The 544,462-nt window shown below is 64.9% G+C and overlaps 21 protein-coding genes, 1 long non-coding RNA gene, 1 other non-coding gene and 1 pseudogene across 35 annotated transcripts in view; 15 read left to right on the top strand and 9 right to left on the bottom strand.

Annotated features, from left to right (window-relative positions):
- GRK1 (G protein-coupled receptor kinase 1) overlaps positions 1–8,451 on the top strand; it is a 10,878-nt gene extending 2,427 nt beyond the window's left edge. Inside the window, exons 2-7 of the mRNA XM_039500023.1 lie at positions 11–138; positions 2,037–2,194; positions 2,397–2,480; positions 4,487–4,611; positions 6,030–6,231; positions 8,076–8,451. Coding sequence (XP_039355957.1) covers positions 11–138; positions 2,037–2,194; positions 2,397–2,480; positions 4,487–4,611; positions 6,030–6,231; positions 8,076–8,371 — 993 coding nt within the window. The 3' untranslated portion in view covers positions 8,372–8,451. The remainder of the gene's footprint in view (positions 1–10; positions 139–2,036; positions 2,195–2,396; positions 2,481–4,486; positions 4,612–6,029; positions 6,232–8,075) is intronic.
- Positions 8,452–12,472: 4,021 nt separating this feature from the next.
- On the bottom strand, positions 12,473–23,511 carry SHBG (sex hormone binding globulin). Of its 2 annotated transcripts, XM_039500026.1 has the most exons (8): positions 23,341–23,511; positions 19,562–19,677; positions 18,538–18,727; positions 16,438–16,599; positions 15,797–15,962; positions 14,627–14,772; positions 13,010–13,229; positions 12,473–12,816 (listed from the first exon to the last, which is right to left on the bottom strand). In XM_039500026.1, exons 1-8 carry the CDS (start codon positions 23,422–23,424, stop codon positions 12,647–12,649), a joined length of 1,254 nt encoding a protein of 417 aa, XP_039355960.1. In that variant the 5' UTR covers positions 23,425–23,511; the 3' UTR covers positions 12,473–12,646. The 2 variants fall into 2 exon arrangements, with proteins under 2 accessions (XP_039355960.1, XP_039355961.1); XM_039500027.1 differs by lacking the exon at positions 13,010–13,229.
- A 4,937-nt stretch (positions 23,512–28,448) lies between these two features.
- Positions 28,449–54,809, bottom strand: ZBTB4 (zinc finger and BTB domain containing 4). Its single transcript, XM_039499685.1, has 5 exons — positions 54,680–54,809; positions 41,873–41,949; positions 37,587–37,663; positions 30,439–32,020; positions 28,449–30,406 (listed from the first exon to the last, which is right to left on the bottom strand). The coding sequence occupies exons 4-5, from the start codon at positions 32,003–32,005 to the stop codon at positions 28,449–28,451; spliced, it is 3,525 nt and encodes a 1,174-aa protein (XP_039355619.1). The 5' UTR covers positions 32,006–32,020; positions 37,587–37,663; positions 41,873–41,949; positions 54,680–54,809.
- Positions 54,810–59,855: 5,046 nt separating this feature from the next.
- On the top strand, positions 59,856–61,324 carry LOC120381507 (collagen alpha-1(II) chain-like). The gene is made up of 3 exons (XM_039499684.1): positions 59,856–59,861; positions 59,972–60,424; positions 60,506–61,324. The coding sequence occupies exons 1-3, from the start codon at positions 59,856–59,858 to the stop codon at positions 61,322–61,324; spliced, it is 1,278 nt and encodes a 425-aa protein (XP_039355618.1).
- Positions 61,325–61,750: 426 nt separating this feature from the next.
- Positions 61,751–62,700, top strand: SLC35G6 (solute carrier family 35 member G6). The gene has a single exon (XM_039500053.1). The coding sequence runs from the start codon at positions 61,777–61,779 to the stop codon at positions 62,683–62,685; it is 909 nt and encodes a 302-aa protein (XP_039355987.1). The 5' UTR covers positions 61,751–61,776; the 3' UTR covers positions 62,686–62,700.
- A 4,602-nt stretch (positions 62,701–67,302) lies between these two features.
- POLR2A (RNA polymerase II subunit A) lies at positions 67,303–92,708 on the top strand. The gene is made up of 29 exons (XM_039500003.1): positions 67,303–67,487; positions 71,581–71,713; positions 71,954–72,090; positions 72,696–72,869; positions 74,822–75,103; positions 75,636–75,797; positions 76,335–76,555; positions 76,648–76,780; positions 77,688–77,812; positions 78,021–78,231; positions 78,318–78,527; positions 79,546–79,714; positions 80,644–80,738; positions 81,713–81,916; positions 83,238–83,460; positions 83,891–84,074; positions 84,576–84,747; positions 85,154–85,259; positions 85,980–86,185; positions 86,428–86,652; positions 86,737–86,983; positions 87,342–87,442; positions 87,532–87,636; positions 88,854–89,036; positions 89,777–89,980; positions 90,428–90,614; positions 90,950–91,063; positions 91,197–91,346; positions 91,436–92,708. The coding sequence occupies exons 1-29, from the start codon at positions 67,398–67,400 to the stop codon at positions 92,590–92,592; spliced, it is 5,910 nt and encodes a 1,969-aa protein (XP_039355937.1). The 5' UTR covers positions 67,303–67,397; the 3' UTR covers positions 92,593–92,708.
- Positions 92,709–95,152: 2,444 nt separating this feature from the next.
- On the top strand, positions 95,153–95,234 carry TRNAL-UAG. Its single transcript has one exon. It is a non-coding gene; the product is annotated as a tRNA-Leu (tRNA).
- A 2,997-nt stretch (positions 95,235–98,231) lies between these two features.
- TNFSF12 (TNF superfamily member 12) lies at positions 98,232–106,179 on the top strand. The gene is made up of 6 exons (XM_039499683.1): positions 98,232–98,354; positions 102,281–102,316; positions 103,986–104,070; positions 104,513–104,566; positions 104,883–104,974; positions 105,928–106,179. The coding sequence occupies exons 1-6, from the start codon at positions 98,232–98,234 to the stop codon at positions 106,177–106,179; spliced, it is 642 nt and encodes a 213-aa protein (XP_039355617.1).
- A 1,850-nt stretch (positions 106,180–108,029) lies between these two features.
- Positions 108,030–111,901, bottom strand: LOC120381916. The gene is made up of 2 exons (XR_005588180.1): positions 111,601–111,901; positions 108,030–108,605 (listed from the first exon to the last, which is right to left on the bottom strand). It is a non-coding gene; the product is annotated as an uncharacterized LOC120381916 (long non-coding RNA).
- On the top strand, positions 111,084–114,962 carry LOC120381908 (tumor necrosis factor ligand superfamily member 13-like). The gene is made up of 6 exons (XM_039500072.1): positions 111,084–111,304; positions 112,108–112,225; positions 112,898–112,945; positions 113,562–113,680; positions 114,049–114,190; positions 114,381–114,962. Exons 1-6 carry the CDS (start codon positions 111,125–111,127, stop codon positions 114,488–114,490), a joined length of 717 nt encoding a protein of 238 aa, XP_039356006.1. The 5' UTR covers positions 111,084–111,124; the 3' UTR covers positions 114,491–114,962.
- A 2,567-nt stretch (positions 114,963–117,529) lies between these two features.
- WRAP53 (WD repeat containing antisense to TP53) lies at positions 117,530–125,845 on the top strand. The gene is made up of 11 exons (XM_039500070.1): positions 117,530–117,871; positions 119,059–119,424; positions 120,153–120,251; positions 120,848–120,956; positions 121,598–121,686; positions 122,071–122,161; positions 122,913–123,045; positions 124,064–124,272; positions 124,368–124,471; positions 124,957–125,100; positions 125,618–125,845. Exons 2-11 carry the CDS (start codon positions 119,177–119,179, stop codon positions 125,799–125,801), a joined length of 1,410 nt encoding a protein of 469 aa, XP_039356004.1. The 5' UTR covers positions 117,530–117,871; positions 119,059–119,176; the 3' UTR covers positions 125,802–125,845.
- A 5,214-nt stretch (positions 125,846–131,059) lies between these two features.
- On the top strand, positions 131,060–147,786 carry EFNB3 (ephrin B3). The gene is given in 6 exon segments (XM_039500071.1): positions 131,060–131,676; positions 135,812–136,085; positions 136,087–136,105; positions 142,477–142,569; positions 144,134–144,238; positions 146,053–147,786. Coding segments are annotated over 6 exon segments (1,011 nt in total). The 5' UTR covers positions 131,060–131,557; the 3' UTR covers positions 146,454–147,786.
- An 8,339-nt stretch (positions 147,787–156,125) lies between these two features.
- On the bottom strand, positions 156,126–158,499 carry LOC120381915 (annotated as a pseudogene).
- Positions 158,500–164,540: 6,041 nt separating this feature from the next.
- Positions 164,541–279,840, top strand: DNAH2 (dynein axonemal heavy chain 2). Of its 2 annotated transcripts, XM_039500056.1 has the most exons (88): positions 164,541–164,606; positions 166,297–166,432; positions 172,394–172,485; positions 173,671–173,841; positions 174,471–174,699; positions 175,426–175,536; positions 186,642–186,880; positions 187,255–187,446; positions 187,976–188,133; positions 189,213–189,300; positions 190,493–190,698; positions 191,124–191,253; positions 191,655–191,837; positions 193,612–193,826; positions 193,913–194,059; positions 196,121–196,277; positions 196,499–196,738; positions 197,999–198,187; positions 198,701–198,848; positions 199,329–199,521; positions 204,498–204,698; positions 205,109–205,265; positions 206,037–206,211; positions 207,506–207,669; positions 207,899–208,060; positions 208,185–208,288; positions 210,650–210,806; positions 211,374–211,456; positions 212,805–212,985; positions 213,094–213,232; positions 215,116–215,333; positions 215,787–215,885; positions 216,179–216,304; positions 217,242–217,352; positions 217,481–217,669; positions 221,328–221,431; positions 221,943–222,132; positions 222,345–222,525; positions 222,759–222,886; positions 223,489–223,641; positions 223,742–223,867; positions 224,763–224,981; positions 225,113–225,230; positions 229,307–229,443; positions 229,533–229,670; positions 230,083–230,241; positions 231,749–231,901; positions 232,181–232,272; positions 233,665–233,863; positions 235,903–236,127; positions 236,688–236,792; positions 237,320–237,508; positions 238,612–238,697; positions 239,343–239,473; positions 240,379–240,528; positions 240,842–241,007; positions 241,087–241,249; positions 242,010–242,149; positions 242,493–242,625; positions 243,815–243,954; positions 245,674–245,884; positions 247,034–247,150; positions 247,252–247,393; positions 248,263–248,432; positions 249,770–249,886; positions 249,964–250,128; positions 253,057–253,182; positions 253,315–253,463; positions 254,590–254,656; positions 255,429–255,579; positions 256,285–256,433; positions 256,533–256,666; positions 258,150–258,294; positions 258,504–258,703; positions 265,132–265,258; positions 266,236–266,422; positions 267,456–267,604; positions 268,528–268,711; positions 269,674–269,864; positions 269,944–270,135; positions 274,128–274,312; positions 274,911–275,139; positions 275,574–275,725; positions 275,972–276,086; positions 276,426–276,602; positions 277,205–277,279; positions 279,148–279,298; positions 279,669–279,840. In XM_039500056.1, the coding sequence occupies exons 2-88, from the start codon at positions 166,312–166,314 to the stop codon at positions 279,821–279,823; spliced, it is 13,512 nt and encodes a 4,503-aa protein (XP_039355990.1). In that variant the 5' UTR covers positions 164,541–164,606; positions 166,297–166,311; the 3' UTR covers positions 279,824–279,840. The 2 variants fall into 2 exon arrangements, with proteins under 2 accessions (XP_039355990.1, XP_039355991.1); XM_039500057.1 differs by lacking the exon at positions 276,426–276,602.
- Positions 279,841–281,602: 1,762 nt separating this feature from the next.
- Positions 281,603–347,230, top strand: KDM6B (lysine demethylase 6B). The gene is made up of 23 exons (XM_039499682.1): positions 281,603–281,804; positions 303,933–304,068; positions 317,468–317,557; positions 319,846–319,976; positions 320,518–320,644; positions 320,914–321,012; positions 321,569–321,797; positions 325,455–325,547; positions 325,779–325,949; positions 327,113–327,356; positions 328,490–329,651; positions 330,928–331,051; positions 331,609–331,714; positions 332,268–332,473; positions 333,163–333,227; positions 333,692–333,763; positions 334,010–334,158; positions 334,933–335,047; positions 336,678–336,865; positions 339,131–339,272; positions 339,551–339,677; positions 342,469–342,639; positions 345,379–347,230. Exons 5-23 carry the CDS (start codon positions 320,523–320,525, stop codon positions 345,400–345,402), a joined length of 3,609 nt encoding a protein of 1,202 aa, XP_039355616.1. The 5' UTR covers positions 281,603–281,804; positions 303,933–304,068; positions 317,468–317,557; positions 319,846–319,976; positions 320,518–320,522; the 3' UTR covers positions 345,403–347,230.
- A 3,011-nt stretch (positions 347,231–350,241) lies between these two features.
- TMEM88 (transmembrane protein 88) lies at positions 350,242–352,601 on the top strand. Its single transcript, XM_039500075.1, has 2 exons — positions 350,242–350,526; positions 352,213–352,601. Exons 1-2 carry the CDS (start codon positions 350,242–350,244, stop codon positions 352,483–352,485), a joined length of 558 nt encoding a protein of 185 aa, XP_039356009.1. The 3' UTR covers positions 352,486–352,601.
- A 2,969-nt stretch (positions 352,602–355,570) lies between these two features.
- NAA38 (N-alpha-acetyltransferase 38, NatC auxiliary subunit) lies at positions 355,571–358,022 on the bottom strand. The gene is made up of 3 exons (XM_039499681.1): positions 357,786–358,022; positions 356,310–356,493; positions 355,571–355,798 (listed from the first exon to the last, which is right to left on the bottom strand). Exons 1-3 carry the CDS (start codon positions 358,020–358,022, stop codon positions 355,686–355,688), a joined length of 534 nt encoding a protein of 177 aa, XP_039355615.1. The 3' UTR covers positions 355,571–355,685.
- LOC120381909 (cytochrome b5 domain-containing protein 1) lies at positions 357,966–362,504 on the top strand. Its single transcript, XM_039500074.1, has 5 exons — positions 357,966–358,182; positions 359,567–359,643; positions 360,447–360,665; positions 361,192–361,422; positions 362,331–362,504. The coding sequence occupies exons 1-4, from the start codon at positions 358,056–358,058 to the stop codon at positions 361,420–361,422; spliced, it is 654 nt and encodes a 217-aa protein (XP_039356008.1). The 5' UTR covers positions 357,966–358,055; the 3' UTR covers positions 362,331–362,504.
- Positions 362,505–380,956: 18,452 nt separating this feature from the next.
- Positions 380,957–444,356, top strand: CHD3 (chromodomain helicase DNA binding protein 3). Of its 7 annotated transcripts, XM_039500063.1 has the most exons (42): positions 380,958–381,253; positions 396,668–396,786; positions 397,421–397,594; positions 400,051–400,175; positions 407,463–407,583; positions 407,650–407,701; positions 408,641–408,771; positions 409,496–409,643; positions 410,458–410,520; positions 411,721–411,896; positions 413,187–413,420; positions 414,157–414,360; positions 415,488–415,699; positions 416,239–416,370; positions 416,637–416,736; positions 418,158–418,349; positions 418,877–419,077; positions 419,921–420,058; positions 421,170–421,291; positions 421,670–421,843; positions 422,321–422,462; positions 423,872–424,003; positions 425,161–425,278; positions 425,682–425,806; positions 427,773–428,004; positions 428,756–428,922; positions 429,004–429,179; positions 432,605–432,672; positions 433,294–433,379; positions 434,114–434,247; positions 434,782–434,926; positions 435,101–435,266; positions 435,993–436,108; positions 436,533–436,674; positions 436,976–437,080; positions 437,305–437,445; positions 437,615–437,723; positions 439,653–439,785; positions 440,612–440,807; positions 442,433–442,596; positions 442,747–442,864; positions 443,791–444,356. In XM_039500063.1, exons 1-42 carry the CDS (start codon positions 381,049–381,051, stop codon positions 443,892–443,894), a joined length of 6,042 nt encoding a protein of 2,013 aa, XP_039355997.1. In that variant the 5' UTR covers positions 380,958–381,048; the 3' UTR covers positions 443,895–444,356. The 7 variants fall into 7 exon arrangements, with proteins under 7 accessions (XP_039355998.1, XP_039355997.1, XP_039355996.1 ...); XM_039500062.1 differs by having other exon boundaries at positions 397,421–397,564; positions 400,054–400,175; positions 407,463–407,701; XM_039500061.1 differs by having other exon boundaries at positions 397,421–397,564; positions 407,463–407,701.
- A 1,941-nt stretch (positions 444,357–446,297) lies between these two features.
- On the bottom strand, positions 446,298–458,651 carry LOC120381904 (protein mono-ADP-ribosyltransferase TIPARP-like). The gene is made up of 6 exons (XM_039500069.1): positions 458,288–458,651; positions 453,618–454,184; positions 451,766–451,928; positions 450,361–450,548; positions 450,043–450,288; positions 446,298–447,525 (listed from the first exon to the last, which is right to left on the bottom strand). Exons 2-6 carry the CDS (start codon positions 454,145–454,147, stop codon positions 447,075–447,077), a joined length of 1,578 nt encoding a protein of 525 aa, XP_039356003.1. The 5' UTR covers positions 454,148–454,184; positions 458,288–458,651; the 3' UTR covers positions 446,298–447,074.
- A 19,962-nt stretch (positions 458,652–478,613) lies between these two features.
- Positions 478,614–481,617, bottom strand: RNF227 (ring finger protein 227). Its single transcript, XM_039500076.1, has 2 exons — positions 481,065–481,617; positions 478,614–479,616 (listed from the first exon to the last, which is right to left on the bottom strand). Exons 1-2 carry the CDS (start codon positions 481,540–481,542, stop codon positions 479,564–479,566), a joined length of 531 nt encoding a protein of 176 aa, XP_039356010.1. The 5' UTR covers positions 481,543–481,617; the 3' UTR covers positions 478,614–479,563.
- Positions 481,618–490,241: 8,624 nt separating this feature from the next.
- KCNAB3 (potassium voltage-gated channel subfamily A regulatory beta subunit 3) lies at positions 490,242–502,604 on the bottom strand. Its single transcript, XM_039500080.1, has 14 exons — positions 502,206–502,604; positions 500,114–500,157; positions 499,907–499,944; positions 499,705–499,784; positions 498,854–498,898; positions 498,682–498,726; positions 497,910–497,953; positions 497,485–497,571; positions 494,643–494,728; positions 494,321–494,445; positions 492,699–492,792; positions 491,867–491,987; positions 491,307–491,395; positions 490,242–490,729 (listed from the first exon to the last, which is right to left on the bottom strand). The coding sequence occupies exons 1-14, from the start codon at positions 502,445–502,447 to the stop codon at positions 490,640–490,642; spliced, it is 1,230 nt and encodes a 409-aa protein (XP_039356014.1). The 5' UTR covers positions 502,448–502,604; the 3' UTR covers positions 490,242–490,639.
- Positions 502,605–513,285: 10,681 nt separating this feature from the next.
- TRAPPC1 (trafficking protein particle complex subunit 1) lies at positions 513,286–517,078 on the bottom strand. 2 transcript variants are annotated; one of them, XM_039500078.1, is made up of 5 exons: positions 517,033–517,078; positions 516,170–516,268; positions 515,892–515,962; positions 514,219–514,294; positions 513,286–513,630 (listed from the first exon to the last, which is right to left on the bottom strand). In XM_039500078.1, exons 2-5 carry the CDS (start codon positions 516,266–516,268, stop codon positions 513,502–513,504), a joined length of 375 nt encoding a protein of 124 aa, XP_039356012.1. In that variant the 5' UTR covers positions 517,033–517,078; the 3' UTR covers positions 513,286–513,501. The 2 variants fall into 2 exon arrangements, with proteins under 2 accessions (XP_039356012.1, XP_039356011.1); XM_039500077.1 differs by having other exon boundaries at positions 513,502–513,630; positions 514,219–514,357.
- Positions 517,079–518,323: 1,245 nt separating this feature from the next.
- Positions 518,324–537,243, top strand: CNTROB (centrobin, centriole duplication and spindle assembly protein). 4 transcript variants are annotated; one of them, XM_039500068.1, is made up of 19 exons: positions 518,324–518,531; positions 519,172–519,501; positions 519,589–519,680; positions 521,971–522,184; positions 525,372–525,488; positions 525,625–525,741; positions 525,828–525,926; positions 526,832–527,047; positions 528,466–528,612; positions 529,686–529,819; positions 529,941–530,066; positions 530,681–530,858; positions 531,879–532,224; positions 533,413–533,555; positions 533,696–533,795; positions 534,090–534,257; positions 535,158–535,293; positions 536,585–536,672; positions 536,870–537,243. In XM_039500068.1, the coding sequence occupies exons 2-19, from the start codon at positions 519,229–519,231 to the stop codon at positions 536,996–536,998; spliced, it is 2,823 nt and encodes a 940-aa protein (XP_039356002.1). In that variant the 5' UTR covers positions 518,324–518,531; positions 519,172–519,228; the 3' UTR covers positions 536,999–537,243. The 4 variants fall into 4 exon arrangements, with proteins under 4 accessions (XP_039356002.1, XP_039355999.1, XP_039356000.1 ...); XM_039500065.1 differs by lacking the exons at positions 518,324–518,531; positions 519,172–519,501; positions 519,589–519,680 and having other exon boundaries at positions 522,052–522,184; positions 526,835–527,047; XM_039500066.1 differs by lacking the exons at positions 518,324–518,531; positions 519,172–519,501; positions 519,589–519,680 and having other exon boundaries at positions 522,052–522,184; positions 531,930–532,224.
- The last annotated feature ends 7,219 nt before the right edge of the window (positions 537,244–544,462 follow it).

Raw genomic sequence — 544,462 nt, 5'->3', positions numbered from 1 at the left:
TCCCCGCCAGGGGGCCATCGTGGAGAAGCGGATCCTGGCCAAGGTTCACAGCCGGTTCATCGTCACGCTGGCCTACGCCTTCCAGACCAAGCTGGACCTGTGTCTGGTGATGACGCTCATGAACGGCGGCGACCTCAGGTGAGGGGGGGGCGGGGTGTGGGGGGGGGCCCTCTGCGCCCCACCCTGCGTGGGGGCTGTAACATGGGGCTCGGGACAATCCCTTTCTGGGTCCGCCCCCCCTCCTCCCTCTCCATCCGTCCGTCTATCCCCCCCCCCATCATGCATCATGTCCCCCGTCTTCTCCCTGGCAGGACTACATCTCCCATGATGCACCCTGGCCAGGCGCTCCCATGGGGCACTGCCTCCCCTCGCTGTGAGGGGAGCGTGCGGCGCCTCAAGGGAGTTGTGGGTCAATCGCGTTAGGTCCCTGTTCTCCTCTCCACGCCAGGCCCCACCCCAGCCAGACTACATCTCCCATGATGCACTGCCATGCCCGGGCCCGGGCTGTGATGCATCATGGGAGATGTAGTCCCGCAGTGGCACCCCCCGGCCAGAGAAGAGAAGGGGGTTCGAGGCACCTTAACTACCACTCCCATGAGCCACCGAGGCGAACGCTGACTCTCAGGGTGCAGGGTCCCCTGAGCGCAGCTCCCGTGTCCTGGCCACACGCCCCCATCCTCGGGATCCACCTAACCCCCACCCCTGGGATCCTCTGTGTCACCTCCCCCTCCGCCCACCCCAGGTACCGCGTCTCCGCCTCACCTCCCGCCCCAGGTACCGCGTCTCCGTGTCACGTCCCCCTCCGCCCGCCCCAGGTACCGCGTCTCCGCCTCACCTCCCCCTCCGCCCGCCCCAGGTACCGCGTCTCCGCCTCACCTCCCCCTCCGCCCGCCCCACGTACCGCGTCTCTGTCTCACCTCCCCCTCCGCCCGCCCCAGGTACCGCGTCTCCGCCTCACCTCCCCCCCCGCCCGCCCCACGTACCGCGTCTCCCGCCCCTCGGCCCGCCCCAGGTACCGCGTCTCCGCGTCACCTCCCCCACCCCCCACCCCCGGCTCCGCGTCTCCGCCCCCTCCGCCCGCCCCAGGTACCGCGTCTCCGCCTCACCTCCCCCTCCGCCCACCCCCGGTACCGCGTCTCCGTGTCACCTCCCCCTCCGCCCGCCCCAGGTACCACATCTCCGGCCCCTCCGCCCACCCCAGAGACCGTGTCTCCACCTCATCTCCCCCTCCGCCCACCACTGGTACCACGTCTCCGCCCCTCCGCCCGCCCCAGGTAGCGCGTCTCCGTGTCACCTCCCCTCCGCCCACCCCAGGTACCGCGTCTCCGCGTCACCTCCCCCCTCCGCCCACCCCGGGTACCGCGTCTCCAGTGTCACCTCCCCCTCCGCCCGCCCCGGGTACCGCGTCTCCGCTCCCTCCACCCGCCCCAGGTACCGCGTCTCTGCCTCACCTCCCCCTCCGCCCGCCCCAGGTACCACGTCTCCGCCTCACCTCCCGCTCCGCCCGCCCCGGGTACCGTGTCTCCGGGTCTCCGGCCCCTCCGCCCGCCCCCGGTACCGTGTCTCCACCTCACCTCCCCTCCGCCCGCCCAGGTACCGCGTCTCCGCCCCCTCCGCCCGCCCGGTACCGCGTCTCCGCCACCTCCCCTCCGCCGCCCCAGGTACCGCGTCTCTGGCCCCTCCGCCCGCCCAGGTACCGTCTCGGCCCTCCGCCCGCCCGGGTACTGCGTCTCCGCCCCCTCCGCCCACCCCACGTACCGCGTCTCTGGCCCCTCCGCCCCCCCCGGGTACCGCGTCTCCACCTCACCTCCCCCTCTGCCCACCCCAGGTACTGCGTCTCCCCCTCACCTCCCTCTCCGCCCGCCCCAGGTACCACATCTCCACGTCACCTCTACCTCCGCCCACCCCAGGCACCGTGTCTCCATGTCATCCCCCCTCCACCCATCCCAGGTACCACGTCTCCGTGTCATCCCTCTCCACCCGCCCCGGGTACCACGTCTCTGTCTCACCGTCCCGCGCCCCCCCCCGGCCCCCAGGTACCACGTCTACAACATGGACGAGAAGAACCCGGGTTTCCCGGAGCCTCGGGCCGTTTTCTACACGGCCCAGATCATCTGCGGCCTGGAGCACCTGCACCAGAACCGCATCATCTACCGGGACCTGAAGCCGGAGAACGTGCTGCTGGACGACGCGGGTGAGGGGCGCGGCCGGGGGGGCAGCCGGCCGGGGGGGGGTAAAGGCCTGAGGGCGGGGAGGGGAGGTGGGGCTGGGGGGGCAGTGAGGGGAATGGCAGAGATGGGGGGCTGGGACCAAGGGGGGTCTGTGTGGGGAGGGTCTCGTGGGGAGTGGGGGGGGTCCTGTCCCAGCCCGTCTGACCCCGGTTCCGGTCTCCCCAGGGCACGTCCGGCTGTCGGACCTCGGGCTGGCGGTGGAGCTGCCGGAGGGGAAGGACAAGACCAAGGGGTACGCGGGGACCCCAGGTGAGCGCGGGGGGTGGGTGGGGTGCGGCTCCCTCAAAATGGGGGGTCCCTCTGCTCCTCTCACCTCGGGGCTCCTCTGTTCCCCCTCCAGGGTCCCCCATCCCAGATCCCCCCTCGCCTCCCGGCCCCCAGCCCCCCAACCCAGCCCCCTCTCCTCCCCTCCCATCCTCCAATCTCCAGCCCCCCCAGCCCCATCTCATCCCCACCCTCCAGCCCTGCCCCCATCCCAGCTCCCCTCACCGCCCAGCCCCCAGCCCCCCCACCCAGCCCCCTCTCCTCCCCACCCAACCTCCAATCTCCAGCCCCCTCGCCCCCCTTCCAGCGTCCCCCATCCCAGATCCCCCCTCACATCCCAGCCCCCAGCCCCCCAACCCAGCCCCTCCTCCTCCTCCCATCCTCCAATCTCCAGCCCCCCAGCCCCATCTCATCCCCACCCCTCCAGCCCTGCCCCCATCCCAGCTCCCCCTCACCTCCCAGCCCCCAGCCCCCAACCCAGCCCCCTCTCCTCCCATCCCATCCCATCCTCCAATCTCCAGCCCCTCGCCCCTTCCAGGGTCCCCATCCCAGATCCCCTCACCTCCCAGCCCCAGCCCCCAACCCAGCCCCTCCTCCTCCCATCCTCCAATCTCCAGCCCCAGCCCCATCTCATCCCCACCCCTCCAGCCCTGCCCCCCATCCCAGCTCCCCTCACCTCCCAGCCCCCAGCCCCCAACCCAGCCCCTCCTCCTCCTCCCATCCTCCAATCTCAGCCCCTCGCCCTCTCCAGGGTCCCCATCCCAGATCCCCTCGCCTCCCAGCCCCAGCCCCCAACCCAGCCCCCTCCTCCTCCCCTCCTCCAATCTCCAGCCCCCTGCCCCTTCCAGGGTCCCCATCCCAGATCCCCTCACATCCCAGCCCCAGCCCCCAACCCAGCCCCCTCCTCCCATCCTCCAATCTCCAGCCCCCAGCCCCATCTCATCCCCACCCCTCCAGCCCTGCCCCCATCCCAGCTCCCCTCACCTCCCAGCCCCAGCCCCCAACCCAGCCCCTCTCCTCCTCCCATCCTCCAATCTCCAGCCCCTCGCCCCCTCCAGGGTCCCCATCCCAGATCCCCTCGCCTCCCAGCCCCCAGCCCCCAACCCAGCCCCTCCCCTCCCCTCCCCTCCTCCAATCTCCAGCCCCTCGCCCCCTTCCAGGGTCCCCATCCCAGATCCCCTCACATCCCAGCCCCCAGCCCCCAACCCAGCCCCCTCCTCCCATCCTCCAATCTCCAGCCCCAGCCCCATCTCATCCCCACCCCTCCAGCCCTGCCCCCCATCCCAGCTCCCCTCACCTCCCAGCCCCAGCCCCCAACCCAGCCCCTCTCCTCCCCTCCCATCCTCCAATCTCCAGCCCCTCGCCCCCTTCCAGGGTCCCCATCCCAGATCCCCTCACATCCCAGCCCCAGCCCCCAACCCAGCCCCTCTCCTCCTCCCATCCTCCAATCTCCAGCCCCCAGCCCCATCTCATCCCCACCCCTCCAGCCCTGCCCCCATCCCAGCTCCCCTCACCTCCCAGCCCCCAGCCCCCAACCCAGCCCCTCCTCCCCTCCCATCCTCCAATCTCCAGCCCCCAGCCCCATCTCATCCCCACCCCTCCAGCCCTGCCCCCATCCCAGCTCCCCCTCACCTCCCAGCCCCCAGCCCCCAACACAGCCCCTCTCCTCCCATCCCATCCCATCCTCCAATCTCCAGCCCCCAGCCCCATCTCATCCCCACCCCTCCAGCCCTGCCCCCATCCCAGATCCCCTCGCCTCCCGGCCCCCAGCCCCCACCCAGCCCCTCTCCTCCCATCCCATCCTCCAATCTCCAGCCCCAGCCCCCAACACAGCTCCCAGCCCCTCTCCTCCCTTCCCGTCCCCTACCCCTCCAGCCCTGCCCCCATCCCAGATCCCCTCGCCTCCCAGCCCCAACCCCTCTAGCCCTGCCCCCATCTCCAGCCCACCCCAGCCCCCATGCTGGGGTCCCTCACCCCGTCTGTCCCCCCAGGGTTCATGGCCCCCGAGCTGCTGAAGAACGAGGAATACGACTGGAGTGTGGATTATTTCACACTGGGGGTGACCCTCTATGAGATGATCGAAGCCAAGGGCCCCTTTCGCTGCCGGGGGGAGAAGGTAAATGGGGACCCTCCCCCGCCCCCCACCATGGGGACCCCCTGCTACCTCTCAAGGGCACCCCAGGCCCCTCCCCGAGCCAGGGATGAAGGGGATCCCCCAAATCATCCCCCCCAGACAAGGCCCAAGGGGTCTCCCTGACCCACCCCTCTCAGCGCCCCCAACCCAGCACCAGGGGTCCCCCAACCCATGGGGATGGGGGATGGAGGAGAGGGGGCTGGAGGAGGGAAATGGGATCCTGGGGGCTGGGAGGGGGGGCTCTGTTTGGGGGGGCTGGCGGGGAGTGAGGGGGCCCCAGGAAGGGGGCAGGGAGGGCGGAGAGGGGGGTTCTGATTGGGGGGGCTGGCGGGAGAGGGGGCCCCAGGAAGGGGGCAGGGAGGCGGAGAGGGGTTCTGATTGGGGGCTGGCGGGAGAGGGGGTATCAGGAAGGGGGCAGGGAGGGCGGAGAGGGGGCTCTGACCGGGGGCTGGCGGAGAGGGGGTCTCAGGAAGGGGCAGGAGGGTGGAGAGGGGGCTCTGACCGGGGACAGGGAGGGCGGAGAGGGGCTCTGACCGGGGCTGGGGGAGGGGGTCTCAGGAAGGGGGCAGGGAGGGCGGAGAGGGGGCTCTGACCGGGGCTGGTGGGAGAGGGAGGTCTCAGGAAGGGGGCAGGGAGGGGCGGAGAGGGGGCTCTGACCGGGGGCTGGGGGGAGGGGGTCTCAGGAAGGGGGCAGGAGGGCGGAGAGGGGGCTCTGACCGGGGCTGGCGGGGAGAGGGGGCCCGGGAAGGGGGCAGGGAGGCGGAGAGGGGGCTCTGACCGGGGCTGGCGGGAGAGGGGGTCTCAGGAAGGGGGCAGGGAGGGCAGAGAGGGGGCTCTGACCGGGGGCTGGTGGGGAGAGGGGGTCTCAGGAAGGGGGCAGGGAGGGTGGAGAGGGGGCTCTGACCGGGGACAGGGAGGGCGGAGGGGGCTCTGACCGGGGCTGGCGGGGAGAGGGGGTCTCAGGAAGGGGGCAGGAGGCCGGAGAGGGGGCTCTGACCGGGGCTGGTGGGGAGAGGGGGGTATCAGGAAGGGGGCAGGGAGGGCGGAGAGGGGGCTCTGACTGGGGGCTGGCGGGGAGAGGGGGTCTCAGGAAGGGGCAGGGAGGGCAGAGAGGGGGCTCTGATCGGGGCTGGTGGGGAGAGGGGGTCTCAGGAAGGGGCAGGGAGGGCGGAGAGGGGGCTCTGACCGGGGGGCTGGCGGGGAGAGGGGGGGCCCCGGGAAGGGGGCAGGGAGGGCGGAGAGGGGGGCTCTGACCGGGGGGCTGGCGGGGAGAGGGGGGGTCTCAGGAAGGGGGCAGGGAGGGCAGAGAGGGGGGATCTGACGGGGGGCTGGCGGGGAGAGGGGGGGCCCCAGGAAGGGGGCGCCCACCCGTCCGTCCCTCCGCCCGCCCGCCCGCGCAGGTGGAGAACAAGGAGGTGACCCGGCGCATCCTGCACGACCCGGTGAAATACTCGGAGAAGTTCAGCGCCGCCTGCCGGGCCGCCTGCGAGGGACTCATGGCCAAGGAGCCCGCCGGCCGCCTGGGCTTCCGGGACAACCAGTGCGCCCAGCTCAAGGGCCATCCGCTCTTCCAGAAGGTGAACTGGGGCCGGCTGGAGGCAGGTAACACGCCCCCCCTCCTCGTCCCGGGGTGACCCCCCCCACCCGTCTCCCCTGGAGCTCCTCCCAGGTCCCCTCAAAGTTCTCCCCAAGTCCCACAACCCCCAGGATGAGGGGTCCCCCCAACCCATCACCCCAGCTCCTCCATTGTTTAGACAATGGGTCCCCCTGACCCGTCCCCCTAGAGCAGCCCCCATCCTCCAGGGCTGAGAGATCCCCCCCAGGCCCATCCCAACTGCTAGAATGAGGGGTACCCCTTAGCCGTCCCCCGAACCCCCCACAGAACTGGGACGAGGAATCCCCCCAACCCATCCCCAGGGCTGAGGCGTCCGCAGGGTTGGGTTGTGCGTGCAGCGGTTGCGGTGGGGAACTGGGTGGGTAGTGTCCGTAGAGTTGGGTTGTGCGTGTGGTGGTTGTGGTGGGGAACGGGGCAGTGTTTTCCCCAGGGTGGGTTGTGCGTGCGGTGGTTGCGGTGGGGAACGGGGCGGTGGTGTCTCCGGGGTTGGGTTGTGCGTGCGGTGCATGCGGTGGTTGCGGTGGGGAATGGTGCAGTGTTTTCCCTGCTGTTGGGTTGTGCGTGTGGTGGTTGCGGTGGGGAACTGGGTGGGTAGTGTCCATAGGGTTGGGTTGTGCATGTGGTGGTTGCAGTGGGGTTGTGCGTGCAGTGGTTGTGGTGGAGTTGTGCATGCAGTGGGACACTGGGTGGGTGGTGTCCATAGGGTTGGGTTGTGCGTGTGCTGGTCGCGGTGAGGAACAGGGCGGTGGTGTCCCTGGGGTTGGGTTGTGCATGCGCTGGTTGCAGTAGGGTTGTGCGTGTGCTGGTTGCGGTGGGGAACAGGGGCGGTGGTGTCCCCGGGTTGGGTTGTGCGTGCAGTGGTCGCGGTGGAGAACGGGGCAGTGTTTTCCCCAGCGTTGGGTTGTGCGTGCGGTGGTTGCAGTGGGGGTGTGTGTGCGGTGGTTGCGGCAGGGAATGCGGCAATGGTGTCCCCAGGTTGGGTTGTGCGTGCAGTGGTTGCGGTGGAGAACGGGACGGTGTTTTCCCCGGGGTTGGGTTGTGCGTGTGATGGTTGCAGTGGGGAACGGGGCGGTGTTGTCCCTGGCGTTGGGTTGTGCGTGCGATTGCGGTGGGAAATGGGGCGGTGGTGTCCCTGGGGTTGGGTTGTGCGTGCGCTGGTTGCAGTAGGGTTGTGCGTGTGCTGGTTGCGGTGGGGAACAGGGGCGGTGGTGTCCCCGGGTTGGGTTGTGTGTGCGGTGGGGAACTGGGCGGTGTTTTCCCCAGCATTGGGTTGTGCGTGCGGTGGTTGCAGTGGGGGTGTGCGTGCGGTGGTTGCGGCAGGGAATGCGGCAATGGTGTCCCCAGGTTGGGTTGTGCGTGCAGTGGTCGCGGTGGAGAATGGGGTGGTGTTTTCCCCGGGGTTGGGTTGTGCGTGTGGTGGTTGCAGTGGGGAATGGGGCGGTGTTGTCCCTGGCGTTGGGTTGTGCATGCAGCGATTGTGGTGGGAAATAGGGTGGTGTTTTCCCCGGGGTTGGGTTGTGCATGCGGTGGTTGCAGTGGAGCTGTGTATGCAGTGGTTGCGGTGCGGAACGGGGCGTGTTTTCCACGGCGTTGGGTTGTGCGTGCGGTGGTTGCAGCGTGGTTGTGCGTGCGGTGGTTGCGGCAGGGAACGCGGCAGTGGTGTCCCCGGGTTGGGTTGTGCGTGCCGTGGTCGCGGTGGAGAACGGGGCGGTGGTGTCCCCGGCGTTGGGCTGTGCACTCCGGGTCGCGTTCTGCACTGGGGCTGTCACCCCACGCCCTACCACCGCCCCAGCCCGGTTTCCACGCGCCCCCCCCGCTCTGACCCCCCCAGGCCTGGTGGAGCCGCCCTTCGTGCCCGACCCCAAGACGGTCTACGCCAAGGACATCGGCGAGGTGGGCGCCTTCTCCACGGTGAAGGGCGTGGTGCTGGACGAGCAGGACCGGGCTTTCTACGACGACTTCTCCTCCGGCAACATCCCCATCCCCTGGCAGGAGGAGATGGTGGAAACCGGCGTCTTCGGGGAACTGAACGTGTGGGGGGCCAAGGGCACCGTCCCCAGGGACCTCGACCCCAACGCGCCTGCCGACAGCGTCAGCAGCAAATCGGGGACGTGCCTCCTGCTGTGAAGGGGGGAGGGGAACACGCCTCCCCCCTCCTTGGTGTCTCCCCCCCTGCTCCCAGCCCACTCGGGACTTGGTGACCCCAACAGCCACCGTCTCAGAGCTGCATGACATGAGGAGAGAACCCAGGAGTCCTGGCTCCCAGCCCCCCCTGCTCTAACCCACCAGCCCCCGCTCCCCTCCCAGAGCCAGGGAAGAACCCAGGTGTCCTGGCTCCCAGCCCCCCTGCTCTAACGCACCAGCCCCCACTCCCCTCCCAGCACCAGGGAGAGAACCCAGGAGTCCTGGCTCCCAGCCCCCCCTGCTCTAACCCACCAGCCCCCACTCCCCTCCCAGAGCCGGGGAGAGAACCCAGGAGCCTGGCTCCCAACCCCCATTCCCTTAACCGAGCTGGGGGAGGGAGTGGGGTCTGAAGGATTAGAGCCGGGGGGCGGAGCTAGGAGCCAGGACTCCTGGTTTCTCTCCCCGGCTCTGGGAGGGGAGTGGGGGCTGGTGGTTAGAGCAGGTGGGGCTGGGAGCCAGGATGCTGGGTTCTATCCCCGGCTTGGTACTTAGAGCAGGGGGAGGTGGGAATCCGGACTCCTGGGTTCCATTCCTGGGGTAGGGACTTCAGGGAAAAATTATAACCCTTGCTAATAAGCAGTGTAACATTTCAATAGCGCGTTACCCCCATTAAGTAATTCCCCTTCCCATCCCCCACTGCCAGGATGCTCCCCAATTTCACACACTGCTGGGGGGGGGACAGGAAGGAGGCCACCGGGGGGGCTTATGGTCCATCAGGGAGGGGATCGGAACCCAGGCGTCCTGGCCAGTCAGCCCATCCTGTCTCTGGCCCGGAGGGGTGGGGGTGGGGTCGATTCAAAGTCCCTTCCGTAGTTACCTAGAGCCGGTCACCGGGACCCGGCCCGTGGCCCGCAGTCCGGTTCGGGGCACGTTCTCCCGCCGTTCGGCAGGAGCCGTGGTAGCCTTGTCGTCAGCCGCTTAGTAGCCAATTTTGTATATAATAATAAATTGGGTTGTGGTCGCTGTGTCGCCTGTGTCTGGGTGTTAGCCCCGGGCATCCCTGGGGGGGAGGCACCTGTTCTGTGTGTTGTGGCTGAGTGTAGACGCAGGGAACACACCCAGCAGGGTTTCAAGCTCACGCAAATGGCGGACACGGGGGTACAGTCTCCTAAGACACCCCTTACAGTCGCTCACAGATGCGCGTTCACAGCCGGACAGACAATCTCTTAGTCACATGGCCAGCTACAGTCATTCAGAGATACAACCACAACCACACAATCTGTCACACTTTCTCTCTCTCTCTCTCTCTCTCACACACACACACACGCCAGTTGTAGGTGTACAGTCACAGTCGCACACACATCTACAGTCATTCGGTCATAAGCTCTTAACTACACCTCCCTACACATCATTACAGTCGGTCACAATTACAGTCACAACCGGCACAGTCGCCTAGTCTCTCTCTTCATAGTCTCTCTCTTATGACACAGTCTCCCAGTCATAGTCTCTTCATCACCCCGCCAAGCTACAGTCGTTCGCAGTTACAGCCGTCAAGTCTTAGTCACGCGGACAGCTACAGTCATTCAGAGACGCAGAGTCTCAGCCGTGCAGATGCTTAATCTCATACACAACTCCAGTCACACATGACACCGTCATAATCTCTTAGTTATGCACCCCCCACACACACACAACTACAGCCGTTCACAATTACACTGTGTCGGTTGTGCATGGCTGCACAGGTAAGAGATTACGATGGAGTCACTGTAGTTGTGTGAGAGATTAGGAGACGGTGGCTGAGCTTGTGTGTCTATGAATGACTGTAGCTGTATGTGTGACTAAATCTTGATGGCTGTAACTGTGAATGACTGTAGTTTAGGGTATGAAAGAGCCGAGGAGACTGTACTGTTGTGACTGTAATCATGAAGGGCTGTAGTTGCGGATGGTGTAGTTAAGAGCCCATGACTGTGTGACTAAGACTGTACAGCTACGACCACAGTGTGTGTGTGTGTGTGTGACTATGAGATTGTACGGCTGTATCTGTATCTGTGCATGACTGTTGGTGGGTGTGTGGTTATGAGACTGTATGGCTCTGGGTGTGTGTAATTAAGAAACCGCAGTCGTCCACAATTACACAGTCACACACACACACCAGTCACAGCTTTACAATCTCTTAGCTACACACACAAACTACTTCAATCAGCAAAGAAAGGAAGGTAGCTAACTTGGTGCAGCCCGGAGTTGTTAGGCTCAGTACAGGCGGCCTGGGTGACATACTCCAGTCCGTGCTAGACAGGAGGATCAGACTTGAGGTCTCAAGCTCCTTTCTGGCCTGAACATCGATCAACTCTATGACTACACCGCCACACACAGTCGTCGAGCCTTTGGATTACACCCGTGCAAACGACAGTCATTCACCGTTACACAGGCTCAGGTGTGGGCATAGAGCTGAGTCTTCACAGACTGTACGTGGAGAAGAAGCGTATGCATGTGCACACACAGATACACAATATCAGACAGTCACCCGCAATCACAGTCACCTCGACAAAACACAGGGAGCATGACAAAAATTAGCCCCTCGGACACACGCACACAGTCAGCCTCGTGCTCACAATGACAGTCACACAACCGCTTGGGATGAGCTTGACACACACACACAGTCACTGTTGCACACTCACAGTGCAAGACACAGATGCCCAGAAACAAACCCCCACAGGGGCGACGGTCACACAGTCTTGCACAGGAGCAGCTCACATTCCTGCACGAGCACCATCACACAAACACCCCCCCTCGCTGCTGCAAAACCAGTCATGGGGCTACAAAACAATCCCACGCACAAGCGCAACCTTTCACAACCACGGTCACAACTAGTCAACCACAGCCAATCTCAGCTGCTCACAATCACCCTGTCGTGCACAGCTGCACAGACACGGCAACGCAGAGACCATCCCAACCGCACAACAGCTCCCAAACATGACCCGACACTGTCACAAGTACTCATAATTACACAGCCCTACACTGTCACAACTGCCTCACCACCACCCCAGTGTCAACATGCCACCAGCACAGCCACACACCTCCTGCTCCACAGCCGGACACCACCACAGACGCATGCCCACACCGTCACAACCACTCCCAGGCCCGGCCTTGCACCGTCACAGCTGCGCCTCGACACGACGGACATCGCCACCGACCCACAGCCGGTCACAGGCGGACACCGTCACAGCTGCGCCTCGGCACGACGGACATCGCCACCGACCCACAACCGCTCCCAGCCAGTCACAGGCGGACACCGTCACAGCTGCGCCTCGGCACGACGGACATCGCCACCGACCCACAACCGCTCCCAGCCAGTCACAGGCGGACACCGTCACAGCTGCGCCTCGGCACGACGGACATCGCCACCGACCCACAACCGCTCCCAGCCGGTCACAGGCGGACACCGTCACAGCTGCGCCTCGGCACGACGGACATCGCCACCGACCCACAACCGCTCCCAGCCGGTCACAGGCGGACACCGTCACAGCTGCGCCTCGGCACGACGGACATCGCCACCGACCCACAACCGCTCCCAGCCGGTCACAGGCGGCCACCGTCACAGCTGCTCCAAGTCACAGCCCGACACTGGTCACGGACAACCGCTCCCAGACACATCACGGTCGCACCCCCAGTCACCCCCAATTCCTGTGACGCTCAGCCACCCAGTAACACAGAAGGTTTATTAGCTGACAGGAACACAGTCCAACACAGAGCTTGTAGGTACAGACAACAGGACCCCTCAGTCAGGTTCATCTTGTGGGGGTTGGGAGCCCTCCCTCAGTTTCCCCAGCCAGCGCCAAACTGAAACTCCCCCCAGCCCCTCCTCTGGCCTTTGTCTCTGTCCCGGGCCAGGAGGTCACCTGATCTCTTTGTTCACCAGCACCTTCAGTTGGCACCTTTGCAGGCGAGGGGCCCAGGCCATCAGCAGACAGGACGTCGGCCATTCTCTGTGCAGACTCCATCACACTGGCCCTCTGGGGCTCTGCAACAATCACACACCCTTATCCCACCACCTAGAGACTTGAGAACTGCCTAGGGGAAACTGAGGCAGCCACACAGTCTTCAGAGAAAACATTAAGAACAGTCCCACTTCGTCACACAGCCGCACCCGCGCTCCCAGCCACAACCTCCCCGCCCTCCCCCCAGTCACAGCCCCACACCAGCACATGGCACCACCGCTCCTACCCCCCCCAGCCGCACACACCCTCCCACCACCGGTGGTGGCGTCCGTCGCCCCCCGGCTCAGCTCCCCCCTCCCGCCCGCTCGTGGCCGCCGGGGCAGCTGTGGGCCCATATGGTGTCGCTCCTGAACAGGGCGGAGTCCAGGTCCAGCTGGTGGCCTTGCACCCGGATCCCGCGCAGGCAGCCCCGGAAGGCCCCCCACTCCTGGGGGCTGGGGGTCTCGACCCCCTCTGCAAGGGAGATATCATGTCAGAAGGTGGGGAGAGAGGGGACCCCCCCCGGCACCCACACAGCCACCCTTTCTTGGGGAAGGGTCTCCCGTCAAGGCCGCCCCGGCTAAGCTGGGATGGGGGCACAGTCAAGGCCGTCCCGGGTGTGGGGGAAGCAGTCAAACAGGACCCAGGGGTGGGGGGGGGAACGAACCTGGCAGCCCGCCAATGAAGAGCCGCCCCTCCTGGCCCAGCCAGGCCTCCTGCAGCCACTGGAAGTCGGGGGGCTGCCCGGGAAGGGTGTCCCCGTGGTCACCCAGCCGCAGGGCCAGCTGGGTAGGGGAGACCTGCAGGCGCAGGGGGGCATCCAGGCAGGGCCCCTCTGGCAGAGGCAGCCGCAGCTCGGTCCGGTTACCCAGGCACACCGCCAGGGCCTGCGGGAGAGGGAGGGGGAGGCTCAGGGGGTGATGGAGACGGGTCCCCCCTGGCTCCCCAAACCTGCCCCCAGGCTACACGCAAGTGGCGATCCCCCCTCCCCGATGGTGCCCCCGGTGAGCAGATCCCTGGCACCACACCCCTCCCCCCCGCAGCGACCAGATCTGTGGCACTGTCCCCGCAGTGTGCAAATCCCCCCAGCACTATGCCCCCCGGTGAGCGGATCCCTGTCAAAACATCCTCCTGGAGAGAGGATCCCTGGCAGTGAGCAAATGCCCCATGGTGAGCAGATCCCCCGCACTGCACACACCCCCTGTGTGCAGATCCCAGCCCCTCCCCTGGCGAATGGATCCCTGGCACCACGCCCCTCCCCAGTGACCAGATCTGTGGCACCATCCCCCCGGTGAGCAAATCCCCCCCAGCACTATGCCCCCTGGTGAGCAGATCCCCTGCACTGCACCCCCCCAGTGAGCAGATCCCACCAGCACCACGCCCCATGGTGAGCAGATCCCCTGCACTGCACACACCCCCAGTGAGCAGATCCCACCAGCACCACGCCCCATGGTGAGCAGATCCCCTGCACTGCACACACCCCCAGTGAGCAGATCCCCAGCCCCTCCCCTGGTGAATGGATCCTGGCACCACACACCCCCAGCAACCAGATCTGTGGCACCATCCCCGGTGAGCAAATCCCCCAGCACTATGCCCCCTGGTGAGCAGATCCCCTGCACTGCACACACCCCCAATGAGCAGATCCCGCCAGCACCATGCCTCATGGTGAGCAGATCCCCTACACTGCAAATCCCGCATGAGCTGATCCCCAGCCCCTCCTCCTGGTGAGCAGATCCCTGGCACACACACCCCCAGTGAGTGGGTCCTTGGCACTGTGCCCATCCAAGTGAGCAGATCTCTGGCACCGACCCCCACGGTGAGTGGATCTCCTGCACCACACACTCCCAGTGAGTGGATCCCTGGCACCACACCTCCGGTGAGTGGATCCTTGGCACCTGCCCCTGGTGAATGGATCCCTGGCACTGTGCCTCCCAGTGAGTGGGTCCCTGTCACTGCACACACACCCCCAGGTGAGCAGATCCCTGGCACCACATCCCCCCAGTGAGTGGGTCCCTGGCACTACTCCCATCCAAGTGAGCAGATTCCTTGCACCACCACCCCCGTGAGTGGATCCCCGGCACCTTCCCCTGGTGAACGGATCCTTGGCACCTTCCCCTGGTGAATGAATCCCTGGCCCCGTGCCCCCCAGTGAGTGGGTCCCTGGCACCGCACACACACCCCCAGTGACTGGATCCCAGGCACCTCCCCCTGGTGAGCAGATCCCTGGCACCGCACCCCCTGGTGAGTGGATTCCCCCCACACCATCCCCCCCCCCGGGACTCACCGTGGGCTGCAGGACCAGGCTCAGCGCCAGGCTCCCATCTGGGGCCCCCACTGCCAGCACCAGCCCCATCTGCCGGGGGGCCCGGAGCCCCAGCTCCACCTCCAGCCCCCAGCTCCCGTTGGGGGGCGCAGCGCCGCCGGCCAGGTCTGGGGGGGCAAACACCGGGGGCAGGTTAACCCGGGGGGGGCTGGACCCTCCCCCAGCAGATGCTGCCATGGGGGGGAGTTGGGGAGAAGGAGGGAGTGGGGGGGGGTCACTGTTGGGGGGGCAGGAGGAGGGATTCCTGCGGGGGCGGGGGTCACAGTTGGGAGGTCTGGGGAGGGGGGCCAGGGGCTGTCACCATAGAGGCTGGGGTCCCCAGACAGAGAGGCAGGAGGGGTCCCCATGGGGATGGTGCTGGGTGAGGGGACAGGATGGAGGGTCCCCATGCAGGAGGGGGCTGGCAAGGGGGCAGGGTGGAGGGTCCCCAGGGGGCAGGTGCTGGGCAGGGGCGGGATGGGGTTCCCATTGGAGGAGGGGACAGGCTGGAGGACGGGATAGGGGTCCCCATGTAGGAGGGGGCAGACCGGGGCAGGGTGGAGGATCCCCATGAGAGGAGGGGGCAGGCTGGGGTGCGAGATGGGGTCCCCATGGGAGAAGGGGGCAGGATGGGGGCAGGATGGAGGGTCCCCATGGAGGAAGGTGCTGGGCAGGGGCAGGATGGGGTCCCCACGGGAGGAGGGCAGGCCGGGGTGGGATGGGAGATCCCCATGGGAGAAGGGGGCAGGATGGGGGTCCCCATGTAGGAGGGGGCAGGCTGGGGGACAGGATGGGGTCCTCATGGAGGAAGGTGCTGGGCAGGGGTGGGATGGGGGATCCCCACAGGAGGAGGGGGCAGGCCGGGGGGTGGGCTGGGGGATCCCCACAGGAGGAGGGGGCAGGCCGGGGTGGGATGGGGATCCCCATGGGAGAAGGTGGCAGGATGGGGGCAGGATGGGGGGTCCCCATGTAGGAGGGGGCAGGCTGGGGGGCAGGATGGGGGGGTCCTCATGGAGGAAGGTGCTGGGCAGGGGGTGGGATGGGGGGTCCCCACAGGAGGAGGGGGCAGGCCGGGGGATCCCCATGGCAGCAGACGCCGTGGCGGGAAGGAAGGCGGGGCCAGGCCCCCCAGACGCCGGGGTCCCCGGGTACCTGCCGGGCGGAAGCTGGCCAGCCCCGCCCCGGGGAAGAAGCTGCCGGGCAGCAGGGCGCTGAAGCAGGGCTTGGCCTTCGCCTGCAGGGCGGCGCCCTCCCGCCAGGTCGTGCTCTGGTTCAGCCACCGCCAGCGCCGCAGGCAGCCGTCCATGGGGGTGTTCATCTGCAACGCCGGGCGGGGGGCTGAGCGAGCCGGGCCCCCCCAAACCACAGCTCCCCTCCCGGAGCCGGGGAGAGAACCCAGGCGTCCTGGCTCCCAGCCCCCCCTGCTCTGACCCACCAGCCCCCACTCCCCTCCCAGAGCCGGGAGAGAACCCAGGAGTCCTGGCTCCCAGCCCCCCCTGCTCTAACCACCAGCCCCCACTCCCCTCCCAGAGCCGGGGAGAGAACCCAGGAGTCCTGGCTCCCAGCCCCCCCTGCTCTAACCCACCAGCCCCCACTCCCCTCCCAGAGCCGGGGAGAGAACCCAGGAGTCCTGGCTCCCAGCCCCCCCTGCTCTAACCACCAGCCCCCACTCCCCTCCCAGAGCCGGGGAGAGAACCCAGGAGTCCTGGCTCCCAGCCCCCCCTGCTCTAACCCACCAGCCCCCACTCCCCTCCCAGAGCCGGGGAGCGAACCCAGGCGTCCGGGCTGCTCACCGGGGCCAGCAGGTAGGAGGCCGGGAGCAGCAGCCCCCCCACGGCCAGGCGCATGGCGGACGCCGGGCGCTCGATGATGGGGTACGAGACGTGGCCCAGGGTCAGCAGCTCATCGCCGTCCACCTCCAGCCGCACGCTGTCCCCCTCGTTCATCACCATCATCTGGGGGGGCCGGGGCAGCACTCGGTGACTGTGGCCCAACGGGGCCCCAACCCCCACCCCTCCACCCCAGGGGGACCCCCAGACTTACCCCAGCCCCCCTCCAGCCACTGCATCCCCAGGGTCCCCCAAACCCCCAGACCTCCCCTCTGCCCTGAGAGAACCCCCAACCCCTGTCCATCTGCCCTCACAGCCAGGGTTCCCCATAATCCACCCAGCCCCCTCCTCCCTGAGAGAACCTCCACAAACCCCCCAACCCCTGTCCACCTGCCCTCAGGCCCAGGATCTCCCCAAACCCACCCAGCCCCCTCCTCCTGAGAGAACCCCCAAACCCACCCAACCCCTCTGCCCTGAGAGAACCCCACAACCCCTGTCCATCTGCCCTCAGGCCCAGGATCTCCCCAAACCCACCCAGCCGCCCTCCTCCTGAGAGAACCCCCAAACCCACCCAACCCCTCTGCCCTGAGAGAACCCCCCACCCAACCCCTGTCCATCTGCCCTCAGGCCCAGGATCTCCCCAAACCCACCCAGCCCCCTCCTCCTGAGAGAACCCCCAAACCCAACCCCCTCTGCCCTGAGAGAACCCCACAACCCCTGTCCATCTGCCCTCAGGCCCAGGATCTCCCCAAACCCACCCAGCCCCCTCCTCCCTGAGAGAACCCCCAAACCCACCCAACCCCCTCTGCCCTGAGAGAACCCCACAAACCCCCAATCCCTGTCCATCTGCCCTCAGGCCCAGGATCTCCCCAAACCCACCCAGCCCCCTCCTCCCTGAGAGAACCCCCAAACCCCCAAACCCCACTGCCCTGAGAGAACCCCCAAAAACAGCCCCCTCTGCCCTGAGAGAACCCCCAACCCCTGTCCATCTGCCCTCACAGCCAAGGTCCCCATAATCCACCCAGCCCCCTCCTCCTGAGAGCCCCCAAACCCACTGTCCAGCTGCCCTCAGGCACAGGATCCCCACACACACACCCAGCCCCCATCTCCTGCAAGAATCCCCAACCCCCAAAAACCCAGCCCCCTCTGCCCTGAGAGAACCCCCAAACCCACTCTGCCCCTGTCAATTTCTGCCCTCACAGCCAAGGTCCCCATAGTCCACCCAGCCCCTCCCTCCTGAGAGAATCCCCCAAACCCACCCAGCTCCTCCCCTGAGAGAACCCCAAAACCCACCCAACCCCTGTCCACCTGCCCTCAGGCCCAGGATCTCCCAACCCACCCAGCTCCCTGAGAGAACCCCAAAACCCACCCAACCCCTGTCCACCTGCCCTCAGGCCCAGCATCCCCCAAACCCACCCTGAGAGAACCCCCAGCCCCTGTCCATCTGCCCTCATAGCCAAGGTCCCCATAATCCACCCAGCCCCCTCTGCCCTGAGAGAACCCCAAACCCGCTGTCCGTCTGCCCTCAGGCCCAGGATCCCCAAACCCACCCAGCCCCCTCCACCCTGAGAGAACCCCCAAAACCCACCAGCCCCCTCCACCCTGAGAGAACCCCAAATCCCACCCATCCCCTCCACCCTGAGAGAACCCCCAAACTCACCCAACCCCTGTCCACCTGCCCTCAGGCCCAGCATCCCCCAAACCCTCCTGAGAGAACCCCAACCCTCCCAGCCCCTGTCCATCTGCCCTCACACCCAAGGTCCCCATAATCCACCCAGCCCCCTCTGCCCTGAGAGAACCCCCAACCCCTGTCCGTCTGCCCTCAGGCCCAGCATCCCCAAACCACCCAGCCCCCTCCTGAGAGAACCCCCAACCCCTGTCCATCTGCCCTCAGGCCCAGCATCCCCCCAAACCCACCCAGCCCCCTCCAGCCGCCCCACCCCTTGGGCCCCCAAGCCACACAGCTCCCCACTCCAAGGGCCCCTAAAACACACCCACCTCCCAGTTACCGCTTCCCAAGGGGAGCCCCAATGCCCCCAGCCCCGAGTCCCCTGCCCCCCATACTCGGTGCCACTGGCCATCGTCCAGCCGCCGGCCGCCTCGCACGCTGATGTTGGTCATGACGCTGCTGATCTGCATCTCCGCCCGGCCCCGCCGCAGCCCCAGCACGAACCAGTCGCTCTGGTCCCCCATGTCCCCGAAAAAGATCACCCCCTCGGGGTCCAGCGTGCGGAAGTCGAAGAACGAGGCGGCGCTGGGGAGAAGGGGGCCCACATCGTCTAAAGGGAACCCAGGCGTCCTGGCGCCCAGCCCCCCCCCCCCGCTCTAACCACTAGGCCCCACTCCCCTCCCAGAGCCAGGGAGAGAACCCAGGAGTCCTGGCTCCCAGCCCCCCCTGCTCTAACCACTAGACCCCACTCCCCTCTCAGAGCCAGGGAGAGAACCCAGAAGTCCTGGCTCCCAGCCCCCCTGCTCTAGCCCACCAGCCCCACTCCTCCCAGCGCCGGGGAGAGAACCAGGAGTCCTGGCTCCCAGCTCCCCTGCTCTAACCACTAGACCCCACTCCTCCCAGAGCCAGGAGAGAACCCAGGAGTCCTAGCCCCACTCCTCCCAGAGCCAGGAGAGAACCCAGGAGTCCTGGCTCCCAGCCCCCTTGCTCTAACCCACCAGCCCCACTCCTCCCAGAACCGGAGAGAACCCAGGAGTCCTGGCTCCCAGCCCCGCTGCTCTAACCCACCAGCCTCCTCCTCCCAGAGCCGGGAGAGAACCCAGGAGTCCTGGCTCCCAGCCCCTGCTCTAACCACCAGCCCCACTCCTCCCAGAGCCGGGAGAGAACCCAGGAGTCCTGGCTCCCAGCCCCCTGCTCTAACCACTAGCCCCACTCCTCCCAGAGCCGGGAGAGAACCCAGGAGTCCTGGCTCCCAGCCCCCCTGCTCCACAGCCACTCCCCTCCCAGAGCCGGGGAGAGAACCCAGGAGTCCTGGCTCCCAGCCCCCCCTGCTCTAACCACTAGCCCCCACTCCCCTCCCAGAGCCGGGGAGAGAACCCAGGAGTCCTGGCTCCAAGCCCCCCCCCCCCCGGATTGTACCTGGTCACCGTGCTCAGGTCGATGAAGATGGTGGCTGCCGGGGTGGCGCCCCCCCAGTGCCGGCCGATATTCAGGGCCCCCTCCTCGCCTGGGAGCACCTGGAAGCAGTGACCGTCCTGGGGCGGGGGGGCGGCAGACAAGCAGTGGGTTACTCGTAGGGCCCAGTGCAGCCCCCTCGCCGGCCATTGGGAGGCACTGCCGATGCGCGGGGGGCAGATGCACCCCGGGCGTTACCCGCAGGGGTCTGGTTGCCAGCAGTTCCGCAGGCTAACGGGGGTGGGGGAGGATCCGGTCCCTTTAAATCGCCGTGTTACCCCAGCTGGCCACCAGGTGTCAGAGCTGCGCCGTGATAGGAGAGACACACTGTGGGGCGTGGGGGCTGGGGGGTCAGAGCTGGGAGCCAGGACTCCTGGGTTCTGTCCTCGGCTCTGGGAGGGCTGTGGGGGCTGGTGGGTTAGAGCGGGGGGGCCGGGAGCCAGGACGCCTGGGTTCTCTCCCCGGCTCCGGGAGGGGAGTGGGGGTTGGTGGGTTAGAGCAGGGGGGGCTGGGAGCCAGGACTCCTGGGTTCTGTCCCCGGCTCTGGGAGGGGAGTGGGGGCTGGTGGTTGGAGCAGGGGGGGCTGGGAGCCAGGACTCCTGGGTTCTGTACCCGGCTCTGGGAGGGGAGCGGGGGCTGGTGGTTGGAGCAGGGGGGCTGGGAGCCAGGACTCCTGGGTTCTCTCCCTGGTTCTGGGAGGGGAGTGGGGGCTGGTGGTTAGAGCAGGGGGGGCTGGGAGCCAGGACTCCTGGGTTCTCTCATTGCCTCTGGGAGGAGAGAGGGGCAGGTGGTTGGAGCAGGGGGTGCTGGGAGCCAGGACTCCTGGGTTCTCTGCCCAGCTCCAGGAGAGGAGGGGGGGGGTGTCTCTCTTTTTCACTGGCTCCTGCCTCTCAGCGCCGGCCTCGGATTATAGGGGGAGAAAGCGGGAGTTCGCTAGCAGTGGGCCCACAGCGTCCGGCCCCACCCTGTTGTCAGCTACTGGGGCAGCTGACCTCCCCACCCATCACAAAAAAGCATGTCTAGGGCTGCTTTTCCCCCCTGGCTCCCCCCACACTGGAGCAACCCAGCCTCAGTTTCCCCTTCGAGCCAACCACCATGTAGCCCCGTGCCTGGCAGTCCCTCATTATACCTCCAGCCAGCTCGTTAATCATCTGTCCCCACTCAGGGCGATAACGAAGCCGGTGAGTGAGGAGGGAAGGGCCTTTTGGGGGGTCGTTTGCTTCGTGGCTGGAGCCACCCTGCCCATCCTGGCTCATAGCCATTGCTAGACCCGTCCTCCATGAATTAATCTGGTTCTTTGTTGACCCCTGTTACGGTCTCGGCCTTCACAACATCCAGCGGCGAGGAGTTCCCCAGCTCGACGGCGCCTTGTGGGAAGAAATCCGTCCTTTGGTTTGTTTTAAACCTGCCGCCTGTTGGTTTCATCGGGTGACCCTTCGTTCTTGTGTTGTGAGAAGGAATAAATAACGCTTCCTCCTTGACGTTCTCCGCACCGGTCACGATTTTATACCCCCTCTTTCCCGAGCTGAAACGTTCCCGTCTTATTAATCTCGCCTCGTACGGCAGCCGGGCCAGCCCCCAGCATCATGTTTGTTGCCCGGTTCCGATCCTTTTCGAGACGGGGCGACCCCATCCGCCCGCCGGCTTCAAGTATTCAGTCCGTTCCTACGGCCGTGACGAACCGCGGCTTGGCTCGCTGCCCCAGATGTTCTTGGCAACAGCTGGATCCGAAAGCCCTGGGGCTTGTCCGCCAGGTAAACTGAGGTACGGGAAAAGTCCCCCCCCCAACCGCATTACGGGGCGTTAACTTTGGGGCGCGGGGGAAGGGGGAATCGCTATCGGCTCAGCGGGATTCTCCATCGCCGACCCCGGGGTGCTTTTTGGAGAGATCTGCTCTGGGCATTAGTTCGGGGCAGGGCTCCGGCCCGGGCGCCACGGCGCCGGCAGCTTTTGCGATATTTTTTTTTGACGAAGCCCAGCCCTGCCTCGGTTTCCCCCTTAGGCTTTCCAGGGCTGCTCCATGGGGCAAGGGGGGGAATCAGGGGGACGTCTGCGCTCGGGGCGTGGTGCTGAGGGGTCTGAGATTGAACGGGTCACGGACAAGGACCGGCCCAGGCTGACCCATAGCAGTGGAAAATCGGGGGCCGGGCCGGATGATCCCCATGGTGCAAGCCACCCCTCTTGTTTCACAGACTCACAGCCCCCCCCAGCTACCCGTCCCCCGCCGCAGCTCCGTCAACCCCACTCACGGCTGGGACAGCCGGGCGGCCCGTACGCCCCCGTGCGACGGCCCGCTTCTGCCAGCGTGCAAACTCACCGGCCAGGGGGACGAGCCTCAGTTTCCCCACCTTGCCCTACCTCCTGGGAGTGGGGGCTGTGAGAAGACATGCAGGAAAGAGACCACAATGACGGACACCCCGTCCATGCCACAGACAGAGGATCCCTCATAACCATGCCCTTGACTCTGTACGTAACGCCGCCTCCGGACCGGATGAGCGGCGGAGAGCCAACGTGCCGCTGATTATTTTTTTTTTAAAAAGGCTCCAGAGGTGATCCCGGCAATGCCAGGCCGGCGAGTCTAACGTCCGTGCCAGGCACACGGGTTGAAACTCAAGAACCGAACGATCAGACGCGGCGACAAAGACGATGCGTCGGGACACAGTCAAGGTGGTTTTGGTCAAGGAAAAAATCACGCCACGCCAATCTACTAGAAGTCTGTGAGGGGGTCGACAAGCCTGTGGACCAAGGGGGATCCGGTGGATCTAGTGCACTTAGATTTTCAGAAAGCCTGTGACAAGGTCCCTCAGCGAAGGCTCTTAAGCAAACTCAGTTGTGGTGGGATAAGAGGGAAGGTTTTCTCCGGGGTCGGTAGTAAACCACCTCAGCGTCCCGTGCCCCTCGGCCGTGGAGGCCGGCGGTCGCGCCGAAACCGCCGTACCGCAGCCAACGGTGACGCCCCCCCCCGCCCGCGGCCCGCGCGCAGCAGCGGCGGGAGGAAAACGTTCGAATGAAACCAGCCCGGAAGCCGTTTCCTATCCTTGGCACCCATTTCCGTGCCCTGTGGTTTGTTAGGACAGTAGCTTATGGTTAACGTGGGGCTGTACGGTCCGTGCCTTTTTTTCCCCGGTTGGTTGGTTCGGTTTTTGGGGCTCGGTGCCGGCCGAGGGGTGCGGGGCTGCCCGGTCTGTAACGCGGGGGGGTCCGTCAATCGGCTGGAGTACGCGGCGGGTTTCAAAGGGCCACCCCGGGCGCCGTCGACCTGCGGAACTCCTCGCCGGAGGGACGGCGGGACGGCGAAACGCACGGGACGAGGTCCCGGAGGATCGCCCCCCCCCTTGTTGGTTTTTAAGGCCCGGCTTGACAAAGCCCTGGCTGGGAGGATGGAGTTGGGGGTTGGTCCTGCTTGGAGCCGACCCAACGGCTGAAGCAGTTGACACGCCGGCCCCCGGTTTCTTCCCCCCGACTGGGCCCAGCTTCCCAGACCCGGCTCCTTCCTGTCCCCTGGGTGTATCCCCCCCATCACCGGGGGCACCAGAAACCCCCCCAGCTCGGGGCTAGCCAGACCTTTCGCTTCCCACACGGAATCGTCCCTTTGCTCTCCCCAGAGGGAAACTGAGGCAGGGCGCGACTAGCGGGAGCAGAGACGGAAGGGGGGGGCGGTTACACCATTTTGCCACCCTGCCAATGAGCTCGGGCACCGGCGGATCGGCCTCCCTCCCCGCCCGCCCCCCCGCCAGCCTCACCTGGGCCGAGTCCCCGCGGGTTATCGGCGGGTACAGCAGGGCCACGACGGAGATCAGCGCCAGGAGCCCGGCTGGGAAGCCCATGGTGCCCGGAGAAGGGATCCAGCCGCGGGCCGCCCGCTGCGAGCCCCCTTTGCCCGAGCGGCGGGGAAACGGGCTGACGCCAGCGGGTTGGCGTCAGAGCCGGCTCAAGGGTCAGGGCTGGCCGGCCGGGGGGAAGAGATGAGAGGGCGTTGGCCCCGGCACGCGGAGGCGGGCGGCAGAGCACGGCCGGGTTGGTTGGCTCGCACGGGGGGTGGGAAACTGAGGCACGGGGGGGTGGAACCTGGTGCCGAGGGATGGGGGGGGAGTAGTGAGGAGGGGGGTAAACGCTCCAGCAGCGGGGAGCCCCCCCATGGGCACAGGCACCCCCAATGGACTGGGGTCCCCTTTCTCAGCCCCGCAGTAACCCCCCATCCCCCAGCAACCCCATCGGCCTCCCCACGGGCAGCGGCTGTTTCCTCGGCCACGATCCCAGACAGGATGGCAGCCGGGGGGGGGGGGGAATATCCCCCGGCAACACCTCCTGCTGGCCAAGCCCAGCCCCGGGTAGCCCCCAGTCAGTCAGTGCTGGCCCCAGCCCAGGGGGCACCTCAGAGGTAGCCGCATCTCAGCGCCGGGCGAGGGGTCCCTGGGTCACCGTCCGCCCTGCCCCAGAGGTGGCTGCATCTCAGCACCTAGCAAGGGGTCCCTGGGTCACCGGCCGCCCCGCCCCAGAGGTGGGCGCATCTCAGCACCTAGCAAGGGGTCCCTGGGTCACCGGCCGCCCCGCCCCAGAGGTGGCCGCATCTCAGCGCCTGGCGAGGGGTCCCTGGGTCACCAGCCGCTTCGCCCCAGAGGTGGCTGCATCTCAGTACTGGGCGAGGGGTCCCTGGGTCACCCGTTGCCCCCACCCCAGAGGTGGCCACATCTTCGCACCAGGCATCCTTGGCTAACCAGCTGCCCACCCCAGAGGTGGTCACATCTCAGCACCAGGCGAGGGTTCCCTGGGTAACCAGCCACCCCGCCCCAGAGGTGGCTGCATCTCAGCACCAGGCGAGGGGTCCCTGGGTAACCGGCCGCCCCGCCCCAGAGGTGGCCGCATCTCAGCCCCAGGCGAGGGGTCCCTGGGTAACCGGCCGCCCCGCCCCAGAGGTGGCTGCATCTCAGCCCCAGGCGAGGGGTCCCTGGGTAACCGGCCGCCCCGCCCCAGAGGTGGCTGCATCCCGGCGCCAGACCGAGCGTTCGGGTTGAGCGTATAGTCGTCTTTTTTTATTTCGGAGAAGTTATTATAGTTACACACAGAGATGCAGAAAGATAAATATTGGCTTGTTCTCTACGGGTCTTCCACACAGTCACGGTCGGAACAGAGAGACCGGGGTCGAAGCGGCTGGAAGGTGGGTTTTTGGAAACGTTTTACCGGGTGGGTGGTTTTTTTTTTTTTTTGCTTTCGCTCGTTTGTTTCTTTGATTGGTGGAGGGGGGGGGGAGGGGGGTTTCAAACCGGTTCGTTAGAGCTCTAAAGTGCCGTAAAACTAACGAGAGGTGCAACCTAGAACAGAAAGACGAAGGTACATTCGGTAGCGATGCTCGACGCTCACTGAGGCCTCAGTGACGAAAGTGCAAAAGAGGTCGCGGAGACGGACAGCTATGTACAGGTCAGTGACTGCCCTCCCCTGCCCCCCATATCCCCTGCGACCCCCCCCCGGCCCCCCACTGCAGCTGGGGGGGGGGGGAACAGGTGCCCAGAATGCCTTTGATGCGCTCTGCTAATCCCCGCGAGCAGAGGGGGGGAAGGTCATTGCGATGCAGCGGACGCAGGTGTGTGCAATTCTGCCTGCCAGCCAGAAGAGGTGGCTGGGGCAGGCGTGTGGGGAGGGGGGGTTGCAATGGTCCTTGCCCTGCAGTGGGGGGGGGGCGCAGGGTGGAATGCAGCACGAGGCAGCGGCTGGGGTGGGGCTGGAATGTGCACCGCGCTGCACCGCGCGGGGGGGGGATGCTCGTTTTTATTGCAGGAAGGGGGAGCGGCGGGGAGCTGCAGGCCGATGCAAGGCTTGCGCCGCAGCAGAGAGCGCTGGAAATGGCAGGGACGGGCTGCAGCAGAGCAGGGTGCATTTCCCATCGCAATGCACCCCCAGGCTGCAGTGGAGCAGGTTGCAATGCATCGCTCGGCTGCAGCAGAGCAGGGTGCATTTCCCGTCGAAATGCATCGCGGGGCTGCAGCAGAGCAGGCTGCAATGCTCATCGCAATGCATCACCAGGCTGCAGCAGAGCAGGGTGCAATGCATCACCGCACTGCAGTGGAGCAGGGTGCATTTCTTGTCACAATGCATCGCCGTGCTGCAGCGGAGCAGGGCACAATGCATCACCAGACTGCAGTGGAGCAGGGTGCAGTTCCAGTTGCAATGCATCGCCAGGCTGCAGCAGAGCAGGTTGTAATGCCCCGCCACGCTGCAGCAGAGCAGGGTGCAATGCCCGGCACAATGCATCACCACGCTGCAGCAGAGCAGGGTGCAATGCCAGCTGTAATGCATCGCCACGCTGCAGCAGAGCAGGTCCCAATGCCCGTTGCAATGCATCGCCGTGCTGCGGCAGAGCAGGGCGCATTTCCCATCACAATGCATCACCACGCTGCAGCAGAGCAGGGTGCATTTCTCATAGCAATGCACTGCCGTGCTGCAGTGGAGCAGGCTGCAATGCCCGTTGCAATGCATCATCGCGCCGCAGCAGAGCGCAATGCATCATCAAGCTGCAGTGGAGCAGAGGGCATTTCCCATCGCAATGCATCACCACGCTGCGGCAGAGCTGGGTGCAATGCCCGTCGCAATGTATTGCCAGGCTGCAGCGGAGCAGGTTATAATGCATCGCTGGGCTACAGCAGAGCAGGGTGAAATGCCAGTTGCAATGCATCACTGCGCCGCAGCAGAGCAGGGTGCAATGCCCGTCAAAATGCATCGCCACGCTGCGGCAGAGCGGGGTGCATTTTCCATCGCAATGCATCACCGCGCCGCGGCAGAGCAGGGTGCAATGCCCGTCACAATGCATCGCTGCGCTGCGGCAGAGCGGGGTGCATTTTCTGTCGCAATGCATCACTGCGCTGCGGCAGAGCCGGGTGCATTTTCCTGCAGCCCCGCAGCACATCCATTACTGCAGGGGGTATCCGCCGGCTTGGGAAGGCCCCCCCGGGAGATCAAAGCTCCATGCCCAGCAGCGCCCTGCTGGCTGGAAAACTAGGGTGGGTGGGGGTGAGAGGCCCCCCCCGCATCCTTGGAATTGGGGCAGGGGTCCCCTCCCCAGCCCAATGGTCCATGGGGGTCATGGACCAGTTGGGGGGGGGGTTTAGAGGTTGGTTTGGGGGAAAAGGGGGGGCTGTCTGAATTTGGAGGGACCAATTTTCTCCCTCCCATTTCCTCCTTAGCCCCTCCCCACAGGTTGAGCCAGGGAGATCATCCCCCTCCCAGCTATGGGGCCAAACCCCAGCTTCTCACCCCCTCCACCCCCCCCAGGGAAATCCACACACCCCTAGGCTCCCCCAAATCTGACCCGCTCTCCTCCTAGGGCAACAAAGGATTCTGGGAGTGGCCCAATCCCCCCGCACAGCACAGATGTCGGGGATCAACGGGGTGCAGACCCCACTCCCCATGGGGTGCATGGGGCACAGGGGAATGGGGGGTGCATGGGGTCCCCCCCAAAAGAGGAGGAGGGGAAGCTGGCACTTGGAGGGGGTAAGATCTGCAGAATAAAGGGGTGACAGGTCCCCCCCCCAAAGATCTGTAATGTGACCCCCTACCCAGAGACTGGATGGTTTAAAATGTGCTGGTTTGGGGGGGCCAGATGGATTGGAGTGACGGTGCAGCTGGAGAGCAGAGGGGCAGGATTTGGGGGGCACTGGCAGGGGGGGCAGAGGAGTGGATTTTAGGGGGAGTGATCGTGGGGGGCTGGGGGCTCACCGCACAGCCCCCCACTTTTGGAGTCGTTTGAACCAGTCATTAGGGGTCTCTTTTTTGTGGGGGATACCCCCACTTTTTCCTATACCCCCCCGCCTTGCCATCTGTGGGGGGGGGTGAACCGGCACCCCAGAGCCAGCTCCGGGGTCCCAGTTCCTACAAGGGGGTGGGGTCCGGTCCCAGAGGTGAAGGAAGGGGGGGATGGAGAAAGAGGGGGGGGCTGTGATCGGGGGAGGGGGTCAGTGGCCCAAAATGGAAAAACGACTAGTGCAAATGGGAAACCCCCCCCCCCGCCATCTCGCCCCAGGGAAGATCTGGGGGGGGGGTTGTCAAGGGACAGCACCCCCTGCTGGGAGGGGCACCCCTCCCCCAGGGCCCAGGGAAGTTTCTGGAAGGGCCGGAGCCGGGTTCCTGGCCCGAAAGGAAAAAGTGACTCAGTCGGTCGCGGCTCCAAAAACGCAGCGTCACCCGCCGAGCCGGGCGCCCCGCCAGGGCTGGGAGCGGCGGGGGGGGGGCTGGGGAGGAGGATGGGCGTGGGGGGGGGGGGATGGGGGGAAGGGGTGCCCGGGGCAGGGGCATTGGGGTGCCCGGGGCAGGAAGCTGAAGACAGCGTGGGGTGCCTGGGCAGGTCCTGTCGGAGCCAGGAGGGGGATTGCAGTGCATTCTGGGGGCGGGCCTGCAGTGCCTCCCCTCACAGCTGGGCTGCCCCACCCCTAAACCACCTTCTCACTCTTTTGGGGGGGCATATAGGGCTCCCCCCTCTCCCACAGATTGGTCCCTCTCTATAGCCCCTCCCTTGGGGTACCCACCCGCCTCCCCTCCAGATGTGCCAGCTGCACGGCCTGGCCTCTGGCGCCCCTCGGGGTCGGAGCTGCGGGGAAGGGTCCTGAGGATGGGGGGTCCCAGGAGTCACTGATGGGGACTGAGTTGGGGCTGCTCCGTCTGGAGTGACAGCTCACAGCCCAGCTCCAGGACACCCCCCCAGGTCCTTATGTCACACTTCCGGGGGGGGGGGGGGGTGTCACGGCTCCAACGCCCCTTGGCTCCGGGTGCCTCCCCTGCTGGGCCTCGCCCCCCCCATATCGTGCCCCCCCCACCCTGCCTCCAGCATCCCAGCTCGGGCGCCCGCCCCCCGCTTCGCCGCTCACAGGAAATTTCCCTTCTTCAGGCGCTCGGGGGCCGGGGGCTCCCCCCGGAGCACCCCCCCCCGGGGCAGGCCGGCCCCGCCCCCCGCCCCGCTGCCGGCCCCGTGGGCCCCGGCCCCGTCCTGGGCCTCGCTCCGGCAGGGGTTGACGGAGTAGCCGAAGACGCTGGGCAGGAAGGGCAGGGGCTGGCCCTTGTCGTCCGGCAGGACCACGTTGAGCGCCACGGGGAGGGCGGCCAGGTTGGTGAAGTTGTAAGGGTAGGCGGCCAGCAGCTGGTGCCCGTACATGAGCGGGTAGGGGTCCGGGTAGAAGCTCACCTTGCCGTCCCCATCGCCGGCCTTGCCCACGGCGCCGAAAGGGAGGGGGCCGGGGTAGGCCAGGAAGGGGGGCTTGTCGTCCGCCTCTTTGCGGGTCCGGCAGCCCCCCGGCGCCAGCAGGGGCAGCGGGTATTCCTGCACCGGGTACCTCTCCGGGAAGCCGCCCGCCGCCTCCTCCTCCTCGGGCGGGGCCGGGCTGGTGTGCGAGATGACGGGGTCTTGCAAGGAGAGGGCGGCCCGGGGGGCGGGCGGCGCCGGGGCCAGCTCGGCCCGGCTGGTGGTGGCGGCTTCGGCGACCGGCGCGGCCGCCTCCAGGGGCCCGCCCGTCTCCGGCGGCATCACCTCTTCCTCCCGGGGCGGCGCTGCCCCCTGGCTCTCCGGCGTGGCCGGCTGGCCGGCGGCACGGCCCCGGCTGGCCTCCGCCGCCGGCGGCTCCCCGCTGGACGACGAGACCTGCATCTCCTGCGTGATTTCCTCCTTGACGGCCGCCAGCGCCGGCTCCGGCTCCTCCGGCTTTTTGGAATAGGCGATGACGGTGGTCAGGGCGGGCGGGCCGGGCTCCCGGCTTTCCCCCTCGTGCCGCTTCATGTGCCGGCTCAGGGCCGCCGCCGTCTTGCAGACCTTGGCGCAGTGGGCGCAGGTGAACTTCACCGAGGGCTTGCGGCCCACCCGGTGCGCCGGAGCCGGCGCCAGGTCGTCCTTGCCCGGCCGCCCGTGCACCCGCTCGTGTTTCCGCAGCTTCTTCAGCGCCGAGAAGAGCTTCCCGCAGGCGCCGCACTCGTGTTTCCATTCGGCGCTGCCGCGCCCGGCCTTGTGCGCCGGCTCGGGCGCCGGGGCGTCGGAGCCGCCGGGACTGGGCGAGGCGCGGGCGGGCGCCGGGCTGGGCTCCTCCCTTTCCTCCTCCTCCTCCTCCCCCCGCTTCATCCAGCGCAGGGAGCGCAGCTTGCGGCGCCACCGGGAAGACCGCTTCACCTTGGGGACGCCGGAGCCGGCCCCGCCGGAGCCGCCGGCCTTCCGCTTGGGCTTGTAGGTGTAGTACGGACGCCAGAGCTGGTCTTCGGCGTCCCGGTCGCTCTCCTCCTCGCCGCTCTCGTTGTGGGCGTAGGAGCCGCCGGCCCGTTTGCCGGGAGCCGCCTTCTCGGCCGGCCCGAAATCGAAGCGCTTGGGGCCTCGCGGGCTTTTGTCCAGCATCAGGTCGGTCTCGGAGATGCGTCGCTTGACGATGGCTTCTTCGCCGATGCGCACCGTGATCTGGCACAGCGGGGCGCTGCGGCTCTCCGAGGCGGCGCCCACGTAGGCCGGCTTGGCCATGTAAGTCATGGTGCGGCCGGGCCGCAGGCTGCGGGGTTTCGGCAGCTCCCCGCCGCCCGCCTCCTCCGGGGCCTGCTCGGCCGCCGCCTTCTGGGCCTGGATGTATTCCTTCAGCACTTGTTTTTTGAGGGGCTCGGCCGGGGCGGGGCGGGGGGCGGCCGGCGCGCTGTTGTAGGTGATGACCGAGGAGGCCTGGCCGCCCCCGCCTCCCGCCGGCGCCACCGAGGTGCTGTGCACGATGACCGAGGCGGCCGGGTGGCCGTAGGCGATGACCGACGGGGCCTCGCCGTCCGCCCGCCGCGCCTCCTCCGCTGGAACGGGCGGCCCGGCTCGGCCGGCGGGAACCGCTCGGCCTCGGCGCCTCCGGCGTCGGCGCCGCAGCCGGGCCCCGCCTCCCCGCCGGGGCCGGCCGCGGGGTCCCCCTCGCCCAGCGCCACTGGGAGGGGCTGCGGGGGCGGCGGCAGCAGCAGCCCCTCCGGCAGCAGCCCCGGGCTGTACGTTTTGTAGGGCCGCTTCTGGGAGCGCATGGGCAGGAGGCGGTAAAGCTTGAGGGCGTTGAGCCGCGGCTTGTAGCCGCCGTTGGGCGTCTTCTCGGAGGAGATGAGCCCCGGGTTGATGCCGTGGAAGGCCTTCTGGTGAGTCTTCAGGTTGTAGTAGGTGACGAAGGTCTCCCAGCAGAAGATGCACTGGTAGCGGCGCTCGCCGGTGTGCCACACCTCGTGCTTGGTGCGGTACTCGGCCAGGGCGAAGACTTTGTCGCAGTAGCGGCAGGGGTACTTGCGCCGCCAGGAGTGGACGTTGGAGTGGCGCTTGAGGCTGGAGAGGGTCATGTAGGAGCGCTCGCAGACGGTGCAGAAGTAGATGACGTGGCCGTCCACCACCTTGACGAAGTGGTCCTGCTCCGGGATGTACTCCAGCCGCTGCAGGGCCCGGTGGCGGAAGAGCAGGCCTTTCTTGGAAGACGCCGGTTTCGGCGGCGCCGGCGCGGCGGGCGGAAGGGGAGCCGCCGGGGCCGGGGCCGGCGCCTCCGAGCCGCCCGCCGCCGCCTCCTCCTCCTCCTCCGCCTCCTTGCAGAGCACCTCGTGCGTCTGCAGCCGCTTCACGTGGATGAAGCTCTTGCCGCAGTGGCGGCAGGAGAGGGAGCGCCGGCTCCGGTGCAGTTGCAGGTGCAGGCTCAGGGCGGCCGGCGTGGCGAAGGAGCGGCTGCAGAGCCCGCAGCGGAAGGCGCCGCCCGCCGGCGAGGAAGACGACGGCGCCGGCTCGCCCTCGGCGGCGGCGGCGGGCGGTTCCGCGGCGCCGCGCTCCCGCTCCCAGTCCGGGGCGCCCGGCTCGGCGGGCGCCGTGCTCAGGGCGTAGAGGATCTTCGCTGTCTCCGTTTCGTTATCCGCCTCCCGCTGCGGGCTGGGCGGCCGGGCCGGCTCCTGGAGGCAGACGGGGCTGGCGGCCGGCCGCGACGGGCAGGTCAGGTCCACGGGGGAGCCGCAGGATCTCGGGGAGGAGGCCGAGGTGTCCCCGGCCGCCTCGGGGCTCCAGGGCTCACTCATCTCCTTGGCTTGAGCGGCGGGGTCCAGGTTCTCCAGCCAGGAGATGCCCAGGCGGCGGCCGGCGGCTCCGATCTGCCGGGCGGCGGCCGGGCTGGGCACCGAGAGGCGAGACCGGTAGATGAAGTTGAGGATGTCCGAGAAGACCCCGGCTTGGATGTCGGGCAGCTCCAGCACCTGGGCCGGCTGGCGGCCGGCCGGCTCCTCCGACAGCACCTCCTTGAAGTACGGGCTCGACGCCGCCAGCACGTTCTTGTGGGCCGGGAACTTGGTGTCTTCGGCGATGATGGTGACGTCGCAGAACTGGCCCCGCAGCCGCTGCTCATTCAGCTCCACCAGCAGGCAGTGGGAGTGGGCGGCGTCCGAGAGCTCCAGCACCGGAGCCATGGCGGGGCCACAGAGCTGGGGAGACAGAGACAGGCGTGAGGGGAGCAGGGGCTAGTGGTTAGAGGGGTGGGGGATGGGAGCCAGGACTCCTGGGTTCACCCCCCGGCTCTGGGAGGGGAGTGGGGGCTGGGGGGTCAGAGCAAGGGGGGGTTGGGAGCCACCACTCCTGGATTCTCTCACCAGCGCAGGGAGGGGAGTGGGGACTGGGGGGGTAGGGGAGTGGGGGCTGGAGCCAGGACTCCTGGGTTCTCTCCCTGGCTCTGGGCGGGGAGTGGGGGCTGGTGGGTTAGAGCAGGGGGGGCTGGGAGCCAGGACTCCTGGGTTCTCTCCCCGGTGCCGGGAGGGGAGTGGGGACTGGTGGGTTAGAGCGGCGGGGGGCTGGGAGCCAGGACTCCTGGGTTCTCTCCCCGGCTCTGGGAGGGGAGTGGGGGCTGGTGGTTAGAGTCGCAGGGCTCAGTGCCGTGGGTGAGGCCGAGATGTGGGCTAGGGGTCGACATCGGTGAGGCTGGGGCGTGGGCCAGAGGTCGGCATGGGTCAGGCTGGGTCGCAGGCCGGTGTGGATGGAGAAGGGGGCTGGGGGGGGCGGGGGTCAGGCCACAGGGCAGGATTGGCGGTAGTGGGGCCAGGCTGGCGCCGGTTGGCGTTGGTCATGGGTCAGGCCGGGCTCGGGGCGGGCGGCGCCGGGCGGGCCAGGCCGCGGTTGGCGTCAGTCAGGCCGAGCTAGGGGTGCGGTTTGGAGTCTGTGGGGCCGGGCCGGGCGCTGGGGTTGGCGTCTGTGGGGCCGGGCCAGGGGTGCCGGTGCCCGTCGGTGGGGCCGGGCCAGGCTGGGGGAGGCCGGGGGCCCGTGCCCGCTGGCTGAGGGCCACTCCTCCCTCCGGGCGGGAGCCATTTTGCACAGGGATTCCCAGCTGGCAGCTAAAATGGCTGAGGGAAGCGGGGGCCGGTGCCAGCTGCGATTAGCAAAGGAGCTGGCCCGGCCCCACCGCCGGCTCGGCCGCTTCCCGCCCCGCCCCCGGGCACCCGACCAGCCCCGGGGCCACCTGCTCCGGACGGGCACCGGCCGTGCCCAGCCCCACCTCCCGGGCAGGGGCAGCTGGGGACGGGGACGGGTCAGGAAAAGGGCAGGGCAGGCCCGGGCCTGGGAGTGAGTGAGTCAGTCAGTCTGTCAGCCGGCAACTGCCTGCCTGGCCCAGAGCCGCCTCGTCCCCTCAGCCGCCTCGTCCCCTCAGCCGCCTCGTCCCTCCTTCTGCTTCTCCTCATCCCTCCTTCCCTCCTCATCCCTCCTTCCTCTGCCTGTCCTCACCTCCTCATCCCTCCTTCCCTCCTCCTCATCCCTCCTTCCTCTGCCTGTCCTCACCTCCTCATCCCTCCTTCCCTCCTCCTCATCCCTCCTTCCCTCCTTCCGCTCCTCCTCCTCCCTCCTTCCCTTCTCATCCCTCCTTCCCTCCTTCCGCTCCTCCTCATCGCTCCTTCCTCTGCCATCCCCTCAGCCTCCTCGTCCCTCCTTCCGCTCCTCCTCCTCCTCATCCCTCCTTCCTCTGCCGTCCCCTCAGCGTCCTCATCCCTCCTTCCCTCCTCCTCCTCATCCCTCCTTCCTCTGCCATCCCCTCAGCCACCTCGTCCCTCCTTCAGCTTCTACTCCTCATCCCTCCATCCGCCTCCCCTCAGCCTCCTCATCCTCCTTCCTCCTCCTCATCCCTCCTTCCTCTCCCGTCCCCTCAGCCTCCTCATCCCTCCTTCCTCTCCCGTCCCCTCAGCCTCCTCATCCCTCCTCCTCCTCATCCCTCCTTCCTCTGCCGTCCCCTCAGCCTCGTCCCTCCTCCTCCTCCTCATCCCTCCTTCCTCTGCTGTCCCCTCAGCCTCCTCGTCCCTCCTTCTGCTTCTCCTCATCCCTCCTCCCTCCGCCGTCCCCTCAGCCTCCTCGTCCCTCCTCCTCATCCCTCTTCCCTCCTCCTCCTCATCCCTCCTTCCTCTGCCGTCCCCTCAGCCTCGTCCCTCCTTCAGCTTCTCCTCCTCATCCCTCCTTCCGCTCCCGTCCCCTCAGCCTCCTCATCCCTCCTTCCCTCCTCCTCATCCCTCCTTCCTCTGCCGTCCCCTCAGCCGCCTCTCCTCCTCATCCCTCCTTCCCCCTCCTCGTCCCTCCTTTTGCTCCTCCTCCTCATCCCTCCTTCCTCTGCCTGTCCTCACCTCCTCATCCCTCCTTCCCTCCTCCTCATCCCTCCTTCCTCTGCCGTCCCCTCAGCCGCCTCGTCCCTCCTTCTGCTTCTCCTCATCCCTCCTTCCCTCCTCCTCCTCCTCATCCCTCCTTCCTCTGCCGTCCCCTCAGCCTCCTCGTCCCTCCTTCCGCTCCTCCTCCTCATCCCTCCTTCCTCTGCCGTCCCCTCAGCCTCCTCGTCCCTCCTTCAGCTTCTCCTCCTCATCCCTCCTTCCCTCATCCCTCCTTCCGCTCCTCCTCCTCATCTCTCCTTCCTCTGCCAGCCCCTCAGCCTCCTCGTCCCCCCTCCTCCTCCTCCTCCTCCTCATCCCTCCTTCCTCTGCCGTCCCCTCAGCCGCCTCGTCCCTCCTTCTGCTTCTCCTCATCCCTCCTTCCTCTGCCGGCCCCTCAGCCTCCTCGTCCCTCCTTCTGCTTCTCCTCATCCCTCCTTCCGCTCCTCCTCCTCCTCCTCATCCCTCCTTCCTCTGCTGTCCCCTCAGCCTCCTCGTCCCTCCTTCTGCTTCTCCTCGTCCCTCCTTCCCTCCTCCTCCCTCCTCCCTCCGCCGTCCCCTCAGCCTCCTCGTCCCTCCTCCTCATCCCTCTTCCCTCCTCCTCCTCATCCCTCCTACCTCTCCCGTCCCCTCAGCCTCCTCATCCCTCCCCCTCCTCATCCCTCCTTCCTCTGCCGGCCCCTCAGCCTCCTCGTCCCTCCTTCCTGTCCTCCTCGTCCCTCCTTCCTCTGCCGGCCCCTCAGCCTCCTCTCCTCCTCCTCAGCCTCCTCGTCCCTCCTTCCCCCTCCTCATCCCTCCCTCCTTCCTCTGCCAGCCCCTCAGCCTCCTCATCCCTCCTTCCCGTCCTCATCCCTCCTTCCTTCCTCTGCCTGTCCTCACCGCCTCATCCCCTCCTCATCTCTCCTTCCTCTGCCAGCCCCTCAGCCTCCTGATCCCTCCTTCCCGTCCTCATCCCTCCTTCCTTCCTCTGCCTGTCCTCACCGCCTCATCCCCTCCTCATCTCTCCTTCCTCTGCCAGCCCCTCAGCCTCCTGATCCCTCCTTCCCGTCCTCATCCCTCCTTCCTTCCTCTGCCTGTCCTCACCTCCTCATCCCTCCTTCCCGCCTCCTCATGCCTTCCTCTGCCATCCCCTCAGCCTCCTGATCCCTCCTTCTGCTTCTCCTCGTCCCTCCTCATCCCTCCTTCCTCTGCCAGCCCCTCAGCCTCCTCATCCCTCCTTCCCCCCATCCCTCCGTCTGCTCCTCCTCCTCAGCCTCCTCGTCTCTCCTTCCCATCCTCGTCCCCCCTTCCTGTGCCTGTCCTCACCTTCTCATCCCTCCTTCCCGTCCTCCTCGTCCCTCCTTCCTCAGCCGTCCCCTCAGCCTCCTCATCCCTCTTTCTGCTTCTCCTCATCCCTCCGTCTTCTGCCATCCCCTCAACCGCCTCGTCCCTCCCTCTGCTTCTCCTCATCCCTCCTTCCCTCCTCATCCCTCCTTCCGCTCCTCCTCCTCCTCATCCTCTGCCGACCCCTCAGCCTCCTCGTCCCTCCTTCTGCTTCTCCTCGTCCCTCCTTCCTCTGCCGGCCCCTCAGCCTCCTCTCCTCCTCCTCAGCCTCCTCGTCCCTCCTTCCCCCTCCTCATCCCTCCCTCCTTCCTCTGCCAGCCCCTCAGCCTCCTCATCCCTCCTTCCATCCTCATCCCTTCTTCTCCTCCTCCTCATCCCTCCTTCCTTCCTCTGCCTGTCCTCACCGCCTCATCCCCTCCTCATCTCTCCTTCCTCTGCCGTCCCCTCAGCCGCCTCATCCCTCCTTCTGCTTCTCCTCATCCCTCCTTCTCTCCTCCTCCTCATCTCTCCTTCCTCTGCCAGCCCCTCAGCCTCCTGATCCCTCCTTCCTGTCCTCCTCGTCCCTCCTTCCTCTGCCAGCCCCTCAGCCTCCTGATCCCTCCTTCCTGTCCTCATCCCTCCTTCCTCTGCCGGCCCCTCAGCCTCCTCTCCTCCTCCTCAGCCTCCTCATCCCTCCTTCCGGTCCTCCTCATCATCCCTCCTCCTCCTCCTCCTCCTTCCTCTACCCATCCTCTCATCCCTCCACTCATCGCTTCAGCCTCCTTATCCCTCCTTTTCATCTCTCCTTCCCGTCCTTCTCCTCCTCATCTATCCTTCCTCTGCCGTCCCCTCCTCCTCATCCCTCCTTCTGCTCCTCCTAATCCTCTCCTCCTCATCCCTCCTTCCCATCCTTGTTGTCCTCCCTCCTTCCTTTGCCATCCCCTCATCCTCCTCATCCCTCCTTCCTCTGCTGTCCCCTCATCCCTCCTTCTGCTCCTCCTCATCCCTCCTTCCCGTCCTCGTCCTCCTCCTCTTCTGCCCGTCCTGTCATCCCTCCACCCATCCCCTCAGCCTCATCTCTCCTTCCTCTGCCTGTCCTCACCTCATCCCTCCCTCCTCTGCCGTCCCCTCAGCCTCCTCATCCCTCCTTGCCGTCCTCCTCCTCATCCCTCCTTCCCTCCTCATCCCTCCTTCCTCTGCCATCCCCTCAGCCTCCTCTCCTCCCCGTCCTCCTCCTCCTCAGCCCTCCTTCCTCTGCTGTCCCCTCATCCCTCCTTCTGCTCTTCCTCATCCCTCCTTCCCATCCTCCTCTTCTGCCCGTCCTCTCATCCCTCCGCCCGTCCCCTCAGCCTCATCCCTCCTTCCCGTCCTCCTCCTCATCCCTCCTTCCTCTGCCGTCCCCTCAGCCTCCTCATCCCTCCTTCCCCCCCAGCCCTCCTTCTGCTCCTCCTCCTCAGCCTCCTCGTCTCTCCTTCCCATCCTCGTCCCTCCTTCCTCTGCCGGCCCCTCAGCCTCCTCTCCTCCTCCTCAGCCTCCTCGTCCCTCCTTCCCGTCCTCCTCCTCATCCCTCCTTCCTCTGCCGTCCCCTCAGCCTCCTGATCCCTCCTTCCCGTCCTCCTCGTCCCTCCTTCCCATCCTCATCTTCCTCTTCATCCCTCCTTCTCATCCTCCTCTTCTGCCCGTCCTCTCAGCCTCCTCCTCATCCCTTCTTCCCCTGCCCGTCCCCTCAGCCTCCTCTCCTCCTCCCTCCGCCCATCCCCTCATCCCTCCTTCCTCAGCCAGTCCCCGCCCTGGGGCCGGGTGGGAGCCGGCGCCCCCCAGAGGGGACAGGCCCCTGCCCCATTCCCAGCCCCCCTGAGCCAGCCAGTCCCCGCCCTGGGGCCGGGTGGGAGCCGGCGCCCCCTAGAGGGGACAGGCCCCTGCCCCATTCCCCGCCCCCCTGAGCCAGCCAGTCCCTCCACTGGGGCCGGGTGGGAGCCGGCGCCCCCCAGAGGGGACAGGCCCCTGCCCCATTCCCCGCCCCCCTGAGCCAGCCAGTCCCCGCCCTGGGGCCAGATGGTGAATTGCCCCTTACCTGTGGGAGGTGCCCTCATCGACTACGGCTTCCTGCCCCACGACTCCTCGGCTCTGCCTCTCCCCGGACAGGATCCGCTGTGGGGAGATGCCAAGGGTTAGGTGCTGAGACCCACAGCAGGAGCGGGAGGCTGGGAGCCAGGACTCCTGGGTTCTCTCCCCGGCTCTGGGAGGGGAGTGGCGGCTGGTGGGTTAGAGCAGGGGGGGCTGGGAGCCAGGACTCCTGGGTTCTCTCCCCGGCTCTGGGAGGGGAGTGGGGTCTAGTGGTGAGAGTGGGGGGGAGGTGGGGCTGGACACCAGGACTCCTGGGTTCCATTCCCGACTCACTGTTTGCCCCTGGGTAAGTCCCAGCCCCCCCCTGTGCCTCAGTTTCCCCTCTCTGTAAACCAGGGTAGCCGTGTGATTGCGCCACGGAGTGGGGGGTAACAGACACCCGTCACTCTCACTGCATCCTGCTCTGGGGGTGTCCGATGCAGCGAGTCTGGGCCCGGCAACGGGGGGCAGAGACCCCATCAGATGGTTTTCATTTTCATTAAGCCCCAGCTCCTGGAGTCATGGGATTAAAGCTTTCATCCCTGGGAGAGAAAACGCTGGGGAAAGGGACCCAGATCCCAGAAAAAAAAATTATACACCAAGGACCATGTTTACAATCCCTCAATTACGGAGCTAATTTGAGGGGTTTAAACACTCAAGATTGAGCACGAGGGTGAAGCAGGATCAGGGTTTCCCAGATAAGAGGGGCCTGGATTTGACGCGCCGTCTCCTCCTAGCCCAAACCTCCCAAGTTGCCCCACCCGGGCAAAGTGTTTTTGACAGTGAATTTCCCCCTTAATCCTTCCGAAAAAATACAGAGAATACAGGTCGTCCAGAACCCAGCCCCGTGCTCTAACCACTAGGCCCCGCCGCCCGCCGGTTAAAACCCAGCTGCCTCCGTCTTTCACTGCCCTGCGGAGACTTCCCTGAGCTGACGACTCTGCGCATCTTCCGGCGGTTAAACGCTGGAAAGAGAGCGCCGTGTTAAGCAGGGGGAAACAGAGGCACGGCGCGGGGAAAGCGACTTGGCCAGCGGCAGGACTCCTGGGTTCTACCCCTGGCTCACGTGTCTAGTACCCAGGGCGCACGGCCTCCAAAACCGACTGATAATGAAATCATAAAATTATGAACAAATGGGCCCTTACGAAGGGGGAAGGGCCCTGATAGGGGCTCGGGTAATTGAGACTCTGGGAACATTTAATTAATTATGATTAACACTGTTCTTAATTATTGCCTTGGGGCAGCACCTGGGAGCCCCAGTCACCCGGCTCCCCTTTGCGCAAGGTGCTGTACATACAAAGGACAAAGGTGATCCCAGGCCCAGCGATCAGTGAATTACTCGGGTTTATTTATGGGGGGGGGGGACGCCTTCCTTCCGCTGGTCTCAGAGGGGAATTAATGAATGAAGCCCCCACATGGGGGGAGGAAGGACAGCCAGCCCAATATTACAGGTGGGGAAACTGAGGCACGGAGGGGAAGGAATTTTTCAGAGCACATCACTCAAAGAAGAACCCAGGAGTCCTGGCTCCCAGCCCCCCCTGCTCTAACCACCAGCCCCCACTCCTCTCCCGGAGCCAGGGAGAGAACCCAGGAGTCCTGACTCTCAGCCCCCCTGCTCTAACCACCAGCCCCCACTGCCCTCCCAGAGCCGGGGAGAGAACCCAGGAGTCCTGGCTCCCAGCCCCCCCGCGCTAACCCACCCGCCCCCAATCCCCTCCCATAGCCAGGGAGAGAACCCAGGAGTCCTGGCTCCCAGCCCCCCTGCTCTAACCCACCCGTCCCCAATCCCCTACCAGAGCCAGGGAGAGAACCCATGAGTACTGGCTCCCAGCCCCCTGCTCTAACCCATCAGCCCCCACTCCTCTCCCAGAGCTGGGGAGAGAACCCAGGAGTCCTGGCTCCCAGCCCCCCGGCTCTAACCCATCCGGCCCCCCGCCCCTCCCAGAGCTGGGAGAGAACCCAGGAGTTCTGGCTCCCAGCCCCCCCTGCTCTAACCACCAGCCCCCACTCCCCTCCCAGAGCCGGGGAGAGAACCCAGGCGTCCTGGCTCCGAGTCCCATACCAAGGTCACATGGTGGCTAACATGTTACTAATTAAGGGGCGGCTCCAGCTCCCGGCTGAATTCAAAGGGAGCCTCCCCCACACCCCTCCCGTGGGGCTCCCAACCCGTCCCACCGGCTAAGCAAACACTGCGGTGGTGGGGTGGGGGGGTGGGGAGATTAAAAACGATCCCCGCGTCTTTCCGGAGACAGCCTGGGATCTCGGCCGAGCAGCCGTCGCGTTACATTAACAACGCGGCCTGACGCTGGAGGGGCCCAGCGAGGCGGACAGACAAACACACACACACACAAAATCCCCAGCAGCCAAACAAAACCTTCCGCCACACCGTCATCGGCACCCGCAGGTTGCAACGAATCCAGGCAAACGGGTCACGGGCTGGCGGAGCGGCTGGATACGTGTTAGAAACCGGAGAGGCGGGTGCGTGTCAGTGGTACAGGCTGCGAGACCGGAGCGGGGGGGGGGAGGGGGAGCCCAGCTACACCGTGACGTAACTGGCGTGCGTGTCCCAGATACAGCCAGAGCTAATTGGAGACGGTGGGGAGCCGTATCGCAGGCTCTGTTCGGATTAAAATTCGGAAGGGGGTGGGTGGGTACAGTCGGATATAATCGGGGTTGAGGCGGGTGATGCGTCACTGCTACAATCTGATATAAATGTGGGGGGTGTCTCTCCCCCCAAGCTACAATCGGAGTTAATCAAGAGACGGTGGGGCGGTATATCACAGCTAGATGCTGATTAATATTGGGGGGGGGGGTTGTTTCCCTAGGTACAGTCAGAGGTAATCAAAAGTGGAAGAAAAGGTACACGCATTACAGTCGAAGCTAATCCGAGATGGGGAGGAGGTGTATCACACCTACAATCTGATGCAAAATGGTCTGTACGTTTGTCCCAGGGACCGTCAGAAGTACTTAGAGACGGGGAAGGTGTAACGGGGGGTGTGGGTCCCCAGGTGCAGGCTGATGAAGTTGGTGTGTGTCTCATTTGCCAGGAGGTAGGTCTGGGGGTAAGTTTTACGTACGGTGTGACTTTCCGGGATGCACGTCAGGTAGGGCGTGATGCGTGTGTGTGTGTGTGTGAGAGAGAGAGAGAGAGAATAACAAGGGATAGAAATGGAGGTACAACGTGCTTTAACTGGTGTGTGTGGGTGTGAGAGAGAGCGAGTGTGTGTGTCACAATACCATCACAAGTAATTGGGGTGTACACACTAACATAATGTAATTAGGGCGCAGGTGCCAGGTACAATCTGACATAACTGGGAGGTATGTGCCAGGTACAATCTCACGTAATTGGAGCGCATGGGTCAGGTACAATCTGATGACCGAGTTGTATGTGTCGAGTAAGTGTGATGTCACAGCTGTATACGTCAGGTACAGTCTGATGTAATCGGTCTGTGTCTCACAGGTACAGTGTGATGTAATGGGGTGTACGTTCAGGTACAGTCTGACATAACTGGGAGGGTATGTGCCAGGTACAATCTCACGCGCATGGGTCAGGTACAATCTGATGACCGAGTTGTATGTGTCGAGTAAGTGTGATGTCAAGGCTGTATACGTCAGGTACAGTCTGATGTAATCGGTCTGTGTCTCACAGGTACAGTGTGATGTAATAGGGGTGTATGTTCAGGTACAGTCAGACATAATTGGGGGGGGTCAGGTACAGAATGGTGTGACTGGGGGGTGTATGAGGAATACAGTCAGACATCGTCGGGGGCAGACACGAGGAACACACACTCAGGGCATCCCTGTCACAGCCATGCTGGAAATCTGGGGCCCTTAAATCCCTCCCGACCACGTCAACCCCTCACCGCAAAAACCAGCACTCAATCGAATGGACCCCTGAACAACACACCAAAAACTAGGCATTGCCATAGAAACCACAAACGGCTGTTTTTTACCTTACCCTCCCCGCCCCCGCCCCAGCGACTGACAAATCCGTTTCCTCCCTCACCTACCTGCCGGGACCCGAGAGCTGGGTCAGGCGGTCCCCATGGCAACAGCCTATGACGTCCCCAACAGCGGGAGGAGACCTGCTCTCCGGGGGAGGAGGAGGTCACCCGCTGTTGCTGTGGTAACGGCCCCAGAACCCAGGTCTTGGCAGGGGAAAAGACCTTTAACCTGGCCAGTACAGAATACTGACAGCCCCAACACCCGCATCACACACACCCCTGAGCCAATAGGAGGCAAGCGAGGGCTCACCTGGATACTCGTTGGCTGAACTGGCTGTGATGTCACCAGGACCCTTCCCATGTCAACCCCTGTGATTCAGCTGGGACCTGCGTTAAAGAAACAGGCCCTACAAAAATGTTCTCCAAGCAAAATGCCCCTTTAGAAGGAGGGGTGTGATCACACCCACACACACTGGACAAAGACACATGCACACACTGCATACACAACCTCCCATAAACACCACACTGGACAAACACAAACACACTGCAAATCTCCTCTCTCTCACACACACACACACACACACACCCAGCACAGACAACCCCTACACCGCATGCATACACACACACAGTACTGACAGACCCATACCAAGCACCACACCCACTGATGCTGTACACAACCGCACACCGAGATGTTGGCACAAACGTGTTGTCACACAAACATATGGGATACAGCATACCAAACGTGGACAATCGGACACAGTTCAGTTCACTCCTGCTGCATCACACGCAACAGATTCACCCGCTGCACGCATGCACCATGCACACCCTCGCCAACACACCCATGCACACACTAATTCACAAACACACACTTGTAGGCCCGTACCATACACAAGCTTCCCATACACACAGACACTCAACACCTCTACCCCATATTACCTCTACACTGCGTACAAACACACTCCAAATACACACACACTCATTCCTATGCTCTACACCTGCACATACACACACTTCACAAAACAACAACATACCAACGCTGTACATACCAACGCATCAGAACATACGTTCACAAGCATACATACCTGTCGTGTACACACCCAGACACCAGACACTGACAAACACACCCCCCTCCATCCATGGCAGGCACACGCAAATGTATTCATTGTACAGACACTCACAAACACACTCACCCTACTTGTGAGCATACCAAAAAGAATACACAAATGCACACTTATTCACACACACACACTGTACAAACACACATAGGTACACTCATTCACGCACGAACATTGTACATACACAAATACACTCACTGACAAATACACCCACTGTTACACAACTACACTCCTGTTTGCACACTCATTGTACAAACAAGGCCACACATTCGCCAACACACCCTTACATGGTACACACCCAAATACAGCCTCACTCACATGCACACCCATTCACCTGCACACTTATCCACAAGCACGCACACACTCAGGTGCACACTGTCAGCCACTCAAGCACACCCATGGGACACACACAAACACACCCACATTGTACACGCCCATGCTACACCCACAAACGCACACTCATTCACAAACCCACCCGTGGTACACGTGCAAATCCACACTCGTTCACAACCGCACTCCCGCTGTAGAAACACACACGCAAAGGCGCACCCGCGAACACACCCAAGCGCAGCCTGCACGCGCGTGCACACACGCACACTCCCTCCCAAAGGGAGACACGCACGACTGACGCAGACCAAGCACTCACTAGCCGACTGTGAACCGGTTTTGCACTAGGACACCCTGACACTGGGGTGAATTTCAAACATTGTTGCAAACAAAACCCATCTCTGCAAATCCCCAAGCCTTACATCTGGAATATCTTAAACTCCTCTCTTTTGGCCGCCCGCCGCCCCGGCCCTGGCCGGGGAGCCAGGCTGATCTCACCATTAATCAGCGAGCAGATGGATCACTAAGAGGATGGGAGACCCGGGGTGCTGCAGGGAGAGGGGTGGGGGGTTCAGCGGGGGGCACTCTCCCCCCAGCTGCAGCACCAGGCGAGAGGTCCCTATATTAACGGCCGCTCCGCCCCAGAGGTGGCCGCATCTCAGCACCGGGCGAGGGGTCCCTGGGTAACCGGCCGCCCCGCCCCAGAGGTGGTCGCATCTCAGCGCCGGGCGAGGGGTCCCCGGGTAACCGGCTGCCCCACCCCAGAGGTGGGCGCATCTCAGCGCCGGGCGAGGGGTCCCCGGGTAACCGGCCGCCCCGCCCCAGAGGTGGCCGCATTTCAGCGCCAGGCGAGGGGTTGTTTTTATCTACACTGGGGGCTTTTATCACATCCTTGCCGGTGGCCGATTTTTACAAGTCACCCCCATTCTCCGCTCTCCCAGAGTTCCTCGGTGGGGGCATCGTCCCAGGCTTTTTAACGCCGGCCCTTCCCGCTCCTCCCGAAACGAAGGCCGGGCATCGAGGGCGGATCGTGGCGGGTCTCTCGGCCGCGGGAGCTGGGCCGCGCGGCGGGGCGGGGGGGGAGAATCTGGACGGCGACGGGGCCCCGTGGAGAAGTGACCTTTTCCCTCCAGGAAACGCAGGAGGCCTGAGTCATAGCGACCGAGGCGAGTGGGGGGGGATGGAGGGAGAGAGGCGAGATCAAAGGGGCGGAAAGGCCCCCCCCCCCCCCCGGATCAGCCGCCAGCGGCCCAGAGCCGGGGCCGTGCCTGGACCGGGGTTGGACGAGAGGGGTGCTGGGGAAGCGACACCCCCCGCCCCCATCGTCCACACAACACCCCACCTGTCCTCAGAAGAATCCCCCCCCTCACACACAGAGCGGGGAGCACACTGGGGGGGGGGCAAGTGGAGTCATACAGGCCCAAACATCCCCCCCCTCACACACACACCAGTCCCATACGCCACCCCCACCAGACCGGTCCCATATGACCCCCCCTCCCCACTTGTTCTTCAATCCCGCACCCCCAATGCGGCTCCTGGCCCCCTCTGACCCTTCCCCACCCACCCAGAGCAGGCCCTGGTCCATCCCCCGGTCCTGGGCCTTGTCCGCACCCCAGACCCGGACCCCCTCCACGTCCTGCTTCCTGGACACGAGGTCCCAGAGCGCAGCGCGCACAAACACAATCACAACCAGCACTGCACAAACTCGCACCCTCCATTGCCCCCCCCACACAGACGCACAAACACAATCACACCCAGCACTGCACAAACTCGCACCCTCCATTGCCCCCCACACACACACAGATGCACAAACACAGTCACAACCAGCACTGCACAAACTCGCACCCTCCATTGCCCCCCCCAGACACACACAGACGCACAAACACAATCACAACCAGCACTGCACAAACTCGCACCCTCCATTGCCCCCCCCACACAGACGCACAAACACAATCACACCCAGCACTGCACAAACTCGCACCCTCCATTGCCCCCCCCACACAGACGCACAAACACAATCACAACCAGCACTGCACAAACTCGCACCTCCATTGCCCCCACACACAGACGCACAAACACAATCACAACCAGCACTGCACAAACTTGCACCCTTCATTGCCCCCCCACACGCATGCACAAGCACAATCACAACCAGCACTGCACAAACTCGCACCCTCCATTGCCCCCCACACACACACGCACACACACAATCACACCCAGCACTGCACAAACTCGCACCTCCATTGCCCCCCACACACACACAGACGCACAAACACAATCACAACCAGCACTGCACAATCTCGCACCTCCATTGCCCCCACACAGACGCACAAACACAATCACACCCAGCACTGCACAAACTCGCACCCTCCATTGCCCCCCCCCACACACAGACGCACAAACACAATCACAACCAGCACTGCACAAACTCGCACCCTCCATTGCCCCCCCCACACAGACGCACAAACACAATCACAACCAGCACTGCACAAACTTGCACCCTTCATTGCCCCCCCACACGCACGCACAAGCACAATCACACCCAGCACTGCACAAACTCGCACCCTCCATTGCCCCCCACACACACACAGACGCACAAACACAATCACACCCAGCACTGCACAAACTCGCACCCTCCATTGCCCCCCACACACACACAGACGCACAAACACAATCACAACCAGCACTGCACAAACTCGCACCCTCCATTGCCCCCCCCACACACAGACGCACAAACACAATCACAACCAGCACTGCACACTCGCACCCTCCATTGCCCCCCCCCCACACAGATGCACAAACACAATCACACCCAGCACTGCACAAACTCGCACCCTCCATTGCCCCCCCAGACACACAAACACAGTCACAACCTCGCACCCTCCATTGCCCCCCCGCGCACACACAACCAGCACCCCACAGACACACAAGCACACAGCACCACACGCGGCACTGCATACACTCAATCACACTTGGCACCCCCCCAGGCGCGCACACACCAGCACCGCAGACACACAAGCACGCAGCACCTCACACACACAAACAGCACAGACCCACAAGCACGTCACACACGCACACACAGCACCGCACAGACCTACAAGCACAATCACACACACACACCGCACAAGCACCCAGCTGTACACACACACAGCACTGTGTACACAATCACACAGAGCACCACAGACACACAGCCCTGCCCAGACCCACAAGCACCACACACACACACGCAGCACTGCACAGACACACAGCACCACACACACACGCAGAGAGACACAGCACCGCACATACACACAAACACTACACACACAACCCCACGCACAGGCTCACCCTCGGCACCGAACCAGCATACCCGTCCATGGTACCACCCAGACACACGCAGCACCGCACACACACATGGCAGTGTGTCATACATACAACCAGCAACGCACAAACACACGGCAACGCTCTTTCTCACACACACACGCAGTCGCAAGGGCCCGTCATTAAATTAATTTCTAAGACCCCCCCACAACACCAGGCCCTGGCTTGAGCTGCCCCCCCGCCCCCTGCCCTCGAGCAGCAGCGCAGTGTGCACGGAGGGGAGGGGTGTAACAGGCCATGGGGTGTGTGTGAGGGGAGTGGGCTGACAGGGGTGTGTGTGCGCGATGGCTGTGTTTGTGTTGGAGGGGCGTGAATCAGGGCAATAGGGAGGGCCGGGGGGGGGAGGGCAGTGAGGGGCCTTCGTAAGGGAGTGAAGGGGGCATGGGAGGGGTGTAGGGTGGTGAGGGGTGTGTATGAGGTGAAGGGGGTGTGAGGGTGTAGGGTGGTGAGCAGTGAGGGTAACGGTTGTGTGTGAGGGGTGAAAGGTGTGGGGGTGAAGGATGTGTGTATGGGGAAGGGGGTGTGTATGGGGGGGCATAGGGCGGTGAGGGATGTGAGTGGTTAGGGTAAGAGGGGTGAGGGCTGAGGGTACAGGGTATGAGGAGGGTGTAGGGGGGTGAGGGTTGAGGGACAGGGTGTGTGGAGGGTGTATGGGGATGAGGGTTGAGGGTACAGGGTGTGTGTGTGACGTGTAGGATGGTGAGGGTTGTGGATATGGGGAGGGTGTAGGAGGATGAGAGTTGAGGGTAGAGGGAGTGAGGGCTGTGGGTACAGGGTGTAGGACAGTGAGGGCTGTGGGTATGGGGAGGGCGTAGGGGGGTGAGGGGGTGAGGGTGTAGGGGGTGAGGGGAATAAGGGTGTAGGGGGTTGAGGGTTGTGGGTACAGGGTGGAGGACGGTGAGGGCTGGGGGTATGGGGAGGCGTAGGGGTGAGGGGAATAAGGGTGTAGGGGGTTGAGGGTTGTGGGTACAGGGTAGCGTGAGGGTGTAGGGCGGTGAGGGTTGTGGGTACAGGGTAGCGTGAGGGTGTAGGGCGGTGAGGGCTGTGGTTATGGGGAGGGTGTAGGGGGGTGAGGGTTGAGGGGGATAAGGGTGTAGGGCGGTGAGGGTTGTGGGTATGGGGAGGGTGTAGGGGTTGAGGGGGTAAGGGTTGTGGGTACAGGCTGTGTGTGAGGGTGTAGGGCGGTGAGGGTTGTGGGTATGGGGAGGGTATAGGGTGTAGGGGTTGAGGGGGTAAGGGTTGTGGGTACAGGCTGTGTGTGAGGGTGCAGGGCGGTGAGGGTTGTGGGTACAGGGTAGCGTGTGAGGGTGTAGGGCGGTGAGGGCTGTGGGTATGGGGAGGGTGTAGGGGGGGTGAGGGCTGAGGGGGTAAGGGTTGTGGGTACAGGCTGTGTGTGAGGGTGTAGGGCGGTGAGGGTTGTGCGTATGGGGAGGGTGTAGGGGGGGTGGGCTGAGGGGGTAAGGGTTGTGGGTACAGGCTGTGTGTGAGGGTGTAGGGCGGTGAGGGCTGTGGGTATGGGGAGGGTGTAGTGGGTGAGGGGGTAAGGGTTGTGGGTACAGCCTGTGTGTGAGGGTGCAGGGCGGTGAGGGTTGTGGGTACAGGATAGCGTGTGAGGGTGTAGGACGGTGAAGGCTGTGGTTATGGCGTGTGACGGTAGGACGGTGAAGGCTGTGGTTATGTCCCGGGTGTGCCATGTGGGGAAGGGCCACGAGGGGGCAAAGGGGGTGTGAGGGAGGGGGTTGTAGGGCACGGCCATGGCACCAGGTCTGTGCATTGGGGATTAGGACGGGGAGAAGATGGTGCAAAAGTGAGAGGGTCTGTGAGGGTGTGGGAGCGTATGGGGGCACAGTAGAGGTGGGGCGCAGGGGTACAGTCGGGTGGGGTACAAGGGAGGGGTTGTAGCAGGGTGTGGGGCGCAGGGGTACAGTCGGGTGGGGGTACAAAGAGAGGTTGTAGCAGGCTGTTGGGGACCAGGGGGTACAGTCGGGTGGGGGTACAAGGGAGAGGTTGTAGCAGGGTGTGGGGGCGCAGGGGGTACAGTCGGGTGGGGGTACAAGGGAGGGGTTGTAGCAGGCTGCGGGGGCACAGGGGGTACAGTCGGGTGACGGTACAAGGGAGGGGTTGTAGCAGGCTGTTGGGGCACAGGGGGTACAGTCGGGCGGGGGTACAAGGGAGGGGTTGTAGCAGGCAGCGGGGGCGCAGGGGGTACAGTCAGGCGGGGGTACAAGGGAGGGGTTGTAGCAGGCTGCGGGGGCACAGGGGGTACAGTCGGGTGCGGGTACAAGGGAGGGGTTGTAGCAGGCTGTGGGGGCACAGTCAGGTGGGGGTATAAGGGAGTGGTTGTAGCAGGGTGTGGGGGAGCAGGGGGTACAGTCGGGTTGGGGTACAAAGAGGGGTTGTAGCAGGCTGTTGGGGCGCAGGGGGTACAGTCAGGTGGGGGTACAAGGGAGGGGTTGTAGCAGGCAGTGGGGGCGCAGGGGTACAGTTGGGTGGGGGTATAAGGGAGGGGTTGTAGCAGGCTGTGGGGGCGCAGGGGGTACAGTCGGGTGGGGGTACAAGGGAAGGGTTGTAGCAGGCAGTGGGGCGCAGGGGTACAGTCAGGTGGGGTACAAGGGAGGGGTTGTAGCAGGCAGTGGGGCGCAGGGGTACAGTCGGGTGGGGTACAAGGGAAGGGTTGTAGCAGGCAGTGGGGGTGCAGGGGTACAGTCGGGTGGGGTACAAGGGAGGGGTTGTAGCAGGCTGTGGGGCGCAAGGGGTACAGTCGGGCGGGGTACAGGGAGGGGTTGTAGCAGGTGTGGGGGTGCAGGGGTACAGTCGGGTGGGGGTACAAGGGAGGGGTTGTAGCAGGGTGTGGGGTGTAGGGGTACAGTCGGGTAGGGGTACAAGGGAGGGGTTGTAGCAGGCTGCGGGGGCGCAGGGGGTACAGTCTGGTTGGGGGTACAAGGGAGGGGTTGTAGCAGGCTGCGGGGGCACAGGGGGTACAGTCGGGTGACGGTACGAGGGTGGGGTTGTAGCTGGCTGTGGGGGCGCAGGGGGTACAGTCGGGCAGGGGTACAAAGAGGGGTTGTAGCAGGCTGTTGGGGTGCAGGGGTACAGTCGGGTGGGGAACAAGGGAGGGGTTGTAGCAGGCAGTGGGGTGCAGGGGTACAGTCAGGTGGGGTACAAGGGAGGGGTTGTAGCAGGCAGTGGGGGCGCAGGGGGTACAGTCGGGTGGGGAACAAGGGAGGGGTTGTAGCAGGCTGCGGGGTGCAGGGGTACAGTCGGGTGGGGGTACGAGGAGGGGCTGTAGCAGGGTGTGGGGGCGCAGGGGGTACAGTCGGGTGGGGGTACAAGGGAGGGGCTGTAGCAGGGTGCGGGGGCGCAGGGGTACAGTCGGGCGGGGGTACGAGGGAGGGGTTGTAGCAGGCAGCGGGGCACAGGGGTACAGTCGGGCGGGGTACAGGGAGGGTTGTAGCAGGCAGTGGGGCGCAGGGGTACAGTCAGGCGGGGGTACAAGGGAGGGGTTGTAGCAGGGTGTGGGGCGCAGGGGTACAGTCGGGCGGGGTACAGGGGAGGTTGTAGCAGGGTGGGGGCAGGGGTACAGTCGGGCGGGGGTACAGGGGAGGGGTTGTAGCAGGGTGCGGGGCGCAGGGGATACAGTCGGGTGGGGGTACAAGGGAGGGTTGTAGCAGGGTGTGGGGCGCAGGGGTACAGTGGGGCGGGGTACAGGGGAGGGGTTGTAGCAGGCAGTGGGGGCGCAGGGGTACAGGGAGGGGTTGTAGCAGGCTGTGGGGCGCAGGGGTACATGGGAGAGGTGCAGTAGGGGTACAGGCAGGAGGCAGCGCACAACGGGGCGCATGAGAGGTCAGCAGGGCTGGGGAGGTATGTGGGAGAATCGGGAGCAGGGAGTTGGAAGGAGTGACAGTGAGTGGGGTCTGGGGGCTGCATTGGGGTTATGGGGGTGCAGGGGTGCAGTGGGGCATACAGGGGGCTGCATTGGGGGCACATGAGGGGTGGCGGGCGGAAACAAGGGGGCACTTTTAACCCTTTGACATCAGGAGGGGGAGGGCGCGGTGGGGGGCGTGACAGCAGGGGAGGGGATGGTAGCCGTGAAGGGGGTGTGACAGTGGGGGCAGAGGGGTGTGACAGCGAGCGGAGCAGCAGGGGGTGCAAGGGGGCAGCAGGGGGTGCACTGGTGGTGTGAGGGGGCACTGGCCTGGATCCTCCCCTCCGGGCGGTCTCCAGACACATCTCAGGTCCCCCGCAGGACCCTGCCTCCACAGCCCGGACGCCCCCTTACCCGTACCCGGGGATCCCCAATGCCCTGGCCAACCGCTCAGTACCCCCCACTTTCCCCACGGGGGGAGGAAGCTGGGAATGGCTCAGGGACCCCACACACACACGGGGGGCCAGAGGAGGGGTGCTGGGGAGACCCGGGGGTGACAGGGGGTGCTGGGGACAAGGGGCCATCCCAGGACGACCTGTGCTGGGAGGGGACCCAGGATATACAGGGGGTCCCACCTTGCTGCTCGCAGCCACTGGTGGGAGGCGGGGTCCCGGGAGGACTGGACAGGGCAGGGGGCTCCAGGGGTGAGGGGAACTGGGGGCTTACAGGAGCAGATGAGAGGGGCCCCAGGGGTGACAGGAGCGGGGGTGAAAGGGGGACACTGGGGAAGTGGGGTTTGCGAGGGGGCGGCAGGCACGGGAGGCCCCGGGGGTGACAGGAGCGGGGGCACGGGGGGACACTGGGGAGTGGGGTGTGCAGGGGCGGCAGGCACGGGGAGGCCCGGGGGTGACAGGAGCGGGGGCACGGGGGACACTGGGAGGGGTGTGCAGGGGCGGCAGGCGGGGAGGGCCCTGGGGTGACAGGAGCAGGGGCACAGGCGACACTGGGGAGCGGGTGTGCAGGGGGTGGCAGGTGCTGGGGTGACAGGGTACAGTCGGGTGGGGGTATGAGGGAGGATTGTAGCAGGTGCGGGGCGCAGGGGTACAGTGGGGCGGGGTACAGGGAGGGGTTGTAGCAGGCTGTGGGCGCAGGGGTACAGTGGGGCGGGGTACAGGAGGGGTTGTAGCAGGGGGCGGGCACAGGGGTACAGTCGGGTGGGGGTACAAAGGGAGGGGCTGTAGCAGGGTGCGGGCGCAGGGGGTACAGTCGGGTGGGGGTACAAGGGAGGGCTGTAGCAGGGTGCGGGCGCAGGGGTACAGTCGGTGGGGGTACAAGGAGGGGTTGTAGCAGGTGGGGCGCAGGGGTACAGTCGGGCGGGGTACAGGGAGGGTTGTAGCAGGGTGTGGGGCGCAGGGGTACAGTCGGGCGGTACAAAGGAGGGGTTGTAGCAGGCAGTGGGGCAGGGGTACAGTCGGGGGCAGGGTGTGGGGCGCAGGGGTACAGTTGGCGGGGGTACAGGGAGGGTTGTAGCAGGGTGTGGGGCGCAGGGGTACAGTGGGCGGGGTACAGGGGAGGTTGTAGCAGGGTGTGGGGCGCAGGGGTACAGTCGGGCGGGGGTACAGGGAGGGTTGTAGCAGGCTATGGGCGCAGGGGTACAGTCGGGTGGGGTACAAGGGAGGGCTGTAGCAGGGTGCGGGCGCAGGGGATACAGTCGGGTGGGGGTACAAGGGAGGGGTTGTAGCAGGCGGTGGGGGCGCAGGGGGTACATGGGAGAGGTGCAGTAGGGGGGTACAGGCAGGAGGCAGCGCACAACGGGGCGCATGAGAGGTCAGCAGGGCTGGGAGGTATGTGGGAGAATCGGGAGCAGGGAGTTGGAAGGGTGACGGTGGGGTCTGGGGGCTGCATTGGGGTTATGGGGTGCATTGGGGTGCAGTGGGGCATACAGGGGCTGCATTGGGGGCATATGAGGGTGGCGGCGGAAACAAGGTGGCACTTTTAACCCTTAGACATCAGGAGGGGGAGGGCGCGGAGGGGGGCGTGACAGCAGGGGAGTGGATGGTAGCCGTGAAGGGGGTGTGACAGTGGGGGCAGAGGTGTGACAGCAGCGGAGCAGCAGGGGGTGCAAGGGCAGCAGGGGTGCACTGGTGGTGTGAGGGGGCACTGGCCTGGATCCTCCCAGGCGGTCTCCAGACACACCCCAGGTCCCCCCCCCCCCGCAGGACCCGGCCCTCCACAGCCCAGACGCCCCCTTACCCATACCCGGGGATCCCCAATGCCCTGGCCAACCGCTCAGTACCCCCCACTTTCCCCACGGGGGGAGGAAGCTGGGAATGGCTCAGGGACCCCACACACACACGGGGGGCCAGAGGAGGGGTGCTGGGGAGACCCGGGGGTGACAGGGGGTGCTGGGGACAAGGGGCCATCCCAGGACGACCTGTGCTGGGAGGGACCCAGGATATACAGGGGGTCCCCTACCTTTGCTGCTCGCAGCCACTGGTGGGGGGGAGGCGGGGGTCCCGGGAGGGACTGGACAGGGCAGGGGGCTCCAGGGGTGAGGGGAACTGGGGGTTTACAGGAGCAGATGGGAGGGCCCCAGGGGTGACAGGAGCGGGGTGAAAGGGGACACTGGGGAAGTGGGGTTTGCGAGGGGGCGGCAGGCACGGGGAGGCCCCGGGGTGACAGGAGCGGGGGGCATGGGGACACTGGGAGTGGGGTGTGCGAGGCGGCAGGCGCGGGAGGGCCCGGGGTGACAGGAGCAGGGGCACAGGGGCGGACACTGGGGAGCGGGGTGTGCGAGGGTGGCAGGTGCTGGGGTGACAGGAGCAGGGGCACGGGGGACACTGCAGGGAGCAGGGTGTGCGAGGGGTGGCAGGTGCTGGGGTGGCAGGAGCAGGGGGGCTGGGGGACACTGGGAGCAGGGTGTGCGAGGGGGCGGCAGGTGGGGGCCCCAGAGGGTGACAGGAGCAGGGGGCATGGGAGGGACACTGAGGAGTGGGGTGTGCGAGGGGTGGCAGGTGCTGGGGTGACAGGAGCAGGGGCGCAGGGGCACAGGGGACACTGGGAGCGGGGTGTGCGAGGGGTGGCAGGCCCGGGGGCACTGGGGTGACAGGAGCGGGGAGCGCGGGGGGACACTGGGGGAGTGGGGTGTGCGAGGGGGGTGGCAGGTGCTGGGGGTGACAGGAGCAGGGGCACAGGGGACACTGGGGAGCGGGGTGTGCGAGGGGTGGCAGGTGCGGGGCCCGGGGTGTCAGGAGCAGGGGCACGGGGGCACACGGGGAGCAGGGTGTGCGAGGGGCAGCAGGTGCGAGGGGGCCCCGGGGGCAGAGAGGCAGGGTGGCACAGGGGGCGCAGGGGAGTGGCATGTGCAGAGGGGTCCTGGGGCTCCTGGAGCGCTGGGGGATTCCGGGGCGAGAGGCACGAGGGGTCCCGGGGCGGGGGTTCCAGGGGTCCCAGGGGCAGCGGGGAGAGGGGCGTGGGGTCGAGGGGGCTCCCGGGGGTGACCGGAGCGGGGGCACAGGGAGTGGGATGTGCAGGGGGCGGCGGGCGCGGGGTCGAGGGGTCCGGGGTGACAGGAGTGGGGGTGGTCACGGGGGCCGCAGGGGAGTGGCATGTGCAGGGGGGTCCTGGGGGGGCTCTTGGAGCGCTGGGGGGATTCCAGGGGGGCGAGAGGCGCAGAGAGGGCCGGGGGGGCCGCGGCGCGGGGTTCACTTGGGGAGAGGGCGCGGGGTGCGAGGGGGCTCGGGGGTCCGAGGGGGCGGCTCGGGGGAGAGGGGCGCGGGGTGCGAGGGGCTCCGAGGGGGCGGCGTGGGGGTGCGAGGGGGCTCCCAGGGGCGTCCGAGGGGCTGCCGGGGGCGTCGAGGGGCCCGCGCTCGGGGAGAGGCGCGGGGTGCGAGGGGCTCGCGGGGCGGCGGCGCGGGGTCCGAGGGGCCCGCGGCGCGGGGAGGGCGCAGGGGTCCGAGGGGCGCGCGGGGGCGGCGGCTCGGGGGAGAGGGGCGCGGGGGTCCGAGGCCCGCGGCGCCTGGGTGCGAGGGGCTCGCGGGGCGGCGGCGCGGGGAGAGGACGCGGGGTGCGAGGGGGCTCGCGGGGCGGCGGCGCGGGGAGAGGGCGCGGGGGTGCGAGGGCTCCAGGGGTCTGAGGGCCCGCGCGGCGGGGGTCGAGGGCCGCGGCGCGGGGAGGGGCGCAGGGGTCGAGGGGCTCCGAGGGGACGGCGGCGCGGGGAGAGGGCGCGGGGTGCGAGGGGGCTCCGAGGGGGCGGCGGCGCGGGGGAGAGGGCGCGGGAGGGTGCGAGGGCTCCAGGGGTCCGAGGGGCGGCGCGCGGGGGTCGAGGGGGCTCGAGGGGGCGGCGGCGCGGGGAAGGGGCGCGGGGGGGTCCGAGGGGGGCTCCCGGGGGGTCTGTGGGGTCCCGCGCCGCGGGGGGGTCCCGGGGGGGTGCGGGGGGGCCGGTCGGTACCTGGGCTCCCCGCGGCCGCTGCAGCCCAAGATGGAGGCGCCGCCCGGCCCGTCCCGCCCAGCGGCAGCCGCGGCGCTGGCGTGTGAAGGCTCCGCTCCGGCCCCGCCCCGCCCCGAGCCCGGCCTGCGTCACACACCCCGACACACAACCCGACCCACACACACACCGGCCTGCGTCACACAGACACACACCCCGACACACAACCCGACCCACACACACCGGCCTGCGTCACACCGACACACACACCCCGACACACAACCCGACCCACACACACACACCGGCCTGCGTCACACAGACACACACACACCCCGACACACAACCCGACCCACACACACACCGGCCTGAGTCACACAGACACACACCCCGACCCACACACACCGGCCTGCGTCACACCAGCCTGCGTCACACAGACACACACACACCCCGACACACAACCCGACCCACACACACACCGGCCTGCGTCACACAGACACACACACACCCCGACACACAACCCGACCCACACACACACCGGCCTGCGTCACACCGACACACACACACACCCCGACACACAACCCGACACACACACACACCGGCCTGCGTCACACAGACACACACACACCCCGACACACAACCCGACCCACACACACACCGGCCTGAGTCACACAGACACACACACACAACCCGACACACAACCCGACACACACACACACAGGCCTGCGTCACACAGACACACACACACCCCGACACACAACCCGACCCACACACACACCGGCCTGCGTCACACAGACACACACACACCCCGACACACAACCCGACCCACACACACACACACCGGCCTGCGTCACACAGACACACACACACCCCGACACACAACCCGACCCACACACACACACCGGCCTGCGTCACACAGACACAGACACACCCCGACACACAACCCGACCCACACACACACACACACACAGACACACACACACCTGACACAACCCGACCCACACACACACACACCGGCCTGCGTCACACACACACACCCCCCCCCACACACACACACACCGGCCTGCGTCACACAGACACACACACACCGACACACAACCCGACCCACACACACACCGGCCTGTGTCACACAGACACACACACACACCGATACACAACCCGACACACACCCACACCGGCCTGCGTCACACAGACACACACACAACCCGACACACACCCACACCGGCCTGCGTCACACAGACACACACACACCCCGACACACAACCCGACACACACACACACCGGCCTGCGTCACACAGACACACACACACCGACACACAACCTGACCCACACACACACCGGCCTGCGTCACACAGACTCACACACACCCCGACACACAACCCGACACACACCGGCCTGCGTCACACAGACACACACACCCTGACACACAACCCGACACACACACACACCGGCCTGCGTCACACAGACACACACAACCCGACACACACACACCGGCCTGCGTCACACAGACACACACACACTCACACACCCCGACCCACAGACCGGCCTGCGTCACACATACAGACCAACACACACACACACACACCAACACACAGACCGGCCTGCGTCACACATACAGACCAACACACACACACACACCAACACACACACACTGGCACACAAATACCGGCCTGCGTCACACACACACACACACAGACACGCACACCGGCCTGCGTCTCACACACACACACACCGACACACACACACACACACACAGACCCCAACACACACACTCCGGCCTGCGTCACACACACACACACCCCGACACACACACACAGACCCCAACACACACACTCCGGCCTGCATCACACACACACACACCCCGTCACACACACCGGCCCGCGTCACACACACACACATATATAGACCCCAACACACCCACACCAACACACACACACACCGACACCCCCCGCGTCTCACACACACCCCAACATACACCCCGACACACACCCTATGGCCTGCGACACACACAAACTGACACACACACACACACCGGCCTGCATCACACACACACACCGACACAAACACACACCGACACAAACACACACCGGCCTGCGTCACACACACCTACAACCTGACACACACACACCGATACACACACACACTGGCCTGCGTCACACATACACACACCAACACACACACACACCGGCCTGCGTCACACATACACACACCAACACACACACACACCGGCTTGCATCACACTCACACACACGCACCAGCCTGCATCACACACCCAGACACACACACACACACACACACAATGGCCTGTCAAACCCCCACACACAAACAGATACACTACAGCCTGTGTCACATACCCAGACACACACACAAACACCAGCCTGTCAGACACACACACACATATAGACACACGCCGGCCTGTGTCACACACTCACACACACACACACAACAGCCTGTCAGAGTCAGATATTACACACACTCGCATAGACACACCCCGGCCTGCGTCACACACCCAGACACACACACCATCCTGTCAGACACACACACACACGCACACATATAGACACACACCAGCCTCCCCGCGCTCATACCCACACAGACACCCCGGCCTGCGTCACACACCCAGAGACACACACAAGCCAGTCAGAAACACACATATACACAAACACATACAGACACACTCTGGCCTGCATCACACATGCAGAGACACACACACCAGCCTGTCACACACACACACACACACACACACACACCAGCCTGCATCAGACACCCAGAGACACACACATCAGCCTGTCAGACACACACACAGACACACACAAATACATACAGACACACACTGGCCTGCGTCACACACCCAGAGACACACATACACACATCAGCCAGACACGCACACACACACACCGGCCTGTCAGGCAGACACACACAGACACAGCCCTGCACCACACCACACAGACACACACAGACACTGACCTGCGTCACACAGAGCCACAGATTAATACACACACACACACAAAGACACACACATACACAAACCTGTGTCACGCGCACACACCCTGAAACACACAGACACGAGCCTGCATCTCACACAGACACACTCTCACACACACACACAGGCCTGCATCACCCAGAGACATAGACACATACCCAGAGACCTGCCCAGCGCCTGGTGCACACTCACACTGACACACTTGCAGGCCTGCGTCACGTGCACACACAAGCAGACCCACACCCCAACATACACACAGACACACACAGATGGGCCTATGTCGTGCACACACACTCACAGGCCTGCAATGCACACACACACACAGACTCCTGGATCACACACATACACACACAGAGAGGCCTGGATCACGTGGGTGTACACACACACACACACACACAGGCCTGGATTGCGTGTGTGTGTGTGTGCACACCGACACACGTGGCCCTGGATTACACATGCATACAAACACACACTAGGCTGGATTGTGTGCACACATCCTCAGACACACCCAAAGGCCTGCATCTCACAAACACACACACACACACACACATCTGCCTGGATTGCACACAGACACATACAGAGGGCTGGATCACAGACGCACACACACCGTGGCCTGGATCACAGACGCACACACACAGCGGCCTGGATCACACGCGTGCACACACAACACCCTGGATCCCATGCGTGCACACACAGCAGCCTGGATCACACACACACACACACAGAGGCCTCCTTGTGTGTGTTGGTATGTATGTGAGCTAAACACACACATCCGAAGGGGGCTAGATCTTACACAGAGGCCTTCTTCTGTCTCACATGCACAGGCCTAGATCACACATACAACCACCCCCCCCCTGCCAATCTCACACACACACAGGCCTCGATATCAGACACACACAAAGGTCCAGGCCCAGCTCACACTCACACACACACACACACAGCCTAAATCCTACACACAGAGATCTCTCTCACACACACACACACAGACGCCTAGATCACACATGCTCAGAGGCCTAGATCTCTCTCTCTCTCTCTCTCTCTCACACACACACACACACACACCCCCTCTCCAGCAGGGACCATCTCTCTCTCTCTCTCTCTCTCTCTCTCTCTCTCTCTCTCTCACACACACACACGCCTAGATATCTCACTCACAGACACACAAAGGCCTAGATATCAAATACACACACACACAGAGGCACAGAAAGGCCTAGATCACACAGAAGCCTAGAACTCTGTGTGTGTGTGTGTCTCTCTCTCACACACACACACACCCCTCAATTTTTTCTCACAGGCCTAAATATGGCACATCAGAAACACAAGGGCCTAGACAAACACAGAGGCCTAGATCACACACACACACACACACAGGCCTAGATATCTCACTCACAGACACACAAAGGCCTAGATATCAGATACACACACACACTAGATCTCACACCCACACGTGCTTATCTTTCTTTCTCACACACAACCCTAAATAGCTCACCCCTGCACAGACAGAGGCCGAGGTATTGGAAACACAAAAGTCTAGACAAAGACACAGGCCTAGATCACACACACACACACACACAGGAAGGCCTAGATCTCTCTCTCACATACACACCCACAGCTAAATCACACCCACCAAGTCCATCATATATACGACACTTCGCTCTCTGTCTGTCTCTCTCACACACACGCACTCCCCCAAATCTCTGTGGCACGCACCCAGAGGCCTGGATCAGTATCTCACACGCGTGTGTGCACACACACACCTGGCTCCATCTCTCACACGCATGTGCACACACACAAACACCCAGAGGCCTGGATCAGTATCTCACACGCATGTGCGCGCGCACACACACCTAGCTCCATCTCTCACACGTGTGCGCACACACACACGTGCCCAGCGGCCTGGATGTGTGTCTCAAACGCGTGTGCACACGCACACACACACATATCTCACACGTACACGCAGACCCAAATCACCCAGCAACACTAGAGGCCTCGACACCCCCTAGAGACACCCCCTGGATCTCCCACAGGCCCAGATTGCACACTCACAACACACTGGCCCACATCTCTCTCACACACAGACACACACCAGGTTGCACGTGTGTACACACACACCCCCCCCGCCTACCTCCTGTCATGGCCCAGTCAGTGCCTCCAAATCCCAGCCCCCATAGCAATGAGCCCAGCCGGGGGGTGGGGAGGGCGGTGCTGACATCATCTACGATGGAGGTGATGTCATAGAGCCGCGTGGGAGACATCACAATTCCCCGGGAAGCTGACCTGCCTGAGTCCTGCCCGTGGGGGATTCGCACACGAGTCAGGCCCCACCCCGACCCCAGACCGAGGCCAAAGGTGAGGACCGCGGGCGGCCGGACGGGCAGACGGAGGCGGGGCCGCGGACGGGACCGGACGGGAGGCGCGGGCGGCCGGGCAGGCAGACGGAGGCGGGCCGCGACGGACCGACGGAGGCGCGGGCGGCCGGGCGGGCAGACGGAGGCGGGCCGCGGACGGACCGGACGGGGCGCGGGCGCCGGGCGGGCAGACGGAGGCGGGCCGCGGACGGGACCGACGGGGGCGCGGGCGCCGGGCGGGCAGACGGAGGCGGGGCCGCGGACGGGACCGGACGGGCGGCGCGGGAGGCCGGGCGGGCAGACGGAGGCGGGGCCGCGGAGGGTACCGACGGGAGGCGCGGCGCCGGGCGGCAGACGGAGGCGGGCCGCGACGGGACCGACGGGGGGCGCGGGCGGCCGGGCGGGCAGACGGAGGCGGGGCCGCGGACGGGACCGTACGGGGTGCGCGGGCGGCCGGCCGGGCAGACGGAGTAGGGGCCGCGGACTGGACCGGACGGGGGGCGCGCGCGGCCGGGCGGGCAGACGGAGGCGGGGCCGCGGACGGGACCGACGGGGCGCGGGCGGCCGGGCGGGCAGACGGAGGCGGGCCGCGACGGACCGACGGGGCGCGGGCGGCCGGGCGGGCAGACGGAGGCGGGCCGCGACGGGACCGACGGGGCGCGGGCGCCGGGCGGGCAGACGGAGGCGGGCCGCGACGGGACCGACGGGGCGCGGGCGCCGGGCGGGCAGACGGAGGCGGGCCGCGGACGGGACCGACGGGGGCGCGGGCGCCGGACGGGAGACGGAGGCGGGCCGCGGACGGGACCGACGGGGGCGCGGGCGCCGGACGGGCAGACGGAGGCGGGCCGCGGACGGGACCGACGGGGCGCGGGCGGGCGGGCAGACGGAGGCGGGCCGCGACGGGACCGACGGGGCGCGGGCGGGCAGACGGAAGCGGGCCGCGGACGGGACCGACGGGGCGCGGGCGCCAGGCGGGCAGACGGAGGCGGGCCGCGGACGGGACCGACGGGAGGCGCGGGCGGCCGGACGGGCAGACGGAGGCGGGCCGCGACGGGACCGACGGGAGCGCGGGCGCCGGGCGGGCAGACGGAGGCGGGCCGCGACGGGACCGACGGGGGCGCGGGCGCCGGGCGGGCAGACGGAGGCGGGCCGCGGACGGGACCGGACGGGGGGCGCGGGCGGCCGGGCGGGCAGACGGAGGCGGGGCCGCGGACGGGACCGGACGGGGGGCGCGGGCGGCCGGGCGGGCAGACGGAGGCGGGGCCGCGGACGGGACCTGACGGGAGGCGCGGGCGGCTGGACGGACAGATGGAAATGGGGTGGGTGGATGGAGGTAGATAGGGCTGGACAGACAGACGGGTGGTGGATGGGATAGATGGGGATGGACGGACAGACAGACGGCGGGTGGATGGGAGTAGACGGGATGGACAGACAGACAGACAGACGGGGTTGATGGGGCTGGACAGACAGACAGACGGGGGTGGACGGGGCTGGACAGACAGACAGACGGGGGGTGGACAGGGGTAGATGGGGCTGGACAGACAGACGGGGGGTGGATGGGGGTAGACAGGGGTGGACAGACAGACAGACGGGGGGTGGATGGGGCTGGACAGACGGGGTAGATGCTCATGGGGGGGGCACGTTGGGCCGACGCCCCGTTCCCTCCCCCTCCCCTCCTCACTCCCCCAGGCTGCGGCCCGCCCCCCGCCCTCCATGCGGCCCCCAGCGCCCCCGCGCGCGCCGCCCGCCCGGCTCCCCGCGCCCCCTGGCGCCGGTACCGCCTCTCGGCCAGCATGAAGGGGCTGCTGGTGGCCCTGCTGGGGGGCGGGCTGCCGGCCGGCTTCGTGGCCCCCTTCGCCCGCATGGCCCACGAGGCCTCGGCCATCCCCTCGCTGGAGATCCTGCTGCTCCGCTGCCTCCTCCACCTGCCGTTCGCCTGCCGCCTCCGCTGCCGCCGGGCCCCGCTGCTCGGCCCCGGCCCGGCGCGGCGCCGCCTCCTCCTCCACGCCGCCGCCAACGTCCTCTCCGTGGCCTGCGCCTACAGCTCCTTCGTGGCCGTGCCCAGCGCCAACGCCGCCACCGTCCGCAAGGGCTGCTCCACCCTGGGCGCGGCGCTGCTGGGGCTCTGCCTGGAGAGCCGCCGGCTGAGCGGCTACGACTGGTTCGGCCTCCTCGGCAGCACCCTGGGGCTGCTCATCATGGTGGTGCCGGATCTGCTCAGCCTGGACCCCAGCACCCGCCTGGCCGACGCCTTCGGCTACGCCCTGGCCTGCCTGGGCGGCGTGGCCTTGGCCCTGGGCTTGGCTATTTTCCGGGCCTTGGATTTCCCGGCCAAGCTGCCCACGGCGGCGTTCGCCTTCGGGGCGCTGGGGGGGCTGGTGTGCGCCCCGGCCATGTTCCTGCTGCAGGAGCCGGTGCTGCCGGCCGAGCCGCTCACCTGGAGCTGCACGGTGGCCGTGGGGGTGCTGGCCCTGGCCTCCTTCCTGTGCGCCAGCCACGCCGTGACGCTGGCCCACCCGGCCCTGGTGTGCGCGGTGCTGCACTCCGAGGTGGTGGTGACGCTGGCCGTGCAGTACTACGTGCTGCGGGAGGCCGTGACCCCCTTCGACGTCATGGGGGCCGGCGTCATCCTGGGGAGCATCTCCATCATCGCCGCCCAGAACGTCAGCTGCCAGCCGCCGGACGAGGAGGAGGAGGGGTGAGGGGGGGGGCAGGCCGGGCTGGGGGCCTGGGCCCCATGGACACACCCGGAGACCCCCATGTACCAGGCCGGGCTGGGGCCCTGTGCCCCATGGACACAGCCGGAGACCCCCATGTACCAGGCCGGGCTGGGACCCTCCGCCCCATGGACGCACCCGGAGACCCCCAGGTACTGGGCCGGGCTGGGGCCCTGTGCCCCATGGACACAGCCGGAGACCCCCATGTACCAGGCCGGGCTGGGACCCTCCGTCCCATGGACACAGCTGGAGACCCCCAGGTACCGGGCCAAGCTGCGGCCCTGTGCCCCATGGACGAACCCGGAGGAGACTCCCATGTACCAGGCCAAGCTGGGACCCTCCGTCCCATGGACGCACCCGGAGACCCCCCAGGTACCAGGCCGAGCTGGGGCCCTGTGCCCCATGGACACAGCCGGAGACCCCCAGGTACCAGGCCAAGCTGGGGCCCTGTGCCCCATGGACGAACCCAGAGGAGACTCCCATGTACCAGGGCAAGCTGGGACCCTCCACCCCATTGACACAGCCGGAGACCCCCAGGTATCAGGCCAGGCTGGGACCCTCCGCCCCATGGACACAGCCGGAGACCCCCAGGTATCAGGCCAGGCTGGGACTCTCCGCCCCATGCACACAGCCGGCGACCCCCATGTACCAGGCCGAGCTGGGACACTCCGCCCCATGGACACACCCAGATACCAGGCCGGGCTGGGGCCCTCCGCCCCATGGACACACCTGGAGACCCCCATATACCCTCCGATGCTGAAACGAGGCCTGATCCCACAGGGCACCAGTGCCCAGCCCCCACCTCCTAGTGTGGACACGCCCGCCCGGTACAGACCCTTCCCGTGCCGCGTGGATGGGCGGGACCGGCCCCGCCCCGCCCCGGGGCCGGAGCCGAGCGTCAGAAATAAAACGTGTACGTCTGAGGATGGGCCTGTGGGGCAGCTCGACCCCGGTGTCCCCGGTGTCCCGGCGCCCTCGCTGGGCGGGGCCGTCTCCGCCACCCTAAAGGGCCCCGCGTGAAGTGGGGCCGAGAACCAGCCCGCCCCTTAGGTCCCTTCCTGACCCTTGGCCGCGACAGCCCTGAAGCATGAGGGTTAAAGTGGGACCGGGCTGAACGGGAGCAGGGGATGCCCGTGTGGGCTCCGGGGCGTTGGGGGGGGGAGTGGGGAGACCGAGGGGGGGCAATGGGGGTCACCCAGAGTCAAGCCCCGCTCGGAGCAGCTGCAGTTGGTTGAGGGCAGAAATTGATGCCTGGCGGCAGAACTGCCCAGTGGGCGTAGCAGGCCGACCCCCTGACTGGCCTCGTTCCGGGGGGGGCCGGGGAGGGGGGGGTCTGGGCAGTGCTCCTGCCGTGCTCATCATAAACGCTTCTCAGTTGGGGCGGGAGGGGGAACACGTCAGGACTCCTGGGTTCTCTCCTCAGCTCTGGGAGGGGGGTCTGGTGGTTAGATCAGGGTGGGGGTAGGAGCCAGGACTCCTGGGTTCTCTCCCCGGCTCTGGGAGGGGAGTGGGGGCTGGTGGTTAGAGCAGGGGGGGGCTGGGAGCCAGGACTCCTGGGTTCTCTCCCCAGCTCTGGGATGGGAGTGGGGGTTGGTGGGTCAGAGCAGGGGGGGCTGGGAGCCAGGACTCCTGGGTTCTCTCCCCAGCTCTGGGAGGGGCGTGGGGGCTGGTGGGTCAGAGCAGGGGGGGTGGGAGCCAGGACTCCTGGGTTCTCTCCCCAGCTCTGGGAGGGGCGTAGGGGCTGGTGGGTCGGGGGGGGGGCACAAAGACCAGGCGGACAAGGGAGGGTGGGTGATTGCGGCTTTATTTAATATCTGCTCACCAGGACACGTCTGTTCCAGTCCTTCGTTACCCCAGGTTTTTTCTGGGGGGGGGAGGTAATTAGGAGACCTTCAGCGCGACCCACTTCAGCGTGGGGCCTGGCTGGCTCAGGGGCGGGAATGGGGAATGGGGCAGGGGCCTGTCCCCTCTGGGGGCCCCGGCTCCCCCCCAGCCCCCGGGCGGGGACTGGCTGGCTCCGGGGGGCAGGGAATGGGGCAGGGGCCTGTCCCCTCTAGGGGGCGCCGGCTCCCACCCAGCCCCAGGGCAGGGACTGGCTGGCACAGGGGGGCGGGGAATCGGGCCGGGGCCTGTCCCCTCGAGGGGGCGCCGGCACCCCCCCGGCCCCCGGGCGGGACTGGCTGGCTCAGGGGCAGGGAATGGGGCAGGGCCTGTCCCCTCTAGGGGGGGCCGGCTCCCACCCAGCCCCAGGGCGGGGACTGGCGGGCTCAGGGGGGCAGGGAATGGGGCAGGGACTGGCTGGCTGGGGGCACAGGGGTTATGGGCCCCATCGGTGCTGGGTTTCAACACGGCGCTGGTGCCATCTAGCGGCCAGCGGCAGGAGCTGCAGTCCCAGCCCTGCTCTGAACCGACCCTCAAGGGGGTGGGCTCTTACTTGGGGGGCCTGAATCGGACCCGCCCCCTACTGGCCACGCCGGCTTGGGGGGAGGGGGGGACCCAGCTGGCACCTGCCCCCCCCCACACCGCTCGCTGGGCGGCCCCCGTGACCGGGCCCAATTCCGCGTGCTGGGGGGGGGGGATTTTCTCTCCCATTTCTCGGAGGCCCAGGCGTGCCTCAGTTTCCCCCGGCGAGAGGTCCCCTGGGTTCGGGTTCAAGGCGACCCAGATCTGCGCGGCAGCCAGCGAGGCCAGCACAGGGACGCCGAGCCCCCCCCCCCATCTCCCCCTCGGGGGAGGGGGGGGTCGGTCGCTGTAACCGTGTCCCGCGGGGGGGGGGGGATTTTCACACCCCTGGGGGCAGAGCGGTGCAGAGGGGAGAGCGCAGCTTTGGCCTGGGGGGGAAACGACCCCGCCAGGCACCTGCCTGCGTCCGGGGGGCGGGCGGATTCCTGGCATTTCGGTGGGGCGGTCGGATCCCATGTCAGGCCCGAGACACCGGAGCCTGGAACCCCCCCGGCCCCTAATCGGGGAGCGCCCCCCCCCGGATCCCCCTCTCCGGCCCCTGACCGGGCAGCGCCCCCCATCCCCCGGATCCCCCCTGCCCCTACCCGGGCACTGCCCCCGATCCCTCCCCGGCCCCTAACCAGGCAGCGCCCCCGACCCCTAACCGGGCAGCGCCCCCCGGATCCCCGGCCCCTAACCGGGCAGCGCCCCCTCCCGGATCCCCGGCCCCTAACCGGGCAGCGCCCCCTCCCCGGATCCCCCCGGCCCCTAACCGGGCAGCGCCCCGGATCCCCGGCCCCTAACCGGGCAGCGCCCCCGGATCCCCCCGGCCCCTAACCGGGCAGCGCCCCGATCCCTCCCCGGCCCCTAACCGGGCAGCGCCCCCGATCCCCGCCCTAACCGGGCAGCGCCCCCGGATCCCCGGCCCCTAACCGGGCAGCGCCCCCGGATCCCCGGCCCCTAACCGGGCAGCGCCCCCGGATCCTCCCCGACCCCTAACCGGGCAGCGCCCCCGGATCCCCGGCCCCTAACCGGGCAGCGCCCCCGGATCCCCCGGCCCCTAACCGGGCAGCGCCCCCGGATCCCCGGCCCCTAACCGGGCAGCGCCCCGGATCCCCGGCCCCTAACCGGGCAGCGCCCCCTCCCCGGATCCCCGGCCCCTAACCGGGCAGCGCCCCCGGATCCCTCCCGGGCCCCTAACCGGGCAGCGCCCCGGATCCCCGGCCCCTAACCGGGCAGCGCCCCGGATCCCCGCGGCCCCTAACCGGGCAGCGCCCCGGATCCCCGGCCCCTAACCCGGCAGCGGCCCTCCCAGCCCAGCTCCGCGCTCGGATTTAGCTCCGGGCGAAGGCCCGAGCCGCGGCCTTTCCCAGCCCGGGCGGCCGGGCCGCGGGGCGCCTCCCCGGCAGGCGCCTCACGCGAGGCCCCCGGCTCCGCCAGGCCGCGCCCGGAGCGTTCCGACCCCTCCCCCCACCGCCGCCGCACTCCGAGCCTCGACTTCGCTCCTCAGCTGGCTTCGCTCCCCGGCTGGCGCGACGCTCGGCTATCTCCGGCCCTTTCCGGCCGGCCCCGCCTTTTCCCCCTCATGCATATTCACCCACCCTCATGAATTATGCATAGAGGGGGACGAACGTTAGGGTTAATTATTCATGAGCGCGTACCATTACCACCGGAGAGGGTGGGAGATTTGTTGTTGGGGAAAGGCTGGTGGGGCATTCCGGCACGTACCAAGCCCTCCCTTGGCTGATAAAGGAGGGGGGAGGACAATCCCCTCCCCAAATTTCACATGGAGGGTCTCACACAACAGCGGGCTCCGCCCCCCCCCTCCCCGCCTTTGCACTTGGTTCCGCCCCCTCTCCCACCGCCCCTTCCTTCTCCCAGGCCTGACCACGCCCCCCCCTCCTCCCGTGCGTGCTCGCCCCTGCCGCCAGGCCCGGGCTATCCCCGCGGCAGGGGTGGGCGGGGCCAGCGTGGGGGCGAGGCTATATAAGGCGGCTCCCGGCCGTTCGCGGCTCAGTCGCGCTGAGGAGCGCGCCGGGGACGGATCGGAGGGAGGGGGCTCGGCGGCCGGGCGAGCTCGCGCGTCGGAGCCCGGGGGCGGCGGGGGTCGGGGGAAGGTTCCCCCCCCCGGTGAAGCGGGGAGCAGGCGGCCCCGGTGCCGGGAAGCGCGGGAAAGGAGTGGGGGAGGGGGGCGACGGTTGCTGCCCGCCGGAGGAGGCCGCCGCGGCGCGCGCGGCCGCGTCACGTGATCCGCCATGCACGGGGGGCCGCCCTCCGGGGACAGCGCGTGCCCGCTGCGCACCATCAAGCGCGTGCAGTTCGGCATCCTCAGCCCCGATGAGATGGTGGGTGCCCGGGGGGGGGGGGTGCATTGCATTGCATTGCACAGCTTCGCGCGCTGCGGGGGCGGGGGGGCTCTGCATTGCACCAGCGAATTCATTGGAGAGGGGGGCGTTGTGGGGGGGTGTGCATTGCACGGCTCCGTGCTGTCTGGGGGTGCCTGGGGGCTTGTGCATTGCACAGCTTGGTGCTATCTGGGGGGTTGTGCATTGCACAGCTTAGTGCTATCTGGGGGTGCTGGGGGGTTTGTGCATTGCACGGCTCCGTGCTATCTGGGGGTGCCTGGGGGCTTGTGCATTGCACAGCTTGGTGCTATCTGGGGGCTTGGAGGCTGTGCCATGGAGGAGACAGTGTATTCTCACTGAAGTGTCTGGGGCTACGTTGGGGGTCTCTGCATTCACTAGGGGGGTGCATTGCACGGCTTAGTGCTATCTGGGGGTGCGTTGGGGCTTGTGCATTGCACAGCTTGGTGCTATCTGGGGGCTTGTGCATTGCACAGCTTGGTGCTATCTGGGGGCTTGTGCATTGCACAGCTTGGTGCTATCTGGGGGCTTGTGCATTGCACAGCTTGGTGCTATCTGGGGGCTTGTGCATTGCACAGCTTGGTGCTATCTGGGGGCTTGTGCATTGCACAGCTTGGTGCTATCTGGGGGCTTGTGCATTGCACAGCTTGGTGCTATCTGGGGGCTTGTGCATTGCACAGCTTGGTGCTATCTGGGGGTGCCTGGGGGCTTGTGCATTGCACTAGAGAGTGGTATTTTGGGGGAGCTTGGAGGCTGTGCCATGGAGGAGACAGTGCATTCTCACTGAAGTGTCTGGGGATACGTTGGGGGTCTGTGCATTCACTAGGGGGTGCATTGCACGGCTTAGTGCTGTTTGAGGGTGCATTGGGGGGGGTCTGTGCATTGATTGCATTAGAGAGTGCATTGCGCAGCTTAGCGCTATCTGGGGGTGGGTTGGGGGTCTGTGCATGGATTGCATTAGAGAGTGCCTTGCACAGCTTAGTGCTATCTGGGGGTGCGTTGGGGCTTGTGCATTGCACTAGAGAGTGGTATTTTGGGGGTGCTTGGAGGCTGTGCCATGGAGGAGACTGTATTCTCACTGAAGTGTCTGGGGATACATTGGGAGTTGGGGGTCTGTGCATTCACTAGGGGGTGCATTGCATGGCTTAGTGCTATTTGAGGGTGCATTGGGGTTGTGGGGGTCTGTGCATTGATTGCATTAGAGAGCATTGCACAGCTTAGTGCTATCTGGGGGTGCGCTGGGGTTGGGGGTCTATGCATTGAGTGCATTAGAGTGCATTGCACAGCTTAGTGTTATCTGGGGGTGCCTTGGGTCTTTGCACTGCACTAGAGAGTGCCTTGCACAGTTGAGTGGTATTTGGGGCTGAATGGGAGGTTAGGGGCTGTGCATTGCCAAGGGGGGGGCCTTGCACAGTGGAGTGGTGTCCGGGGGTGCATTGGACGTTGGGGGGCTGTGCATGACGCTAGGGGGTGTTGCACAGCGTAGTGCAGGGATTCTCAAACTTTCGTATTGGTGACCCCTTTCCCATAGGAAGCCTCTGAGTGCCACCCCCCCTTATAAATTAAAAAAAACTTTTTATATATTTAACACCATTATAAATGGGGCAAAGCAGGATTTGGGGTGGAGGCCGACCGCTTGCGACCCCCATGTAATAACCCCGTGACCCCCTGAGGCATCCCGACCCCCAGTTCACTATAAGGTGTATTGTACAGCAAAGTGGTATCTGCGGGTACAATGGAGTGCAGGAAGCAGTGTATTGCACTAGAGGGTGCATTGCACAGTGTGATGGTGTGTGAGGGCTGTGCACAATGTAACATTTGGGGGTGCATTGGGGGATGCTGTGTGTTGCACTGGGGGTGCATTGCACAGCATAGTTGTATCTAGCGAACGTACTGGAATGTGGTGAAAAGTGGGGTACAGCGAGTGAGGTGCTGTGCAGTGAAATAGGGGTACATACCGCACTGTAGTGTTATCTGGGGGCCTGCATTGCCCAGTGATGCTATTGGGGGGATGCATTGAAGTGAGGGACCATTGTGGGGTACTATGCAGAGTGAGGGGGGTGTACAGAGACCCGAGGCCTCTTCGGTAGTGTCTGCATTATACACGGGGTGTAGGCAATACATTTGGGGTGATGTGGTTTAGGGGGGTGTGTGTGGGGGAGTTGGGGAGCGCATATACTGGTGTCGGGGTACATGGATCAGCTGAGGGGTATGACATAACTGGGGTATTGAGGACACTTGGAAGCGAAGGACTCTTGTGGCTACATAACCTAATTAAGGGTGTGGAAAAGTGAGACCAAGTTTTGGGGGTGCTTGCGACTGGGATCATGGGGGGACAGCTGTGGAATATGGGCGGGGACAGGCAGATGTACGACTCAGCGCGAAATCGGATGTTTTGGGCAGTTTGTTCCCGGACTCAGGGAGCAACCTCGATCTTCGTAACACTTTTCCAGTGGTGGTGTTGGGGGACCTTTCACCCCGATTGCGTTGGCGTGCAGAGTTTTAATACACCGGGGGTGGAACTGGAGACAGACAGGGAACCGTGGTGCAAATATTTCTGGCTTAATTCCTTCGAAACGTTTTTGGGCGCAATTTGCAGAGCGTCGGATGAAAAGGTTCAGAGAAGGGCAACTGAAATGATTAGGGGTTTGCAACGGGTCCCATGTGAGGAGAGATTAAAGAGGCTGGGACTTTTCAGCTTGGAAAAGAGGAGACTAAGGGGGGATATGATAGAGGTGTACAAAATCACGAGTGATGTGGAGAAAGTGGATAAGGAAAAGTTATTTATTTATTCATTCCCATAATACAAGAAATCGGGGCCACCAAATTAAATGAATGGGCAGCAGGTTTTAAACAAATAAAAGGAAGTTTTTCACGCAGCGCACTGTCAACTTGTGGAACTCCTCGCCAGAGGAGGTGGTGAAGGCCAGGGCTAGGACAGCGTTTAAAAGAGAACTGGATAAATTCATAGCGGTTAAATCCATGAATGGCTATTAGCCAGGATGGGTAAGAATGGTGTCCCCAGCCTCTGTTCGTCAGAGGATGGAGATGGATGGCAGGAGAGAGATCACGTGATCATGACCTGTTAGGTTCACTCCCTCTGGGGCACCTGGCATTGGCCACTGTCTGTAGACAGGACACTGGGCTAGATGGACCTTTGGTCTGAGCCGGTACGGCCGTTCTTATGCTCAGATCGATTTGAAAGTGACGCCGGCAATGCGATTTGAAAAAAAAATCAATTTCAAACCGTTTCAGGTGCAGGACCTCCGCTCGAATCCTGCCAAATTTTGTGATCTTCCAGCCACCGTTCAATGTTTTTTCCTCCGCGGGGGAAATTGGCCGTACGAAAAGCCAGCTGTGCTCAAATACCCGAAATGGTCTGAGCGCCCGTTGTCCTGGCGCGGTAATTTTGAAGCGCTGTTCGCGGCGAAGGCAGGTCGAAAAATCGTAACCGAAAAATCTAGTCGGAGGCGAGTGCTGGTATTGAAGGAGTTTTCAGAAAGTTTTTGACACAGGGTCACGCGTAGCAGCTCACAATATAATCAGTTAGCTCTTACAACGGCCAATCGGAAGAGGTTTTGGGATGGATCCTTAATTTTTCTTAGCCCTTGCTGCTAAAATGCGGTCGGTAAACAATGCAAAGTTACCAGCTCCTTGGCTTACTGGGAGCCGCTGATATAGCTTTCTGGAGATCCTGATCTGATTTAGTTGGAAAGCCCCGGCAGGTTAATTGTAGGTTGGTGCTGGGCGTGGGAGGCGTAGCCGATGCAAATTAACCTGTGGAACTCCATGCCACGTGAAGTGGAGGCAGTCGTTGCAAACGGCGAGGTGTTGACAGGAATCGTAGCCCGGGTTTCATAAGGGGTGAATTGTCGTGCTTTGGGGCGTTGCTGGAGACAGGATATTGGGATAGAGGTCGGAGCCACCATAATCCAGAAGATCTCCGGATGCAGTGTCACCCAGGCTGACAGCCCACCCTGTGCTGCCATGCCGGTGCCTGCCTCAGTTTCCCCTGGGCGTGGTGCCGCTTCCCGCCCCAGCCTGACCCTCCGTTTCCGTTTTGCCACCCTCCCAGAAACGGATGTCGGTGACGGAGGGGGGGATCAAGTACCCCGAGACGACGGAGGGGGGCCGCCCCAAGCTGGGGGGCTTGATGGACCCCCGGCAAGGAGTGATCGAGAAGACGGGCCGGTGCCAGACGTGTGCGGGTGAGACCGAAAGCCCTCGCTCCTGAGGGCAGTGTGGGGCGGGATCCTTGCCCCCCCGAGCCAGCCTGTCCCTACCCTGGGGCCGGATGGGAGCCGGCGCCCCCTAGAGATGACAGGCCCCATTCCCCGCCCCCCAAGACCCAAACATTCCCAGGCGGGCACCTGCCGGGTTGGCCACCTGCGTGGGTGTTTCTGGGGTGCCGTGGCCGCGGCGCTCACCGGGGGCCGCTCTCCCTGCAGGGAACATGACGGAGTGCCCGGGCCACTTCGGCCACATCGAGCTGGCCAAGCCCGTCTTCCACGTGGGCTTCTTGGGGAAGACCATGAAAGTGCTGCGTTGCGTCTGCTTCTTCTGCTCCAAGCTGCTGGTGGACTCGGTGAGCCGACCCCGCTCCCCGCGGGGGGGGGGCAGTACAATTGTCCCCCCCGGAACTCCATCCCCTCCCCACCCTGAGCCAAGTCCCTCCTCCGCTCCCACTTGCTCTGTAAGACCATAGATCAGTGGTCTCCAAATGTTTGAGGGTCACCCCCCTGTTAGCCCGGTCCACGCCTGGCGGGGAGCGAGGACGCAGATGGGTAAGGGGGCCGAGGCTGCAGCGGGGGGTGGATCTGGGACCGGGAGGCTCCAGGGTGGGGCTGGGACGTGAACAGGGCTGGGGGCAGAGGCGGAGCCTCTTAGGGGGCAGGGGCAGGGACGTGGCTCGGAGGTGGGGTGGGGGAATGGGGATGGGTAAGGGGGCTGAGATGTGGCTGGGGATGGGAGCGGAACAGAGCTGCGGGCAGGGAGGGGCTAGGTGGCGCTCCCTCCCCACCCTTGTGGGGGCTGGCCCGCCCCCCAGACGTTCCTCCATGCCCCCCACACTTTGGGGACCTCTGCCGTAGACCCATCCCCTGGGGGGGACCCATCACCACCCACCTCGCCCCGGCGATCTCGGGGTTCCCTGGGTCACCCCCCCGCCGTGTGTCTGCCCCCCTGCTGCAGAACAACCCGAAAATCAAGGACATCCTTGGCAAGTCGAAGGGGCAACCCAAGAAGCGCCTGACCCACGTGTACGACCTTTGCAAAGGCAAGAACATCTGCGAAGGCGGGGAGGAGATGGACAACAAGTTCGGGGTGGAGCAGCCGGACGGCGACGAGGACCTGACCAAGGAGAAGGTAGAGAGGGTGCCACGGGGTTGGGTCAGAGAACCCCCCCCCTTGGGAACTGCCCCCTGATGCGCTGAGGCGCCCTCTGAGCCCGTTTCCCTGCCAGCTTGGGACTCCAGAACCCTGCCTGGCTGTGCCAGACACGCCGGCCTGCTGCAACCCACACCCAGGCCTGAACCCAAAGCTTTGCTTGCTCTGGGTTAACGAATAAGCAAAAGGGATTTTTATCAAGCATAAAAAGGAGGATTTAAGAGGTTCCAGGTCATAACAGCTGGAACAAAGCAAGTCACCAAGCGAAATAAAACAAAACCCGCACGTCTAAGCCTAATACATTAAGAAACTGAATACAGGTAAATCTCGCCCTCAGAGATGTTCCAATCAGCTTCTTTTACAGACTAGACTCCTTCCTAGTCTGGGACCGATCCTTTCCCCTCGCACAGCCCTTGTTTCAGCTCAGGCGGTAGCCGGGGGGGGGTTTCTCGTGACTGCATCCCCCTGTGTTCTGTTCCACCCCCTTACATAGCTTTTGCACAAGGCGGGAATCCTCTTCCTAAACGGAAAAGCACCGGGTTAAAGATGGCGTCCAGACCCGGTGACGTGGTCACATGGCACTGTAAGATTTCATTACCCACTTGCCAGCATACAGGGAAACTGAGGCCTGGGCTACACTAGCTGGGGGGTGGCGGGGTTCGAACTAAGATACGCACCATCAGCTAGAAGTCGAAGTATCATAGCTCGACTTCCCTGGCCGTCCTCACGGCGGCGAGTCGACGGGCGCGGCTCCCCCGTCGCTGCCGCTTCCTCCTCCCGCCGAGGTGGAGTGCGGGCGTCGATTCGCGGATGGATGCGTCGCGTCCCGACGAGACGCGGTGCATCGATCCCCGATGCGTCGAACGCTGGCATAGACGTACCCTTGCAAGTAAACAGAGCCCCGTACAACCAATCGTCCTGGTGAACGGGAGCCGTCGAGATGCCAAGCCACCGTTAACGGCCCACACTTTGCATAATTACAGGGAGTTATATTTCATGTTCCTAGTTTCCGAGACAAGACTGATACATTCATACAAATCGGATGAGCACACTCAGCAGCAGGGCCGCCCAGAGGATTCCAGGAGCCTGGGGTCTTTGGCACCGGGGGGCCCCCTCTTGGCGGTAATTCGGTGCCGGAGGGGCCCCCTCTCGGCGGTAATTCGGTGCCGGAGGGGCCCCCGCTTCGGCGGTAATTCGGGGCACTTCGGCGGTAGGTCCCGGAACGGAAGGGCCCGCCGCCGTCGAATTACCGCCGAAGACCTGGCTGCATTTCGGTGGCGGGTCCCACTTCGGGGGTAATTCGCCGGCGGGGGGTCCTTCCGCCCCGGAGCGGAAGGACCCCCCGCCGGCGAAGACGGGGAGCGGAAGAAGCTCCGGGGGCCCGGCCCTGCAAGAGTTTTCCGGGCCCCCCAGAGCGAGTGAAGGACTCCGCTCCAGGGGCCCCGAAAAACTCTCGTGGGGGCCCCTGGGAAAGCATTGCATGCTGGGACGTTGTACCCCATGCGCTGTCAGCCCAATTTCGGAAAAGATGGAACATTGCCTGCTGGGATTTGTAGTTTTTTTTTAATTACGATGGACCACTGCCTGCTGGGATTTGTAGTTTTTTTATGATGAAGCACTGCATGCTGGGATTTGTGGTCTTTGTGGGCCTCTTGTGATGGTGCATTGTGTGCCAAATCCCAGCATGCAATACAGAGACGACAAATCCCAGCATGCAATGCTGCACTTGCCGCCCCCCCCCCCCCCGGCAGCCCTGCTCAGCAGATCATAAGCTTTGTAATCATCCCGTACAAGAGACGTTTTGCACGAAGCATATTCCACTTGCATCATATTCACACCTATTAGCGTATTTTCAGAACATCGTATCGGGTCACGGAGGGACCCCGCTGGGCCGGCCCTGACCCCGGGACTCCCTCCCTCCCCCTCCGCAGGGTCACGGCGGCTGTGGGCGGTACCAGCCCCGCATCCGGCGCACCGGGCTGGAGCTCTACGCCGAGTGGAAACACGTCAACGAGGACTCGCAGGAGAAGAAAATCCTGCTCAGCCCCGAGCGGGTGCACGAAATCTTCAAGCGCATCTCGGACGAGGAGTGTTTCATCCTGGGCATGGAGCCCAAGTACGCCCGGCCCGAGTGGATGATCTGCACCGTCCTGCCCGTGCCCCCGCTCTCCGTCCGGCCCGCCGTGGTCATGCAGGGCTCGGCCAGGAACCAGGTCGGCCCCGGGTGGCAGTCGGGACTCCTGGGTTCTCTGCCCGGCTCTGGGAGGGGAGTGGGGGCTGGTGGGTTAGAGCTGGGGGGCTGGGAGCCAGGACTCCTGGGTTCTCGGCCCGGCTCGGGGAGGGGTGTGGGGGCTGGTGGGTTCGTGCTGGGGGGGTGGGAGCCAGGACTCCTGGGTTCTCCCCCCGGCTCTGGGAGGGGAGTGGGGGCTGGTGGTTAGAGCAGGGGGGCTGGGAGCCAGGACTCCTGGGTTCTCCCCCCGGCTCTGGGAGGGGAGTGGGGGCTGGTGGGTCAGAGCAGGGGGGACTGGGAGCCAGGACACCTGGGTTCTCTCCCCGGCTCTGGGAGGGGAGTGGGGGCTGGTGGGTCAGAGCAGGGGGGGCTGGGAGCCAGGACACCTGGGTTCTCTCCCCGGCTCTGGGAGGGGAGTGGGGGCTGGTGGGTTAGAGCAGGGGGGGCTGGGAGCCAGGACTCCTGGGTTCTCTCCCAGGGCTGTTCCCTGACTCCTGCTGTCTCCCCTCTCTCAGGACGACCTGACCCACAAGCTGGCGGACGTGGTGAAGATCAACAACCAGCTGCGGCGCAACGAGCAGAACGGGGCGGCCGCCCACGTCATCGCCGAGGACGTCAAGTTGCTGCAGTTCCACGTGGCCACCATGGTGGACAACGAGCTGCCCGGCCTGCCCCGGGTGAGGCTGGCTCCCCTAGGGGGGTTGGGAGCCTGGCAGTGCTGTGCATGCTGGGATTTGTAGTTTTTTTTATTATGATGGACCACTGCATGCTGGGATTCGTAGTTTTTTTTAACCATGAAGCTTTGCATGCTGGGATTTGTGGTCTTTGTGGGCTGCTTGTGATGGTGCGCCAAATCCCAGCATGCAATACAGAGACGACAAATCCCAGCATGCAATGCTGCACTGGAAGCCAATCCAGAGACTATGTAGACCAGCATGTGCGGCCGAGTATTGCATGCTGGAACTTGTAGTTGGCTTGGCTTGTAATGGAGACTTGCATGTGGGGCGGTGTCCCTGCTGGGCCAATTGGCTCCGGTGCAGCATTGCATGCTGGGATTTGTAGTCTCCGGCTTGCCTTGGCTGCCCAGTGTGGCATGCTGGGACTTGTAGTCTTAATGATGAGGGTGGTTCCTGCATGCCCTGCTTTACCCAGGGTGGGGGTGCCCCCCCTTGCTCCGCTAATCTTAACCCCCTCCTTTCCCCCTCCCCCGGCAGGCTATGCAGAAATCAGGGCGTCCCCTCAAGTCCCTGAAGCAGCGGCTGAAGGGGAAAGAGGGGCGCGTGCGGGGGAACCTGATGGGGAAGCGGGTGGATTTCTCCGCCCGGACGGTCATCACCCCGGACCCCAACCTCTCCATCGATCAGGTGGGGGTGCCCCGCTCCATTGCCGCCAACATGACCTTCGCCGAGATCGTCACGCCCTTCAACATCGACAGGTGGGGCGGCCGGTGGGGCTAGGGGAGGGGAGGGCCCGGATCTCCCCCCTCCCCCACCCCAGCTAACGCCTCTGCCGCTCCCTCCACTGTAGGCTCCAGGAGCTGGTACGCAGGGGGAACAGCCAGTACCCGGGCGCCAAGTACATCATCCGAGACAACGGCGACCGCATCGACCTGCGCTTCCACCCCAAGCCCAGTGACCTCCACCTGCAAATCGGCTACAAGGTGGGCGTGGCCGGGGGGTGGGGGGCGGCTGCAGGCTGGGCCTGGGCCTGGCCCTGGGGAGTTGGAGCGCTCCCAGATGGGAGTCGGTGCCTGGCTTTCAGGGCAATAGGTTCCCCGATCTCCCAGAGAAACCTGCCCATCACCCCGGTGGGGGTTTCCATACCTTAAAAGGGGTGAGGGTTGTGTGGGGGGGGGTCTGATTGGGGAGGGGTGTATGGGGTCGGGCAGTTCGGGGTGGGATGGTGTGTGGTTCAGATTGGGGAGGGTATCGGGCGTGGTGGTTGGGGAAGGGTGTTGGGAGGTGGTCTCTGGGGAGGGTTGAGGATGGGGTCTCTGGAGTGGGAGGCTGTTGTGGGGAGGATGGGAGGGGAGATGGAGCGCCCCAGATGGGAGTCTGGGGTAGGAGGGTGTTGGGTGGATGAGGAGGGGTCTCAGGAGTTTGGCTGGGGAAGGGTGTGAGGGTGGGACAGGAGGCTTGGAAGGGGTGGGGATGGGATCTCGGGGTGGGAGCCTGGAGGAGAGGGGCAGGGTCTGTGGGGTGGGATCTTGGGGGTGGGAGGCTGGAGGAGAGGGGCGGGGTCTGTGGGGTGGGATCTCTGGGGTGGGAGGTTGGAGCAGGGGCGGGGTCTGGGCAGGGTGGGATCTCTGGGAGTGGGAGGCTGGAGATCTCTGGGGGTGGGAGGTTGGAGCAGGGGGGGTGGGGTCTGGGCAGGGTGGGATCTCTGGGAGTGGGAGGCTGGAGGAGAGGGGCTGGCTCTGGGCAGGGTGGGATCTCGGGGGGTGGGAGGCTGGAGCAGGGGGGCGGGGGCTGGGCAGGGTGGGATCTCTGGGGGTGGGAGCAGGGGGGTGGGGTGGGATTCCAGGAGGCCGGGGACCCGCCCCACTCACCCCCCCCGCCTCCCGCCAGGTGGAGCGACACATGTGCGACGGGGACATCGTGATCTTCAACCGGCAGCCCACGCTGCACAAGATGTCCATGATGGGGCACCGGGTGCGAATCCTGCCCTGGTCCACTTTCCGCCTCAACCTCAGGTGAGGGTCCCCTCCCCGCCCGGGTTCTCGATCCCCCCTCATCCGGGAGACCCCCCGTGTGGGTGGGAGCCCCCCAAGCTGTGGGCGGTGCCGGTGGAGCGAATGGGGCTCTGTTAACCCAGCCCCTGGCGCGACCCCGGCTTGCTCCCATGGGGGGGCTGATCTGCCAGGCACAGCCCCCCCTCACGGGCTCCCCTCTCCCCCCCAGCGTGACCACCCCCTACAACGCCGACTTCGACGGGGACGAGATGAACCTGCACCTGCCCCAGTCGCTGGAGACGCGGGCGGAGATCCAGGAGCTGGCCATGGTCCCCCGCATGATCGTCACCCCCCAGTCCAACCGGCCCGTCATGGGCATCGTGCAGGACACCCTCACGGCCGTCCGCAAGTTCACCAAGCGCGACGTCTTCCTGGAGCGGGTGAGCGGGCGCGAATCGCGGGGGGGTGGGGGCACGCTGGGCCGGGGGAGGTCTCCCCCTCCTTGACGCTGCCCCCTTCTCGCCAGGGTGAGGTGATGAACCTGCTGATGTTCCTATCCACGTGGGACGGCAAGGTGCCCCAGCCGGCCATCCTCAAACCCCGCCCGCTCTGGACGGGCAAACAGATCTTCTCCCTCATCATCCCGGGCCACATCAACTGCATCCGCACCCACAGCACCCACCCCGACGACGAGGACAGCGGGCCCTACAAGCACATCTCGCCCGGCGACACCAAGGTACCTGCCCGGGCCGGGGTGCCGGCTTCCCCCCCGGGGGTGCCGCTGAGCTGCAGTGCCAGCTCACCCCGAATCAGTGTCTCCCCATCAGCTCTCTGTGGGAGGACTCCGCTAGGGGGATCCCCAGCGCTCCTGTGCGTGTGAACCCCGACTTATATTGGCTTGCGCTGTACGGAGCGATCTGCACCGCGCGAGCTCGGAAAACTCGCCCCCTCTCTCCTGTGGCGGGAGATGCCAACGGGGGGGTTGAAATGAACCAGAAATCAATGGATTTCACGCCGAGAGGTGGATTTGAATATAAACTGGCCATCAGGAAGTGTAGCCTTGAAATTAGACGAAGGTTTCTGACCATTAGAGGAGTCAAGTTCTGGAACAGGCTTCCGAGGGGAGCAAAAGACGTATCTGGCTTCCAGACGAAGCTTGATAAGTTTATGGAGGGGATGGGATGGCCTAATTTTGGCAATGAATTGATCTTTGATTATTAGCAGGTAAATAGGCCCAATGGCCTGTGATGGGATGTTAGATGGGGATGGAATCTGAGTTAATTCAGAGAATTCTTTCCTGGGTGTCTGGCTGTTGAATCTTGCCCGCATGCTCAGGGTTTAGCCGATCGCCATATTTGGGGTCGGGAAGGAATTTTCCTCCAGGGCAGATTGGCAGAGGCCCTGGGGGTTTTCCGCCTTCCTCTGCAGCATGGGGCAGGGGTCACTGGCTGGAGGATCCTCTGCACCTTGAGGTCTTCAAACCCCGATTTTGAGGACTTCAGTAACTCAGACAAAGGTTTTGATACAGGAGTGGGTGGGTGAGTCCAGGAGGTCAGACTAGGTGATCGTAATGGCCCCTTCTGACCTTCAAGTCTGTGATTCTATGATCCTATGAATTGATCATACGGGATCGCGAACAGATCAAGGCAGATCCCTTGAGTATAGCACCAGGGCGCAGGGTTATCTTGCGAGGTTCCTCCACCTCGCCACGCTTGGCGACATCCTACAGCCGATCCGACCGCCTCTCCCGCCAGGTGATCGTGGAGAACGGGGAGCTGATCATGGGCATCCTGTGTAAGAAATCGCTCGGCACCTCGGCCGGCTCCCTGGTCCACATCTCCTACTTGGAGATGGGGCATGACACCACCCGCCTCTTCTACAGCAACATCCAGACGGTCATTAACAACTGGCTGCTCATTGAGGGTGAGTCCGTGCGGGGAGCTTCCCGCCCCCGAGTGCCTGCTCCAGCGCCTTGCTGGCTGCTGCTACGTGCTATGGGGGTGACCGGGGGTCCCCCGTCGGCCTGGGCACAGCGCGAACTCGCCCCCCCGCCCCCGGGACAGAGATCGGGGTCCCGTCGGGCCGGGCACCTCACAGAGGGAGATAATCCGTGCACAGGACGCCTTCCGGTCTGAGACAAAGGGGGATCGCCCGATGTCAGGAAGGACCCTGATTCCCAGCCCCCACTCCCCGCCCAGAACGGGGGAGAGAATCCAGGCATCCTGGCTCCCAGCCCCCTCTGCTCTAACCACCAGCCCCTGCTCCCCTCCCAGAGCCGGGGAGAGAACCCAGGCGTCCTGGCTCCCAGCCCCCCTGCTCTAACCACCAGCCCCCACTTCCCTCCCAGAGCCGGGGAGAAAACCCAGGCGTCCTGGCTCCCAGCCCCCCTGCTCTAACCACCAGCCCCCACTTCCCTCCCAGAGCCAGGGAGAGAACCCAGGAGTCCTGGCTCCCAGCTCCCCCTGCTCTAACCACCAGCCCCACTTCCCTCCCAGAGCTGGGGAGAGAACCCAGGCGTCCTGGCTCCCAGCCCTCTCTGCTCTAACCACCAGCCCCCACTTCCCTTCCCAGAGCTGGGGAGAGAACCCAGGCATCCGGGCTCCCAGCCCCCCTGCTCTAACCCACCAGCCCCCACTCCCCTCCCAGAGCTGGGGAGAGAACCCAGGCGTCCGGGCTCCCAGCCCTAGCCTACACTGCTGCTTTTCTGGAGGTGGGACCCCAGGTCTGTCATGTGCCTTGGGAGTCCAGAAACCCTCCCTGCCCATTCCTCGTGGGTGGGTCCTGCTGGGGCCGGCCCGGGGCTCAGCAGGACGGGGTGGGGGGCCGGATCTGACTACACTGTCTCCCCCCAGGTCACACCATCGGCATTGGGGACTCCATCGCTGACGCAAAGACCTACCAGGACATTCAGAACACCATCAAGAAAGCCAAGCAGGACGTCATAGAGGTGCCAGGGATGTGGGGGGCGGGATCAGGGGACACAGTGGGGGACGGGGGAGCTGGCCTGGCCCCTTTGTGCCGGGGTTTGGGAGGGCAGTGGGCATCTGCGTTTTGGGGCTTGAGGGGGGTGTTGATGGGTTTGGGGGGACAGTGGGGTCGGGGGGCTGTGGGGGTCTGCGATTTGGAGAGCAGTGGGGCTGGCGTTTGGGGAGCTGTTGAGGACTGAGGAAGGTGGGTTTGGGGGCAGTGGGGGCTGGGTTTGGGGGCAGTGGAGGTGTGGAGGCTGGGTTTTGAGGGGCTGGATTGAGGGCATGGAGGTGGGGGTTTGGGGGCAGTGGGGGCTGGGTTTTGGGGACTATGCAGGGGTTGGGTTGTGGGGTCAAGGAGGCTGGGTTTCAGGGGGCTGTGGGGGTCTGCGATTTGGAGAGCAGTGGGGCTGGCGTTTGGGGAGCTGTGGAGGACTGAGGAAGGTGGGTTTGGGGCTGTGGGGGTCTGCGCTTTGGCGAGCTGTGGGGCTGGCGTTTGGGGCGCTGTGGAGGACTGAGGCAGGTGGGTTTGGGGGCAGTGGAGGGGTGTGGAGGCTGGGTTTTGAGGGGCTGGATTGAGGGCATGGAGGTGGGGGTTTGGGGCGGTGGGGCTGGGTTTTGGGGACTATGCAGGGGTTGGGTTGTGGGGGCAAGGAGGCTGGGTTTCAGGGGCCATGGGGGCTGGCTCTGGGGGCAGTGGAGGGCTGGATGTGAAGGGGTGTGGAGGCTGGGTTGTGGGGGGCTGGGTTTGGGGGCAATGGAGGGGTGTGGGGGCTGGGTTTTGGGTTGGGGGCTGAGTCTGGGGGAAGTGGAAGCTGGCTTTGGAGTGGGGGCAGAGTCTGGGGGAAGTGGGGGCTGGGTTTCAGGGGACCTCGTGGGGTGGCGGGGGGGGGGGGCCTGGAAGCGGGCTCTGGGGACCCCGCGCCCCCCGGCGCTCACCCCGCCCCCCCCCCAGGTGATCGAGAAGGCTCACAATAACGAGCTGGAGCCCACGCCGGGCAACACGCTGCGGCAGACCTTCGAGAACCAGGTCAACCGCATCCTGAACGACGCCCGCGACAAGACCGGCTCCTCCGCCCAGAAGTCCCTGTCCGAGTACAACAACTTCAAATCCATGGTGGTGTCGGGCGCCAAGGGCTCCAAGATCAACATCTCCCAGGTGGGCGCTGCCGGCCGAGCTGGGGCTAGAACCTGTGGACAGGCTGCTGCCTCGGTGCCTTGCTGCTGGGAGTGGGTGGGGCCTTCCCTGAGCCCCTCCCCCTGGGTTGGGAAGGTGGGCGGGGCCTTCTCTGAACCCCTCCCCCTGGGTTGGGAAGGTGGGAGGGGCCTTGTCCCAGCACCACCCGCTGGGTTGGGAAGGTGGGAGTGGGCGGGGCCTTCCCTGAGCCCCTCCCCCTGGGTTAGGAAGGTGGGAGGGGCCTTCTCTGAATCCCTCCCCCTGTGTTGGGGAGGTGGGAGGGGCCTTCTCTGAGCCCCTCCCCCTGGGTTGGGAAGGTGGAAAGGGCCCTGGGTGGGGAAGGTGGGAGTGGGAGGGGCCTTCTCTGAGCCCCACTCCCTAAGGTAGGAGGGGCCTTCTCTGAGCCCCTCCCCCTGGGTTGGGAAGGTGGAAAGGGCCCTGGGTGGGGAAGGTGGGAGTGGGCGGGGCCTTCCCTGAGCCCCTCCCCCTGGGTTGAGATGGTGGGAGGGGCCTTCCCTGAGCCCCTCCCCCTGGGCTGGGAAGGTGGGAGGAGCCTTCTCTGAGCCCCACTCCCTAAGGTAGGAGGGGCCTTCTCTGAGCCCCTCCCCCTGGGTTGGGAAGGTGGAAAGGGCCCTGGGTGGGGAAGGTGGGAGTGGGCGGGGCCTTCTCTGCTGAGCCCCTCCCCCTGGGTTGGGAAGGTGGGAGGGGCCTTGTCCCAGCACCACCCCCTGGGTTGGGAAGGTGGGAGGGGCCTTCTCTGCTGAGCCCCTCCCCCTGGGTTGGGGAGGTGGGAGGGGCCTTCTCTGAGCCCCACCCTCTGGGTTGAGGTGGTGGGAGGGGCCTTCTCCCAGCCCCACCCCTTGGTTGGGGGAGGGGCTCTCTTCCAGTCCCGCCCACCCAGTGTTAGTTTATCCCCTTGCCCCCAGCCTCCCTGTAGGATCTGTGGGGCTGGGGGTGGGGAGGGAAGCAGCATGCCCCCCCCCACAGACAGATTTGGGGAACCGCGTGCGCGGAGCCGGGAGCTGGGGCCGCCCCTCCGTCGGGCCCCTGGGGAACCCCCAGCATGGGAATCAAGCCGGCCCCTCGGTCCCAGGTGCGGATCACGGTCGGTAGAGGGGCTGTGAAGTCCCCCGTCACAATGGGGGGGCTGATCTCAGTCTGTGGGGCTCCATCCCGGGGGCCAATGGGCGAGAGCTGAGACGGGTGGGGGGCTGGGTGAAAAGGGGGAGACCCAGTCCCGGCTTGGGGCTGGGACGGGGGTCGGCACCGGGGTGACTCTCCCCCCCTTTCTCCCCCCCCCCAGGTCATTGCCGTGGTGGGGCAGCAGAACGTGGAGGGGAAGCGCATCCCGTTCGGGTTCAAGCACCGCACCCTGCCCCACTTCATCAAGGACGACTACGGGCCGGAGAGCCGGGGCTTCGTGGAGAACTCCTACCTGGCCGGCCTGACGCCCACCGAGTTCTTCTTCCACGCCATGGGCGGGCGCGAGGGCCTCATCGACACGGCTGTCAAGACGGCCGAGACCGGTGAGCCGCGGCCCCCGGTGGGGGGGGCACTGTGGGGCGGGGCAGGGGGCGCCCTCGCACTGGGATGCCGCGGCAAGCTGCAAACCCCTCCAGGTCCTGCGCTCACGCAGACGTTCGCGCCCAGCTGAGCTTCCCTGATGGTGCCTGTGCAAGAAAAAGCCCCCCCAAAAAATCGGGACATCTCCAGGCGGGACCCCCGCTTCAGTCCTGGTTCCCCAGGCAGGTGTCGAGTTGTGGGGGGGCGTCCCCCTTTTTTGAGTGTTTTTTCCAGCTTGCTGGAAAGATCCTTCGCCCGAGTCAGTGTCGCTTGTGTACTGAGAACTCGTGGGGGGTGAATATGGGGGTGCCAGGGTGCTGCTTGGGGGTATCTACCGGGCAGTGCCCAAGATGTTTGCCCCCCCAGCTGACACCCCAACTTCCCCCTCCCCAGGGTACATCCAGCGGCGGCTGATCAAATCCATGGAGTCGGTGATGGTGAAATATGACGCCACCGTGCGGAACTCCATCAACCAGGTGGTGCAGCTGCGCTACGGCGAGGACGGGCTGGCCGGGGAGAGCGTGGAGTTCCAGAACCTGGCCACCCTCAAGCCCTCGAACAAGGCCTTCGAGAAGAAGTGAGCGAACCTCGCCCTGGGCGTGTGGGGCGCTGTTTCCCCCCCGCCCCAGAGGTGGCCGCATCTCGGCGCCGGGCAAGGGGTCCCTGGGTAACCGGCCGCCCCGCCCCAGAGGTGGCTGCATCTTGGCACCGGGCGAGGGGTCCCCGGGTAACCGGCCGCCCCGCCCCAGAGGTGGCTGCATCTTGGCACCGGGCGAGGGGTCCCCGGGTAACCGGCCGCCCCGCCCCAGAGGTGGCTGCATCTCAGCGCCGGGCGAGGGGTCCCCCGGTAACCAGCCACCCCGCCCCAGAGGTGGCTGCATCTCAGCGCCGGGCGAGGGGTCCCCGGGTAACTGGCCGCCCCGCCCCAGAGGTGGCTGCATTTTGGGGCAGAAGCTGTGCATTTGGGAGTACGGGTGGGGAAAGGTTTCAGAGGGAGGGGTGTGAGGGAGCAGCTCCCATGGGTGGGTGTGTGGGGACCCCCCCCCCAGCTCTCACCCCTGGCCCTTCGCCCCCCCAGGTTCAAGTTTGACTACACCAACGAGCGGGCGCTGCGGCGCACCCTGCAGGAGGAGATGGTGAAGGACATCCTGAGCAACGCGCACATCCAGAACGAGCTGGAGAGGGAGTTCGAGAAGATGCGCGAGGACCGCGAGGTGCTGAGGGTCATCTTCCCGACCGGCGACAGCAAGGTGAGCGGGACCCAGGAGTCCTAGCCCCCCCGCTCTCACCCACTCCCCTCCTAGAGCCGGGGAGAGAACCCAGGAGTCCTGGCTCCCAGCACCCCTGCTCTAACCACCAGCCCCCACTCCCCTCCCAGAGCCAGGGAGAGAACCCAGGAGTCCTGGCTCCCAGCCCCCCTGCTCTAACCCACCACCCCCACTCCCCTCCCAGAGCCGGGGAGAGAACCCAGGTGTCCTGGCTCCCAGCCTCCTCAACCACAGCCCCCTCTCCCAGAGCCGGGGAGAGAACCCAGGTGTCCGGGCTCCCAGCCCCCTGCTCTTGACTCTAAACCTCAGGACCCGGCGGTGTGGGGGGAGGCTCTGGGTTGTTCCATGTGCTGAGCCCCCGTTTCCCCCCCACACCCCCCCCCCCCAGGTGGTCTTGCCCTGCAACTTGCTTCGCATGATCTGGAACGCCCAGAAGATCTTCCACATCAACGCCCGGCTGCCCTCCGACCTGCACCCCATCAAGGTGGTGGAAGGTGGGTCCCGCCCCACGGCATGCTGGGACAGCCAGCCCCACGGCATGCTGGGACAGCCGGGGGGGAGGGGTGCGTTTCTGTGCAGGGACCCTGGAACTGACCTGGGGATGCCAGTCTGGGGCGGGGCGGAGGGGTACCATCCCTGGAGGAGTCCTGGTCCGATCCAGTGCTGGGGTGGGGGTGACTGGACTGGAAGGGGCCCATGGACTGGTTTCATCGGGAGGGGAGGATATTGGCTCCAGGGGCCTGTGGGTCGATCCGGGGGTGGGGGGGGTGCCAGTCTGGAGGGGCCCAGATCTGATCTGGGGGGTGCTGACCTGTGGGCGGGGGGTGCTGGCCTGGAGGGGCCACGGTCTGATTCAGGTCCAATTTGGCGCGGTCCGGGGTCCAATTCGGGGGGTGGGGAGTGGGTACTGGCCTGTGGGGGTCTGATCTTGTCTGAACTGGTTGGGGGGGGGGGGTGGGAATGGGCAAATATGGGGAAGGGAAGTGTCCCAGCTTGGGGGAGGGGCAGGGCCAGGGGGAAAAGTGTCCTGGCCTGGGGAGGGTGCGGATCTGGGGGTGGGGGAGTGTCCGAGCTCAGGGTGTGGGGGCGGATCCAGGGGCCAGGGGGAGTGTCTTGGCCTGAGGGGGGGCACATCTGGGGGTAGGGGGAACCCCGGGTGGCTCTGTGGGCGCTGGGGTGACCCCTGGGGCGCGTCTCACGCTGTGTCCTCCCAGGCGTGAAGGAGCTGAGCAAGAAGCTGGTGATCGTGAACGGGGACGACCCGCTGAGCCGGCAGGCCCAGGAGAACGCCACCCTCCTCTTCAACATCCACCTGCGCTCCACGCTCTGCAGCCGGCGCATGGTGGAGGAGTTCCGGCTCAGCGGCGAGGCCTTCGACTGGCTGCTGGGCGAGATCGAATCCAAGTTCAACCAGGCCATCGTAAGCGCCGGGGGGCTGGTGTCGGGTGGGGGGCAGCTGGCCTAATGCAGGACAGGAGGGGGGGACATGATGGGCCCGTCCAGGCGGGACGCCGGGGTAGATGGGCCCGTCCAGGCGGGACGCCGGGGTAGATGGGCCCGTCCAGGCGGGACGCCGGGGTAGATGGGCCCGTCCAGGCGGGACGCCGGGGTAGATGGGCCCGTCCGGGCGGCTCTGACGCCGTCTCCCGCCCCCTCCTGCAGGCTCACCCGGGCGAGATGGTGGGCGCCCTGGCGGCCCAGTCGCTGGGCGAACCCGCCACCCAGATGACCCTGAACACCTTCCACTACGCCGGCGTCTCGGCCAAGAACGTCACGCTGGGCGTGCCCCGGCTCAAGGAGCTGATCAACATCTCCAAGAAACCCAAGACGCCCTCCCTCACCGTCTTCCTGCTGGGGCAGTCGGCCCGGGACGCCGAGCGGGCCAAGGTAAGGCCGGGGGGCTCCGGTGTCGCACGGGGGGACGGGACGCTGCGTGGGGTCCCCCTCACCCCGTCTGTCCCCCACCCCCAGGATATCCTGTGCCGGCTGGAGCACACCACCCTACGCAAGGTGACAGCCAACACCGCCATCTACTACGACCCCAACCCGCAGAGCACGGTGGTGGCCGAGGACCAGGAGTGGGTCAACGTCTACTACGAGATGCCCGACTTCGACGTGAGCCGCATCTCGCCCTGGCTGCTGCGGGTCGAGCTCGACCGCAAGCACATGACCGACCGCAAGCTCACCATGGAGCAGATCGCGGAGAAGATCAACGCCGGTGAGGGGACATAGGGGGCCGGTCTCCCCCCCCCCACCACCTCCAAAGTGGCAGGAGCCTTCATGCCATCCCAGCCAGGGGGGGCAGAGATGTGTTCCTCACCCCCCCCGCCCCCCAATAGCTCTGCTTTGAAGCAGATTCCAATCCTCTCTCATGCTTCAGGGCTCCGGCCTACAGGGGTCAGGAAGCATTAATGCAAAATTAGACACACGTGGGGGTTCCCCCCCCCTTCCTCTGAACCTCACCCCACAGTGTGAGATGGGTTATGGGGCCGGGCGGCTCTCTGGGGAGAGGGGGGAGCGCAGGGGCATGGGGGTCTGACCCACGGCGCCGCTGACGGCTCCCCTCCCCGCCGCAGGCTTCGGGGACGACTTGAACTGTATCTTCAATGACGACAACGCGGAGAAGTTGGTGCTGCGGATCCGCATCATGAACAGCGACGAGAACAAGATGCAGGAGGTGGGTGCCTGGGTTGGGGGGCGGGGGGAGATGGGGGGCGGGGAGGCGTTGCCTGTCGCTAACCCAGCCCCTCTCCCCGCGCGGCGCAGGAGGAGGAGGTGGTGGACAAGATGGACGACGACGTTTTCCTTCGCTGCATCGAGTCGAACATGCTGACGGACATGACCCTGCAGGGCATCGAGCAGATCAGCAAGGTGAGGGGGCTCCGCAGGCCGGGGTGACAGGCCGGCCCCCGGGCATCCTGGGGAACTTGGCTAGAGCCCGGCTGGGCCGGCCCCAGGGCACCCTGGGTAACTTGGCTAGAGCCGCGGGGGGGGGGGGGGTGACAGAGCCAGGCTGGGCCGGCCCCAGGGCACTCTGGGTAACTTGGCTAGAGCCAGGGGAGTGGGGGGGGTTGACAGGGCTGGGCCTGCCCCAGGGCACCCTGGGTAACTTGGCTAGAGCCTGGCTGGGCCTGCCCCAGGGCACCCTGGGTAACTTGGCTAGGCCGGGGTGGGCCTGCTCCAGGGCACTCTGGGTAACTTGGCTAGAGCTGGTTGGGGGGTGATGACAGGGCTGGGCCGGCCCCAGGGCACCTTGGGTAACTTGGCTAGAGCCGGGGGTGGGGGGTGACAGGGCTGGGCCTGCCCCAGGGCACGCTGGGTAACTTGGCTAGAGCGGGTTGGGGGGTGATGACAGGGCTGGGCCGGCCCCAGGGCACCTTGGGTAACTTGGCTAGAGCTGGGTGGGGGGGGTGATGACAGGGCTGGGCCTGCCCCAGGGCACCCTGGGTAATTTGGCTAGGCCGGGGTGGGCCTGCCCCAGGGCACTCTGGGTAACTTGGCTAGAGCTGGTTGGGGGGTGATGACAGGGCTGGGCCTGCCCCAGGGCCCCCTGGGTAACTTGGCTAGAGCCGGGGGGAGGGGGGGGAGGTGGGGTGATGGGCTGGGCCTGTCCCAGGGCACTCTGGGTAACTTGGCTAGAGCCAGTTGGGGGGTGATGACAGGGCTGGGCCGGCCCCAGGGCACTCTGGGTAGCTGGGGGCGCTGTGCTGCAGGAGCCGGGTGAAGGGCTCAGTAGGGGGCGCTCTCCCCTCACTGCCCACCACCACCACGGATGTGAAACCAGGGTCCTCATCCGTGAAGGCCATCTCAGGGGGGAGGGAGATCCCGTTGGGTCACTCCCTGTCCTCCCCCTGTAGCTTCAGTCACGCCACGTCCGTCACTTCCTGTCCTAAACGGCCGGTACGAGGGCTGTGCAGCTGTTCAACCCCTCCCACGCCCCACCCCAGCACCAGCTGCATTTCCCCAAAGGGAGCCCCGGATTAACAGAGGTGGCTGCATCTCAGCGCTGGGCGAGGGGGCCCCGGCCGGCCCCCCGGGACGCAGCGTTGACCTGCCCTGTGTCTCCCCCCCCCCCCTCCGCCCCCCAGGTGTACATGCACCTGCCCCAGACAGACAACAAGAAGAAGATCATTATCACGGAGGACGGGGAGTTCAAGGCCCTGCAGGAGTGGATCCTGGAGACGGACGGGGTCAGCCTCATGCGGGTGCTGAGCGAGAAGGACGTGGACCCCGTGCGCACCACCTCCAACGACATCGTGGAGATCTTCACCGTGAGTCCGGACGCCTGGGTTCCCTCCCCGGCTCTGGGTGGGGAGGGGGGGCTGGGAGCCAGGACTCCTGGGTTCTCTCCCCTGCTCTGGGAGGGGAGTGGGGGCTGGTGGGTTAGAGCAGGGGGGTCTGGGAGCCAGGACTCCTGGGTTCTCCCCCCGGCTCTGGGAGGGGAGTGGGGGCTGGTGGTTAGAGCAGGGGGGTCTGGGAGCCAGGACTCCTGGGTTCTCCTCCCGGCTCTGGGAGGGGAGTGGGGCCTGGTGGTTAGAGCAGGGGGAGCTGGGAGCCAGGACTCCTGGGTTCTCCTCCCGGCTCTGGGAGGGGAGTGGGGTCTGGTGGTTAGAGCAGGGGGGCTGGGAGCCAGGACTCCTGGGTTCTCTCCCCGGCTCTGGGAGGGGAGTGGGGCCTGGTGGTTAGAGCAGGGGGAGCTGGGAGCCAGGACTCCTGGGTTCTCTCCCGGGTTCTGGGAGGGGAGTGGGGCCTGGTGGTTAGAGCAGGGGGAGCTGGGAGCCAGGACTCCTGGGTTCTCCTCCCGGCTCTGGGAGGGGAGTGGGGGCTGGTGGGTTAGAGCAGGGGGGCTGGGAGCCAGGACTCCTGGGTTCTCTCCCCGGCTCTGGGAGGGGAGTGGGGGCTGGTGGTTAGGGCAGGGGAGGTTGCGGGGAGACCCTGCAGTATCTGGGCCCGTTGCCCACCCCAGCCGAGGGGGCCCCATGCTAAGGGGGCTCCGGTGACCCCCCCCCAGGTGCTGGGCATCGAGGCAGTGCGCAAGGCCCTGGAGCGGGAGCTCTACCATGTCATCTCCTTCGACGGCTCCTACGTCAACTACCGGCACCTGGCGCTGCTCTGCGACACCATGACCTGCCGCGGGCACCTCATGGCCATCACCCGGCACGGGGTCAACCGCCAGGACACCGGCCCCCTCATGAAGTGCTCCTTCGAGGAGACGGTGAGCCGGGGCCCTCGGGCAGGGGGGGCGGGGTGGGGCGGCTCGAGGGGAGCTCCTGGCTTCTCCAGTCCTAACCCCTCCCAGCAGGGGGCGCTGGGGGGGCCGGCTCGGGGGGAGCTCCTGGCTTCTCCAGTCCTAACCCCTCCCAGCTGGGGGGAGCGGGGCAGCGGGGCTGGCTCGGGGGGAGCTCCTGGCTCCTCCAGTCCTAACCCCTCCCAGCTGGGGGGAGCGGGGCAGCGGGGCTGGCTCGGGGGGAGCTCCTGGCTCCTCCAGTCCTAGCCCCTCCCAGCAGGGGGCACTGTGGGGGCAGGACACGGGGGCTGACTATTTGGGGGGGCACCTGGGTACCCCAGTCCCAGCCCCTGCCAGCAGGGGGTGCTGTGGGGGGCTCCCGGCCCCTGCGTTCCCCGCCAGGAACAGCCCCTGACCCCCGGCTCCCCCCTGCAGGTGGACGTGCTGATGGAGGCGGCGGCCCACGGGGAGAGCGACCCCATGAAGGGGGTGTCGGAGAACATCATGCTGGGGCAGCTGGCGCCCGCCGGCACCGGCTGCTTCGACCTGCTGCTGGACGCCGAGAAGTGCAAATACGGCATGGAGATCCCCACCAACATCCCCGGGCTGGGCGTGGGCGTCCGTGAGTACCGCCCCCGGACGCCTGGGTTCCCGCCCCGGCTCGGGGGGCTGGGAGCCAGGACGCCTGGGTTCTCTCCCCGGCTCTGGGAGGGGAGTGGGGGCTGGTGGGTTAGAGCAGGGGGGGGCTGGGAGCCAGGACTCCTGGGTTCTCTCCCCGGCTCTGGGAGGGGAGCGGGGGCTGGTGGGTTAGAGCAGGTCGGGCTGGGAGCCAGGATGGCTTTGGTGGGGGGGGGGGGGTGGCTTCTTGCCCAGCCAGGGTGGGGGGGTTGATGTCACCTCTCCCCCTCCGTCACCCTGCTCCTCTCGGCTCTAATGTTCCGCTCTCCTTCCCCACAGCCACCGGCATGTTCTTCGGCTCGGCCCCCAGCCCCATGGGGGGGATGTCGCCCGCCATGACCCCCTGGAACCAGGGGGCCACCCCGGCCTACGGAGCCTGGTCCCCGAGTGTTGGTGCGTATGGGGGTGTGTGTGTGGGGCGGGGGGGGAGTTTATCCTTTGGCGGGCAGTGGATGGGTTCTGCTGTCCCCCCCTTACTCCCAGTCGGGGGTGAAATTAACCCACCCCTCTTTGTCGCCCCCCACAGGCAGCGGCATGACCCCCGGCGCCGCCGGCTTCTCCCCCAGCGCCGCCTCCGATGCCAGCGGCTTCAGCCCGGGTTATTCCCCGGCGTGGTCCCCCACCCCCGGCTCGCCCGGCTCCCCGGGCCCCTCCAGCCCCTACGTCCCATCGCCAGGTGAGTCTCGGGGCTTGGCCCGTGTCCCCCGCCCCCCGCCGCGCTCCCCCACCTCTAACAACCCCCTTTCCTCTTCCTCCGCCCTACAGGTGGGGCCATGTCTCCCAGCTACTCGCCGACGTCGCCGGCGTACGAGCCCCGCTCGCCCGGAGGGTACACGCCCCAGAGCCCCAGCTACAGCCCGACCTCCCCCTCGTACAGCCCCACGTCCCCCTCCTACTCTCCCACCAGCCCCAACTACAGCCCGACTAGTCCGAGCTACAGCCCGACGTCGCCTAGCTACAGTCCCACCAGTCCGAGCTACAGCCCGACGTCGCCCAGCTACAGTCCCACCAGCCCCAGCTACAGCCCGACGTCGCCTAGCTACAGTCCCACCAGTCCTAGCTACAGCCCGACATCGCCCAGCTACAGTCCGACCAGTCCTAGCTACAGCCCGACATCGCCCAGCTACAGTCCCACCAGTCCCAGCTACAGCCCAACATCGCCTAGTTACAGCCCCACTAGCCCAAGCTACAGCCCGACCTCACCCAGCTACAGTCCCACCTCGCCCAGCTACAGCCCAACCAGCCCCAATTACAGCCCGACTTCCCCCAACTACACCCCCACCAGCCCCAGCTACAGCCCGACGTCGCCCAGCTACAGCCCCACCAGCCCCAACTACACCCCGACCTCGCCAAACTACAGCCCCACCTCTCCCAGCTACAGCCCGACGAGTCCCAGCTACAGCCCGACGTCTCCGAGCTACTCGCCCTCCAGCCCCCGCTACACCCCGCAGTCGCCAACCTACACCCCCAGTTCGCCCAGCTACAGCCCCAGCAGCCCCAGCTACAGCCCGACCAGCCCCAAGTACACCCCGACCAGCCCCTCCTACAGCCCCAGCTCGCCCGAGTACACCCCGACCTCCCCCAAGTACAGCCCTACTTCTCCCAAGTACAGCCCGACCTCCCCCAAGTACAGCCCCACCTCGCCGACCTACAGCCCCACGACCCCCAAGTACAGCCCCACCTCGCCGACTTACTCCCCGACCTCCCCCGTCTACACCCCGACCTCCCCCAAGTACTACCCGAACACCCCCACCTACAGCCCCACCTCCCCCAAGTACAGCCCCACCTCCCCCACCTACAGCCCCACCTCGCCCAAGGGCTCGACCTACTCCCCGACCTCGCCCGGCTACAGCCCCACCTCGCCCACCTACAGCCTCACCAGCCCGGCCATCAGCCCCGACGACAGCGACGAAGACAACTGAGGGGGCGCAGTGCCTGGGTCCTTGCAGCTCAGGGGGTGAGAGCCATTTAAGGGAGGGGTGGGGGGTGGGCCAGGAGACCACCTGTTGCAATCAGGAGTGTCTGATTTTTTTTTGTGGGGGGGGTCACCCCAGGAAATCCCGGGGGCCCGGAGTGTCTGATCTCCATGGGGGTAGGATTGGGGGGCTGACCCCCCCCTTTAATTCCTTACTGGGCAATCCAAGGGGGGCAGGAACATGGGGGGGACATGGTTCATGACCCCCAAAAAACAGGGCCCCCATTTTAATTCTTTGTAGATACATTTAGACTACCTAGCTGGGGGGGGGGGCACATTGCTGCCATTGCCCCACCCCCCCACCCCCCCGGCATGATACAGCCAGGACTGCGAGCGGCCTTTCCATACCTTAGTTGAAGCCTTTTTCTGCCGGCGCTCGGAGCTGTTCGTTCTGTTAGGTGGCAGTTGACACTCCCCCACCCGGCGATGTGAGAGCAGATTTTAAGCAGCGTAGAAAATCTCTCGGGGGGGGGGGGTGGAAGGTTATAGGGGACGCCTGATTGCTCGGGGCTTTTAATGAAACTTCCTTTAGCGCTGTTTGACCGGGGGGGGAAGCCTCGGTCGCAACCCGGTTCCACCCACCAACGCCAGGGGGCGAATGACCGATTGTAAATACCCCCCCCCCCCGATTGTTTTTTTTGTGTGTCTCTCAAGCTTGACTTCCCTGCGTGGAGGGAGAAAGAACTGTACCTTTGTGAAGGGAAATAAAGGTTTTAGTAATTTTGATCGACGTGTGTTTGTGTCGGCGAGAATCGAGCAGGGGGTGTGGGGTGGGCAAACGCAAGTGGGTGCGAGAACCCAGGAGTCCTGGCTCCCAGCCCCCCTGTTCTAACCACGAGCCCCCACTCCCCTCCCAGAGCTGGGGAGAGAACCCAGGAGTCCTGGCTCCCATGCTCTAACCACTAGACCACACTCCCCTCCCCCAGCTGGAGAACCCAGGAGTCCTGGCTCTCAGCGACCCCCCTGCGTGTGTCAGGAATGAGTTCTGTGCCTATAGCCCCTCACGCCTGCACTCCCTGCCTCAGTTTCCCCAGGGGTAACCGCAGAAGCCTCCCCCCCCACACCACCCTTCTGCAGCGGGAGCTGAAAGGGGCCTTGGCCCTTCAAAAGAAAAGGACTCGCCCAGCTGCATGGGCCAGGAATCGAACCCGGGACAAGGGCTTCGGGGGCAGCTCTGCTCACGGCTGGCAGGCGGTGGGCACCGGTGTGGCCTGGGGCCGAAAACTGGATCCCTGGGGGGGCCAAGCCGGCTCCCCCTGTCCCTGGAGAGATGGGGGAGCTGCGCCTTAAACTGCTCAGTGTGGCTCCTGTGGGGGCTGGCTTGAGAGCAGGGGGATGTGTGGGGCTGAGAGATTGGGGGGCAGGGGAAAAGTGGGGGAGGGTCTTTCCTGACACCAAAAAAAAAAAAAAAATCAGGACTCCTGGGTTCTGTCCCTGGCTCTGGGAGGGGAGTGGGGGCTGGTGGGTTAGAGCAGGGGGGCTGGGAGCCAGGACTCCTGGGTTCTTTCCCTGGCTCTGGGAGGGGAGTGGGGGCTGGTGGGTTAGAGCAGGGGGGGCTGGGAGCCAGGACTCCTGGGTTCTCTCCCCGGTTCTGGGAGGGGAGTGGGTTGGAACTGGGCCTCCTGGGTTTCGTGCCTAACATGGAGGCTTTGGGGGAAGTGCCTTTGTTGGGTTGTGCCTCGGTTTCCCCACCTGGAAACTGAGGCGGAGGCAGAGTTCAGGCAGGGCCTGGCACAGGCAGGGCCCGGTTGTGGACGAGCCCTCGGGGTCCCACCCATCCTTGAACCGTCTGCGAGGGAAGGAAGAGAGAATCCCCTGCGGATTTCACGCCAACACCCGCCGAGGTGGCTGCGTCTCAGCGCCGGGCGAGGGGTCCCTGGGTCACCGGCCGCCCTGCCCAAGAGGTGGCCGCATCTCAGCGCCAGGTGAGGGGTCCCTGGGTCACTGGCTGCCCTGCCCCAGAGGTGGCCGCATCTCAGCGCTGGGCGAGGGGTCCCTGGGTAACCGGCCGCCCTGCCCCAGAGGTGGGCGCATCTCAGCGCCGGGCGAGGGGTCCCCGGGTAACCGGCCGCCCCGCCCCAGAGGTGGCCGCATGTTAGCTTCATGCAGCTATAGCCGAAAGCGGCGGTGAGCTGGGTTTATACCAGTGGGGGTACGTGTGCCCCTGGGGTACACCGAGGTCTTCCGGGGGGTCACCCAACGCCTAATTTACACTGCTCCAGCTCCTTCCCCCCCAAGTGTCTGGCCACAAGCTGTAGCGCATGGGTGTTGTTTCATACACGGGGGGGTTACGATGGGTTTGGTTGGACATTGCCGGGGGCACAGAAGCCACATCAGCTTCCCGAGGAGGGGACAGCAGCCCTGCTGGTTGGAGCGGTGCCAGTTTACATGGGCCGGGAATCCGGATTGGCTCCAGATCCGGCTTGGCACCTTTGGAGCCGGCTGGAGGCTTTTTGTGCCTCTTCCTGACCCATGGGCAGCCCCCGGCGGCAGAGGCAGGCGCCGGTGGTAGCGTGGCCGAGCGGTCTAAGGCGCTGGATTTAGGCTCCAGTCTCTCCGGGGACGTGGGTTCGAATCCCACCGCTGCCACGAGGGAGCTCGTGTTTTGGGGGCGCGTTTTAGCGCCGTCACTGGCAGGAAGCGGCGGGGGAGGGGGGACCCGGTGGCTCCTCCCAGGGAGAGGAGCGGGCGCTGAGCCGGTGGCGGAGCCGGGAGCGGCGCTGCCTGCGGAGTAGGAGACTCCGGTTCGGTTCCCGCCCAGGCCAAGTTGGGGTTTTTACAGATTATTTTAACCCCTTCGCCACTATAGGATCCTTCCCCCCCCATGGCTCGATCCCGACCCCCTGCCGCCCCCCAGCTCTGCTGGTGCCCCTCCCGACCCATAGCCCCTCCCCCCCAGCTCTGCCGGTGCCCCTCACTCCCGACCCACAGCCCCTGCCAGCCCAGCCCTGCCCCCCCCAGCTCTGCCAGTGCCCCTCACTCCCGACCCATAACCCCTGCCCCTCCAGCTCTGCCAGTGCCCCTCCCTCTGACCCATAGCCCCTGCCTCCGAGCTTTGCCAGTGCCCCTCACTCCTGACCCATAGCCCCTGCCCTCCCCGCTCTGCCAGTGCCCCTCACTCCCGACCCGCAGCCCCCTGCCCCCCCCCAGCTCTGCCGGTGCCCCTCACTCCCAACCCACAGCCCCTGCCAGCCCAGCCCCCAGCTCTGCCAGTGCCCCTCACTTGCGACCCGCAGCCCCCTGCCTCCGAGCTTTGCCAGTGCCCCTCACTCCTGACCCATAACCCCTGCACCCCCAGCTCTGCCGGTGCCCCTCCCTCTGACCCATAACCCCTGCCCCCCAGCTCGGCCCGTGCCCCTCACTCCTGACCCATAACCCCTGCCCCCCCCAGCTCTGCCGGTGCCCCTCCCTCTGACCCATAGCCCCTGCCCCCCCAGCTCTGCCGGTGCCCCTCACTCCCGACCCACAGCCCCCTGCCCCCCCCAGCTCTGCCGGTGCCCCTCACTCCCGACCCGCAGCCCCCTGCCCCCCCCAGCCCTGCCGGTGCCCCTCACTCCCGACCCGCAGCCCCCTGGATGTGGGGACTGAGGCCAGTGTGGGGCGCTTCTTGCCGTCAGGGGCCAAATTCTAGGTGGTCTCTGGCCGGAGGCATCCGGAGCGACTGGCTCACAGGCCTCCCCCGGGGGCCGCCTGGCCAGAGGCCCTGCGACGCCAGATGTTGCGGGGGAGGGAAGTGGGCAGATGCACAAGTCTCTGGGGGGGGGCTTGGCATGTGGGGGTCAGGGAGGGGGCGGGGAGGGGTCAACCAGCTGCTCAGCTGGGGCCGGATCTGGGGCCTGGAGCTGTTCCACACACCGGCCACCAGGGGGCAACAGAGACCCGCTGGTGGGGTAGTGGGGGAGGGGGCTGGGAGCTCGGACTCCTGGGTTCTCTCCCCAGCTCTGGGAGGGGAGTGGGGGCTGGTGGTTAGAGCAGGGGGGCTGGGAGCCAGGACTCCTGGGTTCTCTCCCCGGCTCTGGGAGGGGAGTGGGGGGTGGTGGGTCAGAGCAGGGGGCTCAGGCCAGGACTCCTGGGTTCTCTCCCTGGCTCTGGGAGGGGCGTGGGGGCTGGTGGTTAGAGCAGGGGGGGGGCGTTGGGAGCCCGGACTCCGGGGTTCCCTCCCCGGCTCTGGGAGGGGAGTGGGGGCTGGTGGGTTAGAGCAGGGGGGGGGGCTGGGAGCCCGGACTCCTGGGTTCCCTCCCCGGCTCTGGGAGGGGAGTGGGGGGCTGGGTTGGGGGTTGCCAACCCCCTGCCACTCGCAGGATTTGGTTGTTGGGGCCAGGCCGGCGCGGGAGCTGCTGTGTGTGTGTCGGGGGCAGAGCGACCCCCCCTGGGCCGGCTCCTCTGTCTGCTTCTCACACACACTGATGCCTGGCTTGCACACCCAGAGCCGGCTTGCACACACACTCACACATGCATCCATTGATACACTCACACACACAGTGCTACACTGACAGTGCTAGAGACACACTGACACACACACCCTGCTCTCTCTCACACACATTCACGCAGACACTGACTGACACTCTGTCCCTGACGCACTCACACAGAGACTCACACACTCTGTCTCTCTCACACACACACACACACAGGCTGACACACACACACTGACTGACACACAATGACACACACACAGAGAGACAGAGAAACTGACTGACACCCACAGACACACACACCGAGACTGACTGACAGTGACACACACACTTACACACACACTGAGACTGACTGACACACACACAGAGACTAATACACACAGAGAGACTGGCTGACACACAGAGACTGACACAGTCTCTCACACACACCCACACCAACACTGACTGACACTGACAGAAACACACACTGACTGACTGACACACACACAGACTCACACACAGACTGAAACACACAGACTGAAACACAGACGGACACACTTATACAGACTCACACACACAGACTGAAACACACACGGACACACACTGACACACACACACTCACACACACACTGACTGACACACACACACTGACACACAGACTCACACACACACACTGACACACAGACTCACACACACAGAGACTGACTGACACACACACACTCACACACACACAGAGACTGACTCACACTCTCACACACTGACTGACACACACAGACTCTCACACACACACACTGACGGACACACTCACACACACTGACTGACACACACTCACACACACAGAGACTGACTGACACACACACACTCACACACACACAGAGACTGACTCACACTCACACACTGACTGACACACACACACACACACACAGAGACTGACTCACACAAACACACACTGACTGACACACAGACACACAGACTGACTGACTGACACACACACACACACACACACAGACTGACACACAAACACACACTGACTGACACACACACTCACACACACACTCACACACACACACACGGTCTCGCTCGCTCGCTCGCTCCCCCCCCCCCGCCTGTTTCCTGTCCCGGCCCCCGCCCGGCCCCGCACGGACCCGCCCCGATGCCCCGGCCCGGCCCGGGCGGAGCGAGGGGCGGCGGGTCCATGGGGCGCAGGCGGCGGCGGGCGCGGGCCGGGCGGGCGCTGGGGCTGGCGGGGGCCGCCGTGGGGCTGGCCGGGCTGGGGCTGGTGCTGGCGGCCTGGGCCTGGGCCCGGAGCCCCCCGAGGGTGAGTGAGCGGGACCCCTGCGGCCCCCGCGGCCCCCTTGCAGCCCCGCGGCCCGCGCCCCCTTGCAGCCCCGCGGCCCCCAGCGCGCCCCTTGCAGCCCCCAGCCTCGGACCCCGCTGCCCCCAGCGCGCCCCCTTGCAGCCCCCAGCGAGGCCCCGCGGCCCCCGCGCGCCCCGCGGCCCCCAGCGCGCCCCTTGCAGCCCCCAGCGCCCCTGCAGCCCCCAGCGCGCCCCCGCGGCCCCCAGCGCGCCCCCTTGCAGCGCCCCGCGCCCCCAGCGCCCCCTTGCAGCCCCCTTGCAGCCCCCAGCCTCGGACCCCTCTGCCCCCAGCGCGCCCCCTTGCAGCCCCCAGCGCGCCCCAGCCTGGGACCCCCCACGAGCGTGGGACCCCCCCGCGATCCCCTAGCGCCCCCAGCCTGGGACCCCCCCCACGGCCTCCCTGGGACCTCTGCGCGCCCCCCGTCCCTCAGCCTGGGACCCCCGCGGCCTCCCAGCCAGGGAAGCCCCCAGCGGCCCCAGCGGCTCCTCCGCCCCCAACTCCTCCCTCCCCGCGCCCTCAGCGGCCCCAGCCTGGGACCCCCAGCCGCTCCTCACGCCCCCAGCCTGGTGCCCCCGGCCCCAGCCTCCTCCTGCCCCCGCACCGTCAGCCAGGGACCCCCAGCTCCTCTCCTCCGCCCCAGGCCTGGGACCCCCGGACCCCGCGTTCGCCCCCGCAGGCACAGGGGGGCGGGGCCGGCCCCCGGGCGCGGGCGACGGGAGGACGTGGTGGGGGAGGGGAAACCCACACGGTTCCACAACCCCTCCCCAGCTACACACACACACCGCCACACAACCTGCCCCCAGCCACACACACCCACACACACACCCCGCCACACAACCTGCCCCCCAGCTACACACACACACAACCTGCCCCCCAGCTACACACACACACACACACATCCTGCCACCCCAGCTACACACACACACAACCTGCCCCCCAGCTACACACACACACACACACACCACACAACCTGCCCCCAGCTACACACACACACACACCACACAACCTGCCCCCAGCTACACACACACACACACCGCACCACCACACTACCTGCCCCCCCAGCGACACACACACACACACACCGCACCGCCACACAACCTGCCCCCCAGCTACACACACACACACACACACCGCACCGCCACACCACCTGCCCCCCCAGCTACACACACACACACCCCGCCACACAACCTGCCCCCCAGCTACACACACACACACATCCACACACCACACAACCTGCCCCCAGCTAAACACACACACAACCTGCCCCCCAGCTACACAGACACACACACACCGCACCGCCACACAACCTGCCCCCCAGCTACACACACACACACACACCGCATCGCCACACAACCAGCCCCTCCAGCTACACACACACACACACACTGCACCGCCACACAACCTGCCCCCCAGCGACACACACACACACCCACACACCACACAACCTGCCCCAGCTACACACACACACACCGCACTGCCAAACAACCTGCCCCCAGCTACACACACACACAACCTGCCCCCAGCTACACACACACACCGCACCGCCACACAACCTGCCCCCCCAGCTACACACACACACAACCTGCCCCCCCAGCTACACACACACACACACACAACCTGCCCCCCAGCTACACACACACACACACCACACAACCTGCCCCCAGCTACACACACACACACACACCACACAACCTGCCCCCAGCTACACACACACACACAACACACAACCTGCCCCCAGCTACACACACACACACAGCCTGCCCCAGCTACACACACACACACACTGCACCGCCACACAACCTGCCCCCCAGCTACACACACACACAACCTGCCCCCCAGCTACACACACACACACACCACACAACCTGCCCCCAGCTACACACACACACACACCACACAACCTGCCCCCAGCTACACACACACACACACAGCACAAGAAACATACACACACACACTATACACACATTTCCTGTTGTGCAAACACACACCGCCCTATACACACACCCCGCTTCACACACACAGGCACACATTGCTCTGAAAACACACAACCTGCTTATGTACACACAGACAGTGCACTACACACACAGTGCTCTGCAAACACACACCCTGCTACAAACACACACACTGCTCTGCAAACACACACACACACACACTCTACTGTGCAAACACACATACCACCACATACACACACTGCTCTACACACACCCACAACACACACAGATACTGCTCTGCAAACACCCCCCACTACACACACAGCCCACTCTGCAAACGCACACACACACTGCTCTACAAACTACACCCCCCCACTACACTCACACACCTACTACACACACCCACACAACTCTAAACCACACACACATACAACTGTGCAAACACAGATACCACCCACTGCTCTACAAACACACTCCTGCTATACATACAGCTACACACAGCCCACCCCACACACCTACACACCCCCACCCACACCGCTGCACACGCAGCCCCCACCACTAAGCACAAAGCCCCCCCCACACTGCTACACACACTGCTACACACAAACACACCCACACTGCTCTGCAATCACACACCCTGCTACCCCCCCCACACACTGCTCTGCCAACACACCCCACTATACACACCCACCCACACTTATTCTGCAAGCACATAACACTCTAACATACAACACTGTCCAAGCACACCCACACAAACCCACAATAACACCCCCACACCCGCTTCTGTGCCTTGATCTGATCTGTGATCTCCCCACCCCACCCACTGGCTGCACCCATGGGTGCTCTGTCCTCCAGGACGGAAGGGTCTGTGTGTGGCCCCCCCCCGTGCCTCAGTTTCCCCATGTGTTGGGTGTGGGGAGGCTGTTGCCTTTCTGGCCATGGGAACAGGGTGGGGCGGCAGCGGGTCCAGACCCTGAGATGCCCAGGGGACACCGGCCTGAATCCGGGCTGGGTTATAGGGCAATGGGACCAGCCCTGCTCCCTGCCCCACAGCGCCCCCTAGTGCCACCCTGGGGCCAGCCCCGCCTGCCAGGGGAGAGCGCCCCCTGCTGAGCCCCCCAACCTGCTCCCTGCCCCACAGCGCCCCCTAGCGCCGCCCTGGGGCCAGCCCCGCCTGCCAGGGGAGAGCGCCCCCTGCTGAGCCCCCCGCCCCGCTCCCTGCCCCACAGCGCCCCCTAGTGCCGCCCTGGGGCCAGCCCTGCCTGCCAGGGGAGAGCACCCCCTGCTGCCCCCGCCCTGCTCCCTGCCCCACAGCGCCCCCTAGTGCCGCCCTGGGGCCAGCCCCACCTGCCAGGGGAGAGCGCCCCCTGCTGAGGCCCCCAACCTGCTCCCTGCCCCACAGCGCACCCGAGAGCCGCCCTGGGGCCAGCCCTGCCTGCCGAGAGCGCCCCTGCTGCCCCCGCCCTGCTCCCTGCCCCACAGCGCCCCCTAGTGCCGCCCTGGGGCCAGCCCTGCCTGCCAGGGGAGAGCGCCCCCTGCTGAGCCCCCCAACCTGCTCCCTGCCCCACAGCGCCCCCTAGTGCCGCCCTGGGGCCAGCCCTGCCTGCCAGGGGAGAGCGCCCCCGCTGAGCCCCCCTGCCCCACAGCGCCCCCTAGCGCCGCCCTGGGGCCAGCCCTGCCTGCCGGGGGAGAGCGCCCCCTGCTGAGCCCCCGCCCCGCTCCCTGCCCCACAGCGCTCCCTAGTGCCGCCCTGGGGCCAGCCCTGCCTGCCAGGGGAGAGCGCCCCCTGCTGAGCGCCCTGCCCCGCTCCCTGCCCCACAGCGCCCCCTAGTGCCGCCCTGGGGCCAGCCCTGCCTGCCAGGGGAGAGCGCCCCCTGCTGAGCGCCCTGCCCCGCTCCCTGCCCCACAGCGCCCCCTAGCATTGGTCTGACTCCATCTGTCTCTCTGTGTCGCCAGGAGCTGCCGGAGGAGATGCCGGGCGCGCTGGAGCTGGTATGTCTGGGGTGCCGGTTCCCCCCACACCGGCTCCCCGGCCCCCGCCCCACACCGGCTCCCTTCCCTCGGGGGTGGGTTTCCTCCTTTCTTCTTTCCCTGACGTTCTCAGTCGTTTTCTTTCCTTTTGCTTTTTCCTTCCGTCCGTCTTCTCCTCCTCTCGCTCCGCTTCTCCCGCTCGCTTCCTTTCAGCCTCGACTTTCTCGTTCCCTCTTTTCTTTCCGGTTTCCCTCATTCCTCCCTTCGTCTCACATTCGGCCTGCTGCCCTCTCCCTCCGCTTCGCCTTTTCTTCCCCTCTCCTTTCTCCATTGCTGCCTTTTCTCTTTCGCCCGTCACCCTTTTCCTGCCGTTTTCCTTCCTTTCCTTCTCATTCCTCCCTTTCTTTCTTTCTTTCTCATCCATCCCCTTTTCTTTCTTTCTTTCTTTCTTATTCGTCCCCTTTTCTCTTTCTTTCTTTTTCTTTCTCATTCATCCCCTTTTCTTTCTTTCTTTCTTTCTTTCTTATTCATCCCCTTTTCTCTTTCTTTCTTTCTTTCTTTCTCTCTCACCCCTTTTCTTTCTTTCTTTCTTTCTTTCTTTCTTTCTCATTCGTCCCCTTTTTTCTTTTTCTTTCTTTCTTTCTTATTCATCCCCTTTTCTCTTTCTTTCTTTCTTTCTTTCTTTCTCTCTCACCCCTTTTCTTTGTTTCCTTCTTTCTTTCTTATTCATCCCCTTTTCTCGTTCTTTCTTTTTCTTTCTCATTCATCCCCTTTTCTTTCTTTCTTTCTTTCTTTCTTTCTTTCTTTCTTTTTCTTTCTCATTCATCCCCTTTTCTTTCTTTCTTTCTTTCTTTCTTTCTTTCTTTTTTTCTCATTCATCCCCTTTTCTTTCTTTCTTTCTTTTTTCTTTCTCATTCATCCCCTTTTCTTTCTTTCTTTCTTTCTTTCTTTCATTCTCATTCGTCCCCTTTTCTTTCTTTCTTTCTTTTTTCTTTCTCATTCATCCCCTTTTCTTTCTTTCTTTCTTTCTTTCTTTCTTTCTCATTCGTCCCCTTTTCTTTCTTTCTTTCTTTCTTTCTTTCTTTCTTTCTTTCTCATTCGTCCCCTTTTCTTTCTTTCTTTCTTTCTTTCTTTCTCATTCGTCCCCTTTTCTTTCTTTCTTTCTTTCTCATTCGTCCCCTTTTCTTTCTTTCTTTCTTTCTTTCTTTCTTTCTTTCTTTCTTTCTTTCTTTCTTTCTTTCTTTCTTTCTCATTCGTCCCCTTTTCTTTCTTTCTTTCTTTCTTTCTTTCTTTCTTTCCCACTCACCCCTTTTATCTTTTTCTTTTTCACCCCTTTTCTTTCTTTCTTTCTTTCTTTCTTTCTTATTCATCAACTTTTCTTTCTTTCTTTCTTTCCTCATGGACTTTTTCACTCTTTCCATCTCTCTTTCACTCATTCTCTGGAGGGGGCCCAGGACCCCGGCGGGAGACTGGGTCGTCCCCCCGCCCCAAGGGATCAGGGCCATGAACAGAGATGGGGTAACTCCCCGCCCCCCCGCCGCCCCCCCTTCCTGGTCTGGCTCCCATCCCCCAAGCCAGTGTATTATTTAGGAGGGGTGGGCTCCTGCGATACAGAGATTGTGGGGGGCTGTGTCTGTGTCACTTAGACCCCCCCATTAACCGTTTCCTCACTGAACTGTCCCCCACCCAGCTGGCGCCTGCTATTGGACGCAGCCCCCAGGGCTGGTTCCAGCACCACCTGGACCAAGGGGCAGCGCCGCGTGAGAGGAGATCGGGTGAGTGAACCCCCAGCATCGTCCCCAACCCGGCACAGGGGGGCTGGGAGCCAGGACTCCTGGGTTCTCTCCCTGGCTCTGGGAGGGGAGTGGGGGCTGGTGGGTTAGAGCGGGGGGGGCTGGTGGTTAGAGCAGGGGGGCTGGGAGCCAGGACTCCTGGGTTCTCTCCCTGGCTCTGGGAGGGCGGTGGGGACTGGTGGGTTAGAGCAGGGGGGCTGGGAGCCAGGACTCCTGGGTTCTCTCCCCGGCTCTGGGAGAGAAGGGGGACTGGTGGGTCAGAGCAAGGGCGGGTCAGAGCAAGGGCGGGTGGATTCTGCGGTTGTCTGCGTATGTATCTCCATGTAATGCTGCCCCCTAGCAGCAGCTCACCATATAGCACCTGTGTGTGTCATGAGACCTGTATGGCATAAAGATAAGTGTGATTCTCCCTGCTTGTATTCAGCAGCGTCCAAGGGGAAGAAGCCTTGCAAGAAACCTGTTGCTGCGCACTATAAAGGTGAGAGACACCTGGCAGGCATCTGGTCAATTTGGGATCGGGAAGTCGTGGATTTAAAAAAATATATAAATATACATACTTGGAGATGGCTTGTTGCTGATTAAGTCATTCTGGTTTTGAGCCCCCATCCGGCTCTAACCACTAGCCCCCACTCCCCTCCCAGAGCCGGGAAGAGAACCCAGGAGTCCTGGCTCCCAGCCCCCCCTGCTCTAACCCACCAGCCCCCACCCCCCTCCCAGAGCCGGGGAGAGAACCCAGGAGTCCGGCTCCCAGCACCCCCCAGTGTAGTAACGGCTCATGTTGGTCTCTGTTTCAGTGCAATTGCCAAAGGACCCAGCTGGGATCAACTCAGGTAATTCTAGGAGGGGCTGTGTGAAGCCAGTGACTCCACCTGCGGGCCGGGAGGGGGCTGGGAGCCAGGACTCCTGGGTTCTCTCCCCGGCTCTGGGAGGGGAGTGGGGGCTGGTGGGTTAGAGCAGGGGGGGCTGGGAGCCAGGACTCCTGGGTTCTCTCCCCAGCTCTGGGAGGGGAGTGGGGCTGGTGGGTTAGAGCAGGGGGGGCTGGGAGCCAGGACGCCTGGGTTCTCTCCCGGCTCTGGGAGGGGAGTGGGGGCTGGTGGGTTAGAGCAGGGGGGCTGGGAGCCAGGACTCCTGGGTTCTCTCCCGGCTCTGGGAGGGGAGTGGGGGCTGGTGGGTTAGAGCAGGGGGGGCTGGGAGCCAGGACTCCTGGGTTCTCTCCCAGCTCTGGGAGGGGAGTGGGGGCTGGTGGGTTAGAGCAGGGGGGCTGGGAGCCAGGACTCCTGGGTTCTCTCCCGGCGCTGGGAGGAGTGTCCTCCAGAAGGGGCTGTACTGGGTTAGAGCAGGGGGCTGGGAGCCAGGACTCCTGGGTTCCGTCCCCAGCTCTGGGAGGGGTGTGGCTGGTGGGTTAGGGCAGGGGGGCTGGGAGCCCGGACTCCTGGGTTCTCCCCCTTGCTCTGGGAGGGGAGTGGGGGCTGGTGGGTTAGAGCAGGGGAGGCTGGGAGCCAGGACTCCTGGGTTCTCTCCCCGGCTCTGGGAGGGGAGTGGGGGCTGGTGGTTAGAGCAGGGGGGGCTGGGAGCCAGGACTCCTGGGTTCTCTCCCTGGCTCTGGGAGGGGAGTGGGGGCTGGTGGGTTAGAGCAGGGGGGCTGGGAGCCAGGACTCCTGGGTTCTCTCCCCGGCTCTGAGAGGGGAGTGGGGGCTGGTGGTTAGAGCAGGGGGGGCTGGGAGCCAGGACTCCTGGGTTCTCTCCCCAGCTCTGGGAGGGCAGGGAGGGCTGGTGGTTAGAGCAGGGGGTTTGGGGCCCGGACTCCTGGGTTCTATTGACCCCCTCTGCCCCCGGCAGGTGCATTTCAACGAGGGGCGGACGGTGTACATCAAGCTGGACGTGCTGGTGGACGGGGTGCTGGCCCTGCGGTGCCTGGAGCAGTTCCCCCCGACCAGCGCCGGCCCGCAGGACCCCGAGCTGCACGTGTGCCAGGTCTCTGGGCTCCTGCTCCTCCAGAAACAATCCGTCCTGCGCCTCCGCACCCTCCGCGACGTGCGGCTCAAGGCCGAGCCATATCTCACCTTCTTCGGGCTCTTCCAGGTGCACTGAGCCCGGGGCGGCGGGGCAGGACTCCTGGGTTCCCCGGGAGAGCAGCGGTGTTGAGTGGCCAGAGCAGGAGGGGGCTGGGAGCCAGGACTCCTGGGTTCTATCCCCAGCTCTGGGACGAGAGTGGAGTCTAGTGGTTAGAGCAGGTCGGGGCTGGGAGTCAGGACTCCTGGGTTCTCTCCCCAGCTCTGCAAGGAGAGTGGGGGCTGGTGGTTAGAGCAGGGGGGGCTGGGAGCCAGGACTCCTGGGTTCTCTCCCCGGCTCTGGGAGAGGAGTGGGGGCTGGTGGGTTAGAGCCGGGGGCGCTGGGAGCCAGGACTCCTGGGTTCTCTGCCCGGCTCTGGGAGGGGAGTGGGGGCCGTGGGGTTAGAGCAGGGGAAGCTGGGAGCCAGGACTCCTGGGCCTGAGTGGGGGGCTGGTGGGTTAGAGCAGGGGCCGCTGGGAGCCAGGACTCCTGGGTTCTCTCCCCGGCTCTGGGAAGGAAGCAGGCTCCAGTGTTCTGGATCACACCCATGGGGCCACCAGTTGTGCTCCCCGTTCTTCGGATCGGATCCCGGTGGACCGCGCCCTCCTGCCCGCCCCGTCCCCTCGGCTTCTCCCGGACCCCAGTGTCTGGGGGTGGGGTCACACCCTACGCAGCGTTGTGTGGGTGCGGTTCTGACCCACGCGACTCCCCGCCACTGGATGATGGCCTCTGGCTCCCCCTAAATCCAGCGACCCAGAGAACCCTGGCGAGATCCTTCCCGTCCAGCTGGGGACCCCCCCCCCCCGAATTCCTTTACTGCCGCTTCAGTGGGGGGGTTATTAACATCTGAGGAGCCCGGACGCCTGGGTTCTCTCCCTGGCTCCGGGAGGGGAGTGGGGGCTGACGGGTCAGAGCAGGGGGGGCTGGGGTCCAGGACTCCTGGGTTCTCTCCCCGGCTCTGGGAGGGGAGTGGGGCCTGGTGGTTAGAGCAGGGGGGCTGGGAGCCAGGACTCCTGGGTTCTCTCCCCGGCTCTGGGAGGGGAGTGGGGCCTGGTGGTTAGAGCAGGGGGGCTGGGAGCCAGGACTCCTGGGTTCTCTCCCCGGCTCTGGGAGGGGAGTGGGGCCTGGTGGTTAGAGCGGGGGGGCTGGGAGCCAGGACTCCTGGGTTCTCTTCCTGGCTCTTCCTGTCCCCAACACTCAGGGCAGGGATAAAACACCAAGTCCAGCCAAACCCCTCCCCCCACAGCAGGGGAAAGTGGCACATGGGGGTCACAGTACCCGTTGCAGCCACCAGGGGGCGCACGAACATACCCACCTCCTGGCTGGGGGGGGGGGCGCAGTGCCGCTTGCAGCCACCAGGGGGCGCACGAACATACCCACCCCCTGGCTGGGGGGGGCGCAGTGCCGCTTGCAGCCACCAGGGGGCGCACGAACATACCCACCCCCTGGCTGGGGGGCGCAGTGCCCCTTTCTGCCACCAGGGGGCACATGGACGCCCTCGGCCCTCCGCTCGACAGCACTGGCGGCCAATAGGACACCGGGCCCCCCGGTGCCTGATAGGCTGAGGCGTGGGTGGGTGGGGCCTTGCAGCGAACCAATAAACACCCGCCCCCTCCGGGGGCGGGGCACACACACGCACACACAATTGGTGCCCGTGGGAGGCGGGAGGCGGGACACAGACGATTTTATCGCAGAAACGATTATTAAAAGGACAATTAAAACGCTGGGGCCTTGTCTGTGGCGAATGGTTTGACCTGGGTTCTCTGGGAGGGGAGTGGGGGCTAGTGGTTAGAGCGGGGGGGGGGCTTGGAGCCAGGACGCCTGGGTTCTCTCCCCGGACCTGTATGCGGGCAGGGGTGTTTCGCCTAGGACGGTCCCACTGAGGTTTGTTCTTTGGCGCCAACCCGTTTATTTTACCATGAACGGCCAACACCGGCCCGCCTCCCTGGCCGCGGCAGAGACCGACAGCCGCAGCTGGCTTCCTGGCGCAGAAATTCCCCGGCCCGCTTCTCCGGCCGGTCCTGTGCCCCAAGGAGCTCCGTCTCGTGACTTCCTCTCCGGGTGACCCGCACCCCGCCTGCCTCTCTGGCTTTCTGTGCCTCCATCGCTCTCTGTGCCTCACACACAGCGGCGACCCGTCGATCCCTCAGCCCATGCCCTTAAGCATCGGTCCCAGGGAAACCCCTCCAGCCGCAGGGCTTAGCACCTTGGGCGGTGGCTTTCCGCGGTGTCATCTCTCGCTGCACACGTGGTGCACTTAGTTGCTCCTTCCATTGAGCCGGATCGGTCCGCGCCGCCGGGGCCATCTGTCGAGCAAAACAGCCGTGACCCGGTTTGTCACAGGGTGCGAGAAGGGGAGCAGAGTCCCGGGCAGCTTAGAAAGGCAGAGCTGGCTGCCGGCAGACGGCGCCTGGAGGGAGGCCAAATTCCAGGCGGCAGGTGCTGGCAGAACAGGAAGCGTGGGGCTGAGGGAGGGGAAACAGGTGTGAGTTTTCTTTGGAAAGGCTTTGTGCAGGCCTTAATAGACCAGAGGCCAGAGAGGGGGGTGGATGTTGTGTTGGGGAAACTGAGGCAGGCCTCAATAGACCCACGCTGAGCCAGCAGCAGGTGCTATGGTGTATCCGTCTACCCGACCTTGAGCCAGCCGGCCCTCCCCACGGCACCCTCCATCCATCCACCCCGGGACACAGACCGCCTCAGCTCCCCGCCCCCTGTCTGTCCTGACCCACGGCCCCCGCTAGCCCAGCCCCGCCAGGGCCCCTCGATTCTGCCCCCTGGGGTGAAGGCCGCTAGGATCGATCGCTTTCCCGGAGCCCGCGGCCGCGTGGGTGGCTGGGCCGGGCCTGCGGGACCTTATCTGGTGTTCGCACTCACCAGAACAAACTGATGATCACACATTTCAGTTCCCGAGAAAGCCTGAACCTGGGTTATCTCAACTGCCGCCACGCCACGCCCTGCCCCAGAGGTGGCCGCATCTCAGCGCCGGGCGAGGGGTCCCTGGGTAACCAGCCGCCCCGCCCCAGAGGTGGCCGCTTCTCAGCGCCGGGTGAGGGGTCCCTGGGTCACCGGCCGCCCCGCCCCAGAGGTGGCTGCATCTCAGCGCCGGGCGAGGGGTCCCTGGGTAACCGGCCGCCCCGCCCCAGAGGTGGCCGCATCTCAGCGCCGGGCGAGGGGTCCCTGGATAACCAGCCGCCCCGCCCCAGAGGTGGCTGCATCTCAGCGCCGGGTGAGGGGTCCCTGGGTAACCAGCCGCCCTGCCCCAGAGGTGGCCGCATCTCAGCGCCGGGCGAGGGGTCCCTGGATCACCGGCCGCCCCGCCCCAGAGGTGGCCGCATCTCAGCGCCGGGCGAGGGGTCCCTGGGTAACTGGCCGCCCCGCCCCAGAGGTGGCTGCATCTCAGTGCCGGGCGAGGGGTCCCTGGGTCACCAGCCGCCCCGCCCCAGACGTTGACACATCTCAGCGAAAGGCGAGGGGTTAGACAAGGGGCGGGGGCTAGGAGCCAGGACTCCTGGGTTCTCTCCCTGGCTCTGGGAGAGGAGTGGGGGTGCTGGTTAGAGCAGGGCGGGCTGGGAGCCAGGACTCCTGGGTTCTCTCCCTGGCTCTGGGAGAGGAGTGGGGGCTGGTGGTTAGAGCAGGGGGGCTGGGATCCAGGACTCCTGGGTTCTCTCCCTGGCTCTGGAAGGGGAGTGGGGGCTGGTGGTTAGAGCAGGGGGGGGCTGGGAGCCAGGACTCCTGGGTTCTAGTCTATTGGGGGGGCAGGGAAGTTTCCCAGCTGTTCTAACACCCCGGGACCGAAGTGCATTCATCCTTCCTACGCAGATATGAATGAATCCAAGTATTTTTGGGGGGGAGATAGAAATCAGGGGATGACTGGAGTTCTGGAGGCCTGAGGCAAGAAGGGGGAGCCGGATATTTGGGGATGAATTCAGGGGGTCCCTGGAAAATTCAGGGTGAGCTCAGAGACATGGGGGTGACCTCCCCAGAGGGGTAAAGGTTGGGGCAGAGATTTTTGGGGACACCTCAAGAGAGGGATTTTGCAGGAGGGGGGGAGGTTCTCGGGGGCACCCACAGAGATCTGAAGTGGGGGGACCCCCCCACCCATTCGCCGCTGGGGCGGGGGTAACGGTCCCTGCCAGCTGGCAGACGGATACAGCTGGCTAGGCCGCGGGCACTGGGTGGTTTCCTCCCCCCCCCACGCCCTCTTCCCCCCCCCCCGTCCCCTTGCGCAAGACCCAGACGCCAGCGCCCGCCACTCGCCGGCCGCAGCCCGGGACTCGCCGGCCACCCCCCGGAACCTGCAAAGGGGCCCCCCGGCCGGGGCGCTGGCAGCACCCCCAGATCCCAGCTGCACCCCCTGGGCTAACCCAGGCCTCACTGGGCTCCGGAGAGGTGTGGGGGGGTGAGCAGGGGGATTTTCGGGGGCTTTAAGAACAGGCCGGGGAGATTTTGGAGGGTCCGGGCAGGAATTTGGGGCACAGCTAGGAGGGGAGGGGGCTCTGGGTGTGAGATTTTTGGGGTGTCAAGGAGGGATTTGGGGGCACAGCTAGGGGCTCAGGAAGGGATTTGGGGATATCTGGGTGGGGATTTGGGGTGCAGTTAGGGGCTCAGGAAGGAGGATTTGGGGTATCTGATCAGGATTTGTGGGTGCAGCTAGGAGGGTGGGGGCTCAGGAAGGGGATTTGGGGGTATCTGGTCAGGGATTTGTGGGTGCAGCTAGGGAGGGGTGGGGGGCTCTGGAAGGGGGATTTGGGGGTATCTGGGCAGGGATTTGTGGGTGCAGCTAGGGAGGGTGGGGGCTCTGGAAGGGGATTTGGGGGTATCTGGGCAGGGATTTGGGGGAGCAGTTAGGGGACTCAGGAAGGGGGATTTGGGGGTATCTGGTCAGGGATTTGGGGGAGCACCTAGCGAGGGGGTGGTCCGGGACTGGGTTTGGGGGGATCAGGTGGGGGGGAAGCCAGGGGGGAGGTGACTCTCCCCAGCTCTCATGGCCGGGGCCCCGGGGTGCCAGGCTCTGGGGGGGCTGTGGCTGGGGGGAGCCGCGGCCCTGGGGGTGCTGGCCTGTCTCATCGCCCTCATGGCCCAGCAGGCCCACCTGGGAGCCCTGCGGGGGGAACTGACCCAGCTCCGGGGGGAGCTGGTGGCCGCCAGGAGGGGAGAGAATCAGGTGAGAGGCTCCCCCCACCCAGGGATCCACATGGGAGGGCAGCGGGGGCTGGTGGTTAGAGCAGGGGGGGCTGGCAGCCCGGACTCCTGGGTTCTCTCCCCGGCTCTGGGAGGGGAGTGGGGGCTGGTGGTTAGAGCAGGGGGGGCTGGGAGCCAGGACTCCTGGGTTCTCTCCCTGGCTCTGGGAGGGGAGTGGGGGCTGGTGGGTTGGAGCAGGGGGGGCTGGGAGCCAGGACTCCTGGGTTCTCTCCCAGCTCTGGGAGGGGAAGGGGCTCCAGAGGGGCGGGTGAAACTTACCGGGGAAGGTCCGAGCTGCTGCTTCGCTCTCGCCTCCCCCTTGTCCTCCACGGGGCAGCAGCCGGGAGGGGGGAGACCCCTGAAGGGTTAAAGATGAACCCCCCCCCCCCGCATCGGGCCGCGGGGAGCCGCAAACGCAAACCTGGCACCGACTCTTACCGCTGGGCGAGGAGGCGGAAAGAACCCGCCCCCCTGGGAAAACCCCACATGGCGGAGAGGAATGTACAGAGCGACCCACTTACTGCCGGCTCGGGAGGCGGGGCGGGAGCCCGGACTCCTGGGTTCTTTCCCGGCTCTGGGAGGGGAGTGGGGGCTGGTGGGTTAGGGCAGGGGGGGCTGGGAGCCCGGACTCCTGGGTTCTCTCCCCGGCTCTGGGAGGGGAGTGGGGGCTGGTGGTTAGAGCGGGGGGGGGCTGGGAGCCAGGACTCCTGGGTTCTCTCTCTGGCTCTGGGAGGGCAGTGGGGGTTGGCGGCAGGGTTAACCCTCTCCTGTCTGCTCTTGGTTCAGGGGCCCGGGGAGCTGGAGTCCCCCCTGGCTGCGGGGGTCCAGCCCCCCCTGGTTTGGCGAAGGGGGAAACGGGGCTCCGAGGGGATCTCAAGGCAGCAGGATCAGCGGCAGCAGCACAGTGAGTGGCTGGGGATGAAGTGAAAGTGGCAAGTGACCCACCCTTGGGTGGGGGTGGGGAACGGGGACTGTCCCCTCTAGGGGGCGCCGGCTCCCATCCAACCCCAGGGCGGGGACTGGCTGTGGTCTGCAGGGGAACAGGATATTGAGAAATGAAAGTAGAAAGTGACAAACTCAGCAGGGGAACGGCCGGATGCGGCTGTCAGCTGCCTCCCGGGGTGAATCCGGAGTCACTCCTGATTGCAGTGCGGTCAGGCCTGGATTCCTTTTCCAGTTTTTGCCTCCCAGGTCAGTTTCTGGTAAGAGGTGTTGCCCCAGCGCCCGCCGCAGTGGATCACCCAGTTGAGCTGGTGTCAGCAGTGGGATCGATCGCGGATTAGCTCCATTAACCCCCATGTCTTTTGCGGTGCGGGGTGCGATCCTCCGGGGTTGGCCTCTGGGGTGGAGACGTTGGGCTCAGACCCACGGTGCAGGCAGTGGTGCTGGGGAGCTCACGCAAGCCCTGAGGTTCACAGCGCTTGGTGGCAGCAGTGGGATCCCAGTGGTAGGACTGTTAAAGGCCCCAGCGGCTCTGAGCTCACTGGGAGATCCGGGCTCCGGCAGCCGTGGGGCAAAGGGGGGAGGGGAGGGGAACGGGGGAGTCACTGTCTCTGTCTCTCCACCTGACTCCTAGGGAAACGCTCGGTTCTGCACCTGGCCCCCAGCCATCGCTCCACCAACAGTGAGTCGTCCCCCCCCACTCCCCACCCCAGCATCCCCCTTCCCTGGGTGACCCACGCTGACCATCAGGACTCCTGGGTTCTCTCTCTGGCACTGGGAGGGGAGCGGGGACTGGGGGGTTAGAGCAGGGGGGGGGCTCGGAGCCAGGACTCCTGGGTTCTCTCCCCGGCTCTGGGCGGGGAGTAGGGGCTGGTGGTTGGAGCAGGGGGGGCTGGGAGCCAGGACTCCTGGGTTCTGGGAGGGGAGTGGGGGCTGGTGGGTTAGAGCAGAGGGGGCTGGGAGCCAGGACTCCTGGGTTCTCTTCCCGGCTCTGGGAGGGGAGTGGGTGCTGGTGGGTTAGAGCGGGGGCTGGGAGCCAGGACTCCTGGGTTCTCTCCCCTGCTCTGGGAGGAGTGGGGGCTGGTGGGTTAGAGCAGGGGGGCTGGGAGCCAGGACTCCTGGGTTCTCTCTCCGGCTCTGGGAGGGGAGTGGGGGCTGGTAGGTTAGAGCAGGGGGTGCTGGGAGCCAGGACTCCTGGGTTCTCTCCCCTGCTCTGGGAGGGGAGTAGGGGCTGGGGGGTTAGAGCGGGGGGGGGCAGGGAGCCAGGGGGTGCTAACAGCCCCCCATCGCCCCCACAGATGAGGGGGACATGACTGAGATCTGGTGGCAGCCGTTCCTGCAGCAGGGCCGGGCGCTGGAAGTGAGCGGCCCGGACGTGACCGTGAAGCAGACGGGATTGTACCTCGTCTACAGCCAGGTAAGGGCCATTTTCCACCCCGGGGCCGGGGGGGAGCCGGCGCCCCCCAGAGGGGACAGGCCTCTGCCCCATTCCCCGCCCCCCTGAGCCAGCCAGTCCCCGCCCTGGGGCCGGGTGGGAGCCGGCGCCCCCCAGAGGGGACAGGCCCCTGCCCCATTCCCCGCCCCCCTGAGCCAGCCAGTCCCCGCCCTGGGGCCGGGTGGGAGCCGGCGCCCCCCAGAGGGGACAGGCCCCTGCCCCATTCCCTGCCCCCCTGAGCCAGCCAGTCCCCGCCCTGGGGCTGGGTGGGAGCCGGCGCCCCCTAGAGGGGACAGGCCCCGGGACCCCCCACTCCAACCCTCAGCCCCTCTCCCCTGCCGCCCCCCCAGGTGCTGTTCCACGACCCCACGTTCACCATGGGGCAGGTGCTGTGGCGGGCGTCGGCCGGGGGGCCGGGGCAGATCTTGCTGCGCTGTGTGCAGAGCATGCCCCGCGAGCCGGAGCAGGCTTACAACAGCTGCTACAGCGGAGGTGAGCGGCGGGCGGGGGGGGATCCAGGCATGGGGGGGTGTGTTATAGCTACAGGGGGGGGACCACCCCGGGGGAGGGGAATTTGCAGCCACTGGGGGGCAGTTAGAGGGAACGGGGCGGCTGTCCGGCAGCAGGTGGGGGATGGGCTCTCTGGACCCCCCCCATGATAATGTGTGTTCCCCCCCCCCAGGCGTTTTCCAGCTGCACCGTGGGGACCAGCTGAGTCTCCGTGTGCCCCGGGCCAACGCGTCCCTGGACCTCAGCCCGCACGGGACCTTCCTGGGCCTGGTCCGTCTGTAGGGGGCCGGCCACCCCCCCCTCCCCGCCCCCAGGAGAGTGAGGGACCCAGGCGTCCGGGGAGCTGCAGAGGCACTCGGCCAGACGGAACCCAGGCATCCGGGGAGCTGCAGAGGGAATCGGCCAGATGGAACCCAGGCATCCGGGGAGCTGCAGAGGGAATTGTCTGGGAGGGACCCAGGCATCCGGGGAGCTGCAGAGAGACTCGTCCAGAAAAGGGACCCAGGCATCCGAGGAGCTACAGAGGGAATTGTCTGGGAGGGACCCAGGCATCCGGGGAGCTGCAGAAGGACTCGGCCAGGAAAGGGACCCAGGTGTCCGGGAAGCTGCAGAACGACTCGGCCACTCAGGCATCCAGGGAGCTGCAGAGGGAATCGTCTGGAAGGGACCCAGGCGTCCGGGGAGCTGCAGAGAGACTTGGCCAGAAAGGGGACCCAGGCGTCCAGGGAGCTGCAGAGGGACCGGGCCAGAAGGGACCCAGGCGTCCGGGGAGCTGCAGAGAGACTTGGCCAGAAAGGGGACCCAGGCGTCCAGGGAGCTGCAGAGGGACCGGGCCAGAAGGGACCCAGGCGTCCGGAGCAATCCCAGGGCTGTGATTTTGGGGTACATCCCGGAAGGGTCTCATCCCTGGGGCGGGCGCAGGACTCCGCCCCGCCCACCAGGGGGCGCCTCCCCCCCCCGGGCAGCCTGAACCAAACCAACCCCCCCCCCGAACAAACTCAGGAAATTCCACCCAAAAAACGTTGTGACTGTCGCGAGTGGGGCCCGGGGGAGGGGCGGCTGGGAGCCCGGACTCCTGGGTTCTCTCTCCAGCTCTGAGGGGGGTCTAGTGGCTTGGGACAGGGGCGGGGGAGGAGCCAGGACTCCTGGGTTCTTGTCTGGCTTTGTAAGACGCCCGGCAGGGACAGGGATACAGAGCAAAGGGCCCCCGGCCCGGCCGAGGGGAAGGGACCCAGGTGTCCGGGGAGTCCCAGGTGAGAGCGGGGGGGGCAGGGGGGGCCGGGGTCGCCCGGGGGCTCTGCCCGGGCTTTGTTACCTGCTAATAAAAAACTATTCCACTTGCCAAACCCCCCCCCTGTGTCCCCCTCCGCCCGGGAGCTCAGCGACGGGGGGGGGGCTCACGGGGCTCCCCCCACCCCAGCGGGTCCGTCACAGACGCCTTCCGGCTTTGTCCTTACGGAGACCGGGCTGGCCCCCCCCAGCCCCCTTGTCCCATTCCCTGCCCCCAGCCAGGCTCCTCCCCTGGTTCCGCCTGCCCCACTCAACCCCTCCTCCAGCCAATTTCCCCTCCCCACCTGCCGCCCTCCAGCCAGTCTCCCCTCCCCAGCTCCACCTGCCCCCCACTCAACCCCTCCTCCAGCCAGCCTCCCTCCCCCGGCTCCACCTGCCCCCTCCAGCCAGCCCCCCCAGCTCCACCTGCCCCCCAGCTCCTCCAGCCTCCCCTCCCCACCTCCCCTCCAGCCAGCCCCTCCCCCAGCTCCACCTGCCCCCACTCAACCCCTCCTCCAGCCAGCCTCCCCTCCTGGCCCCCTCCCCAGTTCCACCTGCCTCTACTCAACCCCCTCCAGCCAACTTCCCCTCCCCAGCTCCACCTGCCCCCACTCAACCCCTCCTCCAGCCAATTTCCCCTCCCCACCTGCCCCCTCCAGCCAGTCTCCCTCCCCAGCTCCACCTGCCCCTCCAGCCAGTCTCCTCTCCTACACCACCTGCCCCCACTCAACACCCCTCCAGCCAACTTCCTCCCCCAGCTCCACCTGCCCCCTCCAGCCAACTTCCCTCCCCAGCTCCACCTGCCCCACCCCAGCCAGCCTCCTGCCCCAGCTGGGCCCTCTCAGCTCCACCTACCCCTCTCACCTGCTTCCCCTCCCAGGTGGGTCCCCACCTCGATAGACCCCTGCGACTCCTGTCCCATCTCCAGCTAAGGCCTCCCCCTTGCCCCATCAGACCAGCCCCCTTCCCATCTCGGCCTCCCCCTGACTACAGCCGGGCCTGCCCCCCCCGACTGGGCCCCGCCCTCAGGCTGCAGCCAGCCCCCCCCCAGCTGCTCCCCTCCAGGCCCCCCCAGCAGAGGTCCCGGTCATCCCTGGGGGGGGGGAAGGCGCCCAATAGGTTCCAATCCCCCACAATGGGGGGCACATCGGTCTGTGCATGGAAGCTGGGGACCGGGGGGCGGATTGGGGGAGGGGAGGCCCATGACAGGGGCACGTGGGGGCCGCTGGCGCAACCAGGGTGCGAACGGTTCCTGCCCCCGGCCCCAGAAAGGCCCTTCAGTGTCACCAGCAAACGCAAACCACAGAGTTATGAAAAACAGGAAACGGGAGGGGGGGGGGCAGGGCTGGGCTGGCAGGGGCTGCGGGTCGGGAGTGAGGGGCACCGGCAGAGCCGGGGGGGCAGGGGCTGCGGGTCGGGAGTGAGGGGCACCGGCAGAGCCGGGGGCAGGGCTGCGGGTCGGGAGTGAGGGGCACCGGCAGAGCTGGGGGCAGGGCTGGGCTGGCAGGGGCTGTGGGTCAGGACTGAGGGGCACTGGCAGAGCTGGGGGCAGGGCTGGGCTGGCAGGGGCTGCGGGTCGGGAGGGAGGGGCACCGGCAGCGCGGGGGGGGCGGGGGCTGCGGGTGGGGAGGGAGGGGCACTGGCAGAGCTGGGGGCAGGGCTGGGCTGGCAGGGGCTGCGGGTCGGGGAGGGGGGCCGGCAGAGCCGGGGGCTGGGGCCGTGGGTCGGGAGTGTGGGGCACCGGCTGAGGGGAGGGGGGCAGGGCCGGGCGGGCAGGGGCTGCGGGTCGGGAGTGAGGGGCACCGGCAGGGCTGGGGGGGCAGGGGGCTGCGGGTCGGGAGTGAGGGGCACAGGCAGAGCTGTGGGCAGGGCTGGGCTGGCAGGGGCTGCGGGTCGGGAGTGCGGGGCACCGGCAGGGCTGGGGGCAGGGCTGGGCTGGCAGGGGCTGCGGGTCGAGAGTGAGGGGCACCGGCAGGGCTGGGCTGGCAGGGGCTGCGGGTCGGGAGTGAGGGGCACCGGCAGAGCTGGGGGGGATTTGGGGGAGTATGGCCCAGGGGCTGAGATCACGCGGGATTTGCGGAGGAGTGTGGCCAAGGCCCGAGATCACGCGGGATTTGCGGAGGAGTGTGGCCAAGGCCCGAGATCACGCGGGATTTGCGGAGGAGTGTGGCCAAGGCCCGAGATCACGCGGGATTTGCGGAGGAGAGTGGCCAAGGTCCGAGATCACGCGGGATTTGGGGCGAGCCGTGGGGGAGGGGCGACGCGAGAGCCCGCGCTTCAGGAATCGCGGAGTTTCCGGGCAGGTCTCGCGAGATCTCCCCGAGGGGGTGGAGCCCGGGGCTGTCATGGGCGCCTCCACCGCTTGAGCGGCTCGTGCTCTCGGAACCTTGGGAGGTAACGGGGCCCGTCCAGTCCCCCCGCCCCCCGCCCCGGGAGAGTGGTCCCGTCCAGCCCCCCACGGGAGAGCGTGGTCCCGTCCATTCCCCCCCCGCCCCGGGAGAGTGGTCCCGTCCCGCCCCCCACGGGACCGAGTGGGCCCGTCCCGTTCCCCCCCGCCCGGGCGACTGGTCCCGTCCACCCCCGCCCGGGAGAGTGGTCCCGTCCACCCCCCCCCGGGAGAGCGTGGTCCCGTCCCTTCCCCCCCCCGCCCCCGGGGCGTGGTCCCGTCCCCCCCCCCACGGGAGAGCGGGGTCCCGTCCCTTCCCCGCCCGGGAGAGTGGTCCCGTCCATATAACGCCCCCAGACAGTGGTCTCGTCCATCCACCCCAACACCCTCCTTGTTCCCCCGCTACCCGGGGTAAGAGCCCAGATTCCAGCGGGGACACGTGGTCTGGGGGCGGGGCTGGGAGCCAGGACTCCTGGGTTCTCTCCCCGGCTCTGGGAGGGGAGTGGGGGCTGGTGGGTCAGAGCAGGGGGGGCTGGGAGCCAGGACTCCTGGTTCATCTCCCCGGTTCTGGCAGGGGAGGGGGGGCTGGTGGGTTAGAGCAGGGGGGGCTGGGAGCCAGGACTCCTGGGTTCTCTCCCCAGCTCTGGGAGGGGAGTGGGGGCTGGTGGTTAGAGCAGGGGGGCTGGGAGCCAGGACTCCTGGGTTCTCTCCCCAGCTCTGGGAGGGGAGTGGGGGCTGGTGGGTTAGAGCAGGGGGGGCTGGGAGCCAGGACTCCTGGGTTCTCTCCCCGGCTCTGGGAGGGGAGTGGGGGCTGGTGGGTTAGAGCAGGGGGGCTGGGAGCCCGGACTCCGGGGTTCTCACCCCGGCTCGGGGAGGGGAGTAGGGGCTGGTGGGTCAGAGCAGGGGGGGCTGGGAGCCAGGACTCCTGGGTTCTCTCCCCAGCTCTGGGAGGGGAGTGGGGGCTGGGGGGTGAGCGCAGGGGGGGCGGGGAGCCAGGACTCCTGGGTTCTCTCCCCGGCTCTGGGAGGGGAGTGGGGGCTGGTGGTTAGAGCAGGGGGGCTGGGAGCCAGGACTCCTGGGTTCTCTCCCCAGCTCTGGGAGGGGAGTGGGGTCTAGTGGTCAGAGCAGGGTGGGCTGGGAGCCAGGACTCCTGGGTTCTCTCCCGCCATTAACCCTTTGTCTCCTGCCTTGCCAGGCACCCACGCTCCGGGGATGCCCGCGTCACCGGGGCGCGTCGGCCGCTGCAGCACCCGCCGGAGCAGACCCGTCCCCGGCCGCGCTCCCCGCCGCCCGCCCAGCTGAGCGCCCGGGCGATGGAGGCAGAGACACTCGCTGACGCTGCCGGTGTGGCCGATCCAGGCGGGGGAGCCGCTGGGTCCCCGGAGCCGCCCCCCAAGCTGGCCCGGCAGAACGGCTCCCCCGGGGGCGAGGCGCCGGGGGCGGGATCCGCGCCGCAGGAGGACGCGGGTGGGGAGCCGGCTGCTGGAGAGGGGCTGGCGGAAGCAGGGACCGAAGTGGCGGAGGACGGGGGACAGGAACCCGAGTGGGAGGACGAGTACTAGTGAGCACCGGAGGTCACCCCTCCAGGGGGGCAGGACTCCTGGGTTCTCTCCCGAGCTCTGGGAGGGGAGTTGGGGCTGGTGGTTAGAGCAGGGGGGCTGGGAGCCAGGACTCCTGGGTTCTCTCCCTGGCTCTGGTAGGGGAGTGGGGGCTGGTGGGTTAGAGCAGGGGGCTGGGAGCCAGGACTCCTGGGTTCTCTCCCGGCTCTGGGAGGAGTGGGGGCTGGTGGGGTAGAGCAGGGGGGCTGGGAGCCAGGACTCCTGGGTTCTCTCCCCGGCTCTGGGAGGGGAGGGGGGGCTGGTGGTTAGCGCTGGGGGGCTGGGAGCCAGGACTCCGGGGTTCTCTCCCGGCTCTGGGAGGAGTGGGGCTGGTGGTTAGCGCGGGGGCGGGGAGCCCGGCCCCCGGGGTTCTCCCCCGGCTCTGGGAGGGGAGTGGGGGCTGGGGGGTTAGAGCAGGGGGGCTGGGAGCCAGGACTCCTGGGTTCTCTCCCCGGCTCTGGGAGGGGAGTGGGGGCTGGTGGTTAGCGCAGGGGGGCTGGGAGCCAGGACTCCTGGGTTCTATCCCCAGCTCTGGGAGGGGAGTGGGGGCTGGTGGGTTAGAGCAGGGGGGGCTGGGAGCCAGGACTCCTGGGTTCTCTCCCCGGCTCTGGGAGGGGAGTGGGGTCCGGTGGTTAGCGCAGGGGGGCTGGGTAACCTCTGTACCAGTGTCTCCCCCTCTCTCCCCCCCCAGCCTGCCGGGCTACGAGTTCCTGGGGCCCCCCAAACTGCTGACGGGCGCCTGGGGCGAGTACGGGCGCCTGCCGGAGAACTTCCTCAAGGGCTGCAAGTGGTAGGATGCTGGGCCGGGCCCTCGGAGGGGGGTGGGGTGTAGATATTTGGGGTCACGTCCCGGGACTCCCCCCCTTCCCCCCCGGGGTGCTGGGTGTCACACAGAGCCCCCTTGAGGAGCTCGGATACACCCCCCCCCCCCGGCTGGACAACGGGATCAGGTACTGGGGGTGGGGGTGGGGCTGGGAGCCCGGACACCTGGGTTCTCTCTCCAGCCCCAGGCCAGGACACGCTTCATAGTCGGTGCTGCATGGACATTGCTGCCCGGGATTAAGGGGACCCCAAGTTGGAAGGGGGGGGGCTCCCCACAATGGGGTGGGTGCTCAGGGCAGTTCTTTCCCCACAGGGCCTTCAGCCTCAATACGTGTGGGTAGGAGGGGAAACTGAGGCATGGGGGATTTTGTAGTTCCGGGGGGGGGGGGGAGTGGGGTCTAGTGGTTAGAGCAGGGGACGGCGGCAGGACGTCTGGGTTCCCTCCCCGGCTCTGGGAGGGGAGTGGGGACTGGTGGTTAAAGCGGGGGAGCAGGACGCCTGGGTTCTCTCCCCCAGGGCTGGGGGCATCCTGACGGCCTGGCTCTGCCCCCCCCGTCTCCGCAGGGCCCCCGACGGCTCCTGTCTCCTGACCAACAGCGCCGACAACACCCTGCGAATTTACAACCTGCCCCCCGAGCTGTACGGCCAGGAGTGGGGGGCCGTGGCCGAGATGGTAGGAGGGAAGGGGGGGAGGGGAAGTGCTCTTAAAGGGACAGTCACCTCCCACCCCCACCCCCCGTGTGGGGCGGAACTGTGCTGGTGCAGTGGGTGTGTGGGTGGGGGGCCGTTTTTCCCCCACTGCCCTCCCAGAGCCGGGGAGAGAACCCAGGAGTCCTGGCTCCCAGCGCCCCCTGCTTTAACCCACCAGCCCCCACTCCCCTCCCAGAGCCGGGGAGAGAACCCAGGAGTCCTGGCTCCCAGCCCCCTGCTCTAACCCACCAGCCCCACTCCTCCCAGAGCTGGGAGAGAACCCAGGAGTCCTGGCTCCCAGCGCCCCTGCTCTGACCCATTAGCCCCACTCCTCCCAGAGCCGGGGAGAGAACCCAGGAGTCCTGGCTCCCAGCCCCCCCTGCTCTAACCCACCAGCCCCCACTCCCCTCCCAGAGCCAGGGGAGAACCCAGGCGTCCTGGCTCCCAGCCCCCCTGCTCTAACCATTAGCCCCCACTCCCCTCCCAGAGCCGGGGAGAGAACCCAGGAGTCCTGGCTCCCAGCCCCCCTGCTCTAACCCACCAGCCCCCACTCCCCTCCCAGCGCCGGGGAGAGAACCCAGGAGTCCTGCCCCCCTGACCGTCCGTGGGTCTGTCTCCCCGCAGAGCCCCGTGCTGCGAATGGCCGAGGGAGACACAGTCTACGACTACTGCTGGTTCCCGCTGATGAGCTCCGCCGAGCCGCCCACCTGCTTGTAAATGCCGCGGCCCGCGAGGGCGCCCCCTGCTGGCCCACGGGGAGTGGGGTGGAGCCCTTTCCTACCTGGCCCCAGGGCGGGGACTGGCTGGCTCAGGGGGGCAGGGAATGGGGCAGGGGCCTGTCCCCTCTAGGGGGCGCCGGCTCCCACCCGGCCCCAGGGCAGGGACTGGCTGGCTCAGGGGGGCGGGGAATGGGGCAGGGGCCTGTCCCCTCTAGGGGGCGCCGGCTCCCACCCGGCCCCAGGACAGGGACTGGCTGGCTCAGGGGGGCGGGGAATGGGGCAGGGGCCTGTCCCCTCTCGGGGGCGCCGGCTCCCCCCTGTCCTGCACTCCCCCCTGACCCCGCCCTTCACATTTCGGCCCCTCTCGTGGTCCCACAGCTTTGCCAGCAGCAGCCGGGACAACCCCGTCCACGTGTGGGACGCTTTCTGCGGGGACCTGCGAGCCACCTTCCGTAGCTACAACCACCTGGTGCGTACAGAGCCTGGCGCCCGGCCCCGCCCACACCCAGAGCCGGGGAGAGAACCCAGGAGTCCTGGCTCCCAGCCCCCCCTGCTCTGACCCACCAGCCCCCACTCCCCTCCCAGAGCCGGGGAGAGAACCCAGGAGTCCTGGCTCCCAGCCCCCCCTGCTCTAACCACCAGCCCCCACTCCCCTCGCAGAGCCAGGGAGAGAACCCAGGAGTCCTGGCTCCCAGCCCCCCCTGCTCTAACCACCAGCCCCACTCCTGCCAGAGCCGGGAGAGAACCCAGGAGTCCTGGCTCCCAGCCCCCTGCTCTAACCACCAGCCCCCACTCCTGCCAGAGCCGGGAGAGAACCCAGGAGTCCTGGCTCCCAGCCCCTGCTCTAACCACCAGCCCCACTCCCTCCCCGAGCCGGGGAGAGAACCCAGGAGTCCTGGCTGGCAGCCCCCCTGCTCTGACCCCAGCCCCACTCCTCCCAGAGCCGGGAGAGAACCCAGGAGTCCTGGCTCCCAGCCCCCTGCTCTAACCCACCAGCCCCACTCCTCCCTCCCAGAGCCGGGGAGAGAACCCAGGAGTCCTGGCTCCCAGCCCCCCTGCTCTAACCCACCAGCCCCCACTCCCTTCCCAGAGCCGGGGAGAGAACCCAGGAGTCCTGGCTCCCAGCCCCCCTGCTCTAACCCACCAGCCCCCACTCCCCTCCCAGAGCCGGGGAGAGAACCCAGGCGTCCTGACGCCCCTCTCTGTGGGTCTGTCCCCAGGACGAGCTGACGGCTGCTCACTCCCTCTGCTTCACCCCCGACGGCTCCCAGCTGTTCTGCGGGTTTGATAAGACCGTGCGGGTGTTCGAGACGGAGCGCCCGGGCCGGGTATGCGAGAGCCGCCCCACCTTTGGTGAGCCCCCCCGCTCCCTGGCAGCACTGCGGCTGATGGCACCTCGGCCCTGGCTTTGTAAAAAAAATAAATAAATAAAAAACCCATTAGGTTTCAGAGTTAACGCTCCCATGGCAGGGAAAGGAGGGGCCCGTGGAGGTCAGGGGAGGCGGATTTGGGCTGATGCTTGGGCTCCTGGAGAGAAAGAGGGAATTATCTGCCGCCATTGTTAGGTTCCAGAGGGAATCTTTAGTAATCGGTCAGTTGGCCATCACTAGGTTCCAGAGTTAACGGACCACTGGGGTTTTTGTGTGTGTGTGTGTCAACCCCAGCTACTGCCCTTCTTCCAGTGAAACAGGCATCAGGCATCTCACTGCCATCATTGGGCTCCAGAGTTAACAAGCCACTGGGGTTTGTGTGGGGGTGGAGTGTGTGTGTGTGGACCCCATCTACTCCCCTTCTTCCAGTGAATCAGGCATCTCACTGCCATCATTGGGCTCCAGAGTTAACAAGCCACTGGGGTTTGTGTGGGGGTGGAGTGAGTGTGTGTGTCGACCCCAGCTACTCCCCTTCTTCCAGTGAAACAGGCATCAGGCATCTCACTGCCATCATTGGGCTCCAGAGTTAACATGCCCCCCAAGATTTGAAGTTACCCTTTCAGCTCACGGGAGGCTGTGGAGGAATGGCCCCTCCTGCTCTGTGCGGTGAAACGGAGCTGGCAGTTTACCATCATCATTAGGGTCCAGAGTTAACACCCTGGCCAGGTTTCGGGGGCGGGGAGGCAGGGTATGTGGAGGGAGTGCGTTGGGTCAAACCCACCCCAGGGAATTAGGTCTCGGGATGGGAGCGCGTTGGGTCAAACCCACCCCAGGGAATTAGGACTCAGTGCCGGGTCATTCACTCTGGAACCTAATGATTGCAGCCTGCTATCATTAGGTTCCAGAGTGAACGACCCGGCACTGAGTGGAGGGGATGGGAGGGCTGTTCCGGGGGGGGGTTGTTTGGGGGTTTTTAACATGTCCTCCCGCCCCCCATGCAGTGAAGAAACAGGGGCAGAGCGGCATCATCTCCTGCATCGCCTTCAGCCCGGCCCAGCCCCTCTACGCCTGCGCCTCCTACTCCCGGACGGTGGGGCTGTACTCGCGGGCCGAGGGCACGGCCCTGGCCATGCTGCAGGGCCACCGGGGCGGCGTCACCCACGCCCTCTTCTCCCCCGACGGCACCCGGCTCTTCACCGGCGGGCGCAAGGTGGGCAGGGCCTGAGAAGCGGCGGCTGGGGGGCCGGGGCTGGGGGGGGTTCTCCAGTGGGGGCTGCTGGGCTCACGGCATCTCCTGCCCCACAGGACCCCGAGATCCTGTGCTGGGACCTGCGGCAGCCGGGCCGGGTGCTGTTCTCCATGCGCCGCTCCGTAGCCACCAACCAGCGCCTCTACTTCGACCTCGAGCCGTGAGTGTCGTTCTCCCCCCCCCGTCCCTGCCCGGCGGGGGCTGGGGGCCCGGACTCCTGGGTTCTCTCCCCCAGCTCTGGCACACGCTCTCGGTACGAGAGCAGGCGACTCGCTTTGCGGTTGCCTGCCTCAGTTTCCCTGCCTGCCTCAGTTTCCCTATCTGGTAGAAGAGGGGTAAGGCTCCTTCAATTGCCCGGGGGGCGGGGGGCGGCGCTCACCGTGGGGCCGGGCGGCTCTCGGAGCGACGGGGCCACCCCCTCCTCGTCACACGGGAGGGGTCTCGCTGCTACCGTAACACCCCTAATAACGCGCCTTCAGATAAGTATCGGGGTCTGGGGATGGAACCCAGGCATCCTGGCACCCAGCTGCTGCCGGTGTGGGAGCCCAAGGACCCCTGGGAGCCATACCCCCCCCTCCCCCCCATGCTGCAGCCTCTAAGCGCCAGATGGGGGGGGTTGTGTCACCCCCCCCCGCCCCCCCCCAGGAGCGGCCGGTTCCTGCTGAGCGGTACCACGGAGGGGCTGCTCTCGGTGTGGGACACGGCTCAGCCCCCGACCGGAGACCCCGAGCCGGTGCTGGACCCCCTGCTGCAATTCCAGGCCCTGCGGGACTGCGTCAACGGGATCAGGTACTGGGGGGAGCCCGGACGCCTGGGTTCTCTCCCTGGCTCTGGGAGGGGAGTGGGGGCTGGTGGTTAGAGCAGGGGGGGCTGGGAGCCAGGACTCCTGGGTTCTCTCCCTGGCTCTGGGAGGGGAGTGGGGGCTGGTGGGTTAGACAGTGGGGGCTGGGAGCCAGGACTCCTGGGTTCTCTCCCTGGCTCTGGAAGGGGAGTGGGTCCTGGTGGTTAGAGCAGGGAGGCGGGGAGCCAGGCCTCCTGGGTTCTCTCCCGGCTCTGGGAGGAGTGGGGGCTGGTGGGTTAGAGGAGGGGGGGCTGGGGGCCAGGACTCCTGGGTTCTCCCCCTGGCTCTGGGAGGGGAGTGGGGGCTGATGGGTTAGAGCAGGGGGGGCTGGGAGCCAGGACTCCTGGGTTCTCTCCCTGGCTGTGGTCGGGGAGTGGGGCTCACTGGTTAGAGCGGGGGGGGGGGCGGCTGTGGGTCAGGGAGGAGCCGGTGGCCCCCTCTTGACCCTGTCTCCCCTCTGTCCAGCCTGCACCCCAGCCTGCCCTTGCTGGCCAGCGCCTCCGGCCAGCGCGAGTTCCCAGCGCCCTGGGACAGCGGCGAGGAGGACGAGGAAGGGGGGCCCGGGCCCCCCCCGCGCCCGGCCCGCGGCCAGAACTGCCTGCAGCTGTGGTGGTGTGGGGAGAGCGGGGGGCACCCCCCCGCCCCGTGACGCCGCTGCCCGCCCGAACTGGGTGGCCACCGGGGGGGGGGCTGGGCTGGAGATTTGGGAGTGGCTGAGGTTGGGGGGCGATGGGGGGGCACTGCTTGGCGGGGGGGATCTGTACATAACGCTCCCGGCTTTGTCTCTATTCACCGGCTCATTCAAAGCTATAAACTATTTTGTTTTTGTTTTTTTAATCTGTCCGTTTTTGGGGGGCGGGTGACGGACGGGGGCTGGGTCCGATACCCCGACCAGGGGCACTTCACCCCCATCCTGCTCTAACCACTAGCCCCTACGTCCCTCGCACGCCTGGACTCCGGGTTCCCTGGGTTTCATCCTATTGGTAGGCCCTACCATAACAACCAGCCAGGAGACCCTACGATAACAAACCGCCGGAAGGAAGCCGGTGTCATTGGGAATTGACCAAGTCCCGGAGGAAAAAGAAAAGGGCGACGGAGGAGGGGGCCCGATCTATCCCACCCCAGTCGTCCCAGTAACGGGGGGCAGGCACGTCTGCCCCCCCACCCCAGGCGTGTGAACCCCCCCCCCCCCGACACACAGATGCTGTCTGGGGTTGGTTTGCCTTGGCAGCGGCTGGCCAAACACAGCTGGCGACGGGTAAATAGCCCTCTCCCCGGGGGAGGGGAGGCTGGCAGGGGGCCGGGAGTTGGCACGAGTGTCCGTCGAAAGGTTACTGGGGCGGGGGGCTGAGAGTCGGGACTCTTGCGTGCGGGGGGTGGGCTCTGGGGGTCCAATGCGGGGAGGAGGGATCCTTGTGTAGACAGCTGACCCCCGCCCCAGAGGTGGCCGCATCTCGGCGCCGGGCGAGGGGTCCCTGGGTAACCGGCCGCCCCGCCCCAGAGGTGGCCGCATCTCGGCGCCGGGCGAGGGGTCCCTGGGTAACCGGCCGCCCCGCCCCAGAGGTGGCCGCATCTCAGCGCCGGGCGAGGGGTCCCTGGGTAACCGGCCGCCCCGCCCCAGAGGTGGCGGCATCTCCGCGCCGGGCGAGTCCCTGGGCCGCATCTCGGAGGGGTCCCTTAAGAGCTCACCGGCCGCCTCTCTCCCCACCTGAGTCTCCTATTTCCAGCGGCATCCAGTTGCCACAGCAACCTCCTGTGATGTCACAAAGACAGGATCAGGGGCAACAGGAGCTGCCCTGCCTCCTTAAAGGGACCCTGCCTCCCGGACTCCTGGGTTCCCTTTCCAGCCTGGGAGTCAGGACTCCTGGGTTCTGTCCTGGCTCTGGGAGGGGGCCCCCTTGGTCTAACCACCAGCCCCCACTCCCATCCCAGAGCCAGGGAGAGAACCCAGGAGTCCTGGCTCCAAGCCCCTCTGCTCTAACCCACCAGCCCCCACTCCCCTCCCAGAGCCAGGGAGAGAACCCAAGAGTCCTGGCTCCCAGCCCCCCTGCTCTAACCCACCAGCCCCCACTCCCCTCCCCTCCCAGAGCCGGGGAGAGAACCCAGGAGTCCTGGCTCCCAGCCCCCCCTGCTCTAACCACCAGCCCCCACTCCCCTCCCAGAGCCGGGGAGAGAACCCAGGAGTCCTGGCTCCCAGCCCCCCTCTGCTCTAACCACCAGCCCTCACTCCCCTCCCAGAGGCGTTGCGGGGAGGTGGGGGGAGAGACCTGGCCAGCCGGGCCCCTCAGCGTGATCTGGGCCAGCGGGGAGCAGGTGGGTACCGGCTTAGATTTGGCTGCTGGGTCTGATCCTGGCAGGGGCTGGGATGCTGGGGCTGCCCCTATGGGGGGGATGGGGGCGGCCACCTGTGCCGCTGGCAGACCCTACAATAACGAAGTCACATTTGGGCCCAGTGTTCCGAAAAGGCCCTACGATAACAAAGTGACAGCTGCTGCCGGTGCTCATAAGACCCTATGCAGGATGCTCAAAACATCTAATGATTTATTATTGTAGGGTCTCTGCCAACAGGTTCTGTTTTTTTTTTTCCCAGGGTGGGGGAGGGTGTTTGTTGATTGTGCTAGACTAATTAACATGGGGGTGTTGGGATGGGGCAGATCTCCGCATGGGGGGCTGGGGGATAGGCAGTGAGGAATCTCCCTGGTCTCTTAGCAGTATAGGGGCTATGACACACACTAGCCCGGGCTCTCACGTCCATAATGGGATTTAATTCCCCCTTTTTCCTCTGGCGCGCGGCATCTCTGTCCCGTTCCCTCCCGGCGCCGGTCGCTGCTTGTCTCAATATCACACCTTCCCCTGCCGGAGCCGGACGTGCCCGGCTGCCCCGGCAGGGGGTGGGTGGAGGTGGGGGGCGAAATGGCCTCTTCCCCGGCCAGTGGGTGATGAGAGCGGGGCGGGTGCGCTGCCCCCAGGTGGGGGTGGGGGAGCTCCTGGCTGCCAGCAGGGGGTGCTGTGGGGAGTGGGGGGGACGTGTGGGGGCAGCTCTGGGTACCCCAGTCCCAGCTGCTGGTGCAGACTCGCTGCAATAACGCGTTAGGCCACCCGAGGGTGCCAGCAGCCTCTGTTTGCATTGGGCAAATATCCCCCCCCCGACCCCTCTTGTGGGTCAACCCCCCCCACACCCAACCCCTGCCCTTTAGCGCCCCTCTGGGGCACTGGGGCCAGCCCCCTGCTGAGCCCCCCGCCCTGCTTCCTAGCGCCCCATGGGACCAGCCCTGCCTGCCAGGGGAGAGCGCCCCCTGCTGAGCCCCCGCCCCGCTCCCTGCCCCATAGCGCCCCCTAGCGCTGCCCTGCTCCCTGCCCCACAGCGCCCCCAGGCGAGTCCCCCGCCCCGCTCCCTGCCCCACAGCGCCCCCTGCTGCCCCTGCCCTGCTCCCTGCCCCACAGCGCCCCCTGGCGAGTCCCCCGCCCTGCTCCCTGCCCCACAGCGCCCCTGGCGCCCACTGCTGCCCCATCCTGCACCCTGCCCCACAGCGCCCCCTAGCCCCCCATGGGACTGGCCCTGCCTGCCAGGGGAGATCGCCCCCTGCTGCCCCTGCCCTGCTCCCTGCCCCACAGCGCCCCCTAGCGCCGCCCTGGGGCCAGCCTTGCCTGCCAGGGGAGAGCGCCCCCTGCTGAGCCCCGCCCGCTCCCTGCCCCACAGCGCCCCCTAGCGCCCACTGCTGCCCCCATCCTGCCCCCGGCCCCACCGCGCCCCCTAGCCCCCATGGGACTGGCCCTGCCTGCCAGGAGATCACCCCTGCTGCCCCTGCCCTGCTCCCTGCCCCACAGCGCCCCCTAGCGCCGCCCTGGGGCCAGCCTTGCCTGCCAGGGGAGAGCGCCCCCTGCTGAGCCCCCGCCCCGCTCCCTGCCCCACAGAGCCCCCTAGCGCCCCCTGCTGCCCCCATCCTGCACCCTGCCCCACAGCGCCCCCTAGCCCCCCATGGGACTGGCCCTGCCTGCCAGGGGAGAGCGCCCCCTGCTGGCCCTGCCCTGCTCCCTGCCCCACAGCGCCCCCTAGCGCCGCCCGGGGGCCAGCCTTGCCTGCCAGGGGAGAGCGCCCCCTGCTGAGCCCCCCAGCCCCGCTCCCTGCCCCACAGCACCCCTGCTGCCCCTGCCCTGCTCCCTGCCCCACAGCGCCCCCTAGCGTCCCATGGGACCAGCCCCGCCTGCCAGGGGAGAGCGCCCCCTGCTGAGCCCCCGCCCCGCTCCCTGCCCCACAGCGCCCCCGAGTGCCGCCCTGGGGCCAGCCCCCTGCCAGGAGAGCGCCCTGCTGAGCCCCCGCCCGCTCCCTGCCCCACAGCGCCCCCTGCTGCCCCTGCCCTGCTCCCTGCCCCACAGCGCCCCCTGGCGAGTCCCCCGCCCCCCGCCCAGCCCCCCAGTGCCCCCTGCTGCCCCCATCCTGCACTCTGCCCCACAGCGCCCCCTGGGGCCAGCCTTGCCTGCCAGGGGAGAGCGCCCCCTGCTGAGCCCCCCAGCCCCGCTCCCCGGTCTCCCCTCCAAATCCTGCCCCAGCCCAGCGCTGCTTCGCATGACATCAGTGGGGCCAGGACCTGTATTACCCATGAAGTCCCATCAGGCGGCTCCTGGCCCGTGGGGGGTGCTGGACGGCACAAGAGGGGGCAGGCGGCTTCATGCAGCTACCGGAGAGTCACATGCTGCCAAGATTTGCATCCAAATCACCCCCTCCCTGCTCCTGCCACCACAATCACACCCCCCGTTGCCCCAGGCCCGTCTGGGAACCCCCAAAACACCTGCTAAGCCTGGTTCACTCCCCGCCTCGGCCTCCGGATCCCGCCCGGCCCATTCGACCCCTCCCCACGAACATCGAAACCCTGGGAGCCCGACGGACCAAGCCAAAGATCCCAATCCGGGCAACTCCTGTCTTGAGAAAGACCCTCGGCCGCGAGGATCCGCCCGCGTGTAGGACCCTCCGCTGCCTTTCGCACGCGCGAACCCCGGAGATCCCGGCTTGGCTTTTTAATGACAGGGGTTCCCGGCCGGTGGGGCAGCCGCAAACGTTGGTCTCGGCGAGGGGACGTCCCCTTCTCTTCGACGGGAGCGGCGGCTCGGAAACGGCCTTCGAAGCCGCGCCGGGGTTGCGAAGGCCACTGGCTTCATCTCCGACCGGATTTGGCCACCGAGTGGGGTTCTCGTTTGGTTAATCGACCCCCCGCCCCCGATTCTCACGGAGAAATCCCACCTCCCAGGCCCCCAAACGTTCCCGGACTCTCCGGCCTAGGAGCCCCAACGAAAACCCATCCCGCCCGATCCGAAGGCCGAAATCCTACGATTTGTTTCTCGAGTCCCTTTCCGATCCCAACGCCACATCTGCCCCCCGCTCCCCCCAAAAAAACCCAGTCTCTCCCCACCGGATGAAAAGTGACTTTCTAACCCGAATCCACCTTGCCCTCCGCACAGGCACACGGAGAAGCCGGCTGGGGCATTTGAGGAATACGTCGAGGCCTGGCGACGGGTCTCCGTTTCGTCGCGGCGGCTCGGGAAAAGGACCCTGATGTCTCGCTCGTGTTTTTTTTGGTGGGTCAAGAAGCGACTGTGTCTCTGATTAGTCCTGACAGGGCCGAGCGAACTGAGCTGCGAAATATTCCTGTTATTCAAGCAACCTCGCTGGCTCTGCTGTTTTACTGGGAGACTTTTATACCTGGATCCGGACTCCACATCTTCCTTAAAGTCCAGACTCCAGATCCCAGTGTCTGTGTGTGTGTGTGTGTGTGTGTGTGTGTGTGTGTGTGTGTGTGTGTGTGTGTGTGTGTGTGTGTGTGTGAGAGAGCCCCTGCCTCTCTCTTTCCTCCAGTATTTCCCACTCACCACTTCTCCTCTGCTGCTCCTCCTCCTCTCTGCTCACTCCCATTCTCTGTCCTCATCTCTGGAGTTACTCAATGCCGAAGCTTCACACAAAAAAAAAGAGAGAGAGAAAAGAAGAAGAAGGAGGGGAAAAAAAAATCTCACCAAAGACAAGGACTCCAGGAGGGGCTTTCAAATGAATTCCTCCCCCCCCTCCCTCCTTTCCTTGTGTTTTACAACACTGTGTCTTCCCTGCTCAGGAGATCACACCAGAAAGCCACACACAGGAGAAGGGGAAGCGAATTTTCTCTGTGTCTAGATGTATTTTTCTCCCAGGCTGCAGATGGCATTAGGATCTTGAAGGAAAAAAAAACAACACACAAAACAACCAACTTTCCAGCCCTGGCATGAAAAATCCAGGCAGGGAGGGGGAAAAAATCCATACAACTTTTTCTAGCCTAGGGGGGCAAAGGCTCTGGGCGCCTCTTGATTTGTGTGTGTGAATCTCCAGGAGGAAAACACAGAGAAGGGGTGGAAAAAAAAAATCCCTTTTCCTTTGCAATCATGGCATTGAGGACTTCATTGCTTGCACTCTGTATGGGGTTACTGGTTTCCTGGCTGGAACTGTGGATTATATCAGCTGTTAGCCTGGAGCCAATATACTGGAACACAGCAAATAAAAAGTAAGTGGGGAAAGGGAGGGTTTCTTGCTGGGTTTTGGGCTATGAAAAGGGGAAGGGTTGGGGGGGGGGGAGAAGAGGGAAGGCACCCCCCAAGTTTTAAATCGCTGGCTGTGTTTGGGGTTCATTTGGGGGCTGCAAATCCCAGAGGAGAAGGGGGCGGGGAGGAAACGTGAAGGGAAAAAGAAATGGCAAGGTGGGGGGTTGGTTCATTTCCCCCAATCTAGTCAATTTCAAGTGTCACTGACTAGGATTTTACATTTCCCCCCAAATCTAGTCAATTTCAAGTGTCACTGACTAGGATTTTACATTTCCCCCAATCTAGTCAATTTCAAGTGTCACTGACTAGGATTTTACATTTCCCCCCCAATCTAGTCCATTTCAAGTGTAAACTGACTAGGATTTTATGAGGACCCGGGTGAGTTTCACCCTCAAAAGTCTGCCACTGAATCCTTGTCAAACTTTTCTTTCTTCCCCTTGATCCCTCTTCAGTCAACCCATTTCTTGGAAAGTGTGTTGGGAGTGGGACCTCCTCCCCCCCCTCCACAAAAATCAAGGGGGATGTTTTATTTAACAAAATCAGCCTCTGAAAGAGGGGGGGAAAGGGGGGATTGTTGTGTTTGCTCTTTATAATCATCATATTTTTTTTTTTTAATTCTGGACAAATCGGTGTTTTCAGTGCAAAGGTGAGAGGTTTTTAGGGGGCAGAAATATCTGATGGCCTTTTGACGCTGTCCAGCGCCGGAGAGCGACTGTGTGTGTGTATCGAACGGGGAGGGGAGATTCCCTTCAAATTAGTTATTGTGTTTGTGTTTCTTTAGCTATATACTGGCAGCTTCTTAAAGTTGTGTGTAGTTTGACATCCCCTTGAAACAACTGACTGTGTGTATCAGAAGATCAGGGCTGGAAGAGACCTCAGGAGATCATCTAGTCCAGACCTCTGGGGCTTGGCTTGCGTTGTGGAGATTTTAGTTTCGCACCCGGGCCTCTGTCTGCTGGCCTGCGCTTTATAGGGGTGCATAGGTCAAAGCAGGCGTTTCTCTCTGCCCGGGAAGATCTGGAAGCGACGTTTTTCTCCCCTCCTGGCTGCATCATTCCAGACCCGAGAGCCATCGAAACCACCCGCGTGTTGCATCTGCTCCGGGCTCAATCAAAACCCCACCCGGAGAAAAGGACAAAGTTTTAGGGGGGGGGTCCGACGGGCTGGCGAGGGACGGGCGCCCGGTGGCCAGAAATATGGAGCACTCGTCAACGCGCCAGTTCCTCCCATCCGCGTGTGTCAGCGCTTCCTAGCAACAAATACACGGTCGAGCTAACGGATCTATTTGTCGAAATCTTTTCCACCGGCCCCCAGGCCCGAAAAAGGGGTTCGCTGTCTCCCGGCGGCCTCTCCTTGCAGATCTAGGGAGAAAGGTGTTTTTCGGCAGCGTCCCGGGGTGGGTATTTCCCCTCCCGCTCCATCCCCAAAGGGGTGTGTGGATCTTAAAACGGCATAAAAAGAAAGGCCACTTTATTTAAAAAATGTATTTATTTCCCGGCGCAGAATGAACATATCGGACCAGATCAGCCGCGGGCGACACTGGGAGCTGGCAGTGTGTGTGTGTCTGGGAACACATCGTGTCATTTTTTCACACCACTTTCTTTTTAAAGCAAAGCATTGGTTTGGTTTTGGACACGGGCGCCAGCTTCGATCTCTGACACTCCTATACATAGATCCATAGACACCCCCCCAAATCGCCCGGCCGGCCCAAGGCTCGAAAATTGCTGACCGGCTTTAAAAAATCCCCGAACGCCGAGTCCCGTTTTCAAAGGTCACTCGGGCCCAGTGCAGAGCCCCGGCACTTCTACGTCAGTGGCGAATGTAAAAAAAAAAATCACTTCAGCTTCTTTTGTGACAAATTAAGCACTGCTTGGGGCCGTTCGGCTAAATCAATGGGAACAAGGTGCCTAAACCCCTTGGGGAAACTGGACCCTAGCGGCCTGAGACTCAGGGGAAGGCTTCTAAATCTCCTGGGCCCACAAGCTGTGTTTCTGTGTGTGCGTGGTAGGGGATTGGGACACTAGCGATCGGGCCGGTCCCGAGGTTGGAGGGAACGGGCTCCCCGCAACCCGGTTTCTCTCTTGCGTTTCCTTGGGCACCAGTTTTTTCTCCTCTCTTGTGCTCAGGCCTGGGAGTTTCCGCAGCCCAGCCAGAAACTATCCAATAGTCTCATTTTTTCCGGGGGGGATCCCATGAAGATTTTCGGCGTCCAATCCGGCGGGATCCATCGACCGATTTTTTGGAACGATCTTCAAACCGGACCTTTGCTAAAAGCGGAAAAATCTGGGCCTCCCTTTTCCCGGCCAGAGCTCAGATTTATCCCGCAAACCCCCTGCCCCCGAATCCTGGGATTGGAAGCCACTCGGACAATTTCGAGCGGAAGGACACAGGGGAGAGATTCGGGCGGCCCGTCTCGGTCACCGCCGTCGGGTTTTATGAAGCTGGCCAGAAGTTTGCCGCCGGCTTGTAACAGTCCCTCCAACGCCGGTGGAGTTATTCCGCACGAATGCCGTCGTTTGCTTAAAATTAAGAAGGCAAAATGCCACGCCCGACGGCCGGGCCGAGCTGCTGAAAATGAGTTTCAATATAGGCAGGGCCCATCTGAGTCGGCCTGATCGCGAACGAATATTTTAACATCCGGGTCGGACTTTAGCAGCCAGGAACCGACGCCGATCCGTGTGCCTTCTGCTGAAAACCTTTAACGCTCCCCTGCCGGGAGATGCAGCTGGCTCTGGGGCGGGGATGCAGCGACTGGGGCGGTTTCAAAGCGACCCCCGCCTGGGTTCGATCGGCCTCATAACAGCGCCAGCGTCCCTTCAAATCACTCGCCCTTACTCAAGGGAGAGGTGCCGGCGGGGCAGACGAAGGGTTCGCGCCCCCAGCTTGGCAGCCGACTGAAACACTCAGGGGCCTCTCGCGTCTTCGCACCCGGCCGAGGATTTACCCCCAGAGTCGAGAGGGGCCCCTGGGCCTCCGCGGGATTCGTGGGGGGGGGGCGAGAGATCAGAGGCCGCCGGGCGTGGCGGGGTATTTCCAGAGCTTGCTTTGCGGTGGCGGGGTGAGGGCGGGATCTGCTCCGGCCCGTACGGATATGTGCAGACTCCGGGGGCGGGGGGGGGGGCGTTACGGGGCTCGGACGGGGCCTCCGGAGCCCGGGCCGGCCGAGGAAACGCAGGGGAAATTCCCTGGAACCGCGAAATCAGGCCGCCGGCCCTGGAGAGAATAGGCAGTAGAGGCTCCTCTGCTACGCTCCAGAGGTTCGATCCCACCCCCCGGCGGCCAGGGGCTGTTGGCGTCAGGACGCCTGGGTTCTAACCCTGACTCTGGCATCGATAAGGAATAGAACCCAGGAGTCCTGGCTCCCAGCCCCCAACCTTCCCGCTCTAACTACTAGACTCCCCTCCCCTCCCAGAGCCAGGGAGAGAATTCAGGAGTCCTGGCTCCCAGCCCCCCTGCTCTGACCCCCCAGCCCCCACTCCCCTCCCAGAGCCAGGGAGAGAACCCAGGAGTCCTGGCTCCCAGCCCCTGATCTAACCCACCAGCCCCTACTCCTCCCAGAGCCGGGAGAGAACCCAGGAGTCCTGGCTCCCAGCCCCCTGCTCTAACCCCCAGCCCCTACTCCTCTCCCGGAGCCAGGAGAGAACCCAGGAGTCCTGGCTCCCAGCCCCCTGCTCTAACCCACCAGCCCCACTCCTCCCAGAGCCGGGAGAGAACCCAGGAGTCCTGGCTCCCAGCCCCCCTGCTCTAACCCACTAGCCCCCACTCCCCTCCCAGAGCCGGGGAGAGAACCCAGGAGTCCTGGCTCCCAGACCCCCTGCTCTGACCCACCAGCCCCCACTACCCTCCCAGAGCCGGGGAGAGAACCCAGGAGTCCTGGTTCCCAGGCCCGCACCCCCAACCCGTTAGAGTAGTAGCTGCGCCCCGCCCCAGAGGTGGCTGCATCTCCACGCCAGGTCCCTCGGGCACCAGAGGCAGCTGATTGGGGTCTTTCACCCAACTCTGGGCGGGGGTGGGTCTGGATGGCCGGGGACTGGCTGGCTCCGGGGGGGGGGGGGGGCGCGGGTTGGGGTCCCCTCTCTGACTCCCCGTCTCCGGCAGGTTCCAGGCGGCGGGCGGCTACGTCCTGTACCCGCAGATCGGCGACCGGCTGGACCTGATCTGCCCGCGGTCCCGGCCCCCGGGCCCCTTCTCGGCGGAGGAGTACGAGTATTACAAGCTGTACCTGGTGCCGGGCGATCAGGCCCGGGCGTGCGAGATCCTGCAGGCCCCCAACCTGCTGCTGACGTGCGACCGGCCCGAGCACGACGTGCGATTCACCATCAAGTTCCAGGAGTTCAGCCCCAACCTGTGGGGGAGACCCAAAGCAAACAACCCAGGACTACTACATCATCAGTGGTGCCCCGGACTGGGGTTCTCCCAGCGCGGGGCTGGGAGCCACGACTCCTGGATTGAGTCTGATACATTTCCCTGCTGCAGCTCGGCGCCGGGCGAGGGGTCCCTGGGTCACCGGCCGCCCCGCCCCAGAGGTGGCCGCATCTCAGCGCCGGGCGAGGGGTCCCTGGGTCACCGGCCGCCCCGCCCCAGAGGTGGCCGCATCTCAGCGCCGGGCGAGGGGTCCCCGGGTCACCGGCCGCCCCGCCCCAGAGGTGGCCGCATCGCAGCGCCGGGCGAGGTCCTGGGTCACCGGCCGCCCGCCCAGAGGTGGCCGCATCTCAGCGCCGGGCGAGGTCCCGGGTCACCGGCCGCCCGCCCCAGAGGTGGCCGCATCTCAGCGCCGGGCGAGGTCCCTGGGTCACCAGCCACCCCGCCCCAGAGGTGGCTGCATCTCAGCGCCGGGCGAGGGTCCCTGTGCAACCGGCCGCCCCGCCCCAGAGGTTGACGCCTCTCAGCGCCGGGCGAGTGGTCCCTGGGTAACCGGCCGCCCCTCCCCATAGGTGGCCGCATCTCCGCGCCGGGCGAGGGGTCCCTGGGTAACCGGCCGCCCCGCCCCAGAGGTGGCAGCATCTCAGCGCCGGGCGAGGGATCCCTGGGTAACCGGCCGCCCCGCCCCAGAGGTGGCTGCATCTCAGCGCCAGGTGAGGGGGCCCTGGGTAACCGGCCGCCCCGCCCCAGAGGTGGGCGCATCTTGGCACCGGGCGAGGGGTCCCTGGGTAACCGGCCGCCCCGCCCCAGAGGTGGCCGCATCTCCGCGCCGGGTGAGGGGTCCCTGGGTAACCGGCCACCCCGCCCCAGAGGTGGGCGCATCTCAGCGCCAGGCGAGGGGTCCCTGGGTAACCGGCCGCCCCGCCCCAGAGGTGGCCGCATCTCAGCGCCGGGCGAGGGGTCCCTGGGTAACCGGCCGGCCCGCTCCAGAGGTGGCTGCATCTCAGTGCTGGGTGAGGGGTCCCTGGGTAACCGGCCGCCCGCCCCAGAGGTGGCCGCATCTCAGCGCCGGGCGAGGTCCCGGGTCACCGGCCGCCCGCCCCAGAGGTGGCCGCAGCTCAGCGCTGGCGAGGTCCTGGGTAACCGGCCGCCCGCCCCAGAGGTGGGCGCATCTCAGCGCCGGGCGAGGGGTCCCCAGGTAACCGGCCGCCCCGCCCCAGAGGTGGCCGCATCTCAGTGCCGGGCGAGGGGTCCCTGGGTAACCGGCCGCCCTGCCCCAGAGGTGGCCGCATCTCAGCGCCGGGCGACAGATGTGGCCGGTGGGGGTCCGTGGCTGGGATCTGGGGGGCGGCTCCTGTCTCTTAGGCTCTGTGGTGTGAAATCCAGCTCCCCCCCCCCAACACAATCTGTCCGTCTGTCTGTCTCCTGCCCTCCTACGCTGTGTATTCCTGAGTCAGTCGCTCGCCGCCCACCAGCCGCTGGCATCTGTCGGCTTCTCCCCCCCCCACCTCACCCTCATCTCTGCCGGGGCCCCTCACTCCCGACCCGCAGCCCCCCCAGCTCTGCCGGTGCCCCTCACTCCCGACCCACAGCCCCTGCTGGCCCGGCTCTGGGCTCCCCTCCCCCGACTCCTAAGGCCGTGCCTGGGGTGACAGTGGCAGGCTCCCATCCGGGTCTGAGAAGTTGGGGGGCAGAGTTGGAGCCGTGGGGTGACCCCCCCCCCGAGTCCAGTGTTGTGTCCTAGGGGTGGGGGGTGGTTTGCATGGGACGGAGACTCTCAACAGGAAGCATTTGCACGTTGCGGGTGAGCGTGCGAGAGACCGAGGCAGCTTGCACGGGGGGGATGTGCACATGGACTGGTGTGAGTGTGGAACAGGGGTGGGCGTGCAAGGGGGTAGCTCCGTGCTGGCACACTCCGACTGTCCCCTCCCACCCCCCCCAAAATGGTCCTCATACACACAGACCCTCACGTGAATTTGCACACACACACCGTCCTTGCACGACCCTAATTCTTTGCACACTCACTTCCCTGCACACGCCCAGGGGACCTATCACCTTTGCGCGCCAACCCTCTGGGCACAGCCTCTGTCGCACACTCGTAGCCATTTGGTCCTTTGCACACCCATTTGCACACCCTGTGGCTCACCCCCCCCTCATACTAGGGCCTGCACACAACTCCTGGCCCGCTCGCTCAACCTGGCATGCACACGTACCCCGGTGTGGCCGTTTGGTTTCTTGCACATGTGGCCTGTTGCACACTCACACCGCTGCACCCTCCCTTTCTTGCACGTAGAGCTGTTCAGCCCCTCGCACGCTCGACTGGTCCCTTGCACACTCACTCCCTCTCTTGCACACACACGTGCAGCCTCTTGCACGCTCCCTTCCACGCACACTCACATGCCCAGGGCCCCGCCCCCTCCTCTGCCACCCACAGGCTCTCGCACGCCCGCTGGTCTGTGCACACTCACCCCCCCCCCCAGACGGCACAAGGCCTCATCCCCTGGCGGCTGCTGCACGTGCTTGTGCATGCGTGTGCGAGACAGAGCGTGTGCGAGACGGGGGGGGGCTGGCCTGAGCAGTCCACCCCCCCACAACCCGGAGCCTGGCGGCTGCTCCGGAATATTTTCCCTTTTGAAATCCAGGCGCTGACGCTTCCTGACAGCTGGGTCACGGGGCGGGGGCGGGGAGCAGCACGGAGGGGATAGGACGGGGAGGAAGGAAGAGGGGAGGGCCGGTTGAAGCAGCAGGGCCCCACGTGGGGGCAATCGTTGCCCCTGGGGGAGGAGGGCTGCACGTCCATTTCCGCCCCGTGGTTCCCATCACAGGCCCTGGTGGTCTTTCCCCCATCGCTATGGCAACTGCCTCCCGACAAACCAGGGCCTTCCGGGCATCCTGGCAACCACGCCACGGCAACCGCCCCCCCCCGACCCCACCCCAGAGAGGCTCCCCCCACACACCCGGGGGAAGGGGGGGCTCAGCGGGGGGGCAGGGTGTAACCTGGGGAAGGGACGGTCAAACCCTCAGGCCCCACCCCCATTCCCACCCCTCCCCCTCCTCGCTGCCCCTCCCCACCCCATTCCCACCCCTCCCCTCCTCGCTGCCCCTCCCCACCCCCATTCCCACCCCTCCCCTCCCTCGCTGCCCCTCCCCACCCCCATTCCCACCCCTCCCCTCCTCCTCGCTGCCCCTCCCACCCCCATTCCCACCCCTCCCCTCCCTCCCTGCCCTCCCTCCTCCCTTTGCTGCCCCAGCATCTTCTGGGGGTGTTGGGGTTTCCTGGGGTGGGTGTGGGGGAAGGTGCTTGGAAGGGATCCTGGGGTGGCCCTGGGGGGGAGAGAGGCCAGGAGAAGCAGGGAAGGGAGATGGTGGGGACATGGAGGGGAGGGGGCAGGAGCATGGGGGGGAGGAGCTGACCCAGATTCTTGTCAGATGATTGTTCTGCCCAACCAGACACGAGGCGGGGGAGGGGGGGGGGGGTCAGGTGCCAAGTAGGGCAGGAAGTGACAGAACCGGAAACACCCCCCAGTAAAAAATCCCCGGGTAACCGGCCGCTCCGCCCCAGAGGTGGCGGCATCTCAGCGCCGGGCGAGGGGTCCCTGGGTAACCAGCCGCCCCGCCCCAGAGGTGGCTGCATCTCAGCGCTGGGCGAGGGGTCCCTGGGTAACCGGCCGCCCCGCCCCAGATGTGGCTGCATCTCGGCGCCGGGCGAGGGGTCCCTGGGTAACCAACCGCCCCGCCCCAGAGGTGGCTGCATCTCAGCGCCGGGCGAGGGGTCCCTGGGTCACCGGCCGCCCCGCCCCAGAGGTGGCTGCATCTCAGCGCCGGGCGAGGGGTCCCTGGATCACCGGCCGCCCCGCCCCAGAGGTGACTGCATCTCAGCGCCGGGCGAGGGGTCCCTGGGTAACCACCCGCCCCGCCCCAGAGGTGGCTGCATCTCAGCGCCGGGCGAGGGGTCCCCGGGGAACCGGCCGCCCCTCCCCAGAGGTGGCCGCATCTCGGCACCGGGCGAGGGGTCCCTGGGTAACGGCCGCCCGCCCCAGAGGTGGCTGCATCTCAGCGCCGGGCGAGGGGTCCCTGGGTCACCGGCCGCCCCGCCCCAGAGGTGGCTGCATCTAATACACAAATGTTTGTTCCAGCTCTTTAAACGCACCAGGACTCCTGGGTCCAGAGCAGGGTGGTGGGGACAGACCAGACCAGGGCCAGTGGCTGGGGGCTGGTGGTTTTGAGGTGGGGCACGGAGCAGTGCGGGAAGTGGGGGGGGGTTGTTGGGCTGCGGCTCTGTGTGTGCCAGGAGCCGATGTGTTGGGGGGCTGAATGTGTGTGGGTGGGACAGGTGATGGGGGGCCTGTCTCTGCCCTGGGGGGAGCTGTGTAGGAGGGGCCTGGGGGCAGGGAGCCATGGAGGGGATGTGGGGGGGGCATGGGGAAGGCTGGCTGGGGGGGGGCTGGCCCGGGGAGCCGGCAGCTTTGAGCCCGGACCCCCCCATGTTGGGCGGTGAAAGGACCCGGCCATGCACAGCTAATGCGATGTGACAGCCCGGCCTGCCGGCACCCCCAGCACCTGCTGCCACCGCACGCATGCAAACCCCCCCGACACACACTGCTCCCTCGGGGACCCCGGCGTCCGGGCCACCCGCTCCCCCCCGCTCGGCTTCAGCACCGACCTCCCAATGGGCTCCCAGCCCCTCTGCTCTAACCCCCCAGCCCCCACTCCCCTCCCAGAGCCGGGGAGAGAACCCAGGAGTCCTGGCTCCCAGCCCCCCCTGCTCTAACCCCAAGCCCCACTGCCCTCCCAGAGCCGGGAGAGAACCCAGGAGTCCTGGCTCCCAGCCCCCTGCTCTAACCACCAGCCCCACTGCCCTCCCAGAGCCAGGAGAGAACCCAGGAGTCCTGGCTCCCAGCCCCTGCTCTGACCCATCAGCCCCACTCCTCCCAGAGCCAGGAGAGAACCCAGGAATCCTGGCTCCCAGCCCCCCTGCTCTAACCCCCCAGCCCCCACTGCCCTCCCAGAGCCGGTGAGAGAACCCAGGAGTCCTGGCTCCCAGCTCCCCCTGCTCTAACCCACCAGCCCCCACTCCCCTCCCAGAGCCGGGCAGAGAACCCAGGAGTCCTGGCTCCCAGCACCCCCTGCTCTGACCCACCAGCCCCCACTCCCCGCCGAGAGCCGGGCAGAGAACCCAGGAGTCCTGGCTCCCAGCTCCCCCTGCTCTAACCCACCAGCCCCCACTCCCCTCCCAGAGCCGGGGAGAGAACCCAGGAGTCCTGGCTCCCAGCCCCCCCTTCTGTAACCCACCAGCCCCCACTCCCCTCCCAGAGCCATGCCGGGAGCCCGGACTCCTGGGTCCAGAGGGGGATTTTCCAGGCTGGAGGCTGCACTGTCCCTGCGGGTCGAGAGGCAAATTGCTGAGAGCAGCACAATAGTGACCTAGTAACACAGCCCGGTGTGTGTGTGTGTGAGAGAGAGAGAGCTAGGCCTGTCTCTGTGTGTGTGTGTGTGTGTGTGTGTGTGTCTCACACAGCCTCCCCCCACACGCACCCAACACACGCCGCGGTCAGAGACCCACATGCACACGGCCGGCGCGACCGGGAGATCACACACACACGGCACCAGCCAACACACGTCACATACAGCGTCCGTCCGCAGAACCATCCTGCCCCCCAACCGCCCCTGCTGAGCCCCCCCACCCCGCTCCCTGCCCCACACTGCCCCCTAGCGCCAGCCCCCGCCCCGTTCCCTGCCCCACAACGCCCCACAGCGCCCCCTAGTGCCGCCCTGGGGCCAGCCCCCTGCCAGGGGAGAGCGCCCCCTGCTGAGCCCCCGCCCCGCTCCCTGCCCCACAGCGCCCCTAGTGCCGCCTGGGGCCAGCCCCTGCCAGGAGAGCGCCCCTGCTGAGCCCCGCCCTGCTCCCTGCCCCTGGCGCCCCTAATGCCACCTGGGGCCAGCCCCTGCCAGGAGAGCGCCCGCTGCTGAGCCCCCGCCCGCTCCCTGCCCCACAGCGCCCCTAGTGCTGCCTGGGGCCAGCCCTGCCTGCCAGGGAGAGCGCCCCTGCTGAGCCCCTGCCCCGCTCCCTGCCCCTGGCGCCCCTAGCGCCGCCTGGGGCCAGCCCCCTGCCAGGGGAGAGCGCCCCCTGCTGCCCCCGCCCCCTGCCCCACAGCGCCCCCTAGTGCTGCCCTGGGGCCAGCCCTGCCTGCCAGGGGAGAGCGCCCCCTGCTGAGCCCCTGCCCGCTCCTGCCCACAGCGCCCCTGCTGCCCCTGCCCCGCTCCCTGCCCCTGGCGCCCCTAGCGCGCCCTGGGGCCAGCCCCTGCCCACAGCGCCCCTAGCGCCGCCCTGGGGCCAGCCCCTGCCAGGGAGGCGCCCCTGCTGCCCCCGCCCGCTCTGATGTCCCTGTGTCTCCCCACAGCCACGTCGGACGGCACCAAGGAGGGGCTGGAGAACCTGAGGGGCGGCGCCTGCCTCTCGAAGGGGATGAAAGTCGTCTTGAAAGTGGGGCAGCGTAAGTCACCAACGTGCTGTGGGGGGGGGGGGAATTCAGTGTCGGGGGGGCAGCAGGGGGCGCTCTCCCCTGGCAGGCGGGGCTGGCCCCAGCGTGGCGCTAGGGGGCGCCGTGGGGCAGGGAGCATGAATTGGAGGACTGGGAGCCAGGACTCCTGGGTTCTCTCCCCGGCTCTGGGAGGGGAGTGGGGGCTGGTGTGTTAGAGAAGGGGGGGCTGGGAGCCAGGACTCCTGGGTTCTCTCCCCGGCTCTGGGAGGAGTGGGGGCTGGTGGGTTAGAGCAGGGGGCTGAGCCAGGACTCCTGGGTTCTCTCCTGGCTCTGGGAGGAGTGGGGGCTGGTGTGTTAGAGCAGGGGGCTGGGAGCCAGGACTCCTGGGTTCTCTCCTGGCTCTGGGAGGAGTGGGGGCTGGTGGGTTAGAGCAGGGGCTGGGAGCCAGGACTCCTGGGTTCTCCCCGGCTCTGGGAGCGGAGTGGGGGCTGGTGGGTTAGAGCAGGGGGTCCTGGGAGCCAGGACTCCTGGGTTCTCTCCCTGGCTCTGGGACGGGAGCAGGGGCTGGAGCGATACTGAAGGCGGGCACGGAGCCCGGACTCCTGGGTTCTCTCCCCGGCTCTGGGAGGAGTGGGGCTGGTGTGTTAGAGCAGGGGGCTGGGAGCCAGGAAACCTGGGTTCTCTCCCGGCTCTGGGAGGGGAGTGGGGTCTGGTGGGTTAGAGCAGGGGGCCTGGGAGCCAGGACTCCTGGGTTCTCTCCCCGGCTCTGGGAGGGGAGTGGGGGCTGGTGGGTTAGAGCAGGGGGGGCTGGGAGCCAGGACTCCTGGGTTCTCTCCCTGGCTCTGGGAGGGGAGTGGGGGCTGGTGGTTAGAGCAGGGGGGCTGGGAGCCAGGACTCCTGGGTTCTCTCCCCGGCTCTGGGAGGGGAGTGGGGGCCGGTGGGTCGGAGCAGGGGGCGCTGGGAGCCAGGACTCCTGGGCTGCCTTTCTCCCATCTGGGTTGATCTGGCTGATTGCCAGGGAGCCCCTCCAACGAGCTAATTAGCGCTGTGTGATTGCAGCGCGGGGTGGGAAGAGGAGGGGAAGTAGCGAGTGGGGGAGGGGAAAGGGGGAGGAGCTTTCTCTGTGATTGACAGCATCTAAAAGTGGCTCCAGCTCCCCGACCCCGAACTGGGGTGAATGACCCACACCCTCTGCTCAACTCCCTACCACCCCCACGCAAGGCAGAGCTGGGGGGGCAGGGCTGGGCTGGCAGGGGCTGCGGGTCGGGAGTGAGGGGCACCGGCAGTGCTGTGGGGGGCCAGGGCCGGGCTGGCAGGGGGCTGCGGGTCGGGAGTGAGGGGCACCGGCAGAGCTGGGGGGTGAGGGGGTTGGTCCTGTGTTCCAGAGACGCCAATGGTGAATGACGCCCCCTGCTGGCCAGGCCAGGTACTGCAGCACGCAGAGGGGAAGGGGGCTGGGGGAAGTGGGGTACTGGGGACACCTTGCACCCACCCAGGGGGAAGTGTGTGTTGGGGACCCTGGTCTGTGAGCCCCTGTCACTGCCCCCCGCCCACGTCTCTCTCTCTGCCCCCCCAGATCCCAGCACGGGCTCCAAGTCCCAGAAATCGAGGCCGGAGACGCCGCCCGAGAAGGAGCGCGGGACGCCGGGCGGGGCGGACGCTGGCCAGGAAAGCGCCGCAGGTACGGAGCTGCCCCCCCCTTCCTGTCCCGTTCCCCACCCAGCACTGGGGGTCCCTGCCCCTCCCCCAGCCTGCTCTGTCTGCCCCGTCAGCACCAGATCCCTGCCCTCGACTCCGCGTGTCCGGAGACTGGGGGTGGGGCGAGGTGGGGTGGGGTGTTTCCCCTTGAGGGGGCGTGGTTAGGTCAGGCCCCAGATTGGAGATAGGGTGGGGAGTGACTTGGAACAGAACCCAGGTGTCCTGGGTCCCCCCCCCCCAACCACCAGCCCCCACTTCCCTCCCAGCGCCGGGGAGAGAACCCAGGAGTCCTGGCTCCCAGCCCCCCCTGCTCTAACCCACCAGCCCCCACTGCCTTCCCGGAGCCGGGGAGAGAACCCAGGAGTCCTGGCTCCCAGCCCCCCCTGCTCTAACCCACCAGTCCCCGCTCCCCTCCCAGAGCCGGGGAGAGAACCCAGGAGTCCTGGCTCCCAGCCCCCTCTGCTCCGACCCACCAGCCCCCACTCCCCTCCCAGAGCCGGGGCGAGAACCCAGGCGTCCTGGCTCCCCGCCCCCGCTCTAACCCACCAGCCCCACTCCTCCCAGAGCCGGGGAGAGAACCCAGGAGTCCTGGCTCCCAGCCCCCCCCTGCTCTAACCCACCAGCCCCCACTGCCTTCCCGGAGCCGGGGAGAGAACCCAGGAGTCCTGGCTCCCGGCCCCCCCTGCTCTAACCCACCAGCCCCCACTGCCCTCCCGGAGCCGGGGAGAGAACCCAGGAGTCCTGGCTCCCGGCCCCCCCTGCTCTGACCCACCAGCCCCCACTCCCCTCCCAGAGCCGGGGCGGGAACCCAGGCGTCCTGGCTCGTGGTGGCAGCTGGCTGACTGGCTGAGCCCAGGGGGGTTGCTGAGCCCTTCCTGTCTGTCAACCCCGGTTAAGGAAGCTAATTGTCTCTGTGACGGGTCCCCCAGCCCAGGACACCTGGGTCCTCTACAGGCATCAGCATCCACCAGCCTCTCCCTCCCCCGCCGAGAGCGACAGGCCATTAACCCCTTCACACCCAGCAAGGGGGGGCGCGGGCTGGTGGGTTAGAGCAGAGGCGGGTGGGAGCCAGGACTCCTGGGTTCTCTCCCCGGCTCTGGGAGGGGAGTGGGGGCTGGTGGTTAGAGCAGCGGGGGCTGGGAGCCAGGACTCCTGGGTTCTCTCCCTGGCTCTGGGAGGGGAGTGGGGGCTGGTGGGTTAGAGCAGGGGGGGCTGGGAGCCCGGACTCCTGGGTTCTCTCCCCGGCTCTGGGAGGGGAGTGGGGGCTGGTGGTTAGAGCAGGGGGGGCTGGGAGCCAGGACTCCTGGGTTCTCTCCCCGGCTCTGGGAGGGGAGTGGGGGCTGGTGGGTTGGAGCAGGGGGGGCTGGGAGCCAGGACTCCTGGGTTCTCTCCCCGGCTCTGGGAGGGGAGTGGGGGCTGGTGGGTCAGAGCAGGGGGCGCGGGGAGCCAGGACTCCTGGGTTCTCTCCTGGCTCTGGGACGGAGTGGGGGCTGGTGGTTAGAGCTGAAGGGGGCTGGGAGCCAGGACTCCTGGGTTCTCTCCCTGGCTCTGGGAGGAGTGGGGGCTGGTGGGTTAGAGCAGGGGGCTGGGAGCCAGGACTCCTGGGTTCTCTCCCGGCTCTGGGAGGAGTGGGGCTGGTGGTTAGAGCAGGGGGCTGGGAGCCAGGACTCCTGGGTTCTCTGCCCTGCTCTGGGAGGGGAGCGGGGGCTGGTGGGTTAGAGCAGTGGGGGCGGGGAGCCCGGACTCCTGGGTTCTCTCCCCTGAGCCCTTTCTCTCTCTCTCTCCCCCCCCCCGCAGGCACTGGGAACGCCACTGGCCCGGCCGGGGGCGCGAACGGGCCCCTGCCCCAGCCCAACGTGCCCGCGGTGGCCGGGGCGGCCGGGGGCGCCGCCTTCGTGGCTTTGGTGGCGGCGGGCGTGACGGGGGCCGTGTGCTGGCGCCGGCGCCGGGCCAAGCAGAGCGACACCCACCTGCCGCCCCTCTCGCTCGGCGGCCTGGCGAGCCCCAAGCGGGGCGGGGCCGGCGGGGGGGGGAACAACAACGGGTCGGAGCCCAGCGACATCATCGTCCCGCTCCGGACGTCGGACGGGCCCTTCTGCCCCCACTACGAGAAAGTGAGCGGGGACTACGGGCACCCCGTCTACATCGTCCAGGAGATGCCCCCCCAGAGCCCCGCCAACATCTACTCCCCCGGGTGAGGGGCGGGAAGGGGGGCCCGGGCCCACCCCGGCACCGGCTACGGACTCGTGCCTCTCCCCCCCCCGAGACGGACGCCCCCTCCCGGCGCCGACGGGGTTCACGCGGAGCCAGGATGGAGACCCCCCAAATACAGACGCCCCCCCCGGTGCTGACGGGGTTCACGCGGAGCCAGGACGGTGACCCCCCCTGAGACGGACGCCCCCTCCCGGCGCTGAAGGGGTTCACGTGGAGCCAGGACGGCGACCCCCCCTAATACGGACGCCCCCCCCGGTGCTGACGGGGTTGACGCGGAGCCAGGACGGCGACCCCCCCTAATATGGACAGCGCCCCCCCAGCGCTGACGGAGACGGACGCCCCCCGCTCCTGATTCTTCCTCATGTGAACGGCCCCCGGCACGGACAGGATTAAAGCAGAGATGGGGGGGCCTTGTACTCTGGCACTGATGTGGGGGAGGGCTCAGAGCGGGTCCCTTCCCCAGACCCCCCCCCTCCAGCTCCGCTCCTCCCAGGCCAGATCCTCCCGCCCCCCCAGCTCCACCAGGGATGGGGGTCTTTGGGGCCGGGGGGAGGCCAGGAGCAGCTGTGTTATGTCTCGGGGTGGGGTGAGGGGAGATCAGCCCTGTTCAGGAGATTTTCCCCCCTGTCCTAAGCACTGGTGGGGGCAGTTTTAAACGCCCCCCCCAGTCCCCGTTCACGTGGAGTGGGGGTGGGATTCGAGGGGGAGGCGAAAGGTTTGGTCATTTCAACCATTGGGACCTTTTCCGTGTCTCCGTTTTGAAAATGTGACAACAAAAATGGCCGCCAGCCGCACGCGCCCCCCCCTTTATCAGAGAGACGTTTTCACCGGGGGGGGGGGGGCCAGGCATGGAGGTATGGGAGTGGGCTTGTCGTTTTTCACACACACCCGCCCCCCCCATCGCCATTCAGCAAGACGCGAACTTTAAGCCACAGGAAGTGACATTTCGCCCGCCGGGAAATGCGGCGGAGGAAGAGACTCGGGCGAGGGCGGGACTTCCTCTTTTGGGACGGGGCCTTCCTGTTTTGGGCGGGACTTCCTGTTTCGGGCGGGACTTCCTGCTTCGGGCCCGGAAATGACTTCAAGGGGGCGGGGTGGTGGGGCGGATCTTTGCAGGCTTCAACGACGTTTTTTGACCTGGGAATTTCTTAGCGTTTGTTGGTGGAATTTACTGTCCGATCACGTGCATTATAGACGTTCTTGTGCAGCCGTCTGGACGCCGTTGGTTATTTCCTACCCGTCTCTCCCCCGCCTCCTTTTCCCTCGTGAGTTCACGAGGGAGCCCCGGGGTGTGGGTGTTACACTTGTGATCCTGCTCCCTGGCCTTGGTGGGGGATGCGTGAGAGAGATTTCACCGGAGGCCTCGTCTCCTGGGAAAGCAGCGTGATTGGGGGGGGCTGGGTCCGGTTCTGGCGATACTTTGCATCAGGCCGGGCCGTCGCGGGACCGATCTGCTGCCGTCCAGCCGGGGTTAGATGAGATGGTGACGGGGGCCCGGCGGTGGATCTATTTTCTTAAGAGTTCAGGGCCGATCCCCCGGCGTGTCCCACCTCTGGCATCTCCCGGCAGGCTGCGGGAAGTTTCTGGGGTTCGGGGGGTCTATGTGAACGCATCCCGCCCCCCCCAACACACACTTAATTTTGCGGCCTCCCATGTCATGCCTTGGAGAGGGGATGGCGGAGGGTCCGGCCACGCCCTGGCTGACAGCGGTCGCGAGCCTGGCGGAGCTCCAGCTGGAAACTGAAGCCGGACGCGTTCACACTGGAAAACAGGCGCAACGTTTCGACGGCGAAGCGGTGGAACCACGGCCGGGCCGGCTCGAGGGGACGTTGGCTCCGGGGGGGAGGGCAGGTGGGATGAACTGGCCTCGCCAGGAGCCGGTCCCCGGGATAACGTAAGGGGCCCTGCTGGGCTCCGTCTGCACCTCCGGAGAAGCCAGCAGGGAATCGAGAGGCATCTGCTGCAGAGACCAGGCACGGGGCAGCCCGGGGCACTTGGGTGGGGGGCGTTGGGGGGGCGAAGACGTGTTATATCGATCGACCCTGCACATAACTCGCCTGGGACCTGCTAAGCCTGGAATTTCACTCCTGGGAAATATATAAAAATACGTCCCTCCTGCTCGGTTATCGCCGTGTCTGTCTGTCGGTCAATTCCCGTTCGCACGCTCTGCCTGTCTGTCGGTCAATTCCTGTTCGCACGCTCTGCCTGTCTGTCGGTCAATTCCCGTTCGCACCCTCTGCCTGTCTGTCGGTCAATTCCCGTTCGCACGCTCTGCCTGTCTGTCTGCCTGTCTGCCTGTCAATTCCCGTTCGCACGCTCTGCCTGTCTGTCTGTCTGTCTGTCCGTCTATTCCCGTTCGCACGCTCTGCCTGTCTGTCTGTCTGTCTGCCTGTCAATTCCCGTTCGCACGCTCTGCCTGTCTGTCTGTCTGTCTGCCTGTCAATTCCCGTTCGCACCCTCTGTCCGTCAATTCCTGTTCGCACGCTCTGCCTGTCTGTCTGTCTGTCTGCCTGTCAATTCCCGTTCGCACGCTCTGCCTGTCTGTCCGTCTATTCCCGTTCGCACGCTCTGCCTGTCTGCCTGTCAATTCCCGTTCGCACCCTCTGTCTGTCCGTCAATTCCCGTTCGCACGCTCTGCCTGTCTGTCTGTCTGTCCGTCAATTCCTGTTCGCACGCTCTGCCTGTCTGCCTGTCTGTCTGCCTGTCAATTCCTGTTCGCACGCTCTGCCTGTCTGTCTGTCTGTCTGCCTGTCAATTCCCGTTCGCACGCTCTGCCTGTCTGTCCGTCTGTCTGCCTGTCAATTCCCGTTCGCACGCTCTGCCTGTCTGTCTGTCTGTCTGCCTGTCAATTCCCGTTCGCACCCTCTACCTGTCTCTCCGTCTATTCCCGATCACACCCTGCCTGTCTGTCTGTCTGTCCGTCTATTCCCGTTCACACCCTCTACCTGTCTCTCCGTCTATTCCCGATCACACCCTGTCTGTCTGTCTGCCTGTCTATCTATTCCCGTTCATATTCTGTCTGTCTATTCCTATAAGCACCCTCTATCTGTCTCCCTATCTATTCCCATTGCTCTCTCTCTCGATCCCCACACACTCCCCCCTTTCTCTCAGCGTGGGGGGAATATTCACGGGGGATTCAGATCCCTAGTTTGGGGGGCACCTGGGGCCGGATCACTGCTGGTGCCCCCGAGGGAGAAAAGTTCTCATGTCCCATTCCCTGCCCCCCCGCCCCCAAGCCAGCCAGTCCTCGCCGTGGGGCCGGGGGGGAGCCGGCGCCCCCCAGAGGGGACAGGCCCCTGCCCCACTTCCCACCTCACTCTGCTTTTCTTGGTGCATTTTTCCTGGTGTCTCTCTCCCCCGAAATAACCTCCCATGTCCCTGTCCCTGCCTCACCCTGACAAGGGCCCTGGATGTGACAGAGGGCGGGGGCTGTCTCTGTTCCCAGCTGATCTAAGCCAGGCCGAGCAGCAGCCGAAATCCAGGCCTTTGCCAACACCAGAGGGGCTGCATGCGGGGTGGGGGTGGGGTGAGAAGCCTCATTAGATCCATGGTGCATGGGACAGACTCTGCCCTGGGGGGGGTAGGAGGGGTGGGGGGGCCGCGCCGGCTGCTGTCAGATCCGTTCACATAACGGCCTCACGCTACATGGTTAGCGGCAGAAGCGACGGTGGGGGTGGGGGGCCGGGCAGCTCGTGGGGGTGGGCTGGGGTGGGGTGTTTCCCCTTGAGGGGGCGTGGTTAAGATCAGGCCTCAGGTCGGGGCTGGGGGGGGGTGGGGAGTAACTTGGAACAGAACCCAGGTGTCCTGGCTCCTGCCCCCAATCACCAGGCCCCATTCACCACCCAGAGCTGGGGAGAGAACCCAGGAGTCCGGGCTCCCAGCCCCCCACCTGCTCTAACCCACCAGCCCCCACTCCCCTCCCAGAGCTGAGGAGAGAACCCAGGAGTCCTGGCTCCCAGCCCCCACCCCTACTCTAACCCACCAGCCCCCACTCCCCTTCCAGAGCCGGGGAGAGAACCCAGGAGTCCTGGCACTTAGCTGTCCCTCCACATGTTCCCGCCCACCCCCTGCCAACCCTCACAGGAGCGATGTGGGGGGCCCAGAGTGGGGTGTGTGTGCAGCTAACGAGGGACGGACGGGAGGGGCTATTAGCTCATCAAGCCCCAGGGCCGCACTGCCAGCTGGGGGTCGCCTGGGGTCAGTCCCCAATTAGGTCATGTTTGTCTACTGCCAAGTAAAGCGGCCTGTGGGCACCATCCCCCCCGCTCTGTGCAGAGAGCCCGGACTCCTGGGTTCTCTCCCCGGCTCTGGGAGGGGAGTGGGGGCTGGTGGGTTAGAGCAGCGGGGGCTGGGAGCCAGGACTCCTGGGTTCTCTCCCCGGCTCTGGGAGGGGAGTGGGGGCTGCGGGGTTAGAACAGGGGGGGCTGAGAGCCAGGATTCCTGGGTTCTCTCCCCGGCTCTGGGAGGGGAGTGGGGGCTGGTGGTTAGAGCAGGGGGGCTGGGAGCCAGGACTCCTGGGTTCTCTCCCCGGCTCTGGGAGGGGAGTGGGGGCTGGTGGTTAGAGCAGGGGGGCTGGGAGCCAGGACTCCTGGGTTCTCTCCCCGGCTCTGGGAGGGGAGTGGGGGCTGGTGGTTAGAGCCGGGGGGCTGGGAGCCAGGACTCCTGGGTTCTCTCCCCGGCTCTGGGAGGGGCGTGTGGGGCTGCCCTGGGGCTGGCACTCGCTGCCGGGGGACAGCACCCCCCTGCCACTGGAGCTCCCCAGTGATTGGCTGCACGCTGGGCAAGGGGCTGGCCCCACTGGGGGGCTGGGGCCGGTTGTGTCCCGATGCTCAGTGGGGTGCAGTGGGTGGGGGGGGCAGGAGTGAGCTGTGATCTGCTGTGGGGCCTGGGGGGCAGCCAGGTGGGGAGCAGCGGCCGAGCCCTCGGCGTGGCCTGGGGGGACTAGAACTCATGGAGGTGGGGGTGAGCTCTGGGCTGCCCCAGGTGGGGGCGGGGGGACGAGGGTCTCACACTGGGGATGGGGGGAGGGGGGGGGTTTGGGACAGGGTTGGGGGAGGGGCTCGGGATCAGGGTTGAGGGTCAGAGGTTAGGGGTCAGGGGTTGGGGCAGGGTTAGAGGTCAGGGGTTATGGTTGGGGTCAGAGGTCAGGGTTAGAAATTGGGGGTCGGGTTGTGGCCCCACAGGTGGGGGCTGAACCCCTGGGACCTGATGGTGAATCGCACGTCGTGCTCGGGCCGGTCGCACGTCTCGCACGCCCGGGCCTGATCGCCCGGCACCAGGTGCAGCTTGTAATACTCGTACCCCTCCGAGAAGGGGCCCGGGGGCCGGGGGGAGCCGGCGCCCCCCAGAGGGGACAGGCCCCTGCCCCATTCCCGCCCCTGAGCCAGCCAGTCCCGCCCGGGGGCCGGGTGGGAGCCGGCGCCCCCTAGAGGGGACAGGCTCCTGCCCCATTCCCCGCCCCCCTGAGCCAGCCAGTCCCTGCCCTGGGGACGGGTGGGAGCCGGCGCCCCTAGGGGACAGGCCCTGCCCCATTCCCGCCCCTGAGCCAGCCAGTCCCCGCCCTGGGGCCGGGTGGGAGCCGGCGCCCCCTAGAGGGGACAGGCTCCTGCCCCATTCCCCGCCCCCCTGAGCCAGCCAGTCCCCGCCCTGGGGCCGGGTGGGAGCCGGCGCCCCCTAGAGGGGACAGGCCCCATGTGGTCTCTGTATCGTCCCAGCTGCAGCCGGGGCCGGGAGAGGGGGGGCGGGGGGGGACATTGGCCCCAGCTGTGCTCTCAGCAAACAGGGCGAGAGACGCCAGGCCCGGCTCTGTCAGACGGTGGGGGGGGGTGGGGGGGTTCCCTAGAAACAGACATTTAATAGAGGAGAGAAAATATCGAGTTTTAATTAAAAATCCCCATCAATCACGCGTGGGGGGCGGCGGGGGCTGGCTGCAAATGTCCCCGGCTTCCCACACTCCCAGGCCAGCCCGGCACCAGGGCGGGGGGCTGGGAGAGACGGGGATGGGGGTAGGAGGGGGCTGCGGGTCGGGAGTGAGGGGCACCGGCAGAGCTGGGGCAGGGCTGCGGTCGGGCGTGCGGGGCACCGGCAGGGCTGGGCTGGCAGGGGCTGCGGGTCGGGAGTGAGGGGCACCGGCAGGGCTGGGGGTCAGGGCTGGGCGGGCAGGGGCTGCGGGTCGGGAGTGAGGGGCACCGGCAGGGCTGGGGGGCAGGGCCGGGCTGGCAGGGGCTGCGGGTCGGGAGTGAGGGCACCGGCAGGGCTGGGGCAGGGCTGGGCTGGCAGGGGCTGCGGGTCGGGAGTGAGGGCACCGGCAGGGCTGGGGGGCGGGGCTGGGCTATCAGGGGCTGCGGGTCGGGAGTGAGGGGCACCGGCAGAGCTGGGGAGCAGGGCTGGGCTAGCAGGGGCTGCGGGTCGGGAGTGAGGGGCACCGGCAGAGCTGGGGGGCAGGGCTGGGCTGGCAGGGGCTGCGGGTCGGGAGTGAGGGGCACCGGCAGAGCTGCGGGGCAGGACTGGGCTGGCAGGGCTGCGGGTCGGGAGTGAGGGGCACCGGCAGAGCTGGGGGCAGGGGCTGGGGGTCGGGAGTGAGGGGCACCGGCAGGGCTGGGGCACCGGCAGGGCTGGGGATCCCGGGGTAAGGGGAAGGGGTGACTGCGCAGGGAGGGGGCAGTGGCGAGGGGCTGACTGAGAAGATGAGGGGTGGGGATATGGGGGCAGCAGGGGGTGGGGACGGGAGCAGGTGGAGGCGGGGGGCTGGGGGGGTGTCTCGGAAGGCGTCAGGAGAGGTGTCACAACGCGATGCAGAACCCAGCGAGTGTGAACAAGAGGCAGCCGGAGGGGCCTGGGGGGGCTGGCGGAGGAGGGGGAGGTTGGAGGGGCCTGGAGGGGGCCTGGGGGGGTCGCTCCTTGACAGCCCCCCCCCGCCGCCCCCCATCACGGTGAGATCCCAGGCGACGGCTGGAATCCGGCTTCATTAACAAGGGGATAAATCAACTGGAAACCAGAGACCGGCCCAACCCGCCCCCGCTACTGGGCCTGCCTGCGCTGGGAGCCAGGACTCCTGGGTTCCCTCCGTGCTGGTGGGAAAGGAGTGAGAGACAGCACCTCCCCGCCCCCCCCCCCCCGGCCCCAAACAGCCCCACAGACAGGCCCCCTCCTGTGAGCCAGCCAGTTCCAGCCACCCCGATATGTCCCAGCCGATCCTGAGCTGAACTGTGGGGGAGAGACAGAGCCATTCGGGGAGCCCAGGGCTGGGCTAGCAGGGGGCTGCGGGTCGGGAGTGAGGGGCACCGGCAGAGCTGGGGGGGGCAGGGGCTGCGGGTCGGGAGTGAGGGGCACCAGCAGATCGGGGGGGGCAGGGTTGAGGTGCACGGGGGCTGCGGGTCGGGAGTGAGGGGCACCGGCAGGGCTGGGGGGCAGGGTTGTGGTGCAGGGGCTGCAGGTCGGGAGTGAGGGGCACCGGCAGGGCTCGGGGGGACAGGGTTGAGGTGCAAGGGGGCTGCGGGTCGGGAGTGAGGGGGACCGGCAGGGCTCGGGGGGGCAGGGTTGAGGTGCAAGGGGGCTGCGGGTCGGGAGTGAGGGGCACCGGCAGGGCTGGGGGCAGGGGCTGCGGGTCGGGAGTGAGGGGCACCAGCAGATCGGGGGGCAGGGTTGAGGTGCACGGGGGCTGCGGGTCGGGAGTGAGGGGCACCGGCAGAGCTCGGGGCAGGGCTTGAGGTGCAAGGGGCTGCGGGTCGGGAGTGAGGGGCACCGGCAGGGCTGGGGGCAGGGGCTGCGGGTCGGGAGTGAGGGGGACCGGCAGGGCTCGGGGGGGGCAGGGTTGAGGTGCAAGGGGGCTGCGGGTCGGGAGTGAGGGGCACCGGCAGCCATTGGCACTGACCCCAGTGTTCAGTCTCAGGCAAGATGTGGGAGATTCATGCCTTTGCTGCCCCCCCCGCTGAGCCCCCCCCCCCACTCCCCGAGGGGGCGGGGGGCTGGGATGGGCCCTGGGCTGGCACAGGCCGGCTCCCAGGGCCCCCCCATGGCGCGTAGCCGGGCAGGGCCACCCTGGCATCTGCCCCCACGGGGACCTGACCTTTCCCAGCCGTCAATGTTTAACTTCTGCGCCGGGCCCTTCCCGGCCCCCCGCCTTGGCCAGACCCAGCCTCCCCCCCAGCCCCCGGCGGCCCCCCCGGGCCGCGTTGTTATAGTTACGGTGCCGGCGCTGGGGAAGGGATTTGGGGCAGGATTGGTTTGGGCAGGAGGGGGGTATGGGGGGGGATGGGTGCGTGTGGGGATAGAGACGGGGTGTCACCGGCCCCCCCATACTTAGCTGCGGCGGGAGGGGGGCTGGGCCTAGGGGAGGTGTCATTAGCGCTGGTTTAAATGGAAATGCAATCAAGGGCACTTCTCCTGCCGGGGCTTAATTACGGCCCCTGGAGAATCTGCTCAGCCCCTCCTCTCCCACCCCCATCAGCCCCCCCAGGAGTAAAGTGTCCCCTCCCCATCGGGGTAGAATGTGGTGGGGGCTGGGAGCCAGGACTCCTGGGTTCTGTCCCTGGCTCTGGGAGGGGAGTGGGGGCTGGTGGGTTGGAGCAGGGGGGGCTGGGAGCCAGGACTCCTGGGTTCTCTCCCCGGTGCCGGGAGGGGAGTGGGGGCTGGTGGGTTAGAGCAGGGGGGGCTGGGAGCCAGGACTCCTGGGTTCTCGCCCCGGCTCTGGGAGGGGAGTGGAGGCTGGTGGTTAGAGCAGGGGGGGGCTGGGAGCCAGGACTCCTGGGTTCTCTCCCCGGCTCTGGGAGGGGAGTGGGGGCTGGTGGTTAGAGCAGGGGGGAGCTGGGAGCCAGGACTCCTGGGTTCTCTCCCCGGCCCTCTCTAGTACCCTTTCTGTGCCTCAGTTTCCCCGTCTCTGACATGGAGCGGGTTCTGCCATATGTGCAGCGGTGGGGTGGACAAGCCGTGCTGGAAGACGCGACGGGGGAGGGGGCTGGCACGGTAGCTTGGGGACGCTCGGGCTCTGGCCGTTGGGCCCGCGGTGGATGCCCGCGTGGAGATCCTGGCCCAGCGGCACGGCCCGGGTCGTTGGGCTCCTGCGCTGCCGGCAGGACCAGCCCGTCTGGTGGGGGCTGCGGGGAGGCCGAGTGGAGTCACTGGGTCTGGAAACTGGAGTGAGAACCAGGTCCCTGCGCAGACAGTGAGGGGAGAGCGACCCTACACCTAATGCAGCGCTGGGGGCGCTGGGGGGCAGGGAGCAGGGCAGGGGGGCTCAGCAGGGGGCGCTCTCCCCTGGCAGGGGGCTGGCCCCAGGGGGCGCTGTGGGGCAGGGAGCGGGGCTGAGGGCTCAGCAGGGGGCGCTCTCCCCTGGCAGGCGGGGCTGGCCCCAGGGGGGCGCTAGGGGGCGCCGTGGGGCAGGGAGCGGGGCAGGGGGCTCAGCAGGGGGCGCTCTCCCCTGGCAGGGGGCTGGCCCCAGGGGGCGCTGTGGGGCAGGGAGCGGGGCAGGGGACTCAGCAGGGGGCGCTCTCCCCTGGCAGGGGGCTGGCCCCAGGGCGGCACTAGGGGGCGCTGTGGGGCAGGGAGCGGGGCGGGGGGCTCAGCAGGGGGCGCTCTCCTCTGGAAGGTACCAGGGGGTCTGTGCAGCACCCGGCGCGACGGGGAGGGGGAGGGCAGGACTGAGGGCGGAGTCTGCGTAACGCGGTGAGCAGCTGTTTATTGGGGTGCCAACGGGCGGGGGGGGGCAGGGCCGGCGGGGGCCCGTGTCCATGTGGCCGCGGGTCGCCAGCGGCTCACTCCAGGGCGTCGGGTTCCAGGTCCCAGTTGGGGTTCTCCCCCCGGACCCTGGGCCCCCCGCTCTTCTTGGCCACCAGGATGTGGCTGACGCCCAGCAGGGTGGTAGCCGTGTGGGCCGCCAGGCGGAGGACCCGCTCCTTCACCAGCAGGGAGTCCAGCACCCCCTCCCGGGCGGCGTCCATGGTGGGAGCCCCCCCCTCGCCCGGCCGGACGCCGGCGCTGGCCGTCCCCAGCTGGTGCAGGGCCTCCAGCGCCGCCATGGTCTCGCTGACCGGCAGCCCGGCGTTCTCGGCCAGCGCCGCCGGCAGGGTCTTCAGCGCCTGGGCGAACTCCAGGACGCCGTAGTGCTCCAGGCCGGGGAGGTAGGTGCCGAGCGTGGCCAGCCGCACGGCCAGGGCCATCTCCGTGGCCCCTGCCCCGGGCAGCAGCCGGCGGTCGCTCACCAGGGCCTTGTAGGTGTTCAGCCCGTCCGTCACCGCCTCCTCCAGGCTGCAGAGCAGCTCGTCGGTGGCCCCCCGCAGCAGGACGGTGGCCACGGGGCAGGCGCCGCCGTCCTGGCGGAAAACCACCACGGCCGTGCCCCCGATCTCGCTCAGGTAGACGCGCCGGCAGTGCCCCATGGCGCCGGGCGGCGGAGGCTCCAGGCTGGCCAGCGGGACGGCGCCCACGGCCCGGCACAGGCGCTGCAGCTCCAGCCGGGAGCCGAGCCGCACCACCATCAGCCCCAGCTGGTCGGCGTACTGCAGGGCCAGCGGGTCCACCCGCCCGCCCACCACCACCACGCCGGCCCCGCCTCGGCGATGGCCCGGACGCGCTGCCCCAGCAGCTCCTCCTCGGCGTCGCCGTACGCCCGCAGCTCCGCCGCCCCCTGGAACAGCGCCGTGCCCTTGGCCTCGCCGCGGGCCAGGGCGAAGGGGCAGCGGTAGACGGCGATCCGGGCCTCGTGCGCCTGGTGGGCCCGGCTCTCGGCCTCCGTGCAGAAGACCATCCCCTCCAGCAGGCGGGAGTCGGTGACGCCGCCCCCCGGCACCTTGCAGAGGCGCACGTTGTCGGGCTCGAAGGCGCCGTCCGGGCTCAGCGCGGCCACGCAGCACCGGGCCACCAGCCCGGCCAGGAAATCCTGGTAGCCGAAGAGCTTGCTGCCCACGGCGGCACGCAGGGCCCAGGCCACCCCGTCCGGGTCCCGGAGATCCGCCGGCGCGGGGCAGGCCAGGCCGGGCAGCAGCCGCACGGCTTCCTTGCAGGCCGCGTGGTAGCCGTCCCGCACGGCGGCCACGGGCAGGCCGGCGCGCAGCAGCTGCTCGGCGTTCTCCAGCAGCGCCCCGGCCAGCAGCACCACGGCGTTGGCCCCGTCGCCCGTCTCCTCCTCCTGGGCCTGGCTGGCCGCGCCCAGCAGCCGGGCCACCGGGTTCTCCAGCTCCAGCGCCCGCAGGATGGTGCCGGCGTGGGCCGTGCACAGGGTCTTGCCCAGGGGGGTGATCACCAGTTTGGTGCGGCCCTGGGGCCCGTAGGAGGTGCGCAGGCAGAGGGCCAGGGCCCGGCAGGCCGTGATGTGGCTGAAGAGCGACTCCTGCAGGCCGGAGAAGCACCTGGTGCCGGCTTTGAGCAGCTGGGGCAGGCCAGGGGGCAGGGGCACGTGGGCGGCCATGGCCTGAGGAGAGAGAGAGACACCCAACGGCCACGTTACGACTGGCTGGGGCAGGGAATGGGGCAGGGAATGGGGCAGGGGCCTGGCCCCTATAGGGGGCGCCGGCTCCCACCCGGCCCCAGGGCAGGGACTGGCTGGCTCAGGGGGGCGGGGAATGGGGCAGGGGCCTGTCCCCTCTGGGGGGCACCGGCTCCCACCCGGCCCCAGGGCAGGGACTGGCTGGCTCAGGGGGGCGGGGAATGGGGCAGGGGCCTGTCCCCTCTGGGGGGCGCCGGCTCCCACCCGGCCCCAGGGCGGGGACTGGCTGGCTCAGGGGGGCGGGGAATGGGGCAGGGGCCTGTCCCCTCTGGGGGGCGCCGGCTCCCACCCGGCCCCAGGGCGGGGACTGGCTGGCTCAGGGGGGCAGGGAATGGGGCAGGGGCCCGTCCCCTCTGGGGGGCGCTGGATCTGGGGTGGTTTCCCCACCCGACAGCCCCTATCGCCAGGGTTACCCCCGGCCAGGAGCGCCCCGCCCCCGCCCCCCGGCTCTGCTCACGGTGCGAGCGGGAGGGAGGGACCCGGACGCCGGGATCCTGTCGCCGGCACCGGGGGGGGGCCGGTAACCGACTGCTGCAAACCGTACGTAAACGGGCGATGTCACAGTGGCGCCTTCCGCGCAGGAGCTGTTCTGCCGCCCCATTGGCTGGAATGGGAGTGAGGTCAGCACTGGGGGGGAAAGCGGGGGGGACAAGGGTGGGAGCAGGATCACTGGAGTTGGGAGGGGGAGGGAGCTGGGAGAATCCAGGATGGATGGATGGATGGATGGTGTGTACGGGGATGGATGGATGGATGGATGGATGGATGGATGGATGGATAGCTGTGTACGGGGACAGATGGGTGGATAGATGGATGGATGGATAGCTGTGTACGGGGATGGATGGATGGATGGATGGATGGATAGCTGTGTATGGGGATGGAGGGATGGATGGTGTGTACGGGGACGGATGGGTGGGTGGATATATGGCGTGTATGGGTATGGATGGATGGATGGATGGATGGATGGATAGCTGTGTATGGGGATGGATGGATGGATGGATAGCTGTGTATGGGGATGGAGGGATGGATGGATGGATAGCTGTGTATGGGGATGGAGGGATGGATGGATAGCTGTGTATGGGGATGGAGGGATGGACGGATGGATAGTGTGTACGGGGACGGATGGGTGGGTGGATATATGGCGTGTATGGGTATGGATGGATGGATGGATGGATGGATGGATAGCTGTGTACGGGGATGGATGGATGGACGGATGGATAGCTGTGTATGGGGATGGATGGATGGATGGATGGATGGATGGATGGATGGATGGCTAGCTGTGTATGGGGATGGATGGATGGACGGATGGATAGCTGTGTATGGGGATGGATGGATGGATGGATGGATAGCTGTGTATGGGGATGGATGGATGGATGGATGGATGGATAGCTGTGTATGGGGATGGATGGATGGATGGATGGATAGCTGTGTATGGGGATGGATGGATGGATGGATGGATGGATAGCTGTGTACGGGGATGGATGGATGGAAGGATGGATGGCTGGCTGGGTGGCTGGCTGGATGGATGGATGGATGGATGGATGGATGGATAGCTGTGTATGGGGATGGAGGGATGGATGGATGGATGGATGGCGTATACGGGGATGGAGGGATGGATGGATAGCTGTGTATGGGGATGGATGGATGGATGGATGGATGGATGGATGGATAGCTGTGTATGGGGATGGAGGGATGGATGGATGGATGGATAGCTGTGTACGGGGATGGATGGATGGATGGATGGATAGCTGTGTACGGGGATGGATGGATGGATGGATGGATGGATAGCTGTGTACGGGGATGGATGGATGGATGGATGGATGGATAGCTGTGTATGAGGATGGATGGATGGACGGATGGATAGCTGTGTATGGGGATGGAGGGATGGATGGTGTGTGATGGATGGATGGGTGGATGGATGGATAGTATGGATGGAGGGATGGATGGATGGATGGATAGCTGTGTATGGGGATGGAGGGATGGATGGATAGCTGTGTATGGGGATGGAGGGATGGATGGTGTGTACGGGGATGGATGGGTGGGTGGATATATGGCGTGTATGGGTATGGATGGATGGATGGATGGATGGATGGATGGATGGATGGATAGCTGTGTATGGGGATGGATGGATGGATGGATGGATAGCTGTGTATGGGGATGGATGGATAGCTGTGTATGGGGATGGATGGATGGATGGATGGATAGCTGTGTATGGGGATGGATGGATGGATGGATGGATAGCTGTGTATGGGGATGGAGGGATGGATGGATGGATAGCTGTGTATGGGGATGGAGGGATGGATGGATGGATAGCTGTGTATGGGGATGGAGGGATGGATGGTGTGTACGGGGATGGATGGGTGGGTGGATAGATGGCGTGTATGGGGATGGATGGATGGATGGATAGCTGTGTATGGGGATGGAGGGATGGATGGATGGAAATGGATGGCCGGACAGACGGATGGATGGCTGTGTATGGGGATGGAGGGATGGATGGATGGATAGTGTGTACAGGGATGAATGGGTGGATAGATGGCGTGTATGGGGACGGACGGATGGATGGATGGATAGCTGTGTATGGGGATGGGTGGGTGGATGGCGTGTACGGGGACAGATGGGTGGGTGGATAGATGGCGTGTATGGGGATGGAGGGATGGATGGATGGCGTATACGGGGATGGAGGGATGGATGGTTGGCGTGTATGGGGATGGAGGGATGGATGGATGGCGTATATGGGAATGGATGGGTGGATGGATGGCATGTATGGGGATGGATAGTTGTGTATGAGTGTGATAGAGTAGGAAGTACAGACTGTCTGTGCGGGGGAGGGGAGAGCCAGAGGTTTAGGTGAGTGTCAGGATGGATGGATAGCTGTGTATGGGGATGGGGGATGGAGGTGACACCTCTGGCCAGGGAGACAAAGGAAGGAGGCGGAGGATGGAGAGGAGGGATGGATGGATGGATGGGAGTCGAACGTGGGATGAAGAAGAGAGGAGCAGGATGGATGAGCTCTGATCCCGGGATGGAGGGATGGAGGCCCCAAGATGGACCTGGGGGATCTGGTTATCTGGGCCTGCAAGACCTGTGATGGACTGTGTTCCTGTCGTCTAAATAAACCTTCTGCTTTACTGGCTGGATGAGAGTCCTGGTGGATGTAGGATGGATGGATGGATGGTGTGTATGGGGATGGATGGATGGATGGATGGATGGATGGATGGATAGCTGTGTATGGGGGTGGATGGATGGATGGATGGATGGATAGCTGTGTATGGGGATGGATGGATGGATGGATGGCTGTGTATGAGGATGGATGGATAGCTGTGTATGGGGATGGATGGATGGATGGATGGATGGATAGCTGTGTATGGGGATGGATGGATGGATGGCGTATACGGGGATGGAGGGATGGATGATTGGCGTGTATGGGGATGGAGGGATGGATGGATGGCGTATACGGGGATGGATGGGTGGATAGATGGCATGTATGGGGATGGATAGCTGAGTATGAGGATGGATGGATGGATGGATGGATAGCTGTGTATGGGGATGGATGGATAGCTGTGTATGGGGATGGAGGGATGGATGGATGGATGGATGGATGTGTATGAGGATGGATGGATGGATGGATGGAGAGCTGTGTATGGGGATGGATGGATGGATGGATGGAGAGCTGTGTATGGGGATGGATGGATGGATGGATGGATAGCTGTGTATGGCGATGGATGGATGGTGTATACGGGTATGGAGGGAGGGATGGATGGTGTGTATGGGGATGGAGGGATGGATGGATGGATGGATGGATAGCTGTGTATGGCGATGGATGGATGGATGGCGTATACGGGGATGGAGGGATGGATGGTTGGTGTGTATGGGGATGGAGGGATGGATGGATGGCGTATACAGGGATGGATGGGTGGATGGATGGCGTGTACGGGGATGGAGGGATGGATGGTTGGCGTGTATGGGGATGGAGGGATGGATGGTTGGCGTGTATGGGGATGGAGGGATGGATGGATGGCGTATACAGGGATGGAGGGATGGATGGATGGCGTATACAGGGATGGATGGGTGGATGGATGGCGTGTACGGGGATGGTGTGACAAAGTGGGAATATTCTCAATGTTTTCTCTGAATACTGTGTGGGTGCCTCAGTTTCCCCTATGCAGTTCTTAGGTATCTAGGTGGTGGGATAAGGTGGTGTGATTGGTGCAGAGCCTTAGAGGGCCAGTGCAATTGTGTCTGCACAGAGAATGGCCAACGCCCTGTCTCCTGATGGCCTGGGCCCCTCCCCTGCAAGGTGCCAACTGAAGGTGTTGGAGAACAAAGAGATCAGGTGGCCTCCTGGCCTGGGAAAGAGACAAAGGCAGAGGAGGGGCTGGAGAGTTTCAGTTTGGAGCTGGCTGGGGAAATGGAGGGAGGGCAGAGGGTCTCTGGCCTCCGTGCCCCAAGATGGACCTGACTGAGGGGTCCTGTTGTCTGTACCTACAAGCTGTTTTAGACCATGCTCCTGTTGTCTAATAAACCTTCTGTTTTACCGGCTGGCTGAGAGTCACGTCTGGCTGCGGAGTTTGGGGGCAGGGACTCACTGCGAGAAGTGCATGGTGGGGCAGGGGATGCTGGATGCTCCGAGGTCAGACCCAGGAAGGTGGAAGCCGTTGAAGCTTCTTGCCCTGGTGACGTTATGCTGACAGAGAGGAGGCTCCCCCAGAGTCCTGCCTGGCTTCGTAGGGAGCAGTGCCAGAGCATCGCCCGGGGACTCCATGACAACTGGTGGCAGCGGTGGGATGTACTGCACCCCGTGAATGGCACTTCTTGCAGTAAGTGACTGGGGAGCAATAAAACAGAAGGGAAAGGCCCTTTATTCCCCCATCCTCCTGGCTCTGCTATCGTGGGACTTTTCCTCGTCCACTCCCACCAATCAGGCACGAGCGGGTGCCGTCGGCAGCCAGGGGAGGGGCTGGGGTTTCATACCAAGGCTTGTCGGGAACAGGACTGCCGTGGGCTCCCCAGGCTGACCAGAGAGCAGCAGACGTCAGCATGCCGGGAAAGGCACCGTCGTCCGCTGCGCACCTTGGAAGCCAGGGGTGTCGCCAGCTGGGCTCTGCTCCAGGACTGAAGAAGGTGACATCTCATAGGCCAAGCAGGTGCCGGCTAGTGTTCCTGGGGGGAGCCCACCAGCCTCCAGCAAGCACCATCCCCTTAGGAGGGTTTGCATCTGTCCGGGAGGAGGGTGGGGAGGCGGCTGTCCCACTGCCACCCCAGTCCCCCAGCTAGCTTCTGGCACAAAGAGCGTCTGACTCTGTGGGGTGGGGACCAGACACAGCTAGGGAACGAGTGATTGCTGGGGCTAGGTCCAATCGGGGAACCAGCTGGCTCCAGGATCTCGAGAAATGAGGAACATAAAGTGTTCTCATTCCATGGGTCTGCGGCTCGTAGGGTGTGCAGCAATGCATTCTGGGACCTTTGCTCTGGGTCTGCGGCTCGTAGGGTGTGCAGCAATGCATTCTGGGACCTTTGCTCCGGGTCTGCGGCTCGTAGGGTGTGCAGCAATGCATTCTGGGACCTTTGCTCCGGGTCTGCGGCTCGTAGGGTGTGGAGCAATGCATTCTGGGACCTTTGCTCCGGGTCTGCGGCTTGTAGGGTGTGCAGCAATGCATTCTGGGACCTCCGCTCAGGGCCTGCAGCTCATAGTGTGTGGAGCAATGAATTCTGGGACCTTTGCTCTGGGTCTGCGGCTTGTAGGGTGTGCAGCAATGCATTCTGGGACCTTTGCTCCGGGTCTGCGGCTCGTAGGGTGTGCAGCAATGCATTCTGGGACCTTTGCTCTGGGTCTGCGGCTCGTAGGGTGTGCAGCAATGCATTCTGGGACCTTTGCTCTGGGTCTGTGGCTCATAGTGTGTGTAGCAATGCATTCTGGGAGCTCCACTCCAGGCTGGCAGCTCATAGTGCGTGTGTAGCAATGCATTCTGGGAGCTCCGCTCCGGGCCTGTGGCTCATACTGGGTGGAGCAATGCATTCTGGGAGCTCCGCTCCAGGCCTATGGTTCATAGTGTGTGGAGCAATGCATTCTGGGAGCTCCGTTCAGGGCCTGCGGCTCATAGCGGGTGCAGCAATGCATTCTGGGACCTTTGCTCACATCGGGTACAGCTATGTACTGTGGGAGCTCTGCTCCTGTTTGGTCGGTGCAATGCATTCTGGGACTGATGCTAAGCTCTCATAGGCACCCCCCTCCCGCTGCATGATGGGAACTGTTATCCAGACCTTGCGGGGCCGCGGGGGGGAGGATTGAATTCCTCCTCAGGGAATTTGAGGGGGACACTCTCCTTCTTCCCACCCCTTTCCCGCCATCCTCCAATCAGCTTCCTCCCTGGGCAAGATTGACAGTTTTTCCTAGTCCCACCCATCCCTTCTGCTCCCGCCGGTTCTCCAATCAGGCGCCTCTCTCGGTAGGATTGACAGGGCGGCCTCCCATCCCAGCCGCTCCTCCTCCCCAACCGCCAGTCAAGCGGCGCGCGCTCCTCCCCCCAGGCCCTCTCCTGATTGGCTCCCGCCCCGGCTCGCGCTCCTCCCCGCAGCGTCCGTTGCTCGGTTGCCCGGGGAGACGCTGCGGGTGGGCGGGGCCGGAGGGGCGAGTTGGAGCAGCGCGTGCGGGGCAGGGGTGAGGTGGGGTAGGAGTCAGGTGTGGGGGCAGGAGGGGAGGGGAGGGGAAGTGAGTGGGGAGGGGCAGGTTGACGGAGGGGTTGCTGGGGAGGGGGCAGGTGAGGGGAGAGGCAGATGTGAAGGGGAGGGAAGTGTGTGGGGAGGGGCAGGAGCAGGGGAGGAGGGGCAGGTTGGAAGGAAGCTGTGGGGAGGGGCAGGAGGGGCAGATGTGAAGGGGAGGGGGAAGTGTGTGAGGGAGGGGCAGGTTGAAGGAGGGGGTAGCTGTGGGGAGGGGCAGGTGAGGTGAGGGGCAGATTTGAAGGGAGGGGAAGTGTGGGGAGGGGGCAGGTTGAAGGAGGGGATGGCTGTCGGGAGGGGCAGGTGAGGGGAGGGGAAGTGTGTGAGGAGGGGCAGGTTGAAGGAGGGGTAGCTGTGGGGAGGGGCAGGTGAGGGGAGGGCAGGTGGGAGGGGAAGCTGTGGGGACAGCTGTGAAGGGGTGGGAGAAGTGTGGGGAGTGAGGGGCAGAGGCAGGTTGGGGAGGGGCAGATGTGAAGAGGAGGGGAAGTGTGGGGGAGGGGGCAGGTTGAAGGAAGGGGCAGCTGGGGGAGGGATAGCTGTGGGGGAGAGGGCAGGTGAGGGCAGGAACTGATGTGAAGGGGTGGGGAGGCCTAGCGGAGGAGTGAGGGGAGGGGCAGGTTGAAGGAGGGGATAGCTGTGGGGAGGGGCAGGTGAGGAGGGGGACAGCTGTGAAGGGGTGGGAGAAGTGTGTGGGAGTGAGGGAGAGGAGGGGAAGTGTGTGGGGAGGGCAGGTTGAAGGAAGGGGCAGCTGGGGAGGGATCGCTGGGGGGGAGAGGGCAGGTGAGGGCAGGAACTGATGTGAAGGGGTGGGGAGGCCTAGCGGAGGAGTGAGGGGAGGGCAGGTTGAAGGAGGGCGTACCTGGAGGAGGGAGCAGGTGGGAGGGGAAGCTGTAGGGGAGGGGGCAAGTGAGGGAAGGGACAGATGTGAAAGGGTGGGAGAGGCATGGTGGAGGAGTGAGGGGAGGGGCAGGTTGAAGGAGGGGGTAGCTGGGGGAGAGGGCAGGGGAAGGAAGGGGCAGGTGGGAAGTGGGAGAGGTAGGTGTGAGGGAGAGGGCAAGTGAGGGGAGGCGGTAGGCTGCAGAGGGAGGGAGTAGGTGGGGGAAGGGACAGGTGGAAAGGGCAGCTGGGGGAGAGGTGGGCAGGTGAGGGGAGGGGCAGAGAAGTGGGAGGAGGCAGGTGGGAAGGGCAGCTGTGGGGGAGGGGAACCCCACTCCTCTCCTAGAATCAGGGAGAGAACCCAGGAGTCCTGGCTCCCAGCTCCCCCTGCTCTAACCCACCAGCCCCCACTCCCCTCCCAGAACCGGGGAGAGAACTCAGGAGTCCTGGCTCCCAGCTCCCCCTGCTCTAACCCACCAGCCCCCACTCCCCTCCCAGAACCGGGGAGAGAACCCAGGAGTCCTGGCTCCCAGCTCCCCCTGCTCTAACCCACCAGCCCCCACTCCCCTCCGAGAATCAGGGAGAGAACCCAGGAGTCCTGGCTCCCAGCCCCCCACCCCTGCTCTAACCCCCTAGATCCCACTCTCCTCCCAGAGCTGGGAATAGGACCTCGACTGTCCCACCTGCTCTGTGAGCCTGTTTTTCCTTCCGGTTGTGCGGTCGGTTTCCTAAATACAGGTTTGGTTTTTCCACAGAGCCGGTGGTGAACAATGAGTGCTCGCCGCCGCGGCACGCCCGGGGACAAAAAGCAGCGCAAAAGTGCTGCGCGGGGACCCTCCTCGGTATCGGATAGTGAAGTGGGTCTGCCGGCACCGCCCCCGGAGGAGACTGGTATTTCCCCAAACCCTTCGCTAGCGCTGCCTGCTGCGCACGTGATCCAACCCTCTGGGCGCCCCGCAGCTTCCTGGGGGTCACAAGTGCGCAGCACCTCGGCAAATCCGGCCACTAGCTCTGTACACCCTATTTTGGGCCAAACCCGGGTGCAAAGGCCATGTCAGTAACTAGCCATCTGGCCTCTTGGGCCTCGTCTACACTACTCTCTTAGGGCCTGGTTTTCAAGTGGTGAGAGCTGCAGGCCCTTCAAATTCCCCGCCGTTGTTTTGACTGTTGCAGCTCCACCATTGTACACAGGACTGACAAGGTCCTCCTGGGTCATGGAGTCCAGTCCCAGGTCACCCTGTCACAGCCCGTTTAAACGTATCAGCTTCAAACTACTTCTTGGCCCCACTATTCCTATTGCGGGGCTGGTCCAGAACCTCTCTCTAAACCTCCCGGCACCGTGAGAACCTCAGACCTGGGTTGGGCTAAGCCCAGGCGAGACCCCGCTAGGAGACAGATCTTTCCAGATGAGAAAACCACGGGAGGAAGGTCGGGTTAGAGTTAGAAACCTCATTTCCAGCCTAGATTTCTTTCTTGCTCCCTTTTATTCTTGTGCCAACATTGTCCTGGACACGGTTTGGGCATTTTAGTCACCATAAAATTCATCTAACCCAGTGGTTTTCAACCTGTGGTGCACGGATCCCGGGGGGTCCGCAGACTATATCTAAGGGGTCTGCGAAAGGTGGGTGTTCCCATAGAACAATGGTTTTCAACCTGTGGTGCACGGATCCCTGGGGGTCCGCAGACTATATCTAAGGGGTCTGCGAAAGGTGGGTGTTCCCATAGAACAATGGTTTTCAACCTGTGGTCCGTGGGGGGTCTGCAGACTGTCTCTCATTTCCAAAGGGGGCTGCACCTCCATACCAAAATGTTCAGGGGCCCACAAATGAAAAAAGGTGGCAAACGGCTGATCTGACCTGCTCTCAGCAAGTCTATTCTGATGCCAGTAGCACCTGCAGGGCTGCGTCGTACAAACACCCGGTGAGGGATAGTCTCTGTCGCAGCGCTCACAGTCTCGCTAGACAAAGGGTGAGAATGAAACACAGGCACGGGAGCTCGCCCGCGGCGATGCAGCGCATCTCGGGCAGAGCCAGGAATAGACGCCGGGTCTCGCGGGTCCTAGTGCAGGGGGGGTAACGACAGATCCACAGGGGATGCTGGCTAAACCCCAGGCAGCAATCTGGGTCCTGTCTCCACTGCTGGAGCTGTGAGGATGGGATGTTACACCGGACAGGAAAATGTCCGGCGTAGGCCTCACCTTGTTAAATCAAACCCCGTGTTACCTTCATGGCCTCCTGGTATAGGGAGTGAAGTGCAGCCCCACCCTTCACCCTATTCCAGATACAGGCGAGCTGAAGCCATCTGCTAGTCTTGTCATTATGGGCACCCTCAGGCCCCAGCTGCCATACAATAGTTTTAATATTTGGGGGTGGGGTTGGTAAAAAAGCCATCAACCTGGGGCTGGATTACAACTGCGGTTGTAGCCGTGGAAGGCTCTTCATCCCACTCCCGAAACCGACCGATCATCTCGGACGTGGTCCCAGATGCGGCCACTGCTCTAGAGGTGAAAGGCCCCGTGTCCCACTCCCTGCCTCCCAAGAGCCAGCCAGCGCTGCCCGTGTGGGGCTGGATCAGAACCAGTGGCCTAGAGGTGAAAGGCCCTCTATCCCATTCCTTGCCCCCCCAATCCAGCTGGTCCCCCCCCGTGAGAGACAATACTGGAACTGATGAGCCCTGTCTCTCAGTGTCGGACCCCCGATCTATGCTGTCTTTTCAATCATTCCCTTCTTCAGACTTATCATTTAAAAACTCCTAGCGGGAGATGTTTATCTTAACCAGGTCTGTGAGCCCCCCCCCCCCGCTCCCCCTCAAATTGTTTCCCTTCAGTGTGTTACCACAGTAACCCACCCGGATTTCCAGCAGCAGCTCTTCAGAGCTCACGCTAGCTCTTACGTTCCAGTGATCATCGCTGCCTAATGTAACGTGCACGAAGCCGGCTCCGCTCAGAGCTTCTGCCCCAATCCAGTCTGCCGCGACAGACAGTGAAATGACATCCCCTGTCAGGCAGCTGAACGCCGGCTGAATTGGGAAGCGCTTCCACGGGCGGGCTCCCTGGGAGATGAAGCCGCAGGAGGGTTTTAGTCAGCCGGTGCAGAGGGTTTGATTAGGGACAAGGGAGCGTGAAACAGAAGACAAGAGGAAAGGGAGCAAAGATTAGGTCTGTAACACCAGCACCCAGGCATGGCCTGACCGCCTGCTGGTCCCCCTTGACATACCCTGAGTCATCAGACCTCCCCTGTGGGCAGCTGTCTCCCCTGGCCTGTCTGTCTCCCTGGCCGTTTTTGTAGCCAGGTCTGTCCCCGGTCGCTCCCACCTACGGAAGTTGGTCCGGTATTGCCTCACCCACCTTGTCTAGTTAGCCGTTCACGGTAACAAATCCCTTTAGAGGTGGCCTCTCGGTTTTTTGGGTTCTTATATTGGAACACCCTGGGCCTGATTTTCCGAGCCGCAGAGCACCCCCAGCGCCCGCTGGTGCCGTTAGGAGCTGGGGATTCTCAGCCCCTCTGAAGATCGGGGTCCAATTTCTAAAATGGGAGCGCGAGTATTAGTGGCAGCCAGGCGGTCCTGCGCTGGGCACGGTGGTGGCTCAGAGCCGCACAGCAGAGGCAGCTCTGGAACTCGAGGTATTGTGTGCACAGCTGTCAGGAGGGGCGCTGGCGGCACGTGGTGGCATATCCAAGCTAGCTTTAGGTGAGCTGGCCTGCGAAGAGTAGCAGTGTAGTTGCAGCAGGATGGGCCAGCTGGCGGCGGACAATCCCGCCCTGGCTCATAGTTCCTCCTGCTCCAGACGCCGCAGTAGGAAGTCTCTCTGTCTCAGTCTCTCCTCCTGTGTCACTTCTCTCTAGCTTGGAACCGTGTCTCCCGGTTTCCACATTTAGTTTGTGGTCACCGATTCTGTATTTGGTGAGAACCAGCCTCAGCTTTGCACGTGTTACGGTAGTGAAGTATCTGCTAGTGTGTTAGTCTAACTCATTGTTTTGGCTCTCTCCAGGGGTGTTTTCAGGTTTCCTCTAGTCTTGGCTTTTTTCTGCGCTGGGTGGGGTAGTTATGCCCCTGGAAGTTGTTAATTAGCACTGGGAGTGATGATGTCTCGGTGTGGCTCTTGCTCCCCTCTGGATTTAATTTCACCCGTGAAATGCAGTCACTTAAGTAGAGCGCAGCAGAGAAGAGTGGGAGGAAAGGACGTTTTAGCTGAGGATACCAGAGCAAATCCTGACAAAAAGCACCCCACAGGCTCTTCCATGGGAAGCAAACAAGACCTTGCCTGGACTCAGAAATGTGGAAGGAGCAAACAGCATTCCTAGGATTTGTGTCTCTAGAGATTTCAGACCTGATATGTAGATGATTACAGGGAGGTTTGCTACAGGGACACCTGGTGTGGGGGTCTCCTAGACGAGACCTGAAATGCCCGAGTTTTGGGGTGCTCTATGCTGAACCTGGGCAAGATAAATTTCCATCTCTCCCTTCCCTGATTCTGTGACTAGGGCTCATGCTCTAGAAATGCAGAACCTCAGGTGGGTCTGTTTGAGTGAGCAGATTGCAACGTCGCTCGGTGAGATTCTAGCCTGCTGGTTGTTTAGCCGTGAATTCAGATTGAGAGAAATTCCAAAGCAGCTTTTAAACATGATCGCAGAATGCTAAAGGGTGGGGATCGCTAGCTCATGGCGGGACCGAGATGGAGATTGGTCTCTTCCACCTCTGGGTCACGGGTGTAGAACTGGCATGGGTCAGGAGTGGCTGCAATTCATACCCACCTGATGCCATTCGATTGCCACTTGTGAAATGAATTCAGGCCAGTTCCACATTACGATTATCACCACTGTCTGCTCCGGTGCTGGCAGCCTCGGCGGAGATGCAAAGGCCAAATGGGCTATAGGCACCGATTTTAAATCAGTGGGAGTTAGGCACCTAAATACCTTTAAAATCTAGCCCAGGTAGACTAAACTCTTGTCTTCCCCTACAAGGGATTCCCCCAGCTGCGGCATACTGATGTGGACAGTGTACGAACGGGGGTGGGGGGGGAGTTTACTCTGCTGGTGCCCAGCTGTACCCGCTTTGGTGATAAATGAAGGACTCCATGTCTGGGGAAGGCCAAGCTGGCACCTTTCACCAACCCATCAATTTGCTTGTTAACAGTTTCATATTAAGGAAAAGTATTTGTGGCCAGTCAGAAGGCGACTGTTCTTCAGTCCCTCGCTATGAGCTGAGGGTGCCTCACTCTGGATTCTGGTGTAATTGAAACACAAGTGATGGCTCGTTATGGGCAGTGGAGTGTCCCACTGCATTTGATTTGAGGAGCAAGGGGTGGGGGACAGGTAATTTAAAGAGTTGATATTAGAAAGTTTCTGTTTCAGCTTGACGGTTAATTTGTCACGCTTCGTGACAACATTGTAAGTGTCCCCGAGGTCCCTCTCTGCTGGGTTTACAGGGTGTTGCGTTTGTAGTGCCGACATTCAGGAACAGAAACATTTAGCTGTACGTCACGCTTCCGTAACCTAATGTGTTAGAAAGGCTCATGAGGCGGCCTTGTCACTCGGCTCGAGGGAGGCTCACGGTGCTTTAGGAACCTGCATCACTAAGTGCTCCAAAATCCATGAGCCTTCATCTCTTCTTACAGCCCCGTTTCCTTTTCCTCGGCTCTCTTTCCATGTGCCGCGACAATGGAATAGTCGGTTACTAATGAAGCTGTTTTGTTGTACTCAGGGTTTACTGTTCGCTCGAGGGTTTGGGGAATGGGATAATGGGGACTTTCATATCCAGTTCCAGTTTGGCTTCAGGTTGATGGGGACTGGCTGGCTGGCTCAGGGAATGGGACACTGGGCCTTTCGTATCGAGGGCACTGGGTCCAGTTTGGCCTCAGGTCAGGGCGGATGGGTTGCTTCACAAAATCGGGGAATAGGATATAGAGGCTTTCAGCTCAAAGGCACCACTTCCAAGGTGGCTCAGTGGTGACTGAATGCTCCTGTCTGGCAGCCATTCTGGATCTAGATCTGGATCTAGGCTGTTCTCAGTGGTACCAGATGACAGAACAAGAAGCAATGGTCTCAAGTTGCAGTCGGGGAGGTTTAGGTTGGATATTAGGAAAATCTTTTTCACGAGGAGGGTGGTGAAGCACTGGAATGGGTTATCTAGGGAGGTGGTGGAGTCAGCCAGGTAACGCTGTTGCAAAAAAAAAGCAAACCTCATTCTGGGCTGTATTAGCAGGAGTATTGTAAGCAAGGGGTGAGAAGTAATTCTGCCACGGCAGTCAGCACTGATAAGGCCTCAGCTGTAGTTCGGTGTCCAGACTTCGGGAAAGATGTGGACAGATTGGAGAAAGTCCAGAGGAGAGCAACAAAAATGATGAAAGGTCTAGAAAACATTACCTATGAGGAAAGAGTGAAAAAATTGGGTTTGTTTAGTCTGGAGAAGAGAAGACTGAGAGGGGTCTTCACCTACGTCAAGGGTGGTTATAAAGACGAGGGTGATAAATTGTTCTTATCCACTGAGGACAGGACAAGAAGTAATGGGCTTAAATTGTAGCAAGGGAAATTACCCTTCCAGCTAGGAAATTTTTCCTAATTAAGCACTGAAACAAATTGCCTAGGGAGGTTGTGGAATCTCTGTCACTGGAGGTTTTTAAGGACAGGTTAGACAACCACCTGTCAGGGTGGTCTAGAATAATGCACAGGACTGGACTTAGATGACCTACTGAGGTCTCTTCCAGTCCTACATTTCTATGATTCATTCTCCAGGGGCTGTCGAGCTGACACCTTCCACCCGTGCTAAACTCACTAGTCGTTAAAGGAGGGGGAAAATGTCAAGGCTCAGAGCCCCTTATTTTTTGTGTCTTTACATTTTGTCTTCTCCAAGGAGTCAGTCCTCTCGGACCTTGCGATGGCGAGGGAGAAGGTGAGGCAGACGTGGGTGCAGTCACCATCCCAGAGGAAAAAGAGGTGGATCTGGTAGGTCAGAGGGCCCCGATGTCCTTTGTGGGCCATTGTGTCACCCATGCTGTGCTTGAGGATATGACATTCCCTTTACGTAATATCACGAAAGGATGACACAGCCTCCATGACGAGGCTGGGGTGAGAAAGGACAGCCATCAAATACAAGACTTTCCTATACATGGAATGACTAATATGTTATCTCGATGTCCTGGCCAGCTTCCAGCTCGGATGATCCCATTTTACCTCTCTAAATTCCCCGCTGCCACTGCAGTTGGATGTGGAATCCACCTTCATTTTCTGTCTTAAACTCCCTGTGGAACGGTGAAATGGCTGCCTCGTTCCCCCTTCTGAGGGTTGCATTTCACGCTGCAAAGCACTTGCAGATTCGATGGCACTGTAAGTGATTCTGATGATGATTACTGGCAATGAACATTAATCCATCCTTCCCTCTCCGATCAGTCACACGGAGGGGATGGGATGCCGTGTCTGAACTGTGTTCTAACCTGCCATCAGGCGCCTCCTCGCTCAGAGCCTCGACCAGAAAGGAGAGAAGGAAGGAGGGTGCTTGCATGGCACAGTGTCAAGTTTTGTCACATTAATGCAGGTAACATCTGGCTCTAAACTTTATGCCAGACGTTACCTTAATTTGATCCTAATTCCCAGGTTTTCTTTAGACGCTCCTGAGAATGAGAAATGGAGACAAAGCTTAATGTCTGTTCTAAAAAACCCTTCCAAACCCAAACAGCTGCTCTGCCCAGCTCAGAATTTGCTTCTTTCATTCCTTACATTTCGTCTCTTTATCGTCTCTTACCTTCTCCTCCCCAACAGGGATCAGGTTGCCTAACAGCCTGGCCCAGAAAGCTATGGAAGCTTTGATTGTCTTTCAACTACTTTGACAAATTAGCCTCTCCTATACATTCCTGAGGGGCCTCGGGGACAGCGATTGGCTAACGAGGATTTGCAATGAGATCAGGAGGCTTTCACTTTCTGCTATCCAATCCCAGTGCAGTGCAGGTTGGTGCGGAGGAAAATCCACTCCCATTTGATGGCCATTCTCAGGCCCGCTCTGTGAAATGGGAAGGCCGTGCCTGTATGTTTCAGTCCAGTTCGGAGAGAAGCAGGTGTCCACCTCACAGAAACCACTGCCCCATCTCGCCTTGGCTTTGCTAAAGCTGTCACTGTCCTGTCCTCTTTCCCCAGAAACCCTGCCTCCGAAGCCGGGTGGTCCTGAGTGGCCTAAGGGATGACATGTGGACAGAAGAGCACGCTGCAACCCTGGATCTCTTTCTGAAGGACGTCAGCAAGCAATTGCTCGTCGTCTACATAGATGAGTTTGCCGGACTGAAGGTTGAGCAGACCATGCCACATCAGGTTTGTTTGGCAAGATCCTACAAAAGTTCCCGTGGCGGGGCTGCAGTCGTATCAGTTTGTGCTGCCATCCTATTGGCCTCGTGAGCTAACCAGGTTTGGGACTAGTTGGTGCTTGGGGACATTCTCCCCTATGAGTTATTGCTGATCCTAATGCCCCAGCACTAGGGGGCGCTGTGCTGCAGGGGATGTTGAGGGGGAAGGGACCCTGGTGGTTCAGCATGGTGCCTTCCATGGCAGGCTCATTACATTCATAAAATTAAGCACGCGCATAAATGTTTGCAGGCTCCGGGCCTTAGTTTCCTTAAAAGCCTTTTGGGACGGATTTTGCCTAAAGCTTTTTGAAATGCTAAATACATGATGTCAGCCCGTTCTCCTTTATTCACTCTTTGGCCGAGATGCTCAGGGAGTTCTAACCGGTAAGAGAGGTGCAGAAGCCAGGCCAGCTCATCCCGGTCGTATCTTGTTCATGACTATCATTTCGTTGTTCTGATTAAGTTTCACACGTGTGGCCCATTGCTTTAACTCTCGCGTGTTGGGTGTGGGGACAAGACACATTCCCCATAGATACAATGCGGGAGTAAAGCCCACTGCTAATTAACCTCCCCCCTGTCATTGGCGGTCCCTCGCAGGAGCAGAAACAGCTCGCGTACTTCATCCGCCATGAGAATGCCGAGATCACCGCTGAGAATTTCCAGAAGACAGTGCAGTTTGGCACCGTCCGGAGACCCTACATTGATTCCCTCACGCGAATTCTCAATAGCGTCTTCCTCCCCCGCCTCTTCCACAACACCAGTTGGCCCGAGAGCATCAAGAATGAATTCTTCTTGGAAATATACCACTTCATGACGTCTCTCACAGGTAGAGTGAGCGATGCCCTCTCCCTCTGAGCTGCCTCGCAGTGCTGCCCTCATCTGGTTCTCTCCACCAGGTACCTGGCCAGTTTCTTGTTACACACTCGTTGGCCTGCTCTGGGCTCTCCTATTCCGGAGACTCCGACGATGTCCCCAGTACAAAACGGGATGCGCGGCTGGATTTTGCGCAGCGCCATTAATGATTTAGTTGGGGATTGGTCTTGCTTTGAGCAGGGGGTTGGACTAGATACCTCCTGAGGTCCCTTCCAACTCTGATTCTGTGATTTCCGGCCTTCAGAGGAGAATGAGTTTGGCACCACTGTTGTTTGCAGGGTGTGTTGGTCCCAGCATAGGAGAGACAAAGGTGGGTGAAGTAATATCTTTTGTTGGGGAAAGAGAGAAGCCTTTGAGCTCCACAGAGCCGAAGGTACCACCTCACCCGCTTCGTCTTTGTCACCACTGACCGAGGGCCAGGGTGGAATTGGTCCTCAGTGGTGAAAGGCTTCGTATCCCAGTCACTGACTCTCTTTGGGCCAGCCAGTGTTCCCTGATTGGAGCTGGTCCCTAGAGGTGAAAGGCCCCGTGTGCCAGTCTCCGATTCCTCTGAGAAAATAAAACCAGGGAAAAAAGACGCCTCTTCTGCCCCCCAGCCCCAAAGCCAGTGCAGGAGAGAGGACCCGGAGAGAGGGTTTGATTGTGGCCCAGCAGCTCCATCTGTCTCTCCCTTCTCCAGATACACGTTCGAAAATGAAGGGCCGCACGGTTCTCTACATCCCCATCGAAGCCCTGAGCATGAAGCCGGAAGTGGTAGTGAAGGACAAAGCGCTGGTTCAGAGGCTGGAAAGTGAGTAACTCCAGAGCCTGGCTCTCGGGGGGCCGTCATGGGATAAACTCGACAGAGGAGCTGGTGAGAACCGCAGTGCGCGGAGTCTAAGTGAATTAACCTCCAGCAGCATATGAGCTGCATCCATCATTCCCAATCTCTGAGCGGCTTGGCGGAGCACAGAGGATCCTTTGGCAGGGTTATTGCTTTCACTTTAGATATCCTTCAAGGAGCCAGGCAGTAAAAACTTTGAAGCAGAGGCAAGACCAGCTGGGGCGGCTCAGTGGCGGGACTCTGCATTCCCCAGAACCTGGGGACAGACTCCCTGCACTGTCTGCGGGTGCCTCTCCGGGGGATCAGGGCCGTGATTTCATGACCTTGGAGGATGTGAGGCTGGGCAGGGTCAGTCCAGGCCCTGCCATGCGGGAGAGACGGGTTCCGAGCGGGAGGGGAAAGCGCTCTGTTTCTTCACAACCTGGGGGGTTAAAATAACTTTGCTGGTATTGACTTGTGGCAAAGGGATGCCTGCCTAGTCCCCAGCCAGAACTTTGTGGAGGGGAAGGGTTAGTAAAGCTAGAAAAATTGGGGAGCACTCAAAAGAGATCACCCAAAGAGAGCAGGAGACAGGCCATCAAATGCCTTTGCTCTCCCACCTTCTGGGCCCCCGCCGGCCTCGCTCTCTCCGCACAGCTTAGCAGTAGGCGCACGGGAGCCGAGCGTCCCCGTGGAGTGCCCAGCACCCGCTCACCGAACGCTCACCGAGCTCTCAGGTGTGCTACGCCTAAGACCAGTCTGGGAGATTCAACGTCGGATCGCCAACCGCTTCAGGTACCCCACGTCGATATGGTTCTAGTGAAAGCAAGAATGAGTTTACGATCAAAGAACAGAGATGCAAACGAGAGAAAGTAAGAATGCTGGAAACAAATGGTTACATATACAGCAAAGCCATAACACAGGTTTTAGTGCATACCTTTAACTCCCAAGATATTCCTGCCAAGAAGTGTGGGGGAGACAAGACCCTGCCCCCCGGCTTCCTGCGATTCACCAGGACTCTCAGCCAGCCAGTAAGGCAGAAGGTTTATTAGCTGACAGGAACACAGTCCAAACCAGAGCTTGCAGGTACAGACAACAGGACCCCTCGGTCAGGTCCATCTTGGGGACCAGGGGTCCCAGTCTGGGCTTCCCTCCCCTTCCCCAGCCAGCTCCAAACTGAAACTCTCCAGCCCCTCCTCTGCCTTGGTCTCTTTCCCGGGCCAGGAGGTCACCTGGTCTCTTTGTTCTCCAGCACCTTCAGTTGGCACCTTTGCAGAGGAGGGGCCCAGGCCAGCAGTGGCCAGGAGACAGGGTATCGGCCATTCTCTGTGCAGACACCATCACACTGGCCCTCTCGGGCTCTGAACAGAACCCCCCCCTTAGTCTCCTCTTTTCCAAGCTGAAAAGTCCCAGCCTCTTTAATCTCTCCTCACGTGGGACCCGTTCCAAACCCCTAATCATTTTAGTTGCCCTTCTGTGAACCTTTTCTAGGGCCAGTATATCTTTTTTGTGATGAGTATTCAAGATGTGGGTGTACCATCGATTTATATAAACAATCACACCCCCTTATCCCACCACCTAGATACTTAAGAACTGCATAGGGGAAACTGAGGGCTGGTCTACACTGAGGCGGGGGTATCGATCTAAGATACGCAACTTCAGCTATGTGAATAGCGTAGCTGAAGTCGAAGTATCTTAGATCGATTTACCTCGGGTCCTCACAGCGCGGGATTGACGTCCGCGGCTCCCCGTGTCGACTCCGCTACCGCTGCTCGCTCCGGTGGAGTTCCGGAGTCGACAGGAGCGTGTTCGGGGATCGGTATATCGCGTCTAGATGAGACGCGATATATCGATCCCCGCAAAATCGATCGCTTCCCGCCGATACGGCGGGTAGTCTGGACGTACCCTGAGGCACCCACATAGTATTCAGAGAGAACGTTAAGAACAGTCCCACTTTATCACAATTCCCGTGTTTCCTAGAGGGTGGCTTACCCCAAGCCCTCTTCCTAGGGAAATGACAGTCTAAGCCCCCAGTCCATGGGTGTTCAGTTTGACACGCGTCACTTCATTCACACGCATGGTCCATTTATTTAGTTCGGATATTTACTTCCCGTGTGAATACTTGCAGGCTCGAGTGCTGCACCCGACACAAAGAAAATACAGCAGCTGGGACAATGGAACCCTGATCCCCAGTGGGGGCCTGTAGGCACTACTCTAATTGAAATAATTAATAATAATTAATAACTTCAGGTTAATTAGAATGGTGCAGCTGCTGCATAAAGCGAGCACATCCACCCTCTATCCCACACAAAACCCGTTCTCTCTCAGCACTGGCTGCTCGACTGCGTATCCCACCAATGCAAACTGTAGAAAGCAGTTAAATGAGTCAGCTCCCCATCTGCGTGGCTCTCACCTCGCCCTGATCTCCCTCCCTCCCACAGCCCACGTCCCTCCACCCTTATCCCGAGCAACACGCATGACCCGTAACGCCAGCCAGGCTCGTTTATTCTATAGCTACGTGTGTTTTGATGCTCAATCTAGGGTGGGTGTAGCTTTCCTCAAGTACATCGTCTGTAGTGCTTTACCTGGCCTGTGTCACGTATCTGTAGCCTTGCGGCACTGTAGTGCTGAGGGACAAGACGTCCAGTGACACTGAGCAGTAACCCATTGGGCACTGGACGTCCACAACGTGTAATTCAACTGTGGAACTCACGGCCCCAGGCTCAAGCAACTCCTTATGGAGGCGGCCCTTAGCTCGGATCCTCTATCGGCCCGCCAAGTTCCAGCCCGGAGCGCGTCGGTGCGCAGTGCCCCGGCGGCGGCTTCAGGTACAGCACCGTGGGGAGACTCAGATAGAGGCCCGCGGCACCAGACCTCTCCAGCACCGTGTCCAGTGCAAGTGGCTCCAGGACAGAAGAGATTGTGCAAGCCGGAGGTGACTGTTTTGCAGCAACAGGCGCTGGCACCTCCTTTGCTAACCTCGGAGTTGTGTCCGGCACTGGAGCGACCGAGGGTACAAGCGCCGATATCGGCACTGTTGACTCCAGCACCGAGGGAGGAGCCATTGAGTCCAGTGCACACTGGCTCCCCGACCCGGACCATGGTTGAGCCCCGGCTTCCGTCGACACTGGAGACATTCACGACAGTGAGAGACCTCATTGCCGTCACAGAGCCGGCACCGGCACAGATTGTGGCACCGCCTCCAACTTCTGTTATGCAGTCTAGGAGCAAGCCTACCCTAATACGTTCACCATCTCCTAGCGTGGAGACACGGCACCACTCCCAATCCCGGTGCCGTTTGCAATCCCGACGCCGTTCCCTCTCACGGCGCCGGTCGTACTCGCGGCACTGGTGCACCTCTCGGCATGACTCCGGGCCGTGGTACCGTTTGGACTCCCGTCGCTCCTGGCACCGATCGCAGCACCGATCACCTTCCCGGAGTCAGTCCTGGCACCGCTCCCGCAGACGTTCATCGTCGCGATCCAGGTCTGGATCCTGGTACCGGGTCGGTCATCAACATTGATCTCGATCCCGGTACCGCTTCCTGACGCCTCGCCGGCACCACTCTCCAGTGACCTGGTACCGATTTGCACCGCGCCCCAGAGAGTCTACACAGACATGCTCCGCGCCGCCTTGGCCCTCGCGCTCCGCCTCGCGGTCATCGCAGTCTGAGGGTGCCTTGCGCTCGGCCTACCCAGCTTCAGGCCAGGGCGAAGGTAATGTGGGTCAATGGCATGACGAAGGCCAAGACCCTAATCAGGATCCTGCACAATGGTGCTTCTGGACACCGTGGGCGTACCACCAAGCCCAAGGGGTTCCGTCAGGGGCCTCCCGCTGAGCCCATTCAGAACCCTAGGTACCAGAAGCCATCATAAGTCGTGCCCCTCCGGGGGGTATGGAAGCGGCTGCACCTACCCCAACGCAGGCCCCAGGCCCTGGTGTAACGGATCCTGGGCAACAGGACTCCTCGCTACACGATCCACCACAGGACCCCCTGGATCCTGTGGCATCTTCGTCATCTTCTCCAGACGAGGCAGTGGCGGGGACAGCAGCCTCGGGTCCTCCCCCGATAGACCTTCGTGCCCACCAAGACCTTTTACGTAGGGTGGCACATAATATGGACCTCCAAACAGAGGAGGTAGTGGAGTTGGAGGACCCAGTGGTGGACATCTTTTTGGCGGAGGCCCCATCCCGATTAGCATTGCCCATCATCCGCACCATCCAGACCAATGCCAAGACAATATGGCAGACCCCTGCTTCTATCTCACCGACGGCCAGAGGAGTGGAGAGGAAATACTTTGTCCCCTCCAAGGAGTATGAGTACCTCACCCTCAGCCGTGTTCACTAGTGGTGTCCTCGGTGAACACAAGGGAATGGCACGGTCAACAGGCCCCGGCGCCCACATCAAAAGACGCCAGGCATCTAGATCTGTTTGGGCGCAAAATTTATTCAGCGGGAGGTCTTCAGCTCAGGGTCGCAAATCAACCGGCGCTCCTGAGCCGGTATTGCTATAACTCGTGGAACTCCATGGGGAAATTTCAGGAGTTAGGGGCCTTAGTGGAGGAGGGCAAAAAGGTGGCTAGGACCTCCTTACAGGCCTCCTTAGATGCAGCAGACTCTGCGGTTAGGACCCTGGCATCGGGCATAGCCATGCGACGCATCTCCTGGTTGCAGGTATCTAGCCTGCCACCAGAGCTGCAACAGACCCTGCAGGACCTGCCATTTGACAGGCAGGGCCTGTTCTCAGACAAGACGGACTCTAGATTACAGAGCCTGAAAGATTCCAGGGCTATCATGCGCTCCCTGGGTACTCACACCCCGGTGACATAAGAACCGAACATAAGAACGGCCATACCAGGTCAGACCAAAGGTCCATCTAGCGCAAGCCTTTTAAGCCGCAGCCTCAAAGGTTTTACCCTCCCCCTCGTCCGAGGCAGGACTTCTATAGAAGACGTGGACGAGGTGGTAGAAAGAAATCCAACGGCCACCAGCCTGGTCAGAACCAAGGCCCTCCCAAACCATCGGTGGGACCTAAGCAAAACGTTTGAAGGTGCGCCCGAGGACGGCGTATCGGTGGGACCTAAGCAAAACGTTTGAAGGTGCGCCCGAGGACGGCGTATCAGTCACCGCCCAGGATCCTTTCCCTCCATTTCAAGACCGTCTCTCCTGTATAACTTCAGACCGGTGGGTTCTTCGCACGGTGGAAAAGGGATATTCTCTCCAGTTTTTTTTCTCCCCTCCCTCCCATCCTCCCTCCCCGTCCCTCTTCAGGGACCCCTCTCACGAGTTACTCCTTATACAGGAAGTCCAAATGCTCCTGTCCGTGGGAGAGATCGAGGAGGTTCCCAGGGAGCTAAGGGGCAGGGGTTTTACTCCCGCTACTTCCTAATCCCCAAGGCCAAGGGTGGGCTTCGACCCACCCTAGATCTGCGCTGACTCAACAAATTCATGGTAAAGTTGGAAGTTCCGCATGGTTTCACAGGGGACCATTAGTCCTTCCCTGGATCCTGGGGACTGGTACGCCGTCCTCGACATGAAGGACGCGTACTTCCACATAGCGATTTACCCGCCGCACAGGCGCTTCCTTCGCTTTGTGGTCAATCACGAACACTACCAATTCGCTGTCCTTCCCTTCGGCCTGTCCGCGGCTCCCAGGGTGTTCACCAAGTGTATGGCTGTCGTGGCAGCCTACCTTCATCGTCAACGGATCCAGGTGTTTCCGTATCTCGACGACTGGCTCATTCGAGGGACCAAGTTCAATCCCATGTTCGATTTGCCCTAAGCACGTTCTGCTGGCTGGGTCTCCTGCTCAACAACGGGAAATCGACTCTGGAACCAACCCAGAGAATAGAGTTTATCGGGGCACTCCTGGACTCCAGACTCGCCCGCGCTCTCCTGCTGTACGCACGCTTTCAGTTGATGGCGAGCATCATCGGCAGCCTCCTAAACTTTCCGACTTCCACCGTAAAGATGTGCCTCAGCCTTCTGGGGCACATGGCTTCGTGCACGTACGTAACCTGGCATGCCAGACTTTGGCTTCACACGCTTCAGGCCTGGTTATCAACAGTATCGACCAGGTCGAGACAGCCTGAGCATGGTGGTCAGTGTCCTGGAATCAGTTTTGACTTCCCTCCATTTCACACCCCACAACCCTCCTTGTACCTGGTCACAGGCACATCATCTCTGGGATATGGGGTGCCCACCTCGGGGAGCTCCAAACAGAGGGCCTGTGGACCACGTCTGATCTGACTCTGCACGTCAATGTACAAGCACCGATGGCAGTACGCCTAGTATGTCAAGCATTTTGCGAGCACCTACATGGCCGTTGTGTGGCAGTCCTCACAGACAACACCGCGGCCATGTTCTACATCAACAAGCAAGGGGGAGTCCGATCGTCCCCCCTGTGCCAGGAGGCCATTCGCCTGTGGGAATTCTGCATAGTCCATTCGATACATCTGATGGCGTCGTTTCTCCCAGGAGTCCAGAACACGCTGGCAGACCGCCTCAGCCTCACGAGAGGTCCATTTGTCCAGATATCATCCACTCCATCTTCCTGAGGTGGGGGTTTCCCCAGGTCGACCTGTTCGCCTCGTGCATCAGTTGGAAGTGCCAAGTGTTCTGTTCTCTCTAGGGGCGCTCACAGGGTTCCCCATCAGACGCTTTCCTACTTCTGTGGAAAGACCAGCTGTTCTACGGCTTCCCTCCATCCCCGCTGGTCCACAGGGTTCTACTCAAGCTGCGCAGGGACAAGGCACGCATGATTCTGGTCGCTCCGGCATGGCCCAGGCAGCCCTGGTACACCACACTCCTGGAGTTCTCGGTAGAGCCTCGGCTCACGCGCCCACTGTGGCCGAACCTGATCTCACAGGACCATGGACGACTCTGTCACCCCGACCTGCAATCGCTCCACCTTACAGTGTGGATGCTGCACGGCTAACTCGGTCGGAGTTACTCTGCTCACAATCGGTGCAGCAGGAAACCCTCGACTCGAGCCATGTTCCTTGACTAAATGGAGGCGTTTCTCCTGTCGGTGCGAGCAGCATGACAGGCGTCAATACCTCTCATCTTAGACTATCTCCTGTCCCTAAAGCAGCAGGGCCTGGCGATATCTGTCAGGGCGCACCTGGCAGCCATCTCCGCTTTCCATCCAGGAGAACGTGCTTCCTCTGTCTTCTCCAACCCGATGGTCGTTAGATTTCCGAAGGGTTTAGATCGCCTCTGCCCACAAGTGCGACAACCGGTTCCGGCGTGGGACCTTAACCTAGTCCTTTCCAGGCTCACGGGGCCCTGTTCGAGCCAATGGCCGCCTGCTCACTCCTTTGCCTATCTTGGAAGACAGCCTTCCTTGTAGCCATCACTCCAGCGAGACGCGTATCTGAAATCGGAGCCCTCACGTTGGAGCCACCGTATACGGTTTTCCATAAAGACGAGGTGCAGCTTCACCCCACCCTGCCTTTCTCCCCAAGGTGGTATCAGCTTTTCATGTGAACCAGGACATTTTCCTCCCGGTCTTTCATCCGAAGCCACACGCTATGCAGCAGGATCAACGTATGCACTCTCTGGACGTTCGTAGGGCCCTCGTATTCTATGTTGAGCGTACGAAGCCATTTAGGAAAACGACCCAGCTCTTCGTTGCAGTGGCCGACCGGATGAAAGACCTGCCGGTCTCCTCGCAACGCATCTCCTCTTGGATCACGGCCCGTATCCGTGCTTGCTACGACTTGGCCGGTGTCCCGGCCCACGCCTCACCGCCCACTCCACGAGGGCTCAAGCCTCATTGGCCGCTTTCCTGGCCCAGGTTCCAGTTCACGAGATCGGTAGAGCTGCGGTTTGGTCATCGGTACATACCTTTGCCGCTCACCACGCGTTAGTTCAGCAGTCTAGAGACGATGCCGCATTTGGTTCAGCGGTTCTGCACTCAGCGATGTATCACCCCGACCCCACCGCCTACGTAAGGCTTGGGAGTCACCTAACTGGAATCGATACGAGCAAGCGCTCGCAGAAGAAAAAACGGTTGCTCACCTTTGTAACTGTTGTTCTTTGAGATGCGTTGTTTATATCCATTCCAAACCCGCCCTCCTTCCCCTCTGTTGGAGTAGCCGGCAAGAAGGAACTGAGCGGGCGCTGGGTCGGCTGGGGTATAGATCCAGCGCCATTAAGGCGCCACACAGCCGACCCACCGGGTGTTACTGGGGTAAAAATTCTCCGACGATCGTGCACGCGGCACTGGAATGGATATGAGCAACACATCTCGAAGGACAACAGTTACAGAGGTGAGCAACCGTTTTTTTCTGTGGCTAACGAGACCCTCTACAGTTACACTAAATAGCATAAAAAATGTAGAAGAGCTGTACAGTCTCCTGTTTCAGGACACCGAACCGTCCTCTGCGGGGAGATTATTCCATAATTGCCCATTTAGAGGGATTTTTGCACCTTCCTTTGCAGCGTCCGATCTTGGCCACTTGTCAGAGACAGGATACCGGGCTCGAGGGACTTGGTGTGATTCTTCGGTTACCGTATACGCAAATTCAGTTGACTGGATCGCTCAGGACAAGTAAAAAGCTGTAGATTGAATTATTTATGCAATATGTCTTGATAATAAGTAGCAAAGCGAAAACCATGCCAGGATTTGGCTCGTCAGTGGCTAAATTCCCCCATTGTTCCTAATGCGAGTGGTGCCAGTGACGTGAAAAAGGACTGCTTGTCTGGAGAGGGTGGGCCCCGTTTGCAGATACGTGCGCCCCGAGATACGCCGCGTGTTTCTTTCAGTCCAAAGAATTGAGTTCGGGGAGAGGGAGCCGGTTTCGCGTTGTTTCCATCTCAGTGCTGATGTTAGTAAACCCAAGAAAACGTTTGACCTGCGATTGTACAGAACCTTTCACAAGAGTTAAATATGTCCCTGAAAAGTGTCCCCTGCCCGTGTTGCTTTTCAACCATGAACAGACTCCCGCTGCTGAGGAGGCGCAGCGGGTGTGCGGTGGACATGAATGGCCCGTAACGAGAAGGACTGTGTGTGCCACAAAAACCCAGCGCTGTCCCCACTAAAATCCTTGCAGGGCCAGCGGTTATGCCTGGCAGTATGTGTCTGGGTGAAACATCCAATTGGACACCTTGGGGCGATTTCCATTATGACTGCGGCTTAGCTGTTCCCAAGCACTTAGGGATGCCTGGCTATTCTAATGGCCGGGCTGCACGATCGTCTTACCCCTATAATTTGGTGCCGAGATTGCTGCTCTCACGCTGGGCTCCTAACTCGTAGATTGGCGCGCTGGGACTATTAGCAGCTTCCACTCTGGAACGGGGGGGGGAGCCGCAAGCGTAGTTCATTGAGTTCAAATAAACGTTTTCCTTCTGCCGCCATCCGGTCAGTTACTTGGGTTACTTCCTAGTTCAGTGCACTCGGGTATCCGGCAAGTTGCGGCTCTGTGCCCGGGGTGCGGCGAGTCTCCTCTAGGGGTCCCCTCGTCTTTGCGATGGCCCGGACCACGCTTTGCCGTGATGTACTCGGGTAGTAACAGACGCAGGTAACAACGTCGTTAAAAAGCCAAAGTCTCCTTGGAAAGAGCAGGGATGGGGAGGCATCGAGGAGCCAGCAGAGCAGCACCTTACAAAGGGAAATTTGGGACCAACCGGAGTGCAAACCGCTCCGCTCAGCTTTCCGCAGCTGCACCAGGGGTGAAGAGGAGCTCGTCGGGGCAGCTTCTATCTGTCTTACAGTGTGTGTTTGATCACAACAGAGATACTAGAATAGCACCCCGTCCCCCCACCCCCCAGCTTTGCTCCCTGGGCTGGGAGCCAGGACTCCTGGGTTCTCTCCCCGGCTCTGGGAGGAGAGTGGGGGCTGGTGGGTTAGAGCAGGGGCGGCTGGGAGCCAGGACTCCTGGGTTCTCTCCCCGGCTCTGGGAGGGGAGTGGGGGCTGGTGGTTAGAGCAGGGGGGGCTGGGAGCCAGGACTCCTGGGTTCTCTCCCCGGCTCTGGGAGGGGAGTGGGGGCTGGTGGGTTAGAGCAAGGGGGGCTGGGAGCCAGGACTCCTGGGTTCTCTCCCGGCTCTGGGAGGAGTGGGGCTGGTGGTTAGAGCAGGGGCTGGGAGCCAGGACTCCTGGGTTCTCTCCCGGCTCTGGGAGGAGTGGGGCTGGTGGGTTAGAGCAAGGGGGCTGGGAGCCAGTAGAGCAGGGGGGCTGGAGCCAGGACTCCTGGTTCTCTCCCCAGCTCTGGGAGGAGGGGAGAGCAGGAGGGGCTGGGAGCCAGGACTCCTGGGTTCTCTCCCCAGCTCTGGGAGGGGAGTGGGGGCTGGTGGGTTAGAGCAGGGGGGCTGGGAGCCAGGACTCCTGGGTTCTATCCCCGGCTCTGAGAGGGGAGTGGGGGCTGGTGGGTTAGAGCAGGAGGGGCTGGGAGCCAGGACTCCTGGGTTCTATCCCCGGCTCTGAGAGGGGAGTGGAGGTTGGTGGGTTAGAGCAGGAGGGGCTGGGAGCCAGGACTCCTGGGTTCTATTCCCGGCTCTGGGAGGGAAGTGGGGGCTGGTGGGTTAGAGCAGGGGGGCTGGGAGCCAGGACTCCTGGGTTCTCTCCCCAGCTCTGGGAGGGGAGTTAGGTTTAGTGGTTAGAGCAGGGATGCGATAGAGCCCACCCTAGGGACGATTCTTAGTCTCATCTGGCTGAACTTTACCACATTCTTGACACTAATGGAAAATGTAGCTTCCCACCCCGCCTCTGAAGTAGGGCGATCTCAGCGCCTGCAGTTCGCAGAGCGGGAAGCAGGAGGCCGGAGAGCTGACGCGGATTAGAACGCAGTCGTCCTGAATTTTAGCCCCCGTTTCTAATCGCCAGGCCGCGTTCCCCTCCCAGACCCCGGCGTCCAGACGCCCCGTTCCTTTGCTCAAACCACATCCCACCGGGGTCCATTATTCAGCACCACAAGCTCTGCCGCGGAATGTCCCTGTCATGCCGGGGCAGCCGGTAACCTGAACGCTCCTCACACCCTGTCAGGCAGGACTGGGTGCCGAAGCCCAGAGCCTGGAAGGTATTTGGCGCCCATTAAAATCAGCGCCGTCTAAACCCCTAACGCCTTCGGCCTCGTCTGACTTTTTGTTGCAGCTTCCATGATCCACTGGACTCGGCAGATCAAGGAGGTGCTGAGAGCGCAGGAGGCGGTGGAGAGCAGGGAGAGCACGGGGCCGCTGGAGGAGATCGAGTTCTGGAGGAACCGCTGCACCGACCTGTCTGAGATCAGCAAACAGCTCTGCCGGCAGGGAGTGACCCACATCGAGTCCATCCTGATGCTCTCCAAGTCCTCCTACGTGGCCCCCTTCCAAAGGCTCGCCAGACAGATCCAGGTGGGTTTGGAGACGGGGAGGAGTGCACCAGAGCCGGGTCCCGCTTTGGCCACCTTGGTGTAGACCCATGTGCCAACCGTTGGCTCCTGAAAGGGAGGGGATCCCTACAGTACCCCAGTCTGTACATGCACCGCTACCGGTCCAGTCCAGGGCTCTGCGTGCGCACAGCTGGAGAGGCAATGCGGGTTTACTGCGGCGCAGGAGCCGAAAAGGCCTCGAGAGTCTGACCTGGGCCTTGGAGCCCTGCAGGCAGAGCGTCCTGCTTTCCCTCGGAGCCTACACGACCTTGGGCTAGAAACCCGGATGGGGTGAGCCCTTGGCTTTTCACTCTGGCCTCTGAGTTTTTCCTCTCCCCCCCGGTGATTGCTTTGCAGGACGGCTCTGAGCAAGCGCAGTCGAACCTCCGCTTCCTTTCCATCCTGAAAGAGCCGTTCCAGGAGCTGTCCGCGCTACGGCCCAGAGACATCCCCGACAAGCTTCCCCACCTCATCAGCCTCGTCCGCATCATATGGGTCAACTCCCCGTACTACAACACCAGAGAGAGAATCACCGCCCTCTTCCGAAAGGTGGGGGGCTAGTGGGTTAGAGCCGGGGGGGGCTGGGAGCCAGGACTCCTGGGTTCTCTCCCCAGCTCTGGGAGGGCAGTGGGGGCTGGTCGGTTAGAGCTGGGGGGCTGGGAGCCAGGACTCCTGGGTTCTCTCCCCGGCTCTGGGAGAGGAGTGGGGGCTGGTGGGTTAGAGCAGGGGGAGCTGGGAGCCAGGACTCCTGAGTTCTCTCCCCGGCTCTGGGAGGAGAGTGGGGTTTAGTGGTTAGAGCGGGGATGCGATAGATCCCACCTAGAGACTCTTCTTAGTCTCATCTGGCTTTGAACTTTACCAAGCTTCCTGCCTCGGTTCTATCTGGTGACAGCGCGTTCCTCAGGTTAATTATCCTCTGCCCCAAATCATTTCCTCCTGTCGCTCTGAGGTGTGTTGCCACTGAACTTCGTGGAGCGCTGGGCTCTTGGTTGCTGAGAGTTACTGCCCGGGAAGAGTCTTTGTTTACGCTAAGAGGCCGAGGCAGAGCTGTGCTGACCCTTGAATCGTTTCTCCTTAGATGAGCAATAAAATTATCCTGATGTGTTGCCAAGACATTTCCCTGGACCGGATTTTTGAGGGTTACGTGGTATCCAGCAGACAGTCGCTCCACGACTGTATCTCGTGTATGAACTCCTGGAAGGATTGTTACCTGTACGCAGCTCAGATGCACAACAGGTGGGCAGCGGGAGGATGGAAGGGGAATGCCGCAGCTGGTGAAAGAGCCCAGATTAGCTGCGCCTCTGGATGTCCCCCGAGCGGGGACGGCCTGGGCATTGGCAGGACGATCGTCCCCCTCCCCGCTGCAGCCCTGCTGTCAGACCCCTCTGTGTGGCCTGTGCAGTTCTTGGTACCTTGCCCAGGCTGCCAAAAGGTGGCCAGAGACATGCAGCCCACGAGGGACAAACTGAAACCCGCTGGGTGGCTGGGAGATGGGGATGAGCGGAACCAGCGAGCCGTGTCCCAGTCCCCAGCCTCCCTCCCCAGGTTCTCCTGAGCGGCAGAAACCAGAATCTATCATTATGATTAGAGATGTCGGGTTTAAGTGGGCGCCTGGCCCTTGACAATTAAATCTAAGCGTGACTGGTCGGCTTCAGCTTCGTCAAGCTGGATCAATTATTTTATAAGATCAAAGATGTTAACGACGAGCCAGGCAAATACAGCGGAGTGGGGATTAGGCACTTGAGCTTTGCTCTCGGGGGCTGTGATCTGGGTAGGATAATCCCCCTGGGTTTTCCTACAGCCCTGTCTGTGGGGAGAGATCCTGGGGCATCTCCATTCTTTCCTGGGGTGCTCTTGAGAGGGTCTGCTGGCTTGATGTGCCCTTGGGGGGTGGATTCTCCATTCAAATAAGATGCATTTCATAGACAATTAGGGTTGGAAGGGACCTCCTCTAGTCCAACCCCCTGCTCGAAGCAGGACCAGTCCCCCACCAAATCCCCAAATCGCCCCCTCAAGGACTGAACTCACCACCCTGGGTTTAGCAGGCCAATGCTCAAACCACTGAGCTATCTCCCCCCACCCCCCTTTGCAAAATCCTGCCCTGGGATTCGCATGCCAGGTCTGTGAGCGAGGAAACTCTTGGGTGCACGAGCGCCAACTTTCTCCGGCGCTGGTGGGTGCCTGCGCCCCCCACCCCAACTCCACCCTTTCCCCGCCCCCTTTCCAACCCCATCCCCAAAGGCCCCATCTCGGTGCCTGCCTCCGAGGCGGCCGTTGGGCACGACAAACCTTTTCTCCTTCCGCACTTCTAACAGGCTTTCCGGGAAAGGCTGGGTCCTGGACCAGACTAGCATCTTTGCCCAAGTGGACGCCTTCGTTCAGCGCTGCAAAGACCTCCTGGAGGTACGTGGCCGTGGCACGTGATTCCCCGCCCCCGCGGCGACAGGACTAGGGCCGTGGCCTGGCGTTGCCGTGCGGGATGAGAGTCTCACGGCAGCATTGGCACCCTGAGAGGCGTTGTGCATCTCAGCCTGACAATTACCGGGGTTCCATTTACTCGGAGCCAGCGGCTGCTCTCCGGTGCAGCAGGACAAACCCATCTGTTTCCATGACAGAGCAGTTTGGCGCTCAGCGTTTCGTACAGTGCCTGAGACAAGTAGCAGGTGCCGGGGAGTGATTGCTCTGGCATCAAGCACTCCCCACACCGAAAGCACAAGAGCATTCAGCCCGACGGGATGTGGGGAGCTGCGCGGGGGGTACCCAGCCATGTGTCACAGTGGGGAGCCCCACCCAGGAGGTAGCCAGCCCCGGGTGGTGGTGGGAACGCAGCCTTCTGCATCAGCTGGAGTTTGCAGAGTGTCCGATCCTCCCTGCCACTCCAGGTAGATTTCATGACAGTGAAGACGCTACCTATGCCGATGGGAAGGGTTCTCCAGTTGGTAGCTGGACTTCTGTCTACATGGGGGTTAGGTCGGTCTAATTCCGGTGCTCAGCGGTGTGGATTTTTCATTGCTTTGCCCCAGCCCCCCTGAATCCTCTGGGCGGTAGGACTGGAAGGGACCTGGAGAGGTCGTTTAGTCCGGTCCCCTGCACTCAAGGCGGGACTACATATAACTAGACCTTCTCTGGCAGATGTTTGGTTGATACCACGGACTCTGGGCATGGCAGATACGCGCCTTGCTTTGCACGGGTGTCGTTCGTAAAGTCACAATAGCTGGGACCTTAAAAACTGGGCGGGAGCAGCCGGCAACACCCGGTGATGGTTGAACCTGGTGATATTCTGAACCGAAGGAGCTCCCAAGCAGGCCTGTAGGTGTTTCCCTCCCTCCTCGCTGACTCAACAGACATTCAAGGCTCCAGAGTGACACACGGACGGGTGACAACCCTGGAGTCCTCGTCTATAGCTAACGATGATAACATCAGGGTGGGTGGCTGCCCTGCCAAGATGGGGTGGGGTTGGACTACATCTGCCAGCAGCCACTAGGTGCTCCCACTGCGTGGCAATGTGTCCAGCCGGTCAACGAGGGTGAGGGTGGGATTCCTGCCGAGCAATGGGACGGCAAACCCGATGACGCCGCGGCGCGCTTGCCGACAGGTGTGCGACTGCCAGCAGCACTTTGCCCGCTGGGAGGACGGGAAGCAGACCCCACTGCCCTGTTTCTTTGGGCACCGGGGTCCCCAGATGACCCGCAACCTGCTGGAGATAGAGGAGACCTTTCAGAAGCACCTGCACACCCTGCGGAACATGAAGGGTGGGATCCTGGACGTGAAGAACACCTTCTGGCACGAGGATTTTAACCGGTGAGAGGGGGCCCTCGGCTCGCAGTCTGACAGCTCTCGCAGCGGGTATGGGGGTCAGCCCAGCGTGCTCCCCTCCTCTGCCGAGCCTGCGTGGGTCAGGCCTGGGCTAAGAGCGCCGGCAGGGACCTGAGCTGGCAGGGAGGGATTGGCCCCATTCCCTACCCCCGTGGCCAGCAGTGGAAGAGCGGGGCCGTGCAGTGTCGGCTAGAGGAGGTTACCGACACAGAGCAAGGGATGGTGAACGAGTGGCGAGGTCGCCGACTCCTGGGTGGGGGCGAGCCGGTGAGTGGGAGGCATGCTGGGAAAAGCGGAGACGCGGCCCGTGGAGGCGGGGGTGTTGTCCCCGCGAGGTGGTGCTGAATGTGTGTCCTCTGTTTGCTGTGTCCCTTCCCGCTGCGGATCCCCCCCCCGCCCTGACACGCTAGGTTCCGCTCCGGCGTCAAAGACCTGGAGGTGATGACCCAAAACCTGATCACCTCGGCCTTCGAGACGGTGCGGGACGTGGAGCACGGCGTGGAGATCCAGGACATCTTCCACCACCTCTCCGCCCGAGAGGTACGGGGCCGGGGCCGGGGCGGCGGGGCGGGACCCTGGCAGAGCACTGTGTCCCGAAGACAAGGAACCTTTCCAGACGCAGAGGCCAGACTCCTAGGCAGCGGTTGACCGGCTAGCTGGGAAGTTTGGAAGCTCCTGGAATGGGGGAGATCGGGGTGTCCGTGGAGAACACCCTCTGGAGCTGGTGGTTCTGAGTGGGGGAGTTCTCAGACATGGCAGCCAGGGGGTGCCGGCTGTGGGAGGGCTGCTCCCAGACGGGAGTACGGGGGTATTGACAGGCGATGTCAACGAGAGCATCTTCCAGAGGAGGTGGGGGGACCAGCCCCCTGGATGGGGAGTGGGGTGCGGCATTGCGTGGGCTTCGGCCCGGTGCCTCACACCCCTCTGGGGCTCCATCGCAGGCCATCAAGCGCACCTTCGACAAGAAAGCCGTGGACGTCTACATGCTGTTCAACCGAGAGCTCGCCCTGGTCAACCGGGAGCTGAGCAAGAAGCTGCCGTTCCTGCCGCCGCACATGTGCCACTATTCGGGCCTGGCGCACTGGCTGCGGGCGCTGCGCCGGCGCATCGACAGACCCCTGAAGGTGAGTATCCCACGGCCATGGCCAGACCCCTGTTCCAGCGGCCGTCTCTCCCCGTCTCCTGCCCCCGTCACACCCCAATCACCCCAATTACAACCCAATCACACCCAGTCACCCCGATCACACCCCGTCACACCCCAATCACACCCTTTCACATCCCAATCACACCCTGTCACACCCCAATCACACCCTTTCACATCCCAATCACACCCCGTCACACCCCAATCACCCCCTGTCACATCCCAATCACATCCCTTCGCACCCCAATCACACCCAGTCACCCCAATCACACCCGAATCACACCCCGTCACAGCAGAATTACACCCCCATCACACCCCACACACTCCCCTGCCTTCACACAGCACCGACCCAGATGGATGGTTCATCTCGCCTGACATCCCTGCCTCCGATCGGGGCCAACCCCACTGCTTCCAGGTGTCCCATGCCACCCCGTTCCAGGCCAGGCAGCGTATGTATGTCTGAAGCCTCCTGCCGCTCAGCCGGGGACCCCCTTCCTCCCTGTATCTTGAAAGCTTGGAATTTCCGCCCAAGCCCTTGCCATGGCAGATGTTGTTTTTATTCATCGAACTACCTCATCTGTTTTTGACTATTTGCCTCAATAACATTCTCTGGCAGCGAGTTCCTTTGACAGGTTTAATTATACGTTGTGTAACAACGGAACCGCATTTCCAGCATCCGTCACAAACCCTCCGGTACGCGCAGGCTTGAGACGGCCAGATCTGGGTGTGAAAATCACCTCTGCCTCTCCTACCTGCCCAGCGCAGGGCTCGGCCTCGTGGGGCTCACCTCTCCTCTGTCTGGCAACCGCCTCGGGGCTCATGGTTCTCTGCGCGGCAGGAGGCGTTAGTCAGACAGTCGTGGGCTGCGTCAGCCCCGGAACTTAGCTCTCGTTGGAACGCAGGAGCCGATTGCCGAAATACCTCCTGCTCCTAGTTCTCAGCGTGAGGGATCTCAAAGCGCTTTGCGATCGCTTAACACGCCGTGGGGTGGAGCTTGGCAGGAGTTTGCCGGCCACCCGCCAGGGTTGCCCCGGGGTCGCTAACCCGGCCCTGAAATGCAGCTGCCTCTGGTGCGGGACACAGCTGCTGTTTAACAGGGTTGCTGCTCAGCGGTTCAAAACAGGACGCAAAGGAGAAGCCTGTGGCCGGCTGGAGGAGTCGCCCAAGTTGGCCAGGGCACCACTTTTCCACCCGGTGCCCTCTGCATATTCCCTAGTTATATAGGGGGTCATGGAGCCTCCACCTTCCTCAGTTTCTCCTGTTACCCCTTGAGAGTCCAGGGCTGGAGAGGGGGGCGGGCTGAGAGAGGGAGCGCGCCGGGAGGCTCGACGCAGCCTTGCCGCTCGCTCGTCAGTGGCTCTAACGCCGTTGGCAGGACCGCGCGGCTCCGTGCGCGCGCGCGTTGGTTTCTTTATCGCGCTGAACGTCCGGTGGGAATCGGACCTTCGGATTTCGCTCGTTCGCCGAGCAGTCAGCTGACGCCCTAGCCGGGTTTGGGGCGTGCGGGGCTGGGGACGGAGGGGCGTCGGCAGAGGGAGGTGTGTGCGTCTGTGTGTGTGTTGCCACAGCCGGGACATCAGCAGAGCTGAGTGGGTTTCAGGGCTGGAATAGCCGGGGGGAGGAGTCAGGATCGCGGGGCAGGACCTGCCCCCCATTCACCCGCTTCCTAGCTAATGTCCTGGGTCCCTCCCGTGCCGAAGCTGCCCCCCCCCAGTGGAAGTCAAACCACTGGCTGGGGTTCTCCGTCTGCCTCGCAGTGTCTCTCCAACGCCCACTTCTTGCCCCACATCGGGACCGGGGAGGAGAGCTTTCAGGCCTATCAGCTGCTCGTCCAGGCCATGGACGAGATTGAGAGGAAAACCTTCCAGGAGTGGACGCAGACCCTGGACAAAGACAGCCTGAAGCGCCTGGACACCCCACTCCTGATCCCCAGCGCCGAGAAGAGCGGCATGCTGGACATCAACTTCGACAAGTAAGCGGGACCGGGCGGGGCAGGCTCGGCGGCGGCCGGGACAGGCCGTTCGCGACACCTGGCCCTGCCTGTGCTTCCTTCTGCAGGGACTTGCTGAAATTGTTTGTGGAAATCCATTCCTGGGAGCGGCTGCTCTTCGAGATCCCCCACTACGTGGTGGAAGTGTACGACCGGAAGGAGGATCTGCGCAACCTCCGGGAGAACCTGCTCCTGGTTGCCCGGGACTATAACAGGTTTGCCGCCCCTGCCCTTCCGCTGCCCGGGCGGATCCCTCTCGGCTTTCCTGAGCCCTGGAGGGCACCGGCGCTTGGGGGTGGGACGCAGACCCTGGCGCCTGCCTGTTGTTCTGGGCACCAGGGGGCAGGACCCCACTGATTTCAGCTTTCACTCAAATCCCTGTTGGGTGACTCAAGATACAAGGGTGAGGGGAGCAGAGTCATTCTGGATACAGGAGCGAGGCAGTGACCTCAGGGTGAGGGTTAGTGGGCGGTTCACCCCACTCTGGCTAGCCCTGCCTCAGCCGGGCCCCTCGTCCCCACAGCTCCAGCCAGCCCCCCACTCTGTTCACAATTGCCCTGGATTTGGGGAGAATGGGGAAACCAGAGAAGCCTGATTTCCAGAGGTGGGCGGACCACATCTGGTCCGCAGGACCCTCCTGCCTGGCCCCTGAGCTCGTGGCCCGGGAGGCTCACCCCCCGGCTGCTCCCCTGCTGGTGCAAGGCTGTGGGCGGCGGGGTGGCAAGCTCCTGCCGGGCAGCGCAGCCGCAGAGCCGCAGCCTGACCCGGGGCTCTGTGCTGCGCGGTGGCGGGGCAGGGGTTCTGGGGGTGGTGAGGGAGAAGGGGGGGTTGGATGGGGCCGGGGCCCCCGGGGGGCAGTCAGGAATGAGAGGAGGGGTTGGATGGGGCGGTGGGGGCAGTCAGGGGCAGGGGTTCTGGGGTGGTGAGGGAGAAGGGGGTTGGATGGGGCAGGGGTTCCCGGGGGCAGTCAGGAATGAGTGGAGGGGTTGGATGGGGCGGTGGGGGCAGTCAGGGGCAGGGGTTCTGGGGGTGGTGAGGAGAAGGGGGTTGGATGGGGCAGGGGTCCCCGGGGGGCAGTCAGGAATGAGAGGAGGGGTTGGATGGGGCGGTGGGGGCAGTCAGGGGCGGGAGTTCGGGGGCAGTCAGGGGACAGGGAGGGGTGGATGGGACAGGAGTCCCAGGGGGGCCGTCAGGGGGCGAGAAGCAGGGGGGGCCGGATGGGGCGGGGGCCGGGCACAGCCTCCCCTAACCTGCCCTCCATACATTTTCGGAAACCCGATGTGGCCCTCAGGCCTCTGCTCTAGTCTCTATTTCAGCAGTGGCTGAACGTCGTCCCCACGCGATGCCCATTTGCTGGTCCCCGTGTAAATGAATTGCAGGGGGATGGGATCTGAAGCCGGTTCTTAGCAGAACAGATGTCCCCATCGCAACCCCCCCAGGATAATTGACGCTGATTGGCCCCCGTGTTGGCAGCCAGAACTCCCTCTCCCTGCTGGAGAAGAGCCGAGGCCCATCGGTTGGGGGAGTGGGTGTGTGTTGGGGGGAGGTTGCGTGGGGGTCGCACCGTGAGTCAGGCTTCACCGCTACCGGTCTGGTACCCCCATCCGTTGGGAGCTGCCTCATGACTAAACGGTCGGGGGGTGGGGGTAGGGGGAGGGTTTCGATTTGCTTTGCTCCGGTATTTTTTAAAGTGTGACATGGGGGTGTTTCTCTGCGGAGAAAGTGTTGCTTGAAACAGGTTCGTGTTGGCAAGTGTATTTTTAACATGACCAGAGAGGGAGTGTTTGTGGCACGCAGCCGGCTTGGAACAGATGTGACTGGGTGATCCACTGGGACGGCGGTAGGGGAATCCCCCCCCCCCCAAACCGTCCTGGTCAGCTTGGCATCTGGTCTCAGCCCGGCCCGATCCGACTTTCCGATCGCCTGGCCTGGCCCTAGTGACTGAGGAGAGCGACGGCCCCGTTGGAGCCTCCTGTCAGCAGACCTGTAACGATACTAATCCCTAGCGCTTTTCACCGGTGCTTTCCAAAGGGGGGCCAGTCCTGTTTTACAGACGGGGAAACCGAGGCCCGGCAAGGGCGAGTGGCTTGCCCAAGGTCACCCGGCCAGGCCAGGAAGTTAACAAGCTCCAAGATGCAGCCGGCCCGGTCTGGGAGGCGGTCGGAAAGACAGGGGGACTCACCAGGGACCCGTCTGGAGCCAGGCCTGTTCGGTGGGCTGGGGGGAGGACTGCCCTCCATAGCTCTGCCTTGCTGATGGGGCTGGATCCCCCGTAGGATCATCGCCATGCTGTCCCCGGAGGAGCGGGCCTTGTTCAAGGAGCGGATCCGCTACCTGGACAAGAAGATCCAGCCCGGCTTGAAGAAGCTGCACTGGTCGCTGAAAGGGGCCAGCGCGGCCTTCATCAGCGAGTGCCGACTGCACGCCAGCAAGGTGAGCTCTCCCCTGGCCCCCCCAAAGCGCCATCCTTCCTCCACCGAGATCTGCTTCAGGGGCCTCCGGCGGGCGGCATCCCAGTGCTCCGTGCTCTGCTCAGCCTGCCTAGGAGTGGGAGAAACGCAGAACGCGGGTGGTAGGGAGCAGGGGACCCAGCATGGCTGAAGCGGGCCAGGTGCGCCCTGCCCTGAGCCCGCCTTGCCGCCGCTGGCCCTCAGGTGCAGACCATTGTCAACGAGTACAAGGCAGCCACCCTGACCATCGCGCGCAGTGCCCAGCAGATCAGCGAGGCGCTGCTGGTGCGGATCACCGGCAGGCGGGTCTACAACGACCTGGAGTTCGAGGAGGACCAGAAGGAGCACCGGGCCTGGGTGCAGCAGAAGCTGATGGGGATCCACGAGGAGGTCGTCAACATCATGCGGCAAACCTACCAAGTCTTCAAACACGACAGCGCCGAGGTAAGGCCGGGCCCGGGCCAGGCAGCTCCCAGCGGGCAGTGCGCTGGGCGCAGCTCCCAGCATGCCGTGCTTCGTTTCGATTCCGTCAGGAGATCTCTGTGTAAGGACCCTGTGGCAGAGACCTTCTGCCTTGTCTCCAACGGCTGTCCCTGCCCACCCACCTACCTGCCCGACTCCCTCCAGCACCCCCCCCCCAAGGGTCAGGCCCAGGTTATCGAGGTTACTCTGGGTTCTTCCTCCGAAGCGTCCGAGCTCAACCACTGCCAGAGCTGGGACACCGGACAGGATGGGTCCAGAGAATCCTCTCTCTAGCTGCCTGGCCAGTGGGTCTAACTCACGTGCTCAGTGTCCAACCAGTCACCAGATTTGCGGTCAGGAAGGAATTCCCCCCACCCCAGGTCAGATTGGCACGGACCATGGCGTTTTTAGCGTCCTCTGCAGGATGGGGCACGGATTGCCTGCTGAGATCATCTGGGCCTGCCTCACCTAGTCAGGTCCCTGTTGTCGCGGGGGCTTTGGACACGGCTGGCTCGTCGGTCTTGCCCGTTTTCTCCCTGTGTCACGGAGTCCCCGGGCGATGCTCTGGCACTGCTCCCTACGGAGCCAGGCAGGACTCTGGGGGAGCCTCCTCTCTGAGCCGACTGGCTCCAGGCCAAGGAGCTTCCCCAGCTTCCACCTACCTGGGTCTGACCTCGGGGCATCCAGCATCTCCTTCCACACCGTGTGCTTCCTGCAGCGAGTCTGCCCAGGCGGGGTCCTGGGGGAGCCAGAGGGCCCTGCCCCCCAACTCCGCAGCCAGACGTGACTCTCAGCCAGCCAGTAACACAGAAGGTTTATTAGACGACAGGAACACAGTCCAAAACAGAGCTTGTAGGTACAGAAACTGGACCCCTAAGTCAGGTCCATCTTGGGGTCAGGGAGGCGACATTAGATTAGGGAGGAGGAGGTTGAGTTGCCCCCAGCAAATCGTGCCAGCATCCGGCTGCTCCATTTTACCCTGCCCCCGTGCCCCAGCATCTGGCACTACTTCCGACAACAGAGCAGGACATTCCCTGGTTGCGTCTACCCAGTGAAGTAGTTCAGTCTCTCCAAGGTGGGCAGACCGAGGAGCTCCTTGGGTCGCACGGCGAAGGTCACCTTCGCTACCAGAGCCGGGAGCCCAGTTCTGCAGCCCTGGCTGTCTTTCACCCGGGCTGCCCCTCCTCGCTCTGGTGGCCATGTCTACGCCGCCTTTCTCAGCCGGCTTGTGTCTCCCCTCAGGTGCAGCAGTACTGGGTGGCCTACACCGTCAAGATGAACAGAATGATGGAAGAGGCCTTCAGGCTCAACGTCAAATGGTCCCTGCTGGAACTCTCCAAGGCCATCAATGGAGATGGCAAGACCACGCCTAACCCCCTGTTCAGGGTCAAGGTGATCCTTCAGGACAACTACCCGGCACCGTCCGCACAGGTGAGCCCACCCAGCTGAGCCCCGCCCCAAGGTCCCTGCCGGGGGGGGGGAGTTCAGTCCTGAATTAGTGTCCCCGCACGAGCACCGCTCGACCAAGGGCCGGTGAGCGAGCGAAGACCCAATATTACGCAGAAACGAATGCTGGGAGGCTGGGATTCCCGGCTGCTCGCTCGTGCCAGGATAACACATTCACTTCAAGCCTTGTCCAGGCATAAGATACGTGACCTTAAAATCACGGCTGTCCGATTACCCTCTTGCTTCTCTTTCTCCCTCGACGGGCAGCTAATCCCACCCGCCCCGGCCCCTGGGTACATCCACAGGCGCCAGCTGCCCGTGCCGTCACAGCTTCACTGCTGTTACCAGGGCTAACTAGAGCGGGATTTTCAGGTCCGGAATCTGCAGGGCCTTGTGCGGCCGTGGGAATGGAATAGATCCCGTGGGTCGCCTTGGGTTCGCTGAGCCGCCGCTGCCTCTCTTCCTCTCTCCGCCGGACCTGCTGCTTTGTCTTTCCAGGTGGAGTTTTCCCCAACTCTGGCCCAGCTCGCGACTATGGTGAATGACATCAGCAGCCACCTCATCGCCAGCATCTCTGTCTTCCGCCACCTGCCAGAGATCCTGACCAAACGCAGATTCCACCGCGATCCCATCTCGGTCCTCGTGGGTAAGGAGCACTCGCGCGCTGCCTTGCCGAACTGGCTTGTTCCCGTGTTCAGGCACCGAGACTCGCCGCTGTGGGTTTGAAAAGCCCTCTGGGTTCAGCTCCCACCCTGTCCCTGGAGGAGACGGTTCCCCAGCCGGACATTTCCCCTTAGCTCCGTTTCCTTGCCGCTAACACTTGATTTTGATTTATTTTCTCTCCGTGGCACGTGGTAGCAGCTCCTGAGAGTCACAGGTTGAGTCTAGACAGACATTGCCATCTGTCACGGAACCAGTTCCTGCCTGCGCACACCCAGTCCCCTAGGAGTCATTTCTGTGCCTCAGTTTCCCCCCCTTCTAACATAGGGACAGCATTTCCCAAGGGCCGGTGAGGCTTGGCAGAACTAGCGTGGAAGAGAAGCAAGGGGTTCTGATGGACCAGGACTGGCTGTTTGGGCACGGAAACAGCTGGTCACTGGCCTGTTTGTCCTCCCTCCGCACTCAGAGCGTGATGAGGATATCAAGAAAATCCAGGCCCTGATCAGTGGGGGCATGCAAGTGAACGCCACGCACCTCCAGGCCTACCTGAAGACCTGGGACGTGTACCGGGAGATCTGGGAGGTCAACAAGGACTCCTTCATTAACCGCTACCGGCACCTCAACCCGCTCGTGTCTTCCTTCGATGCAGACACTGCTCGGTAAGGGGGGGACCTGTGTCCGTGGATGCCCCCCGTTGACCAGACGGGTTTCTTGTACCAGTACCGATGAGGGCCCAGGCCCTTCAGATTCAGGGAAGTCCACCCTCCTACCCTTCTGAAATGGACATAGTGCCCAAGCTAAGCCGGGCCTGCCCTGGTCAATAGTGAATGTGACACCCCAAGGAAAATCAGAGTCCTGGTGAGCAGCGTGGGTGGGTCAGTAGGGGGCGCTCTCCCTGCAGACGGCGCCGATCCCCAGGTGTTGGGGAGCAGCGTGGGTGGGTCGGTAGGGGGCGCTCTCCCCGCAGACGGCGCCGATCCCCGGGAGGTGCCGGAGAGCAGCGTGGGTGGGTCGGTAGGGGGCGCTCTCCCTGCAGACGGCGCCGATCCCCGGGAGGTGCCGGAGAGCAGCGTGGGTGGGTCAGTAGGGGGCGCTCTCCCTGCAGACGGCGCCGATCCCCAGGTGTCGGGGAGCAGCGTGGGTGGGTCGGTAGGGGGCGCTCTCCCCGCAGACGGCCCCGATCCCCAGGAGGTGCCGGGGAGCAGCGTGGGTGGGTCGATAAGGGGCGCTCTTCCCGCAGACAGCGCCGATCCCCGGGAAGTGCCGGGGAGCGGTGTGGGTGGGTCGGTAGGGGGCGCTCTCCCCGCAGACGGCGCCGATCCCCAGGTGTTGGGGAGCAGCGTGGGTGGGTCGGTAGGGGGCGCTCTCCCTGCAGACGGCGCCGATCCCCGGGAAGTGCCGGGGAGCAGCGTGGGTGGGTCGGTAGGGGGCGCTCTCCCCGCAGACGGCGCCGATCCCCGGGAGGTGCCGGGGAGCAGCGTGGGTGGGTCGATAGGGGGCGCTCTCCCCGCAGACGGCGCTGATCCCCGGGAGGTGCCAGGGGTGCTGTGTTGCAGGGAGCAGCGTGGGTGGGTCGATAGGGGGCGCTCTCCCCACAGACAGCGCTGATCCCTGGGAGGTGCCAGGGAGCAGCGTGGGTGGGTCAGTAGGGGGCGCTCTCCCCACAGACTCCGCTGATCCCCGGAAGGTGCCGGGGGTGCAGTGTTGCAGGGAGCAGCGTGGGTGGGTCAGTAGGGGGCGCTCTCCCCACAGACCCCGCTGATCCCCGGGAGGTGCCGGGGGTGCAGTGTTGCAGGGAGCAGCGTGGGTGGGTCGATAGGGGGCACTCTTCCCGCAGACAGCGCTGATCTCCGGGAGGTGCCGGGGGTGCAGTGTTGCAGGGAGCAGTGTGGGCCCCCTACAAATCTGCACTGCCCCCAGTGCCCCCGCCCAGTGCTAGGGCCGCGTGGTGCGGGAGGTGCGATCTCAGCTCAGCTCTAATGCTCTGACGGCTCGTGGCCATTACAGATTCCCTGGTCCCGTTCCCAGCAGTGAGCGCATGGCCGGATCCCAGCTCCAGCGGCTCTCTCCTGCCTCCCTAACTCGCTCCTGCTGCTTCAATCGCCGCGGCATTGCCTGCGCTTCCTGTTGGAAAGTGCTGCGGCCCACCGCGGTGTGTGCCGGTGCAGCGGGGCCGGCCCCACCCCGGCAGGGGCTCGCTTTCCGCGCGGCGTGGAGAGGAAGCAGCAGGAGCAGCTGAATCCTTAAGAAAGCAAAATTCTGTTTACATGCAAATGTCGCAAGCAATTTTGTTTTTTTTTGGTTAAGAGTCAGAGAAACGCAGACAATCAGCTCCTTTTTATAGCTTCCCTGCAGGCGGCGCGGTGAGGGCTCTGTTAGCGACAAGTGGCTGGCTTAGAAGCCTTTCTTCTCTGGCGCCTAGCGCACCGGCTTGGCACTCACCAGACCCGGGGGCTAGCCTTCTGGGGGCCCTTAGGCAAGTCCGGGCACCTCTCTGCCTCGGTTTCCCCATCTGGAAAATGAGGCTAAAGGAAAAGCGCTGATGGTGTGCGGGTGGGGAGCCGTTCCAGCCGTGAGATCAGGCCCTTCCGCAGATCTGGTTGGCTTTCCTCGGTCTCCGAAGGAAGAGAACGGACGACTAGCAATGGAGTCGTGCCGTAAGCAGGTCAGGAGGGAGCCGTGCTGTGAGCCGGGCCCTGGAGTCGGTTGTTATTACAGTGCAACCGCTCCCTAAACCAATTGCAGTTTTGCCCGTGGGATACTTTAGTTTACAAGGCCACTTATGGGCTTTCTATCCTCCACTTCCTCAACTGCGTTTCAACGGCGCGGAGAAAAACTCCCCATTAAAGCCCCGAAAGCCTTTTGAGGGCTGTTTATAGCAGCACCAGGAGGAGCGATTCCACAGCGGGAGCCGAGCCTCCCGCCTCGGCATGGCCCAGTTGTGAGCCGGAAGGTGGAACAAAGCCCCCGAACGCGGCACACTTGAAAACCAGCTGCTCAAAGGAGGGATGCAGGATACGTTGCGTCAGCACAAGCAGCATTTTCCCGGCCCGGGTGCTGTGCTGACTCAGCGTTTGACACGCACAGTTTTCAGGCCGGAGGTAAATTTGGATCCGTGACTAGCGAGAGGTGGGAGGGACGCTGCCTCCCCACCCATCTCTGCCTGTTCTCCACAGCCGGGTGCCCCTCTCTGCCGCTGCCCCTCGGCTGTCTCTTCTGGGGCCGTTTTTGGTTTCCTTGTTTACTAAAGTTCGGCCTCGTGTTTCCAGTGACCTGGAGACAGGGAATTAATTAATGGAATAGTCGGGGAGATTTCATACGATCCCTCGGGGCTGGAAGTGTCCTCCACCTGCTGGCCTCGCTTGGCTGAGTCAGGAGCAAAGCCATCAAAACACGTTTCAATTAACAAATCGTTAGGAGGGAGCGGATTTCTCCTTCCTAACAGCGGCTGCTCCTGTTGCATGGCCATGAGACACTCCCTGCTCCTTTATGAAATGCTCCTTTTGCCCGACCGAGGCAACGTCAGAATCCCACCCGGAGTCCCAGGGGGCCGCTCTCGGTGGCATTTAGGCTTTCTCCATCCAGACGTTCTCTCTCCCACATCTGGATGCTGGCTGAGATTATCATCCATTCATCGCTCACCAAGGCTAAAATCTAATCTAGTCAGTAACTCTAGTGGTCAGGGCATCAACGGCTCCCGGCAGGAGGCCGGCCGGGTGGGATGGCGTTGCACAATTGGTCAGATGCATTCTGGGTCGTCGCCTTCCCCGGCACGGCCACAGCTCCGCTTGGGTTTGGCCAGGCCACGGTCGGGTGCCCGCTCCGTGGCCTAGGCTGACGCAGGCGGTCCTGGGTAAGGTAGCTGAGTTTTGGAGTTTGGCGTCGACGGGTGCCGCTTCATGCGGGAGACGACATTCCTTCAGGAGGCGGGAGGATTTGGGGTGCGAACCGGAGGCCCCTTGGCGTATCAGGAGACTGGGACACCTTGCGGCGGGGCGTGGAGCTGTGCTGGTGAAACCCCCACATGGCAGCTGTAAACCTCACGGTGCCCCCCCCAACCAGCGCCCTGGCCCCACCCTGCTCACTCAGGAGCTACCAAGGCTATTGATTTCTCAATAAGCCCGGGTGGTCTTTAATGTATCATGGGCAGGAGTTTGGGGGGTGAGGTGCGTACTGACTGAAAACAAACTTGGCTGCTGGGTTAACTACACTGCTGCCTGCAGCACAGCGCCCCCTAGTGCCCTGCTGGGGCACTGGCCTCAGCACTGCCTCTGAGGGAACAGCACCCCCTAGGGGCCCAGTCAACCTGCTCCCTCCAGCACAGCGCCCCCTAGTGCCCTGCTGGTTTCCACAAGGCACCCGTAGCTCAGGTGAGAAGGATCTGACGATCTCTCCTCTGATCCATTCTGTGTGAATTCCAGTGTCTCCAGTGAAGGAACTAATCCCACCCAGTCACCTCCATGCAGAGAGTCCCCCCCGGGCTTCTCCTCCGTTGCCACGTGGAGGTGTGCGCCGGAGAGCTCGGCCCCCCGGGCTTCTCCTCCGTTGCCACGTGGAGGTGTGCGCCGGAGAGCTCGGCCCCCCGGGCTTCTCCTCCGTTGCCACGTGGAGGTGTGCGCCGGAGAGCTCGGCCCCCCGGGCTTCTCCTCCGTTGCCACGTGGAGGCGTGCGCCGGAGGGCTCGGACCCCCGGGCTTCTCCATTGCCACGTGGAGGTGTGCGCCGGAGAGCTCGGCCCCCCGGGCTTCTCCTCCGTTGCCACGTGGAGGTGTGCGCCGGAGAGCTCGGCCCCCCGGGCTTCTCCTCCGTTGCCACGTGGAGGCGTGCGCCGGAGAGCTCGGCCCCCCGGGGTTCTCCTCCGTTGCCACGTGGAGGTGTGCGCCGGAGAGCTCGGCCCCCCGGGCTTCTCCTCCGTTGCCACGTGGAGGCGTGCGCCGGAGAGCTCGGCCCCCCGGGCTTCTCCTCCGTTGCCACGTGGAGGTGTGCGCCGGAGAGCTCGGCCCCCCGGGATTCTCCTCCGTTGCCACGTGGAGGTGTGCGCCGGAGAGCTCGGCCCCCCCGGGCTTCTCCGTTGCCACGTGGAGGTGTGCGCCGAAGCCGTTGCCACGTGGAGGTGTGCGCCGGAGAGCTCGGCCCCCCGGGCTTCTCCTCCGTTGCCACGTGGAGGTGTGCGCCGGAGAGCTCGGCCCCCCGGGCTTCTCCTCCGTTGCCACGTGGAGGTGTGCGCCGGAGAGCTCGGCCCCCCGGGCTTCTCCTCCGTTGCCACGTGGAGGTGTGCGCCGGAGAGCTCGGCCCCCCGGGGTTCTCCTCCGTTGCCACGTGGAGGTGTGCGCCGGAGAGCTCGGCCCCCCGGGCTTCTCCGTTGCCACGTGGAGGTGTGCGCCGAAGCCGTTGCCACGTGGAGGTGTGCGCCGGAGAGCTCGACTCCCCGGGATTCTCCGTTGCCACGTGGAGGTGTGCGCCGGAGAGCTCGGCCCCCCGGGGTTCTCCTCCGTTGCCACGTGGAGGTGTGCGCCGGAGAGCTCGGCCCCCCGGGGTTCTCCGTTGCCACGTGGAGGTGTGCGCCGGAGAGCTCGGCCCTCCCGCTCTGCCCCGAGCAGCCGGCTGAAGGGCGGCTCTGTGTCTGTGCATGGCAGGTACATGGAGGTGGCCAACAACGTGCAGAAGGAGGAGACGGTGCTGAACATCCAGTTCGTGTTGCTCGACTGCTCCCACCTCAAGTTCTCCGTGGTCCAGCACTGCAACGAGTGGCAGAACAAGCTCACCAACCTGCTGAACGAGATGGCCAGCACCCGGCTGCAGGAGCTGTACGCCTACCTCCAGGAGAACGCCGAGAAGTGAGGCCCCTTCCTTCCTGCCCCATTGCCTGCCCCCCATGCCCCTGCTGGCGGGGGCAGAGACAGCCCAGGCCCTCCTCTCTGGCCTTCCCTTCTCCCCACCGAGGCGAGTTCTCCAGTTCCAAACCGGCCCGTCACCGTCTCTGGGTCCTTCCATGCCAGCTGGGTCCGGGTCGAGTCTAGTCACTGTTTCTAGCTCTGGGATTCGGGGGGCCCTGGCTGATGCTCTTCCCTGGGACCTGGCCGAGCCCCCCAGTCCTGCGAAGCCCCCTCTAGGCGGCCCTCTGGGCTTCTAGCTTAACCCCGGCAGGAAAGCGAGGGACCCAGGCCCAGCGGCAGTGGTGGGGAGTGCGGCACGCCCGGCTGCACGGGCACAAGAGGCCTGGCTCACTCCCCGCTCTGGCCCCCAGGGTCAGCCGGCCTCCGCAGACGCTGGAGGAGCTGGGCCGGAGCCTGCAGCTCCTGGACACCCTGCAGCACGAGCTGCCGAAGCTGGAGGGGCAGATCCCACCCATCCACGAGCAGTTTGCCATCCTGGAGAAATACGAAGTGGCCGTGGACGAGGGGGTGAGTGTGGACGCAGACCCTGCGTGGCCCCTGCCGCGCCGGCCCAGACCCCAAAGGGATTTAGGCGGCTCTGCACTGCCCCCGTCCTGCCCTGAGCGCTGGCTCCGCCGCTCCCATTGGCCGGGAACTGCAGCCAATAGGAGCTGTAGGTGGAGACAGTGCGCCGGGCCGCCCGCTGCACCGCCGCCGCCTAGGAGCAGCTGGGACAGGTCATTGCTTGCGGGGAGCTGCCCGGGGTGAGCGCCCCCTGGATTTGGCACCCTGAAACTCCTCCCACACCCAAACCCCATCCCAAGCCCCCTCCCGCACCCAGACTCCCTCCCAGAGCCTGTGACCTGCACCCCCTCCTGTGCCCCACCCCGAGGCCCCTCCCGCACCCAGACTCCTTCCCAGAGCCTGTGACCTGCACCCCCTCCTGTGCCCCACCCCGAGCCCCCTCCCGCACCCAGACTCCCTCCCAGAGCCTGTGACCTGCACCCCCTCCAGTGCCCCACCCCCAGCCCCCTCCCGCACCCAGACTCCCTCCCAGAGCCTGTGACCTGCACCCCCTCCTGTGCCCCACCCCGAGCTCCCTCCCGCACCCAGACTCCCTCCCAGAGCCTGTGACCTGCACCCCCTCCTGTGCCCCACCCCGAGCCGTGGGGGTGGAGGAGGTTCCTATTTATCCCAGCCACGTTTCTGGAAGCTGCCATGCCCAGCCGTCTCCTCAGAGCCGCGGTAATCTTGGCGGGAGAACACGTCTCTCATCCTTCTCCCTCGCCCGTGTCCCAGGTGCTGCAGACGCTGGGAGTGCTCAACTCGGAGTGGCTGTCCTTCCAGCAGTGCATCCTGGAGAGCGACGTCATGCTAAAGAAACACAAGGAGAAATTCAAGACGGGCCTGATCCACTCTGCGGACGACTTCAAGAAAAAGGCCCAGGTCCTGCTGCAGGATTTTGGCACCAAAGGTGAGTGGTGGTGCCACACACAGAACAGAGGCCTCGGTGAACTCAAAAATTGCTCCTGCTAGAAACGCCATATTTGGCTTGTTGTCTAGATCTCAGTGCGACCTAAAGAACAAGTCAGGTTTGAAGAAACTGGTTCAGTAGATTGAGCTATTTGCAGTTAGGGAGTTTGAATCTCACGTCCCTCCCTACTAGTAAATCCCTTCATTTTTCCAGTTCTCTTGTAAATCACTGTCCTGTATCTCCTCACCCTCCTGCACCGAACAACCCTTCAGGAAACTGAGCACTGCTGAGCTTTCACCATGCTCTGTAGGCTTGGGAATAAAATCCAGGAGTCCTGGCTCCCAGCCCCCCTGCTCTAACCCTCTGACCCCGCTCCCCTCCCAGAGCCGGGGAGAGAACCCAGGAGTCCTGGCTCCCAGCCCCCCGCTGCTGTAACCACCTGACCCCGCTCCCCTCCCAGAGCCGGGGAGAGAACCCAGGAGTCCTGGCTCCCAGCCCCCCCCTGCTGTAACCACCTGACCCCGCTCCCCTCCCAGAGCTGGGGATAGAACCCAGGAGTCCTGGCTCCCAGCCCCCCCCTGCTGTAACCACCTGACCCCGCTCCCCTCCTAGAGCTGGGGATAGAACCCAGGAGTCCTGGCTCCCAGCCCCCCTGCTCTAACCCACCAGCCCCCACTCCCCTCCCAGAGCCAGGGAGAGAACCCAGGAGTCCTGGCTCCCAGCCCCCCCTGCTCTAACCCACCAGCCCCCACTCCCCTCCCAGAGCCGGGGAGAGAACCCGGGAGTCCTGGCTCCCAGCCCCCCCGGCTAGCTCACCAGCCCCCACTCCCCTCCCAGAGCTGGGGAGAGAACCCGGGAGTCCTGGCTCCCAGCCCCCCTGCTCTAACCACCTGACCCCGCTCCCCTCCTAGAGCCGGGGAGAGAACCCAGGAGTCCTGGCTCCCAGCCCCCCTGCTCTAACCCTCTGACCCTGCTCCTCTCCCAGAGCCGGGGAGAGAACCCAGGAGTCCTGGCTCCCAGCTCCTCCTGCTCTAACCACCTGACCCCACTCCCCTCCCAGAGCCGGGGAGAGAACCCAGGAGTCCTGGCTCCCAGCTCCTCCTGCTCTAACCACCTGACCCCGCTCCCCTCCCAGAGCCGGTGCTGGAACCCAGGAGTCCTGGCTCCCACTTCCATGCTGTAATCGCGTCCTCGTTCCGCCTCCCTTGACCTCTCCAAGCGCGGGAAAAGGGTCCCTGGCCGATGGCCCAGCCATCCAGCGTGGGCAGAGGCTGCTGAGCTCTTTGTTGCGTAGGTCCATTCACCTGCGCTGTGAGCTGCGAGGCGGCCCTGGAGCAGATCGCGGCGATGCGGCAGCTGCTGGCCACCATGAAGGATGAGGAGAGCACCCTGCGCTCCAACCTGGGCATCTTCAAAATCGAGCAGCCTGCTTCCAAAGACCTGCAGAAGCTCGAGAAGGTGGGAACCCCCCAGGCCTGAGCTCCCCTCTCCTCCTTGGGGGGCAGTGAGAGGCTCAGTCCGGGGGCAGCTTGGAGGGACCATGCTCGCGTTGCTGCTGCCCGCGAGCAAACCCACATCCAGCCCCCCCGGGTCGGCGCAGTGGGGGGCGGAGCCAGCTGGACGGGCAGGAAGGTGGGCCCGGGTCTCTCTCCAGCGGTGGCTCAGCTCTCTGTGCGGTGCCCTGCAGGAGCTGGACTACCTGCAGCAGGTGTGGGAGATCGCCAAGGAGTGGGAGGACCACTGGAACGAGTGGAAGACAGGAAGCTTCAAGACCCTGCAGACGGAGGTGATGGAGACCACGGCTTACGGGCTCTTCCGCAAGCTCAACAAGCTGAGCCGGGAGCTCAAGGTAAGAGAGCGGCTCCCCTGGCCCGGCGCTGCCAGCCGGTCCCCTTGTGGCGTACGGGACGGGCTCTTGGGGGACAGCAGACAAGGGGGCCTTCCCTAGTGCTCTGCTTCCTTTCCAACCACAGGATCGGAACTGGGAAATCATCGAGACTTCCAAGGTGAAGGTGGAGCAGTTTAAGAGGACGATGCCCCTGATCTCAGACCTCAGGAACCCGGCCTTGCGGGAGAGGTAGGTATGGCTCGTCCGAGGGCACCGTTTGCTGGCCCGCCGGAGAGCGGCTGAAAGCTGCTCCTCCGGGGAGGAATATACGGGAGACTGTGCCCCTGGATCTGTCTGTGGTGGGGCGGGAGCCCGCTGAGGGAATGGATCGTCCTCTGGCCGAGGAGCTCCTGTCGTCCGAGGAGCTCGCGCGCCTTAGCCTGCCTTTAAGAAAGAAGTTTCCCAACCCCTCTGTGGCCTGAGTAAATTCACTGTTCCCGGGAGGCCCAGAGACAAGAAGGGATGTGCCCAGGGTCACAGAGAGTGAGTGGTAGGGTTGGGGAGTCCTGAGAGCACCCCCCTCTCCACGACTACACTCCCCTGCTCCAATAGGAAAGAGAACCCAGGAGTCCTAACCTGCTGCTTTAACCACCAGACCCCACGCCTGTCCCAGAGCTGGGGGAGAAGCCGGGAGTCCTGGCTCCCAGTCCCCATGCTCTAACCCACCAGACCCCACTCCCCTCCCAGAGCCGGGGAGAGAACCCAGGAGTCCTGGCTCCCAGCCCCCCCTGCTCTAACCCACCAACCCCCACTGCCCTCCCAGAGCCAGGGAGAGAACCCAGGAGTCCTGGCTCCCAGCCCCCCCTGCTCTAACCACCAGCCCCCGCTCCCCTCCCGGAGCCAGGGAGAGAACCCAGGAGTCCTGGCTCCCAGCCCTCCCTGCTGTGACCCACCAGACCCCGCTCCCCTCCCAGAGCCGGGGGGAGAACCCAGGAGTCCTGGCTCCCAGTCCCCATGCTCTAACCCCCCAGACCCCACTCCCCTCCCAGAGCCGGGGGGAGAACCCAGGAGTCCTGGCTCCCAGCCCCCCCTGCTCTAATCCCCCAGCCCCCGCTCCCCTCCCGGAGCCAGGGAGAGAACCCAGGAGTCCTGGCTCCCAGCCCCTCCTGCTCTAACCACTAGCCCCCACTCCCCTCCCAGAGCCAGGGAGAGAACCCAGGAGTCCTGGCTCCCGGCCCCCCTGCTCTAACCCACCAGCCCCTGCTCCCCTCCCAGAGCCGGGGAGAGAACCCAGGAGTCCTGGCTCCCGGCCCCCCTGCTCTCACCCCCCAGCCCCCACTCCCCTCCCAGAGCCGGGGAGGGAACCCAGGAGTCCTGGCTTCCAGCCCCGCTGCTCTAACCACTAGCCTCCACTCCCCTCCCAGAGTGGGATTCGAACCCCGGAGCTCTAGCTGTTAGACTGCGAATGACTGTGCCTGGAGTCCTAGCCCCGTGCTCGGCTCCGGGTGTGGTGCGGCTCACACATGAGTCTGTTCCCTTGGAGGACTCGGCCGGCACAGCTGGTTTGTAACCACGTGGTTCTTGCACCTCCTCGGGGAGTTAAACGCAAAGGGGCTCGACTCTGACCTCGTTCGTCAGCCCCGCACGAACATATGCTCGTTAGCGAGCTGGCGGGGGAGAATTCCTCTGGTGATTCACTGCCCGACACCACGTCTGCGCCCAGTGGGAGGTGTGGGGCGGTGGGAAAGAGGCCGCAATTGCTTGGGAAGGAGGAAGAGCTTATTTTTTCCAGTGTCCTGCCGTGCGGCGCCCTTCAAACAAGCCCACGCATGAGCGCTGGTTAATAACCCATTGGCCGCTGCATCGCCTTCAGCCCAGCCCTCGGCGCGGTGCTCCAGACACCTGCAGGCAGCGCAGCCCGCTGCGTTCTCTTCTGGTGCCCAGAGATCGCCCCGTCCCTCCCAGCCTCGCTCCCCAGGGCTGGGTCTGTCGCTCCGCCTGGACTTGCCTCTCGGTGTGCTGCTGAAGCACCTAGAAACGTATGGTCCAGCCCCACTGTCGCCTCACTGTGCTTGGGGGGGGGGTGTTCCCTGCATGCTCTGGGAACAGATCTCTGGGGTTGAAGGGTATCGAATTCTTCTTCCTTCCTCCTTGCCACTTCCCTGTTCAGGGCTGGCGACATTTACAGCCTTCTTCCAACGCGGGTGATCATACATCGGAGCAGACTGATCTTCTGAGGTCTTCTGATACCCGGGCCATGCGCCAAGGCTTCGCTTTCCCCCTTGCTTTTCTTCCATCCACAGTCACTGAAAGAGCCGTCCCAGTGATATCGCTCCCCGGGCTCCGCTGAATATGCCCATATCAGCGTCGCCTCGACTCCCTCAACTTCTCTCCAGTTGGAGCAACCCACATCAGGCCCCTTCCAACCTCGTTTCATTTCCCGTCCCGGAGCGTCCGGCCATTGGACCATCTCAACATCTCCATTGCCGTGCTGGGGAGCGTACGGATTTCCCTTCTTGGGGCTGGCCAAGTCTCTGTCCTGAAGGGGTTAGAACTGATCCTGGTGTATCAGCATTCCCCGGTTTAATGCTGTCGGTGGCTTCCCTGCAGGCATTGGGATCAGGTGAAGGACTTGGTCCTCAGGACGTTTGACCAGGACGCTGAAGATTTCAGGCTGGAGAATATTGTGGAGCTCGGCCTGGATCAACACGTGGAGAAAATCAGTGAGATCTCTGCGTCGGCCTCCAAGGAGCTGTCTATCGAGCTGGTAGAGTCTGTCTGTCTGTCCCTCTTCCCTCAGTCATCTTTTTGAGCAGACGTTGAATGTCTCTGCCCAGATCTTAGCAGGACAGGAGTCCACATCGCAAAACCCACTGTCATATTTGGCACCGATTTGCCAACTATCATGTGGAGCCAGGAGTCCTGACTCCCAGTCACTGTTAGATATGTTCCTGCTCGGAGCTTGGAGTAGAATCCAGGAGTCTCAGCTCCCCTCCTCCTCTCTTAACTTCCCATCTCAGATCTGGGAATGGAACCCAGGAATCCTGACCCCCCCCACCTCCTGGCTCTAACCCACTACCCCCCCGCCTGAACCAGGAATAGATCCCAGGCCTCCTGACTCCCAGGCTCAGTTCTGACGTTAGACACATGGCCTCTCCTTTCTGACCTTAGCCCCAGTCAGTCGTGGAATCATAGAATCTCAGGGTCGGAAGGGACCTCAGGAGGCATCTAGTCCAGCCCCCTGCTCAAAGCAGGACCTACCCCAGCTAAATCATCCAAATGTGGTGAGGTTCCCCTGTGTATTTCATGCTGTCCGTCCCTGTCTTTCTCCCAGGCCCTGCAAGCCATCGCCAAGACCTGGGATGTGGTGCTGCTGGATATTGTGCCGTACAAGGACAAGGGACACCACCGACTCAGGTAGGGCTTCCGAAGACCTGCCTTGCAGCACCGCCAGGAGAGATGGGGCAGGGGCAGGGGTCCTGGGTAGACAAGCCGCTGAGCATGGCGGGGTGTGGTCTCCTGCTCGTTAACGAGGCGCCACGGTGGCCATGGGGGAAAAGCTGGTTTATTTAATTGTTTCTCTGTCTGTCTGAGTACAGGTAGATAGACCCTCCCTTGACCACCTCCTCCCTTCCCAAAGCTGAGACTAGAACCCTGGGCTCCTGACTCCCAGCTCCCGTTCTGACCACCAGACCAGGCTCCCCTGGTCCTCACAGAGCCCAAGTGTCCTATTCCCAGCCCCCTTGCTCTGACTGCTAGTCTCCACTCCCTTTCCACCGCCAGGAATAGTCCTGAGTCCCAGCACTAGCCACGAAGCCTGGTTTCCGTTCGTTACCGAAGATCAGAACAGCAGGGCAGGCCGTGGCCTTTGGATTTCCCCGCCGTCTTTCTCACTGACCCGGTTTTATTAGCAGGGAGGGAGTTTGCTGAGGGCGGCCTGACCTCTGCAGTCGCTGGCTGCAGCAGGGGTGTCCCTCCGTGATTGGGTTGAGACCTGGCAGCTGCAGGGCTCGCGTGTGGCTGGCTTGCTCAGCTCGGAGAGAGAAACCGGTGCTACTCTAGGGGGACTAGGGAGGGAGCTGGATTGCTGGCAAACAGTGAGTGTTTTAACACAGCCAGATGTCAACTCGGCCGGCTAGGACGAAAGAGCCCAGGCCAGACCTCCAGGCTGGGGGACTCTCCTGGGAAGCAGGGACTCTGTAAAAGAGGTGGGGGCAGGGAATGGGACATGGGGCCTTTCCCCACTAGGGGGCGCTGGCTCCCACCTGGCCCCGGGGCGGGGGGACTGGCTGGCTCAGGGAGTGGGACACGGGGCCTTTCCCCACTAGGGGGCGCTGGCTCCCACCTGGCCCCGGGGCAGGGACTGGCTGGCTCAGGGAATGGGACATGGGGCCTTTCCCCACTAGGGGGCGCTGGCTCCCACCTGGCCCTGGGGTTGGGGGACTGGCTGGCTCAGGGAACGGGACACGGGGCCTTTCTCCACCAGGGAGCTAACTCCAATCCAGCCCCAGCTCACTAGTGGGTGAAAGTTCTTCCTATCTGGGATGAGTTTGGGGCATCATTTGAGGACAGGTGCCCATAGCGCAGAACTGCCATGCTAACGGGCCCCATTGTGGGCAGGCTTTGCAGAGAGGCCCTGGGCAGACCGGGCCACGGGCGGTGTGCCCCCAAAGGCCCATTGGTGGGAGCGCCCCGTAGCCGCTCTGCTCGTTGTATGCCCAGGCCTGTCAGCCTCCCACCGATCTCTCCCTCCCGGCTCCCGCAGGGGGACGGACGAGGTGTTCCAGGCGCTGGAGGATAACCAGGTCTCCCTCTCCACCATGAAGGCCTCGCGCTTCGTCAAGCCCTTTGAGAAGGAGGTGGACCGCTGGGAGCGCTGCCTCTCGCTCATCCTGGAGGTGATCGAGATGGTGCTGACCGTGCAGCGGCAGTGGATGTACCTGGAGGTGAGGAGCCCCCTGCCCAGCGTCCCTGAGGGGCCCGCACGCAGGGCCGGGTTCCCCCTCTAATGACGGGCAGGGCCATTCTCTCTCTCTGGTGCCAACCCCCCACAGAACATCTTCCTGGGAGAAGACATCCGGAAGCAGCTGCCCCAGGAGTCGGCCTCCTTCGACCAGATCAACGCCAGCTGGAAGACGATCATGGACAGACTGAACAAGGATAACAACGCGCTGCGCGGGACGCATTACCCAGGTAGCTGCTGCTCCCCCTCCCTCCGGACCCCAGCCACAAGCCAGCTGCTTCTTCCCACTCTGCACCAGGCCCTGTTTCCTGCCACCGGGCCGCCTCCGAGAGCAGTGATCTCCTCTCGTCTCTGGCTCCCCAGGGGAGTCTGCTCACTATAAGGTGGATAGAAAACTGGCTAGATCGTCGGGCTCAACGGGTAGCGATCAACAGCTCCATGTCTGGTTGGCAGCCGGTTTCAAGCCAAGTGCCCCAAGGGTCGGTCCTGGGGCCGGTTTTGTTCAATATCTTCATTAATGATCTGGAGGACGGTGTGGACTGCACCCTCAGCAAGTTTGCAGGTGACACGAAGCTGGGGGCAGAGGTAGATACGCTGGAGGGTAGGAACAGGGTCCAGAGTGACCTAGATAAATTAGAGGATTGGGCCAAAAGAAACCTGATGAGGTTCAACAAGAACAAGTGCAGAGTCCTGCACTTAGGACGGAAGAATCCCAGGCACTGCTACAGACTAGGGACCGAATGGCTGGGCAGCAGTTCTGCAGAAAAGGACCCGGGGGTTACAGTGGATGAGAAGCTGGATATGAGTCAGCAGGGCGCCCTTGTCGCCAAGAAGGCTAGCGGCATTTTGGGCTGCATTAGTAGGAGCATTGCCAGCAGATCGAGGGACGTGATCGTTCCCCTCTATTCGGCACTGGTGAGGCCTCATCTGGAGTATTGAGTCCAGTTTTGGTCCCCCCACTACAGAAGGGATGTGGACAAATTGGAGAGAGTCCAGCGGAGGGCAACGAAAATGATGAGGGGGCTGGAGCACATGACTTATGAGGAGAGGCTGAGGGAACTGGGCTTGTTTAGCCTGCAGAAGAGAAGAATGAGGGGGGATTTGATAGCAGCCTTCAGCTACCCAAAGGGGTTTTCCAAAGAGGATGGAGCTCGGCTGTTCTCAGTGGTGGCAGATGACAGAACAAGGAGCAATGGTCTCAAGTTGCAGTGGGGCAGGTCTAGGTTGGATATTAGGAAACACTATTTCCCTAGGAGGGTGGTGAAGCACTGGAGTGAGTTCCCTAGGGAGGTGGTGGAATTTCCTTCCTTAGAGGTTTTGAAGGCCTGGCTTGACAAAGCCCTGGCTGGGATGATTTAGTTGGGGTGGGTCCTGCTTTGAGCAGAGGGTTGGACTAGATACCTCCTGAGGTCCCTTCCAACCCTGATCTGCTGTGATTCTCTGAGTAACTGGCTCGGAGGCCTCCAAAGGAGATTCGGTGCTGCATGGTGGTGGCTCAGTAGGGGGCGCTCTCCCCTCTCAGCCAGCGCTGACCCCAGCGGGGTGCTAGGGCTCTAGGCCCCGGGGAGAGAGGGTGGAGGTTCAGTCGGGGGCGCTCAGTCAGCGCCGCCCCAAAGCCACAGCGCAGGGTCATTCTCCTCTGAGTCAGGGCTGAGCCCAGCTCCCTAGCGTGGGGCTTGGCCTGTGCTGCAGGAGCAGGGTGTGGGGCTCAGGAGGGGCCGTGGCCGGTGAAACCGGAGAGCGCCTGGCGGAAGCAGCCCCCTTGAAAGGCTCGATCTTGCCTGTGGCCCCGTTTCTCGTTCAAACGGGAAGCGAGGCCACTGTTTGCAGGATGAAAGATGGCAGCACCTCGGGGCCCGGGGCTGGGGCTGAGCAAACTCACTGCACCTAGAGCTGACGCCGGGAGGCAACAGGGCTCCCACCCTGAGGATCTGCCAGGGCGACTCAGAGCCGCACGGGGGCGGGGGGCGGGGAGCAGGCATGGAAGGGAGTGGGCTCAGGGGAACGGGGGCGGGGAGAGGGAGGCCCCGGACTTGACCTCGCTGCTGAAGGCCAGGGGGGGGAGCTTTGTGACCTGGCTGGAGTCAGGGGGCCCGTGGTCCGTTCCCCCCAGGCCTCCTGGACAAGCTGGTGGAGATGAACAGCGCCCTGGAGGAGATCCAGAAATCCCTGGATATGTACCTGGAGACCAAGCGCCACATCTTCCCCCGCTTCTACTTCCTGTCCAACGACGATCTGCTGGAGATCCTGGGCCAGTCCCGCAACCCCGAGGCCGTCCAGCCCCACCTCAAGAAGTGCTTCGACAACATCAAGTGCCTCAAAATCCAGAAGGTCCAGAGCCAGCCCCGGGCGTAGCCTCCTCCTGCTTTGGGCCGAGGCCCTGGGCCTTCTCCCCATTCAACCCTGGGGTCTTGGCTAAATCCCAGCCTGGGTGGTGCCATCCGGCTTCCCCAAAGCCCCCGGACCTTTCAGCCGGAGAGGAGATTCTCCTTGGGGGCGCTGGTAGCAGTCGCCACCCGCCTCCGCGCTGAGCGAGGGACCCCTGCAGAAACAGCTACCCCCAGTCCCCCGGAGGTGGGAACCCCTCTAAACGGAGGGTGACCTTGTGGTTACAGCAGAAGGGGACAGCTTCTGCCCCGGTGCAGCCGGCTGTCAGCCCCTCTGAATCTGAGCCCCCAAGCCCCTTCCCCCCCTTTGGCCCACCCTCGGGCCCTGATCTTCACACCCACCTCCCCCGGAGCACCCGGAGGTGGGCGGAGCACGAGTCTTCTCCTCATGTCTCAGGTGGGAATGGGCAACAAGTCGGAAGCCGTGGGCATGTTCTCCTTGGACGGGGAGTACGTGGAGTTCGCCCACTCCGTGCTGCTGGAAGGGCCCGTGGAGGTGAGGGGGCCCAGCTGTGGGCGGGGGGAGCTGGGGCGTTGGGTAGCCCAATCCTGGTTCCTCTGACCCCCCCCTCGGGCACCTCCGCTGGCTCCCCAGCTCCGGGCCGATCCAATTCCCAATCACTCCCGCTCCTTCCCGCTGCAGGCGCCCGCCCCTCTCCCCGTTCAGCCCCCCTCTGCCCCCCGGCGCCGGGCCCGGGCTGGGTGTCGCCCGCGTTGCGCTGTGCTGAAGAGGGGGCCGGGGGAACCCCCCGAGAGGTCCCCTCAGCCCCCCGTCTGCCTGCCGCCCAGGAGTGGCTGTGTGACGTGGAGCGCGCCATGCGCTGGACCCTGAAGGAGCTGCTGAGGAACTGCCGCCTGGCCCTGAAGAAGATGCTGACGAAAAGGGACAAGTGGGTGAAGGAGTGGGCCGGACAGGTGAGTACTGCGCCCCCAGGGCACGGGGGGGCCGCGGCTCGGCCAGCGGGGACTGGCCTTACAGCCTGGTCCGGCTCCACTGAAGCCAGTGGGAGTCTTGCTATTGCCGTGGGTTGGAGCAGCCTTGGGTACGCTCAGGGCATACGTGGAATGAGTTTGGTGAGCCTCAGCCCAGCCACTCCGTGGAGAACGGGGAGGAGGGCTCAGAATTTAGAGCAGAGGATTGAGTGTCAGGACTCCTGGGTTCTCTCCCCGGCTCTGGGAGGGGAGTGGGGGCTGGTGGGTTAGAGCAGGGGGGCTGGGAGCCAGGACTCCTGGGTTCTTGTCCTGGCTCCAGGAGGGGAGTTCGGGCTGGTGGTTAGAGCAGGGGGAGCTGGGAGCCAGGACTCCTGGGTTCTTGTCCTGACTCCAGGAGGGGAGTCGGGGCTGGTGGTTAGAGCAGGGGGGGCTGGGAGCCAGGACTCCTGGGTTCTCTCCCCGGCTCTGGGAGGGGAGTGGAGGCTGGTGGTTAGAGCGGGGGGGGGGGCTGGGAGCCAGGACTCCTGGGTTCTCTCCCCGGCTCTGGGGAGTGGGCTCTAGGCACTAGGGAATTAGAACTCGGGGCTCCGTACCCTGGATTTCATTCTGCCAGAGCCGGGAAAGTCACTTTCCGGGCGTGGGCCTCGGTGTTCCCCCGCGTAAAAGGGACCCAGTGCCCCTGACCCCCCTGGGTAAAGTGCTCAGAGCCCCTAGGCTGGAGGGACGACGCTCCTAAGTGCAGAAGGGATCAGGCCGGGCGGAGGAAGAGGGACGTGGGGCCCAGGACGAATGGTCATTTCTCGGATTAGGGTGTTGGAGGTCTGTGGGCAGGGGGCTCCCCAGAACTGAGCTCGGGGGGGCTGGGGAAGAGGGGATTTGCCAGTGCCCCTCCCTCCACCCCACTCCTCGTCCCTTGCAGATGGTGATCACTGCCAGCCAGATCCAGTGGACGACGGACGTCACCAAGTGCCTGGCCAACTGCAAGGAGCGAGGGGACAAGAAATTCCTCAAGGTCATGAAGAAGAAGCAGGTGAAGGGGAGAGCGCAGCGCAGCCGTGCACGCTGGCACTGGCCCGCCCACGTGCTCGCACACGTGCGCACACCGCTCACTATGACACGCCCTCGCGTGCGTCTGACCACCGGCTGTTTCCTCGCTAGGTGTCCCTGCTGAACAAGTACTCGGAGGCCATCCGGGGCAGCCTGACCAAGATCATGCGCCTGAAGATCGTCGCGCTGGTGACGGTGGAAATCCACGCACGGGACGTCATAGAAAAACTCTACAAGACCAGCCTGATGGACGTGACGTCCTTCGAGTGGCTGAGTCAGCTCCGCCTCTACTGGGACAAGGTGAGGATGGACCGGCCTCTGGGCGCGTGAGGCCCGCGCTGCCCCCTGCTGGCTGGATTTCCGCCTGCTGGGGAGAGTGGGTGTATGTGGGGCTAGTTCTGCCGCCCCCTGTGGGGCAGAATCAGTCCTAGCTACAGGCCTGCGTCCGCATCGCTGCCCCCTGCTGTTCAGCCTCACCAGCCGCGCTGAGCAGAGGGGAAGATGTTGCCTCCAGCGTACCTGTAATTCCCTGCAGTTTGCCGTCCTGCTTGGGCCGTTAGCCACCTCTCTCCTCCTTGCTCTCACCAGCTGCCTCAGCCACCCGGCTCTGTTTCACCCCCTCCCTTCCCCTATGGGCTGCCCCCGGTGTCCATTGCCAGGGACAGGGTCCAATATACAATCATAGGAACAGAGAAGATTAGGGTTGGAAGAGACCTCAGGAGGTATCTCCTAGTCCAACCTTCTGCTCAGAGCAGGACCAACCCCAACTGAATCATCCCAGCCAGGGCTTTGTCAAGCCGGGCCTGAAAAACCTCTAAGGAAGGAGACTCCACCTCCCTAGGGAACCCATTCCAGTGATTCACCACCCTCCTAGGGAAATAGTGTTTCCGAATATCCAGCCTAGACCTCCCCCACGGCAACGTGAGACCATTGCTCCTTGTTCTGTCATCTGCCACCACTGAGAACAGCCGAGCTCCATCCTCTTTGGAACCCCCTTCAGGTAGCTGAAGGCTGCTATCAAATCCCCCCTCATTCTTCTCTTCTGCAGGCTAAACAAGCCCAGTTCCCTCAGCCTCTCCTCGTAAGTCATGTGCTCCAGCCCCCTCATCATTTTTGTTTTCCTCCACTGGACTCTCTCCAATTTGTCCACATCCTTCTTGTAGTGGGGGGCCCAAAACTGGACACAGCACTCCAGGTGTGGCCTCACCAGTGCCGAATAGAGGGGAACGATCACGTCCCTCGATCTGCTGGCAATGCTCCTACTAATACAGCCCAATATGTGGTTGGCCTTCTTGGCAACAAGGGCCCACTGCTGACTCCTATCCAGCTTCTCATCCACTGTAACCCCCGGGTCCTTTTCTGCAGAACTGCTGCCCAGCCAGTTGGTCCCCAGCCTGTGTCAGTGCCTGGGTTTCTTCCTTCCTAAGTGCAGGACTCTGCACTTGTCCTTGTTGAACCTCATCAGGTTTCTTTTGGCCCAATCCTCCAATTTGTCTAGTATCCTATCCCTACCCTCCAGCATATCTACCACTCCTCCCAGTTTAGTGTCATCTGCAAACTTGCTGAGGGTACAATTAATCTCATCATCCAGATTATTAATGAAGATGTTGAACAAAACCGGCCCCAGCACCGACCCTTGGGGCACTCTGCTTGATACCAGCTGCCAACTAGACATGGAGCCGTTGGTCACTACCCGTTGAGCCTGACGAACTAGCCAGCTTTCTATCCACCTTATAGTCCATTCATCCCGCCCATACTTCTTTAACTTGCTGGCAAGAATACTGTGGGAGACCATATCAAAAGCTTTGCTAAAGTCAAGAAATAACACAGCCACTGCTTTCCCCTCATCCACAGAGCCAGTTATCTCCTCATAGAAGGCAATTAGGTTAGTCAGGCACGACTTGCCCTTGGTGAATCCATGCTGACTGTTCCTGATCACCTTCCTCTCCTTCAGGTGCTTCAAAATGGATTCCTTGAGTTCCTGCTCCATGATTTTTCCGGGGACTGAGGTGAAGCTGACTGGCCTGTAGTTCCCTGGATCCTCCTTCTTCCCTTTTTTAAACATGGGCACCACATTAGCCTTTTTCCAGTATCTGGGACCTCCCCCGATCGCCAGGAGTTTTCAAAGTTAATGGCCAGTGGCTCTGCAATCACATCGGCCAACTCCCTCAGCACCGTCGGATGCAGCGCATCCGGCCCCATGCACTTGTGCACGTCCAGCTTTTCTAAATAGTCCTTAACCTGGTCTTTCACCGCCGAGGGCTGCTCACCTCCTCCCCATACTGTGCTGCCCAGTGCAGCTGTCTGGGAGCTGCCCTGGTCTGTAAAGACCGAGGCCAAAAGAGCATTGAGGACTTCAGCTTTTTCCACATCTTCTGTCACTAGGTGGCCTCCCCCATTCGGAAAGGGGCCCACACTTTCCCTGATCACCTTCTTGTTGCTAACGTACCTGTAGAAACCCTTCTTGTTACCCTTCACATCCCTTGTTGGCTGCAACTCCAGATGTGCTTTGGCCTTCCTGATGCTCGAGCAATATTTTTATACTCCTCCCTAGTCATGTGTCCAAGTTTCCACTTCTTGTGAGCTTCCTTTTTTGTGTTTAAGCTCACCAAGATTTCACTATTAAGCCAAGCTGGTCGCCTGCCATATTTGCTGTTCTTTCTGCACATCGGCATGGTTTGTTCCTGCGTCCTCGATAAGGCTTCTTTCAAATACAGCCAGCTCTCCCGGACTCCTTTCCCCCTCCTGTTATTCTCCCAGGGGATCCTGCCCATCAGCTCCCTGAGGGAGTCAAAATCTGCTTTTCTGAAGTCCAGGGTCCGGATTCTGCTGCTTTTGTCAGGATCCTGAACTTGACCATCTCATGGTCACTGCTGCCCAGGTTGCCACCCACTTCTACTCCCCCTACCCATTCTTCCCTGTTTGTGAGCAGCAGGTCAAGAGGAGCACGGCCCATGGTTGGTTCCTCCAGCACTTGCACCAGGAAATTGTCCCCAACACCCTCCAAAAACTTCCTGGATTGTCTGTGCGCTGCTGTATTGCTCTCCCAGCAGATGTCAGGGAGATTGAAGTCTCCCAGGAGAACCAGGGCCTGTGATCTGGAAACTTCAGTTAGTTGTCCAAAGAAAGCCTGGTCCACCTCCTCCTCCTGGTCTGGTGGTCTACAGCAAACGCCCGCCACGACATCACCCTTGATGCTCTCGCCTCTAAACTGAACCCAAAGACTCTCAACAGGGTTTTCTCCAGTTTCACACTGGAGCTCTGAGCAATCCTTGTCCTTCCTGAACAGTTCATACCCATCCCTGACAGTGCTCCAGTCCTGTGAGTGACCCCACCAAGTCTGTTATTCCAGTCACAGCAGAGTTCCTTGACTGTGCCGGGACGTCCAATTCTTCTTGTTTCCCAGGCCTCTTGCGCCCGTGAACAGGCACCTAAGATAACTAGCCGATTGTCCCGCTTTCTCGGTATGAATCAGGAGGCCTCCCTTGTTGCACCCTCCTCCTGGTATCCCACTTCCCTCCGGGCTTAGGTCACCATCCCTGGTGAACCGAGTTGAAAGCCCTGCTCACTAGGTTAGATGCTCTGCGTTAGGTGGAGCCCATCTCTTCCTAGCAGTCCTTCTTCCTGGGACAGCATCCCGTGGTCGGAGACTCCAAAGCCCTCTCTCCGGCACCACCTGCAGAGCCGCGCATTTACCTCCACGATTCCATGGGCCTACTTGGGCCTTTTTCTTCACCGGGCAGGACTGGGGGGAGCTCCGTGGCTTGAGACCGAGTCCCCGGGACTAGATTGTATGGGACAGGACTTTCCTGGGGGGCTGGAGGAGCCAGGCCTGCTCCGGGTCTCGATGCCCGGGGTCCCTGCAGAGCTCTCCGCCAGTGGGCTCAGCACGGGATGTGGAGCTGGGAACTCTGCAGCTCCACCTCCACTTGCCGCATGGCTCTGTTTGCCCCGGCAGGATCTGGACGACTGTGTCATCAGGCAGACCAACACCCAGTTCCCCTACGGCTACGAGTACCTGGGGAACTCCGGCCGCTTGGTCATCACGCCGCTCACCGACAGGTACAGCGCGGTGCGCCCAGGCCCTGCCGCCCCGGTGCGGTGCGGTCGGCAGCCCCCCCGGGGCGCGCTGGGAGGTCGTAGCACCTAGAGCTCATTGGCTACGTTAAGGTGATCGCTTGATCCCTGACAGTGAAACCGCTCCTGAGGAAAGTGCCACAGGAGCTTATCATAGATCAGGGTGGGAAGGGGCCTCAGGAGGGATCTAGTCCCACCCCCTGCTCAAAGCAGGACCAATCCCCACACAGATTTTTGCCCCAGATCCCTAAGTGGCCCCCTCAGGGATTGAACTCACCACCCTGGGTTTAGCCGGCCAATGCTCAAACCACCGAGCCATCCCTGCCCCCTTGCTTGGACGTCAGCTGAGGTCTGTTCCCAGAGGCAGAGCAGCTGGGTGGGCAGAAGAGCCGAGTGGACATCGGAGGGATGGAGAGAGGAGACCCCAGAGAGGACGGCCCGGGGGCGGGCTGGGGAACGCAGGGAGGTTGATGCCTGCTCCCCCGCCTCTTTCCAGGTGCTACATAACCCTGACCACCGCCCTGCACCTCCACCGGGGAGGGTCTCCCAAGGGCCCTGCCGGCACGGGGAAAACGGAGACCGTGAAAGACCTGGGCAAGGCCCTGGGCATGTATGTGATTGTCGTGAACTGCTCCGAAGGCCTGGACTATAAATCCATGGGGCGCATGTACTCGGGCCTGGCTCAGGTAAGGGGTCAGGCCACTGCGCTGGCTCCAGAGCTGGGACTCCCAGACCCACTCCCCTCCCAGAGCTGGGGATGGAACCTGGGAGCCCTGGCTGCTGGCCCCCCACGTTCTAACCACTAGATCCCACTCCCTCTCCGAGGCGGTTGGGTGTGAATGGGAGGAACCTGCCGGTGGCAGCCCCAATCCCCCCCTTTTCTGCTCTCACCCCGCAGACAGGCGCCTGGGGCTGCTTTGACGAGTTCAACCGCATCAACATCGAGGTGCTGTCGGTGGTGGCCCAGCAGATCCTCTCCATCCTCTCGGCCTTGGCCGCCAACATGACCTCCTTCATCTTTGAGGGCCATAAGATCAAGCTGGTGTGGTCCTGCGGCATCTTCATCACCATGAACCCAGGTGGGAGCCCCGGCCGTGCCCACGGAACGGTCCCTCCCGCTGGCGGAGCGGCTGGCTCGGGCGTGGCAGGAGCTCCGATGGGCACCGCGTGGCCGCTAGGGAAGAACCCAAGGCCAGCCCGTCCCTATGCAGGGGCCTCGGCTCAGGGTCCCAGGCCCGGGGTTGGGGTAAAGGGAGCAGGGCGGAGATGGCAGGGGGCCAGGCCTAACGTGCTGCTGGGTGCCCTGGGGCAGGTTACGCCGGACGGACGGAGCTGCCCGACAACCTCAAGTCCATGTTCCGCCCCATCTCCATGGTGGTGCCGGACTCCACGCTCATCGCAGAGATCATCCTCTTTGGAGAAGGGTTCAGCAACTGTAAGGTACTCGCGGGCCTGGGGCCGCGGGGCTCAGAGAGTCGCCCTGGCTGGGAGCGCTCGTGGCCTGGGCCGTGGGTCCAGGCCCAGCGGGCTCAGGGAACGGGACACGGGGCCTTTCCCCACTAGGGGGCGCTGGCTCCCACCTGGCCCCGGGGCGGGGGGACTGGCTGGCTCAGGGAATGGGACGCGGGGCCTTTCCCCACTAGGGGGCGCTGGCTCCCACCTGGCCCCGGGGTTGGGGGACTGGCTGGCTCAGGGAATGGGACACGGGGCCTTTCCCCACTAGGGGGCGCTGGCTCCCACCTGGCCCCGGGGCAGGGGGACTGGCTGGCTCAGGGAATGGGACACGGGGCCTTTCCCCACTAGGGGGCGCTGGCTCCCATCCGGCCCCAGACTGGGGGACCAGCTGGCCAGGGTGAGGGGGTTTCTGCTCTTGGGGGTGCTGGCTGTGGCATGGCTCCAGGGGTCAGGGGACGGCAGGCGGGGGGAGCTGGGGGTTCTCCGAAGCCTGCTGCCCTGGCCCCCCGCAATGGCGCCCCTGGCTGCCGCGCCGCGCCCCGCCCCGCCCCGCCCCGCCCCGCGCTGATGGGCTCCCTCCGTCCCAGCTCCTGGCGAAGAAGGTCTACACGCTCTACTCGCTGGCCGTGCAGCAGCTCTCCAAGCAGGACCACTACGACTTCGGGCTGCGGGCGCTGACCTCGCTGCTCCGCTACGCCGGGAGGAAGCGCCGGGTGCACCCCGACATCACCGACGAAGAGGTGAGGGGCCCCCGGGCGGGGGGCGATGCCGTCGGGGTGCCCGCCGGATCCCCAGCACTCCGAGGGGCCCGGCTCACCCGGCTCTCCTGGTGGCTTTCAGATCCTGCTCATGGCCATGAAGGACATGAATATCGCCAAGCTCGCCTCCGTCGACGTGCCCCTGTTCAACGGCATCGTCCAGGACCTCTTCCCGGGCATCGAGTCGCCCGTCATTGACTACGGGAAGGTCAGCGAGCCGGCCCGGCCCTCCGCTGGGCGCCTTCCCCCGGGGCTGGAGCCACACGCCCTCTAGTGCCGAGGGGCTGCACTGCCGAGGGGACGGGAGCAGGGGGTAGTGGTTAGAGCGGGGGGGCTGGGAGCCAGGACTCCTGGGTTCTCTCCCTGGCGCTGGGAGGGGAGTGGAGGCTGGTGGGTCAGAGCAGGGGGTGCTGGGAGCCAGGACTCCTGGGTTCTCTCCCTGGTGTTGGGAGGGGAGTGGGGGCTGGTGGGTTAGAGCCGGGGGGTGGGGGGCCAGGACTCCGGGGTTCGCGCCCCGGCTCGGGGATGGGTGTGGGGGCTGGTGGGTCAGAGCAGGGGGGGCTGGGAGCCAGGACTCTTGGGTTCTCTCCCTGGCTCTGGGAGGAGCGGGGCTGGTGGGTTAGAGTGGGGGCTGGGGCCAGGACTCCTGGGTTCTCTCCCCGGCTCTGGGAGGGAAGTGGGGGCTGGTGGGTCAGAGCAAGGGGGGTGGGAGCCAGGACTCCTGGGTTCTCTCCCTGGCTCTGGGAGGAGTGGGGCTGGTGGGTTAGAGGGGGCTGGGGCCAGGACTCCTGGGTTCTCTCCCGGCTCTGGGAGGAAGTGGGGGCTGGTGGGTTGGGGGCTGGGAGCCAGGACTCCTGGGTTCTCTCCCTGGCTCTGGGAGGGGAGCAGGGGCTAGGGGTTAGAGCAGGCGGGCTGGGGGCCAGGACTCCTGGGTTCTCTCCCCGGCTCTGGGAGGGGAGCGGGGGCTAGGGGTTAGAGCAGGCGGGCTGGGGGCCAGGACTCCTGGGTTCTCTCCTGGTCTGGGCGGGGAGCGGGGTCCTGGTGGGCCGCTCCCTGCTCCGTGCCCGGGGCCCGTCACCCCAGGCCGGGCCCTGTCTGTGCAGCTGAAGGACGCCATCGAGGTGGAGCTGAAGGCGATGGGGCTGCAGGTGACGCCCTTCACCATCACCAAGGTCATGCAGCTGTACGAGACCAAGAACTCCCGGCACTCCACCATGATCGTGGGCACCACGGGCAGCGGCAAGACGGTCACCTGGCGCACCCTGCAGGCCACCATGGCCGCCCTGTGCCGGAGCGGGGACGCCGCCTACAACCTTGTCCGGGTCAGTGGGTGGGCACCGGGGGGGGCAGCAGGGGGCTGGGAGCCGGGGTGGGGCTGGGCAGGGGTCCCTGGCTTCCCACCCCCTCTGACTGGTTCTCTCCTCTGCCCTCCGGCTGGCGCTGGGCCCGGCAGGAGTTCCCCCTGAACCCCAAGGCCGTGTCCCTGGGCGAGCTGTATGGCGAGTACGACCTCAGCACCGGCGAGTGGACGGACGGCATCCTGTCCAGCGTCATGCGGGCGGCCTGCGCAGGTACCCGCGGGCGCCAGCCAGAGAGGGGGCAGGGCACAGCCCATAGGACTGGGCAGAGGCGGGCAGTGCCCAGGGGCAGGGCAGGGCCCATAGGACTGGGCAGAGGGGGGCCGTGCCCGGGGCAGGGCAGAGCCGATAGGACTGGGCAGAGGGGGGCAGTGCCCGGGGGCAGGGCAGGGCCCATAAGACTGGGCAGAGGGGGGCCGTGCCCAGGGCAGGGCAGAGCCGATAGGACTGGGCAGAGGGGGGCCGTGCCCGGGGGCAGGGCACGGCCCATAGGACTGGGCAGAGGGGGGCCGTGCCTGGGGGCAGGGCAGGGCCCATAGGCCTGGGCAGAGGGGGGCAGTGCCAGGGGGCAGGGCACGACCCATAGGACTGGGCAGAGGCGGGCCGTGCCCAGGGGCAGGGCAGGGCCCATAGGACTGGGCAGAGGGGGGCCGTGCCCGGGGCAGGGCAGGGCCCATAGGACTGGGCAGAGGGGGGCAGTGCCCGGGGGCAGGGCAGGGCCCATAGGACTGGGCAGAGGGGGGCCGTGCCCGGGGGCAGGGCAGGGCCCATAGGACTGGGCAGAGGGGGGCAGTGCCCGGGGCAGGGCAGGGCCCATAGGACTGGGCAGAGGGGGGCTGTGCCCAGGGCAGGGCAGAGCCGATAGGACTGGGCCGCGGGGGGCAGTGCCCGGGGGCAGGGCAGGGCCCATAGGACTGGGCAGAGGGGGGCTGTGCCCAGGGCAGGGCAGGGCCCATAGGACTGGGCAGAGGGGGGCTGTGCCCAGGGCAGGGCAGGGCCCCTAGGACTGGGCAGAGGGGGGCAGTGCCTGGGGCAGGGCACGCCCATAGGACTGGGCAGAGGGGGCTGTGCCCGGGCAGGGCAGGGCCCATAGGACTGGGCAGAGGGGGCAGTGCCCAAGGGCAGGGCCCATAGGACTGGGCAGAGGGGGCAGTGCCCGGGGGCAGGGCAGGGCCCAGAGGACTGGGCAGAGGGGGGCCGTGCCTGGGGGCAGGGCAGGGCCCATAGGACTGGGCAGAGGGGGGCCGTGCCTGGGGGCAGGGCAGGGGCCCATAGGACTGGGCAGAGGGGGGCAGTGCCCGGGGCAGGGCAGGGCCCATAGGACTGGGCAGAGGGGGGCCGTGCCCGGGCAGGGCAGGGCCCATAGGACTGGGCAGAGGGGGCAGCGCCTGGGGCAGGGCAGGGCCCATCGGACTGGGCAGAGGGGGGCAGTGCCCGGGGCAGGGCAGGGCCCATAGGACTGGGCAGAGGGGGGCCGTGCCCGGGGCAGGGCAGGGCCCATAGGACTGGGCAGAGGGGGGCAGTGCCCGGGGGCCGGGCAGGGCCCAGAGGACTGGGCAGAGGGGGCGTGCCGGGGCAGGGCAGGGCCCATAGGACTGGGCAGAGGGGTGCAGTGCCCGGGGCAGGGCAGGGCCCATAGGACTGGTCAGATGGGGGACGTGCCCGGGGCAGGGCAGCGCCCAGAGGACAGGGGAGAGGGGGCAGTGCCGGGGCAGGGCAGGGCCCATAGGACTGGGCAGAGGGGGCAGTGCCCGGGCAGGGCAGGGCCCATAGGACTGGGCAGAGGGGGCCGTGCCCGGGCAGGGCAGGGCCCATAGGACTGGGCAGAGGGGGGGCTGTGCCCGGGGGCAGGGCAGGGCCCATCGGCCTGGGCAGCGGGGCGCAGTGCCCGGGGGCAGGGCAGGGCCCATAGGACTGGGCAGAGGGGGGCAGTGCCCAAGGGCAGGGCCCATAGGACTGGGCAGAGGGGGGCAGTGCCCGGGGGCAGGGCAGGGCCCATAGGACTGGGCAGAGGGGGGCTGTGCCCGGAGGCAGGGCAGGGCCCATAGGACTGGGCAGAGGGGGGCTGTGCCCGGGGCAGGGCAGGGCCCATAGGACTGGGCAGAGGGGGGCAGTGCCAGGGGCAGGGCAGGGCCCATAGGACTGGGCAGAGGGGGGCAGTGCCCGGGGGCAGGGCAGAGCCGATAAGACTGGGCAGAGGGGAGCAGTGCCCGGGGGCAGGGCAGGGCCCATAGGACTGGGCAGAGGGGGGCAGTGCCCGGGGCAGGGCAGGGCCCATAGGACTGGGCAGAGGGGGGCAGTGCCCGGGGGCAGGGCGGGGCCCATAGGACTGGGCAGAGGGGGGGCTGTGCCCGCGGGCAGGTCAGGGCCCATAGGACTGGGCAGAGGGGGGCTGTGCCCGGGGCAGGGCAGGGCCCATAGGACTGGGCAGAGGGGGGCAGTGCCCGGGGGCAGGGCAGGGCCCATAGGACTGGGCAGAGGGGAGCAGTGCCCGGGGGCAGGGCAGGGCCCATAGGACTGGGCAGAGGGGGGCAGTGCCCGGGGCAGGGCAGGGCCCATAGGACTGGGCAGAGGGGGGCAGTGCCCGGGGCAGGGCAGGGCCCATAGGACTGGGCAGAGGGGGGCAGTGCCCGGGGGCAGGGCAGGGCCCATAGGACTGGGCAGAGGGGGGCTGTGCCCGGGGGCAGGGCAGGGCCCATAGGACCTGGCAGAGGGGCCGTGCCCGGGGCAGGGCAGGGCCCATAGGACTGGGCAGAGGGGGGCAGTGCCCGGGCAGGGCAGGGCCCATAGGACTGGGCAGAGGGGCAGTGCCCGGGCAGGGCAGGGCCCATTGGACTGGGCATAGGGGGGCAGTGCCCGGGGCAGGGCAGAGCCCATAGGACTGGGCAGAGGGGGGCCGTGCCCGGGCAGGGCAGGGCCCATAGGACTGGGCAGAGGGGGCAGTGCCTGGGGCAGGGCAGGGCCCATAGGACTGGGCAGAGGGGGGCAGTGCCCGGGGCAGGGCAGGGCCCATAGGACTGGGCAGAGGGGGGCAGTGCCCGGGGCAGGGCAGGGCCCATAGGACTGGGCAGAGGGGGGCAGTGCCCGGGGGCAGGGCAGGGCCCATAGGACTGGGCAGAGGGGGGCAGTGCCTGGGGGCAGGGCAGGGCCCATAGGACTGGGCAGAGGGGGGCAGTGCCCATGTGCTGGTTTCTGCTCCTCACTCTGGCATGTCTGTTCCACTCTCCGCTGGCCGGCCCCTCTCTGGGAGACTGGCCCGTGCCTGGGCGCCGGGTGCCCCCGGAGCGTGCCGGCCGGTTGGCACCAGCATTCCGCAAACAGCGCGGGGCGGGGAGGTGCTCTCAGCCGTGCCCCGTGGGGAGCTGTGCTCCGGGCCCGGCATGCCGCTCTGCGTGGGCACTAGATGCCAGGCCGTACCCACCGGCGCCGCGTAGGGGGTGCCTCTGCCATGCGCGGCTGCTCGGCGACCCACGGTCCGATGGCTTGTAGTTGGGTCTCCCCGCGGGAGCCCGGGAGATTCGGTTTGCCCGCCGGAGCGGGTGGCGGGGGTGGCGTGTGCGTGCCAGGCTGCGGTGGCATGTGAGAGAGCTCTGCCGTTACTAGGAGATGGGGGGGCGCGGCCTGACCCCAATATCACTGGTAATTGAGGATGACAGCGAGGTGACAGGTGGCGGGAGCGCAGCCGCGGGCACTGGCTGGCTCAGCGCCGGGGAAGGGGGATGGGCCGGTGCCCGCCAGGGCTCTGGTGCCAATTGACATGTGATGCCCAGGCGAGGTGCCACTGAGTCTCAGTTGGTGTGGCAGTGTGTGTGCCCCTCCTGACCCACAGTCCCTGCCCCCCAGCCCTGCTGGTGCCCCTCACTCCCCACCCGCAGCCCCTGCCAGCCCGGCCCTGCCCCCCCAGCCCTGCCGGTGCCCCTCACTCCCGACCCGCAGCCCCTGCCCCCCAGCCCTGCCGGTGCCCCTCACTCCCGACCCGCAGCCCCTGCCAGCCCGGCCCTGCCCCCCAGCTCTGCCGGTGCCCCTCACTCCCGACCCGCAGCCCCTGCCCCCCAGCCCTGCCGGTGCCCCTCACTCCCGACCCGCAGCCCCCGTTCTGTCCCTGGATGGCACATGCCCATCTCCTCTCCCAGCACCGGGCGCTGCTGTCGGAGGCCCGAGGGCACCCTGAGGGCAGTGGGCGCGGATCGGGGGGGGGGCAGAGAGGGCTGGAAGGCCGAGCTTTGGGGCACGGGTGGGGAGCTCCCCGAGCGCTGAGGGGGCTTCCCGTGCTCTCCCGGTCCCGCCAGACGAGAAGCCCGATGAGAAGTGGATCCTGTTTGACGGGCCGGTGGACACCCTGTGGATCGAGAGCATGAACTCGGTCATGGACGACAACAAAGTTCTGACCCTGATCAACGGGGAGCGGATCTCCATGCCCGAGCAGGCAAGTCGCCCCCCCGGGGGCTGCTCCGAGCACCTGGGCCGGCCGGGGGCTGCCCCGAGCCACCCCCACTGATCCTGTCCCTTCTCCAGGTCTCGCTGCTCTTCGAGGTGGAGAACCTAGCGGTGGCCTCGCCCGCCACCGTCTCCCGCTGCGGGATGGTCTACACGGACTACAGCGACCTGGGCTGGAAACCCTACGTCCACTCCTGGATCGAGAAGCGCCCCAAGGTCCCCGGGCGGGCGGAGGGAATGGGGCAGGGGCTCAGCAGGGGGCGCTCTCCCCTGTGCTGCAGGGAGGAGAGGTGGCGGATTTGGGCCGAGGGGCATCGGCAGAGCCCAGCGCTGGAGCTGCGGGTTGGCAGAGCCGGGGGGAGCCCAGGGCTGGAGCTGGGGGAGGGCGTGAGGGGCACCGGCTGAGCCGGGGGGAACCCAGGGCTGGAGCTGCAGGTTGGCAGAGCCGGGGGGAGCCCAGGGCTGGAGCTGGGGGAGGGCGTGCGGGGCACCGGCTGAGCCGGGGGGAGCCCAGGGCTGGAGCTGGGGAGGGCGTGGGGGGCGCCGGCAGAGCCATGGGGGGAGCCCAGGAGCGGAATAGCCCAGCCCTGCCTCGCGGGAGCTTTGCTCTTGGTCCCTCACTCCTCAGGGGGAGGCGGAAACCCTGCAGCGAATGTTCGACAAGTTCGTCGACAAGATGCTGACGTTCAAGAAGGAGAACTGCGAGGAGCTGGTCCCCATCCCCGAGTACAGCGGCATCGTGTCGCTCTGCCGGCTCTTCTCTGCTCTGGCCACCCCAGAGAACGGGGTAGGTGGCGGGCGGGAGCCCGCCCTCGCGCTCTCATTGGCTGCCTTTCCGCCCATCGCTCAGAGCAGGGGGCTTTCACGCCTAGCGCCCCTCTGTGTCTGGGCGTGGTCATCAGCCGGAGCTCCACCCCGTGACTGTGACCCCACCGGCATAAACCAGGGGTCACTCCGCGTAAGTGGGGGACTGGGACGCCGACCCTCGGAATCCAGAGCAGGGGGTTCCGGTAGCAAATCGTCCCTAGTAGCCAGCGCTCTGGCACCCCCTTGTTTCTCAGCCTCTCCGTGTTCTCGTCACGCCTGACTGCCAGGGCAAGACGTCCATGGAGGTTAGGTCCATATTAGCCAGGCTGGGTAAGGAATGGTGTCCCCAGCCTCTGTTTGTCAGAGGGTGGAGATGGATGGCAGGAGAGAGATCACGTGATCATGACCTGTTAGGTTCACTCCCTCTGGGGCACCTGGCATTGGCCGCTGTTGGAAGACAGGACACTGGGCTGGATGGACCTTTGGCCTGACCCGGTACGGCCGTTCTGATGTTCTAGTCTTACGTTCTGGCACCATTGGCCAGCAAAGCCTCCTGAGCTTGGAGGAGACCCAAGTACCATGTAGGGAGAGAAGAAATTCACAGAGCTTAAAGGTTCTGGGTGTATCAACCTACAACTCACCCATCATAGCTCCTGATTTAAGGGTTCGGGGTATGGGTATGCCAACCTAGAACACTCATCATGCAGCCTTACATTCCAGCTGAATCAGCCCAGAACACTCCCACCATGCAGGCTGATGTTCCCGGTATGACAGCCTAGAACACTCCCATGGTGCAGCTTGATGTTCTGGTTAAATCAGTCTAGAACGCTCCCACTGCAGCCTGATGTTCTGGGTATGTCAGCCTAGAGCACTCCCATCATGGAGGCCGATGTTCCAGGTACATCAACAGAATGTGCCCATTGTATAGCCTGACGTTCTGGTTACGTCAACCTAGAACGCTCCCATTGTGCAGCCTGATGTTCTGGTTACGTCAACCTAGAACGCTCCCATTGTGCAGCCTGATGTTCTGGGTATGTCAGCCTAGAGCACTCCCATCATGGAGGCTGATGTTCCAGGTACATCAACATAGAATGTGCCCAAAGGTACAACCTGACGTTCTGGTTTTGTCAACCTAGAACACTCCCATTGTGCAGCCTGATGTTCCAGATACATCAACCTAGAACACTCCCATTGTGCAGCCTGATGTTCCGGATACATCAACCTAGAACACTCCCATTGTGCAGCCTGATGTTCCAGATACATCAACCTAGAACGCTGCCATTGTGTAGCCTGATGTTCCGGATACATCAACCTAGAACGCTCCCATTGTCCAGCATGATGTTCTGGGTACATCACTATAGAACACTTCTTGCCGTGTCACCCTGTGTTCCGGGTGTGTCAATGCGTGTTGGTGGGGAATGCTCTGGTAGCCTGGGGTAAGGTTAGAAAGCCAGCTCAGCGCGAGGTCCCCATCTCTTGCTCTCCAGGTGAACCCAGCAGACGGCGAGAACTACACGACGGTGGTGGAAATGTACTTCATCTTCAGCATGATCTGGTCCGTGTGCGCGGCGGTGGACGAGGAGGGCAGGAAGAAGATTGACAGCTACCTGCGAGAGATGGAAGGCTCCTTCCCCAACAAGGTCCCTGGCGCGTCTCCCTCTCTGTGGGCCCGGGGGAGCCCAGAGGGACGGGGGTGCTGTGACCAGGGCAGAGCCAAGGGGGTGATGGGAGGGGAATGGCCAACAGGGGAAGGGAAGAGGGGGTGAGCAGCTCCATGTCATTTCCTCCCATTCCTGCCCCGCTCCCGTCTCTCTTCACGGCATTGACACCTCAAGCCCTCCGTAGTCCTGATCCCCTTGATGGGCCACAGCTCCGGCTCCTGTCCCGGGCCCCTCACGGGCTCTCCCTGCTCCCTCCAGGACACCGTCTACGAGTATTTCGTCGACCCCAAGAGGAAGAACTGGGCCTCGTTTGAGGACAAGCTGCCCAAAATGTGGAGGTACCCATCCAAGTGAGTAACTGGCCGCCGGGGGCCGAGATGGGGGGCTGGGGGCTGAGCAGGAGAAGTGGGGGTCCGAAGCTGGGGGGGAGAAGCGCACGCTGGGGGTCTCCACAAATGAGAGATTGTAAGTGATGCTAAGGGATAGCAAACAGCTCAGTGTCAGCCGCTGAGGGTCCCCTCATCCGGATCGTTAATAAAGTGTGGAACAAAACCGGCCCCAGGACCGACCCGTGCGGCACCCGGCTGACACCGGCTGGAGCTAGACCTGGAGCCGCTGGTCACTGCCCGTCGATCTAGCCAGCTTTCCGTCCCCTCCGAGCGTTCACGGGACGGGAGATAAGCGTCTCCTAAGGCCTGTTGGTTTTCCGAATGGCCTATTCCCCGCCCGGTGTCCAGAGGGACAGTACCTTGGCTAGTGGGCGTCCCACGGGTGTCACCTCGCCGGCAGTGCACAGACATGGGCAATATTCCCAACTTCAGACACAACAATCCTACTCGCTGCAAACAGGATAATGCTACTCGGCAGCTCAGCGCCTTCCCAGTGGCCTCTCGCATGACGATGTCATCATGGGAGCACTGGGAAGAATATGGGGGCAGTGTCACCGGGGCGGGATCCAGGGCTGATGCAGGGGACGGGCTGTGGGGCTGGATGGGGCTGTTGGCCTGACGCAAGGGACGGGCTGTGGGGCTGGAAGTTGGCCTGATGCAGGGGACGGGCTATGGGGCTGGAAGGGCCCGTTGGCCTGATGCAGGGGACGGGCTGTGGGGCTGGAAGGGCCCATTGGCCTGATGCAGGGGACGGGCCGTGGGGCTGGATGGGCCCATTGGCCTGACACAGGGGACGGGCTGTGGGGCTGGAAGTTGGCCCGATGCAGGGGACGGGCTGTGGGGCTGGAAGTTGGCCCGATGCAGGGGATGGGCTGTGGGGCTGGAAGGGGCCGTTGGCCTGACACAGGGGACTGGCTGTGGGGCTGGAAGTTGGCCTGATGCAGGGGACGGGCTGTGGGGCTGGAAGTTGGCCCGATGCAGGGGACGGGCTGTGGGGCTGGATGGGGCCGTTGGCCTGACGCAGGGGACGGGCTGTGGGGCTGGATGGGGCTGTTGGCCTGACGCAAGGGACGGGCTGTGGGGCTGGATGGGGCCGTTGGCCTGATGCAGGGGACGGGCTGTGGGGCTGGATGGGGCCGTTGGCCTGACGCAGGGGACGGGCTGTGGGGCTGGATGGGGCCGTTGGCCTGACGCAGGGGACGGGCTGTGGGGCTGGAAGGGGCCATTGGCCTGACACAGGGGACGGGCTGTGGGGCTGGAAGTTGGCCCGATGCAGGGGACGGGCTGTGGGGCCATTGGTCTGGTCCAGCGCGATGATCCCTCGGGCTGACGCCCCCGTCTGCCCCCCCCCAGCGCCCCCTTCTATAAGATCATCGTCCCCACGGTGGACACGGTGCGCTACAACTACCTGGTCAACGCCCTGGTGGCCCATCAGAACCCGGTGCTGCTCGTGGGCCCGGTCGGCACCGGGAAGACGTCCATCGCCCAGAGCGTGCTGCAGTCCCTGGACAACACCAAGTGGGCCGTGCTGACCGTCAACATGTCGGCGCAGGTAACGGGCCACGGAGATCCCCCGGTGCCGGGCCAGGGGGACAGGGCCACGGAGATCCCCCCGGTGCCGGGCCAGGGGGGCAGGGCCACGGAGATCCCGCCGGTGCCGGGCCAGGGGGCAGGGCCACGGAGATCCCGCCGGTGCCGGGCCAGGGGGGCAGGGCCACGGAGATCCCCCCGGTGCCGGGCCAGGGGGGCAGGGCCACGGAGATCCCGCCGGTGCCAGGCCAGGGGGCAGGGCCACGGAGATCCCCCCAGTGCCGGGCCAGGGGGGCAGGGCCACGGAGATCCCCCGGTGCCGGGCCAGGGGGGCAGGGCCACGGAGATCCCCCGGTGCCGGGCCAGGGGGGCAGGGCCACGGAGATCCCCCGGTGCGGGTGCCGGGCAGTCATTGGCTGGCAGGGGGAGGCTGGGTGGGTGCCGGGCAGTCATTGGTGGCTGGGCGGGTGCCGGGCGGTTGCTGGGCGGGTGCCGGGCAGTTGCCGGCCGGCAGGGGGAGGCTGGGAGGGTGCCGGGCGGTCGCTGGGTGGGTGCCAGGCGGTTGCTGGCCGGCAGGGGGAGGCGGGACTGGTGCCGGGCAGTCATTGGTGGCTGGGCGGGTGCCGGGCGGTTGCTGGGCGGGTGCGGGCAGTTGCCGCCGGCAGGGGAGGCTGGGCGGTGCTGGGCGGTCGCTGGGTGGGTGCCAGGCGGTTGCCGGCCGGCAGGGGAGCTGGGCGGGTGCCGGGCAGTCATTGGTGGCTGGGCGGGTGCTGGGCGGTCGCTGGGCGGGTGCCGGGCAGTTGCTGGCCGGCAGGGGAGCTGGGCGGGTGCCGGGGGGTCGCCGGCCAGCAGGGGGAGGCGGGGCAGGTGCCGGGTGGTCGCCGGCTGGCAGGGGGAGCTGGGCGGGTGCTGGGCGGTCGCCGGCCGGCAGGGGGAGCTGGGCGGGTGCCGGGCCGTCTTTGGTGGCTGGGCGGGTGCCGGGCAGTCACCGCCGGCAGGGGAGCTGGGCGGTGCCAGGCAGTCATTGGTGGCTGGGCGGGTGCCGGGCCGTCGCCGGCCGGCCGGGGGCGGCGGGGCGGGTGCCGGGCAGTCATCGGTGGCTGGGCGGGTGCCGGGCGGTCGCTGGGCGGGTGCCGGACGGTCGCCGGCCGGCAGGGGAGCTGGGCGGTGCCGGGCGGTTGCCGGCCGGCAGGGGAGCTGGGCGGGTGCCGGGCAGTCATCGGTGGCTGGGCGGGTGCCGGGCGGTCGCTGGGCGGGTGCCAGGGAGTCGCCGGCCGGGAGGGGGAGAGGGGCGGGTGTCGGGGGGTCGCCGCCAGCAGGGGAGGCGGGCAGGTGCCGGGCGGTCGCCGGCCGGCAGGGGGAGCTGGGCGGTTGCTGGGCGGGTGCCGGGCAGTCGCCGGCCGGCAGGGGGAGCTGGGCGGTGCCGGGCGGTCGCTGGGCGGGTGCCGGGCAGTCGCCGGCCGGCAGGGGAGCTGGGCGGGTGCCGGGCGGTCGCTGGGGGGGGGCCGGGCAGTCGCCGGCCGGCAGGGGGAGCTGGGCGGTTGCTGGGGGGGTGCCGGGCCGTCGCCGGCCGGCGGGGGGAGGCTGGGCTGGTGCCGGGCGGTCGCTGGGCGGGTGCCAGGTGGTCGCCGGCTGGCGGGAGGCTGGGCGGGTGCCGGGTGGTTGCCGGCTGGCAGGGGGAGGCTGGGCGGGTGCCAGGCGGTCGCCGGCCGGCGGGGGGAGCTGGGCGGGTGCTGGGCGGTTGCTGGGTGGGTGCCGGGCAGTTGCTGGCCGGCAGGGGGAGCTGGGCGGGTGCCGGGTGGTCGCCGGCTGGCAGGGGGAGCTGGGCGGTTACTGGGCGGGTGCCGGGCAGTCGCCGGCCGGCAGGGGGAGGCTGGGCGGGTGCCGGGTGGTCGCCGGCTGGCAGGGGGAGCTGGGCGGGTGCCGGGCGGTTGCCAGCCGGCAGGGGGAGCTGGGCGGGTGGCCCGCGGCGAAGGGCTGAGCCCTGGGTGGGGCTGGGCCCTGGGCCCGTCCCGTGGAGCCGCCAGCCCCGGCCCCGGACTCAACCCCCCGCCCCCCCAGACCACCTCCAACAACGTGCAGAACATCATCGAGAGCCGCGTGGAGAAGCGCACCAAGGGCGTCTATGTGCCCGTGGGCGGCAAGAGCATGATCACCTTCATGGACGACCTCAACATGCCGGCCAAGGACGCCTTCGGCTCCCAGCCCCCGCTGGAGCTGCTGCGCCTCTGGATCGACTACGGCTTCTGGTACGACCGCGAGAAGCAAACCATCAAGTACGTCAAGGTGAGGAGCCCGCCCGGCCGCGGCGCTGCCCGCCTGGCTCCCCCCCGGGGCTCGCGCCTGCCGCGGCTCGGGGGGCGCCGGCGGGGTGGGCAGGTTCCCCTGGCTGGCTCCGAGGGGTCTCTGCAGAGTCTCATGGTGGGGGCTCCCCCTGCCGCCCCCGGCGCTGGGGAGCCTTCCGGAAAAGGAGCGGTGCCAACCCCAGGCCCCTCGGTGCCCCCTCTGTGCCGGGAGCTGCGGGGCTCAGCGGTGTCACCCGCTTGGCCTGCCCCCTTTCTTCAGCGCGTCCCCCCTTCAGGCCTGCGGAGCTCGGCGCAGGCGGGGTCCCTGCCGGCCGGGGGGGAGCCGGCAGTGCTGGGGTGGCGGCCGCACCGCGGCCCCGGGGAGCTCGATCCGACAGTTCGTGCGGGCGGGGCACCTGCTGAGGCGGGCGTCTGTGCCCGGAGTCTAGTCGGCGTGTGCCACAGCTGACATCGGCTGGGAGGCCATAAGGATGCGGCAGCCGCACCGCGGGCCCCTCCGGACGCTCGGCGTTGGTGTGAGCAGCAGCTCTCTCCCCTCAGGACATGTTCCTGATGGCAGCCATGGGCCCCCCGGGAGGCGGCCGCACCGTCATATCCGGCCGGCTTCAGAGCAGATTCAACCTCGTCAACATGACCTTCCCCACGGTAAGGGCGGCTGCGGCACATGCCACGCGGCTGCCTCCCCGGCACACTCAGAGCAGCCGCGGGCAGCCCCTCCCCCGGCGCCATTCGCCCCCGGCACCCCTTCCTCAGAGCAGGTGGGTGCCAGGCCGCCATCTCCCAGCCCCCGGGATGCCCACAGCCCAGGCAGGCGCCATTCGCCCCCGGGCACCCCTTCCTCAGAGCAGGTGGGTGCCAGGCCGCCATCTCCCAGCCCCCGGGATGCCCACAGCCCAGGCAGGCGCCATTCGCCCCCGGGCACCCCTTCCTCAGAGCAGGTGGGTGCCAGGCTGCCATCTCCCAGCCCCCGGGATGCCCACAGCCCAGGCAGGCGCCATTCGCCCCCGGCACCCCTTCCTCAGAGCAGGTGGGTGCCAGGCTGCCATGTCTCAGCCCCCGGGATGCCCACAGCCCAGGCAGCCGCATCCCCTCTCTCCTGCCCTGGGAACGGGCGGGGTGACCCTGCGAGGGGAGAGCGGCTGGCGCTAGGTGCCGCTCCGGCTGCCCCGCAGGAGGCGCAGATCCGGCGCATCTTCGGCACCATGCTCAACCAGAAGCTGCAGAACTTCGAGGAGGCGGTGAAGCCGCTCGGGAACGTCGCCACCGAGGCCACGGTCGAGCTGTACCACGCCGTGGTGCAGAAATTCCTGCCCACGCCCGCCAAGATCCACTACCTCTTCAACCTGCGCGACATCTCCAAGGTACCCAGCTAGTGCCCCACGCGCCCCATGGCTCGGAGCCGAGCCCGGAGCCCAGCGTGGAGCCAGGGGCCCCGCCCACCCTCTGGGTCAGAGCCCAGCCCGGAGCCAGGGGCCCCGCCCACCCTCTGGGTCAGAGCCGAGCCCAGAGCCAGGGGCCCCGCCCACCCTCTGGGTCAGAGCCGAGCCCGGAGCCAGGGGCCCCGCCCACCCTCTGGGTCAGAGCCGAGCCCAGAGCCCAGTGTGGAGCCAGGGGCCCCGCCCACCCCCTGGGTCAGAGCCGAGCCCAGAGCCCAGCGTGGAGCCAGGGGCCCCGCCCACCCTCTGGGTCAGAGCCGAGCCCGGAGCCAGGGGCCCCGCCCACCCTCTGGGTCAGAGCCGAGCCCGGAGCCCAGCCCGGAGCCAGGGGCCCCGCCCACCCCCTGGGTCAGAGCCGAGCCCAGAGCCCAGCGTGGAGCCAGGGGCCCCGCCCACCCCCTGGGTCAGAGCCGAGCCCAGCCCGGAGCCAGGGGCCCCGCCCACCCTCTGGGTGCCAGCATGGCACTAGGAGCCCTGCTCACAGTATCTGTTGGCCCCACACGTTGGGGTTGGGGGGACAGAAGGCTCCTGGCATGAGTGGGGCTGGCGTAGGGAGGAATCCAGCAGAGGTTCGGTGTTGGTGCCCAGTGCCAGCCCCTCAGTATGTCCTGCCTATTGGGTCTCCGTCCTGCCCGTCATGGCAACAGCCACACGCAGATGGGATCTGGGCCAGAGGCTTCCAGGAACAGCTGGCTCAGGGGGGCAGGGAATGGGGCAGGGGCCTGTCCCCTCTGGGGGGCGCCGGCTCCCACCCGGCCCCAGGGCAGGGACTGCCAGGCTCAGGGGGGTGGGGAATGGGGCGGGGGCCTGTCCTCTGGGGCGCCGGCTCCCCGGCCCCAGGGCGGGACTGGCTGGCCCAGGGGCGGGAATGGGGCAGGGGCCTGTCCTCTAGGGGCGCCGGCTCCCACCCGGCCCCAGGGCAGGGACTGGCTGGCTCAGGGGGGCGGGGAATGGGGCAGGGGCCGAGCTGGTGGGGTATCTCGGCAGGGGGGTCCCAGCTGGCGGCTCAGGCTCCGCCCCTGGCACAGGTGTTCCAGGGGATGCTGCGGGCGCACAAGGATTTCCACGATACCAAGCCCAGCCTCACCCGCCTGTGGATTCACGAGTGCTTCAGGTACAGTTGCCCCCCCGCACCTCCCCTCCCCCGGCGCCCGGCCCCGCTGCGCCCCCTCCAGCCCCTGGGCACTGCCGGCCCGGTGCCGGCGGGCACCTTCCTCCCCGCGCCCGGCCCCGCTGCGCCTCCAGCCCCTGGGCACTGCCGCCCGGTGCCGGTGGGCACCTTCCTCCCCGCGCCCGCCCCGCTGCGCCTCCAGCCCCTGGGCACTGCCGCCCGGTGCCGGTGGGCACCTTCCTCCCGCGCCCGGCCCCGCTGCGCCCCCTCCCGCCCCACGGGCCCTGCCGGCCCGGTGCCGGTGGGCCCCTTCCTCCCCGCGCCCGGCCCGCTGCGCCTCCAGCCCCTGGGCACTGCCAGCCCGGTGCCGGCGGGCACCTTCCTCCCCGCGCCGGCCCCACTGCGCCCCCTCCAGCCCCACGGGCACTGCCGGCCCGGTGCCGGCGGGCACCTTCCCTCCCCCCGCGCCCGGCCCCGCTGCGCCCCCTCCAGCCCCACGGGCACTGCCGGCCCGGTGCCGGTGGGCACCTTCCTTCCCCCCACACCTGGCCACGCTGCTCCCCTTACCTCCCACGTGGGGCCCGGCCCCTCCCAGCTCCTGGGGGGGGGCGACCCCCGGCGCCTGAGCCCAGCCCCCTCTCCCGGCAGGGTCTTCTCCGACCGCCTGGTGGACGCGGCCGACAAGGACGCCTTCCTCGGCCTCCTGAGCGAGAAGCTGGGCTCCTTCTTCGACCTGACCTTCCACAACCTCTGCCCCAGCAAGCGCCCGCCCATCTTCGGTGGGTGCCACGTGCCACGCGCTCTGAGTGGCACTGCCCAGCCCCCTCCTGGGCTAGTGCTACAGCGCGGGGCCTGGCAGCCCGGACTCCTGAGTTCTCTGCCCGGCTCTGGGAGGGGAGTGGGGGCTGGTGGGTTAGAGCAGGGGGGGCTGGGAGCCAGGACTCCTGGGTTCTCTCCCAGCTCAGGGAGGAGTGGGGCTGGTGGTTAGAGCAGGGGGCGGGGTGCCCGGACTCGTGGGTTCTCTGCCCGGCTCTGGGAGGGGAGTGGGGGCTGGTGGGTTAGAGCAGGGGGGGCTGGGAGCCAGGACTCCTGGGTTCTCTCCCCAGCTCTGGGAGGGGAGTGGGGGCTGGTGGTTAGAGCAGGGGGGCTGGGAGCCAGGACTCCTGGGTTCTCTCCCCGGCTCTGGGAGGGGAGTGGGGGCTGGTGGTTAGCGCACGGGGGCTGGGAGCCAGGACTTCTGGGTTCTCTCCCGGCTCTGGGAGGAGTGGGGCTGGTGGTTAGAGCAGGGGGCTGGGAGCCAGGACTCCTGGGTTCTCTCCCGGCTCTGGGAGGAGTGGGGCTGGTGGGTTAGAGCAGGGGGCTGGGAGCCAGGACTCCTGGGTTCTCTCCCAGCTCTGGGAGGAGTGGGGCTGGTGGTTAGAGCAGGGGCTGGGAGCCAGGACTCCTGGGTTCTCTCCCCGGCTCTGGGAGGGGAGTGGGGGCTGGTGGGTTAGAGCAGTGTGGGCTTGGAGCCAGGACTCCTGGGTTCTCTCCTGGCTCTGGGAGGGGAGTGGGGGCTGGTGGTTAGAGCAGGGGGGGCTGGGTGCCCGGACTCCTGGGTTCTCTGCCCAGCTCGGGGAGGGCAGGGGGGTAGTGGGCGGAGCCGGGGCCACGCCGGCCGGTGACCCTCTCGCCCGCCGGCCAGGGGACTTCATGCGGGAGCCGCGGGTGTACGAGGACCTGGTGGACCTGGCGGCGCTGAAGCTGGAGATGGAGCGGGCGCTGGACGAGTACAACCAGACGCCCGGCGTGGTGCAGATGCAGCTCGTGCTCTTCCGCGACGCCATCGAGCACAGTGAGCGGCGCCTCCACGGCTCCCCTCTGCCCCTGACCGAGCCCCACGTGGCCGAGCAGGCCTCCCCTCCCCCCTCCCAAACTGGGGAAACCGAGGCGCGCCGCCCAGGGCAGCAGTGGAACCCGGCGTCCTGGCCCCCTGATCTTCGAGTTAAATCTTCATCCCACCTTGGGCGCCATGGAGGGAGCTGACGGCAGCCTCCGCTTTTGGTGGGGGGAAACTCCCAGCATGCAACGCGAGCCTTTTGCTCTCCTTGGGGTTACCTGGGCGGCCCCGGGGTGCCCCCTTCTGAGCGGTGCGCCCCCCCCCGCAGTTACCCGGATCGTGCGGGTGATCGGCCAGCCGCGCGGGAACATGCTGCTGGTGGGCATCGGCGGCAGCGGGCGCCAGAGCCTGGCCCGCCTGGCCTCCTCCATCTGCGAGGACCAGACCTTCCAGATCGAGGTGACCAAGCACTACCGCAAGCAGGAGTTCAGAGACGGTGAGTCCCCCCCCGCCCCCGCCCCCCCCGCCCAGCCAGCCCCCCCGGGCGCTGACGGCCCCCCGGCCGCGCCCCCCCGACCTCAAGAAGCTGGACCGGCAGGCGGGCGTGGAGCTGAGACCCACCACCTTCCTCTTCGTGGACACGCAGATCATGGACGACTCCTTCCTGGAGGACATCAACAACGTCCTGAGCTCCGGGGAGGTGCCCAACCTCTACAAGGCCGACGAGTTCGAGGAGGTGCAGGCGCCGGCGCCGGGCCGGGGGGCACCCAGGGGTGCCCTGCAACAGCTGGGCTGAAGGGGTGCTGCCGGTGCCCCTCACTCCCGACCCGCAGCCCCCTGGCCCCCCAGCCCTGCCGGTGCCCCTCACTCCCGACCCGCAGCCCCCTGGCCCCCCAGCCCTGCTGGTGCCCCTCACTCCCGACCCGCAGCCCCCTGCCCGCCCCAGCCCTGCCGGTGCCCCTCACTCCCGACCCGCAGCCCCCTGCCCCTCCAGCGCCGCCGGTGCCCCTCACTCCCGACCCGCAGCCCCCTGCCCCTCCAGCACCGCCGGTGCCCCTCACTCCTGACCCGCAGCCCCCTGCCCGCCCCAGCGCCGCCGGTGCCCCTCACTCCCGACCCGCAGCCCCCTGCCCGCCCCAGCGCCGCCGGTGCCCCTCACTCCCGACCCGCAGCCCCTGCCCGCCCCAGCCCTGCCGGGTGCCCTCACTCCCGACGAGCCCCTGGCCCCCAGCTCTGCCGGTGCCCCTCACTCCCAACCCGCAGCCCCCTGCCCCCCCCAGCGCCGCTGGTGCCCCTCACTCCCGACCCGCAGCCCCTGCCAGCCCAGCCCCGGGCTGCTACACAGCTGTGGCTGATGTGAAGTGTCCCAATCCCCCCCACCCTCCGGCAGCCAGCGCGTGGGTGCCGCTCACGGTGGCTGGGGGGGGGCCGGGCCCCTTGGCGGGGGCAGAGCCCGGGACCCCGTGCCCAGCCGCAGACACGTCCCTTGTGCTCAGATCCAGTCCCTGATCCTGGACGCGGCCCGAGCCGACGGGATCCCCGAGACGGCCGACAGCCTCTTCGGCTACCTGATCGAGCGGGTGCGGAACAACCTGCACGTGGTGCTGTGCCTCAGCCCCATCGGGGACCCCTTCCGGTGAGCAGCAGCGCCCCCTGGTGGGCAGCTCGGGCCTCGCCGGCAGCCGGGTGCTCACGGCTGTGTGGGGGCGGGGGCTGGGGTGGGAGATGGTGGGGTGGGAGCGGGGCAGAGATGGGGGTCAGGGCAGGAGTAGGGCAGAGATGGGGGAGGGAGCGGGGCAGGGGTGGGGACGGGGTGGGAGCAGGGCAGGGGTAGGAGTGGGGCAAGGATGGGGATGGGGTGGGGGCAGGGATGGGGCGGGATGGGAGAGGGGTGGGAGCAGGGCAGGCATGGGGGGCCTGACGGGAGGGGCAGAGGTGCGGGACGTGCTCAGCGTGGCGGCCCCCTCCCGTGCCCCCAGGAACTGGATCCGCCAGTACCCGGCGCTGGTGAACTGCACGACCATCGACTGGTTCTCCGAGTGGCCGCGCCAGGCGCTGCTGGAGGTGGCAGAGAAATACCTCGAGGGCGTGGACCTGGGGGCCCTGCCGGAGGTGAGAGCCGCACGCGGGGCCGGGGAGCCGGGGCAGGCCGGGAGCCGGGGCCCTGCTGGAGGTGAGAGCCGCACATGGGGGGTGCCGGGGGGCAGGCCGGGGGAGCCGGGGGCCCTGCTGGAGGTGAGAGCCGCACCCGGGGGGCAGGCTGGGGGAGCCGGGGCCCTGCCGGAGGGGAGAGCGGCACGTGGGGGTGACGGGGCAGGCCGGGAGCCGGGGCCCTGCCGGAGGTGAGAGCCGCACCCGGGGGGCAGGCTGGGGGAGCCGGGGCCCTGCCGGAGGTGAGAGCTGCACGTGGGGGTGACGGGGCAGGCCGGGAGCCGGGCCCTGCCGGAGGTGAGAGCTGCACGCGGGGGCAGGCTGGGAAGCCGGGGCCCTGCCGGAGGTGAGAGCTGCACGCGGGGGGCAGGCCGGGGGAGCCGGGGGCCCTGCCGGAGGTGAGAGCCGCGTGCTGGGGAGCCGGGGCCCTGCCGGAGGTGAGCCGCACCCGGGGCAGGCTGGGGAGCCGGGCCCTGCCGGAGGTGAGAGCTGCACGTGGGGGGCAGGCCGGGGGAGCCGGGGGCCCAGCTGGAGGTGAGAGCCGCACCCGGGGCAGGCTGGGAGCCGGGCCCTGCCGGAGGTGAGAGCTGCACCCGGGGCAGGCCGGGAGCCGGGGCCCTGCCGGCGGGGAGAGCCGCACCCGGGGGGCACGCCGGGGGAGCCGGGGGCCCTGCCGGAGGTGAGAGCCGCACCCGGGGGGCAGGCCGGGAGCCGGGCCCTGCCGGAGGTGAGTGCTGCACGCGGGGGAGCCGGGCCCTGCCGGAGGTGAGCTGCACGCTGGGGCAGGCCGGGGAGCCGGGGCCCTGCCGGAGGTGAGCGCCGCACGCGGGCGGTGCCAGGGGGGCAGGCTGGGGGAGCCGGGGCCCTGCCGGAGGTGAGTGCTGCATGCGGGGGAGCCGGGGGCCCTGCCGGAGGTGAGAGCCGCACGCGGGGGGTGCCAGGGGGCAGGCTGGGGGAGCCGGGGGCCCTGCCGGAGGTGAGAGCTGCACGCGGGGGGCCCCCGGGAGATCAGAGTCAGAGTCCCGGCTGCAGCCTGGCCCCGGGTTCCCGTTCTGCCTCCCAGCCTCCCCTGGGCTTGGAACTGGACCCAGGATTCTCCGGCTGGGCGCCCCCCCCCACCCCGTCTGACCCAGCCCCGCCTGCCCCCCAGATCCACAAGAAGGTGGCCAGGATCTTTGTGACCATGCACTGGTCCGTGGCCTCCTACTCGCAGAAGATGCTCCTGGAGCTCAGGCGCCATAACTACGTCACCCCCACCAACTACCTGGAGCTGGTCTCGGGCTACAAGAAGTGAGTCCCGCGGGCCGGCCACCGCGGTGCGGGCTGGGGAGCCGAGGGCCCGACCCTGCCCCGGGGGGGGGGGGATGGGAGCCGAGGGGTCTGCCCGGACGCGGGGGGGGGTCTCCCTAGGGGGGATGGGAGCCGAGGGGATCTGCCCGGACGCGGGGGTCTCCTAGGGGATGGGAGCCGAGGATCTGCCCGGACGCTGGGACTCCCGGGTGGGGCGGGGAGCCGAGGGGATCTGCCCGACGCGGGTCTCCGGGGTGGGGCGGGGGAGCCGAGGGGATCTGCCCGGACGTGGGGGGGTCTCCCCGGGGGTGGGCCGGTGGGAGCCAAGGGGATCTGCCCGGACACAGGGGGGGTCTCCCTAGGGGGGATGGGAGCCGAGGGGTCTGCCCAGACGCGGGGGGGTCTCCCTAGGGGGGATGGGAGCCGAGGGATCTGCCCGGACTGGGGGGGTCTCCCGGGGGGGGCGGTGGGATCCCATGGGATCTGCCTGGATGCGGGGGGGGTCTCCCCGGGGGGGATGGGAGCCAAGGGGATCTGCCCAGACGTGGAGAGGTCTCCCCGGGGGTGGGCCGGTGGGAGCCAAGGGATCTGCCCCAATGCAGAGGGTCTCCCGGGGGCCGGAGTGAGCCGAGGGGATCTGCCCGGACACGGAGGGGTCTCCCGGGGGATGGGAGCCGAGGGGTCTGCCCGGACGTGGGGTCTCCCGGGGATGGGAGCCGAGGGGTTCTGGGTCTCCCCGGGGGTGGGCTGAGGAGCCGAGGATCTGCCCGGATGTGGGGGATCTCCCGGGGGATGGGAGCCGAGGATCTGCCCGAACGTGGTGGGGTCTCCCGGGGATGGGAGCCGAGGATCTGCCCGGACATGGGGTCTCCCGGGGATGGGAGCCGAGGTCTGCCCGGACGTGGGGGCTCCCGGGGATGGGAGCCGAGGGGTTCTGGGTCTCCCCGGGGGTGGGCTGAGGGGAGCTGAGGGGATCTGCCCGGAGGTGGGGATCTCCCGGGGATGGGAGCTGAGGATCTGCCCGAATGTGGGGAGTCTCCCGGGGATGGGAGCCGAGGATCTGCCCGGACATGGGGTCTCCTGGGGATGGGAGCCGAGGATCTGCCCGGACGTGGGGTCTCCTAGGGGATGGGAGCCGAGGGGATCTGCCCGGATTCGGAGGGATCTCCCGGGGGGGGCGGTGGGATCCCAAGAGATCTGCGTGGACGTCGGGGGGTCTCCCCGGGGGTGGGGCGGGGGGATCCCAGGGGATCTGCCTGGACGCGGGGGGGGACTCCCTGGGGGTGGGGCGGGGGGAGCGGAGGGGATCTGCCCGGACGCGGAGGGGTCTCCCCGGGGGTGGGCCGGGGGGATCCCAGGGGATCTGCTGGGCTCTGGTAGCCCCATCCCCCATGCTGAGGCCCAGAACTGGTGGGAAAAAGGTGGGCGGGTTTCCCATGGCAACTGTCCTGTCAGCCTGAGACTGAAATATTTCACTGGCAGTGGGCACCGCGGTGGCTCATGGGAGCTGTAGTTTGGGAGCCTCGTGCTCCCATCCCCCTCTCTAGGCCTGGCGCCCCAGCCAGACTCCATCTCCCATGAGCCATTGCTGTGTCCCTTCCCGGGGATGCAGCAGCGGAGTCCCTGGTGCATCATGGGGGCTGTAGTCCGGCAGAGAGCTCTGCCCGGCGCTGCAGGCGTGGCTCAGGCCGGGGGTCCCCCGGGGCCGTCTCCCCGCAGGCTCCTGGCGGAGAAGCGCACGGAGCTCTGGGACCAGGCCAACAAGCTGCGCAACGGGCTCTCCAAGATCGACGAGACGCGCAGCAAGGTGGAGGTGATGTCGCTGGAGCTGGAGGAGGCCAAGAAGAAGGTGGCGGAGTTCCAGAAGCAGTGCGAGGAGTATCTGGTCATCATCGTGCGCCAGAAGAGGGAGGCCGACGAGCAGCAGAAGGTGAGGGGGGAAGGGGGGCCCGGGCCTCCTCTGGCCCCTCTGCTCCGGTCACCGGGGTCCTCTCGCCGCAGCCCGGTGTCCTCCCACTGGCCGGAACCGGCTGCGACTCCTGCGCTGGGTCTCTGGGCCGTCGGGTCACCAGTCGCTGGGGTCTCCATCCTCCAGGCCATCGGCCGGGGTCCCACGTTCCCTCTCCCGTCCTGTGTCCCAACGAACTCCCTCTCCCCTCCCCTCGTTAAACCAGTAACGCCCGGGGACACTGAGTCCCACCCCCTCTGCATGCAACCCCCTGGGAAAACAAGACGATCCCCCACTTCCTCACAGCGGGCTGATGGGCGCGGGGGCCGGGCTCGGATCCGGGCACAGGCTGACGGGCACGGGGGGGTCCCAGATCCGGGCACGGGCTGACGGGCACGGGGGTCCTGGATCCGGGCCTGGGCTGCCGGGCGCGGGGGGCCTGGATCCGGGCGAGGGCTGAGGGGGCGCAGGGGTCCCAGATCCGGCGCGGGCTGACGGGCTGATGGGCGCGGGGGCCGGGCTCGGATCCGGGCACAGGCTGACGGGCTGATGGGCGCGGGGGTCCCAGATCCGGGCACGGGCTGTCGGACGCGGGGGTCCTGGATCCGGGCGCGGGCTGCCGGGCGCGGGGGGCCCGGATCCGGGCGCGGGCTGCCGGGCGCAGGGGGTCCGTATCCGGGCGCGGGCTGCCGGGCGCGGGGGGCCCGGATCCGGGCGCGGGCTGCCGGGCGCGGGGGGCCCGGATCCGGCGCGGGTCCCGGATCGGGCGCGGCTGCTGAGCACAGGGTCCCGGATCCGGCGCGGGCTGCTGAGCACAGGGTCCCGGATCGGGCGCAGGCTGCTGAGCGCAGGGTCCCGGATCGGGCGAGGGTTGCCGGGCGCGGGGCCCGGATCCGGCGCGGGCTGCCGGCGCGGGGCCCGGATCGGCGCGGGCTGCCGCGCAGGGTCCCGGATCCGGGCGCGGGCTGACGGGCGCGGGGGGCCCGGATCCGGGCACGGGCTGCCGGGCGCGGGGGTCCCGGATCCGGGCGCGGGCTGCTGAGCGCAGGGGTCCCGGATCCGGGCGCGGGCTGCCGGGCGCGGGGTCCCGCTCCGCCGGGCTGACGGGCCGGCCTGCCTGGCTCTCCCCAGACGGTGGGCGCTAACAGCGAGAAGATCGCCGCGGAGGAGATCAAGTGCAAGACGCTGGCTGACAACGCCCAGAAGGACCTGGAGGAGGCGCTGCCCGCGCTGGAGGAGGCCATGAAGGTAACGGGCAAAGGGGCTGGCACCCGGCTGCTCCGGCTCTGGGGTCCGTCCGGCGGGTGCTGCCCCAGAGCCCCTCCCCGACCAGCCTCCTCCCCCCCCAGGCCCTGGAGTCGCTCAACAAGAAGGACATGACGGAGATCAAGTCGTACGGGCGCCCGCCCACGCTGGTGGAGACGGTGATGCAGGCCGTCATGATCCTGCGCGGCAACGAGCCCACCTGGGCCGAAGCCAAGCGGCAGCTGGGTGAGGAGTGGGGAGGGGCCGGGGCAGATGGGGGACCGAGGGGGGAGGAGCCTGGGGTTGGGGGGAGAACTAAGGGGTGGAGCCTAAATCAAGAGGGCAGCGGGTGGGGCGCAGGAGGGGGCGCAGGGGGAGCTGCCGGCCGGGCGCTGGGCTGGGGGGCAGCGGGTGAGGTGGGCAGCGGGTGGGGCGCAGGAGGGGCGCAGGGGCTGCCGGCCGGGTGCTGGGCTGGGGGCAGCGGCTGAAGAGGGCAGTGGGTGCGGTGGGCAGCGGGTGGGGCGCAGGAGGCGCAGGGGAGCTGCCGGCCGGGCACTGGGCTGGGGGGCAGCGGCTGAAGAGGGCAGTGGGTGCGGTGGGCAGCGGGTGGGGCACAGGAGGGGTTGCAGGGGCTGCCGGCCGGGCGCTGGGCTGGGGGCAGCGGCTGAAGAGGGCAGTGGGTGCGGTGGGCAGCGGGTGGGGCGCAGGAGGCGCAGGGAGCTGCCGGCCGGGTGCTGGGCTGGGGGGCAGCGGCTGAAGAGGGCAGTGGGTGCGGTGGGCAGCGGGTGGGGCACAGGAGGGGTTGCAGGGGGAGCTGCCGGCCGGGCGCTGGGCTGGGGGGCAGCGGCTGAAGAGGGCAGTGGGTGCGGTCGGCAGCGGGTGAGGTGGGCAGCGGGTGGGGCACAGGAGGGGTTGCAGGGGGAGCTGCCGGCCGGGCACTGGGCTGGGGGGCAGCGGGTGCGGTGGGCACCGTGGGCACCCTCCCCTGCTGCTCCGTGTGCAAGGGGATCCCAGCGGCAGCCCGGAGGGGCAGGCAGGGCCCTGCCGGGCCCCTCGCGGGTCAGTGCCAGGCCGGCCATGCCCAGCGCGTGCCAGTCCCCTTGGTGCCCCCCCAGGCGAGGCCACGTTCATCAAGCAGCTGATCAACTTTGACAAGGACAACATCTCGGACAAGGTGCTGAAGAAGATCAGCGGGTACTGCTCCCAGCCCGACTTCCAGCCCGACATCATCGGGCGCGTCTCGCTCGCCGCCAAGTCCCTCTGCATGTGGGTGCGCGCCATGGAGGTGAGGGGCCGGCCACGGGCACGGGAGGGCCACGGGCACAGGGAGGAGGGGCCGGGATGGGGAGGGCCGGGCGCGGCCACGGGCACAGGGAGGAGGGGACGGGGGCGGGAGGGCGGGCGCCGGCCATGGGCACAGGGAGGAGGGGCCGGGCATGGGGACAGGAGGGGCCGGGCACCAGCCACGGGCACGGGGTGGGGAGGGGCCGGGCACGGGGACGGGGAGGGGCCGGGCACCGGCCACGGGCACGGGGTGGGGAGGGGCCGGGCATGGGGACAGGGAGGGCCGGGCACGGCACCAGCCACAAGCAGGGGGAGGGATTTGGGAAGGGGCGGGGCCAGCCACAGGCAGGGGAGGGAGCTGGGGAGGGAGGGGAGGGGCCAGGCACCAGCCACGAGGGGAGGGGAGGGGAGGGGAGGGGCCGGCCACGGGCAGGGGGCGGGATTTGGGAATGGGAAGGGCCAGCCACAGGCACGGGGAGGGAGTTGGGGAGGGGAGGGCAGGGGAGGGGCTGGCCAGGACTCCTGGGTTCTCTCCCCGGCTCTGGGAGGGGAGTGGGGGCTGGTGGGTTAGAGCAGGGGCTGGGAGCCAGGACTCCTGGGTTCTCTCCCGGCTCTGGGAGGAGTGGGGCTGGTGGGTTAGAGCTGGGGGGCTGGGAGCCAGGACTCCTGGGTTCTCTCCTTGGCTCTGGGAGGGGAGTGGGGGCTGGTGGTTAGAGCAGGGGGCTGGGAGCCAGGACTCCTGGGTTCTCTCCTGGCTCTGGGAGGAGTGGGGCTGGCGGTTAGAGCGGGGTCGGGGGCAGGACTCCTGGGTTCTCTCCCGGCTCTGGGAGAGGAGTGGGGGCTGGCGGTTAGAGCGGGGGTCGGGGGCCAGGACTCCTGGGTTCTCTCCCGGCTCTGGGAGGGCAGTGGAGGCTGGTGGGTTAGAGCGAGGGAGGCGGGGGGCAGGACTCCTGGGTTCTCTCCCGGCTCGGGGAGGGCAGAGGGGGCTGGCGGTTCGAGCAGGGGTTCAGGGGCCCGGACTCCTGGGTTCTCTCCTGGCTCTGGGAGGGCAGTGGGGGCTGGCGGTTAGAGCGGGGGGGGCTGGGAGCCAGGACTCCTGGGTTCTCTCCCCGGCTCTGGGAGGGCAGTGGGGGCTGGCGGTTAGAGCGGGGGGGGCTGGGAGCCAGGACTCCTGGGTTCTCTCCCGGCTCTGGGAGAGGAGTGGGGGCTGGCGGTTAGAGCGGGGGTCGGGGGCCAGGACTCCTGGGTTCTCTCCCGGCTCTGGGAGGGCAGTGGGGGCTGGCGGTTAGAGTGGGGGGCAGGACTCCGGGGTTCTCTCAGCCGTTTGCTCCCCCCCAGATGTACGGCCGGATTTACCGGGTGGTGGAGCCCAAGCGCGCCCGCATGAACGCCGCCATGGCCCAGCTGGCCGAGAAGCAGGCGTCCCAGGCCGAGGCGCAGGAGAAGCTGCGGGAGGTCGGTGTGCCGGGCGGGGAGGGGGGCGATGCCGGGCTGGGCGCAGCGCGGGGGGGCTCACGGCTCTGCCCCCCCAGGTGGCGGAGAAGCTGGAGCGGCTGAAGCAGGAGTACGAGGAGAAGCTGGCGCAGAAGGAGGATCTGCGCAAACGCTCCGAGGAGATGGAGATCAAGCTGGACCGCGCCGACAAGCTGGTCTCGGGGCTGGCGGGGGAGAAGGCGCGTTGGGAGGAGACGGTGCAGGTGGGTGAGCCCGGGGGGGGATCTGGGGGGCAGCGATGCCATAGCCAGGCGGGGGAGCAGGGATCCCAGCGGGGGGAGCAGGATCTGGAGGTAGGGGATCGGGCAGGGATCCCAGCAGGGGGAGGAGGATCTGGAGGTAGGGGATCGGGCAGGGGGCAGGGATCCCAGCTGGGGGAGGATGATCTGGAGTTAGGGGTTCGGGCAGGGATCCCAGCTGGGGGAGGAGGATCTGGAGGTAGGGGATCGGGCAGGGGACAGGGATCCCAGGGGGAGGAGGATCTGGAGGTAGGGGATCGGGCAGGGGGCAGGGATCCCAGCAGGGCAGGGGAAGGATCTGGAGGTAGGGGATTGGGCAGGGGGCAGGGATCCCGGGGGGGGGAGGAGGATCTGGAGGTAGGGGATCAGGCAGGGATCCCAGCAGGGGGAGGACGATCTGGAGGTAGGGGATCAGGCAGGGGCAGGGATCCCAGCGGGGAGGAGGATCTGGAGGTAGGGGATCGGGCAGGGGCAGGGATCCCAGCGGGGAGGAGGATCTGGAGGTAGGGGATCGGGCAGGGGGCAGGGATCCCAGCGGGGGGAGGAGGATCTGGCGGTAGGGGATTGGGCAGGGGGCAGGGATCCCAGCAGGGGGAGGAGGATCTGGAGGTAGGGGATCGGGCAGGGATCCCAGCGGGGGGAGGAGGATCTGGAGGTAGGGGATCAGGCAGGAGCAGGGATCCCAGTGGGGAGGAGGATCTGGAGGTAGGGATCGGGCAGGGGCAGGGATCCCAGCAGGGGAGGAGGATCTGGCGGTTGGGGATCGGGCCGGGGGCAGGGATCCCCGCTGGGCAGGGTAAGGATCTGGAGGTAGGGTATTGGGCAGCGGGCAGGTATCCCGGGGGGGGGAGGAGGATCTGGAGGTAGGGGATCGGGCAGGGATCCCAGCGGGGAGGAGGATCTGGAGGTAGGGGATTGAGCAGGGGGCAGGGATCCCTGCAGGGGGAGGACGATCTGGAGGTAGGGGATCGGGCAGGGGGCAGGGATCCCAGCGGGGGGAGGAGGATCTGGAGGTAGGGGATCGGGCAGGGGGCAGGGATCCCAGCGGGGGGAGGAGGATCTGGAGGTAGGGGATCGGGCAGGGATCCCAGCAGGGGAAGGAGGAGCTGGGGGAAGGGGATCGGCCAGGGATCCCAGCGGGGGGAGGAGGCTCTGGAGGTAGGGGATCGGGCAGGGCTCAGGGCTCCCAGCAGGGGTAGGAGGATCTGGAGGTAGGGGATTAGGCAGGGGCAGGGATCCCAGCAGGGGAGGAGGATCTGGAGGTAGGGGATCGGGCAGGGATCCCAGCGGTGGGAGGAGGATCTGGAGGTAGGGGATCAGGCAGGGGCAGGGATCCCAGTGGGGAGGAGGATCTGGAGGTAGGGGATCGGGCAGGGATCCCAGCTGGGGGAGGAGGATCTGGAGGTAGGGGATCAGGCAGGGGGCAGGGATCCCAGCAGGGGGAGGAGGATCTGGAGGTAGGGGATCGGGCAGGGATCCCAGCGGGGGGAGGAGGATCTGGAGGTAGGGGATCGGGCAGGGGGCAGGGATCCCAGCAGGGGGAGGAGGATCTGGAGGTAGGGGATCGGGCAGGGGGCAGGGATCCCAGCAGGGGGAGGAGGATCTGGAGGTAGGGGATCGGGCAGGGATCCCAGCGGTGGGAGGAGGATCTGGAGGTAGGGGATCAGGCAGGGAGCAGGGATCCCAGTGGGGGAGGAGGATCTGGAGGTAGGGGATTGGGCAGGGATCCCAGCGGGGGGAGGAGGATCTGGAGGTAGGGGATCAGGCAGGGGGCAGGGATCCCAGCAGGGGGAGGAGGATCTGGAGGTAGGGGATTGGGCAGGGATCCCAGCGGGGGGAGGAGGATCTGGAGGTAGGGCATCGGGCAGGGGGCAGGGATCCCAGTGGGGCAGGGGAAGTATCCAGTGGAGGTAGGGGATCGGGCAGGGGGATCCCAGCAGGGGAGGAGGATCTGGAGGTAGGGGATCGGGCAGGGATCCCAGTGGGGAGGAGGATCTGGAGGCAGGGGATCGGGCAGGGGCAGGGATTCCAGCGGGGCAGGAGGATCTGGAGGGGGCAGGGATCGGGGCAGGGATCCCAGCGGGGGAGGTAGCGGATCGGGCAGTGGGATCCCAGCGGGGAGGAGGATCTGGAGGTAGCGCATCGGGCAGGGGGCAGGGATCCCAGTGGGGCAGGGGAAGGATCTGGAGGTAGGGGATTGGGCAGGGGGCAGGGATCCCAACGGGTAGGATCTGGGAGGTGGGGATCCCAGTGAGGGGGGAGCTGCAGGGATCCCAGCCGGGGGCAGTGGGGCAGGCATCCCGGAGGGCAGTGGGGGGGGTGGGAACCCAGCCGGGGGCAAGTGGGCGGGATCCCGGGGCGGAATGGGGCAGGGATCCCAGGGGGAGTGGGGATCCCAGGGGGGCAGTGGGGCAGGACCCGAGCTCGGGCCGGGGATCCCAGGGGCAGTGGGGATCCCAGGGGGCAGTGGGCGGGACCCGGGGCTCGGGGCGTGGTTCCCAGGGGCAGCGGGGATCCCGGGGGGCAGCGGGGCGGGACCCGGGGTTCGGGGCGGGGATCCCAGGGGCAGTGGGAATCCCGGGGGGCAGTGGGGCGGGACCCGGCGGCTCGGGGCGTGGTTCCCAGGGGCAGTGGGGATCCGGGGGGCAGTGGGGTGGGACCCGGGGCTCGGGGCGGGGCTCCCAGGGGGCAGTGGGGCGGGAGCCGGGGCTCGGGGCGGGATCCCAGGGGCAGTGGGGATCCGGGGGCAGCGGGCGGAGCCGGCGCCTCGGGGCGGGATCCCAGGGGCAGTGGGCGGGATCCCAGGGGCAGTGGGGATCCGGGGGGCAGTGGGGATCCCGGGGGGCAGCGGGGCGGGACGGCGCTCGGCGCTCAGCCGCGCTCTCTCCGCAGGGGCTGGAGCAGGACCTCGGCTCCGTGGTGGGCGACTGCCTGCTGGCCGCCGCCTTCCTGTCCTACATGGGGCCCTTCCTGTCCGGCTACCGCGACGAGATCGTCTCCAGCATCTGGATGAAGCAGGTGCCTGGCACCCGGGGCCGCCCCCTCCGGCCCCACACGCCCCCGGGCTCTGGGCGCTTCCCCCGTGAGCCCAGCGCCATGGGGCAGCCGGGGGGCGGGCAGCCCCGGTGACCCTGTGCTCTGTGCCCGCAGATCCGGGAGCTGCAGGTGCCCTGCTCGCCCCGCTTCACCTTCGACAGCTTCCTGTGTAACCCCACGATTGTGCGCACCTGGAACCGGCAGGGGCTGCCCTCCGACGCCTTCTCCACCGAGAACGGGCTCCTCGTCACCCGCGGCAACCGGTGCGGGGCGGCCGGGGACCCGGGGACCCCTCGCCCGGCGCTGACGTGCGCCCAGCTCTGGGGCGGGGCGGCCGGGGACCCGGGGACCCCTCGCCCGGCGCTGACGTGCGCCCAGCTCTGGGGCGGGGCGGCCGGTTACCCAGGGACCCCTCGCCCGGCGCTGAGATGCGCCCACCTCTGGGGTGGGGCGGCCGGTGACCTGGGGACCCCTCGCCCGGCGCTGAGATGCAGCCACCTCTGGGGCGGGGCGGCCGGTGACCCAGGGACCCCTCGCCCGGCGCTGAGATGCGGCCACCTCTGGGGCGGGGCGGCCGGTAACCCGGGGACCCCTCACCCGGCGCTGACATGCGCCCAGCTCTGGGGCGGGTCGGCCGATAACCCAGGGACCCCTCGCCCGGCGCCGAGATGCAGCCACCTCTGGGGCGGGGCGGCCGGTTACCCAGGGACCCCTCGCCCGGCGCTGAGATGCAGCCACCTCTGGGGCGGGGCGGCCGGTTACCCAGGGACCCCTCACCCAGCGCTGAGATGCAGCCACCTCTGGGGCGGGGTGGCTGGTGACCCAGGGACCCCTCACCCAGCGCTGAGATGCAGCCACCTCTGGGGCGGGGCGGCTGGTGACCCAGGGACCCCTCGCCCGGCGCTGAGATGCAGCCACCTCTGGGGCGGGGCGGCCGGTGACCCAGGGACCCCTCACCCAGCGCTGAGATGCAGCCACCTCTGGGGCGGGGCGGCCGGTGACCCAGGGACCCCTCGCCCGGCGCTGACGTGCGCCCAGCTCTGGGGCGGGTCGGCCGATAACCCAGGGACCCCTCGCCTGGCGCTGAGATGCAGCCACCTCTGGGGCAGGGCGGCCAGTTACCCAGGGACCCCTCGCCTGGCACTGAGATGCGCCCACCTCTGGGGCGGGGCGGCCGGTGACCCAGGGACCCCTCGCCCGGCGCTGAGATGCAGCCACCTCTGGGGCGGGGCGGCCGGTTACCCAGGGACCCCTCGCCCCGGGTGGCGCATGGCAGCTGTTTCCCAGCCGCGCTGGGGGGCAGAGGGGCAGGTGAGGCCGGGACGGGGGTCGGACGCTGGGTGCTGGCCGGCTCCGAGCCCCATTGATCCGCCCCGTCCCCGTTGCCAGGTGGCCGCTGATGATCGACCCGCAGTGCCAGGCCTCCAAGTGGATCAAGAACATGGAGGCTGCCAAGGTGAGCAGCAGGGGGCGGGCGCTGGGGTCCCCTCACCCTGGGGGGCGGGGCTGACCGGAGCCACGCCCCCTACTAGACCCCACCCCATCCCAGCTGGTGCCCTGCCATGTGCCCTCTGCACTCTCCTCCCGGCTCCGCTGCACCCCGTGCCCCCGGGGGCTGGGGGGAGCAGAGGGTCCGGGGGGGCTGGCAGCTGGGGGGGGCTTAGGGTCCGGGGGGGGCTGGCAGCTGGAGGGGCAGAGGGTCCAGGGGGTGGCTGGCAGCTGGGGGGGGGCAGAGGGTCCGGGGCGGCTGGCAGCTGGGGGGGCAGAGGGTCCGGGGCTGGCAGCTGGGGGCAGAGGGTCTGGGGGTGGCTGGCAGCTGGGGGCAGAGGTCCGGGCTGGCAGCTGGGGGCAGAGGGTCTGGCAGCTGGGGGCAGAGGGTCCGGGGTGGCTGGCAGCTGGGGGCAGAGGGTCCGGGGTGGCTGGCAGACGGGGGCGCAGAGGGTCTGGGAGGCTGGTGGCTGGCAGCTGGGGGCAGAGGGTCCGGGGTGGCAGCTGGGGGGGCAGAGGTCCGGGAGTGCCAGCTGGGGGCAGTGGGTCCGGGGCGGCTGGCAGCTGGGGGCACAGGGTCCGGGAGGCTGGCAGCTGGGGGCACAGGGTCCGGGGTGGCAGCTGGGGGCACAGGGTCCGGGAGGCTGGCAGCTGGGGGGCACAGGGTCCGGGGGGGGGCAGCTGGGGGGGGCAGAGGGTCCGGGGGTGGCTGCTCACCCCGGCGCCGGCGCCCCCCGCAGGGCCTGCAGATCATCGACCTGCAGATGGGCGACTACCTGCGGGTGCTGGAGCGCGCGGTGCAGTTCGGCTCCCCCGTGCTGCTGCAGAACGTGCGGGAGGAGCTGGACCCCTCGCTCGCCCCCATCCTCAACAAGGCCGTCACCAGAGTGGGTGAGCCGGGGGCGGGGGGGGCTGGGACTCCTGGGTTCTCTCCCCGGCGCTGGGCGGGGAGTGGGGGCTGGTGGGTTGGGGCGGTGGGCTGGGAGCCAGGACTCCTGGGTTCTCTCCTGGCTCTGGGAGGAGTGGGGCTGGTGGGTTAGGAGCAGGGGGCTGGGCGCCAGGACTCCTGGGTTCTCTGCCCGGCTCTGGGAGGGGAGTGGGGGCTGGTGGGTTAGAGCAGGGGGCTGGAGCCAGGACTCCTGGGTTCTCTCCCGGCTCTGGGAGGGGCGTGGAGGTTGGTGGGTTAGAGCAGGGGTGCTGGGAGCCAGGACTCCTGGGTTCTCTCCCCGGCGCTGGGAGGGGAGTGGGGGCTGGTGGGTTAGAGCAGGGGCAGCTGGGAGCCAGGACTCCTGGGTTCTCTCCCGGCTCTGGGAGGGGCGTGGAGGTTGGTGGGTTAGAGCAGGGGGGCTGGGAGCCAGGACTCCTGGGTTCTCTCCCGGCTCTGGGAGGGGCGTGGAGGTTGGTGGGTTAGAGCAGGGGGGGCTGGGAGCCAGGACTCCTGGGTTCTTTCCCCGGCTCTGGGAGGGGAGTGGGGGCTGGTGGGTTAGAGCAGGGGGGCTGGGAACCAGGACTCCTGGGTTCTCTCCCAGCTCAGGGAGGGGCGTGGGGGTGGCCCGGCTGCGTCCGGGGGCCCTGACTGCCCCGTGCCCATGCCAGGCGGGCGCCTGCTGCTGCGGCTGGCGGACAAGGAGGTGGAGTACAGCCCCGACTTCCGCTTCTACCTCACCACCAAGCTGTCGAACCCCCACTACACCCCGGAGACGTCCTCCCAGACCACCATCGTCAACTTCGCTGTCAAGGAGCAGGTGGGGCAGGGCCGGGAGGGCGGAGATGGGGGGCTCCTGGGGGCTGGCTTGCTCCGGGGGGGACGCCCGGCCAGGCCCTGACGCCCGTCGCCTCGGCAGGGCCTGGAGGCGCAGCTGCTGGGCATCGTGGTGCGCAAGGAGCGGCCCGAGCTGGAGGAGCAGAAGGACTCGCTGGTGCTCAACATCGCGGCCGGCAAGAGCAAACTGAAGGAGCTGGAGGACGAGATTCTGAGGTGGGGCTGGGGCGGGGCGGCCGGTGACCCAGGGACCCCTCGCCCGGCGCTGAGATGCAGCCACCTCTGGGGCGGGGCGGCCGGTTACCCAGGGACCCCTCACCCGGCGCTGAGATGCAGCCACCTCTGGGGCGGGGCGGCCGGTTACCCAGGGACCCCTCGCCCGGCGCTGAGATGCGGCCACCTCTGGGGCGGGGCGGCCGGTGACCCAGGGACCCCTCGCCCGGCGCTGAGATGCAGCCACCTCTGGGGCGGGGCGGCCGGTGACCCAGGGACCCCTCGCCCGGTGCCGAGATGTGCCCACCTGTGGGGCGGGGCGGCCGGTTACCCAGGGACCCCTCGCCCGGCGCTGAGATGCAGCCACCTCTGGGGCGGGCAGCCGGTGACCCAGGGACCGTGCCGAGACGCGCCCACCTCTGGGGCGGGGCGGACCCAGGGACCCTCGCCCGCGCTGAGATGCGGCCACCTCTGGGGCGGGCGGCCGGTTACCGGGACCTCGCCCGCGCCGAGATGCAGCCACCTCTGGGGCGGGCGGTGCCAGGGACCTCGCCCGCGCTGAGATGCAGCCACCTCTGGGGCGGGCGGCGGTTACCCAGGGACCCCTCGCGCTGAGATGCAGCCACCTCTGGGCGGGCGGGTAACCCAGCGACCCTCGCCCGGCGCTGAGATGCGCCCACCTCTGGGGCGGCGGCCGGTTACCCAGGGACTCCTCGCCCGGCGCTGAGATGCAGCCACCTCTGGGGCGGGCGGCCGGTGACCCAGGACCCCTCGCCGTGCCGAGATGTGCCCACCTGTGGACCAGGACCCCTCGCCCGGCGCTGAGATGCAGCCACCTCTGGGGCGGGCGGGATGTGCCCACCTCTGGGGCGGGCGGTTACCCAGGGACCCTCGCCCGGCGCTGAGATGCGGCCACCTCTGGGGCGGCGGCCGTTACCCAGGACCCCTCGCCCGGCGCCGAGATGCAGCCACCTCTGGGGCGGGCGGCCGTTACCCAGGGACCCCTCGCCCGGCGCTGAGATGCGCCCACCTGTGGGCGGCGGCGGTGCCAGGGACCCCTCGCCCGGCACTGAGATGCACCCACCTCTGGGGCGGGCGGCGGTGCAGGGACCCCTCGCCGGCACTGAGATGCACCCACCTCTGGGGCGGGCGGCGGTTACCCAGGGACCCCGCCGGCGCTGAGATGCAGCCACCTCTGGGCGGGCGGTCGGTTACCCAGCGACCCCTCGCCCGGCGCTGAGATGCGCCCACCTCTGGGGCGGGGCGGCCGGTTACCCAGCGACCCCTCGCCCGGCGCTGAGATGCGCCCACCTCTGGGGCGGGGCGGCCGGTTACCCAGCGACCCCTCGCCCGGCGCTGAGATGCGGCCCCGTGTCCCGTTCCCCGGTGAACAGATGGGGGGGTATCTTAGGGGGCACAGGGCAGGATTGCGCTGGCTGGGGGGCGGCGGGCGCCTGCTGACCCTTGCCCGCCGCCCGTCCCCCAGGCTGCTGAACGAAGCCACCGGCTCGCTGCTGGACGACGTGCAGCTGGTCAACACCCTGCAGACCTCCAAGGTGACGGCCAGCGAGGTGACGGAGCAGCTGGAGACCAGCGAGACCACGGAGATCAAGATCGACACCGCCCGCGAGGTGAGGGGGCCGGGGCTGCCTGGGGGGCTCTGCCCCACAGGTTTCAGCCTGGCTCCCTGGCTCGCCAGCCGTGGCCAGGGGGACCTAGCGTAGGGGGCTGGCCCGTGCCGGTGGAGCCGTGCCGAGCCGCAGGAGGGCGTGTGGGTGCGGGGTGGGCGCCCTCTGGGGGTCCCGCCCGGGGCTGACGGGCGCCGTGCTCCCCCCACTAGGCCTACAGGCCCTGCGCCCAGAGAGCCTCCATCCTCTTCTTCGTGCTGAACGACATGGGCCGCATCGACCCCATGTACCAGTTCTCCCTGGACGCCTACATCGACCTCTTCAACATGAGCATCCACAAGAGCCACCGCAGCGCCAAGCTGGAGGAGCGGATCCGCTACCTGAACGAGTACCACACCTACGCCGTGTACAGGTACGGGGTCGGGGAGCTCCCACACCGGGTACGGGGCTGCCCCCTACGCTGGGTACAGGTACCGGGCTCGGGGAGCTCCCACGCCGGGTACGGGGACCTCCCACGGCGGGTACGGGGACCTCCCACACCAGGTATAGGTACCGGGCTCGGGGAGCTCCCACGCCGGGTACGGGGCTGCCCCCTACGCCGGGTACAGGTACCGGGCTCGGGGAGCTCCCACGCCGGGTACGGGGCTGCCCCCTACGCTAGGTACAGGTACCGGGCTCGGAGAGCTCCCACGCCGGGTACGGGGCCGCCCCCTACGCTAGGTACAGGTACCGGGGTTGGGGAGTTACCACGCCGGGTACGGGGCCGCCCCCTACGCTAGGTACAGGTACCGGGCTCGGGGAGCTCCCACGCCGGGTACGGGGCCACCCCCTACGCTAGGTACAGGTACCAGGGTTGGGGACCTCCCACGCCAGGTACGGGGACCTCCCACGCCGGGTACGGGGCCGCCCCCTACGCTAGGTACAGGTACCGGGCTCGGGGAGCTCCCACGCCGGGTACGGGGACCTCCCACGCCGGGTACGGGGCCGCCCCCTACGCTAGGTACAGGTCCGGGGAGCTCCCATGCCGGGTACGGGGACCTCCCACGCCGGGTACGGGGCCGCCCCCTACGCTAGGTACAGGTACCGGGCTCGGGGAGCTCCCACGCCGGGTACGGGGCCGCCCCCTACGCTAGGTACAGGTACCGGGCTCGGGGAGCTCCCACGCCGGGTACGGGGCCGCCCCTACGCTAGGTACAGGTACCGGGCTCGGGGAGCTCCCACGCCGGGTACGGGGCCGCCCCCTACGCTAGGTACAGGTCCGGGGAGCTCCCACGGCGGGTACGGGGACCTCCCACGGCGGGTACGGGGCCGCCCCCTACGCTAGGTACAGGTACCAGGCTCGGGGAGCTCCCACGCCGGGTACAGGGACCTCCCACGGCGGGTACGGGGCCGCCCCCTACACTAGGTACAGGTACCGGGCTCGGGGAGCTCCCACGCCGGGTACAGGGACCTCCCACGGCGGGTACGGGGCCGCCCCCTACGCTAGGTACAGGTACCGGGCTCGGGGAGCTCCCACGCCGGGTACGGGGCCGCCCCCTACGCTAGGTACAGGTACCAGGCTCGGGGAGCTCCCACGCCGGGTACAGGGACCTCCCACGGCGGGTACGGGGCCGCCCCCTACGCTAGGTACAGGTACCAGGCTCGGGGAGCTCCCACGCCGGGTACAGGGACCTCCCACGCCGGGTACGGGGCCGCCCCCTACGCTAGGTACAGGTACCGGGCTCGGGGAGCTCCCACGCCGGGTACGGGGCCGCCCCCTACGCTAGGTACAGGTACCGGGCTCGGGGAGCTCCCCCGCCGCCCCCTACGCTAGGTACAGGTACCGGGCTCGGGGAGCTCCCACGCCGGTGCAGGGCCGCCTACACTGGGTACAGGTACCGGGCTCGGGAGCTCCCACGCCGGCAGGGCCGCCCCACGCTAGGTACAGGTACCGGGCTCGGGAGCTCCCACGCCGGGGGGCCGCCCCTCGCCGTGTACAGGTACCGGGCTCGGGGAGTTCCCACGCCGGGTACGGGCTGCCCCCTACGCTAGGTACAGGTACCGGGCTCGGGGAGCTCCCACGCCAGGTACGGGGCCGCCCCCTATGCTAGGTACAGGTCCGGGGAGCTCCCACGGCGGGTACGGGGACCTCCCACGGCGGGTACGGGGCCGCCCCCTACGCTAGGTACAGGTACCAGGCTCGGGGAGCTCCCACGCCGGGTACAGGGACCTCCCACGGCGGGTACGGGCCGCCCCTACACTAGGTACAGGTACCGGCTCGGGAGCTCCCACGCCGGGTACGGGGACCTCCCACGGCGGGTACGGGGCCGCCCCCTACGCTAGGTACAGGTACCGGGCTCGGGGAGCTCCCACGCCGGCGGGCCGCCCCCTACGCTAGGTACAGGTACCGGGCTCGGGGAGCTCCCACGCCGGGTACGGGGACCTCCCACGGCGGGTACGGGGCCGCCCCCTACGCTAGGTACAGGTACCAGGCTCGGGGAGCTCCCACGCCGGGTACAGGGTACTGCCACGGCGGGTACGGTGCCGCCCGGTCCGCTAGGTACAGGTACCGGGCTCGGGGAGCTCCCACGCCGGGTACGGGGCCGCCCCCTACGCTAGGTACAGGTACCGGGCTCGGGAGCTCCCACGCCGGGCCGCCCCTCGCTAGGTACATGTACCGGGCTCGGGAGCTCCCACGGCGGGTACGGGGCTGCCCCTACGCTAGGTACAGGTCCGGGGAGCTCCCACGGCGGGTACGGGGCCGCCCCCTACGCTAGGTACAGGTACCGGGCTCGGGGAGCTCCCACGCCGGGTACGGGGCTGCCCCCTACGCTAAGTACAGGTACCGGGCTCGGGAGTTCCCACGCCAGGTGCGGGCCGCCCACGCTTAGGTACAGGTCCCGGGCTCTGGGAGCTCCCACGCCGGGTACGGGGCCGCCCCCTACGCTAGGTACAGGTACCGGGTCGGGAGCTCCCACGCGGGTGCACGGGCTGCCCTCACGCTAGGTACAGGTACCAGGCTCCGGGAGCTCCCACGCCGGGTACGGGACCTCCCACGGCGGCACGGGCCGCCCCACACTAGGTACAGGTACCGGGAGGGAGCTCCGCCGGGTACAGGGACCTCCCATGCCGGGTACGGGCCGCCCCACGCTAGGTACAGGTACCGGGCTCTCGGGAGCTCCCACGCCGGCACGGGCCGCCCCACGCTAGGTACAGGTACCGGGCTCGGGGAGCTCCCACGCCGGTTACGGGGACCTCCCATGCCGGGTACGGGGCCGCCCCTTACGCTAGGTACAGGTACCAGGCTCGGGGAGCTCCCACGCCGGGTACGGGGACCTCCCACGCCGGGTACGGGGCCGCCCCCTACGCTAGGTACAGGTACCGGGCTCGGGGAGCTCCCACGCCGGGTACGGGGCCGCCCCCTACGCTAGGTACAGGTACCGGGCTCGGGGAGCTCCCACGCCGGGTACGGGGCCGCCCCCTACGCTAGGTACATGTACCGGGCTCGGGGAGCTCCCACGCCGGGTACGGGGCTGCCCCCTACGCTAGGTACAGGTCCGGGGAGCTCCCACGGCGGGTACGGGGCCGCCCCCTACGCTAGGTACAGGTACCGGGCTCGGGGAGCTCCCACGCCGGGTACGGGGCTGCCCCCTACGCTAAGTACAGGTACCGGGCTCGGGGAGTTCCCACGCCGGGTACGGGGCCGCCCCCTACGCTAGGTACAGGTACCGGGCTCGGGGAGCTCCCACGCCGGGTACGGGGCCGCCCCCTACGCTAGGTACAGGTACCGGGCTCGGGGAGCTCCCACGCCGGGTACGGGGCCGCCCCTACGCTAGGTACAGGTACCAGGCTCGGGGAGCTCCCACGCCGGGTACGGGGACCTCCCACGCCGGGTACGGGGCCGCCCCCTATGCTAGGTACAGGTACCAGGCTCGGGGAGCTCCCACGCCGGGTACGAGGACCTCCCATGCCGGGTACGGGGCTGCCCCCTACGCTAGGTACAGGTCCGGGGAGCTCCCACGCCGGGCGCGGGGAGCTCCCACGCTGGGTACGGGGCCACCCCCTCCGCTAGGTACAGGTCCGGGGAGCTCCCATGCCGGGTACGGGGCTGCCCCCTACGCTAGGTACAGGTCCGGGGAGCTCCCATGCCGGGTACGGGGCTGCCCCCTACGCTAGGTACAGGTACCGGGCTTGGGGAGCTCCCACGCCGCTTACGGGGACCTCCCACGCCGGGTACGGGGCTGCCCCCTACGCTAGGTACAGGTCCGGGCTCGGGGAGCTCCCACGCCGGGCTGCGGGAGCTCCCACGCCGGGTACGGGGCTGCCCCCTCCGCTTGTTACTGGTACCGGGCTCGGGGAGCTCCCACGCCGGGTACGGGGCCGCCCCCTACGCTAGGTACAGGTACCGGGCTCGGGGAGCTCCCACGCCGGGGGCCGCCTAGGTGCTGGTACAGGCGGGCTCGGGGAGCTCCCACGTCGGGTACGGGGTCGCCCCCTATGCTAGGTACAGGTCTGGGCTCGGGGAGCTCCCACGCTGGGTACGGGGACCTCCCATGCTGGGTACGGGGCTGCCCCCTACGCTAGGTACGGGTCCGGGGAGCTCCCATCCCGGGTATGGGGACCTCCCACGCCAGGTACATGGCCGCCCCCTACGCTAGGTACAGGTACCGGGGTCGGGGAGCTCCCACGCCGGGTACGGGGACCTTCCACGCCGGGTACGGGGCCGCCCCCTACGCTAGGTACAGGTCCGGGGAGCCCCCATGCCGGGTACGGGGCCGCCCCCTACGCTAGGTACAGGTACTGGGCTCGGGGAGCTCCCACGCCGGGTACGGGGCCGCCCCCTACGCTAGGTACAGGTACCGGGCTCGGGGAGCTCCCACGCCGGGTACGGGGCCGCCCCCTACGCTAGGTACAGGTCCGGGGAGCCCCCATGCCGGGTACGGGGCCGCCCCCTACGCTAGGTACAGGTACTGGGCTCGGGGAGCTCCCACGCCGGGTACGGGGAGCTCCCACACCGGGTACGGGGCCGCCCTCTACACTAGGTACAGGTCCGGGGAGCCCCCATGCCGGGTACGGGGACTGCCCACACGAGGTATGCTGGGTATGGGGAGCCCCCTACACCAGGTACAGGAACGGGGACCCCCCCATGCCGGGTACGGATACCCTACGCTGGGTACAGGTACGGGGACCCCCCCATGCCGGGTACGGATACCCTACGCTGGGTACGGGGAACCCCCCACACACCGGGTACGGGTATGGAGATCCCCCTTCCTACGCTGCGTACAGGTACCAGGGCCCAGGGAGCTGCATCCAGAGGTGTGGGGGGGAACGGCCCCCAGCCCGGCCCGGCCCGCCCCATAGCCAGTGCCCCCTGCTCCCCCCCGTGGCCAGCGCTCCCTGCTCCCCCCCGGCTAGCGCTCCCTGCTCCCCCCGTGGCCAGTGCCCCCTGCTCCCCCCATGGCCAGCGCCCCCTGCTCCCCGTGGCCAGCGCCCCTGCTCCCCGTGGCCAGCGCCCCTGCTCCCCCGGCGCCCCTGCTCCCCGTGGCCAGCCCCTGCTCCCCGTGGCCAGCGCCCTGCTCCCCCGGCCAGCGCCCCTGCTGTCCCCGTGGCCAGTGCCCCTGCTCCCCGTGGCCAGCGCCCCTGCTCCCCCGGCTAGCGCCTGCTCCCCGGCTAGCGCCCCTGCTCCCGGCTAGCGCCCCTGCTCCCCATGGCCAGCGCCTGCTCCCCGGCCAGCGCCCCTGCTCCCGGCTGGCGCCTGCTCCCAGCGCCCCTGCTCCCCATGGCGCCCCTGCTCCCCCGGCTAGCGCCCTGCTCCCCATGGCCAGCGCCCTGCTCCCCGGCCAGCGCCCCTGCTCCCCATGGCCAGCGCCCCTGCTCCCCTGGCCAGCGCCCCTGCTCCCCGGCCAGCGCCCCTGCTCCCCGGCCAGCGCCCCTGCTCCCCCGGCCAGCGCCCCTGCTCCCCGTGGCCAGCGCCTGCTCCCCGGCCAGCGCCCTGCTCCCCCTGCTCCCGGCTAGCGCCCCTGCTCCCCGGCCAGCGCCCCTGCTCCCCGGCCAGCGCCCCTGCTCCCCGGCCAGCGCCCCTGCTCCCCCGGCCAGCGCCCCTGCTCCCCCGGCTAGCGCCCCTGCTCCCCATGGCCAGCGCCCCTGCTCCCCAGCGCGCCTGCTCCCCGGCTAGCGCCCCTGCTCCCCGTGGCCAGCGCCCCTGCTCCCCCGGCCAGCGCCCCTGCTCCCGGCTCGGCCAGCGCCCCTGCTCCCCGGCCAGCGCCCCTGCTCCCCGTGGCCAGCGCCCCTGCTCCCCGGCCAGCGCCCCTGCTCCCCGGCTAGCGCCCCTGCTCCCCCGGCCAGCGCCCCTGCTCCCCCGGCCAGCGCCCCTGCTCCCCGGCTAGCGCCCCTGCTCCCCGGCCAGCGCCCTGCCCCAGTGGCGCGCCCTGCTCCCCCGGCCAGCGCCCCTGCTCCCCGGCCAGCGCCTGCTCCCCAGCGCCCCTGCTCCCCTGGCCAGCGCCCCTGCTCCCCCGGCCAGCGCCCTGCTCCCCCGGCCAGCGCCCCTGCTCCCGGCCAGCGCCCCTGCTCCCCGGCCAGCGCCCCTGCTCCCCCGGCCAGCGCCCTGCTCCCCGTGGCCAGCGCCCCTGCTCCCAGCCAGCGCCCTGCTCCCGGCCAGCGCCCCTGCTCCCCGCGCCTGCTCCTGGCCGTGCCCCTGCTCCCCCTGGCTAGCGCCTGCTCCCAGCGCCCCTGCTCCCCCGCCAGCGCCCCTGCCCCGGCGCCCCTGCTCCCGGCCAGCGCCCCTGCTCCCCGGCTAGCGCCTGCTCCCCATGGCCAGCGCCCCCTGCTCCCCCCGGCTAGCGCCCCCTGCTGTCCCCACAGGTTCACCTGCCGCGGCCTCTTTGAGCGCCACAAGCTGCTCTTCAGCTTCCAGATGTGCGCCAAGATCCTGGAGACCTCGGGCAACCTCAAGATGGACGAATACAACTTCTTCCTGCGGGGGGGCGTGGTGAGTGCGGGCGGCGGCTGCTCCCCACCAGGGGGCGCCCTCCTCTCCTCTCCTGCCCTACGGCCTGGGAGAGCGCCCCCCGCGCAGCGGCCGCCGTGCCCCAGGGGGCGCTAGGGGGCGCTCGGGGGCAGGGAGCGGGGCGGGGACTCAGCAGGGGTGCTCTCCCCTGGCAGGGGCTGGCAGGGGCTGGCCCAGGCAGCACTAGGGGCGCCAGGGGCAGGAGCGGGCAGGTGGCTCAGCAGGGGCTCTCCTGGCAGGGGACTGGCCCCATGGCGGCGCTAGGGGGCGCTGTGGGGCAGGGAGCAGGGCGGGGGGCTCGGCAGGGGGCGCACACCCCTGGCAGGCAGGGCTGGCCTCAGGCGGTGCTAGGGGCGCTGTGGGGCAGGGAGGGCGGGGCTCAGCAGGCGCTCCCTGGCAGGGGGCTGGCCCCAGAGTGGCACTAGGGGGCGCTGTGGGGCAGGGGCAGGGGCAGCAGGCGCTCTCCTGGCAGGGGCTGCTAGGGGCGCCAGGGGCAGGGGGCTCAGCAGGCGCGCCCCTGGCAGGGGCTGGCCCCAGGTGGCACTAGGGGCGCTGTGGGGCAGGGGCAGGGCAGCAGGGGCGCTCCCTGGCAGGGGCTGGCCCCAGGTGGCACTAGGGGCGCTGTGGGGCAGGGGCAGGGGCAGCAGGGGCGCTCTCCCTGGCAGGGGCTGGCCAGGCGGCACTAGGGCGCTGTGGGGCAGGGGCGGGGCAGCAGGCGCTCTCCTGGCAGGGGCTGGCCCCTCTCCTGGCAGGGGGCTGGCCCCAGGGCGGCACTAGGGGGCGCTGTGCTGCTGGAGGTGAGAGCAGCCCAGCGGTGCTGCCCCCCGGTGGTCAGTAGCTTCGCCAGGTGGGGCCGGCTTTGCCCTCTGGGGCAGGGCTGGCCCCAGGGCGGCACTAGGGGGCGCTGTGCTGCTGGAGGTGAGAGCAGCCCAGCGGTGCTGCCCCTCAGCTGACCCCAGGTGCTGGACCGGGAGGGGCAGATGGACAACCCCTGCGGCGGCTGGCTGGCCGACACCTACTGGGACAACGTGACCGAGCTGGACAAGCTCACCAACTTCCACGGCATCATGAACTCCTTCGAGCAGTACCCGCGGGACTGGCACCTCTGGTACACCAGCGCCAAGCCCGAGAGGGCCCCGCTGCCAGGTCAGCGCGGGCACGCAGCCCGGACGCCTGGGTCCTCGCCCCGGCCCTGGGAGGGGAGGGGGGCTGGGAGCCCGGACGCCTGGGTTCTCTCCCCAGCTCTGGGAGGGGAGGGGGGCTGGTGGGTTAGAGCGGGGGCTCTGGGAGGAGGGGGCTGGGGCTGGTGGGTTAGAGCGGGGCTGGGAGCCAGGACGCCTGGGTTCTCTCCCGGCTCTGGGAGGAGTGGGGCTGGTGGGTTAGAGTGGGGGGCTGGGAGCCAGGACTCCTGGGTTCTCTCCCAGGCTCTGGGAGGGGAGTGGGGGCTGGTGGGTTAGAGCAGGGGCCTGGGAGCCAGGACTCCTGGGTTCTCTCCCGGCTCTGGGAGGAGGGGGGCTGGGGGCCAGGACTCCTGGGTTCTCTCCCCGGCTCTGCGAGGGGAGTGGGGGCTGGGAGCCAGGACTCCTGGGTTCTCCCTGGCTCTGGGAGGGTAGTGGGGGCTGGTGGTTAGAGCAGGGGGGGCTGGGAGCCAGGACTCCTGGGTTCTCTCCCTGGCTCTGGGAGGGGAGTGGGGGCTGGTGGTTAGAACAGCGGGGGCTGGGAGCCAGGACTCCTGGGTTCTCTCCCCAGCTCTGGGAGGGGAGTCGGGGCTGGTGGGTTAGAGCAGGGGGGCTGGGGGCCAGGACTCCTGGGTTCTCTCCCCAGCTCTGGGAGGGGAGTGGGGGCTGGTGGGTTAGAGCAGGTGGGGCTGGGAGCCAGGACTCCTGGGTTCTCTCCCCGGCCCTGGGAGGGGAGTCGGGGCTGGTGGGTTAGAGCAGGGGGGCTGGGGGCCAGGACTCCTGGGTTCTCTCCCTGGCTCTGGGAGGGCAGTGGGGGCTGGTGGGTTGGAGCAGGGGAGCTGGAGCCAGTGTGGAGGGGGCACCACAGCTCTCTCCCCACTGCCTCCTGGCCCCCTCTGGCTCCTCGGGCCCCCCCCCCCAGCAGCCTGCTGCCCTGGGCAGACCCCTGAGCATGGGGCCGCCCCGCCAGCCACCTCCCGTCCCCGTGCCGCCCCCCGCAGGCGAGTGGGAGAACTCCTGCAACCAGATGCAGCGGATGCTGGTGGTGCGGTCGCTGCGGCCGGACCGCGTCGCCTTCTGCGTCACCTTCTTCATCGTCTCCAACCTGGGCTCCCAGTTCATCGAGCCGCCCGTGCTCAACATGAAGTCGGTGAGCGGGCGGGGGAGGCTGCGGAACTCCCCGCCGCTGGATGCCTCTCCACGGGGCCCCCGGGGCCCCCTTTCAGATGTGTGCTGGGGGCGGGGTAGTGAAACCATTGTCTCGGGGGGGCCGCCCGGCTCCCTGAGAGGACCCCTCCCCTACCCGCACCATGGCAGACGGGCCCGAGGGGCTGGTCCCGGGGGGCAGGGAGGAGGTGGGACGCCAGGGTAGATGGGCCCGTGGGGCTGGTCCCGGGGGGCAGGGAGGAGGTGGGACGCTGGGGCAGACGGGCCTGTGGGGCGGATCGAGGGGGGCAGGGAGGAGGTGGGACGCCGGGGTAGATGGGCCTGTGGGGCGGATCGAGGCGGGCAGGGAGGAGGTGGGACGCCGGGGCAGACGGGCCCATGGGGCGGTTGAGGGGGGCAGGGAGGCAGGACGCCGGGGTAGATGGGCCCGTGGGGCAGATCGAGGGGGGCAGGGAGGAGGCGGGACGCCGGGGCAGACGCACCCGTGGGGCGGATCGAGGGGGGACGCCGGGGTAGACGGGCCCGTGGGGCGGATCGAGGGGGGCAGGGAGGAGGCGGGACGCCGGGGCAGACGGGCCCGTGGGGCGGATCGAGGGGGGCAGGGAGGAGGCGGGACGCCGGGGCAGACGGGCCCGTGGGGCGGATCGAGGGGGGACGCCGGGGTAGACGGGCCCGTGGGGCGGATCGAGGGGGGCAGGGAGGAGGCAGGACGCCAGGGCAGACGGGCCCGTGGGGCGGATCGAGGGGGGCAGGGAGGAGGCGGGACGCCGGGGCAGACGGGCCCGTGGGGCTGATCCAAGGAGGCGGGATACCGGGGTAGATGGGCCTCTGTGCCTCCCCAAACCGGCCTCCCCCCCCACAACCTCCCCAGCACACGGGGCAGCCAGGATCCCTGCCCCCCTGCAGGTGGTGGAGGACTCCACGCCCCGCACCCCCCTGATCTTCGTGCTGTCCCCCGGCGTGGACCCCACCTCCTCGCTGCTGCAGCTGGCCGAGCAGTCGGCCATGGCCCAGCGCTTCCACGCCCTGTCACTGGGGCAGGGCCAGGCCCCCATCGCCACCCGCATGATCCAGGAGGGGGTCCGGGACGGTGAGTGTGTCATTGCCCCTCTACTGCCAGCAGCGCCCGGGGAGCCTCGCCTCCCCCAGGAGCCTCTGCTGCCATCCGACCCCCCCACGCCGCCTCGCCCGCGCTCCCCGCACCGCCTCCCACCGCAGGGCTGGCGCTGGGGGGCCGGCCCAATGCCGGGGGTCGCTGCCGAAGGCGACAGACCGGGGGACCCCCTGCCCCAGGCTCTGTCAGGCCCTGATGGTCCGTGTCGTTGGCTGGCCCCTAATGCCACGCGGCTCCCTGTGCCCCCGGGGCTGGGGGGCAGCGGGCGCAGGGGTGGGGGGCCAGCCAGTGCGTCCAAGCCAGAGCCCAGAGAAAGATCAACCCGCCAGGAGGACCCTGCCCCACGGGAGGCCGTGTCTCCAGTACAGCTGGGGGTGGGATCCGGGGAGGGGCTGGGCCCGGCTGGCGGGGACCCATGGCTGGGATCCAGTGAGGGGCTGGGCCCGGCCGGCCGGGGGGACCCATGGGTAGGATCCGTGGGTCGGATCTGGGGAGGGGTTGGGCCCAGCCAGCCGGGGGGACCCATGGGTGGGATCCAGGGAGGGGCTGGGCCCGGCCGGCTGGGGACCCGTGGGTGGGATCGGGAGGGCTGGGCCCAGCCAGCCGGGGACCCGTGGGTGGGATCGGGAGGGGCTGGGCCCGGCCGGCCGGGGGACCCGTGGGTGGGATCCGGGGAGGGGCTGGGCCCGGCCGGCCGGGGGACCCGTGGGTGGGATCGGGGAGGGGCTGGGCCCGGCCGGCCGGGGGACCCGTGGGTGGGATCGGGGAGGGGCTGGGCCCGGCCGGCCAGGGGGACCCGTGGGTGGGATCGGGGAGGGGCTGGGCCCGGCCGGCCGGCCGGGGGACCCGTGGGTGGGATCGGGGAGGGGCTGGGCCTGGCCGGCGCGAACCCCAGCGTCCGGGAGGCCCACTCATCGCTCCCCTGCGCTCGCCGACAGGGAACTGGGTGTTCCTGGCCAACTGCCACCTCTCGCTGTCCTGGATGCCGCAGCTGGACAAGCTGGTGGAGCAGCTGCAGGTGGAGGAGCCGCACCCGGCGTTTCGCCTCTGGCTCAGCTCCAGCCCCCACCCCGACTTCCCCATCTCCATCCTGCAGGCCAGCATCAAGATGACCACGGAGCCGCCCACGGTGAGAGGGGCCCCCGCCCCGCCCCGCCCTGCGCCCGGGGCCCGCGCTGAGCCCCTCTCCCTCTCCCTCTCCACGGCAGGGGCTGAAGGCCAACATGAAGCGGCTCTACCAGCTGGTGACGGAGCCGCAGTTCGGGCGCTGCACCAAGCCGGCCAAGTACAAGAAGCTGCTGTTCGCCCTCTGCTTCTTCCACAGCGTCCTGCTGGAGCGCAAGAAGTTCCTGCAGCTCGGCTGGAACGTGGTGTACGGCTTCAACGACTCCGACTTCGAGGTGCGCGGGGCGCCGGGGGCGGGGGGGCGGCCGCGGCCAGACCCCACGGGAACCACCCCCGAGCCAACGGTAACAACCCCCCGAGCCAACAGTAACCACCCCCCAGTACCCCCGGAGCCAACGGTAACCACCCAGCCAACGGTAACCACCTACCCCGAGCCAACGGTAACAACCCCGAGCCAACGGTAACAACCGTACCCCGGAGCCAACGGTAACAACCCCCGGAGCCAACGGTAACCACCCCCCGGTACCCCCGGAGCCAACGGTAACAACCCCCCGAGCCAACGGTAACAACCCTCCTAGCCAACAGTAACCACCCCCCGCCACCCCCGGAGCCAACGGTAACAACCCCCGGAGCCAACGGTAACAACCCCCCGGTACCCCCGGAGCCAACGGTAACCACCCCGAGCCAACGGTAACCACCCCGCCACCCCGAGCCAACGGTAACAACCCCCGGAGCCAACGGTAACCACCCCCCGGTACCCCCGGAGCCAACGGTAACAACCCCCGGAGCCAACGGTAACCACCCCCCGGTACCCCCGGAGCCAACGGTAACAACCCCCCGAGCCAACGGTAACCACCCCAGTACCCCGAGCCAACGGTAACAACCCCGGAGCCAACGGTAACCACCCCGGTACCCCCGGAGCCAACGGTAACAACCCCGAGCCAACGGTAACACCCCTGCCACCCCGAGCCATGGTAACAACCCCCAGTACCCCCGAGCCAACGGTTACAACCCACTGCCACCCCCGTGCCAAGGGTATCAACCCGCCAGTACCCCCGGAGTCAACGGTAACAACCCCCTGCCACCCCCGAGCCAACGGTAACAACCCCCAGTACCCCCGAGCCAACGGTAACAACCCCCTGCCACCCCGAGCCAACGGTAACAACCCCCAGTACCCCGAGCCAACGGTAACAACCCCTGCCACCCCGAGCCAACGGTAACAACCCCCAGTACCCCGGAGTCAACGGTAACAACCCCTGCCACCCCGAGCCAACGGTAACAACCCCTGCCACCCCGAGCCAACAGTAACAACCCCAGTACCCCGGAGTCAACGGTAACAACCCCTGCCACCCGCCGAGCCAACGGTAACAACCCCCGAGCCAACGGTAACAACCCCAGTACCCCGAGTCAACTATAACAACCCCTGCCACCCGGACCAACGGTAACAACCCCGAGCCAACAGTAACAACCCCAGTACCCCCAGAGTCAACTATAACAACCCCTGCCACCCGAGCCAACGGTAACAACCCCGAGCCAACAGTAACAACCCCCAGTACCCCGAGTCAACTATAACAACCCCTGCCACCCCCGGAGCCAACGGTAACAACCCCCCGAGTCAACGGTAACAACCCCAGTACCCCGAGTCAACTATAACAACCCCCTGCCACCCGCCGAGCCAACGGTAACAACCCCCCGAGCCAACAGTAACAACCCCCCAGTACCCCCGGAGTCAACTATAACAACTCCCTGCCACCCCCAGAGCCAACAGTAACAACCCCCTGGCACTCCCAGAGCAAACGGTAACAACCCCGCCAACAGTAACAACCCCCAGTACCCGAGTCAACTATAACAACTCCTGCCACCCCAGAGCCAACAGTAACAACCCCTGGAGCCAACAGTAACAACCCCTGGCACTCCCAGAGCAAGCGGTAACAACCCCCACCACAGCGAGAGCCAACGGTAACCACCCCTGCCACCCCGAGCCAACGGTAACAACCCCGGAGTCAACGGTAACAGCCCCAGTACCCCCGGAGTCAACTATAGCAACCCCCTGCCACCCCCCGAGCCCAGGGCCGCCCAGAGGGGGGGGGCAAAGGGGGCAATTTGCCCCGGGCCCCGGGTTCCGCAGGGGCCCCCAAGAGAAGAGCGGAGACTCCCGCCTCCGCCCCTCTCTTGGAGCCTCAGCCTCCGGCCGAGCCCCTGAGCCCCGCTCAGAGCGGCGTGGTGAGGGGGCGGGGCTGGGAGCTCCAACGGGGCCTGAGCCCCGCCCCACTCAGAACAGCGTGGGGAGGGGGCGGGGCAGCTGCCTCCGCTCGGCGTGGAGCTCACAGCCCCCCCCCCTCACCACGCGGCTCTGAGCGGGACGGAGCTCAAGCCCCGCCGGAGACGCGCTCGGGTAAGAGGCTGAGGCTGGGGCCGGGGGGGACCCGCCGCCGCCGCCGCCGCCGAAGCGCAGCCCGGTCTTCGGCGGCGGGGGGCCCCTTCTGTTCCGGGACCCGCCGCCAAAGTGCCCTGAAGGCCCGCGGTGGGAACCCCGCCGCGAATTACCGCCGAGACCGGGCTGCGCCGGCGGCGGGTCCCGCCGGCGGGGCACTTCGCGGCGGGTCCCAGAACGGAAGGGCCCCCGCCGAAGACCCCAGGCCCCGGAATCCTCTGGGCGGCCCTGCCCAAGCCAACGGTAACAACCCCGGAGTCAACGGTAACAACCCCCAGTACCCCGGAGTCAACTATAGCAACCCCTGCCACCCCGAGCCAACGGTAACAACCCCTGGAGTCAACGGTAGGAACCCACGGAGCCAACGGTAACAACCCCCCGGCACTCCCAGAGCAAACGGTAACAACCCCACCACAGCGAGAGCCAACAGTAACCACCCCCCGGCACCCCCGGAGCCAATGGTAACAACCCTCTGCCACCCCCAGAGCCAACGGTAACGAGCCAACAGTAACAACCCCCCGGCACTCCCAGAGCAAACGGTAACAACCCCCCACCACAGCGAGCCAACGGTAACAACCCCCTGCCACCCCCAGAGCCAACGGTAACAACCCCTGGAGCCAACAGTAACCACTCCCCGGCACCCCCAGAGCCAACGGTAACAACACCCCGCCACAGCTAGAGCGAACGGTAACAACCCCCCCGCACTCCCAGAACCAACGGTAACAACCCCTGGAGCCAATGGTAACAAGCCCCCGGCACTCCCAGAGCAAATGGTAACAACCCCTGCGGTAACAACCCCGGCACCCCCGGAGCCAATGGTAACAACCCCTGGAGCCAATGGTAACAACCCCCCGGAGCCAATGGTAACAACCCCCCGGCACTCCCAGAGCCAACGGTAACAACCCCCCACCACAGCAAGAGCCAACGGTAACAACCCCCCGGCACCCCCAGAGCCAAAGGTAACACCCCCCCCGCACGCCCAGAGCCAACGGTAACCACCCCCCCCCACCCCGAGAGCCAATGGTAACCACCCCCCGGCACCCCAGAGCAAACGGTAACAACCCCCCGCCACAGCAAGAGCCAACGGTAACAACCCCCCGGTACCCCCGGAGTCAATGGTAACAACCCCCCAGAGCCAACGGTAACCACCCCAGAGCCAACGGTAACCACCCCTGGCACTGCCAGAGCCAACGGTAACAACCCCCCAGTACTCCCGGAGCCAACGGTAACAACCCCTGGCACTGCCAGAGCCAACAGTAACAACCCCCCGGCGCCAACAATAACAACCCCAGCACCCCAGAGCCAATGATAACCACCCCTGCCACCACCGGAGCCAACGGTAACTACCCTCCGGCATCCCCAGAACCAACGGTAACAACCCCGGCACCCTCAGAGCCAACAGTAACAACCCCGGCACCCCTGGAGACAACGGTAACAACCCCCCCCCTCAGCGAGAGCCAACGGTAACCACTCCCGGCACCCCACAGCCAACGGTAACTACCTCCCAGCACCACCACCACCAGAGCCAACGATAGCCACCCTCCTGCCACCCCAGACCTTACAATAACAACCCCGCAGTGTTAGACCCTACAATAACAACCCCCCGCCGCCACCACCACCCACAGACCCTACAACAACAAACCCCTGTGTGTTCCCCCGTCAGACCCTACAACAACAAACCCCCGGGTGTCCCCTATCAGACCCTACAATCACAACCCCCCTCCCCTCCCAAGACCCTGCCATAACAACCCCCCACGAGGGCCCCGGGGCTCCCTGGCAATAGCGGCCCTGCGGGCCCGGTGCCATTGGCGTGGTGCCGCCTGCGCCCCCCAGGTGTCGGAGAACCTGCTGAGCCTCTACCTGGACGAGTATGAGGAGACGCCCTGGGACGCCCTCAAGTACCTGATCGCCGGCGTCAACTACGGGGGCCACGTGACGGACAGCTGGGACCGGCGCCTGCTCACCACCTACATCAACGACTACTTCTGCGAGCAGAGCCTGGCCGCGCCCTTCTACAAGTACGGGGGCCGGGGCGGGGCCGGCGCGGCGTCTACCCCCCGCCCGCCGGCGTCGGTGCCGCGATCCGCCCTCGGTTCCTGCCTGGCGTCCCAGCCCCCTTCCCGTGCCGGGGTCGGGGTAGCTCCGCTTGACTCTGGCTCTCCGGGATCCGGCTCCCCCTGGTCCTTCCCGGCTACCTCCGGGTCCCGGCTGCGACGGGTTCGGTCCCCGGGGCCCCCTTGGGACTGTCACCCGACGTGCCGACCCTGCCAGCCTGGGTCTCCAGAACCCTGCCCTGCCGAGCCAGACACGCCAGCCCGCTGTAGCGCGCCCCCAAAGCCGCAGGTCTCCTGTCTCCAGCACCCGGACCCCCAGCTCCCAGTGGGCTCCGACCCCCAAAGAAATCCGCTTCACTCTGTGTAAAGCAGGGACGCTGAAATCGCCGGGGGGGGGGGTCGTGGGGCACCCGAGGGACCCGGCTCAAAGGAGGCCAAGAGCAGTAACTGCGGTGCTTCGAGCTGTACCCCCCTCATGGGTGCTCCCCTGCCTGCTGGGGGGCCGGGGGAGAGGGTGGGGGCCGAGCAGTCGCGAGCCCTGACCCCCCCCCCGTGCCCCCAGGCTGTCGGTGCTCGACACGTACTACATCCCCAAGGACGGGAACCTGGCCTCCTACCGGGAGTTCATCAGCATGCTGCCCGGCATGGACCTGCCCGAGGCCTTCGGCCAGCACCCCAACGCCGACGTGGCCTCCCAGATCACCGAGGCCAGGACCCTCTTTGAGACCCTGCTGTCCCTGCAGCCCCAGATCACGCCCAGCGGGGCCGCCGGGCAGAGCCGCGAGGACAAGGTACCCGGCGCGCTAGACGGGCGGCTGCTGGGTGCTGCCAGCTGGGCCTGGGGGGCTGCTCCCAATCGGGCATCGCCACCGACTCTCCAGGCTGCCTGCAGACTCAGGGAGCCGCCCGCGGTTCTGGGGCGAGGGGGCTCCATCCCGCGGGGACGCCCCCCCGGTCCCCGCCCACCCGCGGTTCTGGGGCGAGGGGGCTCCATCCCGCGGGGACGGCCCCCCGGTCCCCGCCCACCCGCGGTTCTGGGGCGAGGGGGCTCCATCCCGTGGGGACGCCCCCCCGGTCCCCGCCCACCCGCGGTTCTGGGGCGAGGGGGCTCCATCCCGCGGGGACGCCCCCACTGTCCCCGCCCACCCGCAGTTCTGGGGCGAGGAGGCTCCATCCCCCGGCGCCCTCCCCCAGGCCCCGGCTCACGCCCCCCCACACCCGGCAGGTCCTGGAGCTGTCAGCCGACGTGCTGAGCAAGATCCCGCAGGAGCTGGACTACCGGGGCACCCAGAGGGTGCTGGCCGACGACCCGTCGCCCCTCAACGTGGTGCTGCTGCAGGAGATCCAGCGCTACAACGCCCTGCTGCAGGTCATCAGGTCGGTGCCGCCACCGCCGGGCCTGGGGGGCGCGAGGCTCAGCTGTTACCCCGCCCCCGGGACGGCCTTTCCGGGGGGCTGTGCAGTGCCCCGCCTCCAGCAACCCCCTGCCCAGCCCTCCTGGCCGCTCCGGCCCCCAGGCTCTGCCCGGGCCCGAGGGGGCTCCTGGTGGGGAGCGAGGAGGGGGGCAGCGTGTGGGGCCGGCCGGGGGGTGGGGGTCCCGCCTGAGCTGTGGCCTCCCCCTAGGTCCTCGCTGGTGGAGCTGGAGAGGGGCATCCAGGGGCTGGTCGTCATGTCCACCGCCTTGGAGGAGATCTTCCACTGCATCTACGACGCCCGCGTGCCCCCCATGTGGGAGAGGGTAAGGGGGCCCCCCGCCCTTCCTGGGGGCCCAGGGACTCCCCACTGCTGCCCTCCCAGGGGGGTCTGGCTTTGGGGCCACCGGTGGGTCCATTGGGACGGTTCCAGCCCCCCCCATCAGATCTTCAATTGCTGCCCGTGGGGCATGGGCGGGGATGGAGGAGCACCGCCCCCTTTATCGCCCCCACGCCCCCTCTGGAGAGGGTGGGGGAGCTCCCGCGAGATTGGTGCCTCAGTTTCCCTGGGTGTGAAAGTCTCCAAGCGCTGGGGGGTGAGTGATGCCGAGCTGGGCCGTGCGCCCCCCCCGCCCCCCACAGCCCCTGTGCTCTGCCCCCCACAGGCCTACCCCTCGCAGAAGCCGCTGGCCGCCTGGACCCGGGACCTGGGCCAGCGGGTGGAGCAGTTCGCCCGCTGGGCCGAGACGGCGCATCCCCCCGTGCTCTTCTGGCTCTCGGGGTTCACCTTCCCCACCGGGTTCCTGACGGCCGTGCTGCAGGCAGCCGCCCGCCAGAACAACGTGGGTACCGCCCGGACGCCTGGGTTCTCTCCCCGGCGCTGGGAGGGGAGCGGGGGCTGGTGGGTCAGAGCAGGGGGGGCTGGGAGCCAGGACTCCTGGGTTCTCCCCGGCTCTGGGAGGGGAGTGGGGGCTGGTGGGTTAGAGCAGGGGGGCTGGGAGCCAGGACTCCTGGGTTCTCTCCCGGCTCTGGGAGGGGAGTGGGGGCTGGTGGGTTAGAGCAGGGGGGCTGGGAGCCAGGACTCCTGGGTTCTCCCCGGCTCCGGGCGGGGAGTGGGGGCTGGTGGGTTAGAGCAGGGGGGGCTGGGAGCCAGGACTCCTGGGTTCCCTCCCAGGCTCTGGGAGGGGAGTAGGGGCTGGTGGGTCAGAGCAGGGGGGGCTGGGAGCCAGGACTCCTGGGTTCTCTCCCTGGCTCTGGGAAGGGAGGCTGGTAGGTTAGAGGGTGGGGGGCTGGGAGCCAGGACTCCTGGGTTCTCTCCCTGGCTCTGGGAGGGGAGTCTGGAGGCACCTGGGGCAGTTCCCAGCCCAGCTGGGGGGCGGGGGGACTCCTAGGATGGGGGGGCGGGTCCATCCCACCCGTCTCACTGCCCCCCAACCCCCCCCAGATCTCGGTGGACACCCTGTCCTGGGAGTTCATCGTCTCCACGGTGGATGACAACAACCTGGTGTATCCGCCCAAGGTGCGTGGCTGGGGCCAGAGCCCATGGGGGCGGGTGGGGTCCCCCCGGGATGGCATTGGGGGGGGGCTGTACCTGGGGTGATGCTCCCTGCCCCCAGGACGGCATGTGGGTCTGGGGGCCGTACCGGGGGGGCCGGCTGGGGGGGCGTACGGGGGTGACGCTTTCTGCCCCCCAGGACGGCGTGTGGGTCCGCAGGCTGTACCGGGGAGCCGTGCCAGGGTGACGCTCTCTGCCCCCCAGGACGGCGTGTGGGTCCGGGGGCTGTACAGGGGTCCGGCGGGTGGGCCGTGCCGGGGTGACGCTCTCTGCCCCCCAGGACGGCGTGTGGGGGCGGTACCGGGGGGCCGGTAGGAGGGTGGGCCATGCCTGGGTGACGCTCTCTGCCCCCCAGGACGGCGTGTGGGTCCGCGGGCCGTACCGGGGGGCCGGCGGGGGGGGGCCGTGCCGGGGTGACGCTCTCTGCCCCCCAGGACGGCGTGTGGGTCCGGGGGCCGTACCGGGGGGCCGGCGGGGCCGTGCCGGGTGGCGCTCTGCCCCCAGGACGGCGTGTGGGTCCGGGGGCCGTACCGGGGGGGCCGTGCGGGGGTGAGGCTCTCTGCGCCGCAGGACGGCGTGTGGGTCCGGGGGCCGTACCGGGGGGGCCGTGCGGGGGTGACGCTCTCTGCCCCCCAGGACGGCGTGTGGGTCCGGGGGCCGTACCGGGGCCGTGCCGGGGTGACGCTCTCTGCCCCCCAGGACGGCGTGTGGGTCCGGGGCCGTACCGGGGCCGTGCGGTGACGCTCTCTGCCCCCAGGACGGCGTGTGGGTCCGGGGCTGTACCGGGGCCGTGCGAGGTGACGCTCTCTGCCCCCCAGGAGGGCGTGTGGGTCCGGGGGCGGTACCGGGGGGGCCGGGCGGGGGTGAGGCTCTCTGCCCCCCAGGAGGGCGTGTGGGTCCGGGGGCTGTACCGGGGGGGCCGTGCCGGGGTGACGCTCTCTGCCCCCCAGGACGGCGTGTGGGGGCTGTACCGGGGGGCCGGTAGGAGGCAGGGCCATGCCCGGGTGACGCGCGCTGCCCCCCAGGACGGCGTGTGGGTCCGGGGCCGTGCCGGGGCCGTGCGGGGTGACGCTCTCTGCCCCCAGGACGGCGTGTGGGTCCGGGGCTGTACCGGGGCCGTGCAGGCTGACGCTCTCTGCCCCAGGAGGGCGTGTGGGTCCGGGGCTGTACCGGGGCCGTGCGCGGAGGTGACGCTCTCTGCCCCCCAGGACGGCGTGTGGGTCCGGGGGCCGTACCGGGGGGGCCGTGCGGGGGTGAGGCTCTCTGCGCCGCAGGACGGCGTGTGGGTCCGGGCCGTACCGGGGGCCGTGCGGGGTGACGCTCTCTGCCCCCAGAACGGCGTGTGGGTCCGGGGGCTGGCGGGGGCCGTGCCGGGTGACGCTCTCTGCCCCCAGGACGGCGTGTGGGTCCGGGGCTGGCGGGGCCGTGCCGGGTGACGCTCTCTGCCCCCCAGGAGGGCGTGTGGGTCCGGGGGCTGGCGGGGGCCGTGCGGGGTGACGCTCTCTGCCCCCAGAACGGCGTGTGGGTCCGGGGGCTGGCGGGGGCCGTGCCGGGTGACGCTCTCTGCCCCCCAGGCCGGCGGGTGGGCCCGGGGGCCGTACCGGGGGGGCCGTGCCGGGGTGACGCTCTCTGCCCCCCAGGACGGCGTGTGGGTCCGGGGGCCGTACCGGGGGGGCCGTGCGGGGTCGACGCTCTCTGCCCCCCAGGACGGCGTGTGGGTCCGGGGGCTGTACCGGGGGGGCCGTACGGGGCTGACGCTCTCTGCCCCCCAGGAGGGCGTGTGGGTCCGGGGGCTAGCGGGGGCCGTGCGGGGTGACGCTCTCTGCCCCCAGGACGGCGTGTGGGTCCGGGGGCTGTACCTGGAGGGCGCGGGCTGGGACAAGAAGAACTCGTGCCTGGTGGAAGCGGAGCCGATGCAGCTCGTCTGCCCCCTGCCCACGGTGCACTTCAAACCCGCCGAGAGCAAGAAGAAGAGCAGCAAAGGTGGGGGTGACGGGGAGGGCTGGGGTGGGGGCAGGTTTGGGGGCTGGGGTGACAGGGGTGGGGCTGGGGTGGGGGCGCTGAGGGGGTGGGGGCACTGCCCGTGAGGGGAGGGTCTGGGGTGGGCTGATGGGGAGAGGTCTCAGGGTGGGGGCATTGATGAGGAGGGGTATGGGGGCGTGGGGCTGAGGGGGGAGAGGTCTCAGGGTGGGGGCACGGATGGGGAGGGGTCAGGGGGGCGCGGGGCTGAGGGGGGAGAGGTCTCAGGGTGGGGGCACGGATGGGGGAGGGGTCAGGGGGGCGCGGGGCTGAGGGGGGAGAGGTCTCAGGGTGGGGGGGCAGCCTGGCTCCGCCCCTGACCCCTCTCCCGCAGGGACCTACGCCTGCCCCTGCTATTACTACCCGAACCGGGCGGGCTCCGCCGGGCGCCCCTCGTTCGTCATCGGGGTGGAGCTGCGGGCCGGCGCCGCCCCCCCCGACCACTGGATCAAGCGGGGCACCGCCCTGCTCATGAGCCTGGACAGCTGAGCCCCCCCCGCAATAAACCCGGCCGGGCCCGTGCCTCAGTTTCCCTGCTTGTCCCGGGTCCCCGCGTCGTGCTGCTGAGGCCAGACTCGAACCCAGCTCTGCCCCCCCCCCCGCGGGCCCGGCGTTCCCCGGTAGCCAGGGGCCGGGTCGGCTCGGGGCCCCCCCACCGGAGCGGCTGCTCGTCGTGTGGGGAAACTGAGGCCCGGCGCAATCCCAGCAGTTGCCGCCAGGGAGGGCTGGGGGAGCAGCTGCCCCATGGGGCCCTGGGCTAGTGGCCGTGGTACCCACCGGCAGAGCCGGGGCAGGGGGGCGGGGTAACCGCGGGGGGGGGCTCTGCCATGCTGGGGAGGGTGAGATCCCCCCACAACCCTGAACCCCCCATGTCAGCGCCCTGCCCCCTCCCCAGCCGCTATGACACCCCACTACACGTGGGGGGGTTTAGAGACGCTGTGACCCCCCCCACACACACACATGGGGGGTAGAGAGGGTGTGACACCCCATACACACGGGGGTAGAGAGGGTGTGACCCCCCCCACACACGGGGGGTAGAGGCGCTGACACACACACGGGGCTGTAGAGACGGTGTGACCCCGCACACACACACACACGCAGATGGGGGGGGGGTAAAGACGCTGTGACCCCACACACACGGGGCAAGTAGAGGTGCTATGAAACCCCCCTACACACATGGGAGTATAGAGATGGTGTGACCCCACACACACACACACAAACCGGGGGGTGTAGAGATGGTGAAACCCCCCCTCACACACACACACACACACACGGGGGTGTAGAGATGGTGTGACCCCCACACACACACAAACCGGGGGGTGTAGAGATGGTGAGACCCCCCCCTCACACACACATGGGGGTGTAGAGAGGGTGTGACACCCCATACACACGGGGGGTAGAGAGGGTGTGACCCCCCCCACACACAAACCGGGGGGTGTAGAGATGGTGTGACCCCCCCACACACACACACAAACCGGGGGGTGTAGAGATGGTGAGACCCCCCCTCACACACACGGGGGTGTAGAGATGGTGTGACCTCCCACACACACACCGGGGGGTGTAGAGATGGTGTGATCCCCCCTCACACACACACACACACGGGGGTGTAGAGATGGTGTGACACCCCCCCACACGCAGATGGGGGCGGTAAAAATGCTGTGACTCCCCCCCCCACACACACACGGGAGGGTAGAGGCGCTGACACACGACGGGGTAGACGGTGTGACCCGCCCCCCTGCACACACGGCGGGGGTAGAGATGGTGTGACACCCACACATGGGGCTGGAGAGACGGTGTGATCCGACACACACACAGCTGGGGGGTAAAGACGCTGTGACCCTCCCACACACGGGGGGGAGAGACGGTGTGACCCCCCACACACAGTTGGGGGGGTTAAAGACGCTGTGACCCTCCCACACACGGGGGGGGGAGAGACGGTGTGACCCCCCCCACACAGATGGGGGGTTAAAGACGCTGTGACCCTCCCACACACGGGGAGAGACGGTGTGACCCCCCCCACACAGATGGGGGGGTTAAAGACGCTGTGACCCTCCCACACACGGGGGGGGGAGAGACGGTGTGACCCCCACACACACAGATGGGGGGTTAAAGACGCTGTGACCCACGCACTGGGGTAGAGGCGCTGTGACACCCCCCCTACACACACGGGTGGGGGGAGGGGTAGAGCCGCTGTGACTCCCCCTCCGGCGGGGGGGGTGCAGGGGGCGGGGCGGTTTGACTCCGGTTTGGCTCCGGAGGAAGCACCAGCTTGAGCCGCAAGGCGAAGCCCGGAGCCGGGGCCCGAACTGCGCCACGGCCCGGCCCGGCCCCGCCCCGCCCCCAGCCGCCCGGGGATGGGGGGGCGCGGGCTGCGGGCCGCCCGGCTGTCAATCAAGGGGCGTCGGAGGGCGATGGGGGGGCGCCCCCGCCCCCGCCCCCGCCCGGCTGCAGCGGAGCGACCCGCGCGCAGGTAACGGGATGGGGGGGGCGGATGCACCTTTCGATGCGTCACATCGGCGGGGGGTGGGGGTGGGAGCGTGTGGGGGGCGGTCGGGGGGGAGCAGGCAGAGCCGTGCAGGCAGAGCCGGCGGGAGTGGGGTGCAGGGGCCCAGCCCCCCCCTCCAGCTCCCCCCACTGGTCCAGCCCGGAGCCCCCGCCTGGAGCTAGCCCAGACCCCCTCCCCGGGTCCAGCTATTCCCACCCCCAGCGCCCACCCACACCTGGCATCCGCCCCCCCCAGAACCCCGCATCCAGCCCGCACGCCCCGCCCCCCGGCTCTGGCCCCGCCCACAGGAACACCTGGAACCCGACCCCGCGCCTGGCAGTGCGAGTTTTCCAGCCATTTCTGATTGGGCAGCAGGGTGTCAATCTCGCCAGCTCAGCCAACCGGGCGTCAGGGACCTGGGGGGCGGGGCCTCACGCCTCACCGTGATTGGTCAGAAATCTAGCGCGGGCAGAGCCGTGAAGCCTGGGGCCGGGTGGGAGCTGTTCTCACATTTGCCCACCAGAGGGCGACAGGTGACCGCGCGACCGAGCCGCAGGGGAACGCCCCCCCCCCGAGCGGCCAGTCCCGGCCTGGGGGGGGTCCCCGCCCCCCCCCAGCCTGCGTCCTGCTGAGCTGCGACATCTCGAGCCAGAATCCACTTTCCTTCCACGCCGAGTCTGGGAGGGCAGTGGGGCCTGGTGGTTAGAGCAGGGGGGCCGGGAGCCCGGACTCCTGGGTTCTCTCCCTGGTGTTGGGAGAGGAGTGGGGTCTGGTGGGTTGGAGCCGGGGGGGGGCTGGGAGCCCGGACTCCTGGGTTCTCTCCCCGGCTCTGGGAGGGGAGCGGGGCCTGGTGGTTAGAGCCGGGGGGCCGGGAGCCCGGACTCCTGGGTTCTCTGCCTGGCTCTGGGAGGGCAGTGGGGCCTGGTGGTTAGAGCAGGGGGGCCGGGAGCCCGGACTCCTGGGTTCTCTCCCCGGCTCTGGGAGGGGAGTGGGGGCTGGTGGTTAGAGCAGGGGGCTGGGAGCCAGGACTCCTGGGTTCTCTCCCCGGCTCTGGGAGGGGAGTGGGGCTGGTGGTTAGAGCAGGGGGGCTGGGAGCCAGGACTCCTGGGTTCTCTCCCCGCCTCTGGTAGGAGAGGGGGGTTGGTGGTTAGAGCAGTGGAGGGGCTGGGAGCCAGGACTCCTGGGTTCTCTCCCCGTCTCGTGCGGGGGGGGGGGGAGATAGAGGTTAGAGCTGGTTGGGGCTGGGAGCCGACCTGCTGACTCCCCCAGGCCAGAGAATCTCCCCCTGGGTGGAGGCCGGGAAAGGTCCTTCCAGACAGGCCTCCCGGCTGGCTCCGAACCCCCAACACTGGGCCAGCGCCCCCTGCCCCCCGCCCTGTTCCTCTGGCAGCTTGTTGCAAGGGTCCCTCCCCCGCCCTGCACCCCCCGGAGCTGGGGTGACAGATGTGCCAAAGGATGGGGGGCCCCGTTTCCCCTGCGGAGCTCCGGCTCGGGGATCTCCCGGTGCCCGGTTCACACAGAGCCCAGGAAAACCGACGAGGGGCGGCTAAGAGAGCCCTGCCCCAAACCCCTTCCCGTCCAATTAGACAAAGGCAGGAGGGGAAACTGAGTCACACAGCTGGGCCGTAACTCTCCCACGCTCCCAGCACCGGGAATGGGAGCCAGGCATCCTGCATCCCCCGTCCCTGGTCTGGCCCATCCGCTGGTTCCATTTGGCCCCTGCATGTGACCCCAGGATCCCCATGGGGGGGGTGGTGCCTTGTGGCCCCACCCACTGTCATAGCCCCGCCCCCATCTGAATGGGTTTCACCAGGGGGTCCATGGGGCCTGGTGTCTCCCTCCCCCCCGTTCAGCGCTCTGAGCCCCGTCCCTCCCCTCACACCGGAGCCGCTCCCCACCCGTCCGGCGCCGCCTGCTCCCCCCAGGTGCGGCTGGAGCCTGATCGCCCCTAGGGAGGGCCCATCTGCTGGGGGGCAGGTGCACCCAGCTGGCGTGGGGGTGGGGAGCGGTAACCTGATGGGGGGGGGGAGTAGGAGCATCCCTGCCCCCCCATGTGTGGGGCAGAAATTAAATGTTGCTGCTTGAAAAGGCAGAACAGGCTGGGGGGGGTGCAGGTGTGGGAGGGGGGAGCTGGTTTTCCTGCTTTGGGCAGTTCAATGCTAGGGGAGCAAATACAGACCCTGCCAGCCATTGTACCCCACTCCCCTCCCAGAGCCGGGGAGAGAACCCAGGAGTCCGGGCTCCCAGCCCCCCTGCTCCAACCCACCAGCCCCCACTCCCCTCCCAGAGCCGGGGAGAGAACCCAGGAGTCCGGGCTCCCAGCCCCCCCTGCTCCAACCCACCAGCCCCCCCTCCCCTCCCAGAGCCGGGGAGAGAACCCAGGAGTCCTGGCTCCCAGCCCCCCTGCTCTAACCCACCAGCCCCCACTGCCCTCCCAGGGCCAGGGAGAGAACCCAGGAGTCCGGGCCCCCAGCCCCTGCTCTGACCCACCAGCCCCACTCCTCCCAGAGCCAGGAGAGAACCCAGGAGTCCTGGCTCCCAGCCCCCTGCTCTAACCACCAGCCCCACTCCTCCCAGAGCCGGGAGAGAACCCAGGAGTCCTGGCTCCCAGCCCCCTGCTCTAACCACCAGCCCCCACTCCCCTCCCAGGGCCAGGAGAGAACCCAGGAGTCCGGGCCCCCAGCCCCCCCCTGCTCCGACCCACTCCTCTCCCAGAGCCAGGGACCACCCATGAGTGCTTGCTCCCCGCGCCCCCTGCTCTAACCCACCAGCCCCCACTCCTCTCCCAGAGCTGGGGAGAACCCAGGAGTCCGGGCTCCCAGCCCCCGCTCTAACCTACCAGCCCCACTGCCCTCCCAGAGCCGGGGAGAGAACCCAGGAGTCCGGGCTCCCAGCCCCCCCTGCTCCGACCCACTCCCCTCCCAGAGCCAGGGAGAGAACCCAGGAGTCCTGGCTCCCAGCCCCCCCCTGCTCTAACCACCAGCCCCCACTGCCCTCCCAGAGCCGGGGAGAACCCAGGAGTCCTGGCTCCCAGCCCCTGCTCTAACCCACCAGCCCCACTCCTCCCAGGGCCAGGAGAGAACCCAGGAGTCCGGGCCCCAGCCCCTGCTCCGACCCACTCCCCTCCCAGAGCCAGGGAGAGAACCCAGGAGTCCTGGCTCCCAGCCACCCCTGCTCTAACCCACCAGCCCCACCCTCCCAGAGCTGGGAGAGAACCCAGGAGTCCTGGCTCCCAGCCCCCGCTCTAACCTACCAGCCCCACTGCCCTCCCAGAGCCGGGAGAGAACCCAGGAGTCCGGGCTCCCAGCCCCTGCTCCGACCCACTCCTCCCAGAGCCAGGAGAGAACCCAGGAATCCTGGCTCCCAGCCCCTGCTCTAACCACCAGCCCCACTCCTCCAAGAGCCGGAGAGAACCAGGAGTCCTGGCTCCCAGCCCCCTGCTCTAACCCACCAGCCCCACTCCTCCCAGAGCCGGGGAGAGAACACAGGAGTCCTGGCTCCCAGCCCCCCCCTGCTCTAACCACCAGCCCCCACTCCCCTGCCAGAGCTGGGGAGGGAACCCAGGAATCCTGGCTCCCAGCCCCCCTGCTCTAACCCACCAGCCCCCACTCCCCTCCCAGAGCCAGGGAGAGAACCCAGGAGTCCTGGCTCCCAGCTCCCCCTGCTCTAACCCACCAGCCCCACTCCCCTCCCAGAGCCGGGGAGAGAACCCAGGAGTCCTGGCTCCCAGCCCCCTCTGCTCTAACACACCAGCCCCCACTCCCCTCCCAGGGCCAGGGAGAGAACCCAGGAGTCCTGGCTCCCAGCCCCCCCTGCTCTAACCCACCAGCCCCAACTCCCCTGCCAGAGCCGGGGCGGGAACCCAGGAGTCCTGGCTCCCAGCACTCTGCTCAGACCCGACTGCCCTGGCACAGAGGTGGGGATGGGTACGATATTGGGGGCGGGGTCTGGGGGTTATATGAGGGTGAGTCCCTGGACCTCTCTGCCTCGGTTTCCCTTCTCTGGAGCATGGCGGGAAGGAGGCTGTTTGGCCGACAGTGCCCCTCCAGCTCCTGGGCAGGAGTCACTAGCTGGGACCCGCTGGTCCCTGCCCCCAGCCCTGCCGGTGCCCCTCACTCCCGACCCGCAGCTCCTGCCCCCAGCCCTGGGTGCCTCACTCCCGACCCGCAGCCCCTGCCCCCAGCGCTGCCGGTGCCCTCACTCCCGACCGCAGCCCCTGCCAGCCCGGCCCTGCCGGTGCCCCTCACTCCCGACCCAGCCCCTGCCCCCAGCCCTGCCCCCAGCTCTGGTGGTGCCCCTCACTCCCGACCCGCAGCCCCCTGCCCCCCCATCTCTGCCGGTGCCCCTCAACCCGACCTGCAGCCGCTGCCCCCCTGAATCCCTGCTGGTGCCCCTCACTCCCGACCCGCAGCCCCTGCCCCCCCCGCCCTGCCGGTGCCCCTCACTCCCGACCCGCAGCCCCTGCCCCCAGAGCTGCCGGTGCCCCTCACTCCCGACCCGCAGCCCCTACCCCCAGCCCTGCCGGTGCCCCTCACTCCCGACCCGCAGCCCCTGCCCCCCAGCCCAGCCCTGCCGGTGCCCCTCACTCCCAACCCGCAGCCCCTGCCCCCCCAGCCCTGCTGGTGCCCCTCACTCCCGACCCGCAGCCCCTGCCCCCCACAGCTCTGCCCCGGTGCCCCTCACTCCCGACCCGCAGCCCCTGCCCCCAGCTCTGCCGGTGCCCCTCACTCCCGACCCGCAGCCCCTGCCCCCAGCTCTGCCGGTGCCCCTCACTCCCGACCCGCAGCCCCTGCCCCCAGCTCTGCCGTGCCCCTCACTCCCGACCCGCAGCCCCTGCCCCCACCAGCCCTGCGGTGCCCCTCACTCCCGACCGCAGCCCCTGCCCCCAGCCCTGCCGGGGCCCCGCACTCCCGACCCGCAGCCCCTGCCCGCCAGCCCTGCCGGTGCCCCTCACTCCCGACCCGCAGCCCTGCCCCCACCAGCCCTGCCGGTGCCCCTCACTCCCGATCCGCAGCCCCTGCCCCCCCCAGCCCTGCCGCTGCCCCTCACTCCCGATCCGCAGCCCCCGCCCCCCCCAACCCTGCCGGTGCCCCTCACTCCCGACCCGCAGCCCCTGCCCCCCCCAGCTCTGCCGGTGCCCCTCACTCCCGACCTGCAGCCCCTGCCCCCCCAGCCCTGCCGGTGCCCCTCACTCCCGACCCGCAGCCCCCCCAGCTCTGCCGGTGCCCCGCACTCCCGACCCGCAGCGCCCCCAGCCCCGCCGATGCCCCTCACTACCGACCCGCAGCCCCGCTAGCCCAGCCGTGGGCTCCCCCCAGAATTGGGGGGCTGGGGGGGCAGGGAAGGGGGGGACCCTTTGGCCCGTGGGGGTGATGGAGCCCAGCGCTTTCCCTGTTGCTATGGTAACAGAGGCAGGAAGGTTGACCTGGCTCCAGAGCCGCCCTATTAACTATGCCTGAGCTGCTGATGTCATCGCCCTGTCAGCCAATGGGGGCCCGGCTCGGCCTTGTTGCTCAGCGATGCGGGGGGGAGCTGGGAAACAGCTGCTTGGAGACACACGTGGGGGGGTCGGGATATGGGGCGGCAAGACAGCCACACGCCTGGACACGCTGTGACATGCCCCGGTCATGCCAACAGAGAACACGCTAACATGCCATGTACAGCCACACATGGACATGGAGTGAGGCCCTGCCCATCCCACACGCCTGGACACGGTGTGACATGCCCCAGTCATGCCAACGGAGAACACGCCAACACGCCATGTACAGCCACACCCTGGACACTGTGACATGCCCTGGGCATGCCAACACATACAGAGAACACACTAACATGCCATGTACAGCCACACACATGGACATGCAGTGACAGGCCCTGACCATCCCAACACACACAGAGAACATGCTAACATGCCATGTACAGCCACATACCTGGACACGCTGTGACACACCCGTCATGCCAGCACAGAGAACACGCTAACGTGGCATATACAGCCAGACGCTTGGACATGCTGTGACATGCCCCGGGCATGCCAATGCACACACAGAGAACATGTTAACACACCATGTACAGCCACACGCCTGGACACGCTGCAACACGCCCTGGCCATGCCAACGCACACAACAAACACACTACCACGGCATGTACAGACCCACCCGGACGTGCTGACGCATACCCCACCATGCAGGACACGCTTGCACTGATTCCTGAAATACGAAACATGGCTGGACATGTCAAGACACACTGATACATACGCCAGCCATGGCTACGCAGACACACGAAGACACACGCTGGCTACACGGACACATACAGGGGCCATGTCGGTACCGGTGAGGGCAGCCCCAGGGTCATATTTTCTCAGGCGCTAATCCGGCCCCCAAACACGCCTGAACACGCTCCACGAGCCACAGAGAGGGGGTGGCGGGGACACACACACACACGCCTGCACATGCTAACGTCCAAAACACACACGCACGTGCCTGCGTGTCTTCCCCCCCCCCCCAGCTCTGCACACGCAGGGGGCCCTGCCCCCCACCCCGCCGCGGCTGCCAGCGCAGGGGCACACGGGGACAGGATATAAATAGCCGCCCAGCTGGGCACCCGGCCAAGTGCTGAGCAGGAAGGAACCAGAACGTGCCGGAGTCCCTGCCCCCCCCCCCACCGGCGGTACCCCCGCCCCTCCCCCCACTGCACCCCTCCCTCCTCTGCACCCCTCCCCCTCTGCACCACCCCCCCACTGAATCCCTGCACCCCCACACCCTCCCCCCACTGCACCTCTCCCCTCTGCACCCCACACCTCCCCACTGCACCTCTCCCCCTCTGCATCCCCCACACCCTCCCCCCACTGCACCTCTCCCCCTCTGCACCCCCACTGCATCCCTCCTCCTCCGCACCCGCCCTGAATCCCTGCACCCCCAACACCCTCCCCCCACTTCATCCCTCCCTCTCTGCACCCACCACTGCACCCCTCCCCTCTGCATCCCCCACACCCTCCCTCCTCTGCAACCCCACACCTCCCCACTGCACCTCCCCTCTGCACCCCACCACCCCTCCTCTGCACCCCCCACACTCTCCCCCCACTTCATCCCTCCCTCGCTGCACCGGCCACTGCACCCCTTCCCTCTGCATCCCCCGCACCCTCCCCCACTCCACCCCTCCCCTCTGCACCCCTCCCCACCACACTGACACCCGAAGCCCCCACCCCTGGCACCTGCCCGGCAGTTGCACCAGTTACAGCTGCATCCTGTGTAACAGCCCCCCCCGCCCCCTCCCCCGCCAGCAGAGACCCCTGGCCCAGAGCAATGAGCAGGGGAGCGGTGGGGGGGGGCTCTGTGGGGCAGGGGGAGCAGGTGGGCGCTGTGCTGTGGGGCAGGGATCAGGGCAGGATGGGGGGGATTTTGAGGACTAAGCCCCCACCCCCGGCCCCGGGCATGGCGGGCGCAGGTGGCAGACACAGGACGGGCGGTTGGTTCCCCAAGTGACAAACCCCAAACGGGGGCCGGGGTGGGGGGGGCAGCCACCGAGGGAACATGATCCTCAGACAGCAGCTGGGCCCAGCCACTGAACCCGCCTCTGGGGATGGCACAGGGGCTGCGGGTCGGGAGTGAGGGGCACCGGCAGGGCTGGGGGGGGCAGGGGCAGGGGCTGCGGGTCGGGAGTGAGGGGCACCGGCAGAGCTGGGGGCAGGGGCTGCGGTCGGGAGTGAGGGGCACCAGCAGAGCTTGGGGGGGCAGGGCTGGGCTGGCAGGGGCTGCGGGTCGGGAGTGAGGGGCACCAGCAGAGCGGGGGGGGGGCAGGGCTGGCAGGGGCTGTGGGTCAGGACTGAGGGGCACCGGCAGAGCTGGGGGGGCAGGGGCTGCAGGTCGGGAGTGAGGGGCACCGGCAGGGCTGGGGGCAGGGGCTGCGGGTCGGGAGTGAGGGCACCGGCAGAGCTGGGGGCAGGGCTGGGCTGGCAGGGGCTGTGGGTCAGGAGTGAGGGGCACCGGCAGGGCTGTGGGGCAGGGCTGGGCTGGCAGGGGCTCGGGAGTGAGGGCACCGCAGAGCTGGGGGCAGGGCAGGGCTGGCAGGGCTGCGGGTCGGGAGTGAGGGGCACTGCAGAGCTGGGGGCACCGGCAGGGCTGGGGGCAGGGGCTGCAGGTTGGGAGGGGCACTCGGCAGACCCAGGCCAGCTGCTGGCTCCGGCTGTCTGAGGCTGGGCACGCTGCCATTGGCTGGCACAGGGTGGGGGATCAGCCATTGGGGACGTGCCTGCAGCCAGGGGCTCAGGGGTCTGAGCCCCACCCTCCACACACACAGGGGCAGGCTGTGGGGAGGGGCTAGCAGGTCCTGGCTCCCAGAGAGCCAGGGAGGGCTGGCAGGAGCTGGCTCCCAGCCCCTCCTTTCTGCCAAAGGCTGGGCTGGGGCCAGGCTTTGGGTGGGGCTGGGTTGGGTTGGAGTGATCCCAGCTCGGGGTGGGGGTGGGGATTGTCCTTCTGAAACTGGAGGGCGGGGGGAGAGGGAGCTGCCCCCCCATCACACACACATTGACTGACCCCCACCACACACTCTTGGGGCTGTGATCTGCACGTGCAGGGAAGGGGCGGGGCGACTCTGAAGGGGGCGGGGTCACTCTCAGACCCTCCCAGCCCAGCTGCTGTTATTGCTCCTCTCCCATTGGCTGTCTGAGGCTGGGCACGCTGCCATTGGCTGGCACAGGGTGGGGGGGGGAGATCAGCCATTGCGGACGTGCCTGCAGCCAGGGGCTCAGGGGGGTCTGAAGCCCCCACCCTCCACACACACAGGGCAGGCAGCTGTGGGGGAGGGGTTAATAGAACCCAGGAGTCCTGGCTCCCAGCCCCCCCTGCTCTAACCCACCAGCCCCTACTCCCCTCCCAGAGCTGGGGAGAGAACCCAGGAGTCCTGGCTCCCAGCCCCCTGCTCTAACCCAACACCCCCACTCCTCCCAGAGCCAGGGAGAACCCAGGAGTCCTGGCTCCCAGCCCCCTTTCTGCCAACAGGCGCACCCTGCCCCTGCACACACCCCTTGGGCCAGGCTTTGGGAACAGGTGGACCTGCCATCCCAGCACACCCATGCTGGAGGGCGGGGAGAACAGGCGCACCCTGCCACCCAACACACACACATTGAGCTTACACACCACACACACCCTGCTCGTTACCCTGGGGTGACCAGACGTCCCGATTTTATAGGGACAGTCCCAGGTTTTGGGTCTTATATAAGCCCCTATTACCCCCCACCCCCGTCCTGATTTTTCATATTTGCTGTCTGGTCACCCTAGTTTACACAGAGAGAATAACCAACACCCCATGCCGCCAGGCGCACACCCGGAGAACAGGCGCACCCTGCCACCCAACACACACCCCATGCCGCCGGGCGCACACCCGGAGAACAGGCGCACCCTGCCACCCAACACACACCCCATGCTGCCGGGCGCACACCCGGAGAACAGGCGCACCCTGCCGCCAGGCGCACACCTGGAGAACAGGCGCACCCTGCCACCCAACACACACCCCATGGAGAACAGGCGCACCTGCCACCCAACACACCCATGCCGGCGCACACCGGAGAACAGGTGCACCCTGCCACCCAACACACACCCATGCTGCCGGCGACACCCGGAGAACAGCCCCACCCAACACACACCCCATGCCGCCAGGCGCACACCTGGAGAACAGGCACACCCTGCCACCCAACACACACCCCATGCTGCCGGGCGCACAGCAGGAGAACAAGCGCACCCTGCCACCCAACACACACCCCATGCTGCCGGGCGCACACCCGGAGAACAGGCGCACCCTGCCACCCAACACACACCCCATGCCGCCGGGCGCACACCCGGAGAACAGGCGCACCCTGCCACCCAACACACACCCCATGCTGCCGGGCGCACACCCGGAGAACAGGCACACCCTGCCACTGGGCGCACCCCCGGAGAACAGGCACACCCTGCCGCCGGGCGCACACCCGGAGAACAGGCGCACCCTGCCACCCAACACACACCCCATGCCGCCAGGCGCACACCCGGAGAACAGGCGCACCCTGCCACCCAACACACACCCCATGCTGCCGGGCGCACACCCGGAGAACAGGCACACCCTGCCGCCGGGCGCACACCCGGAGAACACACACACCCTGCCTCCAGGTGCACACCCGGAGAATAGACGCCCTGCTGCCGGGCACACAGCAGGAGAACAAGCACACCCTGCCACCCAAGTCCCTTTGCGCGCGCACACACACACACACCCTGATTCACACGCACACACATTTCCTGCTGCACGTGCACACACACAATACAAAACCTCTTCTGCATATGCACTCCTGCTCCACTCTTCCCATAGACCACAAACCCTGCTTCACACCCACCCGCAGTTACACACAGAACAGTCACCCTTTTGCCCACACACCTACACCCTTGCAGAATACACCCCTATCCACTACACATCCCCTACAACACCTTCCACCCTCCCCACACACCCCTCAAAACACCCCCACACCCAGACACACACGGGCCACACAGGCTACACAACTTGAGCTCGCACCTACATCAAATACACACGTCACTTTCTACACAACCCAACACAAAGCCAAAGCACACACAATGTCAGATGCGGAGCTCCCTGCACACTTTAACAAATACGCCCCCGATGGACACTCGCTGCCTCCGTGCCTTGAAACACACTCAGCTCACCACACAACCCTTGCGCACCCCCCCCCAAACAGATACACACGACCTGATACACACGTGCGATGCAGATACTCGCCAGCCTCTGCACAAAGTGTTCATCACACAACTGTCCCGTTCCTTCCACCTCCATGTAACTCCCCTGCCTCGGTCAGCACAGTCCCCCGATCCCTGCCCCCTTCCCCACCATCCAACCATCCCCGTCCCCACCCGTCCAACCATAGACCCACTAACCCATCCCCGTCCCCATCTGTCCAACCATCGACCCACTAACCCATCCCCGTCCCCATCTGTCCAACCATCGATCCACCCACCCACCCTCGTACTCATCCGTTCAACCACCCATCCCTGTCCCCACCCATCCACCCACCAATCCCCTTCCCCATCGCTCGTACAATTGAGCCACCCACCTATCCCCACCTGTCCAACCATCGACCCACCCACCCATCCCCCCGTCCAACTTCCGATCCAACCACCCATCCCTGTCTCCTCCGGTCCAAACATCGATTCACCCACCCTTCCCCTTCCCCTCTCATCCAGCCATCGATCCACCACCCATCCCCATCTCATCCCATCCAACCATCGATCCACCACCCATCCCCACTGATCCAACCATTGATCCACCTACTCACCACCGTACCAACCCATCCAACCATCGATCCACCCACCCATCCCCTTCCCTTCCCATCCAACCATCCCTCCCCCCACCCATCCCCGTCCCTGCTCGTCCAACCATCAATCCACCCTATCATCCCCATCCCCACCCATCCACCCAAGAATCCCCTTCCCCAACCGTCACACAATCGATCCACCCACCCATCCCCACCTGTCCAACCATTGATCCACCCACCCATCCCCACCCCCACCCATCCAACCTTCGATCCAACCACCCATCACCCTCCCCTCCCATCCAAACATCCACCCACCCATCCATCGCCATCAACCATCGATCCACAATATCATCCCATCCCCCATCAATCCATCCACCCACCCCCGTACCCACCCATCCAACCATTGATCCTCCTACCCATCCCCATCTCATCCTGTCCAACCATCCACCATCCCCTCTCCTACCCATCCCAACTATCGATTCACCCGCCATCACCATCCTACCCGTGCAACCATCCATCTACCCACTCCTCCCCGTCCCCACCAGTCCAGCCATCGATCCCCCAACCCATCCCCTTCCCCACCCGTCCAACCATCGATCCCCCAACCCATCTCCTTCCCCACCCCTCCAACCATCGATACCCCAACCCCTCCCCTTCCCCACCCGTCCAACCATCGATCCACCAACCCATCTCCTTCCCCACCCATCCAAACATCGATCCACCCACCCATCGAACCATCGATCCCCCAACCCATCTCCTTCCCCACTCATCCACCCATCGATCCACCCACCCATCCCCATCAACCATTGATCCACAATATCATCCCATCCCACCATCGATCCACCCACCCGTCCCCACCCGTCCAACCATCGATCCACCCACCCATCGATCCACCAACCCATCCCCTTCCCCACCCGTCCAACCATCGATCCCCCAACCCATCCCCTTCCCCACCCGTCCAACCATCGATCCACCAACCCATCTCCTTCCCCACCCATCCAAACATCGATCCACCCACCCATCGAACCATCGATCCCCCAACCCATCTCCTTCCCCACTCATCCACCCATCGATCCACCCACCCATCCCCATCAACCATCGATCCACAATATCATCCCATCCCACCATCGATCCACCCACCCATCCCAGTCCCACCTATCCAACCATCGATCCACTACCCATCCCCAGCTCATCCCGTCCAACCATCGATCCACCCACCCATCTCAGTCTCCAGTCATCCAACCATCGATCCACCCACCCATCCCCACCTGTCCAACCTTCAATCCACCCATCCATCCCCACCGATCCAACCATCAATCCACCCTCCACCCCCGTACCCACCTGTCCAACCATCTATCCACCCCCCCATCCCCGTCCCCACCCGACCCACCATGGATCCACCCCCCATCCCCATCCCCCCCCATCCCGCCACCCATCCCCACCTGTCCAAACATCTGTCCACCCACCCATCCCCAGCCATCCAACCATTGATCCACCCCCATCCCCATACCCACCTGTCCAACCTTGATCCACCCACCCACCCTCATTCCCACCCATCCAACCACCCATCCCCACCTGTCCAAACATCGATCTACCCACCCATCCCCAGCCATCCATCAATCCAGGCACCGAACCCCATCCCCACCCGTCCAACCATCGATCCACCCCATCCCCATCTCCACCCATCCAACCATCCATCCGCCTACCCATCCCCTTCCACGCCAGTCCAACCATCGATCCACCCCCCAGCCGCTTCCCTACCCATCCAAACATGGATCCACCAACCCATCCCTGTCCCCTCACGTCCAACCATTGATCCACCCACCCATCCATCCCCGTCCCCACCCATCCCCTTCTCTTCCCGTCCAACCATCCATCCCCCAACTGAACCCTTTCCCCCACCATCCAGCCATCGATCCTCCCACCTATCCCCGTCCCCACCCATCCCCACCATCGAGCCACGCACCCACCCAACTCATCCCACCATCGATCCATCCCCGTCTCTACCCATCCAACCAACCATCCACCCACCGATCCCTGTCCCCGACCATCCCACCATCCATCCACCCGCCCATCCCCTTCCCCAACCGTCATAACATTGATCTACCCACCCATCCCCCCCAGCCAACCGTTGATCCATCCCCCCTCCCTCCACCTGCATGCCTGCCCTCCATGCACCCACCCTTGCACCCCACACCTACCCCTCCTGCACCCCCACACGTCCTCCTCCATGCACCCACCCCGTCCACCCCATATCTGCCCCTCCATGCACCCTCCTCCACCCCCACGTCTGCCCTTCCATGCACCCCCTCCTTCCACCCCGCCTGCCCCTCCACGCACCCACCCTCCCTCCATCCCCATGCCTGCTCCCCATGCACCCTCCACCTTGCTATTCTGTCTCTCCCCATGCCTGCCCCTCCATGCACCCCCTCCTTCCACCCCCACCCCTCCCTCCACCCCATCTGCCCTCCATGCACCTCCCTCCTCCACCCCATGCCTGCCCCTCCATGCACCCCCTCCTTCCACCCCATGTCTGCCCCTCCATGCACCCACCTCCTCCACCCCCCACGCCTGCCCCTCCACGCACCCTCTCTCCACCCCCACATCTGCCCTCCATGCACCTCCTCCCTCCCCCCACACCTGCCCTCCACGCACCCACCCTCCCTCCATCCCCACGCCTGCCCCTCCATGCACCCCCTCCTCCATCCCCACGCCTGCTCCTCCATGCACCCCTCCGCCTTGCTATTCCCCGTCTCTCCCCATGCCTGGCCCTCCATGCACCTCCCTCTTCCACCCCTCCTCCACCCCCATGTCTGCCCCCCATGCACCCACCCTCCTCCACGCCTGCTCCCCATGCACCCACCCCTCCCTCCATCCCCACGCCTGCTCCCCATGCACCCCCTCCGCCTTGCTATTCCCCGTCTCTCCCCATGCCTGCCCCTCCATGCACCCCCTCCTCCACCCCCACGTCTGCCCCTCCATGCACCCACCCTCCCTCCACCCCCACGTCTGCCCCTCCATGCACCCCTCCCTCCACCCCACGTCTGCTCCTCCATGCACCCACCCTCCCTCCACCCCACGTCTGCCCCTCCATGCACCCACCCCTCCTCCACCCCCACGTCTGCCCCTCCATGCACCCCTCCTCCACCCCCACGTCTGCCCCTCCATGCACCCCCTCCCTCCACCCCACGTCTGCCCCCCATGCACCCACCCTCCTCCACCCCCACGTCTGCCCCTCCATGCACCCCTCCCTCCACCCCCACGCCTGCCCCTCCATGCATCCCCTCCGCCTTGCTATTCCCCGTCTCTCCTCCATGCCTGCCCCTCCATGCACCCACTCCTCCTCCACCCCACGCCTACGTCTCCCCCTCCATGCACCCCCGCCTGCCTCCAGGCACCCACCCGCTATTCCCCGTCTCTCCCCACCTGCAGCGCCCCCACGCGGCCGGGTGTCCGCGCGTGGGGCGCTCCCGGCCGGCGGGCGGGGGGGCGGGCGGGGGGCGGGGATGCTGGAAGTGAGGCTGCTGGGCCGGAAAGGGGGGGGGGGGGAGGGGAGGGAGGGGGAGGGCTGTCTCGGCCGGGGTGGGGCTGGGCTCCCGACACAACCCGCCTCGGCTCTTTGTTTGAGTGGCGAGCGGCTGGGGGAAAAGCGGCAGCGGCGAGACGGGAGCGGCGCTCGCGGGCCGGGCAGCGGGGCCGAGCCAGGCCGGGCCGGGCCGGATTCCCCCCCCCCCGCCGGGACCCCCGGGAGCCGCAGGTAGGGCCGGGCCGGGGGGCGGGGGGGCGGGTCGGGGCCGGGATCGGGGCCGCCGCTTTGTTGGGGCAGCCGGAGGCCTGGCCCGGCCCGGCCCGGCTCGGCTCGGCCCGCGGGACCTTTAAAGGGAGGGTCGGGCCGGGCGGCGCAGCCGGAGCCGGCTGGAAATGGGGAGTCACTGCCCGTGTCCCCCCTCTCCGGTGTAAATCCGGAGTCACTCCGCCGGAGTCAGCGGGCCCGTGTCCCCCCTCTCCGGTGTAAATCAGGAGTCACTCCGCCGGAGTCCCCGGGCCCGGTCCTCCCCCCCCGGTGTAAATCAGGAGTCACTCCGCCGGAGTCACCGGGCTCGTTTCCCCCCACTCCCCGGTGTAAATCCGGAGTCACTCCGCCGGAGTTGAGCCGAATCACCTGGTGTAAATCAGGAGTCACTCGGCTGAAGTCACGGGGCTCTGCTCCCGGTGTAAATCCGTAGTCACTCCGCCGGAGTCAGCGGGCCCGTGTCCCCCCCCCCGGGGGTACTCCGGAGTCACTCCGCCGGAGTCAGCGGGCCCGTGTCCCCCCCGGTGTAAATCAGGAGTCAGCAGGCCCGTCCTCCCCCTCCGGTGTAAATCCGGAGTCACTCCGCCGGAGTCAGCGGGCCCGTGTCTCCCCCCCCCGGTGTAAATCAGGAGTCACTCCGCCGGAGTCACCGGGCCCGTTTCCCCCCCGGTGTAAATCCGGAGTCACTCCGCCGGAGTTGAGCCGAATCCCCTGGTGTAAATCAGGAGTCACTCGGCTGAAGTCACGGGGCTCTGCTCCCGGTGTAAATCCGGAGTCACTCCGCCGGAGTCAGCGGGCCTGCTCCCTCCCCCCCCGGTGTAAATCAGGAGTCACTCTGCAGAAGTCACGGGGTTGGTGTAAATCAGGAGTCACTCCGCTGGAGTCACGGGGCTGGTGTAAATCAGGAGTCACTCCGCTGGAGTCACCCCGGGGCTGATTCAGAGCTTGGCCCCAGTGCAGATCGGGAGCCCCCCCCGCAGGGACCCCCGAGCCCGGGCTGATCCAAACCCAACCCGAGTGGGGGGGGGTCGCTTGGGGGGGTCACAGTGTGTGGCTCTAGAAGGGGTATTTGGGGGGCCCTGATCTATCGCCCCTGTTTGGGGGCAGGTGATAGGCCTTGTGGGGGGAGTAGGCGACCCGCCGGGGGTGGCTGGCTAGGAGTTGGGGGCCCAGAAAGGGGCCCCCACCCAGCAGGCAGCTGCCCCATAACACCCCAGCTGGGGGTCTCCAGTCAGCCCCACTGAAAGCCCTAAATACAGAGGGATTATGTGTGGGGGGGTCTGCTTTAAGGGAGGCTGTGAAGTGGGGGGGCACTGGGACCCCCCCAGTGGCTGGCAGGGGTGGGGGTGGGGCGGGAACAGGCGCTGCTCCCCTATGCAGAGTGGGGCAGGGGGGCCCGGCTGGGTTCTGCGGTTCGGGGTCAACCCCGGGGGCCGGAGGGCGCAGGGGGGGTCCTGCCCTCCCCCCCCGCTGGGACGCCCCAGAGCTCCCAGCAACATGGGGGGGCCCAGGGCGGGGACTGGCTGGCTCAGGGGGGCGGGGAATGGGGCAGGGGCCTGTCCCCTCTGGGGGCGCCGGCTCCCACCCGGCCCCAGGGACGCACATTAGGGGTGTGGGGCTGGGGGCCCACGGAATTGACACCCCCCTACACACACACACCTGGAGAGGGAGGATTCCTGCTTAGGATTCCCAGGGCTTTGGCTTTAGGAAATGGGAGGCATCAGGATGCAGTGGGATGGGGTGGGGGGGAGCCATTGTGGGGCATCCAGAACCCCCCTGGGTTCCCTCCCCTGCTCTGGGAGGGGAGCGGCGGCTGGGAGCCAGGACTCCTGGGTTCTCTCCCCAGCTCTGGGAGGGCAGTGGGGGCTGATGGGTTAGAGCAGGGGGGACTGGGAGCCAGGACTCCTGGGTTCTCTCCCTGGCTCTGGGAGGGGAGTGGGGGCAGGTGGTTAGAGCAGGGTGGGCTGGGAGCCAGGACTCCTGGGTTCTCTCCCCGGCTCTGGGAGGGGAGTGGGGGCTGTTGGGTTAGAGCAGGGGGGGCTGGGAGCCAGGACTCCTGGGTTCTCTCCCTGGCTGTGTGTGTGCGGGGGTAGATTTCCTGGGCTGGAGCAGGCAGCTGTTGTCTTCACTCCCCAACCTGCTGGGCCTGGGACAGAACCGGCTGCAAGCCCCTCACCCTGGCCTCGGGCGACCTCACCCGGCACCGTCCCAACGCCCGCTCCCAGGTACCCCTGTGAGAGTGGGGACAGCTGGGAATGCAGCCCCCCCCCAGCCTGGGGGCCCCCCCAGCCCTGCCGGTGCCCCTCACTCCCGACCCGCAGCCCCTGCCAGCCCAGCCCTGCCTGCCGGTGCCCCTCACTCCCGCCCCGCCGCCCCTGCCAGCCCCGCCCTGCCCCCCCCATACCCTGCCGGTGCCCCTCACTCCCGACCCGCAGCCCCTGCCAGCCCAGCCCTGCCCCCAGCTCTGCCGGTGCCCCTCACTCCCGACCCGCAGCCCCTGCCAGCCCAGCCCTGCCCCCCAGCTCTGCCAGTGCCCCTCACTCCCGACCCGCAGCCCCTGCCAGCCCAGCTCCGCCGGTGCCCCTCACTCCCGACCCGCAGCCCCTGCCCGCCCAGCCCTGGGCTCCTGCCCCAGCTCTGCTGGTGCCCCTCACTACTGACCCGCAGCCCCTGCCAGCCCAGCCCTGACCCGCCCCCCCCAGCTCTGCCAGGGCCCCTCACTCCTGACCGGCAGCCCCAGACCGCCCCGCCCTGCCGGTGCCCCGCACTCCCGACCCGCAGCCTGCCAGTCCAGCCCTGCCCCACCAGCTCTGCCGGTGCCCCTCCCTCCCGACCCGCAGCCCCGCCTAGCCCAGCCCTGCCCCCCCCAGCTCTGCCGGTGCCCCTCACTCCCGACCCGCAGCCCCCGCCAGCCCAGCCCTGCCCCCCAGCTCTGCCGGTGCCCCTCACTCCTGACCCGCAGCCCCTGCCAGCCCAGCCCTGCGCCCCCCAGCTCTGCCGGTGCCCCTGCCAGCCCGGCCCTGGGCAGAACAGCAGACGGCCCCAGGTGTGAATTTCTCTTTCCTGGGCCGGGTCTCTGTGGGGTATAGAAGGTGGGGCAGGGTGTGGGGCTGGTGTGGGAGCAGATCCGCTACCCACTGACCCCTCCCCTCACACCTCATCCCAGCTACTTGGGAGTGGGGTTATGCAGCCCAAGGTCCTCAGGGGGGTCTGGGCGGGAGGACCAGGCCTGGCCCCTCTCAGCCCCCCACCCCCAGCCCTGGGGGGCTGGTTAAACACCACCTGACTTCCTTCCTGCCCACCAGATCACTGAGGGACTGGGGGGGGGGGGCGGCAAAGACCAATCAGGTGTCTTGTCTCCCCCCACCCCCCCGTCCGGAAACAGCTGCCAGACCCTGCGGATGGGCCCCCAGAGAGCACACGCCTCAGTCGGTTCCCCCCACACCCCCTCCCCAGGCAGAGCCGTGCGCCCAGGGCGGGGGGGAGGGGGCTGCGGGTCGGGAGTGAGGGGCACCGGCAGCGCTGGGTGGGCAGGGGCTGTGGGTCGGGAGTGAGGGGCACCGGCAGAGCTGCGGGTCGGGAGTGAGGGGCACCGGCAGAGCTGGGCTGGCAGGGGCTGCGGGTCGGGAGTGAGGGGCACCGGCAGGGCTGGGGGCAGGGCTGGAGTGAGGGCACCGGGGGCAGGGCTGCAGGTCTGGAGTGAGGGGCACCGGCAGGGCTGGGTGGGGGCAGGGGCTGCTGGTCGGGAGTGCGGGGCACCGGCAGCGCTGGGGGGGGCAGGGGCTGCGGGTCGGGAGTGAGGGGCACTGGCAGAGCTGTGGGGCAGGGCTGGGGCTGCCAGGTCGGGAGTGAGGGGCACCGGCAGAGCTGGGCTGGCAGGGGCTGCGGGTCTGGGAGTGAGGGGCAGGGCTGGGGGCAGGGCTGCGGGGGAGGGGCACCGGGGGCAGGGGCTGCGGGTCGGGAGTGAGGGGCACTGGCAGGGCTGGGTGGGGGGCAGGGGGCTGCGGGTCTGGAGTGAGGGGCACCGGCAGGGCTGGTGGGGCAGGGAGATCCCCGGGGAGGGGGGAGATACTAACCCACCCCCCTGGCCCCCAAAGCTGGCAGCCCGAGGGCCTGACCCCACAGATTCACCGTACGCAGGGGCCCTGTGGGTGGGACCCCGGCTCGGAGGGGGGGGCACCGAGCTGGCATCAGCCGGGCACAGGGCCTGGGGGGCCCCGGCTCCCTGCCCTGCCCCCACCCCGGTGCCCAGAGCCGGCTGGGCCCGTATCTCCGGCTCACCCCACCCAGCCGCCCTGGGCAAAGGGCACCGGGCCGCCCCTCCCCCCCCCCGACCTTCGCACCCTGCCAGGGGTGGGGGTGGGGCCTCCCCGGGGGGGGGGAAGCAGAGGCCAGGCCTGGCATGGGGGGGGGGGGAATCTCCCCACACCCTGACGGGGCGGAGCCGGGAGCTCCCAACCCTGGATCCCGGCCACCCCCGGATCTTCCCAGAGATCCCCAGGCCTGGGCAGCCGGCCAGCTCCCAGCTGGGGCCAGCCCCCTAACCGCCCCCCCACGGAGCCCTTCAAAGGCGGGTCCCCCCCAGCCCTGCCGGTGCCCCTCACTCCCGACCCGCAGCCCCTGCCCCCAGCCCTGCCGGTGCCCTCCTCCCCGACCTGCAGCCCCTGCCCCCAGCCCTGCCGTGCCCCTCACTCCCGACCCACAGCCCCTGCCCCCCAGCCCTGCCGGTGCCCCTCACTCCCGACCCGCAGCCCCTGCCCCCCCAGCCCTGCCGGTGCCCCTCACTCCCGACCCGCAGCCCCTGCCAGCCCTGCCCTGCCGGTGCCCCTCACTCCCGACCCGCAGCCCCTGCCCCCCCAGCTCTGCCGGTGCCCCTCACTCCCGACCTGCAGCCCCTGCCAGCCCAGCCCTGCCCCCCCAGCTCTGCCGGTGCCCCTCAGTCCCTACCTGCAGCCCCTGCTAGCCCGGCCCTGCCCCCCAGCCCTGCCGGTGCCCCTCACTCCCGACCCGCAGCCCCTGCCCCCAGCCCTGCCGGTGCCCCTCACCCGCTCCCCTGCCAGCCCAGCCCTGCCCCCAGCTCTGCCGGTGCCCCTCAGTCCCAACCTGCAGCCCCTGCTAGCCCGGCCCTGCCCCCAGCTCTGCCGGTGCCCCTCACTCCCGACCCGCAGCCCCTGCCAGCGCTGCCCCCCCGCCCTGCCGGTGCCCCTCACTCCCAACCCGCAGCCCCTGCCAGCCCAGCCCTGCCCCCCCCAGCTCTGCTGGTGCCCCTCCCGACCCGCAGCCCCCGCCAGCCCAGCCCTGCCCCCCAGCTCTGCCGGTGCCCCTCACTCCTGACCCGCAGCCCCTGCCAGCCCAGCCCTGCCCCCCAGCTCTGCCGGTGCCCCTCACACCTGACCCGCAGCCCCTGCTAGCCCAGCCCTGCCCCAGCTCTGCCGGTGCCCCTCACTCCCGACCCGCAGCCCCTGCCCCCCAGCCCTGCCGGTGCCCCTCACTCCCGACCTGCAGCCCCCCCCCAGCCCTGCCGGTGCCCCTCTGCTCCGCTCCCTGTGCCTGCGTCCGGCCCAGGTTCGGGCGGATTCAGTTCCGGCGTCCCAGGGCTCCAGGCCCAGCTGCCCCCCCCAACCCCCCCGCCGGAGCCGTTACATCATCACCTGCCCCAGGTTACTGGGTCTTGCATCATCGGACGGGGCGCAGCTGGTGGGGAGGTGGAGCCTCCGGCTAGAGCTGCAGGTACTGGGGGTGGGGGGTGGGAGCCAGGACTCCTGGGTTCTCCCCCCCGGCTCTGGGAGGAGAGTGGGGGCTGGTGGTTAGAGCAGGGGGGGCTGGGAGCCAGGACTCCTGGGTTCTATCCCCGGCTCTGGGAGGGGAGTGGGGGCTGGTGGTTAGAGCAGGGGGGGCTGGGAGCCAGGACTCCTGGGTTCTCTCCCTGGCTCTGGGAGGGGAGTGGGGGCTGGCGGATCAGAGCAGGGGGGGCTGGGAGCCAGGACTCCTGGGTTCTCTCCCCGGCTCTGGAAGGGGAGTGGGGGCTAGTTGGATTCTGGGCCCTTGGGCACTTTTCTAGACCGTCCCATGGGTGTGTGTGGGGGGGGGGGCCGGGCACCTTCCAGCTGCAGCACTGGAGCTCCCCCCCCCCCGCCCCTGGCTCTGAAAGGCCCCTTGTCCCAGCTGGAGGGGCACAGCTCCCCCCCACATTGTCTGCGCACACTGGCTCATTATCCCTTGGGGCAGGGGGGGGCAGGGATTCCCCCCCCCACCCGGCACCACACACAGCGGCTCTGTGCCAGCAGCTGGCAAGGGCCAGCCGGGACGCCCACCCCAGCCGGGCAGGGGATGAACGGTGCCTTCGGGGGGGTGGCTCGGGGGCGAATACTGGCAGTCGGGGTGGTGGCGGCGAACGTGGGGGCGTCTCCCTCGGCTGCGGCCCGGCCCAGCCCGGCCGCTATCTGGCCCCTGCCCGCTGGGTGTGGCGCCCGGAGCCGGCCCCCGCCCCCGGCTTGCTGCCCCGATAAGCTGGACTTGTGGGGCACGGGCGGGGCAGGGAGCTGGGAGCCCACGAGCCGCCCTCCAGCAGGGAGCCGAGGTACCGGCCTCGGGCCGGAAAACACAACACGGGGCTGCGGGTCGGGAGTGAGGGGCATCGGCCAGGATGGGGGGAGTTGGGCCGGTTACCCGGGGACCCCTCGCCCGGCGCCGAGATGCAGCCACCTCTGGGGCAGGGTGGCCGGGGACCCCTCGCCCGGCGCTGAGATGCGGCCACCTCTGGGGCGGGGCGGCCAGTGACCCGGGGACCCCTCGCCTGGCCCCGAGATGCGCCCACCTCTGGGGCAGAGCGCCGGGTGCCTGCGTGCACGGGGATCCCTCGCACGCCACCCTGTGATAGTGCGACAGGGCACGGAGGGCATCCCGGCTTGTCCCGGACTCCTGGGTTCCCACCCTGCCCCTGCGGATGGGAGTTGCCCCGGGGTGGGGGCCGGGGTAACGCCGAGGCCTTCGCTCGGGTCCCTTCTCTAACCGTCTGTCTCCCCCCCCACAGGACCAGTGCCCCCCTCCAGGATGGCTGGGGCGTAGCCCCCCCCCACCCGCAGCCCCACCTACTGGTCTGGTTCCCGTATGCGCCCGGAGCGGGGCCCAGCCAATGAGAGAGCGGAGACGAGGCTCCGCCTACTGCGGTGAGTGACGGATGCCCCATAGACCCTCCCCCTCCGCCCTCAGGATGGGAGGTTGCGGGGAGGGGGAGCCCGGCGCTCAGTGGGGGGGATATGGGGGGGGCAGGGGGGCACCGTGCAGTTGGAGGGCTCGGGGGCTGTGACATAGGGGACTCGGGGCCCCGTGCAGTGGAGGGGCTCTGGGGGCTGTGCCATGGGGCGCTCGGGGCTGTGCCGTGGGAGGCTCTGGGGAGCACCGTGCCATGGGGGTTCGGGGGCACACTGGGAGGCTCGGGGCACTGTGCTGTGCGGGGCACCGTGACGTGGGGTTCGGGGGCACCGTGATTTGAGGGGCTCTGGGGGCACCGTGACGTGTGGGGTTCGGGGGCACTGTGCTTTGGGGGCTCTGGGAGGGCACCGTGACGTGGGGTTTGGGGCACCGTGATTTGGGGGCTCTGGGGGCACCGTGATTTGAGGGGTTCGGGGGCACCGTGACATGGGGTCTGGGGCACCGTGATTTGGGGCTCTGGGGGCACTGTGACATGGGGTTCGGGGGCACCATGCTTTGGGGGCTCTGGGGCGCCGTGACGTGGGGGCTCTGGGGCGCCGTGCTGCGGGAGGGCTCGGGGCACTGTGACGTGGGGGCACTGTGCTTTGGGGGCTCTGGGGGCACCGTGACATGGGGTTGGGGGGCACTGTGCTTTGGGGGTCTGGGGGGCGCTTGCTGCGGAGGGCTTGGGGGCACCGTGATGTGGGGTCTGGGAGGCACCGTGACGTGGGGGCTCGGGGGCACCATGCTGCTGGAGGCGTCATGTCTTGTTCCTGATGCGTTTGAATCGTTGCGAGGCCCCGTGCGGGTGGCCGTGGGTCGGAGTGGGGCCCCCTGGCCCCCTGCTGACCCCCCCGTCCCAGCGTGGCCCCCCCACCCCGCCCCGCCGCGCCCTCCCTTCCTGTCCCGTGCCCGGCCCTGCCCCCTCTGCGCAAGCTCCTGCCCGTTGCGTCAGCCCGTCCTGCCTTGGGCAACCCCCGGGCGTAGCCGTGGGGTGGGGGGGGGACGCGACTGCTGCCACCCCGAACCCTCCTCTCGTCGCCAGCTCGGCCCCTGGGGGGTGGAAGAGGTAAAGGTAGGAGCACGGGGACCGCCCCATGGGGGAGCCCCAGCCCCCCACTCCCAGCCCGTCCCCCAGCTGCCACTCTGCAGCTGTTCACTACCCCCACGTCGCACCCCAGAGGTGGTCGCATCTCAGCGCCGGGCGAGGGGTCCCCGGGTAACCAGCCGCCCCGCCCCAGAGGTGGCTGCATCTCGGCGCCGGGCGAGGGGTCCCTGGGTAACCGGCCGCCCTGCCCCAGAGGTGGGCGCATCTCAGCGCCGGGTGAGGGGTCCCCAGGTAACCGGCCGCCCCGGCCCAGAGGTGGCCGCATCTCAGCGCCGGACGAGGGGTACCTGGGTAACCAGCCGCCCCGCCCCAGAGGTGGCCGCATCTCAGCGCCGGGCAAGGGGTCCCCGGGTCACCGGCCGCCCCGCCCCAGAGGTGGCTGCATCTCAGTGCCGGGCGAGGGGTCCCCGCGTTACCAGCCGCCCTGCCCCAGAGGTGGCCGCATCTCGGCGACGGGCGAGGGGTCCCTGGGTCACCGGCCGCCCTGCCCCAGAGGTGGGCGCATCTCAGCGCCGGGTGAGGGGTCCCCAGGTAACCGGCCACCCCGCCCCAGAGGTGGCCGCATCTCGGCGCCGGGCGAGGGGTCCCTGGGTCACCGGCCGCCCCGCCCCAGAGGTGGGCGCATCTCCGCAGTGCTCCAGGCTCCCCCTACCCCCATCACCTCGGCTGCCCCATGGCAGGACACGCCCCACATCCCCTGCGCCCGGCCCGCGCTGCCGGCCAGCAGCTTTCCCTGCATGGTGCAAGGACCAGTGGCCGCTCACCGGCCGCACGGCCCACGCACGGCTGCGCACGCCCAGCACAGACGCCCTCGCACGGACACGCTCGTGGAAGCGCTGGCACGGACGCTCACGCCGACGGCCACTCGGGGGCAGGCGTGCGGCCGCCCAGGCCACCCGCTTTTACACACGTTTACAGGGCCCCCGGACAGCACCGTGCCCGCTGCCCCCCCTTCGCACGAGCGCACGCCCTCGTGAACTGTCTCGCTCCCTCGCACACACACACACACACAACCCCCCCCCCCGTCTCTGTCGCGCCCAGAGACCCCCGGGGCACGGCTCGGGACACGCTCTAGTGACCCAGCAGCCCGTGCACACGTCTGTTGTGCGCTCGCACGCCGGGCACCAACGTGACACACCATCCGGGCTCCCTCACCTGATCCTTTCCCTGACGCCCTCCCGCCTCCCCAGCAGCCGCCTGGCAGCTGGAGCGGCGTGGGGGGGGGGGGGCGGGAGGTTCCTCTGCGTAATGGGGAGAACAAATGAATCACGCTCCCCGCCCCCAGCGACCGCAGCCCCCGCCCTCCTCAGCCACCATGACCGTAAAAGGATCCGCTCCCGAGTTAACCCCACGCTGCCTCCAGCCACGCGCTCGGCCGGCGCCCCCTCCTGACCCCAGCCCCGTCCCCACCCCACCGGTGCCCCCACTCCCAACCCCCAGCCCTGCCGGTGCCCCACTCCTGACCCCAGCCCCGTCCCCCCACCCCAGGTGCCCCCACTCCCGACCCCCAGCCCTGCGGTGCCCCCACTCCCGACCCCAGCCCCGTCCCCCAGCCCTGCCGGTGCCCCACTCCTGACCCCAGCCCGTCCCCCAGCCCCACTGGTGCCCCCACTCCCGACCCCAGCTCTGCCGGTGCCCCACTCCTGACCCCAGCCCTGTCCCCCCAGACCCACGGTGCCCCCACTCCTGACCCCAGCCCCATCCCCCAGCCCCAGCTCCACCGGGACCCCTCACTCCTGACCCCCAGCCCCCATCCCCAGCCCCACCGGTGCCCCCACTCCTGACCCCAGCCCCGTCCCCAGCCCCACGGGACCCCTCACTCCTGACCCACAGCCCGCCTCCCCCAGCCCCACGGTGCCCCACTCCTGAACCCCAGCCGTCCCCCCCCAGCTCCACCGGGGCCCCTCACTCCCGACCCAGCCCCTGCCAGCCTGCCCCCAGCTCTGCCGGTGCCCCTCACTCCCGACCCGCAGCCCCTGCCCCCCCCAGATCTGCCAGTGCCCCTCACTACCGACCCACAGCCCCTGCCCCCAGCCAGCTCCACCGGTGCCCCTCACTCCCAACCCGCAGCCCCTGCCGGCCCAGTCTGTGCCCCCCTCCCAGCCTTGCCGGTGCCCCTCACTCCCGACCCGAAGCCCCTGCCGGCCCTGCCGGTGCCCCTCACTCCCGACCCGCAGCAATATTAACCCATTATTTGCCAGCATTTGAGTGAGTAGCTAAGTGCAGTTGTTCTATGCCCCAGGGCGGCACTAGGGGGCGCTGTGGGGCAGGGAGCGGGGCGAGGGCAGCAGGGGGCGCTCTCCCCTGGCAGGCAGGGCTGGCCCCAGGGCGGCGCTAGGGGGCGCTGTGGGGCAGGGAGCCGGGCGGGGGCTCAGCAGGGGGCGCTCTCCCCTGGCAGGCGGGGCTGGCCCCAGGGCGGCACTAGGGGGCGCTGTGGGGCAGGGAGCAGGACAGGGAGCTCAGCAGGGGCACTCTCCTGGCAGGGGCTGGCCCCAGGGGCGCTAGGCGCTGTGGGGCAGGGAGCGGGGCAGTGGTGCTCAGCAGGGGGCGCTCTCCCCTGGGAGGCAGGGCTGGCCCCAGGGTGGTGCTAGGGGGCGCTGTGGGGCAGGGAGCGGGGCGGGGGCTCAGCAGGCGCTCCCCTGGCAGGGGCTGGCCCCAGGGCGGCGCTAGGGCGCTGTGGGCAGGGAGCGGGGCGGGGGCTCAGCAGGGGGCGCTCTCCCCTGACAGGGGGCTGGCCCCAGGGTGGAACTAGGGGGCGCTGTGGGGCAGGGAGCGGGACAGGGGCTCAGCGGGGGGCGCTCTCCCCTGGCAGGGGGCTGGCCCCAGGGTGGCGCTAGGGGGCGCTGTGGGGCAGGGAGCGGGGCAGGGGGGCTCAGCAGGGGGCGCTCTCCCCTGCGGTGCTGATTTCCCACACTGTCCTGGGGGGGGCCGAGGGAGGGGCTATGGGGCTTTGACTCCGCCGCCCCCCCCCAGTGCCCCCCAAAACCAGCCCTGCCCCCAGCAGAGCCTGGAGCATGTAAAAGGCCAGAATCCGGGGGACGGGGACCCCCCGATTGATGGGACACCGGAGGTGCCCAGACACCGGGGTGACGGGCCCGGGGTGACCCCTTTGCAAGCCCATTCAGTGATTCCCGTTTGTGTGTGGTGTGGTTTGCGCGAGTGTGTTGCCCCTGTGTGTGTGATTGTGTGGGGTCGTGTCTCGAGTGTGGGGCTGTCACTCGGTGGGTGTGTGTGTGTGTGTTTCCTGTGTGAGTGATTGTGCATGTGTGGGATTGTGTTTTTTGTGTGTGTTGTCTGTGATATTGGGTGTGTGGCTGTGGGCTCCGTGTGTGTGGGTCTCCCGGCGGGTGTGTCTGTCATATTGTGGGTGTGTGGTTGTGTCTGTGATATTGTGGGGGAGAGTTGTCTCTCACTGTGTGGTTCTGGGGGTGTGGGTGTTCCTCTGGCATGTGTGTGGTTGTGTCTCAGTGTGTGGCTCTGTGTGTGTGGGTCCCCTGGCATGTGTGTGTCTGTGATATTGGGTGTGTGGTTGTGTCTCCTGTGTGAGTGATTGTGCATGTGTGGGATTGTGTTTCTTGTGTGTGTTGTCAGTGATATTTGGTGTGTGGTTGTGTCTCACTGTGTGCATCTCTCTCTGTGTGTGGGTCTCCCTAGTGTGTGTATTGGTGATACTGTGTGTGTGTGTGTGTGATGTCTCCCCTGTGTGTGTGATATTGTGTGTGGGGGGGTGTCTGTGTCTCTCTCAGTGTGTGTGTTGGTGATACTCTGTGTGTATGCGTGTGTGTGTGTGTGTGTGTGTATAGTGTCTCCCTGGTGTGTGTGTGGTTGTGTCTCAGAGTGTGGCTCTGTGTCTGTGTGGGTCTCCCTAGTGTGTGTGTTGGTGATACTGTGTGTGTGTGTGTGTGTGTGTGTGTGTGTATGTAGTGTCTCCCTGGTGTGTGTGTGTGTGATATTGTGTGTGTGGTTGTGTCTCAGAGTGTGGCTCTGTGTCTGTGTGGGTCTCCCTAGTGTGTGTGTTGGTGATACTGTGTGTGTGTGTGTGTGTGTGTGTGTGTGTGTGTGTAGTGTCTCCCTGGTGTGTGTGTGTGTGATATTGTGTGTGTGGTTGTGTCTCAGAGTGTGGCTCTGTGTCTGTGTGGGTCTCCCTAGTGTGTGTGTTGGTGATACTCTGTGTGTGTGTGTGTGTGTGTGTGTGTGTGTGTAGTGTCTCTCCGGTGTGTGTGTGTGTGATATTGTGTGTGTGGTTGTGGCTCTGTGTCTGTGTGGCTCTCCCGGTGTGGTATGTGTGCGCCTGTTTCTCTAGGGGGAGAAGCAGGGAGGCGAGGGTGGGGGCGGGATTCCCAGGGGACGGGCTGGATTGGGTGGGAGCCGTGTGGGGCAGGGCCGGGGGGTGGGCCGGGGTTCCCAGGGGACAGGCTGGATTGGGTGGGAGCCGTGTGGGGCAGGGCCAGGGGCCGGGCCGGGGTTCCCAGGGGCCAGGCTTTGGGTGGGAGACGTGTGGGGCAGGGCCGGGGGTGGGCCAGGGTTCCCAGGGACGGGCTGGGTTGGGTGGGAGCCGTGTGGGGCAGGGCCAGGGGTGGGAGGGTTCCCAGGGACAGGCTGGGTTGGGTGGGAGCCGTGTGGGGCCGGGTTTCCCAGGGACAGGCTGCATTGGGTGGGAGCCGTGTGGGGCAGGGCCAGGGGCCGGGCCGGGGTTCCCAGGGACGGGCTTTGGGTGGGAGCCGTGTGGGGCAGGGCCGGGGTGGGCCAGGGTTCCCAGGGGACGGCTGGGTTGGGTGGGAGCCGTGTGGGGCGGGAGCCGTGTGGGGCCGGGCCGGGGTTGGGGGCGGAGGAAGGGGGGGGGCGGGGACGGGGGATGATGTCACCAGCCCTTTAAACTGGGGGGCGGGCGCAGCTGAGTCACGGTGTCCGGAACCCACGGCCGGGCCCCCCCCCACACAGTGCGGCTGGCGGGCGCGCGGGGGGGGGGGGACACCCCGGGCGGGGGGGGGGGGGCAGGAGGAGGAGCCGGCGGGCGCCGGAGCCAGTCGGGAGCCGGCAGCCGGCGAGTGCAGCACCCGGCGCGTCTGTCCGTCCGCCTGTCCGTCCGCCTGTCCGTCGCGACCCCCCCCCCACACCCGGAAGGGGCTCGGGACCCACACCCTGCCCCCTCCCCCCCCCAGCTGACTGGAGGGGGGCACCGGGCGCCTGCCCCACGGAGGTAAGGCCGGGCCGGGATCCCTCCCCACGCGCCACCGCCGGCGTGTGCGACGGTGTCTCCCTCGTGGGGGTGCCGGGTGTGAGTCGAGTGCGGGTGACAGGACCCCCCCCCCCAGGCCTGCTGGGTGTGTGACTTTGAGGGGGGTGATTGTGTGTAGGGAGGGAGAGTGTGTGTGTGTGTGTCTTGAAGGACGGCGTGATTGTGTGTGTGTGTGTCTTGAAGGACGGCGTGATTTTGCGTGTGTGTGTCTTGAAGGAGTGTGTGTGTGTGTGTGTCTCAAAGGAGGGTGTGATTGTGTGTGTGTGTGTGTCTCAAAGGACGGTGTGATTGTGTGTGTGTGTGTGTCTTGAAGGACGGCGTGATTTTGTGTGTGTGTGTCTTGAAGGACTGTGTGATTGTGTGTGTCTCGAAGGCCTCTGTGTGTGTGTGTGTGTGTACAGTGTGTGTGTGTGTGTGTGTGTGTGTGTGTTTGGCTCAAAGGACGGTGTGATTGTGTGTGTGTCTCAAAGTTCAGTGTGTGTGTGTGTGTGTTTCTCAGAAGTGTGTTTGGGGGAGATGCTGGGCGCCTGTGTGGCCTCCGAGTGCCGGGCTGTGATTTGTGTCTCTCTCCAGTGTGTGGTGTGTGCTTGTGTTTCTCTTCGACGTGCGGGGGGCGGGGGGGGCTCCTGTGTGTTGGGAGTTTGTCTGTCTCTGGCGTGGGATTTTTGTGGCCAGTGGGACCGTGGCTCTCTTTGGTATGGGGAAGGGGTGTGTGTGTGTGTGTGTGTGTGTGTGTGTGTGTGTGTGTGACTTTCTCTTGCCGGTGCGTTTGTGCGTCTCTGGTGTGTGTGTGTCTCTCGCTGCCCTGTCCTCGTGTGTGCCCCGCCGGTGCGGTGTTTTGTTGTGGGTAGCCGTTACAAGACGGTTGTACCCAGCAGGCGAGCAGGGGGTGTTACACACAAGGGGGGGGGGCTGGAAATCTGCCATGTCCCCGCCCCCCCCTCCATGTGAAGGAGGGAATCCCAGAGCTGTTAACCCTTGGGGGGCCGGGGACTTCCCGACTGCTGCCCCCCCCCCGCACCAAGGGGTCGTGGGGGGGGAGGTGAGCCAGCCCCATTCTTCACCGTGCTGGGCGTGTGTGTCACCGTGTGTGTAGGGGGGGGTCAGCCCATGTGTGTCACTGTGTGTGGAGGGGGGGTCACTGTGTGTGGAGGGTCAGCTCGTGTGTGTCACTGTGTGTGTAGGGGTCACTGTGTGGGGTCAGCTCGTGTGTGTCACTGTGTGTGTAGGGGGTCACTGGGGTCAGCCCGTGTGTGTCACCATGTGTGTAGGGGGTCACTGTGTGTAGGGGTCAGCTCGTGTGTGTCACTGTGTGTGTAGGGGTCACTGGGGGTCAGCCCATGTGTGTCACCATGTGTAGGGGGTCACTGTGTGTAGGGGGGGTCAGCTCGTGTGTGTCACTGTGTGTGTAGGGGGGTCACTGGGGGGGTCAGCTCGTGTGTGTCACTGTGTGTGTAGGGGGGGTCACTGTGGGGGTCAGCTCGTGTGTGTCACTGTGTGTGTAGGGGTCACTGTGTGGAGGTCAGCCCGTGTGTGTCACTGTGTGTGTAGGGGAGTCACTGTGGGGGGGGTCAGCCCGTGTGTGTCACTGTGTGTGTAGGGGGCGTCACTGTGTGGAGGGTCAGCCTGTGTGTCACTGTGTGGGGTCACTGTGGGGGTCAGCCCGTGTGTGTCACTGTGTGTGTGGGGTCACTGTGTGTGTGGGGTCAGCTCGTGTGTGTCAGTGTGTGTGTAGGGGGTCACTGGGGGTCAGCTCGTGTGTCACTGTGTGTGTAGGGGGGGTCACTGTGTGGAGGGGGTCAGCCCGTGTGTGTCACTGTGTGTGTGGGGGTCACTGTGGGGGGGGTCAGCCCGTGTGTGTCACCATGTGTGTAGGGGGGGTCACTGTGTGTGGGTGGGGTCAGCGCGTGTGTGTCAGTGTGTGTGTAGGGGGTCACCGGGGGTCAGCTCGTGTGTGTCACTGTGTGTGTAGGGGGGGGTCACTGTGGGGGGGGTCAGCCCGTGTGTGTCACTGTGTGTGTAGGGGGGGTCACTGTGTGTAGGGGGTCAGCCCATGTGTGTCACTGTGTGTGGGGGGGTCACTGGGGGGAGGGGTCAGCCCATGTGTGTCACTGTCTGTGTGTGTGTCATGGTGGGAGGTCTGCCCGTGTGTGTGTGTGTGTGTGTGTGTGTCTGCCCATGTTTGTGACAGTGATTGTGTGTCACTGTGTGTGTGTGTGTGTGTGTGTCACTCTGGGAGTGCGCAGGTCTCCCCGTATGTGTCACTGTGTGCGCGGGGCTGCCCGTGTGTGTGGGACAGTCATTGTGTTTGTGTCTGTGTGTCGCTGTGTGCGTGCGTCTGCCCGTGTGGGTGACAGTGATTTTGTATCACTGTGTGTGTGTGTGTGAGAGAGAGAGACTGTGTTGGGGGGGGTCTGCCCATGTGTGCGGGTCAGCCCTTGTGTATGACAGTGATTGTGTGTGTGTGTCATTGTATTTGTCTGACTGTGGCCCATGTTTGTGTGTCACTGTGTATGTGTCCCGGTGTTTGTGTGTATCTGGGTCGCTGTGTGGCGGTGTGCCCATGTGTCGCTTTGGCCCACGCGTATGGCTCTGCCTGTGTGTGTGAAATGCTGTGCCTGTGCCTTGCTGTGTCACTGGGTCTGTGTGTCACCGTGTCGGGGGCCTGTCCGGGTGCAGGACAGGGATCCTGTGGGGGGGGGGGGCCTTGTGCGACCCGAGCGACACGGGCACGGGGTGACATTGTGCGGTGCTGTCGCCGCCTCTCCGGGCTTCCTGGTGACCGTGGGACGCGGCGTGTGCGGGACCTTGTGCGATGCCGGTTGTGTGACGCTGGGGGGGGGGGGGGCGGTTGTGATAAGTTTTGCTCCGTGCACACGTGGGTTTCCAGGAGACGCTGACTCAGCGCTGACGTGACGCTGACCCCCGAGGGGGTGGGGGTTCCCCGCCGCCTGTCGTCAGTGAATCTTCCCCGCCCCCCACGTTCCCCGGGGGGGTTTCTCGGGCCCAGACGGGGTGGATCCCCCCACCCCCGGGGCTGGATCTAGGGCACCGCCCCCCAGTGGGCCGGGCTCGGCTGTCACTCACGTCACGCAGCCGGGATTCACGGCCGCCGTGCGAGGGGATGCACGGGGGGGAGTGGGGCTGGGTGCCCGGCGCGCAGGGGGGGCAGCTCGGAGCATATGGGGGCGGGTTTGGACTGGGGCTCATGGGGATGCACGGGAGGGGGCGGGGCGTTCCTTTTGGTGCACGCATACGTGTCTGGCTCCGTGCGTGTGAAGGTCTCCTCGTGTAAACCCGCGGTGGCGTGATCGCACGGGGAGGGAACCCCCGCACCCCAGAACTCCCCCACCTCTGACTCATAGAAGGAGGCGGAGCCAATTCAGGCCCCTCCCCCCTAGTGCTGCCAGGCCCTGCTTCCCCCCTAGGGGTGCCCTTGTGTTAGTGCCCCATTTCCCCTTGCACGGCCCTGCGGCCGCACGCGCGCACCTTGGCCCCCCATTCACGCCCCCTTCGCTCACACTCGGCCACGCGCCCTCTCGCCGACACGCGCAAGGCTCAGCACGCTTGCACGCCCGCGCCCGGACCCCCCCCCTGGCTTGTGCGTGGCTCTGCTCGTGCCCTTTCACGCCCAAGTGCACCGGTCACACACGCGCTCGGTCACTCGCGCCTGCCGGTGCCCCTCACGTGCACCCGCATGCCCAAATGCTGACTTCTGCCCCCGTCGCCTGGTCTCGCACACCGACATGCTGCGTCACTTTTGCACGCTCGTGTGCACGTGCGGGCTCTCAGCTGCGCCCCCAGCCCCGTGCAGACGTCCTCACATGCAGGGTCACTTTTGCACACGTGCACACTCTTCCGGGCCCGGTCACGGCGGCACGCCCATTTGCACGGCCCCCCAGGCCTGCGTGCGGGTTTCACTTTGGCACGCTCATGGCCTGCCCTGCCCGGTCGCACGTTCCCCGCTCACAAGCATCTGCCCTCGCGCGCACACTTGTGTGCGCTCTCGCACGTCCGTGTAGCACCCCCCCCCCCCGCGTGAGTCAGGGCTGCTGCTTCCCCTTTCTAGGAAAGGCAGAACCCAGACAGGAACCCCGGGGCCGCTTCGGAGAACGTAGCCGTGAAAGGGAAGGAAGAGGCCATTTCCCAGCGCGCCCCCCACCCCGGGAACTCCCCTGGCAGGGGGGCAGGGGGGGCACTGCCATCTCTAGGGGGCGCCGAGCCGGCCCCATGGCTCAGGGGGGCACCGGGAGGCGCCGTTGTCTCTCTGCCTCGGGCGCTTCCTGGCAGCCGCCGACGGGCACCGCTCGGCTTCCCGGCCAGCGTGGGCGGGACGGAGATTCCCTCCGTCAGGCGCGGCTGGGGCGGCCGGGCTTACCCCGCCCACGCCCAGAGCCGCCGCCGCCAGAGCCCACGGGGAGCCCGGCCGCTCGCCGGCGCCACGCCCGAGAGCGCAGGGGTGGGGCGCTGCCCCTGCTGGGGTGGGGGTCACGCAGCGCTGCCCCTGCTGGGGTGTGTGTGTGTGGGGTTCACGCAGCGCTGCCCCTGCTGGGGTGTGTGTGTGTGGGGTTCACGCAGCGCTGCCCCTGCTGGGGTGGGGCGGGGTTCACGCAGCGCTGCCCCTGCTGGTGTGTGTGGGGTTCACGCAGCGCTGCCCCTGCTGGTGTGGGGGGTTCACGCAGCGCTGCCCCTGCTGGGGTGTGTGGGGTTCACGCAGCGCTGCCCCTGCTGGGGTGTGTGTGTGGGGTGTTCACGCAGCGCTGCCCCTGCTGGGGTGTGTGTGTGGGGTGTTCACGCAGCGCTGCCCCTGCTGGGTGTGTGTGTGTGTGGGGTGTTCACGCAGCGCTGCCCCCTGCTGGGGTGGGGGTGGGTGGTTCACGCAGCGCTGCCCCCTGCTGGGGTGGGGGGGGTCACGCAGCGCTGCCCCCTGCTGGGGTGGGGGTGGGTGGTTCACGCAGCGCTGCCCCCTGCTGGGGTGTGTGTGTGGGGGGGTTCACGCAGCGCTGCCCCCTGCTGGGATGTGGGGGGGGTTCACGCAGCGCTGCCCCCTGCTGGTGTGTGTGTGGGGGGGGGGGGTTCACGCAGCGCTGCCCCCTGCTGGGGGGGGTTCACGCAGCGCTGCCCCCTGCCGGGGTGTGTGTGTGTGGGGGGGGGTGTTCACAGAGCGCTGCCCCCTGCTGGTGTGTGTGTGTCTGTGCGTTCACACAGCACTGGCGCCTGCTGGAGTGTGTGTGTGTACAAGCGTGTCTGACACGGCTGTCATGCCACACGATTCCCCTGCACGCTTCCCCTCTGCTCGCACGCGCGTCACGGGCCAGCCCCGAAATTCTCACCGCGCGGGATGGACCATGACGGCATCGGGGGGAGAGGGAGGCGCGTGTGAATGTACAGAGCATGTGTGCGCAGCCGGGCACGAAGCGATCACGTGTGTAAACATGCCACGCACACGTGTGCTCCCGTGCCCAGGAAGCTCACGCACGCGTGGGAAAGTGAGCGTGCACGGGGCGTGCGTAGGTGGCAGAGACCGGGGGGGCCTCAAGGCTCCGGCACACGTGTCCTTGGCGTGTCTACATGTCCTTGTCACTGGTTGGCATGTCCCTGGCGTGCCTGTGTCGTTGGCGTGTCCCCGCGTGGCCGGCAGGGCTGCGTGACACACGTCGGGCGGCGCGGCCGAGCGGGGCTGGCGGGCCCGGGTGTCGCATGTCGCTGGCGTGTGCCGGGCAGCCGCCGTCCCGCCGGGATCTCCCCGGGGAGCACACGCCTGCCCCGCCCGCTTCCTGCCCCGTCCCCAAACTTGCCGCAGCCGCTTTTAGCTCCGCCCCCCCCCCCGCGAGCCGTGTGCGTCACCCCCCCCGCCAACGGGCCCCACGTCTGTCACCTGCCGCCCCCCTGCCCCGCTCCGGGCTCGGGGGGGGGGGGGTGGAAGCAGACGGGGCCGTGGGGCTGGGGGCGGGGAGGTGGGGGTGTCGTCTGGGCGGCATCCGTCTGGCGTGTCGGGGCCGGGGTGAGTCACGGAGCCCGGGGAGGGGCGGCGCCGGCGGCTGCGGCCCCCCCCCCCTCCTCCCCTCCCCCGCTGCACCGGGCGAGCCCGTGTGTGGGTCCTTCGCCGTGTGCGTCGCCCTGTGACAGCTCGTCTGCCCCTCGGGCCCGCCCCACGGCCCCCGCTGCCCCTCGGGCCCGCCCCACGCCCCCGCTGCCCCTCGGGCCGCCCCACGGCCCCCGCTGCCCCTCAGGCCCGCCCCACGCCCCCGCTGCCCCTCGGGCCCGCCCCACGGCCCCCGCTGCCCCTCAGGCCCCACGGCCCCCGCTGCCCTCGGGCCGCCCCGCCCCGCTGCCCCTCGGGCCGCCCCACGCCCCCGCTGCCCCTCAGGCCGCCCCACGCCCCGCTGGCCTCAGGCCGCCCATCGGCCCCCGCCCCTCGGGCCGCCCCACTCCCCGCTGCCCCTCGGTCCTGCCCCACGGCCCCCGCTGCCCCTCGGGCCGCCCCACGCCCCCGCTGCCCCTCGGGCCGCCTCCCCCGCTGCCCCTCGGGCCGCCCCACGGCCCCCGCTGCCCCTCGTGCCTGCCCCACTCCCCGCTGCCCTCGGGCCGCCCCACGGCCCCCGCTGCCTCGGGCCCGCCCCTGGCCCCCGCTGCCTCGGTCCCGCCCCGCCCCCGCTGCCCCTCGGGCCGCCCCACGGCCCCCGCTGCCCCTCGGTCCCACCGCCCCCGCTGCCCCTCGGGCCGCCCCACCCCGCCCCACGGCCCCCGCTGCCCCTCGGTCCCACCCCTGCCCCCGCTGCCTCGGGCCGCCCCCGGCTCCCACGGCCCCCGCTGCCCCTCAGTCCCACCCACCCCCGCTGCCCCTCGGCCCGCCCCCGCTGCCCTCGGGCCTGCCCCACTCCCCGCTGCCCCTCGGGCCTGCCCCACTCCCCGCTGCCCCTCGGTCCCGCCCCACCGCCCCTGCTGCCCCATAGTCCGCCCCACGGCCCCGCTGCCCCTCAACCCGCCCACGGGGACCGCCTGGCTTCCCATTGGTCTCCTGCAGGCTGCGCTAGAGGACGGATGGGGAGGATGATTGGCAGCCAGAGGAGGGGCCCCGCGTGATTGGCCGGATTCCTGGAGCGCGTTGCAAGAGGTGGGGGGAGCTGCGGGGTGGAAGGGGTTAACCCCGCGCCGGGGGCGGAGCCAGTAGCAAAAGTGCCCCTCCCCCCCCACAGTGTGTCTCAATTGGGCTGCCCTGCCCCATTAACCCCGTCCCGGCCTGGACCCCCCCCATTAAAACCGTCCCCGCCTGGACCCCCCCCGTTAACCCCGTCCTGGCCTGGACCCCCGTTAACCCGTCCCGCCTGGCCTGGGACCCCCATTAACCCCGTCCCTGCCTGGACCCCCATTAAAACCGTCCCGCCTGGCCTGGCCTGGACCCCCGTTAACCCCGTCCCGCCTGGATCCCCGTTAACCCGGCCTGGCCTGGCCTGGGACCCCCCCATTAACCCCGTCCTGCCTGGACCCCCGTTAACCCCATCCTGGCCTGGGCTGGGACCCCCATTAACCCCGTCCCTGCCTGGAACCCCCCCATTAACCCCGTCCTGGCCTGGGCTGGGACCCCCCCCTTAACCCCGTCCCTGCTTGGACCCCCCCCCCGTTAACCCGGTCCTGGCCTGGGCTGGGACCCCATTAACCCGTCCCTGCCTGGAACCCCATTAACCCCGTCCTGGCCTGGGCTGGGACCCCCATTAACCCCGTCCTGGCCTGGGCTGGGACCCCCCATTAACCCCGTCCCGCCTGGACCCCGTTAACCCCGTCCTGGCCTGGGCTGGGACCCCCATTAACCCCGGCCTGGCCTGGCCTGGGACCCCCCCATTAACCCCGTCCCCGCCTGGACCCCCCCCGTTAACCCTGTCCTGTCCTGGCCTGGATCCCCGTTAACCCGGCCTGGCCTGGCCTGGGACCCCCATTAACCCGTCCCGGCCTGGACCCCCGTTAACCCGTCCTGGCCTGGGCTGGGACCCCCCATTAACCCCGTCCCGCCTGGATCCCCGTTAACCCCGTCCCTGCCTGGAACCCCATTAACCCCGTCCTGGCCTGGCCTGGGACCCCCGTTAACCCGTCCTGGCCTGGACCCCGTTAACCCTGGCCTGGGACCCCCATTAACCCTGTCCCGCCTGGACCCCCGTTAACCCCATCCCTGCCTGGAACCCCGTTAACCCGTCCTGGCCTGGCCTGGGACCCCCATTAACCCGTCCCGCCTGGATCCCCGTTAACCCCGTCCTGGCCTGGACCCCCGTTAACCCCGTCCCGCCTGGACCCCGTTAACCCCATCCCTGCCTGGAACCCCGTTAACCCCGTCCTGGCCTGGGCTGGGACCCCCATTAACCCGTCCCTGCTTGGACCCCGTTAACCCTGTCCTGGCCTGGGCTGGGACCCCATTAACCCGTCCGCCTGGACCCCGTTAACCCCGTCCCTGCCTGGAACCCCCGTTAACCCCGTCCTGGCCTGGACCCCCCCCGTTACCCCCGTCCCCGCCTGGATCCCCCCCCCGTTAACCCCGGCCTGGCCGGGCCTGGGACCCCCATTAACCCCGTCCCGCCTGGATCCCCCGTTAACCCCGTCCCTGCCTGGAACCCCCGTTAACCCCGTCCTGGCCTGGCCTGGGACCCCACCCCATTAACCCGTCCCGCCTGGATCCCCCGTTAACCCCATCCCGCCTGGATCCCCGTTAACCCCGTCCCTGCCTGGAACCCCCGTTAACCCGTCCTGGCCTGGCCTGGGACCCCCGTTAACCCGTCCTGGCCTGGCCTGGACCCCCATTAACCCTGTCCGCCTGGACCCCCATTAACCCCGTCCTGGCCTGGACCCCCGTTAACCCGTCCCTGCCTGGACCCCGTTAACCCGTCCTGCCTGGACCCCATTAACCCCGTCCTGGCCTGGACACCCCGTTAACCCGTCCCTGCCTGGACCCCATTAACCCCGTCCTGGCCTGGACCCCCGTTAACACCCTCCCAGCCTGGACCCCCGTTAACCCCGTCCGGCCTGGACCCCCCACTACCCCAGGCCTGGCCTGGACCCCCCCCCTTCACCCCGTCCCGGCCTGGACCCCCCCCCTTAACCCCGTCCCAGCCTGGACCCCTGTTAACCCCATCCCAGCCTGGACCCCCAGCTCTGTGCTCTGTAGTTGGGAGAGGAGTTGGGGCGGCGGGGAGGGAGGGTGGGGTTCCCTGAATGGGTCTGTACAGGGGAGTCCTCTCCAGGCAGCCCTCCCCACCCCACCCCCAAACACAGCCCCCAAGTCATTTCTGCCCGACCCTTCCCCCAGGGTGATCCAACTCCCCCTCCCCTGAGGTGACTCTAGCCCCCCTGCCCTCCCCCTCCCCCCTCCCGAGGTGACTCCAGACCCCCCCTGCCTGACCCCCGCTCTCCCCCCAGGTGTATGAGGCGGTGAGCGCGTCCCACGGCGCCGGGGGAGTCTCAGCCAGGAGGAGCCGCGGGGGCCGCCCGTCGCTCGCACCCGGGGGGGGGCGGAGGGGGGGACAGAGGCATCCAGCGCGGCAGAAGTGGTGAGGCCCGGCCGGGAATGGGGCGGGGCGAGAGGACTGGGATTGCGGGGGCAGGTGGGGGAGGGGATGTCGGGGCAGGTGGGAGCACAGAGGGGGCAGGATGAGGTGGGGAGGAGGACCTTGGGGGCAGGATGAGGGTGGGGAGGGCATGTCGGGGGATGTGGGGCAGGCAGGGGAGGACTTGGGGGGCAGGGAGGGGTGGGGAGGGGATGGGGAGGGGATGTCAGGGGAGGCAGGATGAGGGTGGGGAGGGGATGTCGGGAGGGGGCAGGCAGGGGAGGAGGACTAGGGGTTAGGGAGGGGCGGGGAGAGGCAGGACTAGGGAGGGGATGGGGAGGGGATGTCGGGGCAGGTGGGAGCAGAGGGGCAGGATGAGGGTGGGGGGGGACGTCGGGGGATGTGGGGGGCAGGTGGCAGGAGGGGACCGAGGGGGGTACGGAGGAGTTGGGGGGGCAGGGGGCACCGCACAGGTGCCCTGCCCCGTCTGGGGGTGGCGGAGGGACTCCGGGGGTGCAGCGTCTAACCGCCCCGTCTCCGGCAGGCTGGATGCATCGCACCGTGGAACAGCTGGGGGGCCGGGCCGGACGGGATCCCTTCGCTCTCGGCAGCCTGAGCTGCGGCGGGGCCTGGAACCCCTGTCACCCCCGCCCATGGCTCCCGGGCGGCAGGTGAGTCCGGGGGGCTCCCCCGTCTGCCGGCCAGCGCCCCCCTGCCCCCTTCCCCGCCCCCCGGCGCCAGCCAGGCCCCGCCCTGGGGCCGGGGGGGGAGCTGGCGCCCCCCAGAGGGGACAGGCCCCTGCCCCATTCCCCGCCCCCCTGAGCCAGCCAGTCCCCGCCCTGGGGCCGGGTGGGAGCCGGCGCCCCCCTAGAGGGGACGGGCCCCGGGCCCCATCCCCCAAACTTCAGCCCGTAACCATCTCTCTTTCCTTGTCCCCCAGGTGCTCTGCCAGCATCGGACAGCCCCAGCTGCCCCCACATCTCCCGTCACCTCATGGCACTAATATCGGGCACCCCAACAAACCCTATTTCCCCTCTGGGTAAGTGTTGCTGCTCGCGATCTCCAGACACAGGGTGGGAGGAAAACCCCTCCCAGAGACGGGGAGAGAACCCAGGAGTCCTGGCTCCCTGGTGTCTGCTCTAACCAAGAGCTGGGAGAGAACCAGGAGTCCTGGCTCCCCCCCCTGCTCTAACCACCAGCCCCCACTCCTCCCAGAGGGGAGAGAACCCAGGAGTCCTGGCTCCCAGCCCCCCCTGCTCTAACCACCAGCCCCCACTCCCCTTCCAGAGCCGGGGAGAGAACCCAGGAGTCCTGGCTCCCAGCCCCACCCTGTTCTAACCACCAGCCCCACTCCTCCCAGAGCCGGGGAGAGAACCCAGGAGTCCTGGCTCCCAGCCCCACCCTGCTCTAACCACCAGCCCCCACTCCCCTCCCAGAGCCGGGGAGAGAACCCAGGAGTCCTGGCTCCCAGCCCCCGCTGCTCTAACCACCAGCCCCCACTCCCCTCCCAGAGCCGGGGAGAGAACCCAGGAGTCCTGCCCCACCCACTCCCCAGGCGCACTGAGTCTGACGCGGTCCCTGCCCCCCCCCCGCAGGAACTCTGCCCCCCGGCCCCTGCATGGCAAGCTGGAGGCCATCCACGGCTGCGTCCAGGCCCTGCTGCGGGACCCGGTGCAGCCGCAGCTGTGGGAGCAGCTGGGGCAGGTCTACGAGTCGGAGCAGGACTGGGAGGAGGCCGTGCGGTGCTACCAGAACGCGGCCCGCTACCAGCGCGACTATGGCAGCTACGGCGAGATCAGCGCCCGCATCGGGCGCCTGCAGCAGGTGGGGCCGGCCGGGGGGCCCGTTGCACTGATCTGGGGCGGGGGTCCGGGCCCAGAGGCCCGTTGCACGGATCGGACGTGGCGGGTCCGGGGCGTCGTCACACCTTCCGTCGCACGCCCGGGCGGGGCGACGCCTCCGCGGCGAGGGAAAGGCGGCGGTCGGGGGCTCTCTCAAGGCCGGCGCGCTTTGGCGGCGAGTGGCCCGTGCGCTTGGGTGTTACCCGGATGTCGTCTTGCTCGCCGCTCCGGAGTTGGAACCGGAGGCGAGGCAGCGAGGGGGCCCGGCCCGGCCGGGTGGGATGAGACGGGATCAGATGTGGAGCGAGCTTGATTTCGGCTCCCCTTTACTCTGCCCCCCGGGCGTAGCTGCCCGGCTGTTGTCAGAAATCACCCCCTGGAAGCGGGCAGAGAGTGGAAAGGGGTCAGGCTAGCGGATTTTGATCTTTAAATCTACTGGGCTGGCTGCAGTGCCGAGCTCACGTCAGGTGAACGAGCTCACGCCAGGCGAGCTCCGGTCAGACAAACTCGGGTCAGGTGAACGAGGTCACGTCAGGCGAACTCAGGTCAGGCAAACGAGCTCAGGTCAGACGAGCTCAGGTCAGACAAACTCGGGTCAGGTGAACAAGGTCACGTCAGGCGAATGAGGTCAGGTCAGGCGAGCTCAGGTCAGGCGAACTCAGGTCAGGCGAACGAGCTCAGGTCAGGCGAGCTCAGGTCAGGCGAACGAGCTCAGGTCAGGCGAGCTCAGGTCAGACAAACTCGGGTCAGGTGAACGAGGTCACGTCAGGCGAACCAGCTCATGTCAAGCGAGCTCAGGTCAGGCAAACGAGCTCAGGTCAGGCGAACTCACATCAGGCGAATGAGCTCACGTCAGGCGAGCTCAGGTCAGGCGAACGAGCTCAGGTCAGACGAGCTCAGGTCAGGCGAACGAGCTCAGGTCAGGCGAACGAGCTCAGGTCAGACGAGCTCAGGTCAGGCGAACGAGCTCAGGTCAGACGAACTCAGGTCAGGCGAACGAGCTCAGGTCAGGCGAGCTCAGGTCAGGTGAACAAGCCCTCGTCAGGCGAGCTCAGGTCAGGCGAACGAGCTCACGTCAGGCGAACGAAGGTCAGGTCAGGCGAACGAGCTCAGGTCAGGCGAACGAGGTCAGGTCAGACGAACTCAGGTCAGGCAAACGGGCTCAGGTCAGGCGAACTCAGGTCAGGCGAACTCAGGTCAGGCAAACGAGCTCAGGTCAGGCGAACTCAGGTCAGGCGAACGAGCTCAGGTCAGGCGAACTCAGGTCAGGCGAACGAGCTCACGTCAGGCGAACTCAGGTCACGCAAACGAGCTCAGGTCAGGCGAATGAGCTCAGGTCAGGCGAGCTCAGGTCAGGTGAACAAGCCCACGTCAGGCGAGCTCAGGTCAGGCGAATGAGCTCAGGTCAGACAAACTCGGGTCAGGTGAACGAGGTCACGTCAGGCGAATGAGCTCAGGTCAGGCGAGCTCAGGTCAGGTGAACGAACTCACGTCAGGCGAGCTCAGGTCAGACGAACTCAGGTCAGGCGAACGAGCTCAGGTCAGACGAACTCAGGTCAGGCGAATGAGCTCAGGTCAGGCGAACGAGCTCAGGTCAGGCGAACGAGCTCAGGTCAGGCGAACTCAGGTCAGGCGAATGAGCTCAGGTCAAGTGAACTCAGGTCAGGCGAACTCACATCAGGCGAATGAGCTCACGTCAGGCGAGCTCAGGTCAGGCGAACGAGCACAGGTCAAGTGAACTCAGGTCAGGCGAGCTCAGGTCAGGTGAACAAGCCCACGTCAGGCGAGCTCAGGTCAGGCGAACGAGGTCAGGTCAGACGAACTCAGGTCAGGCGAACGAGCTCACGTCAGGCGAACGAAGGTCAGGCGAACGAGCTCACGTCAGGCGAACTCAGGTCACGCAAACGAGCTCAGGTCAGGCGAATGAGCTCAGGTCAGGCGAGCTCAGGTCAGGTGAACAAGCCCACGTCAGGCGAGCTCAGGTCAGGCGAATGAGCTCAGGTCAGACAAACTCGGGTCAGGTGAACGAGGTCACGTCAGGCGAATGAGCTCAGGTCAGGCGAGCTCAGGTCAGGTGAACGAACTCAGGTCAGGCGAGCTCAGGTCAGGCGAACCAGCTCATGTCAAGCGAGCTCAGGTCAGGTGAACGAGCTCATGTCAGACGAACTCAGGTCAGGCGAATGAGCTCAGGTCAGGCGAACGAGCTCAGGTCAGGCGAACTCAGGTCAGGCGAATGAGGTCAGGTCAGGCGAATGAGCTCAGGTCAAGTGAACTCAGGTCAGGCGAACTCACATCAGGCGAATGAGCTCACGTCAGGCGAGCTCAGGTCAGGCGAACGAGCACAGGTCAAGTGAACTCAGGTCAGGCGAACGAGCTCAGGTCAGACGAACGAGCTCACGTCAGGCGAGCTCAGGTCAGGCGAACGAGCTCAGGTCAGGCGAACTCAGGTCAGGCGAACTCAGGTCAGGTCAGGCGAACGCCCGGGCTCTGGGCCCTGCCTGGCAAGCAGAGGCGGCTCGGCTGAAAGTAGCCGCCCAGAAGAGCGCGGAACGGGTTTGATGAGCACGACGGAGCTGCGTGCGAAGGCTGTTGTGACTGTACTCGCCTGGCTGTGGGCGCGGGCGTGGGGGTGGGTGTCATTCTCGGTGTCGTTCTCTGGAAACTGTGTTCAGTGACATTGTTGGCTTCTTTTGAGAGCTTAGACAGCGACACCTAGCGACTGCTATGTGGAGTGTGGCAACACCCGGGTGGGTCCGTGGGGCTGATCGGGGATGATGGTTCGGGGCCGGGTAGGTCCATGGGGCTGATTGGGGGAGGGGGGTTCTGGGCCGGACGGGTCCGTGGGGCTGATCGGGGATGATGGTTCTGGGCCGGGTAGGTCCATGGGGCTGATTGGGGGAGGGGGGTTCTGGGCCGGACGGGTCCGTGGGGCTGATCGGGGATGATGGTTCGGGGCCGGGTAGGTCCATGGGGCTGATTGGGGGAGGGAGGTTCTGGGCCGGACGGGCCCATGGGCCTGATTAGGGAGGGGTTCTGGGCCGGGTAGGTCCATTGGATTGATTGGGGAGGGGTTCTGGGCTGGACTGGCCCATTGGCCTGATCAGGAAGGGGTTCTGGGCCGGACTGGCCCATTGGCTTCATTGGGGCGGGGGGGTTGTGGGCTGGACGGGCCCATTGGACTGACTGGGGATGATGGTTCTGGGCGGGTGGGCCCATTGGCCTGAGCAGGGGTGGGGTGGGTGGTCTGGGCTGTGTGGGCCCATTGGATTGACTGGGGGGGGGGGCGTTCTGGGCCGGACTGGCCCATTGGATTGATTGGGGGAGGGGGGTTCTGGGCCGGACTGGCCCATTGGATTGATTGGGGGAGGTGGGTTCTGGGCGGACTGGCCCATTGGATTGATTGGGGGAGGGCGGTTCTGGGCCGGACTGGCCCATTGGATTGATTGGGGGAGGGGGGTTCTGGGCCGGACTGGCCCATTGGATTGATTGGGGAGGGGTTCTGGGCCGGACTGGCCCATTGCACGGATGGGGAGGTGGTTACCGGTCAGGAGGTGCTGGTGGGGTGGGGGTGGGAGGAGTGGGTCACCCTGGCACGGGCTCACCCCCCCCGCGACTCACGTCTCTCCCGCCCCCCCGCCAGGCTCAGCTGTGGAATTTCCACTCGGGCTCGTCCCATCACCGGAGCAAGGCCCTGCCCCCCCTGCAGCAGGTGTGGAACCTCCTGCACCTCGAGGTGAGCCGCTGGCGGGGGGGAGGGGGGCCCCGGGGGGGGTGGGGACCGGCGGGGGGAGGGTGGGGAGGAGCCCTGGGGTGTGGGGACCACCTGGGGGTGTGGGGAGGCGGGAGGAGCCCTGGGTGGACCGGCGGGGGGGTGGAGCAGTGGCTGTTGGGGGGGGAGGATCGCCCCCAGGAGGCAGGGGCTGGTTCACAGGTGTCGCTCTCACCTCCCCCATCTTCTCCCCAGAAGCGGAATTTCTCAGCCAAGCGCAGCCCCCAGCTGAAGCGGCCGGCGCCCCCCATGGAGCCCCCCGTGGTGCAGCCCATCCCCCCCGCCCAGCCCCCGCCCCACCCCGGGCACGGCGAGGAGCTGCCGAGCCCCATGAAGGGGAGGAGGAGGAGCGCCAGCCCCGAGCAGGTAGCCGGGGGTGGGGGGCTGGGGCGTGGGGGTGGGGGCCCCCTGGGGCTGGGGGGGGAGGGGGAGGGAGGGAGTTCCCGGGGTGTTTGTGGGAAGGGAGGAGGAGGGGTCCTGGGGCAGGTGGGGAGGGGATCCCAGGGGCAGACAGGGAGGGGATAGGGTGGGTGTTGGGGGAGGGAGGGGGTCCCAGGGCAGGTGGGGAGGGGGAACCCAGGGGATGTGGGGAAGGGAGGGGGTCCCAGGGGCAGGTGGGGAGGGGACCCCAGGGGCAGGCAGGTGAGGGGAAGGGGTCCCAGGGCAGGCGCGGGAGGGGGGATCCCGGGGGGGATGTGGGGAAGGGAGGGGGTCCCAGGGGCAGGTGGGGGAGGGGGACCCCAGGGGCAGGCAGGGGAGGGGGAGGGAGTTCCCCGGGTGGGTGTGGGGAGGAGGAGGGGTCCCAGGGCAGGCGGGGAGGGGATCCCAGGGGATGTGGGGAAGGAGGGGGTCCCAGGGGCAGGCAGGGGAGGGGGAGGGAGTTCCCAGGGGGGATGTGGGGGGGGATCCCCGAAGTGGGGGGGCCCCTCCCCTGAGCTGCCCAGGGCTGAGTGCAGGGCAGAGCCCGGCCCCGCTCACCCGCTCCCAAGCAGAGCGGGGCGTGGCGGGCAGCCCCAGGGCCCCCACTACCAGCTGCCCAAGCCCGGGCTGTGGAACCCCCTCCACGGCGAGACGTGGGGCCCTGAGCGCCAGACCGTGGCTGCGCCGGAGAGACAGGTAACCCCCCCCCGGCGCCCCCCCCGGCGCCCCCCAGAGGGGACAGGCCCCTGCCCCATTCCCCGCCCCCCTGAGCCAGCCAGTCCCCGCCCTGGGGCCGGGTGGGGCAGCGCCCCAGAGGACAGGCCCTGCCCCATTCCCTGCCCCTGAGCCAGCCAGTCCCGCCCTGGGGCCGGGTGGGAGCCAGCGCCCCAGAGGGGACTGGCCCTGCCCCATTCCCCGCCCCCCTGAGCCAGCCAGTCCCCGCCCTGGGGCCGGTGGGGAGCCGGCTCCCCCCAGAGGGGACAGGCCCCTGCCCCATTCCCCACCTCCCTGAGCCAGCCAGTCCCCGCCCTGGGGCCGGGGCACCAGCGCCCAGAGGACAGGCCCTCCGCCCCGCTCTCTCTCTCTCACCGTCTCTCTCCCTCCCGCAGGAGCCGAGGAATTCGGTCGCCCACCCCGTCCCGTACCCGGCTCCCGCCGACGGCTCGCACCCGCCCCACCGCCCGCCCCTCCGGCGAGCCTCGCGGCCAGGCCCGCCCCTGGAAGTGACCTTAGAGCCAGCCGGGTTCCCCGGGGGCGGCCGGACCCCAGCACCTCACCAGCCAGCGTCACCTGCCTTACGCCCGCGCCCCCGGCCGGCCCCACCAGCAAGACCCGCGGAGCCGGGCCCCAGCAGTGAGTGGAGCCGGGGAGGCAGGACGGGTTCTCCAGCCCGGGGGGGGGGGGTCCGGCTGGGGTCCCGGTGTCTAGGGGGGCTGGGGGGGGCTGTCTGGATCCCAGTGTCTGGGGGGGGGTCTGGCTGGGTCCTGGTGTCTGGGGTCTGGCTGGATCCCGGTGTCTGGGGCAGGGGTCCGGCTGGGGTCCCAGTGTCTGGGGGCTGGGGTCTGGCTGGGTCCTGGTGTCTGGGGTTGGGGGTGTGGCTGGGTCCCGGTGTCTGGGGTCCAGCTGGGGTCCCGGTGTCTAGGGGTCTGGCTGGGTCCCGGTGTCTGGGGGCTGGGAGGCTGGCTGGGTCCCGGTGTCTGGGGGCAGGGAGTCCGGCAGGGGTCCTGGTGGCTGGGGGTCTGGCTGGATCCCGGTGTCTGGGGGCAGGGGTCCGGCTGGGGTCCCAGTGTTTGGGGGCTGGGGGTCTGGCTGGGTCCTGGTGTCTGGGGGGGTTGGGGGGGGTGTGGCTGGGTCCCGGTGTCTGGGGTCCAGCTGGGGTCCCGGTGTCTAGGGGCTGGGGGCTGGCTGGGTCCCGGTGTCTGGGGCTGCTTTGACCCAGCCCAGGCCGCTCACTGATCAGCTGCCGTCTCTCTCCTCCCCCGCAGGCTCCTGACCGTTCCCAAACCCCGGCCCCATCCAGCCCGGCCCCGGAGAACGTGGAGCACCCGCCCCGGCCCTGCCCCCACCCCTCCTCCAGCCGGCCCTGCGCCCCCGCCCCCTCCTCGCCAGCCGGGGCCCCGAGCAGGCCGCCCGCCCCTGCCCTGGCTGAAGGGCCCAGGCGTCCGGGACCAGGGGGAGGGTGCGGCCGGGGGGGACCCCCTGGACGAGATCCTGTTCGGGTGCGAGGGGGAGCCCCAGCTGGGTCCCCGCGACGCGGCCGGGCCCCGGGGGGGCTTCCAGGATCCCACCACCAGCAGCCAGGGGAGTCGGGGCCGGGCGCCCGGCTGGGCGAGCCCCACCCCGCGCCCCACCCCTCCCGCCCCGCCACCTACCGCTGCGCCTTCGCCAAGCAGGAGCCCCGCCCCCGACATCTGGCTGAGACGCCCGCGAGCTCGGCCCCGGAGGGCGGGAGGGTCCCAAGGCCTCCCGGCCCCCAAATACCTCAGGAAACGGCCCCGCCGAGCCCCGCCCCGCCGCCCAGGGCCTCCTACCCAAAGACGCTGCCTCCGGGCCGGGCCCCGCCGAAACCCGGGGCGGCCAGCGCCTCTTCGACTTCCCCGGCCCCCCCCGGGAGGACCAGTTCGAGGAGCCCCCCGAATTCGCCAAGATCCTGCCCGACGGCTTGGCCAACATCATGAAGATGCTGGACGAGTCCATCCGGCGGGAGGAGGAGGACCGGGAGGCCGGGGCGGGGGGGGCCGGCTTCCCGCCCCCTCCCGCCCGGCTCCTGCCCGGCCCGCCCCCCCTGGCCAGACCCAAGCCCCCGCCGGCCCCCCCCGTCGAGTACCCCAACCCGGAGCCGCCCCGGCTGTACCCCTTCGGCAAGCGGGAGGAGGCCGGGAAGGGCCCCCCGCCCAGCACCGCCAGCCTGCTGCGGTCGCTGGCCAGCGTGCTGGAGGGGCAGAAACACGCCTACCGGGCCAAGAAGGCCCCCGCCCCGGCGCCGCCGCCGGCAGCACCGGCGCCGGCGTCTTCCTCGCCGTTTTCTACCTCAAGCCCGGCCTGGGGCGAGGCGCCGGCGGGGGCCTCGCCGGAGCCCCGGGCCCCCAAGACGGAGTCGGAGGTGCTGGAGGAGATCAGCCGGGCCTGCGAGACCCTGGTGGAGCGGGCGGGGCGGGAGCCCACCCCGCCGCCGCCGCCGCGCCGGCCGGAGAAGGAGCACCGGCGGCACCGGCGGGCCGGCAAGGACGGGCGGCGGCGGCGCCGCGACGGCAAAGCCCCCAAGGAGAGGAACCGGCAGGTGCTGGGCGACCTGGACCCGCAGCGCGCCGGCTGCCAGGGGCGGGAGAACGGCGCCCAGGGCGAGGCGGGCAGAGCCGGCAAGCCGCCCGCCGCCGCCGCCGCCGCCGGCCCCCCGCCCGAGCGCCGCCCGCCCCCCCGCAGGGAGGAGGGCCCGGGGCCCGGCCCCGCCGGCGGCGTGTGCCCGGCCGACCTGCTCAAGCTGCGGGCCCTGAGCGAGGGGCCCCCCAAGGAGCTCAAGATCCGGCTCATCAAAGTGGAGAGCGGGGACAAGGAGACCTTCATCGCCTCCGAGGTGGAGGAGCGGCGCCTGCCGCTGGCCGAGCTCACCATCGGCCACAGCGCCGCCGAGGTGGTGCGGGCCAGCAAGTGAGTCGCCCCGCCTGCACCCCGGATCCCCGCCTGCACCCCCAGACGCCCCTGCCCGTGCACCCCCCCCCGCCGCCCCGGGGCCCCCGCTGCCGCAGCCCCCGCCATGCCACCTGGCGCCCCCCAGTTCCCCCTGCCCGGCACCCCCGGCCCCCCACCTGCACCCCCGTATCCACCCGCCTGCACCCCGTCTCCCCTGCCTGCGCCCCGTATCCCCTGCCTGCACCCCAGTTCCCCCGCCTGCACCCCCAGCTCCCCTGCCTGCACCCCAGCTCCCCGCGTGCACCCCTCTCCCCCGCCTGCACCCCATCCCCTGCCTGCACCCCCAGTTCCCCGCCTGCACCCCAGCTCCCCTGCCCATGCCCCAGCTCCCGCGTGCACCCCCTCTCCCCGCCTGCACCCCGTATCCCCTGCCTGCACCCCAGTTCCCCGCCTGCACCCCGTATCCCCACCTGCACCCCTAGTTCCCCGCCTGCACCCCTGTCTCCCCCGCCTGCACCCCCAGTTTCCCCCGCCTGCACCCCAGCTCCCCTGCCTGTGCCCTCCCCACCTGCACCCCAGCTCCCCTGCCTGTGTGCCCCCGTCCCCTCGCCTGCACCCCCGTATCCCCGCCTGCACCCCCATCCTCCCACCAGCACCCCAGTTCCCGCCTGAGCGCCCCAGTTCCCCTGCCTGTGTCCCCCTCCTCTTGCCTGTACCCCAGTTCCTCCTGCCTGTGCGCCCCATCCTCCCACGAGCACCCCAGCTCCCCTGCCTGTGCAGTCCCCCAGTGCTCTCACGTAGCCCTCTTGGTGCCCCCAGACCCCACTCGAACCCCCCCCAAACACACATGGACCCGACCCCTCCCCATGCCTCCTGGGCCCGCTGGAGCCAGCCCTGTGCCGTACCGGGGGGGGGGGGTGCTGGGCCCTGCACCCCAACGTCCTGGGGCCAGAGCGGGGTCCAGGCAGCCACCCAGCGGGCAGCGGAGCTCACTGCACCCCCTTCATTGCCGTGATCCCCAGACCCCTGCCTGGGACGCCCCCTGCCCCATAGCCCCCCCCAGCCTCTGGGACGTCCCCTGCCCCATAGCCCCCACCCCAGCCCTGGGACCCCTCCTGCCCTGCCCCCAGGCCTGGGACCCCTCCTGCCCATAACCCCAGCCCCTGGGACCCCTCCTGCCGCATAACCCCCCAGCCCTGGGACTCCCCTGCCCCATAGCTCGCCCCAGCCCTGGGACCCCTCCTGCCCCATAGCCCCCGGACGTGCCCTGCCCCAACGGGCTCGTTCTCCCCAGGCACGCCAAGGTGAAGGGGAAGTTCAAGGAGTCGTATCTCTCGGCCGCCCAGTCCGTGAAACCCCCCGTCCCCGAGGAGACGCTGCCCCGGGAGAAGCTCAACCCCCCCACGCCCAGCATCTACGTGAGTGACGCGCCGGGGCGGGGAGAGCGGGGGTCCAGGGGTACCGGGGGCTGGGAGCAGACGGGATACCTGGGGAGGGTACCGGGGGCTGGGAGCAGATGGGGATACCGGGGAGGATACCTGGGGGACGAGGATACCGGGGGTGCTGGGAGCAGACGGGGATACCTGGAGGGGAGGATACCTGGGGATGAGGATACCGGGGGCTGGGAGCAGATACCTGGGGGCGAGGATACCGGGGGGAGGATACCTGGGGGACGAGGATATCGGGGGCTGGGAGCCGATGGGGATACCGGGGACGAGGATACCGGGGGGGCTGGGAGCAGACGGGGATAATGGGGAGGATACCTGGGAGGATGAGGATACCGGGGGCTGGGAGCAGATGGGGATACTGGGGACGAGGATACCAGGGGGCGGTGGTACCGGGAGGATACCTGGGGGAGGATACCGGGGGACGGGGTACCGGAGGATACCTGGGGCGAGGATACCGGGGGACGGGGTACCGGAGGGGACGGGGGTTACCAGCCGTTTGCTTTTCTCACACTCCCTCCCCCCGGCAGCTGGAGAGCAAACGCGACGCCTTCTCGCCCGTCCTGCTGCAGTTCTGCACCGACCCCAAGAACCCCATCACGGTCATCCGGGGGCTGGCCGGCTCCCTGCGCCTCAGTGAGTGCCGCGCCGGGGGGGGGGCCCAGCCCGTGTCTCTCTCCCGTGGCCAACACGGACGGGGGACTCGGGGGGACGGGGCCCGGCCCGTGTCTCTCTCCCGTGGCCGATGCGGACGGGGGGCTCTGGGGGTCGGGGCCCGGCCCGTGTCTCTCTCCCGTGGCTCTGGGGGATGGGGGACTCGGGGGGACGGGGCCCGGCCCGTGTCTCTCTCCCGTGGCCGATGCAGACGGGGGGCTCTGGGGGGGGATGGGGCCCGGCCCGTGTCTCTCTCCCATGGCTCTGGGGGTCGGGGGCCCGGCCCGTGTCTCTCTCCCGTGGCCGATGCGGACGGGGGACTCGGGGGGATGGGGGCCCGGCCCGTGTCTCTCTCCCGTGGCCGACGCGGACGGGGGGCTCTGGGGGGACGGGGGCCCGGCCCGTGTCTCTCTCCCGTGGCCAATGCGGATGGGGTTCTCTGGGGGGACGGGGCCCGGCCCGTGGCTCTCTCCCGTGGCTCTGGGGGGGACGGCGGCCCAGCCCCTGACTCTCTCCCCCCCCGTGTCCCCCCCAGACCTAGGCCTGTTCAGCACCAAGACGCTGGTGGAGGCGAGCGGGGAGCACGCCGTGGAAGTCCGCACCCAGGTGCAGCAGCCCTCGGACGAGAACTGGGACCTGTCGGGCACCCGCCAGGTGTGGCCGTGCGAGAGCAGCCGCTCGCACACCACCATCGCCAAGTACGCCCAGTACCAGGCCTCCTCCTTCCAGGAGTCGCTGCAGGTCAGTGCGGGGGGGATGGAGGATGGCGTTAAGGGGACGGAAGGGGAGAGTTAAGGAGATGAGGGGATGTTAAGGGGATGGAGGGAGGGCGTTAAGGGGACGGAAGGGGAGAGTTAAGGACATGAGGGGATGTTAAGGGGATGGAGGGGGTGACGGACACCACCATCGCCAAGTACGCCCAGTACCAGGCCTCCTCCTTCCAGGAGTCGCTGCAGGTCAGTGCGGGGGGGATGGAGGATGGCGTTAAGGGGACGGAAGGGGAGAGTTAAGGAGATGAGGGGATGTTAAGGGGATGGAGGGAGGCGTTAAGGGATGGATGGAAGGAGAGTTAAGGAGATGAGGGGATGTTAAGGGGATGGAGGGGGTGACGGACACCACCATTGCCAAGTACGCCCAGTACCAGGCCTCCTCCTTCCAGGAGTCGCTGCAGGTCAGTGCCGGGGGTGCCGGGGCGCCAACCTCCCGCGGGGGCCATGGGGAATGGGGGGGCCCGGACCCCACCGTCGGCACGTCTGGGGGAGCCCGTCTCCAAAGGGGGTGCCAGGTGCCCATGGCAGAGCCCCGGTTTGTGCCGATGGGGGGCCCGGTTTGTGCCAATGGCGGGGGGCTGTGTGTGGGGGGGACCCCGGGTTGTGCCGACGGGGGGGCCGTGTGGGGGACCCTGGTTTGACGCCCTCTCTCTGGATCAGGAGGAAAAGGAAAGCGACGAGGAGGACGCCGACGAACCCGACAGCACCACGGAGACGCCCCCCAGGTACGATGGGAGCATGGGGGTGGGGGGAGGGAATTGGGGTGCCCCCCCTGCACGCCCAGCCCTGCCCTGCCTGCTCCTTTATCACAGCTGGGGGGGTGGCTGTGACCCCAATATTGCAGGGGCTCGTGACCCCAGTGTTGGCGGGTTGGGGGGCGGTGACCCCCGATATTGAAGGGGGGCTGCAGTTCTGTGCTTGGGGGAATCCGCGGGGAGACGGGACCCAACATTTGCCAGGCGTTTGAGGGGATCGCAGCGGAGGGGACCCGACCCCCAGTTTTGGGGCGCTCCAGGGAAGGGGGCGTCGGGGGACACATGACCCATGGGGATCGCGCCACGCTCATTGCGGGAGGGATAAGGGGCTTGGGGGCGGGGGAGCCCGAACCCTGAGCGGGGGGGTGGGGGCAGAGGGAAGGGAGAGCCGGGGGACCCCTCCCCGCACCCCCATAAAGCCTCTCTCTCCCCAGCAGCAACGTGGACCAGAAATCCCCCCAGATCATCAAATTTGGGACCAACATCGACCTGTCCGACGCCAAGCGGTGAGGGGGCGGGGTGGGGGGGCAGGGAGGTGTGGGGGGGAAGATCTGACCCCCACGTGCCTGCCCGGCGCCTGTGGGGGGCACGGGGCGGGTGGGTTTGCCACGCCCCCCCTCTGACAGGCTGCCCCCTAGGAAGAGAGGAGGTCTGGGCCGGGCGGGGGGCTCTCTGTGGGGGGGGAGGGGGACCCGTGGGGACTCGGTGTGTGTGGGGGGTGAGGACACCGTCTGACATCCCCTCGTTGCCAGGTGGAAGCCGCAGCTGCAGGAGCTGCTGAAGCTACCGGCCTTCATGCGGGTCACGTCGACAGGGAACATGCTGAGTCACGTGGGTCACACCATCCTGGGCATGAACACGGTGCAGCTCTACATGAAAGTGCCAGGCAGCCGGACGCCGGGTGAGTGGGGGCGGGGAGCGGAGGCCGGGCCGGGTCGGAGTGTCCTGGAGGTGGGGGGGGGGTCCGTCACCCCCTCCATCCCCTTAACATCCCCTCATCTCCTTAACTCTCCCCTTCCGTCCCCTTAACGCCCCCCCTCCATCCCCTTAACATCCCCTTCCGTCCCCTTAACGCCCTCCTCCATCCCCTTAACATCCCCTCATCTCCTTAACTCTCCCCTTCCGTCCCCTTAACGCCATCCTCCATCCCCCCCGCACTGACCTGCAGCGACTCCTGGAAGGAGGAGGCCTGGTACTGGGCGTACTTGGCGATGGTGGTGTGCGAGCGGCTGCTCTCGCACGGCCACACCTGGCGGGTGCCCGACAGGTCCCAGTTCTCGTCCGAGGGCTGCTGCACCTGGGTGCGGACTTCCACGGCGTGCTCCCCGCTCGCCTCCACCAGCGTCTTGGTGCTGAACAGGCCCAGGTCTGGGGGGGACACGGGGGGGGAGAGAGAGTCAGGGGCCGGGCCGCCGTCCCCCCCAGAGCCACGGGAGAGAGACACGGGCCGGGCCCCGTCCTCCCAGAGCCCCCCGTCTGCATCGGCCACGGGAGAGAGACACGGGCCGGGCCGTCATCTCCTTAACTCCCCCTTCCGTCCCCTTAACGCCCCCCCTCCATCCCCTTAACATCTCCTCATTTCCTTAACTCTCCCCTTCCGTCCCCTTAACGCCCCCCCTCTATCCCCTTAACGCCCACCGTCTCCTCACATCGCGCATCGCTCCCCCCCCTTCAGGCCACCAGGAGAACAACAACTTCTGCTCCGTCAACATCAACATCGGGCCGGGCGACTGCGAGTGGTTCGCGGTGCACGAGCATTACTGGGAGACCATCAGCGCCTTCTGTGACAGGTCAGGGGCGGGGCCAGGGCCTGGGGGGCGGGGCCTGAGCGTGGGGGGCGGGGCATTACTGGGAGACCATCAGCGCCTTCTGTGACACGTCAGGGGCGGGGGCAGGGCCTCGGGGGCAGGGCCAGAACCTTGGGGCGGGGCCAGGGCCAGAGCCTCGGGGGCGGGGTCAGAGCCTCAGGGGCGGGGCCAGGGCCTCAGGGGCGGGGCCTTACTGGGAGACCATCAGCGCCTTCTGTGACAGGTCAGGGGCGGGGCCAGGGCCTCAGTGGCGGGGCCAGGGCCACAGGGGCGGGGCATTACTGGGAGACCATCAGCGCCTTCTGTGACAGGTCAGGGGCGGGGCCAGGGCCTCGGGGGCGGGGCCAGAGCCTTGGGGGCGGGGCATTACTGGGAGACCATCAGCGCCTTCTGTGACAGGTCAGGGGCGGGGCCAGGGCCTCGGGGGCGGGGCCAGAACAGGGGCAGGGCCAGGGCCAGAGCCTCGGGGCCAGAGCCTCAGGGGCGGGGCATTACTGGGAGACCAGCCGCACCTTCTGCGACAGGTCAGGGGCGGAGCCAGAGCCTTGGGGGCAGGGCCAGGGCCTCGGGGGTGGGGCATTACTGGGGGACCATCAGCGCCTTCTGTGACAGGTCAGGGCGGGGCCAGAGCCTCAGGGGTGGGGCCAGAGCCTTGGGGGCGGGGCATTACAGGGAGACCATCAGCGCCTTCTGCGACATGTCAGGGGCGGGGCCAGGGCCTCGGGGGCGGGGCCAGGGCCTCGGGGGCGGGGCATTACTGGGGGACCATCAGCGCCTTCTGTGACAGGTCAGGGGCGGGGCCAGGGCCTCGGGGGCGGGGCATTACTGGGAGACCATCAGAGCCTTCTGTGACAGGTCAGGGGCGCGCCAAGGCCCTCGGGCGGCGCCAGGGCCTCGGGGGCGGGGCATTACTGGGAGACCATCAGTGCCTTCTGCGACAGGTCGGGGCGGAGCCAGGGCCGTGGGGGCGGGGCCAGGGCCACAGGGGCGGGGCATTACTTGGAGACCATCAGTGCCTTCTGCGACAGGTCGGGGCGGAGCCAGGGCCTTGGGGGCGGGGCCAGGGCCACAGGGGCGGGGCATTACTTGGAGACCATCAGCGCCTTCTGCGACAGGTCAGGGGCGGAGCCAGGGCCTTGGGGGCGGGGCCAGGGCCACAGGGGCAGGGCATTACTTGGAGACCATCAGTGCCTTCTGCGACAGGTCGGGGCGGAGCCAGGGCCTTGGGGGCGGGGCCAGGGCCTCGGGGGCGGGGCATTACTGGGGGACCATCAGCGCCTTCTGTGACAGGTCAAGGGCGGGGCCAGGGCCTCAGGGGCGGGGCCAGGGCCTTGGGGGCGGGGCATTACTGGGAGACCATCAGCGCCTTCTGCGACAGGTCGGGGCGGGGCCAGAGCCTCAGGGACGGGGCATTACTGGGAGACCATCAGCGCCTTCTGCGACAGGTCGGGGCGGGGCCAGGGCCTCGGGGGCGGGGCCAGGGCCTCGGGGGCGGGGCCAGGGCCTCGGGGGCGGGGCATTACTTGGAGACCATCCGCACTGAGTGCAGGGGCAGAGCCCTGGGGCTGCACTGGGGACCCGAGTCTCACTCTCCCCCCCCCCCCCCCGGCAGGCACGGCGTGGACTACCTGACGGGCTCCTGGTGGCCCATCCTGGAGGACCTGTACAAATCGAACATCCCCGTGTACCGGTTCATCCAGCGCCCCGGGGACCTGGTGTGGATCAACGCAGGCACCGTGCACTGGGTGCAGGCCACGGGCTGGTGTAACAACATCGCCTGGAACGTCGGGCCCCTCACAGGTGCGGGCAGAGGGGCCGGGGGGGGGGCCTCAGAGGGCGGGACGTCGGTGGCTGTGGGGCCGGGCGGCGGGGCCCGGGGGGAGGATAGCAGAGGGGGCTGGGGTTCACGCTGAGAGACAACCATCGGACAGGTGCGGAGGAGCCCGTGGTTCGGACAGAGACGTCCTTGAGGGGAGGATCTATTCATGGAGATTCTCTGCGTCCTCGTAACCGTGACCCATAATATAATTAAAATTAATATCCCTGTGGCGGGGAAAACACCACCCGGTAGCATTTCGTTTCAGAAAGGGGAACTACACAATTAGTGAACCAGAAACGAGAGGGTGCGGTGCCGAAAGTGAAATCCCTGCAAACTTGCGTGGAAACTTTTTAAAGAGGCGAAAAGGGCGTCCTTTACAAAGTGGAAGTTAAATCCTAGGGGGGGAAATCGAAAGGATCATAAACACTGGCAAATGAAGTGGAAAAATACAAGGAAGGCCAAAAAAGAGTTGGAGGAACAGCCAGCCAAAGACTCAAAAAGTCAGAGCAGCATTTTTTTTTAAGTACGTCGGAACCAGGAAGCTGCCAAACAGCCAGCGTGGACGATGGAGGTGCTAGAGGAGCACTCAAGGACGATAAGGCCATTGCGGAGAAATTAAATGAGTTCTTTGCATCCGTCTTCACGCCTGAGGGCGACTCCCGACCCCATACCCACGAAAGCTCATGCTCCCAAACGTCTGTTAGTCTACAAGGTGCCACAGGACTCTTTGCTGCTGTTACAGACCCCGACTAACACGGCTCCCCCGCCGATAATTGTCATCTGTAACCTATCGTTTAAATCAGCGTGTGCACCAGCTGACTGGAGGGTAGCTAATGTGACGCCAATTTTTAAAACGGGCTCCAGAGGTGATCCCGGCACTTACAGGCCGGGAAGCCTGACGTCAGCAAACTGGCTGAAACTATAATAAAGAACAAAACTGTCAGACACGTAGATGAACGTAATTTGTTGGGGAAGCGTCAACGTGGTTTTAGTAAAGGAAAAATCGCGCCTCGCCAATCTACTAGAATTCTCTGAGGGAGGTCGACAAGGGGGATCCAGTGGATCTAGTGTACTTAGATTTTCAGGAAGCCTTTGACAAGGTCCCTCGCCAAAGGCTCTTAGGCAAAGTAAACGGGATAAGAGGGACGGTCCTCTCATGGATCGGTAACTGGTTAAAAGACAGGGAACAAAGGGTAGGAATAAATGGCCAGTTTTCAGACCGGAGAGAGGTAAATAGTGGTGTCCCCCAGGGGTCCGTACTGGGACCAGTCCTGTTCAACATATTCATAAAGGATCTGGAAAAAGGGGTAAACAGTGAGGTGGCAAAATGTGCCGATGACACAAAATTCCTCCAGATAGTTAAGTCCCAGGCAGCCTGCGAAGAGCGACAAAAAGGATCTCACAAAACTGGGTGACTGGGCCACAAAAATGGCAGCTGAAATTCAGTGTCGATAAATGCAAAGTGACGCACCTTGGAAGACACAATCCCAACTCTACGTGTACAAGGACGGGGTCTATATTAGCTGTTTCCACACAAGAGAGGGATCTTGGAGTCACTGTGGGTAGTTCTCTGAAAACATCCGCTCCATGTGCCGCGGCGTCAAAAAATCAAACAGGACGTTGGGAATCGGGATAAATAAGAGGACGGGAAATATCCTATTGCCTCTATAAATCCATGGGACGCCCACACCTTGAATACTGCGAGCCGATGTGGTCGCCCCGTCTCAAAAAAGAGATATTGGACTTTGGAAAAGGTTCAGAAAAGGGCAACACACATGATTCGGGGTCTGGAACGGCTTCCGTATGAGGAGAGATTAATAAGACTGGGACTTTTCAGCTTGGAAAAGAGGCGACTAAGGGGGGATATGACGGAGGTCTATAAAATCATGACCGGGGTGGAGAAAGTAGATAAGGACGTGTTGTTTACGCCTTCTCATAACACAAGAACTAGGGGTCACCCAATGAAATGAATAGGCAGCAGGTTTGAAAGGAACACAAGGACGGTCAACCTGGGGAACTCCTTGCCAGAGGAAATTTTGAAGGCCAAGACTATAACAGGGTCCTGGTGGGTTCAGGGGGGCAGAGAATGGGGCATGTCCCCTCTAGGGGGCACTGGCTCCCCTCCGGCCCCAGGGCAGGGACTGGCTGGCTGCAGGGGGGTGGGATGGGGAATGGGGCCCAGGGCGGCGGCTGTGTCTGGGGTGGGATTTTGCCGACCGCTGCCTCACCCTCTCCCCCTCCCGCAGCCTATCAATACCAGCTGGCCCTGGAGCGCTACGAGTGGAACGAGGTGAAGAACGTGAAATCCATCGTGCCCATGATCCACGTCTCGTGGAACGTCGCCCGGACGGTCAAGATCAGCGACCCCGACCTCTACAAGATGATCAAGTGAGCGGCGCCCCGGGGACGCCTCCCCACCCCGCCCTGCCTCCTGCCCTGTGAGCACAGCGGGTGGGCATGGCGGGGGCCCCCTCGCAATTGGGGTGGGAGTTGCCACCCCATTGAGATGCATGGGGCAGCTCCCCCGCTCTCAGAGCAACGGGCTCAGGCTCTCGGCAGACTCAGGCAGTGTCGGTGACACTTAGGGCAGCAGGAACCCCCCCTCCGAGCGTCTCTCTCCCCCTCTCCGCCCCCCTCACTCGCTCCTGGTCGTCTCTCCCTGCCAGGTATTGCCTCATGCAGTCCATCAAGCACTGCCAGGTGCTGCGGGAGACGTTGGTGCGTGCCGGGAAGAAGATCGCCTACCAGGGCCGGGTGAAGGACGAGCCGGCGTACTATTGCAACGAGTGTGACGTGAGTGCCGGGGCCGGCGAGGGGGGGGTCCCGCTGCCGCCGCTAGCTACCGGCCAGCTCCTCTAGCACCCGCCGGGCACTAGAGGTCGCTGTGTTGCCAGATTTTTCCCGTCCTTCGGCCGGGACAGCCACACCCCTCGGCCTCGAGGGCTGGTGACCCGGCCCGACCCGCACCCGAGGGCGTCCCTTCCGCTTCCAAACCTGCAACCTGCCGCTTCAGTCGGAGATGGGATCCGCCGTCCCCGAACTGTCGGGCAGAGTTGGCTGCGCCTCTCCTCAGAGGTGGGCGCAGCAGAGACCCAACCGAACCACCCTTCTTTGCTTCACCGTCTCCCAGCTCGGATTCTGCTCTGACAGGGTGTGTGGTTAATAAAATCCACGGTTAAGGAGAATCCACCTTTGTGGGCAGCAGGGAATGCCAGGTTCTGTGCATGAGATTTGTTTTTCTTTAAAATGCCTCCTGTCCCACATCCAGTTTGGGATTTCGTTGCGGCGTCAGCCTCGTCCGCACTAAGAGACGGGTTCCGTAACGGGCTAAAAGCCAGAAACAGTGAGTATGAAACGCGGTTTGTTTAAAAGAGAGAGAGAGCGAGAAAAAGGCAGCTCACGCGTTTTGGATACGCCGGGCACGTGGCCGCAAACCCATTGCCGCTGAAAACGGAAGAGGCGGATCGTAAGCAAGGCGGCGGAACGGCGCGGCCGGCCGGGGAGGAAACGGAGCGACGACCAAACGGGGTGCACACGGACTCGGCGAAATGCGGAGGAGGAACGTGACGAGAGCGACTCGGCGAAAGGGGGCACAACCGGATTAGCGACGCGGCTCAAAGGGGTGGAAACCGAGGAGCGAGGAGTCTGTCTAAATGGGAAGGAAATGGATTCCTGACTCGTCGTAAGGGGGAGAAAATGGAGGAGAGGTTTGGCTAGATGCGGTGTGGAAGAATTAGCCATCATGCTAAATATGGAGTAAATGGATAAAGAATTTAGCCGAACGGCACAAACAGGATGCAGCCGTCAGAATGGAGGGCAGAGCGGTCCGCGACTTGGCTAACGTAGGTGGATTAGCCATTTAAACGGGCCGAAAACGGATCCGTCCTTTGGCTAAACGGGATGCGCACGGCTTAGCCAAGGGGCTACACGCGGTGAATCTGTTCAGCGCGGCATAAATTGATCGGTGACCCGGCTGAACAAGGTTTCAATGGATTCACGACTCCACAGAACCGGACCCGGAGAGCGAGCGAGTCGGCGAAACGCGGTGCAGCCCGGTGAGCGGTTTGGCTACGCACGGCAGAAATGGGGCAGCCGCGTGGCTACGCAGGGAGAAGACGGACGAGCCACTGGGCGAAACGTGGTGCAAATGAATTGGCGACGGGTGAAGAGGGAAGAACCGAGAGAAGAGGACGACCGGGCGCTTGGTGGCCGGAGAGGAGGATGCCGGAGCCCGGGATGGGATCGGAGACGGCCGGCAGCAGTCAGGGCCGGCCGCAGAGCAAAGCACCGAGGGCAGATTGGCCGAACCGCCATGGGAAGACGCGGCCGACCGGCTCTTAAATGCAGCCCAACTTATGGGGCGTGGTTCGCCCTGCCGGGGATCCCCGGTGACCCTCCATGGGGGGCGACATTCGGGGCAGCCAGGGCTCCGCATCGAGGGAGAGCCCCTGGTTCTGGAGACCTGACACCGGCAGAGCACGGACTAGTGTGCGAACCATCTGGCACCGTCGCGGTGCGGCCGCAGTGTGTCATGTGCCTCTTAAAGCACCGGGGCGGGACCCAGGACTCCTGGGTTCTCTCCCCGGCTCTGGGAGGGGAGCAGAGGCTGGTGGGTCAGAGCAGGGGGGCTGGGAGCCAGGACTCCTGGGTTCTCTCCCCGGCTCTGGGAGGGGAGTGGGGGCTGGTGGGTTAGAGCAGGGGGGACTGGGAGCCAGGACTCCTGGGTTCTCTCCCCGGCTCTGGGAGGAGTGGGGCTGGTGGGTTAGAGCAGGGGACTGGGAGCCAGGACTCCTGGGTTCTCTCCCGGCTCTGGGAGGAGTGGGGCTGGTGGCTGTGAGCAGGGGCTGGGCGCCTGGACTCCTGGGTTCTCTCCCGGGCTCTGGGTGGGGTGTGGGGGCGGGGGGGTTAGAGCAGGGGCTGGGATCCAGGCCACTCCTGGGTTCTCTCCCGGCTCAGGAGGAGTGGGGCTGGGGGACTGGAGGAAGCGGGTTCGTGGACTCCCGGCTCAGGGAGGGCCTGTGCCTGTAACCGCGGTGGCTGGGACCCTTGCCAGGACTCGTTCAAAGACGTCCCCAGCTCTGGGAGGAGTGGCTGGTGGGTTAGGGCAGGGGCTGGGATCCAGGACCCAGCCTGGGTCCCGCGGCCTCTGATGGGGTCGGGGGGGGGTGGGGGACTGGCTCTAGGACATTCATTAACACGGCAAAGGACGTGGGGGGGCTGGGAGCCAGGACTCCGGGGTTCGCTCCCCGGCTCTGGGAGGGGAGTGGCTGGTGGGTTAGGGCAGGGGGGCTGGGAGCCAGGACTCCTGGGTTCTCTCCCCGGCTCTGGGAGGGGAGTGGGGGCTGGTGGGTCAGAGCAGTGGGGGCTGGGAGCCAGGACTCCTGGGTTCTCTCCCCGGCTCTGGGAGGGGAGTGGGGGCTGGTGGTTAGAGCAGGGGGGCCGGGAGCCAGGACGCCTGGGTTCCATTTCTAGCTCTACCCTGCCCCCAGTTTCCCTTAGGGCGGGGGCCCGGTGCCGCACCGCCCGCGCGGTGCAGCCGGCAGCCAGGAGGGGGCGCTCACGCCCGTCTGTCCCGCCCCCGCAGGTGGAAGTGTTCAACATCCTGTTCGTGACGAGCGAGAACGGCGGCAAGAACACGTACCTGGTGCACTGCGAGGACTGCGCCCGCCAGCGCAGCGCCGGCCTGCACGGCGTGGTGGTGCTGGAGCAGTACAAGACGGAGGAGCTGATGCAGATCTACGACGGTTTCACCCTGGTGAGGGCCAGGGGGCGCTGGGGGGCAGGGAGCGGGGCGGGGGCTCAGCAGGGGGCGCTCTCCCCTGGCAGGGGGCTGGCACGAGGGCAGCGCTAGGGGGCGCTGTGTGGCAGGGAGCGGGCGGGGCTCAGCAGGGGCGCAGGCGCTCTCCCTGGCAGGGGCTGACCCCAGGGGCGCGCTAGGGGCTGTGGGGCAGGGAGGCAGGGGGCTCAGCAGGCGCTCTCCTGGCAGGCAGGGCTGGCACTAGGGGCGCTGTGGGGCAGGCTGCGGGGCGGGGGCTCAGCAGGGGGCGCTCTCCCCTGGCAGGGGGCTGACCCCATGGGGCACTAGGGGCGCTGTGGGGCAGGGGGCAGGGGCTCAGCAGGCGCTCTCCTGGCAGGCGGGGCTGGCACTAGGGGCGCTGTGGGGCAGGGAGCAGGGCAGGGGGCTCAGCACGGGCGCTCTCCTGGCAGGGGCTGGCCCCAGGGGCGCGCTAGGCGCTGTGGGGCAGGGAGCGGGGCAGGGGGCTCAGCAGGGGGCGCTCTCCCCCGGCAGGCAGGGCTGGCACTAGGGCAGCGCTAGGGGGCGCTGTGGGGCAGGGCGCGGGGCTGGGGGCTCAGCAGGGGGTGCTCTCCCCTGGCAGGCGGGGCTGGCACTAGGGGGCGCTGTGGGGCAGGGGGGCAGGCAGCTCCAGCAGGCGCTCTCCCCGGCAGGCAGGGCTGGCACAGATCAGCAGGGGGCGCTGTGGGGTGGGGGGCTCTCCTGGCAGGGGCGCTGTGGGGCAGGGAGTGGGGCAGGGGGCTCAGCAGGGGGCGCTCTCCCCCGGCAGGCAGGGCTGGCACTAGGGGGCGCTGTGGGGCAGGGAGCGGGGCAGGGGGCTCAGCAGGGGGCGCTCTCCCCTGGCAGGGGGCTGGCCCCAGGGCACATTTTCCCGCCCGGGGTCCCTTTTTCCCTGGGGACTCGCTGGAGCGTCCGCTCCCGGGGGAAATTCTGCACCCAAAAAATGAAAATTCTGTGGTCAATATTTTAAACTTCCGCAGATTTTAATTGTGAAAAATCCCAGCATCGTCTCTGGCCGGTTCCAATTATTTTGGTCCTTTATTTCAAAATGCCCGTCAGCAAGGACGTCCGAATGACACCACAGAAACGACCCGGGCGCTGTATTTTTGAGGTGTCCCCGCATCCCGCCCCCGTCCCCGTGGGACCCTGCGCCCCTTTCCCCGTCTCCATGCGCCCCCACTCAGCCACTCCCTCCCCCATCCCCATGTAGCCCTGTGCCCCCACTTTGCCACCCCCCTCAGCCCATGTGGCCCTGCACCCCCGCCCCCATCCCTATCTGTCCTTCCCCCTGCCTCTGCCTGTGCCCGTGTCCCCCCCACTCTCACTCCCATTCAGCTCCTGCCCCCCCACTAGCCCTTCTGAACCCCCCCTCTGTGCCTCTTAAAGCACCAGGGTGGGACCCAGGACTCCTGGGTTCTCTCTCCGGCTCTGGGAGGGGAGTGGGGGCTAGTAGTTAGAGCAGGGGGGGCTGGGAGCCAGGACTCCTGGGTTCTCTCCCTGGCTCTGGGAGGGGATGGGGGGCTGGTGGGTTAGAGCAGAGGGGGCTGGGAGCCAGGACTCCTGGGTTCTCTCCCTGGCTCTGGGAGGGGAGTGGGGGCTGGTGGGTTAGAGCAAGGGGGGCCGGGAGCCAGGACTCCTGGGTTCTCTCCCGGCTCTGGGAGGAGTGGGGCTAGTGGGTCAGAGCAGGGGGCTGGGAGCCAGGACTCCTGGGTTCTCTCCCGGCTCTGGGAGGAGTGGGGCTGGTGGGTTAGAGCAGGGGGCTGGGAGCCAGGACTCCTGGGTTCTCTCCGGCTCTGGGAGGAGTGGGGCTGGTGGGTTAGGGCAGGGGGCAGGGAGCCAGGACTCCGGGGTTCTCTCACCGGCTCTGGGAGGGGAGTGGGGGCTGGTGGGTTAGAGCAGGGGGGGCTGGGAGCCAGGACTCCTGGGTTCTCTCCCTGGCTCTGGGAGGGGAGTGGGGGCTGGTGGGTTAGGGCAGGGGGGCTGGGAGCCAGGACTCCTGGGTTCTCTCCCCGGCTCTGGGAGGGGAGTGGGGGCTGGTGGGTTAGAGCAGGGGGGAGCTGGGAGCCAGGACTCCTGGGTTCTCTCCCTGGCTCTGGGAGGAGTGGGGCTGGTGGGTCAGAGCAGGGGCTGGGAGCCAGGACTCCTGGGTCCTCTCCCCGGCTCTGGGAGGGGAGTGGGGGCTGGTGGGTTAGAGCAGGGGGGAGCTGGGAGCCAGGACTCCTGGGTTCTCTCCCTGGCTCTGGGAGGGGAGTGGGGGCTGGTGGGTTAGAGCAGGGGGGAGCTGGGAGCCAGGACTCCTGGGTTCTCTCTCCAGCTCTGGGAGGGGAGTGGGGGCTGGTGGGTCAGAGCAGGGGGGCTGGGAGCCCCATGTGCCCCATATTGTCCGTCCCCCCCATATTACCTGTCTCCTGACCTGGCCCAGGTGGTGTGAAGACGGCGGCAGCCTCGTTCTCTTCCCTATCGGCTGCTCTCTGTTCTGGTGCCGCAGCGGCCCCTGGTGGACAAAAGGAGGGACTGCAGCCTCTTTTCTGCGGGGGGCGGAGGGGATTCTGCGCGGCCCATGAATTCTGCGCGTGCGCAATGGTGCTGAATCCCCCCAGGAGTCAACGTCAAGGGAGGGTATTGGGGGGAGGGGGTGCCCTGCTCCCACCCACAGGACTCCTGGGTCCCATTAACCCTTTCTTTCCTTCCCACCCGCAGGCTGGATCCCCCAGCTCCAGATGAGCCAGACCTCGCCCAGGCGCTTCCTGGGCAGAGACAGGAATCAGCTCCCCCTTCCCCAGCGCCCCCCCTGCCCCGCTGGGGGAAGGAGGGGCCATCTCGGCACCGCCCGTCCCAGTGGCCAATCGCAGACAAGCTCTTGTTTACACCGGAACCTCTCCGGCCCAATCGGCTTTGCTGTTGAAACGAGGGACGGGGGGGGCGGAGCCCCAGAAGCGGCCAATCTTCTGCGTGATCCGAGGAGCCAATCCGCAAGCAGCCTGTGAATACAGAAACTCAAACAAAACGAACTTTTTTAATTTATTCTTGAAAATGACCTTTCGGGGGGGGGGGGAAACTTTTTAAAGAAAATATTTTTTTTTTTTTTGGAAAATAATAAAAAACACAGAGAAAAAAAAAGCAAAAACCCGCCCAGGAGACGGGCAAAGGGAAACCGTGGCGCCTGGGCAGCTCGGCGGGGCCGGCGGGCGGTTCCCCGGCAGACACACGGGGACAGGAGATCGGCCGCGCGCAGGAGAACACGGACTCTGGAGCTCAGCCAGGATCTCTCTTCGTCGACGGAGCATTAACTCGTTCGTTTTGCAGGGGCGGGGGGGGGGGGGGGTTGGGCAGTTTTTTTTTTTTTTTGTCGTCTTTTTACATTTTTCTCGTCAGCAAATGAAGCAAAAAAAACACAAAACCACGAAAAAAAACAACCAACCAACCACGAAAAATACGGGTTTTTCACGCAGCAATTTCCCTTCGTTTCCTCTGTGTGCGTTTGTGGCGGTGGGAGATTGTACATTGGTTTCTATGTATATTGGCGCGGGGCGGGCGGTTTGTGCGGGCGTGCGTGGGCTTCATTCTCACTCTGCTTTCTTAAATCCTGGCCGCTTGGCGTGGGAGGGGGGGGCTTTTTATTCCACGTGTTCCTGGCTTGGTTTCGTTTTCTTCTGAACTCACGTGAAGGAGCCAATTCCCGCCGGCTTGGGTCGCCGATTGTGCAAACGATGGTGCAAAAAGGGGGAGCGAGGACCGGTGCGCAGCGTCCGGCCCCCGTGCGCAGGGCGTCGCGGGAGCCCTGCCCCCGGGAGCCGCCTTCCCCTGGGTTAAGCGTTTCGTGCAATCGCAGCCGCGGTTTACACTTCTCTCAGGTCAGCCACAGAAACTGAGCCGGGACAGCAGGACAGAAAATCTGCCTTAACCCCCCCGCCGGCCAGGTTGCGCCTCCCCACTTCTCACTTGTTTGGAAACCGGAAACACGTCGGGTGCTTTTTCCTCGGTTGTTTTTTCTTTTGTACCTCCAGGCCTCAGATTTTTGCAATTTGTAAATTGTCCTCTGTTGTTGTGTATTTTTTTTTTTTATTTATACATCATTTTTGTAATGATTTCTCTATTTATTGGTTGCTATTGAGGGGTTGATTTGAGCGTTCGGGGGGGGGTGTTTTTTTTAAAAGGCCTTTTTTTTTTAATCGTGTGTATTTGTCTGTTTCGCGCCGGAATTGTTGCGTTCGGTTTTTTTGGGGGTTTTTTTAATGTTAAGCTCGGCCCATCCCCGGCATCGTGAGACGGGGGGGGGGCTTGTTCAGTGTTTTGCCTCTTTTCATGGTGCTGAATTCCATAATCACTGTGCGATCGGGACTTCTGTTCATTTCCTTTGGAGGACTCGCGTCCCTTTCCCCCTCCCCTTGTAGAAAATCCCCCTCCTATCCCAGCATCTCGCCAACACACTGAACGAAACAAGCGGAAGCCTAGGTCCTCCTGGATCATACTGTACTGTAAGGCGACAAAGGAAAAAAAAAAATCTTATTTTGTAAATGTAAAAAAGATTAAATTAACTCACAGAGATACAGCAAAGGCCTCGGTGCGTTTTTGTTCCAAAGGGGACGGCGAGGTTCTTCGGCGACGCCCAGGAACCGGGCGATAAGTCCCTGGGCCGGGATGGGGTGATTCGCCGTCTCTTGGTGGCTTCACGTCAAACATTTCCGGGAAGATGCTTTGGCCAAACCCTACCAATGGATCCTCTTCACGGCTGAGAAGTGCCGGGGGCCGTGGCAAAAAGTGGTGAGCGGGCAGAGAAGAAGCCACAGAAAGGATCCCAGGGCTCCAGGAGGGGCCACGGTTACGTGGGGAGGAAATCCTGGGCGGTCAGAGGGGACGATCAAGTGGATCTTCTGACCTGAAACTACCCTGGCATCGTTGAAGCAGCAACTGCCCATGACGGCCATAAAAACATACGTTCGGCCACATTGGGTCAGGCCAAAGGTCCATCTAGCCCAGTGTCCTGTCTGCCGACAGCGGACAATGCCAGGTGCCCCCGAGGGAACGAACAGAACGGGGGATCACCGAGTGACCCATCCTCTGTCACCCATTCCCAGCGTCTGGCAAACAGAGGCTGGGGACACCATCCCTGCCCAGCCTGGCTAATCGCCATTGATGGACCCGTCCTCCATGAACTTCTCTAGGTCTTTTTTTACCCCTGTTCTAGTCTTGGCCTTCACAACATCCTGTGGCGAGGAGTTCCCCAGGTTGACTGTGCGTTGCATGAAGAAATACGTCCTTTGGTTTGTTTTCAACCTGCTGCCTGTTCATTTCATTGGGTGACCCCTGGTTCCTGTGTTATGAGAAGGAGAAAACAACACGTCCTTATCTACTTTCTCCACACCAGTCATGATTTTATAGACCTCCGTCATATCCCCCCTTAGTCACCTCTTTTCCAAGCTGAAAAGTCCCAGTCTTTAATCTCTCCTCATACGGAAGCCGTTCCAGACCCTGAATCATTTTTGTTGCCCTTTTCTGAACCTTTTCCAATTCCAATATCTTTTTTTTGAGATGGGGCGACCCCATCGGCACGCAGTATTCAAGGTGTGGGCGTCCCATGGGTTTATACAGAGGCAATAGGATATTTTCCATCCTCTTATCTATCCCTTAATGATTCCCAACATCCTGTTTGATTTTTTGACGCCGCGGCACATGGAGCGGATGGTATAGCAGAGCTGGCAGGGGCTGCGGGTCGGGAGTGAGGGGCACCGGCAGTGCTGGGGGGGCAGGGCTGGGCTGGCAGGGGCTGCGGGTCGGGAGTGAGGGGCACCGGCAGTGCTGGGGGGGCAGGGCTGGGCTGGCAGGGGCTGCGGGTCGGGAGTGAGGGGCACTGGCAGAGCTGGGCTGACAGGGGCTGCGGGTCGGGAGTGAGGGGCACCGGCAGGGCTGCGGGGGCAGGGCTTGGCTGGCCGGGGCTGGGTCAGGAGTGAGGGGCACTGGCAGAGCTGGGGCAGGGCTGGGGAGGCTGCGGGTCGGGAGTGAGGGGCACCGCCAGAGCTGGGGGCAGGGGCTGCGGGTCGGGAGTGAGGGGCACTGGCAGGGCTGGGGGCTGGCCGGGGCTGCGGGTCCGGAGGGAGGGGCACCAGCCGGGCTGGGGGGCGCCCAGGGCGGGGCTGGCAGGGGCTGCGGGTCGGGAGTGAGGGGTCCGGCAGGGCTGAGCTGGCAGGGGCTGCGGGTCGGGAGTGAGGGGCACCGGCAGAGCTGTCGGGGGGCAGGGCCGGGCTGGCAGGGGCTGCTGGTCGGGAGTGAGGGGCACCGGCAGAGCTGGGGGCAGGGGCGGCGGGTGGGGAGGGAGGGACACCCGCAGAGCTGGGGGGGGCAGGGCTGGGCGGGCAGGGGCTGCGGGTCGGGAGTGAGGGCACCGGCAGAGCTGGGGCTGGCAGGGGCTGTGGGTCGGGAGTGAGGGGCACCAGCAGGGCAGGGGGCAGGGCCGGGCTGGCAGGGGCTGCGGGTCGGGAGTGAGGGGCACCGGCAGAGCTGGGGCAGGGCCGGGCTGGCAGGGGCTGCGGGTCGGGAGTGAGGGGCACCGGCAGAGCTGGGGGCAGGGGCTGCGGGTCGGGAGTGAGGGGCACCGGCAGAGCTGTCGGGGGGCAGGGCCGGGCTGGCAGGGGCTGCGGGTCGGGAGTGAGGGGCACCGGCAGAGCTGTCGGGGGGCAGGGCCCGGCTGGCAGGGGGCTGCGGGTCGGGAGTGAGGGGCACCGGCAGGGCTGGGCTGGCAGGGGCTGCGGGTCGGGAGTGAGGGGCACCGGCAGGGCTGGGCTGGCAGGGGCTGCGGGTCGGGAGTGAGGGGCACCAGCAGAGCTGGGTGGCAGGGGCTGGGGGCTGCGGGTCGGGAGTGAGGGGCACCGGCAGAGCTGGGGGGGCAGGGGCTGGGGGGCTGCGGGTCGGGAGTGAGGGGCACCGGCAGAGCTGGGGGGGCCGGGGCTGGGGGGCTGCGGGTCGGGAGTGAGGGGCACCGGCAGAGCTGCGGGGCAGGGCTGGGCTGGCAGGGGCTGCGGGTCGGGAGTGAGGGGCACCGGCAGAGCCGGGGGGGCAGGGGCTGCGGGTCGGGTGTGAGGGGCACCGGCAGAGCTGGGGGCAGGGGCTGCGGGTCAGGAGTGAGGGGCGCCGGCAGCGCTGGGGGCAGGGCTGGGCTGGCAGGGGCTGCGGGTCGGGAGTGAGGGGCACTGGCAGAGCTGGGGGCAGGGGCTGGGGCTGCGGGTCGGGAGTGAGGGGCACCGGCAGGGCTGTGGGGGCTGTGGGTCGGGAGTGAGGGGCACCGGCAGGGCTGGGGAGGGGTGACAGGCAGCGGATCAATTCAAAGCATCCTTGGAATCTGAGCAGGACAAATTCCTGCCCCCTTTCCGCATGGGGCGGGGAGGAATGAGCCAGAAACCCCCTCCCTTGTTCCAGGACTCGCCTCCCCTGCTGCCCCTGGATCGGGGCGGGGAGGGAAAGGAGGGTGGGGTCGGGGGCCCGGGCCGGCCGAGGCGGCGGGGAGGGCCGGGCCGCCCGCGGGCGCTATAAAGGGCAGCGCGCAGCGCCGCGCAGGACACCCCGGCCATGTCCGGCTCCCCGGCGGCGAGCGGGCGGGAGGAGCCCGGCGGGGCGCAGGGGGCAGCCCGGTGCCGCCGCCCCGTACGGCGCGGGGGCCCGGAGCTGGCGCTGGAGCCGGAGCCGGAGCTGGAGCTGCGCGGGGCGCTGGACTGTCTGGCCTGCGCCGTCCTGCTGAGCGCGCACAACCTGCTGGCGGCGGCGCTTTGCGCGCTGCTCTGCGCCCTGGTCTGCGCGGCCGCGCTGCTGCCCGTGGGCACCGCGCTGGGGCTGGGCTTCCTCTGCCACTCCAAGGTGAGCCCCCCGGGCCCCCCAACCTCCCGGAGCCCCACCCCCGGGCCCCCCACCCCCAACCCCTGAGTTCCCCTCTGTCCCCACAACCCCCCCAGACCTTCCACAGCCCCTCAGAACCCCCCTCTGTGACCCCCTCCCCTCTATGTCCCCAGCCCAGAGCCTCCCGCCCCTCTTCCCCCGCCCTACAACCCACCACAGAGCCAGCCCTCTGACTCCCGGGGCCACCCACAGAACAGGGCTGGCAGGGGCTGCGGGTCGGGAGTGAGGGGCACCGGCAGGGCTGGGGGCAGGGGCTGCGGGTCGGGAGTGAGGGGCACCGGCAGGGCTGGGGGCAGGGGCTGCGGGTCGGGAGTGAGGGGCACCAGCAGAGGTGGGGACAGGGGCTGCGGATCGGGAGTGAGGGGCACCAGCAGAGCTGGGGGCAGGGCTGCGGGTCGGGAGTGAGGGGCACCAGCAGAGCTGGGGGGGGCAGGGGCTGCGGGTCGGGAGTGAGGGGCACCGGCAGAGCTGGGCGGGGCAGGGGCTGCGGGTCGGGAGTGAGGGGCACCGGCAGAGCTGGGGGCAGGGGCTGCGGGTCGGGAGTGAGGGGCACCGGCAGGGCTGGGGCAGGGCTGGGCTGGCAGGGGCTGGGGTCGGGAGTGAGGGGCACCGGCAGAGCTGGGCTGGCAGGGGCTGCGGGTCGGGAGTGAGGGGCACCGGCAGGGCTGGGGCAGGGCTGGGCTGGCAGGGGCTGGGGTCGGGAGTGAGGGGCACCAGCAGAGCTGGGGGCAGGGGCTGCGGGTCGGGAGTGAGGGGCACCGGCAGGGCTGGGCGGGGCAGGGGGCTGCAGGTCGGGAGTGAGGGGCACCGGCAGGGCTGGGGGGAGGGGTGATATTGCTGCCCTTGGATTCCTGGGGGTGGGGGCTGGACCCCCCCCCCAGCCCCATGGAGCTGCTGGATGCTCTGGGTGGTCCCAGCAGGAATGTTAAATTCCCAGCAGCCCCAGGAATGGGGCGGGGGGGGGGGTTGCACGGTTGAAATGCAGGGGGTGGGCTGCGGGGGGGTTGAGACAAGCAAGATTAACCCAGGAGTCCTGGCTCCCAGCGCCCCCCCCGCCCCGCGCCAGGGAGAGAACCCAGGAGTCCTGCCGTTCCCCTCCCCCTCCCCGCCTGACAGCTGACGAAGCGCAGACCTGGGGGGTCTGGCTGTGGCCGATAACCCCGTGGGGCCGGGGCAGCCGGTCCTGGCGCAGCCAGCGCCTCCTGGTCCCCCCTCCCCGTGATCAGTCCTGACAAACGGGGGGAGGGGGCCTGGCGTTTGGGGAGGGGCGCTTAGCTGGCGTGTGTGTTTGCACGTTGGCCCGTCCCTGCACACTGCTTGCACACACGTGCGGGGGATCTGTAGTTGCGAGGCGTGCAAGCGCTTTTGCACGTGTGATGCCCGTGGAGGGGGGTGAATGGGCCCCTGCCTGGTGGCGCAGGCCTCTGCCCATGTGCGTGCAAAGGCCACGCCTCACCTGCGTACAGTCGTGCGAGCCCTCCGTGCCCACGCGTGTGCAAGCCATGGCTGGAGGAGGGCGCTGCTCTTTGCACGTTCGTGCATGGGCGTGCCGGCCCCTGGCGGAGGTGTGTGAGGGGCAGGGGCCGGCCCGGGCCTGGTGCGCACGCCTGTCGCACGCCCGCTGACCCTCCCCCCTTTCCCCCGCAGTTCCTGCACGCCCGGGTGGCCCCGTGCGAGGCCCATCTGCACGACGCCGGTGCCACGGCCCTGCTGGTGCTCGGCTTCACCCTGCTGCTGCCGCTCCTGGTGCTCGGCCTGGCGGCCTTCGTGCGGCTGGCCCGGCGCCTCCAGCTCGGCTACTGTCTCCTGCCCTACAGCCTGGCCGTCTACCGGCACCTGCCCGCCGGCCGCTACCACCAGGCCGCCTGGTGCTGCCCCCGCGCCCGCCCGCCCCCCGCCGGGGACAAGGTCTGGGTGTGAGGGGGGGGCCCCCCACCTGCGGGACCCCCCCCTTGGCGGCGACACCCCGAAGAGACCGGGGGGGGCAGCTCTTCGTTCGGGGGGAGCGACTCCGCTGGCTGCTACTTTCGGGGGCGGGAATGGGAATGGGGGCAGCGTTTGCACCTGGGGTTTGGGGGAGGGCTGGGGCTGGATTGGGGAGGGCTGTGGGTCTCTGGACCTGGTTTGGGGGGGCGGGGGGGGCTGTAGTTTAGGGGCAGGCGGGGTCTGAGCTGGATGGGGGAGGGAGCCCTGGGGGGCTGATGGGGACAGGCAGACTAGGGTGGCTCTGGGGTGGGGCCGACACGTGGGGGGGTCATTTTATTATCAATAAAAATCCTTTTCTCTCCAGCAGGTTCATTCCTTTATCCCCCCCCGCCCCCTGCAATGTTTGTGCCTCACTCAGGGAGGGGGGCACCCCCCCACCCTCAGGTCCAGCCATGGGGAAGGGCCGGGCTGGGGCGCTCCCCCCACATCTGCGGCGGGTTCCCATGGGGGCAGGCAGGCTGGGGCCTGGGGAACTCCCCTCCACAGGATATTCCCCAGGCCCCCCCCCCCAGGCCGTTCTCTGACCCCCGCCTGCCCCTCCGCTCCGGGGCTGGCCCGGCCCCACGGCAAAGCGCCGCTCAAGTTTCCCACGGTCGCAGGGAGCGGGCGGCAGGGCCCGGGCACCGGGGCGGGAACCACCCAGGGGGCAGGCACCCCACGGAGGTGCAGCCCGGCCGCCTCCTGCCGCTCCCACGCTGGGGGGGCAGAGGCCAGGGGTCAGGCCCGAGCCTGGGGAACCTGCCAGCAGAGGGGACAAGGGACTGGGGGAGATGGGACTGGGGGGGCGGTTCCCCTGTCCGACGGGGTGGGGGAGTGATGAGTGCCCAAAGCAACAGAAAATCAGTGACAGAGCCGGGGAGAGAACCCAGGAGTCCTGGCTCCCAGCCCCCCCCGCTCTAACCACCAGCCCCACTCCCCTCCCAGAGCCGGGCAGAGAACCCAGGAGTCCTGGCTCCCGTCCCCCCCTGCTCTAACCACCAGCCCCACTCCCCTGCCAGAGCCGGGAGAGAACCCAGGAGTCCTGGCTCCCAGCCCCCTGCTCTAACCCACCAGCCCCCTCCTCCCAGAGCCGGGAGAGAACCCAGGAGTCCTGGCTCCCAGCCCCTGCTCTAACCCACCAGCCCCCACTCCCCTCCCAGAGCTGAGCAGAGAACCCAGGAGTCCTGGCTCCCAGCCCCCCCTGCTCTAACCCACCAGCCCCCACTCCCCTCCCAGAGCCGGGCAGAGAACCCAGGAGTCCTGGTTCCCAGCCCCCCAGCTCTAACCCACCAGCCCCCACTCCCCTCCCAGAGCCTGGGAGAGAACCCAGGAGTCCTGGCTCCCAGCCCCCCCTGCTCTAACCACCAGCCCCCACTCCCCTCCCAGAGTCGGGCAGAGAACCCAGGAGTCCGGGCTCCCCGCCCCCGCTCGGCGTGTTTCCCAGCAGGCCGGCTGGCGGGGGGAGGCCGCGCGCTGGCGCCGGAACACGGGAAGCAGCCGGGGATAAGATAAGCGGCTCCCCCGGGCGCATCCTGCGGCAGGGGAAGGGCAGGGCCGGGGCCCACAGCGGCCCATTGTTCGGCGCTGATGGGAACAGCAGGTGCTGGGCTGGGGGCCAGGCCCGGCCCGAGGCCACGGAGCCGGGGAGCCGGCAGCGGGGTCCCCCCAACCCCCGACGGCAGGGGCAGCAATGGCCAGCAAGGGGTTAACGCTGCTAGTGGCGGGAGTGAGGGGCACCGGCAGCGCTGGGGGGGCAGGGGCTGCGGGTCGGGAGTGAGGGGCACCGGCAGCGCTGGGGGGGGCAGGGCCTGCGGGCCGGGAGTGCGGGGCACCGGCAGCGCTGGGGGGGCAGGGGCTGCGGGTCGGGAGTGAGGGGCACCGGCAGGGTTGGGGGGTGCAGGGGCTGTGGGTCGGGAGTGAGGGGCACCGGCAGGGCTGGGGGGGCAGGGGCTGCGGATCGGGAGAGAGGGGCACCAGCAGGGCTGGGCTGGCAGGGGCTGCGGGTCGGGAGTGTGGGGCACCGGCTGGGCGGGGGGGGCAGGGGCTGCTGGTCGGGAGTGAGGGGCACCGGCAGCGCTGGCGGGAGGGGGTGCGGGTCGGGCGTGCGGGGCACCGGCAGAGCTGGGGGCAGGGGCTGCGGGTCGGGAGTGAGGGGCACCGGCAGAGCTGGGGGCAGGGGCTGCGGGTCGGGAGTGAGGGGCACCGGCAGAGCTGGGGGCAGGGGCTGCGGGTCGGGAGTGAGGGGCACCGGCAGGGCTGGGGGCAGGGGCTGCGGGTCGGGAGTGAGGGGCACCGGCCGGGCTGGCGGGGACAGGGGCTGCGGGTCGGGAGTGAGGGGCACCGGCAGGGGGGCGGGGGCGGCGGGTCGGGAGTGAGGGGCCCTGGCAGGGCGGGGGGGGCAGGGGGCGGCGGGTCTGGCGTGAGGGGCACCGGCAGAGCTGGACAGCAGGGACTGCGGGTCAGGAGTGAGGGGCACCGGCAGAGCTTAGGGGGCAGGGGCTGCGGGTCGGGAGTGAGGGGCACCAGCGGGGCTGGGCTAGCAGGGGGCTGCGGGTTGGGAGTGAGGGCACCAGCAGGGCTGGGGGCAGGGGCTGCGGGTCGGGAGTGAGGGGCACTGGCCGCGCTGGGGGGAGGGGCTGCGGGTCGGGAGTGAGGGGCACCGGCAGGGCTGGGGGGCAGGGGCTGTGGGTCGGGAGTGAGGGGCACCGGCAGGGTGGGGGCAGGGGCTGCGGGTCGGGAGTGAGGGGCACCGGCAGGGCTGGGGGCAGGGGCTGCGGGTCGGGAGTGAGGGCACCGGCAGGGCTGGGGGCAGGGGCTGCGGGTCGGGAGTGAGGGGCACCGGCAGGGCTGGGGGCAGGGGCTGCGGGTCGGGAGTGAGGGGCACCGGCAGGGCTGGTGGGCAGGGGCTGCGGGTCGGGAGTGAGGGGCACCGGCAGAGCTGGGGGGGGGCAGGGGCTGCGGGTCGGGAGCGAAGGAACCGGCTCGTTTCTGGCCGGGACGCCGAGACCCGCGTGGCACAAACGAGGTCGCCGGCGGCTGCTCTGGTTCCCCAGGAGTTTAATGCGCAGAGCGGGGCCCGGCTGCGCCCCCCCCCCGGGCAGGGCCTCGGGCGCGGGGGGGGGGACGGGGGGGCAGGTCTCTCCGCCGGGCGCCTCTCACAGGTACTGGGGGCTGCCCAGGTTCTCCAGCTCCACCTCGATGGAGACGATGTGGTGCCCGGGCACCATGGCCAGGCCCAGCACGCGCGGCTCGCTGGCCGCGAAGGAGTCTGGGGACGAGAGGGGGGGTCAGACAGGGGCTCCCCGTGCCGGCCGCGACCGCCCCACCCCCCTGCTCCAACCCCCAGCCCCCACGGCCCTCCCAGAGCCGGGGAGAGAACCCAGGAGTCCTGGCTCCCAGCCCCCCCTGCTCCAACCACCAGCCCCCACTGCCCTCCCGGAGCTGGGGAGAGAACCCAGGAGTCCTGGCTCCCGGCCCCCACTGCTCTAACCCACCAGCCCCCACTCCCCTCCCAGAGCCGGGGAGAGAACCCAGGAGTCCTGGCTCCCAGCCCCCTCTGGTCTGACCCACCAGCCCCCACTCCCCTCCCAGAGCCGGGGAGAGAACCCAGGAGTCCGGGCTCCCAGCCCCCCCTGCTCCAACCACCAGCCCCCCCTCCCCTCCCCTCCCAGAGCCGGGGGGAGAACCCAGGAGTCCTGGCTCCCAGCCCCCCCTGCTCTGACCCACCAGCCCCCCCTCCCCTCCCAGAGCCGGGGAGAGAACCCAGGCGTCCGGCGCACCGCTGGCTTTGAGGTACTCCTGCGCGGAGCCCAGGATGACGTTGCAGTCGCGGTCGGTGCAGAGGAAGCAGCCGACGAGGGTCCGTCCGTCCGTCATGCGGATCCGCATGGTCCGGTTGAGCAGCGTCTCCAGCTTGCGGCGGGCGCGGGCGTAGGGCGAGTCGGGCGCCTCCCCGTCCGAGTCCTGCGGGGAGAGGGGAGCTCAGCGCCCCCCAGCCGGCCCCTCCGCCCTCCCCCGGCCCCCCAGCACCGAGTGACCCCCAGCCCCCGCCGACCTCCCGGCGCCCCGACCCTCTCCCGTGCCCCCGCCCTCCCACGCACCCCAGCACCGGTGACCCCAGCCCCACTGACCTCCCGGCGCCCGACCTCCCCGCACCCCCAGCCCCACTGACCTCCCGGCGCCCCGACCCTGCCCCGCACCCCCAGCCCCCACTGACCTCCCGGCGCCCGACCTCCCCGCACCCCCAGCCCCGCTGACCTCCCGGCGCCTGACCCTCCCCAGCCCCACTGACCTCCCGGCGCCCGACCTCCCGTGCCCCGCCCTCCCACGCACCCCAGCACCGAGTGACCCCAGCCCCACTGACCTCCCGGCGCCCGACCCTCCCGCACCCCAGCCCCACTGACCTCCCGGCGCCCGACCCTCCCGCGCCCCAGGCCAGGGAGCTAGTAACCTGCCGCCCCAGAGCCCGACTGACCCCCATGAACCCGCCCCCAACCTTGCCCCGCCGGGCCCCATCCCCCCCGCCATCCTGCTTAGCCCCGCCCCTCACCCAAGCCCCGCCCTCTTCCCTCCCAGCCCCGCCCCGCTGCCCGCCCGGCCCCGCCCTCACCAAAGCCCGCCCCGCTGCCCTCCCGGCCCCGCCCCTCACCCAGCCCCGCCCCGCTGCCCGCCCGGCCCCGCCCCTCACCCCGCCCGCCCCTCTGTCCTTCCGGCCCCGCCCCTCACCCCGCCCCTCTGCCCTCCCGGCCCCGCCCCTCACCCAGCCCCGCCCCTCTTCCCTCCCGGCCCCGCCCCTCACCCAGCCCCGCCCCCGCTGCCCGCCCGGCCCCGCCCTTCACCCAGCCCCGCCCCTCTTCCCTCACAGCCCCGCCCCGCTGCCCGCCCGGCCCCTCACAGCCCCGCCCCCTGCCCGCCCGGCCCCGCCCTCACCCAGCCCCGCCCCGCTGCCCGCCCGGCCCGCCCCTCACCCAGCCCCGCCCCGCTACCCTCCCGGCCCCGCCCCTCACCCAGCCCCGCCCCGCTACCCTCCCGGCCCCGCCCCTCACCCAGCCCCGCCCCTCTTCCCTCCCGGCCCCGCCCCTCACCCAGCCCCGCCCTCTTCCCTCCCGGCCCCGCCCCTCACCCAGCCCCGCCCTCTTCCCTCCCGGCCCCCGCCCCTCACCCGGCCCCGCCCTCTTCCCTCCCGGCCCCGCCCCTCACGCGGCCCCGGCCCCGCCCCTCACCGCGGGCTCCCCGCCCCGCGCGGGCCGCAGCACCCGTTCTCCTCGCGCTGCCCGGCCGCCGCCGCCGCCGCCATCCCGCCCCGCGACCGGCAACTCTCGCGAGCGCAGCCCCGGACCGGCGGCCCTCGCGCGCGTCGCGGGGTGGGGTGGGGCGGAGCTACCAACAGGCCCGCGCGCTCCCGTGTCACGTGGCCCGGGCGCGCGGGTGCTGGGCGAGGGAGGGTTCCGGGTCCCGGCAGGCCCCGCGCGGGCGGCCCCGGCCGTTGCCATGGCAGCGCGGGCGGCGGGGCGGCGCGCGGCGGGATGGAGAAGTTCCGGCCCCGCTACTTCACCCCGCGGGAGGTGTCTGCGCACGCGCGGCCCGGGGACCTCTGGGTGTCCTACCTGGGCCGCGTGCACGACCTGAGCCCGCTGGTCCGGCAGCACAAGGGTCTGTACCCACCATGGCCCGCGGCGCCCCCGAGCGCCCCCAGCAACCCCACAATGCCCCGCGGCGCCCCAATGCCCCCAGCCACCCCCAATGCCCCGCGGTGCCCCCAATGGCCCCAGCAACCCCACAATGCCCCGCGGTGCCCCAGCCACCCCACCATGCCCCGCGCCCCCAATGCCCCAGCAACCCCACAATGCCCCCGGTGCCCCCAGCCACCCCACCATGCCCCGCGGCGCCCCCAATGGCCCCCAGCAACCCCACAATGCCCATGGCGCCCCCAGCAACCCCACAATGCCCCGCGGCGCCCCAATGCCCCCAGCAACCCCCACAATGCCCCGCGGCGCCCCCCCAATGGCCCCCCCAGCAACCCCCACAATGCCCCCAGCGCCCCCAGCAACCCCACAATGCCCCAGCGCCCCCAATGCCCCCAGCAACCCCACAATGCCCGGCGCTCTCCCCAATGGCCCCAGCAACCCCCCCAATGCCCATGGCGCCCCCAGCCACCCCCAATGCCCCGCGCGCCCCAATGACCCCCAGCCCCCCATGCCCCGTGGATCCTCCCACAATGCAGCACGGCACCCCTGGACAGCCCCCAATGCCCTGCAGCGCCCCAATATCCTCCCGCAATGCACCATGCAACCCCGAGCACCCCCACAATGCACTGGAGCCCCAAGCACCCCCAACGCCCCATGGCGCCCCTCGCTAGCCCGCCACAGTGCAGCATGGCACCCCTGAGCCCCACAATGCACTGTGGAGCCCACAATGCACTATGGTGCCACCCCCAGCAGCCCCACAATGCACCGTGGCATCCCTGAGCACCCCCTCCAATGCATCATGGTACCACCATCACCACCCGGCACCCCCACAATGCACTGCGGCATCCCTGAGCATCCCCCACAATGCAGTGCGGCTTCCTCCCGGACTCCCCCCACAGTGCATCGGGCACCCCATACCCCCTCACGTTGCATTATGGCACTTCCCATAGACCCCCAATTCACTGGGGCACCCCCCATATAGCTCCCCCCACCCAATGCTCACCCCCCCCTTTAGAGAGTCTCCCAAGGCCCAAAATGCACCTGGCCCCCCTCCCCCCAGTGCGCTACAGCCCCCATCGGGAGCCCCACAGACCCTCCTAGCCCCAGAGCCTGACCTGAACCTACCGGCCCTATAGCACAAGGGTAACGGGAATCCTTCCATTCACTGGAGGACCCCGCACCCACTGCACCCCACACACACTCGGTGGGCCAGGACCCCCCCACCCCGCACTCCTCCTTATTCCCCTCCACTGCACCCCCACCCACGGGAACCTGGCCCCACTGGCCTGGGGGCACACGGATGCCTGGCCCCCACGTCGCCGGCTGACCCCTGGCTCTGTCTCCCCCAGGGGACGTCTTGCTGAGGCCCATCTTGGAAGCGGCGGGAAAGGACATTAGCCACTGGTTCAACCCCAAGACCAGAGACGTGAGAACTGGCGGAGCGGGGGGGTCGTTACAGAGGGCTGCTGCTTGCCAGGTCCCCAAACTCCACCCCTGCAGTTTGAAATGGGCCGCAGGGTTCTCCTTCACTTCCTGTCCAAAACCGTGGTGAAGCGGTTGGGTCCTGATCCACAGCCGTTGGGGCTTCAGGGTCTGATGCCTCTGTCCCCTGCCCCCATGAACCCCGCACTCATGTTCCTATTTGCGGCTCTTCTTGAGGGAGTGGGAGGCTGGGATCCGTCATCCGCCGTGGGTGCGGACTGGGAGCAGCTGGTCTGGTGGGATCCTGGGGCTGCCCCCTTCGCCCAAGCCGTGAGCCGATGTTCAGGGTTGTTTTGCTCGGCTGCTGCGAGTCAGGGATTTCGGTAGCGCAGGCCAAGACCATAGTGCAATCCTGCTTTCTGGGATCAAGCCGCAGGCAGTTCCCTTGCTCAGAAATCCCCAAGCCTGCCTCTCCAGCCAGTTCTGTGCCCCAAAGAGCTGTGCCTCATTACTGACGCCCTCAGCACGGCTCCGCTAGCTTTCTCCCTCACCCCTGCACAGGCGCAACTGCAACCAGTCCATATCCCGGTCGCAGGGAAACCTTTTGGCGCTCAGGCCTTGGGTGGTGGCTTCCTAGTCAGCTCTTACTATGCAAAGGGGGTATTTAATTGCTCCTTCCATTTACGGCTTTAAGCAAGTCCGCGATTCTTGTCTGCCTGTAACACATTGATTGACCTAGGAGGCAGTGGCCGGGGGTGCAGCCGGATTCCCCCCTTAAGCCTGATCCTGGAGCCGCCTGCTTTTCAGATCCAGACCCACGTGGACCCGCTGACGGGCTGCGTCAAGTACTACACCCCCCAGGGCCGCTTCATCCACATCCCGCCCCAGCTGCCCCGCTCCGACTGGGCCAACGACTTCGGGCTGCCCTGGTGGAAGGACAGCAAGTATGAGGTGGGGATCCTGGCTTCGAAGACCCGGCGCGTCCGCATCATCAACACCCTGACCTTGCAGGAGCATGTGCTGGAGGTGAGCCGGGCCTCACGCCGAGTGGGCAGGGGGCTCAAACTGCCATCCCCACGCACCATTCCGGGGGGCCCTGAGTTACCAGGACATTGGGGGCGGGGGCGCTAAGTGGGGTCTCCAATTTAGAGGCCGCTCCTGTCCTGAAATACGCATGATGCGGCAGCGAGTGCTGGCCCTTTAAGGCCGGCCGTGACCCCGTTTCCTCCAAATGCAGGGGGATTCTGGGAGTTGTAGTCCGTGAGGCAGAGGGCTTGGTAGCAAGGCATGCTGGGAAGGAGGGATATAAGAAGCAGGGCAGGGTGGGACACGGGAGCTGGTGGTCTGAGCCAGCAGCCGCTTTATGCAAGGCTGGTTCTGCTGGGTTAGGGAGGCCGTGAACCCCCCTGCGAGCGGCAGGGGGCAGGGGGGGAGATGGTGCTTTCGTTTACCTGGGGGACAAGGGTGGAGGTTTGGGGGAAGAAATATTTGCTCCAGCAGGCGACAGTCCCCCAAGCCCTGGTAAGTCCCTAACGCCACCCCCCTCCCGCAGGTGTGCGCGGAGGAGTCCATGTGGGAAATCCTGCGGCGCTACCTGCCCCACAACGCCCACGCCGCCAGCTACACCTGGAAGTACAAGGGCGTCAACCTGGACATGGACAAGACGCTGGAGCAGAACAAGATCCCGGACGAGGACGCGGAGTTCTACCGGCTCAACTTGGACGCCGACCTGTACACGCCGGGCATCTTGCTGTACTTCAACGACGACCTCACCGAGTTCTAGGTAACGGGGGCGGGGCCACCCGGGAACAGGGCCGCTCCCACGTCTCCTCCTGGATTCTCCATCTGCTGGACTCGAACCCGGAACCTCGGCACGGGGAGACGCTTGCGGTTCTCGAAGCTGAGCTAAAGAAAACCCGGTTCCCTGAGCTCCAAGGCCGCAGCACAGCCCTGCTGGGCCGGGGCGGGCAGCAGGACGAAGCTTCATCCCATCCTGCCCCCTTTATGCCACCCCCGGCGTTGCCAACTCTCACGCAAAGCACAAGCCAAACTGGATTGGGCCATGGGCCCATCAAGCCTGGTAGCCCATCTGTGGCAGTGGCCACTTGCTTCAGATAAGGTGCGAGACGCCCCCTAGTGGACATTTGTGGCATAGCCTGCCCAGGGGAGACGTTCCCCTTAGTTTGGGGCAGTGGTCCCCAACATTTTTGTCTGGCGGGCGCCAGACGAAGGACCGTGGCGGCGGTGGAGCGTCCGCCGAAATGCCACCGAAATTCGGCGGCGTTGCCTCTCGATGATGTCACTTGTCACCGGCAAGCGGCGTCATCGAGAGGCGTCGCCACCGAAATGCCGCCGAAATTCGGCGGCATTTTGGCGGGTGCTCCACCGCCGGCCAGGACCCGGGCGCATTTAGATGCCCCCCCGTGGGTGCCATGGCGCCCGCGGGCACCACGTTGGGGACCCCTGGTTTAGGGTTTATAAGCCCGTCGCAAGCTCATTTGGTAATTCAGGATGTGCTCATTTATCCATATTGACTCTTTTGCTGAATCTGCTCTAAGCTCGGCATCTTGTGGCAGAGAGTCCCCCAGGACAGTTTCATTCTCTACGCAGGTATTTCCTTTGGTTGCTCTTAACAACCTCTCGACTGTCCTTGCGTGAGGCGTCACGGTCTCCGTGTTCTTTCTCTCCTAGGCGCCGGGCAGTGTAGTGCCACGCTGTTCCAAGGATCGGCCCCCGTTCGGGAGCTGAAACGGTCGCTCCCATTCCACGTCGGACGCAGGGTTCCTGTTTGCGGTGCTGGTACCGGGGGCCGGTTTTGTACCAACTTATCATGTTCAGAACGGAAATAAAATCTTCGTTACGATACTGACGTTATGATCGTTTCTTGTGGGACGGGGGGGTAGGAATTGTCACCCTACATCAGGACCCATCAATAACCCACCCCTTCCCTGCCACCTTAAATCAGACCCGTGGGCCCATCTAGCCCAGTATCCCGGCCCCTCTGGTGCCCCGGGTGAGATGTGTGAGCCCATGGATTTGTTTAGTGGCCTGACCTATGGATCCTGGATGCGTGCTGGGATCCCAGGGCCCTATGCGCTCCCACAGGCCTCGCCCACTCTGCCACGTAATGAGCTGCTCTGGCCGCTAGATGGCAGCAGCTGAGCATCCATCTGCCAGCCCTGAGCTGCCTTGCCAGAGATCCCGGACCCCCAGCCCCAGCCCCCCCCCCCCCCCTGCTGCAGCTGTCACAGTTGACAGCTGGGGCTGGATCTGACAGCTGCGGGGTGCGGACTTCATAGCTTCTGATGGCCAAGCTCCACGCATATCCTACTGGTATCCCTTGTCCCCCACCCTCCAATTTCAGGGACCCGCTGTAACTCCCCCAGTCCTTCCTCTGCCAGAGGCTCTGTCTGTCCCCCATTTCTCCCTCCCCTGCTGCTGGGGGCTCAGTGGGCCCCATTTCCCCTCCCCCCCGCACCACACACCCCGGGGTCTCCGTGCTCCCCTCAGCTTTGGGGCGGGATCCTGTAATCCAGCTGCTCTCAGAGGGGCTCTCCAGGTTATGCGCTGCCGGTCTCCAGCCGTATTCCTTCGCCCCGGGGGCGGTAACCGTACACAGTGACGCAGAAGCCGGTTTCTCCAGAGCAAAGCGCCGTTAATTTTGCCCCAAGGTACACGCTGCTCAGAGAAGCGGATTTAAAATAACCGAGACCGACACACTCGGCATTCCCTTCCGTTTTTCTATGAGTGCTCCACTCCCGGTTACTTTAGATGCGCATGCGTCCCCATCCGCCTTGGATTTTTGGTGTCGGTGTTTGTTTGACCAGAGACGGAGCAGCAAGAGTGCCTGCTTCACTTAGTACAGTTCGCTAGTTTGGTTTAGTCGTTAGTTGGGGCGGTTGTTTTCTTTTGGTTCCTTTTTTTTTCTCCAATTGAGGGGTTTCTCTGGGCTTTCTTGTTCTGCGCTATGCCAGGCTTTAAGCGGGTGTCTTTCCTCCCGGGAAACTATCCCCATCAACGATGGCCATTCCCAGTGCCTCTGCTGTTCGGGAGACACTCATATCCCGGGTGAGCGTAAGATCTGCTCCTCCTTCAAAAGCAGATCTAGGAAAAACGGAGAGATCAATTCAAATTATTGATGAGGGAGCAAGGCCTAAGACCAGCCTCTGAGAACGCCCCCATACACCGGCCTCTGAGCACACTTAGTGTCCTCTCTTCTTCAGGATCCCCGTCACCAAGAGCTTCAAGGGATGCAATCGCTGCGACGTCTGGGTCTCAGGCACTGAAAACCCTGGGGGAGGCAGAGCTGCATCAGTGCCTGCAATACAGAGAGCTTCGCGTTCAAAGTCTCTTGGTATTGACAAGAAAAGTGCCAGAGCTCCTTCTAAGAAGTCTCGGTCACCGAGTGAGAACAACGTTCCAGAGATCGCAGATCCGAGATGGAGTTCTAAACGGGCTCCCAGTGGGTGCCAGCACCGTGCTGATATCTAAGACTTCCTCTACGAGCTTTACCACCACAAAACAGGATCGGGTACCAAAGACATCTTCAGCTTCGGGTGGTCATATCGATACTAGTAGCTCTACATCAAAAAAGTGTGGGCCTTCGTACACTTCCGCATCCCCGTACCTATACCATCATCCTGTTCCTCTAGATCAGTGCCACCAGAGTCTGACTCTGAACTCACAGCAAGTGTTTGGGGCCCGTAGCTCCAAAGCTCTCAAGATCCGGTACCTGCCTTGGTACTGAGGCTGGCCTCCTCATGTACCGTTGGTACTGCAGGGGTTTAGATACTCAAAGGACCTCCTTGGGTCGAATAAGCCAGAGTCCTCATTACTCATCGGCACCAGACAGCTGTCCGTAACAAGATCTTCTGGGTCACTGACTCCACGTTTTTTCATCGAAACCTCCTTATACAGGACTTCGACCATCCAGAGTGAACAGTTATCACTTCTCCTGAAATATGTTGATGATGACTCTTCCAGCTACCAGATTTGGTAACGGGGTTCTCCTGTTTATTCTGCAAGATGCAATTCTTCTACCAGTTCTGGCGTGATCAATGGTCGATGCCTCTTCTTATGCCCTGTATCATCAAGAGTGGTTAAGTGTCCTGAGTCACTCTTGTAAGGAGCATAGACAGAGCCTTCTCCTCGGCCTTCACTCCAACCTTTGTCCACCTGAACCAGCAGAGGAGGCTTTTGAGGAGCAGAAGGGAAGGATTGATAAGAATGTACCAGGCTACATAAATATTTCATCATGTTCAGATGAGGCTATACTGACTCCACCACCTTCCATGGCAGATGACTTCAGACAATTCCAGGAGCTGATGAAGCGTGGCGCCGGTACACTTCAAAACCCTTAAGAAGGGGTCCAGGATTCTCATCATAAACTCCTGGAAATTTTACATACTTCAGCATCCGCATGTGTGGTCCTTCTTGTGAACGAGTCTTTGCTAGAACCTGCTAGGACCATCCGGCAGACTCCAGCCGGAGTAAACGGTAGAGCACATCTAGGATCACATACATCGGTCATCAGAGCAGGGCGCGCTTCCCTTCACTCTGTGCTGAACCAATAAAACGCTGGTATTGGTGCGTAGCTAACCAGATAGTCATCTCAGCTTATTACCTCCTGGGTATACAGAACTCCACGGATGACAACCTGAGCAGGCACTTCTCCCAGAATTAAGAATGGGAGTTGGATTCACGAGTCCTCAACAGCGTGTTTCTCACCTGGGGGTTTCCAGAGATGAGGGGTTTGGGGTGTGGGAGGGGCTCAGGGCTGGAGCAGAGGGTTGGGGTGCAGGGATGAGGGCTGCGGGATGGGGCCAGGAATGAGGGGTTCAGGGTGTGGCAGGGGGTTGGGGTAGAGGAGAGGATCAGGGCTCTGGGCTGGGGGTGCAGGCTCTGGGGTGGGGCCGGGGATGAGGGGGTTGGGGTGCAGGAAGGGGCTCCGGGTTGGGAGGGATCAGGGCTGAGGCAGGGGATTGGGGTGCAGGGTTGGGGCACGGGGTTACCTCAGGCAGTTCCTGGTCAGCGGCGCAGCAGGGGTGCTAAGGCAGGCTTCCTGCCTCTCCTGGCACCGCAGACCACAGTGCTCGGGGCGGGGGCAGCGTGCATAGCCCTGTGCCCCCCCCCACCTAGGAGCTGGACCTGCTGCTGGCTGCTTCCGGGGTGCAGCGCAGTGTCAGCACAGATAGGGGCTAGCCTGCCTTAGCGGAGCAGCACCGCCAATGGGCCTTTTAACGTCCCAGTCGGTGGTGCTGACCAGAGCCGCCGCGACCCGGTGCCTGATACTCACTCCCCTTGCACGGTAACTGGAATTCTTTGAGATGTGTCCCCCTTTGGGTGCGTGCACCCAGGGGTGGCGGAACAGGGTACCCCCCACATTTTTTACCATCTGTAAGGGTGAGTGACTGGGGGAGGGGCGGAGAGGAGCACGTGGGGGGATTTTGGGGGGTAGAGGTGGTGTGGGAGCAGGGCCTCAGGGAAAGGAGCAGGGACGCGGTTTGGGAGCCGGCGGCCCACCCACTTTTAGGGACATTCTGCCGCTCCCCCATGCGCCTTCGATCGGAGATTTTTCGTTCGACCCGAAGATGCGCCCGACGCGTCCTCATGCGCCGTACTGAGGCTATAGCGAGCTGCGTGGGCACACCGCCCTCAGTTCCTTCTCTACCGCAAAGTCCTGCCGAGGAAAGTCCGAAGCAGAGAGGAAGGAGGACTGGGAGTGGTGCACCCACAGCGGGACACATTTCAAAGCACTCCAGTTACGGCACAAGGTGAGTAACCTCTCTTTCTTCTTTGAGTAGTGTCCTTTGAGTAGTGTTCTGGGTCGTGGGCACCAACAATTTTCTTCAACTGGGTTGCCAGAAAAAAAGTTTGAAAACCACTCCTCTCTGCAGTCAGACAGGATAATATTCCACCTATGCACTGAGGGGCGTATGGTATTTATTAAGAAATAAGATATTTCCCAGTTCTCCACAGAGGTAGGGGCACAAACCAACGGAGAGGCAGGATCTCACACCAGCGTCGATGCAGACACCGATGGAATACGTTACTACAAATTGATGCTGGCGTATCGGGGTCGGATGAGCCGTGAGTGGTACCATCGGTGATGCTTTGCGGTTTCGGATGAGGCGTCCCAGCCGTGGCACAGAAAGGGATCAGGGATGCATAGTCACAGATTTGCAGGGTGCTGTGCCTCCAATCTTAGTCCAACTTCTCCGGGAGCACCCCATTTGCAGTGCTACTACTCTGAGACCCGGCCCTCTTGCAGCTGTTTCTTCTCCCAGCAGATCCACGTGAGTCCAGACCACCTTGGTAGAGACTTCACCCCTTTAGGGAGTGATGGAACCAGTGACGCAGGAAAGCTGTTGCAAAGGGGCCTTTCGGTTAGTCTGGGAAAGCCAAGTTTTGTTCCGAGTCCGCGTTGACCGAATCATCTTGCGTTCTTTTCCGAAGCTTCCTGGAGTTCATCTTCCGTTCCTGAGACTTCGTCCGTACCAGTCTAGCCCTGCCCATCCCTTACCCCTCTGTCCCAAAGGAGAAATTAAACACTTCACACCCAGCAAGCGGGGAAACCAAGTCAGGCACAGCATTCCTAAAAATATTACAAAGACACAGCGTCACCCACCCAAGCATTCAAAGATCCTGTATCCGACCCCTGAAAATCATGATACTGGCTTAAAATCTATGAGCTTATTAAAAAATAATAAAGCTGAGGTTCTTCGTATATCTCCTTCCGGTTTTTGACCCTTTAGGGATCGAAACCCTTTCGATACCATGCCCTGTGTATGTGGCACCGGTGCGACCACTGCTGGAAAACGGGGTCCGGTTCTGGTGTGCGCGGTACAAGAAGAAATGTTGATAAATTGGAGAGGGTTCGGAGAAGAACCACTGGGATGATTAACGGGTTGGAAAACATGCCTTAGAATGAGAGGCCATGGGATAGTCAATGATTTTTTGTCAAGGTCCAAATTTCTTGGTCAAGGTCCAGACTCCGAAGAAAATAATAAAAAAAAAAATAAGGATAATAAGGAAATAAAGAGATTTAACTGCAAAAGCATCTGGTGGTCCAAATTTGGCCCACGGTCCACCTATTGACTACCTCTGCTCCAGGGGGTCGATCTGTTGCGTTGAACAAAGAGGAGATGAAGGGGTGACGTGATCCTAGTCTCTAAGTACCTACACGGGGAACAGAAATGTGACGATAGCAGGCTCATCAAGCTCGCAGACAAAGGTCTAACAAAAGCAAGAAGTGAAAGCCAGACAAATTCAGAGTGGAACTAAGGTGTACATTTATTTTTTTAGCAGTGAGGGGAATTAACCATGGCAACAATTTACCACGGGTCATTGTGGATTCTCCATGACTGGCAATTTTTCAGTCAAGGTCGGACGTTTTTCCGCAAGACCTGCTGTAGTTCAACCAGGGATGAATTCAGGGTTGCCCTATGGCCTGTGTTATAAACGGTACGGATGATCACAATTGTCCGTTCTGCCCTTAGAATCTAGGAAGTGATGACAAATTTTCCAAATTTTCTCACCACCATGAAGCGTAGAAATGTCATTTTTAAAAGAGAAATCACGTGACTCCAGGAGCCGGAGCCTTACGTGGAAAAAAAACACCAACGGGGCGAGACTCGTTGGCTGAGCGATGTTAAGTCTTACATTCGATAGCGCTTCTCTGTTTGGCTGCTTGTAATGCAATCATTTTTGAAAACTGCATCCGATCAATTCCAAAATGTCAGGGCCTGTTCTAGGCGTCAGTTGGCAGAACGTCCTTTGGATGTGGGTGAAAATCGTCAAACTGGAAAATCCGCATGTCTACTCAAATCAGGTCCCCGGAGAGCTCGCTTGGGGCTGCGTGCGAAGGAAATTCTCCCGCCCCCACCCCCCCCCGTGTTGCCTATACAGATCACAGGTAGTGAGAAGAAGGAGATGTAAATCTCTAGCTGGGATGGTTGTGAAACAATCCTTCAAAATGTGACCCAACTGTTACCAAGCAGCAGGCTCGAATCACTCTGCCACCCAAACAGATACGCTCTGGCTTGCCTCTGGCGAGGCGTCGGGACCTCCACTGTTGCCCAGGAGGAAAGAGGATGCTGCTTGTGTTCCTGGGGGTGAGGTAGCAGGCCCGTGCCTCTTTGGGAGGTGAACTGCCACTGTGCATGGGGTGGATCGTGACCACTCTGGAGCCCCAGATCACCTTCATTCAACCCTGCAGGGAAAGGCCGATGGGGGTAGGGATTGCATCTGAAAATGTCTGAACAGCTGAGCCAGAGCTCAGCAGGAGCTGCAGGGAAGGATCAATTAGGAGGAGCGCGATTGCTAATCATCTCCTGCAGGGCACAAGAGTGGAGGAAGTCAACGGCTCCCCGGGGGGGGGGGCAACGAAACCCACCGTCCGGGATATCCCAAGCTGGCAATCACACCTTGTGGCTCCTGCGGGAGGGAGGGCAGGCTAGGCTACCCACACAGGGACATCTGCTCCACAGAGACACTTGCGAAGAATAACCAGGCCCAGAGCGTGGGAGAGAAACATCTGTTCAGCACGCTGGGGACCACCCGGAGAAAGGGGAGGTTAGACAGGAGCCAGGCGAGGCCGGCGGTGGCAGGCTGCGAGCAGTGTAACCTCTGTGATGACTGGGCTCATGCGATAATTGCTCAGTGGGTGTTTCTGTCTCAGTGAACGGCAGCCGGGCTCCCTGCCCGCTGACCTGTGTCTGTCTGCAAAGAGACAGCTCTGTGAAGGGGAAAAAAAAAAAAATCCCTCGCTGTTCAAAATGTGGCGAAGAGTCTTTACATCTCCCCGGCGTGCGTCTGTCTGGCTCGCTATCTCTCTATCTGCTCCCCCCCGGCCATCTTTCTACCACCTTTCCAGGTTTTATTGCCACAAGGCAGCATCTGGCAGGGGACATTTTTGCTCCCGATGTGCAAGACAAATGATGTATGTGAGATCCAAGCCCCCAACCGAGACGAGAATATGTTTTCTGGCTGGGTGTGACGAGGAATCAACCCACTTTCTTGCCAGCCCCGGTCGTCCGAATATCACAAGTCAGGCCCCCAGAATCATGTGATTGGCTTGAAAAATCACGAGACTTCTTAAAAATAATACATTTGGGGGTCTTCTGATTGGCCTTGTGAGTTTTGAGCCACTGTGGGGGGTTTCAAGTTTTTTTTCCTCGCCGACGAGAGCTAGAAATGTATGATTTTTTTTCTGTTTAAGCGAAAGCTGTGAGTCTCTCAGAATCACGTGACTCCGGGAGCTTTAAGAAAAAAACATCAACTATTGGCAAGGCTGAATGGAGCCTCACGATTCTCCCAGCTGGCAGGGAAGGCTGTGATATCAGCTCCATTTTGCAAATAAGGAAACGGCAGTCCGGAGAGATTAACAACCATCTTTTCAAGTGTCCTCTAATTATGGGATCCTTGAGTCACTTAGACCTGATTTTCAGAGGCTCAAAACTCCACAGGGAGCTGGGGTTGCTGATCACCTCTGAATACCAGGCCCTAAAATCCTTAAAACTGTCCCTTAAGAATCGAGGCATCAGAAATTTGGAAAAATGTCTTTGTGGGTTATTTGCCTATGGTCATACAATCAGTCCTTTCCCTGACACACACAGTCATGCTTAGGAAAGACGGTGTAGCAGTGATGTGAGATGTGGATGTGGCAAGAGGATGTCACACAAATAATAATTCACTGACACAAAACTTAATTAACCTTAACTCTGCCCTCTTTCAGCAATGCCCGCTTTGCCCATACTGCTCATGGTTGTACTGTGCCTTCCCAGAGAAAGATTCTGGGTCATACCAATGGTCCATTTAGCCCAGTATCCTCTTCCGACAGCAGCAGGTGTGAGATGCTTTGGAGGGAGTGAACAGAACAGGGCAATTCTCGAGTGATCCATCCCCTGTCGTCCAGTCTCAGCTTCTGGCAATCAGAGGCTGAGGACACCCACAGCATAGGGTTGTGACCCTGACCATCTTGGCTAATAGCCATTGATGGGCCTGTCCTCCATGAATTTATCTAGTTCTTTTTTGAACCCTGTTATACCTTCACAACATCTCCTGGCAAAGAGGTTGTCTGTGCGTTGTGTGAAGAAATACTTCCTTTGTTTGTTTTAAACCTGCTGCCTGTTCATTTCATTGGGTGTCCCCTGCTTTGTGTGTTAGCTGAAGGGGTAAATAACACTTCCTTAGCCACTTTCTCCACCCCAGTCATGATTTTCTAGACCTCTGTCATATCCCCCTTAAGTTGTCTCTTTTCTAAGATGAACAGTCCTAGTCTCTTTAATCTCTCCTCATATGGAAGCTGTTCCATGTCCCTCATGATTTTTGTTGCCCTTCGCTGCACTTTTTCCAATTCTAATAGATCTTTTTTGAGATAGGATGACCAGAACAGCACGCAATATTCAGGGTGTGGGCGTACCATGGATTTATGTAGTGGCATTATGATAGTTTCTGTTTTATTATCTATTCCTTTCCTAATGGTTCCAGCATTCTGTTCGTTTTTTTGAGTGCTGCGGCACATTGAGCGGATGTTTTCAGAGATGACTCCAAGATCTCGAGTGGTAACAGCTAATTTAGACCCCATCATTTTTCTATGCATAGCTGGGATTGTGTTTTCCAATGTGCATCACTTTGCATTTATCCACATTGAATTTAATCTGCCATTTTGTTGTCCAGTCACCCGGTTTAGCGAGATCCCTCTGTAACTTTTCTGCTTTGGACTTAAGTATCTTGAATAATTTTGTATCATCTGCAAACTTTACCACTTCACTGTTGCGCCATTTTCCAGATCATTTATAAATATGTTGAACAGCACTGGTCCCGGTACAAATCCTTGGGGGAACACCACTATTTGCCTCTCTCCACTGTTAAAACTGTTTATTCCTACCCTTTGTTTCCTATCTTTTAACCATGAGAGGGCCTTCTCTTTTATCCCACGGTAGCTTACTTTGTTTAAGATGCTTTATTGAGGGTAGGGCGACCAGATGTCCCTATTTTATAGGGACAGTCTCGATTTTTGGGTCTTTTTCTTTAACCCCCACCCCCATCCTGATTTTTCACACTTACTGTTTGACCACCCTAGGTGAGGGACCTTGTCAAAGGCTTTCTGAAAGGCCAAGTACCATATCCAATGGATCACCCTTGTCCACGTTTGTTGACACCCTTAAAGAATTCTAATTAGAGTAGTGAGGCTTGATTTCCCTTTACAAAAGTCGTGTTGACTCTTCCCCAACATTGTGTTCATCTATGTGTCTGACAATTGCCTGGTACTGAAATTAGGTTTACCGGCCTGTAATTTCCAGGATCTCTTCTGGAGTCTTTTAAAAAAATTGGCATCACATTAGCTCTCCGCCAGTCATCTCGTACAGAGGCTGATTTAAGTGATATGTTACATACCACAGCTAGTAGTTCTGAAATTTCATATTCGAGTTTCTTCAGAATTCTTGGGTGAATCCCATCTGGTCCTGGTGACTTATTACTGTTTAATTTTTCAATTTGTTCCAAAATCTCCTCTATTGACGCCTCAATCTGGGACCGTTCCTCAGATTTCTCCCTTAAGAAGAATGGCTCAAGTGTGGGAATCTCCCTCACATCCTCTGCAGTGAAGACCGATGCAAATAATTCATTTAGCTTCTCCGCATCAGCCTTGTCTTCCTTGGAGTGCTCCTTTAGCACCACAGGTGTCCAGTGGCCCCACTGATTGTTTGGCAGGTTCCTGCTTCTGATATACTTTTGTGTCTTTTGCTGGCTGCTCTTCGTATGTTTGGGGGTTTTTTGGCCTGCCTAATTACACTTTTACCCTTGATTTGCCAGAGTTTATGCTCCCTTCTATTTTCTTCAGTAGGATTTGACTTCCAATTTTTAAAGGATGTCTTTTTGTCTCTATCTGCCTCTTTTACTCTGTTGCTTAGCCATGGCGGTGGGGGTTTTTTTTGGTCTTCCTACTGGCTTTTTTGTGAGGGGAGATATACATATAGTTTGAGCCTCTATTATGGTATTTTTTAAAAGTTTCCATGCAGCTTGCCGGCATTTCACTCATTCATATGTAGTTACTAGTCGCCTCATTTCTATGTAGTTCCCCCTTTTGAAGTTAAATAATACCGTGGTGGGTTTCTTTGGTATTTTCTTCCTACAAGGATGTTAAATTTATTTACATTACCGAGCGGCTCAGCTATTTTCACTTCTTGGGCCAGATCCTGTGCTCCACTTAAGACTAGATCGAGAATTGCCTCTCCCCTTGTGGGTTCAAGGACTAGCTGCTCCACGAAGCAGTCGTTAATGGTGCCTAGAAATTTTCTCTCTGCATCCTGCCCTGAGGTGACATGTTCCCAGTCAATAAGGGGATCGTTGAAATCCCCTATTATTATTGGATTTTCTGTTTTTGTAGCCTGTCTAATCTCCCTGAGCATTTCACAGTCACTCAAGGAACAGGGCGCGTGACAACTGTCGCAGAATTAAATGCCTTCTCTTTTCTAAGGCACAGCTTGTTTTTAGGTGATCTGTATCGAACAGGCCAATGATGGACGTAAACTGAATATCCACCTCCAGGAGCTCACTAGAGATCTACCCAGGTGGCTCTCTCGGAGGCTAAATCCTTTTGGGATTTGTCATGATGCCGATGCTGTTCTGAACAGGAGCTCCCTGTTCTGCGCTCACAACCCGATACTTGCTACATTTTACAATCCCATCAGCAAAGCTCTCAGCTGTGGCTTCTTAGTAGAGATAAAGAGCAGCTGGTTAGCACCGGCACATCCAGATGCTGCCCAGCCTGGTGACACTCACTGACTGGGGCCCGAGAGATTCCCCTCCTTCCTCTTTGGAGAATTGTGGTCCTTTTGAGCCACGGGGAAGCCCTGGGTCTAGTGCGGTGACAAAATGCAATTTGAAGGGCGGACGTGTCTCTTGGCTTGGACCTGCCAGGCTCTGTCACTTCAGGGAGAGTTCATCCCATCTGTGAGACAGACAGCAGTGAGGCAGAGCCAAGAACGCCGGGAAGAGGGTCAAATGGTTGTGAGCTTGACTCCTGGACACCTCTGCCACCGCCGACGAGCGTCCCCCTTACAGCTACGGTAGGCGCTGGCATGGAAAAGTGATGTTAGGGAAATGTTCTGTGTATTTTTAGCTGCTTTCGGGATGATTTAGCAACTGGAAACGAGGAGAGCCAGCATCGCATAACCAGCCAGCTCTCCATGGACCTCAGCGTGGGAACCACTGCGCTAGGCATTTTACAGACCTGCAAAAGAGCCATGTGTCCTTGATTAGTGCGACAGCACCGACTGGAATCAGAGCCCCGTTGTACAAACGCATAGTAAGAGACAGTCCCTACAATCGGAATAGACACGGCAGACTAACTGGGGGAGGGGAAATGAAGGTTTAAAATGAACCTTGATAAATCGAGGAGTGGGGTGATATGGCTGGGATAGCAGCAGACCGGACTGGATCCAGAAGGTCACTTCCAGTCCAATATATGTCCATGGTTACCCGACAGGTGAGTGTTAGTAAATGGATCTAACCTGACACAAGCAGAATTTTCACAAGCTGAGGCCTAGTCAGTCCTTCACCTCTTGGATGAGATGTGTCCAGGTTGACAAGCCCCAAACATACAGACAAGGATGCAGTCTGCAGACACGATGCCAAAAAGTTGTCAGCTGAGGATGAATTTTGGGGTTCAGATTCAAATCCATAATCTAGAGGCAGATAAAACCCCTGTAGCCTGGCCCTAATTATCTGCGCCATCCAGTTTCTTTATCCCTAACCGATCCTTGGCAACCAGTATCAACCAGAGTGCCCCAAGGGTCGGTCCTGGGGCCAGTTTTGATCAATATCTTCATTAATGATCTGGAGGATGGCGTGGACTGCACTCTCAGCACGTTTGCAGATGACACTAAACTGGAAAGAGTGGTAGATACGCTGGAGGGTAGGGATAGGATGCGGAGGGACCTAGACAAATTAGAGGATTGGGCCAAAAGAAACCTGATGAGGTTCAACAAGGACAAGTGCAGAGTCCTGCACTTAGGACGGAAGAATCCCATGCACTGCTACAGACTAGGGACCGAATGGCTGGGCAGCAGTTCTGCAGAAAAGGACCTAGGGGTTACAGTGGACGAGAAGCTGGATATGAGTCAGCAGGGCGCCTTTGTTGTCAAGAAGGCTAACGGCATTTTGGGCTGTATAAGTAGGGGCATTGCCAGCAGATTGAGGGATGTGATCATTCCCCTCTATTCAACATTGGTGAGGCCTCATCTGGAGTACTGTGTCCAGTTTTGGGCCCCACACTACAAGAAGGATGTGGATAAATTGGAGAGAGTCCAGCGGAGGGCAACAAAAATGATTAGGGGACTGGAACACATGACTTATGAGGAGAGGCTGAGGGAACTGGGATTATTTAGTCTGCAGAAGAGAAGAGTGAGGGGGGATTTGATAGCTGCTCTCAACTACCTGAAAGGGGGTTCCAAAGAGGATGGATCTAGACTGTTCTCAATGGTACCAGATGACAGAACAAGGAGCAATGGTCTCAAGTTGCAGTGGGGGAGGTTTAGGTGGGATATTAGGAAACACTTTTTCACTAGGAGGGTGGTGAAGCACTGGAATGGGTTCCCTAGGGCGGTGATGGAATCTCCTTCCTTAGAGGTTTTTAAGGCCCGGCTTGACAAAGCCCTGGCTGGGATGATTTAGTCGGGGATTGGTCCTGCTTTGAGCAGGGGGTTGGAGTAGATACCTCCTGAGGTCCCTTCCAACCCTGATCTTCTATGATTCTATGATTGCTTGGGTGTTCAGCATACCCTTAAATATAGCTGTTCTGCTTCTTAAAAATGGCGGGCAATCTTGCACATATTTTTTAAATTTATTCATGCACTTTTAATAGAAGGGTCTCTCACTATGTTCCCAAAAGAAGCTGCTTTGGAACGACCCTTTGGTTAATCTACCTGGGACTTCCTAGTGGAAATGGTCACACAAAAGGAAATGAAGAATGAATCTCCCACCTGCCAACCAGTGGTAGCCTGTCATTGGAAAAAGAAAAACGCTCCAACCATCGAGGAATGGTTCAAAGAAATATTGGAGATTTGTGGTTATGGAAAAATTAACACACCAATTATGTATCCAGCAAAATAGACAGAGGACAGATAGATACTTCAATATCTGGTTACCTTTTATTCAGTACTCAAAGTACATTCATTTGCCAAAAAAAAAAAAAAAAAGGCACACCTGTTCAATTTTTTTGAATATTAACATTAGATAGACAGACCTTGTTATCGGTGCTTTCTCTGTAATATAGTGACACCTTGTTAAATAAAAAGATCTGATGACTATATTCCAGTGTAATGTCTCTTGAAACAAAAGCTAACTGTTGTGATCGTTGTCTTATTTTTGATACTTACGGGGCAAGGATTTGTAAACTTCTTAAAGTTCCCTAAATAAATAGTTTAAAAAAGAAGCAGCAGCAGCAGCTGCTGCTCTGATCTTTCTGATGGTATTAATACTTAACATTTCTAGAACATCTTTACAGCTGATGTAAACCCGCATAGCTCCATCAAAATCAGTGTAGGTAACCAGTTTACACCATCTGAGACGTCAACCTGTAATCTTCAGTGCACTGCATTACTGCCTAATTAATCCTCACCACGACACCGGTGTGTATTGTTACAGGCGAGTAATTATCGTCATTTTTGTTTCACAGATAGGGGAACGGTGCCATAAAGGGGCAGAGTGTTAGAGCCAGGGGTTAGAATGACGCACACTCCATGCTGAGACGCAAAGTGGCATCTACCCGTTTCCCCAAACCTGGTCACATCCTGGAATTTTTCCAGCTCACGGTTTTACAACCTTTCCAAAGATTTTTTTTTTTAATTTCCAAAATAAAAAAAATATATACTGTATTTATATGGAAACCAAGTCCCAGAACAGTACACTGAACTACCAAACTAAGCTCACATCTATATGGCAACATTAACGTACTATTTTTGTCAGCCTTAAAATCCACCCCTGTGCAGAAGGTGAGGCCATGGCCTATGCACCCGTTAAAGTCTACTGCAAGTGAGTGACTGCTCTGTTTACTATCAGCTGGAGTGCATATGACCCTGAGTAGCCCCACAGTAGAATTACTCGCTGTAGTAAATCCTATGCCATGGTAATAAATCCTAAGCCAGGATTCACGTACAGTTCTTCAGGCCCCAGTTGAAATCTTAGCCCGATTATGCTGGGCGCTGCACATGTATGTATCAGACGAGGCTAGTGTGCAAAAATGGCCCGTCACTGCCAAAACTCCCATTAACCGCACTGGGGTCGGCATGTTGCCCTCTGGTTCTTTAGGGTTGAACGTGGCATTCCCCCATTGTTACAGGTCACCACACAACTTTAACATGTTATTAAAGAGAGGGGAAAAAAAGCATCGATATAGAAAACCAGCGGGGAAGAGGCCAAGGCCATGGCAGTCGTCTTGAAAGATTTTTCCCAGTGCAAACAGAGGCCATTCCCTTGGGGGAAGTGCTGTCTGGGTATGGCCGTCTCGGCTCTTTGATCCTCTTGCAAGACAAAATGCGATGGGCGAACCATTCTGATAAACACTATGACTTCTCTGTTAGTGACATGCTATGTTTCTTCAGTGGTCTCCCTCTGACAGTTGCTGAGCTACAAAGAAACATCAAACAGAGATGAGAGACAGGGGTAAAAAACAACAACAACAAAAAACAACACAACCCACCAAACTGTTCCCTGGGGAATATAGACCAAGCCACAAACAGCCAGGGTCAAGTTGAAGAAGGGTTTCTCTTGTTGTCAGAAAATTTGTGTTTTGCTCTGTGTGTGTATCTTTTTGTTTTTGAACAATATAATAATTCCATACTAACCACCCTGCAAATATATTAAATTGGCAGCTTTGAAACCAGATGATCAGATGCCCCTTTCATTTCTTCTCCCTTCCCAGCAGCTAACGAGAGGATGAAATAAGTCAAAGATCATGAAATCGGCTGCCACAAAAAAGCCCTTGTCTATTGCATTTTAAAGCCAACGAGAAAAACCCCAACCCACCCCTTTTGCCTCTAAATTCATCCAGAACCATTGGCTTCTAGCACCGCCAGGGAACTGTTTCAACATGAATGAATGGGATCAGCGCCCATGCTCCTGAGGGCTGGAGGGGGTGTTGGATTAAATATAAAAGGCACAGAGGGAAACGTTTGGTTGGCAAGCAGTGTTTCCCTGCAGGCGATGGGCATATCCTATGTGGGTATTTATGACTATTCTGCAGGGGGAATGGAGCTGAGAATTAAACAGCATTCACAGTGGTGTGCATGCAAATCCGAACCCTTTCCTACCAGATTTAACACTACAGTTCATAGAAATACAGCACGTACGGCTAGGTTACGCTTATGAAAATTACAACTACAGTTGTAATGCTGGTAAAACTCCTTGCTGGGAGTTCTGCCTGGGTTAAAATTGCACGATCGGGTCCTATCTTCTAATGGTCACCTGTCTCGAATTCCTAACATTTTTTTTTCAGATAGGTTCCCCAGAAATGTTGTCCCAGGAGACTGGCTACCTCTGACAAAAAATGCCATGGGGTCTTTAGAGTTCAAAAGTCTTGTCTAGAACAGGCTTTATCCAGAAAATAGTGACTGTGGTTCTCTGACCTGTATTATGTAAGAGGCCAGAGCATTGGCCTGCTAAACCCAGGGTTATGAGTTCAATCCTTGATGGGGCCACTTAGGGATCTCAGGCACAATCAGTACTTGGTCTTGCTAGTGAAGGTAGGGGGCTGGACGCGATGAGCTTTCAGGGTCCCTTCCAGTTCTATGAGATAGGTATATCTCCATATGTTATTATATTATACCAGTCTCTTCTGGACTTAAAAGCTATTAATTTTTCTCTCCTGGAATTGACAGTAATAGAGAGAGATCATAGAGGAGAAAAATGAATAATCATCACGCTTTCCATGTAAATATTGAAGAGAAATTTGTCTTCCACCCAACCCTGGATTGTAACTGCATTTGCTTCTTCCAGGCATCAGAGTATTTGAAAATCACAAAAGTTGAGAGGAGGGCGGTGGTGTTTCATATTGTGATGACATGCTTAACTGTTCCCAGGATTGGACCCATATTTAGAAAGGATTTCTCCCTTTGCCTTGTGGTGTGATTTGCAGGCTCTTTTATTTTAATATACAGAAAACGAAACAATCAGGGGTATAATATGCCTGAGAAGGAAAACAAAAGGTAGAAAGATGGTTTAAAAGCAAATACAAGTAGGGAACTCCAGGATCTATTAGGATTCTCAGTTAGGCCCTATCCTACAACAGAATCTGCTAGCATAGACCAATGCAGGATTGGGGCTTTTATTTTACCTGCTATATTTTTTTAGTTGGTGAGGAAAGTCCTAGAAACCTAGATGCATTTGAAAAGAAGAGGGAATCAGAACAAGATTCCTGAAGGAGGGGTTCCCCAGATTTTATTGGGGGGGTGCAAGTGGGAACAAGGTATTTGAAATGCTGGTATTTTAAAGCTACGGGAGACTGTATTTCTTCGACATTTACTTTAGGAGCTCCCTGATTTTAAGGGACACAACCAAGCAGCCGATGAGAAGAAAAAAAAAATTAAGCTTGGAATTCCCCAGTTCTAGGTCCAATTCTGTTCTTATTTCGGGCAGTCGCAAAACTCCCCCATCATCCTCATTAATATCGAAGGTCCGATCCTGCAAACAGTACATGTGGGAGCAACTTTACCTGGGTGAGTAATCCCAAAGTTACATGTGTCTGTAACATCTGCAGGATCGGGCTCTGCGAATGAGCACCCCGGTTGTATTTAGGGCCCAAGGCGGCATATGCTGACTATACACATTGTTATGGGGACTACCCACTGTAATAAGCATTGGACAGGATTACTGAATGCCTATCATGCAATTACTAGGCACCGCAAGCGTGTTGAGTCGCAGGCATGAAGCCAGGCACAGGATCAGGCCCTAGAGAGTACTGTATCCCTTATATTTTTAAGGGTACCCCAATTCCAGTTGCATTTTGGGGGTGGCTGTCAAGAACCTAGGTGGGTTTTGTGTTCCGGCTACAAGTTTAAGAAAAAATCCCCCCCTCAAAAGCGGGAGCTTAAAAGAAAAATAAAATAAGGTACAATTATAATATTTTGTTCCCCAATTTTATGTGGGTGTGTCCTGGGGGAAAAGTTAACAACGAAACAAAAAAGAAAGGACGGTGTTTTTTAATAGAAAAGTGTGTGGGGGGAATCTCGTTTTTTTTTTTTTTTTTGGTGAGAGTGTGTGGAAAACCTTTTTGAAAAAGATATCAAGGAAAAGACAGAGTTAAATCCATCCCCACGGTGCACTTCAACGAATTTGGACCATGCATTTAAATTCTTCCGCCCCCCCTACCCCCCCTTTGGTGGTTCTTCTCTTGCCTAAAGAAAGAAAGAAAAAGAAAGAAGAAAAAAAAAACACCACTCCCTTCTGAAGTATTTAAAAGTAAGAAAGGAAGAAAAAAAAAAGAGAGGCCCCCCCTTCTCTTGTCTCTCGCATGAACTAGTAAAGCAGGCAAAAAAAATTATATATATATATATATGGTGTTACTAGTATGGAACTAGTTAACCTTTAACAATTTATGCTGATGTCACACTGAGCATGAGTACTGATTAATCCCAGCCTTTTCTGTCCCCCCCCCCGAAAATATTTTTATTGAGGGAGGTGGGGGGGGAAGTATAAGAAAAAAGAAATAATTTAGAGCAGCCATCTTTGTTTTATGCAGAAATCTTTCTCTTTCAGTTCCCCCCCAGTGCCAGGAATATACAAATATTGTTCATCTATGCAATGAGCTGAGAGATTCAAACAAGCAACAATAAGGAGAAAAATCAAGGGGGGGGAAATCTTTTTGTTGTTCTGGCTGTTTTGGATTGATTTCGGGGGGGGGGGCTGTTTTTTTTTTTTTTTTTGTTAACCTCAAGGAAGAGGTGTGTGTGGGGGAGTGGTGGTGGGGGGGTTGACTTAAAAATCAAGCCAGCCATTTTGTTTTTTTTTTTTTCAATAAAGAAAGGAGTGGGGGGGATTTTTTTTCCCTTTTTTTCCCTCCTGGGGGGGTCTGTTTTAAAAATAATTTAAGGGCGGCCATTTTTGTTCCTTGCTCTTGTGGCAAATATTATGCTGAGCTGCCCCCTCAGAATTTAAATATATTTTAAACCTCTCTCTTCCTCTCCCCCCCCACTTTTATATTTTTAAAGGGGGGGAGGGGAAAAAGTTAAAGAGTTTTTTTCCCTCTCTTTTTTTTTTGAATTCATGGGACTTTTTCATGCAGTTTTTTTTTTTTGTGACTGAGGTGATCTGAAGGGGGGGGGAGAGGATTTTTGTGTGTGGTGAAGAGGGGTTGTTCCCCCCCTTCTCTCTCTGTGTGTGTCCCTGCCCCCCCTCCCCCAGCACCACCATGGCTTCCCCTCTGAGGGAGGACGAGGAAGAGGAGGAGGAGATGGTGGTGTCTGAGGTGGAGGGGGATGAAGAAGAAGAGGAGGAAGAGGAGGAGGAAGACGGAGCAGGGGACAACAGCCCAGGCGACATATTCCCGCCTGCTGCTGCTCCACTGGCACCAGCACCAGCAGCATCAACTCCACCAGCAGCTGCGGCTCCTCCAGGTAAACAACCCCCCCCCGGCCCCCCGAGCCGGGCGCCAAAACAACCCCCCATTCCCCTCCCCCTCCAACGGCTTTCGAACTTTCGGGGGGGGGGGCTTTGTTTGTAAACAACCAACGGCTGTGGAACGTTGAGGGGCCGAGAGTTCCGACTGCCGAGGCTCCCCCCCAGCCGCGCGCGCGCCGCTGCCCAACGGCTTTGGAACGTTGAGGGGCCGAGAGTTCGCGGCACCCTCCTCCCCCCACCCCGCTGCCCAACGGCTGTGGAACGTTGAGGGGCCGAGAGTTCCCCCCCGCCTCCCCCCGCAGGCGCGCGCGCTGCCCAGAGGGGAGAGTTTCCAGCCCCCCCCCGTCCCCTCTTTGGATCGTTGACGGGCCGAGAGTTCCGACACCCCTCCCCCCCCCGCGCCCGCGCTGCCCAATGGCTTTGGAACGCCGAGGGGCCGAGAGTTCAGCCCTCCACGCGCGCGGGTCAGTGGCTTTGGAACGTTAAGGGGGACCCCGAGAGTTTCTACTCCCCCCCCACGCGCCTCTGGCGTGCTGCCTAACGGCTTTGGAACGTTAAGGGGGACCCCGAGAGTTTCTCTTCCCCCCCCCAACGCGCCTCTGGCCGCTGCCTAACGGCTTTGGAACGTTGGGGGGGGGCCGCGAGAGTTTCTAGTCGCCCCCACCGCGTTTCGAACGTTCAGGATGGGGGAGGGGTACAGGCAAGCCTCCCCCTCGATTTGGTTTTCAGGGCCCCTCCCCCACCCGAAGTGGCCTCAGTGGGGCCCGATGCTCCTCCATGGATTCCAATAGAGAACAGGATTCCCCCCCCCCCGAATGTGGGGTGGCCGTGATTGCTTGGCAACACAGAGCCCCCCCCCCCTTCACCCTCCTCCATTAAAGCCCTGGAGGCTGCCATCAAAGTGTTGTGTCCCCCCCCCCCCACCTCCCGCTTGCTCCTGTAAGGTGGTGAGCAGCCCCGGGGTTAAGTGGGCGTTGAGGGGTTTCCCCCAAAGACGGGGGGCTGGTCTGGCAGTGGCGGTGGAGGAGCAACAAGATGGGACCCCTGGAGTCATTGCGGGGAGTGGGACAGGGTTTGTGGGGTCAGCCTGTGCTTGGCGGGGGGAAAGCTTGGCACCCGATGGGTAGGACCGGGCCCGCTGGGCGTTGGTGGGAACGCGGGATGATTGGTGCCTGGTGGGCAGGATGGGTGTTGGCAGGAGTGGGGGGTGATTTGCCCCAGTGGGCAGGATGGGGCCCGCTGGGCATTGGGCGAGGAGGGTGCTGGGGGCAGGATGGGGCCCCGGGCTCAGTCAGCAGATAGGGAGGGCCCCTGGCAGACAGGACAGGGCACATGGGGTCCGTGGATGGGGCGGGAACCTCGAGGGACCGGCCGATGGCATTTGCCAGTGGGTTGGGAGAGCGCTTTGGTGCCCTTCAGGATCAGATCGGCTGGAACAAGTTGGGGGGCGGGGGCAGTAAACTGTGGGGCTTGGCCTGCTGGCATGAGGGGCGGTAGGTGGTATTTGGCACTCTGACTAGTGGTGGTCTCTAGCGGATGGACCCTCAGGGTGTAGGGAGCAGGTGGGGCCGAACGCCCAACCCGACTCAGGATGGGGCACCCCGGGTACGGTGCAGGGGAGAGCACTGGACTCTGTGCTGGGCGAGGACGTATTGGGAGTGCAAGAGGCTCCGCTGTCCAAGGGACATGGCCACAGTGGTTACCTAGATCTGTGTGTGGTGGGGGTCAGTAGCCACAGCTTGTGTGGAGGGGACGTCGCACCCCTCATGATAGAGTTACATCGCCTGTGATGGGAGTGAAGGGTGCCTTAAGGGATGGGGCCAATTGCCCTCAACAGGAGTGGATGGAGTCAGGGCCAGGTTGGCGATGGCGGGAGCAGAGGGTGAGGTGAGGACAGGGTTAATGGGTAGTAGTGGGAGTGGATGGGATTAGGGCCTGGTTGCCGATGGCGGGAGCAGGGGGTGAGGTGAGGACAGGGTTAATGGGCTGCGGTGGGAGTTGATGGGTCAGGACCAGGTTGGCGATGGCGGGAGCGGAGGGTGAGGTGAGGACGGGGTTAATAGGTTCTGTTGGGAGTGGATGGGGTAAGCGCCAGGTTGGCGATGGCGGGAGCGGAGGGTGACGTGAGGACAGGGTTAATGGGATGTGGTGGGAGTGGAAGGGGTCACGGTGAGGTTGGCAATGGCGGGAGCGGAGGGTGAGGTGAGGACAGGGTCAGTGGGCTGCGGTGGGAGTGGGGTGGGGTCAGGAGCAGGTTGCTGATGGTGGGAACGGAGGGTGAGGTGAGGACAGGGTTAATGGGCTGCGGTGAGAGTGGATGAGGTCAGGGTCAGGTTGGCGATGGCGAGAGCGGAGGGTGACGTGAGGACAGGGGTAATGGGCTGCGGTGGGAGTGGATGGGGTCAGGGCCAGGTTGGCGATGGCGGGAGCGGAGGGTGACGTGAGGACAGGGTTAATGGGCTGCGGTGAGAGTGGATGGGGTCAGGACCTGGTTGGCGATGGTGGGAGCGGAGGGTGACGTGAGGACAGGGTTAATGGGCCGTGGTGGGAGTAGATGGGGTCAGGACCTGGTTGGCGATGGCGGGAGCGGAGGGTGAGGTGAGGACAGGGTTAATGGGTTGCGGTGGGAGTGGGGTCAGGGCCAGGTTGGCGATGGCGGGAATGGAGGGTGAGGTGAGGACAGGGTTAATGGGTAGTAGTGGGAGTGGGTGGGGTCAGGGCCAGGTTGGTGATGGCTGGAGCGGAGGGTGAGGTGAGGACAGGGTAAATGGGCTGCGGTGGGAGTGGGTGGGATTAGGGCCAGGATGACGGGAGCGGAGGGTGAGGTGAGGACAGGGGTAAGCGGAAGGCGGGGTAGTTGGTGGGGTCAGGGCCAGGTTGGCGATAGCGGGAGCGGAGGGTGACATGAGGACAGGGTCAGTGGGTAGTAGTGGGAGTGGATGGGGTCAGGGCCAGGTTGGCGATGGCGGGAGCGGAGGGTGTGGTGAGGACAGGGTTAATGGGTAGTAGTGGGAGTGGGTGGGGTCAGGGCCAGGTTGGTGATGGCGGGAGCGGAGGGTGAGGTGAGGACAGGGTTAATGGGCGGCGGTGGGAGTGGGTGAGGTCAGAGCCAGGTTGGTGATGGCGGGAGCAGAGGGTGAGGTGAGGACAGGGTAAATGGGCTGCGGTGGGAGTGGATGGGGTAAGGGCCAGGTTGGTGATGGCGGGAGTGGAGGTTGAGATGAGGACAGGATTAATGGGCTGTGGTGGGAATGGGTGGGATTAGGGCCAGGATGACGGGAGCGGAGGGTGAGGTGAGGACAGGGGTAAGCGGAAGGCGGGGTAGTTCGTGGGGTCAGGGCCAGGTTGGCGATGGTGGGAGCGGAGGGTGAGTTGAGGACAGGGTCAGTGGGTAGTAGTGGGAGTGGGTGGGGTCAGGGCCAGGTTGGCGATGGCGGGAGCTGAGGTTGAGACGAGGACAGGGTTAATGGGCTGCGGTGGGAATGGGTGGGATTAGGGCCAGGATGACGGGAGCGGAGGGTGAGGTGAGGACAGGGGTAAGCGGAAGGCGGGGTAGTTGGTGGGGTCAGGGCCAGGTTGGCGATAGCGGGAGCGGAGGGTGACATGAGGACAGGGTCAGTGGGTAGTAGTGGGAGTGGATGGGGTCAGGGCCAGGTTGGCGATGGCGGGAGCAGAGGGTGAGGTGAGGACAGGGTTAATGGGCTGCGGTGGGAAAGGTGGGATCGGGGCCAGGTTGGTGATAGCAGGAGCGGAGGGTGAGGTGAGGACAGGGGTAAGCAGAAGGCGGGGTAGTTGGTGGGGTCAGGGCCAGAGTGAACATGGCGTGGACCTTTCGGGAGAGGCTCGTTAGCCTTGTTCGGTGCCTCATGTGACTTGACTTCAGTTGTTGCTCTAAGACCCGTCCGAATTCCCCCTGTATAACTGACATGCTCCCTGCTCTGTGGCACCCATCAACTTGGGACTGGAGTCCTGCATGATTTAAAAAGCAAATTTTAAATGTCAATGAAATCAGAGGGATGTAACCAAAGGCTCTTGTCCCTTCAAAAAATGTAGAGTATTTTGCTGCTGCCAGACAAATCTCTACCCAGATTCGCTTCGATTTGCTCTCCCTTAGAAAGAAAACCTCAGGCGTGGGGGGGAAGGAAGCTTAAGGAATCGGAGGAGCAGGGAAATAAGGAAGTGTGGGCGTAAGATGGCTCTCGTTTTCCCTTTCCCTTTATCCTTGCCATAATTATTAATTTATTTTGAATACAGTAACACATGGATGCCCTAATAATGGATCAAGGCCGCTTTGTCCTAGGCTGTGGGTACCTGCCTAACAAATAGGTGGTCTGTCGCCAGAGTTTACAATCTAAGGCTTCAGTCTTGCAAAGACTTGTCATTCGCCATGCGTCATGTGAAAGACGTGCAAATCTTTTGCCTTCACCGAAATGGACAAGCTCTGCCCCAATACTGTTATTCTCAGCAGTAGGGTCTTTCCGCACATTGATTGGTCATAATGATCAGTGCGTAGAGAGAGCAAAATATGCTTATTAGGTTCAGCCTTGTAGGTAAAGGATTTGTGACTTGAAAAAAAAAGTGTGTGTGTGGGGGGGGAATAAAGCCAATATTTTTCTGTCACCAAATTTGATTTCCAGGTTCCCAAAGTCACTTTGCTTTTTCTTGATTTAATAAATGTGTTAATTTTAATGTTGGGCCGGGGGAGTTATTTATGCCAGTGGAAAGACTGCTGTTTCCCCCGACCTTTTTTCTTAGCATTCCCTGAGTGACTGAAACACGCGATTGTTACGTATATAAAAAACGTACTCGGTAGTTTCGAAGCGCTGGGTGTCTGATCCTGGAGACGCTTGGGTGGGTAGCTTTGCTCATGGAAGTAGTCCCATTGGCTTCAGAGTGTGGGTCAAGTTCCTTATGCTGTGTGTTACATCATGCCTGGAAGATGTGTGGCTTGAGATCTGCGTTCAAATCCTGCCTCTGCCGCCAGCTTTGCTAGGTCACCTGGGGCGAGCCTCTTCCCCATCCTGTGCCTTGGTTTCTCCCTCTGTGAAAAGAGGCTAAAGATACTGTTGACCTGCTTTGGAAAGCGCTTTGAAATCTACTGAAGGAAATAGATAAGAGCGGGGGATAATTATTATATGAGAAAGTAGAGGAGAGCTTATGGGAGGAATGATTTGCAGGTTTACGACCTAACAGGTGTGGCTAATTTAAAGAAAGGCAAAGATGATTCCCCATTGTGAATACGGATTAAAAAAAAATTAACACTGGAGAGGGAGAAAAACTGTCACTTTCTTTTCTCTTGATCAAGAAAACCCACTTTCAGTGAAAAGGAAAAGAAGCGTGTGTGTGCGCACGTGAACGTTTGTTTGTTTTTGTCTGTAAGCCCCAGGATTTAAAATAGAGTCTCCTCTTCCCCACTTCTCAAAATGGTCAGAAATCTGTGTTTCAGTTTTAAAAGCGGTGTCCCTCCTTCCCCTCAATCTTTAAATCCACCTCCCGATTCGCCACCTGTAACACTGAGACGCTTAAGTGAAAGAATCCAGAACCGTTCATAAAATGACCGTCTGGCTTTTTATTTATTTGCATTCAAGTACAGGCCGCTGAGCAGAGATCAGGGCCGCCTTGAGGTAGGCCCCGATCCTGCAAGGCTTTTCAGCTTTTACGATGAAAATCCTGGCTCTGTTGAAATCAGTGGGGATTTTGCCTTTGTCCTCAATGAAGCCAGAATTTCGGCCCTAATTTTTTGACTTCCAAACTCCTCCAGACCGGGAAGGTAGAAGATCACAGGTTGATTGTTTTTCCCAGAGCCTTCCCTTTCCTGAAAACATCCGAACTCTGGTGCTGATTCTGGAAAGACTTAAACGTGCGCGTAACGATGTGGACGGCTCAAGTCGCTGATCGAAGCGGGACTCCTTGTGTGATCAGAATTAAGCACTTGATTCAGTCTTCGCAGGATCGGGTACCCGCAGGATGTAACACCGTGGGGCCCGCTTTGCACACTAGTCTAAGAAGCAAATCAGATCACTAAAGTTGGCAGGAAGGTGCTTTGTAATTACTCCCCCAAAAGGGGGACTTTAAGTAGTATTTCCACGTAAAACAACCAAATGGACATTCTCACGGGTCCTGAGAAACGCGGGATATGTTTAGCCCCTGATCCTGTGATTGATGACAGATGCAGCTGGAGGATTGGTTGCTTTCCAGCGTGAAATCTCTTCGAACGTGGCTGTCCCCTCTCCTGAGTAGGGCACTGGGCACGCCACCAGGTTTCCTTGGCAAGAGTTTTCCTCATATTGGTCCTAAAGCGGCGGCTGCTTTGCCATCTCCTGCTGATCCAGCTCGTCGTCTGAAATTCTGGAAGTCCCAGTAACCTACCTACTCCTGCCACCGGGGTCTCTGATCTCTCCAGGTCCCCCTGCCAGGGGCATTTCCGTGTCAGCTGCTGTTCCTGTGGATTCATACCTGATAACAGACTATTCTCTGAGGGCCACATTTGCAAAGGGGCTCTGCATCCTACCTGGGAACAAGGGGGAACAGGTGGGCATTACGCACTTCTGAAAATCTGTCTGCTTCAGTCAGTTGCTTAACGGGGGGACCCGAGCGCTTTCTGAAAATCTCCCTCGGAGCCTGTATTTCATTTGGCAGAGTTCCCGAGGTGCGTAATCCCTCCCTGACTGGCGAATTTCTACCTTGGGGACAATTATTTTTAAAGCCACTGTTACAAATAAGAGGGACCCGTTTCCCTGCCCCAGTGGAAATGGCTTCCCCCGCCTCCGTTAACTGCCGGAGATAAGGGATCTGTTCTTGATTTGCTTGTCTTTTGTTTAAATTTAAATATGCAAGTGGGGTGGAACCGACATCTGTAGTGAATGAGATGGAGATTCTGGAGTCTTTCTTTGTTTCTGGTTACAGTGAAATAACTCTTGATTTCTGGTTTCAATTAAATCCACATCTCCGCCATCCCTTGACGCGTTATATAATATCTATGTGTGTGCTCATATTTTATTTTTTTATATATATATAATTTTTTTTCCAAGGTAGAGAGTGAAAATGTCACGTGTGTGGAAATTTCTAGTTGATTGCCTGCCAAAATACCCATCTCGGCTGCGCATGTGCATCAATATTATGATTAGGGCGGGGGGGGGAGAATCTGAAAGGGGTGAGGGGGAAAAAAAAAAAGAAAAGATTGATGGCAGGATTAGAAATTGACGGGATTGAGGGGCGGTAAGGATGCCCTGCGGCCTGCCCCGCTCTCCTCGGCTTTGTGAATTACATCCCACCGGGAACTGAGCGGCGGCGGCGGGATGCAACCAGGTGATTCAAACCCAGAGGGCGGAAGAGATAATATGGTATTGTCAGAAGAAATGGGACGCAGGCAGATGCGAGATGCTGCTGCTTAGACGGGAGGGGCTGGCGGCAGGAATCTAGGCGGGGAGGGTGCGAAGGGAAGTCCACCCTGTTGGCTGCGCCTCCGTTTTTATTAGTAGTAGTATGATTTTTTTTTTGCATTTTGATTTGTAAGGCAAAGGAGCTGGCGTTGTCAGCGTACGGTGTGTGTGCACGCCTGCGTGTGTGTGTGTGTGTGTGTGTGTGTGTGTGTGTGTCAGAGGGCTGTGTTGTCATTTCTAACCTAGCAAGGCACCCCCTGTCGAGGTGACTGGCATCATCTGACAGGTCATTCCTCTCTGTGCTGCCGAGTTCATGTTTGCCTTGCAGCTGGCACAGGGGTTTGGCTGATGTCTCTCTCCCGCAGCCAGCCTGCGGTGTGAAGTTGCCAGAGGATTATTAGATGAGGGTAGGTGGTCGGCAGGCAAGTGCATAAACCAGTGCCTCTGTCTTGTTTTCCCTGAGGTGGTTTTTTCCCCCCAGGCCAGGGAAATCCGTTATCTTCTTTTGTAAATCCAGGCTCGCCAAGGCCGCGATCGTCCAGCCGGTGGGACCCACTCAGATGCTTTGTTAGGGCGAGGACGCGGCGGTGTGAATTTAGAGCTGGCGAGGGGTATTTAGTTTGGGATCCCGGAGAGGACAGGTACAGTGGGATCCGTGTGCTTAATCCGTGACCTAGAGGGACCCTCTCCGGGAGCTTGAGTCGTGACCCCGTTTAGTTCTTGACCTCTGTCAAAAGACAGCCAGTTAGTGCCAGCTGTGATTTATGTGGCCGCCTGCCCCCCGGGGAGCCAGGCTAAGAACCCGCCAGCTTGTTACGCGGGTAGGGTCACTGAACAGCCGTCGGATAACGACGCGGGCTTGATTTGGACAGATGAGCTAGAGGAGAGGGGATGGAACTCCCGAGCCAGGAGACGGACGCGCCGGTGTCGCTTGTGCCAACTCCGGAGTCTGATCCTGTCCGTCCCGGGCAGGGATTTGGAGCAATCAGATTTTTGAATTGCTCCTCTCTGGCTCTGGGCATGAAACCTACTGGTCTGTGCTCCAGCTCCAGGCTCAGCTCCAAAGCCCTGTTCCCCAGGGCCCTAAGCCCCTTACAAACATCCTAACGGCTCTGTGGGGAAGGGACATGTCATTATCCCCAAAACCGAGGGCCACATGGATCGGAGGCCAGATGTTTTTTGGTGCCGAACTCCCGTTAATTCCAAATACCTGTAAAAATCTGGGTCTCGGGTGACTCAGCCAGGGTCGTATCAGAAGTCCGTGTTGGGAATTGAACTCAGATCTTCCGAGTCGTAGTCAAAAGCTTTACCCGCAAGACCCTCCTTCCTCTGCAGAAACCTAACTTTTTAGGGGTCTGTCCTGTAAAGTGCCGAGGGCCCTTGGCGCATGGCAGGAAGTGCTCCCTGCTCAAGGTGTACGGCGGGGAGTTGGGGCGCGTGGAGCGATGGAACAGTTTGAATCCAGCCCAGGTGCCATCGGGGTGGGCTTCCCAAAAGGCCGGGTGTCCACCAGTGGCGTGCGGGGAAGCGCGGACTCACCTCTCCGTTGTTCTCAAGTGTCTCGGTTTTTATTTAAAAAAAAAACCACAACTCTATTGGGGAGGGGAAGGGGACAAACCTTGACAATGTGAGGTGAGCGTAACTGATGCCAGGATGCTTCTTGAATTTGCAGGCCTTCCAAACTGACTCGGGGGCCCCATCGCCGGCCGTCCCGGCGTTGAGGCCTGGCTGGCTTGCGCCTGTGTCTGTCTGCTAATTACTTTCTGTCTCCGGGGCTGCCAGTCTGGCAATTTCACTGACACTACATTAAAAAGATCAAAACCCCGTCGCCCTAGGTGTGAGGAATTTGGCTGAGCGTTGGCGGCGGCTGGGATTCTGGTCTTGCTGGTTCGAGCGCGGGTTTTCTAGCGGCAATGCTGGCTGTTCGGCGTTAGTCACGCTTGGGGGACGTCCCCCCCACGCTCTCCAGTCAAGCCGGTGGAGAAATGGCTTGGGGGGGGGAAGGAGCGGGACGAGGCGTGAGAATGGTTGTCTAATTGCTGTTCAGCTGGCTGTCTTGTGACATTAGCAAGGCCCCATTACGTCTGGCCTCCCTCAGCTAATCAGAGCTTCTGCGGAGGAGAGCAGACGGTTAAACAGCTGTCCAAAAAACGGCGCAGAGGGACCCATTGACACCAGTGGAGCGACTCCCGGATGACATCGGGGTGAGTGAGAAGAGAACAGGGGGGCTGCACCCCACAAGCGCTGTCTTTTTTTGCCGGTATGCTGAGGCCGGCGCCGCAAATCCTCAGCTCCCGGAGTCATGTGATTAGGTGAGACTTTCAGCTGTGGTTGTTTGAAAATAGCAAGTTGCGACCTCTCTGGGTTGTGGGGGAAAGCTTGAAAACATAAAACCGGGGGGGCGGGGGGGGCGGGAGGGAATGTATTATTTATCTTTTAAATCTCAGGATTTTTTTTTTTTTATGTCGACCTCATGATTTTCTTTGCGGCCTGACTCATGGCTTTTGAAGGCTTTGGCTTGGCAGCATCCAGTGGATTAAAAAATAAAAAAATCCCCTTTTCCCGAGGTCTGGCTTCTGTCATTCATACTACCCTGAGCCACAGGCGAGGGAGCCAAAATCTCTTTCCTCTGCTCTTCGGCACATAACTCAGAGCTTTGCTTGTTTCAAACCGCCGTCAGCCTTGCCAGGATCCCGGTCGTTTGACATTCGATAGCTGCTCCGAGGTGATTGACTCAGGGATTTGCTGCTGCTGGCTTCGCCGGACGTGGTCCGTCTTGGGGCTCTGGTCCCATCAGATCTCACAAGCTGGGTCGGACTCGGGGGACTGATGGGAATGGTTCACTTCCTGTCTCAAACTCTGACACGGTGGCTCCACCCTCTCAGAGGTGGCTGCTTTTTGGTAAAGCAGGGGAGACGACGGCGGAGCGTTAAAGCTTCGAACCGTGAATGTCTTGTCAACAAGGCAGGCACGTAAGTTACCATCGGGTCTGCCACGGTGCTGGGGTTTTTTGGGGTTCTTCACACTCCTGGCTCAGATTTGCAGCGGGTCCCTCGGCGGACTGCCTTGGAGAGACCTGGAGATTTCTTGGCGTTTAAGGCCGAAGGATCACCTACTCTGACCTCCCGTGATATCACCCGGTTGTGAGCCTGATGACTTCAGTTAGACCAAAGCATTTAGATGTTGTGTTAGCAGGAGCGTCGTAAGTAATTTTCCGCCCTTCTCCGCGCTGATACAGCCTCAGCTGGAGTATCGTGTCCAGTTCCGGGCGCCGCATTTCGGGAAAGATGTGGACGGATCGGAGAGAGAAGAGCAACAAGAATGATGAACGGTCTAGAAAACATGAGCGGCGAGGGAAGATTGAAACAATTGGGTTTGTTTAGTCTGGAGAAGAGATGACCGAGAGGGGACGTGATCACCGTTTTCGAGTACATCAAAGGTTGTTACAAGGAGGAGGGAGAAAAAATGTTCTCCTTAACCCCTGAGGACAGGACAAGAAGCAATGGGCTTAAATTGTAGCCAGGGCGGTTTAGGTTGGACATTAGGAAAAACTTCCTGTCAGGGTGGTTAAGCTCTGGAATAAATTGCCCAGGGAAGTGGTGGCATCTCCATCATTGGAGGCTTTTAAGAGCAGGTTGTCCAGGATGGTCCAGATACCTGCTCTAGGATGGTCTAGATAATAGTCAGTCCTGCCACGAGGGCGGGGGACTGGATTAGAGGACCTCCCTTCCAGTCCTACAAATCTGCGTTCAGGAGACAGACTGGCAGAGAGCAGAAGAGGCCGAGGTGCCCCCAATGTCTGAGTCTCCTGTGATACTAGGTGAGATTTGTGGCCAGGTGATCCCGGCAAGCGATCTGCACCCCCTGCCACTGCAGAGCCCCTCTCCTCCCCCAGGTCCCTGCTGATCTGACCTGGTTGGGGGGACGAATTCCTTCCTGAGCCCAAATCTGGGTTGTGCTTTCAGTCCTCCATCCCCCCTGATCACCTCAGGGAGATGGGCAGACTGGAAATCCAACCATCTGATCTTCCCTCCCGGCGTGAATACTATTCTGGAAGAAAAATCATTTTATCCAGAAGCGTAACTCCACTTAGGAAGAGAATTCAGTGACACTGAATGAAGGCCTCTTTTTTTTATTCTGAACGGTGTAATCTGGTGGACTAGCATAGCTTTCGTTAATCTGGACGAATTTCCCCCAAATCCTAGATCTATATGTTGCTGTGCATCTTGTTGACTTGGCAAAATGGGCAGCGGTTTGGAAAACCTGCCCCGTGAGTCAGCGTGGAAGGATTCGATTTTTATCGGTGAATGCGGGTAAAGGTCGATTTCACCGTACGCGCGCCAAAAAAAGGCCCATAGGTAAATGGTTGACATTTACAAATAGGCAACGTAAAAAAAAAGCCTGCTTGAGAACTCATTCAAGTTGGATCTGAAGATCGTTCCTTTCTATATTTTAACAGGTGATGTTGACAATTTGTGTGTTAATGGCCATAAAATTGATCTTTTTGAAGCGCAGCGTTAACGGTCCTTAAATCGGTGCTCCCCAAACTTCTCCCAGTCACGCCCCCCCACCCCTTACCCTGTCTGCGATCCCACCGAGGAGCCGGGGCCAGGAGCGGGGTGGTGGCTGGGGGCAGGGCTGTGGCCAGGGAAGCGGGGGAGATGCGGGGGGTGGGGGGCAGAGCAGTTGTTCTCCTTGTCCACTGAAGACAGGATAAGAAGCAATGGGCTTCATTTGAAGCAAAGGAGATTTGGGTTAGATAGCAGGAAAAACTTTCTCATTCTAAGCATAGTTAAGCACTGGAATAAGTTTACCAAAGGAGATTGTAACAACCCTGATCGTTGGAGGTTTTCAAAGAACAGATCTGACAGTCAGGGATAGACTCATAGAAGATCAGGGCTGGAAGGGACCTCAGGAGGTATCTACTCCAACGTCCTGCTCAAAGCAGGACCAATCCCCGACTAAATCATCCCAGCCAGGGCTTTGTCAAGCCGGGCCTTAAAAACCTCTAAGGAAGGAGATTCCACCACCTCCCTAGGGAACCCATTCCAGTGCTTCACCACCCTCCTAGGGAAATTGTGTTTCCTAATATCCAACCTAGACCTGCCCCACTGCAACTTGAGACCATTGCTCCTTGTTCCTTCATCTGGTACCACTGAGACCAGCCGAGCTCCATCCTCTTTGGAACCCCCTTTCAGGTAGTTGAAGGCAGCTATCAAATCCCCCCTCACTCTTCTCTTCTGCAGGCTAAACAATCCCAGTTCCCTCAGCCTCTCCTCGTAAGTCATGTGCTCCAGCCTCCTAATCATTTTTGTTGCCCTCCGCTGGACTCTCTCCAAGTTGTCCACATCCCTTCTGTAGTGCGGGGTCCAAAACTGGACGCAAAACTCCAGATGAGGCCTCACCAGTGCCGAATCGAGGGGAATAATCATGTCCCTCGATCTGCTGGCAATGCTCCTACTTATACAACCCAAAATGCCGTTGGCCTTCTTGGCAACAAGGGCGCCCTGCTGACTCCTATCCAGCTTCTCGTCCACTGTAACCCCCGGGTCCTTTTCTGCAGATGGTCTAGTTGTTCTCTCTAGGTCTTTTCCAGCCTTACGGTTCTGTGATGTGTTGGGGCTCGAATCTACCAGGGAATAAGTTGCAGGTGTCAATTTGCCTGCCAGATCCCCATATTTTTGCCTAGTGTGAAATTGACAACAGGGTGGGGGAGGGGGTGTGAAATGACCAGCCGGGCCGGCCTAGAAACCATATTTTCCCTTTACGCAAGGCCCAAACTCATGTCTGCCGCTGTGTATTTATTATTTTGCAAGAGAAGAGTAGCGGGTAAATATCGGTTTCACCCTAAAAGCCCTAGTAATGGTGCTTTTCCGCAGCTGCATGGGTGAGCAGCGTGACCCTAGGGAAGGAATAAATACCAGAACGCAGCTGTCTGCCCTTTGGTGAAATAACAGGGTCCTCGGAGTAAATATAGCATTTAGCCGGGGGGGGAGGTTGGGGCGTATCTCTGCTGCTGGAAATCCGTTGCCAGCTGTGAGGAGGATGAAGATGCAGTCTGACCTGGTGCGGAGACGCCTGTGAAGGCTTGTCAAGGTTTGAAAGTTAATTTGGAGGAAGGGAGGGCGAGAATCGAAAGCGCTGTCGCTATTCCTGACGGGGAGGTTTGGTGGAACAGCTGTTCCACTCAGTTTCCCTATGTAAATAATCCTTAATAGATAACGTGTGACTCCATCCCTAGGACGGGTTGGCACTGGCTTCTCTGTGACTTACGCGGTACTTGAAGGAAACTGTTCGGCCAGGGTGAAATGCCAAAAACCATTCTTCCTGCAGGGATCCTTCCTTCCTGCGGTACAAATGCCATTATGGAAAGAGAACGTTTCCCGGTTCTTCGCTCCTGACATCAATCATTCTCAGCAGCGTGGGCGGGAATGCCAATATTTGCAAGGAGCCCAGTAACTTAGTGCAATTAGGAGAACGACTCCAAGCCAATCTCATGCTTCAGGGCTCCGGCCGAGTTGCCTGCAGGGGTCAGGAAGGAATTTTCACCCTGATGCACAATTGGTATCTGGGAGTGGGAGCCACTTTGCCCTGGGGCATCAGAGATCACCAGAGCTGGGACATTGGGCACAGTAGGCCGGTGCTTTGATGTTGTGCAAATAATCCGCTTTCTAGCTGCCTGGCTGGTGCATCTGATTGGCCCTTTCGGCCTTAAACTCTAACTGGACAGGGCAATGGACTGGCATTAGGCCTGGCTCTGCCGCTGACCCGCTGTGCGTCTGGGGGCGAGTCGTTCCCGTACCTGGTGCCTCAGTTTCCCCTTCTCTGCTGATTTCGATTGTAAGCTCTTTGGGGCGGGGACTTGTCTCTGACGAGGTGTTTGTGCAGCGCCTGGCGCAGCGGGGGCCTTGGTCTCAGCTGGGGCCTGCCGAGGCTTCCGTATTATTGCAAAAAAAAAAATCAACAAGAGTAACATTCCCTCGAAACGCCAGTCGAGAGGATTGGGCGCGTTTGCATAATGAATGGCCAGTCGATGGTTTGGAACCGCGGTGATCCAGCCAGGTTTGGCTGACTAGCCAGCGGAGCTGCATCCACGTAAAGCTGGTGCGGGAAAGAAATGGAATTGGGGCCCGTTGTTTCGTGGAAGGGCGGTTAGATCATCTAATCTGGCCTGTCCAGCGCGGGCTCGTCCATTTCCCCTTCATTTTACCCTTTCGTAACGTACAAAAACCAGGGCTCACCCGCCGAAACGCAGAGGCCGCTGGTTTAGCATGAAGAAGAGGACGTCGTCTTTTTGCACAACTGATCTGTGGAACTCCTTGCCAGGGGATGTGGCGAAGACCAAAAATATAAATGGGTTCCCCCGAAAAGTTCGCGGAGGATAGGTTCATTGGTGGCTGGTAGCCAAGATGGTCCGGGACGCAGCCCCACGCTTGTGGTGACCCTAAACCGTGGGCCTACCAGGAGTTGGGAGTGGTAGAGCGCGGTGGATCACTGCATGATTGTCCTGTACGCTCCCCCTAGATTAGTCGTAGCGTGGCCTGACCCAGTCTGGCAGCCTTCAGGATTGCGGGGGAGAGAATGAATGGGGAGCTAACGTTGACGCCGGCCGCGAGATTCCCTCGGTTCAGACAGTTCGCCCGCGGCTCTTTGCCCGGCCGTTCGCCTCGGAGCTCCCCGCGCCTCCTCGACGTGATGGCTTCGAGCGGCTGCGAAACGCGACGAGCCGGGCTCTGAGCCCAGTTCCTCGGGGGGCCTGTCAGCCGGGCCCGGCAGCCGAAGCAGGCGGTGGAGAACAGATGGCAGCTCCAGGCCCGCGGGACGGCGCGGCCGTCGGCAGGGTCTCGCGGCTTCTTAGCACCTGGCCCCGGCTGCTCCGAGGCGAGGATCCTTGGCAGGGCGGATTGCAGGGCAGGGCGTAGAGGGAGCCGGGTGTGGGGGTGAGTCAGACGCGCAGAATCCTGGGGCTTGAGCGGATGCCCCATGCGTGACTTATTTCTCTTTTCTCTCCCCCCCCCGGCTCTGTAGATGAAGAAGATGGGGATCTCAGGAACCTGGAGAGCGCCCTGGGGGTCAAGAAAAAGAAAAGGGGCCCCCGCAAGCAGAAGGAAAACAAGCCAGGGAAGCCCCGGAAGCGCAAAAAATTGGTAAGCCGCCCGTTTGCCGGGCTGCCGACGTTTCGGGGGCGGGGCGTGTGTGTGTGTGATCTCAGACGGGGGAGGGGGCACCGGGGGCGAGGGTGGGGTGGGTTGATCTTGGATGGGGAGGGGAATCGATGCCCTTTTGGAGCTCGGCGGGTGTCGGGGGGGCCGATCCTGCCGCCGAGCTGCGTTTGTCGGCCCTGCCCGTCTCCTCAGTCTGGGAAGGCTGAAACCCCGCGCCCAGAGTCTGTTCGGCCTCTTTATTGGGGGCAGCATGTCTTGGTGATGCAGGATTCCTATTCCCAGCTCTGACACTGGGTAACCTAGAGCAAATCGCTCCCTCCGCCGCCCCACCGTGCCTCAGTTTCCCCATCTGCAAATTGATGCCGACCTCCTTTGTGAAACGCTTTGAGATCTGCCGATGAAACGCGTAACAGCCAGGGCACCTGAGAGATTCCCCCTCAAATCGTCCCAGCCAGTTTGACCAGAGCCGCCAGACGAACCACCTCCCCCCGAATCGTCCCAGGCGGTTCGACCGGGATGGACATCCGCCCCTGTCCCCCGCTGGGAGCCGTTGTGCTGGCAGGTTGTTCCCTCGCCAGCGAGCTCCCTCTCGACTTTGCCCCTCTCGCCCCCGCAGGTGAGCGAGGATGAGTTTGAGTCGGACCGGGAGGAGTTCCGGGAGAAGTCGGAGAGCGGGAGCAGCGACTACGGAGGGGTGGCCAAGAAGAAGCGGCGGAAGCACCGGGAGAAGAAGGAGAGAAAGACCAAACGCCGGAAAAAGGTGGATGGTGATGCAGGCCAGAAAGTAAAGGTACAGAGCGGCGATCCGCCACCCGCTGCTGGCCGAGCTCTCTGAGGTGAAACCCCCCCCACCCCCGGTGGCCCTCTGCATGTGTAGGAGAAATCATCGCCCAGCTCCCTCGGGTGGGGGCTCGAAATTCCCATACAGCATAAAGCCAGATGGGACCACCAGGTTTCATAGAAGATCAGGGTTGGAAGGGACCTCAGGAGGCATCTAGTCCACCCCCCCTGCTCAACATAGGACCAATCCCCAGACAGATTTTTGCCCCAGATCCCTAAATGGCCCCTTCAAGGATTGAACTCGCAACCTTGGGTTTAGCAGGCTAATGCTCAAACCACTGAGCCATCCCTGCCCCTAATCCAGCCTAACCTCCTGGCCAGTCACCCCTCAGCTGAGCCCAAAGACCTAACCATCTCTGGAGACTAACCCGGCAGAGACCGAGACACCCCCACTGCCTGATTTCCCTGCCCTGGCGGGGGATTGACGATGTGCCCGGAGGATCCCAACAGGCAGGCCGCCCCCAAACCCGACTGTTGCTTTTTGGCTAATGTTTGGGAAGGGCACAAGGGACATCAGGTGCATAAACTCTGGTAGGCCCTTCCGCGATTCCAAAGCACCTGCTCTTTCTCAAGATAATCCCACCGGGTCCACCCTGTTAGCGCAGTTTCCCTCCTCCCTGTTGTTTCTAAGCCGAGTTTGCCCGGGACAGAAATCGCCCCTGTCCGAAGCGCTCTGGGACTGCCGTTCTGTTGGAGAAGGCGCAGGGCAAACGGATGGAATTGGGAAATCCCAAATTTCTCACCAGCAAAATGTTGCGGTTTGGGTGAGAATTTTCCTTTCGAAACCACATTTTTTTTTTCCGTTTTAATTGAAAATAGTTTGTTCCGATTTTCAGCTTTGGGATTTTGGGGGTTTTCCTTCTTTCACCTTTTGATTCACCTTCTCCCTGCTCCCCAAAACGGGAAATCTGAAAATGGAAAACGGCAACGAAACAACCGTTTTGTAGTTGGGACCTAGGGCAGGCAGGGAACCCGAGTTCCCATGTTCGTGTCGGCTACGGCAGGCCCCCGATCAGACACTGGGCCTTCAGACTCATTCAGCTGTCTCCCTTGGCACTGGGAGGCCGTTCCTGACCCTCCCTTCCTCTGATGGGTAGAATTCTGCCTCGGTGCTCCAGCCTCGGTTAATCTCCATCTGATCTGCCAAAAAATGAAGTGAAATTTCTCATTTTGATTTTCCCGACTTGGGAGAAATGAAGCATTTAGTCAGTTTTGACCAAAATCACAAATCCCAGTGGGAAGTTTTTCATGTGGAAAAAATCGGGAGTGTTTGAAAAATATAGATTCAGCGGCACCAAAACGTTTAACAAATTTGCGTCCGTTTTGCCACATAGTTTTGGTCCCCAAGCGAAGTAACAAACAAAAAACCCCTGGTGGGGGAGGAAATGCTGAAAAATTCAAACTGTTTCTAAACGACTTTTCATCTAATACACCTCTAGCCCGATATAACGCGACCTGATATAACACAAATCTGATATAACACGGTAAAGCAGCGCTCCAGCGGATCAAAGCAAGTTTGATATAACGTGGTTTCACCTATAACGTGGTAAGATTTTTTGGCTCCTGAGGACAGCGTTATATCGGGGTAGAGGTGTAATTTCATTGAACAAAAACGGTAACTGGTGCTCAAAACTGAAATGAAACATTTTGATGTTTTCTGTTGAAAGTGATTTTCTATTTCTTCCTTTCCTGTTGTTTTACTCTGAAAAAAATCGAAAATGTTTTTTGGGGGAAAAAAAAAGTTTGCAGACGAAACGTTTGATTTTTGTTTTCTTCGAAACAACTTCCGAAATTTCCCTTCATTTTATTTAAAAAAAAAAAAAATGAAACCTGATCGAAATCGAAACCAATCATTTCATTTCCGGGCGAGCAAAAAGTTGCGTTCGACCCTAAACCGTTGGGTGTTGTGTTTTGGGGATTTTTTTGGAGATGCCGAGTATTTTGAAAAACGTTATTTTTGCTCCGAGCCCATCGTGCTTCTCCCGTCCCCTGATTTGTCGCACTTGCCCATGAACCGGAAAACTGAGGAAGTTCTTGTTGGGCTTAGTGTGTTGTTGGCCAGTCGCTAGACAGGAGGCCGTGCCGCATGAATTGGTAGAACCTTCTGGCCGTGAACGCTATCGCTCGATTTTGCCCGTTCCCTTTTGCTGCGGATTACTGGATCCTTGGCAATTCAGTGTGGACGCTCCATTATATCCCGTCTCTAGCAGAGACGTAGGAGCATGGTAGATCTCTCAGCACTAGAGTCTTTAGGATGCATCCGTGGTGGTCCCTCAGGCTTCCTCTCCATGCGCCTGTCCTGGGAAGCCTCCCACCGGGAGGGCAGGGGTGTATCCTCCCCTTTGGAGAGGATCCCCGGCAACACCCCCCCCAAGCTGGCTAACGGGGAGCGTTTGGCTTGCTCAGCAGGTAGAGCAGAAATCCTCGGCCCAGCTGCTCATGACCTGGGGGCTGGAAGACGTGGACCATGTGTTCTCCGAGGAGGATTATCACACGCTCACCAACTACAAAGCCTTCAGCCAGTTCATGAGGTAAGGTCCTGGCGGCTGCGGGTGTCCCATTGAATCAGGCCGTAGGCTGGAGAGTGGGCTAGGAGTCAGGACATGTCCCTGCCCTGTCATGTGACCTCAGGTGGGTCCCCTCCCCTCTCTGGGTCTCCGTCTCCCCTCCCGCCCGTTCAGTGGGGCAGGGTGGGGGTTCTGGGCAGTGACGGGGCCCCGATCTTGGTCGGGGCAGGGTGGGAGTTCTGTGCAGCGCTGAGCTCATGAGTTCGTTAGTAGTGCCTAATAGGGGTGCATGGAGCTGCTCTAGAGCGTCTCTGTTCTGGCCGTGGGGTGCTGCCCCAGGTCTGCCTGCCCTGTGGCTGGGGAGGCGGAGGATGAAAAGGCTCCCCCGATCCCTAAAATATGCCCCCTGCTGCTGATCACGTCCCTGGACCAAGCCGTCGCCGTCTCCCTTTGCCCCAGCCCCCGTGGCTGCAGCGGCCTCCAGCAGATCCTGAAGCGGGAGGAAGAAGCGGATCCGGTCTCAGCTCCCCCAGCGCTCGGAAGCACCAGGTGTTCGGGGAGAAGGAACCCCAAGAAGACTGGTAACGTGTGTCAGTGGGGCCAGAGCTGATTGACACCAGTTGGGATCTGGCCCCATTGACTCCAATGGAGAGACGCCCATTGACACCAGCTGGGATCTGGCCCCATTGACACCAGTGGAGAGACGCCCATTGACACCAGCTGGGATCTGGCCCCATTGACTGCAACAGAGAGATGCCCATTGACACCAGTTGGGGTCTGGCCCCATTGACACCAGTGGAGAGACGCCCATTGACACCAGCTGGGATCTGGCCCCATTGACTGCAACAGAGAGATGCCCATTGACACCAGCTGGGGTCTGGCCCCATTGACTCCAATGGAGAGACGCCCATTGACCCCAGCTGGGGTCTGGCCCATTGACTGCAACGGAGAGACACCCGTTGACACCAGCTGGGATCTGGTTCCATTGACTCCAATGGAGAGACGCCCATTGACACCAGCTGGGGTCAGGCCCCATTGACTCCAATGGAGAGACGCCCATTGACACCAGCTGGGATCTGGCCCCATTGACTCCAATGGAGAGACGCCCATTGACACCAGCTGGGATCTGGCCCCATTGACTCCAATGGAGAGACGCCCATTGACATCAGCTGGGATCTGGCCCCATTGACTCCAATGGAGAGACGCCCATTGACACCAGCTGGGATCTGGTTCCATTGACTCCAATGGAGAGACGCCCATTGACACCAGCCGGGATCTGGCCCCATTGACTCCAGTGGAGAGATGCCCATTGACATCAGCTGGGATCTGGCCCCACTGACTCCAATGGAGAGACGCCCATTGACACCAGCTGGGATCTGGCCCCATTGACTCCAATGGAGAGACGCCCATTGACACCAGCTGGGGTCTTTCCTCTGCTGACCCCCGTCCCTCTCCAGCCCGCTGTGCTGGGCCCGGAGGCGGGTCAGCCAGGAGACACGGGCTCTGCCATGCCGTCATTACCCCGATGACGCCCCAGCAGCCCGCCCCCGTCATGCCTGACTCAGCTGGTGTGGGAGCCCGGAGATCCGTGCGGACCTGGGCTAAGCGCCCGCTGGCGGAGCCCCAAGGAGCCCGGGAGAACGCCGTGGGTAGCGGCCAGCGGGGCTGGCAGGGCTCGAGGGAGTTTGTGTCAGCCAGCCGGGGGGCTGGAGTCAGATCCTAGTCTTGCCAGGGAGGATCTGCGGCCAAGAAGGCTTCCTTGCTGCCTGGCAAGCGGAGAGCGCGGCCTGCAGCCGTCCTGGCCGCGGAGAGCGAACGCCTCCAGCCCTCCCAGAAAACCCGAGCCAGCGCCAAGTCTCTTCAACTGGAATTCCAGGCCCGGAGCGACGGGAGCCGTGCCGGCTGCCAGCAGGTTCCCGGGAGGAATTAAAGGCGTCGGTAGTCACCTAATTAGCCCTTGGATCTGGTTCCCCGAATAGCAGCAGCACTCAGCCTGGAGCCGACTTCTCGGTGTTTTCCATCGGCGGGTCTCCCCTCCGCAGGCCTTTGGAGCGAGCTGGGTGTCTGTCGGCTCCTTTCAGCTGTGCCGCTTCGGTCCTTCCCCCGGGCCCAGGGATCGGAGGAGCAGCCCTGGGATAGCGTCTGAGTAGATGGTTGCAGGGATCCCTTCGGGCCTTTGGAGCGACCATCTCTGCATCCGGGATGGGGTTTTTTTTCGGGGGGGGGGAGCGACACCACCGAAATGGCTCCCCCGCCGGCGGTCGCGTTTCACCAGCCCCGTTCTTTGCACCCTGCATCCTTCGCGCCGCTGAGGAAGGGACCCGGTCGGATCCACTTCAGAGGAGGATTGGCTGAGGCGCCGACTACCGGGGACCACCCCACAGCCTCCCACTCCCAGCCAGGGGTGGGAGGCGGCATAGGCCAGGAGGTAGGAGATCTGGGTTCTGTCCACCTCCCCCGTGCCTCGGTTTCCCTGTTTGTAAAACAGGGATAATATTCGTCCTGCTCCTTTGCAAAGGACCCCCACCACTCAGGATGGAAAAATCCTGCCGGGATTGTTTGCCTCTAGGGCCTGAACCAGAATATCCCACAAGCGGTGGCCTTTTTCCCTACTCCCGGAGGTTGTAGCTGGACTGGCAGCGCCACCTGGTGTCTGATTTACCAAATCAGCTCTTGGCGTGAGTTGGCTGGAAGGGATCTGGCCTCCACTGTGGGTGGACCTGCAGATCAGTGGGTTCCTGTCCTTTTTATAACAACCGTGTTACGGCTTTGAAGACTGCGGCCGAATCCCCCCTCAGCCTTCTCTGCCCGACACCTTTCCAGACTATGGTGTCCCTTGCAGGAATCTGATCTGCCAAGTTTCACCTCACTTAAAAACGACTTGCGTACAAAATCCGACGTAAACATACCAGAGTGTCACAGCGCACGACGACTGAAAACGTGCTTACGATCTCATTTTCACCATATCGTTATAAACGACGTCGGTTGGAATATAGATATCGTGCATATAGTCTATAGAGCGGTATATAAGGCGCCATCGTATGACATTTTCGTTCGTGCTGACGTCGCTTGTGCTTTTTAGGTATAAAGCCCTGCAAATCTGTGGTGGTTCACTTTATATCCGCAGGCTGTGTTTGTGAATCATAGAAGATCAGGGTTGGAAGGGACCTCTGGAGGGATCTAGTCCAACCCCCTGCTCAAAGCAGGACCAAACCCAACTAAATCATCCCAGCCAGGGCTTTGTCAAGCCTGACCTTAAAAACCTCTAAGGAAGGAGATTCCACCATCTCCCTAGGGAACCCATTCCAGTGCCTCACCCCCCTCCTAGGGAAATAGTGTTTACTAATATCCAACCTAAACCTCCCCCTCTGCAACTTGAGACCATTGCTCCTTGTTCTGTCACCTGCCACCACTGAGACCAGCCGAGCTCCATCCTCTTTGGAACCCCCTTTCAGGTAGTTGAAAGCAGCTATCAAATCCCCCCTCACTCTTCTCTTCTGCAGATTAAACAATCCCAGTTCCCTCAGCCTTTCCTCATAAGTCATGTGCTCCAGCCCCCTGATGATTTTCGTTGCCCTCCGCTGGACTCTCTCCAATTTGTCCACATCCCTGGCAGCGTGAAACAATCGCCGTATAACGATCCCTTGGCGTGAGCTGTCGAAACGGGGCGCGCCTCAGAACTGATCCTTTATAAACAGGATTGTGCCGTAGTTCTAACCGGAACCCTAGCCGGGGGTCTCGGGCGCTCACCCGGTCCAGTCCCCTGCACTCATGGCGGGAGGAAGTATTGTCTAGACCATCCCTGACGGGTGTTTGTCTCGTGAGGCGGGGACTACAGATGATGTGTGTGCTACAGCGCAAAAAATGTGTCACAAAAATGCGTTGCCCCTCTTAAAACCCAGATGGTTGTTTCCATTCCAGATGGAGGAGAAATGAATGATAGAAGTCAGATAGCCTCTTAGGTGCCGTCCTGTTCGTTTACCATGAATATCCCTCAACTCACAGTCTTAAATTTTAAATCAGGATGGGATTTTCCCCCTCTCCCCCCCGAGATCTATTCCAGTTCAAACAGGAAGTCCTGTGGCGTGTGTTATGCGGGACATCAGGTGATCTCAGTGGTCCCGTCTGGCCTTGGAATCTGTGAATCTCTAAGCCCGCCTTTCTAGCCAGCCCTGTGGCCGGCCCAAGGAGCTCTGTCCCTTGACCTCCTCCTAGGACATGGCTGCATGGTCTAGTGGGTAGGTTGCTGGACCGGGAAGTCACAGGACCTGTGTTCTTTCGGGGGGAGGGATAGCTCCGTGGTTTGAGCATTGGCCTGCCAAACGTGGGGTTGTGAGTTCAATCTTTGAGGGGGCCAGTTAGGGATCTGTCTTGGGATTGGTCCCCCTTTGAGCAGGGGGTAGGACTAGATACCTCCTGAGGTCCCTTCCAACCCTGATATTCTATGCCTTTGTCATGCTTTCTCTCCCACACACACTGCAACCAAATCAATCCCATGGAAACACCCTTAGCTGTTGCGTGCATTGCTTTGGGCGTTGGCTTCCTGTTGTTTCAACTCTCGCTGCACAGCGGGATATTTAATTGCTCCTTCGGTTTAGCCCTATGAGCCTTGATGTTGGCCAGTATTGCATGCTTCAGATGCAATAAAACCACGATTAGAAAATACCTGCCCAGAAGGGAAATTTCGTCCTCTCTATTTGTGTTTATGCTCTTTCGCCTGTCTGATGAGATCCTATAAATGTCTTAGCGTGGGCAACAGGGATTGAACCTGGGACTTCTGCATCGAACACCATGACCCACGGTGTAGCAACACCTCAACCTCTCTCTGTATCCCACTACAGCGGGACAGAGCACCGCACTGACTGGGTGTGGGCCGTCCATCTAAATGAAACCATTGGGCTCCTTCGGAATTTCGGGTCATTTCTTTTCCCTTGATGCGAACGATTCGGTGAAACCGACACCAATTCACAAAATGTTCGTCGGTGACGCCAAATCCGTGGCCGGGCGGGGGGGAGAGGCTTTTTGGCTGAAAATTTTTGCCCAGCGTTCGTCTAAGGGCCCCTCCTATTCCAAGGAAGTTTGGAGAGATGTCAATGTTTTATCTGATAGCTGACCCATCTCTCTAGTGGGGCTTCACAGATGACTACGGCTCCATTATCTCTGACTAATGTGCTTCGCGCCACTTAACTAGTGCATTAGGAGGCAGGGTGGTAAATTATTCAGACTCAAGGACGGTTGTCAACGTCGAAGAACAAAGAACATCCTTCTTCCCTGTTCTGCCAGGCACTGAACAGACACACCCGCCCGCCCCGGTGACCGAGATCAGGGTCCCTGGGGTGCAGGGTGCTGCACAGACGCGTCGCGAGAGAGAACCGTCTCTGACCCAAAGTGCTTACAACCTAAATCGGCAAAACAATGGGGTGGGAGGGGAAACCGAGGCACGGAGCGGGGAGGGATTCTCTCGAAGTTGCAGAGCTGGGACCAGAACCCAGGCGTCCCACGTCCCAATCGGTCCCCCGTGCACTGGTCCCCGCCGCCTTCGTTCGTGACCTGGCCCCGTCGGGTTCCCACCGCGATTTGGGGCGTCTGGGTTCTGTCGCGACACAGCTCCACAGCCGAGGCGACGGTTTGCTAACCTCCAAGCTCCGGCGGCTTGCAGTGGGTCTCCCCGACTGGGAATTTGGAGGTCTGGGGGTGGCTGACCCCTGGGACCTTTCTCAGGAGTAACAATGAGCAGTGCCTCGAGCAAAGCCTGTCCTGGTGCAGATGAGTATCGGTGCAGGCTCTGGCCGCCTCTTTAACTTTATGAACGCAGAAATATGCTTATGACCCTAAACTCTTAGCACCTTTGGGTGCTGTTTTGCTGGCGAGTGACCGGAAACGCTGAACTTGCGAGGCCAGGGAGGAGAGAGTTGCGCTCGCTCGGATCACGGATTATTCCACGCGGGGGATCGCGGTTACTCAACCGGCTGCGGCACTGCGCTTGGTGCCGGGGGCTGGGTTAGCCCGATCGTCTGGTGTCGCCCGGCTGGAATCTGCCCCGGTGATTCCTGCCTTCGGCCCAAGAGGCGTGGTTGAACTGCAAGGGGCCGTTCCGAAAGAAAACCCGGCTTGATTTAAAGGCGATGCAGAGCAACGTCGGACAACAGCGGCCTAAAGCCGCTGTAGGGTCAGACGCTGCTTCCGTTGATGCCGGTGGAAATCCGGACCGTCTCCCTTGGCTTCAGGGCAGCCGCTGGCCGATTGACGCCGGGGTAACGGAGGGAGAGGAATTTAACGCTCCGGGCGTGTGTCTCCTCTGACCCTGCCGTGAATCGGGGGCGCTCCCAAATCGCAGCTTTCCTTCCGAAAGCAAAACCCAAAGTCTGGCGCTTTGGTGGCTGCCTGGAAACCTCACTCGCTTCACGCCGAAGGCCTGAGTCTGCAGAGAGCCTGAAACCCAAATCGGCGTTGGGGTGCGAACTGCCCCTAACGTGACTGACGCAGCCACATCTGCCTGAGAGGGTGGCGCTGGCGGGGAGGGAGCTGCCCGGAGGTTGCTAACTCCCATGGCAGGGACGGCGATGGCGCCGACTCCATGGGTGCGCCGGGTCTGGAGCACCCACGGGAAAGAAAATAGCGCCGGCAGCCCGGCCGACCAGCTCCTCCGCCTCCCAGCTGCCGGTGATCAGCTGTTCGGCAGCGTGCGGGAGGTGCCGGAGTGGGAGCAGGGAGAGGCGGGGCGGGGGCTTGGGAAATAGGTGGAGCCGGGGGTGGGACCTGTGGCAGAGCAGAGGCGGGGGGAGGACGCGGGGAGAGGTGGGGATGGAAGAGGCGGGGTTGGTGGAAAGGAGTGGGGCCTGGGGCAGACCAGGGGCGGGAAGAGGCGGGGCGGGGGCAGGAAGAGGCGAGGGGGCAGAGCGGGGCGGGAAGAGGCGATGAGGGGCGGGAAGAGGCAGGGTGGGGCGGGAAGAGGCGAGGGGGCAGAGCGGGGCGGGAAGAGGCGGAGAGGCGGGAAGAGGCAGGGTGGGGCGGGAAGAGGCGAGGGGGCAGAGCGGGGCGGGAAAAGGCGGAGAGGGGCGGGAGGCGGGAAGAGGCGGAGAGGGGGGGACGTGGCGGGGCGGGGGCAGGACGTGGGGAGGAGGGGAGGGGCGGAGGGGGGGTGGGAAGGAGCGAGGCGGAGCACCCCCCCGGGAACTCTGGGCGCGGCAGCGGGGTGCCCCGTGCCGCCGCTCGTCGCAGGCAGCCTGCGGGAGGCGGGAGGGGGGACGAACTCTGCTCCCAACGGCCCGGCCGGCGCGCCGCCACCCCGCTTTGTCTCGTGCCGCGCAGGCCGCTCATTGCCAAGAAGAACCCCAAGATCCCCATGTCCAAGATGATGACCATCCTTGGCGCCAAGTGGCGGGAGTTCAGCGCCAACAACCCCTTCAAGGGCTCGGCGGCGGCCGTGGCGGCGGCGGCCGCGGCAGCGGCGGCGGCCGTGGCCGAGCAGGTGTCGGCCGCCGTCTCCGCCGTGGCTGCCGAGCCGCAGCCCCCTCCCGTCCGCAAAGCCAAAACCAAAGAAGGCAAAGGTGAGTCGCCCGGGCTCCCATCCCGCTTGGAGGGAGGGGGGGGGGTTGGACTACATCTCCCATGATGCACCAGGGCCAGGGGCTATGACGATGCCCGGCTTCTCCTCCCGCAAGACCGTGGGGGAGCATGATGGGGGATGTAGTCCCACCGGGGACCCCGGACTAGAGAGGGGAAGGGGCGCATGACGCACCCACCACTACAGTACCCAGGATGCTGCCTGGCCGGGTATGCCCATGGTGCACCCCGTCTCTAAGACCATGGTGCATCATGGGATATGTAGTCTGACCAGGCGCCTTGGGCTATAGAGGACAATAGCTGTGTGGGGCACCCGGAACTACAATTCCCATGATGCATCAGGGCTGGGAGAGGCAAGGCCCTGTGTCTCATTCCCCTCCCCACCCACCTGGACTCCTGGGTTCTCTCCCCGGCTCTGGGAGGGGAGTGGGGGCTGGTGCGTTAGAGCCGGGGGGGCTGGGAGCCGGGACTCCTGGGTTCTCTCCCCGGCTCTGGGAGGGCATGGGGGTGGTGGGTTAGAGCAGGGGGGGCTGGGAGCCAGGACTCCTGGGTTCTCTCCCCGGTTAGGGGAGGGGAGTGGGGGCTGGTGGTTAGAGCAGGGGGGCCTGGGAGCCAGGACTCCTGGGTTCTCTCCCCGGCTCTGGGAGGGGAGTGGGGGCTGGTGGGTTAGAGCAGAGGGGGCTGGGAGCCAGGACTCCTGGGTTCTCTCCCCGGCTCTGGGAGGGGAGTGGGGGCTGGTGGGTTAGAACAGGGCGGCTGGGAGCCCGGACTCCTGGGTTCAACCCCCAGTTGCCTGCGTTGTGACCTAGGGCCCGGCCCTTCCCCGTGCCTCAGTTTCCCCTTCTGGGGCAGGAGGCCGGCCACGTGCCTGTCCAGGAGGTGGATTTGGAGCCTTCGCTTCATCTCGCTTTCTTTGACCAAAGGGCCGGGTCACAAACGGCGCAGCAAGAGCCCCCGCGTGCCGGAGCTGAAGAGGAAGATGAAAGGGAAGCGGATGGCTCCCCTGAAGATCAAGCTGGGCATGATCGGGGGGAAGCGGAAGAAAAGCACCTCGGTAAGCCACGCCCCTTCCCGGCCACCCTCCCTGGGGGCCGTGGGCGCGGGGGGAGCCAGGGGTGGGGGCTGGGAGGTCACCCCAGCTCCCCAAGTCTCACGAAAGCCGGTGGGTTTTTTCCCCCCTCGTCGCAAGGACCCTCCAGGTCTCTGCTTTGGCTGCTTGGTTTGTGCCCGCGTGGCTGTGACGTTCCCTCCCCGGCTTCATGGTTATTCTGCACAGGCTCCCGGCTTCTGAAAACCGAGCCCACGGGACTGGAAGCGCCGGATAAGTGCGGGGGGCTCAGAAATGTGCCGTGCGGGGAGAGGGTCTTTCTCCGCTGCGGTTTTGAGTCAGTCGACCCGGGCTCTGAAACCGGGGGGGCGGGTTTTTCACGGCGGTGTGGACTGTACCGTCCCCGAGGCAGGCGGGACTCTGGGGGCCGCGGCTCCGCTCCCGGCGCGCTGTCACCGGGGCAGGAAGCCCGCTCGGCTTCGGTGCTTCCTGCAGCCACGCCGCCGTCACGACCCGCTGCCCGGCCCTCCCGGGAACGCCTGGGGGAAACTGAGGCACGTGCGCGCCGCCGTCAGACGCAGCTTTCAGAGCGTTCCCAGGCGAGCGCTGACCCGGGAGACTGGGAAAAGCCTCCCTTGGGGCGAAGAGTGACCCCCCTTCCCCCCCTTTCCCCCCCGTTTGCGCCTCTGGCCGAGCCCCTCCTAACGAGGGCCGCTCTGGTTATGTGCAGCATGTGTTTCAGAGCGACGAGGTGGGCGAGATGGAGGAGGAGTCTGACGTGGACAACTCCAGCGTCCACAGCTCCTCGGTGCGGTCCGACAGCTCGGGGCGGGTCAAGAAACTCAAGCGGGGCCGGCCGGGCCGGAAACGGAAGAAGGGTGAGCGTGGCCCCGGCAGCTGGGCGGGAGGAGCTTTCAGGCCAGGGGCGGGGCTTCTCGGGGTGGGAGGGGCTTTTGTAAAGGGGCGGGGCTTCTTGTGGCGGGAGGAGCTTTTGTAAAGGGGCGGGGCTTCTCGGGGTGGGAGGGGCTTTTGTAAAGGGGCGGGGCTTCTCTGGGTGGGAGGAGCTTTTGTAAAGGGATGGGGCTTCTTGGGGTGGGAGGAGCTTTTCCCCAGGGGGCGGTGCAGATATGTCCTTTGAAATGACTGAAATTGATTGAGAGATGCTCCAGCTGTCGCCGGCTTGCAGCAGAGGGGCTTGTAGTGTACCAGACCAGGCTAGCTGGGCCCGGGGGTCGGAGCCGGCGCGCCAGGGGGTGAGCCGAGGTGCTGGGCTAGATGGGCCCGGGGGTCGGAGCCGGCGTGCCAGGGGGAGAGCCGGGAGACCGGGCTAGCAGTCCCTAAGATGTAGCTCGCCCCGGCGTAGCTTGCAGCTGTGATCTGCGCAGTGTTCAAATACTTGACATGTGTCCGTCCAGGACCCCAAGGTAGGCGAGCTGGGATGTCGGCCGTTCACTTCCATGCTTCAGGGCATGAGCTTGCTGAGGGGGTCAGGTAGCATCTTCCGTCACGCCTTAAAACGGACAGGCCCCTGCCCTGTTCCCTGCCCCCCTGTGCCAGCCAGTCTCCGCTCTGGGGCCGGGGGGGAGCCGGCGCCCCCAAGAGGGGACAGGCCCCTGCCCCGTTCCCCGCCCCCCTGAGCCAGCCTGTGGGGGGACGACAGTGATGCAGTCTCCGATTGTTCTTGTGTTACAGCGATCTCCGCAATCCCAATCCAGGATCGGGGGCCCGTGGTGCTGGGCGCCGCACAGATGCATGGTGAGAGGCTGCTTCCCGCCCTGACGGCCTGTTCCGAGGCCGGGGAGGGATCGTGGTATCTCGTCTGACCTCCTGGGGGACGCTTCCGTGAAGGAATTCGAGTGGTTGAACCAGAGCGTCTCTACTCCCTATAATAACAGACTTTAACACTTACCGAGCGCTTTCCAACAGCAGATCTCAAAGTGCTCACCACAGGAGATCGGGGTCATTAGGTCCATTTAGAGAAAGGGAAACTGAGGCACGAGGCGGCAAATTGCCCAGTGCCAAGCTGGGAACAGAACCCAGTTCTCCTGTGTCCCGGTTCAGTGGGTTTCTAGCTTGTTTTGGTAAATTTCACACTTCAAATTGGGTTTTTTTTAATCAATTATTATTTTTAGTTAATTAGCATGTAGAGAAGCCCTGAATAGATAGAGGCTAAGTGGGGGAACTGAGGCACAGAGGAAGTGACTTAACGCAGCTGAGCCGTGGCGCAGCCAGGAATAGAGCGCAGGACTCCCGTGTCCTCCGTCCAGCCAGATTTCCTCTGCTCCTAGTACGGACAGTAGAGCTGAGCGGGAATCTTTGGATGAATCATTTCTTCATCATCGGAAAGCGCCGATTTGTGAAATCCAAAAGCGTTCAGCACAGGTCGGCCTTGGGGAATGTTTCCGACGCGAACAAAATCCCAAGGCCGGGGGGTTTGAAACCGTCGAAATGAAAAGTTCCAGTCGGAAACAACTTTTTGTTCAGAAATCTGAGCGAATTAGGGCCGGGGGCGAAAAAAGAGCTCGGGATTGAAGCGAACCGTGATGAGATTCTCCAAATGAATCATTTGCATCGTCCCGAAACGGGGGGGAAAAAAAATTCTGATTGTTCAGTTCCCGATTGGTTTTTTTGAGAGGTCAAGTTTTCGTCCCGATTCAAAACCAAAAACTTGAACCCTCAGAAATATTCATGGGACGGGGAGCAATCTTGAAACTGCGGTTTCAGTCCTTTGGTTCGAAATCGCTTTAGAAATTCGCCAAAGAGATTGTTTCGACTGACCCGACGTGGGGAAAAGAGAGAGTTTGCTCAGGCAGCGATTGGGCAACTTCTGGGCTGGGGTGGGGATCCCGACCTCGCCGAGGGCTTAAACCCGGTTCCTGGCCTGCGGGACCGGCGCCGCCCCGTGGGGTCGGGGCGCCGCCCGTCTGCAACGTCTGCTCTTCCGTCCCCTCCCAGTGCCCGGCGAGGAGGAGGTGGACGGCTACGAGACGGACCACCAGGACTACTGCGAGGTGTGCCAGCAGGGCGGCGAGATCATCCTCTGCGACACCTGCCCCCGGGCCTACCACCTGGTGTGTCTGGACCCCGAACTCGACAAGGCGCCGGAGGGCAAGTGGAGCTGCCCCCACTGTGTAAGCCGCCCCCCTGGTCGCTCCCCGCCCCCCTGCCCGCCTAGGTGCCGTCCCTGTGCCCCGTAGAGCCCCCCGCCGCCTTTCCCGGGAGGGCCCGGGGCGTTTGGAGGCCTGGCACGACCCAGATGGCTGGCGGCTGCTGACAAGCCGGCCGGCCTGACTCGGTTTCCCTGGGCAGGCTGCTCGAGAGGAGAATCCGGCTTTCTCTGAGAGAGGCTATTGAACTCTGCCCGGGCGTGCGTCCCGCTGGGCTCCTGGGGTCGGGTCCCTGCCTGGGGGTGCGTCCCGCTGGGCGCCGGGTCCCTGCCTGGGGTCGGGTCCCTGCCCGGGGATGCGTCCCGCTGGGCTCCTGGGGTCGGATCCCTGCCTGGGGATGCGTCCCGCTGGGCGCCGGGTCCCTGCCTGGGGTCGGGTCCCTGCCTGGGGGTGCGTCCCGCTGGGCTCCTGGGGTCGGATCCCTGCCTGGGGGTGCGTCCCGCTGGGCGCCTGGTCCCTGCCTGGGGTCGGGTCCCTGCCTGGGGGTGCGTCCCGCTGGGCGCCGGGTCCCTGCCTGGGGTCGGGTCCCTGCCTGGGGGTGCGTCCCGCTGGGCTCCTGGGGTCGGATCCCTGCCTGGGGGTGCGTCCCGCTGGGCGCCGGGTCCCTGCCTGGGGTCGGGTCCCTGCCTGGGGGTGCGTCCCGCTGGGTGCCGGGTCCCTGCCTGGTGCCGGGTCCCTGCCTGGTGCCGGGTCCCTGCCTGGGGGTGCGTCCCGCTGGGAGCCGGGTCCCTGCCTGGGGTCGGGTCCCTGCCTGGTGCCGGGTCCCTGCTGGGGGTGCGTCCCGCTGGGCGCCGGGTCCCTGCCTGGGGTCGGATCCCTGCCTGGGGTGCGTCCGCTGGGCGCCGGGTCCCTGCCTGGGGTCGGGTCCCTGCCTGGGGGTGCGTCCCGCTGGGTGCCGGGTCCCTGCCTGGTGCCGGGTCCCTGCCTGGGGGTGCGTCCCGCTGGGCTCCGGGGGTCGGGTCCCTGCCTGGGGGTGCGTCCCGCTGGGTGCCGGGTCCCTGCCTGGGGTCGGGTCCCTGCCTGGGGGTGCGTCCCGCTGGGCGCCGGGTCCCTGCCTGGTGCCGGGTCCCTGCCTGGTGCCGGGTCCCTGCCTGGGGTCGGGTCCCTGCCTGGGGGTGCGTCCCGCTGGGCGCCGGGTCCCTGCCTGGTGCCGGGTCCCTGCCTGGTGCCGGGTCCCTGCCCGGGCGCCTGCGTGTGGCTCGCGCTCTCTCGGCCTCGCCCGTCTCACCCGCCCCCCCGCCCGCCCCCCCGCAGGAGAAGGAGGGGGTGCAGTGGGAAGCCAAGGAGGAAGACGAGGAGTACGAGGAGGAGCTGGAGGAGGAAGGCGAGAAGGAGGAGGAGGACGACCACATGGAGTACTGCCGGGTCTGCAAGGACGGCGGGGAGCTGCTCTGCTGTGACGCCTGCATCTCCTCCTACCACATCCACTGCCTCAACCCGCCGCTGCCCGAGATCCCCAACGGCGAATGGCTCTGCCCCCGCTGCACGGTAGGGAGACCCGGCCCCCTCCTGCTGGCCTCCCCGGGCTGAGCACCGAGGGGAAAGGCGCCGCGTGGAGATCGCGGCATCGTCCCGCGGGATCCGAGAGACTGGGCGTTCGTGGGTGTGGGGAGAGCTGGAAAAATCGAGCAGAGATGCAGCCACCTCTGGGGTGGGGCGGCCAGTTACATGGGGACCCCTCGCCCGGCGCTGAGATGCAGCCACCTCTGGGGCGGGGCGGCCGGTTACCCAGAGACCCCTCGCCCGGCGCTGAGATGCAGCCACCTCGGGGGCGGGGCGGCCGGTTACCCGGGGACCCCTCGCCCGGCGCTGAGATGCAGCCACCTCTGGGGCGGGGCGGCCGGTTACTCGGGGACCCCTCGCCCGGCGCTGACATGCAGCCACCTCTGGGGCGGGGGGGGCCGGTTACCCGGGGACCCCTCGCCCGGCGCTGAGATGCAGCCACCTCTGGGGCGGGGCGGCCGGTGACCCAGGGACCCCTCGCCCGGCGCTGAGATGCAGCCACCTCTGGGGTGGGGCACATCAGCTGTTCCGAGGGAGGATGGCCAAACCTAACCGGGCCTTTTTAGGACAGGAAGTGGAGTCCTGCCGAGAGCGCTATGGGGCAGCGGGGTCTGGGGGACTCGGGGGGGCTGGTGCTGAATCCGAGCGGGACCCGGTGCCCAGGTGGGCGTCGGGGGGTGGGTGGGAGCGCGTCGGGCCTGACCCCCCGTCCCCTCTGCAGTGCCCCGTGCTGAAGGGCCGGGTGCAGAAGATCCTGCACTGGCGCTGGGGGGAGCCGCCCCCGCCCGTGCTGGTGCCCCGGCCGCCCGACGCCGCCCCGGCCGAGCCCTCGCCCAAGGCGCTGCAGGGGCGCTCGGAGCGGGAGTTCTTCGTCAAGTGGGTCGGCCAGTCCTACTGGCACTGCTCCTGGGCCAAGGAGCTGCAGGTACTTCTTGTGGGGGGGCCTGGGGGGCGCATGGGGGTGTGTGGGGGTGCAGGGTGGGCTGGGGCGCATGGGGGTGTGGGAACGTGGAGGGCTGGGGTGTGTGTGGGGATGTGGGGTGGGCTGGGGTGTCTGGGGCGCTGGGTGGGCTGGGGGCATGGGGTGTGGGGGCACAAGGGGCTGGGGTGTGTGGGGTGCGGGGTGGGCTAGGGTCGTGGTGCATGGAGGCGCTGGGTGTGGGGCGCAGAGTGGGTTGGGGTGCGTGGGTGTGTGTGGGGTGTGGGGTGGGCTGGGGACGATGGGTGTGTGGGGCGGGTTGGGCTGGGGTGCATGGGTGGGGGGCACGGGTGAGTTGGGGGTGGATGGGGTGCGGGGTGGGGGTGCATGGGAGTGGGGGCATGGGGATGGGGACGTCTGGGGTGTGGAGGCACGAGGTGGTCTGGGGTGTTGGGGCACATGGGGTGTGTGGGGCGCTGGTGGGCTGGGGCACGTGGGTGCATGGAGGTGCTTGGCTGTGGGAGGTGGGTTGGGGTGCGTGGATCGTGGGGGCTGGGGGACGCATGGGGTGGAAGGGTGGGTTGGGGGCGTGGACATGTGGGGCTGGGACACATGGGGGTGTGGGGTGCGGTTGGGGGTACATCTGGGTGTGGGTTGGGTTGGGGTGCATGGGAGTGTGGGGGCGGGCGAGTGGGCTGGGGTGCATGGGGTGTGTGGGAACACGGAGGGCTGGGGGTGCATGGGGTGTGGGGATGCGGGGTTGGCTGGGGCGTGGGGTGGGGTGCAGGGTGATCTGGGGCATGTTGGGGTGGGGTGCAGGGTGGGCTGGGGTGTCTGGGGCGCTGGGTGGGCTGGGGCGCATGGGGGTGGGGCACAAGGGGCTGGGGTGTGTGGGGGTGCGTGGATGCGTGGGGGCTGGGGGACGATGGGGTGGGTGCATGGGAGGGGTGCGAGGTGGGCTGGGGTGTTGAGGCGCATGGGGTGTGGGGTACTGGGGCGGGTGGGGTGTGAGGGCACAGGGTGGGCTGGGGGTACTGGGGTGCATGGGGGCGGGAGGGCGCAGGGGGGGCGGGGGTGGGGGTGTTGGGGCGCACGGGCCCGGCCGGCTCACCCCCTCGGCTCTCCCCGGCCAGCTGGAGATCTTCCACCTGGTGATGTACCGCAACTACCAGCGCAAGAACGACATGGACGAGCCGCCGCCGCTGGACTACGGCTCCGGCGAGGACGACGGCAAGAGCGAGAAGCGCAAGAGCAAGGACCCGCTGTACGCCCAGCTGGAGCAGCGCTTCTACCGCTACGGCATCAAGCCCGAGTGGATGGCCATCCACCGCATCATCAACCACAGGTGCCCCCCGCCTGCCCCGGCTGCCCTCGCCCGGCTGCCCCCGCTGCCCCGCCCCGGCTGCCCCTCGCTGCCCTGGGTGCCCCCCGCCTGCCCCGGGTGTCCCCGTCTGCCCCCGTCTGCCCCGGGTGCCCCCCGCCTGCCCCCCGCGCGGCCCTGGGTGTCCCCGTCTGCCCCCATCTGCCCCCCACGCTTCCCCTGTCTGCCCCCCGCACTGCCCTGCGTGTCCCCGTCTGCCCCTCGTCTGCCCCCTGCGCAGCCCTGGGTGTCCCCGTCTGCCCCCCGCGCTGCCCCAGGTGTCCCCGTCTGCCCCCGCCTGCTGCCCTGCCCCAGGTGCCCCGGGTGCCCCTCACTGCCCCAGCGCTGCCCAGGTGCCCCTGCCTGCCCCCTGCCGAGCTGGGGCCCCTCATTTCTGTCCCCAAAGCCCCCGGCACCGCACTGGGCCTCGGGCGGGGGCGGGGGGGGGGCGTCGGCCGAGTGCCCAGAGCCACGCAGCCCCTTCCGGCCCCCGGCACTCACCGGCTCCCTCCCCCCCCGGGCAGCATCGACAAGAAGGGGACCTACCACTACCTGGTGAAGTGGCGCGACCTGCCCTACGACCAGTCCACGTGGGAGGAGGACGAGATGGCCGTCCCCGACTTCGACTTCCACAAGCACGCCTACTGGAGACACAGGTACCCGCCGCGGGGGGCGCGGGCCCCTAGGCTGGGGGGCCGGAAACCGCCCAGCCCCGGCTTTCGGCTAAAACCGCCGGCGCAGCCGAGCTCCGGAGGGGGGAAAAAAAACCGAACCGGTTTCTCGATCCGGCGGCGGAGGGGGTCGGGGGTGTGGGGCGCGGCTCGGCGGCCGGCACCCTCTGCCCCACGGCTCGCCTCGCCGATTCCCTGCCGCGGTGGGGGGCTGGCCCGGTGGGTTCCTAACCCTGCGCTCCCCCGCCCAGGGAGCTGATCATGGGCGAGGACCCGGCCCAGCCCCGCAGGTACAAGAAGAAGAAGAAGGAGCTGCCGCCGGAGGGCCCCCCGAACTCCCCCACCAACGACGTGAGTGTGTGTCTGGGGGGGGGGGGTGTCCCACACCGCGCACCCCCCCCTGGTTTTGAGGAGGGGGAGTCGGACGCTGGAGGCGCCCGGGAGCTGGGGTCACAGGGGGCTCCTGCGGTGGAGAACTGAATGGGGCTCGGTGATAGGAGTGTGTGTGTGGAGGGGTCACTGACTGTGTGTGTGTGTGTGGGATGGTGGGTCACTGACTGTGTGTGTAGATTTGTGGGTGGGATGGTGGGTCACTGACTCTGTGTGTGTGTGTGTGTGTGTGTGTGTGTGTGTGTGTGTGTGTGTGTGTGTGTGTGTGTGTGTGTGTGTAGGTTTGTGGATGGGACGACAGATCACTGACTTTTTGTGTGTGTGTGTGTAGGTTTGTGTGTGGGATGGTGGGACACTGACTCTGTGTGTGTTTGTGTGTGTGTGTAGGTTTGTGGGTGGGATAGTGGGTCCATTGACGTTTTGTGTATGTGTGTGTGTGTGTGTAGGTTTGTGGGTGGGACGGTGGGTCACTGACTCTGTGTATGTGTGTGTGGGGGGACGGTGGGTCACTGACTGTGTGTGTGAGGTTTGTGAGTGGGACGGTGGGTCACTGACTGTGTGTGTGTGTGTGTGTGTGTGTGTGATGTTTTTGTGTGGGTCGTTTGGTCACTGACTGTGTGTGTGTGTGTGTGTGTGTGTGTGTGAGGTTTGTGAGTGGGACGGTGGGTCACTGACTGTGTGTGAGGTTTGTGAGTGGGACGGTGGGTCACTGACTGTGTGTGTGTGTGTGAGGTTTGTGAGTGGGACGGTGGGTCACTGACTGCGTGTGTGAGGTTTGTGAGTGGGACGGTGGGTCACTGACTGTGTGTGTGTGTGAGGTTTGTGAGTGGGACGGTGGGTCACTGACTGTGTGTGTGTGTGTGAGGTTTGTGAGTGGGACGGTGGGTCACTGACTGTGTGTGTGAGGTTTGTGAGTGGGACGGTGGGTCACTGACTGTGTGTGTGAGGTTTGTGAGTGGGACGGTGGGTCACTGACTGTGTGTGTGTGTGTGTGAGGTTTGTGAGTGGCACGGTGGGTCACTGACTGTGTGTGTGTGTGTGTAGGTTTGTGGGTGGGATGGTGGGACACTGACTCTGTGTGTGTTCGTGTGTGTGTGTAGGTTTGTGGGTGGGATAGTGGGTCCATTGACGTTTTGTGTGTGTGTGTGTGTGGGGGGGGGGGGACGGTGGGTCACTGACTGTGTGTGTGTGTGTGAGGTTTGTGGGTGGGACGGTGGGTCACTGACTGTGGGTGTGTGGGTGTGTGTGTGGCTGGGATGGTTTCTGTGGGTTGGCGGGTGATTAGGAGCGCTGTAAGTGCGTGACCTGTGGGGCGGGCCCGCCCCGTCGCCCGGTGTGATCCCTTGTGCCCCCCGTCACCGGCTCCCCCCCTCGCCCTGCAGCCCACGGTGAAGTACGAGACGCAGCCGCGGTTCATCACGGCCACGGGCGGGACCCTGCACATGTACCAGCTGGAGGGGCTCAACTGGCTGCGCTTCTCCTGGGCCCAGGGCACCGACACCATCCTGGCCGACGAGATGGGGCTCGGCAAGACCATCCAGACCATCGTCTTCCTCTACTCCCTCTACAAGGAGGTAACGGCGCCCCGCCCCCCCCAGAGCTGGGCGCATCTCGGCGCCGGGCCAGGGGTCCCTGGGTCACCGGCCGCCCCGCCCCAGAGGTGGGCGCATCTCAGCGCCGGGCGAGGGGTCCCTGGGTAACCGGCTGCTCCGCCCCAGAGGTGGCTGCATCTCAGCGCTGGGCGAGGGGTCCCTGGGTAACCGGCCGCCCTGCCCCAGAGGTGGCTGCATCTCAGCGCCGGGCGAGGGGTCCCTGGGTAACCGGCTGCTCCGCCCCAGAGGTGGCTGCATCTCAGCGCCGGGCGAGGGGTCCCTGGGTAACCGGCCGCCCCGCCCCAGAGGTGGGCGCATCTCAGCGCCGGGCGAGGGGTCCCTGGGTAACCGGCCGCCCCGCCCCAGAGGTGGGCGCATCTCGGCCCCGGGCGAGGGGTCCCTGGGTAACCGGCCGCCCCGCCCCAGAGGTGGGTGCATCTCAGCGTCCCTGGGTACCCACCCGCTCTTTTCTCTGCCCCCTAACTCCCCGGGGGTCTCTCTCTGCCCAGGGTCACACCAAAGGCCCCTTCCTGGTCAGCGCCCCGCTCTCCACCATCATCAACTGGGAGCGGGAGTTCCAGATGTGGGCGCCCAAGTTCTACGTGGTGACGTACACGGGCGACAAGGACAGTCGCTCCATCATCCGCGAGAACGAGTTCTCCTTCGAGGACAACGCCATGAAGGGCGGGAAGAAGGCTTTCAAGATGAAGGCGAGACACCCCCCCCCCACCACCACCACCCCGAGCCGCGTGTGCCCGGTGGTTCTCATTGGGCAGGGGAGCCAGGACGCCTGGGTTCTCTCCCCGGCTCTGGGAGGGGAGCGGGGGCTGGGGGGGGCTCGGAGCCAGGACTCCTGGGTTCTCTCCCCGGCTCTGGCAGGGGAGTGGGGGCTGGTGGGTTAGAGCGGGGGGGCCGGGAGCCAGGACTCCTGGGTTCTCTCCCCGGCTCTGGAAGGGGAGCGGGGCCTGGTGGTGAGAGCAGGGGGCTGCTGGGAGCCAGGACTCCTGGGTTCTCTCCCCGGCTCTGGGAGGGGAGTGGGGGCTGGTGGGTTAGAGCCGGGGGGGCTGGGAGCCAGGACTCCTGGGTTCTCTCCCCGGCTCTGGGAGGGGAGTGGGGGCTGGTGGTTAGAGCAGGGGGAGCTGGGAGCCAGGACTCCTGGGTTCTCTCCCCGGCTCTGGGAGGGGAGTGGGGGCTGGTGGTGAGAGCAGGGGGGCCTGGGAGCCAGGACTCCTGGGTTCTCTCCCCGGCTCTGAGAGTGGAGTGGGGTCTAGTGGTTAGAGCAGCGGGTGCTGGGAGCCAGGACTCTTGGGTTCTTTGTGAGCTCCCATCACCTGCCTGTGCCGGTGTCTCCCGGCGTGAACGGCGGCTCACAGTGCTCGGGGCGTGCAGGGCGCTGAGGCCGGGCAGGGGCCGGGGATCGCCGAGTCGGCTGCCCACTGGCCTGTGGCTTGGGCTCTCTGGCTCGTTAGCCACCAGGCGCCCGGCAGGGCCTGTCCCCGGCGGGGGTCCCGGCTGCCGCCCCCCCGCTCACCCGGCCCGGCCTTTCCCCGCAGAGGGAAGCTCAGGTGAAGTTCCACGTGCTGCTCACGTCCTACGAGCTGGTCACCATCGACCAGGCGGCGCTGGGCTCCATCCGCTGGGCCTGCCTGGTGGTGGACGAGGCTCATCGGCTGAAGAACAACCAGTCCAAGGTACAGGCACGGGGCGGGGAGCGGGGGCTGGGGGGTCAGAGCAGGGGGGGCTGGGAGCCAGGACTCCTGGGTTCTCTCCCCGGCGCTGGGAGGGGAGTGGGGGCTGGTGGGTTAGAGCAGGTGGGGCTGGGAGCCAGGACTCCTGGGTTCTCTCCCCGGCTCTGGGAGGGGAGTGGGGGCTGGTGGTTAGAGCAGGGGGGCTGGGAGCCAGGACTCCTGGGTTCTCTCCCGGCGCTGGGAGGAGTGGGGCTGGTGGGTTAGAGCAGCTGGGGCAGGGAGCCAGGACTCCTGGGTTCTCTCCCCGGCTCTGGGAGGAGTGGGGCTGGTGGGTTAGAGCAGGGGCTGGGAGCCAGGACTCCTGGGTTCTCTCCCGGCTCTGGGAGGAGTGGGGCTGGTGGGTTAGAGCAGGGGCTGGGAGCCAGGACTCCTGGGTTCTCTCCCGGCGCTGGGAGGAGTGGGGCGGGTGGGTTAGCGCGGGGGGGGCTGGGCGCCCGGACGCGTGGGTTCTCGCCCCGGCGCTGGGAGGGGAGTGGGGGCGGGTGGGTTAGAGCAGGTGGGGCTGGGAGCCAGGACTCCTGGGTTCTCTCCCCGGCTCTGGGAGGGGAGTGGGGGCTGGTGGGTTAGAGCAGTTGGGGCTGGGAGCCAGGACTCCTGGGTTCTCTCCCCGGCTCTGGGAGGGGAGTGGAGGCTGGTGGGTTAGAGCAGTTGGGGCGGGGAGCCAGGACTCCTGGGTTCTCTCCCCGGCCCTGGGAGGAGTGGGGCTGGTGGGTTAGAGCAGGGGCTGGGAGCCAGGACTCCTGGGTTCTCTCCCGGCTCTGGGAGGAGTGGGGGCTGGTGGGTCAGAGCAGGTGGGGCTGGGAGCCAGGACTCCTGGGTTCTCTCCCCGGCTCTGGGAGGGGAGTGGGGGCTGGTGGGTTAGAGCAGTTGGGGCTGGGAGCCAGGACTCCTGGGTTCTCTCCCCGGCCCTGGGAGGGGAGCGGGAGCTGGTGGCTTCAGCTCTTTCTCTGCTGGGTTGCCGAGCTCTCTCAGCTCCCTGCGGAGGACCCTCGGGCTGCCCCCCCCATTGTCTCGCGAGCCCCTGACACCCCCCCCCCCCGTGCGCCCCTCCCAGTTTTTCAGGGTGCTGAACGGTTACAAGATCGACCACAAGCTGCTGCTGACGGGGACGCCGCTGCAGAACAACCTGGAGGAGCTTTTCCACCTCCTCAACTTCCTCACGCCGGAGCGCTTCAAGTACGACCCCCGCCCCGCCCCCTGCGGGGACGCAGCCTCGCCCTGGGAATTTCACTCCACCCCCCTTCCTGGCACATGCCCCCAGCTCAAGGAGACACGCCCCCACTATTCACCCCCCCACTGGTTGGCTTGGTTTTTTTGGGGGAGGGGGGGAAGTCACCCCATGACCCCTAGGAGTATGGGACCTCCCACGCACGGCGGCGCATGAAAGGTCGGTGGCGTGCTCTGCTGGCCCCTTGGGTCTGATCCCCCCGAGTGAAGCAGGATGGGGCTGGGGACACCGGGAGGAGTGGGGCTGGGGGGTGCTGTGCTATGGGGCGCGGGCTGGCGGGGGGGGGGCCGCAGGCTAACCCAGCCCCGCCCGCCCACCCCCCGCAGTAACCTGGAGGGCTTCCTGGAGGAGTTTGCCGACATCTCCAAGGAAGACCAGATCAAGAAGCTGCACGACCTGCTCGGCCCCCACATGCTGCGGCGCCTCAAGGCCGACGTCTTCAAGAACATGCCGGCCAAGACGGAGCTGATCGTCCGCGTGGAGCTGAGCCCCATGCAGAAGTAACGGCCCCTGGCCGGGGAGGGGCCCCTCGGGGGTGGGCGGGCCAGCTGAAGGGCCAGTGCCCCAGGGTGGCGCTGTGGGGCAGGGGGCGGGGGGCTCAGCACGGGGCTCTCCCCCCCCGGCAGGCAGGGCTGGCTCCAGGGGGGCACTAGGGGGCACTGTGCTGCAGGAGGTGGGGCTGGGGGCCAGGACTCCTGGGTTCTCTCCCCGACTCTGGGAGGGGAGTGGGGGCTGGTGGTTAGAGGAGGGGGGGCTGGGAGCCAGGACTCCTGGGTTCTCTCCCCGGCTCTGGGAGGGGAGTGGGGGCTGGTGGGTCAGAGCAGCGGGCGCTGGGAGCCAGGACTCCTGGGTTCTCTGCCCAGATCAGAGCGGGGTCTAGGGGTTAGAGGTGGGGGCTGGGCATCAGGGTTCCAGGGGAGCAGGCGCTGGGGGGGTCGCAGGGCCCAGCCTCACCTTCCCTCCCGCTCCCCGCTCAGGAAATACTACAAATACATCCTGACCCGCAACTTCGAGGCCCTCAACTCCCGGGGGGGCGGAAACCAGGTCTCCCTGCTCAACATCATGATGGACCTCAAGAAGTGCTGCAACCATCCCTACCTCTTCCCCGTGGCTGCGATGGTACGTCCCGCCCGTCCCCCAGGGGAGGGGGGTCTGGGGAGACCCCAGTGTACCCCAGAGGGTGTGGGTGCGTTGGTACATCCCGCCTGTCCCTGGGGGAGGGGGGTCTGTGGAGACCCCGGTGTACCCCGGAGGGTGTGGGTGCGTTGGTACGTCCCGCCTGTCCCAGGGGAGGGGGGTCTGTGGAGACCCCGGTGTACCCTGGAGGGTGTGGGTGCGTTGGTACGTCCCGCCTGTCCCAGGGGAGGGGGGTCTGGGGAGACCCCAGTGTACCCTGGAGGGTGTGGGTGCGTTGGTACATCCCGCCTGTCCCAGGGGCGGGGGGTCTGTGGAGACCCCGGTGTACCCTGGAGGGTGTGGGTGCGTTGGTACGTCCCGCCTGTCCCAGGGGAGGGGGGTCTGTGGAGACCCCGGTGTACCCTGGAGGGTGTGGGTGCGTTGGTACGTCCCGCCTGTCCCAGGGGAGGGGGGTCTGGGGAGACCCTGGTGTACCCCAGAGGGTGTGTTGGTAGATCCCGTGTGTCCCAGGGGAGGGGGGGGTCTAGGGACAGTGCTGTGCACCCCGGAGGGTGTGGGTGTGTTGGTACGTCCCGCCCGTCCCAGGGGAGGGGGGGTCTGGGGAGACCCCGGTGTACCCCGGAGGGTGTGGGTGTGTTGGTATGTCCTGCCCATCCCAGGGGAGGGGGGGTCTGGGGAGACCCCGGTGTACCCCGGAGGGTGTGGGTGTGTTGGTATGTCCTGCCCATCCCAGGGGAGGGGGGGTCTGGGGAGACCCCGGTGTACCCCGGAGGGTGTGGGTGTGTTGGTATGTCCTGCCCATCCCAGGGGAGGGGGGGTCTGGGGAGACCCCAGTGGACCCTGGAGGATGTTGGTACGTCCCGCCCGTCCAAGGGATGCGGGGGGGCATGTCAGGCAGACCATGGTTCAGCCCGAAAGGGAGGGGCTTGGCCCCAGGAGGCGGGGTCAGCGGAGCTGGGTGGAGCTTTATATGCAGATTAGGCCCCAGGGACACATTCTACGACTTGGCGTCGATTTCGGTCCGGCAAGGCTCCCTCTAAAGCAACGTGTCGACGTGGCACCTTCTTGGGCAAACGTTGCCGCGGTTTTACCGCGTTTGGCACCCGAGCCCCGAGTGAACGACGGGAAAATTAGCGGGCGCGGCCTGGGGGCGGGTGTCAAAAAAACGGGGTGAATTTTATGTAAAAACGGATGAGGTGGGGGAGGGAATCCATGGGGTTTTTTGGCGGGGCTGTTTCATTGTGGCTGAGGATTTGACGCTGCGGGGGGCCGGTCTCCGTCCCGTTACCCGCCCTCTGGCTGGGGTCCGTCCCATAGCTCTCCCCTTAGGAGAATCAGCCCCAGCCGGGGCGGTTTTCGGAGCTGACCGGCTGCCGCCTTTGCCTTGCCAGGAGTCCCCCAAGCTGCCGAGCGGCGCCTATGAGGGCGGTGCCCTCATCAAATCCTCCGGCAAGCTGATGCTGTTACAGAAGATGCTGCGGAAGCTGAAGGAACAGGGCCACCGGGTGCTGATCTTCTCCCAGGTGAGGGGCCGGCCGCGGTGGGGTCGGCCTGGCTCTGCGGGGGACCTCACCGCCTCGTGCGGGTGACGCCGACGTTGGGTCTTTGCTCCGATGCCCAAAGGCGTCGGGGTCATTAATCCCCCACCCCCGGGCGTCGGAGGCTGCGAACCCAGGCGTTCTGGGGAGTTCCGGCCCCAGGCACTTCCATCCTGCCCACTGAATCCCCTCCCAGACGGATACAGCAGCCTCCCTTCGCATCCCGTCTGAAACTCCTGCACGGCCGTGGGGGGTTAAACGGGCTGCAGCCAGCCCAGAGGTGGGCGCATCTTGGCGCCGGGCGAGGGGTCCCTGGGTAACCAGTCGCCCTGCCCCAGAGGTGGCTGCATCTCGGCGCCGGGTGAGGGGTCCCTGGGTAACCGGCCGCCCCGCCCCAGAGGTGGCCGCATCTCAGTGCCGGGTGAGGGGTCCCCGGGTAACCGGCTGCCCCACCCCAGAGGTGGCCGCATCTCAGCGCCGGGCGAGGGGTCCCTGGGTAACCGGCCGCCCCACCCCAGAGGTGGCCGCATCTCAGCGCCGGGCGAGGGGTCCCTGGGTAACCGGCCGCCCCGCCCCAGAGGTGGACGTATCTCAGCGCTGGGCGAGGGGTCCCTGGGTAACCGGACGCCCCGCCCCAGAGGTGGCTGCATCTCAGCACCGGGCGAGGGGTCCCCGGGTAACCGGCCGCCCCGCGCCAGAGGTGGCTGCATCTCAGCGCTGGGTGAGGGGTCCCTGGGTAACCGGCCGCCCCGCCCCAGAGGTGGCTGCATCTCAGCACCGGGCGAGGGGTCCCTGTGTAACCGGCCGCCCCACCCCAGAGGTGGCTGCATCTCAGCGCTGGGCGAGGGGTCCCTGCGTAACCGGCCGCCCTGCCCCAGTGGTGGCTGCATCTCAGCGCCGGGCGAGGGGTCCCTGGGTAACCGGCCGCCCTGCCCCAGTGGTGGCTGCATCTCAGCGCCGGGCGAGGGGTCCCCGGGTAACCAACCGCCCCGCCCCAGAGGTGGCCGCATCTCAGCGCCGGGCGAGGGGTCCCTGCGTAACCGGCCGCCCTGCCCCAGTGGTGGCTGCATCTCAGCGCCGGGCGAGGGAGCCATGTTTTTGGAGCCCAATATTGACCCCCCTGATCTCCCCTGGACACTCAGATGACGAAAATGCTGGACCTGCTGGAGGATTTCCTGGACTACGAAGGCTACAAATACGAGCGGATCGACGGCGGGATCACCGGGACGTTGCGGCAAGAGGCCATCGACAGATTCAATGGTACGATTCCTCCTGCCCAGATCCCCCCGGACTGAGATCGGGGGCCCGTCACGCCAGGCGCCGCCCAGGGTGGTGGTGACGGTGTGAGCTGACGCCTCCGGCCTGGGCCCCACGATCCCGCTGCCGCTGCGAACCCCCCTTGTGGCTGGTCGGGGGGAGTCGGCTGTAGCGGAGACTTGCGTTGGCAGCTGCGGGCGGTTTGGTTCGTTAGCGTCCTGCTCTCGTCAGGGAGCAGATTCCAACCCGGCCCCCTCTGCCCCAGTCCCACCAGTGCCCAGGGTCGTGGTCCCCAGACAGCGAGAGCTTTGATGCTTCCAGATCCAGATGAGGGTGGTGGGGGGGCGTTGCCGGTGCGGGAGGCCGGGATTTCCCCCCGTGTGACCCGTGCGATCTCTTCCCCCAGCTCCCGGGGCCCAGCAGTTCTGCTTCCTGCTCTCCACCCGGGCGGGGGGCTTGGGCATTAACCTGGCCACTGCCGACACGGTGGTCATCTTCGACTCCGACTGGAACCCCCACAACGACATTCAGGTGCGGATTCCCCTGGGGAGGGGTGGGTGGGGAGACTCAGGCAGAGAGTTGCCATGGAGGACGGGGTAGATCTGGGTGGATCTGGGTCATGGGGAGGGAGGGAGGGAAGGGACAGATCGGCATCCCTGGGTGCCTGGATGGTTGGGTGGATGGGGAGGCAGGCAGGCAGGTGAGTCGGGTGGAGGGAGGCGGATGGATGGTCGGGTGGATGGATGGAGGGAGTTGCATGGACAGACAGACTGGTGGATGGGGAGGCAGGTGGGTGGATGGTCAGGCGGACGGGGAGGCAGGTGGGTGGATGGTCAGGCGGACGGGGAGGCAGGCGGGTGGATGGTCAGGCAGATGGGGAGGCAGGCAGACAGGCGGACGGGGAGGCAGGCGGGTGGATGGTCAGGCGGACGGGGAGGCAGGTGGGTGGATGGTCAGGCGGACGGGGAGGCAGGCGGGTGGATGGTCAGGCAGATGTGGGGACAGGCGGACGGGGAGGCAGGCGGGTGGATGGTCAGGCGGACGGGGAGGCAGGCGGGTGGATGGTCAGGCGGACGGGGAGGCAGGTGCGTGGGTTGGATGGAGGGAGGGAGGTGGGTGGATGGTCAGGCAGATGGGGAGTCAGGCGGGTGGATGGTCAGGCGGACGGGGAGGGAGGTGGGTGGATGGTCAGGCGGATGGGGAGACAGTCGGGTAGATGGTCAGGCGGACGGGGAGGCAGGTGGGTGGATGCTCAGGCGGACGGGGAGGCAGGTGCGTGGGTTGGATGGATGGAGGGAGGTGGGTGGATGGTCAGGCAGTTGGGGCGGCAGGCAGACAGGCGGACGGGGAGGCAGGCGGGTGGATGGTCAGGCGGACGGGGAGGCAGGTGGGTGGATGGTCAGGCAGATGCGGGGACAGGCAGACGGGGAGGCAGGCGGGTGGATGGTCAGGCGGACGGGGAGGCAGGTGCGTGGGTTGGAAGGAGGGAGGGAGGTCCGTGAATGGTCAGGCGGACGGTGAGGCAGGCGGGTGGATGGTCAGGCAGCTGGGGAGCCATTCGGGTTGATGGTCAGGCGGACGGGGAGTCAGGCGGGTGGATGGTCAGGCGGACGGGGAGGCAGGCGGGTGGATGGTCAGGCGGACGGGGAGGCAGGTGCATGGGTCGGGCAGACGGATGGACAGGCGACGGGTGGACGGGGACGGGAGGCAGGTGGGCGGTCAGGCAGACTGAGGGAGGCGGGTGGGACGGACGGGGAGGCAGGCGGGTGGGTCAGGCGGACGGACAGAGGCAGGCGGGTGGGTCGGGAGGACAGGGAGGCAGGCGGGTGGGTCGGGTGGATGGGCGGATCGGAGGGAGGCAGGCGGGCGGGTGGACGGGGAGGCAGGTGGGTGGGTCAGGCAGACTGAGGAGGCGGTGGGACGGATGGGGAGGGAGGTGGATGGGTCAGGCGGACGGACAGAGGCAGGCGGGTGGGTCAGGCGGACGGGAGACAGTCGGGCAGACGGACAGACGGACGGGGAGGCAGGCGGGTGGGTTGGGTGGACGGGGAGGCAGGTGGGTGGGTTGGATGGATGGAGGGAGGTGGGGAGGCAGGCAGACAGGCGGACGGGGAGACAGTCGGGCGGACGGACAGGCGGACGGGGAGGCAGGCGGGGGGGTCGGGAGGACAGGGAGGCAGGCGGGTGGGTCGGGTGGATGGGCGGATAGGAGGGAGGCAGGCGGGCGGGTGGACGGGGAGGCAGGCGGATGGGTCAGGTGGACGGGGAGACAGTCGGGCGGACAGACAGGCGGACGGGGAGACAGTCGGGCGGACGGGGAGACAGTCGGGCGGACAGACAGGCGGACGGGGAGACAGTCGGGCGGACGGGGAGACAGTCGGGCGGACAGACAGGCGGACGGGGAGACAGTCGGGCGGACGGGGAGACGGCCGGCCGGCCGGGGAGCCAGACCGGCACCCCCACATCTCACCCCACACCCCCCCGCCCGGCCCCGCAGGCCTTCAGCCGGGCTCACCGCATCGGCCAGGCCAACAAGGTGATGATCTACCGGTTCGTGACGCGGGCCTCGGTGGAGGAGCGCATCACGCAGGTGGCCAAGCGGAAGATGATGCTGACCCACCTGGTGGTGCGCCCGGGGCTGGGCTCCAAGGCCGGCAGCATGTCCAAGCAGGAGCTGGACGACATCCTGAAATTCGGCACCGAGGAGCTTTTCAAGGACGAGAACGAGGGTGAGGCGGCCGGGCGGGGAGTGTGTGTGGGGGGCGGGGGATGGGAGGGGGCTTGACAGGGGTGGGGAGGATGGCTCTAGTGGGGTTGGGGATACAGGTGGGGCTGCCTGGGAAGGGAGTTGGGGATAGGGGTGGGGAGGGGATGGCTGCGGTGGGGGGAGGGATAAGGGGGGATGCTGGGGAGGGGGACGGGGTTGGGGAGGATGGCTGCAGTGGGGAGGGATAAGGGGGTGGGGATAGGGGTGGGGAGGATGGCTGCGGTGGGGGAGGGATAAGGGGGATGCTGGGGAGGGTTGGGGTACAGGGGTGGAGGATGGCTGCGGTGGGGAGGGAAAAGGGGTGGGGTTGGGGACAGGGGTGGGGAGGGGATGGCTGCAGTGGGGGGATAAGGGGAGGGGTTGGGGTACAGGGGTGGGGAGGATGGCTGCGGTGGGGGAGGGATAATGGGGGTGGGGTTGGGGATAGGGGTGGGGATGGTGCAGCTGGCTTGGGTTGTGTGGGGCGAGAGATGAGTGTGGGGCTTGTAGGGGGTGGGGGATGGGGGGTGGAGTGTAGAGGGGGCCAGCTGGGTGGGGGGGCAGGACTAGGAGGAGCCTGGGCTGTGGGGGAGGGGCCCTGCGATCCCAGGGGGCGGAGCCTGGAGGACAGCAGGGGGCAGAGGCGGGGCTTGGGGCGGGGGAGGGGAGCCCCCCCAGACTCCAGCCTCTGGGGCCCCCCCTCCCCCCGCCCTGACGCGGGCCCGGCCCCCCAGGGGAGAACAAGGAGGAGGACAGCAGCGTGATCCACTACGACAACGAGGCCATCGCCCGGCTGCTCGACCGCAACCAGGACGCCACCGACGACGCCGACGTGCAGAACATGAACGAGTATCTCAGCTCCTTCAAGGTGGCCCAGTACGTGGTGCGGGAGGAGGACAAGGTGAGCGGGGGCGGGGGGGGGGGGGGGGGGGAGCAGGGGACCCCGCCCGGCCCCGCCCCTCACCCCACCCTGCCCCGGCAGATCGAGGAGATCGAGCGGGAGATCATCAAGCAGGAGGAGAACGTCGACCCCGACTACTGGGAGAAGCTCCTGCGCCACCACTACGAGCAGCAGCAGGAGGACCTGGCGCGCAACCTGGGCAAGGGCAAACGGGTCCGCAAGCAGGTCAACTACAACGACGCCGCGCGGGAGGACCACGGGGGGCGCGCGGGCGGGGGCGGGGCTGGGGCGGGAGTGAGGGGCACCAGCAGGGCTGGGGCGGGCTGGGGCTGCGGGTCGGGAGTGAGGGGCACCAGCAGGGCCGGGCGGCGGGGCTGTGGGGCGGAGTGAGGGGCACGGGCGGGGCGGGGGGGCCGGGGCAGTGGGTGGGGCGTGCGGGGCACCGGCAGAGCTGCGGGGGGGCTTGGCCGGGCTGGCAGGGGCTGCGGGTCGGGAGTGAGGGGCACTGGCAGGGCTGGGGGGCAGGGGCAGTGGGTCGGGAGTGAGGGGCACCGGCAGAGCTGAGGGGGGCAGGGCCGGGCTGGCAGGGGCTGCGGGTCGGGAGTGAGGGGCACCGGCAGGGCTGGGGGGGCAGGGCCGGGCTGGCAGGGGCTGCGGGTCGGGAGTGAGGGGCACCGGCAGAGCTGGGGGGGCAGGGCCGGGCTGGCAGGGGCTGCGGGTTGGGAGTGAGGGGCACCGGCAGAGCTGGGGGGGCAGGGCTGGGCTGGCAGGGGCTGCGGGTCGGGAGTGAGGGGCACCGGCAGAGCTGGGGGGGCAGGGCTGGGCTGGCAGGGGCTGCGGGTCGGGAGTGAGGGGCACCGGCAGGGCTGGGCTGGCAGGGGCTGCGGGTCGGGAGTGAGGGGCACCGGCAGGGCTGGGGGGCGCAGGGCCGGGCTGGCAGGGGCTGCAGGTCGGGAGTGAGGGGCACCGGCAGAGCTGGGGGGGCAGGGGCTGCGGTTCGGGAGTGAGGGGCACCGGCGCAGCCGGGGGGCAGAACTGGACCAGCAGGGGGTTGTGGGGCAGGCCTGAAGACAGGGCAGGGCCAGCCAGAGCTGCTGTTACGGGCTCCTCTCCTGTATCCCGCGGCTGAGAGGGGGATTTGCATAGGGCCGGGGGTGTCATTCCTACTCGGCGACGTTGGGGTGAGTGGGGGAGAAAAGGGGGCGCCTACGGGGTGGGTAAAGCAAATGTGTGGTGCAAACGGGGGGATTGGGGTAGGGTCCTTTGCACCCTTTCTACACGCTCAGCCTTAGAGCCGCAATATTAGTGAGCTCCGTGTTCCGGGATTGACGGGCGAATAGGTGCCGGGTATAACGGGATGTGGTGTGGCCTCGGGGGTACGGTATTGGGCTGGGGCAAGTCCCCGCCCCGTGCCTCGGTTTCCCCATAATGCTGCTGGCCTCCTTGAGAGCTGCTGCTGAGAGCTACGGGATTAAGAACCGGGATTAATTACCCGTCTCGCGTGACGTTGGTGCTGACCCTTAAATCGAGCGGCTGGGGGTTGGAGGCAGGTATCTGGAGATAGGATCCAGATTTCTCACCGCCAAGGGGAACAACTTCCCCTGCAGGGGGTGGATCCGCCTTTTGGTAAGATCCACGCTAGCTCCCCCACCAGATACGGGCCGGACGCCGGGATTCCTGTGGTCTGAGTTCAGATCCGATCGTCAGATCGGCCCCTCCAGGCCTATCAATCCGTGACTCTCCCCACGCGGGTCTTGAAGCAGAACGGTCAACACAGCAGGTTTCTGTCCGGAAAACACTGTTTTGGCTAAACCCAAACGTGTCGTGGGAAGGCGTCGATTTCAACGGGAAAATTTCAAAATGCCTCGAATCGACGTGGAGGGATCTCGGTTCCCGGCATTTCGACTTTCTCGCTGAGCGTCCGTCCCTCTTTTGACTTTTAATTTTTAAAACCTTCAACTTTTCATGTTCTTATTAATTGTATATCTAATATTTTCTATATGTAGATACGTTATATATTATAGCTGATAATAGGCCACTTTCAACTATTAGATAAAATTAGGTATTTATCTATATTATAAACTTGATATTTAAATATTATCTCTCATATAAAATATTCACTATTAAAATATACATTTTAATTAAAATGTAATATTTAAAGTAAAATATAAAATCTAAGAATTTATATGATAAAATATAATATATTTTATTATATATATTATAATATATTATTATATATAACAATGGTGGGGGGACATGATGGGGGCCAGATTTTAGGGGGGAGTCTGTGCCGTGCGTGGCGTAATGGGGACCCAGTTTGGGACGGGGTGCGGTCCGTGCAGCTCCAGCCATCCCCACGCCAAGCACCCGGCTCCGTTCCTGGCCCCCGCACAGGGTCTCCGGCCTCTCTGGGCTGGCTAAGATTTTATATTATACTTTAAATCAGGGGTAGGCAACCTATGGCCCAGGTGCCGAAGGCGGCACGCGAGCGGATTTTCAGTGGCACTCGCAGTGCCTGGGTCCTGGCAACTGGTCCGGGGGGCACTGCATTTTATTTAATTTTAAATGAAGCTTTTTAAACATTTTAAAAACCTTATTTACCTTGCGTACAACAATAGCCTAGTTCTATATTATAGACTTATAGAAAGAGACCTTCTAAAAACGTTAAAATGTGTGACTGGCCCGCGAAACCTTAAATTAGCGTGAATGAATGAAGACTCGGCACAGCACTTGCCGACCCCGGCAACAAAGACTATTAAAATAAATATTAAATTTTAATTAAAATGTATATTTTAATAGTTAAGATTTTATAGTAGAGATAATATTTAAATATCAGGTTTATATACTGTAAATATTTACAATTACAATATATATTTTATTTTATATATACTTGAAATATACAAAGTATTACCTATGAACATATATTAAAATTGTATATCATACATTAAATATAATATAATATTAAATATCCATTTTCTATTTTACGATAAAGTTGTATACAGCAAGCAGGTCTGAACGACTAAAGTCCACATGTATCTATTTGAACAGTTCATATTTCATTTCCGTATAATACTTTATATTTAATTGTTGATCTTTTATAAGCAAATTTGTGATAGTAGATATTTAATAGTTTATACCATCTATAGCACTTTAAATATCAATAAATAAATATGAGTTAATATTTTCTATAACGCTACATTTAACACAGAAAACGTTGCATACCACTGTGAATATCTTATAGTCGATATAATACTTCCCATGCAAGGCTTGGTAGCATCTATATTATTATACGGGGTGTATGTGTGAAATATTTCACATGGGTCGAGATCTGGGTAGGTCTCGTGCTTTCGAATGTTTCACCATCACACCAGGAAGGGCGTTTTGATGCGGCCTAAACCAAATGCTCCTAAATTCGCATCTCGCGGGAAATGTTGGAATTTCGACTTTGGGAGAGAAGGGGAAAATGGGGGCGGCGTGAGCCACCGAGTCTGTGATTTCACCTCCCCGCCATCTGGGGATCTGAGCCGGCCTCTTTGGTTTTAAGCCGGGGCCGGGTGGGCCGAGCTAACGAGCCGCGGAGCAGAGGGGATCAGGAGGAGGAATCCATGCTCGGATTCCCCGCCTCCCCCTCGCTAATGAGGGCCAGGCCGGTTCTGGTTACAAACTGCCGTGCTGGTGTTTCAGACAATCAGTCCGAGTACTCGGTGGGATCGGAAGAGGAGGACGAAGACTTCGACGAGAGGCCGGAAGGTGAGGGCCCGGGTTTGGGGGGACCACGGCTCGGTGTCAGCGGGGGGAAGGCATCAGACCCCGTCCCAGGCCCATTTAAACCCCGCGTTGGCATGTCAGACTTCTAGGCGTGACAATTTTTTGTCGGGGGGGGGAAGAAAGCACAGAAATTTGCGGCAAGACCGAGATTCCGTCCGTTGTCTCCCGCTTGTCGAAACTTGCTCTGTTCCTGCGAGGAGGAGACCCGTGTGACCCGGCACGTAGTTAGCACGTGGGACAGGTTGTGTCTCTCGCGTGGACGGGAGCACGCAGGCGGAAAAGCTCAGCTAGCGGGCGGCGAACAAGCCCGGCCCATGGGCGTTGCCGGAGACATGCCGGCGTCGTAGCTGTAGTGTAGACAGACCCAGCCGCTCTCTGAATGCGGAAGGTGGCCGGGCGGGAAGCTCCGAGCCCAGCATCCGCGATGGATTTTGACCACCGCCTCCAGGTCTCGCGCCTGAGGGGACGGGGGGCGGGGGGACCGTGCAGCTTGGGGAGCCGCTCCGGCCGTCCCCACGCCAAGCACCGGGCTCCGTTCCCGGCTCCAGCCTCTCTGGGCTGGCGGGCAGGGGCGTTTCATCACGTCGCCTTCCGCCCACGCAGGCCGGCGCCAGTCCAAACGCCAGCTCCGCAACGAGAAAGACAAACCTCTGCCACCGCTGCTGGCTCGAGTTGGGGGCAACATTGAGGTGAGACGCTGTCCTGGGAGCCTGGACGCCTGGGTTCTCTCCCCGGCGCTGGGAGGGGAGTGGGGGCTGGTGGTTAGAGCAAGGGGGCTGGGAGCCAGGACTCCTGGGTTCTCTCCCCGGCTCTGGGAGGGCAGTGGGGGCTGGTGGGTTAGAGCAGGGGGGGCTGGGAGCCAGGACTCCTGGGTTCTCTCCCCGGCGCTGGGAGGGGAGTGGGGGCTGGTGGGTTAGAGCAGGGGGGCTGGGAGCCAGGACTCCTGGGTTCTCTCCCCGGCGCTGGGAGGAGTGGGGCTGGTGGGTTGGAGCAGGGGGCTGGGAGCCAGGACTCCTGGGTTCTCTCCCCAGCTCTGGGAGGGGAGGGGGGCTGGTGGTTAGAGCAAGGGGGCTGGGAGCCCGGACTCCTGGGTTCTCTCCCGGCTCTGGGAGGAGTGGGGCTGGTGGGTTAGAGCAGGGGCTGGGAGCCAGGACTCCTGGGTTCTCTCCCTGGCTCTGGGAGGGGAGTGGGGGCTGGTGGGTTAGAGCAGGGGGGGCTGGGAGCCAGGACTCCTGGGTTCTCTCCCCGGCGCTGGGAGGGGAGTGGGGGTTGGTGGGTTGGAGCAGGGGGGAGCTGGGAGCCAGGACTCCTGGGTTCTCTCCCCGGCGCTGGGAGGAGAGTGGGGGCTGGTGGGTTAGAGCAGGGGAGGGCGCCGGGGAGGGCACTGGGGGTCTCTCTCTCTCTCACCCGCCTCCGCCCTCAGGTGCTGGGGTTCAACACCCGCCAGCGCAAGGCTTTCCTGAACGCCGTCATGCGCTGGGGGATGCCCCCCCAGGACGCCTTCACCACCCAGTGGCTGGTCCGGGACCTGCGAGGCAAGACGGAGAAGGAGTTCAAGTAGGTGCCGGCGCCTGGGAGGAGCTCGCCAGGCCGGGGAGACCCTGCTCCCCGATTCCCCCAGCCTCTCTGGGGCCCGGGGAGGGTGGGGAAGCAGGGCCCCCCCCCAATCCGCGGGTGCTGCCCCGTTCCCCCTTGCCACGTGATGACGCTTCTTACTCATCTGAGCGCCGCCAGCCGTCTGCTTTCCTGGAGGGGGCGCGGGAAGGCGCCGCCCCCTCCCTCGCGCAGACGGAGATCACCCCCTCGTGGGGGCGGCCGGGCCGGGGCAACGAGGGGGGGGCGCGCCTGAGCTGTGGCTGTCCCCCTACCCGGCGCCGGCTCGCCACACGGGCTCCCTAGGCCGGGCGGGATGAGAAGCCAGGTCTGATGGCAACTGGCAGGCGGTCGAGCGATTTCCACCCCCGTCCCATGTGTCCTAGCCCCCACGCGTTGCTAGCAGCCAGCCAGCGGGGATTCCCCTCCGGCCCAGCTGTTGTCGCCGAGCCGGGCGGGGCTCCACGGTTCTCAGCTCCCGGTCTCCCCCCGCCGCAGGGCCTACGTCTCCCTCTTCATGAGGCACCTGTGCGAGCCCGGGGCGGACGGCTCGGAGACCTTCGCCGACGGCGTGCCCAGGGAGGGGCTGTCCCGGCAGCAGGTCCTGACGCGCATCGGCGTCATGTCGCTGGTGAAGAAGAAGGTGCGTGGGCCGGGGGCGGGAGGAGGGTTGAGGCGCGTCCGTCCGTCCCGCGGGGTCCCGGGGCTGCGGCAAGGAGCTGGGACGCCAGGAGAGGATCCGGGGGGCGGGCTGAGCGGCCTCCGGGGAGGAGGCCCGGGACTGAGGCGGCCGCCGTCCGCTCCCCCCTCCCCGCAGGTGCAGGAGTTCGAGCACATCAACGGGCGGTGGAGCATGCCCGAGCTCATGCCCGACCCCAGCGCCGACTCCAAGCGCTCGTCCCGCGCCTCCTCGCCCACCATCAAGACCTCCACCACCACCCCCGAGCCCAGCTGCACCAACACGCCCTGCACCTCCAAGCCAGGTAGAGCCGGGTGCTGCCCGGGGATCTCACCTGCGTGGGCGGGGGAGGAGCCTGGGCCTCACCCTATCACAGCGCAGGGAGGGGGAGGCGCCTGGGGCCTCACCCTATCATGGGGGGTGGAGGGGGAGGAGCCTGGGTCTCACCCTATCACAGCGCAGGGAGGGGGAGGAGCCTGGGCCTCACCCTATCGCAGCGCAGGGAGGGGGAGGCGCCTGGGGCCTCACCCTATCACGGGGGGGATGGAGGGGGAGGAGCCTGGGCCTCACCCTATCACAGCGCAGGGAGGGGGAGGAGCCTGGGGCCTCACCCTATCGCAGCGCAGGGAGGGGGAGGAGCCTGGGGCCTCACCCTATCATCGGGGAGGGAGGGGGAGGAGCCTGGGTCTCACCCTATCACAGCACAGGGAGGAGGAGGAGCCTGGGCCCTCACCCTATCACAGAGGGGAGGGAGGAGGAGGAGCCTGGGCCCTCACCCTATCACAGCACAGGGAGGGGGAGGAGGAGGAGCCTGGGCCCTCACCCTATCACAGCACAGGGAGGGGGAGGAGCCTGGGTCTCACCCTATCACAGCACAGGGAGGGGAGAAGCCTGGGCCCTCACCCTATCAGAGGGGAGGGAGGGGGAGGAGCCTGGGGCCTCACCCCGCCCCGGGGTCCCTGCCCCCATCCACGGGGGGGGATGGGCAGGGTCCCCCGGCCCCGCCCGGTTGATGCCGGTCTCCTCGCAGCCACGCCGGCCCCCAGCGAGCGCGGGGACGGGGCGGGGCCGCTGGCCGAGAAGGAGGAGCTGGAGGCCAAGGAGCCGGAGAAGGAACCGAAAAGCGGCGAGCGGATGGAGACGGAGGTTGGTGCTCGGTGCAGATCCTGGCGCGTCCCAGCCCAGCTAGGGACCCAGAGGGAAACTGAGGCAGGGAGGGTGGGGACTAAACTTCGGTACCGAGGACACGGGGCCTCGCTCGGGGCTGATCTCCCGTTCCGCTGGCCACGCGGGTAGTTTCGAGATTTGCCCGTTTTTCCCTTGTTCCCTGGTGCGGTGACACCGAAACCTTGTGGGTCACCCCCCTGCTCCCCCCCCCGAGACGGCCCAGAAGAGCATTGGCCAGCGGGCAGGTCCCTGATTCCGTGGGCTAATTCCCCCCCCTGGCTGAAGATGGGATCCAGGGAGGTTTCCCCACCCGTGCCGCGCGGGGGTGATGATCCGCCCCTCGTTCTGGGGCAGATCACCGGGGATTCCCCGCCTCCTCGAACCCGTGTCCTCTCGCCATCAGGGCCCTGCCGCGGAGCCGCCACCGCCCACCGCCTCCCCCGGGGAGAAGAGCGAGCCGAAAGCGGACGAGGACGAGCCCGCGGTGCCGGGGGAGAAGGAGCCGGAGGCAGAGCCCTTGCTCAAGGAGGAGAAGGAGAAATCGGGTAACGCCCGGTCTCTCTGCTGGAGTCAGTGGGGCCAGCTGGTGTCTATGGGGAAGGATAGTGTCTGGGGCTGGATGGATGGGTGTATGGGGCTGGAGAGCATCTATGGGGTGGATAGCGTCTATAGGGACGGATGGAGACCCAGCGCTTTGCCTGTCTGACAGATGGGGAAACTGAGGCAGGGCCTTCCCCGGGGAGATTGTGGCCAAGACGGGTCCTAACCCGGTGCCTCCCTCCCGCGCTTGTCCCGGGGGCACCTGGCTGACCTTGGCTCACGGGTCTCGGTGCCGTCTGGTTCCAGGTGCCGGGCCGGAAGAGCCGGGGGCGGAGAAGGCCGAGGAGAGACCTGCTGACAGCGATGAGCCCAAGGAGAAGGGGGATGGGGAAGGGCTGGAGGTGAAGAAAGGTAACTTCCTTCCGCGCGGCGCGAACTGGCCCTGTGCCGCTCCGTCGGGGCGTTAACTCTGAACCCTAATGATGGATGTTTCAAAGGACGCCCTTCTCAGCTCTTTAACACACAGCCACGGTGGGGTGGGGTGGGCGGGCCGGAGCGGTCGGTCGGTGGGCATAGCAACTGGGGGCGTTGACTCTGACCCCTAATGATGGCCGCGCCTTCCCTCGTGCTTGCAGAAGAGGTGAAGGTGGAGAAGGAAGCTGGCAAGGAGCCCAAGGCGGGCAGCGTCAAGGAGGAGAGCAAGGCCAACGGGCGGAAGGAAGACAAGGCCGACAAGCCCCGGTTCATGTTCAACATCGCGGACGGCGGCTTCACGGGTGAGAGGCCCCCCCCCCCCGAGAGCCGCTGGCGCGCCGGGGCTAGCGTCTGGAGAGCGGGGAGGGGGCATGGTCCGTGCAGCGCCCGGCGCGACGGGGGGCAGGGGACCGTCTGGGCGGTGTAGGCACCCCCCCACCGTGGATCTCACGCCGCCCGTTTTCTCCGCAGAGCTGCACACGCTGTGGCAGAACGAGGAGCGGGCGGCCATCTCCTCCGGGAAGCTGAATGAGATCTGGCACCGACGCCACGACTACTGGCTGCTGGCTGGCATCGTGCTGTATCCTTCGCCGCGGGCCTGGCTCTGGGGACGGGGAATCTGAGATCGTGCAGCCCCCCAGCCCCGCCCCACCCTGCGTGGATTTCAAAGTCTCTAATCGATCCCAGCATGCAGTTCCCCCCTTTCCCCCCCGCAACTCCCAAGCCATGGGATATCACCGATCCCCAAAACTCAGTTTCCCTGTGGAACTCCCTGCCACTGGATATCACCGATCCCCAAAACATAGTTTCCCTGTGGAACTCCCTGCCACTGGGTATTACTGATCCCAAAACTCAGTTTCCCTGTGAAACTCCCCGCCACTGGATATCAGCGATCCCCAAAACATTTCCCTGTGGAACTCCCTGCCACTGGATATCACCGATCCCCAAAACTCAGTTTCTCTGTGGAACTTCCCTGCCACTGGATATCACTGATCCCCAAAACTCAGTTTCCCTGTGGAACTCCCTGCCACTGGATATCATCGATCCCCAAACTCAGTTTCCCTCTGGAACTTCCCTGCCACTGGGTATCACTGATCCCCAAAACATTTCCCTGTGGAACTCCCTGCCACTGGATATCACTGATCCCCAAAACATTTCCCTGTGGAACTCCCTGCCACTGGATATCACTGATCCCAAACCCCAGTTTCCCTGTGGAACTCCCTGCCACTGGATATCACTGATCGCAAGCCCCAGTTTCCCTGTGGAACTCCCTGCCACTGGATATCACTGATCCCAAATCCCAGTTTCCCCATGGAACTCCCTGCCACTGGATATTACTGATCCCAAAACTCAGTTTCCCTGTGGAACTCCCCGCCACTGGATATTACCAATCCTCAAAACCAATTTCCCTGTGGAACTCCCCGCCACTGGATATCACTGATCCCAAGCCCCAGTTTCCCTGTGGAACTCTCTGCCACTGGATATCACTGAACCCAAGCCCCAGTTTCCCTGTGGAACTCTCTGCCACTGGATATCACGGATCCCAAACCCCAGTTTCCCTGTGGAACTCCCTGCCACTGGATATCACTGATCCCAAATCCCAGTTTCCCCATGGAACTCCCTGCCACTGGATATTACTGATCCCAAAACTCAGTTTCCCTGTGGAACTCCCCGCCACTGGATATTACCAATCCTCAAAACCAATTTCCCTGTGGAACTCCCCGCCACTGGATATCACTGAACCCAAACCCCAGTTTCCCTGTGGAACTCCCCGCCACTGGATATCACGGATCCCAAACCCCAGTTTCCCCGTGGAACTCCCCGCCACTGGATATCACGGATCCCAAACCCCAGTTTCCCTGTGGAACTCCCCGCCACTGGATATCACGGATCCCAAACCCCAGTTTCCCTGTGGAACTCCCCGCCACTGGATATCACGGATCCCAAACCCCAGTTTCCCTGTGGAACTCCCCGCCACTGGATATCACGGATCCCAAACCCCAGTTTCCCCGTGGAACTCCCCGCCACTGGATATCACGGATCCCAAACCCCAGTTTCCCCGTGGAACTCCCCGCCACTGGATATCACGGATCCCAAACCCCAGTTTCCCTGTGGAACTCCCCGCCACTGGATATCACGGATCCCAAACCCCAGTTTCCCTGTGGAACTCCCCGCCACTGGATATCACGGATCCCAAGCCCCAGTTTCCCTGTGGAACTCCCCGCCACTGGATATCACGGATCCCAAACCCCAGTTTCCCTGTGGAACTCCCCGCCGCAGGGTGCCAGGATTGATACCCGCAAGTTCCCGGGGTTGTTTTGACCAGTTGCCCAGCCTGCCCGGTCTCCCCCCACCCCAGAGAGCTGCCCAGCTTTCCTGGCGGGTTCTCCGGAGCATCCCCGAGCCTCTCCCCTCCCGTGAGCCATCGGGGGGTCTGGTTGGGAGCGGGAGGGAGGCAAAGGGGGCAGCCCCTGCCCGCGGCCCGTCAGGATCCTTAGCGCCGGAGCAGGCACGGCTACGCCCGCTGGCAGGACATCCAGAACGACGCCCAGTTCACCATCATCAACGAGCCCTTCAAAACCGAGGCCAACAAGGGCAATTTCCTGGAGATGAAGAACAAGTTCCTGGCCAGGAGATTCAAGGTAGGAGCGAGAAGTGGGGACCCCCCCCCCACCCCCCCGGGCGGGCAGCAGGGCCCAGGACCCCTCTGAACAGCCCCTGGGAGAGGAGAATCCTAACGTAGGACGCCTGGGTTCTCTCCCCGGCTCTGGGAGGGGAGTGGGGGCTGGTGGTTAGAGCGGGGGGGGCTGGGAGCCAGGACTCCTGGGTTCTCTCCCCGGCTCTGGGAGGGGAGTGGGGGCTGGTGGGTCAGAGCAGGGGGGGCTGGGAGCCAGGACTCCTGGATTTTCTCCCCGGCTCTGGGAGGGGAGCGGGGGCTGGTGGGTCAGAGCAGGGGTGGCTGGGAGCCAGGACTCCTGGGTTCTCTCCCCGGCTCTGGGAGGGGAGCGGCGGCTGGTGGGTCAGAGCAGGGGTGGCTGGGAGCCAGGACTCCTGGGTTCTCCCCCGGCTCTGGGAGGGGAGTGGGGCCGGTGGTTAGAGCAGGGGGCACTGGGAGCCAGGACTCCTGGGTTCTCTCCCGGCGCTGGGAGGGGAGGGGGGGCTGGTGGGTTAGAGCAGGGGGGCTGGGAGCCAGGACTCCTGGGTTCTCTCCCCAGCTCTGGGAGGGGAGTGGGGGCTGGTGGGTCGGAGCAGGGGGGGCTGGGAGCCAGGACTCCTGGGTTCTCTCCCTGGCGCTGGGAGGGGAGTGGGGGCTGGTGGGTTAGAGCACGGGGGGCTGGGAGCCAGGACTCCTGGGTTCTCTCCCCGGCTCCAGGAGGGGAGGAGGGTGGGGGCTGGTGACGGTCCGTGAGCCCTGTGCCCCTGCGGGTTGCGGGCGGCTCAGCAGGGCTCCTGCCCCCTTCCCCGCAGCTCCTGGAGCAGGCGCTGGTGATCGAGGAGCAGCTGCGCCGAGCCGCCTACCTGAACATGACCCAGGACCCCAGCCACCCGGCCATGGCGCTCAACACCCGCTTTGCCGAGGTCGAGTGTCTGGCCGAGAGCCACCAGCACTTGTCCAAGGAGTCCCTGGCTGGCAACAAGCCGGCCAACGCCGTCCTTCACAAGGGTAAGAGGAGGGCGGGCAGGCGGGCGCGGAGAGGACGGTGTCTGTAACGTCCAAAGCATCCTCTGTACCGTGCTCTCTGAATCATTAAAGTGGGGCTGTGATCAGAAATGCCGCTGTGTTCGGTTGTCTCCTTAATCCTGCTCTGTGTATCTCTGGTGTATCTCTGGTGTATCCTCTGAGTATCTCTCTGTGTATCTGCTGAGTAGCCCCCCAACTTCTGCTGAGTATCCCCCCAAGCATTGGCTAAGTGTTTCTGGGGTGTCACTTGAGTATCCGCTAAGTAGCTCCGGTGTATGCCCCAAGTACCGGGTGGATATGCCTGGAGTATCTCTAGTGTATCTGATGACTATCCTCCAAGTATCTGCTGAGTATCGCTGCTGTGTGCACTGAGAATCGCTGGTGTATGCCCTGAGTATCTGCTGAGTATCGCTGGTGTATGCCCTGAGTATCGCTGGTGTGTGCCCTGAGTATCTGCTGAGTATTGCTGGTGTATCTCTCGAGTATCCTTTGAGTATCTCTGGGGTATCACTTGTGTATTTCTCCCCGAGTATCATGTGAGTATCTCTGGTGTATTTCTCCCCCAAGAATTATGTGAGTATCTCTGGTGTATTTCACCTCCCTCCCTAACCCCGAGTATCATGTGCGTGTCTCTGGTGTACTTCACCTCCTGCGTATCTCCGGTGCATTACTCCACCATCACACCCCTCCCCCCCCACACCCGACGGGTATCTCTGGTGTATTCCTGTCCCGAGTATCATGTGAGTATCTCCGGTGTATTCATCCTCTTTGAGTATCTCTGGTACATCGGTCCCCGCTGAATATCTCCGGTGTATTTCTCCCCGAGTGTCACGTTGTATTTCTCCTCTTGAGTATCACTCGAGTATCTCCAGCATATTCACCCCCCATGAGTATCACTTGAGTGTCTCTGGTGTATTCATCCATCTGAGTATCACCACTTGAGTATCTCTGGTGTATTCATCCCTCAAGTAGCTCTGGTGAATTCACCCCCCCCCCATCCCTGAGTATCACTTGAGTATCTTCGGAGTATTCATCCCCCCGAGTATCTCTGGAGTATTCTCCTGAGTATCCCTTGAGTATCTCTGGAGTATTCTCCTGAGTATCTCTGGAGTTTTCATCCCCCTGAGTATCCCTTGAGTATCTTCAGAGTATTCATTCCCCGGAGTATCTCTGGAGTATTCTCCTGAGTATCCCCTGAGTATCTCTGGAGTATTCTTTCTCCTGAGTATCCCTTGAGTATCTCTGGAGTATTCTCCTGAGTATCTCTTGAGTTTTCATCCCCCTGAGTATCCCCTGAGTATCTTCAGAGTATTCATTCCCCGGAGTATCTCTGGAGTATTCTCCTGAGTATCCCCCGAGTATCTCTGGAGTATTCTTCCTCCTGAGTATCTCTGGAGTCTTCATCCCCTGAGTATCTCTGGAGTATTCTTCCTCCCGAGTATCCCCCGAGTATCTCTGGAGTAATGTCCCTCCCCACTGGAGCCGGCCTGACATGGAGGCTGGGGGAGACGGGGCAGGGCCCGGCTCTGCCTCGGGCGTCCCCGGCGGCCGGCCCGGGCCGCCCCGCCTGACGCCTCCCCCCCTCTCTCTGTCTCTCCGCGCCCCAGTGCTCAACCAGCTGGAGGAGCTGCTGAGCGACATGAAGGCCGACGTGACGCGCCTGCCGGCCACGCTGTCCCGCATCCCGCCCATCGCCGCCCGCCTCCAGATGTCGGAGCGCAGCATCCTCAGCCGCCTGGCCAACAAGGGCAGCGAGACGCAGACGGCCCCGGTAACGCCTGGGGGGGCTCGGCCACCGGGGGGGGGCCATGGGCGCCGTCCGGCCTGGGGGGGCTCGGCCACACCCCCGCGGGCCCCATAATGCCCTGATCCACCCCCCACGGGCCCGGGGAGCTCACGGCCCCCCCACCTTCTCTTCCAGGCCTTCCCACCGGGCCCGTACGCCACCCCCCAGAGCTTCGGGGGCTCCTTCAGCGCCGGAGCCCTGCCCACGGGGGGCGCCAACTACAGCCAGATGCCCGCTGGGTCCTTCATCGCAGGTCAGCCCCCGGGCCCAGGGCACGGTGAGGGGGGTGGGAGCCAGGACTCCTGGGTTCTCTCCCCGGCTCTGGGAGGGGAGTGGGGGCTGGTGGTTAGAGCAGAAGGGGGCTGGGAGCCAGGACTCCTGGGTTCTCTCCCTGGCTCGGGGAGGGGAGGGGAGTGGAGGCTGGTGAGTTAGAGCAGGGGGGCTGGGAGCCAGGACTCCGGGGTTCTCTCCCCGGCTCTGGGAGGGGAGTGGGGGCTGGTGGTTAGAGCAGAAGGGGGCTGGGAGCCAGGACTCCTGGGTTCTCTCCCTGGCTCTGGGAGGGGAGGGGGGGCTGGTGGGTTAGAGCAGGGGGGGCTGGGAGCCAGGACTCCTGGGTTCTCTCCCGGCTCTGGGAGGAGTGGGGGCTGGTGGTTAGAGCAGGGGTCTGGGAGCCAGGACTCCTGGGTTCTCTCCCGGCTCTGGGAGGAGCAGGGGGCTGGGAGCCAGGACTCCTGGGTTCTCTCCCGGCTCTGGGAGGAGGCGGGGCTGGTGGGTTAGAGCAGGGGGCTGGGAGCCAGGACTCCTGGGTTCTCTCCCGGCTCTGGGAGGAGCGGGGCTGGTGGGTTAGAGCAGGGGCTGGGAGCCAGGACTCCTGGGTTCTCTCTCCAGCTCTGGGAGGAGCGGGGGCTGGTGGGTAGAGCAGGGGGGTGGGAGCCAGGACTCCTGGGTTCTCTCCCCGGCTCTGGGAGGGGAGTGGGGGCTGGTGGTTAGAGCAGGGGGGGCTGGGAGCCAGGACTCCTGGGTTCTCTCCCCGGCTCTGGGAGGGGAGTGGGGGCTGGTGGGTTAGAGCAGGGGGGGGCTCGGAGCCAGGACTCCTGGGTTCTCTCCCCGGCTCTGGGAGGGGAGTGGGGGCTGGTGGGTTTCTCTCTTCTCACCCCCGTCCCCCCCTCTTCCCCGCAGCCGCCACCAACGGCCCCCCGGTGCTGGTGAAGCGGGAGCGGGACGCCGACCCCCTGGAGAAGAAGGAGCCCCGGGCCGGCGAGGTGATCTGTATCGACGACTGAGGGGGACCCCTTCCCTCCCACGGGCCCCTCTCTCTCTTTCCCGGGGGGGCACAATACCTGCCCCCCCCGCTCTATCCAGATGGGACCCCGCCCCCCCCATCTCCTGGGGGGTGGGTACGTAGCCTGGGCGGGTGACGGGGGGGGTCCTGCCCGGGGACCCCCGCCCCGCCGGCTACTCTATAAATATGAATATATATATATATATATACACACATACTGTATGGGGAGCCCCCCGCCAGCCCCCCAGGCCCTCCCCTCAGCACCCCACTGGGGGGCAGCCCCCCCCCCGGCCTGGGAAGGTCGCCCCCCCCTCCCAAAGCAGGGCAGGGGGGCAGTTCTACCTCGCTGCGGTCTGGCTGGGCGGGGGGGAGCGCGCCGGGAGTCACTCCGGATTGTCGCCAGTTCGCATCACTTCTTGTTTAAACCGCGCGGAATAAAGGCACCGTTTCCTTGGCTATGTGACCCCGCCTCCGGCTGTGTTTGCGGGGGGACGGGGAGGCTCCTGTCCGGTCCCCGTGCACCCGCCTGTCCCCACACACCTGTCCGTCCCCTCACGCCTGATTGTTACCCGCCTGTCCTCACACTCCTGTTCATCCCTTCACGCCTCCCTGTCCCCACACACCTGTCCGTCCCCTCACGCTGGCCTGTTCCCCTGTCCCCACACACCTGTCCGGTCCCCGTGCTCACACCTGTCCCCACACACCTGTCCGTCCCCTCACGCCGGCCTGTTCCCCTGTCCCCACACACCTGTCCGTCCCCTCACGCCGGCCTGTTCCCCTGTCCCCACACACCTGTCCGTCCCCTCACGCTGGCCTGTTCCCCTGTCCCCACACACCTATCCGGTCCCCGTGCGCACACCTGTCCCCACACACCTGTCCGGTCCCCGTGCTCACCTGTCCCCACACACCTGTCCGTCCCCTCACGCTGGCCTGTTCCCCTGTCCCCACACACCTATCCGGTCCCCGTGCGCACACCTGTCCCCACACACCTGTCCGGTCCCCGTGCTCACCTGTCCCCACACACCTGTCCGTCCCCTCACGCTGGCCTGTTCCCCTGTCCCCACACACCTGTCCGGTCCCCGTGCGCCCGCCTGTCCCCACACACCTGTCCGTCCCCTCATGCCGGCCTGTTCCCACACACCTGTTCCTCTTCATGCAACCCCCTGTCCCCACACACTTGTCCGGTTCCCATGCGCCCGCCTGTCCCCACACGCCTGTCCTGTCCCCGTGCACCTGTCTATCCCCTCATGCCTGCCTGTTCCTGCCTGTCCCCACACACCTGTCCGTCCCCACACGCCCGCCCGGCTAACCCCATGTGCCCACGTGGCCGTCCCGCTGCGCCCAGTCTGTCCATCTGTCCCTGCCCCCCTCTTCACTCTGTCCAGTCGCCCCCCCGCCGCTGCTCCCCCACACTCGTCTCTCCCCCCTGCCCCACGTAGCGGGTCCTGCAGTGGCTCCGGGCAGACGCACCCAGTAACCATTTCCCCGGGGCGGCCTGGCCCGACCTCCACCAGGGCTGAATCGGGGCAAACCCGCCCGGCCGGCGCTGGCGTCGCCTCCGCCTCGATCCCAGAGCAGCCGCAGGCCCCAGCGTGGCAAACCGGGCGCGGGCGTCACCGAACAAACCGGGCACCGGGGGGGGGGAGGCCAGGACCACGGGGACGCTCCCGCCTGGGGGGCTCAGGGAGGTGCTGGGGGTCAGTGTAACAACCCCATGGGCGATGCCAGGAGGAACCAGGGCTGCCGGCACAGAGGGGGCTGGGCCCCCCCCGGCTGCCGAGCAGCGTCCAGCCCAGCCCTGCGTGTGCCGGGGCGAGGGGCTCTGCCCCGTCGGCGCCCTGGGCAAAGGGGGCAGGCCCCAGCCCCTCGCCGGCACAAACCCCCAGCGCTGAGGGGACGGGGGTACAGGTGTGAGGGCCTTATTGGAGAGGAACCCCCCCCCCCCCCGTGTAAACGGCTCCAAACTGGAGCAGAAAGGCAGGACCCCCTCGGTGAAAGGAGGGGGGCTGGGAGCCAGGACGCCTGGGTTCTTTCCCCAGCCGGCAGGGACCCCTGTGGTGCTCTAGTCCTACCCCCGCTCCCCCATAGCCCCCAGCTTGGAGCCCTGCCCCACGTGCTGGGTTGGTGGGGGAAGGGGGGGGACGGGAGCGGTGCAGTCGAGGCGGGGGGGGCAGGAAGGCGCTGGCGGGGGTCACGGGGCAGGTGCAGCCGGGGGTTGGTGAAAGGAAGCAGCCCCCCAGGTGCTGGACCGAGGGGGCCCAGTTGTCTTGGGGAACGGGGGCCTCTGCCAGGAACCAGGAGCTGCTAGTGGAGGGGGGAGAAACACCCGCCCCCCCCTCCCCCGGCTCTGCTCGGGGGGGGGGGGCTCAGCCCCTGGCTGGAAAGAAAGAGCCAGGTGGGGAAACTGAGGCACGGTTGGTTGGGGCCCCGCCCCACAGAGCACACGGACGTCACGGCCTGAGCTCCGCACCTGGTTTATTGCTGGGGGGGCGCCCGAGCCAGGCCCCCCCGGTAAAGCAGCAGGAGACGCCCGGAGGCAGGGGCCGGGTTCGAGCCCAGTGTGGCAGCCCTCCCTGCCAATCGGGAGCTGGTTTGGCAAAGTGGGTGGGGCCCCCTGCATTGACTCAGTTTGCACCCAATCAGAATCTGGTTTGTGAGAGTGGGCGGGGCCTCCCACTGATCCCGCACCCCATTGGTTGGCTCCGTAATGACATCATGGCCCATTGGTAGATGTCACTTCCTGCTGGAGCCCTGTAGCATGACATCACTTCCTGCGGGACCTCTGAAGGGCTGGGTCCAGTCCAGTGACATCAGAGCCTGCTGTAAAATGACATCACTTCCTGCTGGAGCCCTGTAGCATGACATCACTTCCTGCTGGAGCTCTGTAGCATGAGGTCACTTCCTGCGGGACATCTGAAGGGCTGGGTCCAGTCCAGTCCAGTGACATCACAGCCTGCTGTAGAATGACATCACTTCCTGCTGGAGCTCTGTAGCATGATGTCACTTCCCGTGGGACCCTGAAGGGCTGGGTTCAGTCCAGTGACATCACAGCCTGCTGTAGAATGACATCACTTCCTGCTGGACCCAACCCAGACCAATCACACCCCTTCCACGGGACGTCCTGCCCCCCCCCCTCACTCCGCCAGCGGCGGCAGGACTCCTGGGTTCTCCCCCCCCCGGCTCAGTCCACCTTCACCACCTCCTCCAGCTCGCGGTACTGGAGCAGGAAGTAGGGGTAGCACTGGTCGTTGTCGAAGACCACGTAGATCTGGGGGTCGCTGAGGCTGTCCACGCACGAGTCGTACAGGTCGCCGGCCGGGTCGCCGGGGGCCAGGGGCGGGGTCCGGCGCAGGGCCGGCTGCCCCAGGGCCGAGTGCCCCACCAGCACCTTGCAGAGGAAGACGTGGCGCAGGCCGGCCTCGGCGGGGGGCGCGTAGCGGTGGGAGTAGCTGGCCCGCCGGGCGAAGTAGCTGCCCTGCCCGTAGAGGGCGGCGTGTTTCCCCGCCAGCCGGGGGTCCAGGTTGTGTTTGCAGATGGCCGGCACCGCGCCCGCCGCCGTGCCGTGGAAGAGGTGACGCTCGTTCCGCAGCCGCTGCTCCGGGGACAGCTGCCGGCTCATGTGGCTCTGCTTCCTGCAGGGGGAGACGCCGGACTCCTGGGTTCTCGCCCCGGCTCTGGGAGGGGAGCGGGGGCTGGTGGGTCAGAGCAGGGGGTGCTGGGAGTCAGGACTCCTGGGTTCTCTCCCCGGCTCTGGGAGGGGAGTGGGCGCTGGTGGGTCAGAGCAGGGGGTGCTGGGAGCCAGGACTCCTGGGTTCTCTCCCCGGCTCTGGGAGGGGAGTGGGGGCTGGTGGGTCTGAGCTGGGGGGGCTGGGAGCCAGGACTCCTGGGTTCTCTCCCCGGCTCTGGGTGGGGAGTGGGGGCTGGTGGGTTAGAGCAGGGGGGGCTGGGAGCCAGGACTCCTGGGTTCTCTCCCCAGCTCTGGGAGGGGAGTGGGGCTGGTGGGTTAGAGCAGGGGGCTGGGAGCCAGGACTCCTGGGTTCTCTCCCTGGCTCTGGGAGGGCACGGGGGGCTGGTGGTTAGAGCGGGGGGTGCTGGGAGCCCGGACTCCGGGGTTCTCGCCCCAGCTCTGGGAGGGAAGTGGGGGCGGGTGGTTAGAGCCGGGGGGGCGGGGAGCCCGGACTCCTGGGTTCTCTCCCGGCTCTGGGAGGGGAGTGGGGGCTGGTGGTTAGAGCAGGGGGGGCTGGGAGCCCGGACTCCTGGGTTCTCTCCCTGGCTCTGGGAGGGGAGTGGGGGCTGGTGGTTAGAGCAGGGGGCTGGGAGCCAGGACTCCTGGGTTCTCTCCCTGGCTCTGGGAGGGGAGTGGGGGCTGGTGGTTAGAGCAGGGCACACTTCCATTTGTCCCTGTCCCACAGGAAGGGGTTTGATGCCCAGGGGGAGAGGTGAGGTTAGGTAGGGGCGCTGGGTGCAGGAGTTAGAGCTGGGGGGTCGGAGGTGCAGGGGGCGCAGGGCTGGGGGCACTCACCACTTGTCCCTGTCCCACAGGAAGGGGTTCTGTGCCCAGGGGAGGGGCTGGGTGCAGGGGATAGAGCTGGGGAGTACGGGGCACACGGGGGGGCGCAGGGGGTGCTGGGTGCAGGGGCTAGAGCTGGAGGATGCAGGGCGCAACGGATAGATCTGGGGCGCAGGAGGTGCTGGGTGCAGTGGATAGAGCTGGGGGTGTGGGGGCAGCGGATAGAGCTGGGGGTGCAGGGTGCTGGGGATAGATCTGGGGGTGCAGGGGTGCAGGCGGCAGCGGAGAGATCTGGGGGCACAGGAGGTGTGGGGTGCAGGGGATAGAGCTGGAGGATGCATAGGGAGCTGGGGATAGAGCTGGGGGCCACAGGGCAGGCAGGGGGCACAGGGGGAAGCGGATAGATCTGGGGTGCTGGGGATAGAGCTGGGGGTGCAGGGCAGGCAGGGGGCACAGGGGCAGCGGATTGATCTGGGGGTGCTGGGGATAGATCTGGGGGTGCTGGGGATAGAGCTGGGGTGCAGGGCAGGCAGGGGCACAGGGGGCAGCGGATCTGGGGGTGCTGGGGATAGATGTGGGGGGTGCAGGGCAGGCAGGGGGCACAGGGGGCAGCGGATAGATCTGGGGGTGCTGGGGATAGATCTGGGGGTGCAGGGCACAGTGCAGTGGATAGATCTGGGGGGCACATGGGGCAGCGGATAGATCTGGGGGGCGGCAGGGGATAGAGCTGGGGCGCGGGGCACTCACTGCATGTACTTGTCCCACAGGAAGGGGTTCTGCACCCAGGGGATAGACCTGGGGGCGCAGGGGGCAGGGGATAGATCTGGGGGGCGCAGGGCACGCAGGGGGCAGGGGATAGATCTGGGGGGCAAAGGGGGGGCTGGGGATCGATCTGGGGGGCGCGGGGGGCAGGGGATAGATCTGGGGCGCAGGGCACACAGGGGCAGGGGATAGATCTGGGGGCCAAGGGGGCTGGGGATCGATCTGGGGGTGCGGGGGCAGGGGATAGACCTGGGGGGCGCAGGGCACACAGGGGGCACAGGGGATAGACCTGGGGGTGCGGGGGCAGTGGATAGATCTGGGGCGCAGGGGCAGGGGATAGACCTGGGGCGCAGGGCACACAGGGGCACAGGGGATAGATCTGGGGCGCAGGGGCTGGGGATCGATCTGGGGCGCGGGGGCAGGGGATCGATCTGGGGCGCAGGGCACACAGGGGCACAGGGAATAGATCTGGGGCGTGGGGGCAGCGGATAGATCTGGGGCGCAGGGGCAGGGGATAGACCTGGGGCGCAGGGCACACAGGGGCACAGGGGATAGAGCTGGGGGGCACAGGGGGCTGGGGATCGATCTGGGGGGCGCGGGGGGCCGGGGATCGATCTGGGGGGCGCAGGGCACACAGGGGGCACCGGGGATAGATCTGGGGGGTGTGGGGGCAGCGGATAGATCTGGGGCGCAGGGGCAGGGGATAGACCTGGGGGTGCAGGGCACACAGGGGCACAGGGGATAGAGCTGGGGGCACGGGGCAGGGGATAGATCTGGGGCGCAGGGCACACAGGGGCACAGGGGATAGAGCTGGGGGCACAGGGATCGATCTGGGGGCACGGGGCACAGGGATCGATCTGGGGCGCGGGGCACTCACCGCTTGTACCTGTCCCACAGGAAGGGGTTCGGCACCCGCCAGACCCGCTCCAGCCGGTACCGCGCCTCGGGCAGGCTCTTGTGGAACAGCCCGTAGATGAGCCGGTAGCCGCGCTCCTCCACCGCCACGGGCGCCCGGTGCCAGTCCTGCTCGGGGGCCAGCGGCACCCAGGTCTCGGGGTAGGGCTGCGCTGGGGGGGGGCCCGGGGCCGGCGGGGGGGCCGGGGCCAGGCTGCCGGAGAGCGTCCTGCGGGGGCAAGGCAGGGGGTCAGGGGGCCGGGCTCGGGGGGGGGGGGGCGCGGTGTCCCGGGGGTGTTACCGTAGCTCCGGCAGCAGCAGGGCGGGGGCGCGGAAGGCGGGCCGGGCGCACAGGGGCCGGACGGTGCCCGTGGCCAGGTTGCGCTGGTAGCCGGCCCGCAGGTTCAGCTGGTAGCTGTGCTCGGCCGTGCTGCACAGCGCCTCCTGCTGGCCGCTCCGCAGCGCCGCCTCGATGCTCTGGGTGAAGGGCTGGGGGCACAGAGGGGAGGGGTCAGCGGCCCACGCGCCTCCCAGAGAACCCAGGAGTCCTGGCTGCCAGCCCCCCCTGCTCTAACCCACCCGCCCCCACTCCCCTCCCAGAGCCGGGGAGAGAACCCAGGAGTCCTGGCTCCCAGCCCCCCCTGCTCTAACCTACCAGCCCCCCTCCCCTTCCAGAGCCGGGGAGAGAACCCAGGAGTCCTGGCTCCCAGCCCCCCCTGCTCTAACCCACCAGCCGCCCTCCCCTCCCAGAGCCGGGGAGAGAACCCAGGAGTCCTGGCTCCCAGCCCCCCCTGCTCTAACCACCGGACCCCACTCCCCTCCCAGAGCCGGGAGAGAACCCAGGAGTCCTGGCTCCCAGCCCCTGCTCTAACCCACCAGCCCCCCTCCCCTTTCAGAGCCGGGGAGAGAACCCAGGAGTCCTGGCTCCCAGCCCCCGCTCCCCTCCCAGAGCCGGGCAGAGAACCCAGGCGTCCTGACTCCTGGCCCCCCCTGCTCTGACCCACCAGCCCCCACTCCCCTCCCAGAGCCAGGGAGAGAACCCAGGAGTCCTGGCTCCCGCCCCCTGCTCTGACCCACCAGCGCCACTCCTCCCAGAGCCGGGAGAGAACCCAGGAGTCCTGGCTCCCAGCCCCTGCTCTGACCCACCAGCGCCCACTCCTCCCAGAGCCGGGAGAGAACCCAGGAGTCCTGACTCCCGGCCCCTGCTCTGACCCACCAGCCCCACTCCTCCCAGAGCCGGGGAGAGACCCCTGGAGTCCTGGCTCCCGGCCCCCGCTGCTCTGACCCACCAGCCCCACTCCTCCCAGAGCCGGGAGAGAACCCAGGAGTCCTGACTCCCAGCCCCCTGCTCTGACCCACCAGCCCCCACTCCTCCCAGAGCCGGGAGAGAACCCAGGAGTCCTGACTCCCGGCCCCTGCTCTGACCCACCAGCCCCACTCCTCCCAGAGCCAGGAGAGAACCCAGGAGTCCTGACTCCCAGCCCCCTGCTCTGACCCACCAGCCCCACTCCTCCCAGAGCCAGGAGAGAACCCAGGAGTCCTGACTCCCGGCCCCCTGCTCTGACCCACCAGCCCCACTCCTCCCAGAGCCAGGGAGAGAACCCAGGAGTCCTGGCTCCCAGCCCCCCCTGCTCTGACCCACCAGCCCCCCCGCCCCCCCCGAGCCGGGCAGAGAACCCAGGCGTCCGGGCCCCCCCGCGGCGCACCTGGCCGTAGGGCTGCCAGCCGCCGAGCGCCCGCCAGTAGTGGACGTGGGTGGTGCCGAGGGGGGCGCCGGGGGCCGGGGAGGTGCCGAGGCGCCGCACGCGGGTGAAGCTCCGGCTGTCCCGCACCTGCATGGCCACCAGGTCGATGTCGAAGGTGACGCCCCTGCGGGCCGAGGGGAGACGGGGTCAGGGGGGGGTCAGGGGGGGCTGCCCCCCATCCCCCACTGCCCCCTAAACGGCCAGTGCCTTCACCCCGCAAACCCTGCCCTGCTGCCCCCTATTCCCCCCACACCGCCCCCTCCCAGCCACTGCCCCACACTCTCCCCCAAACCCGCAAACCCTGCCCCACTGCCCGTTCCCCACCGCCAGCCCCCTCCCAGCCACTGCCCCACGCGCCCCAAACCCACAAACCCTGCCCCAAACCCTGCCCTGTTCCCACACCGCCAGCCCCCTCCCAGCCACTGCCCCACACGCGCCCCAAACCCGCAAACCCTGCCCCAAACCCTGCCCCACTTCCCCGTTCCCACCACCAGCCCCTCCCAGCCACTGCCCCACACGCGCCCAAAACCCTGCCCCCCTGCCCCTGCCCCCACACACCGCCAGCCCCCATCCCAGCCACTGCCCCTCACTCCCCAAACCCGCAAACCCTGCCCCGTTCCCCCCACCGCCAGCCCCATCCCAGCCACTGCCCCACGCGCCCCAAACCCGCAAACCCTGCCCCCAAACCCTGCCCCCTGCCCTGTTCCCCCACACCGCCAGCCCTCCCAGCCACTGCCCCACACGTGCCCCAAACCCCAAACCCTGCCCCCAAACCCTGCCCCCACTGCCCCCCCATGCTCCCAGAACCTGCCTCACTGCCCCCTCGCCCCCAACTGCCAGCACCCCGTGCCCTGAAACACGGCCCCACACCCACCCCAGAGCCCCCAGGCTCAGGCACAAAGGCCCGTTGTGCCCCCCGGCCAAGGGCTCTCAGCCCCGCCCCAGGGTCTGGCCCAGCGGTGCCCCAAGAACGGGGCCGGCGTTAGGGGGCCGCAAACAGGGCAACTGCCTGGGGCCCCCCCGCCCCCATTGCTCAGGCGTTGGCTGCAGCCCGGGCTGACGGGGTCGGGGGCCCGGGCCCCTGATTGAGAACTACGACCCCAGGCGACCCCCCTGGCCTGGACCCCAACCTGCCCCCCTCCTGTGCCCCAATGAACCCCCCCATCTGCCCCCGTGTGTACCCCCTTCCTACCCGCCCGACGTCCAGCCCCTCACCCTGCCCCAGCCTGACACCAATTGAGGTAACTCGGGGACATTAAACAAACCACCCAGGAGTCCTGGCTCCCAGCCCCTCCCCGCTCTAACCACCAGCCCCCACTCCCCTCCCAGAGCCGGGAGAGAACCCAGGAGTCCTGGCTCCCAGCCCCCCCTGCTCTGACCCACCAGCCCCCACTCCCCTCCCAGAGCCGGGGAGAGAACCCAGGAGTCCTGGCTCCCAGCCCCCCCTGCTCTAACCCACCAGCCCCCACTCCCCTCCCAGAGCCAGGGAGAGAACCCAGGAGTCCTGGCTCCCAGCCCCCCCGGCTCTAACCCACCAGCCCCCACTCCCCTCCCAGAGCCAGGGAGAGAACCCAGGAGTCCTGGCTCCCAGCCCCTGCTCTAACCACCAGCCCCACTCCTCCCAGAGCCGGGAGAGAACCCAGGAGTCCTGGCTCCCAGCCCCCCTGCTCTGACCCACCAGCCCCCACTCCCCTCCCAGAGCCGGGAGAGAACCCAGGAGTCCTGGCTCCCAGCCCCCCCTGCTCTAACCACCAGCCCCCACTCCCCTCCCAGAGCCGGGCAGAGAACCCAGGCGTCCGGGCCGCGCACTCACTGGTAGGAGGCCCGCACCAGGGTGCGCTCGGGGTCGCTGTAGAGCCGCTCCAGCGTCTCGTGGGCCTCGGGCCCGACGCTCAGCCAGCCGGGGGGCAGGGGGGCCGCCTGCCAGAGCTGCCAGTGGTAGGGCAGGCGGGTGTGGTGCTGGGGGCAGGCGGCCCCGGAGAAGCAGCAGCCCAGGAGGAAGAAGGGGCAGATCTCCACCCCGTCCTCGGGGTGGGTGTGGTACTCCAGCTGGGCCACCATCTCCAGCAGCTGGTCCAGGGTCAGCTCCTCGCACCCGGGCCCGGCCTCGGGGGCCGGCTCCGGCGCCGCCTCCCGCAGCGCCAGCGCCACCCCGTAGGGGTCGCCGGCGGGGGGCGCCGGGGCCGGGGAGGGCAGGCCGGGGGCGGCGGCGCCCCCCGGCTCCGGGGAACGATAGCGGAGCCGCTGCGCCTGGGGGAGGCGGATCGGCGAGCAGCGGGAGCGCTTGAGGCGGGCGAGCCGGGCGGGCGGCAGGGCCGCGGGGGCATCACTGCCGGCCGCCATGGGGCGCCTCGACGCGGCCCGATCCTCCAGGGGAGAGCTGGGAAAAAAGGGAGACAGAGTGACCAGCGGTTAGTGCTGGGGGAGAGAACCCAGGAGTCCTGGCTCCCACCCCCGCTGCTTTAACCACTAGTCCCCACTCCCCTCCCAGAGCTGAGGAGAGAACCCAGGAGTCCTGGCTCCCACTCACCCCCCTGCTTTAACCACTAGTCCCCACTCCCCTCCCAGAGCTGGGGAGAGAACCCAGGAGTCCTGGCTCCCACCCACCCCCTGCTTTAACCACTAGTCCCCACTCCCCTCCCAGAGCTGGGGAGAGAACCCAGGAGTCCTGGCCCCCCCTGCTTTAACCACTAGTCCCCACTCCCCTCCCAGAGCTGGGGAGAGAACCCAGGAGTCCTGGCTCCCAGCTATGATTCAGTCGGTGCCGGTCGCTGGCAGAGCCGGGATGCCGAGCGAGATGGGCCTGATCCGGTGTGACGACTCTCCCCCACCCCCAGCTCCGGGGCTAACGAGGGTCTGTCGGGGGCGTTTGAGGGGGTGGGATTCGGGACTGACGTCTCGAGCTGGCGTAAATCCCGTGTTTTAGGAAGAGCTCAGAGCCACAGATGGCCAAGGTCTCTTCGTGCAAAATCCTCCAGCTGAAACCTCCCCCACCCTGGAAGAAAAAGGCCCAGCTGGAAACGCCGAAATCGGTTGCGAATTTGTGGTGGTTTCACCCCATTTTTCGTCTTGATGTGTGGGAGGCAGAGGGGGGGGACTGTTCTGACATTTTCCCAAACAAAACCGTCCCGGCTTGAAGGTTTCCAAAACTTTGATTTAAAAGGGGGGGGACCTTTTTTCTGCCCCCAAACACGTTGACAAAGGGTCACCATGGAAAGTGTCTGTGATTCGCGGCGGCGAAAGAAACGTTGCCGCTTCTGGTCCCGCCTGAAATTGGAGGTCGGCTTCTCGAAAAGGCCGGAAATCCAAAAAAAATCCCAAAAAACAACCCCAAGCCGATGCTTTTTCCGTGTCCTGTGTGTCTGATCCCCGGTGAGCCTGGCACCTGCCGGCTTCTCCTCACTCGGCTGAAGAGGACAGATACGTTTTGCCGCGTTCTTTTGAATCCTCGTCGTATTTTGCCGGCCAAGGGTATGGAAAAAAACGCCACTTCAGCCCCGCGGCTATGCTGACCGAAGCCCCGGCGTAGTAGACGCGGCTAAGCCAACCGAAGAGAAACGGCCTCCGTCTTCTCTTGGTGATTTCTGTGCCTCGGCTGAATTTCCTCCACCGTTTCCGCGGCCTTGGTGAAGTGCCGACGCCGGAACTAGAGCGGTGGGTTTTGCAGATCACGGGCAGTTAAAAAAAATGGGGTTTTTTTTTGAAAGCGTTCGGAGTTAAAGAAACTTTTAGGGGGGAGTTTTGGATGAATTCGAGAGGCGTAAAAAAGCCCCCGCTTCGGCGCGAGTTAAAATTGCTTCAGGGTTGAGCGTTTTTTAAAAAAAAAGTTTCAGCAATTGTTAAAAAAAGTGAGATGCCCGGAAACGCCCAACCCAGAGCGGTTTCGAATAGATCTTCATTTTGTGTTTAATGTTTGGGCAATTTTTCAACCAGGGGCCCCCCACAAGAATTTTTTGGGGGGCCTGGAACAGGGTCCTTCACTCGGTCCGGGGGCCCTGGAAAACTCTCGCCGGGCCCCCAGAGCTTCTTCCGCTCCAGGTCTTCGGCAGCAATTCGGCGGCGGGGGTCCGGCCCCGGGATCCACCGCCAAAATGCACCAAAGACCCGCGGCGGGGGGGTCCTTCCGCCCCGGGACCCGCCGCCGAAGACCCCAGGCCGCCTGAATCCTCCAGGCAGCCCTGCCTACGACGCAGACCCAAGGTCGGTCGGAATAAAGGTTTGGGCCGTTGTTAAATAAAAACCACTGCAAACCAAACGCCGGATTTCAATGGTTTTTTTAAACAGGTTTGGGTGATTTTTAAACACGTCCCGTGGAAGGAAATTCGACGCCTCCTTTCGATCCTTTCTGCCCTCCCCAAAAACCATCAAGCCAGTTTTGACTTTTTTGGAAGCTTTTTGCCGCCCACGGGAGAGTCTAGCGAAACCGCCGCGAACTGGCGAGAGGCGTCGCTGTGTTTGTCGCTGCGGCGGGGAGCGGGGGTCACCGATCCGTCGCATCTCCCAGCCCCCCATGTGCGGGGAGGCGCTGGGATATGAGCTACGGGCCCCGGATCAGCCCCGAGGGAACAGGCCCCATCCCCCGACACCGGAGAGCTGAAAGTGTCACTGCAAATGGGTCTTGTGATTCAGCACGTCCCAGCTATTGCCAGGCAGGGCTGGAAAGGGCTGGAATGGAACCCAGGAGTCCTGGCTCCCAGCCCCCCCTGCTCTAACCCACCAGCCCCCACTCCCCTCCCAGAGTCAGGGAGAGAACCCAGGAGTCCTGGCTCCCAGCCCCCCCTGCTCCGACCCACCAGCCCCCACTCCCCTGTCAGAGCCAGGGAGACAAACCAGGCGTCCTGGCTCCCAGCCCCCCCTGCTCTAACCCACCAGCCCCCACTCACCTCTCAGAGCCGGGGAGAGAACCCAGGAGTCCTGGCTCCCAGCCGCACCTGCTCTAACCCACCAGCCCCCACTCCCCTCCCAGAGCCGGGGAGAGAACCCAGGAGTCCTGGCTCCCAGACCCCCCTGCTCTGACCCACCAGACCCTGCTCCTCTCCTCCACCCAGGGTGTTTGTCAGTGTAGGGTCTCACCCTGGCTCCCGCAGGCCACCTCCAGAGCAGGCCAATGGGCCCAGGACTGACATCAGACACCCCCGCCCCCAACAAGAAGATATGGGGGGTACAGGTATCACCCCCCCAGATCCATTCCACTACTTATGGAGATGGCTCCATAGGGGGGGTATTTTAGGGGGCTGGGGAAAGCAATATAAGACCTGTTTGGGGGTGGGCGCTGGGAGCCAGGACTCCTGGGTTCTCTCCCCGGCTCTGGGAGGGGAGTGGAGGCTGGTGGGTTAGAGCAGGGGGCGCTGGGAGCCAGGACTCCTGGGTTCTCTCCCCGGCTCTGGGAGGGGAGCGGGGGCTGGTGGGTTGGAGCAGGGGGGGCTGGGAGCCAGGACTCCTGGGCTCTCTCCCCAGCTCTGGCAGGGGAGTGGAGTCTAGCGGTTAGAGCGGCGGGGGGGGGGGGAGCCTGACCTACTGATTCATAAACAGTCTCGAAACTCCAGCCCTCCCCTCTCTCGACAGCTGGGAAATGAATCATTTCCCTGGTCCCGAGGCCGGGTCCCGGGGAGACGCTCCGGTCTGCGCTCACGAGAAGTGGGGGGTTGTTTTTTAAAGGGTCGAACCCGGAAACAAACCTGAGCCCTGCTTCCCCCGCTGCAAGTCTCTCCCCTCCCCCACGCCGTGCCTCAGTTTCCCCCCCAACCCAGAAATGTGGGATAACCAGCCTGACCCCCTCGGAGCTCTGCGGATGAAAAGTGGGGGCCCAGCTAGGGTTTTGCGACTCAGGGGGGCCGGATCAAATGGGGGAAAGGCGGAGAGGGTAATTCAGTGACACCCCCCCCCTACACACACTTCCAACTGGGTTTGCACAGCTGCAGGGAGTGGGAGGGGCAGGAGACACCCAATTGAGGCAAGGTCTGGAAATATCACCCCCCTCCCCGGGCCACAGGGTGGGGGGCGGGGGAGCGGCTGGGTTTCTACAGAAAAACAGACAGACGCCCGGGAAGAGGAAACACTGGTGCAGAGAGATCAGAGTGCATGGGGCGGGGAGAGAACCCAGGAGTCCGGGCTCCCAGCTCCCCCTGCTCTAACCCACCAGCCCCCACTCCCCTCCCAGAGCCGGGGAGAGAACCCAGGAGTCCTGGCTCCCAGCCCCCCCTGCTCTAACCACCAGCCCCCACTCCCCTCCCAGAGCCGGGGAGAGAACCCAGGAGTCCTGGCTCCCAGCCCCCACTCCCCTCCCAGAGCCAGGGAAAGAACCCAGGAGTCCGGGCTCCCAGCTTTCCGGAAACCATCCACTCTCACCTCATCGCATCCGTTCTCAGCCCAGACCCGCCCCAATACCTCAGCTCCCCGCCGCCAAACAGAGCAGGACCCCTCCCTCCCCCCCAAAAAAGCCATCAACCCCCTTTGGGGGCTGTCCCCCCCCCCCGCACTCACCCCCTTTGCAGCCAGATCCGCCTTCAGAGCCGCACCGCACCTGTCTCCGATCAGCTTCCACCTTCGGGGGGGGGGTGCCTGTTGCTTGTAGCTTTTTCCCTCTTCTCTTCTATTATTTTTTGGGGGGGGGGCGCTGCCCAGCCTGCCTGGCCCTGAGCTGATGAGGGCTCAGGCGTTGGGAGAAGCCAAAACACAACCACGATCCAAAAAAACAAAACCCAAAAGCGACCCAAACAAGAGCAAAAAGTTCTTGAAAGTTTCACTCCCTCCCCCCCCCCCACCAACCCGCCGGAGCTCGCAGCGCCGAGCACTGGGCCAGTCCCCACCAGAACCAGCTTCTCGCAACCTGCAGAAAAGCGTCTTCAGTCCCTGCCCCCCCAGCTTGCACCCCCAGCGCTTCCTGGTCTCCTCCCCCGGCCTGGCCAGCCCTGGCCCTGAGTCATGGTGAGAGGAGACCTCGCTGGCTCCTCCTCGGGGACCCCGGGCAGGGAGCCAGGGTTTCGCTTTCCTTTTCTCCGCACATGGGGAGGAGAAGGGAAGAGGAGGCCCGAGGGGGCTTAAATTAAAAAAGAAATGGTGACGAGGACTGATTTGGAGGGGGGTGTGTGTGTGTGAGTGTCAATTTCCCCTCAAAAGAAACCGGTGGATTTAGTTTTGATTCAGGGAGAGGATCAATATTGGGTGAAATTCACTATGTGCCAGTTGAGATCGACTTACAATAATTCAGCAGATCACAGATTCCTGGAGTGGATTTCACTAGAAAGAAAGGTGCCAATTTAGATGAAAATTAAAATAATTCAGGGGATCACAGATTCCTGGAGTGGATTTCTCTAGAAAGAAAGGTGCCAATTTAGATCTACTTACAATAATTCAGCGGATTGCAGATTCCTGGAGTGGATCACAGATTCCTGGAGTGGATTCCACTAGAACGAAAGGTGTCAATTTAGATCTACTTACAATAATTCAGCGGATCACAGGTTCCTGGAGTGGATTTCACTAGAAAGAAAGGTGCCAATTTAGATTAAAATTAAAATAATTCAGTGGATCACAGATTCCTGGAGTGGATTTTACTAGAAAGAAAGGTGCCAATTTAGATCTACTTGCAATAATTCAGCAGATCACAGATTCCTGGAGTGGATCACAGATTCTTGGAGTGGATTCCACTAGAAAGAAAGGTGCCAATTTAGATTAAAATTAAAATAATTCAGCGGATCACAGATTCCTGGAGTGGATTTCACTAGAAAGAAAGGTGCCAATTTAGATCTTCTTACAATAATTCAGTGGATCACAGATTCCTGGAGTGGATTTTACTAGAAAGAAAGGTGCCAATTTAGATTAAAATTAAAATAATTCAGCGGCTCACAGATTCCTGGCATCAATGTCACTAGAAAGAAATGTGCCAGTTTAGATCTACTTAAAATAACTCAGCGGATCACGGCTTCTCCGAGTCCATCTCGTTAGAACGAAATGTGCACCTTTAAGTTGAATTTAAAAACTATTGAGACAAATCGCTGCTATTTCGGGCCAGTGTCACTCAAATGCACAAATTTAGATGTACAGGAATTGAGATGAAACCCGAGTCTTTGCGTCAATTTCACTGGAAGGAAATGAACGCGTTTCGTTTTAATTTCACTGTTTTTGGGGATGGGGGAGTCAATTTCACTTCAAATTGAGTTTTACTGGAAAAAAGTATTTTTTGGTAAGTTTTTTGCAGTTTTGATGGCTGGGGGGAATCTATTTTTACAGTGAAATAATTTAAAAAAGTATGTTGATCACAACCCCTTTGTTGGGGTGCCACAGGGGTGATTTGGGTAAAAAAAGTTGATTGTAACTGGATCCCAGCAGCAGCACTGGGAATAGGACCCAGGAGTCCGGGCCCAGTCCAGCTGCTGGGTCAGGCTTCACAGGAAACGGCTCCGAAATAGTCCCCAGCTCTGATAATATTTCAAGCACAATCCCCCCGGTGATACAGATGACAAGAAAGATGAACGAGAGTGGAGCGGGTTTTGAAAGATCCCTATGCTTAAACGATTTGTACTGATATTTCTGTACATGCCTAGCAGTCCTAGTGCCTGCGCTAGGGGCTGTACAAACAGAACAAAAACTTACGACCTATGTGAAATTAATCAAGATAAGACTTTCTACTTTGTCGGTGCCGATCTTGCCACCATGGCTATATCGCATTAGATTTCACAGTAACACCACCTCACTCTCATCAGCAGCTCTCCAGTGGCTTTTCCACATTCTCGCTCTGTAGCAGATGGGGAAACTGAGGCAGGGATCGGTGGAGCAGCTTTACCCAAGGTCACCCAGTGGCCAAGGCAGGAATAGAACCCAGGTCAGTCCTGACTCACCTCTACAGCGCTCTACAAGGCTCCTGAGTACGTAACGCATCAAAATCCCAGTGGCTTCAAATACTCTGCCAGCTGATCTTCCTGTCTGGTGTCCTGCTGTGGCCATCCTCTGAGGCTGCTGAGAAAGACTTAAAATAAAAAAAAATCCCAGATATATCTGGCCAATTGTGCATTGGAGAAACATTCCTTCCTGACCACTGCTGGTGGCCAGCTGAAGGCCTGAAGCATGAAATTGGATTGGAGTTATTCTCTTCATGCACCAGTTTAACTGTATACAAACGGAGCTGCCAAAAGTCAAGCACCTGTGTGAAGATTAGGGGCCTTTTCTGGAGGTCCAGCAGGAACAGATTTTTCTTTAGAAACAGAAACAAATCAATGTCCTTTTCTCCGCAGTGTTGGCGGGGGGGATGGATTTTCCCCATCCTTCAAGAGGCTGAAATTTCCCCCCAGCTCGAATCCGGACCAAAAAAAGTCAAATATTTGCAGACCAAAAACGTTTTTTTCCCCATTTCAGATCAGTTGAAGTGTTTTGTTTCCAAAAAAAACCCTTTTGAAATGTTCGATTTGGATTTTGAAGTTCTTCTCTTCTTTAAGCTTTTTTTTCTTTGCTCAGCTCATGTAAATTTGGAAACGAAAAAGTCACATCCAATGGGAAACCATCTGGATTTTTTTTTTTTTGCTTGTTCTGAAAAAAAAAATCTCGAACCAAAACATTTGGGCAATTCTTCCTCAACATTTTTTTGAAGCAGGAAATTCATCGAACGCGACCCTATTGTGGGACCAGTTTGGGAATTGAGAAATCGGTATTTTTTGACCAACCCACCTGATGCGTTGAACAATTCCTAAGAGGATCCATCTACCCCTCATAGACTGCAGCCTTGTTTCCGAAGTGTTGAAGGACGAGCGACAGATCTCCGCAATGTTCTTCAGAACCTCAGAAAAAAAGCAAGTCTCCAGATGTTATAGTTACTGTGACGAAGTGGGGTTTTCGTCACCTCGTTATGTTGCATGCGGGTCTTACTGTCCTGTATGAATATGGTGCGTGCCTCAGTTTCCCTGTGCATTGCCTAGGTGGTGGGAATTGGGTGTGTGATTTCTGCTGAGGCCTTCAGGGGCAGGTGAGGCTATCCAGGTGTTGGGTGTCGGGTCGCTGGAAGCGGGGAGTCTGCGGTGCAGGACTGGAAGAGGAGGAGTCCAGGGCATCTGGGCCAAGACTCCCCAAGATGGACTTGGCTGAAAGTCACTGATTTCTGTGCTAAATTCTGTTCCCCGCCGTGTCCCTGCCGACTAACAAACCCCCTGTTTTACCGGCTGGCTGAGAGTCGCGTTTGGCTGCGGAGTTGGGGGGCAGGGACTCACGGGGGGAAGCGCGCGGGGGGACGGGGATGCTGGATGCCCTGAGGTCAGACCCAGGAAGGTGGAAGCTCCTTGCCCCGGAGCCAGTCGGCTCCCAGAGAGGAGGCTCCCACAGAGTCCTGCCTGGCTTCGTAGGGAGCAGATCCGGAGCATCGCCCCGGTGACTCTGTCACAGTTACAGAGAAAACCTTCAAATTGCGTCCTGAGCATCAGCAACGCTGCCTGAGTCTGCTCAGAGCCCGAGCCCGATGCTAAGAGAGCGGGGAGCTGCCTCAAATGTAACCGGTGCAGAGACGTCAGCCACAGGCGTGTACAGGCTGTGATGCTGTAGGACATCTGGGGGATGCTTGAGGATACTATGAATATGAATCAAATTGTAAAATTGCAGCGAGTTGTGCCAGATCCGCCGTGCAAGGTGCCTTCAAAAATGGTCTGATGCGCCGGGCAGCTTGTGTTGGAAACAAAGGAAGCGCAGGCCGCGCGGCGAAAGAGGCGGCTGCATCGGCTCCTTTTTGTCTGCAGTCCTGCTTCTTACCTCGGCAGGAACCTTTCTACCAACCGAAGCTCCGAGCACAGGACTGAATCGCAGAATCGTAGAGGATCAGGGTTGGAAGGGACCTCAGGAGGGATCTAGTCCAGTCCCCAGAAGGACCAACCCCAACTAAATCATCCCAGCCAGGGCTTTGTCAAGCCGGGGCTTAAAAACCTCTAAGGAAGGAGATTCCACCACCTCCCTAGGGAACCCATTCCAGTGCTTCACCACCCTCCTAGGGAAATAGTGTTTCCTAATATCCAACCTAGACCTCCCCCACTGCAACTTTAGCCCATTGCTCCTTGTTCTGTCATCTGCCACCACTGAGAACAGCCGAGCTCCGTCCTCTTTGGATCCCCCTTCAGGTAGCTGAAGGCTGCTATCAAATCACCTCTCACTCTTCTCTTCTGCAGACTAAACAATCCCAGTTCCCTCAGCCTCTCCTCATAAGTCATGTGCTCCAGCCCCCTAATCATTTTCGTTGCCCTCCGCTGGACTCTCTCCAATTTGTCCACATCCCTTCTGTAGTGCGGGGTCCAAAACTGGACGCAAAACTCCAGATGAGGCCTCACCAGTGCCGAATCGAGGGGAATAATCACTCCCCTCGATCTGCTGGCAATGCCCCTACTAATACAGCCCAAAATGCCGTTGGCCTTCTTGGCAACAAGGGCGCCCTGCTGACTCATATCCAGCTTCTCGTCCGCTGTAGCCCCCGGGTCCTTTTCTGCAGAACGGCTGCATGGCCCATCCAAGCTCTGGCCGTGCTCCAGAGGGACTTTCAAGCCAGCAAACTCACCAATACTGCTAGGAAACCCGATAGACGGATTCTGAAGTCTTTGTAGGTTCGTGACCGTTTTACCATTTGACGTCTCCCTCCTTGTTTTCTTTATAATAAACCTTTCGTTTTAGGCACTAAAGGATCTGGCCGACCGCGTGGTGTTTTGGGTAAGATCCAGACCGATACTGACCTGGGGAGGCGGCTGATCCGTCGGGGTCAGGAGAACATTTTGTATGTGGGAGCAGAGTTTTTTTTTAATGACCTCTCACGGGACTGGCCCTAGGCGCTGACTGGGAGCCGGAGAGCTGGAATGCAGTAAGATCACCGGGCGAGTTCTCTTTTGCTTCTCGATAAGCCGCGCGGGGGATCAGAAGCACCGTCTGGGACGGGTTGGGGGATTTAACTTCAGTGTTACCCAGCGGTCGTGGGGGGATCTGCGCTCTCTCCTGCAGCCTGCCCTGACCTTGGCACTTCCAGTGAGGCCTGCCCTGGGCAACCTGGGTAGCACGGGCCTGGATCCCAGGAGACCGGGGGCGGGGGTAGGTGCTGGGAGTGTGAATACCAGTGCCCCTCACTCCCGACCCGCAGCCCCTGCCAGCCCAGCCCTGCCCCCCCCCAGCTCTGCTGGTGCCCCTCACTCCTGACCCGCAGCCCCTGCCAGCCCAGCCCTGAGGTCCCCCCAGCTCTGCCGGTGCCCCTCACTCCCGACCCGCAGCCCCCCTGCCCCTCAGCTCTGTGCCCTCACTCCCAACTCGCAGCCCCTGCCAGCCCAGCCCTGCCCCGGTGCCCCTCACTCCCGACCCGCAGCCCCCTGCCAGCCCAGCCCTGCGCCCCCCAGCTCTGCCGGTGCCCCTCACTCCCGACCCGCAGCCCCCTGCCAGCCCAGCCCTGCCCCCCCAGCTCTGCCGGTGCCCCTCACTCCCGACCCGCAGCCCCCTGCCAGCCCAGCCCTGCGCCCCCCAGCTCTGCTGGTGCCCCTCCCTCCCGCGCCGCAGCTCCGGCCAGCCCCGCCCTGCCCCCCCGCTCTGCCGGTGCCCCTCACTCCCGACCCGCAGCCCCCTGCCAGCCCAGCCCTGCGCCCCCCAGCTCTGCTGGTGTCCCTCACTCCCGACCCGCAGCCCCCTGCCAGCCCAGCCCTGCCCCCCCAGCTCTGCCGGTGCCCCTCACTCCCGACCCGCAGCTCCTGCCAGCCCAGCCCTGCGCCCCCCAGCTCTGCTGGTGTCCCTCACTCCCGACCTGCAGCCCCCCCAGCCCTGCTGGTGCCCCTCACTCCCGACCCGCAGCCCCTGCCAGCCCAGCCCTGCTGGTGTCCCTCACTCCCGACCTGCAGCCCCAGCCCTGCTGGTGCCCCTCACTCCCGACCCGCAGCCCTGCCAGCCCAGCCCTGGGCTCCCCCTCACTCCCGACCCGCAGCCCCTGCTAGCCCAGCCCTGAGCTCCCCCCAGCTCTGCTGGTGCCCCTCACTCCTGACTTACAACCCCCCATTAGCCCAGCCAGTCTCCTGCCCTGGCCCTTGGTGCCAGATTGGGGCCCCATGTCCCATTCCCCACTCCCCCAGGCCGGCTGGTCTCCCTTCATCTTGTCCAGAGCCCCACTGGGAAAGCCCCGAGTTTCATTTCAGGAGAAGAGGAACGGGGAAAATTCCCCCTCCGGCTGGGCCTTGGCTCCGCTCTGCAGTGGGATCGGCCGTCCCCAGCTCTGAGAGAGACACTTCCCAGCAACAGGAAGAACAAGAGGAGTGCAGAGCCGGAACCGGCCTGAAGAAAGAGGCTGTGGGGCCAGCACTGGGGGGGAAAATGTACCTGCCCCCCATCCCGTCTCCTTGGGGAGTTGCAGTCATCCCCGCTGTGCTACTGAGAGGGGAGTGGAACCCAGGAGTCCTGGCTCCCAGCCCCCCCTGCTCTATCCACTTAGACCCCACTCCCTTTGCAGAGCTGGGGAGAGAACCCAGGAGTCCTGGCCCTGCCTGCACTAGTGTGGTCTGGCAAGGAGTCCCTGGGGCTGCAGACCCCATGCCCTGTCCGGCCCCAGGCCCTGGCTCAGAAATTGGAAATGGAAACCCTGCCTCGGGAGTAGGTTTGGAGGTTGTGGGGTCTCTGGGGGGGACTAGAGTGAGGGGGAGGGGCAGCAGGCAAGGGGACGGGGTGACTGGCCGCACACAGAGACAAACACACCGAGATCGCTCACACACACACAGATCCACAAACACACACCGATAGTACAGACACATACAGACGCCCCCCCGCCCCGCAGCACACACCAGACCCCTAGACTCACAAACACACCACAGATTGCACACGCCGACACAGACACACCAAGACCCACCAACACACAGCTCTCTCCGTCACACAGAGACACGCCCACGGGGCTCAGGCGACCCACAGATCTCTCACACACACACACGCTTGCACCCCCTTCCCGCTTGGGGTCACCTGCAGATTTTCGACGCCTACGCCCCACTCCATTATCCAAGTCAGTCGTGAAAATACTGAATCGTCCCGGAGCCAGGACTGACCCCTGCCGTATCCCGCTAGATTCGCCTTCCCAGTCCGACAGCGATCAACTGATAACTACTCTTCGAGTCCGGTCTTTCAGCCGGTCATGCACCCACCTTATATTGATTTCATCCCTCCCGTGTTCCCCGGCTTCGCTTCCGACAACGTCCCGTCTCTCTCATATCTACTGCTCCCTCATCTACTAGGGGGTTGGCTCTGTCAAAGGATCATCCACGGATCTCAGTCGACCTTTTCCCCCACAGCGTCCTCATGGTCAGCTGATTATCCCCCCACGCTCCCCCAAATCCTTTTCCGAGTACCTGCTTCTCTGGAGAGGGTCCCCCGGCTGGTAAGTCAGACCTGCGTTCGTCTTGACGACGGGTTGGGCTGGGTTGAGAGCACGATCAAATGCGCTGACCGGTATCCGTCCGTCTGTGGTCTGGTACGTAGATCGGAAGCGATTTGTACAGCACCGAGCGCAGGGGCCCGACCGTAACAGAAATAATCCATAATAATTAAGAATAATCAATTATCCAGAGAGGGGGTTGATGCTTCCTCAACAACCGCACTTGGGAAGCATCACGCTAGGTTATAACACCCACTCGGGGGCTGTAAATGGGTTACCTCTGTAATGCCACTGTTGAGGGAGGGAATGGGGTAACCCTATGGGCTAGTGGCGAGGGACCCCGGAGTCCGGGTTTAGAATCATAGAATCTCAGGGTTGGAAGGGACCTCAGGAGGGATCTAGTCCAACCCCCTGCTCAAAGCAGGACCAACCCAACTAAATCATCCCAGCCAGGGCTTCGTCAAGCCTGACCTTAAAAACCTCCAAGGAAGGAGATTCCACCACCTCCCTAGGGAACCCATCCCAGTGCTTCACCACCCTCCTAGGGAAATAGTGTTTCCTAATATCCAACCTAGACCTCCCCCGCTGCAACTGCAGACCATTGCTCCTTGTTCTGTCATCTGCCACCACTGAGAACAGTCTAGATCCATCCTCTTTGCAACCCCCTTCAGGTAGTTGAAGGCTGCTATCAAATCCCCCCTCACTCTTCTCTTCTGCAGACTAAACAATCCCAGTTCCCTCAGCCTCTCCTCATAAGTCATGTGCTCCAGCCCCCTAATCATTTTTGTTGCCCTCCGCTGGACTCTCTCCAATTTGTCCACATCCTTCTTGTAGTGCGGGGCCCAAAACTGGATGCAGTACTCCAGGTGTGGCCCCACCAGTGCCGAATAGAGGGGAATAATCACTTCCCTCAATCTGCTGGCAATGCTCCTACTAATGCAGCCCAAAATGCCGTTGGCCTTCTTGGCAACAAGGACACCCTGCTGACTCATATCCAGCTTCTCATCCACTGTAAGCCCCGGGTCCTTTTCTGCAGAACTGCTGCCTAGCCAGTCAGTCCCCAGCCCTGCCACAAGCCTGCTGTGTGATCCCAGGCTAATCTCTGCCTCACTGTTCACTCTCATGTACAGCACGAGTCACTCCTGGAAAAGGTGAAATGAGAAGAGCACGAAATTCTCCCGCTAGTGATCGTCAGTTGCTCTATCCTCTCAGCCCCGGATTCGCCTCTCACACCGGTTTCACACCACAAATAAAAGAGGAATGTCTCTCTGGAATCTGTAAATGAAATTATATGAACCTCCTTCCTTTCTTCCTCCTTGACCGGTAATTCAAAGGCACTGCTTGCAAAGTCCAATGGCGTAGAGCGGGGAGGTTTGACATTTTCCCATCAAAAACGTGGCATTTGCAAAACATTTTGTTTAGAATCTGACCTCTTTTTCCCATGGAGGAGAGCTGGATTTTTTTTTCTCGCCAGCGCCATTATAAATTTGATATTTCAAACCTTCTGAGTATTGAAGTATAGTAGAACCTCGGAATTACGAACCCCAGAGTTACGAACTGACCGGTCAACCGCTCCCCTTGTTTGGAACTGGGAAAAAAAAAAATCAAGAAAAAAGCAGCATTTTTCTGCTGCATAGTAAAGTTTTAAAGCTGCATTAAGTCACTGTTCAGGTGTAAACTTTTGAAAGAACCACCAAAATGTTTTGTTCAGAGTTACAAACATTTCAGTTACGGACAAACTCCATTCCTGCTTATGTGACCACTAGATGGCAGCAAACCATTACAGAAATAATCTGTAGCTGAGTTATCGGCTTGGGGGCCAGGACTCCTGGGTTCTCTATCTGGGGAGGGGAGTGGGGGCTGGTGGGTTAGAGCAGGTGGGGCTGGGAGCCAGGACGCCTGGGTTCTCTCCCCGGCTCTGGGAGGGGAGTGGGGGCTGGTGGGTCAGAGCAGGGGGGCTGGGAGCCCGGACTCCTGGGTTCTATCCCTGGCTCTGGGCAGGGAGTGGGATCGAAGGGCTTGGAACATTTTTCCCATCAAAATTTGGCAAATAAAATGTTTCACTCTGAAAATGTGTCAAAACGGGATTTTTTTCTTGTGGCAAAGAACAAAATGATCGTGTCTGTCCCCTTGGGGTGGAAACTCTCGGTATTGGGCAATTGGCATTTTCTGACGAAAAGAAAGTTCCATGCCAAAAATTCCTGACCAAATCAAGTCAAAAGAAGAGACTCTGCTATTGGTAGCCATGGGATTTTGGAGGAGATTTCCCCCGTCACGGATCCGCAGGATCATTGTTTAAGCAGACACTTGGGAAGATCTCTTCAGTGTACCAGACCCCCAAGGGTGTCCAGCCCTTTCAAGAGCATCCACACGGCCTCTGCCCAGCGAGTCGAAGGCTTTTATGCTTCTCAGGGACACACACCTCGGCAGGGATTTGCAGTGACACCCGACGGACCTTCGGAACAGGGTCGGGTTTGCCAGTCAGCTGGAAGATGGCATCAGGAAGCCCTTCGGTTCGCACAGAAGAGCAAAAGATAAGACCGCGTCCGTCCTGCCCAGGGCCAGGGCTCCGTCGAGCCGTGCCGCTGTGGAACGATCTTCGCTTCCTTCCTCGGTTTCTGTTCCTTTGCGGCTGCTGCGGCTCCTTCAGGTGCCTTTCCCTGAGCTCTGTGAAGCTCGAAAGCTCGTCTCTTGCACCCACATAAATGACATTACCTCCCCTGCCTTGTCTCTTTCTTATCCTGGGACCAACATGGCTACAAACGTCCTAAAACCAATGGAAATCAGACACCTATTACCACTGGCCTTACAATCTGAGCTCTCTCCTAGGTCACGGGCCAGGAGGCTGCGTTAGGAGCAGTGGATAAGAATTGACATGCTAGAGTTTACCTAGCTTAAACAGCGGTAATATTGCCAGGACTGAGGGCGCTCTATGCGCTTTAAGCTACTTGGGGTGGTGTTCGGGACTTCAGACATCAGAAGCTTAAGCAGCCGAAATCACGGTCGAAACCTTCAGATGGACGAAGGTTTTCTAGACCTTGGAAGTGTTGGAAGGAGGCGATCTGGGATGGACCTAAGAAAGGAGCAGGCGCCTGCTGTGTTAATCTGGGTGTAAACTCTCCAGAGATCAGAATCAGCCCCATGTACTCCAGGAGTAACTCCACTGGTTGACACCCGCGTGAGAGGGGAATGGGCCCCGATTGATTCCAGTGGAATCACTCCCGATCGACACTGGAGTGAGAGGGGAACGGGACCCATGGACACCAGTGGAGTACTCCCGAACGACGCAGGGATGTGAACACATGAGGAATCAGCCCCAGTGATTCAGCCGGAGGAAGACACCAAAGGGACCGACAAAGACTGCCTCCATCAAGCAGTAGAGAAAACGCCTGGGACTTAACGACAGAGAGGATGCACAAAGAGAGTCGCAGGATAGACAGGGCTGGCGACGTCCGAAGCGAAGTCCAATGGTGCAGGAAGAATTCAGATAAGAATGTCTACATGGAGAATTCTCTCACCTCTTGTGGACATGATCCAAGGCTCAGACTAGCTGATAGTTCAAGGCGCAGACTACATGGGAAGCCTGTTTGTCCAATAAAAGATATTTCCTAACCCACCTTGTCTCTCTGCTATGTTTATGAACAGACCAGACCAGCTAAGCATTTCCTGGAAGGCCGGCGGAGGAGTCTCGGAATGCGAAAGCTAAGAATTCTTCGTGGGAATCACCATCAATGGGAAAAATATGTTCTTGGAAGAAAAAGGTTCAGGAGACTTGGAAGAGCAGCTGAGAACCTCTATGGAATGGGGTATTGAAAACTGTAGTATATCGCTTCTCGGCTCTCAATGAGCTAAGATGTGAAAAAATTATCTAAGTTGTATCATTTTCCTGGCCCTGCAGGCTGCCTGGTGGGGTCTGTAGGGAAGCATACACTCTAGGTCTAGCAGCGGTCAGTTTACAGCCAGCCGGCCTAGAAAAGTGAAGTGAATTTTCTCTTTTTTTGGGGGGGAGCAGCCTGTTTTGTCTCTCTCTGTTTTTGGTTCTTGTGTGTAAAGGTTCTGCATCGTAAACAATAAAGTCATGGCGTGTTGCGGTCTCCAGCAAGTCTCCAGAATTTTATCTTGGTTTTTTTTCTCTCTAACTTCTCTGCTTCTCCCTGAACATATTGTTCATAGACCAGGGAGAAGTAGTATTTTTATGAGCAAGATATGTGACTCAATTTCCCCTATCCACTTGGTACTGCTAGCCACTGGGTGCGAAAAGGTTAGTTTCTTCCTTGGGGTGGGGGAATGGGTTCAGAGTCCCAGGAGGCAGGCCTGAATTGGTACGAATTAAGTGTCCAGAACGGTCGATGTAGCAGAAAGGCAAGAGATGAAACCCAGGGGGCTGCAGGCAGGGGATCCCCTCAGCAAGGACGCTGAGTGAAGACTAACCAAAGATATTAGATCCTGGATTTCAGGTGACTAAAAATGCCAGCTTCTTTTGGAAGTCGGCCCTGAATCTCTGCAAATCCCTAAAGGACGAAGTCTCTGCTGGGGAGCCATGGGGACAAATGAGCTAGAATCATAGAAGATCAGGGTTGGAAGGGACCTCAGGAGGTATCTAGTCCAACCCCCTGCTCAAAGCAGGACCAACCCCCAACTAAATCATCCCAGCCAGGGCTTTGTCAAGCTGGGGCTTAAAAAACTCTAAGGAAGGAGATTCCACCACCTCCCTAGGGAACCCATTCCAGGGCTTCGCCACCCTCCTAGGGAAATAGTGTTTCCTAATATCCCACCAGAGAGGCTGGACTAAGTTTGACACATGACAAAAAAGATTTGGGGGTTGTGTGGTGGATCATCAGCTGAACGTGAGCTCCCAGGGCAACGCTGTGGCCGAAAGAGCTAATGCGATCCTGGGACGTACAAACAGGAGACTCTCAAGTGGGAGCAGAGAGGAGATTTTTCCCTTTGGATTTGGCATGGGTGCGACTGCTACTGAAATCCTGTGTCCAGTTCTGGTATCCACAATTGAAGAAGGATGTTGGTGAGTTCCAGAGGGACCGGAGAAGAGCCACGAGAATGATTCCAGGACTAGTACTTGAGCCGGTTCGCTTCACAAAGAGAAGGGTTACCCTAGTCAGTACCTCCAGGGGGAGGAAGTTGATTTCAGTAGAGTAGGAACTAAGAGCCTTGGAGAATCTGGGCCAGTGATAGTGACCTCTTTGGTAAAGGGCTTTGAGATCTGCTGACGAAAAGAGCTAGACAAGAACTAGGGATTATTATTATCCAACCTTGTTGCAGTCACAAACTTCATCCCCGCGTCACTCTTTAAAGTAAACCTTGCTCCCTGAAAGGGGGAAGAGTGGGTACCGGACGCTAGCTACGATCTGAGCCCAGGTGTTTTCAAAACAGAACTGCGACATTTTGATGTCTGCGATTTTTAGTGGCGGGGGCGGGGAGCTGTATTGCAGGAACTCTTTGCTCGAATGACCTCAAATTAGGATGACTAGACTTACCTGAGGTACAATAATTTTCAAGACAATCCAAGATAGCCGGTGTGGATTTTAGGGCACGCAGAAAAACCTGCTGTTAAAAGGAAGCTCATCTCAACCTTAACTAAAGTGGGGCCCCCCTGGCCAAGATAACACTGATTATCATGAAGGTCCTCGTGTGACGCTGTGGCCAAAAGGGCTGACGGAGATTCTTGGATACATAAGCAGGGGCAACTTGAGGAGGAGAGGACAGGTTCTATTATCTCTGTATTTGGCACCGGTGTGACCGCTGCTGGAATCATAGAAGATTAGGGTTGGAAGGGACCTCAGAAGACCATCTAGTCCAACCCCCTGCTCAAAGCAGGACCAATCCCCAGCTTTTTACCCCAGTTCCCTAAATGGCCCCCTCAAGGATTGAACTCACAACCCTGGGTTTAGCAGGCCAATGCTCAAACCACTGAGCTATCCCTCCCTCAAGTTCTGGTGTCCACGGTTGAAGAAGGATATGAATGAATTGGAGACAGGTCAAGGAAGAGCCATGACAAGGATTGAGGGACTGGAAAACATACCCTATTGTGAGAGACTCCTGGAACACGATCAGTTTAGCTTCACAATGCAAAGGTTAAGGGGTGACTTAATCCCAGGCTACAAGCACCTACACGCGGAAATACATTTGGTAACAGAAGGCACTTTTATCTAGCAGACAAAGGTCTAACAAGATCCGATCGCTGGAAGTTGGAAGGAGACAAATTCAGACTGGAAATAAGGTGTAAATTTTTAACAGCCAGGGGAATTAACCATTGGAACGACTGTGGTTGATTCGCCATCACCGGCGATTTTTCAATCAAGATTAGATGTTTTCCTGAAAGATCTACTTTAGTTCAGCCAGGAACCAATTTGGGGCAGCTTTATGCCTGTTATAGGAGGTCAGACTGGATGATCTGGCTTAGGATGTATGAAATAAAAAATAATAATAAAACAAATAAAAAAAAAACACTCACAAATAAATCTTCTCAACGATTAACGTGTCCACTTACCCACTAGGTGGCAGAGATGAACTGAGTGAAGAAACATACTGATTTGATTCTGTTGTGCAGTACTTTGAAATAGAATGAGATAAGCGCCAAGATCCTCTAAAATATTCCTGTGTGTTTACCAATATAGATACATCTGATGTTTAGACACTTGCTCAACTCTGCTAAGCTGTCGATTTCGCCCGATCCACCGCTAACACCGATTTTATGACACAATTCTGAGCTAGCTAGTCCGCAAATATGTCTAACGAAGTAAGCTCTACACAGTGAAGGGAACCATTCTATTCCACGAAATTAAAATGTTTAGCAAATGTTTGGGGTGCTTATATAGACAGCTAAATAAGATTAAAAATAGAAATGTGTGCGCCTTCCAAAAAAATACACATATACATAAGAACGGCCGTACTGGGTCAGATCAATGGTCCACATAGCTCAGTATCCTGTCTTCCGACAGTGGCTATTGACAGATGCTTCAGAGGATATGCTACTAGGAAATCATCGTGCTTGAGAAATACGACTGTTAAACTCAAAAATAAACTCCTTTGAGCTACGAGATTCACTTTGAGTTTTGAGGAAACTCAGCCAAAGTTATCAAGTTACATGTAGTTTAAGAGCGCGGTAGGAAATGGCGTTTCGGTCCTGTGAACATCTGGGAGAGTTTGGAAAACTTTCCAGTCCCAAATCAGGAGGGGGAATAAACAAACAAACCCCACAAAAATTTTTTATGTTTTCACCAACTGAAAATCCTCCCTCCCTCCCACAAAAAAAATTTAGTTCAGGTCAATCAAAACATTTTGTGTGTCATTTTCAAATGTTTCATGTCAGTTCCAACCATACTGGGGTTTTAAATTTTTTGTCTTCTACTTAGCTAAATATTTCAAAAATAAAAAACCCAAACATTTCAAAGTGGAAAACACACAATTTTTGGTTTTGAAACATTCAGAATTTTTCAAAAATGTTTCACATCAAGAAATTTGTCCCAAACTGAGCATTGCCCACAAAAGTTTGGTTTTGACATTTTCCAACGAAGAAACGTCATGTGCGGAAACATTTCTCACTGGCTCTCATGGTTTTGCCTGGAAACTATGGGGGAAAAAAAAACAACCACAGAGTGTTGTCATTTCCACCCAAAATTGTAAGTATCCCCAAACTCTGGGGGTAATTGAAAGTTCCCCATCTCAGAGCAATGGGCTCAGGCTCTCTGCAGACTCAGGCAGCATTGCTGCATCGAGGACGCTCAGGGCAGCTCCCCCCTCCTTAGAGCTTTAGCACTAAACTTCCTGAAAACTTGGCTCAGGTACTAACACAACACGATTCAAGAAAGGATGGGACATTCATGTCGATAAGAATATCCAGATTTCCAAAGTTGATTAGTATTCACTACTGTAAGAGCTCATACTCCTTATGCTGCCAGGTTTAAAACAATCTCTTCCTAAAGGGATCAGAAGGGGATGTGAGGGACAGATGATCTCACTTCTATCTACAGAGGGGTTCTTCCACCTTCCTCACAAGAACCTGAGAACATGCAGATCTAGATCCAGTATGGCATAGCCTATGCTTTCCTAATGAACCTGCATCGCTGTTCCCAGGTATCCCCATATTACAGATGGGAAAATCTGAAACCAAGGCAAAAGATCAACATTTTGGGTGCCCCAAACCAGGCACTCAGGTGCACAACTAGCCCCATAGACAACTGGTCTGGTGTTCAGAGGCCGGTGGCTTCCATAGACTTCTGCTTACAGGCCCTAAATATGGATTTGAGGGTCTACCTTTAGATGTGAAAATTTGGGGAGTAGCTGTGTTGATGGAAAGTGGGTATAAAGATACCTTCCACTTCTGGTCCTGAGCGGCAGGGGTAGGAGTGGGCACAGCTGGCTATTTTTAGACACTAGGCAGCTGAGAGAAGTTTGTTAAATATGTCATTTCTCTCCCTTTGAAACATCCTTCACGCTCTTTAACGCACAGCGTTTCTATCTGTGCTTATTTACTCATGGTTCGGAGGCCGTCCAAGATTATCTGAAATAGCCCAAATAACGCGACTATCCAGGCATTCTGCAAAAGACCTTTGTTGGGCAGGATCTCTAGAGACGGCTTCCTAGATGAAGGGGTAGGTAGCTGGCTGTCCGAGACCCTGTGAAGCAATGATTTGAACACTGCTCAGATTTAATTTAAATTACATGATTCATTATGCTAGGGTGCATCAGCGTGCCAGAAAGGCATCTTTCAGATTTGAAATCTAAAAACAAAATAAATATAGCCCAGGAACTGGGCTGGGGGCTTCCCATCCGGTGTTACAATCTATGCATCCATGTTAGAACGACAAGGGAACCAAGAGATAGAATTATTGCGGACGGCACACGGCTCCCTTTCCCTCTGCTTAGCCTCGGAGAGCTGAAATCCAACCACATCTGACCTAGTTACACTGCTCTTTTATGCACGTATCTTTTATGCCTGTCACACAGCGCTGCACGGGTGGATTTTAATAGCTTCGCTGAGGCTGTTTTCTGCTCGACTCCCATCCCTTCTGACACCTCTCTCTCAACCAGGGACAGCTGGCCAAGCTTCTGAGCACGAGGCGCTTTTGAACATCTTAGAAGCGACTTTTCAGGAACCTAAGTAAGTCTCATTGAAAGTCAGTGACATGTAGGCTCAGCTCTACAAAGGTATTTAAGCTCCTAACTCATCAGTGATTTCAGTGGAAGTTAGAACACGCTGAATCTTGATTTAAAAAATGGTCAGTGAGAGAATCCACCACGGCCCCTGGTAAGTTGCTCCTATGGTTAACTGCTCTCTGAATTTGTCTAGCTTCAATTTCCAGCCATAGGAACACGTTCTACCTTTCTCTACTTGATTGAAAAACCCATTATTAAATATTGGTTCCCCACGTACATACTTACAGACTGATCAAGTCACCTCTGGTCCTTCTCTTTCTTAAATTATCTAGATCGGGGTCCCCAACGTGGCGCCTGACAAGCGGCATCATCGAGAGGTGTTGCCGCCGAAATTCGGCGGCATTTCGGCGGATGCTCGACCGCCGCCACGGTCCTTCGTCTGGCGCCCGCCAGACAAAAAGGTTGGGGACCACTGAACTCCTTGAATCTCTCATTCTAAGGCAGGTTTTCAAATCCTGTAATCATTCTCATGGCTCTTCTCTGAACCTTCTCCAATTTATCAACATCCTTCAAAATACAGAGGTAAAATAACCTCTCTGCGGTGCTTTTGGTTTACGTATCCTATTTACGCATCCAAGCACTACATTAGCCCTTTTGGTCAGAGTTGCATTGGGAGCTCATGGTTCACCTAATTAACCATCACACACCCCATATTTTTCCCCCCCCCCAGAGTCATTGCTTTCAAGGATAGTCCCCCCAAACATGTAAATATATAGCTTTGTTCAGAAACATACTCTGTTCAGAAAACAGTCTCCTCTGTTACGAACAGGGGTGAAATGCAGCCAACCGGCCTGAGGCCCTTCTCTATGATGTCACCTTACAAAGCAGATCCAGGCATGAAAAATCTCCAGGAGGAGCTACAGAAGCAGTGGTTTCTTCCCTTGAGCTGGAAGGCAAATACCAGAGAGGGTGACATTTCAAGGGACTCTCCCTTGTTTCGGGCCTTTTTGACGAGAGAACTTTGTGAAAGACGTGTTTTAATCCAGCTTCTGTGGGCGGTTTGGATGGTTTTTGTGGTCCCGATTGGGCTTGGAGTCTATGAATCCAACCTCACGTTTCAGGGCTTCAGCTGGTCACCTGCACGGGCCAAGAACAGATTTTTTTCCCCCCACCCGCTGTGTGTTTGCAATCTCCCCTGCTCCCCCCGAAACATCAACAAGACCACAGCAGGAGACAGGACAGTGATCTGAGCTTGTTCAGAGAATCCTCTCTCTGGATGCCTGGCTGCTGTGTCTTGCTCACATGTGGGTCTGATTAATTGACAGATATGGGGATGGGAAGGAATTTCCTCACAGATCAAATAGGCAGGGATTTTGTATGTGTGTGGGTGGGGAAGGGGGCAGGGAACTCATCTTTCTCTACGGCATGGATCACCAGTCAATTCCCTGCCATTGCGGGGGACCCAGGCTCTCTCCTGTTCTCTGCCAGTTTAGCATCCTGAGGGCTGACATGCTTTGGTCTAACTGAAATCATGAGGCTCAACGTAGCAGTATCTGGGTGAAATTGACCAGCCCGTGCTCCGCCGAAGGTCAGACGAGATGATCTGACAGCACCTTGCAGCCTTAAACCCACTTACACCTCCTTTGGGAAAGGCACAGATGGAAAAAAAATCCACTTCACAAGCTCCCCAAACTGGGTCGGTCTTAAAAAAGAGGAAAGTCCACCCACTTCTGTTTATTTTTACTCTAGATTTCTTTCCTGTCAGGCACAAAGCGCAAGCAACTACAGTCAATTAAGAGCCACACAGAGGCCCGTTAGCAAGACAGGGGGTCTTTAGGGACTGGCCATGTTTCAATCTGCCTGGCTGGTGTCCCTCATTTTCCCCTTATTTACTGCCACCAAGAAACTCTACTCGAGGCTCAGCGTCACATCCTAGGTGACAAAGGAGAAGAGCACGTCCGGGAGGGTGTAGGCTGTGAGGCAATGCCCTCTTCGTGATCTGAAAGTCACATGCCAAAAGATCGTTTTAAGATCAGAGGAAGCATGAGTCAATGGAGCTGCTGGTAGGAAGGGAGTCTAGCTTAGCCAGGGATCATACATGGCTAGTGACTATAGATGCTAAACCATCACTACGGGAGCAGGGTGACATTTTTCAGCTGAGATTTTTGGCCAAAGAAAGGTCGAGATTCTAAATGACTTTGTTTCAAACTGTATTTCAAGTTTGAATTGCTAAATCACAAAAATCAAAGTGTTACCTTTTGGGTTAAATTCAACCTTTGCGGTGACGTGACTTTTTTTCCCTCCACTGTTCAGTTCACCGGGAGTTCCAAAAAATTCTCGTTTCTACCCAAAATGATCGCCCCCACCATTGAGTTTTCTTCTGGAGGAGAGGCCAACCAACGGAGATCCGTGGTGATCCAGATTAAATCAAGATTGAATGTTTTTTCTAAGAGATTCTACTCTAGTTTAAACAGGAGATAATTCAGGGAAGCTCTCTGGCCTGTGTTATGCAGATCAGACTAAATGATCACAGAGGGCTTAGAATCTATTAAATTTTGCATGATAAACAGCTGGTCCTTAATGAGAGTTGTTAGTCACCAAAATCTTAGTCATATCCTCTCCCCTAGGCCAGGCAGAGATAGGTAGTTCCGGCGTGCGATGGTGCAGCCGAATTCACGTGGAGTTTAAAGGGCCCATTTTAAAGCGTGGTAGGAAATGAAAACCTGAAGTCATCGAATATCAGGGTTGGAAGGGACCCCAGGAGGTCATCTAGTCCAACCCCCTGCTCAAAGCAGGACCAATTCCCAAGTCCTGAGTAGGGGATAAAATTGAGGCACCTCGGCAGAACACGGGTGCAGAGAACAATCAGAGGGGCTCAAGGAGTGGGACAGAAAGAGCAGAGGCAGCTGAGAGTTAGACACCATTTCTATGCCACCTAGATAAAAGTGTTGGGTCTACAGAGGGGACAGAAGCTGCACACTATGTCTTAAAACTACACAGAAGTAGGAGCAGGCCGTACGGTAACGAGGATGACTCTCCTAGGAGGTTGTTTTGCCAGGGGCTAGCAGCAGAGCGATGCCACAAATCAATGCGAGTACCCTTCACATTTGAGGTTACGCACTATTCAGGAGAAGGCAGGACTCTGGCTCTGCAACAGGGCTTAAAAGAGAACCACCTCCTGCTCTAACCACTACAGATCATTCCCTAAGCCAGCACCAGGGATAGAAAGAGTCCCGACTCCCTGTCCTGATTATTGAACCTCCCTTCCATGTAACAGCAATGTGGTCTGCTGATGACCCTGCCCCCAGGCACCACCTCCCTGCTGGAAAGGAGATCAAGACAACCTAATGAGCGTGGACATCTCAGGTTTTATTAACATTAAATATAAGTTACAATAGTCAAATATTAAAGACAACAGACGCAGACATTCCCTATTTCAACCCCTTCCATATTTAAATTCATTTCACAGAAATGCTACAATAGCAGAGAGCACCAAGAAGCCAGCCTCTTCGTCTGAAACCCTCGCCTCATGCAATATAGTCCCACGCTGCACTGCAGAACTGGGGCCAGACAGGAATTCGGCCTGCAGATCGGGCCGCTAACCTGTGCAATGGTAAAGGATAAGGGTCGGCAGAGAATTTGGCGGCACCACCACCACAGCAATAGGCTTTTCATTGGGATTCGCCGAGAAAGAGGTCCTGGGTTTGAGGGGGTATTTTTAACTAGTTCGTTAGCACGCAGACTTAACCTTGTCTGAATCCGTTAATACTCGAGGCTCAGGTTTTGCCCGTACAGGACTTTTCACCAGAGATATTTACAATATCTGCTGGTAGGTAGGTAGGTCAGTGGCATCGCTGGCTGGAGAGTGGAAGAGCCAGACACGTAGGCATTTCAGGGGCTGCAGATGTCAGAACCAGACAAGCTGTTGGCTGAACAGTTTGGAGGCTGGTCAGAGATCTCCAGGAATGGACACCTCTGCCAACTGCTGCTGATTCGACCCGACAGCCCCCCGTCAAGTCTCCCTGCTTCAACGGAGACGAGCAGTGATGAGTCAAGGCCGCAGGCGATCACGTCAATCCCGGGTGCCTCGCGAATCTCTCTCCGCAGGTTAATGAGAACCAGGAACTCTAGCTCCAGTGCTACGGTAGAGTCCCATAGAGCTGATGAGACCGGACAGTTTGTCAGTAACTACCTGCCCGGAGGGGAAGCGCAGCCAGCACTGCAGAGGGGAAGAGCTGGTTTTTCCCCGAGAGTCTTCAAAGCCTTTTGACGAACAGCCAGCCCCAGCTCTTGGAGCCTCACATGATGTAGCAGGTCATGAGGGCGAGGTCCTTCATCTCTGGACCGTAGGCTGCGGGAGAGAGTCACAGAGCCGTGAGTGCAGGCAGAGCCGTAACTACACAAGCGATGCTGTCAGTCACCCCACTCCCCGGCCCACGCAACCCAGCCGGGCAAATATTTACCAATGAAATGCCGCTGCTTGAGGATTTCCTGTCCCCGCGTTGGAGAGGGGAACAGAGCAGAAAGGAGGGAGGGGTACTGATGATGCCCGATCTCCTGCCCCACTTGCCTCCAAGAGCCCCCCACCCACACTCTAACCCACTAGACCCCACTTCCTTCCCAGAGTTAGGGATGGAACCCAGGAGTCCTGGCTCCCATTCCCCTCCCAGAGCCGGGGAGAGACCCCAGGAGTCCTGGCTCCCCACCCACCCTGCTCTAACCCACCAACCCCCACTCCCCTCCCAGAGTTGGGGAGAGAACCCAGGAGTCCTGGCTCCCCACCCACCCTGCTCTAACCCCCCAGCCCCCACTCCCCTCCCAGAGCCAGGGAGAAAACCCAGGAGTCCTGGCTCCCAGCACCCCCTGCTCTAACCCACCAGCACCCACTCCCCTCCCAGAGCCGGGGAGAGAACCCAGGAGTCCTGGCTCCCAGCCCCCCCCGCTCTAACCCAACAGCCCCCACTCCCCTCCCAGAGCCAGGGAGAGAACCCAGGAGTCCTGGCTCCCAGCCCCCACTGCTCTAACCCACCAGCCCCCACTCCCCTCCCAGAGCCGGGGAGAGAACCCAGGAGTCCTGGCTCCCAGCCCCCCTGCTCTAACCATCAGCCTCCACTTCCCTCCCAGAGCCGGGGAGAGAACCCAGGAGTCCTGGCTCCCAGCCCCCCCTGCTCTAACCCACCAGCCCCCACTCCCCTCCCAGAGCTGGGGAGAGAACCCAGGAGTCCTGGCTCCCAGCCCCCTCTGCTCCGAACCACCAGCCACCACTCCCCTCCCAGAGCCAGGGAGAGAACCCAGGAGTCCTGGCTCCCAGCCCACTCTCACCCCCCCCCACTCTAATCACTAGACCCTGCTCTCCCCATAGCCAAGGATGGGGTGACGTCACCCCCATGAGATGACATCACCAAAGAGGGGAATGGCATCACCCACCTAGGGGTGAGGGGTCACATGCTGGGGGGGTGAGCTGACGTCACCCCCCAAGGGTGGGCATGATGTGGGAGACGTCAAGTCACTCCCTCCCCCCCACCATCACGCCCCCCAGAGATGGTAGGGCGCGCGCTGAGGGGGGGTGATGTGACGCCTCCCCCCGCCCCCATTGGCCAAGTGACGTCAGGCTCCCTCCCCTCAGAGCCGGCCCTTGGCCAAAGTGGGAAGGACCCGGATGTAGGCGGCTAAGGTTCTGCGCCCTCCTCAGGCATCTGCGGCCCCGCCCCTCGGGTAGGCAGCGCGCGCTCGAACCGTTAAGAAGGGCGGGGAGGGGGGAAGGGGGAGATGAAGGAGCGCGCGAGGCGAGATACTCACGGTTGATTGGCTGCCGCTCCCGCGCGCTACTGCGGCGCCCGCCGCCGCTTAGGAACTTCTTCAGCGCCCGCCACAGCCGCGATTGGCCCGCCTCCTCCGGTACGTCATCGCCAGGCTCCTCCTCCTCCGCTCCTTCCGGCCGGCCAATCCGCTTCCAGAGCTCGGGATCGACGGGGGGCAGAGCCAATCGGCGCCGGCTGCTGCTGCTCCGCCTCCAAGTCCCCGCCTCCCCGCCCCTGCTGCGCACGCGCAGCGAGGTGGAGGTGCGGCAGAAGGGGCACGTGACCGCCTCCCAGCCCTGGTCGCGCGCCAGGCGGCAGAGGCAGGCGGTGCAGAGCGTGTGGCGGCAGGGGGCGGGGCGGCGCCAGGCGCCGTGCGCGGGCCCGAGGCGGCGCGGGGCGCGCGCCTGGCGGTCGTAGGGCAGGTAGCAGATGCCGCACTCCAGCTCGGCGGCGCCCGCCTCCGCGTTCGCGTCCATGGCTCGCGTGTCCGCTGCCGGCCGCCGTACCCGAGAGGGGGAAGGGGCCGCGCGCGCGCGCTCTCGGACTCGTTCTCTCGCCTAACGGCTTCCCCGCGCGGGCCGGCGGCGGTTATATAGCCGGCCTGGCCACGCCCCCTGCCCGGGGGGCGGGGCCCGCTCGCGGCCCGAACCCCGCCCCTTCCCGGACCCGCCGCGAGGGGAACCCCGGACTCCTGGGTTCTCTGCGGGGGGGGGAGCCCGGACTCCTGGGTTCTCTGCGGGGGATGGGAGCCCGGACTCCTGGGTCCTCTGCGGGGGGGGGAGCCCGGACTCCTGGGTTCTCTGGGGGATGGGAGCCCGGACTCCTGGGTTCTCTGGGGGATGGGAGCCCGGCCTCCTGGGGTCTCTGCGGGGGGAGGGGAGCCCGGACTCCTGGGTTCTCTGCGGGGGATGGGAGCCCGGACTCCTGGGTTCTCGGGGGGGGGATGGGAGCCCGGACTCCTGGGTTCTCTGCGGGGATGGGAGCCCGGACTCCTGGGTTCTCTGGGGGGAGCCTGACTCCTGGGTTCTCTGGGGATGGGAGCCCGGACTCCTGGGTCCTCTGAGGGGAGCCCGGACTCCTGGGTTCTCTGCGGGGATGGGAGCCCTGACTCCTGGGTTCTCTGGGAGCCCGGACTCCTGGGTTCTCTGGGGATGGGAGCCCGGACTCCTGGGTTCTCTGGGGATGGGAGCCCGGACTCCTGGGTTCTCTGGGAGGGAGCCCGGACTCCTGGGTTCTCTCGGGGGAGCCCGGACTCCTGGGTTCTCTGGGGATGGGAGCCCGGACTCCTGGGTCCTCTGAGGGGAGCCCGGACTCCTGGGTTCTCTGGGGAGCCCGACTCCTGGGTTCTCGGGGAGCCCGGACCCTGGGTTCTCGGGGATGGGAGCCCGGACTCCTGGGTTCTCGGGGAGCCCGGACTCCTGGGTTCTCTGGGGGATGGGAGCCCGGATTCCTGGGTTCTCTGGGGGAGCCCGGACTCCTGGGTTCTCGGCGGGGGCTGGGAGCCCGGACTCCTGGGTTCTCGGGGGCAATGGGAGCCCGGACTCCTGGGTTCTCGGGGCGGGGAGCCCGGACTCCTGGGTTCTCGGGGGCAATGGGAGCCCGGACTCCTGGGTTCTCGGGGAGCCCGGACTCCTGGGTTCTCGGGGCAGGGGTTGGATGGGAGCCCGGACTCCTGGGTTCTCTGCGGGAGCCCGGACTCCTGGGATCTCTGGGGATGGGAGCCCGGACTCCTGGGTTCTCTGGAGGGGGTGGGGGGATGGGAGAGAACTCCTGGGTTCTCTGGGGGGGGATGGGAGCCCGGACTCCTGGGTTCTCAGGGGTGGGGGGGGGGTCGGATGGGAGCCCGGACTCCTGGGTTCTCTCTGGGAGCCTGGACTCCAGGGTTCTGTCCCCGTCTCTGTGCCCTTGGGCCTGTCACAGTGTCACTTTCTCCCGCTGTAAAAGGAGGCTCAGAGCAGCCGACCGGAGGAGCTTGGTTCGGGAAACCCCAGTGCGGCGCCTCCGGCTGCCGGGCCGAAGGGTTCCCCTAACCCTGGCTCTGCGCCCCCCGCCCCCCTCCGGCTAACAGCCTGTGTCCGTCCGTCCGAAACCCGTCGCTTCCCCTATGCCTCTGCCGGCCTCCTGTGCCTGCCCGCCAGAGAGAAATCACAAATAATCCCCCTCCGAGGGGACCGGCTCTCCGGCGGGGCTCGGGGTCCCCACCAAGTCTGGCTGGCCGGCCGCGTTTGCCGGAACGGCTCGGCCGCAGGCGCAGAAATACCAGCGTCTCCCCCTGTCTCTGCGGGACGCAGTCACTGTTTCTGCGCGTCGCTGTCGTACGTAACGGTCCCGGTTAAGATCAGGGCCCCGTCGCGCCGGGCGCTGCACGGACCCCGGCCGAGATTTGGGCCCCGTCGCACCGGCTGCTGCACCGATGCAGGCGGCCCCTGCCTCAAAAGAGCGATCGATCTCAATAGCCAAAGGCTACGTGGGGAAACTGAGGCAGAGTGGCTGCATTCCGGCCAGCGATCCCTAGGCTCTGGGGCCGTTACCCAGCTGCCGCGTTGCCACCCCAGAGGTGGCTGCATTGCAGTGCTAGGTCCCTATAGGCACTGTTCCTTTGCGGCTGTTCCACGGACGCCGCGTCCCACCCCAGAGGTGGCCGCATTCCTCCCCCAGGGAGGGGCTGGGAGTCAGGACTCCTGGGTTCTCTCCGGGGAGGGGAGTGGGGGCTAGTGGTTAGAGCAGGGGGGGGCTGGGGGCTTCTCTGCCTGTCTCCCCTCCAGCCTACAACCAGCCTGATTTCCCCTGCCCGGGAGGGGGGTTTCCTGTTGTCTGCCTGGCTCGGGGTTGCAACAGGTCTCGGACACCCCCAGACCGCCAGGGACCTCGGCCTACCCCGTTCGCTGCCGGCGCCCTTGGCTTTTACTGGAGTCTCGGGGCGAATCGGGGGGGCCTGGGCGCTACAGAGGGGACCTAGGGGCCCGTGTGACCCCCGATGCAAATAGGTTCTGGGAAGGGGGCGATGACCCGGCGGCCCGTGCCCTGCCGCATGGCTGATTTCCCAAACTCTGACTCACCCCCGCCAGCCACAAGCCGTGAGTCATTTCCAGCGGGTAAATAAATACATGCCACACGGCCAGAAAGCTACAGGCGTCCCCCCCCGGCCCCAGGGCGGGGACTGGCTGGCTCAGGGGGGCAGGGAATGGGGCAGGGGCCTGTCCCCTCTAGGGGGCGCCGGCTCCCCCCCGGCCCCAGGGCAGAGACTGGCTGGCTCAGGGGGGCGGGGAATGGGGCAGGGGCCTGTCCCCGTGGGGCTGGGCAGAGAGGTGGGCACCGGGGGTTGGGTCCTGGCCTGATTTCCCAGCTGCGGGCACCGTGCCAGCTTGCACCCGGATTTGCATAATCCCAGGAACCGGTTTTCCCAGGATTACTCAACCCGGCGCCAGCGGCCGAGATTGTCTCCCAGAAAGGGGGGCTGAGGCGCCCTGCCCTATAGCAAACTGACCCCCCTGCCCCAGCTCTGCCGGTGCCCCTCACTCCTGACCCGCAGCCCCTGCCCCCCAGCTCTGCCGGTGCCCCTCACTTCCGACCCGCAGCCCCTGCCATCCCCCCCAGCCCCGCGAAATAATCACACAGGCTTATGGACGCTGGAAGCCCACCCAACCAGATCTGCCTCCCCCCCTCCATTGTGCCAGGTGCTGTGCAGCCCCACGGCGAGCGACGGGCACGGCCCCGAAGCCCAGCCAGAGAGGTGGGGAAACTGAGGCACGCAGCCCCGCCCGCCTGTCTCTGGGAATTGAAGCTGCCACGTGCCCGGCCGGCCTCCCTCAGTCACGGGAGGCGCGTTAGCCCCACGCGCCTGGCTGAGGAAGCATGAAATTTGTCGGCTAATGACTGTAGGCCTGGCGGCTGGCTGGGCCGGTCCGGCCACCTTCCTGGCAGGGCCGTGATGGGGTGTCACCGCCCCAGCGGGCAGCGCCCGGGGGGTGAAGAGGAAGAGGCGAATTAGTGAACAGGACGTGAGCAGGGGGGGTTGGGATGCGGCGCGTGGGGCCGCCCAGCCAGGCGCGAGAAGGCGGAAGGGCAGGGACGGCCCATGGGGGTTGGGCGCCGATATGCCACGGTGGGGGGGCAGCGTGGCGCAACGTGCCAGGCCCTGTTCTTGCGCTGGGCGGCCCGGCGGCGCACAGGGCAAGGGGGTTACAGCAAAGATGTGGAGTGACGTCTGATTGACTCCGGAATGACAGAGAGAGAGAGAGAGAGAGAGAGAGTGGGGGGGGGGGGGGATTGTCCCAGTGACTCCTGTGGAGTGACTCCTGATTGACTCTGGAATGAGTCTGGGGGTGGGGGTGGGGGGTGGGGTGGAGTGATTGTCCCATTGAGTGCAGTGGAGTGACTCTTGATTGACTCCAGAGTGAGCGAGCAGGGGATTGGCCCATTGACTCCAGTGGAGTGACTCCTGATTGACACCAGAGTGAGCGAGAAGGGGATCAGCCCATTGACTCCAGTGGAGTGACTCCTGATTGACACCAGAGTGAGCGAGAAGGGGATCAGCCGATTGATTCCAGTGAAGTGACTCCTGATTGACTCCGGAGTAAGCGAGCAGGGGATCGGCCCATTGACTCTAGTGGAGTGACTTCTGATTGACTCCGGAGTGAGTGAGTGGGGGATCGTCCCATTGACTCCATTGGAGTGACTCTGGATTGACTCCGGAGTGAGCGAGGGGAGGGATCGGCCCATTGACACCAGTGGAGTGACTCCTGATTGACTCCGGAGTGAATAAGAGGCAAACTGGGTTTTTGGGTCAAGTATTTTGTCCCCTCCGTTATTCTCCGCCGGGATTAGTGAGATACTGACACAAGCCGAACTCACTCATATAGCAGACAAACAACCAGCGCGTCGGATGGACATTGGGGTGTTTGGGGTTTGTTGGGGGGGGGCAGGGGGCTAGCCCCCACTCCAGATCTGTCTCCCAGACCCCCTGCTCTAACCACTGGACCCCACTCCCCTCCCAGAGCCGGGGAGAGAACCCAGGAGTCCTGGCTCCCAACCCCCCCTGCTCTAACCCCGCAGCCCCCACTCCCCTCCCAGAGCTGGGGAGAGAACCCAGGAGTCCTGGCTCCCAGCCCCCCCTGCTCTAACCCACTAGCCCCCACTCCCCTCCCAGAGCCGGGGAGAGAACCCAGGAGTCCTGGCTCCCAGCCCCCTGCTCTAACCACCAGCCCCACTCCTCCCAGAGCCGGGGAGAACCCAGGAGTCCTGGCTCCCAGCCCCCGCTTCTCTAACCCACCAGCCCCCGCTCCCCACCCAGAGCGGGGGTGAGAACCCAGGAGTCCTGGCTCCCAGCCCCCCCATGCTCTAACCCACCAGCCCCACTCCTCCCAGAGCCGGGGAGAACCCAGGAGTCCTGGCTCCCAGCCCCCTTGTCTAACCACTAGCCCCGCTCCTCCCAGAGCCGGGAGAGAACCCAGGAGTCCTGGCTCCCAGCCCCCCTGCACTAAGCCCCCCGCCCCACTCCTCCCAGCGCCGGGAGAACCCAGGAGTCCTGGCTCCCAGCCCCCCCTGCTCTAACCACCCGCCCCCGCTCCCCTCCCAGAGCCGGGGAGAGAACCCAGGAGTCTGGGCTCCCAGCCCCCACTCCCCTCCCAGAGCCGGGGAGAGAACCCAGGACTCCTGGCTCCTGTCACTCGCCCCCCTCCCAGGAGCCGGGAAGCCTCCGGAAACGCGCTGCCTGCGTGCGCTGGCTCGTTGCCACCCCCCGTGTGACTCTATAACCGATGACTCAGCGGCTCTCCGGGGACTTTCCCGGCTGCCGTGGCCCCGGCCAACCCCCGCCCCAGCCACACGTCGGCCCCGTCCAACCCCACCAGCGCCAGGCTCCCCGGCAGGGCACCGGGGCCGATACAGGCCCCCTCTGCGGGAGACAAGCCATAGGCCCGATCCCAGCCCCGCTCCCGCCCCGGGCTCAGCCCAGAGCTTTCCAAACGTAACCCGACTTGTCCACACGCCGCCTGGGTGCCGAGGGACAAGCCGGGACTGGGTGGGGGAGGGAGGGAGGCTGAAAGCATCCAGGGAAGCAGGGTGAAAAGTCAGTCTTAGGTAGGGGTAAAAAACCACAGCCACTAAGTCGGGGGAGTTACACCGGAACCCCACTTGGGGGGAAAAGGTGGGGCGGCCGGTTACCCAGGGACCCCTCGCCCAGCATGGAGATGCGCCCACCTCTGGGGCGGGGCGGCCGGTTACCCAGGGACCCCTCGCCCGGCGCTGAGATGCAGCCACCTCTGGGGCGGGGCGGCCGGTTACCCAGTGCCCCCTCGCCCGGCGCTGAGATGCGCCCACCTCTGGGGCGGGGCGGCCGGTTACCCAGGGACCCCTCACCTGGCGCTGACATGCACCCACCTCTGGGGCGGGGCGGCCGGTTACCCAGGGACCCCTCGCCCGGCGCTGAGATGCGGCCACCTCTGGGGCGGGGCGGCCGGTTACCCGGGGACCCCTCGCCCGGCGCTGAGATGCGGCCACCTCTGGGGCGGGGCGGCCGGTCACCCAGTGCCCTCGCCCGGGCGCTGAGATGCGCCCACCTCTGGGGCGGGGCGGCCGTTACCCAGGGACCCTCACCTGGCGCTGACATGCACCCACCTCTGGGGCGGGCGGCCGGTTACCCAGGGACCTCGCCCGGCGCTGAGATGCGGCCACCTCTGGGGCGGGCGGCCGGTTACCCGGGACCTCGCCCGGCGCTGAGATGCGGCCACCTCTGGGGCGGGGCGGCCGGTTACCCGGGGACCCCTCGCCCGGCGCTGAGATGCGGCCACCTCTGGGGCGGGGCGGCCGATGACCCAGGGACCCCTCTCCTGGCCATGGGGCCCCTTCACTGCCCCCTACCGGTTTGCTGGAAGAAGGTCGGCAGCACCAGGGTCAGTTGGTTACTAATTTATTATTTTCCTTTTTACATTTCAACCTTCTTCCGACAAGAGAGCGAAGCTTCCGCAGCCGAACCCCAGGGATCTATAGGGCCGGGGGGGGGGTGTCTGTGTGGGGTGAGTCTACAGGGCAGGGGGGCCCAACAGACCGACCTGCAACTCACTGCACCACCCAGGAGGGGAGGCGTAGCCCTGAGATAGACCCTCACCTGGACCCCCCCCCAGCCCTGCTGGTGCCCCTCACTCCCGACCCGCAGCCCCTGCCAGCCCAGCCCTGCCCCCCAGCTCTGCCGGTGCCCCTCACTCCCGACCCACAGCCCCTGCACCCCAGCTCTGCCGGTGCCCCTCACTCCTGACCCGCAGCCCCTGCCAGCCCAGCCCTGTCCCCCCAGCCCTGCCGGTGCCCCTCACCCCAGACCCGCAGCCCCTCAGCTATTTCAGGCCTTGGGCTATTCTAAGCTCCTTTCACGCACTGCTGCGGAACAAACATCCATTCAGCCGCAGAACCTGCCTTTCAAGTGGCTCATTATGAACAGCGGAGAACATGCCCAAGGTCACAGACTGCATCAGCTAGGAACAGAACCCAGGAGTCCTGGCTCCCAGCCCCCCATCTCTAACCCACCAGCCCCCACTCTCCTCCCAAAGCTGGGGAGAGAACCCAGGAGTCCTGGCTCCCAGCCCCACTCTGCTCTAACCCACCAGCCCCCACTCCCCTCCCAGAGCCGGGGAGAGAACCCAGGAGTCCTGGCTCCCGGCCCCTGCTCTAACCCACCAGCCCCACTCCTCCCAGAGCCAGGAGAGAACCCAGGAGACCTGGCTCCCTGCCCCCCATGCTCTGACCCACCAGCCCCCACTGCCCTCCTAGAGCCGGGGAGAGAACCCAGGAGTCCCGGCTCCCGGCCCCCCCTGCTCTAACCCACCAGCCCCCACGCCCCTCCCAGTGCCGCGGCGAGACCCCAGGAGTCCTGGCTCCCCGCCCCACTCTGCTCTAACCCACCAGCCCCCACTCCCAGAGCCAGGGAGAGAACCCAGGAGTCCTGGCTCCCAGCCCCCCTGCTCTAACCCACCAGCCCCCACTCCCCACCCAGAGCCGGGGAGAGAACCCAGGAGGCCTGGCTCCCAGCCCCCTGCTCTAACCCACCAGCCCCCACTCCCAGAGCCGGGGAGAGAACCCAGGAGTCCTGGCTCCCAGCCCCCCTGCTCTAACCCACCAGCCCCCACTCCCCTCCCAGAGCCGGGGAGAGAACCCAGGAGTCCTGGCTCCCAGCCCCCCTGCTCTAACCCACCCTGGAGTTTAAAACCCATCTGGTGGGATCTAAGAAAAACGCGCCCCCTACTCTCGAGCTGCACTGCAGGTTCACACAGGGTCTGCGAAAAAGACCCCGGTCCAGGGTGGGGAGGGAACCGTGCCCAGACCCCGGGGCAGAGCTGGGGCCGATTGGTGCAGCCGCGAGGGAGCCGGTGCCGTGCTACGTTCCAGGCAGAGTTACAGCGACACGCTCAGCAGCGGTTCCCCAGAGCTGGCGAGAGATTGGATCCTGTTCAGGGCCGAGATGCGGCCACCTGTGGGGCGGGGCGGCCGGTTACCCAGGGACCCCTCGCCCGGCACTGAGATGCAGCCACCTCTGGGGCAGGGCGGCCGGTTACCCAGGGACCCCTCGCCCGGCGCCGAGATGCGCCCACCTCTGGGACGAGTCATGGCAGCCGCTGAACTGCCGCCTGCAACTCCACCGGAACGTAGGCCAGGAAGCGAAGGAAAAGGACGTTTCAGGGGAGGGGGAGTGGAGACTTTGTCCCGGACTCCTGGGTCCCGTCCCCCTCGCTTTCCCCTGGGTTTTTGCCGGCAGCCGGGCCCGTCCCCTGATCCGCGGCCACGTCGCGCCCCTGGGAGCAGCGGAAGCGCCGCTCTCGTTTCCGTACAGAGTCCACCCACCCCGAGAGGACGGGGCCCCGTCTGTCCAGCTGCCCGCCGGCCGACCGGAAGCCAGGATTGTGCGAAAGCAGGAGGTGGGGGGAGGGTGTTCCTGGATGGGGGGGGCTTGTAGCCCCCCCCGTGCCCTCCCCCTCGCTGGAGCATTATTGCTATAGGAAGAGCTGGCTCTGGATGATGGATGTTGTGTTTTCATTGAAAGCGGAGAAAGAAAAGAAAAATGTCCTGGGGGACGGGAGAGAAAAATATTCCCCCGAAGGGAATTCCCCCAGTCCCGAGTAGGGGGCACCAGCCAGCTGGGGGGGGGACAGAGTTCGAGAGCCACACAGAAGCCAACCGGGGGGGGGGGGGGGTTGCACAGGGAAAGCCACAGGTGCCCCCCGTCCCGCACGTCGGCTTGTTCGTTAGCTCCGTCCGTGAATCCCTCGCCCGTCCCCCAGCACGAGGCGGTGGCCCGTCCCTTTAAAAACGGGAGCATGGATCCCACGGGGAGGCGAAGCGGCGGGCGAGATCCGGCGGGAAAGCTGGCGGGGTGGGCGGGGCCTCTCGCCCGCCCATCCCCTGGCTCATGCCGGCCGCGGGGATAGGTCGAAGCAGCGGCCGGGGTGGGGGGCGGAGGGATACGGGGGGGTGGTCTTAGGTCATGCGCGAAGCGGCACCTCCTCCTCCGTGCAGAGAGCCGGGCGGAGGGATACGCAGTCCGGTGGGACAAGGGCGTGCACAGTCCCGGGCGCCGACGTGTCCCTACGCCCGGGACTCTTTTTTCGTATTGGGCTTGTTGCCCAGGAGGGCGTCGATTTCCTGAATGACGGGCGGGGTCAGCTGGGCCAGCACCTGCCGAGAGGGGAGCGGTGAGATCCCCGGCGCCCCTCCCCCTGCTGGGAGAGAACCCAGGCGTCCTGGCTCCCAGCCCCCCCCGCTCTGACCCACCAGCCCCCACTCCCCTTCCAGAGCCAGGGAGAGAACCCAGGAGTCCTGGCTCCCAGCCCCCCCACTCTAACCCACCAGCCCCCACTCCCCTCCCAGAGCCGGGGAGAGAACCCAGGAGTCCTGGCTCCCAGCCCCCCCTGCTCTAACCACCAGCCCCCACTCCTCTCCCAGAGCCGGGGAGAGAACCCAGGAGTCCTAGCTCCCAGCTCCCCCTGCTGTGACCCACCAGCCCCCACTTCCCTTCCAGAGCCAGGGAGAGAACCCAGGAGTCCTGGCTCCCAGCCCCCCTGCTCTAACCACCAGCCCCCACTCCCCTCCCAGAGCCGGGAGAGAACCCAGGAGTCCTGGCTCCCAGCCCCCCTGCTCTGACCCACCAGCCCCCACTCCCCTCCCAGAGCCGGGGAGAGAACCCAGGAGTCCTGGCTCCCAGCCCCCCTCCCCTCCCAGAGCCGGGGGGGCACGGCGGGGGAGGGGCGCTCACCTGGATGGCTCCGAGGTTCTCGATCAGCTGGTCGGTGCTGGACACCCCGAGCAGGACGGAGCTGACGCCCTCAGAGCGCAGGCACCAGGCTGTGGGGCAGAGACAGGGAGGTGGGAAGGGCCGGGGGGCAGCCCCCCTTGCCCCCCAGGGGAGAGCGCCCCCTGCTGAGCCCCCCCACCCCGCTCCCTGCCCCACAGCGCCCCCTAGCACCGCCCTGGGGCCAGCCCCCTGCCAGGGGAGAGCACCCCCTGCTGACCCCCCCACCCTGCTCCCTGCCCCACAGCGCCCCCTGGGGCCGCCCTGGGGCCAGCCCCCTGCCAGGGGAGAGCGCCCCCGGCTGAGCCCCCCCCCCCCACCCTGCCCCACAGCGCCCCTAGCGCGCCCTGGGGCCAGCCCCTGCCAGGAGAGTGCCCCTGCTGAGCCCCCCCGCCCCGCTCCCTGCCCCACAGCGCCCCCTAGCGCCGCCCTGGGGCCCGCCCCCTGCCGGGGGAGAGCCCCCCCTGCTGAGCCCCCCTCCGCGCTCCCTGCCCCCCAGCGCCGCCCTGGGGCCTGCCCCGCCCCGATCGCCAGCTGGGCCACGGTGCAGCCCAGACGCTCGGCGATGGGCTGCAGCTCCTTGATCTTGGCCTGTTGCTTCCGCCCGTCCTCGCTCTGCAGCTTCTCCTTCCGCCACGGGTAGCCCTGGGGGGGGGGGGACACAGGGCGTCAGGCGGTGCCGGGGGGGGATGGGGGGGGACAGGGCGTCAGGCGGTGCCGGGGGGAGTGTTAGGGGACGGAGGGGCAGAGGGAGCCCAGATGGGGGTGCAGGGGCACTGGGGGCTCAGAGGCATGGACAGGGGTGGGGTCCCGGCAGGCTGTGGGGAGCGCAGGGTGGGGCAGTGCGTGTGGGGTTCCGGCAGGGCATGGGGAGCACGGGGTGGGGCAGGGCGTGGGGTCCCGGCAGGGTGTGGGGGAGCGCATGGGGGTCCCGGCAGGGTGTGGGGAGCGCGTGGGGGTCCCGGCAGGGCGCGGGAGCGCGGGGGCAGGGCGTGTGTGGGGTCCCGGCGGGTGCGGGGAGCTTGTGGGGCAGGGCGTGGGGGCCCGGCAGGGTGCGGGGGCGCGCGGGTGGGGCAGGGCGTGGGGTTCCCGGCAGGCGTGGGAGCGCGGGGTGGGGCAGGGCGTGTGGGGGGTGTCCTGGCGGGCGCGGGAGCGTGTGGGGGGCAGGGCGTGTGGGGAGGGTCCCTGCGGGGCGCGGGGGGAGCAAGGGGGGAGCGCGGGGTGGGGCAGGGCGTGGGGGGGTCCCGGCAGGGCATTGGGGAGCGCGGGGTGGGGCAGGGCGTGGGGGTCCCGGCAGGGCGTGGGGAGCACGGGGTGGGGCAGGGCGTGGGGGCAGGGCGTGGGGAGGGGGCGTACCTTGATGGCGGCCCGGCAGTTCTCGGGGACCCGCTCCTCGTACTTGCCGGTGATGAGGCCGCAGGCCAGGGGGGACCAGGTCACGGCCCCACACCTGGGGTGGATGACAGAGGATTAGCCCCCAGCGACGCCCCTGCCCCCTTCGCCCCACAGATCCTCCCATCCTCATCCCCTCCCCTACAGCCCCTGCCCCACAGGTCCCTTCTACCCCCTGCACCCTCCAACACCCTGCCTCATGGACCCCACCCCACAGATCCCGTCTCCCCAGCTCCCTGCCCCATGGACACCCCCTCCCATCACCCACCCCACAGATCCCCTCCCCAGCTCCCCACTCCTCCCCAACACCCTGCCCCATGGACGCCCCTCCCATCACCCACCCCACAGATCCTCCCCCAGCTCCCCACTCCTGCCCCACAACACCCTGCCCCATGGACACCCCTCCAATCACCCACCCCACAGATCCTCCCCAGCTCCCAACTCCTGCCCCCAACACCCTGCCCCATGGACACCCCAGCTCCCATCATCCACCCCACAGATCCCCTCCACCTCCAGCTCCCAACTCCTGCCCCCCAACACCCAGCCCCAAGGACACCCCAGCTCCCATCATCCACCCCACAGATCCTCCACCCCCAACACCCTGCCCCATGGACACCCCCCCTCCCATCACCCACCCCACAGATCCCCTCCCCCCCAGCTCCCAACTCCTGCCCCCAACACCCTGCCCCATGGACACCCCTCCCATCACCCACCCCACAGATCCTCCACCCCAACACCCTGCCCCATGGACACCCCCGCTCCCATCACCCACCCCACAGATCCTCCACCCCCAGCTCCCAACTCCTGCCCCAACACTCTGCCCCATGGACACCCCCTCCATCACCCACCCCACAGATCCTCCCCCAGCTCCCCACTCCTCCCCCAACACCCTGCCCCATGGACACTCCTCCCATCACCTACCCCACAGATCCTCCCCCAGCTCCCAACTCCTGCCCCCAACACCTTGCCCCATGGACAGCCCCCTCCCATTACCCACCCCACAGATCCTCCACCCCAGCTCCCAACTCCTGCCCCAACACCCTGCCCCATGGACACCCCGCTCCCATCACCCACCCCACAGATCCTCCACCCCAGCTCCCAACTCCTGCCCCCAACACCCTGCCCCATGGACACCCCCTCCCATCACCCACCCCACAGATCCCCTCCACCCCCAACACCCTGCCCCATGGACACCCCCGCTCCCATCACCCACCCCACAGATCCTCCACCCCAGCTCCCAAATCCTGCCCCCAACACCCTGCCCCATGGACACCCCCTCCCATCACCCACCCACAGATCCCCTCCCCCAGCTCCCCACTCCTCCCCCAACACCCTGCCCCATGGACACTCCCCTCCCATCACCTACCCCACAGATCCCCTCCCCCAGCTCCCAACTCCTTCCCCCAACACCTTGCCCCATGGACAGCCCCCCTCCCATTACCCACCCCACAGATCCCCACTCCACCCCCAACACCCTGGCCCATGGACAACCCCGCTCCCATCACCCACCCCACAGATCCCCACCACCCCCAGCTCCTGCCCCCAACACCCTGCCCCCCCGGGCCCTCTCCCCCCAGCGCGGGCACCCACCGATCTTGTGGTAGAGCTCGGGGAGTTGCGATTCCACCTTGTCGCGCTGAAACATGTGGTACTCGGCCTGTTCGCACACCGGCGGCACGAGGTTGAACTGCCGGGCCACCGAATACGCCTCCTGGGGGGCAAGGGGGGGGCAGGGGGTGAGACGGGTGTGGCCGGGGGGACAACCCCCCTGTATCCCCCCCTCCCTCCTGGCATTGTCCTCCCTGGCAGCCTCCCACTGCCTGGGGGCCCCGTCCCCTCCCTTTACCCCCCAAAAACTGGGGGTGCCCTCCGCCCCCCCCCAATTCCCAGTGCGGGCGGGGCACTCACCATGATCTCCATGGCGCTCCAGCGCGAGGTGCCCCAGTACATGGCCATGCCCTGGTTGATGACGTAACTCATGGCCCGCACGATCTCTGGGCACGGGATTCGGGGGGGGGGGGGCGGGGAAAAGAGGGGAGACAGGTCAGCCGAGGACTCCCGCTTCCCCCCCCACCGGGGGAGCCCCACTTTCAGACCCCAGCCGCTCCAAGCGGCGGGACCTGAGCCCCACTCGGGTGCTGTGTTCACTCTGAACCCTACTGATGGCCGTTCCTAGCTCCGGCCGGGCCACGACCAACGGGCGTTAATCCTGGCCCCTACTGATGGGCAAATACAGCTCAATGGCACTGACAGGCACTGCTACCATTTAGCTCAATGGACTGTTGACTCTGAACCCTACTGATGGCCGTTCCTAGCTCCGGCAGGGCCACGACCAACGGGCGTGTTAATCCTGGCCCCTACTGATGGGCAAATACATCTCAGTGGCACTGACAGGCACTGCTACCATTTAGCTCAATGGACTGTTGACTCTGAACCCTACTGATGGCCGTTCCTAGCTCCGGCAGGGCCACGACCAACGGGCGTGTTAATCCTGGCCCCTACTGATGGGCAAATACAGCTCAATGGCACTGACAGGCACTGCTACCATTTAGCTCAATGGACTGTTGACTCTGAACCCTACTGATGGCCGTTCCTAGCTCCGGCCGGGCCACGACCAACGGGCGTGTTAATCCTGGCCCCTACTGATGGGCAAATACATCTCAATGGCACTGACAGGCACTGCTACCATTTAGCTCAATGGACTGTTGACTCTGAACCCTACTGATGGCCGTTCCTAGCTCCGGCAGGGCCACGACCAACGGGCGTGTTAATCCTGGCCCCTACTGATGGGCAAATACATCTCAATGGCACTGACAGGCACTGCTACCATTTAGCTCAATGGACTGTTGACTCTGAACCCTACTGATGGCCGTTCCTAGCTCCGGCAGGGCCACGACCAACGGGCGTGTTAATCCTGGCCCCTACTGATGGGCAAATACATCTCAATGGCACTGACAGGCACTGCTACCATTTAGCTCAATGGACTGTTGACTCTGAACCCTACTGATGGCCGTTCCTAGCTCGGCCGGGCCACGACCAACGGGCGTGTTAATCCTGGCCCCTACTGATGGGCAAATACATCTCAATGGCACTGACAGGCACTGCTACCATTTAGCTCAATGGACTGTTGACTCTGAACCCTACTGATGGCCGTTCCTAGCTCCGGCCGGGCCACGACCAACGGGCGTGTTAATCCTGGCCCCTACTGATGGGCAAATACATCTCAATGGCACTGACAGGCACTGCTACCATTTAGCTCAATGGACTGTTGACTCTGAACCCTACTGATGGCCGTTCCTAGCTCCGGCAGGGCCACGACCAACGGGCGTTAATCCTGGCCCCTACTGATGGGCAAATACATCTCAGTGGCACTGACAGGCACTGCTACCATTTAGCTCAATGGACTGTTGACTCTGAACCCTACTGATGGCCGGTCCTCCCTCCGGCAGGGCCACGACCAACGGGCGTGTTAATCCTGGCCCCTACTGATGGGCAAATACATCTCAATGGCACTGACAGGCACTGCTACCATTTAGCTCAATGGACTGTTGACTCTGAACCCTACTGATGGCAGCGTTTCCCAGCCACTCTGTGGACAGACGTGCGACCTGGCCCAATTTATCTCAGTGACCAGGTTATTTCTGGAGAGCTAATGGTGACGAATTCATTCCTAGCTGGCCCCAGGAGAGAGGTGATACGGCCCTATTTAGCTCAACGGCGGCGTTGACTCTGAAACCTACTGAGGGTGGTTTTTCATACCCAGACTGCCGAGTCAGAGCAGACAGAGGTGGGACCTGGGCCGAGCCATCCCCGAGGGACGTGCCGGCCACGGGCCTGTTAGGATATGGGTCTGTCTGTCCACGGGCAGGGTTCACCCCATGGCCACCCCCCTCTCAAACGAGCAGACACCCCTCTGCACTGCAACGTTCGCATAGAGCCCGACCTATAGGGTAGGGTCCCGTGAACACCACAGTGACCCAGCATGGGGGTCTCTATCCTACACTGCTTGGTCAATGGCGGGGGTCAGAGGGGCTATAGGGTTCTAGGGGGCTTTGGGGAGGGACTGGGTCAATGGGGAGGTCTACGGGGAGTTGGAGGGTGCACCCTATGGGGGAGGTCTATGGGGTTTGGAGAGTAAAGGTGGTTAATGGAGTTCTAGGGGGTTCAGGGATCTCTGCCCTACAGGGCTGGTTCCATTTGGGGGGCAAGGAGGTTTGTGGGGCATTCAGGGTCTATTGGTTTTAAGGGGCAACTATGTGGTTTCGGGTATCTCTATGGGGCCGGGTCTATGGGGTTCTATGGGCATTCAGGGGCCTCTCTGTCCTATGGGGCCAGGTCTATGGATTTTGGGGGGTCTATGGCGGTTCAGGGGGTCTCTGCTCTATGGGGTCGGGTCTATGGGGTAGTAAAGGTTTCAGGGGTCTATGGGGTTTGGGGGTGTCAATGTGAGTTCAGGGGGGGTCTCTAGCCCAGAACGCTGGGCCTGTAGGGTTCTATAGGTTCTGAAGGGGTCTATAGGAGTTTGGGGGATCTATGGGGCAGTAGATGGTTTCCATGGGGGTCTATGGGGGTTTGGGGGGGTCTCTCCAGTACCTTCCAGTAGCAGTAGGCGGAAGTTGGGGTCATACTCTGCGGGGGGAAGCAGACAGAGGTGAGGGGGGGGAATATGGGGGGCCCATCCCCCCACAGCCCCCCCCCCATGAGATCTCCCAGGGAGCCGGCGGGGTGGGGGCAGGGGGGCGGGACCCACCTTCCATGGGGCTGTTGGCATCCATGCGGTTGGCGAAGACGATATCGACGTAGTCCAGCTGCAGCCGCTCCAGCGACCCCCTCAGCCCTAGGGGGGCACATGGGGGGGTCAGTCGGGGGGCACAGGGACCCCCCCACCCCACCGGGCCCCCTGAATCCTGCCACCCGCCACAGACTCCTCCCCCTTGGGATGGACGCCCCCCATGCTTCCCCCACCCGCCCAGCCCCCAATTCTACCACCCCCTCCCCACAGCACCCCCCCACCTGCCCAGCCCCCCTGAATCTTGCTAGTCCCCACCCCATCCCCTGCTCCATCTCCCCATAGGCCCCCAATCCTGCCCCCACCCCCTCCTGCTGCCCCCTCCTCAGCTCCTCCCCATCCCCAAACCCTGCCCTTCCCCAGCTCGACCCCCATCCGCATCTCACCCTCAATGATGTGCTTCCGGGAGAGGCCCCGCTCCGTCTCCGCCCTGGGGGGGGGGGAGATTAAGAGTTGGGGGTGGGGGGGTCCCCTAAGCCGTCCCATAGGGGCCTGCCCCCAGGGTGAACAGGGAGCCTCAGAGCCTAGGGGGGACAGGCCCCTGCCCCATTCCCCGCCCCCCTGAGCCAGCCAGTCCCCGCCCCGGGGCCGGGTGGGAGCTGGCGCCCCCTAGAGGGGACAGGCCCCTGCCCCATTCCCGCCCCTGAGCCAGCCAGTCCCGCCCTGGGGCCGGGTGGGAGCTGGCGCCCCTAGAGGACAGGCCCTGCCCCATTCCCGCCCCTGAGCCAGCCAGTCCCGCCCTGGGGCCGGGTGGGAGCTGGCGCCCCTAGAGGACAGGCCCCTGCCCCATTCCCGCCCCTGAGCCAGCCAGTCCCGCCCTGGGGCCGGGTGGGAGCTGGCGCCCCAGAGGACAGGCCCCTGCCCCATTCCCGCCCCTGAGCCAGCCAGTCCCCGCCCCGGGGCCGGGTGGGAGCCGGCGCCCCCCAGAGGGGACAGGCCCCTGCCCCATTCCCCGCCCCCATGAGCCAGCTAGTCCCTGCCCTGAGGCCGGGTGGGAGCAGGCGCCCCCCAGAGGGGACAGGCCCCTGCCCCATTCCCCGCCCCCATGAGCCAGCTAGTCCCTGCCCTGGGGCCGGGTGGGAGCCGGCGCCCCCTAGAGGGGACAGGCCCCTGCCCCATTCCCCGCCCCCCCAGCCCCATGGCATTCTGGGTACTCACTGGCCACCCCAGTAGATCTTGGTGGTGACGACGTAGCTGGATCGCCTGGGGGAAGGGAGGGAGGCAGGTTAGGCAGGCAACGGGGGGGGGGACTCCCAGCCCAGCCCAGCCCCCCACCCTGCTCCCTGCCCCATAGTGCCCCCCACAGAAGGGAGGTTGGGGGGCTGGTTACCTCCAGCCTTTGCTTCGCAGGATGTTGCCCAGAGTTTTTTCTGCCCTGAAGGGAAGAGGGGGGAAAAAAAAGCAGATGAAAGAGAAATAGAAGGAGTTCCCCTCCCCCGCACCAGCCGCACACTGTTCCCTAGCCCGGACTCCTGGGTTCTCTCCCAGGCGCTGGGAGGGGAGTGGGGGCTGGTGGGTTAGAGCAGGGGGGGCTGGGAGCCAGGACTCCTGGGTTCTCTCCCAGGCGCTGGGAGGGGAGTGGGGGCTGGTGGGTTAGAGCAGGGGGGGCTGGGAGCCAGGACTCCTGGGTTCTCTCCCCAGCACTGGGAGGGGACTGGGGGCTGGTGGGTTAGAGCAGGGGGGCTGAGAGCCAGGACTCCTGGGTTCTCTCCCCGGCTCTGGGAGGGGAGTGGGGGCTGGTGGGGCAGAGCAGGGGGGCCTCGGAGCCAGGACTCCTGGGTTCTCTCCCTGGCTCTGGGAGGAGTGGGGCTGGTGGTTAGAGCAGGGGGCTGGGAGCCAGGACTCCTGGGTTCTCTCCTGGCTCTGGGAGGAGTGGGGCTGGTGGTTAGAGCAGGGGACTGAGAGCCAGGACGCCTGGGTTCTCTCCCCGGCTCTGGGAGGGGAGTGGGGGCTGGTGGGTTAGAGCAGGGGGGGGGCTGGGAGCCAGGACTCCTGGGTTCTCTCCCCGGCTCTGGGAGGGGAGTGGGGGCTGGTGGGTCAGAGCAGGGGGGGCTGGGAGCCAGGACTCCTGGGTTCTCTCCCTGGCTCTGGGAGGGGAGTGGGGGCTGATGGGTTAGAGCAGGGGGGGGCGCTGAGAGCCAGGACTCCTGGGTTCTCCCCTGCCGGGGGAGGGACACCTACTTGCCGGAAGCATAGACCTCGGCCGTGTCGAAGAGGTTGACCCCGTTCTCGTAGGCGATGGTCATCACGTTCTCCGCCGTCTGGGGGTGCAGAGAGCTGAGTCAGGTGGGGGACCCACAAGTCCACACCGCCCCCCCCACCTGCGCTGGGCCCCCCAGGAGCTCTCAGGGACCCACAGCTTCCCGGCTGACCCAGGACTCACCTCGTCTGAGATCTGGGAGCCAAACGTCACCCAGGTGCCTGCATGGAGAGAATTGGTGATATGAGCCGGAGCCAGGAGAGGGGGAGGGTGTAGGGGTTGGGGGGGCATAGCCCCCTCTACCCTCCCCAGTCTGTGCCCTTCCAGTGACCCCCAAAACCCACCGGGATCTCCCCACACCACCCACCTGGCCCCGACACGAGAACTCACCAAGCCCGAGGCAGGACACACGGAGCCCGGATTTCCCCAGATTTCTGCAGGAGAAAGAACAGAATTGGGGGAGTTTACAGATGCCCCCCCCCCAAGGACAGAGAGACCCGGTGCCCCTCACTCCCGAACCGCAGCCCCCAGCCCCCCCCAACCCCAGAGCTGGGTGCATCTCAGCGCCGGGCGAGGGGTCCCTGGGTAACCGGCCGCCCCGCCCCAGAGGTGGGCGCATCTCAGCGCCGGGCGAGAGGTCCCTGGGTCACTGGCCGCCCCGCCCCAGAGGTGGGCGCATCTCAGCGCCGGGCAAGGGGTCCCTGGGTCACCGGCCGCCCCGCCCCAGAGGTGGCCGCATCTCAGCGCCGGGCGAGAGGTCCCTGAGTAACCGGCCACCCCGCCCCAGAGGTGGCCGCATTTACAAGGGCCCCCGTATACGAGGCAGATACACACTCTCCGGTGTCCCATCTCCCCCACGGCTTTGGCTCATTCCCGGTGGGGCGGAGACCTGGGATCGGTCTGGATTTCGGAGCTATTTATAGTAACTTCTTGCTCACTGCGGCTGCTCCGGCTGGCACAGGAGCCGGGCATCTCTGGCAGGAGCAGAGAGGGGAAACTGAGGCGCTGACCACAGGCCATGCCAGAGATCACACAGCTAGTCTGGGGAGTAACAAACCCAGGAGTCCTGGCTCCCAGCCCCCCTGCTCTAACCCACCCACCCCTACTCCCCTCCCAGAGCCAGGGAGAGAACCCAGGAGTCCTGGCTCCCAGTCCCCCCTGCTCTAACCCACCCACCCCCACTCCCCTCCCAGAGCCGGGGAGAGAACCCAGGAGTCCTGGCTCCCAGCCCCCCCTGCTCTAACCCACCAGCCCCCACTCCCCTCCCAGAGCCGGGGAGAGAACCCAGGCATCCTGAAGCCACAGGACTGCCCCCACCCTAGGAAGGGGGAGTAGCACCCACAGCTGGGGGGGAAGGGGCCTTATTTTAAAGCCATTTAAACGGTAAAATGGGACAGAATTAACTGCCCCTGCTGGGCTGGGGGGTGAGAAGGGGGTACAAAGAGCCCAGTTACCCCATCACAGCTCTCTGTACACCCAGAGGCCCTACAATAACCCACCCGCACGCGCAGCCCCAGCGCCCCCAGAGACCCTACAATAACACACCAATGGAAACTAAACTGGTAGGACTTGGAGTATCTGCGATTGGAAGTTGAATGAACTGAGTCCAATTGTCTCCAATCCCTGACCCTGCCCAACCCACTCCCCTCCCCTCCCAGAGCCGGGGAGAGAACCCAGGAGTCCTGGCTCCCAGCCCCCCTGCTCTAACCACCAGCCCCCACCCCCCTCCCAGAGCCGGGGAGAGAACCCAGGAGGCCTGGCTCCCAGCCCCCTGCTCTAACCCACCAGCCCCCACTCCTCCCAGAGCCGGGGAGAGAACCCAGGTGTCCTGGCTCCCAGCCCCCACTTCTCTAACGCACCAGCCCCCACTCCCCGCCCCGAGCCGGGGCGAGAACCCAGGCGTCCTGGCTCCCAGCCCCCTCCTCTAACCCACCAGCCCCATGTCCTCCCAGAGCCGGGGAGAGAACCCAGGAGTCCTGGCTCCCAGCCCCCCCTTCTATAACACACCAGCCCCCACTCCCCTCCCAGAGCCGGGGAGAGAACCCAGGAGTCCTGGCTCCCAGCCCCCCCTTCTCTAACACACCAGCCCCATGTCCCCTCCCAGAGCCAGGGAGAGAACCCAGGAGTCCTGGCTCCCAGCGCCCCCTGCTCTAACCACCGGCCCCACGCCCCTCCCAGAGCCGGGAGAGAACCCAGGAGTCCTGGCTCCCAGCGCCCACTGCGCTAACCCACCAGCCCCCACTCCTCCCAGAGCCGGGAGAGAACCCAGGAGTCCTGGCTCCCAGCGCCCCCTGTTCCGACCCCCCCTCCCTCCTCCCAGAGCCGGGGAGAGAACCCAGGTGTCCTGGCTCCCAGCCCCCACTTTTCTCACCACTGAGGCAGGAACTCTTCTTATCCTTCCCAATGTCCCCTACACCCCATGAGCGCCCCCAACTCCCTCTAACCCAGCCCCCCAGCTCCCCCAAACCCCGGGCCCCCCTACCTGTATTTCATGCCGGTGGCCAGCCCCGTGGACTCCCGCAGCAGGAACGCGATGTGGGGCAGGTTCTGGCCGGGGGCCCGCAGCCCCGCCGCCGCCGCCAGCCCCCGGGCCCCCTTAGGGGGCGGGTGCCCCCCATTTCCCGGCCCCCCCGGGGCCGGCGCCCCGCGCCCCCCCGTGCAGAGCCGCTCCTCGGTGCTGCGGCTCCGCAGATTCTGCTCGGTGCAGGCGATGGAGACCTGCATGGCTCAGCCGTAATGGGGGGGGCCGGGACCCCCGGGGGTCCTGGGTCTTTTGCGTTAGGGTGACTGCAGCCCCCCCCCCTCCTCCTGTCCCCGGAAGGGGGGTGCCGGGAATCTGGGGTGGGGGAAGGGCCGAGGCCGGGCGGGAAAAGGGGGGCGAGTGGGGGCGGGCGGGGGAAGTGGCGGGGAGGGGGCAGAGAGGGTCCCCCCCAGTCCCGGAGGGTTCGCGGCAGAGTGCAGCGCAGCCTCGGCCTCATTAGCATAACAGGCTCCGCCCACTGGTCCAGGGCAAGGGATGGTGGGAGGGAAGTTAGATGGATTGGCGGCTCTGGGAGGGGAGTGGGGGCTGGTGGTTAGAGCGGGGCGGGGGAGCCAGGACTCCTGGGTTCTCTCCCCGGCTCTGGGAGGAGTGGGGCTGGTGGTTAGAGCAGGGGCTGGGAGCCAGGACTCCTGGGTTCTCTCCTGGCTCTGGGAGGAGTGGGGCTGGTGGGTTAGAGCAGGGGCTGGGAGCCAGGACTCCTGGGTTCTCTCCCCGGCTCTGGGAGGGGAGTGGGGGCTGGTGGTTAGAGCAGGGGGGGCTGGGAGCCAGGACTCCTGGGTTCTCTCCCTGGCTCTGGGAGGGGAGTGGGGGCTGGGAGCCAGGACTCCTGGGTTCTCTTCCCGGCTCTGGAAGGGGAGTGGAGGCTGGTGGTTAGAGCGGGGGCGGGGGGGCTGGGAGCCAGGACTCCTGGGTTCTCTCCCCGGCTCTGGGAGGGGTGGGGCGGGGGGTTAGAGCAGGGGGGGCTGGGAGCCAGGACTCCTGGGTTCTCTCCCCGGCTCGGGGAGGGGAGTGGGGGCGGGGGGTTAGAGCTGGGGGGGGCTGGGAGCCAGGACTCCTGGGTTCCATCCCAGCTCTGGGAGGGGAGTGGGGGCTGGTGGTTAGAGCAGGGGGGGCTGGGAGCCAGGACTCCTGGGTTCTCTCCCCGGCTCTGGGAGGGGAGTGGGGGCTGGTGGTTAGAGCAGGGGGGGCTGGGAGCCAGGACTCCTGGGTTCTCTCTTAAGGGGATGAACTCAGACACCCCCTCTCCTTCCTGCAGTCTGATCACAGCCCCCCACCCCCCAAAGCTGGAGGGGGAGGGGCGCTGCGCTCACACCTGCAGTGACTCTTAAAGGGACCCCACCTCAGGGTGCCCCTCCGCTGGGAGTGTGAGGCGCTGCTGCTATGTAGGACAGTCCCCCCCCCCCTCCAATGTGTATGGGGGAGGGGTGGACTGGTCCCCTCCCAGCCCACAGCCGGACGCCTGGGTCCACCCTAGAGTTTCTGAGATAAAGTATAAGAATTACGGGGGGTGATGAATGGGCACTGGATGAGGGGGGGGGGCGGGAAACCCAGAACCGCCCCCCCCCTCAAATGCAAGGGGCCGGGAGAAGCGAGCTCTGTGCTCCCCCTGCTGAGCGTGGGGGGCAGCGCCGCTGAGAGGTACCGACAAGGCAGCCCCCACACATCAGGACCCCCCCCTCAGATATTGGGGGAGAGGAGGGGATGGATGTAAGTGGTGAGGTCGAGTGGGATGGGAGCCAGGACTCCTGGGTTCTCTCCCGGGCTCTGGGAGGGGAGTGGGGGCTGGTGGGTCGGAGCAGGGGGGGCTGGGAGCCAGGACTCCTGGGTTCTCTCCCTGGCTCTGGGAGGGGAGTGGGGGCTGGTGGGTCGGAGCAGGGGGGGCTGGGAGCCAGGACTCTTGGGTTCTCCCCCTGGCTCTGGGAGGGGAGTGGGGGCTGGTGGGTTAGAGCGGGGGGGGAGGGCTGTCACAGGGGGTCCCTGTTGGATACAGGGTTTGGGGGCAGGGCTGCATGTTCCCCCCCAGAGGACAGCACGTTGCTGGGGAGTGGCGGGGACACCCCGAAATCTCAGTCCAGGTCTGGGCCTTAGAGCAGCCGGGGCTGCCTTCCCACCCCGCAGCACATGGGCTGCAGTTGCTCCTACAGCCACATGGTGGCGCCAGTTTCCCATTAATGGGAAAAGGCTCTAACCCCCCCGCCCACTCCCTCCGCTCCCAACACCAGGGAGAGAACCCAGGAGTCCTGGCTTCCAGCCCCCCCTGCTCTGACCCACCAGCCCCCACTCCCCTCCCAGAGCCGGGGAGAGAACCCAGGAGTCCTGGCTCCCAGCCCCCCCCTGCTCTAACCCACCAGCCCCACTCCCTCCTCCCAGAGCCGGGAGAGAACTCAGGAGTCCTGGCTCCCAGCCCCCGAGCGCTCCCAACCACCAGACCCCACTCCTCTCCACCCACCAGGAGAGACCCCCAGAGTCCTGGCCCCAGCCCCCTGCTCTGACCCACCAGCCCCCACTCCCCTCCCAGAGCCGGGGAGAGAACCCAGGAGTCCTGGCTCCCAGCACCCCCTGCTCTGACCCACCAGCCCCCACTCTCCTCCCAGAGCGGGGGAGAGAACCTGGCTCCCAGCCGAATGGGAGCTGTTTTGGTGGGTGGTCACAGCTACCTCTGGGGGATGATGGGCACAGCTGGGAGGTGGGGGGTTGGCCCTGCCAGCTGGGGGGGGGGTGGCGGTGCCAGGATCTGTCTCCCCTGATTAGGCTGCGTGGCAGGAAGCAGAGGGCACCAGCTGGCAGGGCCACACTCATCTCGGCTCAGCCCAGGGACAGATTGCGAGGGATTAGCGTGTGTGTGTGTGTGTGTGTGTTGGGGGCACATGGGGTCTCACACAGCACTGACCAGCAAGGGTGCTCCCCCTGACTCCCAGCCCCTGCACACCCACTAGGCCCCACTCCCCTCCCAGAGCCGGGGAGAGAACCCAGGAGTCCTGGCTCCCGGCCCCCCTGCTCTAACCCACCAGCCCCCACTCCCTGCCCAGAGCCAGGGAGAGAACCCAGGAGTCCTGGCTCCCAGCCCCCCTGCTCTAACCCACCAGCCCCCACTCCCCTCCCAGAGCTGGGGAGAGAACCCAGGAGTCCTGGCTCCCAACCCACCCCGCTCTAACCACTAGCCCCCACTCCCCTCCCAGAGCCGGGGAGAGAACCCAGGAGTCCTGGCTCCCAGCCCCCCTGCTCTAACCACTAGCCCCCACTCCCTGCCCAGAGCCAGGGAGAGAACCCAGGAGTCCTGGTTCCCAGCCCCCCCGCTCTAACCACTAGCCCCCACTCCCCTCCCAGAGCTGGGGAGAGAACCCAGGAGTCCTGGCTCCCAGCCCCCCCTGCTCTAACCACCAGCCCCACTCCCCTCCCAGAGCAGAGGCTAAGAATCCACTCATCCAGATTCCTGACATCTCACCAACCCATAGCCCGCTCCTGGGCATCTGCTGCAGGGCTGGGGTCTGCCCAGGGGATAACAACCTTCTACTGTGACCAACTCCCTCCCCAGCTCATGGGAAAGGGGTCTGTGCCGGGGTTCTAGAGCCACAAACGCAGCTGACCCGGGGCTGTGGCCAAATGCATAGGAAGGGGGCAGAGTTAAGGTGAAACGGAGGGGCAGAGTTAAGGTGAAATGGACATCATGAATGCCAGGACTTTGCCCCCCATCGGGGCATATGCAGGAGAAAGACCTGGAGGTCCCTCATTGGTTCACTGGCGGCCACTGGGAACGTGCCGGTCACGGCTCCCCAACCCCCCCCCCCCGAATCTGGTTGCCATGGTGAGGGAGCCGTCCGCTTGCATGGGGGGAGCTCAGGCCAGAGGCCTGTGGAGATGTTGCTCCTTCCCTGGTGGTGCCACCTTATGCAAATCAGCCCAGCTCCTTTGCATAGGGAAGCCTCATTTGCATAGAGCCACCCAGCATGGCTTTTGGGGGGGCCTCGATGAGGATCACAGCTGCCCCCAGGGGGCGCTACCGGGACCGTGTAGCCTGAAAAATGGGGGTCCAGGTATGGGGGGGAGAGGGAATGGGGGGTGCACAGACCCCCAGCATGGAGAGACTGGGTGGGGGAGCTGCAGGGTGCCCCCTAAACCCTGCTTGGCTACCTATCACCGGTCCCCCCCTGTACCCTGCCCTGGCACCTCCCCCTGGGCCCCCTGTGCCCTGCCCTGGCACCTCCCCTGGTGCCCCCTGTGCCCTGCCCTGGCACCTCCCCCTGGTCCCCCCTGTGCCCTGCCCTGGCACCTCCCCCTGGTGCCCCCTGTGCCCTGCCCTGGCACCTCCCCTGGTCTCCCCTGTGCCCTGCCCTGGCACCTCCCCCTGTGCCCCCTGTACCCTGCCCTGGCACCTCCCCCTGGTGCCCCCTGTACCCTGCCCTGGCACCTCCCCCAGTGCCCCCTGTGCCCTGCCCTGGCACCTCCCCCTGGTGCCCCCTGTGCCCTGCGCTGGTACCTCCGTCCGGTGCCCCCAGTGCCCTGCGCTGGCACCTCCCCCCAGTGCCCTGCGCTGGCACATCCCCCTGTGCCCCTGTAACCTGCCCTGGCACCTCCCCTGGTTCCCCCTGTACCCTGCCCTGGCACCTCCCACTGGTGCCCCCTGTGCCCTGCCCTGGCACCTCCCCCTGGTGCCCCCTGTGCCCTGCGCTGGTACCTCCCTACGGTGCCCCCTGTGCCCTGCGCTGGCACATCCCCCAGTGCCCTGCCCTGGCACCTCCCCCTGGTGCCCCCTGTTTTCTGTGCTGGTACCTCCCCTGTGCCCTGTGCTGGCACCTCCCCTGTCCCCTGTCCCTGCACTGGTACCTCCCCCGATGCCCCTGCGCTGGCACTTCCCCCCCATACCCCAGGTACCCTGCGCTGGGACCTCCCCCCGGTGCCTCCTGTGCCCTGGACTAGCATCTCCCTCCCGGTGCCTCCAGTGCCCTGCACTGGGACCTCCCCCCAGTGTCCCCTGTACCCTGCGCTGGCACCTCCCCTCGGTGCCCCCTGTGCCCTGCACTGGTACCTCCCCACAGTGCCCCCTGTGCCCTGCACTGGCACCTCCCCCCGGTGCCCCCTGTGCCCAGCACGGGCACCTCCCTGGTGCCCCTGTGCCCTGCACTGGCACCTCCCCTGGTGCCCCTGTGCCCTGCACTGGTACCGGCCCACCGTGCCCCCTGGGCCCTGCACTGGGACCTCCCCCCGGTGCCCCCTGTGCCCTGCACTGGCACCTCCCCTCGGTGCCCCCTGTGCCCTGCACTGGTACCTCCCCACAGTGCCCCCTGTGCCCTGCACTGGCACCTCCCCCCGGTGCCCCCTGTGCCCTGCACTGGCACCTCCCCCGGTGCCCCCTGTGCCCTGCACTGGCACCTCCCCACAGTGCCCCCTGTGCCCTGCACTGGTACCTCCCCACAGTGCCCCGTGCCCTGCGCTGGCACCTCCCCTCGGTGCCCCCTGTGCCCTGCACTGGCACCTCCCCCCAGTGTCCCCTGTACCCTGCCCTGGCACCTCCCCTCGGTGCCCCCTGTGCCCTGCACTGGCACATCCCCCAGTGCCCCGTGTGACCTGCACTGGTACCTCCCCACAGTGCCCCCTGTGCCCTGCGCTGGCACCTCCCCCCGGTGCCTCCTGTTTCCTGTGCTGGTATCTCCCTACCCCCGTGTCCCCTGTGCCCTGTGCTGGCACCTCCCCCCCGTGCCTCCTGTGCTGGCACCTCCCCCGCCGTGTCCCCTGCGCTGGCACCTCCCCCTGTACCCTGCACAGGCACCTCCCCCGGTGCCCTGCGCTGGCACCTCTCCCAGGCACCCCGCGCCCGCAACCTGCTCTGGGGCTCCCCTACCAGGACCCCCCTCCCCGCTGCCCCCCCCGGCGGCGCCCCCTACCTGTAGCCCATGGGGGTGCGGGCGCTCTGCAGCTCGTCGGCCGGCAGCCCCGCCTCCAGCAGGTAGCTCTCCAGCCGCCTGCGCTCCAGCAGCCGCCGCGCCGCCTCCAGCAGCTGGGCCGGGGTGAGAGCCGGGTCCCGGGCCGCCGCGCTCCCCTGGCTGCTGCGCCGCCGCCCGCCCTCGCCCCGCCCGCCGCCTTTGCCCTTCTTGGCGGTCGGGAGCCCGTACAGCTCGTCCACGCTCAGCTTGGCCCCCGCCGCGCCGCGCCCCGCCGGGCCCGGGGCCCCCCGCGAGGAGCTGGCGAACATGGCCTCGGTGCGCCCTGCGCCTTGATCTCGGTGCGCCCTGGTCTGGGTGCGCCTTCCCCTCCGTGCGCCCTGCGCCCCGTGCGCCTTCTCCTCCGTGCGCCCTGCGCGCCCTGATCTCGGTGCGCCTTCTCCTCCGTGCGCCCTGCGCCCCGTGCGCCCTGATCTCGGTGCGCCTTCTCCTCCGTGCGCCCTGATCTCGGTGCGCCCTCTCCTCCGTGCGCCCTGCGCCTTGTGCCCCGTGCGCCCTGATCTCGGTGCGCCTTCTCCTCCGTGCGCCCTGCGCCTTGTCCCCCGTGCGCCCTGATCTCGGTGCGCCTTCTCCTCCGTGCGCCTTCTCCTCCGTGCGCCCCGCGCTCCCGGCGCCGGGACAGTCCCCTCCCCCTGGAGCCACGTGGAGCCGGCTTAGCCAGGTGCTGGGCAGCTGCCATGCTGGGTCCCTCTCCCCCCTCCCGCCATCTGCCCCCTCCCCCGTCCCCTCTCCTTGCGCCCCCTTTCTGTAGCTCATTAACCGTGCCCCCCCCCGGGGCACTTACCCCCTGCCTTATGCCCCCCTGGCGAGCCACTCCCTTGGTGAACCCCCACAGCAGGGGGACCCCTGGCAGAGTGATCTCCTCTCCCCACCTATTCCACAGGCACTGTCCCTCCCCACCCCGTGCCCCCAATTGCTGCCCACCCCCGGCATGTGAACTGGTCTGCCCGATGCCCCTCTCCCAGCCTGGGTAAATCTGTAACCACCCACCCTGCCCCCAATGTAGGGGGCACGGACGGACAGGGACCACAGCGCCCTTCCCACAGGCAGTGGGTTCTCACCAGCCGTGTTCTCACAAGGCCTGGTTCTCACAAGAGCCTGGATATTTTCCCAAGAGGCCTGTGGTTTTCACGAGCGGTCCCTGCGTCTCAGCAGAAAGATGTGATTCTCGTAAGAGGCCTGAGATTTTCACAAGAGACTGAGGATTTTTCCACGAGGAGTCCCGGATTGTCACAGGAGGCCCATGATTTTCACAAGGGGTCACTGATTCTCACAAGAACCCGGAGCTTGTCACAAGAGGCCGGTGGTTTTCACGAGTGGTCCCTGAATCTCGCAAGAGGCCAGAGATTTTCACAAGGATTTTTCACACGCAGTCCCTGCGTCTCACAAGAGGCCTGAGATTTTCACAAGACCAATGATTTTTCACGAGGGGTTCCTCATTTTCACAGGTCGGTGATTTTTTGGAGGGGGGCTCAGACCCAGGGACACTAGGAAGGGGGAGACTCCCCATGTAGGCAGACCCCCTCCTTTTCTAAGCACAGCCCCCCCCCCATATCACCATGACAGCAGCTGCCCGGAGTGACCAGATTAGCTAAGCTGCTTAAGGGAACAGGAGGCCGGCAGCCGGGGTTGGCTTAGAGCCGGGAGTGGGGTGGGGGGGGAGAAGGGGCATCTCCCGGGGAGGGGAAAGGGCACTTACACAGTGTGCGTGGGGGGCTGGATCGCCCTGTGGTGTCTGGGAAGGGAGTGGGGGCTGGTGGGTTAGAGCAGGGGCTGGGAGCCAGGACTCCTGGGTTCTCACCCAGGCTCTGGGAGGGGAGTGGGGCCTGGTGGTTAGATCAGGGGGCAGGGAGCCAGGACTCCTGGGTTCTCTCCTGGCTCTGGGAGGAGTGGGGACTGGTGGGTTAGAGCAGGGGCTGGGAGCCAGGACTCCTGGGTTCTCTCCCGGCTCTGGGAGGAGTGGGGGTGGTGGTTAGAGCAGGGGGCTGGGAGCCAGGACTCCTGGGTTCTATCCCAGCTCTGGGAGGAGTGGGGGCTGGTGGGTCAGAGCAGGGGGCTGGGAGCCAGGACTCCTGGGTTCTCTCCCCGGCTCTGGGAGGGGAGTGGGGGCTGGTGGGTCAGAGCAGGGGGCTGGGAGCCAGGACTCCTGGGTTCTCTCCCGGCTCTGGGAGGAGTAGGGGTGGTGGTTAGAGCAGGAGGGGCTGGGAGCCAGGACTCCTGGGTTCTCTCCCTGGCTCTGGGAGGGGAGTGGGGTCTAGTGGTTAGAGCAGGAGGGGCTGGGAGCCAGGACTCCTGGGGTCTCTCCCCGGCTCTGGGAGAGGAGTGGGGTCTAGTGGTTACAGCAGGAGGGGCTGGGAGCCAGGACTCCTGGGTTCACTCCCCAGCTCTGGGAGCGGAGTGGGGGCTGGTGGGTCAGAGCGGGGAACTGGGAGCCAGGACTCCTGGGTTCTCTCCCGGCTCTGGGAGGAGTGGGGCTGGTGGGTTACAGCAGGGGACTGGGAGCCCGGACTCCTGGGTTCTCTCCCGGGCTCTGGGAGGGGAGTGGGGGGTCAGAGCAGGGGGGACTGGGAGCCGGGACGCCTGGGTTCTCTCCCCAGCTCTGGGAGGGGAGTGGGGGCTGGTGGGTTAGAGCAGGGGGGGCTGAGAGCCACGACTCCTGGGTTCTCTCCCCAGCTCTGGGAGGGGAGTGGGGGTTGGGAGCCAGGACTCCTGGGTTCTCTCCCCAGCTCTGGCAGAGGAGTGACAGGACAGGCGGTTTCTTAGGGCCTGGGAGGACATTACGGGGGAGCAGGGTACCCAGGTCTCATCCCCTGCTATGCCCACGGGGTGCCAGCCTGGCTGAGCCCAGCTCCCGGGAGCGGGTCCCATGCCAGGGGCGGGCTGACCCGCGGCCCCCGAAGGGTTAATGCAGCCGGCCCAGCTGCTGACGGCTGCTCAGATCCCGGTATTTGGGGCTGCCAGGGAATTAAACCACCAGCATCGTGCAAATGCCCAACGCGCCACCTGGCACTGGGCGCCCCCGCCCCACGGCGGCGCCAATCCGCTCGCACTGGGGGCCCTCTGGAGAGCGGCCATGGAGCCCACAGAGCCGGGGAGGGGACCCAGGAGTCCTGGCTCCCAGCCCCCCCTGCTCTAACCCACCAGCCCCTACTCCCCTCCCAGAGCCAGGGAGAGAACCCAGGAGTCCTGGCTCCCAACCCCCCCTGCTCTAACCCACCAGCCCCCACTCCCCTCCCAGAGCCAGGGGGAGAGAACCCAGGAGTCCTGGCTCCCAGCCCCCACTGATGTAACCCACCAGCCACCACTCCCCTCCCAGAGCCAGGGAGAGAACCCAGGAGTCCTGGCTCCCAGCCCCCCTGCCCTGACCACTAGATCCCACTCAGACTCAGTTTCCCTGTGTTTTGCATTGCTACCCCGTGAGGGGTGGTGGGGGGAAGGGTTACGCCAGCTTTGGGGCAGCTGCAGCTGCCACCTGGGGGTCTGGGCCACGGCTTGTGAGCCCCCCATCATGGCAGGCAGCCGGGGGCCTCCCTCCAGCAGCTCCCCACTTGCTCCCTCGCCAGCGGGACGCTCCGGCCGCAGCAGCCGCCCCGGGGAAGCCGTGAGGGGGCCCCACACGGAACCACGGCCGCCCTCCCAGCCCGCGTACAGGGGCACCCCCCCAATTCTGCCCCCAGCTCTGGGAGGGGGGCAGGGAGCCAGGACCCCTGGGTTCCGCACACACGGGAACCAGCCACAGCCCTGCCCCGGTGCTGGTACCGGAGCGTCCCGGCAGGGGATTAGGGGAATTATCTCTGGCAGACGCTCCCCAGCGTGCCCCTGCCCCATTCCCTGCCCCCGCCCCATTCCCTGCCCCCCTGAGCCAGCCAGTCCCCGCCCTGGGGCCGGGTGGGAGCCAGCACCCCCTAGAGGGGACAGGCCCCTGCCCCATTCCCCGCCCCCCTGAGCCAGCCAGTCCCTGCCCTGGGGCCGGGTGGGAGCCGGCGCCCCCTAGAGGGGACAGGCCCCTGCCCCATTCCCTGCCCCCCTGAGCCAGCCAGTCCCTGCCCTGGGGCCGGGTGGGAGCCGGCGCCCCCTAGAGAGGACAGGCCCCTGCCCCATTCCCTGCCCCCCTGAGCCAGCCAGTCCCCGCCCTGGGGCCGGGTGGGCACACGGCAAGACACTTGCTGCCTGTGCCGACCCCTGTCTGTCCAGCAGCAGCGGGTCGCCCCATTGCCAGACACGAGCTGGTGCCCTCTGCCCCACGGCTGCCCCCCGGGGGCCCCGAGGCGCCGGCACCGAAGGGAAGGCTGCTGGAATGGGAGACAAACACTTTAATTCACCGAGGAGCCTCCACCATGGAGCTGGGATCTGCCCGGGACAACCTCAGCGCCCGCCCAGCTCATGGAAGGTCTGAACGTGCCCACTAATGCCACTCCCCCCTTGGCAAAGGGCTGGGGGCCAGGACTCCTGGGTTCTCTCCCCGGCTCTGGGAGGGGAGTGGGGGCTGGTGGGTTAGAGCAGGGGGGGGCTGGGAGCCAGGACTCCTGGGTTCTCTCCCCGGCTCTGGGAGGGGCGTGGAGGTTGGTGGGTTGGAGCAGGGGGGGCTGGGAGCCAGGACTCCTGGGTTCTCTCCCCGGCTCTGGGAGGGGAGTGGGGGGTGGTGGGTTGGAGGAGGGGGGGCTGGGCGCCAGGACTCCTGGGTTCTCTCCCCGGCTCTGGGAGGAGTGGGCTGGTGGTTAGAGCAGGGGCTGGGTGCCAGGACTCCTGGGTTCTCTCCCCGGCTCTGGGAGGGGAGTGGGGGTTGGTGGGTTGGAGCAGGGGGGGCAGGGAGCCAGGACTCCTGGGTTCTATTCCTATGGCTGAACGGGGATTGGGGCCTAGGGCAGCGGAGGATGAAAGTCAGGAACCTCCCTCTTGAGCTCCTGCTCTAACCACCAGGCCCTGCTCCCCTCCCAGAGCCGGGGAGAGAACCCAGGAGTCCTGGCTCCCAGCCCCCCTGCTCTAACCCCCTAGATCCCACTCCCCTCCCAGAGCCGGGGAGAGAACCCAGGAGTCCTGGCTCCCAGCCCCGCCCCGCTCTAACCCACCAGCCCCCATTCCCCTCCCAGACTGAGCAAGCCCCCCCCAGCTGGACCCCTGGGTGGGTAGGGGGGTGCCCCAGCCTGCAGGGAATTGTGGACGTGGGCTCACCCGGCGGGCCAGCCCGTCTGATCTGCAAAGGGGGAGGGTGGGGGTGAGCCGGGGGCAGCCCCGTGTCGTGTCCGGAGGGCTGGGGGGCAGCGCGGCGGGGGCCAGCTGGGGGGCCGGGGGGGCGCTCAGCCGGCCCGGGCCGAGAAGAAGGGGAGGCCGCGGATGAAGCCGTCCAGCTTGGCGCGGAAGAGCTCGCTCTGGATGGGTTCGCTCAGGCTGCACAGCGGGTTCTTCACCACGAACTCCACGTAGATCTGTGGGGTGGGGGGGAGGGAAGAGAACCCAGGAGTCCTGGTTTCTGCTCTAACCCACCAGCCCCCACTCCCCTCCCAGAGCCGGGGAGAGAACCCAGGAGTCCTGGCTCCCAGCCCCCCCTGCTCTAACCACCAGCCCCCACTCCCCTCCCAGAGCCAGGGAGAGAACCCAGGAGTCCTGGCTCCCAGCCCACCTGCTCTAACCCACCAGCCCCCACTCCCCTCCCAGAGCCGGGGAGAGAACCCAGGAGTCCTGGATCCCAGCTCCTCTGCTCTAACCCAGCAGCCCCCACTCCCCTCCCAGAGCCGGGGAGAGAACCCAGGAGTCCTGGCTCCCAGCCCGCCCTGCTCTGAGCACCAGCCCCCACTCCCCTCCCAGGGCCTGGGAGAGAACCCAGGAGTCCTGGCTCCCAGCCCCCCCTGCTCTAACCCACCACCCCCCACTCCCCTCCCAGAGCCGGGGAGAGAACCCAGGAGTCCTGGCTCCCAGCCCCCTGCTCTAACCTCCACCCCACTCCTAGGGCCCAGGGTCTGGGAGAGAACCCAGGAGTCCTGGCCCCCCGGCCGTGGGGCCGGCCCCAGACTCACGTTGCTGTAGATCTGGTGGAGCACGTCCCGGATGTTCCCCACGCCCAGGTCCGTGTTCATGACGACCTTCAGGCCGCTGGGCGTCTCGTAGTAATGGAGCTTGTACTTGCTGGTCTGGAAGGCCAGGAACCCGTCCTTCCTGCCCCGCGCGGCTAAGGAGTGTGAGGGGGGCCGGCCCCCCCCCGGAGAGACCCCCCCAAAACTCCCCACCCACCCCCAGCTCGGTCCCCCAGCCCGGCACGTGGATCGAGAACCTCCCCCACCCCACCCAGCCCATCGCCTGGACTGAGACGCCCCCGACCCTACACAGCCCCCGGCTGGGACCCCCCAGCCCATTGCATGGACAGAGACCCCCCAGATCCTACACAGCCCCCTGCTGGGACCCCCAGCCCATCGCATGGACAGAGACCCCCCAGATCCTACACAGCCCCTGCTGGGACCCCCCAACCCATCACATGGACCGAGACCCCCCAGATCCTACACAGCCCCTGCTGGGACCCCCCAACCCAACACATGGCCCGAGACCCCCCTAGACCCCCAGGCCAGCACATGGACAGAGACCCCCCAGGTCCTACACAGCCCCTGCTGGGACCCCCCAACCCAGCACAGGGACCGAGACCCCCAGATCCTACACAGCCCCTGCTGGACTCCCAACCCAGCACATGGACCGAGACCCCCAGATCCTACACAGCCCCCTGCTGGGACCCCCCAGGCCAGCACATGGACCGAGACCCCCAGATCCTACACAGCCCCTGCTGGGACCCCCCAGGCCAGCACATGGACCGAGACCCCCCCAGATCCTACACAGCCCCCTGCTGGGACCCCCCAGGCCAGCACATGGACAGAGACCCCCCAGATCCTACACAGCCCCCGGCTGGGACCCCCCCAACCCAGCAAATGGACCGAGACCCCCCAGATCCTACACAGCCCCCGGCTGGGACCCCCCCAACCCAGCACATGGACCGAGACCCCCCTGATCCTACACAGCCCCTGCTGGGACCCCCCAACCCAGCACATGGACCGAGACCCCCCAGATCCTACACAGCCCCTGCTGGGACCCCCCAACCCAGCACATGGACCGAGACCCCCCAGATCCTACACAGCCCCTGCTGGGACCCCCCCAACCCAGCACATGGAGCGAGACCCCCCCAGATCCTACACAGCCCCCTGCTGGGACCCCCCACCCCAGCACATGGAGCGAGACCCCCAGATCCTACACAGCCCTGCTGGGACCCCAACCCAACACATGGACCGAGACCCCTAGACCCCCAGGCCAGCACATGGACAGAGACCCCCAGATCCTACACAGCCCCCTGCTGGGACCTCCCCAACCCAGCACATGGAGCGAGACCCCCCCAGATCCTACACAGCCCCGGCTGGGACCCCAGGCCAGCACATGGAGCGAGACCCCCAGACCCTACACAGCCCCTGCTGGGACCCCAACCCAGCACATGGAGCGAGACCCCAAGTCCTACACAGCCCCTGCTGGGACCCCAGCCCATCGCATGGACAGAGACCCCCAGATCCTACACAGCCCCTGCTGGGACCCCAACCCAGCACATGGACTGAGACCCCCAGACCCTACACAGCCCCTGCCAGCCCCCTGCTGGGCCCCCCCCAGCCCTGCACAGCCCCCGCCCCCCAGCGGAGCCCCCCGCAGGGCAGAAGGATACATGTCGACGGGGCTCATCTTGCCGACGAAGGAGCGCATGGAGAAGAGCATGCCGTACATGAGTTTGAACTCCTGGGGGGGGGCAGCGAGAGAGAGGGCAGTGTGAGAGCCCCCCCCCTCGCCACAACAGGGCTGGGGTGAGCGGCAGGATGTGCGCCGCCCCCCGCACTGGGGCGGCCGCCGCCAGGGCTAGCTAAGGGCCCCCCCCCCCCGTGTCTCTCCTGGCGCCCCACGGGCACAGCCCCCCAGGCCGAGGTGTGTGTGTGGGGGGGGTCTCACCTCCTCCTTGGAGATGCCGGCCTGTTTCTTGCGGTGCCACTCGCTGTAGTGCAGGCAGATCCCGTTGCGGTCGAAGAGGTACAGGTTGTGCACCGTCATCTGTGGGGACGGGCGGGGGGCAGGGCGTGGGGGGGACGGGCAACCAAGGGGCAGGGCACAGGGGAGAGAAGGGCAAACAAGGGTGGGGAGCAGAGACCTTAGTTACTGGGCTCATTAATTTCCTTCTGCTTTTCTCCCTTTCCCGCCCCTCTCAAGCCCCCCACATGGAGCCCCACGGTCTCTCCCAGCCCCCCCCCGAGGCCCCACCTTCCATATAACCAACCCCCTGCCCGTCCCCCAACAGCCCCAACCCAACCCCCGTCCCCCAACCGCCCCAACTCTGCCCCTCCCCAACCACCTCCTTCCCCAACTCTGCCCCTCCCCAAACCACCCCCAGCCCCTCCCCTTCCCCAACTGCCCCAACTCTGCCCCTGCCCCCAACCACCTCCTTCCCCAACTCTGTCTCTCCCCAAACCACCCCCAGCCCTTCCCCTTCCCCAACCGCCCCAACTCTGCCCCTGCCCCAAACCACCCCCTTACCCCCAACCTCCTTCCCCAACCACCCCAGCCCCTCCCCAAACCACCCCAACTCTGCCCCTCCCCAAACCACCTCTGCCCCACCCGCCACCTTTCACTCCCAAATCACCTGCCCCCACCCCCAGCAGCCCCAACCCGCCCCCTGCCCCACCCCAAACCACCGCCAGCCCCTCCCAAAGGACAGGTTCAGCCCAATGATTCCTGCCCCCCAACCACCCCAACTCCGGCCCTCCCCAACCACCCCCAGCTCCAGCCCCTCCCCAGCTCCGGCCCCAGCCCCCTCGCACCTCGGCCCCGGCTGCTCCGCCGCCGCTCGCCCCGCCCCGCCGGCTTCTTCCCTTCCGCCCCGCGCGCCGCCGCTTCCGCTTCCGCCCGGCGCGCCGGCCCGTGCCCCGCACCAAGATGGCGGCGGCCGCCTCGCGCCCAGGTGGCCGGTGGGGCGGTGGGGCGCGCGCGGGGCAGGCGGCGGGGAGTCGGCGGGGCGGGGCGGGGCCGGGCGGTGTGAGGGAAGGAGGCGGGGCTGGAGTCCTGGGGGCGGGGCTGGCGCGCAGCGAGGCTGGAGCGCTGGGGGCGGGGCTGGAGCGCGGCGAGGCAGGGGGCGGGGCTGGAGCGCTGGGGGCGGGGCTGGAGCGCGGCGAGGCAGGGGCGGGGCCGGGCGGTGTGGAAGGGGGCGGGGCTGGAGCGCTGGGGCGGGGGCTGGGAGCGCAGGGGGCGGGGCTGGAACGCTGGGGGCGGGGCTGGGGGCGAGGCAGGGGGGGGGCTGGAGCGTCGCGGGGCAGGAGCGCTGGGGGCGGGGCTGGAGCAGCGAGGCAGGGGCGGGGCTGGAGCGCTGGGGCGGGGCTGGAGCTGGGCTGGGAGCAGGGGCGGGGCTGGAGCGCTGGGGGGCTGGAGCGCAGTGAAGGAAGGGGCTGGGGAGACTCCTGGGGCTGGAGCGGGGCTGGGCTGGGCTGAGCGCTGGGGGGCTGGAGCGGTGAAGGGGCGGGGTTAGAGCCCAGGGGCAGGGGCGGGGCAGGAGCCCTGGGGCGGGGCTGGAGCGCAGTGAAGAGGGGCGGGGCTGGCTGGCCCAGGGGAGGGGGGTGGGGAGCGCAGGGGAGCGGGGCTGGGAGAGCAGTTGGGGCTGAGGGGTGGGGCCCGTGGGGTTTTTCTGGGGGAGAGCCAGGAGATCCTGTGGGGCTAGAGGGGGCTGGGCTGGGGAGATCCCTGTGGGGCTGGGTGGGAGATTCCTGGGTGGGGAGATTCCTGTGGGGCTGGGCTGGGGAGATCCCTGTGGGGCTAGTGGGGCTGGGCTGGGAGATCCTGTGGGGCTGGAGGGGAGATTCCTGTGGGGCTAGTGGGGCTGGGCTGGGAGATCCCTGTGGGGCTGGGGCTGGGCTGGGGAGACTCCTGTTGGGCTGGAGACGGGGCTGGGCTGGGGAGATCCTGGGGCTGGAGGAGGGCTGGGGGAGATCCCTGTGGGGCTGGGCAGGGGGAGACTCCTGTGGGGCTGGAGACGGGGGCTGGGCTGGGGGAGACCGCTGTGGGGGGGGAGATTCCAGGGGGGCTGGGCTGAGGGTACCTTCTGGGGGGCTGGAGGTGGTCGCCCCTTTGGGGGGAGGGGCTAAGGGAATAATGGGGGGATGGGGAGACCCTGGTGGTGCTGGTGGCCGGGCTGGGTCCCCCCCTGACTGCTCTGTGCCCCCCTCAATCCCCGCACCCCCAGGGTCCGTGCGGAGCCCCAGCCTGGAGCGCCCCCCGGCCGCTGTTGGCCTGGCGTGAGGGGCCCAGCCCCTCCCCCCACCTCGGGCAGGTGAGTGCTGCTGTCTGCCCCATAGCAGGGTCCCCCCCTCCCTGGGGGTTGCCCCCCTGGTTGCCCCCCCCAGGGGGGCTGGAGCAGCTTCTACACCAGCGCCCGCCCCCCCCCCTCGGCTGGGTCAGACCCACAGGGCTCAGGGTGCGGGGGTGACCCCGACCTGCCCTGAGTGATGAGTCGTGGGGGAGGGGCCAATATGCTCAGGACTCCTGGGTTCTCTCCCCATCTCTGGGAGCGGAGTGGGGGCTAGTAAAGTGGGGGGGGGGCAGGACTCCTGGGTTCTCTCCCTAGCGGGATTGGGGGCTGGTGGGTCAGAGCAGGGGGGGGCTGGGAGCCAGGACTCCTGGGTTCTCTCCCTAGCTCTGGGGGGGGGATTGGGGGGCTAGTGGTTAGAATGGGGAGGGGGTTGGAAGCCAGGGCTCCTGGGTTCTATCCTGGCTGTGCATGTGTGTGTATGTGTGTCAGAGTCCCTCTACCGCTCTCAGCTGGGGAGATTCCTGCTAGTGAGTGAGTGTGTGGTGCTATATTTTGTGTGTGTGTGTGTGTCAGAGCTCCTTTACTGCTCTCAGTGGGGGTGTTTCCTGTGGGTCTATGGCTGTCTGTGTGTTTCAGAGCCTCTCTACTGCTCACTACCAAGGGGGACTCCCCAGGCCGGCAGTTCCCCAGTCCCTTCGGCGAGCACACGGCCCCCCCCATGGCGGAGAAGGGCCCCTGCCCCGGGCTGGACGCCTCCCTGCGCAGCGAGGACCTGCTCAGCGACATGGAGCCGCTGCCCCTCTCGGCCCCGGCCACGCCGGCCCAGCCCTTCGGCTCCGAGGTGACGGCCCAGCTCTACGCCTCCCTGCGCCGGAGCCGTCAGGCCGAGCTGGACGCCTGCTCCCAGCTGCGGCCGCCCGACCTGGCCGCCCTGGCCGAGGAGCTCAGCCGCACGCTCTCGGCCGGGGTGGAGGCTAGCGCCCGCAGGAAGGTAAGGAGAGGGGGGCTGTGGGGCCGGGCGGTGGGGCAGGCGGTGGGGCCGGGCGGCATTGACGGCCGGGTCTGGATCCTCCGGCAGGGCGGCGAGTCCCGGCATGTGGCCGAGATGGAGACCGTGAGGTCGCACCTGAGGACCATGCTGCAGGATTCCCGCGAGCTGCCCCCTGGTGAGTGGGGTGGGGGCAGTCAGGGCTGGAGTGGGAATAGCCGCCCCGCCCCAGAGGTGGCCGCATCTCAGCGCCGGGCGAGGGGTCCCTGGGTAACCGGCCGCCCCGCCCCAGAGGTGGCTGCATCTCAGCGCCGGGCGAGGGGTCCCTGGGTAACCGGCCGCCCCGCCCCAGAGGTGGCTGCATCTCAGCGCCGGGCGAGGGGTCCCTGGGTAACCAGCCGCCCCGCCCCAGAGGTGGCTGCATCTCAGCGCCGGGCGAGGGGTCCCTGGGTAACCAGCCGCCCCGCCCCAGAGGTGGGCGCATCTCAGCGCCGGGCAAGGGGTCTCTCCACATGCCATAGGTTGGGGGTGGCTTATGGTTAGAAGACTTGCGAGGTTACCTTGGGCCATCACAGGTTCCCTTTCGCTCCCCTCCAGCTCTACAGCCGGGTGTGGGGAGGTGTCTCCCCAAGGAACCATTTAGCCCTCTCCCCCCACGCCATGCCAGGGAGCAGAGCACAGCACAGAGCCACTGGGCCCGGGTTGGCTCAGCCCCCCGTGAAGCTGCCTGGCCCCTGTGTGAGGGAACAGGGCTGCCCTGCCTGGGGCCTTGGCTAGACCACGGGCCCCCATCCCCTTCCCAGAGCCAGGGAGAGAACCCAGGAGTCCTGGCTCCCAGCCCCCCCTGCTCTAACCACCAGCCCCCACTCCCCTCCCAGAGCTGGGGAGAGAACCCAGGAGTCCTGGCTCCCAGCCCCCCCTGCTCTAACCACCAGCCCCCACTCCCCTCCCAGAGCCGGGGAGAGAACCCAGGAGTCCTGGCTCCCAGCCCGCCCTGCTCTAACCCACCAGCCCCCACTCCCCTCCCAGAGCCAGGGAGAGAACCCAGGAGTCCTGGCTCCCAGCCCGCCCTGCTCTAACCACCAGCCCCACTCCTCCCAGAGCTGAGGAGAGAACCAGGAGTCCTGGCTCCCAGCCCCCTGCTCTAACCTACCAGCCCCACTCCTCCCAGAGCCAGGAGAGAACCCAGGAGTCCTGGCTCCCAGCCCCCTGCTCTAACCACCAGCCCCACTCCTCCCAGAGCCGGGAGAACCAGGAGTCCTGGCTCCCAGCCCCCTGCTCTAACCCACCAGCCCCGACTCCTCCCAGAGCCGGGAGAGAACCCAGGAGTCCTGGCTCCCAGCCCCCTGCTCTAACCAGCCCCCACTCCTCCCAGAGCCGGGAGAGAACCCAGGAGTCCTGGCTCCCAGCCCCCTGCTCTAACCCACCAGCCCCACTCCTCCCAGAGCCGGGAGAGAACCCAGGAGTCCTGGCTCCCAGCCCCAGAGGTGGCCCCACTCCCTCCCAGAGCCGGGAGAGAACCCAGGAGTCCTGGCTGCCAGCCCCTGCTCTAACCCAGCCGCCTCTCCCAGAGGTGGCTGCATCTCAGCGCCGGCGAGGTCCCTGGGGACACGGCCGCCCGCTCCCAGAGGTGGCTGCATCTCAGCAGCCGGCGAGGGGTCCTGGGCAACTGGCCGCCGCCCCAGAGGTGGCGCATCTCAGCGCCCGGTGAGGGCTGGGCAGGTTAACCGGCCGCCCGCCCCAGAGGTGGCTGCATCTCAGCGCCGGCGAGGTCCCTGGGTAGCCGCCCGCCCCCAGAGGTGGGCGCATCTCAGCGCCGGGCGAGGGTCCCTGGGTCACCGGCCGCCCGCCCCAGAGGTGGCTGCATCTCAGCGCCGGGCGAGGGTCCCTGGGTCACCGCCGCCCGCCCCAGAGGTGGCTGCATCTCAGCGCCGGGCGAGGATCCGTGGGTAACCGCCGCCCGCCCCAGAGGTGGCTGCATCTCAGCGCCGGGCGAGGGGTCCCTGGGTCACCGGCCGCCCCGCCCCAGAGGTGGCTGCATCTCAGCGCCGGGCGAGGGGTCCCTGGGTAACCGGCCGCCCCGCCCCAGAGGTGGGCGCATCTCGGCGCCGGGCGAGGGGTCCCTGGGTCACCGGCCGCCCCGCCCCAGAGGTGGGCGCATCTCAGCGCCGGGCGAGGGGTCCCTGGGTCACCGGCCGCCCCGCCCCAGAGGTGGGCGCATCTCAGCGCCGGGCGAGGGGTCCCTGGGTCACCGGCCGCCCCGCCCCAGAGGTGGGTGCATCTCAGCGCCGGGCGAGGGGTCCCTGGGTAACCAGCCGCCCCGCCCCAGAGGTGGCTGCATCTCAATGCCGGGCGAGGGCTCCCTGGGTAACCAGCCATCCCGCCCCAGAGGTGGCTGCGTCTCGGCGTCGGCACCCACAGCCACCCTGGAGAGAGCTGCGGGAGGGTAGGGGGGCGGCTGTGGGTGCTGAGCGGTGCCGGCCTGTCCGGGGGGCCCCCTAACCCCCTGCCCGATTTCAGCGCCAGGCCCCTGCAGGAGCTGTCCCCGCCCGGCTCGGTGTGCGGCCTGGAGGAGCTGTTTCCCCGCTACGCCAGCCTGCGCCTGGGCACCCCCCCTGAGCCCGCGCCCGCCACGGAGCCCCTGCTGCTGAAGGAGGCGCTGGCCAAGGAGCGGGCCCGCCGGAAGGTGAGGGGCCGGGCGCCGGGCTGGTCTCCCAGGATCCTTTGCGCCCAGCTCCCCCGGTGAATGTGTTTCGGGAGCGGTGTACCCCGTACCTGTGTGTACCAGCGGTGTATACGCCTGGAGGGCAGGGTGTACAGGGGTGTGTGTAGGTGTGCACCTGGGGGAGCGTATGCCCTGTGTGTGCTGACCTGCTGGGTGTGGAGGGGTGTATGCCTGGGGAGGGACGTACCCAGAGTGTGTGTAAACACATGCCAGAGGGGTTGTGGGTGTGTACCTGGGCTGTGGGTGTGTGTTTACAGGTACTGGGGCTGTGCGGGCGGGTGTACTTGGGAAGAGGCGTAGCCAGGGTGGGGGTGTGGGTGTTTACAAGTACAGGGGCTGGGCGGGTGGGTGTACTCGGGAAGAGGCGTAGCCAGGGTGGGGGTGTGGGTGTTTACAAGTACAGGGGCTGGGCGGGTGGGTGTACCCGGGAAGGGGTGTACCTAAGGGGTGTGGGTGTGTGTGTGTTTACAGGTACTGGGGCTGGGCGGGTGTGCCCAGGGAGGGGTGTAGCCAGGGTGGGGTGTGGGTGTTTACAAGTACAGGGGCTGGGGTGGGTGTACCCGGGAAGGTGTACCTAGTGTGTGTGTGTGTGTTTACAGGTAGTGGGGCTGGGCAGGCGGGTGTACTTGGGGAGGGGTGTAGCCAGGGTGGGGGTGTGGGTGTTTACAAGTACAGGGGCTGGGTGGGTGGGTGTACCCGGGAAGGAGTGTACCTAAAGGGTGTGGGTGTGTGTTTACAGATATTGGGGCTGGACGGGTGGGTGTACCCAGGAAGGGGTGTACCTAAGGGGTGTGTGTGTGTGTGTGTTTACAAGTACCGGGGCTGGGCGGGCGGGTGTACTTGGGGAGGGGTGTACCCAGGGTGTGGGTGTGGGTGTTTACAAGTACAGGGGCTGGGCGGGTGTGCCCAGGGAGGGGTGTACCTGGGGTGGAGGTGTGTGCTTGGTGGGCAGGTGTACCTGGGGTGGTGTGTAACGAGGCTGTATGTGTGTGTGTGTGTGTGTGTTTACATTACAGGGTGTACCTCGGGCAGGGGAGTGGGTTTTTATGAACCAGTGCTGGGCAGGTGGGTGTACCTGTGGAGGGGTGTACCCAGTGTGTGTGTTGCCACGTAGCGGGGCTGGGCTGGCGGGTGTACTCGGATATACCTGGGGTGGTGTGTGTGTTTACACCTACTGGGGCTGGGTGGGCGGCTGTACCTGGGGAGGGGTGTACCCGGGGTAGTGTGTGTGTTTACACTGGGAGGGGCGGGCGGGTGTACCTGGGGAGGGGTGTACCCGGGGTAGTGTGTGTGTTTACACTGGGCTGGGTGGGTGGATGTACCTGGGGAGGAGTGTACCCGGGGTAGTGTGTGTGTTTACACTGGGAGGGGCGGGCGGGTGTACCTGGGGAGGGGTGTACCCGGGGTAGTGTGTGTGTTTACACTGGGAGGGGCGGGCGGGTGTACCTGGGGAGGGGTGTACCCGGGGTAGTGTGTGTGTTTACACTGGGAGGGGCGGGCGGGTGTACCTGGGGAGGGGTGTACCCGGGGTAGTGTGTGTGTTTACACGTGCTGGGTGTACCTGGGGAGGGTGTAGCCAGGCTGTGTCTCTGCTCTGTGTGTGTGTGTGTGTGTGTGTACTTGGAGGGGTGTGGGGCTGGCTAAGGTGATTCTAACCCATCGCTGGGGGGATGCAGGGCTAGATGGGCACATTGGTCTGATCTGGGGTGGGGGTGGGGTGAGAGGGCCCCCCAGCTGGGTGGGCCCATTGCACTGCCCGTGGGGGGCGTACTGGAGCTCAGGATCAGCACTCCTGGGTTCTCCCCCCAGCTCTGGGAGGGGTGTGGGGGCTGGTGGGTTAGAGCAGGGAGGCTGGGAGCCAGGACTCCTGGGTTCTCCCCCCAACTCTGGGAGAGGAGTGGGGGCTGATGGTTGTGTGGGGGCTGGGAGCCAGGACTCCTGGGTTCTCTCCCCGGCTCTGGGAGGGGAGTGGGGGCTGGTGGGTTAGAGCAGGGGGGCTGGGAGCCAGGACTCCTGGGTTCTCTCCCCGGCTCTGGGCGGGGAGTGGGGGCTGGTGGGTTAGAGCAGGGGGGCTGGGAGCCAGGACTCCTGGGTTCTTCCCCCGGCTCTGGGCGGGGAGTGGGGGCGGGTGGTGAGAGCAGGGGGGCTGGGAGCCAGGACTGCTGGGTTCTCCGCCCAGATCTGGGAGGGGAGTGGGGGCTGGTGGTGAGAGCAGGGGGGCTGGGAGCCAGGACTCCTGGGTTCTCCGCCCAGCTCTGGGAGGGGAGCGGGAGCTGGTGGGTTAGAGCAGGGGGGCTGGGAGCCAGGACTCCTGGGTTCTCTCCCCGGCTCTGGGAGCGGAGTGGGGGCTGGTGGGTCAGAGCAGGGGGGGCTGGGAGCCAGGACTCCTGGGTTCTCCCCCCAGCTCTGGGAGGGGAGTGGGGGCTGGTGGGTTAGAGCAGGGGGGCTGGGAGCCAGGACTCCTGGGTTCTCTCCCCGTCTCTGGGAGGGGCGTGGGGTTGAGTGGTTAGACTGGGGGCGGCGGCAGGCTGGGAGCCAGGACTCCTGGGTTCTCTCTCAGATCCTCCAGGGGTCCGTGGCTATTCAGTGTGTTTCTCTGCTGCTCTGTGAATCCGGACGGGCTGGATTTCAATGTCTCGTCATTAGTTTTACAAGGTCCCAGGACTCCCGGCTTCCCCCCGCCCCCACTAGCCCCCTGTGAGGGGGGAGGTGGAATCTGATGGTCCCTGCTGTTGGGGCGAAGAAGGGACCCTTTGTCACCCACTGCCCCTGGATACTGGGTGCATCCTCAGGGCAGGCCACTGTGCCTGGGCAGAAGCCGAGGGGAGGCGGCTCCCGGGGCAGGGAATGAGGCCCCTGCTGGCATCTGCCCCTGCCCTTGTCTAAGGAGTTGCCAGCCAGTCCGGGGGCGGGGAGAGGGGGGTGCTTTGTGGCCCTCACTACCCTGAAGTACTGTCTATGGGATGTGTTTGAGCGCGTGTCATATGCCCCGTACTGCAAGCCAGTTTGGGGATTCCCCGGGCACTGGTGGGTTTGGTGCGGTGGGCCTTGGCTGAGCCGACAGGCTCTGGCTGAGCCTGTGGCATGGCCCGCAGGGAGCTGGGGGGCGACCCCCCGGCCCCGGTACTGACCCCTGCTTTCCTCGCAGCACTGTGAGCGGCACGTGCAGGGTCTGCAGAGCCGGGCCCTGGAGCTGCAGCAGCAGCTGGCCGCAGCCATCTCCGCTGACATGAAGAAGGACAGTATGATCGAGCAGCTGGACAAGGTGAACGGGGGCTGTGGGTCGGGAGTGAGGGGCACCGGCAGAGCTGCGTGGGGGGCAGGGCTGGGCTAGCAGGGGGGTGAGGGGCGCCGGCAGGGCCGTGCCCCACGGCGCCCTCCTTTGCCCTCTCCTCTGGCAGACCCTGGCCAAGGTGGTGGAGGGCTGGAACCGGCAGGAGGCGGAGCGGACGGAGCTGCTGCGGGGGCTGCAGGCGGAGAAGGAGGCGGGGCAGCGGGCGCTGAGCGAGCAGCAGGAGGTGAGTGGCGAGCCGGCGGGGGACCGCGGGGGGGGGCAAGCCGGCCGCCCGGCGCCGCCCTGAGCCCCGGTGCATCTCCCCCGCAGAGGGCGGCGCAGCTGGAGGCGCGGCTGGAGCAGGCGCTGGAGGCCCTGAGCAGGGAGCAGCAGGCGGCGAGCCAGCAGCGGGAGGAGGCAGCAGCGCTGGTAAGAATCCCCTGCCCGAGCTGAACGGGGCCCATAGAGCCAAGCGCCGGAGCCCACGGGGACCGCAGCTCCCAGCATGCTCTGCTTCCCGTAGGGCCGGGCGCTGGACGCCCTGGGAACCGCAGCTCCCAGCATGCTCTGCTCCTCCTAGAGCCGGGCGCCGGAGCCCATGGGGACCACAGCTCCCAGCATGCCCTGCTCCCCATAGAGCTGGGCACCGGAGCCCACAGGGACCACAGCTCCCAGCATGCTCTGCTCCCCATAGGGCCTGGTGCCAGAGGCCATGGGTACTGTAGCTCCCAGCATGCCCTGCTCCCCGAAGGGCCTGGCGCCCATGGGTACCGCAGCTCCCAGCATGCCCTGCTCCCCATAGGGCCGGGTGCTGGAGCCCATGGGTACCGCAGCTCCCAGCATGCCCTGCTCCCCATAGGACCGGGTGCTGGAGCCCATGGGTACCGCAGCTCCCAGCATGCCCTGCTCCCCATAGGGCCGGGTGCTGGAGCCCACGGGGAGTGCAGCTCCCAGCATGCCCTGCTCCCCATACGGCCACGGGGACGGCAGCTCCCAGCATGCCCTGCTCTCCATAGAGTCGGGCGCCGGAGCCCACGGGTACCGCAGCTCCCAGCATGCTCTGCTCCCCATAGAGCCGGGCGCCGGAGCCCACGGGTACCGCAGCTCCCAGCATGCTCTGCTCCCCATAGAGCCGGGCGCCGGAGCCCATGGGTACCGCAGCTCCCAGCATGCCCTGCTCCTCCTAGAGCTGGGCGCTGGAGCCCATGGGTACCGCAGCTCCCAGCATGCCCTGCTCCTCCTAGAGCTGGACGCTGGAGCCCATGGGTACCGCAGCTCCCAGCACGCCCTGCTGCCCCCCTCACCCCTGTGTCCCGGCCCCCCTCTCCCCGCAGCAGGAGGAGAAGGCGGGGCTGCTGCGGAGCCTGGAGGCGGAGCGCCAGCGCGGGCGGGGGCTGCAGGCGGAGCGGGAGCACGGGCAGCGCCAGCTGGAGGCGCTGCGGGCCACGCTGGAGGAGCAGCAGGCGAGCTGGGCGCAGCGGGAGCGCCAGCTGGAGCAGCGCTGCCAGGCGCTGCAGGACGAGAGCGCCGGGCAGCTGGAGCGAGAGAAGGTGAGACCCCCCCCACCCCCAGCCCTGTGCCCGCCTCCCCTCTGCCCCCTGCAGCGGAGTGGGGGCTGGTGGGTCAGAGCAGGGGGGCTGGGAGCCAGGACTCCTGGGTTCTCTCCCCGGCTCTGGGAGGGGAGTGGGGGCTGGTGGGTTAGAGCAGGGGGGGCTGGGAGCCAGGACTCCTGGGTTCTCTCCCCGGCTCTGGGAGGGGAGTGGGGGCAGGGGGGGCTGGGAGCCAGGACTCCTGGGTTCTTTCCCCGGCGCTGGGAGGGGAGTGGGGGCTGGTGGGTCAGAGCCGGGCGGGCTGGGAGCCAGGACTCCTGGGTTCTCTCCCTGGCGCTGGGAGGGGAGTAGGGGCTGGTGGTTAGAGCGGGGGGGCTGGGAGCCAGGACTCCTGGGTTCTCTCCCCGGCACTGGGAGGGGAGTGGGGGCTGGTGGGTTAGAGCAGGGCGGCTGGGAGCCAGGACTCCTGGGTTCTCTCCCCGGCACTGGGAGGGGAGTGGGGGCTGGTGGTTAGAGCGGGTGGGCTGGGAGCCAGGACTCCTGGGTTCTCTCCCCGGCTCTGGGAGGGGAGTGGGGGCAGGGGGGGCTGGGAGCCCGGACTCCTGGGTTCTCTCCCCGGCACTGGGAGGGGAGTGGGGGCTGGTGGTTAGAGCGGGTGGGCTGGGAGCCAGGACTCCTGGGTTCTCTCCATTTCTGGGAGGGGAGTAGGGGCTGGTGGGTTAGAGCAGGGGAGGCTGGGAGCCAGGACTCCTGGGTTCTCTCTCCGGCTCTGGGAGGAGTGGGGCTGGTGGGTTAGAGCAGGGGGCTGGGAGCCAGGACTCCTGGGTTCTTTCCCCGGCGCTGGGAGGGGAGTGGGGGCTGGTGGGTCAGAGCCGGGGGGGCTGGGAGCCAGGACTCCTGGGTTCTCTCTCCATTTCTGGGAGGGGAGTAGGGGCTGGTGGGTTAGAGCAGGGGAGGCTGGGAGCCAGGACTCCTGGGTTCTCTCTCCGGCTCTGGGAGGGGAGTGGGGGCTGGTGGGTTAGAGCAGGGGTAGCTGGGAGCCAGGACTCCTGGGTTCTCTCCCTGGCGCTGGGAGGGAAGTGGGGACTGGTGGGTTAGAGCAGGGGGGGCTGGGAGCCAGGACTCCTGGGTTCTCTCCCCGGCTCTGGGAGGGGAGTGGGGGCTGGTGGGTTAGAGCAGGGGTAGCTGGGAGCCAGGACTCCTGGGTTCTCTCCCCGGCTCTGGGAGGGGAGTGGGGGCTGGTGGGTTAGAGCAGGGGTAGCTGGGAGCCAGGACTCCTGGGTTCTCTCCCTGGCGCTGGGAGGGGAGTGGGGGCTGGTGGGTTAGAGTGAGGCGGCTGGGTTCTGCCCCGGCTGGAGCCGGGCAGTGCGGGGCAGTGGTTAGCCCCGGGGCTGCCCCTCCGGCTGTCCCTTTGCCAGGCAGCCGTGCAGCGGGAGGCCCAGCGCGCGGCGGACGCCCAGCAGGTCCTGGCCTCGGTGCAGGCCGACGCCCAGCGCCTGGAGAGCGAGCTGGAGGCAGTGCGGAGCGAGCGGGACGGGCTGCAGATGGAGATCAGCCTGGTGAAGGTACTGGGGCTTTTCCCCTCTGGGGGGCGCCGGCTCCCACCCGGCCCCAGGGCAGGGACTGGCTGGCTCACGGGGGCGGGGAATGGGGCAGGGGCTTGTCCCCTCTAGGGGGCGCCGGCTCCCACCCGGCCCCAGGGCGGGACTGGCTGGCTCGGGGGCAGGGAATGGGGCAGGGCTTGTCCCCTCTCGGGGGCGCCGGCTCCCCCCGGGCCCCAGGGCTGGGAGTGGCGGGCTCTGGGGGGCGGGGAATGGGGCAGGGGCCTGTCCCCTCTGGGGGGCGCCGGCTCCCCCCCGGCCCCAGGGCGGGGACTGGCTGGCTCAGGGGGGGGAATGGGGCAGGGGCTGTCCCCTCTGGGGCGCCGGGTCCCACCCGGCCCCTGGGGGGGGCGGGGCGGGCGCGGGGGGGCCGGGATTGGGGCAGGGGCTTGTCCCCTCTAGGGGGCGCCGGCTCCCACCCGGCCCCAGGGCGGGGACTGGCTGGCTCAGGGGGGCGGGGAATGGGGCAGGGGCCTGTCCCCTCTGGGGGGCGCCGGCTCCCACCCGGCCCCAGGGCGGGGACTGGCTGGCTCAGGGGGGCGGGGAATGGGGCAGGGGCTGTCCCCTCTGGGGCGCCGGCTCCACCCGGCCCCAGGGCGGGACTGGCTGGCTCAGGGGCGGGAATGGGGCAGGGCTTGTCCCCTCTGGGGGGCGCCGGCTCCACCCGGCCCCAGGGCGGGGACTGGCTGGCTCAGGGGGGCGGGGAATGGGGCAGGGGCCTGTCCTCTAGGCGCCGGCTCCACCCCGGCCCCAGGGCGGGGACTGGCTGGCTCAGGGGCGGGAATGGGGCAGGGCCTGTCCTCTAGGGGAGCCGGCTCCCACCCGGCCCCAGGGCGGGGACTGGCTGGCTCAGGGGGGCAGGGAATGGGGCAGGGGCCTGTCCCCTCTGGGGGGCGCCGGCTCCCACCCGGCCCCAGGGCAGGGACTGGCTGGCTCAGGGGGCGGGGAATGGGGCAGGGGCCTGTCTCCTCTGGCCCCGGGGGGGGACTAGCTCGGGGGGGTCCCTGGCCGCCAGCAGACCCCCCCTGTGCCCCCAGGCGCGGTGCGAGGCCCAGAAGGCGAAGCTGGAGGCGGAGCTGAAGGTGGCGCTGGAGCAGCAGGTGACGGAGCGGCTGGCGCGGGTGCACGAGGACAGTTTGCGGCAGACGGGCGCCATGCGGGAGCAGCACAGGTACCCCCCCCCACGGCCGCCCCCCTCCCAGCCCCTTGGTCCCAGCTCCCCCCGCGGGTGGGGCCGGAGGGGGGGCCCCGTGCCCGCTGCTCAGCCCGGCCTTTCTCCCCTCCCCCCTCAGGAAGCAGCTGCTGGAGCTCAGCGGGCACCACGAGCGGGAGCTGGGCAGTCAGCTGGCGCAGTTCCGGGCCGAGCTGGCCGAGCGCGAGGAGCGTCAGCGGCGCCTGGCGGAGGACTATGAGCTGAGGTACCGGGCCGGCCCCGGGGCCCCCTCGCCCGGCGCCGAGATGCGCCCATCTCTGGGGCAGGGCGGCCGGTTACCCAGGGACCCCTCGCCCGGCGCCGAGATGCAGCCACCTCTGGGGCGGGGCGGCCGGTGACCCAGGGACCCCTCGCCCGGCGCCGAGATGCAGCCACCTCTGGGGCGGGGCGGCCGGTGACCCAGGGACCCCTCGCCCGGCGCCGAGATGCGCCCACCTCTGGGGCGGGGCGGCCGGTTACCAGGGACCCCTCGCCCGGCGCTGAGATGCGGCCACCTCTGGGGCGGGGCGGCCGGTTACCCGGGGACCCCTCGCCCGGCGCTGAGATGCGGCCACCTCTGGGGCGGGGCGGCCGGTTACCCGGGGACCCCTCGCCCGGCGCTGAGATGCGGCCACCTCTGGGGCGGGGCGGCCGGTTACCGGGACCTCGCCCGGCGCGGAGATGCGGCCACCTCTGGGGCGGGGCGGCCGGTTACCCGGGGACCCCTCGCCCGGCGCCGAGATGCGGCCACCTCTGGGGCGGGGCGGCTCGTTATCCAGGCCAGGCTGTGGCCCTGGGGCGCCCCCACAGCAGAGCGCCGACAGCCCCCCTTCTCTGCAGGCTGGCCAGGCAGGAGGAGGCGGCGCGGGAGCTGCAGGCCGGGAAGTGGCGGCTGGAGGCCCAGCGAGCGGACATGGTGGCCCGGCTCCAGGCCATGATGCAGTCGCACTGGAACGAGGCCCTGCGGGTGCTGACCGGCGATTCCTCGTCTCAGTCCCCCGCCAAGGGCCCCCGCCAGGTGAGTCCCAGGGGAACCCAGGAGTCCTGGCTCCCAGCCCCCGCTGCTCTAACCCACCAGCCCCCACTCCCCTCCCAGAGCCGGGGAGAGAACCCAGGAGTCCTGGCTCCCAGCCCCCCCTGCTCTAACCCACCAGCCCCCACTCCCCTCCCAGAGCCGGGGAGAGAACCCAGGAGTCCTGGCTCCCAGCCCCCCCTGCTCTAACCCACCAGCTCCCCCCTCCTCCCAGAGCCGGGGAGAGAACCCAGGCGTCCGGGCTCCCAGCCCCCCTGCTCCAACCCACTGGCCCCCACTCCCCTCCCAGAGCCGGGGAGAGAACCCAGGAGTCCTGGCTCCCGGCCCCCCCCTGCTCTAACCCACCAGCCCCGCTCCTCCCAGAGCCGGGAGAGAACCCAGGAGTCCTGGCTCCCAGCCCCCTGCTCTAACCCACCAGCCCCACTCCTCCCAGAGCCGGGGAGAGAACCCAGGAGTCCTGGCTCCCAGCGCCCCCTGCTCTGACCCACCAGCCCCCACTCCTCCCAGAGCCGGGAGAGAACCCAGGAGCCCTGGCTCCCAGCCCCTGCTCTAACCCACCAGCCCCCACTCCTCCCAGAGCCGGGAGAGAACCCAGGAGTCCTGGCTCCCAGCGCCCCTGCTCTGACCCACCAGCCCCACTCCTCCCAGAGCCGGGATAGAACCCAGGAGTCCTGGCTCCCGGCCCCCCCTGCCCTAACCCACCAGCCCCACTCCCCTCCCAGAGCTGGGGAGAGAACCCAGGAGTCCTGGCTCCCAGCGCCCCTGCTCTGACCCACCAGCCCCACTCCTCCCAGAGCCGGGAGAGAACCCAGGAGTCCTGGCTCCCAGCCCCCGCTGCTCTAACCCACCAGCCCCCACTCCCCTCCCAGAGCCGGGGAGAGAACCCAGGAGTCCTGGCTCCCAGCCCCCATTCCCAGAGCCGGCGAGAGAACCCAGGAGTCCTGTTCTTATCCCCTGCCCTCCCTCCCGTTTCTAACCCCCCCCCCCATCTCTGTCCCCCAACAGCCTCCCGTCTCCGCCGCCGCCTCCCTCTCGGAGCCGGAGCGCCTGGCCCAGCCCCCCAGCCCCGCCCCGCCCGGGAAGCCGGAGCGCTGGCAGCAGGACCCCCGCGGCGGCGGCGGCGGCGCCGGGGACGGCGAGGGGGGGGGCTGGGCCTTCGCCCCAGCCGTGCCCCTGCAGCCCGTCACCCAGCGCAGCTCCCTGGCGCCGGCGCGGGGTCCCGAGCGCTTCCTGCCGCTGGCGCCGGGCGGGTGCGTCTCGGCCGAGCTGGCCCAGCTCCTGAACCAGAGTCTCCTGAGCCAGCCGGGCTTCCAGCCGCTGGAGCCGCAGCTCGACGACTCCGCCGGCCCAGGTATGGGGCGCGGGGGGCGCCCCCCAGCCCACCGCCGGCTCCGGGGAAGGCCCAGCCGGGCCCCAGCCGGGCGGGGGGGCTGGGAGCAGCTCCCCCTCGGCTGGCCTCACTGGCTGAGATGCAGCTGGCTCTGGGGTGGAGCGCGGGGCTGTTTGTGCGGGGATCACCTGGGCAGCATGAGAGGTGTGCCCCGCTCCCTGCCCCACAGCGCCCCCTAGCGCCGCCCTGGGGCCAGCCATGTCGGCCAGGGGAGAGTGTGCTCTGCTGAGCCCTCTGCCCCGCTCCCTGCCCCACAGCGCCCCCTAGCGCCGCCCTGGGGCCAGCCATGTCAGCCAGGGGAGAGTGTCCCCTGCCGAGCCCTCTGCCCCACTCCCTGCCCCATAGCACCCCCTAGCGCCGCCCTGGGGCCAGCCATGTCGGCCAGGGGAGAGCATGCTCTGCTGAGCCCTCTGCCCCACTCCCTGCCCCACAGCGCCCCCTAGCGCTGCCCTCACTGGCTGAGATGCAGCTGGCTCTGGGGTGGAGCGCGGGGCTGTTTGTGCGGGGATCACCTGGCCAGCATGAGAGGTGTCCCCCGCTCCCTGCCCCACAGCGCCCCCTAGTGCTGCTAGGGGGCGCTGTGGGGCAGGGAGCGGGGGACACCCCAGGCCAGCCCTGCCTGCTGGGGGAGAGCGCCCCCTGCTGAGCCCCCGCCCCGCTCCCTGCCCCACAGCGCCCCCTAGTGCCACCCTGGGGCCAGCCATGTCGGCCAGGGGAGAGCGCCCCCTGCTGAGCCCTCTACCCCACTCCCTGCCCCACAGCACCCCCTAGCGCCGCCCTGGGGCCAGCCCTACCTGCCAGGGGAGAGTGTCCCCTGCCGAGCCCTCTGCCCCACTCCCTGCCCCATAGCACCCCCTAGCGCCGCCTTCACTGGCTGAGATGCAGCTGGCTCTGGGGTGGAGCGCGGGGCTGTTTGTGCGGGGATCACCTGGCCAGCATGAGAGGTGTCCCCCGCTCCCTGCCCCACAGCGCCCCCTAGCGCCGCCCTGGGGCCAACCCTGCCTGCCGGGGGAGAGCGCCCCCTGCTGAGTCCCCCGCCCCACTCCCTGCCCCACAGCGCCCCCTAGCGCCGCCCTGGGGCATGGGGGCTGGCACCTGAGGTTGGGAGGGAACTGGGTTGTGCTGCTCTGACCACGTTTTCCTGCCCAGGGCTGAGCTCGCACCCCCCTCCCCTGGCGGAGCACCCCTACCCCGAGGACGAGGGGGGGCCCAGCGACGGCGAGACCCCCCCAAACAGCAGCCTGGAGAGCGGGGGGCGGGTGCACCCGGAGCTGCAGTATTACATGTCGCTGGTAGGAGCCTGGCAGTGGGGGGGTTCTGGCCAGGGAGGGTGGGGGGCTGGGGACCGGCTGCATGTGTGGGGCAGGGGGGGGATCAGGGGTGGGGTACCCGGCTGCTCACGTCTGCCCCCGCCCCCCCGTCTTTCTCTCAGCTGCTGGACCAGATGCCGAGTGACGCCCCCAGGCAGGAGGGGCCGGGGGGTGAGAGTCCCCCCCGCCCCACGGGCCAGGCCCAGCCCCACACCCAGCCAGGTAAGGCTGCCCCATCTGGGTCCCGCCCCCTAGCAGCCCCAGGCCTGCCCCATCTGGGTCCCGCCCCAGGCGGATGCCTCCCCTCCAGCGCCCCGGGTCCCGCTCTCCCCCCACCCGCCCTGGGGCCTGTCCCATGTGGGTCTAGCAGCCCAGGCCCCGCCCCTATGCCCCCACAGGCCCCGCCCCTATGCCCCCACAGGCCCCGCCCCCCACAGGCCCCGCCCCCCGGTCATAGCAGTGTGGCATGGCCCGGCCCCCGTGTGATCCCCCCGACCCGGTCTCCTCTGCCTGCAGGCTCGGCCCGGGCCGACCCCCCCTCGCTGTGGGAGCCGCTCCGGCCCCACGGCCCCCCGCGCGCCCCCCCCACCGCCGCCGCCGTGCAGAAGACCAAGGTGCCGCTCGCCAGAGCCAGCTACGGGCAGCGGAACCTGGAGCCGCCGAGCCCCCCGCAGCGCCCAGCCGGTGAGCCCAGCCCCACTCCCTGCCCCACAGCGCCCCCTAGCGCCCCCTGGGGCCAGCCCTGCCTGCCGGGGAGCGCGCCCCCTGCTGAGCTCCCTGCTCCCTGCCCTACAGCGCCCCCTAGTGCCAGCCCTGCCTGCCAGGGGACAGCGCCCCCTGCCCAGCTCCCTGCCCCAGAGCGCCCCCTAGCGCCGCCCTGGGGCCAGCCCTGCCTGCCGGGGGAGAGCGCCCCCTGCTGCCCCCCCACCCTGCTCCCTGCCCCACAGCGCCCCCTAGCGCCACCCTGGGGCCAGCCCCCTGCCAGGGGAGAGCGCCCCCTGCTGAGTCCCCTGCCCCACTCCCTGCCCCACAGCGCCCCCTAGCGCCGCCCTGGGGCCAGCCCTGCCTGCCAGGGGACCGCGCCCCCTGCTGAGCCCCTGCCCAGCTCCCTGCCCCACAGCGCCCCCTAGCGCCCCCTGGGGCCAGCCCCCTGCCAGGGGAGAGCACCCCCTGCTGAGCCCCCCGCCCTGCTCCCTGCCCCACAGCGCCCCCTAGCGCCGCCCTGGGGCCAGCCCTGCCTGCCGGGGAGAGCGTTCCCTGCCCCACAGCACCCCCTAGTGCCCTGGGGCCAGCCCTGCCTGCCGGGGGAGAGCACCCCCTGCTGAGCCCTCTGCCGCGCTCCCTGCCCCACAGCGCCCCCTAGTGCCCTGGGGCCAGCCCTGCTTGCCAGGGGAGAGCGCCCCCTGCTGAGCCCCCTGCTCCCTGCCCCACAGCGCCCCCTAGCGCCGCCCTGGGGCCAGCCCCCTGCCAGGGGAGAGCGCCCCCTGCTGAGCCCCCCGCTCCCTGCCCCACAGCACCCCCTAGCGCCGCCCTGGGGCCAGCTGCCCCTCCCGCCGCCCTGGCTCACCCCGTCTCTCTCGGCAGGGGGCGAGGGCGGTGTCCTGTCCCCCCGGCAGGTGGCCGAGGTCTCCCGCCTGCTGCGGCTGTACCAGGCCAAGGGCCGGGTGGCGCCCTCCTCCGAGGAGCTGCTCGCCTACCTGCGCTCCGGCGACGGCAGCGGGTAAGGCTGGCGCTGCGCCCGCCCCACGGCCTCCGGGCTCCACCCCACTGCTAGGGACCCCTGGGGGAGGGACTTACACCCCAAGGGCGGCCCGAGGGGACTACAACTCCCAGAGTGCACTGCTCTGCCCCGCCTTGCATGCTGGGAGGTGTAGTTCCGTAGCGGATGCAGTTAGTCTCCCCACCTCCCCATTGACACAGGGACACAAAACTTAGGATATGGGTCCGGGCGTGGGGGGATCCCCCCATCTACACCCCTGTCAGCTCGGTTTAGGGCTTGGCAGGGGGAGGGCTGGGAGCCAGGACTCCTGGGTTCTCTCCCCGGCTTTGGGAGGGGAGTGGGGGCTGGTGGTTAGAGCAGGGGGGGCTGGGAGCCAGGACTCCTGGGTTCTTTCCCCGGCTTTGGGAGGAGTGGGGCTGGTGGTTAGAGCAGGGGGCTGGGAGCCAGGACTCCTGGGTTCTCTCCCCAGCTCTGGGAGGGGAGTGGGGCTGGTGGTTAGAGCAGGGGGGGCTGGGAGCCAGGACTCCTGGGTTCTCTCCCCGGCTTTGGGAGGGGAGTGGGGGCTGGTGGTTAGAGCAGGGGGGGCTGGGAGCCAGGACTCCTGGGTTCTCTCCCCTGCTTTGGGAGGGGAGTGGGGCTGGTGGTTAGAGCAGGGGGGGCTGGGAGCCAGGACTCCTGGGTTCTCTCCCCGGCTTTGGGAGGGGAGTGGGGGCTGGTGGTTAGAATAGGGGGGGCTGGGAGCCAGGACTCCTGGGTTCTCTCCCCGGCTTTGGGAGGGGAGTGGGGGCTGGTGGTTAGAGCAGGGGGTGCTGGGAGCCAGGACTCCTGGGTTCTCTCCCCGGCTCTGGGAGGGGAGTGGGGGCTGGTGGGGAGAGCAGGGGCTGGGAGCCAGGACTCCTGGGTTCTCTCCCCAGCTTTGGGAGGGGAGTGGGGCGGGTGGTTACAATAGGGGGGGGAGGGAGCCAGGAATCCTGGGTTCTCTCCCGGCTTTGGGAGGAGTGGGGCTGGTGGTTAGAGCAGGGGTGCTGGGAGCCAGGACACCTGGGTTCTCTCCCCGGCTCTGGGAGGGGAGTGGGGGCTGGTGGTTAGAGCAGGGGGGGCTGGGAGCCAGGACTCCTGGGTTCTCTCCCCGGCTCTGGGAGGGGACGGGGGGCTGGGAGCCAGGACTCCTGGGTTCTCTCCCCCACTCTGGGAGGGGAGTGGGGGCTGGTGGTTAGAGCAGGGCGGGCTGGGAGCCAGGACTCCTGGGTTCTCTCGGCCAAGAGTTCCATTCCTGTCTGCTGCTCCCCAGGCCCGACGTGAAGGGCGACGGGGGCCACGTGAACCCGGCTGCCCGCAGGAACCTCGACCCCAGGCTGCCTGAGGCCGGCAGGAGAGAGGTGAGTCTGCCATGGGCTGCGGGGGATGGGTGCTGTCAGCGTTGGGGGGGCTCTGGGGGTGGGCTCTGTGGGTGCTGGGCGCTGTGGGGGGCTGTGAGGCTGGGCTCTGTGGGGATTGCTATGGGGCAGGGCGCTGAGGGGGACACGGCCTGGGGCTCTGTTTCCGGCCGCTCACCCTCCCCTCCGCTCTCCCGCAGGTGGGTCCCCCCCGGCGCCCGTCCGGCCCCCGGCCCGGCCCCGAGAAGACCCACGGCCCTGCCAAGGGCGGGCGGAAGGCGGCCCAGCTCAGCGCCCGGGCCAGCAAGGGGGGCAGCGTGTGGAGATGAAGCGGGGTCCCCGTGGGGCGTCCTGATGCCGGCACCCCCTGGGCACAGACCCACCCCCTCCGCTGCCCGAGGGGCCCCGTTCTCAGCCCCGGTTCGCATGTTGCGTTGGTGCCAGGGTGGCCCATGGGGCAGCAGGCCCGGGCTGCCCCCCCTCGGCACCGTGTTGCGTTGCTCTAAGTTATTGCCCCCGCGTGGGGGCGCTGTTGGTTATTTTTCTAAATAAAGAAGAGTTGGGTTTTGCAGCAGATCCGGGGCCGTGATTGGGGGGCCCGGCCCCCCCAGCCCTTCGCTCCCGCGCCCTCCTCCGGGCAGGGCAGCGAGGCTGGGCGTCGCCCAATGGGAGCAGCCCTCCGGGCCCATCTACCCCGGCGTCCCGCCTGCTGCTCTGCATCAGCCCCCCGGGCCCACCTACCCCGGCGTCCCGCCTCCTCCCTGCTGCCCAGCTCAGCCCCACGGGCCCATCTACCCTGGCGTCCCGCCTCCTCCCTGCTGCCCAGCTCAGCCCCACGGGCCCATCTACCCCGGCGTCCCGCCTCCTCCCTGCTGCTCTGCATCAGCCTCACGGGCCCATCTACCCTGGCGTCCCGCCTCCTCCCTGCTGCTCTGCTCAGCCCCATGGACCCATCTACCCCGGTATCCTGCCTCCTGCCTGCCGCCCTGCTCAGCCCCACGGGCCCATCTACCCTGGCATCCCGCCTCCTGCCTGCCGCCCTGCTCAGCCCCATAGGCCCATCTACCCCGGTATCCTGCCTCCTCCCTGGTGCTCTGCATCAGCCTCACGGGCCCATCTACCCCGGCGTCCTGCCTGCTGCTCTGCTCAGCCCCATGGACCCATCTACCCCGGTATCCTGCCTCCTGCCTGCCGCCCTGCTCAGCCCCACGGGCCCATCTACCCTGGCGTCCCGCCTCCTCCCTGCTGCGCACCTCAGCCCCATGGGCCCATCTACCCCGGCGTCCCGCCTTCTCCCTGCTGCCCGGCTCAGCCCCATGGGCCCATCTACCCCGGTATCCCGCCTTCTGCCTGCCACCCGGCTCAGCCCCATAGGCCCATCTACCCCGGTATCCCGCCTCCTGCCTGCCACCCGGCTCAGCCCCATAGGCCCATCTACCCCGGTATCCTGCCGCCTCCTCCCTGCTGCTCTGCATCAGCCCCATGGGCCCATCTACCCCGGCGTCCCGCCTCCTGCCTGCCCAGAGTAGCGGCACCTGTGCAGCGATTGGCAGAGCTGGGTTTGCCGTGGGGAGGGCTTCCCCCCCCCATGCCCAGCCCCTCCCCCAGGCTGGGCACTGCCATCTGCTGCCCCCCCTGCCCCTCCCCCTGGCAGCGCAGGGCGATCAGGCCGCCGTGATTAGCTCTAATCTGCTTTTGTGCGAACGCGGCTTACACAACTCCCGCCCCCCGCGGGTGCCTCGGGGCCGGCTTTCTCCCCGCCATCCCGTGCCGTGGTCCCTTCCCCCGCGGGGACCCCGCCCCCCAAATCGGTGGCTGGGAACTCATGAGAGGGGCCAGGCCGGGATCCGGCCCCCCCTGGGCACGTCCGCACGGGGAGAAAGGATGGCCGTGTTTACACTGAGCCGGATTAAAATGAATCGTTGCTCCGTCAACCGGCAGTAGTAGGGCATTATCGCCTTGGTGGAGAGGGGGGTGGCCAGTGCCAGTCACTCCCCTTCCGCTCCCCGGGCTCCTCCGCCAGTCTCTGCCCCTCGGTTCCCAGTCCCGCTCTCCTGCCCCACAGGCTCTGCTCCCTCCGCATCCCCTCTGCCCCACAGGACCCCCCCACTCACCCAGGCACCCTTGCCTGCCGCGCCTCATTGCCTGGTGTGGGGCTAGCGCCAGGGGCTCCTCTCTGGGGCCGCTCAGCCCGCACCCGGGGTCCTCCGAGCTCCCTCCCAGCCAGCTGTGGTCGACGTGCCCCCCCTGTGCCCCCTTTCCCTGCCAACGGGGGGGTGGGGGTGGAAGGGAACAGCCAATCCATGGAGATACCCCCTCTCCCCCCCAAACACAACCCCCCCACCTCACACAACCTCTCATACACCTCCTCGCAACCCAGTGCACAGACCGCAGCCCCCGCAACCTGACCCACACATGCCGACCCCCCCATCCCTGCTTGTCTCCTGTACAACAGGCGCTCGCACTGCACCCGCCCGGCCCCCCACAACCACACACCGACCCCCCAGCACCGGTACACAGAACTCCACAGGCGCATGCACCCTCCCTCTTGCAACACCCCCGAGCTCCCACACCTGGGTCCTGGACACACACACACACTCCCCCCCCTTCCCCCGACGTGCGCACGGACACTAGTCCTCTACACAATGTAACACATGCGCTACTACGCACCCCTCAGCCTTTCAACACACCCACACCACACAACACCCCGCAACACACAACCTCCACACACAAATCCCAACACACCCACACAACACCCCCCCAACACACAACTTCTACACCCCCAATACACAACTTCTGCACAGATACCCCAACACAAAACCTGCATACACACCCACACAACACAACACACACATCCCAACACATAACCTACACACACATCCCAACACACACCCACACCACACAACACCCCGAACACACAACTTCTACACAGATACCCCAACACAAAACCGCCATACACACCCACACAACCTCCACACACATCCCAACACACAACCTCTACACACCCATAAAACCTCAACCTATACACACACCCCAACACACACAACCTCCATGCACAAATCCCAACACACAACCTCTGCACACACCCTACACCATACATTCTCCACAGACACACACACGCAACCGCTACACAAATCCCAACACACACACAATTTCCACATACAAATTCCAACACAAAACCTCTACACATAACCTACACACACACCCTCCACAGACACCCCCCGTACACATCCCAACACGCACACAAATTCCAACAAACAACCTCCACACACACATCCCAACACACAGCCTCTATATACACACCCACACAACCTCCACATACAAATTCCAGCACACAACCTCTACACATAATGTACACACACACCCTCCATATACATCCCAACATACCACCTCCATGCAGAAATCCCAGCACACACACACACACACAAATCCCAGCACACACCCTCTACACCCCTCCACACACAACCTCTATGCACATACCACACAACCTCTACACACAACCTTCATGCATGTGCATGCACACAACCTCTACACACACCCACCCCCCACCTGCTCTCCCCCCCCATACACAGCTTGCTCTAACACACACCAACACACAACCTGGTCTCCCCACACACAGACCCACGTTCCCCACAACCCGCCAGCCCAGCCGGCCGCACGGCTCCCCGCCAGCACCCTCTGTGTGTGCTCCCCGCTGATCCCCCATCTTCCCGGGCACCCCCATCTCAGCCCCACTGCGCCCGGCACCCCCCATTCCCTCCTACAGCCCCCATTGCCCCACCTCATCCCCATAGATGCGGGCACCCCACATACCCTCAGCACCCCATCTCCCTCCTGCAACCCATTAGTCACCCTCTCCTCCCCAGCACCCCATCCACCCCCCCCACAGGCACCCCCGTCTGCTCGCGCCGCTCCCCTGGCACCGTCTGCCTGGCTCGGCTGGGAACCGGCCACCCCCGTGCTCCTGCCCACCCCGCAGCCTGTCCCAGCGCCCCCACCCCAGGCCCCATAAGCTGATTAGCTCAGCAAAGACACAGGGTGAGGATTATGGGTGTTAAACGCCCCCCCCCCCACCTCCAGCCCCATCCCCAGGTGCTGACAGCCCTGTCCCCACACACCACGCCGACCTGCCGCTCTTGGGGGGCCCAGCCAGCGCAAAGGGACCCCCCGGCCAGAGGCCAGCCCTGCGGGACCTGGAGCTCTGCTGCGTGGGCACCCCCTTTCCCCCGGGCACCTCCCAAGCACCAGCAGTGCCCCCCAGGATTGGACTGGGATTTCTGCTCCCCCCAACTGCGATTTCTTCACTCACCTCCTTTTTTGGGATCCCCCCCTCCTACAGCCCCATCTGGGGCCTGGAATATTTTAGACAGCGTCCGTGGGTCGCCCGGACCACAGAGCCAGGTAAGAGATGGGGTGTGTTGGGTTGGAGCGGGGTGGGGCTGGGAGCCAGGACTCCTGGGTTCTTTCCCCGGCTCCGAAAGGGGAGTGGGGGCTGGTGGGTTAGAGCAGGGGGAGCTGGGAGCCAGGACTCCTGGGTTCTCTCCCCGGCTCTGGGAGGGGAGTTGGGGCTGATGGGTTAGAGCAGGGGGGGCTGGGAGCCAGGACTCCTGGGTCCTTTTCACTGACATGCTGGGTGAATTCTGGTTGTTCACTGGTTTTCCCAGTTTTTCCCAGTAGAAAACAAGTTTTGGGGTTTTTTTTTGGAGGGGGGGTGTCCCTGCTCCTTGGACCTGTCGAGTGCTCTTGGTACCCGCCTGGGCAGAGAGCCCCCCCAACACACCCTGGGGAGGGCACAGTCTATTTCCCTGGCAGGGTGGGAGCGGAGAAGGGACTTGGGGCCAGGAGACAGGGGGCGCAGTGTGGGGAGCTGTCTGCTCCGGGGGGAGGGCGCAGAGCTGCCGGGGGGGGGAATAGAGGGCAGGGGCCGATCCTGCTCTGCCAGTGGGTGGAGGGAGCTGGCTGCCGGCGGTGTGCAGGGGGATTAGGCCGGCTCACACCTGTCCCTCTTGATAAGCGGCTCTGCCGTGTCCTGGGGACCGGGGGGGAGAGTGCGGCCTGGGGAGCGCAGGGTTAAACGCTAAAGCCAATTAATAACACAGCCGGCCTGCCCCACTGGTGGGGAGCTGGGGGCCTGCCCCGGCCTGGGCTGGAGGGAGGGGTGGGGTGGGGGATGTATGGGGGCTGTTATTGTAGGGTCTCTGGGGGCGCTGGCGCTGCTATTGTAGGGTCTCTGGAGGCACTGGGGCTGCGTGTGTGGGTGTGTTATTGTAGGGTCTCTGGGGGCACTGGGGCTGTTATTGTAGGGTCTCTGGGGGCGCTGGGGCTGCATATGTGGGTGTGTTATTGCGGGGTCTCTGGGGGCGCTGGGGCTGCGTGTGCGGGTGTGTTATTGTGGGGTCTCTGGGGGCGCTGGGGCTGTGTGGGTGTGTTATTGTAGGGTCTCTGGGGGCGCTGGGGCTGTTACTGTAGGGTCTCTGGAGGCACTGGGGCTGAGTGTGTTATTGTGGGGTCTCTGGGGGCGCTGGGGCTGCGCGTGCGGGTGTGTTATTGTAGGGTCTCTGGGGGCGCTGGGGCTGCGTGTGCGGGTGTGTTATTGTGGGGTCTCTAGGGGCGTTGGGGCTGTGTGTGCGGGTGTGTTATTGTAGGGTCTCTGGGGGCGCTGGGACTGCGTGTGTGGGTGTGTTATTGCAGGGTCTCTGGGGGCGCTGGTCCCCTTGGTATGAGTTGTACCCCACAAGCCTGCATTGCTCTGGCCTTTGGGGTGGGGGGGAGGATGTGCTAGCCATGGGTCCCAGACCAGAGATGCCCCCTGTGTATCCCCCGCTCCCATTGGCTTTCAGAGCAACGGGGTGTGTGTGTGTGGGTGGGTGTGTGTGTGGAGGAGGGAGCATCAGCTAATTGGCTACCGGACCACTGTGGGGATTGCGTGCCGGGGGAAGGAGGGATGGTCCCCTGCATGGGGTGTAGGCTGCAGTGTGTGTGTGTAGGTTTGTGGGTGGGATGGTGGGTTACTCTGTGTGTGTGTGTGTGTGTGTGTGTGTCCCCAGGGTCAGTGTGGTACCAGTCCCTCATCCTGTGAACTAGAACTGGGTGGATTTTTTTATTTTTTTCCTACCTGTTAACCGGTCACTGATCCCGGAGAGGACCGTCCCTCTTATCCCGTGGCTGTTTACTTTGCTTAAAAGCCTTTGGTGCGGGACCTTGTCGAAGGCTTCCTGAAAATCTAAGTACACTAGATCCACCGGATCCCCCTTGTGCACAGGCTTGTTGACCCCCTCAAAGAATTCTAGTAGATTGGCGAGGCGTGATTTTCCCTTGTTCATTTCTGCGTCTGATCATTCAGCTCTTTACTAGTGTTTCACCAATTTCCCTGGGACTGAAATTAGGCTCCCTGGCTCGTAATGGCCAGGGGCCACCCTGGCTGACGCCTTTGATCTATTTCCTGGCGGATCATACGCCTCGCAGCCCTTCGAATGAGTGGGGGTGATCTTTTAGCCGCTTGGCGGCAGGAGGCCACGGTGCCTCGTCGGCTCTGGAGGCGTCTTTTGGTCTCGCTGGTGGGTCTGGGGTGTGAATCGTCTGGCCCAGGCGTCGTGCCGGGAGCTGTGAGCAGCGGTGCCTGGACTATCGGCAGTTTCAGCCGGGATGTGTTTCCGCGCCCTTTGCGCTGGCACCAACATTCGGTTTTCGTTTCGCTTGGGTTGAGATTTCGCTTTCTCCCCTTGCGTCAAGCCGAGGGAGCCCTTGCAACCGCCTGTCGCGGCTGCGGCCTGGGTGCTCCGGGCTGGGTTCAGAGAGGCGGCCGGGATCAATCCGAGGCTATGAGGGAAGCTGTCAGTCTGGCCTTCGGAGGCAGGACTTCCTGTGCTCCACAAGAACTATGGCGGTGATGTGTTCGGCCCTACCATGGCTGCTGGGTCCCGTGCTTGCATCTTTCCTCTCCGTTATTCGCCCCAAGCGAGTTAGCTCCTCTCTGGGAGAAGAGTCATTCGGGAAGGCCGGGTGGAGGGTGAATTGGTGCCGGGAGACGTTAATGGCGGCCGTTGACCGGTGCTTTTGAGCCGTAGACAACTGTAGAGATGCTGGAAGCTGGGGCGGCCGGAACTGGATGCCAGCGGCTTGGTATGTCCCCTGTTTTCCCAGCCTTCCCCCTTCCAATTTCCCCCCCAAATGAGTAGGATTAAGAACGTAGGAACGGACACATTGGGTCAGACCAAAGGTCCATCTAGCCCAGTGTCCTGTCTGCCGACAGCGGACAATGCCGGGTGCCCCAGAGGGAACGAACAGAACAGAGAATCATCAAGTGATCCATCCCGTCGCCCATTCCCAGCTTCTGGCAATCAGAGGCTACGGACACCATCCCTGCCCATCCTGGCTAATAGCCATCGATGGACCCATCCTCCATGAACTTATCTAGGTCTTTTTTGACCCCGTTATAGCCTTGGCCTTTGCAACATCCTCTGGCAAGGAGTTCCGCAGGTTGACTGTGCGTTGTGTGAAGAAATACGTCCTTTGGTTTCTTTTAAACCTGCTGCCTATTGATTTCAATTGGTGACCCCTAGTTCTTGTGTTATAAGAAGGAGTAAATAACACGTCCTTATCTACTTTCTCCGCACCCGTCATGATTTTATAGACCTCTAGCATATCCCCCCTTAGTCGTCTCTTTTCCAAGCTGAAAAGTCCCAGTCTTTAATCTCTCCTCATACGGAAGCCGTTCCAGACCCCTCATCATTTTTGTTGCCCTTTTCTGAACCTTTTCCAATTCTAATATATCTTTTTTTGAGATGGGGCGA

The sequence above is a fragment of the Mauremys reevesii genome, linkage group 14 (genome assembly GCF_016161935.1).
Source record: "Mauremys reevesii isolate NIE-2019 linkage group 14, ASM1616193v1, whole genome shotgun sequence".
NCBI classification, from domain to species: Eukaryota; Metazoa; Chordata; order Testudines; family Geoemydidae; genus Mauremys; species Mauremys reevesii.
The sequence above is the reverse complement of the archived record's forward strand: the minus strand, read 5'-3'. Positions and strand labels throughout refer to the sequence as shown.

Bases quoted from the DNA above. Each gene is read 5' to 3' on its own strand.
- SHBG (XM_039500026.1), bottom strand. From the start codon at position 23,424: ATGGGCTTCCCAGCCGGGCTCCTGGCGCTGATCTCCGTCGTGGCCCTG. The intron at 19,678-23,340 runs GTGAGGCTGGCG...CCCCCGCCCCAG, and splicing joins CCCGCGGGGACTCGGCCCAG to GACGGTCACTGCTTCCAGGT. The intron at 14,773-15,796 runs GTACCCGGGGAC...TTGCCCCCCCAG, and splicing joins GGCCAGCTTCCGCCCGGCAG to ACCTGGCCGGCGGCGCTGCG.
- ZBTB4 (XM_039499685.1), bottom strand. From the start codon at position 32,005: ATGGCTCCGGTGCTGGAGCTCTCGGACGCCGCCCACTCCCACTGCCTG. The intron at 30,407-30,438 runs GCGCCGAGGCCG...CCGCCGGCCGAG, and splicing joins CTGCGGCGCCGACGCCGGAG to CCGGGCCGCCCGTTCCAGCG.
- LOC120381507 (XM_039499684.1), top strand. The intron at 60,425-60,505 runs GTGCGCGGGCGG...CCGGGCGGGCAG, and splicing joins CGCGGACGGGACCGTACGGG to ACGGAGGCGGGGCCGCGGAC.
- SLC35G6 (XM_039500053.1), top strand. From the start codon at position 61,777: ATGAAGGGGCTGCTGGTGGCCCTGCTGGGGGGCGGGCTGCCGGCCGGC.
- POLR2A (XM_039500003.1), top strand. From the start codon at position 67,398: ATGCACGGGGGGCCGCCCTCCGGGGACAGCGCGTGCCCGCTGCGCACC. The intron at 78,232-78,317 runs GTGAGCGGGCGC...CCTTCTCGCCAG, and splicing joins GCGACGTCTTCCTGGAGCGG to GGTGAGGTGATGAACCTGCT. The intron at 87,443-87,531 runs GTGGGTGCCTGG...CGCGCGGCGCAG, and splicing joins ACGAGAACAAGATGCAGGAG to GAGGAGGAGGTGGTGGACAA.
- TNFSF12 (XM_039499683.1), top strand. From the start codon at position 98,232: ATGGGGCGCAGGCGGCGGCGGGCGCGGGCCGGGCGGGCGCTGGGGCTG. The intron at 98,355-102,280 runs GTGAGTGAGCGG...CTGTGTCGCCAG, and splicing joins GGGCCCGGAGCCCCCCGAGG to GAGCTGCCGGAGGAGATGCC. The intron at 102,317-103,985 runs GTATGTCTGGGG...TCCCCCACCCAG, and splicing joins TGCCGGGCGCGCTGGAGCTG to CTGGCGCCTGCTATTGGACG.
- LOC120381908 (XM_039500072.1), top strand. From the start codon at position 111,125: ATGGCCGGGGCCCCGGGGTGCCAGGCTCTGGGGGGGCTGTGGCTGGGG. The intron at 113,681-114,048 runs GTAAGGGCCATT...CCGCCCCCCCAG, and splicing joins TGTACCTCGTCTACAGCCAG to GTGCTGTTCCACGACCCCAC. The intron at 114,191-114,380 runs GTGAGCGGCGGG...CCCCCCCCCCAG, and splicing joins CAACAGCTGCTACAGCGGAG to GCGTTTTCCAGCTGCACCGT.
- WRAP53 (XM_039500070.1), top strand. From the start codon at position 119,177: ATGGAGGCAGAGACACTCGCTGACGCTGCCGGTGTGGCCGATCCAGGC. The intron at 120,252-120,847 runs GTAGGATGCTGG...CCGTCTCCGCAG, and splicing joins TTCCTCAAGGGCTGCAAGTG to GGCCCCCGACGGCTCCTGTC. The intron at 121,687-122,070 runs GTAAATGCCGCG...GTGGTCCCACAG, and splicing joins GCCGAGCCGCCCACCTGCTT to CTTTGCCAGCAGCAGCCGGG.
- DNAH2 (XM_039500056.1), top strand. From the start codon at position 166,312: ATGAGTGCTCGCCGCCGCGGCACGCCCGGGGACAAAAAGCAGCGCAAA. The intron at 175,537-186,641 runs GTGAGTAACTCC...TTTTTGTTGCAG, and splicing joins GCTGGTTCAGAGGCTGGAAA to CTTCCATGATCCACTGGACT. The intron at 237,509-238,611 runs GTACCCAGCTAG...CCCCTGGCACAG, and splicing joins ACCTGCGCGACATCTCCAAG to GTGTTCCAGGGGATGCTGCG.
- KDM6B (XM_039499682.1), top strand. From the start codon at position 320,523: ATGCATCGCACCGTGGAACAGCTGGGGGGCCGGGCCGGACGGGATCCC. The intron at 329,652-330,927 runs GTGAGTCGCCCC...CGTTCTCCCCAG, and splicing joins GAGGTGGTGCGGGCCAGCAA to GCACGCCAAGGTGAAGGGGA. The intron at 331,715-332,267 runs GTGAGTGCCGCG...TGTCCCCCCCAG, and splicing joins GGCCGGCTCCCTGCGCCTCA to ACCTAGGCCTGTTCAGCACC.
- TMEM88 (XM_039500075.1), top strand. From the start codon at position 350,242: ATGTCCGGCTCCCCGGCGGCGAGCGGGCGGGAGGAGCCCGGCGGGGCG. The intron at 350,527-352,212 runs GTGAGCCCCCCG...TTTCCCCCGCAG, and splicing joins GCTTCCTCTGCCACTCCAAG to TTCCTGCACGCCCGGGTGGC.
- NAA38 (XM_039499681.1), bottom strand. From the start codon at position 358,022: ATGGCAACGGCCGGGGCCGCCCGCGCGGGGCCTGCCGGGACCCGGAAC. The intron at 356,494-357,785 runs GTGCTGCGGCCC...CTCTCCCCGCAG, and splicing joins GGGCAGCGCGAGGAGAACGG to GACTCGGACGGGGAGGCGCC. The intron at 355,799-356,309 runs GTGCGCCGGACG...TCTCGTCCCCAG, and splicing joins GGAGTACCTCAAAGCCAGCG to ACTCCTTCGCGGCCAGCGAG.
- LOC120381909 (XM_039500074.1), top strand. From the start codon at position 358,056: ATGGAGAAGTTCCGGCCCCGCTACTTCACCCCGCGGGAGGTGTCTGCG. The intron at 358,183-359,566 runs GTCTGTACCCAC...TGTCTCCCCCAG, and splicing joins GCTGGTCCGGCAGCACAAGG to GGGACGTCTTGCTGAGGCCC. The intron at 360,666-361,191 runs GTGAGCCGGGCC...CCCCTCCCGCAG, and splicing joins TGCAGGAGCATGTGCTGGAG to GTGTGCGCGGAGGAGTCCAT.
- CHD3 (XM_039500058.1), top strand. From the start codon at position 381,049: ATGGCTTCCCCTCTGAGGGAGGACGAGGAAGAGGAGGAGGAGATGGTG. The intron at 381,254-396,667 runs GTAAACAACCCC...CCGGCTCTGTAG, and splicing joins AGCAGCTGCGGCTCCTCCAG to ATGAAGAAGATGGGGATCTC. The intron at 434,248-434,781 runs GTAGGTGCCGGC...CCCCCGCCGCAG, and splicing joins AAGACGGAGAAGGAGTTCAA to GGCCTACGTCTCCCTCTTCA.
- LOC120381904 (XM_039500069.1), bottom strand. From the start codon at position 454,147: ATGGCGGCCGGCAGTGATGCCCCCGCGGCCCTGCCGCCCGCCCGGCTC. The intron at 451,929-453,617 runs GTGAGTGCGCGG...CTCGGCCCGCAG, and splicing joins CTGGTGCGGGCCTCCTACCA to GGGCGTCACCTTCGACATCG. The intron at 450,549-451,765 runs GTGCGCCGCGGG...CTGTGCCCCCAG, and splicing joins GCTGGCAGCCCTACGGCCAG to CCCTTCACCCAGAGCATCGA.
- RNF227 (XM_039500076.1), bottom strand. From the start codon at position 481,542: ATGGACGCGAACGCGGAGGCGGGCGCCGCCGAGCTGGAGTGCGGCATC. The intron at 479,617-481,064 runs GTGAGTATCTCG...TCTCTCCCGCAG, and splicing joins GGAGCGGCAGCCAATCAACC to CCTACGGTCCAGAGATGAAG.
- KCNAB3 (XM_039500080.1), bottom strand. From the start codon at position 502,447: ATGCAGGTCTCCATCGCCTGCACCGAGCAGAATCTGCGGAGCCGCAGC. The intron at 497,954-498,681 runs GTGAGTACCCAG...CCCCCCCCCCAG, and splicing joins AAGATCTACTGGGGTGGCCA to GGCGGAGACGGAGCGGGGCC. The intron at 497,572-497,909 runs GTGAGATGCGGA...GTGCCCCCCTAG, and splicing joins CCGGAAGCACATCATTGAGG to GGCTGAGGGGGTCGCTGGAG.
- TRAPPC1 (XM_039500077.1), bottom strand. From the start codon at position 516,268: ATGACGGTGCACAACCTGTACCTCTTCGACCGCAACGGGATCTGCCTG. The intron at 514,358-515,891 runs GTATCCTTCTGC...CGCGCGGGGCAG, and splicing joins AAGATGAGCCCCGTCGACAT to GAAGGACGGGTTCCTGGCCT. The intron at 513,631-514,218 runs GTGAGTCTGGGG...CCCACCCCACAG, and splicing joins TCCACCAGATCTACAGCAAC to ATCTACGTGGAGTTCGTGGT.
- CNTROB (XM_039500068.1), top strand. From the start codon at position 519,229: ATGGCGGAGAAGGGCCCCTGCCCCGGGCTGGACGCCTCCCTGCGCAGC. The intron at 519,502-519,588 runs GTAAGGAGAGGG...ATCCTCCGGCAG, and splicing joins AGGCTAGCGCCCGCAGGAAG to GGCGGCGAGTCCCGGCATGT. The intron at 535,294-536,584 runs GTAAGGCTGGCG...GCTGCTCCCCAG, and splicing joins CGCTCCGGCGACGGCAGCGG to GCCCGACGTGAAGGGCGACG.